Raw genomic sequence first — 576,716 nt, 5'->3', positions numbered from 1 at the left:
CATACTACCCTACAGCAGATGTGCTGTGTTTCTTTTATTTTTGTCCATCCACATAACCAGCAAGGAAATCCTAAATGCCACTGTACAGGTACCTGTATTGTTGAGATTCAATAGGAAATTACCTTATACAAAATGCCAGCATAAAAGACTATTAAAACTAAACCATAAGTGTACTGTATTACTGGATACTTAGAGTTTATGATTATCTTATGCACGAGTTAGGAATATCAGGATTCCAGTCCCTCACCCCCCCCCCAAAAAAAAAAAAAAAAAAAAAAAAAGAATATTGCAAAATTTTGGCTAAGTCAAAGCTGTACAATTATTATTATTTATTTTATTTTAATTTTCCTTTCAGTTTTGCCTAGAACTGTTTGAATCAAGCCTGATTTTTGACAGGGCACAAAGAAACTTCATTCTTCACTTTCTTGAGAGGAAGGATCATACATGATGCCTCTATCTCTTGCAATTCTGGTACGATCTGCTTATGCACATTCAAAGCTGTTTCCTTGTGTTCCAGCAATATTTGCTAGCAGTACCACTCACTCTAACAGAGATGTAAATGTCAGCTGGGAGTTCTGCAGCAGCTTACTGCTGCGGTTAACTTCAATAGGACTGCCACAGCAAATGACAGGGCATAAATTAAATCTGATGACATTTCTGCCTCTAAAGTTGGCTCCTTCATATTGCTGCAGCTGCTTGGATCTTCATAGACCCATCTATCTCTTGCAGAACATTTCTAAACACTCTAAGCTAAATTCTATCTTACTATTAATCAAGGTATGAGAAAGCAAAAATATCACATTCACCTTTTCCTCTTGGATACTCTTCTGTAACACAAAGGCAGAAGGAAGGCTGCTAATCATGCTAAAGCACTGTTTAACAGGGTGCTTTGGCTAACACAGGCAACATATCATTTTTTCCTAATGATAAGCTACAATTTGCAAGAAAGAAGGGTACAGGAGGTTTTCAGGGCTCTGCAATTAGGACAATAAGGTCTTAGAACAAAAGGTATTTTTTTATTTTTTTTTTCAAAATTACCTTTGTATATACGTTTGGTAGTTTTATTCACAGAACAACATCCAGTTACCCTTTTCTATAGATCACACTGTTTCTTATCTGGAGTTTCAAAAAATCAAAACACTGAATGCAAGAGACTGCTAGCCTTTACTTTGCTGATTTAGACCTTATTTCACCAGAAGGGTTAAGGTATTATGAACTTTTGTTCACCCTTGCATCCCTATAAGATGGACAGAGAAGATGAAGAAATCTTGAAAGGAGAGAACTCCTAATCTTGTACTGTAAAACATCAGCTGCTTACCAAGCTGAACTAGGGTTTAGTTAGCTTACTCCATTATTTAGATTCCTGCTTGCTTTATAGCTAACTTGCAAAAAATAGAAGATAGCGCAAAAATCATTTTTCAATAAGTATTTCCAGAATGAACCATGTTTGCACTAGGATAAAAACTAGTAGTAGCTTTAAACACACAAAAACAAACAGTCCAAACAGAACTAATATCAGATCTGATATTGGAAGAGGCTCCTGTGGGTTGTTTGCTCTCATTTTGACAAGTAATAATGGAGTAAGGATCCATTCAGCCTTACTACCCTTTTTATACTACAGAGAAATAGCATGACTCTACTTCTGTATAAAATCTGAGTTAGGTTAGAAAACTTTAGTCAAAATATCCTATAGCCTCATTTTTATTTATTTTTAAATGCTGTTGTGTTTTGAGGTAGCTTAAATCAGCAAATATTGATTGTCAGTGTCCAAAATGTGTTTATATTTAGCGCATTTGATCTTCATCTAGCTGCCTGAACTTCTTGTACATGCAAAATTTTTGTTAGAGGTAAAAAAAAATAATAAAAAAAAAACAATTTACTTTTAGTTTCTCTACATATAGAGAAGTCATAGGCAAGAAAGATTACAGAAATATCCAAAGATTTGTTACAAAATTAAAACAAACAAAACTTTATAGCAATAACCATTATTTGTCATAGTTATGCATCCTCCAATTGTCCTGGTTTCAGTTAGGACAGAGTTAATTTTCCTCCTAGTAGCTGGCAGGGTGCTATGTTTTGGATTAGAATGAGAAGAGCGCTGATAACATGCTGATGTTTTAATTGTTGTAGAGCAGTGCTTACACCAAGCCAAGGACTTTTCAGCCTCTCTCTGTCCTGCTAGCGAGCAGGCTAGGGATGCAGCAGGAGCTGGGAGGGGACAGACCCAGGACAGCTGACCCAAACTGGCCAAAGGGGTATTCCATACCATCTGACGTCATGCTGAACAATATATAGGGGTGGCTAGCCGGGGTGGAGGGGTGGCCGGCTGCTCGGGGATAGGCTGGGCATCGGTCAACGGGTGGTGAGCAATTGCATTGTGCATCACTTATTTCGTACACATTATTACTATTAATACTATTATTATTATTATTGTTGTTGTTATTATTTTCCCTGTCTTAATAAACTGTCTTTATCTCAACTCACAGGCTTCACTTTCCCATTTCTCTCCCCCATCCCGGAGAGGGAGGGGGGAGGGTGAGCGAACGGCTGTGTGGTGTTTGACTGCCAGCCGGGCTAAACCACAACAGCCCATTTGGCGCCCAACGTGGGGCTCGAAGGGTTGAGATATCGACAGATTTGACCAGAGTGTGTTAAACTAAAATTGGTATAAGTATTCGACCTGCTTAATAGTTGCTAGTCACAATGTTGATTGCCTTAATCTCAAGTCTGCTGTGCCTGTTTCCCAAATTGAGTTTTATAGCAAGTTACTTTCTGTATGTGCTCCCTGTCGTGCTGTTTACCCTTTCCGGGCCCTGGTTTAAGATTGTTATGGTACTGTGTGGTGTAACGATGGCTTATGAAATGATGAAGTATCTGGTCATGACTCTAACCTGGTATTTGTACTCAGCACTGTCGTCGACTCTATACTTCGGAAACCATATCTCAGAAACTATTAGCAATTACACCTATTGCCTTTTTTCATCAGGGAGTCAGTCTCTGGAGGGGACAGGGGAAGATATTTTTTCCTACCTGTTCACTCTCCCTTCCTCCTTCACCACCCTCTTATCCCCCGAGCTAGTTACGGTAGCTCTCCAAGATGTTGAATATCCTTGGGATACTCAGACCAGCATGTTCTTGTTGTTATGTCTCCTGAATGCGCTTCAGGTTTTGTTTAAGGTTAAACAACTACTTAGGAATCTCATCCGGAGATCTGTCTTGAGGCGGGATATTTGCGAGTGGCAGGGAGTGTGGGAGGATATGGGCAGGTTTCTAGGGCAGTGGGCACCTCCAGTGTTTTGGACATTCACCCCTGAACAACTGCAAAATCCTAAAAAACTGGTAGAATGCTTGAAAAAAAGGTGTCATGACTCTGGCAGTTCCAAAGTGACACAAATCACTGTGGCGTGCTGGGGTCTGGCTTGTGCCTATCGAGCTGCAATTGATGCTACTATCAACCTAGTGACAGACCCTGCGGCCGTTCCAGTCCCGGCTCCTGCAGCCACTCCAGCTCCAGCTCCCGCAGCCGTCCCAGCTCCAGCTCCCGCAGCCGTTCCAGCTCCAGCTCCCGCAGCTGTCCCGGCTCCAGCTCCCGCAGCCGTTCCAGCTCCCGCAGCCGTTCCAGCTCCCGCAGCCGTCCCGGCTCCAGCTCCCGCAGCCGTTCCGGCTCCAGCTCCCGCAGCCGTTCCAGCTCCCGCAGCCGTTCCAGCTCTAGCTCCCGCAGCTGTCCCGGCTCCAGCTCCCGCAGCCGTCCCAGCTCCCGCAGCCGTTCCAGCTCCCGCAGCCGTCCCGGCTCCAGCTCCCGCAGCCGTCCCGGCTCCAGCTCCCGCAGCCGTTCCGGCTCCAGCTCCCGCAGCTGTCCCGGCTCCAGCTCCCGCAGCCGTTCCAGCTCCCGCAGCCGTTCCAGCTCCCGCAGCCGTTCCGGCTCCAGCTCCCGCAGCCGTTCCGGCTCCAGCTCCCGCAGCCGTCCCGGCTCCAGCTCCCGCAGCCATTCCGGCTCCAGCTCCCGCAGCCGTCCCGGCTCCAGCTCCCGCAGCCATTCCCACTCCTGTGGCTGGGTCAGAGAAACGAACTGTAGCAGTGCAAGTTGCCCCTGCAGAGGGTACTCCAACCCCTGTGGCAGACCCTGTGGCTGGGTCAGAGAAACGAACTGTAGCAGTGCAAGTTGACCCTGCAGAGGGTACTCCAACCCCTGTGGCAGACCCTGTGGCTGGGTCGGAGAAACGAACTGTAGCAGTGCAAGTTGACCCTGCAGAGGGTATTCCAATCCCTGTGGCAGACCCTGTGGCTGGGTCGGAGAGGCGAGCTGTAGCAGTGCAAGTTGCCCCTGTAGAAAAGGTGAAAAAGTGGTATAGAGACGCAGGTCGTTTAGAACGCAGAAAGTCTTCTGCTAAGTCTGGGTCTGGAGAAGACGAGGCTGGGCCATCAAGTGTGCAGGAGGATGAAGATGAGGATGAGGATGTCAGTAAGTCAACAGTAACTACCCGAACCCTATACCAGCGTGAGCTACGAGATGTGCGAAAAGATTTTGGTCGCTGTATAGGTGAACAGCTTGTCACCTGGCTGCTCCGGTGCTGGGACACTGGAGCCAATGGTGTGAAATTAGAGGGCAGGGAAGCCAAGCGGTTGGGATCCCTTGCTAGAGATGCAAGCATTGACAAAGCAATTGGAGATGGAGCACGATCTCACAGCCTCTGGAGGCGTCTCCTGTTAGCTGTGAAGGGAAGGTATCCCTACAAGGAAGAACTTGTATGTGTACCAGTCAAGTGGACCACCATGGAGAAGGGAATTCAGTACCTGAGGGAATTAGCCGTACGGGAAGTAATTTATAAGGACTTAAACGATGCACAAACATCCACAGATCCAGATGAAGTCCAGTGTACTCGACCCATATGGCGGAAGTTTGTACGGAATGCACCATCAACATGGGCCAGCACATTGGCAATAATAACCTGGAAAAACGGTGAAGATCCCACAGTGGGTGACATGGCTAAACAACTCCGGGAGTACGAAGGAAATCTCTCCTCTTCCCTACAGGCCTGCGTCTCGGCTGTGGAGAAACTCTCTGAAGAGTTCCACCAACTTAAAGAGAATTTATCTTCCCCCCCACCTGAACAAACCAGTGGCCACCAACTAAAAGAGAATACTTTGGAGAAACTTATTGAAGAGGTCCACCAACTTAAAGAGAATTTATCTTCCCCCCCACCTGAACAAACCAGTGGCCACCAACTAAAAGAGAATACTTTGGAGAAACTTATTGAAGAGGTCCACCAACTTAAAGAGAATTTATGTTCCCCCCCACCTGAACGAACCAGTGGCCACCAACTAAAAGAGAATACTTTGGAGAAACTTTTTGAAGAGGTCCAGCAACTTAAAGAGAGTGTATTTTCTTCCCCACCTGTACAAACCAGCGTCTCAGCTATTAGGGGTAAACGTGCATCCATGCAAAGAAGACAATATGGTGGGTACACACCCCGCACCACCCTGTGGTTTTACCTACGTGACCATGGAGAGGACATGAGAAAATGGGATGGAAAATCTACTGAGACCCTAGAGGCACGGGTACGTGAGTTGCAAAAGAAAACAATCGGGAGAAAGGGGTTCTCTGAAAAGTTTGCTGCTCCAACTTCTAGCAGGCAGTCTTTTAAACACAGAAACGAAGATTCTGACCAGGACTAGAGGGGCCCTGCCTCCAGCCAGGGGGAGGAAAGGGACAACCGAGTTTATTGGACTGTGTGGATTCGATGGCCTGGCACGTCTGACGCACAGAAGTATAAGGCTCTAGTAGACACCGGTGCACAATGTACTCTAATGCCATCCAGCTGTAAAGGGCCAGAGCCCATCTGTATTTATGGCGTGACAGGGGGATCCCAGCAGCTAACTGTATTGGAAGCTGAAGTGAGTCTAACCGGAAATGAGTGGCAAAAGCACCGTATTGTGACTGGCCCGGATGCTCCGTGCATCCTTGGCATAGACTATCTTAGAAGAGGATATTTCAAGGACCCAAAAGGGTTCCGCTGGGCTTTTGGCATAGCTGCCTTAGAGACAGAGGACATTAAACAGTTGTCTACCTTGCCCGGTCTCTCAGAGGACCCTTCTGTTGTGGGGTTGCTGAGGGTTGAAGAACAGCAAGTGCCAATCGCTACCACAACTGTGCACCGGCGGCAATATCGCACCAACCGAGACTCCCTGATTCCCATCCACGAGCTAATTCGTCAACTGGAGAGCCAAGGAGTGATCAGCAAGACCCATTCACCTTTTAATAGTCCCATATGGCCAGTGCGAAAGTCTAATGGTGAGTGGAGACTAACAGTGGACTATCGGGCCTGAACGAAGTCACGCCACCACTGAGTGCTGCAGTGCCGGACATGCTAGAACTCCAGTACGAACTGGAATCAAAGGCAGCCAAGTGGTATGCCACAATTGATATTGCTAATGCATTTTTTCTCCATCCCTCTAGCAGCAGAGTGCAGGCCACAGTTTGCTTTCACTTGGAGGGGAGTCCAATATACTTGGAATCGGCTGCCCCAGGGGTGGAAACATAGCCCTACCATTTGCCATGGTCTGATCCAGTCTGCGCTGGAGCAGGGGGAGGCTCCTGAACACCTGCAGTACATCGATGACATCATTGTGTGGGGTGACACTGCAGAGGAAGTTTTCGAGAAAGGGAAGAAAATAGTCCAAATCCTTCTGAAGGCCGGTTTTGCCATAAAACAAAATAAAGTTAAAGGACCTGCACGAGAGATCCAGTTTTTAGGAATAAAATGGCAAGATGGACGTCGTCAAATCCCAATGGATGTGATCAACAAAATAACAGCTATGTCTCCACCAACTAGCAAGAAGGAAACACAAACTTTCCTAGGTGTCGTGGGGTTTTGGAGAATGCATATTCCAAATTACAGTCTGATTGTAAACCCGCTCTACCAAGTAACTCGTAAGAAGAATGCTTTTGAATGGGGCCCTGAGCAACGACAAGCCTTTGAACAAATTAAACAAGAAATAGTTCATGCAGTAGCCCTTGGGCCAGTCCGAACAGGACCAGATGTAAAGAATGTGCTCTACACCGCAGCCGGGGAGAATGGCCCCACCTGGAGCCTCTGGCAGAAAGAACCTGGGGAAACTCGAGGTCGACCCCTGGGGTTTTGGAGTCGGGGATACAGAGGATCTGAGGCCCGCTATACTCCAACCGAAGAGGAGATATTGGCAGCATATGAGGGAGTTCGATCTGCTTCGGAAGTGGTCGGTACTGAAGCGCAGCTCCTCCTGGCACCCCGACTGCCGGTACTGGGTTGGATGTTCAGAGGAAGGGTCCCCTCTACACATCATGCAACTGATGCTACATGGAGCAAGTGGGTTGCACTGATTACTCAGCGGGCTCGAATAGGAAACCCCAGTCGCCCAGGAATCCTGGAAGTGATTATGGACTGGCCAGAAGGCAAGTACTTTGGGATATCGTCAGAGGAGGAGGTAGTCCGTGCTGAAGAAGCCCCACTGTACAACAAGCTACCAGAAAATGAGAAGAAATATGCCCTGTTCACTGATGGGTCCTGTCGTATTGTGGGAAAGCATCGGAGATGGAAAGCTGCTGTATGGAGTCCTACACGACGAGTTGCAGAAGCTGCTGAGGGAGAAGGTGAATCGAGTCAGTTTGCAGAAGTGAAAGCCGTTCAGCTGGCCTTAGATATTGCTGAACGAGAAAAGTGGCCAGTTCTCTATCTCTATACTGATTCATGGATGGTAGCAAATGCCCTATGGGGGTGGCTACAACAATGGAAGCAGAACAACTGGGAACGCCGGGGCAAACCCATCTGGGCTGCTGCATTGTGGCAAGATATTGCTGCCCGGGTAGAGAACCTGGTTGTAAAGGTACGCCATGTAGATGCTCATGTGCCCAAGAATCGGGCTACTGAAGAACATCAAAACAACCAGCAGGTGGATCAGGCTGCTAAGATTGAAGTGGCTCAGGTGGACCTGGACTGGCAACATACAGGTGAATTATTTATAGCCCGATGGGCCCATGACACCTCAGGCCATCAAGGTAGAGATGCAACATACAGATGGGCTCGTGACCGAGGGGTGGACCTGACCATGGACACTATAGCACAGGTTATTCATGATTGTGAAACATGTGCTGCAATTAAACAAGCCAAACGGTCAAAGCCTCTCTGGTATGGAGGACGATGGCTGAAATACAAATATGGAGAGGCCTGGCAGATTGATTACATCACACTCCCCCAAACCCGCAACGGCAAGCGCCACGTACTTACAATGGTGGAAGCAACCACCGGATGGCTGGAAACATATCCTGTGCCCCATGCCACCGCCCGGAACACTATCCTGGGCCTTGAAAAGCAAGTCCTATGGCGACATGGCACCCCAGAAAGAATTGAGTCAGACAATGGGACTCATTTCCGAAACAACCTTATAGACACTTGGGCCAAAGAACATGGTATTGAGTGGGTGTATCACATCCCTTATCATGCACCAGCCTCCAGGAAAGTTGAACGATACAATGGACTGTTAAAGACTACACTGAAAGCAATGGGTGCTGGGACATTCAAAAATTGGGAAACACATCTGGCAAAGGCCACCTGGTTAGTCAATACTAGAGGATCTGCCAACCGAGCTGGACCTGCCCAATCAAACCTGTTACGCACTGTAGAAGGGGATAAAGTTCCTGTAGTGCACGTAAGAAACATGCTGGGTAAGACAGTCTGGGCTACTCCCGCCTCAGGAAAAGGCAAGCCCATTCGTGGGATTGCTTTTGCTCGGGGACCTGGATGCACTTGGTGGGTAATGCAAGAGAATGGGGAGGTCCGGTGTGTACCTCAAGGGGACCTAATACTGGGTGAGAATAGCCCATGAGTTGAATTATAATATGTTAATTATCATATAACACTGTATGTCATCGCTACCATGATTGCTATATATCATAGATGAAAATGGTGATTAATTAGAAAGTATTGGAAAGAGTGTAACCTGAGCATGACATAAATGGTATGGAATAAGGGGTGGATATCTGTCCTGGTTTCAGTTAGGACAGAGTTAATTTTCCTCCTAGTAGCTGGCAGGGTGCTATGTTTTGGATTAGAATGAGAAGAGCGCTGATAACATGATGATGTTTTAATTGTTGTAGAGCAGTGCTTACACCAAGCCAAGGACTTTTCAGCCTCTCTCTGTCCTGCTAGCGAGCAGGCTAGGGATGCAGCAGGAGCTGGGAGGGGACAGACCCAGGACAGCTGACCCAAACTGGCCAAAGGGGTATTCCATACCATCTGACGTCATGCTGAACAATATATAGGGGTGGCTAGCCGGGGTGGAGGGGTGGCTGGCTGCTCGGGGATAGGCTGGGCATCGGTCAACGGGTGGTGAGCAATTGCATTGTGCATCACTTATTTCGTACACATTATTACTATTAATATTATTATTATTATTATTATTATTGTTATTCTTTTCCCTGTCTTAATAAACTGTCTTTATCTCAACTCACAGGCTTCACTTTCCCGTTTCTCTCCCCCATCCCGGAGAGGGAGGGGGGAGGGTGAGCGAACGGCTGTGTGGTGTTTGACTGCCAGCCGGGCTAAACCACAACACTCCAATACACTTAAACTTTTTCATCTCTCACATAAACTCAATTTAATTGTTTAAATGTAAAAAAAAAATAATAATTTTTAAAAAGTACATAGAAAAAAAAGTACACATTTTTAAAAAGCACATAGAAAGTAAAGCCTTATTCCAAAAAGCATTGAAGAGAACTACCAATATCAGTTTAAGCCTAAGTAATGTGGTAATGTAATCACAGAAAAATGGATTCATAAAAGAAAAAAATCCTTATGTGCAGTGTCTCAGTTGCTGGAATTGGTTCATTTATGCACAAGTACTTCACAGATGCTTGAGGAAGTCAGTTGATATCAAAATAAGTTCTTCAATTACAATAAATTACCACAGACAGGTAACAAAGGCAGAATATTTTGTATGGACGTAGTAAGTGATGGGACATCAACTGTTATAAACAATGATGCAAACAAATTTAGTATAGCTACTTTCAGAAGCTAACAAGTCTCACGTTCCTTTTTAAATAACTCAGCTAATGAAAGCAGGTTATCATGGACACTGAAGGTTTTCAGGCTGCATGCTTGAAATATCCAGCGTTCCAAAGCACTACTTGTGGTCACATTGGAACATGTTGTGAAAACCTGACTTTCACTCACATATACCCCAGAGGACTAGATTGTATTCATCATCAATGGTATCAAGGAGGTATTTCTACATGCTCTTACTAGCTAGAGTAGATCTCAACCTCTAGAACAAACAGAATACAGAAGCCTAGGGTCTTCACAACATACTCATTTCATACTGATTATCAGAAAATATGATCTATGATGGTACGCAAATGCTGTCAGGCATATATACATGAAGACATACAAAGTGGTCCAGAAACCCAGGGTGATGAGGGGGAAAAAATCATAAGACATTTGTGACTGTGTGAAACTTGGAAACTCCTGATTCACTCAACTGATAGCTATAAGCTTCCGTAAGTAAACCCAATCTACACAGCATGACAAGAACGCACAGATACTTGTAAATAGATCCTGCCAAAACAACTTCTATAAACAGCTTCATGAAAATAAATCAAAACTGTCAGACAGTTCTATATTTTCAGTATAAGAGAGAAAATATCTTCATTAAATCCTTTCCTGAATTTGATGACACCTCTTTAGATTGATTTTCTTAAGAATTTGACATGAAAAGGAAGCCTCTGGATACTAAATTTCTTAATTTTTAATGTTACCTCATTTATTTTATTTTTTTTCTGAAACACGGTAACATTCTATGTGGCCAAGAAAGTTTATATGTATTCTTAAGTCTTAAGAAAATGCAGTTGAAGTCTGTACTAGTCAAAATATATACTTTGCAAGTGTTTTGAGGGATTGATAAAACTTTCAAAAATTATTTAAGCTGTATTTGGAGCAAGTTGTACAGGGTTTAGCATAGGTTTGTGGATGCTCTTTTGAGGCCTGCTACCAACATTTATTCACTTTTCAAGTATATATTCGTAATTGCTTAAACACCATAAATTCAGTCTGTTCTTACAGTTAAGAATAGAGAGCTGCTGGCTTGCCATGACAGCCAAAGTCATTTATGTGAGAACAATCTCTGACAGATTAAGCTGAGGTTCTGTACTGTTAACTCTGTAACAGCAATATGCCACATACCACCTCTGCAAATTCTTTCTTGGTCAAAGGGCATCAGCAATCTCCCTCGCAATGGTGTAATGCCTCTCACTCCAAATGTTCCTACATACCCATGTTACCACTATTCATTATAAAACAGAAAGAATTGGATTGGTTTTGCCCCCAAGTACTTCTGAATTTTTCTCATCAAAACATACAACTTTTATTTATCTCAAAAGCCAATTTTATCTTCTGGAACAAACACTAAACTTTACTGGTTTCCACTATGAGACAAAACCAAAATAAGTTGTAGTTCTTTGGAATTTTGTTTGTTATACTAATTGCAACTATCTTTCCCATTGGTCCATTTTAGTCCATTAGTGCATTAGTCCATGCAAAAAACTAAGTTTAACAGAATGAAAGAAAATTTCTCTTTTGTTCAAGTCTCTCTCTCTACATAAGCTCAACCACCCAACAGAATTCTGCCCTCCAGGTTATCAGATCTGACACCTGATATCTTTTTTTCAGCAGTCATTCCTAATCATAACCTAAGGAACAGCTACATCCTGGAGCTATTTGGAATCTTATAATCATAGTAAAACTTTTTTGAGGGGATTCTGGCCGTAATCCAGTACAGGCATCTTCTGCAAGTGGGGACTGCCTCACAGGTAGACCAGATTTCTTAGAACCTCACACAGAGTCTTGAAACCCTTCATAGCATCTCTGAGTAACTTGTCCAACACGACAAGTTCACAGGAAATATTTTTTTTTTTCCTTATACCCTTACATTTTATTGCAGATTGTGACTGTCACCTTCATTTAACTGTGAATGTCTGAGAAGAGTCTGGCTCCCTCTTCTCTGTAACCCTTCTCTATGTTGTAACAGACTACAATTAGATTTCTCCCTTTCCATCAGCTTTCCTTTTTCCAGGCTAAATGAACTGCGTTCCTTCGGTTTCTCTTTGCACGTCTACTGTTCCAGCCCACCTTAGTGGACCCTTCATAGTTCTTCCTCTAGTTTTACACCTTTTTTTTTGCACTGGTGACAATCAAACTGGACACAGGCTGTCCTGCAGCTGCTATGAGGAAAGGAAGACTATAGACATGGGAAAGGGATTGCAAAGAGGAACCAGCTCAGAATCTGCAGTTACCAGAATGCCAACATAAAATAATTCCAGCAAGCACCAATGTCAGCTGCTGTCTGTACCTTCTGAGCCTTCCCCTCTGCGTTTTGGCTGGCTGCTTGGTGCAGTTTCCTACTTTTCTCGCACAGAAGTTCTCAGCTACCTCTTTCCCCTTCTTCATATTTGTAGTCCTTAAACTTACCATACATGGAAATATTTAAAGTCAACAACAACAAGACTACTTTTTTTTCTGATTTTTTTTTAAACTTCAAATTAAAAACCTTGGGATCTGAGAACCAACAATAAGCTGAAAATCACTGATTGCCTCCTAAAATTATACCAGTCATAAAAAGGTTTTAAATTAAAAGCCATGTGACAGGCCACTCAGAGTGCTCTGCTGTCAGGGTCAAACAACAAACTCTGACAATCCTCTTTAACCCTCTTTTCCCCATCTCAATCACTCCATTTTTCCCACTAATTAAACACACATACTTCTTCCTGCTTCATTCTCAACAGGTCTTTTTCATCTTACCACAAAGAATTTAAAGCATAAATTCATTCTGTGCCATTCATGCCAAAGGCTAATTCTCAATCAATCTAATTTTATGCTATCTGCAATCCCTTGCAACCCTCAACCAAAAACAATATGACATAATTCACAACTTGGGATCCTTTTTCCCCCAAAAATCTGCAAGAGAAACAGTTTATTTCCAATGTTTTTCTGCTTAACTGGACTAGACTCTGTCTTTTTTATATATATATATATATATATATTTATATATATTTATATATATATATCAATCAATCAAGATCCAAAATGAATCCAAAGACTAATGGGCAATGAATTCTGCTTACTAGCCAGAATTCTTCTGCTTTGAATCTTCCCCTTGTTTCTTTCTGAAGGAGGCTACAGCAGATTGATGGTTGGCTTTGCACATTGGTGTTTCTCTCCTATTTAACATCTGCCATTAGCTGTTTTTGTTTCTGATTTTTGTGGCACTATGTAAAAAAGCACTAAGCACAGGAGCCAAAAATATATCTAGAAGATTCTGAAGTCATTTATAGAAAAAGGAATCTTTAAAGCACCACATTTTATTAAGACTAAAAAAAAATATACATATACTCCCTGTAATATATCTAGGGTAATTAAGGCCAGTTTGGAATTCAGTATCAATTTTCAACAAAGAGCTTTCTGTGAGGTTTCTAAATCTATTTTGAAGTTTGAAATGATACACATTTTAAATGCTGTTCTTATAAAAAGTTTAGTTTGTATTTAGGAGTGTCAGTGATAGTAACATCATGCTGTGAAGGGATGAGTAGAATTGCCAGTAGGGAAACTATGGAAATCCTAGCAATAAGACTCTCCCCTAGAATGTATGACATCTTTTTTTTAATGCAGTGTTGCTCTTTATACATATATATATATATATATATATATATATATCTTTAATTCTCTTGGCAACTGTTTTACTCCGACAGCACACCTTTGTAGAACAAACTCTAGGAGTAAATTTGCTGCATCATTATATTTTACTGCTATACAATCATGCTTAGTTTTCTTGTTTGGAGTCAGCCTTTTGCTGTCAAAAGTGCAAAGAAAACCATTTTTCTAATGAAGAAACAACAAAATTAAGTACTTGCTCAGTTTGAGAACTTTTACTCATCAACAAAAAGTCTAATAAAATAGTTTTTAACTTTTGTCTTACTAGTAATGTCAAAAAGACTTATTTAATAGGCTGGCTTTTAGTCTGTCAGAACGAAAGACAGAAGTTGAACATTGTACACTGAAAAACATACAAGAAAGATGTTTTAAAATAGAGTTCATCAATTGCTGTTCATTCTGAAACAGATTAAGTAAAGGTGCTAAATGCACACATGCTCCTGGAGTTTCTTCCTTAATATCAGCCATCAGACACTCTTCCTTGGGTTTGGGGCTTATGATATAGAACATGTTGCCAAAATGACAGTATTACAGAAAGTTTTTAGAAAGATATGAAAGGAATGTCCTTCTATTTTATTTCCACAAAGTATGCTAGAGGGCAGTTTTCCAAGACAAAATTGTGTTTTCAGTCATGCTTTTAGTAATGGCTGAATAAAAGTCTAACGTCTATGAAAAATAAAAAGAAATTGAAAGCTTTTGAAATGTATCCATTCCCCTCAAAGAGCATTGTTTTAAAGAAGTAGATCTTGTAATAACCAGAATTCAGCATGAGGCATTTCAGCTCTGGGCTGCAAATTCACTTTTCAATTGAGATTTTCAGGCTATACAGCTGCAACAGGATGCCTTACAACCTCAGAAGTCCAACAGAAGCTTTGCAAACATGTTTCTGGGAAAAACATACTCAGTGAAAAACTGGAAGCCTGTGCTAGATACCCAGTAGTCTCCCAATACAGGGAATGACCCTAACCACCCATCTCAGTAGGCCAGAAGCCACCTAACGTCAGTGTCCTTAGGTGCGTAGCTCCTTACATCAGGTGGCTAGTGACAGTCTACAGAGAATATGGAAGTCATTGCGTGTCTTAGTTCAAGCTACTGTATGAATTATATGAAATCTCTTATTACTTGGGATCAACAATTAGGAAAATCAGGAAATCTTTCCTTAAATAAGGATCTTACATTCAAAAAATGAGGAGAAAGATGTATGTTTTAATAACAAAAACAAATTACTAGTATGACAATATTTTAACTGCGGTAATATCTGAAGTACCAGGTTTTCCGAGAAGAGTTCTTTGAGAATATTGCATATTTTATCCTGACAATATATTTGTCTAAACTTACAATGAAATGAGCCATGGATCAGTTAATAATTAAAATCATATGGGGAAAAAATAACTTTGCTTTATTCTAAAAACAAACAGATTAACTACATTCATTGTTATTTTCCACAGAAGTGAGAAGAGGTGAGGGAGAGCAAAGGGAAAGGTAGATTAGACTTCTCATTTTAAAGTAGTTTTCTATTTCCTTTAGTTTCTCTACGAAGATTCAGTTGCCTCAATTGAATGAGTAACAACTTATACAAAAAGATTTGGAAAATATGCCATACAATGAAAGAATGAAGGGGGTCAGACTATTCAGATTACCAAATAGAAGGTTAAGGAGTGAATCAATCTCAGTTTGTGAGTATCTACAGCAGGAACAAAGCTTTGGTAATGAGTTCTCCAGTCTAACACACAAAGATACAACAAAGATGTAAGAGCAAGAAAACAAAGCTATATAAATTCAGAGTAGCAACAGAGTGGTTTTGTTTGTTTCTTTTTTAAACACGAATAAATTAATCATAGGAACAATTTACCAAGGATTTCAGTGGATTCTCTGTCACTGCCATTGCTTTCTTTTTTCTCCCCCCTAAAAGGCATGTTTCTCAGAGATACAAATAAGTCCTATCTAGTGTGTTATAGAATAGCTATGATCATACTGTTTCCTTCTTTCTTAATCATCTGAGTAATTATACCAGACACCACTAAAATGCACACACATTAAGGGCTTCCATCAATAAATTTACAAAATAGATTTATTGCTTTATGTACAAGTGATGCTATATTTTTCCTTAAGAGGCTAATAACATTTTCACAAATCTTGAAATTAAGTTATGATTTGGAAAGAAGCAGATGCCCCTAAGCAAGCATAAGGGTTATGTGCACATTCATTCTCCTTCTTACTGTTCAGGGACCACTTGGCACAAAGAAACAGCTAACTACAATGCCTTGCACAAGAAATATGCCATCTTTCTGCCCACTTGCCACCCACAGCTATTCTGTAACCAGTTACCATTCTGTGAAGTGGTTACTTTAAACAGCAGAGACTGATTCTCCCTTCACATATATACCAGCTGAAAGCTATGGGCTACAGGCAGGAAAGACAAGGTGAAACTTGGTTCTCTAATTATTCTGGTCAAGCTAGTAATAAGTCAATGTAACAGATATGTAGAAAAAAAAAAACAAAACAAACAAACAGCAAATACAAGCCACACCTACTCACTGCATAATAGAGCGTATGCATTGACAACTTATTTTTCTTCACTGCAAAACTTTTTCTCCTTCATTTACACCCTTAAATTTCCCCTTGGGTTTCAAAATGCATTGTTATCCAAGGCAAATCAATGCTGACAAAACAGTATGATACCAAACAAGTGTCCTTCAGCAGCAGTTCATCATTGTTTCTTACCTGGCACCATTTGAATATGATGGTAAGAACAACTAAATCCCACTACCTGAAGACTTTGTGTGCTTACATTTGACCTTTCATCCCAGAACTAGCAACTATTTCACAGAAGAACATTTTTGGGAAGGAGAAATGACAAAAAGGTGTTAAAAAATTGAACAACGTTAATGATTTTTACTGTCATTCTTCCCCAACAGACTTTTTCAGCTAGAAGTTGCGTATTGTAAGAACTCGGTCTTTTAATATGTTTTTAAAACTCCTATTGATTCAGCACATCTCAAAGATTAGACCTGAAGGTATTTTGCTTTTTGCTGCTATTTTGCTCCTTCTCTTTTTGATTGTCGTAAACAATCAAAACATAAAATGGTTACATTTTGATATGTGCCTGAAAGGAAAGTTTCCCAGACCAGCTTAAATATTTGCCTCATGCTAAATTGCCATGTATCAGTTCAGGTCATTCTAATTACAATATTTTCAGGGGGGGGTTGGTAGGAGGGTATCCTATCGAGTACCAGGTAAAAAGCCTGTCCTTTATATAATGGTCAAGCCAAAAATGAAACTAGTTTTTTTGTAGTTTTTTGTAGTTTTTTGGTTTTCTGAGTGCTGTTTTAAATTAATAGATCCCATCCCCCGTAATATCTTCTGGCTAGGAAAATAAACTGCACAGGAGGATAGGAAGCAATATCCATGAGAAGTAGAAAAGATTACTTTCTCACCTCAAGGCTAGATGTGTATATATATTTCTACATGGCAACATCTCCCAAATATTTTTTACTTCAGGCTTGTGATATGGGAGAACTGGGCCATGTTATATCTAGCCCGTAAGAAAAGTTACACTGAATGATGAAATTCAGTGCAGATTTTTTACCTGGAGCACTCCCCACACAGATGATGAAAACGCAGAAAATGTAAATCAATGTTGATCTTAGCCCAAGAACATTGGTCAGAGAATAGTAGCAGTCTGGGGCTGGATAAGAAGTGAACTGAAGATCAAATGAGAGATTTTTTGCAGACTGCACTTTTGCAGAGCTTTACCTTTAGTCCAAGAAATATACCGTGTTCTTGAGAAGTAAAAGGTTTCTCTTTCAGTCCCACAGGGGATTTTTTATATATATATATTACTCTTAATTGCACATTTATTCTTGTATGGGACTGTAAGAAGGTATTCGTGACAGCCTGTAGTTGTACTTATATAGAAAATGTCACAATATAAAATGATTTTTATTTCACAAGTGAAGAATGAGTCAATAATTCATACATGGCATAATCACAGGCCAAATTCACAAATGTTTCTACAAATACAAGCTCAAATCTATCCATGGCATACTCTGCACTGTATTTGAGATTTTCATTTTACAGTTCATACTTATTTAATATAAATATAAATATATATATAATTCCTTTATTCTTTCTTTTGTCCTTAAGGTTCCAATGTCATTTACTAAGACTCCATTTGCTGTGACTCATTCTTCCTAGCTTATGAAAAATTTCAGTAACTTAGAGAAAGTTAATTTTCAAGATAAGCATTGGGGTCATTTTGAAATTCTACTCTAAGAAACACAACAAGAATAAGAGAGGGATGCAAGAAGCCAGAGCTTTATAACATAATTGATATTCCTGGTCCTACAAACAAAAGCATCATTATGAGCAATTATTATCAAACAACGATCTTAGGTTGGATATTAGGAAGAACTTCTTTACTGAAAGGGTGGTTAGGCATTGGAATGGACTGCCCAGGGAAGTGGTTGAGTCGCCATCCCTGGAGGTCTTTAAAAGACGTATAGATGTAGTCCTTAGTGATATGGTTTAGTGGAGGTCTTGTTAGTGTTAGGACAGAGGTTGGACTAGATGATCTTGGAGGTCTCTTCCAACCTAGATGATTCTGTGATTCTGTGATTCTGTGAACAGTCTCGACTATCCTTGGTTGGGGTGTAGAACTGGAGAGTGCTAAACTTTTTTATTTCTTGAAATAAATTTTACAATGATGCCTAAAGAACATGATAGGTACTTTTCTTTGCTGAGTCATAAATCTAAACAAGTGATTCATAGCAGTGACAGTATTTTCCTCCAAGATGCAACTTTTACATCTTGGTACTCCAAAAGGACAAAAAAGTGAATCAGTTTTTCATAGCAATTGAATCAATTTAGTTTAGCTACATAATAAAAATATGAAAAAAAAATGTACACTGAAGTGTCAATGAGGTATACTTGCACTAAAATATTCTCACCTTCAGTTACAATGGCGGTTTCCATGTTATACTGTCAAATTCTTATTTTTTACAATGATCATTTGCTTTAGGAAGAAAGATGACTGAATAAACATTATGTAATAACATCTGCAGGAAAACTGGGAATATAGATAAAAAAACATTACAAACATGCAAACAGAATATCATTAGGAAAAAAAAAAAAAAGTTGAAAATCCCTGCAAAATCCACAGGAATTTTTAAATGATTGTAATTTCTATTCCTATATAAATCTTCACTAATGTGCTCAACAGTATATGTACTGAAAAGAGATAGAATTTAGAATGTCACTGAAACTACATACCACAGAAACAGATTAGATGAAGTCATGTCAAACTTTATCATGTAAAACGATATGAACAACTAGCCATACGCAGCAAGAATTAAGGATATGCCTTATCATAAGGATAAAGATGGTACCAAGGAAGACTAAGGGATTGAGGATAAACTAAACCAAAAGGAAAAAAAACATTCACATTATAACTACCTGAAAGTAAAATCCTGAAATAGCTTTGCTCAATTTCCATCTAGTGTTTAAAATTCAACAAAAACATAGAAGTTCCAATTCCATGCTTCTCCACAACCAGAAGTAAGATGTGGGATTGCTATCAGATTTCTGGTACTTGCCTTTTTTTTTTTTTTTTTTCCATTTTATTTTCATTTTGTAGATTGCAGAGTGCAGGTATACATCTTTCAGATGACTAAGTGACTGTGAGCACTGGTGATTACGGTATGCTAAAGTCTTTAAATAAACATTTTTTCAATAATAAAAAATATCCAAATGAATAAAAAACAGCATATTAAAGGAACAAAAAGAGAAAATAGTTCATGTTCAAATGAGAAAAAGAGATGGCAATTTAAATGTAAAACCAAAGCAAAGCAAGCCAGGTAATACTAAAATGAAACTTGCAGAAGATATAAAAGCTAAAAATAAAGATGTTTTCAAACACAGAAGTGGGATGACTGAAGAGTCAGTGGGGCCGGTAAATTATCGGGATAAAAAGGGAACACTAAAAAAGGTGAGACCACTACAGAAGAGATAAGTGAATCCTTTCATTAGCGTTCACTATGGAGAAGGTCAAGAAGGTTACCTTCTTCACAAGGGATGAGATGGAGAAGCTATTAAAAAAAAAAAAAGTGTCAATAGAAGAGGTTTTAGCACAAATTAATAAATCAAGCAGTAACAATTGTCAGGACCAGGCAATTTGTACAAGAGCAAAAGAATTCCAGTATGAAGTTGCTGAGCTACAAACTACGGTATATGAACTATTACTTAAATCAGGCATTGCAGCAAGAATAAAAAACTGAACTGAAGAGATCATGACTCCTTTCCCAAGAGTTGAATGACTGAGGGGACTACAGACTAGTAAACTGGCTACCCTATCAGGAAAATAGGTAGGAATTATGACAGAGAACAGGATTAATAGATTCACAGATAAGAGGTGAAATATTCAGTAAAACTCCGGATTGCTTTTATATGAAGAAATCCCACAAAATCTATCAGCTTACTTTGAAAAAGTTAATGAGCATTGATTAATTGAAATAACTCACTTGGATTTCAAGAAAGTCAAGAAAGCTTTCAGCAAGGTTACTTCCCAAAGATTCTTGAAGGAGCCATGCTTCCCCAATATAAGGCAAGAGTCTCTCCCACAGACTAATAACTAAAAGATATTAAATCCAAGAGAATATATGTTCAGTTGGTTGATGGAAGGGTCTGTGCCAGAGATGCGGTTCCAGTGACTGTTACTGTATTTCAGTAGTTGAGGAACAGGCTTTGGTACCATTGTGCAGAAGTGTGTTCTTTCCTCCTCTCATGCATCTGGGGCAAGAGATATAGATGAGGGTTTTAAGACAACTTCTTTAAGACAACTTGTTCAAAAAAACCTGAACTAGTATGGACCCTATTCAGAGGATTATTTGCCCATTTCAGGCTTCGGAATGAAGTCCATAAATATCCTACCTCCTTGGTTACAACTCCAAGAGTCAGAGCTTTAAAACTTTGGTAGTTACGTGCCACTTTTTCTGGTATATAAGGTATTAGAGAAAATGTTAAAACAGGAAAGTATGCAATTTTAGAATGCATTACTATTTCACATGAATTCTTTTTGTGGACAGTTTTAGCCTGCTATAAATTGAGTCAGTACATTAGCATCTTTGTGTATGTCCTCTAGGTAAACAAACAAAAAACAACAACCCCCCCCCCCCCCCCAAAAAAAAAAAAATCTTGTAATTTCTTGGCCACAGAAAACAATTACTCATATATGCAAAAGTATTTCTGCTCAGTAGCAAACTAAAAGCCAGTTCAGAATTTTAGAAATAAAATTGATTTGGATAATATTGTTCAAAGTAGTAGAACATATATTTTTTGTTAATGAAATATAAATTCCAAAGAACCTTTAAAATGTCTCTTCAACATGACAGCAAAGATCTTAACTGTGCTTAAATTATATAGTATGCTCTCTGTGACAGACTGCAAATACGTATCCAAATCTTTCACTCTCAAGTGATACCAAAAAGCTTATATTTCTGAAGTGTGAGTGAATAACAATGGAATATTATTTCTAATGATATATTTTTTCTATTATTTTAATGATATGTTTTTCTGCTAGAATTTTGAAGTTGCATTCTTCAATGCTTGACCCATGTCATTCTTTCTTTATTCCATCCCCCCCCCTTTTTTTCCTATCAAATGGATTATTTTTAGGTCATCATTATCAATGTAATTTCACATTCCCACTCTATATTCTCTTTTCTGTTGATTTTTTTTTTTGAGTTACTCAAACAAAAGCAACATGGGAAAAGCTTTGATACACATTGATCAAAGAATTGATAAAAGGCTGCCAAGGCTATTGATCAGTTAATTTACAGAATTTCCTAGGGTCCTTTTACAATGAAATTCTGACAATGTTCCATTTTAATTTAATGATAAATGCATTTCCTGGGATAATATACTGCATTGTTTTCAACCTTGTGTTTATTCTGTTCAAAATGCAATTAGCGTCAAGGTAACAAGCAGCACTGTCAAATCTCAAAGGCAAACACCATGTAACATACAGATGAATGTACAGAAAATGACAGTCAATTTTTATGGAAGCTGGGCAAAACCACCACTTGCATTCTCCTGAAGAACAATTTTGAAAGACTAAGAAAAAATGCTTCTTAGAAAGGGAGAGGAAACATTATGAAAGTATTGGAATTAGATATGAGCCTTCTAATTGCCTTTGAAGTATTCCTTTTTTAAGTAAAGAGAGACAGTAGATTAGAAGACATGTTTGGACTTCACCATAGATAGTTAATTTTTGCAAAACTACAAATGTATAAGTTAAATAGTAATATGACACCTTGACAGAGAGAAAAATATCCATAGTACCTTCTTTTAATTCCTATAAGCCCTGATACACTGACTTAGCTAGTGGAATCAGCATGTAAAATATTGCTGTGAAAAAGATGATTATGATTCATAAAAATGAAATACAACACAATAAGCTCAATAAAGCTCTTTTCAGAGTAATTTGAATCAATCTTATCAACAGAAGTTTCCACCACCGAATAACTTTCATAAGTGGGATAATTTCTCTGTTATTCCCACACAGCAGAAAACGTAAGTGCAAGCTAGGAATGGTGATGTGACATAGTCAGAGTAAAGACAGCATGGATTTCATGCGCAAGGAAGCATTTTCTGTGGAATCCCTCAGACCATGGGGAGAAAAAAAAAAAAAAAAAGGAAATCAAAATCATTAAAACAGATGTTTTGTACAGAGACATCCTCAAAACAAAAGTCAACAAATTAATCAGCTGTTTATTTTTTATCATGTCTTCACTCTATTCCTTAAGTGCCTTATTTCATATACACAACCCAAAGGGCAAATTAGGAATAGATAACCCTTTACACATGACTGATAACGTGTTTCCTGAAACCATGCATTCAGAAATATTTGTATAATAGTAAGATTTTGCTCTGAGAAAAACAGAAGAAAACTGCAGTAATCAGCACTCGAGACTAATTAAGTACAAAGTAAGAAGAAACGTCAATGAAGGATTTTGTATCTTTCTTGACCAGGTTATTTTTTTGTTCATATTATCATATTTTCTGTATTTACCATTGTATTTAGTAGAACTGTTTATTTGGCTCTGGGTTGTCAATGACAACAGTTAAAAAAGAGTTTAAAAAATTATCTCATTTATAATAGACTATAAATTGGAGTTGATAAGTCTACTGTATTCTCATACTTATGAGACACTGTGTACCCTAGTTAATATAAACCATACCATATAGTTGTGTACTTTGGGGGTAAGACTTTCTATTCAAGGTCAAAAGTCTGCAAATAATAATAAAGTTTGAGGCAACTTTAAGAAAAATGCCTCTTAAATTGAACATTCCACTTGGTTGAAGCTCAGCTACATAACTTAGTTATGCAGGACAGAATTTCATCTCACCTGCAAAAACCTGTCTCATAGTTGTGCACAGGATTAACACCTCTCTCAAGAGCAAAAGGAACAGGCCCCCATTAGCCTCATTTCAGTCCCCTCTTAATTTGTTTAGAGTATTTAAATTGCATTTAACGTTTTAGACAAGCAAACCCTATGAAACCTTAGAGGTAAAAGTCTTCCAAAATACATTTACTACAGCTTTGTTTGAGGACAGAAATTTGCCATTTGAGTGGCTTCCACAGTGTTCAGCAATATCAAATATAGCATGTAACTATCTAGTTCATTATATCTCACGTTTTATATATAAAAGGGCATATTTTGGTAGCATGATATATATATATATATATTATTTTTTTTTCCTCCTGTTACTAGGAATGTGAAAAATGGATTACAGAACAGAATAAGTTTAGTAACGTGTGAAAGGATGCTTTGCCGCCCTAGGTTAATTTCATCCTTATCGTTACCTACTGCTTGCAGTTTTGCTTTAGCAAATGCATGTTTTATGTCTGCTTAGTACTTTTGTTGTGTAGATCTTAAAGATTATCATATTTAGATGACCAAAGAAAGTGGAAAACAATACACTCATCTCTCCCAGATTAATAATTGAACACAACACAAACAACAAAAGAACACCGTATCTTCATGGTTACAAATATTCTATGGGTAAGGAAGTATCTAACGATTTAAAATATTACCAGGCAGCCTATTTTCTATGGTAAAAACCCTACCAAGCATACAATACAGTTTGCAAAAAAAGATTATCTTGACCTCTGCAATATCAATTTTGTATATTTGAGCAATACCTGACATTAGTATGGTACCACACAGAACAGCTTTGAAAGCTAAACTAAACACTATATTTATTTCTAATCATGTCACGAATCCAGGAGAATTAAAGTGAGGATTGCCCAAAAAGTGATTATTTGCTGTAGCCCAATATGGGGCAGCAAATAAGGAACAGATAACTAACCTCTTAACTGTTTATAATCAATAAAACAGGAATGCATGAAGATAATATAAAATCTTCAATTTAAATAAAATTTGACTTGATCCAAACACACTGCAGTACCAAGGAATTGTAGAATTCCAATAGAAATACTCAAATACGTGTAATATACCATATGTGAAGGCCTCCAGCCCTGGCTACAAATCGTCATAATTTCTATTCTTTTTGTTGTTGTTGTTACAGTTTCTTTTTTTTTTTTTTTCTTCTGAACTCAATATATTTATTCTTAATGTCAAAGAATTTCAGTGAATTTAAGAAAGCAGGAAAAAAAAAAAAAGCCCTCTGCCACTGCCAAGCTAGTACAACAAAATTACAAAAGATTTCAGACTTCTGAGAGATGCCTTCCAATAAATCCCAGACATAAGTGGGACCATGCAAACCTCAAAGTTACATCACAACGAGAATACCTATTTTTAGAAAATCCTAATATTATCTGCACTAATAAGCACTAAAGGGAAGAAGTTTAATCACCTCTTGAAAATGAGAGAAAACTCACAGAATGGGAATGCAAGAAAAGCAACAGAAAAGTTTTAAAATAGAAGTCCATAGCCAGTCTGAAAGATGTTTCTGTAAACATATTGTAGCTACTGCTGTCACAAAGAAAAGGACATAGTTGTAGTGGAGCAAGACTGCAAATAAAGCTTTATAGAACTATTAAAATGAGTATTTTGTACCATGAGGATTCGTATCTCGTAAATAGAGTCAGTGTATCATTACTGACAGCTATAACTTTTCTAAAAGGAAGGACCAAATATTTGTCTGCTGGGCTGTATCATTACTTCATAAGATGCCACAAAAATTAATTCAATGTCAATTTTTGTTAAGATCTGAGATCGTCTTGATTCAGATTGGTGCTTTAATGGGAAAGATAGTTGTAAATTAGTGCTGATATATCCTCCACAAACTGTATTTTAGGAGTTCCTACATAGTACATATCATCATGTTAATGTAAATCATAATACCTAATCAACATTTTTAATGAGAGTATGGTCAGAAACTGTGCGTAACTTCTAGCAACTTGGAAGAGGTTATGAAGAAGTTCAGACTGTCTACCTTCTAACTGATCAACAGTAAACAACTTAAGACAGAGAAAGTAAATTCCAAGTTATTCATGTCAGTAATTTATAAAGAGTGCAATCCCCACGTGTTCCTTTCCAGAACATATTAAAAAGGTTGGATAATTATTATGATTATATGCACTTTTAAATATTTACATTTAGTCTTTTAATTACAAGACACCATTAAGACCAATCAATTAGCATTCAGCATGCCCTGCTTTTGTCTTTGGAAGTGTGGATTACTTCACTTATCTGCTCTCCTATTTGCTGTTCTCCAACACTGGAAAACTCCCTTGGGCTTAGCATGAAACACCTCCAGTAGATTTTTTGTATACAGGATACCTTTTAAGCAAGACGCCACCACAGCGCTCACTTCAGAGATTCACACAGTGTGATTTCTATAACAAATTGCATATATTGGGTCCCCAAATTATACCTTTTCCTGTTCCACTAACTAACAATAGTTTCTAGCATTGCATGAATCCTTTTCAGTTTTCACTGGAGAAAACTGTCAAGAGGTGGCAATCTACTCTTCGTGCTTCTCACTGTCCCTTAAGCATATGTTTCAGTCTATTTCTAACTTAACTTTAGCCTTTCAACTCACTGGTCACTTTGCAGTCTAATACATCATTTATTTATTTATTTATTTATTTTAACAACAAGATATCTCTCTTTTTTGAGCTACTGTGAAAAACAGCTGGTGGAAATAGTACCCTCACATTAGGAGTCCCAGCCCCGTAAGATGTTAGGAATTACTAATTGAAATAAGCAGTGGGAGAAAAGGTTTACAAGGATATGTGCTAGCAGTCTTCCCATATTGTTATCCTACCTCAAACTGATCCATCCTTTACCTGTTTTCTTTCAAAATATTTATTATTACTTTCTTGGCCAAATCCACGGTTTTGGCAACAAAGAGACATCACTGTCATTTAAAATGACCAATAGTAACAACTGCAACTTCAACCCATAGCCCTGTTAAAAGTAGGAAGAATGACTGGTATGCAAAGACTTGGAAGCACTAAGGAAGCCAGAGAATACCTCAAATAGTTAAGGCTGGTATCATGCTGTAATAAATAGCTGTAATAAATAGGCTGTTTCAGCTCCAAGAATTTCCAATTCTACTTTACCTCTAGTAGAAAAAAAATTGCCAACAATAAAGTAAAAATGCAGTAATTATATCCTTGGGATATATAATTATATATTAAATACAAAATTCTAACAAAAAGAAGTTATGAGATTTTCATATGGATACAGGCTACGCTTGTCATTATAGAACATTGCTATCCACTGAGATCCTTTTAGCTTACAGAGTGAAATAATCACATAAATTTACTTGTATTGATATATCTAAGTCATCATCTTACACAGGTCCTATTACATGAGATTGGAAGAACTGTTATTTATCTGACAGCACAGTTATTTTTATTTGCTCTATGGCACTTCTTATTGGGTATAACATTCTCTGTAACAATTTGTTCTGTTTTAAAGCCAAATGGTTTCCTGCATCTCATTAATAAATTAAGCTCTTTATTCCTATCCTAGAGGTCTGCAGTAAAATACACGCTTAATGCAACAGGGTAATTCCTTATTTAGTTCTAGCTTAATCATTTCTCTGCGTTATGTTGCAATGAAGGATTACATTTATGCTACATTAAGATGACATTTTTATTTTAAAAACAACATTGATCTATGTTTCACTTGATCTTGATTAACTTCCATCTAACAGGTATAATTTTCTGTTTACACAACCTATTAAATTTTCTGTGTAACTCTATATTAAGAGAAATGTAGATTAATAAAAAATAATATTTTCACTAAGTAATAAGAGAATTAACTATTTCAAGTGACCAAAAAGGAAAATTTCTCAGAATATGTAGTAAGTTTAGTAGCAAAATACAGCATATAAACTCATTTTCAGTGGCCAAGACGGAAACTAGAACTTTTTGTTTATGTATCTTTTATAATTTTGAGGCTGTTTCTGTCACATAGTGAGCAGGAGTAGACACTCTTCAGTGAAGTAAATAATAAAATAGGTAAATCATACACTTTGCAGGGTCCATTAAAAACATTTTGGTTCCCTTTTTGCATTGCCTGTCCTAAAAGTACATTGTTCAATTGAATCTCCAGTAGAGTAGCTTCATAAAACAGACAGCAAAAGAAAAAAGTTAATGATACCAAGGTTTCAGAAGTTCAATAGCAGGTATATTATTTGATAGTTACTTCTCTGCCATCTAATTCCTAAACCCAAGCGATGCTTGATTTCAGAAGCAGTAAGCAAAGAGCACATGTTAAATATTTTCTTGTTTTCTGTCTTCCAGTATTTCATTCTTGTTTTCAGTAAGAAAGTCCACCTCAAATCCTGTAGTTGAAAAACAGCAATACTATTCCTTTGTAAGGTCTGGAAATGAAGATCATGTAAGAAGAGACACAATAAGCCCTGTCTATGCTCTAAGTCAAACAGAAATTAACTAGTTTGTCTAGAAGTCAGATAGCTGCACTGGCACAAAATTGTATTTGAAGTAATAAATCCTGCTTAGAGCCATAATGTAGCACAACAGGAAACGGGCCAAAGCCAAAAAAAAAAGAGTAGACTGGAATTCTCTGTATATTTAGCAAGTCTGGGGTCTGGATCTCCAAAATCATTTATCTGAATTGTGCTGTGTACTTAGTTCCTACTGAGGATATGGATCTGTTTCTCATAAGTGCTACCAAACTAACACGTAGGTGGCCATTTGAATATGTTAAAATCTCAGCCAGAGGACTCTGACAGTCTCTGGTGGAAAGGTCAGTTTTCAAATGAGAGATTTTTTTTTTTTCTTTTACAAGCAGTAGCCCATAATGAATGAGCAAATTGTACTCCACAATTGTAGCTCAACTAGAACATGGAAATTAATTGTGCCAATCAGTCAGCAAGCAGTAACCTGTCACAAGTGCCTGCACATATTAACTATGAAATGAGTCAAAAGAATAAATATTCAGTAGGAAAAACTGAGTGCATTGCATGTAGTTGTGTCTGCTTCCAGTAACATTCAGAGCACAGCTGTATTTGCTGTGTCAAACAGAGACGCAAGTCTAAAGCTAAAGTGGGATTAATTAAGCAAGGGTTGTAGGATCACCACAGACTGATCTCAGCATAACAAATGAAATGAAGCCTTCAGTTCCTCCTGCATGCTGGCCAAAATTGTTCTACAGTAGGCTGTGCCTGGAAAGACAGCTCTTAAAGCATGTTATTTGGGTAACCTCTTACAATTAAACCATGGATTAATCTGCTTGTTAATGTTTGTCATCGTGGACAGACACTTTAAAAATCCCAGATACATTACTGCTGCCCACTGTGACCATCTGCAACAATCAACTCCTTGGAATAAATTTGAAAGTAGCACTTCATTTTGAGTTGATTATAGATAATACAGCTGCTACTGCAGCAGCCTTTAAAAATTTGAAAAGATATTTTAGAGGAGATAATTAAAGCAAAGTATTTTTTTTCTTTTTTTTTTTTTTTTTTCTGTGATTTCTACCAAGAGCTAGGATGATGCTGGAAATCAGTGGCTTGAGAAGACTGTACTTTTTATTACATATTATGTGTAAAGCACGTATACATGATATTATTTTTGTCTTAAGGATATTCTAGAAAAGTAACTCCTTTCAGATAAGCCCTGAATTCTCTATTTCTGTTAATGAAGCAGCTCAGCATACATCCACCCTTGCTGATGAGAGGAATGGGTCGGGAGGGTGGGGCAGGGAAGAACCACCAGGACTATATTCATAGCAACTGAACACCATGGATACAAAGCACGAAATCAGTGGAAGAATAAATACTTCTTGAAAAAGGGGTGGTGAAAGAGAACATGAACCGTGAGAAACTCATGTAGACAGGCCGAGGTTAAAGGGGAACTACTCAAAATTGCTCAAGAAAATATCAGGGCTCAGTTCTGAAGGACAAATATCCCTAAATATAAAAATGTTTGTTTAGGACAGGTCTCAGTAAGTGAGAGATACTCAAGAGCTAAAAATAATTAATCTAGTTATATGCTGATTATTTCACCTTTTTTTTTTTTTTTTTTTTTTTTTTTGTTCTGCTCATAATCTGGTTTCCAGCCTCTTAATCAAAACTATTATCTTGATTTATTGGTTTTTTTTTTTTGGCAAACTCTGACCCGTGGACTAAACTTCAACAAATGATGTCCATTCCAAATCTAGAAGAACTTAGACAAAGCCTTACCTACTAGGCTGACTGAAGAGGTGTATTGATTTACATAGCGAGGTTTTGGTAGTGGGTGGCTGCAGGGGTGGCCTCTGTGAGAAGAATCCAGAAGCTGCCCCATGTTGGATAAGGGCCAGCTCTAGCTGGCTCCAAAAGGGACCCACCGCTGCGCAGAGCAGAGCCAAAAAGTGATGCTGGTTGGGCCTCTGTGAGAGCAGATTTAAGAAAGGGGGGAAAAAAAATCTGCTGCTCAACAGCAGCTGGGAGAGAGGAGTGAGAACCAGCCCTGCAGGCCCCAAGGTCAGTGCAGCAGGAGGGCAGGAGGTGCTCCAGGCACGCAGCAGCAGTTCCCCTGCGGCCTGTGGAGAGGCCCCTGGTGGAGCAGGCTGTCCCCCTGCAGCCCATGGGTCCCACATGGAGCAGATCTCCACGCTGCAGCCCCCCTGTGGAGGAGCCCCCGGTGGAGCAGGTGGATGTGGCCTGGAGGAGGCTGCGGCCCATGGAGAGCCCCCGCAGGAGTAGGCCCCAGGCCGGAGCTGCAGCCCATGGAGAGGAGCCCACACAGGAGCAGGGGGTCTGGGGGGAGCTGCCACCCTTGGGGGACCTGTGCTGGAGCAGTTTGCTCCTGACAGATGGGCCCTGTGGTATGGACCCATGTGGGAGCAGTTCTTGGGTAGCTGCTGCATGTGGGCAGCCCCTGCAGGCTCAGTTCGGGAAGGACAGCATCCCATGAGAGGAACCCCACTTGGAGCAGGGGCAGAGAGTGACTGTGAAGGAGAGGCGGAGATGAAGTGTTAGGGGCTGACCACAGCCCCCATTCCCCATTCCCCTGCGCTGCTCAGAGGAAGAAGGTGAGGGGAAGAGGGTGGATGGGGGGAAGGTGTTTTTAGTTTGTTTGTGGTTTCTAAATGCTCTGGCTTGTTAGAAATAGGTTAAAAAAAATTATTAATCTATCTATGCTGAGTCTGTTTTGCCTGTGATGATAATTGCTGAGTGATCTCCCTGCCCCTATCTCAGCCCTTCAGCCCTTTCCCTTTGAGGAGGGGGAGTGAGAGAATGGTTGTGATGGAACTCAGCTGCCCACCTGGGTAAAACCATCACACAAAAAAAAGGATGAATAAGTAGTACAAATGGTATATGCAAGAAGAAGAACTTTGTCTTGACAAATTTGGATTATTGGACTATTGGGACATAACGCAAGGTCAGAGTCATCTCCCTAGCTAGGGAACGTCTTTTACCAGAGGGGAAACAAGACAAGAAATGCTTGTACAAAAAGCCAACAGCAAAATTAAAAAAATAAAAAATAAAAATAGCGAGGTGCAGTATGAGTTATTAAATGAAAAAAATGGAATTTGGACTAAGGTCTTCCCTTCTATAGATTGACTTGAATGTTACATGACATTACAGAATCTCTGGAAAAAAGAAAAAAAAAAAAAAAGAATAGTTTATTATCACAGAAGTATATCTAGTTTCACAAGCATGGTTTCTTTCCTTTTTTTTTTTTTTTTTTTTTTTTTTTTTTAAATTGGTATTGCCCAGCATGCTCTATTTGAGAACATTGTGGCCATATCCAAGTCAGTGGAAAATCTGAAACCATCTTCAGCAGAACCAAGATGAAAAACTGAGTGCAGTCCCATCGATTTCAGCAAGACCACTAATTGTCTGAAGCTATGTGCAAGCATGAATGTTCAAAGGAGCAGGGCCTTTGAACAATTTGGTTGTGTGTATTTACCAGTTAAGAAAACAACAACATTTTGAAGTGGGCTGCAACACTGACAGGTGTTTAAAATGGAATTAAGTGCACTATTTCATTTTGGTGAGGCTCACGTATTTAACTGAACTGAGCCTTCTGGATCAGCAGGTATCAGTTCCCCACTGTGAGGCAAATTAGATAACTAAAAGCAATCGCAGCACCCTGAAGTGGAGCCTAAGAGTGATCTGGGCTTGGTCTCTGTAACCAGGAGCTTGGACATGCAGGCAGCCATCTCTCAAGCTGAGGCTCTTAAGCTTTCCAGACCTACATTTTTCCAGGGTTCTCATCTTTATGGAGTGGAAAGAACTCCAGACACAGAAATTTCAGATTTTTCCCTGCAGTGTGGGATGTCTTAAAAAGCTCAGGATCTTTCCAGCTTGCATGGGACAACCTAATTCCCTCTTCTGCACTGCTTCTGAAGTCAAAGGTAGCACTAGGAGGCCTCAAAGCCAAAACAGCACAAGTTTTGACATTCAGAATTGAAACTAGTTCTAACATTGCCAAGATACTTCTTTGGAAATTTTGTATCAGATTCACACAAGCAAGTTTCATTTCTCAAATACACTGAATTAAAATGGAGAATAAAAATAAAATAAATAAAAAAACTAACAGAGGTTATCGCCTAGGCAATACCTAGGTGATACAAGTGTACAACTAAATGTATTCCAAGAAGAAAATCTACTCTTGTTCACATTTAAGTCACGGAAAACACTTTTTCTTTTTCCCCATCCTCTAAAATGATCATTACTATCTTAAATCTTCTAGGTGATGTCCATCTCCTTTTTTTTTTTTTTTTTTTTTTTTTAATGCATTGTTATCACAGGCTGAGATGTAGAAATGTGCTTAGGAAGCATTTGCCTGTATTATTGTTTTGTGTGGATGTTTCCCTTTTAGGTGAGGAGCATGAGGAATACAGGAAAAAGTACTTTTTCCGTCTATTCTGATCTTTGTACTCCTCTCATCAAAAAAGAAAAAAAAAAAGTTGAAATACATTTATATCTAGCATGTTACTTATACATTTACAACCATTGCCTTGTTTACTCAAACTTCACATTTCAGAATGTAGTTATTTAAATGAAAATATAACGTTTAGTCCATAATATACAATCAGATAAACTCTTCATATAAGAGACATCTTTACAAAATATATTGCAATATGATTTACCCTTTCAATATTTTGCGTCCAAAAGGGCAGTAGTAAAAGAAGTTTAGTCCAATATATGTAAAAATTCCCAAGTTCATTTCCTAATATAGCATTTTGTAATTATATTAACTGTGTTCAATTTGTTTTAAGTGTGTTATGTATAGGAGGACATTTGAAGGACTGACTAATAATGGACAGGAAAGTTCATGAGAACAGCATATTTTAAATGTTTTGCAGAATAGTTATGATAAATGAATCTCATATTTATAGTGATGAACACCTGAGACACAATTTGGACCCTAAGATATATTCAGCTATCCAGCAAACATGAAGTGTATTTCATTATTTATATCATTGATCAAAACAACCAAAATTTCACACATCAGGAGAAAACACACTGAATGAACTGTTTATGAACAAGCTACATATTACCATTTAATAATTAAGAACACTGAAAAATAGCCTTCTTTGGGAAACTTTTTTCATATTTTCAGCTTCCTTGTAAGAAAAAAACGTACGCTATTTCTGATACAACACATATTGAAATAGATGATTCTCATGACAAGAACCAAAAAGTGAGCCTGTGCATCACAGCAACTACATCTACAATCCAGTGTGAAATTCAGGTTTGCAGTATGGAAGGCAGTATGGAAGTGGTTTGCAATTAGCCCTGCAAATCGACTTGGCATGCAAGACCAGTATAAGCGGGTATAAACAGGAATGTTCACCATTCACTCTGACTGGGAACCTGCCTGGAACATCCACTTTGTTTTGTGCCTGAACTTTTCCTCTTTCAGAAACCCAAGGATGAGGAGAAGCCTGGGCACCAGGCTAAGCTAAGGTCAGACAAAACCAGGGCTAGGAAGTGCTAAGGTTCTCTACGTTCCTCCAGCTAAAAATATATGCTTTGGAAGAACTGAGTTAAGGTTGTCTGGTGGACTACATTATTGTTAGCCAAACTATCCAGCTCATGGCAAAGCAACATCAAAATTGTATCCAGAGTCTCATTTTTCAGAGCTCCAGAATTCATCTCAAGTCTTTTCTTGATCAGACAATCAAAGCAGTCTAGGATTACTAAATAACTACAAATCTCATTCTTCAAGAAAGCTGGGAGTATCAGTGGAAATACATGGTTGCCTTGGTCTTACACTTTTCCTGAATTATCCAGTTTTAGCAACTCCTAAAGACACACAATAGCTAGGTGGACTTCTGCTCTATAAAGTGGGTGTGCACTATTGAATCTTTCAGCCTACTAGAGCCTCAGATATTCAGCCTGCATTCACTGAAGACTAGAGTCTCTTCTAAACTTTGTATGCTATCCTTTTGCCTTTGCACCTGGATTTTCTTATGGTGAAAAATACTATATAAATAGATAAATAGGAAAAGAACATCAGATTTATTTTAAAACCTATAACCAGGATTTTATCCCATTAGAAGAGAGAATTGGTTCACTAGAGAGAAGACATGCACTTTGTTATTCAGTGAAGTCAAGCATGAGAGAAATAAATAACCTCCCCCAGAATACAAGGAGTGCTGTCTTTTCATGAAAACATATCTGCTATACATAAATATACACAGATATTTATGCACTAACAATGTTCAGGGCAAGGGGGAGTGTGGCAAGAATACACAGGTTCTGAAGGTCTGAAAAATCCAGATGACTGCACTGAGGTTATGAGAAAGTATTGAAGAATAACTGAGCTATCAATATGCAAGCTAGAGTGGGCACTGGAAACTGCAATTGCAGTAACACGATCTGTCACATTACTGTGGCTACTTTTTCCCTTTAGATAAAGAAGTTTGTTTCTACAATACCTTAAAATATAAACTATAGATAATTGTTTTCACAGGTTAATTTCTTGGGGGTATAATTGGCAAAACTACAGAAATATTTTTGGGGAGTATGTGCACCCAAAGTATTTCAACATACATTAATGATGTGTATATACTCCTTTTATATTCATTCAACAAGTATTATGCATTACTCATATGTATTACACAATACTGCCTAACAAATACAAACCAAATATTCACAGATGATCCAAGACCTACAGTGTATTCAAGAAATATATTCAAGTAATTGAAGTGTTTACCTTATTGTCCCTTTCTTTGAAGCTGCATCTCTGAGGAAAGATTTGGAAAAGAAAAAAACACTTTTTTTTTCAAAAATAAGTACATGTTATTTTGCTAGTAGCTCCAAATACTATACTCGTAGTTCATGATTTACTTCACTGGCCAAATGGATTTTTTGACAGCTCACAGAACTCTGTAGCTGTCAAGGTAAGTACCAGCAGGGAACCTGGAGCACAGCACAGAATAAAAGAAGGTTTTTATATATTAGGAAACAAGAGACCTTTACAAAGGAACCTAATTATTTTATACTCTGCAAAGAATAACTAAATGATCTGGAAAATGAGAAATCTTTGAAAATATTAAGTTTTACCCCTACTATGCATTAAAATACAGGTTGAATTTAACACCACATGACTTACTAGCTTCATTAGTATGATCCATAAGAAACATTCATTACCAAATGTTTGTTTCCTTTTAACTCATTAAAATGTTCATAAAAACAGCACTTTTGAAGAAAAATCCAAGACAGTTTTTTCTGAATGTTTTTGAATTTCATTAACGATAGTTATTTTTATTTTTTCCTTCCAGATCGTCTGTGTGAAACGGTGATAAAAACCTACGCATTCAAATGTTTACAAAAATACAGTCCCCTATTTACTTTTGAAATTAACTGATAGGTCATATAGCTTCTTTCCTGTCTCCAAGGAATTCTCAGTATACCATTAACTTGTTTCGAGTTTCTATCAGTAACCTGTGCTGAGAGCCACGGTCCATGCTCAGGATCACAGTCAGACAGCCTAGTTTGTATAAAGGGATCCCCAGGAATCCTAACTTGCTTAAAAAAAATTTCTCCTCAAAATCACACTCATATGCTATGTGGTTACCAGCTCTAATATTTCAGTGTTTCTCAAAAGCCAAGTTAAAAGTCATTCTGGTGTCATTGAAGGAGGTCTTAGTAAATATGAATGGATTTTGTTTTAGTTCAAAAATACCAGTAGTTAGTAATGGGATAATGGGTAACAGGCAACAGGAAATAAAAATGATCAAAGCCTCAGTAATGGTTTAATGTTTGATTGCTAATACTTTCTGAAAGGGGATGGATGATTTGCAGAACAGAAGTTAAAATCACTAGCTAACTTTCTGAGCAGAAAGAGCTAAGTAAAAGAGTTAGAAAGTGTGTGTTGTCAGTATGAAAGTTACCAAAAGCTGGTAAACAATGTAAGCAAAAATAATACCTCCTGGAGACTATCAAAACACATGGAGAGAACAAGATATGTTATTATACGACTATTTCTAGGTAACGTGCAGATTTTAGAGCTGTGGTGGCAGCAGGCACTTTCATTTAGGAGATGTACAATCTCAAACTAACTGTATTTAGACTAGACATTTTCTAATTGTTTAAAGTACCTGTTTTCAAACACAAAGGACATACTCAGCATCACATTACACTCATTTGTGACAGCTTCAAGATTAAGCAATCACATACTAGGAAGCCAGTATCTTTGAAAAGATATACAAATAAGAGAATAAATGTTTACACTGGTTATGGCACAGGTAATAAATACTTTATCATTGTAACCCCAAACTGAATTTTACTGACATCACCTGATTCTCAACTGATGTAAAGAACTTCTAGAAACAGTTACAACCATCATGAATATCAGAATGTTTAACTTTCAAGTCTTGAAGTGAACTCTGATAATTTCTGAGGGGAAAGACCAGTTATCAGATTTGAGGATATTTTTCTTCTTATACAAAAGAGCTGAAAATTAAGTAAACTAAGCTCAGGATTCTTAGCTCAGCTAGAATTTTGAAATTAAACTTGGCTCATGATGAGAGCAAACTATGAGAAGAATATTGGATTAGCACCCTTTTGAAATCTTAGCTGGTTTTACAGAAATTGTAATGCAAAGTAATTTACAGAAAGGCATCTGATCTTTTCTTTCTGTTTACGTATTTATAGGGTATTTGACTCAGTAGAGGAAAAAAGACAATGGCTTCTGGTGCACATAAATCCTGACCAGATAACCCAATAGTTCTTTCAGACCTTAATTTTTTGGGGGAAAAAAAAAATTGTTTTTTGTTTGTTTTTAAAGAAGAGAAATGAAAGGGAAGATGTATTTGCTGTTATTTTCTGATGTTTTTAACTCAAGCCAAACTGATTTTATTGCAAAAAAAATAAATAAATAAAAATAAGCAATATATTGAAAACAGAACAATAATTAAAGTTGTTTATCTGTATCACAGACTATTAGGTTTTATTATTATCTGCCAGGAAGTGTCTAGCACCAAGTGAGGGGAAAAAAAAAAAAAAAGAAAAAAAAAAAAGATTAATTTGCAAAAACTTGAAGTAAATTCAAAAAGAACTGTTATAAATAGCAGTACTATTACCTATTATACTATGAAGTTCTTAGCTCACATCAGTTAAAATGTGAGCTGTTAAAACTTGTTCCCTATCAGTAAATAATATGAAATAATTTTATGCACATTTAAAAAATAAATGAATAAAAACCATGAACCATCCCACACAGTCTACAAGATGAATTTCTCTACGCTCTAACATAAAATTCAGAAAAATCTGACACTGGGTGATTTAATTTCTGTTGCAGAAGCAGAGCAGTCCTAGAGCTGGAGTAGCACACATGGTCCTCCCTGGATGCTCAATCCTGTGACTCAAGAGTTAGGTTGAGCACTCAAAGAACATGCCTTCTGCCTATTTTCTTTCATCAACATGTTGTAGGAGGAGGACCGTGCTTGGTATTGCTTTTTCCTGCGCTAGAAAATATTCACAAGCTGAATATCTTGAAATATCTTGTATTTGGAGAACTAATGGTTCTAGAAGTCTGCTCATGTCTGGTTTTTGTTTTAAAGTCTGTGTTCAAAACTTGTTCTGATCCTTGTAATGAGATTTCACTTGTTACAAGCATTTTAATATGTACGGATGACTGAGAGCGCAAATGGATGTTATGATGCCCTAATGAGAATGTTTGTTATCATAGGAATTAATACAGATAATAGATTATACCACCAACTGCTGCTGTATTGGATCTGATGTCTTGGTTGTGTGAATAAAATAATAATCACTGATGATTGAGTGTATGACAGAATAGCTCTTATATATATATATATATAGCTTCTAAATAATCCATATTTTTAACTGTAAAAAAATATTTTAGATGGAAACTAAAAATATCAAGAGAGTTAAGTAGTAGAGTGGTTTATGAGATTATATTTCTGGTAAAAGAGAATGGGAAGGCCAAACTACTGCTATAAAATGGGCAATATTTACTTCACTTTATGAAGATCATACAGCAATCTTGTTCTATGATTTTCTTAAAAACAGGTACTGTAGCTTTAATAACCAATATCAGCAGCCATGCATACAAAGAGGAGGGAGGAAAGATCATATCTTTTCCTTTGTGCCAGTACAGAAATTAGCAATGTTACCTTTTGTACAGACAAGTATATCTATGCCAAAAAGGAAAAATTGTCTTTAATGGGTTGCTTCCTTTCTTTTAAATGGAAAGGAGGAGGCAAAAAGGGGTGCAGAACAGATTAAGTAGTTTTTGAATCCTTCAGGCAAACAAGCATAACACAGCCCTATCGGTATGATGTGACAACAATTTGCATAAGCTTTTATAAAAGATTTTCCATCTCTGAAGCTTGTGACAGAGCACAGAAGAGATTATCTTTAAAAAATACTTTAAAAAAATAGATATTTTTGAAAGAGTAAATTTTACATTTCCTTTTTCTTTTCTCAGCTGCATACAACTTCACTAAGCAGCACACAACGATTGCTCAGGAGCAACATAAACCAGGAAGAAATCATGGGATCAGAGGACGACCAACCTGTACAAAATGTGAATAGTCACATCAGTCACTAGTCCTAGAGCTGATGAGAAGAAATCCCTGTCTACTGGAAGTGTAGTCTTTTCAGCAAGTGTTTTTCTTATTTTTTTGTTTGTTTGTTTTTGTGTCTCCTATGAAGATGACAAATGGCTGACACATTATATTCTAAAGCAATACACCTTTAGAAAAACCCATAGCAACCTTTTAGTATGTTATTTTCCCTCTTATTACGCAGTTGGCTGCAAATAAGTATATTAAATTGAACTTCATTTTATTTACTTCATTTATTTTCAAACTCAAATCCATTACATTTTCTGGCATCATAATTAAAAAGATATTGGGGGAAAATGTTGCATTTGTGGAAAAAATAAGTGACCAACATTGTTTTTATATGCAAAGATTAAATCTCTACAGTCAGGAGGTATTAGCTAGTAATAAATTATGACTTATTATTATTATTATTTATTTATTTTTAAAGTTATGGGATGATAATACTAAGATGAACACTACAGTGTCATGTAATAAAGAATAAAAGCTACAAGGAAGATCAAGACATATGCTACCTGGTGGCAGCCATAAGCTGCTTTATTAACACATCTAAACATAAGACATGATTATTATGTTATCCAGTAAGTTACTTCACTAATAAACAGGTCCTGAGTGACATAAAGTATTTCAAAGTTGTAGAGACAATGAAGCATACATTTCTATGGAAACTGGAAAAGATTTTTTTGGGACACAGGCCAGTTCCCTGTTACTCACCATTTAACAACTTCAGCTTAAAATTAATAATTATTTTACACATAATATTGTTCTATCATTGATCATAACATCTATTTTTAAAGCGTGAAGGGTACTTAAATGATAAAACCAACTTTTAACAGTAAACAGAAAAAGAAATAAACATTCAAACAGCTTGTCTCTGAAAAGAAATGCAACAAGAATCTTCACAACAATTACAAAAATATGATGATTTTTTTTAAACACAAATAAGTATCTGGACTTCCCCTTTTAAAGCACTGTGTTGAAATGAGATACAAGATGGATATGTATTTTACTGTTAGAATTTTATTTCTTTCTGAGTAAAGATATTTCTTCATATTCTGCAAGCAGGCTTTGGTTTTTTGTTTTTGCTTTTCTTCTTCTGTGACTGAAGTTTTGAGACAGTGAAAAATTAAACACTGGGAATTTATCCCACTGCACATTTTGAAGATTGATGAAACTCTATCCACCTTGAATGACATACTGAATACATGGAACTGCAGATGTGGGAGCTATGAAGTGAAACAGCAAAGTTATTTGTGATTTATAAGCTCAGGAAGGCTTTACATCAAAACAGCAGGAAGGGGTCTCATATGGTCTAGAATGAATCCTGTTTCTTAGCAAAGAGGAAAATACCCTTAAGAACTAAAGTTGATTTAAAGTATGTAATCTTCCTGCAGGTAAAAACACCCCCCTATTGCTACTTATTCTAAATGAGGTCCTCAGTTTTGTTCCCTGCACCAAGCATTTCTTGGCTTCTGATGGATTTATTGCTTTGCAGCCTACTTTCAACAAATGCTTCCCTTCCTGAACAGATGAGATCAGTGGCCTTAGACTTTTAAAGGTGAGGTATACCATAATGTTGAAATCCATATGTTATACGCTGGTAAATTACAGTAAGTACAGCCTGTCATGAACTCAGCCACAATTACTTGTGATTAGGCAGTTACCCAAAAAGTTGTTCTCAACTTAAAGAAGAGAAATTCACTCATTACTCTATCTGTACACACTCATACATCTATATCTGCTTATATGTCTTCTCCATTTTCATCATACATCACTAAACACAGGTGACTTTGGAACACATGCATGATGATGTCCCATCAAGGGATGTGAGACATTACAGCAACACCACACTGGCTAGTACAAAAGTCTTCACAAAGCTAAACTGGGAAATGTATGCTTTGCTCTCCTTTCCCTGCCTCACACGGAGGCTTAACGTGACATGTTATTTAGGCTCATGAGTGATGGAGGAAGAGAAGTTCTGGAAATGGGAAAGGGAAACCATGTTAAGCCAAGGGAAAACATGTTCTGGGTTTTTTGCTAGTAGTGGGTTAAGCATAGATCATTTGAATGGCAGGCTCTTGTGCTGGCATTAGACCTATAGGTTATTTAAAATAACAGCATATTAATAATTCAAGAGAGTATGAGTATCAGTACGTGTGAAGTGATCAAAAATACACTGGTATAATTCCAGGAGCCTTCTGTTGCATGACTGGACTTACTGCAGTAGGAGAGGATTTGGGACGTCTTAACAGTTGGAAAACATCTAGAATGAATGTATCGTGGGAAGATTTTCACACTGCATGGAATCTGACAAAGGCCTGTCCCACCCACAGCAAGTAGCTGCTCAGTCCAGTTGATAGTTGCTGGAGTGGATGCAGCCCTACATTATATCAAAGAAATATGAGAAGAAAACGTATGGTGGATGCATCTGCCGCCACCTTCTCTCTCTCTCTCTCTCACACACACACTCCCAATCAAGTTCATAGATGCCAAAGTGGATGCAGCTCTATGAGCCATATATTACACCAAAGAAAGATGAATGCATTTGCCACCACCTTTGCACCATCCTTCTCTCTTTCACTCTCCCTTCCTAACTTCCTACTTCTCCCAACTCCTTGTAGTGCCACAGGACCTAAATACCAAGCCCCAAAAGCAGGTGTAGCAAAAGACTACTTTCACGTGACAGAAGCAAGCAAGTCTTGGTGGGACAACACCAGAGCAGAGTGACAAAGAATGAGGACAGAGGAACCCCCTTTGCTTCACCTGTCTGAAGTTATCCTGTACTTATTACAACAATAGTATTTTCTGTAAAATCAAGAGTTGTTTCTAGAAGTCAAAGTAATTGTGTAATTTTTGCCTGTTAACAATGGTTAGTGGTAAAAGAGTAATTAGATTCAGTGGTTACTGAAACTGATAAAAATAACCCACAAACCAAACCATAAAAGAAACAACACACCAGCTCACACAACCCAGCTCATATGATAAATTTTATTCTTGGGAGAGTTGCTGCCTCAGGGGCTCTGAGGCAGACTCTTCTACCTGAGGGCATTCTGAAATAAGTTAACAAATAAAGACCAACATCAGGAAAAAAGACAGAAAAACACAGCAACGCATACATACCTTGTTGCATGCATTTCTGTGTGTGTGGTCATCCCTGTGCAAATAAATAATTTTTTTTGCTACAATTTTTCAGTATCACTTCCAATGCCTTTTATTCCTTGTGGTCAGAGTCACTTTTAAGAGGTATGTGGTGATACCATCTCATCCATTCAGCAAGCTTGGGATTGGTTTTTTTGGGCTTTCTGGAAAGGATTTGGTTGGTTGGGAGTGTTTTTGTTAGGGTGGGGTGGTGATGTGTCACATCCCTCCTTCCACTCACGTCATATTTGAGAATACTCTCCACACAGTTCTACTATTTAACAAGGTTATAATTAACTTACCCCATGAGATTTGGAGAAGTCACAGAACCTTATTTAACTTTTCGGCTGTCTTTTGCATACTCAGTATGAAAACTGATTTGATAGAGACTTCAGGGAAAGCCTAAGGCTGTGTTACCTCCAGAGCACAGAAGCTAAGACTACTTTGTACACCTGAGCAGAATCCCAGCAACTTAAAAGGTGGTCATTGCCACATATTAAAAGCAGACAGTATCCAAGTTTCTGTGATGGCAAGTCAGAGTGAATGTTATTAACCCCAGACAAGCAACTATCTCTATTCTGCTACTTTTATATTGTACTGATACAGGGATAGTGCATAATTTTTTTCTTGTGTGGCGATGTTTGGCCGTGTCTCACACCAAAGTTAGTGAATTGAATCTTAAAACAAGCTACGTGTTTCTTACTGAATGTTTTCCCATTTCACAGAGGACGCAAATGGAACAGTATAAAATAGAGTGCTTTGATCTAACAGTATTGTTTTTTGCATAGCATGAACTCACTTCGCTCTCGAGACCATGGTCTTACTCACCTAATCACATAAGTGGAAAAAACAAGTCTTCTAAAATTGAAAAAATTCATAATGATTTAGCAACACGGCCCTAACAGAGAACTGAACTCTAGCCATAGCTGCAAGTACTTCACAGAAAACTCACTTGCTGAAAACTTCACAACTCGGACTCCACATAAACTGCTTTGCTGATATAGTCACAGCCTCCTTCAGGCCACACCCACCTGCTCCACCGGGGGCTCCTCCACAGGGGGGCTGCAGCGTGGAGATCTGCTCCATGTGGGACCCATGGGCTGCAGGGGGACAGCCTGCTCCACCAGGGGCCTCTCCACAGGCCGCAGGGGAACTGCTGCTGCGTGCCTGGAGCACCTCCTGCCCTCCTGCTGCACTGACCTTGGGGCCTGCAGGGCTGGTTCTCACTCCTCTCTCCCAGCTGCTGTTGAGCAGCAGATTTTTTTTTCCCCCCTTTCTTAAATCTGCTCTCACAGAGGCCCAACCAGCATCACTTTTTGGCTCTGCTCTGCGCAGCGGTGGGTCCGTTTTGGAGCCAGCTAGAGCTGGCCCTTATCCAACATGGGGCAGCTTCTGGATTCTTCTCACAGAGGCCACCCCTGCAGCCGCCCACTACCAAAACCCTGCTATGTAAATCAATACACCTCTTCAGTCAGAGGCCACCCCCTTACAGGCCCCTGCTATCAAAACCTTGCTGCCTAAACCCAATATACACTGTCGATAAGAAGTCATGCTGGCCTATAGCAAAGCGGTACAATTGCTTTGTTTAGCTGTACAAAATTGATATCCTCTGTCTCATAATTATTTTTTTCTTGATTAAAATAAACCTTCAAAATCAGCAGGTTTGGGCATTTCTGGGTTTACCTGAATGATGTTGAAAGCCAGGATTAAACATGTATCAAATTTTGGGAATATAATCGTTTGTATATTGTTACCAAGTGATCAGAACACTGGAGTGTAAACAGACAACTATGCAAATTCCTTATAGTGATGTTTCACAGACTTCTGACATTACTTTGCTATAATAACAACTGTTAATTAAATCCACTCAACTAAAACATACTCTAGGAATGACTGACTTAATTTACTGAGCATTTTGCATTTTAAGTTATTAACGAATGCCAAATGTGCTATATTTTTGACACTAACTTCAGTAGCTTCCTTATATTGGAACAATTAGCTTTGCCATTATGGAAAAGTAACATATCAAGATCAAAGCATTTGTCACGCCAAAGTTCATACTACTAACTGTTCTTCTTTATATATTCGTAAATATATACATATATTAAATTATCAATACAATCTCATCGTCCCTAAGAACATGTTTTATTTGAAAGCTAGGTTCTTTTTTTTTTTTTTTTTTAATTCATTTTCCCACTTGTAAAGATAGTATACTTCCCTACAGATATTTCCTTATTCTTCCTGTCCATGGAAAATTTTAATATTCAGGATGCTAGGCTATTACTCATCACATTAAATTCCACTGCTTGGAGTCAGAGAGCACTCCAGTACAGATTAACTATTTACTGCAGCAGCAGCATCTAGATGCAAAGTCCATAGGAGTAAAGAATTACATCTAATTGCTTTTACTGGCGTTGCTAAAATTATATGGGAAATTTACCCTAGCTCAACATAGCTGACAACACAATATTTTATAGAGCAACATGGCCCTGTAGAGTTGTCTGACAATGATAAGTCTCCTGAATGTCAGTGTCCTTTTTTTGACATGTAAACATTGCTGGAAGATGTTGGAACTTCATCGCTAAGCTTTCCCATGACAAATCAATCAAAAACAGCCACATTAATAAAAATGCGCCTTGTTTCCATGGCACACATATATGCAGGTCTGCTCCGGAGAAGAGATAGGCACCTCCTTGAAGCAGCCATCCCTTCCCAGAGCTCTGCCTTGAGTGCAGACTGGTCATGAACCAAAGAAAAGCAGACTTCTCTGGTGTTGCTCTTTCTAGGCAGCGTTGCTTTTACAAACCAATTAGTGCAGTAACACAACTAATCTTCCCAAATTCAGGTTTATACACCCAGGAAAAAAGCAAACTGCGGATCATTAAATGTGACAGTGACATCCACCTACGGACTATCCCCATGTTGAATTACATGATTATCTATCTGTCTGTGGTGGTTTTACTCGGGTGGGCGGCCGAGCTCTACCACAACCGCTCTCTCACTCCCCCTCCTCAAAGAGGAACGGGGAGAAAATCCGATGAAAAGGGCTCAAGGGCTGAGATAAGGATGAGGAGATCGCACAGTAATTATCGTGACAGCCAAAACAGACTCAACATAGGGAGATAGTAAGATTTATTGCCTATTACTAACAAGCTGGAGAAGTGAGAAACAAAGGAAAGAAACAAAAAGCACCTTCCCCCCCATCCATACCCTTCCTCCTCCTCCCCCCAAGCAGCTCAGGGGAACAGGGGTTGTGGTCAGTCTGTAGCGCTTCTTCTCCGCCGCTCCTTCTCGGTCACTCTCGTCCCCTGTGCTGTGGGGTCCCTCCCACGGGATGCAGTCCTTGCTGAACTGATCCGGCGTGGGCTGCCCACAGGCAGCAGCTCTTCAAGAACTGCTCCAGATATGGGTCCGTACCACGGGGTCCATCCCTCAGGAGCAAACTGCTCCAACCTGGATCCCCCACGGGCAGCAGCTTCTGCCAGGTCACCTGCTCCTGCGTGGTCTCCTCTCCACGGGCTACAGGTCCAGCCCGGAATCTGCTCCGGCAGGGGTCTTCCACAGGCTGCAGTCTCAGTCAGTGCAGGTCAGCCTGCTCCACCATGGTCTCCTCCACAGGCTGCAGCGTGGAACCCTGCTCCACCGTGGTACTCCATGGGCTGCAGGGGGACAGCCTGCTTCACCATGGTCCTCACCACAGGCTGCAGGGGACTTCTGCTCCGGCGCCTGGAGCACCTCTCCCCCTCCTTCTTCACTGACCTTGGCGCCTGCAAGGCTGTTCCTCACTCCTCTCACTCTCCCAGCTGCTGTGTGGCGCAGCATTTTTTTTTTTCCCTGTCTTAAATATGCTCTCACAGAGGCGCAAAACAACATCACTTATTGGCTCGGCTCTGGTCAGCAGTGGGGCCCTTACCAAACATGGGGCAGCTTCTAGATCCTTCTCACAGAAGCCACCCCTATGCCCCCCTGCTACCAAAACCTTGCCACATAAACCCACTACACTGTCTTGATGGTGGAAGAAAACAGGAGGCTCTAGAAGCCTATTTCAGCTGTTAGTCTTTGATATGCTTAAGCATGCAGTTAATCTATGTAGCAGTCAACCTAATGAATTAAAGATCACAGTATAATTAGTCTGATTTCAAAGAATAAGAGAAAGGTTCTATAATTTAGTAATATGATAGTGTAACGTATCATGACAAGGAACTACTTTAAAATCACATAGATTATATAAATCATCAGGAACAGATCCTCATCCAGCATAGCCCAGATAAAATCCAGGTCTTTCCTGGAAATCTTATATTTTCTATTTCATTTATAAGTCCATTAAAACTGTTTAAGTTGATGTAGGAAAACACTATTGCTACTTCTGTGCCTACTTCTTCCCAACAGTTATGCATTAAATAATGTGGATAATGTACATCTAATGAATATTTCATCTACTCTGCTTGAGATCAGGCAGAGTACAATAAGGTTCACTAAGACTGATTAGGGTCATACAGAGCACTTTGCTCTACCAGTGATGCAAGCAATTCCCCTCCACCCCTGCTACCTTTAACACCTATATATTCAATAGAGATGTGAAAAAAAGTACCCAGGAAACTTTTATCATTTTGTGTCTGTGATTCCACAGACATTGTTAAATTCTTGTTACAGTTATGCTAATACAGGGATTTAGTTCTGCAAATGCATTTTGCTACTTGTCAGGGATTTTTATCAAGCTTCAAAAAATAAATTACTGCAGAAAGAACTTAGTATGAAGCAATGTTAAGTTCTCTGGGAACTATTGTTTTCGTATTAACTGCAACTGAAAACTGTTCAAAATAAAATAGCAAAATAATGGAGGAGATAATACTGATTTTAATAGTCAAGGTGACTATGTATTTCACACCTCTGTAAATGACTAAAGTCGTTAGTTATGCACAAGCCATATTTTTAGTTTGCCTTAAAGATGTCCTATTCCTCCAGTGTACTAGTGAAGTAGTGTTCATATATCACAGGTTCTGTTGTATGTCAGTGATGCTCTGGAATACAGACAAGAAGTTTGTTGTCGTGAGGAATAGCATTGCTATGACACTCTCCTAACACTCTAAGTACTTTTTTGGATGGATCTTTAAAATTACTTCTAATTGCCAGAATTACTTCCAGCATTCAGTGTTTGTCAATAGTGGGTCTGGGGCAGGCAGTGGGGAAATAAAGCAATAGGGCAACAAAAAATGAGAAAGAGCATACTGTTATTGCCAGTGAATGTAAACATAGGTTGTTACTCACTGAGGGGTAAAAATTACAAGAGTAATACTAGTACAGCAGAAATCCCTAACAATAGAAGCTCAGAATACCAACAGAGACTTCCAAGAGTGAAAACAAACCAAGAAGATTAGATATTGGCCATTAAAGGAAAGTAATCATTAGCACTGTGTAGAATTCCTTTTACAGAATATAAATGAAAACAAGAACATAACCAGCATATGTGAAACAGCCTAAATATGAAGAAAATACAAAACAAATAAGAAAAACTACAAGACAATTACAGTCCTTATGAGAATGGAAATCAAGAAAGAAAAAAGAAAAAAGTTGCTCCAGAATTGTCTTTTCCGTATACGGATGTAGAACCTAATGAATGCCAATAATTCAACACCAGCATAATACACCTCCTTTTTAGAAAAGAAAGCTTTTTTTTTTTTTTGATTTGCTACTTCCTACATTTTATATCTAATTTATGAAGTTGCAGTAGTAAAGTATCATCTTTTACTACATAAACAGAGAAAAAGAAATTACTGTACTGCACTTAATTCTTAAAAGTAAAGTCAAATGTCTTTCCTGTTACATTCATTAACATGTGTTACTCAGGGCAGAGACAGCTGACAAGACTCTTGTGGACCACTAAAGGGTTTCAATGGAAATTGGAAGTTCAGAGCTTTCATTTTTATCAAAATAAAACATTTTGGATGGCCCGAAGCAATAATAAATCACTTTCAAACAGTGCTCTGAATAAAAGATAAGTACAAATATCACAAGGATCAATAGCCTGGGGTTTTATCATTGTACTATAATTGCTAACATAATTTAGCTTTAATACTATCTAAAGATGTGTTTAGATACCTAAAGGGATCAGAACAATGGAACAGAACATATAAGCTTAAAAATTGACTATTTTTCTCCCCTACAAAAATGGATCTTCAGCTGAAATTATTTGCTAACCAAATGAGACATTGAAACTACTACTTGAACCAATGTGACTAATTTCAAGATGTGAACTGGAAAAGCCTAGGAAAATGAGTTTTCTACATAATAAATATTTGCTGGTAAACATTTCTCTCTCATATAAGTTTACCTTCCTATTTGATGCTACTCAGGATTTTTTTTTTTTCTTGTTAATGAAACTCTAGGGACAAAATCTTAATAATTCTACTAGTAACTCTGCCTTGTGCTGCACTACCACACTTCAATCCTGACCTGTAAAAAATAGTATTTCTAGAGACAGGAATAATTGAGTCAACATCCTCAGGGAGTGAAGATGTCCCAAAATGTCCCAAACATTATGATTTATTTTGTTGTTGTTTTATTATTAGCTAGCAACATAACAACTTAACAACTAACCAACTTAATTCAAAGTAAAAATATTTAAGTGTGTCATTTTGCAGGAGTTATTAAAAAAAAATCTTAAGTTTTTTTCTGTTTAACATATTTGGAAAATAAACATGTGAATTGGTCAAAGAATACTGAGTTTACATTTTCCCTGACATAACATAGCTCTTCACTGTTAGCTATTCAGAACAAACTTAATTGTATTTAGTCTATTTTCATTATTTAGAATAATATGTAAGGTGAATACCAGTTTTCCTATCCCTCCTTAAACAAATACTTGGTTTTATACCAACTTCAGAAAACAGATCTCTATTAAATAAGACCTTCAATGCCAATTAATAAGATAATGAAGAAAACCTTTCAGTTCTCACGTAAACAAAACTGAAATCCAAGAACAATTCATAGAAGAAAATTTATGCTGATCTTCAGTACAGTACTAATTTGTAGGAAACTATAAAATAACCTTATCTAAATTACTTCTCCATAGCTTGCCTTTAAATACAAGCATAAGAACTAAAGCCGCTACTCTATTGCTATCTATGAATGAAATGCCACAACCTGAATTTAAGAAAAAGTATTCTGCAAGATCTTGCCCCAAATCAAAATACAATTCAGAATTACAGTAATAGAAACAAGCAGAAGGAAATATAGTAATGCATTGATAGAGCAAAGTTAAGATGAAACAAAATTAAGGAAGAATGTGAAAACTAAAGTACTATAATTATAGCACAGTTCAAGAAAGTGAAAGTCATTTCTGCATATTTTAGAATACAGAGGCAGCTGGAATGATTGAGGGATAAGAGCTTAGCTGTTTCTGATATCCCCCAACTTTTTTCTCCCGCTGTTATGCAATAGGCATCAATGTCCCAGATGTTTTATTAACACAGAACTAAGCCCTTGACAGGTGGGAGAGCACACTGCTTCATTGCTTTACTTCTCACACTGCAGTGTTTCAGCAGCAATACAGACAGTTCATCACCACATTACCTATCAACACATATCCACTTTTGCTATTTATGATTGAGAGACTACGCTACTTGTGAGAAGGTGAAATAAAATTACTTAATTTAAATAGCAGGGGACATTGTGATTTGACTTGCTCTGCCAATTATTTTCTCTCACAATCACTTAAAAAAAAAAAAAAAAAAAAAAAAAACATTGATTTTCCATAACTCTGATAGTTATTGATTCACAGGCAGTTGGTTTTCCATGCTTTTCCCATTTTCTTCATAGATTGATTTCCAGCTGCAGAGAAGTCTGATCTCATGTTGTTTACTTTTCTATTTGCTCTGGTAGTCTTTGATATTAAACACTGAACTGGATATCTTCAACTCCAGTAACTTTTTACTGTTTCAGCATGATTAGAACAGACTAAAAATCTCCAATGACACAGAACTAGTAGGAAGAAAGCCTTCAGAATACAGTAGGTGATGGGCCTGTGTTGTGGTGCAGCCCTGTCAGGCAGCTCAGCAGCCCCAGCCACTCACCCACCCTCCCCAGGAGGGATGAGGAGAGAAAGGGAGAGGTAACAATGCAAGAGCTCAGGGGCTGGGGCAAGGACAGCTCGGTGGGGAAGGCAGAAGCTGCGCGAAGCAAAGCCCGACCGGGCCCCACTGGCAGCTTCCCACCGGCAGGCAGGTGCCAGCTGCTCCAGGCCAGCATGGCTCCTCACGCGGGGCGGTTTCTCGGGGAGACAAACGGCGTCGCTCCCAACGTCCCCCTTCCTCCTCCTCAGCCTCGGCTGTCATTGCTGCGCATGACACTGAGCGGTGTGGGACATCCCTTTGGGCAGACTGGGCCAGCTGTCCTGGCTGGGTCCCCTCCAGCTCCTGGGGCACCCCCGGCCCCTCGCTGGCAGGGCAGCGCGAGGAGCTGGGAAGGCCTCGCCTCTGGGCCAGCGCTGCTCTGCAACAGCTGAACATCCGCATGCTGTCACCACTATTTTCTTCAAAAATCCAAAACAGCATTGCGTGAGCCTCTAATGAAGAAAATTCACTGTCTCAGCCAAAACCATGCTAGTATGGAGCTACAAAAGCAGAGGAAATGGTAGCCTGATTGCTTCATTCCCAAAATCTCTAGTTAGAGGGGCTGGCATTTTTTTGTCTGTCACTTCATCAGTGCCTTCATAGGATGATGATGCAGGATAGGACTGAATCATACAGCGCAAGTTAAGAGCTAAATTTCCCTTAGCTCCTATATCTATAATCTCAAAGCCACACAAATTCAGCTATTCGTGCTCATTACCACAGAAAGCATACAGATTTCCTCTTCATCACATAAAACTTCTACCATTGTATCTAATTTTTGCTATTTCCTAATACCATGTATTCAGATGTTGAAAAAAAAAAAAACAACTGAACTCTCCTGTTTCATAATTTATATCAGAAAGTGTTAAGTGTTGATTAGCTACTTTAATAGAAACTAAAAGTATTACTATTTCCATTAGTAGTGTATGTTCAAAACTAAAGATATTTTTAGCCTTTAGAATTAAAGTCTTAAGATTTTATCCAGTTATTTTAGAACTTCTGGTTCTAAACAACGTAGTCCCCACAGAACACACAAATTACACCTATAGTCAACTGTTTAGACAAAGAAATGAACAAGTCATACCAACAAAACAGTAAACTTCCAACATTTTTTTTTTTTAAGTTCTAAACAATTAAAGTCTCAGAGAGTGAAACCATTTCTGTGAAATACTGCATTTTTCTGGAAGCAAATAGACATTAATTTAATTAAAAGAAATTTAAAGTTCATATTGAACATTTCACATATCTCAAATGGCAATTGAAGTTATCACTTATGTATATCTACATACATTATATGAATGGAAAGAAATAATCCATTATGTATAGTAGGAAAGGTAGAGAACTCATAAATATAAAATGTAGAGAAAGAATCCTACACTGTACTGCATCCCAAGACAACCTACAGCTTTGAATTTTTAATTTTATTTCACTTAGTTACTGAAAAAGATAAGCTAATACTTTCCAGAGATGTCAGTCTATTCACACAGGTCCCTCATGAAAAATACTCATTTATTTTATAACTTCTGTCTGAAGAGATGATTGCTGAGGTTGAAAGCTATTGGTATATCACTGAAATCTGCTTAAATGATCTGTATCAGAAGTTGCCACATACTATGTTTTATGAAGACCTTTCAATTTTTACTTTTGAAGTGTGGGTTTTGTTTTTTGTTGTTGTAGTGTTGTTGTTTTTGACCTTTCTAAAGTTACACACCAGCTCATAGGTTTTGCATCAGCCCTCTATCCCTTATATCACACTATTGTCAATGCTTTCATCCCAGCTCTTGGCTACTGTGAGAAACAAAGTTGTGTTTTTGCAGTAGAGAATTACTTTTCTGTATTCCAAGGTAGTTGTGTAGTCATAACGAGGAGAAATGCTAAGTAGATAAGTGGACAGTAGAAGGCCTCACTGTTCCGAAATAAGGTAGAAGCTTGAGAAAAACAGGATGAGCAGTGTGAGAACAGTAAAACAAAGATCACAAGTTCTCAAAACATAAGAAAGGAGAAATTAAAGGGTTGAAAAAAAAAGAAAAATTGTACATATATGGTATAGAGGAGCGTCGAGTAGCTTGTGAACCTGTAGTATTCAGCCAATGAGGAAACAGGGGAGGTGATCAGGTGTCGGGTAATAGGGAATAAAAGGTTATGATTTGTTTACTAAAATGCACTCCTGATTGACAGGACGCCCGCCATTGCAATCGCAAATAAAATAGCTTCACAGAAGATCCTGTCTGAAGAAAATTATTTGAGATGTTTCTCACAATCTGGGGGCTCGTCCGGGATCTCGTCGCCTGCCGAAGATTTCTTGCCACCACAGACAGGAAGGTGCACCCCACTGATTTCAGCGGTCCTGTCAGGGGTGGTGGGCCGTCTTGGTATGGCCAGCAAAGGACCAAGACTGTTAATCTGAAGACAGGCTCTGCGAAGAAGGGAGGCCAGCACAGACATACACAGACACAGCCCAGATATAGTCCAGCCTGTATCAGGAACAGGCACTGGGATTACTGCTGATAACCCAGACGGGGAATCCGTGCACAGACCGAGGTAAGGGAAACTTTACCATATCTTGCCTCGGGTTGGGTTCGGGGAGACTCTTGTGTGGGGTGTGAATGAGACGCACTTTCAGTGCGGAGCAAATGTGAAGTCCCGATCAGCGAGGCTCAGTAGTCCTGCAAGGGGACGAATGAGGTCCCCTTGGCTGGAGAGGGACGAAGCAAAAGAGAGATGAGCGAAAGAGAGTCTCAGGGGTTTGGGCCCTTAGGTGTATGGTACCCCAAACACGGTGAAGTGAGGTGCTCGGCAGTACACCCCACCTCTGTCCTAATCCTAGGTGAAGGCGTGTGGTACCCCGTGGGTGGTAAAGTCCACAGCAGCACATCAGGAAGAGCTGGGGATTAAGGGTTCCAAGAGTCAGCAGGGTGGGGTTGGAGACCCCAGGGATTGTACCTAAAGATAGTCCTTTGGAGAGAATGATAAGGATTTGGAAAAACAACCCAAAAACTAGGGAAAAAGATTAAAAAAATATATAATTAAAAAATGGTTTGATATTGTGTAATTGTCTGGCCTAAAAAGTCAATAAAAGGAACTTCAGTATTGTGGCCAAAATATGTGTCTGATGAAAATTCAGGCTTGAAATTTATATGTAAACAATACGGTTCCATTTTCGGAGGAGGAATCAAGTTATGCTCCGTATAATCCTAATATTGCACCGGAGGCAGCGGCAGCTGCTCCAGGAGGGGAGACAGGGACTGCAATTGATACTGTCCCTGAAGAAGTCGCGCCGAGGAGCGGAGGCTGGGGGGGTCCCGGTGGGGCCTCGGGGCCGTGCAGGGCCGACGCGGGGCCAGTGCCACTCCCCCCTTACCAGCAGAGAGGTTAGGAGTTTTAAAAAGGAAATGAAGTCTTTAATTGAAGGCCTAGCTGAACAGTTAAATCCATTTCTAAGGCCTAATTTCTATTCCTGGGGGGGAAATGTCAATCTTGAGTATGTTATTCCCTGGAGAAGAATGTCTAGGAGGAGAATGATTTACCATGCAGCTATGCAAGAATGGGAAAGAACTAACACCCCCCCCCAACCAAGAGTAATTCCGAAATTCCGATAGAGCTGTAATATCCACTTATCTAACTACGATAATAAAAACCCATAACATAGAAATCATATGAGAGACTTGGGGTCAGAATTAGAAAGTACTCAGGGATGAATCCTGAGGACCCAGTAGCCCAAGGGCTCTTTAAAGTTCATTTTGTGATTAAAGCCTGGCCAGATATACAGAAAAAGCTCCAGAAGGTGGCAGGATGGAGTGAACAGTGTGGGTAGGATGAAGGTGTACGCCAGGAGGGGAGATGAGAAGCAAAAGCAGAGCGCGAAACAAATGGTATTCACAGCGTACTGGGTAGTGAGGCAGAGGGGGGAGATAGAGGGCCCAGGATGGAAAGGAGAGGAAGAGAGACGGAGGAATAGCAGACAAGGAAAACTACCTGTGTTGCAGCCTAAATCCTAGCAGGGACAGGCTTTGAGAAGATGTTTTAAGTGTGGCCAGGCCAGCCACTTCAAATAGGATTATCTGGAGTGGAAGGAGGAGGAGAGATTGCTGTTACAAATTCAGAATAGGGGAGTCAGGGCTTCTCAGAAAGCTAGTTCCCTGATAAATGAAAAAGTGTACCTCAATGGGGATCACTCTACAATTATCGTTACAGGCAAAACAGACTTAGCGTAGGAAGATTAATAAAATTTATTACCTATTGCTGGTGGGCTGGAGCAGTGAGAAACAAAGAAACAAGCTGGTGGCACCTTCCGCCATCCACTCTCTTCCACCTCTTCCCTGCTCTGAGTGGGGGGGGGGGGGCAGGAGTGGGGGCTGCAGTCAGTCCATGGTGCTTCGTTTCCACTGCACCTTCACGGTCACTCTCTCCCCCCTGTTCTGTTGTGGGGTGCTGATCTTCCTGGGCTACTCCTGAATGGGCTGCAGCGTGGAGATCTGCTCCGCTGTGGTTCACCATGGGCTGGGGGGGGGAGGAGGGGGGGGGTCTGCCTTCCCCACCAGGGGCCTCTCTGTTGGCTGTGGGGGGAGCTTCGGCTCTGACACCTGGAGCACCTCTGCACTGCACTCCCCCTCCTCTGCACTGACCTTGGTGTCTGCAGGGAGGTTTCTCACTCCTCACTCTCCCAGCTGCTGTTATGCAGCATTTTTTTTTTTCCTTTTCTTGGGTGTGCTCTCATAGAGATTTGAACTGCATTGCTCATGGCTTGACTGTGGGCAGCGGTGAGCCCCTTTGGAGCCGGCTGAAACCGGCCCTTATCTAATGTGGGGCAGCTGCTGGATTCTTCTCACAGGGGCTACCACTGCAGCCCCCTCCGCTACCAGAACCTTGCCATGTGAACCCAATACACTGAGGCAGCTAGGTCATTACTGGCCTGTAAAGTATCAAGGCTTAAATTAACTAATGAAACCCTAAATGTGATGGGGGTAGAAGGGACTGGGATAACAGTGCTACTTTTTGGGGATGCTAAGCTGAGACTAGGGATAGAATGATCACTGGGCAATTATTGTATGCACCCGAGGCAGGGACTAACTTGTTGGGAAAGGATTTGATAATGAAATTGGGCATTCAAATAGTAAATTGTTAGGCCGGAATAACGGTATTATTAATGGGGTGCTCTCAGATCCTGAGAGCAAAGATATATTTGCCTTTGAATGGAAAGACCCTGAAATGGGGCGGAAGCAGCAATACAGATGGACAATTTTACCTTAGGGGTTTTACAGGGCCACCAATTTATTTGGGCAAGTTCTAGAACAAATTTTGGAGTAATTCCAACCTCCAAAGGAGGTGTTACTGTTACAATATGTGGATGATCTTTTATTGCCAGGACAGGAGAAAACAGTTGTGAAGGAAGCCACTAACAAACTATTCGACTTGCTGGGAAAACAGGGCTTGAAAGTATTGGAAAATAAATTACAATACGTAGAAGGAGAAGTCAAGTATTTAGGGCATCTGGTGTCTGAGGGGGAACAAAGAATAAATCCAGAGAGGATTCAGGGAATTGTTGAGCTACCCCTACCCAAAGCTAAAAAGAAGTAAAAGTTCTAAGAGAAAGAGGTTTTTAAGGAATTAGGAGTCATGAAGTCCAAAGGAAAACAGATACTTCCTGATGGGAGAGAAATGCTGAATAGAGTACTAATGAGGCAAATATTAACTGTTTTACATCAAGAGGGTCATTGGGGAATTCAAGCAATGTGTGACGCTGTGCTATAGAAATAAGTATGTGTAGGAATATACATAGTCTGGCTGAACAAGTACGCAGGAGTTGTGTAGTATGTCAAAAGATAAATAGGAAAATTATCCACAGTCAGCCCAAAAAGGAGCGAGAACCAGGAATACAATGCTTCCAAAACATACAGGTAGATTTTACAGAACTCCTTAGAGTAGGTAGATTTAAATACTTATTAGTCTTGGTCGATCATTTGTCAGGGTGGGTGGAAGCTTTCCCTTCAGTATCTGCTACTGTGAACATAGTAACTAAAGTAATTCTAGAACAAATAACTCCCAGGTATGGAATTGTTGAAAATATTGACTCTGATCAAAGAAATGACTATATGTCAGAAATATTGCAAGGGCTAATGTGGGCTGTAGGAATTAAGTGGAAATTTCACACTCCTTGGCATCCTTCCTTTTCTGGAAGGGTGGAGGGGATCAGACAGTAAGGAAGCAATTGACTAAGTTCTGGAGACTCAGCTTTCCCAAACGAAGTGCTTACCTTCGGCACTTCTCCAAATTCAAACTGCACCAAGAAAAGATGTGGGAGTTTCACCATATGAAATATTTGGATTGCTGTACATGGACAAAGGGAATGAATTACCTCAATTTGAGACAAAAGATGCTTTTCTTAAGAACTATATAGTTGGGCTGTCGTCCTCTGTCATCTCTCAGGACCCATGGACTGGTAGCTCAAGCCCCACCCTTGGAAACCCTGATCCATCCATTCCGAGAAGGAGATTGTGTTCTGATGCGAACATGGAGAGAATCGAAACTGCAACCTTAGTGGGACAGACTGTTCCAAGTGCTCCTGACTACTGAGATGACAGTAAGAACGGCTGAGAAAGGGTGGACTCATACCTGGGTAAAAGCATCAGTTAACCCTGATACCAGAGAGACTGCATTAACAAAGACTTTTAAGGTTAAAACTGTTAAAACTATCTATTGTAAATCTTTAACTTCTCCTTAGAGGAATTCTTAATGAATTAATGAGTAAAAGGGATTGAATTACACAGATTCAGAGTGTTTCCAGGGGACACTCCCTGGAAGTGGGAGAACGGGGGGTGTTTAATCCCCACCAGAAGAATTCTTATTAGTTTGTGATTTTTATTGTTTTTCTTAATTATTATAGGGGTGTATATATACATAGAAATGAGGTATTTTAAGTTTATCTTAGTAATACCTATTCTCAATGGATTAGTGATAGGATAGAGGGAAAAAACAGCATTTCCAATTAATCCAGAACATCTCTTGAGTTCTATCTGGAAATAATTGTTGGATTTGCACCCAGATGCCTAGAAAGACTGAAAAGGCCTTGTCCCTGATTGCTATTTCCAGCAGCAACTGTGTCTGGATTCTCTAGATTTCTAAAAATGATAAATCATACTCAGTCCCAGGAAGGAACAGATTTTGAAGCGGAGCTCCCTACACATAGTCCTGGCTACAATATACTGTGTTATCAAAGGTGCCTTTTAAACAACATTGATAGAAAACTCAGGGGGCAATATTACTGACACGGGGTGTGGAAATATCCATGAAAAAGGGAATAATACATACTGTACCAAATATGGTAGCCACGGGAATGCTGATATACATAATGCACACCAGATACAACATGAGAATCCTGTAACCAGATGGCCTGTCCCGAATGGCAAGGGGTGGTACTGGCTATATGGCAATAAAGCCAGGAAGGTGTTGCCCCTAGGATGGAAGGGAGCTTGCAACCTGGAGGCAATAATTCCAAATGTAACTATTATTGAAGACCCACAAAGCCAAAGGCCCCTTGAGACAAAACGTAGAATTAAGCGGACTCCAGATAATCCTTTAGTAAAATGTTCTAGCATTTCACAGTTTTGCAAGGTGGTTCTTACCTTGGTTAAGGGTGAGTGAATTAGAAAAAGCTATTGTAAATATATTGAAGATCTGGAAAAATAAGTTTGATAAGTTTGCAAAAATAGTACTCTAGAATCAAATATTAGATTTATTAATAACCTCATAAGAAGGAGCGTGCATTGTAATTAATACTAGTTGCTATATATATGTAGATCAAATGGGATTAATTTGACAGATCTCAAAAATATTTGGGAAAAAAAAAAACATGAGATCTACATAGAGTAACTCAAGATGACACTTCCTGAGGACTTAGAAAAATTTGGGAGAAACTAACTTCGTGGTTACTTGAATAGAATTGGCTCAAACAACTATTTGTTGGTATTGTAATAATAACGGCATTGTATATCTGTCATCCCCTGTGACATCCGAAGAAGAATATTGCACCTTAATGTTGGAAAAACTCAAGAGTGTGGTATGTGAAGAGGTGCAAAAACAACAATAGGAGTAAGAAAAGAAGAGGCGGGAATTGTGAGAAACAAAGTTGTGTTTTTGCAGTAGAGAATTACTTTTCTGTATTCCAAGGTAGTCGTGTAGTCATAATGAGGAGAAATGCTAAGTAGATAAGTGGATAGTAGAAGGCCTCACTGTTCCGAAATAAGGTAGAAGCTTGAGAAAAACAGGATGAGCAGTGTGAGAACAGTAAAACAAAGATCACAAGTTCTCAAAACATAAGAAAGGAGAAATTAAAGGGTTGAAAAAAAAAGAAAAATTGTACATATATGGTATAGAGGAGCGTCAAGTAGCTTGTGAACCTGTAGTATTCAGCCAATGAGGAAACAGGGGAGGTGATCAGGTGTCAGGTAATAGGGAATAAAAGGTTATGATTTGTTTACTAAAATGCGCTCCTGATTGACAGGACGCCCGCCATTGCAATCGCAAATAAAATAGCTTCACAGAAGATCTTGTCTGAAGAAAATTATTTGAGATGTTTCTCACAGCTACACGCAAGAAATATCTGGAGGGAGAAAAACCATCATCACCTGAATTTTGAAAGTATTATTTTTGCTCTATAAGCTCTGAGACAAAATCTATGTAACAATATTACTAGATGGAGACTAGTTGTCAGTGCTGATAGACAAGACTTCTGGATTACTACATTTGTAAATTATACAGAGGTAATAAAACCTAGTTGTTGAAAAAAAAACAACAGATGTGACTTTAACATCACATCACATTGCTTATTTTAAGGGAAATGCAAAGTCTTTACCAGATTGTGTTTAATTTTGAAGTATACCTTATTCAAATTAAAGATCAACCACAAATGTAAAATGTAAAAGGCAAGTTTCCATTCATTTCTACACAGTTTCCTAAACTCAGTTATGCAGGAGAGAAAAACAACATACACAAGCTGCTCAAAGATCACAATCCCAATGTGGATACCATTTTGCTACTTTTTTCGCAATTCTGCAACAGGATCCTCTGTGAGAAGTCAAGTCGATGTGCACCTTGATTTTTTAGGAAGGTATGTTGAAAGCAATTCACTGCAATCAATAGGAATCAAATCATGCATTTACAAATATAGCTGATGAAGTAATTTAGAATGATACATTAGCTGTTATATGAAATATTACACAACAGGTAAGAGGAGGAATATTCTTTAGTTCCATATTTTTTAACGTGGAAGGTAGCAATGAGTTCTATTGTTAACAAGCTTCTTATTGTTCTTGTTATGAAGTTTAACAAAAAAATGTTTTTAAAGGAAGTATCACAGTACAGTGATATGGCAAAGAAAAATATAAATAGATTAGCCAATCAATAGCAGTACCTATAATGGTGTTTTAAAAAGTATTTTTATGCTGTCATTATGGAAATTCAACCAGTAAAGTTTTAATTCATTCACGACTTAATGGTTGCAGAAATTTTGGCTGTGTAGAAATTGGAGATAAAAACTAAATTGTTTATTTTTTCCTTTGGATTGTGTGGGAGTAGGAGGGTTGTTTTTTCTTACCAACCTCAACATCAGGCCTTTATTTAAGAGCCACAGAGAAATACCTTAAGAATTAAACAGTCATCCCCTTCCTCTGCTTTTGAGCCTAAAATAATTTTGTGAGGTATGAGTTGTTGAAAAGTTCCTTCCAGGAAAATATTCAGACAGGTTCAGTAAAATTGTCTGAATACTTTATTATCTACCTATATCTATTAAAGGTACATTAACACTATCTATATTTTATCATCATCATTTGTCTTCCAAAGGGTCTAGAACACTTGTAGAATAAGCTACTATAGGCAGACTAATGCCAAAATCCACGTTTTGCTTCTTAAAAATACAGGTCTCTGTATAGATGGCCAATAAACACGCCACTATAGTGCTCTTTCCATACAGAAAAACAGATCTTCTTCATTGAAATAAAGCAAACAAAAAAATCACTATCAAATAATTAATATTCTCTGAAATGCCTGGTGTTGGTCTACACCATACCTTTGGATACCTTATAGTTGCTGTGGTTCATTCATTAGGCAGATACCAAGACAGAAAGCTAAATAATAGAATGTGTATTCTTAAAATGAGCCAGACAATTTACCTCAATATCACATAACCTTCAACAAAAAGAAAACAGATCATTAAAAATGAAGATGCAGCTTCTACTCTCTTCACAAATCATATTTTATTGTTATACATGAATTTTTTCCCCCTACATGGGCATTTGAAAGGTATACATCATAAATTTTTATGATCACATGAAGTAATATTCCAAGAAGGTAATAACTTTATAAATGGTAGAGAAATGAATGGCAAATAGGTTGGCGCTGCTGACTTTTACATACACCCTCCAATAACATTAATCAATTTAAAAGACTTCTATTCAAATTCTTATGTCCATAAGCGTTCTTCAATACAGAACATTCATTGCTTAATGCCAAATCCTACAGACTATTCTTCATTGCTGTTCATATTTTCCACCTCTTACATGTTACATTTTTGGCCAGTTGGTCTTAATATTGGAGAACTTAAAAGAACCACTAGGGAAATTCAAACACATGGACAGTAAAGTTTCTGACCACGATAAAGATGATATGTATAACATTTGGAGGCTTACTTGAAAAATGGTTCTAATATTTGGTTATAAAGAACCTCTGTCACAAAAGTGAAGGTGTGCGATTGGCATTGACTAAATTTTATTGCAACCAGGTTCATTACAGTGCAGAGGCAATGCTGCTGAACTTCACACTTCTAGCTCTGCAAACATTTTGAAGTTGAAAGAACATTATGAAGTTGAAAGCAACTCTGGATTGCTGTCTTTTCCTTCTACCTTACATCCCCTTCCTCCCCACCAAATTAAAAATAATTAAAAAAAAAAAAAACACACAACTGAAATGCCTGTGTGAACTTCATCTCCCTTCCAGACTTCAGATATCTAGTTTTGAGCTCTAGCTTTGAGAGGACACAGCTACAGCTGCAGAGCATTCTTCATATTTTCAAACCTAGGCTAATTTGTGAGAAAGTACGTAGACTAGAGCCAAGTGAGAGAGGAAAGGTACAACTGCAGTCAAAGATAAGCTTAGCAGCAGCTCAGGAATTCAACAGGAAACCACTAGTATGCAAATGTACTGTTTCCAATAAAATACAGAAATTTTGAAGGTGTCAACCCAGCAACAAGGAAGATCAGCCCCTTCAAAGCAACAATACAGACCAACCCTTCCATATCTGACTGGCAAAAGCTTGGCCAAATATTTGGTGTCACTACCAATATATTAATGCTTAGCCTCGTGACATTGTACACATTTACCAAAACCTAAACGCTTTGCAATTTTATTTTTTATAGTTCATTTGCATTCTTTCTGCACAGATGACAAAAAGTGTCCAAAGTGACCTGGGCAGTGAAGGCTGCACCCAAAATGGCTGTCAGTATCAGGACCAAGACTCTCCATGACAGGCAGCCACAACACACATCCCTGACCAGCTCAATTCCTTAAGGAAATCTCTGACATCAGAGAGAAATTACCCTCACTAAATAACTTGCAGGAAACTTCTAAAGTACTTTGAGTAAGACCTAGTGCTGGTATTCAAAGTAATACCTGCTAAGCATCTGATTTTCTGGCCTTTCTTTTGACCTTTCTTGTTATAGCTTGGCTTCTTGTAGCTGAGATGTGTTGAAGGAGTAAAGACAGTAAAGATTGCTGTGATGTCATCTCAGATTCTCTGTACATGAAGAAATGCTCTCTATGATGGAAGGTAGGCAACAGGTGAACTGTGGCCCTTCCTGTCATTCAGGCAACGTTTCATACTTCAGTTTCACTTAAAACCATTCCCATCTGTGGGTAGTGTGCCAGTGACAGTCAAACACATAAGTGAAAGAAATATGCTCTTCTTATAGAAAACTGTTCACTGGAGAAGAGACAAGAATTATCAAACAAGGACTTGGTAACTTTTCCACACGTTAATGATTCTATACATAGACTTTCCAAAAGGACACTAGGTATTTGTACCTAAAAGAGGAGCCAAAGTACTACCTTACCGGGAGATACACAGGAATTAAAGTAGCCTCAGATAATCTAACAGAAGAATTGATTTTGCTTTGGGAATTTGAGAGAAATAAGAAAGCTAGGGGATTAAAGAAGTCTGTTGGTGGACACTGGAATGCTCGAGGCAGAGAAAAAACACTTGCAGTCATGTAATGGCTCCAGTTAGTCTTTCTGCACAGGGCACTCCTTTCATTTTATGAAGCATTGAAGTAAATTTATGGAAGTCTGGTTACTGTTCTGCCCTGGCCTCTGGTCTTTAGGGAGTAGGGGAAAAAAAATCAGCTCCATGTTCTAAGCCTCAGCTTTCCTGCTGATGAGCTAGGGAGGAAAGTGACGATTGTTTCTGTGAGAACAATCATTTGTTTATGAGAACTATCCAAAAGGCAAGCATTGCAACTTTCACAATCCAGTTTGTCCTTGTGTGTAAGCCACAAGAATATGAGAATATGTAAAGAGGAAATTCCAAGCACTTCTTTTGCTTATTTCTTTAAGTCAATTACAGAAGAATTACCACTGGCAGAACTAATTTTTTGCTTTGAATATGCTGACATCTCTCAGTTACAAATATAAATGTTCATCTGAATTCCATTGAGGTCAGCTGTATGATTTCAGCTCCTATATACTTGTATGAAAAACACAAAAGTACAGTCCTGAATTTTAAGCATTTCCATGTTACCAGTCTCACAAAATATTCTACACAGGATGCAAGCTTAAAATGGACCCCTCCACACCTGTAATTACAAAAAAATTAAAATGCAGTTAAAAAGTACCTTAGGGTATGAAGTGCCCATGAATTAAAATTACTAATTCATTTTTATTCATAACATCCCCAACTCTCTTGTTAATTGTTGTTGTTAAAGTCGAATTTTACAGTCATTGTATTTTACTGGCTGTCTGCCTGCACTGAACAGATCTGATGGATGGTAAAAGACGAACAGGACAGGAGATCTGTAGGAGAGAAAGTTAAGAAACGTGGACCTTTTTTAAAAAAAAAAAGAAAAACAGCTGTTTTTTCAATCTATTATCTCACATGATATAATTAGTAAATTACAAATAGGATTGGTCTGCGAAGAATGTTTAATAGAAGCCTTAAAAGATCCGATATCTTACTTGGATAGAGTAATACTGGGCATTGTGGGAACTGTCATTCACAGAAAAGTGTGTCCGTCTTTCCTCATCCAGCTTGTAATGCCACAAAGTAAATACCGCCAGAAATGCTATTCTCACACAGAATACAGTGGTAGCTAGAATGGTGCTCAGGAAGCTAAAAATATAGATAGATAAGTTGTATCTACTAGATCACATAGCTAAGAAATGCTCTGAAATATTTCCCAAGTCACTCCTCTTTTCACCCTCAGCTTTTTTGTTTTCCATATGGCTCCTTGTCTTCTTTCTAGATAAGAATATCAACATAAGTGTACAGATGTAAAATGATAAAGAGTTGGTCTTAATAAATGGTTTCATTAACTACTGCAATGGAATTATCTGCATCTGAGGACGTTCACATTTATTTGATGCTTCATCCTCATATGGACTTCAACCAATTAACTAAAAAATTTCTTCTTCCAAGTAAAACAGATATTTAAAAGATCCAGACTACCCCTGGGAACAGAGGGATGTCTTAATAGCAAGGTATAATTTTATGCTTCCTTACCAAGAAAATATCAACTAAACACATCTACATTTAATTTCAAATAAAGATGAATATGAAAAGCTGGAGGGCCTACACAAACATTGAAGATTCAATTAGATATAGCCTAAAGAAATAGCTTTAAGTGCCCTATAGTTTATTCCACAAATAACTGCATCATTATTTTTTTCATTAGATAAGCAACATTTTTCCTGTCACTGAGCACTGTACCAGAAACATGATTATTTGTTGCTTAACCCAGGAAAGTTGCTTCCAAGCGCTGTTGTCTGTTATCCTCCTACATACTCCCAAACACATACTTTCTTTGATATCTTGTATAAAGAAAATCAACTCAAAGACCCGCTATCAACAGCTAGCAGAAGCCCTGTTTTACTCGCTAATCAGTGTATACTTCATTCAATTTTTAATAATGTTTAATGTTTGTCAGACGTTTTTCAGTTCACTCACAGTATATAAAGAATTATAGGTAGTGTGTCAGATGGAACTGTCTGAAAAACATTTCTCCCCATTATGAAAAGAAATTTTTTTGCCTTAAGTTTCATCGCTTCAGCCAAATATTTCAGGATCTTTCTTCAAATACAGGATATTTAAAGTGAAACAAATTTTAAATATGTTAAAATTTTTGTAGTAAATTTCAGACAACTTTTTTTTTTTAAAGTCTTGCTTTAGCAGTAACACACAGATGTCAATCCTGAGAAGACTTAGTTTGAAAATTATATATTAATTTAAATATAGTGACTTCACCTTAGTTATACATTTACAGCCAGCATAGAGTGAATATTCATTATATCTCAGTTTCTTCTATGCTATACTGCTTTAGCACTCACAATTTATGAACTGCTTGTACTACCCTCCATATGTATATTCTGCTACCAGGATAATGCTTGTAACTATTGAGGCAACAGGCAAGTCATTTCAACTCATTACCAATGTTCTCAGCTTTATGTAATATTCCAAGAAAACACCTATATGTAGGGAATGTTCCCCCATGTTCCACTTCCCTCCCCCCTCCCATTTTCTGCAACCCTAAATGCCCAAATCAGGCCTATATAGGAAAAAATTAACCACCAGTTATGGACAAGCAAGTTTGAATCATTCTCTTCACATTTTTGAGCGTCTAGTATTAATTTCACTCAGCATGATCCCAACACTTAATACATTTATATTAAAGTTAATAAATTTAAGTAATAAATCTAGCTGCTGTCATGTTTCTAAAGAAGAAACATGAGAAAAACAACGGTATTATGAAAGTAATTCTCCCTCTACACATGCCCTAGTGGTAAGTTTCACCATGGTCTGGCCTTATTTCGGCATGAATTGTGTGTACAACTTTAAAAAGTTATTCAGTAATTCTAAGTTATCTCAAATTCCTTTAAAAAAATCAGTAGTCAAGTCTTGTAGAATCTTATTCTACTTGCAGTTTTTAATAATAATTTCCCAGAAGAAAAGAAGTCTATTTCATCTGTTTAAAGCATTGTTAGAATTCAACATTCAGCAGCTGTTGGCTCAATTTACATCACACCAGGTTTCCTCAGCACCGTGCAATATGAGGTAGATTAGATCCCATTGGTCTTGTGAAGAACAAATCACTGACTCTACCAAAAAAAAAAAAGGGGGGGGGTGTTGGGGGAAAGGGCAGAGGGAATGACAGACCAACAATTTGTTTGATTTCTTGACAGTTTTTTCCTGTTTCATAAATATGCATAAAAGGCCTACTTCCGATAAATGAGTTAACTTATTTCACAGCCATATTAAAAGATCCAAATTTGAGGAAAGATTTTTAAATAACATTTAATTAAAAAGACATCAAAAACTGTTTGAAGTGAAATCCAATTTAAATTCATTATACATTTCATTTAAAGTATTCAAGCATAACTTTTGACAATTGAGAGGTCCACTTAATGTTATATTAAAAAAAAATGCACCTATTGTTCAGCTATCTACTTAAAGTAAACATTAAAAATAATTAATTGTAAAATTTCAAGGAAATGCTTCTTAATTAAAGCATTTCCATGTGTCAAAGCATTACACATTTTGGCTTTTCTTGCCAAAGGAAAAAAAACGTTTTTTCTTTTTTTCCCCTCTAATCTTTAGTTTAAATCTTTTGTTAAAATTGAGGTAAAGTTTTACCAGCTTGCTTTTTGTAGGTGTAATTACACAACAGACTGAAGCCTGTTGAATTTAAGCCACTGAAAAAAATCATGAGTCCATGCATAGCAGCCTGTTGTAAAGGGGGGTAGCTTGTACAACATTTGGTTAGTGGGCCAGGAGCAGTCTGGGACATGCTTGGTAAATGCACCTGTACATTGCCTTCTTTAATCCATTTCTTCTGCTCTTACTAAATGATACAAGACTTGCCATTATTAGCATTCTGGTTTTGACCTTCTGATTATCTCATTGTCCAAGATGACTACACTTGATGGGCTGAATCCTGTGCTTCCTTGGATATCATAGGGAGCAAATGGGATGAAGGTACACCATGCACTGATGGGGAAGGCAGAGTACTATGAAAGCTTATGTAGAAAGACCAGAACTAATCTACATCTATGGCAGAACCAGTTATCTACTTCCCTTTCCTAAAGTATGGCAAATGAATGAACATCTTACACAAAGTTAGCAAAGAAAGAAATAGGATGATATCAGAACCATTCTATGAAAGGACAAGAAAAATATTTCTACTACAAAAGGAGAAGGAGATTCTGCCAGTAACTTCACTACAAAATTCAGCAGTGAGGTTTCAGCTGCTATTATTCCAAGGCAACATCCTGTTTGCCTTACAAAGGAATTCTACATCTACCCACAATTGGTATGGCCCATTGTCATCAGCTGGTCAGGGGATTTGCACAATTAAATTTTCTGCTTGTATCAATGAAGTGCTCATCATGAAGATCAAAGCTGTTTCCCAACAATTACTCAGCATAGCACAAAAAAAAAAAGATAAGCCAACAAAGAATACATTGGGTTGTTTTTCCACACGCACCCACCCCTAGTACTTTCAAGTTAAAGCCTGTAGATTATGTTTTAAATGCTGTCAGGAATAGGAAGACTGACAGGGATTTAGTGATCATTTAACATCTAACAGTCCATCAGTTTTTGCCAGACTTACATCCTGAACTGTTATCTACATCCCTGTTGTGGACATTTTTCATCCACCCATTTAGCTGTTCTTTTACTCTGAAGCATAATAATTTTAATGAGATTTATGGTTCTTAGCATCAGCTATTTTCCTAGGAGTTTAAATTATCGTAACAGTGTAGAGGATATTTTTTAATCGCAGTCTTTCAGTACCACAGCACACAAACATTTCACTTACTATCATATTGACATCAGTAATTATTTTGTCGTGTCTATATTCCATAGCAGAAGTTAAGAAAACAATTCTACAAAAGTCTAGAACCATGTAACAAAAGAAATACTCTTCATTAGATGAAATACAAAGTGCATTCTTGTTTCAACGAGTCATTAACAGATCATAAAGTAAACACACGTTTCGCATAGGAACACAGATAACGTGCAATTTTAGGACACAATTATTTTGGTAAAATCTTTTGCTTAAGATTCTGGAAAAATCTGCCTGTGAAAGGGAAAATAAAACAACCAACCAAATCCTAGAAGTATTTTTTGAAAACACTTTGTAGCATACACTTAGAGAGATATTTTCTCTGAACTTTGAGCATTACATCTGTTCTTTCCCCACTTTTTCATGTTATTTTATGTAACCTGTAAACTTTACATCCCAAAATAATCTTTTTTTTTTTTTTTTTTTCAAATAAAGGTGAGGACCGCCAAAGTTGTTGAAAATACAGAAAAAAATGTGTTGTTTTTTCATGTTAAACTGCTGTTGGAAAACTATTTGTTTTCACTCTTTTCCCCTCCAACAAAATCCCAAGGAAATAAACCATCAAAAGAAAATTGCAGGAGCTTAACTCTCTCTTAAATGTTGTCTGGTCATCCTCAATGTGGAAATATAAACAGAAGTATTTTAAACTGCATTACATGAATGTGCATACATAATTAGAAAATAAGTTATCATATCAAATGGGAGAATGAAAAGAATACATATGTATTATGCATTTTACTGACCTTAAGGTTTTTAACTCAACTGGGAAAAAAAAAATATATATATATAAATATAAGATCTTGAAGTTCTTTTTTCCTACAGTTTTATTAATAGCTACTAGTTTCTTACACTTCCCCCCCCCCAACCCCCCTTCAGCATCAAGTCCTTTCTATAAGTACTTTGTACCACAGTTCCGTCGGGTTACTCATAGATCATTTCTATCTTTCAAGATCATGCATGAGAAACAATAGGGTTTCTTCACATTTCTCTCAAAATCAAAGAAAGGCACCTTCTTCTAATCTTTAGATTCAAATCTTCTCATCTCCTTTCAGCAAATTCCTTAAAGTTAAAAAAATAATCTTTCCTGTTTACAGTTACAATGTATTTTATGATGAATGCACTAAAGGTCCCTTTTAAAAGATCCAGTTAACTTTATGTCATGAAATGCAGCACATTAAAAATCTTATAAAAGAAAAAATCGAAGGGTTCTTCCATGTGCTTAGATTTGAAAGCTTTCTGTTTTGCTTTGATATCTACAAACTCAATTTCACTTCTTATTTCATAATAGCTTCTTACATAGGATGAATTCTTCATGCATAGAATGTGTAATCAGACTTTCACAATTAAGTAAGCAGGAAAAAAAGGAGCAATATTTTACTCAAAACTTCAAAATTCTATTAATACAACATAGCCCAAAAGGTTAGTTTACTTCATGTGGGCAAGAACACAGATTTTAATTCAAACTAACAATAGTCTAAAAATGGTAATCAGTACATACAGCAACATATAGGTCTTAACACTCAGTCACAGCATCACCTTGTCACACTACCTTGGAAAGTCAAAGGGGCTGTTAAATTTAATAAACATTTCCATTAACTCCTCTAACAGATAAAGGGGAATTAATGAACATTAAGTTAGTTATTGTTTGCTCTTGTAATTCAAATTGGATGAGACTTTTTGCCAGCAAATACAAATAGTAACTCCTGTTTTGAGACAAAATAAGGACAAAAACCACAGCTCTTAATGACATATTCCTAATATAGTCATGGATTGAAGACTACATAACTGATACTACATATATTGTTCTGCTTTCACTGTTAATGTTAGAAAATAATGTAGAAACAAATAGTATATCTTATGTATATAACCTACAAAGATTTCATTGTTAAACAGCATCTTGGTTTAAAGTCATAAATACACTTTCCCTCACCTGTGGAATATCCCTGGATTATCAATTGTAATGCAAAGAGGAAAGAAATATCACTGTTCATCTCATTTTCTGGAGTACAGTAGACTTTTTCCCCTCCCCCCCCCCCTTTTTTTTTTTTAATTTTAATTTCCCCAGTGCTTGTAACTTCAGGGCTTTCAAGTGTTAACACCTACCTGCACAAGAGAATTCTACTATACTGTATTCCTTCATTTTAAACCTACTTGCTGCAACAAGATAGAGCAGTTTTCATTCTGCATTTTTGTACTTGTTATTTAATGATAGCGATATCTTGTTGCAGTTTCCTGAGAGGAGTTGTAAATTTTCTTTCTGACACATTAGAGGAACATTGCTTAAGTACATACCTCCATGTCTCTCTGAAGAAATAGGAAGAATTTATTTCTGCACATATTTTCCATCAGAAAGGTATCACAAGTCTGTCTTCCTTTTGAGGAACATTGAAGATTTACTTCCTTTAGGAATGTATTCTAACTGACTTCAGAACTATATGTAGTTTAATGCTGATATCAGTACCTTAATGACATTTTCATTTCCAAAACGCGCACACACCAACAATTAAAAAGCACAACCCTTCCACCTTCCAAAAAGGCAACCTACTTAACACTGGTAGAAATTTCAGAAGCAATATTTTCAAACATAAATTATATCTTCAAATTTCTTATGGATCTCTTCAGGGCAGCACCTTTATAACCTGATGGGTAACAGTGACTACTGGAGGACACTGAGGTAAAGTGTTATTCTGTATCTTATTGACAGTCTAGATCTATATGACATGGTTATCTTTATGTAACTTTTTAGTAATAATATCAAACCAGAACTCAGCATATATGGAAGTTATTAGTTTTTACATTTTGCTCTTGGTTGTCAAAATTCTCCAGTTCCAACTGATTTTACTGTATTTAAGTTTGCTTCTCCCATCCCCATTTAAGTTTTGTTTTCCCAGCTTATCAGCTGTTGAGAAGTAGGGCAATTATACTGAACTTTTTTTTTTTTTTAAGTTTACATCAAAATCTCTGCAAATGTTAACAATCCACTAACAATAGATAAGATGGTGTGCAGTTTTTCACGCCTACGGCATCTAAGTGCAATTATTTCTTCATTACAAGAAAAAGCTATTAAAGTAATCTGAAGAGCTAATAATACTGTTTTTAACTGAAGATACTGGTGGACTGCAAGCAAGTTTTTGAGACTAGGTCCATTAAAGACATACAAAATGTAAAACATTAGTTTATCTAATACACTTGGAAAGTGAAACAGGCTAGATGTGTGGGGGGCACATAGGGAAAAATCACTGTTCAAAATATCCTTCAAGCTTTACTAACTGGGCTTTACTTTACTATTTTATACCAGTGTAGGTCATCTGAGCCACTATCTCTCCTTAACTCCCCATACATCACTCTAATTTCAGAGAAACTCTCTTAAGCATAGCAAGTACTTTTTCACTTCAGTAGTCTGATACTCAAAACACTGACTAAAGTGAGTTTCATAGAAGTCACCTGAGCCAGAGGTTTACGGTTCACTTGTCTAGCACAGGCACAATGTCCTCCTGAACTGCAGGAACAAGTCAGCCAACTTCAGGAACATATTCAGCAGGTCAGAAATTAAACTACTATACCCAACATTGTATTCTGCTTGTATTATAGACACATTTTTGCTTTCAGAAGCTAACCTGTAGTTTTAACCCTTCACACACACACACTAAAGAGAGCAAACAAATGTATTATGTTTTATGTTGCTGGTGAACCTGATCTCTTCAGTAACATCCAGCAGTATACATTCTTTTAAGGTGATTTACAGTTCATACACAATACCATGCAAAGTCTAGAGATTTATCTGCTTTTATATAGATTGTAACAAAATCTATAGTACTACATAAAATATTACTTCACATGTATTTAATGGAAGTAAGTCAATAAAACTCTTGTACCTAGCTAACATCAACAGTTACAGAGACAAAGTGGTTCCAGATTCTAACACTTGCCTATTGAACTCTGAAGTTAAATAGACAATGATTTTTAACTCATTTGCAAGTGTCATATGATCCGCATCACATCTAGCTTATTTTATGTTATTTATTAATATTTATTTTCTAATTAAGCAATAAAAGCTGACTTATTTCTAGGTCTTATTCTATTTCTCTGCCCTACTTGTACACAAATTTTAGTAAAATTTTCACATTCTTGAAGCTAGTTAGTATTACAGTGCAGTGCATTTCTTTTACTTTGTGTGTATTCTCCATCCCTTTTACACTACTCTACCTTCACCTTCAAGGTGGACTGCATTTCCAATAAAGTACAAATATTTCCATTGTAAAGCTATTAAAGTAATTATAGGCCACAATTAAATATTAGCTCAGTTTTGTTTGCTTTTTTGAGTATATAGAACACAAATGGAGCACATGTGAAAAAAAAGATCCCATGTACTGATGTTCAGGTGAAAAAAATCCAGGCTTTTCCCCCAACTGTAAATCATCCAAATGGAAAAGAAAGTACAGGAATATTAATTTATAGCTAAGAACATGATAGTTTATCTGTTTCATTATTTTATTTAAATAAATGTTCCAATCTACATTATTATGTTATAGTTGCAAGAAATCCTGCCTAAGACAAGTTAGCATCATACAGTGTAACAGACCAATTAAAGCCAGTGCGGGTGTGGGGTGTTGTTACAGATCATGTGACAGAAAAAATATGGAAAAGCATAAACCTAAGAAATAATCACATGGATATGTTTCAGTTGTAAATACAATCATGAAACAACTCTTCCTCTTTTTTTTTTTTTTTGACATCTGTAGAAAAAGACTATTTATAGCTCTCCAAATTTTATATCATGTCATGAAGTAATGCCTTCTATTTTCAGACGTAACAGTTATTTGGAACCATTTGTAGATATTGTTCTATATGCTTTCCTGTTAACATGGGTGAATAGATATAATCTATAATTTTAGGCTCCCTTGTTAATATTTTCAAGGAATATTTTTTACTAATGTTTCCCAGTGAAAATTCCCATAAACACACCATTTTCAAAGTTAAGAGCAAAATATTAAACTCAAAAGTCGTCTTAGAATTTAAAGACTGACAGAGGATCTAGAAAACTTTTTAATTATCATAGAATGGTTTGGTTTGGAAGGGACCTTAAAGATGATCTAATTCCAGCCCCCTGCCATGGGCAGGGACATCTCCAATTAGACCAGGTTGCTCAATTGAAACAAATGTGGCAAGAGGTGAAATAGATGCAGAAAGAAAAGGCTGCCAGATGTGACATACGCCCGTGTTTTCTAAATGTTTGGCTCTCACAAATTTCTCTCTCATGTAATTTTCCTCCATTTCATTCAATTCCACCTTCCTTTGTTGAAGAAAGGTTTTCCTTTCCATTGCAGTCCTCGGCATGTTTTTCCACACCACCATACTTGTTTTGCCTCCTCATACACAAGTCTAGTTTATTGATAACTTCTCTCTGCAAAATATACTAAGTAAAATAATAGGGGGTTTTGTTTTTTTGTTTTCATGGAAAATTCCAAAGTATATTCTGAAAATACAGCAATATATCTATATACACACACACTGAGTGAAGTACTGTAAAATTATGAACTTGCACAAAGGTGGGAATTTAATTTAAAAATACAGCTTCAGATTACATGTTCCATTTTGTTCTGAAAATACAAGTAATTAATTTCCAGTGATAAATTCTCATGAAAAATGAGTACTAGCTAAAAAGCAGTAGAATGTATCACATGCACATAATACAAATCCAATACATGGGAGAAAAAATGACATTTATGAAATTTGTGGTCAGCTGAGCTGCATAATGAATGCACATTGTTTAAAAGCTTCAGATAAAAAAAAAAAGAAGAATTTCAACTAGTCATTCCAGGGAAAGAGAAAACTGTGCGATCAAGTATCCACTGGGGGATATACAACTCAGTGTAATCCCCTAACAAATAAAAAAGGACGTGCAATAACAGGCTATCATTAATCAGAAGATAAGATCTGTATCAATTGTGGAAAAGGGACTAGCGTTCTTATCCTTAGATTGATTTTTTACTTGGAGATGTATATTTTAAAAATATTTGTTAAAAAGGATATGTTGGAAAACCAAAGATGTCTTTTTGTATTTGTTCTTTCATACTGCACTTAATTTGGTATTTCTGTTACTACTTTGAACTAATTCAAGTGCTGAGTCAGAGGGTCTTCCTGAAACTTATACTAGAATGATACTTTGGTAGCTTTGTGGCAAGCAAAATGCACATTTTTAATCAATTAGGTTACATATCTTAAATATCTTCAGCCTTGGTTGTACGTTAAAAAGTGCTTTACAAGGTACTGTAGAAACATGGGGAAGGTTTCTGTCTCTCCCCTCCCACTTTTTCCTCCACATAAGTTGTATAAAACTGCTCCTGTAGCCTTGCTAAAGTCCTTCAAAAACTTTTTAAAACAAGGTATCTTCCAATGTGTTCTCCAACCACTGAAGTAGGCAATTTATATAAAATCAGTTTTTTTTGACCTGAAAACAGCATACAGGATAGCAATACAGCATTAAAAACCCCAGAGGGAGCACGTAGCTACAAAACAGAATGTGCATTTCTGAGGAAGATTTATTCCACTGAAGCATGGAAATGCCTTCAAATGAAATAAGAACTCTTGGGCTTCATATGAGTATTTTAATTAAGTGGAAATGCCAAAATCAAAGTCTTAAAGTTATGGTTTTGGTCTTGAATTTCCCCAGGTGGTAAATGTGATATGATAACATGCCACAATGGGAGGAAAAACACAGGAGGCATTCAAAGCATTGTTGAGCAGAAATACTCAGGAGTCACATATATGCACTACTTATCACATAACTTAAGTAGGACTGTTTAATTGAAAAGTACATAGCATGATCTGATCTGCCAAGCATTCCTCAAGGTTTTAGTGATAAAATCCTTTGGAGATATCCTTAATACAACAGTGTGAACAAAAGCATTACTGAATTCCAATTTCTACTGTTAACATTTCAGTGTGTTTACCTATAAAAATTTCAAAGATCCTCTCTTCAGAGAGGGGAAGTGTCTGTCAAAGTGAAAATGAAAAGGTAGACAGTCTGAACTTCTTCTATCACTACTTCTAATGAAACTCTCCTTACTCCATATAGGGCAAAACATTAGAGATGAATAATAGGGGTGAACAATCATGTGATCTAACGGCTTGCCTCAGTAGGGGACTGCAGTTAATGATCCAAGAAGTCACTTCAAGTGACTATTTGTACTGGGATGGGATGTTGACTTTCCCTGCAGCAGCCCATACAGTGCTGTGCTCTGCACTTGTAGCTAAAACAGCACTGGTATCACACCAGTGTTGTGTCTGCTGCTGAGGAGTGCTGGCACAGCATCAGGACTCTCTCTAACCCCCCTATGGGTGGGCAAAGATGTGAGAAAAGAAACATCACCAGGGCAGCTGACCTAAACCAACCAAAGGGATATTCCATACCATATGATGTCACACTCAGCAATAAAAGGTGGAAAAAGGAAGAAGAGGGGAGGGGTGGGCTCTCGTTGTGAAAACGTCTGTCCTCCTCCCGGACACCGGCTACATGCATTGAGGCCCTGCTTCAAGGATGTGGTCAAGCATCGCTCATTTGTGGGAAGTAGAGAGTAATTTCTTTCCTCTGCATTCCACATAGCCTTTACTTGTTTTGTTTAGTTTTTCCCTTTCCCCCTCCCTTTTCCCCTTTCCCCTTTTTTTCCCCCCTTTAGTTAAATTGTTAATTGTTTAGTTAAATTGTTTAGTTAATAATAATCTTTCCTTAATAATTATTTCTTTTTTCCTTTAATTAAATCATCCTTATCTCAACCCGTGAGTTGTTCTTTCCTTTACTTCTTCCCCTCCTCATCTAAGGAGGGGGAGTGAGAGAGCAGTTGTGGTGTCCAGCTGCCTAGCACGGTAAAACCACCACAGTCCTTTTTGGCGCCCAACATGGGGTTCAAAGGGTTGAGATAACAGTAGAATTGATTAAAACACAACTAACACACTTGCTAGTCACCATGTTCAGTGTCCTGTTAATATTGGCTTGTTTGATCATGTGTCATGCAATCCATGTCATGTTCTCCTTTCTCCTCTATATCCGATCCGAGAATGTGCTACAATCTGTGTTCGTTTTTTTTAATTCGCTGTGCTGCCAAGCACTGGCCTTGAGTTTAATCTGGCATCCAGGCTCTGCACTGTTATCATTTGGGTCTCATGGAAACTATCTTTTACAGAATATTCAGAATTACACTGCCTTCCTTTCCTCATCTGGAAGTCAGTTTATGAATAATATCAGGAATGGTACCTCCTCCTTCTTTCACAGTGGGCTAATTACAACAGTTTCTGAGTATTTTGAATATCCATGTGTAACCCATATATTGCTACTTCTAATTCTGAATAACGGGTTTCCTCTTCTCTCTAAGATTAGTCAATTGTTTAGAAAGCTTACCCGTGAATCTGTCCCAAAACAGTCTTGTGGCATGTGGCAAGGTGTGTGGGAGGACATCGGCAGGTACCTGTCATGGGTGTCTCCTCCAATAGTTTTGAACTTCACCCCTGAACAAGTGCAAAATCCTAAAAATCTGATAGATTATTTGAGAGTCGCATGCCCTGACCCTGATAATGCCAGAGAACGACAGCTTGCAGCATTGTGCTGGATCCTGGCTTACTCCTGTCAAACGCTGTTTAACATCATCCAGCACCTTGAAGAGAGGGAGGAAGTCTCTGAATCTGATGACCAGATAACACATGCTGTGACTGACCCAGAGGATCAACCAACTATGGTATCAGTCGCCCCCATAGTCAAGTCAAAACAATGGAAACGGAAGTCAGCTCGTTTAGTAAGGGAAGAAGCCTCTCCTAAGAAGGAAGGAGAAGGCAGGCACCTCTAAAGCAGAGCCATCACAAAAACAGCAGGAAGAAGAGATGGAAATCATAAAGAAATCAGAAACCACTCGATCCCTACCCCTAAGTGAGTTGCAAGAAATACGAAAGGATTATGGTTGACACCCAGGTGAACACATCCTCACCTGGCTGCTTCAATGCTGGGGCCAATAGCCAACAATTAGAAGGCAATGAAGCCAAGCAGCTGGGATCCCTCTCTAGAGAAAGGGTCATTGACAAAGTAATTGGGAGAGGGACACAGGTTCTCAGCCTCTGGAGGCAACTCCTGGCAGCTGTGAAAGAAAGGTATCCCCATAAGGAAGATATTGTATATCAAGTAGGCAAGTGGGCCACTATGGATGAAGGTCTCCAACATCTGCGGGAATTAGCTGTGCTGGAGATGATTTATAGTGATTTGGACAACGCCCAGACACCTCAAGATCCCAATTAAGTCCAGTGCACAACATCCATGTGGCATAAATTGGTGCGGAGTGCACCATCATCACATGCCAGTACGCTGGCAGGAGTTCAGTGGGATGAGGGGATGGGACCAACAGTGTATACTATGTCCTGCCAGCTTCAAAAATATGAAGACAATCTCTCTGCTCTGCTATGGGCCTGTGTCTCAGCTGTGGAGAAACTGTCCGAAAGACTTGACCACCTCGTAGAACGAGCATATCCCTCCTCATCCAGATGGAGTGATACTTCAGCCACTAAGAATCAGTATTTTCCTACTTATACGGATATGGGCATGCAAAAAAACTGCACTATAGTATGCAGGTTCTGCTGCATACAAGCATCACTGTTTATAGCCAGTGCTTAAAAACAGTTTATCAACTGGAATTGCAAGTGCATATAAAAATCCAACAAAATTTATCAGCTGCCAGGAAAACTGTTAAGACCAAAATGATCAAAATATTAGAAGACATCTGAAAATGGAGGTAGAGGGTATGGATTTAAGGTATCTTGTTCCTTTATTCAGAATATCATCACTAAACAATTCTACCATTTCTACAGGATCAAGATGGTAATATAGTCAAAAAAATGAGTCACGTGAGGCCCACTTACAAGATCAGCAAAGGGCATCCAACAAGATCAGACTAGAGACAACTAGAAGTAGAATTGCTGAACTAATTAAAGTTAAAAATAATGGTAGTTTTTGAAGAATACTAGAAGCATTAAGTTTGAAATAACCATAAAAGAAGTATAGAACTGTTAATTTAATGTTCTGTTTTAGACTGTGATGCATGATAAAAATAAAACCTTTACCTAATAACACCTTTTTTTTTTTGCTTTGCAAGTATTTGCAAAAAAAAATAGCCTGTTCTTCAAGCTACAGACTCTATACATTCTTCCTGAATTTGTTTAAAACCTAAGTACACTCACAACAAGTGTAATCGTGATTTTTTTATTTTTATTTTTTTAACTTCAAAAGTAAAACTAATAATAATACAATCTTGGAGAAGCATATTGACTTAGATCTGAATCCCAACTTTTTCATCCAAGTTTAGCTATTGTGCTTGCTTCTATACTTAAAGAATATCTTTAGATTTCAGGGAATGTAATTTTATATCTGCACTATAATAAAGGATACAACTCCAATTTGGCATTTTATCTTTAACAGGGTAAATTCTCCCACAGGTAAAACTCCATAGGTTCTGTCAGCCAGTATACCCATAAGATTAACTTAAACAGCCAGTTTTACAGAGCGTTCTGACTAAAGAGCTCCCACACAGTCATAAGATCCAGCTGATTAACAGCTTGATCCTAAAAATATTAATGCCGTTTGAAGAGTCTGAGGTGGTACAGCTTTAATTCAAGACATTTTGTCCCTACTACACATCTTTTATTCTACTCAGGAATAAACAGTTGACTGATATCAAATGTTAGTAGAGTGAATAATAAGATGTAAGGAATGCATATTAGAAGTTGAAAAACATTGATTAAAAAAAAAGCATTATACTGGAGCTGCAGACAGTGGTTAAAGTTAATAGCATATTAACTCTGAAATTAAGAAAAAATGATGTTCAGAAACATCCTGGCCATACTGTTAATGTTAAAATCTTCAGCTCAAGATTTCCAATACCATATTAAAGCCACATGTTCTTCACAAAGAAGATGGTGACCTCCTCTAACTACTGAGCTAAACTGACTTCCTAGCAATATGATTGGACCTCTTCCAAATACATTCATCTCCCTAAATACTCATATAATAGTAAAAATTATGGAAGTCATCAAATTGGGAAGTCTTTGCCTTTCATGAGTTTTGATGTTCAGAATCCTTCCCCCACACCCATGCACTTTATGAATAAGCTTTCAGTGTGAAAAAGTGTTTCTCTACTATTTTTGTAACAAAACATCTAATATAGGTTCATTATTTTTAAGTTTGTGATCTTGAACCAAATCAATATGGTTATATTTTTATTTCACCTACCACGTTTGCCAGGGGAGAAACTACAAAGTTTCATATTTTACTTTATCCCTGTGGAAGTGAGATCAAAAATGGTTCACAAAAAGTTTTAGAAGTTCCTTAGCTCTAGTGACTCCAGTCACATGTAGAACTCTGCTTGCTTTTCAGACCTAAATTGAGTTAAATACTGCTGAGAAGATCCTGTTTGCATGGTGGTTACTTTACCACCTTTCTAAGGTCATGTTTTCATCACTGGCTGCCTTAACCTCATTAGCTACACTGCTTGGAAATCACATCAGGTCATACTTTATTTAGAACAGGTGAGTTCTACTGCACAGGGCTGATAAATCAAAATGAGCACAGTCTTGTTTAGAACAGATTTTGTTTTGGATTCTCATCAACAGTTTTCTCAAGGACTGTCATGTCACATACATACATCACCCACCAGACAAGCATGTTATTTGTAAGGAAGTTATAATCAGTTGTAGGGTTGTATTTTTTTGAATGATTCTAGTTGTTCTACAAGTTCTCTATTTCCTGATCTTTATTTCTCATGACAATTAAAATAAATCAAACCTCTAAAAAATGAAGAATAAAAACAGATCTAAACAAGGACTGAGAAATTCTAACACTGAAATACCAGGGCACCATTCAGGTGTTGCCTAACACTAAACCCGTATGCTCAGGATTGTGCTGTTGATGTCTGCCTATGCTTTCAGTGGTTGTGGATTGCAACTAGTGAAGTCTTTATACCACCAAATGCTTGGCCCTTACAGCAAGAATTTTAAACAGATCAGGCAATTCACCAGCTGAATACCTTTTATAATGACTCAGTGTAAGATGAAATATACCTCTTCCTTCTGCTGGGGATGGGGGGCGGGCGACAGACACGACACAAAACACACACACCACAACAATTAGAGTTCCAAAAAACAGAGCACTGGTAAAGACAAACTTACATTTGTCAACAGGCAGTACCCCCCCCATCTCTATAGCAGGTTTACTTTTGTGTGAGCTTTTGATGAACCAGTGAACTAAGCAACATTGTGGGAGAGAAACTGTGGAGGGTTAAGTGAATAATTCAGGAAGTGGAGAGGCTTAATTACACTGTCAGACCAACAAAGTTTCCAAGTTTCCTCAAACAATAGAGATATTTGATAGCCCCTTTCCTACCTCCAAACTCATCTCAGTCCCTGAAAGCATGGTCAACTTCAAAATCATCTCTGCTTTCTCCGCACACACACACCTCCCCCTTTTGAGGTGGGGAGGTAGGGGAACACTGAATTTCAGATTTGGCTTACACTATTGAAAAGCCTTGAACCAACTTTCAGGAAAGTAAAGTCTTAAATTTCATTGTTCTCTAGTGCCCAGACATATTAAACTGGGTTGTAGAGCAATGCCCCCTTAACTGGGGACACTAAGTCCTCTTCTGGATTTAAGTGTCTAAATTCTTTCTTTCAAAAAGTTTTCATTTTAAAAAATCTCTCAGAAGATAAAGATGTGTTAGTAGTCTTTCAGCTAGCAAATAGAACAATAGTTAAACCTAAGGTACTGATTAATTCCTACCTGAAAGCATTCCAGCTTCTTTAACAGTTTCCCTGATTGTCATGCTTTCATCTCACATCATAAAGAAAGACCAAAAGAGACTAAGACCTGGTACATTAAACTTTCAACTTTAGTAATTGATCCTATTTTTAAATAATAGTCGAAAACTGCTGTTTTATTTTACTGTTGTTGGTTTTTGTTTGTTTCTGAGTTCTAACTAGAACATTGCAATTCTGGACAAACTTAAAACCATGACTGACTCGTAACTTAAGTAGCTTAGATGAATCAATTCCTCAGCATAATGAGCAGCAGAATCACAGTTGGTATCTTGGCTTTTTACCAATAAACACTAAGCAAAGACAATGTAAGCATTCACATATTTCATAAACTAAAATTTTTCATTATCATGACAACATAGTATTTTTATTTTATGTTGATGTCTTCTGGTCTTTGGAGGGTAAAAAAACACTGAGAAAAGGAAATTTTAGTTTTCACTGGCCTAACATGACAGGAGAATAGGAACCATGATAATATCTCTCAGCACAACTGACATATAAAGAGAACAGAACAGTTTTGCTTTACTGATAGCCTAAAAAGAACTGTGACTCTCCATTTAGACTGCCAAATTTTTCCTTTTTATCAGGAACTACATCCAAGTGTCTCCCTTGATGCACTAAGGGCATTCTACTTCATGAATGGAATAAAGGTCAAGTTCTTCTGCACTGACATTCACAGGAGTGCACAGGGCATAAAAATATTTTCGTTCACTGCTGATTCTCAGAGAAGCCTGCCTTCTGAGCTTCCAGAGCTCTCTATTCATCATCTAAAGGAAACCATACAGCATAGATCATCACTACTGGGACAGCTGAGCAACAAGCTATTGCCTCCTAACAGAAGAGGAGAGTTCTAATGTACCCCTTATGGGCCTATTGTTCATTTTGTTTGATGAAATAGTCACTATCCTGCTGACAAATCTGAATAAGCTCTCTGGTGTAACTACCGTTTATACAATGTGTGAACTTCTTGGACATTTTCACTCTATTTTTCAAAGGTACAAAGTATATTCCCACTTTTAAAGATATCTACTACTCTAGCCATTACATAAGCATAATCAATAATTTCAACTGCTGCCTAATACTGAAAGAAACCCCTTTTGCACTTGAGTTTCCACTGAGGTACAGCTCCTTTTCTGACCACACATATGATAAAAAGAGAAATCATGGATCAGTATCATCAAAAAGCATTCCCTTATCAGTTTATCTAAGCATGATTCTAAGAATATTCTTCAACTACATGCAACCCCCAAAGGCAGCAGCACCAGGAATGGCTTCTTGCTTAAACTAGCTTCATAACTAGAATACTTCTCTAAGGAGTTGAAGATTAGGGTCATCTCTCTTCAGGGGAGCTCCCAGGTATTTCTACACTGCAATCAAGATGCAACAGCAACTCTCTCGTTTGGATCTATGAACCAATTTCAAAAGCACAGAGGCAATTTCTGTTGAAGTGCAACTATGTCAGTACTTATCCCAATACTTTTGCAGTTCAACATGCTGAGCTACATGCTGCTAAAATAGTTGTTTGGCAGTATCCAGGTGGCCAATTTTATCTGTGTGTACAAAACCTCGATTAAATTTTAACTGCATTTACTCTATTTGAAGATGAAAACAAAAAGTGACATTAACTTTTTTTTTAAAAGGGTTACAGAAAAAAATCTTACAAAATAAACACTAAGCTTGACATTTGCACCAGGAAAGGTAGAAGAAACTACCATAAAGGGGGGAGGGAATTAAAAAAAAACACCACAAATCTCCACACCACATTAAAAGGAACATTGTTACGTATATCAGAGAGTCAAATTGACAATTGACTTTTCAACAGTGAAAGGTTTGGGAATTGGCATTTAAAATAGTTAACAAGGTCACAGATAAGGGAGATCCAGCTGACAGTCAGCTACAAGACTTTCAACAAGATTTGTTGCCAAAGCTTCTTAAAGAAACTAAGTAGTCATGGGATAAAAGGAAGGTCCTCACATGAACATAGAATTTGTTAAAAGATTGGATAAGGTGGAGTTTCATAACAGAGAAAGGCTGTGAAGATTTACACATGCTGGGTTACACGCTGTTCAACATTACAAGTTACATGGAAAAGGAAATAAACAACGAAGTGACAGATGATGAAATTATGTTGTTCCAAATAGAAGAGCTTAACATTGACTGCAAAGACATGCATAAGACTTTACAAAACTGGATAATAAAATTCGCAGATGAAATTGAATATAAGTATCAGGTAAGGAGTAAAAAAACCACAACCCTCTACACATAGCAGTGGGCTTACCACTACTAAAAAAAACTAATAATAATAAGTTAGAGCTACAATAGTAGTTCTGGAGAAAAAAATATTTAAGCATTACAATGGACAAAATAAACCTAACAAGTATGATGAAAGGTGCTGAGCCTTGACAGAGCCCACAATGAAGCTATTTGAATCTCAAAAATCAAGCAGATCTAAAAAAGGCTCAGAAGTTGCCGTATAAGAGCTCAAAAATCCACAGCTGAAGGGCACATTCTGAATGTGTTTTCAGAACACATTAGAAAGACAGCTACAATAAATGATCTTTCCCCAGTAACTGTAGCATTAACATTACCACCTAAAAATATGGACTGGTGAAGTCTTTCAAAGACAGTGCAACAGTTTGCTCTGATCACATAGAAACCGGAATGTATGCCCTGGGCAGTGCATACATAGTAGCCAGTAGCAAGATTCATATGAACAGCAATATATTCCTTTACAGGATTTTAGATAATCCACTTTGTGTTCTATTTGGTGCCAAGTTGCCGTTATGATTGCTCCTAAAACATGCTTAAGATAGAAAAATTTTCTCCTAAATCACACTTTCTAGACTATCTCCCTCCAAGGTATGGAAGAGTTGGTTTGTTTCTGGTACTCACTTTGTCACATTTATAAATAAAAGCTTCTCGAGAGTAATTGTAGTATAATTTAAAATAGATCATATTGGGCTTATCTTGTAAATTTATTCAAAACTAGTATGAATTTACTTCTATAGTATTAAGTTTCCTTGCCACTTCCAAAGACGTGAAGTAATATTTACTGGCATATACTACAATTCTATTTTCTCTTCTTCTAATGTAACAATATCCAGCATACACTCACTAAATAAAATAGTGAGTAAAATAAACCTAATAAACAGTGCCAGCATACAAACCCCGGTCAGAGCGCAAATAGTCAACACAAATTACAGTATTTCCAAACTATTGATAACTCTGAAAGCTTGCAAAACAAATATGTAAGAAGAGTTAGGTATTTTTCTGAACATCCAAGGAAGTAAACAGAAAAGGCAAGACTTAACAGATTAAGGTATTATGCAGCCTGTTAACTCTAAGACATTTCCATCTGCTATTCTAGGTGCAGTAACCTCTGTAACCATGAGAGGAGGATTTGGCTTACCTGTAAGAGCCTTTAAATCTATAAAGTGCACAAACCTACAAAAGCATTTCATCAATCACATTTTACAACTAATATAAGTGCTTTTCCAAGGCTTATATTATGACATCCAATGGGGAGAATTCTTTTCTATAGCCACTTCTTGAAAGTTATCTTCTTGTTCATGCCGGGTATTAAAGAGACAGTTTTCCAAAAAGGATCCAGTAGTTTCAAAGACTGACACTTTTTTCAAGTTGTATTTTCTTTGCATTAAGAAATAATTCATTTTCAAGTGAATTGTATTTGGCTTTTGTGGTGGTCTGGAAAATATTTGAAGGCTCTACCTTAGCGCAGAAAAAGCCTTTTTAAAAATATATTTTCATTTCATGAACTTGTTCTGATGCTGCTTTGAAAAGAGCTAAGGGCACTGAAGCCTGGTTTTGAGGTTGTACTGGAAAAGATCCTAAATGAAATCACATACTGCAATATTCCAGGTAATGACTTATTTTTTCTCTTTTCATCTTTGCTTTTACAGATGTATTATTTTTTCACTTTTTCACCTCCTTGCACTCAGTCTGCAAAGAGAACCTGTCTCAAGGCAGAGAGAGGCCCTGCTGCTGTCCTGCCTCACACCAGCAAAACTATCAACAGGAAGGAATGGCATGAGGTGTGGTGACTGAAACCAGTGAAAGAAGTCACCAACAAGGTCAACTTGCACGAAGCTGGAATCTAATGATAGAGACAGATCAGGGGACCAAAGGACAGACTGATTATATGACAAAAAGCAACAGCTGAGGCACATCATCCCTAGCTCATTTGCAGACTATAAGCTGAGATGGACTTAGCACTTAAACTGAGTGAGAAATCAGAAAAAAAGAAATAGCATTACTTCTCCCTTTTAGTGGGGAGCTCCTGGAGCAAGTCCTGGGAAGTCTTACTTTCAGCTGGTCCTGCATCTATTGGTCTTGCTGTCACTGTCATCATTGATAGTAACTTATGTTGTCATGCATCACCATGGAGATCCCATAACAACAATTAGTAGCTTTTGTTCAGTCACATGCTGTCACCAGAAGAGGATATAGCCTACGTACAAGAACTATTCTGGGGCCCACATGAAGCATTTTATTAACTCATTCCTAGCCAAAATTCAAAACTGTAAAAGGATGATCATCTTTCTTTGCAGGTAATTCTGTGTTTCTGCTAGTAATGTGCACTTGTTGCCAAAATGGAAGACCTGAGTATAAATGCCCTACTCGGTATTCATTCCTTGGTCAAACAGCAGTTGGGTGATGCATACATTAGTACATAAACTGCAGTGATGTTTGCTGGAAGATTTAGACATAGTGGTGATGAAACCAAGAAGAAAACATTTATTTTCCTCCAAAACTCAAAGCTTTTCTTCAGAGCAATGTCTCAGACCCAGGAAAAGTAAAATAAAATTAACAAAAATAAAAAGCTTCATAGCACAAAGTTATTGTGGTAATACATGCAAAGGAGAATTTAAATTTTAGCATTGATAAACTGACAGTAAACAAGAGATTTTCCTATAAGAATGAAACTTCACAATATTTCCCATAATAATTAAAACAACTAACAAGTACCAGATACTTTTAGTCAATTCTCTGCTGTCAAGGAATGCTTCAGAGTTTTATAAATATCTGCTCAGCAAGCTCATTAGACTGGTGAACTAAAACCTGGGGAATAGTACTAATTAATAAAAGACAGTCCATGCAGAAGTGTCACAGGGTGAGTTGTCTGCAACACTGCAAAGGAAGGACTGCTTCATGCTGTAGTGCAACTGCATGGGCATCTGTGTCAATATTCAGTGAAATGGCACAGCTACTCTAATAGAATCAGCAAATCACATTAAGGCTGTCACTCCTAACTGGGACAACAAAGTGATGCATATCTTCTTTAAAAAGTTTATTTTATGGAAGGAAATCTACTGTAAAACTCCAAAGCTATCAGTGAAATGGCTGGTGATCTTCAGTTTCCAACTGCAAATACTTTTAGCAATCTATACCTGTCATAACTGGTGAGATTTTCTGCTACCATTCTTAAAAGCTTTGTAAAGCTTCCATTATTCCTGAGCAATTGGTAGTGACATGCTGTTGTTCTAATGAGTGCTGATGCATGAGTGTAATATTAACAATATACTGATTTTGAGCACTGTTTTTAACAGGAAGTATACTGCATTTTCAAAATGTTTATAGCTGATACAGTTTTAAAACATTTCAGAGCTTCAAATCATTTCTTCCTCCTATTGCAGAATGTTTTTCTAAACACTACAAAGTCATGGAATTTATCTACTTTTTTAGCTAAAAGAAAAATCATGACCCTACCTGTTGTACATGTCATTATAGCATCATGGCCAGAAGTTTAATAGCTTTAACAGCTCATAAAAGTTGAGAACAATCACCTTTTTTTTTTTTTTTTTTTTAAAGTACACTGTTGTAACCTAAGGAAAGCCTACAACTTACATTTAATGAGGTACACATTACTTACTAAGGTTACAGTTGATTCAGTTTTTAATCAAAGCAGTTTGTCAGGGATATTTCAGTAACGTTTGAAACTAATTTACACGAAGCTTGCTTTTTTTTTTTTTTGTGAGTTGAGAAAAAGCAAGACAAACATTCTTTGGAAAACCGTCTAACTGTGGATATCAAACACCAGGTCACGCATGTATTCCCCAGTTCACTTTAATACTCCTCGGGGCAAAGCCTCACAAGAAAAAGCAGTTAAAGTCTCATACAACTCAGGATAAATTATTTATGAATATTGTAGATTTAGGACAGACATTGTAAAGCCACAGAAGATTCTGAAGCAGATTTCTAGAGCTATCTAAACAGAGATTCTTTTATGATTGATATATCACTTCCTGCAGCAATGACACAGCCCCAATGTCTTTCATACTGATAGACTTCCAGAAGTCATGCCATGGAAAACAGCTGTTGAACTTTTCTGTTTACCCTATGCACAAGAAACTCAGTGCTATGCATAAGATTTCTTAGTCAAATCCTTAACCCACCTCTTGAGATAAATACCTCTAGAAATGTATACAGCAATGACCGTCACCAGCATTTTGGAGAACAGCAACTGCTGATTGTAAGCCCTAAAATAGAGTACAGTGATAAAGTCAAGCAGTCATCTTTGTAGAGCAGGTTAGATTGTCCGCAGGAAAATAAAAATGGAGTTAGATATAAGGACAGGAAAAGAACTGCTCAAGGCTGGTCTGACATCAGCTAGTGAAAAGCCTTCAAAGCATTAGACTGATATTTTCCTTCCCGGGGTTCTTATGTTCCTTCAGGTGTTGAAGGATTTTTTGGTAGCAAACATTACATGGGAGGTTTTCCTAATTCTGTCGGAGAACTCAGATGCACACAAAATGTGCAAAAAGATGCAGAAAGTGTGGAATCGTAATCACAGTATGAAGAAAAGATATTGAACACAATACTCACAACATAGAAGTAGTAAATTCAGGAGCATGATATCGCTGTAGTTTCCCAGTGGATGGGAGAGAATTGATTCCAGGTGTTGCAATTAGTTCATTGAGAAAGAAATAACCAGATAACAGTAGAGAATATCAAATTCCAGGGTTGATTTATTCACAATTATTTGTATGCCTGAGCAGGTGTCTTGACAGCAACAGCAAGTTTTACAACTCACAGGTGTAACACCCCTTTCAGATCTCCAGTGAAGGCAGCTGTGTTTGAACAGCTTCAGCCTGCAAGCAAACAGCTCTTCATACTCCTGTTTTTCCCAAGACACTGTTCCCAAAACTGCCGCAAGCTTGTTCCACTCTCTTTACAAGTAAACTAGACGCTCTTTGTGCTTAGGCACAATCATAACCTTATTTAATGTATTCCTGTTTTGCAACTGCAGGTATAGCAGAATCAGCAGTTCCCTGGTAGGCAGGAGTAAGGATACTATTTGCAGTTTGAATTTTCCTCAGCTACAAGCCATGCACAACTACCATGAAAAGTTTGGAGTTTACCACAGAACTTACCAATCCATTTTAGATATTCATAAGTGCCCATTACCTAGCTGCACAATCAATAAGGTATTTACCTTTATGCCATCTCTGTGGAAGGCCATTATCCTGACTTTATAGAGTGCGACACGGGAAATTAGAGTCTTGAATTCACATTGCACAACCGTGACTTGAATATCCATTTCTTATACACAGATAATGCTAGCTGGTTTAAAGCAGGATTAAAAGACACCTCAAAGCTCCACAGATTAAAACAAAACTACCTAATAGGTAGTTTCCACAGGTACAAAATGAATTTAAGATTTTCTTTGGTGTGGCTGCTTCATTTTGGCATGTAGGAGTGCATAATATTAAACCTTAGTATGGAAACCTATCCTACTAAAGTCCTGTAGAAGTGAATAGACATTCAAATGGCTTACCTGTGCTCTGTAAATTCTCAAAAACAGCTACACTCCAATTTGTTATTGTTATTTTCAGTGACGTGAACATAGCTTAGAAGCTAGATTATGATTTTGAGTATTTCAACAGTGAAAAGGAAATTGAGAACAGAAAAAAAACTCTTCATTATACCTCTACTTTAGTTAAGTAAACACTGAAAGCTGTGAGAAACACTGGTACTCAAGAAAACTGAGAATCTATTAAAATTCACCATGACTGATTCACTGGTGAGCATCAGCGCATTATTTCTAGTCTCACTCAGATATAGAGATGCCACAAATTTATTGTTCCACCTTTTTTTTTTTTTTTAATTAATCCTTGCAAGGCCTACGTTTAATGGCTAGGTCTTTTTTGCTGTTGCATATGTGGTCTAGCTATCCTGAGGAGTGGAGACACGAGGCTAGCAGAGAACAAAAGCGACTACTTGCTTTTAAGAACAGCATTTTAGTTCTAATGAGTCTCCTCCCAGCACCTGAGCACGTCAGAAGTGTGGCTTCCTCCCATCACTGTGATCTCTGTTCCCTGCTCCCCAGTCAGCAGGGGCAGAGATTGACAGCTCGCTTAACTTCACAAGGAGAGAGACTAACTCTTGCCTCATGTGACTTAAAAGTGAGCCTTCTGGCAGGATAAGAGACAGGCTGCAATGGGAGACCCATCTGTTCTTACTCAACTAAAAGGAAGGTGGCTCTGATGCCAGGATTCAAAGGCAGAATGATGAAAATAGGGCAGCGTGGAGGAGCCTCTTTACACTGAATGATGCCCTAGTGGAGGTCTCTTATGTTAAGCTTCAGATTTTATCCATGACTAGAACAGCATGCGATACGTTCATTAAAATAATTCTATATCATTATACAATTATATTTTATTATGAAACATGACCAGTAACTGTGATACACTTACAATTACTTCAGAAATAGAATACCTACATAGGCCTTTATAAAGTTGTAACACCCCCACCCCACAAAAAAGTCACCTTAATGGCATTTGTATGAACCACATATTAAAAACATGTTTATATAAGGAAAGATTATTCAGATCCTCCAGTGGCTGAAGGGAAAATGTTAAATATGTATTAGCAACTTATATATCAATTTGTCATATAAAATGGGAGAGTCAGAAGGAAAAAGCTACAGTTCCATAGAAACAAGTTGTTAGAGATTACTCTCTGGTGTTTGTTATTACTAAATTCACAAGCAGTCCAAGGATGGTATTTTGATAACTACTCCTGAAACGTTAATATTTTGTGGCCTTCTTTCAGCCAAAGCACACGCTACTTTAATACTAAACTGTGACATAGCTCAGTTAAAGTCCTAGGAGAAAAATACCTGTTAATGTTTTAAAGCTTGAATAAATGGATTAGATTGAAAGGCCAAATGTTTCAAATGCTTTTGTAACCCTCAGCAAATTTCTAAGTGTGTGTGCTGCTGTTCGACTCTAAGAAAAACAGACTTGAATAACTACCCCCACCTCCTGGGGGTGAGGGTGCATTTAGGCTTGGATTGTTTCACATAGTAATCTCTACTCATCCATTGACCTAATGAACTTTATTCCGTGACTTTAGCTGGAAATGCTACAAAAGATTTTGGCTATTCAGAAACTTGTTCTCTGACATGTTACAATTAGAGTGAAAGCGTAGAACCTCATATTAAGTTCTTCACTCTGATCAGGCAAAACAAGTGTCAAAAGCCAAGCCGAGCAGAATTTGACCCACTAACAACAACCACCACCAAATAAATATTTACTAACAGCTGAAAGTTGGAAAGAAGAAATTTCTTGAAATTCAACTGTTCTTGAATTATGTTAGACTGTAAAAGAGTGACTAGTTAACCTGAAGCCAGGGATAAAGACAAAGAAACAACAACAAAAACAATAAGATGAGAAATCTCCATTGGCCTGTCTGAGGGTTTGAAAGAAATTTGCAAGAAATTTTTAATTTGTTCTAAACCACATCATGACATTTCTATAACAAAATTTAAACTGTTCAGATATGACACTGATGTTTGTGCTTTGTGTAAGTGGGCAACTAAAGCTACATTACTACTGGAACTTGTGTTTCTCTGCAGCAGAACTCACGCCCTCTGGAACTGTCAATTTCATAATCTTGAAAACAATGAAGACAATAAATATGTTCACAGTAGGGGATTAGCTGGTCTGCTAACCTGTCCTTTGGGACTCAGCTAATAGCATTCTGTTTGTCAGGCTGTCAGAAACAATGTGAGGTATTTTGAAGGTTTTGAGATACCTATCATTCACAGTCCTCCAGGGCTGCCTAGAGAACAAGAACACAGTTTCATGAGAAAATATCAAAGTTTTCATCCTGCATTAGAACAAAAATGATATCCTTGATGACCTCAGGAAAAAGCGCAAGAAAAAAAATATTTATATTTATAGCCCAGTTTGCCATCCACACTATGGGTTTGAGCACCCATCTGGAGCATCGAGGGCTCAGGAGCACGTGCATGCTAAAAAAGTCAGACAGAACTGCAATTTGGACCTATTTCTTGTTGCCCAGGTAAATGACTGACTTCTGCATGTCCCACCCCATCACACATTCAGCCTTCCCCAAACAACAGTTTTATAAAACATTAAACATCCCAACAAAACAGATGGTTTTCCTGATTTAGTACTTTTCTGAGAGGAAAAGACTTTCAGTACAACTCAGTGATTAGCAAGCACAATTTTGGCCCACTCTATTTTGCTGATGATAGCTAGCTGAGTGCCTCTGTGGTTGTCCCTGTTTTAAATTTGAAAAGCTACATGCTGGCTCTTACTGTACACAACATTTGATAACTGCTGCCTATGAAACAGCAGCCATCCAGTTGGTAGTAGCTTCTGCTGTGAATCAGCATTAAACAGACACCACAGAGCATAACTGTAAGCCACTCTGATGTTCAACATGTTCTTTGTGTGCATTTAAAGAACAATTAAAGAACTCAAGATAGTTTTCAAGTGTCTGTCTTAAGTGGAGTGCACTTTAGCGTGTAAGTTCACTTTTTTTTTCCCATTAAAAAATGCAAAAAAATACACATTAACCTTTCAATCTTGCCATCTACTTCCCGTTACATTTTTTTCCTACCCTCCAATTGAAATATCACTTTGAAATGAAGCAATGTCAGAATATTTATGATTTTTTCATACTGAAACTTTCAAAGCATTCAGTAATGTTTGAACATAAATGTGTTTTTAAATGGTTCTGTTAAATATGCAGTTGAGGCATAATATCAGCTGTATCTACCAGCTTAAATCATTGCAAGCCCCTTCAGTATTGTCTGTCATAAAAAGAAACATTTAGAGATCAGACCTCCCAAAGTTAAGTATTTACATTTGAGCCAGGTTTCTAAACTATCATCGCAGTCAGTAGAGATACAGCCATGAAAACTAATGGATAAAGGTATTCAATTGACTAGCGACTTCCATGGAGAATGGCTCAGCTCATTCCAGATCCCACTGGCTAGATCACAACAACGCCTATTTGGTATTAAAGGGTAAAAGAACCCCCTGCACTAGAAATCAGAATCTGACCATTCATTTGTCATTTATTTTCCTTTTAGCCAGTGAATGCGTTTAACATATTACTTTTCATTTTTAATCCACAAAATGGACTCCATGTAAAGCTTTGTATTAAAAAAAAAAAAAAAAAAAAAAAAAAAACTAGGCACAGAAACGTCAACAGTTTCCCCACTTTTTTTCTAAAACTATTCAAAGTTTCTTTTAGGTTATGTATTTTTAAACGAATGCAATCTTATTCAAATCTCATTGATAAGACACACACTACTTTAAAAGTATTTTGGTTAGGCTAATACAACATGGGGTTCCTTATGAACATTATCATCCCTTGTGCAAACTTTGTAAATGAAGAGATACTGGTCTAAACTGCATGCTTTATGTAATATTATAATTCGAGGCTCTCATGGAGAAGTGGGAGCTGGAGTGCTTTTCTGCATAGAATATATGCTTGGTACATAGCAGCCCTGCAATTCACTTTCATATGTGATTTCCCCCCCATGTCATTTGAATAGTAGCTTTATGACTATTTTTGGCCTCCTGCTGTTAAGGACCACAACTTTAATGGGAATTCTAAAGAATGCTCATTATGTACCAGAGAGTGCTGCAAGAGTCTTTTGGAATTACGCATCTCATCTGTGAAACTGAAATATGTTCTTTAGAAACAAGAAACATTACAGCCTCCTCTCGCAAAAGGAAGAATATCAATATTCTGTAAGGAGATCACTCTTAGTACAAAATCCTCAGTGTTTTCAATAGGTCACACTGAAATATGGCCTATTCAGAGGCTTTCAAAGCAAGAAGCACAATGAAAAGAACTCAGTTCTCTTTCTTTCCTTGACCACGGCCATGGCTACAGGCAGAAGATTCTGGAATGAAGCGGGGGGAGGGAATTAAAGGAGGGAACAGGCACTTGATCCAGATTTTCTGTAATCCTGACTCCAGCTCTCACATTTACATCTTTCCTCATTCTCATTTTATCTTTGTGAAGAATTGTGTGCTTTTTTTACCTCTGTTTTGTTCCCCCCCCCAACAGAATATGTGCATAGGCATCTTGTTTATTCTTCATACTATAAATCCTTAATCCATGTAATTACAGCTACTGTCAGGACACAGTTTAGTTTATTAAGGACCAGTCCACATCACCAAGAACTCCTTACATCTGCAAGCAGAGCTCTACAGTTCCCTGAAACAGATCACCTCAATGGTCACACATGCTACTTCAGACACCTGTTTTATGAACAGCCATATTGCATTTGGAGATTCCGCTCTCATTTTAGTTCTCTCTGTAAATTACCTATAGCTTTAGAAGATCCTACAGCAGGCACCATCTTAGCTAATGTATTTTTGCTTATCCAAGGCGTTTAGTAAGTATCCCAGCAGATGTACCCACAAAGGAGACGTCTCCGATAGATGTTTTAAGAGACTTGTTCTGCACTCTACTCTTAGAGTTTCTTCTTTCTGGGGCTTAGCAGATAGCCTGTTAGATGCAGGTGCATGATTGTTAACTGGTATTTGAAATACTCCCGATCACGTGGAGCTTTAATTAGACTACCCCATACCAAACGTTCTCAGATTTTTTTCTTAGCAGAATTAGCATTTTAATAGAAAACATCTCAGAGATAAATTCAGCCAAGCAACATAATCCATCGCTAAATTAAGATGAATGTATAGATGGCAAAAGAAAACCTTTTCAATGCATTTGGTTTCTCAGATGGCCATTACAAGCCAAATGGTTATATGTCCTCTATAACAAAGCACTCATATGACTCCCTTCCTACAGCCTCTACACAGAAATAACATCCAGGAGCTCCAAAGTGTCTTTTTTTTTTTTTTTTTGGAACAAATTTGGCTTAGCAACACACATCATCATTATGACATTTTTCCCCCATCATTCCTTTCTTTTGTCTCCCATTACTTGCAGGAAGAAGATTGCCAGCTCCACTCAGAGGCTCTGCCCTGAAGCAGCACCAAGCTGCCAACAGAGACACCACTTTATTTTAAGAGGTTGTTGCACAAATAAAACAGAGCACTCAGAAACAGAAAGACTACTAACCACAACCTTTTCAGAACAGGTTGCACCCCTGCCACTTTAAGCTATAAAGAAGCAAAATAAGCATCCTGAAATTCCCATGCCACACACAAACTCAAAGGCAGAAAAAGTTAGTGTAAACCCCTACTAATCCCATTTCACGCTACTTTGTCTCTATTTTCTTTTCAGAACAGGAATTCTTTACATCCTTAAAGTCAGTAGCTCCTACCAAACACACAAAGATCTACCCCTCGCTACAGACCTCACAATACATTTCAAAGGCTCCCGAAATTTCTAATTCTAGCTAAACAATAAGATAGCGATTTACAAGAAAATACTTGAGATTCATTGCATAATTACCTTAGCATCCTGCTGCGATAGAATTTACCTTCATAACTTGTTGATAGTTGCATACTATATTTCTTATATAACACCACACAGAACAAGAAGAGTCCACCCTACTCTTGGGCAAGCAAAATTTAGAAGGGAAAAAAAAAAAAAGGAAATAATATTTCTCCTTTATTTAAATAATAAAAAATAATTTAAAAAAGCTGAGTGTCTCAGCTGTGCACACACTCCCCCACAAGAAACCCACATCACAAATTCACAGGTGTGGGCCAAGCAATTTTCAAAGAAGAGTTTGCAGCCTCAGCTGATCCTTAAATTCCTTTAAGGGTTTCTATATAGTTTTTTTCTGTTTTTCCAAGGGGAAAATACAAGATAAAACAAATTAATTCTCAAATCCAAATTATTTATGTAATCCTTAAACATAATGGACAGAAGTCTAGCTATTTGTAAGTAACAAGCAAGTTCTATAGCCACACGATAATATCGTTTCTTCTGAAAAATGGCTAAAATAAAGCAAACTTGTGAATATATATATATATACAACTGTCAATCAGGATCAAACTTTCAGGAAACATTCATTGGTTTCAGCAGTACAAACTTTTCTTGGTTCTAGATAGCAGATTAATACTCAACAAAGATAAAAGAAATAGGCAAGGGTTTCAGTTTACCTAGAGAAGACCATAGTTCAAAATTTTGCTTTTTCTTAGTTTTGAATAGAGTTGGGACCTGTTCTTTTTGGCAGTCCCTGTTACAACTACTCATCTACCAGCTTAGCAGCTGCTCCATTCCATTCTCAGCTGGCCAAATGAGAATCCCCTCCCTTCACCATCAGAACACACACCTGAAACTAGGGCAAAAATGAGTGCTCTCAACCTGCAAGTGCAAACATATGAAGCTGTAATAGAGAACGTTTTCTTAGGTGATGAAGAAAAATGTCTTTTTGAGGGTGTGTCTTCTTAAAAATATCAAACTCTTGAAAAATTTTGTTGGTTGAAAATATTTTTTGGCTTTGCCCTGCTCTAACTACACTATTGAGAAATTACTCCTACGGAGCATATTATTTGCATTAGCTTTAAAGGAAGAAAATATCCTTAACAACTGGCACTACTAATCATAATGATGGGAAGGGGAATCATTAAGGAAATTTATGAAGCATTTCACTGACATCCCAACAGGGCAATAAGGTTTTTTCTAAATAATAAAAGTCAGTAATTGAGAGAGTAAAACTTTGCTCTGGTTTGTTATAGACAATGACAAGGGTGATGTTGATATTTCAGTCATGTTGAATAAGGCTGCAACACAAGCCTTATTGCTTGGCAGTAATTTCTAAGTAATAGCCTAAGAAAAGACAGGGTCTTATAAGCAATCAGACCTGACTCTTCCCCTTCCTGCTGCACTGACAGTGAGCAAAGACTAGCAAGTACTTTGCTCACTGGGCTCTCCTTAGCCAAAATAAAAATATTTGTTTGCTCTAACATAGGATGACCTTAGTAACATATAAATAGATAGGACCTTCTTATCACTGATATGACAGAGGTCATATGTTTGGACTACAAACCAATTCTGATTATCCAAAATATGTTAAAAGACTGTAGCCAGTTTATCTTGTGTCCTGTTAATTGTAAGAACGTATATGGAGTCACACCAAAGATTCATACAATCTCCAATTTAGCAGAAGTTAGTAGCTGTTGTTTAAGATACATATTAGAAAGAGGGAGAGTAGAGAATAATCTTTCCATTTTCTGATAAGGATTTAGGGATTTCATGATTTTGAGATTCTATCTGGAGTTTTATTTTTAATAGCAATTGAAAAAATAGGGACCCACTTAACATCTGAATAAGAACAGAAAGGAAAATTCTGCTCTTACCATAAAAAGTCTTCTGGTTCTGAAATTATCTAGAATCATTTTCATGAAAGGAGGATTAACCAATTTGGTCAACTTCTTGAGTATTTGTTAAACAAGTCACATTTTCCAATGCATCTATTTTTTATTTTTTTTTAGAGAAAGTAGTCTGGAAAATTGCTAGTGAAACAGAAGCCTCTGAAGACAGTTGGAGAAAGAAAGAAATTAGGATCATTCAGAATAAAAGATGTTATTTCAAACAAGAAGAAGAGGCTGTTACAAATGTCACTCTAATATATACATTCTACTTTTATCTAAAGGAATCATCTGACGGACAGATTTGCAGGTTGTCATTACAGCCAGCATCTGCAGCATGTTTCATCATCTGAATGCCCTGACTTAGTCCTTCTCTTTGACACTTCTCAGGTCCTAGAGGGCTTTTTAGAACTCAGGCAGCTTCTGTTAAACAAATTTCCCACCTGTCACTTGTCCAAATAAATTTGCTTTCAAGCTTGAATATATATTTTCCTCTAACAGGTAGTAGCTGCTAATACTGGATCAGAAGAAGAAAATTTACCTCAACCAACAATAGAAGGGATTTGGACTACGTTATCTGGAAAGGAAAAGTAGTGGCACAATAGTATCTTCAGCATCATTAAAAGGTCTGGGGTCATTCCCCACCCCACTTTCCTCCATCCCTTTCCTAGCCCTCTGGTTTCAGAGATAAGACCAAAAACTAGATAGGTAGATAATTACTGTAATGAAAATTAAATTACTGTCTGTGATTGTGCTACAATGCTGAGGATTTTATGACAGTTCACCAGCAAAGTGCATGCACCCAGAACCAAATTTTTGACGTGGTATGTCAGTGTATTTAGACACACTGGCACTTTTTGCATGTGGCTTCATCATTATGAATCTGCGGTCATTTGCTTTCTAACAGATTGTAGAAACCTGGTTGCTATTTCATGAGAAGGGACTTAGATTTTTTGACCAATTCCTTCCTATAATTTTGACCAAGAACAAACAGTTTACAGCAGTAAAGGATGATGTCATAACAGTTTTGGGGAAAAAATTCCACTTTAAATAGCTTTTGTGGGCTATCAGCATAGCAAGCTCTTTGTTGTACATTCAGACTAAAAGCTAATCCATCTATTAGTAGGAAGTCCTAAAAGGCAATCACTTTCAGAAACAGCAGAACTCGACAATATCTATTGTTTGAGGGGGAAAAGAAGGAGGAGAAAAGAAAAAAAAAAAAAAAAGCACATTATTCATTATGACAGCAACTGTAAATGCAAAGGAAAGCTCTGGCAAAGCATTTCCAAAAGGAAGAGCTTACTGTGAATGACACATTGTTCGTTAATAGCTCATTCTTAAAATACTGGATTGAATCCATGCTACTTGCCTTCAGAACCCAACAGCAGATAACTTCAAGAATTTAGAAAGTGCTAAGAAGACATTAAGAAAATATCTTAATATTCACAAGCACTGCATACACTGGCTTTCATGTTTCTTTAGGCTGCATAAAGATGGCATTGTCTTTCATACTCCAAATTCTTGGTCCACACTTGACAATAATTATGCCTTAACATTTTCCTCCTCATGGAAACTATAGAGATTTTCATGTTTTGAAAGTTTAATTTCATTTATATACTTCACCTATTTTCAGATGCTGGAACAGTTAAACGTCTGGAATAAAGATATAACAACACAGTTTATATATCTGTGAAATTAATAATAAACATTGCTTTTCACACAAAGGATGAGATTTTCAGAGAGTCATCCCAGTCATTTTGTACCACAAATAGTATAGTTGGGATCCATAAAATTACATAGCCCCAAGATATAGTTCAGGTAGATCACTAGTTGATTTTTAGGTAAGTTTTATCTTTTATGCCTCCAATTGATAGAAGATGTAAATGATGCTTATGATGAAAAATTATATCAAATGGGAGAGAGGTTGCATTACAGATCTCATACAAGATATTTTAAGCTTTGTTCCAGGAGTTCATAAACTGAGGAGAGTAAGTGCTTTACAGTCCAAAATGTTCTTCCAATATTTTATCCTTTAGTATGGAAGTGTTGTATAATACGTTTTAATTATTCAGAAGGTGAAAGTTAGTATTGCCAAGACATGCAGACTAACTGTGTCTTCAAGAGAAATCGAAAGGATGAAGTGAAATGAAATGAAATGAAATGAAATGAAATGAAATGAAATGAAATGTAAAATAGATCTTCTCAATCCTGATTTAGAGGTGGCAGTATGAAAAAAGAGATGGGCATGTTATACTCAACGAATCATTATGGTAAACGCAACATGATATATGGAGCCAATAATTTATTTAAAACCTAATAAAGATATTAACAGTATAATTAAAATATAACCGATTATTGTAGTTGCAGTAATATTAACACATAGTCCAAATTCATACTGAAAAGCCTCACTAATGATGTCACTAAATTATATACAAGAAAATACAAGGTAAATGGTGCTAAAGTCCATCAAGCAGAGAGGTGGGGTGAGGATGGGGGTAACAGAGTTGCAGCAGGTCATCAGCATCCTGAGTTTTTTTTTCCATCAGGACTTTCAGCTTAGGTGTGTGTGGGGAGTCCCTTCTGCCTCGATACTGGCATTCACTTGAGACTATTTTTACATGCTTTCTTATCAGCCTGCTTCTTCCCCTGGTTGTCAACTGAACTTTGAAAGCTGCACCGTTGACTACCTCAGCTTAATTGCTGTAAAAGGCTATTGTTCCTCAGAGAATGAAAGAATGCCCAGGTCTGTCAGACCTTTACCGTAAAGGTTATTCACAGTACCTGATCTAAAACAAACTAGGCAATAGTCATTACAGCACCAGAGAATTATTAAAATCAGATAAAATCAGCTCAGGCCAAGGCAATATAAAACTTATGGCTTTTTACTGATAATGGCAATGGTCATAATTGCAGGGCTACGGGTACAGAAAATATGCAATAATGGTCAGGTGGAGCAAAGTGCACTAGAAGATTATGCATTCACAGATTTTTGACTGCTTGGTCATTACAGCTTGAAAAGAGGAAATGAATTGAACAGGGCCTAAAATTCCATAAAAAATGGAAGGATCTGAAAAAAGGGTAAAACTGTGAGGTCAAAGATGTAGGTAAAAATATATTGTAGCATTTTAAATCACTTTTTAGGTGGAAGAAGATGAAGCATTGTCAATAAAGAAATTAATAAAAAGCTACTCAAAATGGATAACATTACCAAAAATTTCCATGAACTGAATGTCAAGTTTTGATGCCTTAAGTGTATTGAGATGGGACAGGAACTTTCTTTTTTCTCCTGAGTATGTGGGTCACTGTAGACTTAGATAGATATGGGATTTGCTTTCATAATGGTCAATTCCAAGTTCCTAGTCCAAGAGATCCATCTTCTTGTGTGTTTAAATCATGCCCAGCCATAAACAAACAAACAAACAAAGTCAGGTTTCAGGGTTACAGCTAGCTTCACCACTAGATGGCCGTGTTGTTTATTAGAGCATATCCTCTTCGACATTTGCTGTGAAAACAGCTTCTCGAGAAATAAATTTGTCTCTTACTCAGCAATAATGTATCTCTGTGTTCATGGCTAAATGGAAATAATGCGTATCTAGAAAAAAAAAAAAAAAAAGGACTTGCTATGATAAAGCAGGAGTTTCTATACAACATTAGACTAGATACAAAAATGGAAGCTAGGGTGCTGTTGAATGTATTTCATGTTTAGTATGTTCAATCAAAAAGCGAGTTATGTTAGAAATTCACATACTGATCACATGCAGCCTTGTATGCAAATTCACATTCAAAAAAAGTGTTTTAATTCTACATGCACATCTAAATAATTTGCATTTCTGCTTTTGTGCATGGGTACCTCAGCTTTGGTATTGATGAAGAGCTTTTTTTGTTTCAATCATGACAGTGCAAACTAGATCCTGAAAACAGCAAATCCCTAACTCGGCTTTCCTGGAAAGCTCAATCCATTAGAATTCTCCATTAAAGGTTTGTACAGGAAAGACATGGATAGTAGAATGACAGCAGAAACAGTATGAAGAGGAACAGCATACAATTTATGTATGGTGCTTAGAAACCCAGCAGCAGGGGCAGCAGGGGCCCTTTGGACACATTTAAACAGAGGATGGGAACTGAACCTGTCTGTCCCACTTAACAGGTGATTGCCTCCTTGGTGTGAGGGAAACATATCCACTGTAAGACTCTCTCTTCTTCATTTGGTGACACTTTCAAAGCAGAATGTAATGTCTCTCTCTGGGCCTGTAACAGAAGTGTCCAGACATCAATTGTTATTTAGTCCCTGCGCTCCCCAGGGTAGCTGGCAATTGGTCCCAGCCAGTGAGCTCCAGCTTTGCAGTTACGTATATAGGATCAGTGTTTTAGATTCATGGAAGAAATTGTATGAAGCATAATTGAAGGAGTCCATGTAACTTAAATGGTTTGCAGTAATAGATGAGCTAGTAGACATAACTAATAGAAGATATTTTAATCCTTATGGAAATACATGCAGAATCCAGCTTTCTCAGATGGATGAGCAAAATAAGAAAATGGGGATGGTGATATTCCAAATTCTGCAAAAGCTGAGAGCAGATGTCTCTACGGAAGCAAGCTACCAGACATTTGGCAGAGTCTGTGCAGGCAGAAATCCTGTTTCATGACAAATTCTGCAGAAGGTCAGCCCCCTGTACAAGTGTCAGTTTTCATTTCCAGTGAGGTAATACCTCCTGCTTGGGGAGTGGAGGGGGGCAAATAAATAAATAAATATAGCAGGAGCCACCAGAGAGATCCTGCTGATGGGATCCTGACACCTTACCTACGGGTAGTCTCTTGCCTAAGACAGGCACAAAAGCTGCTGCCAAATTCAGATGCAATTTGGCATCCTGTGCTGAGTGAGCCTATGGATACCAAAGTCCTTGTAGGGTTCCAGGATAAAGGTGCTTTCTTCAAAATATCACACTATGTTTCTGCTCAGCATAAAAACATGACCCTATGGTATACAGTATTAGGATTAGAGAATATTGCAGAGGAAAAACTTTATCTTTCAGATGTTATGAAACAAAGAAATGCTAACAGCAAGCATGTTGATACTACTGTGACTGATTAGAGTAAGCTGATTAAAGACATTTTTGTTCTAGTCATACCAATTTTTTTAACTGGAGTCTAAAATTATGAATATATCAAACTGAGGAAGTCCTATTTTTCCTGCCTGCAGGTCTTGTTTGCATGTTTTTCCAGAGATAAGAGGCAAGCCACAATAATTTTTACAGTGGAAGAGCAATTCTTCTTAACAACTCTAGCACTTGGTAATCATCTGCACAAGTGTGGAAACTGTGTGGCTGCTATTGCAATGGATTAGTGCAGAGATCTCTCAGCTTTTTCATATTGCCACTTATTTATATTCCTTAACAAAAGGAAAACAAAAAGTGAGCCAGTTTCCTGGTATGTGGCCATTTCTCCCCATACACCTCTTTCATTTGGTGTTTGAAACCCGATGGATCTTAAAGGGTCAGGATTTGCTTGAACTGCCTTTAGACCAGCCCTAGTCACCATCCCTGCAATCCTGCAAGCACTGGCTAGGGATAACTGTGATTCCAAAACAGTTCCCTCCCTGTTTGTAGGTATCCCACAGACAAGAAAACATTTGCTTAGATGGTGCTTGTACTAGCAATGTGTGGCTATGTTAGCTAGACATTGTACACATTTCCTTTGAAAAAAAAATGTGACTGCATCTTGGGTTAGCGAAACACAAGAGCTATCATTGCTTAAGCGACTTGTGGTTTCTCACAAAACTTCCATCTGTGTGTTGTCAGTTCCACGGGCTGTCTTATATGCTAGACGTACAAAACATACAAGTCCTAAGTACAAAATTTGGATACATAAAACCTGTACTTATCTACTTCCAGAACTTGGGCCCCTAAATTATCCCATGCACATCAGTTTGCTCCAATACATCTTCCAGAAGACAAAGCGTCTCTTTCAAGGCACATCAAGATCTCACTATATTTTAACAGTGCTAGGCAATTTGAGGATTTATTTCAGGCCTAAATGTCAGCAGAGCACAGGGTCCAATTCTGCAGTGCCTTCTTAACCTGGCTTGCCACCATCCTAATGTAAGTAACTGGAAGTTTTCCAGTCCAGTGCACTGATCAATTGAACAAATATCTGTCCACAACGTCCAGTGCACATACATCTAAAATACCTCCTACAGTCTCAGAAAGTGCCACCTAATTTATTGCTGTTGGGAGAGGTAAAATGAGAAAGGCCATCCAGCCTGATGGTTTCTACGAATCTTCTTCCTGCACACCAACTCTCCCCATGATGCGTCAGAGGAATGAGGAATTCAGCTGGGGGCTGTGAATGCCTCTTCTCCCCCAGATTTAGTATTGCAACAGTAAGTTCTGTTTCAGTCCAGCCCTCTAGCATCTTTGCTTCTTTATAGAAACATTCAAACTATATTAAGCACATCTAAATACTGAAATGACAGCTAAGTCTGGTAACAACTTTTACCCTTCAGTAAGCTAGGACATACATGTGCCCAATTCAGTTTATTTGGAGAGAACTCGCCATATTAACAGAATTAACATCCTCTAGTCATACCTACTTTGGATGAAACCACTGTTTCTTCTTTGCAATGTCTCTGTAATGTGTGGCTTTGCTCCACTCAGTCATGTTTTCACATGTTTTCACTTTCAAGCTTTCAATTAAAAGTCTGTCTTGGATTGCAGGCACTTGAGAAACAGACGAAGTAAACTAAGTCTCCAGCTCTCTTCTGTGATTCAAATGCCCAGGCTTCTTTACAGGTACAGCACTATATACCAACACCCTTCTGACAGCATGCTCTTCTGAACAGCAATAAGGAAAGGAAAATGTTATGAGGATTCTGTTCATCCCAAAGGCAGCCAATGGCATATTAGTTTGCACTTCTTTTATATCCACTGATATATCTTTTAAAAAGCCAGAGGAAAACAAACCATATTTTGCAATGTAGTTATCCCTAATATACTTTGCTGCAAGTATTTTATATACGATTCCAAAGCCATTCTTCTACCCTTGTTCTATCCTAAACTTCTACCCTTAGACCATCACAACTTTATTGTGTCTTATGCATAATTACTTATGTCCATAAACAGAGTGCTTGCAGGCAGAAGGAATAGGGACACGCAATCATTTCTTCTATTGGCATATAGCCAACAACATAAAAGTAGCAGCGTTTCTGGTACAGAACAATAGGCTATAAATGCTAAAAACAATATTAATTATAAAGGCGATAAAGACAAACATAATGATAATAAAAAAGTAAAGCAAATGTAAGGATTTTTAGGTCCTTTGAGGAAATTTCCTCAGCCCAAACAGCAGTGCCCTAACACTAACTGGAATTCTGTCAGACCCCATGCTTTGAAGGGCTGTGTACAATGTCTGGTTTGCAATCTGGAACCAACATTTGCTTTCACCACTTAACTGAGTCCAAAAACACTGTAGTTTCCAGCGCTGAAATCAAGTTAGTATTCCACCTGCTTGCTCCTAGCCACAGTCAACAGCAACATCCATTACTTTATCTCAGTGTAATTCTCAGCATCCCCAACATGTGAAAGAGAAGGAAGCAAATATGGGATGAAAGTACTGTAGTGCTGCTACACAGGTCTTGACTGATGTGCCAATGCCTCTCTTTCACATCTTTCCTCCTCAGTGCTCATAAAGTACTGCTGCAAGTAGGCATGAAGGACTAGTACTATAAGATACCCATTCTTACTCAGAGTAAATAAAGACATGCAAAAAATGGAGTGTGATACCTCATTTTAGTGAACCGAAGGTAAGATGTTTCTTTGGGTGAAACATGGAGATAGGAAAATGTCTCTTCAGTAGAAGACTGAAGTTAGTCAAAGTAAATACAGTTTAACAAGGCGAGAAGAGTAAAAGCAGTACATTGTGGAAGTACCATTATGAAATTTCACAGTTTAATATCATTAGATAGAAAATGATAAATCATTCAGCCATATCTACTCTGGGCATAAGATACAACTGGAATGGTCATGCTGATCGGGTGGGAAAGATGTTTGCTGCTACCACAGCAGTGCTCTATTTTGTCTCTAAGTTCACAGGTGAAAAGAGGGCAAGACAGCAGGAATGCCAACCCAGCAATCCAGTTAACTGGAAATACAAAGGAGCCAGAAGCCACCAAACAGTGGAGGAGTCTAACAGTCCAGACTGAACAGATTAAATAGTGTAGTTCTGCTTTCAAAGAAGTATCAGAAGAAACTATTTGGAAAGAGCATCTAAGTACAGTTTGCAAGCGTATCCTGTTAGCTAATCTTTACATAATTACAGATAAAATGATTATTTATTTAGAATGTTTATTTTAAGACACCTCAAAACTAATTTTGTACTAATTTGGAGACTTAGCTCCTCTTCTTTCCTTATTTACGCAATAATTTCTCCTTATGCAATCCCCAATGTAAGTATGGTGTTGCTTCTACTTCCTCACTGTGTATGGCTGCGTCATTAACAATAGTTTGGCATAGGTCTACTGAGATGAAACAATAATAATGATGATTATTCTTTTTGTTCTCTATAATTACATTTGCAGCTTATATTATCTCTCAAAGGGAGTGTCCACATTAATAATTTGCATTGCACACCTTGCACAAGAAGCTAGGGGAAAAATCCTTTTTTTAAAAAAAATGACATCATTTCATAGAAATAAAAGAATATAATTATTATAACACAGTGAAAACTGTGAAAAATTTTATGCATAAAATACTTCGTTGATGTTTGCCTTTAACATATGTTTATATTTATAACATAATGGTTGTAGGCTATGCTGCCAATTTGTTCTAAGAGAAGATAAAGAAAGCTTGCATAAGGAAAATGGAGCAAGGCATGAGTAAAGGGACACAGAGAGACAGCTGGGGGAAGGGAGTCTTCTTGTTGAAGACTCCAAGGATTTGCTGGGAGATTTGCTGGGAATTGTGTTTTCCTTTTTTTTTTTTTCTTCAAAAGGAAAAAGCACTGAAAAATGTCATTAGTCAAAAACATTATTTTGCCATAGGTTTAATACACATTTAATTAAAAGCAAAGCACATACCTAAGTTTTAATTACAAGAGAAAAATATTTTAAAAGTATAACAAAATGAGAGAACTATGGTCCAGCCTTGTGAAAAGGTAAAGGACACACCATCTCATGAAGACTAAAAATAAGAACATTAACATTATGACTAATAGCAAGAAACTATTTTTTCATCTAGTAGATTAAAATAAGAATTTTAATATTCATAAGCTAGAAGAAGTGATTTTTCATGCATTACTTCTAAATAGAAAAAGGCAATTTCAGTATCATTTAGTCCTTTACCAGTAACTGAATTTGTCATATTTGAAATATAGCTCAACAAAGATGGTTTTAAAATCATTTTAAGGTAGTGGCACACCAAACATGGCTTTTAACCCATTAAGAGGTGACAGATAGGATAGATTCAAGTGAAATACATATTTTTATACACTGGTTATTATTCTTTATAAAATTAATGTCAATAGATTTTTCTTCTGAGCACATAGCCTTGTTAGTAGTTCTCTAAACAGTTATTTCTACATTACTATTAAAAAAAAAGGGGAGGGGAGCTGATTTTAATTACCTCTATCAAGAAATGTAAACATCTCTGCCTTGCAAGCGTAAAACACTAAGTTTTACTCTTAGTTTACAGACCCATCATATTCTCTTCCTTCTCCAATATAAGAATGACACAGCCCACCAAATTACCAAATTGTCTTTTTTGCCTTTACTGTGGTATGCTTAATGTGGTGCGCACTATGAAAGGGCTCCTAATATCAACATAACTAAGATTTTGCTTTACATTACTTCCAAATTTCATTATTTTTGTGATCTCATTAAGTTTAGATCTTTTTTTTTTTTTTCACTCTAGTATGATACCAGATATATAATCCGTTGAACCTGGGGAGTTGTGACCAAGGACACATTTAGGTGACAGTGTTCACATTTGGACATATGTTGCCTCAGAGTGTTAGAGACCTTATCTACAATGCTGTCCTTGAGTACCTTCTTCCTAGGCTATAGCTACTTCTCAGATATTTAGAAAGGAGCACTTACCTGCATGTATTTCATCTTGTGCAAGTTCTATTATCAGCTTGGGATCTCCTGGAAGCCAAGAAACTTACTGCAGATTTCAAAATGACAATACCCTTGTTTGAAAATGAGATGTTCAGAGCTAAGGATTACAAATGACAAAACACATTACTTTCTCAGGCTTCCTTAGGCCATATTTCATTTCAACCTTAACACTAGGGCTTTTCATTTGCAAATGTGCATTTAAGTACCTGCTGTGCAAGTTCCGTCAGAAACTTAAACAACTGAAATAAATTGATTGGTATTATTTCCGTCCCCAAGTCAGAATCACAGGATTACAAGATAATTCAGGTTGCAAGCTGATAACAGAACTTTTAGATCTTCAGTTCAACACCCCGCTCAAAGCCAGTTCAGCTAGATGATAGACAAGGACACTACAGTTGTAATCCAGCTGGATCTTGAAAACCTCCATGGACAGAGCCTGCACAGCCTCTCTGAGCAGCCCACTTCAATGCTTGGCTGTCCTCACAGTGAAAAACCGTTTCCTTATATCCAGTCTGAAACTCTTGTTGCAGTTTTTGTGGTTGTGTCTTGTCATGTTTGTTAACATGAAACACTGTGAAGAATCTGGCATCATCTTTTCGGTAGCCTCCTCGTAGGTACTGGCAGGTATTAGGTCTCCCTGAAGCTGTCTCCTCTCCAGGCTCAAAAAGCTCCTCAGTTCCTCCTCATGAAGCTGCGAGCAAAAAGTAGAAACTGGAGTCCCACGCCTTCCCCTCACTCAGAATAGTGCTTTCAGTCTGGACATCTGTATTCAAGAATGCTGAACTTCAACTGCAGCAGGTGTGAAGATGGCCATGGTGATCAAGCATTTGTCTAACTTCACCAAAAAAATGGTGAGAAGTTGTGACAATTGTTTACACATACAGTCTGGAAAATATTATTAAAGAAGTAGTAGTATTATTGAAGATGAAGAATAATATCACAACAAATGGCATTGCCATGAATAAATGTATGTTTCACCGTTTTAACAGAGCTGGTAAGGTTATAAGGATTTTATAAGTAAACCAAAACATCTAGAAAGTAATTTTGTGATTACTGTTCTACAAGGTCTAATATTTTGTCATTTGTATTCCTTTAAACCACAGATTTTAAAGGAAACAAAACAATTGTTTGTATATTGACCCCTGTTTTAAGCATTTTTCTGGTTACTTGTGTGAGCAAAACAGGTTATTTCTTATTATTCTCTTCATCCATAATCCTCTTTATACTGGGCTTATTACCTCCATTGAAGCACTGAAATTGGCCCCAACCTGCCATAACCAGGGTACCACCAGGTTACATTGCTGCTGGATGACACATGCTGCTTGAATACTTAGTGCTAACTTTGAGTCAGAAGTGGGTTAGGCTTAGGTATTGTTGCTAAGTAGCTTTCAGAGTGCATTGCTGGGCTTATTGTTAGGAGTCCTCTCTGCCAATGGAAAACATTGGGTAGCTCAGAGCTGAGAGAGGCAGAGGATGAAAAAGATGGTCTAGAGGCAGCTAGTGGAATCGACGCAGGGTGTAGGACCCTGCTATGACTCCAGGTTGTTACTGCTCAGCTGGACCAGGCCTCCTGCTGTTTCAGATCTGAGTTCAGAAAGCTGAAAATCGCCACCTATAGTCTTTGGAGACAAAAGATGTGGCCTTTCTTTTCTCTGCAGGAAGATGAAGGACGAGCAGGGGAAGGTTTCCTTCTTTTTGTACCCTAATCCAGTGGTGAGAGCACCCGTCTACGATACAGCCTATTTCAAACACACACATTTACACACTAAAATTCAACCAGACAAAACTGGAATATATTGACCTATAAAATATTCTACAAAGCTTTTGCACCTGCATTGGTTTTCCCTAAAGTTGCTTGAGTGAATGATTAGAAGAATAAGGAGAATAAGTGAAAATGGTAATTAATGCAATTTTAAATTCTTAAAATATTCATTAGACATGTTACCATAGCAACTAACTGACTAATTTTTCCAGAAAATCTTGAAACGCATTACAGGTGTTCTCTTCAAAATATCATAAAAAGGGAAAGATATGAGTATGGATGATTGGTAATCGTATTTTTTTTTTCCAGAATCAAGACCTACCAATTTATTTACCAAATATCCTGCAAATAACCCTGCTACTGTTCTTTTACTAGGTAAAAACAAATGTCCTAAATTAAGCTGACAATTCAAACTGAGTATTTTGAGGTAACTAGACAAAATGGTTTAATAAGTATGTTATTATATTAATACAACCTTTATAATTTGTAACACTGCTATTCTGCAATCTATATTTAGGAATATTTAATTCCTCACTGAAATGCTGATACTACAGCAGTGTAACAAAACAGTTGTTCAGTAACACAAAGGAAACCCATATTCAATCTCAGAAGATTCTGTTATTTCAAAGAAACTGAAACTGTCCATGAAGATCACTATTTAAAATCTAAATAATACAATGACAGACTTAAATATTCAGATACCCTTTAACCTGTATTCAATAGACAGCCTTACTTAATGATATGGTATGAGCAAGAGGCTCAATAAAAAACTCAGACTGACACTATTAATTTCACTGATATAATTGACAACAATATGTAGAGTTCTTTGAAACTTATTTCATCATTTTTGCCACTGAATTTCTTAAAGACATATACAAAATATGCTTCTTACGTATTTGAAAACACATTTTAGTTTTGGACTTATGAACTCTACCTTACCAAAAGAAACTCCTTCACTGCAATCCCTGCTGAAGGGCACTGTCTTGTCCTCACATGCACTTCTCTCAAATTCATTTGCGTTCAGGAACATAGAGGAAACTTTCAGCAGCTGTAAGAGAACTTAGCTTCCTCCATTACATTTATATCATCTTCCACTTCTTTTCTCTAATCTATTTCTGTAATAAAATTCTAAACCTTAAAGATTTATAACAGCTTGTGAAATAAATTGTGGGTGTTTACCACAAATTAACCAAAGGCATTCATTGTCTCTGCTTACAGCAGCAATCAGAAAAGACATGATTTGAAACCATCTATTGGTACATCTGGGTTTGTATTAAGGGAAATTTGAAACACTGAAGACAGTGTTTCAATTCTCATTTATTAATGGGATCAGAACTCCTGGACACCAGAAACCTGTTTCAATTCCGTAACAATGGGAAAGAAATAAACCATGGTCTTTGAGCTAGGACTAGACCTAAAGCGATTTGGACGAATTCTATACAATACAAACAACTGTAATATTATTGATAATCAAATCTGTCAGGTACTTGAGTAGAGATTTTGGTCTCCTTTTTCATATACAGGTAATATTTTATTTATATTTTAAAGCTTCTCCAATTGCCATATGCTGCTAATACAAAAGAATAAAGACACTACCAAAACTGACAACTAGCTTGGATTTTAATAGAGATTCTATGGGGTCATGCAACACGTCTTTCATTGTCAAAGAAAGAGAAGAGAAGGCTCCAAGGCCTTCCAGTACCTAAAGGGGGCCTACAGGAAAGATGGGGAGGGACTCTTCATCAAGGAGCATAGGAAAAAGGGCAATGTCTTTAAACTGAAAAAGGGTGGATTTAGATCAGACATTAGGAAAAACTCTTTACGCAGATTGCAGTGAGGCTCTGGAACAGGTTTCCCAAAGAAGCTGTGGATGCCCCATCCCTGGAAGTGTTCAAGACCAGGATGGATAGGGCACTTTGGGCAAACTGGTCTAGCGGAAGGTGTTGGCAGTGGGGTTGGAACTAGATTGTCTTTAAGGTTCCTTCCAACCAAAACCACTCTACGGTCCTATGAAAGGAACCTCATGATTGTCATGAGATGCAATTCTTATCTTTTACTGTTAATGCTTATGCAAGGAGAAGGCAAAGTACATTCCACCTATACCGAGCAGACTGGACAGTGAGCTGTTCAGCTGTTTAGTGCCATGCTTCTCAGTTTAGGCTTTTACATTTATACAGCTTCTAGACTAGAGGTCTTTGGATCCAGAAGCCAGGCAACAGAATAAACATGTCTATACTCTAATTACTCTGTACCTAATTGATTAGTAGATAAGCTTTTCTCTGTAGCAGCCAAAGGAAATTTTCCAGTTAGCTAAACTCTTGTAAAAAGTTTTCTTTCCACACTGGATATAATTTATTTTATATACATGCTTTATAGATATAAAAGGCACATTAAATTCCTTCTACCCTGCTTTCAGATAAAATCTACGTTACATAGCACTTCATGTGGCTATATTGGAGCATTCACCAAAGTCAGGTCATTTTAAAATTTATGGGGTTTATTCTCCTTTTGTCAAGCATTTTCTACATACAGAACATTCACATGGTGTAAGTTACAGCAGAAAAATGCATGAAACAGACTACTGCAAATAAGTGAGTAACAGACAGATTACATGATTCTTGTTTGTTCACAATGGAAAAAACTTGTTAAAAAGGAAAACAGATTCAGTAACTAGAAATGTAAGCAGACTCCTAATTTAGTTAAATCTACCTACCAGGAGGTTTGCTCAAGCTAAAGAGAGATCTACTGTATCACACAGGGCAGGATGCCAAATTCACACAAGATTACAATGCTAGAAAATTCCAGATTTCTAAATAGTTTTACACAATCTAGATTGGAGTAAAATTTTGTTTTAAAAAAGGCGTTATTTCTTTTATTGATTGCCTTCAGTAAAAGGAGGTCAGTTTAAGAGTTTATAAGCATTCCTTAGCAAAAACGTAATAAAAATAAAAATACTCCCAAACTTTTAAGTCATTGCTCTAAGTCTGGATCGTTGTTTACTGCTGGCTTTCTTATCCTACTAACTACTGTTATTCTACTTCTGAGAATCTCATTTTTCCCATTTAGATGTTTGCTCATCATTAAAATTAGAATTCTAAGTTATCAAACTATAAAAAAATACAAAGTTTTTGTTTTTTATTCTTTTTTTTTACTAATCCAATTGGATGCATGAAACTGAAGGTCTGTTGAGTTAACCAAATAGTTTAACAAATATGGTTCGATGGTACAATGCATAAGCAAAAGTATTACCTATAGGTTGTTGACTTCAATTCTCTGAGTTTCCAGCTTCCTAAATGTGTGGTTGTTTTTTTTTTTTTGTGTTTTTTTTTTTTTTTTTTTTTAATACCAGTTTTCTTGTTGGTATAGGTGAAGCTTCATGATGCCATGTTTTCAAAATGTGGATTACCCTGAACAGTTAAGTGCAATGTTTCTCTGTAGTAGAACTCAAACTCCTCACTGATGAAACCCTGTGATAGCTGAAAAAATTAATACCTATTTTTTTTCAAAAAAAGAAAAAAAAAAGTAAGCCTCTGCAAGCAGCTTTCTCAGCTAAGACTCACCATAAAAATAAACTCCACAAACTGCAGCGATCAGAAAACTGTGCACTGCAAATATAACTTCTCCTTTTTTCTTTTTTTTTTTTTCTCTTTGTATGTTCCAAAGCTTGAGACTAGAAATTTGATACTAAAGGTTTCTCTCCAATGACAAGCAATCCTGTAGACACAATGGGAATACATTATACAATTTCTATGCTTTACCTTTCTTGTGAGACTTTCACTTCAAGGCACGAAAAGATTAAACAGTGGACTGGACAAAACAGGACATAATATTTCTGTTTAAGGAATCAAAGGTTGTACAACAGCTCTTATTTTGTTTCTGAAGCAAACCAAACCAAAGTTTGAATCATATTTACATATGATTCTTCCATTTACAAATTCAAAGTATCGTGTTAAATTCCCTGAAGCTTTACGTTTTTTACTACTTTCTTTAAGATAATGCATGATGTTTATCATCAATTTCAATATTCAGCAATTCCACTCAACCAATACAATCTTGGCTGATAGTTTATAAGGAGTACCATCATCATATAGCTGTTGTTTTAGTAACTTTTATGTGGAAATTGACTCAAATTGTGTTTAAGTCAAAGAAATAACAGGTATAGAAGGATCTAACAATTTCAAATGAAATGTCTAGGTTTAAAGAATGGTATAATTTAAGTGCAATGTACTGTAAAACTATTAATTCAGTAAATATCCAACACACATCCTTATGCTTCCCCAACCCAAATTACTGTGTTGCCTCTCTCAACTTCAGTGATTTCGCAATTTAACTTATTGAGGCGTCCATCCAGGATAAACAGAGATTCCTTGGAAGGGGTCATGAGATACTGACCAAAAAGGCCACTGTCTTTTATAAGACGGTTCTTACTGTTCCAAGGCCATTCGCCTGCCTTTACAGGCTCCTTAAGACTCTTCACCATCTTAACCTTGCCAGAGGAGAGCTCCACGAAGAGAACATCAGTTTGTGTACTGGAGCTACAATAGACATTGTATTGATGAGCTTCAGTGAATGATGGCTGAAAAGCTACATCAGATATGTGCAAATTTGTATGAATGTCAAATGCATCCTGTATTTCTCCTCTCATTGTAATGGACTGGAACCTCATAAGACCCTTTGCGTCATCAATGCTGACAAGGTAGTGTCCATCTGGAGAGACGTGTGGTGTGCCTGTTACATCGCCATTATATCCAATCACAGAATCAGTAACGCTATCCACTATAAGCTGTGGTAGGACAGCCCCAGTAGTGTCAGGCTTACAATGGATAAAAAAAAATCCTCCAAGATGTGTATAAGCCAGTGACTGAGGAATGCAATTATAATCTTTTAAACTAATTGTCTTGATGTATGACATAGTTTCAAGATCAATTTTCTGGAGCACAGGCTCATCCTTATGCAGAACAAATCCAAACCTGGAAGGAAAAGCACAAAATCAAAGAAAGTCAGAGTTATTGTATGCATTATGTACAAATGTGGAAAGCCAATGCAACAAAGTCAATGAGTTAGTATGTGCAGCAGTGTACTAATATATATTTCAGCTTCAGATGTTTCACATATTAAGCATTTTATAATTTTTATTTGTCAGTGTTCTTGTAATTTTAATTTAGAGTGCATCAAATGAAATGTCTAAAAATATTTATCTGATTAATTGGAAAAGTTTTTTTTTTTTTTTTCCAATTGACATAGGATAAAAGGTAAACATTACTTTGAACATATCTATCCAGTTAAAACTTTCACTAAGAAGAAAGACTAAATATCACTAGATAGTACACCTCACATTTTTTAATTCACTTCATACAGTTCTTCAACTTTCTTGGGAATATCAGCTTAATCCAGTGCTCATTGTTATTCAGATAATTATCCAAATATTCCTCATTTTAATTCAGCAGAAATGAATATCATAAAAGGATTTAGGTTTATGCCTCCCAACTATCCAAGCCCCACCATTTCTTACATTTTAAATGACCCTTTATGCATTTACATACATCAAGGAATTTTCACTGAACATGAATAATATGGTTAAGTCTTAAAATTCTATAGTTTAATGTTTATAACATTTTAAATATACACTATATTCTATAATGGTAACATGTAAGTTTTGACTGCACAATCAATTGTTTATATGCCTAAACCACTGCTCTAAATATTATGAAGTTATGTCAAAGTAAATTAGTTTTGCTAATAATCTAAGAGCATTCACAACACTTCTCCAAAACAGCTGTTTTCCTTTGGCACATTTCTCAACATAACACTTTACTCAATCTTTGATCCTAAGAATGAAGCTTTCTTGCTACTGTGTACTGATATATAATCTAAAAATACCTTTCAGATTCTATTCATATGAAGCACTATGAGAGCCACAGTTTTTCAACAATTGAGTTGTTGAAGATAGCACAAAATTTCACACCCTACCTTGCAACCTCAATATATTCAGTTATCTGTGAACCACCAAAGAAACGGGCAGAAAGGTTTCAGGACATTGTTCAATCAGTTCTTCAGACGTAAGATAGGGTGAATTATATTTGTACTTCCTACTGAACTAGTAGAATTTTCAAGAACATTTTTAATTTTAGCCCCACTTTCAGAAATCCTTGCATCCTACTTCAGTATGATAGGATCATAGAACTGTAGAATCATTTGTGTTTTTTTTTTTTTCCTGCATGAGTACTGATGGAGGGCTAGACACTGCCATTAATATTACCTTCATTATTAATATTAAATGTGGGAAAAACAAACAAACAAAAAGAAAAAACAACAACAACAAAAAACCACAAATATCTAGATTGCTGTATCAAGCACTGAAACATCAGAACATGGAAAAGCAACAAAAACAGAATGCCATGTTAGCATTATTATACACAATATAAACTCAGCCAACATTTGTAACCTGTCCAGTTTATGTTGTCAATCTTTAGCCCTATTTCTAGTGCAATTAGATTCATGTCATTACACATAGAACTCTATTTCCTCATCCCTGCCCTGCTCCAGTGTTACTGCTTTGGAATCCACTGGCCACATCTGAGAAGGAGACGTTGTAACATGGGGAGTTTTCATGGAATGATGATTGGTGGCTAAATGGAAGATAACGATGCTCCTGCAGAAGGAAGCATGAGGTGAACTCACCAGGAATTCATCTTTGCCTTAGATTTAGCACATAGTGTTACATGTCAGGGTTGCAGGTCAGAAATCATAGAAAATGAATGTGTAGGAAAACTGGACTACTGGAGTGGAAGAAGATGGCTGGCATATGCAAGAAAGGTTAGGGCATTTGTACAGGAAGAAACTGAACATGTGCGAAAATCTCAGATTATTGTGGAATGGTGTAACATGGGACAAAAAATAGACCAGTGTTGTGGTTTAGCCCGGCTGGCAGTCAAACACCACACAGCCGTTCGCTCACCCTCCCCCCTCCCTCTCCGGGATGGGGGAGAGAAACGGGAAAGTGAAGTCTGTGAGTTGAGATAAAGACAGTTTATTAAGACAGGGAAAAGAATAACAACAATAATAATAATAATAATAGCATTAATAGTAATAATGTGTACGAAATAAGTGATGCACAATGCAATTGCTCACCACCCGTTGACCGATGCCCAGCCTATCCCCGAGCAGCCGGCCCCCGCCTCCACCCCGGCTAGCCACCCCTATATATTGTTCAGCATGACGTCAGATGGTATGGAATACCCCTTTGGCCAGTTTGGGTCAGCTGTCCTGGGTCTGTCCCCTCCCAGCTCCTGCTGCATCCCTAGCCTGCTCGCTAGCAGGACAGAGAGAGGCTGAAAAGTCCTTGGCTTGGTGTAAGCACTGCTCTACAACAATTAAAACATCAGCATGTTATCAGCGCTCTTCTCATCCTAATCCAAAACATAGCACCCTGCCAGCTACTAGGAGGAAAATTAACTCTGTCCTAACTGAAACCAGGACACCAGTTACTTACTACCATTTAGTGATGTCATTTACACAAATTTAAAATTGAATAGGATGCTGATTAACCCTTCCCACTTTTCCTTATTTTAATGAGTTAAAGGTATCTGAAGGCAAAGGAAAATATCTAACCTGAGGTCAGTGCAATGGCATGCGCTGAATACATTAAATACTCTATTTTCAGCTACTAAAGTATTATTTCATTTATCTAAATATGAGTACTTTGCATGGTGCAGACTTTTGCTTTAATTACTCTTGAACTCAATTTCAATAGTGAACACAATGAACATTTTTTTCATTTGAGTTTGGTTAAGTTGATTTTCGGTTTGAAAACATTATTTTTCTCTTCTTGTATACCAATAAAAACAATAGGGAAAAAAATGGAAATCTTATTTAAAGGGAAAGAAAAAGCTTTCACAAAACTGCTTTCAATTATGTCCAGAATTTATATCCAAGTGATGCTTTCCGGAGTGCATAAATATATACAAAAGTGGTTATGTGATTTTGAAAGTCCCACCACACACCCCTATGATTAAGTATATAATTACTTTTCAAAGTTTGTCCTACTGTTTTCAGAAACTGTATAAAACAGAGCTAAAAATTGTTTTCTGTAAAGAAATCATTCATTTCACCTTAAAGCATATTTGGCATATCTTATTGTTTATGTGTGCCCAACACATTTCATTCTACCTTCATTGTAACTAAGAAAAATTACTCAAAATTCCACTGTATGTTTTCATCTGCATTCAAATTTCAGAATTAGAAATCAGAATTTGTCAGAAATCACAAATAATTTTAAAAGTAATTATTTTTAACTATTTTTCTACCACAAAACAAATTTGAAAATCTACGTAAATGTATTTCAAACTTGAGAAAACCTTGAACAATTGCTTTCATGTATCACGTATCATCCGGACAAGCAAAAAGAAATCTTTATGCAGCTTAAGAATCAATTTATTTTACAGATTATTCTAAACCAATGAAAATGATCCTTTCTTTCTGAAGTAAAATACAAATGCAAAACAGTACGAATTACCTAAACCATAAATTCTTTCTTTCTGATTTAGATCACAGTTAAAATGAATGATTTAAATCACTTTGATTCAAAGAATTCTTCCCTGCCTATGAATGATCTACTAAACAGTGCTAATGATCAATTTATGAGATATTTTGCATTCAAAATGTCACTAATTTCAAGATGAATACATAAATTACTAATCTATGTCTCTCAAACATTATTCCCTATGTAATATGTTTTTGAACCACAGGTACACTCAGTTTATGATAATTTTGGTTGCATAAAACCTTTGATTATCAAAACAGTGAATATATATATACATATATATATATGAATATATATATAAGTTAAATATAAGGTCTCACATAACTTCCCTAACATTGCATCAGCTGAAGGTGTGGAAAGACTTACATTCAACAACCAGTTTTACTAATGGGAGAGGCTGCTGCCACTACCCATAATCCCTCCAGTTTCTCATAACCTGGTGGCATCCTCTGACAGAGGGATCCCCTAAATTCTACCACTGAGTAGTTTGATTAAACACTCCCAAAGACACGCCATCAAAATAAATTTAGTTATCCTGGAATCATGCAGTATGTCTGTTGATTAACCTGGGTGGTTTGAAGTAAATAGTTTTGGAGCCAGAGCAGAACAAAATTTTCCACTGGTATCAGTATGTTAAGAAGAGGATGTTTGTCTACATCCTTAGATGCAAATGTCTCCATATCTTCAGGGTTAATCATATGCTTATTTCAAAGCAAATCAACATATGCATTTTAAAACATAAAACAACTAAAAATACATAATTTCTAAATTTCTAGTATCTAAACCACAACTTTCCAAAGCATTCTAGTTTCTTACGCAACTTCATATATCTCTTTGTACCACTTAGTTCCCAGTCCAAAACCAACACGTAAAAAGCTTTCAGTATCTTGGATACATTAGTCTTAGAATTCAAAAAGCTGTTTCAGGTTTGGTAACAGAATTCACAATTAAATGCTTGAAAATCAAAGAAACCAACTTCAGGATTGCAAAAGCCTTATCCTGATACTGTATTTGTTGTTCCTAGAAGCACAAGTTATTATTTTTACTGTCTCTGCTTTCTCTGAAGCTATTAAGATACTTGATTTTACAATCTCCCGCTGCTGCAGCAGCTAATCATATAACTACTGATAATCAGCTATAACAGAATACCCATTTACAATGCATCTCTTAAAGTGTGCAAGAGGCAGCTTAATACAATTTCTTTACACTGATTCCTCAGTTTCATGCTCTTAAATATTTTCAACTTTGTAGCCTTAACATTGTTTACCACTATCCATGCTCTTCACTGTGTCCTGCTTATTTCTGAAATTTGAAAAAACAGCTTTGATGGAAATTCCTTCCCTTTTTTCTTTATGTAGCAATTTCTCTAACACAGGAAAAATATACTTTATTATAATGTTAACATGAAGACTTTTTGCTTCAAATTTTTTTCTAGTTCAAACTTAAACAACTTACAACTTTGGGCACTGATATAATGTGGAAAACTATAGCCTACCAGGTAATGTTTTTAGAAGTGAGTAGAAGCTCAGCATTGCTAGCAGAATAATAATGCAGTGAACTTAAGTAGGAGTTTTACTGATTTCAAAGCACTTTACAAGTATCACAACAAATGAAGTAAAAAGCTGAATGACTTTCCTAAGGCAATATAATGATCCACTGGCAAAGTCAGAGTAAAAATACAGGTCATTTCAAGTCCAACACACTTTTTTTTTTTTTACTGATCACGCTACAGGCTACCCACACCACTGCAGCTGAGGTCCTAGAAGATACATGCAGGAGTAAGTAAGTTCAGACAACTAACATACATCCTTTTGAATAAGACTATAGGAATAATATTTGCATCAAAATTAGCTAGGCTTTTGAAACTGGGTGGGGAAAAAGAGAAGGTTCAAAAGGGGAAGCTGGCAAATCTTTATGAAGGACCAGGACCTGCCCTTCCCTAGAGCCAGAAGTATGGCTGCCAAAAGTAATTTAATAGAACTAATGTGATTCATCAATATTGTCGTTCAATTAATTCTTTCTCAACCTGTCATAGAATCACAGAATCGTCTAGTTTGGAAGAGACCTCCAAGATCACCCAGTCCAACCTCTCTCCTAACACTAACAAGGCCTCCACTAAACCATATCACTAAGCTCAACATCTAAACGTCTCTTAAAGACCTCCAGGGATGGTGTCTCAACCACTTCCCTGGGCAGCCCATTCCAATGCCTAACAACCCTTTCAGTAAAGAAGTTCTTCCTAATATCCAACCTAAACCTCCCCTGGCGCAACTTTAGCCCATTCCCCCTCGTCCTGTCACCAGGCACGTGGGAGGATAGACCAACCCCCACGTCACTACAGCCTCCTTTAAGGTACCTGTAGAGAGCGATAAAGTCCCCCCTTGAGCGTCCTCTTCTCCAGGCTGAACAATCCCAGCTCCCTCAGCTGCTCCTCGTAAGACTTGTTCTCCAGACCCCACACCAGCTTGGTCGCCCTTCTCTGGACTCGCTCGAGCACCTCCATGTCCTTCTTGTAGCGAGGGGTCCAAAACTGAACACAGTACTCGAGGTGCGGCCTCACCAGAGCCGAGTACAGGGGCACAATCACCTCCCTAGACCTGCTGGCCACACTGCTTCTTATACAGGCCAGGATGCTGTTGGCCTTCTTGGCCACCTGAGCACACTGCTGGCTCATATTCAGCTGCCTATCAACCAGTACTCCCAGGTCCTTCTCTGCCAGGCAGCTTTCCAACCACTCATCTCCCAGCCTGTAGCTCTGCTTAGGGTTGTTACGCCCCAGGTGCAGGACCCGGCACTTGGCCTTGTTGAACTTCATACAGTTGACCTCAGCCCATCGGTCCAGCCTATCCCCTCGAGCAGATCGACACGCACCTAACTTGGTGTCATCTGCAAACTTACTGAGGGTGCACTCAATCCCCTCATCCAGATCATCGATGAAGATATTAAAGAGGACTGCCCCAGTACTGAGCCCTGGGGGACTCCACTAGTAACCGGCCTCCAACTGGATTTGACTCCATTCACCACAACTCTTTGGGCCCGGCTATCAAGCCAGTTTTTAACCCAACAAAGCGTACGCCAGTCCAAGCCACGAGAGCCAGTTTTTTGAGGAGAATGTTGTGGGAAACAGTGCCAAAAGCCTTACAGAAGTCAAGGTAGATCACATCCACAGCCTTTACCTCATCCACTAAGCGTGTCACTTTGTCATAGAAGGAGATCAGGTTCATCAAGCAGGACCTGCCCTTCACAAACCCATGCTGACTGGGCCTGATTGCCTGGTTGCCCTGTAAGTGCTGCGTGATGACACTCAAGATAATCTGTTCCGTGAGCTTCCCTGACACTGACGTCAAACTAACAAGCCTATAGTTCCCCGGGTCTACCCTCCGGCCCTTCTTGTAGATGGGCGTCACATTTGCTAGCTGCCAGTCGACTGGGACCTCCCCTGATAGCCAGGACTGCCGATAAATGATGGAAAGCGGCTTGGCCAGCTCCTCTACCAGTTCTCTCAGTACCCTCGGGTGGATCCCATCCGGCCCCATCAACTAGCGTACATCCAAGTGCTGTAGCAGGTCGCCAACCATTTCCTCGTGGATAGTGAGGGCCACATCCTGCTCCCCATTCCCTTCCACCAGCTCAGGGTACTGGGCATCCAGAGAACAACTGGTTTTGCCACTAAAGACTGAGGCAAAGAAGGCATTAAGCACCTCAGCTTTTTCCTCATCTTTTGTAACTAAGTTTCCCCCCGCATCCAGTAAAGGATGGAGATTCTCCTTAGTCCTTCTTTTGGTGTTGATGTATTTGTAAAAACATTTTTTGTTATCTTTAACAGCAGTAGCCAGATTGAGCTCCAGATGAGCTTTGGCCCTTCTAGTTTTGTCCCTGCACAGCCTCGCAACAGCCTTATAGTCCTCGTGAGTGGCCCGCCCTCTTTTACAAAGATTATAAACCCTCTTTTTTCTCCTAAGCTCGAGCCACAACTCTCTGTTCAGCCAGGCCGGTCTTCTTCCGCGCCAGCTCGTCTTTGGGCACGTGGGGACAGACCGCTCCTGAGCCATTAGGATTTCCTTCTTGAAGAGTGCCCAGCCTTCCTGGACTCCTCTGCCCTTCAGAACCGCCTCCCAAGGGACTCTCCCAAGCAGTGTCCAGAACAGCTCAAAGTCAGCCCTCCGGAAGTCCAAGACAGCGGTTTTACTGGTCCCCTTCCTGGCTTCGCCAAGAATAGAGAACTCTACCATTTCGTGGTCACTCTGCCCAAGACAGCTCCCGACCACCACATCTCCCAGCAGTCCTTCTCTGTTTGTGAACAGAAGGTCTAGCGGGGCACCTCCCCTGGTAGGCTCTCTAACCAGCTGCGTCAGGAAGCTATCTTCCACGCTCTCCAGAAACCTCCTAGACTGCTTCCTCTGGGCTGTGTTGTGCTTCCAGGATATGTCTGGGAAGTTGAAGTCCCCCACGAGAACAAGCACTGACGATTTTGCAACTTCTGCCAGCTGCCTGTACAACTCCTCGTCCGTCTCCTCATCCTGGTTCGGCGGTCTATAACAGACCCCCACCAGGATGCTTGCCTTGTTGGCCTTCCCGCTGATCCTAACCCACAGAAACTCAACCTTATCAGTCCCAGCCTCAAGTTCCACAACATCAAAACACTCTCTAATATAGAGAGCCACACCACCACCCCTTCTGTGCTGCCTGTCCCTTCTGAAGAGCCTATAGCCAGACATTGCAGCACTCCAGTCATGAGTGGTCCCACCACGTTTCCGTGATGGCAACCAAGTCATAGCCTGCCTGCTGCATGATGGCTTCCAGCTCCTCTTGTTTGTTACCCATGCTGCGTGCATTAGCGTAGATGCACTTCAGTCGGGCCATTGCCTTCTCCCCAGGCCTTGCCACTGTTCCCCCATCACAGCTCCAACAAGCCTTATTTCAGCCCCGTCCCCCTTCTTACCTAGTTTAAAGCCCTCTCAATGAGCCCTGCCAGCTCCTGGGCTAGGATCCGTTTTCCCCTTAGAGATAGGGACCCGTCTGCGGCCACCAGGCCGGGTGCCGAGTAAAGCGCCCCATGGTCAAAAAAAAACAAAATTTCTGTGTTGGCACCAGCCTCTGAGCCACGTGTTAATCAGGTGGCCTTTCCGTGTCCTCTCTGTACCCCTCCCTGCTATTGTAGGGATGGATGAAAACACCACCTGTACTCCCGCTCCATCCACTAACCATCCCAGTCCCCTGAAGTCCCGTTTGATAGCCTTCAGGCTTCTCTCTTCAATATTATCACTGCCAGCCTAGACTATCAAAAGCGGATAGTAGTCAAAGGGGCGAACCAGGCTGGGAAGCTTTCTGGCAACATCCCTGACCATGGCCCCAGGGAGGCAGCAGACTTCCCTACGGGTAGGGTCAGGCCGACAAATAGGGCCCTCTGTTCACCGGAGAAGGGAGTCGCCTACAACAATTACCCTTCTATCTTTCTTGGTGGAGGCAGTCTTGAGGCATGGAGTCGACCTCCTCGCCCTAGGTATCCTCTTGGGTAGACTTTCTACCTCATCTTCACTCACCGGTCTCTCAAGCTCTAGGGCCTCAAACCTGTTGTGTAAGGGCACCTGGGAAGGTGGGGGCGGTAGGGGAGGCCGTCCCCTGCGAGGTCGAGCAGGGACCTGCCTCCATTCCTCCTTAACTCCTAGGTCCCCTCCACCCCCATTTGGGGTGTCTCACCCTGGTACCTCTCCTTCAGGCCCTGCAGGGAGTTGCTCCCCCAGTCTATCTCCCGCTCACGCTCCCTGATAGCCCTCAACCTCTCCACCTCCTCCCTGAGCTCTGACACCAGGCGGACCAGGTCATCCACCTGCTCGCACCTCACACACACAGTCCCTCTGCCTCCCTCAGATGGCAGCAACAGGCTCAGACGCTCCCTGCATCCAGAGACCTGAACTGCCGCATTTTTGAGCAGGCAGTCAGTCTGGGTGGTTACAGACTTTCTAGAGAGAGAGCACTCTGCCTGGTGTAGACCATTGCAGCCCAGCTAGCGGTCGACAGCCGTTAGAGGAGTTGTTCGTATGGGCGGGGGAGGAATGGTCTGCGCTCTCTGCCCTCCCTGCTCGCCCTGCCTGCATGAAATGCCGCGCAAACTGCCGCGCCTCGCCCTTCTGACGCGCCGCGCTCCCTAGGGGCTGCTTTTGAACAGCCGGGGAGGGGGCGCTGCTGGCTCCGCCTAGGCCTCGTCAGCCTCCCTCGCGAGGGCTGCCGGGTCCTGGCGGCTCCCTCGAGTGGCCTCGATGCCGGAAAAAAAAGCCCTGCCTGTCCCGATCCCCCGCACCGCTGCAGAACGCGTCTGCCCTGGAGCTGATCGCCTCGGCAAGAGGCGATCATACCAGCTTTATCTTTTCAGTGCCTCAATTAAAATTCAGTAAAGCTGGATGCAGAAGTAAATACCCAAACAACACAATAATACATATAAAAGCTGGGGGGGGGGAGAGTTTCAAAGCAGCCGGTCTTCTTGGATGTAAAAGGATTTGTCAAGCTATGTGTTTAATATATTTGCTTGCCTGCCTGCTCAGTAAGAGCTATGTGGCTGGGGTTTTGAGAAGCTGAACAAATCAAGAGAGAGGTCTACTTGTTCACGTGCCTGTGAGGTTTGTGTGGCTGGTTCTTAGTCTATGAGAATTGCTAGCAGCAGCATAAGCATGGGAAAAGTAATGCAAGTTCTGAAGGGAAAATGCAGAAGGGAAAAAGGGAAGTGAAGAAAAGTGATTAAAAAAAAAAAAAAAGCTAAAGATTCCATGTCTGATATTGTAAAGCACCGAGAGACAAAAGGAGAGATTAAAAAAAAAACACTTTTGTAACATAAAGATGAGGTAATATTTTCTAGGCCAGTAGCAACTGAGGAAGATGATAAACAGCTGTGGATTTTTTTTTATTATTATTTTTAGGAACATACATCTATCTGTCAGATTAGATAATTTCTCCTGAGAATGTTGAAAGAGTTTACTAGCTTTTAACACTTTAATAAATCTCAGAATAAAAGACAGAATTGGAAAGTCTGGAAGCGGATTATTGAAATATTCAAAAGATCAAGCCAGGCATCAGCAAACTGCAAGCTGATTAGCTTGATACACATCTCAGGGAAATAATAAAATGGATGGCAGACAAGCAGGTCAATATGAGATCTGAGTCCAAGGAGTCAAAAAGAACCAAACTTCCTCCTACAGTCCTTGGAGTAATATACAGGGAGAGGTTAGAATAATGCAAAAGTCTCGTATCTATTATACATTGGGAAGACCAAAGCCAGAATGCTTCATGTTGCTTTATTTCTGATATTAAAAAAATAAATAAAAAAAAAGGAATATTTAAAAAATGGGGTAAAACATCTAAAATTATTTGAAGGATATTTTTAAGCAAGAGCCTGAGAGAATTCAAAATATTTAGATTAAGAAAGATATAATTTAGATGTGACTTATTTACAACTTGTACATATTCCTTAATGGAGAGAACATTCTGTTTAGTAATGCTATCTGTAATCTCACAAAGAAAGTATAATAATGATTACAGAGTGAAACTAGACAAATTAAAATTAGAAACATGCATTTTTCTAACAATGGGAATGATAACATATTGCAAAAATCTACTATAGAGGTGATGAATTTTCTTTGGTGGGAATCTCCAGGTAAAGACTACTCTTTTTGGGAGACTTGACCAAGCCCAAGTAGATGCAGATTTAGAAATATCCGATTCACTATCTACATTTCTCAATTACTATTTGAAATGTGTAAAATCTATGGTATGCACAGAAATCATAGAATCATAGAATATCCCGAGTTGGAAGGGACCCATAAGGATCATTGAGTCCAACTCCTACGAAGTCAGAAAAGATGTTCTCATGGTCTTTTCAAGCTTATGAATATAAGAAACATTAATTCTTTGTCTTTGTTCACACAAACAAAATAGCATCAGTACAGTAGATTTTAACCTCATAGAATTCAGGCATCTGATGCTGAGATTTTAAGAAGGAGCTAAGTGTTTCAAATCTTATGAAATTAATTTTGATTTGACATAATATCTCACAGACCAAAAACAATTAAGAAAAAAAAAAGTCCCCATTGACTCTACAACACATTAATTTCCAAATTCAGGAAGTTTGTTACTTGTTTGGGTAATACAACTATACAACTACAACAGACATAATTTCACTTAGGAAGAAAGATGTTCTAAGGCTGGGATGGTCATTCCTTTCAAGTTTATTGATCTAAATATAGAAGATATTGGTGAATAGCTTGTAGGGACAGTCATTGATCATAGAGTCCTGCTTCAAAAAGTTGCCTGCTTGCATACAGCAATGATCAGTTGCAAATAAATTTTAGCCCACTGTCCAATAAACTAATTGCTGCTTTCTAACAGCTAGGTGAATCCATCCATACTTCCCTTCTGTCTAGCATAAAGAACCTCTTGGCATGCCAATGTCAAGATTGTTAACTGTACTTTTGTTGTCAACTTGTACTTTGTCTTTCTGATGAGGAGGTAAGAGTAACTAAAAGAACACATTATTTTCCAAATTTGTCAGAAAACAGTACTGTAAGTCGCCAAGGTTAAAGGAAGCTTTGGAGTACACAGGTTAGCTCTGATCCAAAAAAGGCCATGTGGAGTAAAAGAGTGTAATTTACCAGAGCTATAAGCAATGAATTATCAATGTAATGTATTAAAATCTCGTCTTCCAATGCCATCCATAGTCCCAATGCAGTAGGAACATTTCACAAAACTGATATTAGTAAGAGAATTTTACTGGAGATCTCAGTAAAACAGTCAGGAAGTAATAGGCTGAGCTTTCATTATGCTGTTTTTTTTGTTTGTTTTTTCCCTCTCCCTTTAAAGTAAAGCAAGACTATTAAATCTGGGTGAACAAGTTTGCACTAATACCTTACATTTCATTCTGTTCTGTGGATATCTGAATTCAATCCCCAAAGCTACCATAATCTAATAACTTTTCAAAAGCCCTTAGTTTACTAGAAGGATTAAAAAAATTCAGCCACTCATAGTCAAACAATGAAATTGTGCTTGTCTCCTGTGTGCTGTTATCCTGTTTTTTATGATTAGGTTGTTGGAGAACAAGTGATACTTCAGAGTAACTTCACATTTCCCAAATGATTTATAGATAGATGGTGGTGTATTTAATGCAAAATTTCCCCTCATATAGATTGATATGCAGAAGCCTCCCACTGTTCATTAACCTCTGATCAATATTTATGAGAATCTCAACACTCATGTCTTTTCTATGCAGTGAAATCATGCACAATATCTGGCAGCATATAAAGGTGTTTGTCAGAGTGCATACTGGGAACTCATGCAATTCAAGTCTGAAGTATATGAGACCAAATTTTCACATTTTGAATCATTTTACAGTTAATGCAAGTGGGAAGCTGTAGCCTGTGGGCATGTCACTCCAATTGGAGTATATACTAGAACTATGAAATCTGAAATTTTCTTTCTTCATTTACTCCATATGTATGAATAATAAAGATTTTAATACCAGATTTTAAAGAATTAACCACATTGAAGATTTTCCACAAAAAAAAAAAATTTGTCACAACTATTTGTTCAGACGAACAGTTAGAAAAGAAAAATCTGAGTAATTATACTTAGTAATTCTATAGCACCTTTCATAGGAGGAGTGCATTGGGCTTGGCTGGGATGGAGTTCCTTTTCTTTACAACAGCCCACATGGTGCTGTGTTTTAGATCTGTGACCAAAAGAGCATTGACAGAACACTGATGTTTTAGTTGTTGCTGAACAGTGCTGACAAAGTAGCAAGTCCTTCTCTGTTTCTTACTCTGTCCCCCCCCCTCAGCAACTAGGTTTGGGTGTGGACAAGAGGCTGGGATACAGCGAGGACAGCTGACACCAATTGAACAAAGAGATATTCTGCCATAGAACATTATGTTCAGCAATAAAATTCTTTCCAGAGTAGCCAATGCTTGGAAAACTGGCTAGGCACTGGTCTGCTTGTGGTGAGTGATAGCTTTTGCATCTCCCCCCCCCCCCCCCCCAACTCCTTCACTTATTAAACTGTCGTTATGTTGACCTATGAGTTTTCTCACTTTTGCCTTTCTAATTCTCTCTCCCCCATCCCAACAGGGGAAAGGGAGTTGGGTGGTGGGTTCAGCTGATGGCCAGGTCAACCCACTACAAGGAGTCAGTTTTCTGTGAAAACCATTGAGTTTTACAGTACCTAGATGAAGAGAAATTGAGACAGATAAATTATATTACTTCTCTAAACTAACTTAAAAGAGGCAGAGAGAATATCCTAAAAGGTACCAGCTTTGAAACGTATTTTTCAGCAGTGAAGTCTGTACAGATGAATACCTTGTTTTCCTAATTTTAACAGGGAAAAACAAACAAACACGCTCACATATTTAAGAGAAGAATAATTACAATAATTGTAAAAACTAAAGTTAACATGCTATAAATGATTATTTCTAGTCTCATAATCTACATTCAAGACCATAATTTATTACAGCAGTTTTCTCCTTTCTACTTAGATATGCTTCTAATTTTTATTTATTTTTCTGTTTGCTGTAAATTAGAAACTTCAGTGTTATGCAACGTAACATACGAGAAAAATTGCTTTCAGATGAACTTCATATGATAATTGACATGAAATATATTTTTTCTTAAACAGTAGTGACATTTGTATTTACTAGAAAAATGCACAGTGTAGTACAAATGGGTTTACTTGTTTTAATGCTATAGCTAGAACAGAAGCAAGTCTTGCTGCTCAATTGCTAGAATGTATTTTAAAAATTGGATTTAGTATCCAGATTTATGGAACTATAAACCTGTATGAAAAAACAGTGAGCAGTAAACCTATGACTGATATACAAACATCCAACAGTCCAGTTCATCAGCTGTCATGAAAATGTTTATGTTTAATCCTAAGGGGAGGCAGCACATTTATACCTTCATCTAGAATGGCAGTGACAGATCTGAAGCCACACAAAACTAAATTTTGGATGGTTCTGATAAGGATTTCAAGTAATAATACACCTTAAATTTAAAAAAAAGTGTACTTCAGGCTATGCACATGTGCAAAAGGATCATACTGCCACAATGGCTCATGTCATTTAAGTATTACATTTTTTATAATCTGTTCTTTTCATCAGTTTATTAAAAATTGATATATGAACTAGGAAATCAAAAGGGACAAAACCAATACATGGCTTAACCCTAAGTGGCTCTTCCACATATATCAATCCATTTATGTTTACATCCTTACTGCTTTGAAATATAATATATATATATATATATATATATAAAATCTGCAATTGTAACAAAGCACAGCTGCTTCCTTCCTCTAAAAATCACATCAGCAGTCAGTAAGTAGGTTGAAAAATTGTCACTATGATAGTTCAGTCTCAAATTATCTCCTCGCTACAAAACAAAAACAAAAAAAAAACAGGTGGGATTCCCTTCTGGTAGACGCTTACATTTAAATATATATAATATATAACCATAAATATATAACACAGGTTAAGTCTTCAAGCTGCTATTTTTGCCAGCAGCCTAGAGAATCTATTAAGTTGACCAGCACAGGAGATGAACAAAATTGCCATCTAGATTCCTCTACCTGTACAGACTAGACCTCCATTAACTGTAGCAGAAGCTAGATAGCTTGCACCCATAGATGCATAGATGCAATGGATTTTCACACCTAAATCTACCTGCCTACCTCCTGAGCCTCACGCTCACCATAGGTGTTCTATCCAAAAGAAAACATTATATCCCAAAATAGACTTACCAGAATTTTGCAGATTCAGAAAACTGAAGTTTAATTGACTAACATTACATCAGGATGAAAGTAAAAGCTAGAGTTCAAAAACTTTGAAATGTGATTTTCTGTTTCTCCTAGCTATTATAACACGTTCAGGTACCACATAGCTGTAGGGGTTATTAAAGCTGTCCTTTTTGATCAGAAATTAAAAGTCTTGCTCAGAGGAGCAGCTGGCACTACCTTCAGTCACTAGATACAGAGTAAGTATATGTCAGTATATATACAGTATGTCAGTATATATATAGTAATATGTCTCCATGCAAAAAAAGAGTTAAAAACAGTGAGAATATCCCCTCTTTGGATTTTCAGGGATCTCTTCATCACTCTAAAAGGGTAGTTCTAATACAACATCATGAATACACTTCACTTTCAAAAAAGTGTATTTTTCCAACTGTAATGATCAAGTTCAAATTTTCTCAAGTCAAGAGGCTTGAGACAACAACAACAAAAACCTACCCACCAAAATAACAAACCACTCACTCCAAAGTTTGTCTTTCAATTTTATCTCCTTAGGGTTTTGCAGAGCTCTAAGAATTGTAGGCAACATTTCTCAATGAATTTTCCAAAGGTAACTTTGCTTATCACTATGTCTGAGTATTGTCTACTGCAAAAGGTCAAGGTGAAATTACATCTTATGACTTTTAACATCTCTCATTTAGACATTGCATATACAAATCATAACAAATATTTTTCAAATAGAATGTGACCCAAATCATACTATATCTACTGATTTTAAATTTTTATGAAATTTCCTTTTTTTAAAACATACCTTTTAAAAGCATATCTGTTTGTACAGACAACTATGAAAACTTTGCAAGGGAATGGTACATCATGCATTTAGTATCCAGCTTAGGCACTGTCTTTCTACAATTGGATTGACAATTAGGCATTGTCCGTCTACAATTCTACATATAAGAACCATATTTCATAACAACACAGTTGCTTCCATTAATACCATTATTTTTACACAATACCAAGATTGTAAAAAGCATAATTTCCCAGTGTTAAGATACTGAGACAGTCATGTTACACAGTTTTCCTCATTCTATTGCATCCATCCTGTGTGAATAACCCAGGAAAAAATATTAGCCTACTCAGGCAGTGGTACTTTAATTAATTATAATACAGTTGGGCCTCATCTGTTTTACCTTTATTCATTGTGTGCATAACACAGAGTTTTGTGCAAGGATGCTGGGCAAAGCATACTAAAGTGAAGGTCTGTAAAGAATTCAAACCCAAGGCAGACTTTAGGGCAGCCTTGTTTAAACATGCTTTACCCTCATTTGCTGCAACCGAACATCTTCATTTCATCCTATAATAATACTGCATCTCCAGTAGTTATTCAGAATGAAAGATAATACTAAGATCTGCAGCTACAGAATCAGTGAAGGTGCGACATTACTTTAATTGGAAGTTCTAACCGAGTAAAGTATAAATTAATAATGCACCAGATACTCCATACAATGTTTCAAAATCATGTGAATTCTGATAATGCATGTGAATCTGCATTAATGTTGATATTGAAATCATGTGAATTCTGAATGGCATGAAATTGCAACAGGGAACATTCAGGCTGGGTGTTAGGAAAAAGTTCTTCACCGAGAGGGTGGCCGGGCACTGGAACAGGCTCCCCAAGGCAGTGGTCACAGCACTGAGCCTGCTGGAATTCAGAAAGAGTTTGGACAGCGCTTTCAGACATATGGTCTGATTTTGGGTGGTCCTGTGTGGAGCCAGGAGTTGGACTCCACGGTCCAAGGAGTTGGACTCGATTATCCTTGTGGGTCCCTTCCAACTCGGGATAGTTTACGATTATATGAACGCATCTTTAAAACAGTTTTTTCAAGGTACCATTTTGTCCACCATTCAGACAGCAAACTAATTTAAAAACAACACCCAAGTAAGAAGCTAGGATGGAGCTGCCAACAAGCATTATATTCACAACTTTGCTGCCTTTATGTTATTTTCTTCCTATAGACAAGAAATACACATTACTTATGAATGCAACTGCATTTACTATAAAACAGGAAACATGTAAACACGAGTTAAAAAGTCATAACAACACAAGAAAAGCCTAACAAATAATTTGCTAGAAATGGGGATTAATTTGTTTTTAAATTATTTTTATGAATACTTTAACATAAAACTGTATTTGTGATGGAAAGATGGATAGAGTAGAAAATGATGATAATGTACACACCAATGTCCCCCTTTCCTTTCAGTTTCTGGCCCTACACTCACAGATTACTCCACTCAAGTTAATAGACTTTTTGTAAAGAGAGATCTAAGATCAAACACTTTGGGAAAATGATGTTCTCAAAACAGAAACCAAGTAAAAGAAAAAGAAGAGAACTAGATGAGCTACAATCAAAACTATTTGTACACAAAGCAAAAAAAACAGTATTGTCGGACAAAACAGAAGTTTTCAAGGAAACAGTAACAAACATTACCTACTTTATCCCACGTGATTAACATTCATCTTTAAAACTACTCCATATTCTATATTTTAGAGACCTTTATTCAGAATTTATGCTAAAAATCAACATGGGAAGATATAGTTTTATTGCTACAAAGCTTGATCAAATCTGCTGATCAAAAGTTTTCTGGAACTCCAGGTAAATACCATTAACTTCCCATGAACAGTCTGTTAGAGGATCAGGGTGGTCCCTGACTCTATAAAGATCTTCTAATCTGGCAACATGGGAAAGTATTAGTATTTAAACAAAATTCAAAAATAAAAATGTGTTATATATCAAGCTTTTTTTTTTTTTTTTTTTTTTCTGATGAAATGAAATTATCCATTGTAGTTCTGGAGAATGAGACTATCAGCAAGGAAAGGAAAAATAAATTGGCCGAAGAACTGTTTCTTAGTGGTACACATCAATTGCTTTCAGTGGTCTTTTGAGCTTTTGTCATTAACACACATACACAAAAAAAAAAGATGCACTCTTCCTTGTAACTGTGGATTTTCTAAGAACTTGACAAACAGCACTGTAACCATTATTTCTTGTATTAAAATCATTCTTTACTTTATATCCATACATGGATGATTCTCGGGAAGACTGTTTTCACTGATTTCCTTCACTTCATAAAGGCCTTGCAGTCATACCATTGAAATATCACAGAGTTAATTTTCCTCACTTTTAAATTGCTCTTTCAAAAAAAGTTCAAAATACATTTTTTATTGCCATTTTCTATTACAACTGCTGTAGCATATTGCACAAATAAAATATTTATCTCTAGATAAAAAACACATTTTTCATTTTTGAAGGGTTTCTGATTTCAAAAACTGTCAGCATTGCAAGGGCATACCGGTCTTCCCCTCAGGACCTACAAAATGATTGTTCCTGGAATAGTTCATTTCTGGCAGGTTGCTGAGAAAAGACCTTTCTTTAATTTCTGCAGTTCAGAAATGGTTGCTTGATGATAACAAAAGGCTAAGTGGATTTTGCCTGTTGGCTATTGCTCATCAGCACAAAAGTTGTTTTACTTTTGGGTACTACAACAGTCTTTGACCTTTGAAGTTTGTTTCCCTGATTTTGTTTCTGTTCTTTATGACACTAAGAACTCTTGCTTCATATTTCTGTTTTGCAGCAGAAAAGGTTCTCCCACATAACAACATCGTTGCTACCATTTCTGTTAAATGAATAAAAAGATCAGTTCTGATGAAAAATGGAATTTAATGCCAGGTCTTTACCCCCTCTCCCTACTTCAGTGTAAGATTGTACCTGCAGAGTATTTAAATTATATCTCACTAGAGATCTATTGGAGGGAAATGGAGTGTATACTGAAGAATATCTTCGAATGACCTATGTTAAGGAACAGCTGGGAAGATTTTGCCATAGCTGGCCCAATGGCGGATTCTTCAGACACTTTTTTTCTTTTTTTTTGGTCTTGCAGGAAGAGCACACTTGTTATAACATGGACCAGTTAGTCCAGTGTTTTCCGCTCATATTTAGTACACATTTGCACAGGATAGGGATAAGCCCTGATCTTTCAGGGTACTAGTGATGCCAGCGTCTATGAATTGTCTGAGGCTTCCCTCATAAAACACTTACAACAGAAGTATATGAAACAGACTTTTTCATTATTGGAAATTGTTGTCCAATGATTACAGTATTCAAAAGAAAATAATCGAAGACATTTTATGACAAAGGAAAACATTTTGGTTTCTACATTTTTAGAATCCAGGAATACATGTAACTATTTGCATTTTATCATAAAAGAACTAATTCTCAGCAAAAATAGTCTTTGTACATTGGCAGCAAACGTGGTTTTCTTTCTTGTACATTTTAGGAAAGAAGAGCAAGCAATTTAACAACAACAACAACAAAAAATCACTTCATTTTTGAAAAAAAAATGAAAGCCAAGGGTTAGCTATACTGACACAGTGTACAAAATACATTCCTAAAGATAGCCCTGAATGTCACTATGAGGAGGGATAGAATTGAAATTTGGCCAGAAAATATGGTAACAGCCAGGTGGGCAGATGTCTTATGGAATGCACAGCCAAATTTGTATATGCCAAAAGAAATAGTCAATACTAGTAGAAAATGAATAATGAGATAGAGATAAGGACTGCAAAGGTGATGAATTATCTATGTCAAAACAGTCCCAAAAGGTCTTTTCTTCATTTATAAAATGAGGCTCCCATACTGTGATATCTGGGGATATATGAACATTGAAAAGAACAAACACTAAATTGTACCACAACTACTTTTTCTCCTTATTTACTAATAACCCAAATTAAGAAAATATTAGACTGAACCAAAACAGATATTTATTTTATTTAAAAATATGATAGATTTTTGCACAGAAAAAAAAAAAAAAGCACAAGAGAGAACATTTCTATTGCAAATGCAAGATCGTCATGAGAAAAAATCAGGCACACCATGGGAAGTTGCTGTGTTTAATTTGTAGATATTAGTGGTTTGTATTATTAGGTTTTGTTTGTTTGTTTAAGATGAAAGTTTGAATAGTTTATCCACAAGAAAAAATTGTATGCTGACAGTTGGGAACTCATTGAATGTACATAGACAAAACAGTATACATATGCAGATCTGGAAGTTTTTTTAAACTCTTTGATTCATATAATTACACAAGCATCTCAGCTTTACTAAACATTAGAAGGGAGGCTTCTAACATAACCTCAAATAGAAAAGATTAAATGTCATTATTATAAATGCTCAAAAATAGAAATGTACAAATAAAAAATTGCAAATAAATTTTCAATATTCCAAAGTCACAAATGAAAAATACATAATAATATGGGTTGCTATGAAGAAAATTCACTCCATCTGAGGCATACCCAGCAAAACATTTTAAATCATTGTGCTCTGGAAGTTTATCAGCAAACATATAAAAAATTGGTTAATTACATAATTTTAAGATTGCCCCTTAAAGCTAATAAATGAATCCTTATAATTTGGTTTATTTGGAATACCAGTGAGCAATTAAAGATTTACTGAAATAACTTCTAATCACTAGATACTAGAAACTCAGTTAATCCCATACTTGCAGAGTTTAGTTTCTTTTTACAATTGATTAAATTTTTATGTGTTTAATTGTGTAATGTCTTTTCACATACTGACACGTGCTGCGTTTTAAAAGCAGATATGTACCAGGAGATAGGTACTACAGTTATTTATTTGTAATAATATTTTGTTTGGCTACTTCAGAGGGAGAGATTATATTATCCTAGAAGTAATTTTTTCCTGCAATGATGTCTGCACATGCAAGAGGAAAAAAATAAACTATAACATGGAAAACATTTACAGCTTAGCAAAACTCCTCTTAGCTTTAGTAGAAACCAATAGACTTAAGCCAGGTTGTGGCTATTTCCTGAACTAAATGGGAAATGCAAGTAGAACAAGAAGAATGTTCCTGCTATCGCCAGTGGTAGTAGCTGAACAAGTTTGAGAGCATTTAATGTGTCTAAACTGAATCTCTTAATCTGTTAGTTCTTCATATTCCCTTTAGAACGAAGATGCTGTAAAAATCACTATTCACAGCAGAAAATAGTTTTTGCTGTCTCCCCTCCTTCTTCCCCACAAGTTCCTATGAGTTTGTTTTTCATAAAGAACACACTTATGGACCAAAAGGGACCTCCTTTGCCAGGGGGAAATACACAGAGAGAGGAAAGAATGACTACAGGTTTTCCTTTTAGCGCTACTCTCACAAAGACAGGGTTTACAGAGATGTGAGATGGCACAGTGTGAGCCCCTAACCCAGAGAGACCTCCATTGTGTGCTGTGCTGCCATGGAGGATTCACTGAAAGATTCCACAGTCATTAGAAATTGCAGTTACTTGCTACATCTTCACTGATTGCCCTGGTGCTATGGAGCTCCTTTCTCCAAATCCTCAAGCTTTCAAGTTATTTCCCCTGTAGAAGTACATATATTTATAGCTTAAAGACTAAGAACTGTGTGCAAACTTGATACTCCCCTAATAGGGCTTGTTAATTTAATTTGTAAAATATTAAATTCTCTTATCTTTGAGCTAAATCACATTGGCTACATTAAATATTCAACCTCCCAAATTAATTCCACCTCTTTTGTCTATAGTTGGCTCAGCATTTATCTTTTTTTTTTTTTGACATGCAAATCATTTGAAAAGAAAGTTCTTTCTGATTATGTAGGATTTTTGAAATAAAGTATTTTCTGTGTGCTTATTTTCATACAAATACTGAAAATGCTCTGACAGTTCAACTACTTCACACCACTGTATGGGCTTAAACTCTGGAATGAAGTGTGGAATTCTGAATCCAAACTTCTGAAAGTACTGAATCACCACCCTAACGTGGGTTTAATTTATGAAGGTTCACAAGGACGTATTGGCAGCACATTCCAATTACCTCTTTAAAAAAAAAAAATAGTTTTTGGAATGTGTTGTGCAAATGAATAAGCATAATTTCAGAAAGACTGCTTCCCCTATTATCCTACACAACAGAGAAATAAGAGAGGTAGGTAAAGATTCAAACTGAGAACATTTTAACTTTATTCAGATCCTGAGCCATCTCACCAATGAGTTGATCGTTCATTCTTCCACTTGTTAAGCCAGGTAACTATATAACATTTAAAATACTTCCTAATAGATTAAAACATCTAAAAAGTTAGAGTGATTCCACTACAGTGAGTTCATCTAATATTGCTTTTGAAACATTTTTCAGCGGTGTAATGATAGACCTTAATTTATTCCAATTATCTTTTGTTCACTTCGATTTATGAACAGTGGAGCTGAAATAATCAGCTCTTTTGCTCCTTAGGCTTCTGAGAATATATTTTCATGAGTATTGTACAAGTCATCTTTTTGCAGCCATCCCACATACTAATTGCAAATATCTATTTTTATGATAAGAAATGGGTGTTAGCAGACAATTAAGGACATGATCATTGGTTGCAATGAACTGCTTTGGCACAAAGAGTAGTTCAGTGATTAAAATTTTCTTCTCATTAAATGTATAATGTATAATGCCAACTATTGAAAATATACGTACTCAATTTTTGTATCTGTATAGTTTATAACAGATTAACAGATTCCACCCTGTCCACCTATAAATGGTTAGCAGTTGCAAAAGGATTACATCATTCAAAATTTTAGTTTTACAGGTGACAAATGCACCTGGCTGCAGAAAGCTTTCCTTTTTTTTTCTGGAAAGGTCTGGTGTTGCACTGGAACTGACTTCTAAAAAAGAGCAAATAGGTCCCTTGAGCAGTTATCTGTATCAGCTAATTCAGCCAGTGCGTTTATCTCCCTTCTTTCTGTCTTTCACTATTCACGCTCATAAAATGCTCCCCTGGCTAGAATAAGCACCAAATAGCAACAAGTTAAAGATTTATATTCATTGCATCACATTCTACAGAAACACATGCTGCTGTTGAGGTTTTTTATTGTTGACTGGTGACAATTTAGATTTAACAGACAAGTTTTTTTTCTTTATCACTACTACTATGATGGATTTTTCTGATGCAATTAATTCAAAAACTTTCCTGACACACTTCTCATGTGGTTCATTTTCATTTAAGCAACAACAAAAACACAACTAAGTACTTGAAGGCCAGACTTTTTATGAAAGGCAAATTCTTTAACAACTAAGTGACTTCACAAAAATAGCTCTTGAAAAAATACATAAAATAAAAATACAAAATTTCTGTATGTAGTCTTTTTTTAATAGAATATGAAGCTCAGAATTAGGTAGTGTTTTAGAAAACTAACGTAAGATTCTTTGCATTTTAAAAAAGTTCATTAGAAGGTAAAAAACAATTGCAGTTGAATTGATTTTGTTGGTTAACAACATAACCCAAAATCTATGGTTTAAGTATTGGACAGAATATTACAGGCCTCATGTCAGACTACAGCGATTTTGTTTATTTGGCGTGTGATTGAAAAAAAAAGTCTGAAAAAAACAGAAGTTACAAAACAATAATTATACTAGTTCTGAAATTACGTCCACCTTCATTGGATACCTTTAGTCACTTGTTCAATTTATTTTTTTCACTGTTTAATTAAGTTTAATATTCTTTTTCTAATTCTGTAGGTTTTCTCTTTATTCTTTGTTTCTCTTTTATCTTCTCCTTCATCCTAACTCACATATAGGACAGGTAAAATGACTCTTCAGCTGCAGGTAGTTGTGACTCACCATACACAGCAGAAAGCAACTACTTGACCTATTTAGACAGAATTCCAATTTCAAATAGATTGAGTTTGACAAAATGAGTTCTTCACTGTCTTTGGACTGGGCCTATTTTTCCTGGTTCCCCTCCTTGTATGATATCTTTCATACCTTTCTTTTCCTATTTACATGAAAATTAATGTATCTAAGTATCAGTGCTGTTCTATTGATCCTTTTATAGCAAAAATCTGCATGAATAATTATATTACTGTATGATAGAATACGTATCTTGTAAATAAATGTGCTTGCCTATACTGTATAGAATTATTTTACATTCCATTAAACAAAGCAAGCATTTTTACTAATTCAATACAATTTTTGGTGATGCATTGTATAATATTTTCAAAATGGTTAAGTCATGCCAACATTTATTGAAATGTTAACTGATTAACTTTCTCCCCCCTCCCCCCCCCCCAACAGTCAGGTCTTGGACTTTTAAAGACTTGCACACATTAATGGAACTTCAATTCATTTAATATCACATACAAGTGTGCAACAGGATCCCTTAGCTTAAAAAATTGTCCAAGGAGACAACTGAATCAGTCATTGTAGATCACTAACTGCCCTCTTCCGTTAATGCAGTCTTTGGCAATGGATTAGGGAGCTATGCAGGCAGGAATCACCAGCTGTAAATTCCCTTAAAGATAAAGCTGAACAAATTTGCCCTCTCTAGGGCAAAAAATTTAGCAATAAACATCAAAATCAATTAGCCAGAAGGGTAGTACCTCTAATGCTGGTAGTTTATGAAGTAGTAGCTTCTGTTCTCTCAAAGCATGCCTGCTCCAAATGTAGCAGAATTATTTAATGGTTTTCTATGGCTGAGGTTAGGAACACAATGTGCATTTATTTACTTATTTAAAGCAATGTGGCAGTAATGGTACTTAGAGTCAATTCCTATTCAAACATATTAATTTACACATTCCTTTTAAAGTGCATATGGTTGATTGCTAATTTACTTGTTAAAAGTTTTGTAGAAAACTAAAAATTTTCTTTTTCTTTTTTTGATATAGACTAGATTCTTCACAGGCACATATTTTAGAGTAAATTCTGGAACCAATTGTAAAATCACCCTAAATTTGATGTTTTCATTTTTAAAAAAGACTAAATCTTTTTTGAGACTAAAATCTTTTTGGATGGAGATGCATATTTATATATATGATTTGGGATTTTAGCTAAACATGAATGATGCCTTCTCATAACTGAAGGAAAGTTAGAATCATCCTAATTAGAGCATTTCTGTAGATACTTGAAATTAGAAGGGCACAATAAGCAAGTAAGTTAATTATTTGCTGAGGTCATTTGCACTGAAATATATCTGTGTCACTTTGCTAATAACCTAACAGTCCTAAGCATACAAAGTGCTAATAACTATTAATGTAAGATTCAGATGTACAAATCCTAGAAGGCAGAATTTTTCTACCCTACGGGTACAAATGTTACAGAAAACATTAAAGGAAAATGAAATTTCACATTCCTACTAATGCATTTTGAGGAAGAAAAATAGAAATAGATTTTAGTTTAAGAGGCATTGGTGAAATTCTGAAAAGATTTCTGCTTTACATCTGTATTAAACTTTGCCCTCTTTTCCTCACACTCTCTTTCCTTGTCCCATATGTCTCTAAAATCCAACTTGTTACTTCATTCCAGTTTTCCATACTTGGTATATTTCTATCGCAGCCAAAAGTTGTCTATTCCTTGGACACACAAACAATCCTACATTCACTGAGAGAAATAACTGAAGTCCCAAGAACTTACAGTGTTTTACAGTATGGATTATAGTGCAAACCATTTTTAACATGTAAGAATTTCATTTACTCAGCACCCATGAAATCGGAAAAACTTTATGCATGCATCTAAATAGAGTTTACACAGCTTGCTTGTTTTGCACAGCTTTACACTCTAAATAGAGTTTACACAGTCATAGTTTGTTTTAAAAACAGCCTGATTAAAAAAACATAGAACAGAATTAGCAAGATACTCTAGTTCAGAAAGACTTAAGTTATGTTGTATCATAACTCCTTTTAAAACTCCGTGTCTTTTCTGGTCTGTTTATCAAGAGAAAAACTTTAATGCAACATACATGTAATATGACATGGCAAATACTATATATAACAACTGCTCTGGTGTAGAAGAAATTAGGGAGTATCATTTCCAAATGAAGATTTATGCTCCTAATTTAGGGAATTATCTGAATGTTACAGTTATCAATTCCACAAGAACACTCCAGGTGATATTACATCTCAACTTTAGTACCCAGAGTAATGGAATTTTTGAACGTTTGATGAGAAAAGGAAAAAACAAGACAACACATTCTAATAAATGTTTGTTCTGATAAATTCAACAGCCTTTATTCAACAAAACTCACATGAAGTTTGTATATGAAAAAGGGTCTTTCCAAGCAATACTGAAGAGGCATGGTCTCACATTTTCAAGGTTATTTTTAATTTGTTTTCTTTGGAGGCAACATTATAGTTCATTTGAAAGTTAATTATAACTGAGTTAAAACTTACCTTATATGGGTAATGATGAGGGTTGTAGCAGGAATGAAAAAGTCATCTACTCTGTCAAACTGCTTTCCTACTGGCTGAGTATGGATTGTGTGATGAGAAACACTCCCACTGGCTTGTGTTATCACCTACATAAAGTAATATTATTACAAACTATGGAAATACTCCTTCAAAATTTAATCTAAGTACATTCATACAATATTGCCTCTTTATTTCATCTGCTGTGTTAATCTTCAGCTAGAAATGACAACACAAATGACAGTGAATAAAGCTGATCAGCATTTCAGATTTCAAAGAATTGTTACATACCTAACGTACCTGATCTTCATATTTCCTTTTTTTCCTCATTTTTTTCTAAGAGTCCATATTTATTCATATACATTATTAAAGTCTCCAGCAGTTAGTGCAAACTAATATTTTTGTTTACCTTTTTTCACAGTTGACCCTAGATTGGGATTATGCTTCTTAAGCACTTCAGCCCAAGTGAAAATATATTATTAATTGATTCACAAGAAGCTATGACTATACGTGCTCCCAAGTCTTGTCAATCAGGAGGCAATTCAATATAGCACATATATATTTAAGAAGAGCAAGTGTGTTTCAGTTTACGTATTCCTTGAACCAATTTTCCTTGAATTTTCCTCAAATCCTGAACAGTCTCTGCAGTAAATCTTTATGGACAAGTAAAAGACAATTTTATATTAATAGCCACTACGATAATCATTTACATGCTCTTAAGACTGGATTAAAAAAGGAAAAGACTTGATTATGGATAGTGTAAAGGAAAAGGAGAGTGAAGATGATCACTGGCTTTAAAATAGGATACGTGTGACTCAATTATCAGTCATTTTCTTAGGAGGAGTAACAGTGAAACTGCCACAAATTATCTTGCATATGCACAGTTACTAAGAGTCTAGAGGTGCTAAAAAAGGTGTTTTCAAATGTTACTCATTTTTTTCTATTTAAGCCCTACGTTTGAATTTCTCTTACTCTTTATGCATTTAAAAACAAATAAGGACTCCATTGACTTCTAGAAAAAGGAAAATAAGTTGAAATAATTTTGAAATTATGACACAAAGACTATCTCCATATTCTCATAGGATTACTTTAAATTAGGAGAAGAAAGTAGTGAAAAAGCAGCAATGCAATTACAGTTTCTTGAAATGTTTCTTTAGTGGCTGTCCCTAGACTTGCCACTGCTCAGAGGGCATGTGAAAAACAAAAATTTTTATTATATATCTGAAGAAAAAAAAAAAAGATGGAACTGTCTTACCTTATTTTACTTACTCTTATATTTTACACTTAGTTTAGTGAAATATGAATATGCCTAAAATCCAATGTATCCTCTAATTAGGGGCAAAAACACCATAAGCAGCAAGTTTGCTCTCAAAAGACTGGAATAGTGGCAAAACATGCTGTTGTTTTTACCTGTATTCCATGGCCTTCTATCAAGTTGATATTGTCAGTTCTGAGTAAAGGTTTTGAAAATATATATATATATATATATACATATTTTAAAGCAAAGTCAGTTATCTATCTTACTACCTCTGCTGGGTCATCATAATGATGTTTAAAGGAAAATATACAAATGTCTCAATTACATAAAAATTCAGCCTATCTAGATTTCATAGCATATAATCAGTCTGATCAATATACCCACCTGCAAAGTTGGTGAATTCTTTTCCATGTTTCCCCAGCTCAGAACCCAGACTTGATCATGTGATTTATCGTAGTGTAGTTTCACTGGGACAGGATCTGTACTCACTGCCTGCAGCATAATAAGAGAAGAAATTCTTACTTTCTGTCACATTTTAAAAAGAAAAATAATAAATATGATTGAATTTAAATGATGACTGGACATACATTTCCTGATGTTTTAAGATCATATTTAAAATTATATTGTCAGTTTTTGAAACAGTCCTCCGATTAATTCAAAGTTACTGAATCACTGATTTTTATCCATTATGTGTTCTAATATTTGACATCAAAACTGCATCATATTGAGGCTATTAAGAAGCTGAAAATAAACATTTTAAATCAAGTAAAAATGTACTTACCTTCCTTCCCTACCATCCCTCTCTTCATACATATCAGTTAAAAACTACACAAATTATTGGAAAATGGATAAAAAGAGAAAGTATACTCAAACCACATAGTGAATCAACACGAGATGCTCCTGCACAGTCCTGCATAAAACCAACACAGTGTTACTGCAGCCAACTCTGCTAAAGTGTATACTGTTGCAGTTGGTAAGCCTGTTAACATATAAATGTTTCCCGAATACGATTTCTACTTTTTGTAGATGTGATCAGAACCAAGGTGTTTTCCCTACAACCTTGAGTTCTGTCTCCAGAGACTAAAAACCTTTTAGGCAGTTGAGATCTACACTTCCTTTTTTAGGAGAAAGACTGAATAATTCAGAGGTATCAAAAGGGAGGACAGACTATTTGATTCAGAGACATTCTGCATGAGGTAACAGTTGTGGGGATTACTTTTCTATATTCATAATTAAAGCAGAAAAAATAAGTGGAAATTGTTTTTAAGTCTCACTATTATGGAACAATAAAGCACAGCTTGTTTATCAGTTTGTCAGGGAGTGTACCAGCTGGCTAATTAAGTGAACCTAATTTAAAGTAATGATGTAGATCCTCAAGATAATGCACTAATGGCTGGCTGAGATTGCTGATGATACTTAACTATACTCCTGAGGTGTTGGAAGTCACAACTTCATGTAAAAAAAAAAAATATCCATTTTTTTCTTTTAGAAAATGGAAAACGAAGACAGGTTGCTGCTCGCCAGATGATTTAAAAACAGAAAGGTGCCCCTTGGAAAAGGTCATTCAAGTTTCATAACATTTTCTACTGCAAATAGAAGACAATTAGTCTAAAGTAATACTTTGGTGGCTGTTGTATAGTTATTTTGTTCAGGCATATCAAAATTCAAGTTGGATTCCTCAAATGAAAGGTCTGGTTTGTGCATGTTCTGCTCAATGAGCACCAGTTGTGTTTGGGATCTGGGCCATGGCACTGCCTGGAGGAGAAGGAATTACCTGTGGAGTCATGCAAGGACAATGCAACTCCCAAGAAAGGAGCAGACAGCAAAAAGAAGCTCAGAGTCTTGGAGACATGCTTTCACAGATGTTTCTAGCTATTCCAGGCTCAAATGCCACCAGCACAGAGTACTAAATGACAATGAGTTCTGGTTATATCAGCAAGCCTTAAAGTCGTCCTACTTAACTTTATGCTGCTAAGCAGTTCCAAACAATTACAGGTGACAGCACTTGTTTTCAAGAACTTACAAATGAAAGTAAATATTTTTCTTAACTTTATTATCTATGATTTAGATGTACCTGGCTAAATCAGGAAACCTATGTATATCTCCTTAAAGATACACCATCCATGTCCCTAGTTTGGAAACATATATTGGAATTTAAAATGTCTATTCTAGGATCTTTTTAAAGTAATTATCTTGATAAAGATTTTTTCATAGAAACAAATCATCCTACAATCTAGTTATATACATTATCTAGATGTATGTATGTACACTTGTATACACATTTTCTTCATTATCTTTTATAGCATAAATTAATAAATATAACGTACATAATAGTACTTCAAACAAAATACCATAACAAGGAAAACCACATCAATATGTTTCCTAAAAAAAGGCTGTTCAAAGGTGACCTGGCTATTATTACAGTAATGGAAAAGCGATGCTATTCTATTTTTCAAGACTTTTTTTTTTTTTTTTAAGGTGAAATGTGTTTTGCTGCTGTTGTTTGGCCCTTGATTAGCATGAAGGCTTGTGTAGTATTTGGTTTTACTTAATATGCCCTCTGAGGAGCACAGAAATAATGCACAAAGCCTAGACCATTACAGAAACTTGAATATTTAATCTAACTCCATACAAGAACTGGAGAATCCCTCTATATCTTTATTGAGGAGGGGTATACTTTTAGTTGGTGGCTGATTTATTGAATTTTACTCTTTAGTTAACATGTAATGTTAAGTATCTCTAGGCATACCATAAATGACAATAAAACAATTATTAAAATAATTACAAATCTCATTTAAAGCAAATTTGAAATGTCTACCAATCAAACTATTCCATAAAACCTAAGTTCAAAACAACTTCCAACTTTTTTTTTTTTAAACATATTTCAGTAAGCTCTAAAGGCATAATATTGTCTCTCTTGTCACTGAAGTCTAAATGTTAATAAATGCAATTAAATTGGGATATCATTCATCAGTTTGACAAATTAAGATGACAAATTAATGCCAGTCGGAGACCAGGGAAATCATTGCTAGAAATTCCAGTTCTTCAAATAAGAGGATTGCAGTGAGAATTTTTTTTCAGTGTCTCTTCCTGAAGGAGTACATCAAATTGGCTGTAAAAAGTCTTATTCTCAGAAAACCAATTCTGATATGCAAAGGTAAACTTAACTAAATAACGATAATAATAAAATAAAAAGAAGAAAAGGAACAAAAATATAAATAACTTTTTAACTTTTTTTTTAAAAGCATTTTATCCATCCCCATCCTCATTTGGAGTGGCTACGGTTTTCAATGCAGCTATGTCTACTGAGTCAATTGATAGACAAGGTAGTAAATATAGATGTTTAAAGAATATAAAATGATAAGAATTAAAATGTTTTTGTCACTATATATATAATCTCTATATTAAAGATTTTCATTTATTTATTGGCCAGAAAAGGCAAAAAAGCCTGAAGAAAATCTCTATTTAAGTATTTTTTATTTAAAATAAATTAGAGTTCTAATACAAATCCATGTTATATTTAACTAAAAACATGTTGGTGATAGATGTGATGATACTATAAGTAACTGTGTAGATGTTATGTATAGTTCGTAATCATTTGTATGATTAAAATTTGAATCAGAACATCCAATGTGGTGTCAAAACCTCTATATCAGAAAACCTCTCATACAGATTTTCTTTCTTCAAAGAATCAGAGCAGAGTTGTTAACAATTTAACTAACTTCAGAGCTTTTGCCCAGGAAATAATTTTATTTCAGAAAAAGCATAGCCCTGCTTTTAAAGTAAATTTCAAGAAGATTTTATATGATCTGTAATGTACTCAAATAAAAACCAAACCAACCAACCAAAGCCGAAACAACAACAAAAAAAAACAAACCACAAGCCCCAAAAGAATGTTGACACTCCTGTGTTGAAAGCCTTTCTTTACCACTGAAAGCCAAATAAAACTTATCTTTCTGTTCAAATGACACCTGCCTGAAAAACTGAAGACTATACTATGAAATGTAATCTAATATAAAGGAAAAAAAAAAAAGTGTAATATGATAGGAACACTAGGCAGAAACCAAATAGCAAAAATAATTACATTTTGCCTTTTTGATATGCCTTGTAAACATAAATATTTTAAGACTTTAAATAATATCTTCATAATCAGAAAGTATTTTAAAATATGATGGATTTATAGCTATGATTTGCCAAATGCATTCTCATATGCCTTTGACAATGCAACAGAATAAAACCTGTCCTTGTGTAAATCCCCCATTTAACCTTGCAGCACATTGACACCACTTATAATGCATTGATACCAGTGGAAATGGGAGAAAGAAAAAAAAAAAAAAAAAGGAGAGAGATAGTGAGAGAGAAGCCACGAATAGATTGGCTATAGTATTTGATTTCTATAATGGCAACCAAACTTCAATTTTTACTCCATCCCAATGAGGCTACTACTGACCATGTGAATTATATTGTGACTCTCAGACTCTCCTAAGGCAATTGTACTGCTCCAAACTCTAGTATGTATCTTAGCATTGCCTTTACTACAAGGTCTTTTACAAACTATATGAGTTAATTAATCTCTGTACCATAGCATCATTTTCTCTCTTTTAGCCAATTAATTATGTTGATTAAGCAGAGTATCTCCAATAATGTCTCAGAGGCTGAGAAACAGACAGTACTACCTACATAGCAGACAGGAATAGAGAAGTTCCAGACCACAGGCTCCAATCTTCGCTAAGCATGGTCTTGTGTCTTCCACAATTCCAGCAATTTCTCTGTCTGAAAGTTTACTGAATAACAGCCCTCCACCTTCTGTAGTCAACCTAACCCCCGATCTTTCCTGTCAAAATGGTTAAATTCCATTATGATAAAATACTATTCTATACCTTCATTTTCAAGTGAAAAGTACTTCAATTCAGAAATTTTCCAAAGAACTACATTTCCTCAACTACTTAATTTTTTTAAGAGGTATTTTTTCATATTGATTCTGTCCCTGCCAACTGACTATTTACAGGAACAATAACTAAACAAACTGTTGTTAAATGTAAATGAGCTTTTTTCCAGATACTGTTTGCTCTCAAACTAATGGCATCTTTTTTCCAAAATATAATGAAAAAAACTTAGACATCAAATTAGACATCAACTCAAAAATTAGAAATACCTGTACAACTTTCTGAGACTGTACATCAACAATAAGTACTCTGTTGAGTGTGGGCTGAGTCACGTAAATGAACTTGTCTTTTACATTAACAGCAGTTGCCCATACACACCGCTGAACAGGATCTCCATCAGCTTTGGGACAAACTTCATCCTATATTTCAAAAGAAACAGAGAAAGTGCAAGAATCAGAACAGCTAACAATGCAATAGATACAGACAAATTAGAAAAATAACAATATTTTTTTCTTCCCCTTTTTTTTAACTGTAAAATACAAATCTCAGAAAATTTAGGGAAGGAAAAAGGACAAATTGACATTAGGACGTATATTGAGGCTAGCCAAACGGCATGTTGTAAGCACCATGCTACTCAAAAGCGTTCTAAGTGTAAAACATACTTCAATACATTCAGGCAGCATTAGCATTGCTGTCCTCAAAGAAAGGATGTGTGTTTTCTACACGTCCTGAGAAAGAAACCCATTTGAAACAATACATGTAGAAAAGTAAGTGAGAGACCTTTTTAAAAATAACAAACAAATAAAATGCACACAAATATATCTTATTACTGTACAGTAGCTTGCAACTCCCCCTTCTGCATCATCACAATATCTTGCGAAGAAATGCAGTTATAGACAGGGCTTACACCTGAGAATACACCAGTAAGGCAGGTTCAAGATGCAGAAATATGAAACTGGAAAGATGACTGTGTAGCTGGAGGGCAAGAGAAGAGGAGGAGCTGTGGTTCAAGTTGCCACATGTTATAGAGACAAAGCACCAGTAATTAGAGGGATTTGCTTTTCTGGTCACGTGGAGTACTGATACATTGCTTCAGAAGTTTGCTCTTGCTCTAAGACGTTCCAGAGGCCTATCACACAAGCGTTAAACCCCATATAAATCAATTGCTTCAAATTATCATTCCTTACCCCTCTGTCCTTCCATCCCTGCAAAAGGATGAAAATAAAACAAAAACAAAACTCCTGTTGACTTCAGTGAAATCATACTTCATATTCCATAATTACTAACTCTCACAGTTTATGTTCACTATTCATATTTTACAAATATATTACTGTTCATCATATATATATAGGTATTTATATCTGTTTCTATTTATTCTTAGTAAAGTTTTGTATTTATCAAAATTAAAAAAATATTTGGACAAATACATTACCATATTTATAAATTCTCTTATTGAAATAGCATGAGTTATTCCTATAACAGACATCAACTTTATGTAAAAACAAACAGCTGAAAAATATTCTGCATGGAGAGGTACAACACGTGTCGAGGGGTTTTTTTTGTTGTTTTCCTGACCTATTCTTCTTTTCCCTCTTTATTTTTCTTCTCATTGCAAGGGAAAATTTCAACAAATTAAAATTATTATTTATTTTTAGCATTTATCTGTACTTCCTCCTAATTTAAAATGCTCTGTCTCACGCATCATAACTGGTCACTGTGAAAACAATTATGATATGTCAGCAGATGATGACTTCAGTGTAGAATGAACAGAAAGAGTTGAAGAGATCTTTAAAAATAATTCTGTTTTTAAGCCTTAGACTCCTTTTAAATGAAGGGGAAAAATACTGTGACAGAACAATACATCACAGAATCACAGAACATCCTGAGTTGGAAGGGACCCACAAGGATCATAGAATGGTTTAGGTTGGAAGGGACCTTAAAGATCATCTAATTCCAACCCCATTGTCAAGGGCAATAATACTTCCCACTGAATCAGGTTGCTCAAAGACCCATCCAACCTGGCTTTAAACACTTCTGGGGATGAGGCATACACAACTTCTCTGGATCATGGAGTCCAACTCCTGGTTCCACACAGGACCACCCAAAAAACAGACCATGTGTCTGAGAGCATCTTCCAAACACTTCTTGAACTTCAACAGGCTTGCAGCTGTGACCACTTCCGTGGGGAGCCTGTCCCAGTCCCAAACCACCCTCTTGGTGAAGAACCTTTTCCTCACACCCAGCCTGACCCTCCCCTGTCCCAGCTCCATGCTGTTCCCTCAGGTCCTGTCGCTGTCGCCAGAGAGCAGAGCTCAGCACCTGCCCCTCTGCTCCCCTTGTGAGGGAGCTGCAGGCCGCCGTGAGGCCTCCCCTCAGCCTGCTCTGCTCTGGGCTGAACAAACCAAGGGACTTCAGCCGCTTTTCAGACATTCTCCCCTGTAGAATCTCACTGTCTTGTCAGCCCTCCTTTGGATGCTCTCAGATAGTTTTATGTCCTTCTTATACTGTGGTGCCCAAAACTGCATAGAGTGCTTGAGGTGAAGCTGCACCAGTGCAGAGAAGAGAGGGACAATCACTCCTCTTGACCGGCTAGCAATGCTGTGCTTGATGCATCCCAGGGTACGGCCTGCCCTTTTGGCTGCCAGGGCACACTGCTGACTCATATTCAATGTGCCATTAACCAAAACTCCCAGATCCCTTTCTGCGGGGCTCCTCTCCATCCTCTCATCCCCAATTCTGCATATGTATATCCACAATTGTCCCTTTCCAGGTGCAGAATCCGTCAGAGCCTGTTATAACCACATTTACTATAACCCTTTGAGCTTGACCCATCTGCCAATTGTTCAGCCATTGTACTATATATGGATGGCCGGGCCCAAAGAGTTGTGGTGAATGGAGTCAAATCCAGTTGGAGGCCGGTTACTAGTGGAGTCCCCCAGGGCTCAGTGCTGGGGCCGGTCCTCTTTAATATCTTTATCGATGACCTGGATGAGGGGATCGAGTGCACCCTCGGTAAGTTTGCAGATGACACCAAGTTAGGTGCGTGTGTCGATCTGCTCGAGGGTAGGAAGGCTCTGCAGGAGGATCTGGATAGGCTGGACCGATGGGCTGAGGTCAACTGTATGAAGTTCAACAAGGCCAAGTGCCGGGTCCTGCACCTGGGGCGCAACAACCCCAAGCAGCGCTACAGGCTGGGAGATGAATGGTTGGAAAGCTGCCTGGCAGAGAAGGACCTGGGAATACTGGTTGATAGTCGGCTGAATATGAGCCAGCAGTGTGCTCAGGTGGCCAAGAAGGCCAACAGCATCCTGGCTTGTATAAGAAGCAGTGTGGCCAGCAGGTCTAGGGAGGTAATTATCCCCCTGTACTCGGCTCTGGTGAGGCCGCACCTTGAGTACTGTGTTCAGTTTTGGACCCCTCGCTACAAGAAGGACATGGAGGTGCTCGAGAGAGTCCAGAGAAGGGCAACGAAGCTGGTGAGGGGACTGGAGAACAAGTCTTACGAGGAGCAGCTGAGGGAGCTGGGATTGTTTAGCCTGGAGAAGAGGAGGCTCAGGGGCGACCTCATCGCTCTCTATATGTACCTTAAAGGAGGCTGTAGCGAGGTGGGGGTTGGTCTATTCTCCCACGTGCCTGGTGACAGGACGAGGGGGAATGGGCTAAAGTTGCGCCAGGGGAGGTTTAGGTTGGATATTAGGAAGAACTTCTTTACTGAAAGGGTTGTTAGGCATTGGAGTGGACTGCCCAGGGAAGTGGTTGAGTCACCATCCCTGGAGGTCTTTAAAAGACGTTTAGATGTAGCCCTTAGTGATATGGTTTAGTGGAGTTCTTGTTAGTGTTAGGACAGAGGTTGGACTAGATGATCTTGGAGGTCTCTTCCAACCTAGACGATTCTGTGATTCTGTGATATATTTGTCTAGCTGTATGGTGGACATTTTGTCCAGAAAGATACTGTGAGAAATGTTATTGAAAGCTTTGCTAAAATCCAAAACGATTACATCAGCTGGCTTCCTTTGGTCAACTGTGTGGCTAGCCTTGTCACGAAAGTTGTTTAAACGGGACATTTCCCTTGTGAAAAGGGACTTTTCCCTATGTTGGCTGTGACCAATGACTGCATATCCAGTACTAAACAATGTTTTCAAGAAGTAGATGATGCATTTCAATGCTAACTTTTCTGTTTCATCAACATTCTTTGCCTGCTGTGCCTCTGTACATTAGAGAAAATACACTCAATCTTTATATGTCAAAAGAAGAAATAAATCAATTTTGAGCTCTAACTGAAGGAGTTTCTTTACAGAAGATCAATAGCCCCTGCTTGTTCCTATGTGGTTCTTAAACCTCAACAAAGGGAAGGTCCTTCAGAAATTGCATTCATAAGGAGAAGCTACTAAACTCAGGTTCCATGGGATGGCATATAATCAGGACCTTCAGCAGATCTTAGACATATAAAGAGTAAGATTTATCTTGCACTGCTAAAAAAGCCATGCACTCTCTAGAGAGGTTTAAAATCTGTTTTTAAAGAATGATAAGCGTAGTGACAAAGCAAACTTTTTATCTTAAACATGGCTAAAAGCTTTTCTTTGCATAAAGTGAAGTGTCAACATAGACAAGTATGTTTCTAATATTACGTGCAATCATCAGATCTACTGTCATTTGCCTTCTGTGCAACTGTCACTTCAATTGGAAGGTTGTTTCACTGATCTCAAATTGTGCTTTATATTTATTCTAAATATGCCTTGTCTTAGTTCCATGCTTTATCTAAACAGATAACTACTTTTAGATTGTTCTACACACTCCTGTTGCGTCCTCAGCGAACAATTACTTCAAATAATGCATCCTTAAATGTTTGTATCTTTAAATGTTTATCCTGTGTCCTTTTCAGTCCTTTCAGTCATCTCTCTTAGAAACTCACCTTAGTTTTCTTCATTTTTTGGTGCTGTGATTCTACAAGGGCACATTCAACATACCATGTAAAAATAGCACCAACTCCCGCTGAAGGAATTCAGGTTTCTCTCACATGGCATCACATAGATTAGTGTAAATGATTAATCATACCTCCCACTGCGGAGGTATACCAGAACAGAGCTATTTTCCTGAATCTGAGTTTAAAACACTGATTGAAATGTATTTCCAAATATTCTCTCAATGTAAAAGATACCTAAACTACATATATATATATATATGTATATAGATGTATGCGTACACATACTTTATTTAAATTATAAACTACAGGGCATGATTCTTAGTATATGGATAATTCATAAAACTCAATCCTTATTTTCCACTTCAAATACAGCAAGAAGAAAGCACCATACTTTCTTAGATCAAAAGTAAAAAATAGAAAGAGAAAGTAAAAGATAAATTTACACATACGAATTCAATTCACTCATCTTAGAATATTGCTTTTGTTATAAATTCCTATAACACAATTCCAACTCTCACTTTGCTCCAAAACTTAAAAAAAAAAAAAGTGTTTCTCGAAAGCAACAGTAAAAAATATGCACCCAAATTCTCATATCCAAAATAGACTTTTTCCCAGCACCAATGGGTTTATGCAGTTGTTTCCCTTCTTATTCAAGCCCACACTTATCTACAAGCTCCAGAAATACCTTCAATCAATGGAACCAAAATCTTACTTTTGAAAAGTTAACAGTTATCTGATTAGACAGTTCAGATTTCCTTTACATTCGAAGCAATAATTCTAAGTCTCTATATTAATTTCCCCAGAGGTTGGGTAATTGGTTAAAATAATTTCTCCTTAAAATATAAGAATAAAACCACCATTTTCTTCTTCTAATTAAAATATGAGCAATTTACTTTTTCCTAATTCATTCTCTGAAAAAGCTAACATCTGATAGAACATTAACTTATTTCATTGCTTTTTTCCCAGATTTTTAATCAAAAAGTGCCTCACCCTACATCATGTCAGCAAATGGAGGAAAATAAATCCTTACAGAAAGTTTTTCAAACTAGACTGGAGCAAAATTCTCAGGAGAAAACACGTGTTTACAGATTTGTATGTGCAAACTCCTTGTTTATAAATCTAGACTTAATGCAAGAGTCCTCAGTGTTTTAACAAGAATTTGAGTAGATCTCTTTAAGCAGTATAAGGAAAACTCCACCTATGCTTTAATTAGCTAATAGTAAGATGACATCAACCATTTACAGGCGTGTATGTGTCCAGGTTTGAATTTATATATCACCTAATCCATCTTACAACAGGAAGTTTTATATGATGAACATACTTGTTATTCAATAGTGAAAATCACTGTGGACCTTTTTCATTTTTTTTCCTCAACAATTTTGCATTTACTACACTTCCTGCATCACAAGAGTGTAAATATGTAAACAAAAGAAATTCCTGTGGACTAACTACCGTGTCTCAAGTTCACATCCTGTGGAAACTTTGCTCTGGCGCATAGTCACATTTTGAAAATTATTATGAAATTAAGCATCATGTTCCCACCTTTAGCACACATTCAACTTCAAATATTAGAAGTCTCGGTTTATTCAAACACACATCTATTTTATTCTGAAATATGGCCATGATGTGTTAGTTCTTGTAGTAAAGAGGGAATCAGAATTATGTTGAACCCAGAATGATTTTTCTATCAATCTTGACATTTTTAAATTGCCTTACCCCACCCCCCCCCCACCCCCAAATTATTTTAATTGGAGGGTAAAATAAAAACATTGTTGCATAAGAATTAGAATTCAAGGGCTTTGGATAATATTAATTTGCAGAATATGAATACAGGTTGCATATTAGCAAGGAATATGCCCCAAACACTTCAGAATGAGAAGACATTTAACTGCTGAGAAGCACTACGTGCAGCATGGATAAGGATCTATTTGACAACAGTTTAAACAGAATTGTCAATATTAGCCCAATAAAAGTCAACTTTCATTTGGTACTTACTTAGAATATTCCAGTAATTTAAATGATTCTGAGAAGGAGTGGAGGAAGCTCTTTATAACTTCCTGTGAACCAAGATGATCCAGTAAAGCACTAAATCTTTTCCTTCACTTTAAACACAATAAAAGTCTAATTGATTCCCTTGTTAGGCACACACTAAAGTGCTTCACTGTATTGACACTCAGTTGCATAAGAGGCAATTAAATATTTAGATAAGAGTTCTCAAGTATATCGTTACTGAGAAGTTGTATTTACCTTTAGCAAAATTAGCATAGCTAAATAAGCACGTGTAAATACCGCACCATTCATTCACAACACAATGCAATGCCATGTAGAAACACCAGAGTTCATTCTTTTATCTGAGCTTTTGTAAAGGTAATTCTACTTTGCTGACAAGTAAACAGGAAAGCCAGAGAGGAACATTGCAGTATCATGTGTATTTCACTTCTAGTACCTAAACTGCACTGCAGAATTTAGAAATGTTTCTACACTTTAACAAATATTTGACAATGAAACAGGTCTACTGGGGTTTTACTAATCATTTGAACAGCTAATTGAGAAAAGTGTAAAGAAATGGAAGAGTATTAAGCAAGCACGAAATGATTTCCTGTAGGTATATATTAAGAGCTAAGTGACACAGATTCTCTTAGCAATAGCCACCATAGATTTGAAAGGCTATATAAAGCAACTTAAAAATATGCAATATAGCCACATCTCTGATTAGCAGTTATATGACAGTTGAAGAGAATTAATAGCAAACAATTTACAACACCAGCTCTTACCATTAAACAATCACATACTGAGCTAGGTAAAAATTTGATCCTGGGATAGAACTGAGTCATTTTGTTATCATTATTTAGAGAAAACGATTTTTCCAAAGAGGAAGATAAGACATTCTGCAAAGGAGGCAACAGTTATCTAAAGCTCCATGAGTTTTTTGTTTTATTTTGTTTTGTTTTCAATTATGTACTACTATATATATTACTGTTAGTAATAGTATTAGCAGTATATGCATGAAATTCTTTTAAATTCATATTTCATCTTTTTTTTTTTCTTCTTGCAAGAATAAAGATTTATTAACTTCTATTATAAGTGAAGGAAGAAGTTTTTGGTGTTAGAAAACAGAAATATTGTTGAATTTAATGGGCAAAATGACATGCATGCAAGTACAAAGCTTAATATTTTACCACAGCTACCCACAAACCAGAGATACCCGAAGAAGCACAAGTCTACACCTACTTAAAAATGAAAGCTGTCAAGTAGTCTGCTTTCCTGGTTTCTTTTTTAGGGATGGTTGGGGGGGTTAATTATTATGCTAATTTATGTTTGAAGGCAACAAAAAGGAATTAAGTCTGACTTATCCATCCTGATTATTACCACATTTCAATAAAAATACACTTAAAATCTAGCCTGCACTTTACACCGATAAAATTTTAACAGACTTCTTAAATAATCAGCTTTTGAATTAAACAGCCATAAAAAAGCTCTTTGGCTTATTTTTGGCTGTGTCAACCTAATTTCACTTAAGCTGCACAAATCAAGGTATGATTAGCTGTTCAAAGCATAATTATTCACACTAAAATAAATCTTGCTGTTGAGTACAGCAGCCTTTGACATCAATAATGTAAATTGAAGAGGAAAACTCCAACGAGACAGTTCTGCTGTTACTTTGTGCTGTTCTGATGTGCTTTAGGTTTTAGGGAAAAAACAAACTGTACAGCTCATGGGTTATTACACATGGGTTCTCATTTCAAGGTCACTCATTCAAATCCAAATAATGAGAAAAAGCTATTATTTTTGAAAGCTAATAGATCATATAGAACAAGTCAATGTAGTGACTAGTACCAAGTGTTCCTGTGAGAACATGCATCATGTCAGCTAGCGATTTGATTAGCAGTAAAGGAAAAACAACGAAAGAACAAATGGAAGTGGAGAATGCACTACTGTTTTTTGTAGTGATACACATAAAAGCTACTTCATAAATGCACAGGATTTGGTGAAAGCAGCTATAAATCCATTGACAATAATGTTATTGAAACTATTTATATAACTGTAAGTTGGAGTCAAAGCACTGATCATCTCTACTAACTTAGTGGAGCTCTAAGGTTGTTTTATCAGGATAAGGATTTGCCTCATGACAACTGACAGTTTAATACAGACAAACAAAATCCATGGAAGAATGATATAAACAAACATCCAGTGGAGAAAAAGAAACTGTTAAAATGATTAATTCAGATATTGTATTTAATAAAGAGAGTGTTAATCCTTGAGTAATAGAGATGCAACTAACTGCATGAAAAAAAAAGCAGGTAATAAAAAGGAAAAAAAATAGAAGATACAGAACTGTTAAAGGAAAGGAATGGGAGAAAAAAGAGGGAGAGAGAAAAAAGAGAAAGACGAAGAATAGTAAGAAAAGCAGAGGAGATAAATTCAATCTAAAACTAAGACTGAAAGTTTGAATTTGATCAAAGACAAGACAACAAATTTTGAGTATACAATTATAAGTTATACATTAACTGAGAAGGCATATCTGAATTTATCAAGCTGATAACACTAAACTAGCATTTCTTAATTAAAACTATAATTGAGAAAATACTATAAGTAAATTAAAAACAAAACAAAAAAACAACTTGCCTGAAAACCGAGGAGTTTTTCACTAGGCTTAATATGTCTCTGAAATTCACATTCCACTGGTTGTATTACTTTGATTCCATCTTCATAAAAAACATAAAACATGTTCCCAATTCCCAGACCTTAGGAAAAAAAAAACACATTGAAATGTACAAATTTAAATAATCACAAGAAAGAAAATCCTCGTATTGAAGTAAAACCCTCATCATATTACTCATATAAGATCAGTTTGTTAATGTGTATTATGCTAATACAACCAATCCTATGGGATCTTCTGTTGTAAAACTAAAACAAAACTCTTATTCAGAATTTCACAGTTTTCTCCATTGGTAAGACATTGTCTTTATGAATATAGATCTAGAAATATAATCTATAGTTTGACAGCTGCAGTAATGAAAGTCTTCTCATGAAATAATTTACATTGAAATAAAATGAATATATATTCTTCATGTATTCTTATTTTTCTTTTCCTGAGGGATGGAAGAGTTAAAATAATTTCTGTATCGCATTGAAAGAGAAGTTCAAAGTCTTTGTTATAAATCCTTGCTATATGTGACAGTTCTTTTAGTCCAAAAAGGAAATATTTTCTCTTGAATTTTATTGGAAAGCCAGAGCTGGACAGAAATTCAGTCCAAACTTGAAATGACACAAATATTCATAGAACTATTCAATCCTACGACAATGTTGCTGAATGAGAGGCATGACATAATGTTTTGTGAAGAAGGTGGGAACCAGATCATGCTTATGACCATTAATAAGAACATCTTTCCAAGTTTGCTATGCACTACTTAAGACAATTGTTGATTTGCTATGATGAATGACTAGTTATCTTTGTAGAATTTTATGAAGAGGAAAATCACCTTACTTATAAAATTATTATAATAAACTCTAACAAATAAACTGTGGGCTACAATGATAAAAAAGTAGATGTCTCCTGTGTACAGAACCTAAGCTTGCACTTGACATAACAACATTTTGGCGTATGATCACAGGAATAAAACCCAGGAAACATAAACTTAAGCCTGAAACTCTGCTTATTCTAAATTCCAAAGGAAAACCTATGCTAATAGAAAAGGAAAACATCTTAATATCAAATAAAATAACGTGAACATTAGGGGGGGGAAAAGCGTGGGTTTGTGCACATACGTACCTATGTACATAGGTGTTTGTATGTATGTAAATACATACAAATTCACAGTCTACATTAGGAATGACACAGGTAATAAGGTCATTTAAAAGGCTGTAAGATGCATAAGGCTGCAAGGCCATGCCCAGAAACAGCAAGTTCAATTATCTTTGAGAAATCTCCTAGAATCATTCCCGCTTCTGGTCAATTTGTCCTAAAAAGAAGGAAAGAACAGTCTCCACGCAGGGTTTTCCTAGCTTTCTATCACATATAATCTATTAATAGGATATCAAGAGCATAGGGAATATTTTGCAATATGTTCAAACTAGCTAATGGGATACTTTTGTATGCCTTTGCAGGTAAAGCAAATAGCCTGTATAAGATAACATGCCAAGTTCTTTCTCTAGAAAGTGCCTGACATTGTGTCCTGTAAGAACTGCTGGAACTTGTAGACAAGTCTGAAGTTAAGCTGCCCCTTCTAGTGATCATCACAGATAGCTGAGCAACTGACTTACTGTATCTTAGTGAAAAATAAATATGTATATCTGGTTGGGACGAAACAAGGTCTTCCCTTCTCCCTGGACCCACTGTCCTAAAGTGTATTATAGTTATTATCAGAATAAGTAATACCAGAATGTGAGGAAGTAAATCAGCCAATAGTCTGAAGCGATACAGTCATTTAATAAATTGACTCCTAAAACGTCCCCCTCAGTTGCCAATATTCCAAAGCAGGCTTGCTAATTTACAGATAATATTTGTGCATAGCAGCACAACCCAAAGTTTTATGGCTGTATTCCTGGTGTCCAGATAGTAATGTTCACCAAAATGTTCTTCAAAGTCAGTGAAGGAGACACAGTAAGGAATGTCCTTTCTCCTGAGTCAGAGCAGCCAGTTCACATAAGGAACCTTACCTGTGGATCCAGTGACATAATCCCCACGCTTATGACCCCAAATCTCTTCCTTTGAGCATTCATCTACAAATATCTACATAAATATCTAATCACTTAGGCAAGCCCCTTCTTTACAAATACAGGAGCTGTTCCTCTAAGGACATCTGATGTAATTTTGCAGCCCTCTCTCCTCTCCCTGCCTCCCCCAACATAAAACAGTACTTTTATAATACAGTTTCTCTGCCAGAAGCAACAATAACAACTTTAAATATATTCACTGCATTTAGACAAATGTGATTCTATGTTTAAAACTGGCTAACACCATTTTGGAAAAAAGAAACGATGGTGGGTTTGGGTTTGTTTCCCAAATGTACAGTGATATATTTATGCTTGTGTATACATTATATTATTGTATTACATTCTAAAGTACCTTCAAAATCTTTTCTTACACACTCTTTTCCAGTTTTGTTCAAGATAAAACACAAAGGAACACTTTGATGGACACCTTCCCAATAAGCAGAGAGCATACCACGCATTTGAAAACTTTGAGATAAGCATCTGTTTGTTTATCAGTTTAACTTTTAACAGTGACATTGTATGAAACTCTGAACACATCATTTATACTCTGCAAGGCCAACAGGGCAGGAGGATCATAGCTGAACTCTACTGTAATCAGGCAAGTGATTGCTTATACCAGTTGAGAAACAGATAAAATAGGAATATATATATAAATGTATATATAAAACCAACAGCCTAGTTCATATTTGTAAACACATTGATAAATGCCAAAGTCTAGTATGTAATTAGGCAAATGAAATACAAATTTTTGAATTCTTAAATTAAATTAAAATATTCATTTAAGAAAAACCTAGAAGTATCATTTGCAGCATGAATTCACAGCAGAACCTGAGCCATGTATAATATTACCAATATTCCAAAGAATATACTTGAAACATTTCCTATTCCTGAAATATATAAATTCCTAAATTAAAACTTTAACTTAGGATCCAGATACTTAGAGCAAAGAGATGAGAGCTCACAACAACACTTATTTTCTGTGATATTTTGATATTTCTCCATGGTGACACTTTTTCTGCAGTATGATTTATGAAAAGATTACCTTGTATGTATATGAAAATTAATACCTATTTTCCCTAGTAAAAGATACTTTCCATGCTTTCTATGCTATTAACATCTGATACTGTCTGTATTTATATTTATTTTTCAGTCTATCACAAAGCAAATCACAAACCTCCATTCCCTACCCCAACATTCAAAAACCCCTCCTGAGTATGTAAAGAAGAAAACGTTTTGTCTCGCTGAGAAACAGGAAACTCTATTTTAACTAAACTGTTTAAGATTATAATTTTCACAAGTAAAAATGATTCAGACAAGATCAACAGCATATAAGCTGATTGGTGGGAAGCATTATCATGTCAGCAAACAAAGGCGTGCATTTTAAGTCTGAGTTTCTTGTTCTATTCCTTTGAGTAACTGTCTAAAATTTTTGATCAGTTTATTTTCTCCTCCTTCTCCAAATGAAAAAACAGTTCATAAAGGCACCCACATTTAAAGGATTATTTTCCACTACATTATTTCTTTAAATCAAATCCCTCAAATATTGCACTGTATTGTACTGTAACTGTAGACTATGAGAAAATAACAAAACAAACAAGGAACAATAGATGAGCATTTCATTATAATATACAAAAATATGAAGAAAACATTTATATGAGTACCTTGCTCTCGCCACAATATATTTGCAACTGCAGCATGTAAGAGAGAAAGAATAGAAAAAATAAATGAACAAGAAAAAAACAGCATAAAAGATATAACAATTTGGACATAATTAAGACGATTTAACCTCTGATTCACTAAAATACATGTACAGGTAATTCAATGGAAATAGTGAATTAACAATGAGATTAAATAAAGTTTTCTATGTCATGTGATAAAGCTGTGATTTACCAACATAGCTATTGGGGTTAGAGTAAACCCCACCACGACCAAGTTAGCTCCATTAGCCTTTAATCAATAGTTACATTTCATAAACATATATGTATATGTGTTATTATCTATATTAATATGTATATTTATTAGAGGTGATGTCATTTTCATCGTTTCCTTTAAGTACAACAGAACTTTGAAGAGACTTATTTCAGAACATAGTTATGAGAGGAACATGAAAAACGCATACAAGATATTGTTCTGTATTGCTGTAATACAGCTATGCCACTGAAGATGACATGATGTACGATGTTTGACATTATCTTTGGAAGACCACAATGGAAACTATAAGATGGTATGGCAACTATGTGTTTAAGTTGTTTTTTTCTATGAAAAATTAAGATGTATTTGACCACCTTATATAATGTTTGGATTTTAGACCTTTGAGATCAATGAAAACTAATTATGCTAATTTACTACTCATACTCTTTCTGCCTAGAGAGAATAAAAAGGATTAAAGCATAACTGTACAAATTTAAAATATTTAGAGTTCATGTCGTAAATTATTTGAAATGCCACCGCTGAACAACAAGTGTTCTGTAATATAGTGATCCTAAGAAACAGAGAAAAATTTAAAGGAAAGAAATACAACACAGAGAACATGTCACATATTAGATAATGAAATTGTGATATTTGCTGAAACAGTGTTGCAAAAGCTAAAAACATTAATGAACATTGAAAGAAAAACTTTGGAAGAAGTAATGCAAGAGACATTATAAAAAACAATGTTGGGTGCTCAAGCTTGAGAGTACAAGCAAGAAGAACCATTATTCCTGAAAAGACCCAAATACTATGATTTTCCCAAGCATCTTTCACTGGGCACTGCTGCAGACAGGACTGTAGCCTAGATGGGTGTTTTGCCTTGTGCAGTGCAGCATTTCTCTTGTTCTTGTGCTCTGCCAGAAGAGATAGATCATCAAATATATAGAGAGGCCCTTGGAGAAAGCATCAGTCTACTTTCTGACAAGCTCATGATTCAGAGCTTTGGGTAACAGCCATTAGGCTTTTTTTCTTTTTTTTCTCTCTTCTACTACTTTTTTAATTGTCTGCTGATTTTATTTCATTAATTCTCTCAAAAGAGCTACCTCGTTATATTACCTTAGACACAGTGTCACTCAATTATCCCTTAATATAATGAGGGTGGTGATTACTTTTTAACTTCAGTGCTTTGAAGTGTACAAATGAGAGATCCCTATATAAGTAAAAAGCAGCAATGAAGTGATAGAGTGCTGGAATAAAAATTTTCACTTTCCCACCATAGAACAGAAGTACAGCTCATTCAGATATGCTCAGTCTGTGTTCTGTTTATTATCTTGAAAACGGCTTAGTTCTCACCTAATAGTGCTATGGGCATACTATTTTCAAATGTCATCCCTGCCTTTAATATTTGAACCACTACGATCCAATAAATTGCCAAAATCCAAGATTAATGCAGTGTGCCATCTTGTCACTTACCCAGGCTGAGTAGTACCCCTTCGTATCAGGAGGCAGAATTTCTGTTGAATTGCTGCTAAAGTCAAAAAGGAATCAACGTATTTTAAATTTATTTCTCAATCACCTGCTTTTATATTTTCCCTTCTCATTCCAGGCTGTTACTTTCAGAAGAGAATAGCTTTGAATGAAGTCTTGACTACACTGCTGAGTATGCATCCTCTAGATATCCAACTGTGTTGAAACTTCATGGTGACTAAATTGCTAACAAACTAGTATGGCTCTCAAATTTAGACCCTGTGCTAACAGCACAAAACATTAGTATTCTTCCCACCAACTACATATGGCACCTTCTTTGTGACACCATGCATGCATATGCTTTTATTATATATAAAAGCTGACAGCTTCAAAGAGGGAATACTAAGGTGCTAACATTCATTCTCCTTTGCCCAAATGTTAAATCTGACAGTTTGACATATGGCAGGAGGAAAGAAACAGAGAGGAAAGAGTTGAGGAAGGAATGAGAAAGCTCTACTTGCAAGTTTTACTACTGCTGTATGAATTGAGCACATATTATTCCCTTGACTTATCCTAAGTGTTTATAGAATTAGGGAATCATCACACAATAGCTGAGATTGTAAGGGACCCAAAGAGTTCCTCTTGTCCAGGGTCAACTACAGCAGATTGCTGAAGAAAACATGCAGTTAGGTTTTGAGTATCTCCAAGGATGGAGACTCCACAACCTCTCTGGGGAGCCTGTGCCAGTATTTCATCACCCTTAATAAATAAATATTTTTTCTTATGTTTAAATGGAATTCTCTGTCTTTCAGTTTGTGCACAGTGCCTCTTGTCCTTCCAATAGATATCACAGAGAGGAGACTGGCTCCCCAGTAAAGAAGAGACTCCCCCCATCAGGAATTTATACACATGGATAAGATCACCCATGTTTTTTCTCTTCTCCAGGAGAAACAATTTCAGTTCTCTCAATCTCTCCCCATGCTTCTCTTGCACTGGGGCACCCAGACACGGACCCAGAGCTCTAGATCTGTCCTTATTCTCTGTATGCCAGCATTTCTGTATTTCTCTATATTCAGACGACAGTTATTTTTTGTCTATGCAATCTTATATAGTCTTGTTCTGGGGGGGAAAAAAAAAAAAAAAAGTAAATTAATTTCCCCAAGGAAACCTGGAAGATTTTCTTTAAAATTAGTTTTCTCTTCACATTGTGAGGAAAGAACCATGTAATTTATTGCACTTGAGGTCCTGTAAATTTAGTCATAAACTACTTTTTGTCAGTCTTTTTTTTTTTTTTTTTCTAGAGGTGACATAGGAAAGAAAATAAAAAGTAATTACAACTATTCAACGGTGTGGAACTACACAGCATCGAATTAAATGATTTAAGATGTTAAATACAGAACACATTAATGTGTGTTAACACAAAATGATATATATGGTTCTGAGCTATATTATAAAAAAGAAACAACAGTTAAAGGGGATAAAAGGAGTGCTTAGCCTCACACTTACTCATTTTAAAATTAACAGATCAGCTGGAAGAAAAATGAGACATTATTTAAGAGTGCAATATAAAATCATAAATGACTACCATCACCTCATTTAATACAGGTCAAGAAACCTCACATAGTTTCTAATCAGTCCTATAACTTATATTCAAGAAAGATCTCCAGGCTTTAGACAAAGGACTTGGACCAGATAGATCTGTAGATGGAAAGTATGTTAAGGAACATATTGTTTAGCATTCATTTAGTTTAAACCAAAATTAGCACATTCAGTCATATCCTATACTCAAAGCTTACACATGTTTATGTCCCCAAATTTAAAAATACATAGTTGTTGACAGATCTCAGTAAAATTTTCTCATTTTAAGATGGAGCACCAATATCTCCTTTTGTGCCCTATTTCCCTCACTTATTAAAAGAAATCTATTCAAACAACATAGAATTATTAAATAATATGGGATGTGTTTGCAACTTTGCAAGAGTTAGTGACCTTGAACAGGCTATAGCTTCTCTGCTGGGCCTTGTACTTAAGTGCTTGTGAAGCTCGTGTTAGTATGAGCAGCAGCTGTAAAGCAGTATGCTGTAGTGCCCTGCAATGCACACTGGTGGGTGTTATGACAGAGATAACTTTTCAGCTTGTCAGGTGAAGATATTTGCTTTTGTTTGTTATGCAAGATAAAAGCCAACACAGTATGAGTTCTGTGCAGTGTGCTCTGGGAAATCCATCTGGGATCCATCTGATGCTAGATGAATGCTGGGTGCCCTGCATTTATAGGGATGTTAAATTCACTCAGTCTACATATATTCCTCTTTTTATTCTTATTTTATTCTTTATTCTTATTTACCTTATTGAAGTAAGTGCATTTTATTGCACTATTCATTTACAGCCCTTTCATGAAGACATCTGGAAAGAATGCTGCAACATCTCTCTCTCTCCCCACCTTGTGCAGAACAGGGGAGAATCCATGTTTTAGTGAGAGAAAAAAAATAATAATAAAAAAATTAAAGCATACTTCTCCATAAAAAACCCTCTTCATGGTCCTTACATAGCTATTCTATGCTTTTATGCTCAGTCCTAGCCTTTGATTATGAGTAGCTAACATAAAATCTGAAAGCCTACGCTTCATCCTCGTTATTCATTTTCTCAATTGCCTAAATAGTAATAGATTGTGCATTTTTCAGTAAACTTTGTCCTTAGTACTTCATGAAATTCTTCAGCAGAATTTAACAGCAATACAGATTCTTACCCACTTTGGATGGAAACAATAACTAGAAAAATCTTTTTTTTTTTCCCCCGTTTCTTTTACTACATGAAGTAGGGATAAGTCAGAAGTTTTGTCAGAGGCTTTTGACATTCAGCTGTTATATATTATATGTAGTTTCAGAATGGATAACCATATAAGACAAAACATTTCTTCACTCATACACCTGAGTCAATTTTGATACACATACTTAAAAAAAAAGACTAACTATTCAAATCTTTCAGTATACCAAATGATATGAATTGGTATCGCTGGAATAAATCTGTTGCTTGTCTTCATTTTTAGCTTATTGTTCTCTAATTTATTTTCTATAAATCTTTATAATGACTCATGCTGAATTCCTTTCCTGTAGTATATTTAACTCAATACAGACCACACCGGTAGGAAGAAAAAATGGCTCATGAGCTCAAATTCTGCCCCGTACTTGGAAGTTTGAAATAAAGTCTTTGTCTATGATGCTGTCAACAAGTATAAACTTGTTTAGCACTGCCATAAAATAAAATGCCAGCATAAATTATCTCTGAGGAAATTAAGTGAATAGGTATCATTCAGTACAATATGTGACAGGAAGATTCTATTAAAGTTGCATAAAGCCTTTCAGAGAAAATTTAAGCCATAAATTACAGTCAAAAGGCTTTTAGTCTCATTCTCGAGTCAGTAGAGATGCCTGGTGGCTTATGATGGCCATAAACCCGTCAAGACAGTAGTATTCAGATCACATAATCTCTTGCTAGGTGTTAGGACTATAACATTACGTAAAAAAGGTACTGTGATAGAAATAGATCTATTTAATGGCATGGAAAAGATGTATTATTTTATAAATGTAGCCCCAAGACTCATGAGGGAGGTAATTTTTATACTGTTGTGTGACCAGGTGAAAGAATTTGCAGTTGCTTTGTGATATATGATGATGTCATAGGAGGCAAACTGAGTAACCAAGAGTAAAACCTCATAAATATTAAAGCATCATCAAGTAATGTCAAATTACTGAAAATGCCTTAAAAACATTACTTGACATCTTTCTATCATGACAGCTGTCTCAAGCTGCATGTGTTTGTCTCAGTAAAATTTATAGTAAAGCTTAAGGAGACATTAACCAGTGGCAAGCTAAACTGTGTTTTGGAAAAGAAGATTTTGGAAAACATCAAGAGAAATTAAAATATTGCAACAAACAAAATAAGGCAACAACACACAAAAATTGTTTAAAAAATAATTAAGCTTTAAAGGGAACAGAACAATTTCATCATCAATGACTGTAGTTTGATTGGATTATGGTAAGATGAAATGGAGAAGTAATCTAAGCCAAACTGATGTATCTGTCCAAGTCTAGGAGAAATAAATAAAAAAAAAAAAAAAAGTATTTTACAGTTATTTTACTTCAAAGTATTTTGCAGGGATCGAAGATAAGAATTTTAAGTACCTGAGTCACCCTTGCAAATATTCCCTTGTCTTGGACTATCAGTATTTTTTCTTTTTCTTTTATTTCTGTACTGTCAAATTTTCTTCTTTAGATCTCTAGATTAAATTTATATACTCTATTCCACTAATTCCATTAATTATCCCCATGCTATTTTTTCCCTCCTATCTCTTTCCAAGCTCATAAATGGTATATTTATACATGTTAGCTGTGCATAATATTCCCTACTCAGCTAACATATTCTATTGTTCCTAACACCACCTGAATATAGCTTAAAAAAAAAAAAAAACTGTCAGAAAATAAAAGACTTTCTTAAAGTGCATCTGCATATACTGCAAGCTAGAAAATGAAAAGCCACCTTTATCAGTTAATGCATAGATGCTGCAGTATTAGAATAAAGATCCCATTTACAATGGGAGAGAAATAGACAACCTTAAGAAAAGGAAGTGGCCTTAGTTACATTTAACATCCTATTTTTATTCTATCAGTTGTTCCAGCAGCTTGATATTCCTTTACATCAATGCAGCAGCAAAGATGCTGGATAATTATTACAAATGGCTGCCAGAGCTAGAAGAAAAGCATCCTGATTCCAGAGCTACTCAGGGTTTAAGTTGTACTGATATGAAGCAGATTTTTTTTAATGTTCTCGACAATATTATTCTATAAATGTTTTAATCTTGTATTTTCAGGATGATAATTGAAAACAGAAGGCTGATTAAATGCTTTTTACCTTACAAAGCAACAAAAGAGGGTAAATTATGTATACTCAAGACAAATACTTAAAATAACCAGGTTCAAATGAAGAACATCAAAATGCCACCTAAAATCGTCTTCAGGAGGTGTTTGGCCTACTGCTATTAATATTGAACAAATTTTGAAGTATATTAGAAAGTTCAAGCAGAGTACTAATACATATGCCTGCATTGCCTCTTCCAATCTCTCTGAAACTTAATGACTCAGGTAGATGAAGCCTAGTTAGAGCAGGGTATATGTTCCAGGCAAAAGAATAGACAATGCTCACACAGAATTCAATTACGTCAGAAATTAAAGGATGAGAATATATTTATAGGCTAGCTAGTGTGTTCTAATGGAAACCAGATCTTGTCAAACAAACATTATTATTATTCTTTGATGCAATTATAAGTTTGGTAACATAAAAATTAATACAGATGTGAAACAGAATTTTGCTAAACATCTAATTTGTAACCACACAATGTTCTGATTAAATATTAGAGTTAAACAATGGTAGCAATGTACATATCAATTTAATTTAAAATTGCCAAACTGAATGATCTAAAAAAGTAATTTTTAGTGTCAAATTATTAATTACTATTGAAGAAGACTGCTGCAATAGGCAGTGAGTCTCATCTTAATGATTTTCATCAATGACTTGTAAAGAAATATAAAGTAATTTTCCAATAAGTCTATGATTTGTTTGTTCTGATAAATAATGGAGTTCCACAAAGTAGCCTGGATTACTCTGTAAAGTACATTTCTAAAATAAATTACATTTTGACGTAGACAAATAAAAACTTAGACATCCAGGGAAAAGCAATGAAGACTACTTGAGGGACAGAGAGAGGTGGGAAGAAGCAGGATTTGTAAAGGAGACCTGTTGGATATAGGGCTTATGGTAGGTAAGCATATGAACATAAATTTCTGCTGCTGATATGTATGGAAAAGTATGAGAAGGGGTGACTGGATGTAGAACAAAAAACTTAGGAAGTATGTATCTCTTTATCTAGAGCATTAAAGAAACATATAATGCATTTGCTTCTGCAAACAACTTTTCCCATTTTTTTTTTAAGAAAACCGTACCCAAATCAATTACAATCTACAGGCCAAAAAAGACCCTCCAAGTCCTACGGTAACTGTCTTATCATGAGGAACTTCTCATGAGAAATTAATCAATATTTAGTAATTGTACATTCACAGGGCAAGAATACTTAATTTGTCATTAATTTATGAGAAAAAAAATGAAATTCAAAGGAGGAAACTGCAGGCAGAACAGAATTCAAAATGGAAACTGAATGTAATTCTAGAGCAGTGAAAATTATTAGTTAGTAAAGCAAATTACCAAGAGAAATAAGGGAGTTTCCATTTATTTGTATCTTTAACTCAGGTATAAATGCATTTCTGGGAGGATACACTTCAGGCAAACAAAGGATTAGACCTGTATTCAGGCATAGCAGGTTGCAATTTAATGTCTTGTGAAATGGAGAAGACAGATTAGAGCCAGATAAAATGGCTCTGTCACACGTAAATCTATGAATCCGTGAAAATATCTCTTCTGAATAATTGAACTGCATCGGAATGAAACTAAAAACAGGTTTTAAACTGCTATTTGTATAACAAATGTGATTACACTAGAGACTCTTCAACACAGCTGAATTCTCTCAGGTGTTTTTAGAGGAGCTTTACAGTAGGGGAGATTCTGTTGTCTTCAGTGAGATTTAGACCAGGTCGTTAACCTCAGAATGTTTTTACCATTCACTTCAGGGGTCATCCAGCTATCTCCCAGACCAACTACTTCATTCTCAGTGGATTTTACTGCAAACTTGAGGGAAAATGGAATTCAGAGCACAAAAAAAGAGGTTTCAGTCTCTAGAGAATTAAAACACAGTTCACGCAGTTTAGATGCCTCTCTTGTAGAAATGGCTTGTACAGCCCTATTTACCTTTATGCTGCATGCCTCTGTTGACTATGAAAGTCATGACACGTTAAAATAAGCATTCTGAAAAGCCATGTAAGGAGCTAATAATGATGACACCAGAATACAGAGATAATTAGTATTTTTTAAATATAAATCTAAGATGCTAATTAACATAGAAGAGATTAATATGTAGTGGTAAAGTCCAAGAGATTTTATAGAAATGTTAAACAATGATAATAAATAGTTTCTAATTACAGCAAAGCATTTTCATGAAACAGTTACTTTCAGCTTAAAGCCGAGTTTTCACAGGCTAAAGTATCTTCTCCAACAGAGATAACAAAATCCTAAAAATTCTCAGGCAAGGGGTCCTGCTGGAAGTAGAAGAGAGCTAAGACCACATCCTAAAGTATACACACACCAGGAAGAAAATTAACAAGAGAACTGAGCTTGTTTAGCCTGGAAAGTAGAAGGCTTTGGGGCACCTAATAGCAACCATCCAGCACCTGCAGAGGTTCTCATGAACACAGAGCCAGGCTTTTCGCAATTGGCTCTGCATTGACTGGTATCATTGGAAAAAGCAGGCAAGCTTTCAAGCACACAGGCCCTTCTTCAGGTGAGATAGAGAAGCAACAGACCTCAAAGCCTGAAGAGTAACTACTGAGAGTTTAATTAGTTACATGGCATTTACAAACTTAGACCAGATAAATTAACTTCTTTCTGCCAAAAGTGGCCAGAATCATACAAGAACAACTAGATAAATTTTATTTAAATTATCTCACAATACATACTGTTGCTACCTACTACCCTTTTGACTAATTTTTTTGTGTTTGATCATATTTTCTTTTAATGCATACTCTAATATGCTGTCTTCCTTAAAAAGACAAATTAAACAAAAATGTTTTACTTACTAGAACAATAGCAAGTTCAGAATCTTCTCAAATATCTCTCTTGTTTTAGTTGGTCCTAGAATTAGGGTTATTCTCCACAAAGATTTAAAAGGAGAAGCGGGATAAGATACGCACTGTTGCTGCATGATCACAGATATTTAATGATAACAAGGCAGTAGAGTAACTAGAGGCTCCTGGATGCAAGCTCACATCTAATACAGGATTATTAAGTAGCACTTAAGGTATCATTTTGCACTTGTGCTCCTATCCCTTTTTCCTCCCATCCAGTACCTTTCAATGTTGTGTTCTCATTAATCCTTCCTCTTTCACCTGCTGCTGCCTGGGTCATCCCTTTCTTCCTCACATTATTGGCCTCTGCTTCTAACAACCTTCTCTTCTGTTGTCCCCTCTCCCAGGGCCCTTTCACTTCTTCAATTTTACTCAGTCTTACTCCTCTTTTCCTACATGTCCTTGGATGCTACATGGAGGACCACTAAAGGAGACAAGAATAGCTATGAGCACAAGAAGAAAATTATCCTCACTTTCACATCCACAATAGCTCATGGAGCAAAGAAAAGGCAGTTACACTGAGAATACCCTCTGCTCTGGTAGTCCCACAGCCTGGGTCTACCAAGTGCATATGGCATCTTCAGAAAGGTAACAAACTCCAAGAAGCATCCACCCACTATTTAGATCACAGACTGCTTGAAGGGATGTTTTTACTGTGACAGACTCTGGGGAAATCATTATTTTAATTGCAGTATATTTTAGTGACAATTTTTCTGCGTGAACCACCAGTATCAAGTCCCAGATTATGATGTAAAAGGTTTCAGTAAAATGACTCCAGAATTTTTACCATGAGTAAAAACTTGTTTTCTTCCTAACACCTATTTTGTGAGTGATTATAGTATATTAGCAGAAGCATTCAAAATTCAAAGACACAGAAAAACTTTTCATTGAGACCGACAGCAAAAATTGAATGTTTCAACCTAAGTGGTCAACATCAAAAGAATTAATCAGGATCTGATAATCACATTTATCAGCATTGTTTGAAACAGATGTTTATATAGGTAAAGCCTATATAAACAAACTAAAAAAAATCCATTACAATTTCATAAATCCAGCAAAAAGCAGGCATATATTTAGACACAGATGTTAAGTATAATAAATTTTAGTTATAAAATGAGCTGATAATATTTAAATTAGGATATCTTAAAGAAAATAATATAATTCCTCTCACCTGAGACAATGCCAAAATGAAAACATATTTTCAGAAGTTTTATTTTTAATGCACATTGCAAAATGCTGAAGTGCTAAGAAAAGGCCAAACTATTGCTGAGACTGTCATCCATTATTAAAAAATTTACCTATACGTGAATGAACAATGGTTCAGCATTCAGTGTTAGCATCTTTGGAACACATCTGAATGAAAAAGCACTTTACAGTATTTTCCATTCACTTCCATCTCAGATTACCATCTTGATGTTAAATCATTACCATTAAAGTATACTGACTTGGGAACTAGAACTCAAATTTCTATGCTAAAGCTCAGAAGCCTGAAAATAAACAATACCCTGGCTCCCTTCCTATGCATTATATATTTTTTATTTTTGCGATTATCATCACCATTCCACAATTCATACAGGTTTGCCCTTCACTTTGTTTCTTTAGTGTTTATAATACACACACATGCATTAGATGTGTATGCAACCAATGCTGTGAACTCTGAAATCCTAGCAATCTGAGAATATTTTTAGGCACACAGATGAAGGAAATAATTTATTATTTAACAGTTTATTTATCCATAATGGCACTGGTTTTAATTCAGGCAGAGTTACTGGAAAATATAAGATTTTCTTTTAGGCGTTTACACTAGTAAGATTTATCCAACCCCAAAGGAATGATCTAGTCATGTCCTTTCTGTTGTATATATTAGATTTTGCTCAAAAAAAAACACTGAGTTTTTCATACAAAAATTTTGGGATGTGTTAAAAATGAGATTCCACAGATAACTACCAAAAATGTGGCTTATTATGCAAGATAGCATTAATAACCCAAAGCATTCATGTGCATATAGACAGTGGTTTGGGAAGTGCAAATGTGAACATTTCCTTTTACTATTAATTGGAAAATAAAATACACACTAGTAAAAAAAAATGGAACCACTCTCTATGTTCATAATGTTGCTTATAAAGTTATCGTCATGTTCAGTGCAACGTAATTAAAACTTATACTTTAGAGCTCCACTGTAAAAGTTCTCACTACCTTCTCAAAGCCAATCAAGTCAATGTTCTGAAATGCTTTTCTTTTGCTATGAGTTTTACCTTGTGTGAAATTTAAAAAGTAGATAACCTCAGTTTAACTGACAAGCTAGTGAGAATCTGTTCTGCTTTTGTTCCAAAGCAATATTCTATAATAAGATTTCCAGAAGGGAGGATTCTGTATTTCAATACGGGAAAACAAAACCAAAACAAACAAAAAACAACTAGGAATCAAAAAACACCACCACCAACAAAAAGAAACAAACAAAACCACAACTTGATTATAAAAATAAATGTCTGCTTTATTCCCTTAAAGAAGGATAAATGTAAATTTATAAAAATATATCAGTTTATATCAGATAATATAAAATCACATTTACATCAGAGAATACCTTTAGAATGCAACTTCTGACCTCAACAGCAGGCATTGAATTGCAGTAGAAGAAAATAGCCTCGGGTTTAAAATGTGTGGATGGGGGAACAAAAGCCCCAAATCCTATCCAGGTGGTTATACCCATGCCATTCTCTTCCCTAATAATCCCTAATTTGATCCATGAACCAGTGTTTTGAGATAAATATAAAAACAAGCAGAGAAGAGTTAATAATAAAACTGAAATTAAAGTACATGGGCTTTCTAATGCTGTTATCCTCCCTTTAAAGCAACATTTTTCAACAGAAGTACAGATTTAAAAAAAAAAAAAAAAAAAAAGAGCAAGTACCTTAAGTGTCTATCAAAATTTACATCTGTGAAGGCAGTTTATTCATATGATTGTGATGATATCGATAGCAATTACTCTTTTTCATTAGTACGTACCTTTGTTTTCTTGCACGTACAGAAATGGGTTTTCGAGACAGAGTAAACAAATCAGACTACCAGAGTAAACATCTCCTGTAAATATGTATTGCACATCTATTTGAATTATATCACGATGCATCTCTGGACTATGTTCATTTTTATTCATCCACTGGTATTGAGGAAGCCACGTTCAGATGTGATGAAACACAATGATAAAATGCCTCCCTTCAACATATGACATAGAACTTCCATAGTGAATGACTTTTGTAGGAAGGAAAGACACCATGTCTTTTGGATGAAATATCTTACGAACAATTTGAGTTACATTTGCTCTTCCTTCATTTACATCTTTCATGACACCAAAGGTTATCATAACAGCTTCCAACTTAGCGCTAGTGGACTGTGAAGCATTTATTGCCAGCAGTGTTCATTGCATGGTATGTGACTTAACAATCATGTAAAGTTAGCTGATGTAAAATTATTGCATCATGTTACAACTCCTGAAAACAGTATTTTGCATAATTACTGCAGATCTTGTCTTTAGAGAACACAATAGTTTAGACTACTACAATATTTGGAAACTGGACAGTTGGATATAAATGATTTGTTTTTAAGGCCAAACAAGTTTAACCAAACATAAAAAAATTCCTGCTTGTCAAGGTTTTGTAATTTGGCAACAGTCTCAATTCTTTTCACAGCCTGGAAAAGGCAAATGAAGGTGACTGAGCTGCTTCATATCATCGGATTACTAGAAATTTAACATGATCAAACAACTTATTTATCCTCAGCTGCCTTCTCAAAACTGTCTGAGCAGTCATTTTTGTGAGACACAGAAAAAACATGTTAAGAATTTTGAAATGACAGTTATAATTAGCGTTACTGAAAGCAGCTAAATAAAGATATTAACACTTGGGCTATAAAAATTTTCCCACATGGAGGATTGCCTTGAAACATTTAAAGCTTAATAAACCCATACGTAACTGAACTCAGCATCTTATGAGAGGAAGTGTCAGACAGACTTGCAGTGCTACTAATTCTGCCTCCAGTATCTTCTGTTGAGTACTCATTACTGTTAAATAAGCTTCTAGATAAATGGGAGCGCCTTAAGTTCATGCAATGAGACTTACTAGTAAAATAACTATCATTCTACTATGTGTTACCAGTGAATATGTGATATTAATTAAAGTAACTCATTTAAAACCAAAGCCAAAACAAAAGCAGGTAAACTCAGGAATCGATTTTATGAGCAGAGGGAAGAAAGGGGATGGGAAAGAAGTATTAAGACAAAGGTAAACCAGGTTTATAAGCCCTGCTACCCTTTCATGAAGGATAAAGACAGACACTTTAGGGTGGCAGAAGAGATTTATTTGGCACAGTGAACTCCCAACTTAGTGAGCAAATGTTGTCACTGTTGGTTCACATTGCTCGAGAGCCACAGTTATCAGTGCATAAGACAGCAGAGGCCGACTAGAACTGATCTGGACCTGACTGAGCACTCCTAGCAGTTGAGATCAAGTCCTGTGATGATGGGATGTCACGAGAGTCAAGTCCGACTCTTGATACACGTCAAGAACATGCAAGAAGAAAGACTAAAAAAGTTTTTTTTGGTGTCTCCCCCCTGCTTCCAGGAACCACTAATCAGGATTATTATTATTATTATTATTATTATTTTTAAGTATCTGGTTCCTCTTCCCTTCATATGCAACTAAGGTTGCATGGGGAAACCATCCAAACTGCAACAGCAATGTAAAAAATGTCAATTCACAGAATGATTTGAAAATTTCATTTCACTTCTAGATGAACTTTTAGATTACTCACTCTGCCTTCAGCGACTTTTAAATATCATTATTTAAACATTTTTTTAAATAATTTATTTACACATACTCATTGTATTTAATGTTTCATAATTTTTAATACCGATTTCACATTTAAGTAAGAGCTACATGTATTTTTATAGTTCTTATAATACTTACGGGTCTTTCGAGCAGAATCTTCCACAAAAAGAGAAGAAATGTCTTCATCCACCCCTGCTTCATTCTTTGCAATACAGGTGTATGCTCCTGTATCTTCGTAGCGCACATTGCTAATATGAACCTCACTGCCATTTGCTGAAAGGAGAGGAAAAATTCAACACACAGACATGCTACAGTGCTTTCAGATTAAACATTCAGAAGGCTTTCTCTGCTCATACTAATTAAACTGTTTTCACTCCTCACTTCATAACTTGGAGACATGCCAAACTAATCAAAAGGTATTCAAGTGGCTAGTGTACAGCATACACTCATTCATCTGACACAAATCTGGAATGCCTCCATGGATTTTTCAGTTTGGAGCCAAGTATCAGTCTGAGATTATATATAGGTTTAAATGACTATGGTCCCCTTTAAAATCAGGTAAATATTGTGTGTTCGTTATGTTGTATTTGGTCACTTGACACTCTATTACACAAAATAACCAAGACTTCCATGGAACATAATGGGGTAAATCTTCAATATAAATAATAATTTTAATAGAACTAATTGTTTCTAGCAACCAGAGGTACCTGGTTTTGCGTTCTTGTAAGTGCAGTGTAACAACAGAAAAAACATGTGCACTGAAGTTTTATACCTACGCCAGTGTAGCAGTCTATGGAAACTACCCTCTGTAATAGTTTCAGGAGCATTTTCAGACAAATCTCTGACAAAGGAAACATAAATGGGTTTTACACGTGAAAAATAAGCATTTGCACACAAATGAGGAGTTGTATGTCAGCTTGAGTAGGAATGTCAACAAACGGTCCAGGTTTCATGGGCAAAGGTCTTTTTAAATAACATGATATGAATAATAAATCAACGCATTGTAAGTGCAGAATACTTTTTCTGCTGTAGGATCTATATTTTAAAAACAGTTTTCAAGGTATTTTAAAAATATGGACTGGGAGGAACACTGGGTCATGGTATAACATTCTCCCTAGACCACCTTTTGCTTGAAACTAACATGTAGCTAGTTTAACTCTGGGATTGAAAAAAATCAGAAAATGCAATGGGATTTTCAAAACATTATTTCATAAAATGCAATCAAGAAAATAGAATTAGATGTCTTTTGTTTTGAGAAGAAACAATGCTATTTATTTATCATAAATACATAATACAGAGGCAAGAAGAGGAAAAAAAAAGGGGGGAGGGAGAAACTTTCCACTCAAATCTCTACAAGAGAAATCAATAGAATGCTGCTATGAAAGAGACATTCACCAGAAAGAGTCCACCATTAGCTATGCATAGCAGAAAGTCTTTCTGTAAGACAATTGTTCGCATACATCCCGGAGAGAGGGCCTTGAAAGTACAGAGAACTCCATCACTTACAGAGAAGGTAAAACTCTCTTTACAGAAGCAGTTGCCATCTACCTGTCCTACTGTAGCTCACACTGCAGCCTCAATTCTATCCTATCCTAATCCATGTCCTATTTTTGCAGATGAGATAAGATTTTGAAAAGAAAACTGACCGCACAAGGTTTTTTTTCTATGGCTGATCAAATATCACGAGAAGGAGTACATAAGAATGTCATGCTGGCTGGGCAGGTTCACTGAAATCTCCAAGCCCTGAAGATTCATAGAAGATTCACAGACTTGCCTTTAATGTTGTTTAGAAGTTAGATTTCCTTTTAGCTGTGTTGGTTTGGTTTTGGTGTTTGTTTTTTTTTGTTTGTTTGTTTGTTTTTGGTGTAGTGTCTTTGCATTCCCCTTGAGGTCTGCTGGGACCCCTCATATAAAAGCACAATCACTTCATATATTTCTCCTCCTATCCTTTCCACCTAGATTAGCATTTACTGGTAATTCTGCCAGTTAGTACAACCCTTATTTCAATAAAGATAAAGCAGAGAAAATGAACGTGTCTTCAGGAGTAATTGCAAGACATCATCTAAAACATTTTAGCTGACTTCAACCCCTGTTTGAAACTTTGTAAGGACAGCTAGTACAGAAAGGATGCAGTGATAAAGCATTTGGAACATGTAGAAAACAAATATACCCCTTTACCTTGAAGGGTTAGCTGTTTAGATAACTTTGGAGTGATATCAATTCCATTCTTCAGCCAGCCAAGTTGTGGGTTAGGAATACCTTCAGCATGGCACCGAAGACTAGCTGTCACACCTGGCTCCCTCGCCTGACTCTCTGGATAGACTCGGATGACTGGTGGAACTGAAGGCAGAAAACAGTTATGATTTAGTGGAGAAGAGTATTATCTTCATTAAAAAAAAAATGATTATAAGCAACTCTAAAGAGAATTGCAGCTATATATAATGACAGTGCAATACACAGATGTGGTATTAGTCACATATTCAGTGACATTCAATGCTGAACTCTGTCACAGTAAATTTTGAAGTAGAAAGAACGTTATGTGAGTAAAACCTCTTTTCACTGCCTGTGATGTCAAAGAAAAGCCTGAATTCTAATTCAATAGATTTAGAATTGACTATTATTTTTTTATTTTTCCTTAAATTCCTTAAAAATATATGAATAATGTAGTCAGCAAGTTATGATGTGACATACAGAGATAACTGTCTTATTTCACAAAACTTTTCTTTAACACTTCCACCTCTACCTTTCCCCCCTAAAACACCTACCAGTGACCTATTCTATCTGTATAACACATGTAATCACATTTATAATCCTTACTACCTTTTGTTTATACTTAATTATAACATTCTGAAGTCATGTAAAAATTCGAAGTCATGTGTTGTAGGTATTAACGTGGGAAATTTCTTATGCTTTCTGAGAAACTTCTGTCTCACTTAATAAAATGTATGGCTGCATTAGATATGTGCTACTGGACTACAGGAACTTCTGTACCTGATTTGGAGCTTTCTATATTTCTTTTTACTTTAATTAATATAATAGTTCTAGAATGAACTATTGCTTATTTGAAAGCCATAAAAATAAAAGCAAGTCAGTTTATTGTGTTATGCAGACTACTTGATATTGCGTTTCTTATCAGGTAGATCAACAGAATGATAAATTATTAATCATATAGAAAAGTATACATAGCCATGTTAAAAAAAAAAAAAAAAAGTTTATACTGTATGTGCTTTATGCATGTAACTAGATAACTGAATTTTACCAGAGTATCTCACACATCTGAATCTGAGGCTAATTTGATTTAAGTCCTGGTACTAAAGCATCTGATTTGAATGGTTTCTTTTTGAACTCTAGAAGTTCATAGCTCAGACCAGTCTTCTGAGTTTGTTAGCAAGATATAAGAATTGTTGACAACCCTTTTACAAGGTTTGCTGCAATGCATGCTTACCAACTAAAAATTTGCTGCATACTACATCAATATTGACATATGACATCAAAGTGGACATATTCCTATTGGTAAACAATGATTTAATAACCTCGCTGCATAGAATTGTTAAATGAGTAATTGTTGATCATATCTTTAAATACATATAGAGAAAAGTATTTTGAAGTTGTTTCTAAACAAACAAAAATGAAAAAACAAAAACAGAAAACAACAACCTGTAATGAAGGTTAAAGAAGTATGTTTCCTATTACCCAAAGTTTTGTTTAATGTAGCTTTAAAAATGTGGAATACTTAGCTGGTGTCACAAAACACAGCTGGATAGAGGATGAATTATCAGTTTATAATGAAAGAAGGTAACAAGATCAAAAATTAACTGTGTCTATTTTGGCAAGAGATAAAATATTTTCAAATGCTATCCAACTGTTTACAAGAAATATCCCAGCATGCCGTCCTATTAGAGCATAGAAATGCCTCAGATTTCTACGCTGCAAGAAATACACAAATGTACTGCATCTCAATTAAGACGTGAAAATCAGTAGGTTGCAGGGATATTTTAAACCCAATTAGAGATGAGGGTCTTTTCAAATAACATATATGGAAAATTACACATAACCCCAATATGCCACCTACAAAAATATATTAAAAGAACGTGGGAGAAGATTAAAAATGTGAAAATTATGGCTGCTAATTGCTTAGACTACCAGCTGAGAGCATGGGCATACCAAAACAAGGATTTAAGGTTGTCATTCTCTTTTTCCAGTTTCTGGAAGGGAGTGCGCATGGTATTTTCATCATTCAAGCATTTTCATGTCAAGCCTGACATTGTCGTGCCTCTTCTCCCTCCATCTGTTCCCAGTTTTCTCCTCTCTCTGGCAGGATCTGTGTGGCCTGTATTTCTGGAGTAGGTCCTGTTCCCTTTAGCGGTATTCTCCCAGACACCTCTATATTTCATTTCTTGCCATATTCATAATAGAATGGCTTGGTTTGGAAGGGACCTTAATAACCATCTAGTTCCAACCCTCTGCCATGAGCAGGGAAGTCACCCACCAGACCAGGTTGCCCAGGGCCCCGTCCAACCTGGTCTCGAACACTTACAAGGGTGAGGCACCCACAGCTTCTCTGGGCAACTTGTGCCAGTGCCTCACCAACCTCTGAGCGAAGAATTCCTCCTAACATCTAATCTAAATCTCCCCTCCTTTAGTTTAAAAACATTCCCCCTTGTACTCTCATTATTTGCCCAAGTAAAAGGAAACTCTCCATCTATTTTATAAGCCCCCTTTAAGTATTGAAAGGTCTCCCTGGAGCCTTCTCTTCTCCAGGCTGAACAGCCTCATCTCTCTCAGTCTTCCCTCATAGGAGAGGTACTCCAGCGCTCTCATCATCTTCGTGGCCCTCTATGGAGGGATATTTTCCCTCTATTTCCTGCCATTTCCTAGTTTCCCCAGCAATTCTGGGTCTGATAGATTATCTACACGACTAAAATTTTTTTCAATATTTGCTTTGCATTTACATGTTTGGTTTCAAATTACCCTAGAGCCTACCTGTAATATGCCCCTAGGAATTGTGGAACTGAGGCATGCAGGCAATTGAAATATTAGTGTAGTGTGGGCTCAGTCTGAAAAATTAATTTGGCACAACAAGCTTGATATAAACTCTTTGGGCTCATTTCAGTCACTTTTTTATGTAACAGCATAAATATTCACATAAAGCAATTTTTAAGCACACAAACAATGTAATCATTACTGCTGACTTTCAAAGAGGTATATTCTAATGTCTTAAAAAGAAGTCTACTTTGTAAGGGAGAAGTCATTACACAGGTTAAAAGGGGGGGGGGGCGGAATGTGGGGAACGGGACAGGACATGGAATGATTGTCTTTACAAGAATCATACATAATACGTAACTGGATGAATCCTACATTCAGTTCAACAAGCCACATGGGATTGTTGGCTCCAAATATGATGAATATATAACTACTCGGTACTTCTTACAATTGTTACAAAAACCCCTGAAGATTATTTCAGCCAGGTCTAAAAAATTATGAGAAAAAATAGACTGTTCAATCTGTCTAGAATCCAGAGAGAATGTATCTGTTTAAGAAAGAAACATGTATAGTGAACTATGTTCTTCTATTGCTCTCTTCGTTTTGATTGAACTGAGATATTTTCTTTGGAAAAACAATGATGGTAAGGAATCCCTCAGCCAGATAAATCACTGATTTATATCTGGTTCAGGGTCTGGACTCTTTTCTTTACCTTAGGGTACTAAAAGTTTTCTTTTTTTTCAGTAGGCCTTTTGTTTGTGAAAATTGTTGTCATCTCTCTGCAAAGAACTTGCCTTGCGTAAAAGCTCAGGGAGTAGGATACCATCATTAGTACATAAATAGAAAGAAAAATGACACATTTGTGTTACATATGTGTATATTTTTAGAATAGTTTTGAAGGCAGTCTTCCTTTTTGTTTTTAATAAGGCTAATGATATTTTATTTGCTTGTCTAGAAACCTTGTCAAAAGTAAAATTCCTCAAATTATTCTTTGAAAAATCTAGGCTATGGCATATATATACTTGTAAAACAGAAAAAGTGAGTTATAAAAAAAATACTGAAAGTAAGTCTAAAACTGTCATTGCAATTAATAATAGTAACATGCAATCAATAATAGTAACATCTCTGTTTACAAACAGTATAGATCTGTAACTTGATAAGCACTGAGTTAAAAAGAAAACGCAAACTTTCTGGGTAGTTCAGCTTTTTCAATAACATTTTTCAAGACTTTTGTGTCAGATGTACCTGCCGCATTCATGTAATCCTCAGAAAAGTAGTAACAAGAAATACTAATAATTTTTAATAATGTTCCTTTAACACTTTTAGAGAGAGATGGCTCCCTACCCAGTACAACAACCCACAAGAATTTCTGAGTTTGTTACAAATGTTCTGTTCTGGCAACCATTTGCTAGTTTGCTTGGAAGAACTATTCTTCTATAAATTTTGAAAAGTTGCTGTGGAAAAAAATGGAGGCTAACAAACAAGCAGCAGGGAAATGACACAAATGTTTCTGAAGTACAGATGACTCACCTCTGCATTTATGTTGTCCTATTTGTACCAGATTCTTTTTCAGTAAAGGATTTTAATGACAAATTATGGACTTGATATTTCACGTATTTTACAAGAGACAGTATTAGATATATATTTTTAGCTCCTATGATATTAAGACCAATGCATGTTACTATCATTACCTGAAAACAGACTTACTAATTCGTAGGTTTTTGAATATACGATGTCAACAGCACAAAGGCAAAACACCTGATGGCATGAATTTCAGTATCACAGATATACAGAGGGGAGGAAAAAAATCAAACTGTCAGGCTCAGACTCTCATTAGATCTTATTAGAGCTTGCCCCAGATAAAGTTTTAATAAAATAGATCAAAATTATACTCACAAAAAGTCACACTTAAAACTTTGAAATTTTTAAGTATTATGTAAATATTAATAATTAGCATTATTTAATGAAACAATTACTCTTGGACCATTATGCCTCTCTCTCTTTTTTTTTTTTTTATGTTTACAGGAAAAATGCTCAAATATCAACTTATAATATTGCTTACTACATTTATTTACCACATTACTTAAATAAGATCAGACTGAATTTTTTCACCACAAAACATGTCTTTTACAGTACTGATTATCTCTATTGTTTAAAGACTCCAAAGGAAGTTCATTATTCCTTAGGGATGTACAAGGCAATTCAAAACTTGTAGATTAAACAAACAAAAAAAAATTAAGTTTAATTTAAAAGAAAAGTAAAATTATATGTATATATTTGCAAACTACTCAATGCATATAATATAAAAAATACGCATTTATACAAATAGACTCAAGAACTTCAAAACTAATTACATTGTTTTCTTTGAACCCTCACATTAGATCTTTGAGATCAGAGCCTCATTATCCCATTAACCTTTGTCTGACTCTCCTGTTAATACAAGTATCATTATATTAATTAGTCATTATCACAGCTACAAGTACTGACCATCATAGCTGTGCTTAGGAGATTACTACTCAGAAGTACAGATCTAAAGTATAAAAAATCTGTTCACTTCACCAAAGCTTTAAATCTCAGTGTTTTTTAACTCCATTTATCCACGTTATTAACAGCAAACAATACAATTGATCTAAGGGATTCCTTCCTCCCTTCCTGTGCTCCCCCAGAAATCTGCAACCAAAATGGTATGGAAAAGTACCACTCCAGCAGCTATCTGACCAGAGCAAATATGGGTGATTTGCTTAGACAATTTAATTTTTTTATGAATGATATAGGGATCAACAACAGTGATTGCATTTAGAACATAAAGGTTTACAGTGGTCTCCAAATGAAAAATACAATCTTCTGACAGACGTTTAGGCACCAGAAAAGCATAGTTGTCCTCTTTCACCTCTCCCAAATTATGTTCCATAGCATTGTACTTGTACAGAAAAATATTAACTTAAATGGACTTATGCCTCTATGAGGCATACATCACTACTGAACTGAGCCAAAAAGCTAAATGTGAAGAACACTAATATTTTAACTGTCGCAAATCACCTCTTCAGGACTACTAACACATTGGGATAGGTACGGAAGATGTTGACAAAAATAGAATTTTATAAATAAATTAGGTTATAGCATGACACATTAAACAGCAGAGAAGAAAGTTGGTCAAGGACCTTTTGCGATGCCAAGTTCATTAATAATTCTGCTATGTTTGTAGGGATTAAAACACAAGTAAACTGCACATTAGTCTTCCCAGGACTAGTCAAGCCAGCATTTGCTACCTTTCTTTTTAGGTGACAGAAAACAATTCCTGCGGATAAATTTAAAAGAGGAAAATATGCTGATGTCATGTATTAGCTGAGGGAGGACAGTCCATTTACAAAATGTTGAAAGAAACAAACTGAAAAAAAATAAAAAAGATGGATAAACAGATATTCTAAGCTGGTTTCCTTGAGAAACACAATGACGGAGATGACATTAAGGAAACAGCAAACAAGCACTAAACATCAAAGTCATTTAAAGCACGAAGGATATTAACAAGCAGCAAGTGTGGGGAAAAAGAACTGTTAAGAGTGAACCATATAAAAAGCAAGTAAAATCTAAGCAACGGCATTTGGTGTGATTATCAATGAAAGATGTGAATACGAGGTAAAAATCCAGCATGTTTTGAAAATAGATGTCAGGAAAAGTAATATAAGGGTTAATGCAACTGTCTAACAAATACCAAAACAAAGAATGATAACAATAGCAGTGGATAATGTCCAGCTTCAGGAGAGAGTAAAAGAGTCTGTTAATGCAAACTAAACATGCAGGAGAAGACTGAATTCAGGCATGATTCTAGGCAGGACTGAGTATCAACATGAGATGACATACAGGTAGTTTGGTGTGTAAAGGTGGATTTAAGAGTCAAAGATAAATCACAGAATCACAGAATCGTCTAGGTTGGAAGAGACCTCCAAGATCATCTAGTCCAACCTCTGTCCTAACATTAACAAGACCTCCACTAAACCATATCACTAAGGGCTACATCTAAACGTCTTTTAAAGACCTCCAGGGATGGTGACTCAACCACTTCCCTGGGCAGCCCATTCCAATGCCTAACAACCCTTTCAGTAAAGAAGTTCTTCCTAATATCCAACCTAAACCTCCCCTGGCGCAACTTTAGCCCATTCCCCCTTGTCCTGTCACCAGGCACGTGGGAGGATAGACCAACCCCCACCTCGCTACAGCCTCCTTTAAGGTACCTGTAGAGAGCGATAAGGTCTCCCCTGAGCCTCCTCTTCTCCAGGCTAAACAATCCCAGCTCCCTCAGCTGCTCCTCGTAAGACTTGTTCTCCAGACCCCTCACCAGCTTCGTTGCCCTTCTCTGGACTCTCTCGAGCACCTCCATGTCCTTCTTGTAGCGAGGGGTCCAAAACTGAACACAGTACTCAAGGTGCGGCCTCACCAGAGCCGAGTACAGGGGGACAATCACTTCCCTAGACCTGCTGGCCACACTGCTTCTTATACAAGCCAGGATGCTGTTGGCCTTCTTGGCCACCTGAGCACACTGCTGGCTCATATTCAGCTGCCTATCAACCAGTACTCCCAGGTCCTTCTCTGCCAGGCAGCTTTCCAACCACTCATCTCCCAGCCTGTAGCGCTGCTTGGGGTTGTTGCGCCCCAGGTGCAGGACCCGGCACTTGGCCTTGTTGAACTTCATACAGTTGACCTCAGCCCATCGGTCCAGCCTATCCAGATCCTCCTGCAGAGCCTTCCTACCCTCGAGCAGATCGACACACACACCTAACTTGGTGTCATCTGCAAACTTACCGAGGGTGCACTCAATCCCCTCATCCAGATCATCAATAAAGATATTAAAGAGGACCGGCCCCAGCACTGAGCCCTGGGGGACTCCACTAGTAACCGGCCTCCAACTGGATTTGACTCCATTCACCACAACTCTTTGGGCCCGGCCATCCAGCCAGTTTTTAACCCAACGAAGCGTACGCCAGTCCAAGCCACGAGCAGCCAGTTTCTTGAGGAGAATGTTGTGGGAAAATATGAAGGCTGAAACAATAGAAAAACACTCAAAGAAAAAAAAACGCATCAAACCTCACTGAGGATAAAGTACAGTGGGACCCTTGGTGAGTGGCTCGTCAACGGAGGTTAAAAGTATTTGGAAAAAAAAAAAAAAAGAGATGTAGGAAAAAGAGCCAGATGATGATGCTGCTGTCTTCAGGTCACCAGAAACAACAGCAGTTGAGTTTTGTCCAAGACTGAGCATTGGCACAGGTTGCCCAGAGAGGCTGTAAAGTCTCCCTCCTCAAAGATCATCAAAATACATGCAGACATTGTCCTGGGCAACCTATTTAGGGGTGGCTATTTAGGCAGCAGGGCACCAGATAACCTCTGTAGGTCACTCAAAAATTCTATGATTTTGTGATACAGAGGTCAGGAAAGAGTCCATAGAACTTGAACAGATCAAGATAAATTTAGATGTCCAGATTTAAAATTCACACTTAGATATCAAAATAAAAAATGTGAATTTAGAACCCTACAATCAATTTTAGGGTAGTGAATTTTTTAAATTATTTTGCTAAATGCGACATTCTTAACATTCTTATTTTTCCCTACTTTATGCATATAAATATAAAATACATTATTCTGCAGGCAACACATTCATAGGTGAACAGTTATGTGTGCAGAGGAAGTTGTCTGCACTATCTTACTCTTTTTAATTAATATTACTCATATAGAAGTACTAAATGAAAATGATTATATTTTATTATTTTGCATAGGAGAACAATAAAGAAATATAATTGTATCTCCTTTTCTGTTAAACTGTAATACTTTATTAAAAAGATAAAACAGCAACAACAACAGATCTGCTTAACAAAATCCAAATCCTAATCTCTTATGACTTGGTAATTGTAACATTTTTCCTTACCATTCACTTGAAGAATATGAGTTTGAAAGAGCTTATCATAGCCATCGGCATAGCAGGTGTAATTTCCCATATGAGTTGTGGTCACTTTAGTAATATACAAGGAGCCATCATCTCCAAAATCCTACCAGGAAAGATCAAAAACAAGGTTATCATGTTTACATCTGTATCTCTATAATAATTATGCTCTTCATCTTGGCAACAAAACTGTGATGCAAATATCATAAATACTCAATCAGAACAGCTGACAATAATCTGAAACAGACTATTTTTTGTGAATGGCAGAGGTGCTTGATCTTGCTACATGTATTGGGTCTGTAATAGAAAATACAACTTCTATTTTAACAATTAGCTGAACTCTGAAGTCCTAAGAATGTTTGTTTAGCTATGATAGCTATTTGCAGAAGAAAAGCTATTTTGGACTGGGTCAGATCAGATAGAAAACCTAAACCACTGCACAATTTAACAAGGTAAATGATATCCTGTAAAAGCATCGTCATTCTTTGAAACTAACAGATACATAGAAAATAAAATAAAAAAATAAATATTTTTTCTTCACATTTTAGTTAACATTTTTAACTTCATCCTCTTAAATATCTTTAAACGGTATATAGATTCCACAAGATTAGAATGCAATATTTATCTATCATTTCAATTCCCGGTTCAATCCTCAGTACAAGATCAATTAAAAAAGACTGTTGTCTTCTTTATTACTGTTCAAGATAACAGTCTAGTACAATCTAGCATCTGTAGTGTTGATATTAAGTACCAATTACTTACTATAAACAAGTTTCCATGTCAATTATTGTAAAAAAAATGTATGGAATAATTAATAGTGTTTATTTATAATAAGGCTATTGACAATTGGTCTAGAAACACTTTTCCAAAACTGAAACTCTCACAGTATTCTTTGAAAATGACATGTATACACTTGTAAAACAGAAGTGAGCTATTAAAAATATTTAAATTTATCTAGATTTCTGAAGTCCAGTCTCACTAGTAAAGAGATAACTACCATAGCTCTTTTGTAAGTAAATGGATGTCTGTGCTATGATTTCTCTCTTCTTTTTTGTAGAAAAAAAAAATAGAACATTTCTGTGGCTATTTTACTCAGAGACATCAGTTTTCAACAGGATTTCCCCTACGATATTGTCATTTCATTACTCAAAATATTTGGGGTTTATGGGTGAGTTTTGTTTTTCAATTACAAAACAATGTCCCTGGCTTATTATTAGACTGAGTTCAATATTTGTTTTGTTAGTTAAATCAAACAATTCAATACAATGGAAATATAAAACTGTAAGGAGTGTTTGGAAAGTGACAAAGAACTATAGACAGAGCTCTTTAAGACACAATGGTGATATATAATTAGTGTTTTATAGAATAACTCACAAGCTAGAGTCACTGAAAAAACTTGTATCAATACAGACAAACATTGAACTTAGGTCTTCAAATATTAACAGCAATAGAGAAGAAAATAATATTTTAACTTTGGAAAAAATGTTTGATGACACTAAAAACATTGTTACAAGTCCTGTTGGTTTTTTGTTGTTGTTTTGTTTTGTCTTAAATAGACTACTGTTCAAGTGAAAATGGCATGGTTCTTCTAAAATTAAATTGAGAAACTCTAATTATTTTTGTCAAAAAAAAAAAAAAAAAAAAAAGAATTGAGCAATTACTTTAACAATTATTCCACAGCAGCTCTGTTCTGTTGAGAACTTGACATTTAAGAATCATGATGTGTGTCATGAATAACAAGTAAAGGAATACAGAAAGAAAACATTCATTTGACAATGAATCTTTGCTTAGTCGTCTTAGTGTAAATAAGAACAGAAATCCAAAGGTGTTTTTTCTTCATAAAATAATTTTTATTTTCTTTGGGTTTATAAAATGCTTTGATATACTAATTCTTGTGCACTAGAGTCTGTGATCATTTACCTGCTGTTCTTCATTATCAGCTCTAGAAAGACCATTGTCAGCTTTCCCACCGCAGAAGAATGTATAGCAAAAGACTGCTTGAACTTGTGTAACATCATAGAAACTAGAGGCTGTTCGTCTTTTTTTTTTTTAACCAATTTATTATCAACATAGTGTTCCCTTAAACAACTTATTTTTGCTTTGTTTAAATCATTATCTGTATTCCAAAACCTGATTTTCCTGTCATCTATGGATCACAACGTCCCCCAAACAAGCCCTCTATCCCTAAATGAAAAATATCATGTTTATTTTCTTTTTCACTCAGCGCACGCAAACAGTTCCCTGCTCAAATCTCACTTGCATAATATAACTGAAAATTCAGTTCAGAGATTAAGAAGTTCAGAAAACTGAATTGGAAAAGCAGTCTGGATTTGGGTAGTCTGAAGCCATCGTATCTGGAGTTGACAAGATTTCTTGTTTTTAAATCAGAAAATGTGATTATTCTAGAAAAGAGGACATAACTCCCTTGCAAAATAACTATTGCTAGTGCTTAGTAGTCCCAACTTAAGTCAGGTTCTTGTGAACCCCCAAATAGGAAATATTATATGGTTTTGGGTTTCTTTTAATGTGTTGTTTTATTGTTTGTTTGGTTAGTTTTGATTTTTTGTTTTTAACCCTTGTAAATTTTCAGGCCTAGATGATAACTCTCACCAGTATATCAGCCTCAGCCTTTTACACAGAGGTGCAAACATATAAAACTGAACAGACTGTATTTAAGAGATCTATGAAGTGATTAAGAACCTTGTTTGGAAATTTCAGCTCTGTAAGCTCAGTTTCTGGCAGCTGATGAATTCTATATACGGTTCCTGGAATACCAGCATGCACCTCAACACTGGTACACAGGAAAAAGGTCGTTTTCAGGCACCAAAGTTCAGATGCACTTACATACTTTCACAGTATTTATTCTGTGGCCCATTGGTCAGAAATAATAATACAATCTTAGGATCGTATTAAGATGAAATACAATATGATCTTAAGACCTCTTATGGCATTAAGATCTTCAGCTTCTAAAGAACTTCCTAATATTAACCTGAATTCCAAAACTCCATACTTTGGAAGGAGAAAAAAAAAAGTGAAAAAGGATAACATAAAAGAAAAGAAAAAAGAAACACAGGAATGAGGACGAGACATAGAGATGTGCATTCTCAGTTATAATATCCTCAGAAAAGGTGAGCTTATTGGGTCTTTAATAAACGTAATTATCAAGCACCAAAAAAAATGAATTAATAGCCCTTTTGATCACATGATAACTTTTTTTTCTGTCTTTGACAAACCTACAACAAAGAAGAAAGTTATATTGGTTATCTTTGTATTGATTGTTAATAATATAGTCACTACAACGCTGCTACACTATGACTATGATAATGACAAGATAATTTGGACGGGAATTTTCCCCTTTTTCTAAAGAAAAATCTTGATTTTCTTACATGAAAAGAGAGAGATTTCTACCTCTGAGCTGATCAGAGAAAGAATTTCACCCTAAGAATAAAAATTTTGCTTTGGTCTGCTATGGAAAAGATGTGCCAACAGTTACAGCCATCTAGGTATTTTCTCAAAAACAGTTTTTGATTTGTAAAAACAACTAGTACACATTATCCCACTCTGTACACTTGTCCACACTTTCTAAAATTGATTTCAGTTTACTCATGGAAGTCTCAATAATAAAAAGTCACTTGTTTGCTTATTACCATTTGTTTTCCAGTAGTTATCTTCAAATTATTTATTCCGTGTGACCTTGTGAAAAGCTTTTGAGGGTTAACTGGAAACATTTTGTAAAATAATTATTGATGTATTAGCTTGCCAGATAAATTCCACTCACACTTTTCCTGTTGATGTCAATTTTACAACTCCTACTTTCTGCGTAACCAATTTCTTTGTTCATGTTGGCAGAGCAATGCGATTCTGTGGTCGGCTATCACATGTCAGAAAGAACTTAAATTCTATACAGAAATCACAGAACAATTGTATATGGCACCAATACAAGATTCTTCCTTTAGAGGGAAAGCAAAACCTGAGTTTCCTAAGAATAAATTTTACATACCTTCACTCAGTCTCATATTTTACAGATGCAATAAGGACAAATCATAAATCTAATGAAAATCAACTTACTGGAGAACCAGCTCAACAGAAAATGGCATATCCAGTCAAATTTTCAAGAAAGATCACAGTATTATATATAGTTGTAATATACAGTAGAAAGCTTCAGATATCCTCACTAGTATCATTCTACTGTCAATACAGAAAAACGGGATCATCCAGTGAGCAATTCATAATGTTTAACTAAATCTCTCGTTCAGATTTTGAGAAAGTCTTTGTGCATATCCTAAGTCTGTCTTACAAATGCTCAGAGATAACCTTTAATTATCTCTTCCTAAAATAAGACTTAATGATACATGGGAAGTGGCCACTAGTTAAATTCAACAGGATTTGTTCATATTCAGCAAACCTGAGAAAAGATTCACATTTCTCTTACTCTAAATGAAGAGAACACTGTACCTATTTACACAAATAGATATGTATGATTTTTTGTTATTCTTTTGGATGCAGTATGGACTGAAGTTTCATTTCACGATGAGATAGTGACAGCTAATAGATGGTAGCATCTATTATTCTGTGGAAAATTTGCAGCAGCTTTGTGCTATGTTGATTGATTAAAAAAATGTTTTTGCTATCTTGAAAGCTAATAAGATCACTTAAGTACACTTAGAATCTGAAGACAAACCACGCTGAAAAGTGCCATAAAACCCCACGCTCTTGGGTCACTGGTGAGAATCACAACTTCTTTAACTATACATAGTTACATAAAGAGAATTTGGATATTCTACACAAGAGGTATGCACTAGACATCAGCACAGCTTTGCCAAAGTACAGGAGCACTAGCGGCTAACTAAAAAACTTCACCAATCTTTTACTTCCTGAAAAAATCTGTAACTTATGTTATCTCGCTGTGAAGGTGACTGCTAATTTATTTAGACATTCAAAATCTCCAACTGATTAGATAAAGTTTACTTCAAATGGAAATTCCAGCATGCTCAGGTAGTCGTTTTTTCTATTGGTTCATTTTACACACAGATATCTTCGGAATGACTCATGTACCATTCAACCTTTACTCCTTTTTAAACATAATCAGATTTAAAAGTTTCTCACATATTTCTCAATTTAACTTCATAACCAGTGACATTAATTTGTAATTACCCAATTTTCACAGCTTATTATAACTTCCGAAAACCATTCTATTTTTTTTTAATCAGCTTTAACTGTAGATGTATTTATTAAACTTTAAGCTAGACCTGCAAAAAGAAACTAACTTTGCACTATGCAATATACTTTTATGAAATCACAATCCAAAGCAATATCTAATTGCTAGGAGGTCCTAATTCAGCAGAAGAACTGACACAATTTGGACTTTAAGATGACTCAGTGTAGGGTCAGATTTGTGGAATGAGCTTGGCAAGGGTATCTCATTTGTACACTATCTTTCTAACACTTTTGCAGAAAAAGAAGAGTATAAATAAAACACGGAATACTTCCTAAATTGTCTTGATTCTGAAAATATCAGCTCTTCATAATTACACTGTTTAACTAAATTTTATTTTAATTACTTAGTTTATAAGCATCAGTAATAGAGCTCACATTTTATTCCATAGAAGTAAATTCCTCAGGATTTTTTTTATTTTTACTTTTTTTACAACCTCAAGAGAATCTACAAACAATGCAAAAATAATCCAATAAGATTTCATGATACCAAAATTTTCATACAGTTTTGATGCAGTCCTTCTAATGTATGCGCTAACAATTCAGGACCAAGTGAGAGAGATGGTCATAGATTTTTATTTTTATTTTTTTTTTAAGTTTTATGCAGTCTGCAAAAGCCCTGTGATATAAATTTTCTTTTATTACAAACTACCCCCTGTACATGTGATTAAACAACCAACAGATAAAAAAAAAAACACCTTGTCAAACACACAAAACTTTCAAATATCTTGCAGAGAAAACGACTTTAAAAAAGATAGCAGGAGATTCTTTACCTGTCTCTATGTATTACTTGAAGAAGAGATACAGAGGGTAGGAAAAAAAGAAAAAAATACACCTAGTACCTTCTAATCTGATTTTCAAAATCTGAATGACTTACTTTAGATTATTTTTAGTGTGCAAAGGAAAAAATGCATACTGTAACTTGAACAGTTGATTTAAGTTAACTCTCATTTTTTTATTCAGCAGTAATGCATGATCTCCAGACAACAGTAGAGAGAAAGTAAGACCAGTCACACACATTCCTTAGATTATTAATAAAAGGCGATTTGTGTCAGTTCATTATCAAGTATGTTATATAAAAACCTAGTACATAGATGCTTAGAAAGATTTTGAATGGACTTCCTATACAAAAGATTTTTAAAAGTGCATACCTAAATACACACAATGAAGGGAATGACATCTGTCCACTGGAGTTCTTTGCTCATGTACAAAATCAAAATAATGAAAGCTCGCATGTTAGCAGAGCAGCTTCATTTAAAAAGAGTCTAGCCCAGCGTGACAGACACTAAACTCACCAAAAAAATAAATTCTTGCACAGAGCCTTTAAGCGAACAGCAAATTCCAGTCAATCTGGACTAAGCACTTAGTATGAGCTAGAGTACATGCAAAGTTGAATTACACTAAAAAAAACATTGAAACCTGCAACAATTCTAATACCTATATTAGTTATCTACAGGCAACATCACAGACATAGCCTTTGCTCAAACCACTAATACCATGCTCCATACTCATCAGTCTAATCATTTATCACAAGAAAACTTTACTAGGCAAGATGAATTTATTTACGTCTGAAAGAAAAGACTGTTCAGTATCATTGGTAACAACCTCAAGACTTTCACAGTAACCACTGAAACTAGTTGTGTAGGAAAAATTCATCCTCCCCCACTCCCTCACCCCCCGCAAAAATTCAGCATTTTAGCTATATAGATGTGAACTAGAAATTTAAATGCAAAATCAAGCAAAACTATAGGTTCCTCTAAAACTACCAACAGATAGACATTGTCAAAATTCAGAGTAAATTTAGTAAAACTTCTAGTTTATTTTACCTGTCCTCCAACAGAATAATGAAAACACTTTAGCCATGGACACAAAGGTTACTTATATCCAATTAGAAAAACTTCTGAATGCAAGTTTTTGAAAAAAGGAGCTCTAGATTATTAAGATAGCTATATAAATATGGCATAAAAATGACAAGGAAAGGAAGACGACACAAGAATGTGATAACATTTACATATGGTACAGACCTTTGGGTGGTGAAAGAGAAATTGGTCTATGCTAGAGTAGATCATCAATAAAATTTAGAAATTAATGGATATATGGTACTAGGATTATGGGTATATAGATCACTGAGCAGTTTAATTCATAGAAATGTTAAATGCCATCACTTGAAAAGTGAGGCAGACATACCACCTTCTGTTGCAATCCTGTCAGACCTCACAAATTAAGCAGGCTTGATCTGGATAAGTAATTTGCTTCATGTCACTTCTGCAAGTAGCAGTACTGGTGATTTTATAGGTGGAAAGCAATTTTCTTTCTGATTCAGTACTGAATCAATGACTTGATACAGTGATCAAACACTTCCAGATGATTTTTTTTAATTATTTTTTTTTTGTAATAAATATTGCAGATGCCAGTTGAGCCAATTCCCAATAGGTAATTACGTTCTACCCATCCTTCCTTCTCCTTTCTGGAATGCTTGGGAGGGACAGGCAAAGATGTTTCTTTTTTTGGTGTTTAACCATTCATACCTCTCTCTTCAGTTAAACAGACTCTTAGATATCAAAGCACTTTTGTTACTGATGATGTGGCCCTCCTATTTAATGTACTATAGCAATGATTTGAAAGTCAGGGCTGCGAGCCACAGGAGGCCATTATTAACAAAGCATCTTTCTTATGCTTTTAAGAAAGACTGACCTTACCTGCTAGCTGTAGCCTAGTCCAGGTTGTTGCCTAGCTTTTAAGATTTTTTTTTTCCTAAAATAATAACCTGAAAAGCTTGATATCCTTTTTATATCCTTTATGGCTCTTTCACACAACTCTTATCAAATCTGTCAAAAGCATCAAGTCTAGTATAATAGCAAAAGTACTGCAAAACGAGATGGACAAGGTGGAAACATAAATATATAGCTAGTAAAAAATAAGAGAAAATATATGCCACAGAAACAAATGAGCATGCTTATATCTGTACCTAAATAACAAACTGCAATTTTTCATATGCTTACCAGACATTTATAGCACAAGGTGAATTTGCCAGTTTCAGCAACACAAAGTGTAGATATAGCCTACATATATATAGATATACACACATATATAAAGAAAAGAACAGAGGAAAAAGGCCAATTTGAACTGAAGAGAAAGGATTGAGGGAGAAAGATGCTATGGCTGTGAAAAACCTAAGATACAAAAATTCTCAAGTCAGCTGATAACAATAGACCAAATAACGTTCTGATAATTTTAAAATACAGGAAAGATGGGCAAGAGTGAAAAGAAAGGTGGGTGTGATAGAAGTTCTGGTGTCTCTGAAAAAAGAAGTAATAGGAGAATAATAAAGAATATTTAAATTAAAAATACGGTATAAAAATCAAGAAGCATTCAAAAGATTGTTACCTTAAAGGAAAACATTATCAATATAAATGAAATCTCTAATTCTTTACTTTTCTTAAAATATTTTCATGTTTCTACATTATCTGCTAATTTGTATTGACAATAGAAAACTTAAAAATAGAACAGGTAGGACAGACATAACTCTATTGCGAAATACCAAAAATAATGATGTAAATGAAAAAAATTATTTGTTTTCATTATATAACTTTTAGAAATTTCTAGAGAGATATTTCTTTTTACTTTTTTATTTTTATTTTGACCAGAAAGTGAGACTAATGGGGGAACAGTGACTTCGAAAACATTCACGAAACATCACTGCATGCTTAGACTTTGGTATAAATTATGCCAAAGATAGGTATTATAGGGCTAGTCTTTCCAAAATCTTTCTGCTGCTTCCATAATACTTGTATAATGTTCATTATTTTTGTGTGATTAAAAATCGTACAACAAAGTTCTGTACTATAATAGCTATATCACGAACAAAATTAGTGAGCATGGATAAACAAGACATTCAGAAATGGCTATTCTTTTCGGCTATTTTGGTTGCTAAGTGCACAAGCTGAAAAATTGAAATGGGTTTCTCAAGTGCATTGCAAACTCACTGAGTTGGCTTATTAGGTGAACTGTGAATGCTGGGGAAGATTTCTCCCAGGGTAAACAGAGGAATACAAGGTCTGTAACCTTCAGTGGCTGCCAAAGGATGTCCCTCCTTTAGCACACACTGCATGTACTCCTATGGGTCACTGGAAAAGCACAGAATCACTGGGAGTTCAGCCTTCTCAGTCGTACGTCATCAACTCCCTGGCACTACAATTCGTCTCTTTTTTACCACATTTTAGGAACAGCATACCTGACATCACAAAACTACCTTTTGGAGAATCAACTAATTTTGAACTTTCATTTCTACAATGGTTAGAGATAATTATAATGCATATATCTGCATTTAATTTTTTGTGTTTATTGGAGTTTTGTCTTCAATGATACAGTAGGCAGAAGATTAACACAGAAAATATTGTGGCAATGAGTTTAGTATACATCATAATAAGCTAAACATACAATAATAATTTCAAAACTAATAATAAATGTTTCTTGTTTTAGAAGCAGATGATATTAAGTGTGACAGTTCTTAATTTAAGAATATTACTTTCCTGCTTAAAATACCTATAAAAGTGTCCTTGATGTATTCTAGTAAAACTAGGCAGAATCGGCAGCAATGTACATGCAGATATGACTACAGAGAAAAACGGTTAACAATGTTTTGAACACCTTTGGTGTTCACATATTTCTGTTGACAGAGAAGACCCCTGAAACAGAAGTACAGAACTATCACTTCAGCTGTTCTTCTAAAGACGTGTTGAATGAGCTCTGTCAAGAAATTGACTTGGAAGAACCAATCAATCTTAAAAATGCACAATATTCCTTTTATTTTGTTAACAGTTTCTGTCTGTAGCTGTCAAAAATGTGTAGTGATGCCTCCTGCCTGCCTGGGGTTATTTTCAAGGTTTCCTTCGGGGCAAGGGAGAATGGACGTACATGTTATGTTAACACCTTTCAGTATCACAAGACCTTTCATTTTTAACTTCTGAGCAACAAACAGGAAAATACTAACAGACTCATCTATTTTGGATACAAATAGTCTAAACAGCTCTAGAACGTAGAATTACAACTACCACAAGATAAGAATACTGGGCATCAGATCTGCAAGATGGAATGACTCTGCCCCACTCTCTAATGGGAAAAGGACTAGATCATGATCTCGGTTACACTGCTGACAGAACAAGGAAAGATTATGGTCCACAGATCCTGATTCTGTTCATCTTGGAAATCAACACTTTCATTTCTCATGAAGATAAAATGAAGCAGTCTTATCTAGCAGAAGAGAAGAGAAAGCCCATGAGAAATTTTAATGCTTCTTCATAAAGAGAGAATCATCATCTGTCTCAAAGTTAAAATAGCTCCCACCATAAAAAGATGTATATGGAAAACCTTATCATAAAATTCTGCAGTATTATAACTTTAATGAAGCTAGAGCTACAGAACTTGCTTGTCCAGATTATTTTAACATGAATCAGTACCTTTTAACAGGAATCAGTACCTGTGAAAGAAACCTCACGGTAACATTTCACCTTACTTCATTAACCTAGAAGATTATAGATCAATACAGGTACCTGGTTTAAGTGTATCTTTATGGTGTTATGAAAACATGATGCACATTCTAAAGTGGCATTCAGCATGCCAATAATGAAATAAAATAAATATTTAAATAGCTTCAATATTCAAAGAAAAAAAATGTCAAATCTTACACATAACCAGTGTTTCCTTTTGGTGTGATTTATCCCACTACTAAAAAATTAATTGTGACTCAAAGTCAGATTCCAAAAAAGAGAACAGAAAAAAAGAGAACAGAAAAACGAAGGATAGAAGGGAACTGAATGAAATGATTAGACTGGTGGACAAACCTACATATTTTTGGCATATTTATAAATAAATAAAAAAAGCATTAGAGATTTCATAAATCTGATCAGCATCTTTGACAATATTTTCACTTAACTTTTAAAATGAAGTAAAGCAAACAAAATTGGTATTTGACATTAAACGAAAGAGAAAAGGTAATAATACATCTTATTTCAGATGAAGAAAGTCTGCATAAGAAAAAGGACAATTCAATACTGACAAAAATAGAAATGTGCTGAATTTGATGAGTCACTTAATCAAATCCAACCACTTCATTAAAAAATTCAGTAAAAAGGGATGTAATAGATGGGTTGGACTGCTGTCATAAAAATAATGTATAAGGAAAACCCGTAGCTAGGTTGTTAAACTTTTTATATCTTAGTGGTAACACACAGAATACTGCTGCACCACATAGTATATAAGATGCTGTAATTTCTGTACGGTAATTTGACTACTATTATTCACTAAGCAAATTAGAAAAAGTTAATGTATTGAAAAACACTGGTAGCTTTTAAACTACTGTACTATGACTGATGACACCTGTTTAATTTGTTCATTGTTAGACTGTGTTACCTCTTCCAAAAATGAAGATATTAAGAGCATCATCTTGAAGGGAAGGCTAAAAGGAAGGAGGCTCTGACATTCCTCTCAGTTCACAGGATCTCTGTACTCTCTCTTAGGCAGGGGTGAAGGAGTCACAGAGAAGACTATAAAAATCAGAGGAGCAATAACAAAGATCCTGGGCTATGAAAACCTCTTGGGGAATGAACCATACCATGCAGGGCTTGCTGCAGCAAGAAAAAAAAAAAAAAAAGAAAAAAAAGAGCAGATATCAGGAGTCCCTTCTAGGAACTATGTTTAACATTTTTGACAGTCTGAAAATATTTTTGTCATCAGTTGCTGAGCAGACCTCTCTAGAATGGAAGGGAATGTGCTATTTCAGAGGACATCAGGTTTTGCTGGCAATTACATTATGTTTTGGTTTAAAACAATCAAGAAGAGGATGCAGATGAATATGATAACAAAAAAGCTAAAGTCGTAATTTGCAGATTAATTTTAATGAAATGAACAAATGAGAAAAAGATAATCCACATGTAGCTGCAAAACCCCCAAATTTACGTATCAAATAGAAATATTGCAGGTTTTCAATTAAGGTAGCCTAAAGAAAGAGATCATTAGTTTTCATCAAAAAGCAGAAGTTAACCTACACTCCTTTAAAAAGCTATTAATTTAAGTAAGTTAGTAGATGTTAAACTTTCCATATGGGCAAGTCATCTAAGTTGATCTTGTATAAACAAAAGAACAAAGGGCAGACATTTTCTAAGTGTTATTCCTGACAGGTATAGGGAAGCAGCTGAAAGCAAATCTAAAGGAAAAGGTCAAAAGAGAACAAAGTAAAATGAGATACAAAGTGTTTTGAAGTAAGTCAACTTCCATGAGAAGAATGTAATATGCATTGTGTTTAGGAAAGATTCTGCTATTTTTTACGTTTTCTATAAGCGAGAACTTTTTCTACCATGAATAATAGGCTAGCTAGAATATACTCGAAGCGGTAAGTGAAAAGACTTCAGAAATTTAAGATTCAGGATAACAGCAGGAAAAAGCCCTTCTAAATGCATACTAAAATAGCAGCAAAATGCCCTACTATATAATTTCTGTACTGAGTCATAGTACAAATAAATTACAATTTAAATTAAGTAAAATTTGCAGAGGCACATAATTTTTCATGGCTTCATTCAGATGGACGCTGATTATCCCTGACTCCTATCAGTTTAAATAAGAAAGATCAGTAGCAAGACACATTACATCCACAAATAGTAACCATATGTACCATAAGAAGAGTTGAGGAGCACTGAGGACTCCTAAAATTACCTATTGGATATTATCAGTAGCATCATTAAAATCTAACCGCACACTTGTGGTCAGATAGCATTCTCTAAGTTATTTTATTGTTGTAAAAGTACTGATTAAATACAATTTTCATTATCGACCCTCGAAAGTCAAACAGTATTTCTTACTTTTTTTTTTTTTTTTTTTTGTCTCAGAGTATGTAATACAACTCAAATAATTAAGGCTTGCTCATGGTCACTTCCCTAGCTGACAGGCTTAGGCATATATCCTGTATACTTTCAGTAGGGAAGTAAACTATCTTTCAACAAAATAGAAATTCAATAGTCACAATTTGAGTTTTGACTTAGACTCTTGCTTATTGCTGCATTTCCCCATTTGACAAAACACTACGACATTATATTGTTCTGAGTATATCACTCCCCAAAGCCGATAGTTTAAACCATATTCAGAACTGCACAGTGCAAAAACTTAATTCATGCACCTTAAGTATTATCATTTGCTATAAGTTACAAAATCACATTGCCAGTACTGCTTATTCTGATGGTTTCATATGTGCTTACTTCCAGTTACAATGATGTATGACAAATTTTGCTGTACAAGAAGTATTTATCTGTCTTCCCAGGTCAATGCTTGTTACTTTTTTTCAAAAACCATACTAATATTTACATAAGATTATTAATGTTGAGATGCACATATGTGGTTCTTGTATAACTGAGTGAAGTAAGAATTCTCAGAGTTAGATGAACATTTTAGCATATAATAGAGTCACAGTAAAGCATAGAATGTTTTACTTCTGGGGACATCCAAAATTATACAAGGGCTTAGGGCTTTTGAACGTTTAAAATTGCCTGAATAAGTACAATGCATTCTTTAGTGGTTAAAATGCAACATAAACTGGAACACACTATGTTCCCTCTACATTCATGCCTTTGAAATTAGTATTTAAGTAACAAATTCATTTTCACAGTGAAATATAAAAGACAACTCTTTTCTGTCCAATTATTTTTTTTTTCTCCCGAAGGTATTATTTTTATTACATTGCTTGAGTAGATACTAAATGATGACTACGTAACAACCTTGAAGCAAATGTGAAATTGTAAGAATTAACCAGACAATATCTGACCAAGTTCAGAAAGGAATGACCAAAGAAATATGAAAACAAACAAACAAAAAACAACAACAACAAAAAACAACCAAAATAAACCCACAAAGAAACAAGAGAAGATCTAGAAATAAATATGAGGATAGAATCAGTGCAAACAGTGGAACACAAAATAAATTTTGAAGAAAAGAGACTCTAGGAAGCAGTTAAACTCAATGCTTTTATGCCCAATGGTGTTTTTGTTTTGTTGTTTTGTTTAGCTTCCAGGCTCCATTAACTCTTTCTTCCACTGTTTGTTGGTTTATCTACACATTAGATGAAGATCACCTGTATATAACTAGAACCTTTGAGTGCTATGTATTTTTAGAGCTTCAGCCCATGGATATGTACAAGGGATCTGTCATTCCCTTTGAATTGTAACTAAACTGTTAATACTAAGAACTAAGCTGTAATATATTTTTGCTAAAAAGCATTCCCGTGTATTCCAATTTCTCTATGATTTTATTAAGCTAAAAAATAAATGATGAATACATTCACCTTTAGAATTTTTCTCCTGTTGCTGGAAGCATTTACTCTCTGTACCATTCTTGCTATACCCATACACAAAATGCAAACACAGAACTCATCCCAACACAGAGAGAGCTCTTAAATAATTCCACTCTGTGCAGGTATGAATATATAGTTTCTTTCCAGAGGTGAGCAATACCTCAACTGTTTTTGCTTCCACATCATCATCTAGCCTGCAAATTCTCTCAGGAGACACTTTGTAGACCTTTTTTGAATTATCTCTTTGCTTAGCCTGTTTGTTTGCTTTTTATGTTTATAGACTGTTAATCCAGTATATTGTCACATGGTCTGCCTATTAAAAGCACATAAATCCAGTCAATTCTAGTAATTTTAATTTTCTCCCTTAGCTTTGGATTTCTGATCACCACTGCAAACTGACTTCAAACTAGGCATGCTGTGAGTCTTCAAAAATTCCATACTGGAGTGTGTTCCAGCTGTTATAAGCACTGAAGAAACACAATGGGCTGGCCCTAACAGCCAAGCTCCCCCCCGACTGCTCACTCACTCCCCCTCTCAGCAGGGTAGGGGGGTGAAAATAGGAGGAATGAAAGAGCATGTGGATTAAGACTGGTTTACGTATTACCACTGTGGGCTAAAACAGACTCAACCTGGGAAAATTTAGCTTAATTTATTGCCAATTAAAATTAAAAAAAAATAATAATAATTACTAACTTGGGCTGTGGGAAACACAAAGATGAACATTATTAAAACAACAGCTTTCCTCTCCCCTTTTCCAAATTTATTGCCAAGCCCTTTACCCGTTCCAAGTGGCACAGGAGGTTGGCGGTGTTACGGTCAGTACACAGCATTTTGTCTTTGCCACTGGTGCACCCACTGCAGAAAGCTTCTGTTTTTTGAATTTTCATACTCAAAATGTTTGTATCAAGCTTGGAAAACCACTTGCTCTTTTCATGTTGGCAAATACAGTCAAGTGAACCTTTCAGTTTGAAACTGAGTTGTTAGCTTCATTATCACCATTCATCATTTTCCTTTTTTTTCTACATGTCCAGATGTGTGCTCCTGTTTCTAGCTCTACAGCTCATGCTATATATTATACTTAGATGTGATTAGAAAGAACTGCAAATCATTACTTATGACCATAATGAATATTTACAGAAAGCTAACAAATAACACAGAAAGGAGCTTGTGAGCATGGGTAGGACACTTTTGAATGCCAATCATATTATTAATACCTAATTAACAAAAGCAACAAGAATATAAAGTGAGAAATTTTCACAGCATGCTGGATTTATCCTAAGCCTCTCAAATGACTTAGAGCTACCATTCAAGCAAGGTGACCTTTGAAACCATTGTAAGGAAGTTCAATTTACAAACAAATCTGATTGCTTGTAAACACCAAGAAAAACAAAACAAAGGTGATGTGCACGTACAAATGTCACTTCGGAAACAAATCAAAGCATTCATAAATAAATAAAACAAGTATTCGATTGTGGTGTTACTCCACACATGTAAGAGTTGCAGCGATCTCAGACGGACATACTCATACAACCCCATGGTTGTCCACATGTATAATTCTGGTAATGTGAAATGGCACAAGGAAATTAAACATACCTACAGGCAAACAAAATACAGCTGAATGATTGTTTTGAGAGTTCTGTCAGAAAAAAAATATATTATTTTTGTCACATTTTGTATTTTTCTCCATATTTAGAGGTTACGGCAAAGTTAAGGGGCAGGTATTTGCCTTGCTAAAAAAAGATTTCTAAGTTACTGACATTCACTAATGATTCCTTGAGAAGTACCTTTGCTGAATACTTGGAGGAATGATTAAAACAACCAATTTTGTAGTAAGAGCTATATTATGGTAAAAATACATTTTTATTCAATTATCAGAATATAAAGTTATTATAATGATCTGTTTGTGTTAAATAAGTACGCATTTCTTAAAATGTTAATTTTATAGATTCTTTTTTCTCTTAGATGTTTGAAGGCTGCATAATGCTGAATGTATAATACTGTCTGCATTTTGGGCTGTGATTGTCTTCATACGATTCTATTGCTATACTTATTCCTTTAAATGATTGGTCTGTGAAATGTTTTCCCTGTACTTAACACCAAGGGTTTGAATACAAAGTAAAATAAAAACAAAGTTTGGCAAGCATTTTATTTCCATTTCTTTTGTTTTATCTACAGCTATATGACTAAAAACATCATAGGTAAGGAACTTGTTAAATATCACATAGAATCACAGAATATCCTGACTTGGAAGGAACCCACAAGGATCACCAACTCCTGGCTCTGCATAGGACCACCCAAAAACCAGACCATGTGTCTGAGAGCGTTGTTCAAATGCTTCCTAACTCCAGCAGGCTTGGGGCCTGGACTGCTGCCCTGGGGAGCCTGTCCCCATGCCCGACCACCCTCTCAGTGCAGAACCTTTTCCTAACACCCAGCCTGACCCTCCCCTGTCCCAGCTCCATGCCATTCCCTCGGGTCCTGTCGCTGTCCCCAGAGAGCAGAGCTCAGTGCCTGCCCCTCCGCTCCCCTCGTGAGGGAGCTGTAGGCTGCCATGAGGCCTCCCCTCAGCCTGCTCTGGGCTGAACAAACCAAGGGACTTCAGCAGCTCCTCATGTCTTCCCCTCTAGACCACTGTCTTCTTAACCCTCCTAGATGCTCACTAATAATTTTACATCCTTCTTATACTTTGGCACCCAAAACTGCACACAGTACTTGAGGTGAGGCCACGCCAGCGCAGAGCAGAACAACTTCTTACCTTGACTGGCTAGCAATGCCATGCTTGATGCACCCGAGGGTGCAGCTGGCCCTCCTGGCTGCCAGGGCACACTGTTGACTCATATTCAATGTGCTGTCAAACCCCGAGTCTGTATGTATACCCAGGGTTGCCCCTTCCCAGGTGCAGAATGGGGTACTCGCTCTTGTTATACTTCATATAGTTAGTGATTTCTTAGCTCTCTAACTTGTCAAGATCTCTCTGCAAGGCCTCTCTACCCTCGATGGAGTCAACAGCTCTTCCTAATTTAGTGTCATCTGCAAATTTACTTACCATACCTTCAAGTCCTGCATCCAAGTCATTTATGAAAATATTAAAGAGGACTGGCCCCAAAATGGAGCCTTTGGGAACCCCACTAGTAACTCGTCTATGTAAGCCCATTTACTGATGTGAGCCCAACCCATCAGCCAATTGTTCACTCTTGATCACTTTTCAATTCTTCATGAAAATATTTTATAGCAAGCTGTTAAAGAGAGCTTTCTTTTACTTACATTGATATCTTCCAAATCCAAATTATTCAGAATGATGTTGTTCCTCTTCCAGATGATGGGAGGTCTCAGAGTTCCCTGGATGGCACAACTTAAGACAGCACTTTGTCCTACTGTTGCTGCAGTGGTGCTTAGTTTTTGATCTTCTGGCAGACTTAGCTGAACTACCTCTGCAAAAGATATATTGTTTTCAAGGTTAATTTGTTTGCAGTTTCATAAGGTTAATTAGTATGCAGCTTTTGTACACTGGTAATTTAAGGATTTTAATTGGAATCAAAGTAAAAAGAACTTCCGACAACCACAGGAAGTTCTGAGTATTTCAAATAATGGTCAGCATGACATTTCAATTAAATTGACTGACAAGCATCACCATATAAAGACAGAAACATTTAACATGAAAATGAATTTCAGAGGTAAGACTATCTAAAGTTAGACAACAGAAGTTATTTAACAGTAAGGCCAATGAAGCATAGTAGCTATCATCTTCATTTGACTAATATGGCAATACTGCTGTAAGAGTCATTCATTTTCAGAAAATAATATTATGGAACTCAGTGTAAGAAATATGCAAGACTGAGATGAAAATGAACAAAAAAGTGAATTCTGCTTTCAGTATACAGAAATAAGATATGAGCCTTCTTCCCTAGTATGCCTTTTTTTTTTTTTTTTTTGGGTGGGGTGGTGTGGGGTGGGAAGGGTTCCTTGATATCAGTGAAAGCACAATGTCCTGATTAAAGTGATGTTAGTAATTTCTTCCATTTCGGCCTCAGAAGATTATGCATTAGTCATAGTTCAAACACATTAGTTTATGTCATTTTTAAAACACAGCATTAAAATAATTTCTACACTTCTCCGGTCAAAAATGATTTCTTTTACAATACCTGGAGAAATACTCAGCCAGAATAATAAATATTTGTATACTTGAATAAATCTTTCCTAAATACAGGATGTAAAAAAAAAAAAAAAAAAAAAAAAACAGTGCACTTTACAGCATCAATTTGAAACTGCTGTGTCTGCCAAGTGGCAGCAGCAACAACCAGGATGGAACAGAGCACCAAGCAGAAGAGCACAACACTGAGTAATGGTTGGAGGCAAATGTGAACTAAATGCATCACTTCCTCTGAAGTCATCTAGATCCACAAATATTCACTCCTTTTTGCATTTCCTGTGCAACATGCAGTAGAAATTGCTAGTGCCAATAAGCTATTTCACAAGGTTTGGTTTATTTATTTAGTATTACCTAAAATACCCTAATGTAAAATATCTGTAAATTAATAAATGTAAAGGATTCACTTTTAAAAGTGTGTCACAGGTTGTTTCGTGGTTTGTTTTTCCTAAAATAGACAAATTACTAACACATTTAGAAGCAAAACCATAAAGTATACATGCAAACAATCATGTTCTACATGTGTAAGAGAAAATTCAATCCATATCAGAAATCTGAAGAGCAAGAATTATTTTTATATTTATAGATATTCTTTGAATCATGATGAAATATTTGCTCTTGGTAAGTAACCAGCATTTCTAAAATTAACACCAGTGCAGCAAATTCAAACTCTCGTGGGAATGAAGACAATTTATTGTATGGTATTAGAAATACCTGGGGGGGGGGGGGGGGGGAGTGTCATTTTAATACAAAATAGATTTTGTATGTAAAAAAACTAAATAATTAAAAAAGGTCTCCATGAAATAAAATTCAGTACAAATAAATATGTTGTTAAAAACAGAGTACTCAGTCTTTAAAAGAGAATCATTTTAAGGAAGTCTTTGCCATACAATTTTAGAATAAATCTATTTGATGAAAAAGCAAGTAAGTAAACTACTATCAGTAGAGAACTACTCTCAATTCTTTCAACTTTACTCTGTATCGAAAGTAAATCTTCCACCGTTTATCATTGCCTCTGGTATTTCACACTGCAAGAAAGATAATGCATGGCCCCAGTAACTACTTTTGCTCCATAACAAAAACTGAAAACAAAGTAACAGAAAAAAAAAATAAGAAAAAAAGAAATTATGTGAACACCCATGCTCATTTCCACCCAAGAAAGAAAAAAAAAATCTCATTTTTCTGGTTAACCAAAAGCTGGTAACTACTCAACTTTTAAAATGACCTTTTAAAAATTCAAGCATGTGTGATCCAGGCCTTGACAATTTCTCCAGTAACCAGTACAGTACACAGGTCTGATATTAATATAAGGATGCTTCACTTTTATGTTCCACAACTCACTTGGACACTTACAGAAAAAAGAGAGAAAGAGTGATAAATATTAGTTTGATGATGCTGTGTACTCTTCCTTCTTGTGTAATTGCCTAGATGTAAAGCTAAACAGCTAAGAGTTGTCCTTTCGTTTGTGGTGTACCTGATTAAATACAACATGACAAAGTTTTACATTTGTATGGAGTGCGTGTGTGTGTGACCAATGTATTTGGTCCAATATGTGAGACCTATATAGGAGTTGAAAATCATCCACACAGGAACGTTTTTACTTCACGCTAAAGAACAAAAATAAATAAATAAATAAAATCAATGTTTCATTTTTTAAATACACTACAAAAGGCATCACGTACCTATTCTCTTTTAATTAGAAAATTACTTTCATATAAAAAAGACATTAATCTTTCCATTACAGCAAAGCAGCAGCCTATAAGCAAGCTAAGATCCATTTAGCCATAAAAGCAATACTTTGTAATTAACACAATTAAAAAGACAGTATAGTTTAATGTTTTTATTTCATGCATCAGAAAACTATTTCAATAGCTTCAGGAAATAAAGTTTTATTGTTCTATAACTGAGCTCAATGATCAATTTTTGTGTGATTAAAAATATTAATATTCAATTTAGATAAAAAATACCTTATTTTTTCTTTTCCAGAAATACCGTTTTATGACTCAAAAACTCTAGTGACACTTCCCACCAGACATACATAAATGTGATTGACTCATTTTTTTTTGTTACTGCATGCATTATCTGCCACCATTTGTCAAACCATGTAAAAGGGAATGTACAGATTAAGTTGAATATAGTAATATTTACTGTAGTTTTTAAAATTTATTGCGTTCACCAGAAACATTTCAGCTCCTATGTTATAGGAGATGGTTCTTCAGAGATTATCACCCAGACTTCTTGAAACATACCCAACATGAACACTGAATGATTCAAACTTCTGACAAATTCAGTGTGCAAAAATCTGAAAAGGTATGTTAATATTATGATACTCAATTTATAAAGGAGTAATTATCTGTGTTTTCCAAAGCTAATACTTAATTTAGCATAGTCATTAAATAATTATCATAAAATTAGCTTATGCTATAGGCCACACTATGAAAAATGCTAACCTTCATATGATAAATTCAGCTACCTAAATTCTACACAATTTCAAAGTCTTTTTTCAGTTAACTCTAGTATTACTATGGATGGCTGTATATTTTGCATTTAACAAATGCAAAACTTAGCATTTGCTGCCTTAATGAAGACAGTATTCTGAAATCAAAATAGAGCCATTACTGTACTATTTTGTTGACTTTTTTTTTTTTTTTTTTTAACAACCTTTTATATACCAGTATTAATAGCCTTGCCATACATTGCAACAGTCTGGAAAATCATCCTCATCATTAAAAAAAAAAAAACAAGAGAGAGAGAACACTAGTTTTGCTAGAGGAATTCCCTAAAAAGTATTTAAATAATTATCAATCTTCCATACCGTGTTTTTGTATTCCATTTATAACTTCTATCACATGCCTGTATTGCAGTAAAACAACCTGAATGTATTAATTTCTTAAAATTAAGCATGACTGTCCCACCTGGACACAGTCAAATCACCTGTGTTACATATTTGTTAACAGCTGTGGAAAAAAAAAACCAAAACACTAATAAATGCACTGGGAGCACCAGTTTCCCTAAAAATAGTGAGCAACAGTTAAGTAAAAACTTTGTATATAATTATGTGTATTTAAAATGATTTTTATAGTAACATTATTGGTAAAATTGAAGTAACACTTTTTATATATTCTAAAGACAAAATATATTTGCTCCTCATTAAGGGAGAAAGAGGGAGAAAGGAAATCCCAACCCAAAAAAAAACCTAGGCTCACAGAACAGCACCTGAAGCAGAGTTCCTTGACAGGTAATTCCCTGAAAATCACTGTCCTTGAACTGGCTACAGGCAGGGTGGAAGAGGCACACACTGGTGGAAGTATGGGGTAGAAGTGTGGAAAGCATTCTCAGGTACACAAGGCAGCACCTCTTGGAGCCCAAGCTCCATGACATTCATTTGCAAACAGAAAAGATAGGTTCTGGAACTAAATAATGCATTTGCCATCTCTTTTCTCCTCCCTGAAAGAAATAAATCTGGTTCTGAAAGCAAGTTTTTTTTGTTTTGTTTTGTTTTGTTTTGTTTTTGCCAGAGGCTGAAGCCATGGCACTGGGAGATATCGCCTGCTAGGATAATTCCTAGCTTTCTCTCTCTGTCACCCTTGTAAATTAAAATGTATCTGCTGAGACTATACTTCAAATAATTAAATGAAAAAGCAGAGCAAATATTCAGAAAATTTGGAAATTGAATGAATTCAATCTAGTAATATCAAAACCAATCAAACAACAACAACAAAAAGGATATTGTTGGTTATGGAACAGTAATATTAAATTTAAGTAGGTAGTAGGTTTTAGCTTATAGCTTGCTGTTATCAAATAGAAGTGTGAATGCTCTACTATGGTATACCATATTAATGAATTTGCTAGCATCTCCTCCATATACAGTATCAGCCTGATAAACATCCTGAGTTCTTAACTACAAAAATTACCGGATAAGTTCTTCTAGATAAAATGGAGAAAGGCAAACAAAAAATGGAAGAAGCCCATTTAGATAAAACCTAGAGGTATAGTTAGGGTGTGAACAACAGAACAAATTATAGACAGCTGTGTAAAAAAAATTATTGGAAGATAAAATATATGGTTATTAAAGATGACAAAAATAGTGAAAGCAGAGTAAATGCTAACTGCTGGGAGGACGTTCTAAAACATTAAAACTGACGAGGTAAAAAAGAGCTCTTAGTGAAGGTTGAGAAATTTAGCAGCCATGAGATTTGTCAAAGCCTTTTAACCATCCTGCTGACTCCCTTACCCTTCATTTTGCTAAATGGTACTGAGTCAAATTCTTCTGCTTACTCCCATTATTTATTTCATTATTAAAGCTGTCACTGTATGTGATTCAGCTTGAATTCATCCATCTCAAAAATCTATGACATAAAACTGTATTTTGGATGAAAAATGTGCAATATATTAACTAATTCATATATTTTCTTTAAAGATTTCAGTCAATACATCTGTAGAATGCATTTACCGTTTTCACATTGACCTCATCTGGTTCCTCATAGTCACCCTGTGATTGACTGGTCCACACAACTTTCTTCTATTCTACTGTTTCTAATAGATGAATTCTCAGCTGGAAATATAACTTCTTACTATTAAACAAGGATAAGGTCTTGTACCTTGTAACATCACATTTCAACTCATTTTTACTGCATCAGGCTTCAGTGTTTTTCAATCCCTCTACTATAGCAACCCAACATATCTCTGTAATTTTCTCTTTAATGTGTTGTTCACTTATTTACTGGTCACTGGAGAAACTTCACTAATAACTCCTTCCCAAAGTGATATTTTCCTATTCCATTGAACCTGTTTCACCTCTTTTTTAGCCAGTTCCTTGTTAATTTCATGATTTCTCTACTGTATGTGATATACATCATATCAAATGCTTTACTGAAAATGATCAGAGTATTTCATTTCTCATTGCTTCTTCAGTTATCTAGAATCTTTGTTATAGACCTACTTTTGTTTGTCCCTCAGTTAGAAATAAATCAATTTCAGATCAGTTGATATTTTTTCTCATATAAGTATCTTTCTGATATCTTTCTAAAGTATCTTCAGAACTTACTGAAACCAAACACAAAATAGTATCATGTTTTTGAGAATTAGCAAAGAAACTGGTCAATTAAATCTCCTTTTTTTTGAAATTATTTTGTTCTGCGATGTCAAATTGAGATATATGTATCACTACTATATATATCGTTACCTTTGTTTTTAAGCCTAAGGTATTTGTCTAAATCTCTTACACATGTCCAATAGTTTTTTTTGTAAGATACAGACAGTGCATTCAAACAAATGAACAACAAAAAAAAAATCACCTTGCCCTAAATAGCTTACAACCTAAAATACATGAACATATACACAGTGATTTGGTACTCCTGAATACATTTATAAAGCTTTTAGCTCCGTATGCAGCTCACCATAGGAAAATTTTCAAAATTTAATGACTGATATAAGTGAAGCAACTAAACATAAATAATTCTGAAGATATTACAATATTGCAAAATGATGATCAATTACAATAGAGTAAGTGCTTCCATTTTCTTAATTCACCCAATATCTAGTAATTAAACTGTGAAAGATGGAAAAAGAGTTTTCAAAGCTAACATTTTACAAAAATATCCTAACAGCAGCAGGGATAAATCAATAGTGGAACCTTACCATTAAGCATTACTTTTTCACGAGTCATATATTTCGGGCTGTCATTTTTTGTGTAAGTTAAGCTACACCAATATTTTTGTAAACCAACATATAAAACAGTATCATTTTATTTTTAAAATACAGAGGAAGTGTAGCAAGAGGAGAAAAAAAGAGTAGCTCTGTAGTGCTTTAATCCACCTTCCTGTTTCCTTACTCCTAAGTACAATGGGCACATAACATGGGAATGGGAACATTCTGATGCTCTAAATTGAGCCTATTTATAAAAAAAAAAAAAAAAAAAAAATAGAAATCACCTTTTAAAACCAAGCAAAGCAAAGAAGCCTTTTGTACATGGACTACCGTAAGCTCTGAACTTAATGGATAGTGTACAAAATCTAGCTTTAAGAGTTCAGAATGCGTGCTTGTAGGGCATTAGTTTTTGCCTTTTGCTTTTCTATAGCTAACTACAAAGTTTGTCTTTTGAAAAAGTAACCTGTAACTACATAGGATATGTACAAGTCACTGCTTTTCAAAAGATATAAAAGGTTCTCTTTTGGCTCAGTTTTGTAGAGCCTAAACACCTATAACACACAGCAATTAACATCAATAAGCCCTAAAACCTCCTAGTCTAGACATACCACTTGTACTGGCTGATAAATTTTGAAAAGAATTTGAACAAATGAAAAGTAAAGAATAAAATAAAATGAGTATGAAATCTGAGACACAAAATGCTTGCTGTTAGGAATTTTATGACCATTTTTTTTCATTCAACAACAACAAAAAAATCTAAGTCTGTAGTTGATCAACAACTGATAATGCATAAACAGAAAACTCCAAATGAAGGAAGAGTTTTCAATGAACATTAGAATGTGTTAAATCTCTCACTTAACTGTGAAAAATATGAGAATGCTGCCATTTGGCTGTGGCAAGTCTTACCATGTCATTACTCAGTGCCTTGTAATATCTGAAATATAACTACAAAATGTGCCTTTCCCATTTTTGGCATTGATCTCTCAAAATGACATAACAAAAGCTTTTTTCATCAGTGTCATTTTGCTGTTTTTTAAAGCAATTTTAAAATCAGCAAGCATTACTATTAACATGTCTAATTTTGTCAGCTCAAAAATTAAATGATCAAAAAGTTTTCCTGTTTTCATAAAGCACAAAATAGTCTTAGCATGCTAGACTGAAGAAAGTATACTGAATTTCCCTTTGCAGTGTAATGAAACTATTTTTGCTGTAAACATTTTTTTCCCACAAACTTAAACAGGGCAAAACACAGCTCATCCAAAATAAGAATTTTGATTGGCTTTTCAAATTAAGAAAAATACATACGTGAACTGATAGGCCAGAATTAAATCTGTCATAGAATGGCTTGGGTTGGAAGGGACCTTAAAGATCATCTAGTTCCAACCCCCCCAAACCATAGGCAGGGATGCCACCCACTAGATCAGGTTGGCCAAGGCCCCATCCAGCCTGGCCTTGAACACCTCCAGGAGTGGGGCATCCACAACTTCTCTGGGCAACCTGTTCTGGTGCCTCACTACCCTTACAGTGAATACTTTCCTCCTAATGTCTAATCTAAATATATCCTCTTTTAGTTTAAGACTAAAGACATTCCCCCTTGTCCTATTATTATTGACCCAAATAAAGAGTTCTTCTCCATTTTTTTGTGTTATAAGACCCCTTTAAGTATTGAAAGGCTCCAATGAGGTGTCCCAGTAACCTTTTCTCCTCCTTTCTTCAAAAAAGTAATTTTACTATAAAAAAAAAATAATTTCCATTTAATAAACTTCTTTGTCCATCCGTTCAACACAAACAATGCAGCACAGAATCAGCATAGCACAGAACACTGATGACCCTGAATTCGTGCAAGAGTTTATAGCGCCCAACTCAAATTAATCCACAAGACAGAATCCAGCTGTTAATGAGATGTAGTTTTCCAATACATTCTAAACTTAGTAATTATATTTATATAATAAATTGTATTATTGTATATAATATATAAATAATATATTGTATTAATTACTAATATGTCAAAACAAATTTAGACAAATACTTTTTTTTTTTTTTAAGGACAGCAGTGAATATACACTGTTCTATGCCAATTTTTCTACAGACAAACTAATTTCTTTCATAATGACAGGTTTGTTTTCCAAAGCAAATGAGACAAATGAAGGGGAGCTTACAATATCACATACAGACAGGTTCAAGACTGCAGATTTATTTTCTGCTTTGAATTTGTTGTAAACAAGTTATTCACATATTTAGTAGAATGTTTCAGCTTGAGAAGTAACAGAAGATAGTTCACGAGTAGCTGTTCTCTAGGTCTTATGTCAGCAAAGGAGTCTTTTTAAAAAGCTAAGTTCTTTATTCATTAAATTAGATCCAAAATACCTTATCCCAGCTCTTTGGCAGAAAAAAAAAAAGTAACAACAACAACAAAAATCCAAAAAAACACACACCAAAAAACAAACAGAAATCAAAAAAAAGCAATATGATATTAATATATTATAACCCTAAAAAATTCTCCTAAAATTCTCCTAAATCCACAGCCACACATACAGGATTATGTGATAGTTCAAAGGCCTCTAGTATCATTACTAAGAGCTTACAGCAACAAGAGAAGACAAAAAAAGGATGATAGCATAACAATTAATTATTTAATTTCCAACCAGCACAGTCCCAATACAATACCCAATACCACAGTGGCCTTTTCATTTTAAGTTAAAGCCTATGCTTCGTTCTTTTGTGTCATTAGCTTAAGCATGAAACATGATAGTTAGAATAGTCTTTGGTGGTATTGATTCCAGCAAAAAATACTGACCCTAAAGAAAGTGAGGTGGTGAAAATATTCACAGTGGTGGAAATATTCAATATCATGATGGTCAACCATGTTTAACTAATAAAGAACTTAATGGAAAAACTATTCAAAATAATTTATTAATTTTATTTTAACACCATTAAAGGAATGGAAAGTAATCTGATCTTGTGGCAGGGTAGTATCAATCTGGCTAGGATTTGCTTCATTTTTTTTTTTTTTTAACCATAAACAAACATGAAAAGCCACAGTCAGTTCCCGTATCAAAGGCCTGTGGTCCTTGGTATTTACGGGAGCTTTGAACATTGAGGAAGAAATACAAATGTTTAAACTTCACACTTTAATTAAATGATTTTTACTCATTACGTCCATTGAATCAAACTGCTCCTTGAGACCTTGTGTTCTCCCAAGTCTGCAAAGCCTACACAGACTCAAGTTATAAATGAGTGCCACAAGGACTATAATGATTCACTTAAGTCTTCATAAAAATCAATAAAACATATACTCGCACTCACTCTGCAGGGCACTAGAATCATTAAAAAGTAGTTCGGAAGCATCGTTCATGGAAATACGAGGAGTCGTTGATTATTTAAGATTCCCTTGTCATTGTATACAGAAATGCAGAAGTTTCTGTGTATCTGTGGGCTGCACCTCTCTTAATGCATCATGCTAGATCAAGAATTGCCAGAAATAAGAAATGCAATGTTAGCAGCACTGATGGACAACCTGTCCGTCACATATATTCATTGGGTTTCTCAGGTAACTACTCTATCATGGTTACGTTGAATCAGTACCTGAAAGAGACCATTGAAGAACTGTTTTGTGAAGAGAAAATATATGAAATAAGATAATTGAAAAGATATATCATTTAAATCTATGAAAAACTGCATGAAAAAAAAAACACAACAGAATATATATATATATATATGTATATATTATGTAGAGAGAGATTATGTTTTGCCAGGAATGTCAGGTAAACTGAAAGTGTCCAGAAACAGTATCATTACTGTTCACTAAGAATATTTACAATAGTACAGATAAAGGGTTCATCCTACAGACTGGCTGGTTATGAGAGTCCCTGGAATCTACAAGATGCCATACAATCCTTACGAGAATTTTTTCTCAGCCTAGAGGAAAACACAGGCCAGGAAGCCAACTCATGAGTCCTTTGGCTTCAATGTCTTCTGCAGCGGGGGAAACCAGTAATCTAACCATAGCACTGACAGTCCGTTTGCCATAGGCTATTTATTAGGCATTAGGATTTGAGTATCCTGATTGACAGACTAGTTCTTCCCTGTTATGAAGAAGAATGGAATTCGAACTTTTATGAATTTCCATCTCCTAGAAGAGACAGTGAATGAACTGGTAAAAAATAAATCTCTCTCCCTTCTGCCTCTACTATCATCTCACCAGACTGAAAACTGCCTCTCCAGCCTTAACATCGCCTCTCAATATGTTCTGTAACTGATTTTCTGCATCATTCAATGAATCCTGAGGGAAATTTCTAAGTGTGATGGGTTAGAATTTGATTTGATGCATGTTACTGGAATTGCTGATCTGAAACTAGTCAGATACGGTATCTCAGGTTTATGTATATACATAAACTTTCAACTTTTATAGTCTACATACTCAAAGTTACACAACAATCTACTTCTAGCCTATAAAGCTGTAGCAAATGTTAATGTTAAAGTTCGCTGGGAAGAGAATCTCAGAGTAAATGAAGCAGTAATTTCCTAATAACCTATTTCCATTTCCAGACTTCCATACTATTTGGGTATATCAAAAGGTATAATTTAGGATTGGTAAGATATGATTAAAATAGCTGTACTCTAAAAATATTTCCAAAAGCAATGGAAACCATGACAGTCCAGAAAAATATGATCAACATTCTTACCTGGAATGCCACATCACTGTCAAAGAAAATATGCCCTTCAAGATGCATAAGTAATGAGTTATTCCAATCATACCTGTCATGATATGTGATATGACACCTACAGCTAAGACATCTTACTTGTCCAATTGTGTGGACATACATATTCACCATGCATCCATAACATTGCAATGGTGAGAAAGGTATCTGACAAAGGAAGATTTTCAAAAGCAAACCACAACACAAAAGAGGAAAAAAAGCATATAAAAGATATTAACAGAAAAAATATGGAGGTAGAAATATTAATGCAACAATACAGAACACAGATTAGAACAGTACATTTGCTTTCCCTAAAAAAAAAAAAACATCAAAATTATATTGTATGCAATGAAAATTTTCCTAACATTAAAATTAAAAATAAAAAAATATAAAACATTTAAGAGTGAATAAAAATTTCCTAGTTACTTTTACATTCTCTTTCTGGTGGGTTTTAACAATCAAGAAGGGAGAAAAACATATATACAATATCATGGTACATCCTGTTTCTTTGTGGGAGGGAGGTTGTTCACCTTTACGAAATATAATGCACAATTCCCAAAACATCTCTCTGATTTTCCTTAAGATTTCACATTACAATCAGTTTCCTTATTCACATCATCAATTCTCTGAACAGCTTCAGTTTGGTACTTCTGAGCATCCTGCAATTTCAATGGTTTTCATTAACTCTTTTATGACATGTTCCTGTTCACTGGAAATTATCTACAGCAGAAATAGATATTTGAAAATATTTTTTAAAGATTATAGGCTCTGGAAATTCTGAGTACTGTAGTAATTGAACCTATGGAAGAAGGGTAAAGAAAGGATGCATTCACTTACTACAGTCATTGCAAATACATGCTTACTTCATTGGTCTTGTAAAAATAGGGAAGCGTACTTACAGCTCCAAGCTGTGAACTCCATGAATCTTTCATCAGGGGCATATACGCAATTGCACAGATACTACTTTCTTTAAAAGATGATTAATTTTAATTATTAGGGCAGAAAATGTCCAAGGGTTTTTGTTTGTTTTTGTTTTGTTGTTTGTTTGCTTTGTATTCTTTGCTTTGCATTGTTTTCCAGAACAAAAATATTGAAAACGTTGCATTTTCTCATTTGAGTTTTGGGTTAGTTATACATTTAGTAGTTTCTTCCCAGTTTTGGAATGTAGACAGAAACAAATAGAAAAAATGGATCATTTTGCTCAATGCATCTCTGCTGCACCATAATCCATATTGGATGGCAACACCAATTCCAGAGACAAATGAGGAAACAATTCAATGGGGCCAGATCAAGCTACAAACTCTCAGAGCAGGGCTGTACTTGCAGCTGTGAGAAGACGAAGCAGAGCTTCTGAATAGACCAACTAACCAAAGTGGAATTTATCAAGGTAGATAAAAATCTTAAAACCAGGATACTTTTCCCCAGGGAAATGCTTTGAAAAATGCCTATTATTTGATGCAATCTGTTCCACTCAAAAGACAAAAAGATTGCTTTTCAATAACACCTGCAAAACACGTCTCTTCAGGAAAAAAAACTGTGAAGATGATACCTTGTAGAAAGCCAAAAAGGAGGCTGAAATCCAACAATCTCAGTGTTTCCCTGCTAATCTAAAATCACTCCAAAATATATCCATTCAAATTATCTGCATATGCAAATTTATACAAGATCCTCACAAGAAACCTAATGAAGAATAAAATCAATAATGATTGATGATAAGCACAATTGTAACTATTTATCACGTCACCAGCACAAGGTCCGCCCAATAACCAGAAATTAGGAATGATAAAAATTGAATGCCATTAAGTTCAGAATAATGTTTTCCATGAAAACAGTGGCATACACAAATATTCATGAGTTGTGTGAGACTCACAACAGAGACTGGTAATGTGTGGATGATAATTTCATATGAAATATAAAATTGTATAAATATAAAATTATATATATATATTTTAAATCACATAACACCAACAAAGCTGTAGGCCACACAGACAGACATAGGCAAGGTTAGACAAAGTGGTTTATCTAACATCTTCACTGCTGACTTGGATGATGAAACAAAATGTACCCTCAAAATACTTGCAGTTGACACCAAATTCAGAGAATCAGGAACCATGCTCCTGCAAGACTGCACACTTCTTTATAAGCAGGAGGAATTGGCTGACAAACCATGACAATCAACAGAGACAAGTAAGAAGTCTTACACTTGGGACAGAGTAAGCCCATGCAACAGTACAGGGACTGACTAGACATCAGCTTTGCAGAAAAAGACTCAGGTAGACTTCAAGTTGAACACAAAGAAATTTGGCAAATCCCCACCAGAGCTCACCTCTATCGTGTGCTGCAATTCTATGGTCCCAGCTATGAAGTCTGTGAGAAACCTGAATTACTAATGGCAGTGGTAAGGGTTGCTAAAGGCAAAGGTTATTTAGTTCATGTAGACTAGCCGGATTTCTCAAAAGCTTTTAACAGTTACTCTCAAGTCTTCATCAAGTGTTTTGAAGAGACAGCTACGTTTTACAAACTCTGTCAGGGTGCCTTCATGTGCCAGTGAGAGTCTAGGAAGCACTCACGTTAACATCATAGTACAGACATGATGCTGACATTAAACTGTCCAAAGTGTTCAAGGGGCTTAGGTTCCCAACATGATACTGTTCCTTCTCTGGACAGCATTTTATTTGTTCAAAGTATAGTTTCAGTTCACATCAACTTCATCTCAGAGTACTCAGAACCTGAGCAAATGGGAGTCCTAGTCTCAAAATTCATATCCTAAATGTGAGGAACATGCAATCATGTCCAGTTAAATGATTCAGTTAAATTAAATGAACTATTAGTCTGATGCACTATAGTAGTTAGAAACTTTGATGTAAAAGCAAAGACAACTGTGACAGTTAAAACCATGTTTGTTTACTCTTAGTTTTCTCTTTTTTTCTTACAGAAATTATCTGCCTTATTCCCTGAGCAACTTTCATCATCAATAGTAGAAGCCTTAACAGGCAAAAGGTAGTTTTATGCTGTATTTCTGATTCATTCTCCATTCTCTCTGTCAAATATAGCAGGAACGCCAAGGAGTATCTGCAATCATACAATTAAAATTTTCTTTGTAATGCAGTAACAAAGGTCAAATGAAGTTGATACAAAGTATTTTAATATCTTAATTAAAGGACTGGAATTATAAATTATATTAAAACGATGATGATGAAAATTGCACCATGCAGAACTACTTACAGTCCAGTTTATCTGGATTTACATCTTCAGACAGAGTATACAAAACCCTAAATCAGTCTAAGGAACCATAGACCTCAGAGCTACCATCTTTCTGCAGGTATCATTCACTATCCCTGCACTGGAGCCCACGATTATTAGGTGGCAGCCAAGAGAAAAGAGCTTTAAATTTCAGGTTCTGAGGGAGTATTTGCTATTACAGACTCTTCTGCATCTTTTTGCTTAGCAAATATCTTTCTCCTTCCATCCATCACTGCCTTAAACTGTCTTTTTGTGTGCTTTGATTCTTCAGCTCCTCTTGCCATTAATGCTGTTATTTACCTACTTTCCAGTTACTGTGAATTAAATCAACTAAAATAAATAGCAGTCTCACCTGAATAACACATGATCTCAGGCAAACTTACCAATCAGATCCTCAAAATAGATCCAGTGCTGACTATAAAGCTATCCACAATGCCTTGGTTAGTTAGAAGCAGCAGCCTTTCTGCTGCAGATTGCTGTGCATTAGACCATGCAAGCTACATGTTGCACTGTCCAGATCTCCACTTTTATCAGAAACAGTTTAAAGCTAGGTTATTTTTAATCAACCTTGTATCCCACAGCATAAATATACAGCATTTCTGCTGATACATTGTCCAAGAGGCAATTAATTTTTTTAATGGCTCCTTATTTCTACAGGATCTTTTAAATCATTGGGAAGCAGAGGACATAGTTCCTCAAGTATTATAAAATGTTTTCTTTCCAGTACTCTGCAAAAACTTGGTTTGAATACACAAATTCTGTCATTATAGAAGCTCAGGGGAAGTGTTTGCTATGTTCACACTATATAACCTTTTAAATCCTGACCACACTCTAGGTACCTGATTGGAAAGCAGTCTAGACCACATCAGCACATAAAACCATAAGCAACTACAAGAAATTCTTCATTATCATTTGAACATCCACAGGTTAATACAATACCTCATGGTGCCTTTTAATATGAACCATTACCCAGGACCAAAACTGAAATTGTCTGTCAGCAGTCTACACATGAAAACAAAATGGTCTTGGTTCTCAGCGAAAATGTGTGAGCAAACGTTTTGGTCAATATTGTGCATTCCAAAGTATCTTACAGTAAATATGATCATAGAGAATATATCCTTATTCGTTTTTTCAGATTAACAGTTGAAGACTTAACTTGAACCTCAAAACATTCATAAATCCAGACAACCTGCCTGTAATGCAGTCTTGATAAAGGGCAGATTAAAAAATCATAACACTGTATTATTCAAGGACAGAGAGAAACAGATTTCACAATGAGCTACACTTGTAGGAGTATATTGAAAACTACATATCTTGCTCTAAATTAATAAGAACAGAATTTTGGTAAGAGTGGCCGGTAGGAATAATACATAATTTAAAGGGTATACAAGTTCATCATTGCTTATAACATTTTCTGTTTTCCTCTTAAAAACAGATTTCAAAGGAATTGAAGTTGTGTGTTAAATATAGATGTCTTAATCTAGATAATATGGAAGTGTTAATTCATTAAAGTAGTGATAATTGGTTTTGACCTTATTTATTGCAGAATATGTTGGTGAATTTGTCTAAATAAAGAAGGCAATTTATGCAAAAATCAATTCCAGCATGCTGCTTGTGTTTGCACATGACTAGTTCAAGCAAAAACATTTTATTTAAATGCTAAGAGTTAGCATAAATATTTTCAAATAATTTTACTAGTATAGATCCAACTTTAATGCTCCTTATGTTCCCTGCAAACACAGATGCTGAACATCAATACTGCATACTTGCAGTTACCTCTAATGAAACATTTGAAATGCAGCAGTTCAATCTACCAAGTATTTCTGGAACTAATCAATAATGAAATGGGAATTTTCAAGAGAAGAGTTGACAACCTTGGTAACTCACGGTTTTATGCATGAAGATTTCTGTTTATAAATATAATAATTTGCCAATTTTATTTACTGTGTAGTTCCATTTTACTCTGAAATTTCAAAGCTTCTTTCCCAGAGTGGTAATAGAATTTCAAAGTATTCAAGATCTCTGGACTTATCCAGAGTTTTATAATAGCTCAACTTCGTAAACAATTGTCTCTTTTTCCAGTTCTGTCAGGAGAATGACAGGACAATATCCTAAGATAGTAATTCAGGATCAAATTACCTGAAATACAAAGGGGAGTTAGAAATTCTGAAGCTTAACAGTACTACTATATTTCCTCTGCAAGTAGAGGAGGGCCATGCAGCTGTTATTCAACAGTTCCCTGAAATCTGAGGAGTAGAGTTATGAGGCAACTCCTCACAGAAACCTATAATGTGGAAAAAGCACAGATGGGAGTAGTATGAAACAGATTCTGAAAAATCTGTCAATTGACTGATGTGATTTATGTGTAAAGGGAAAATAAAAGAAACCAGAACTCAAGGTAGGCTATATTACCTGACTGTACAGAGGCCCCTAACTTTGGTTATTACCTGAGTACACTTTTAATCCTGTTAAGAGTAATCATCCATGCAAAGGACACAATGTTGTGTTGAATACAGTGGCACATTCTGAGAACAAGAGGGACTCTCTGTATTTCTGTCTTGGCTTTGAGTACCTGCTATGTTTACTCAGGATCAAAATAAGCAATATGCTATGCATATAAGAAGATCAGCACAAAGCTTAAAGAACAAACTAAAGACAGACTGGATTCAGATAGGGTTCTTAGCTCTTCAGTCTTGCATACTACAGTCCACTCTACCTCCTTCTGATCTACCATTTCACAATGTGCATCAGATCTTGTAATGGGCTGAGAAATTATCTTCTTATTTCTCTATTGAAGAATTCTGTTTGCAGATCTTTCATGAAGAAAAATCATCCATGGAATTCCACCTGGATCTCCACTGGAAATCATGTTGAACATGATCACGGAGAAGGGGTAATAAACTAAGTGATAAAGTTTTCTAAGGTAATATTTTTGGAGAACATATAATCAGATAGTTTGGTATGAAACAAAAATTTGCATAAACACCTTACTTATGATACCAGCATGCCAAATTCAATATATTCAATTCAGTATTCAAAGTACTGAATGCAGGGAAAAAAACAGACCAACCTTGTTTACACAGAGATGGGCTCTGAACTAGTTATTATTGCTTAGCTAAGAGACCTTGAGAATTTAATTGGTAGTTCTGTGAAAACACCTACTCAATCCTGACAATATGACAATAAAAGGAATTATTATGCAAAGATTGGTACCCAAACAGAAAAATATTCCTATGCCCCTGTATAAATCTATGTTGACTCTCTTTGCTTTTAGTCGTTTCCTCTGGGGGACAAAGGGGATGGGGGGTGGAAGGGGAGCGTAATTAAAAATTGCAGTAAAACATGAAACAAACAAAGAAAAAACACAGAGAAACTAGAATGATTAAAGGTGTGGGAAGCCTTCCATACAAGCAACTGTTAAATGTCTGAAATTCTTCAGAATGGAAAAGAGATGACTAAAAATATGTCAGGAGCTTCAAAAAATCAGTATCTTGGAGATTGAGAATACAGAACAATTGAAGAAGTTCTTGTCACACAAGAACTAAATAAACTAAACAGAAAGTGTACACAACAAGCAAACAAAAAAAAAACATACTTATTCTAGCCAGAAGTCATTAAACTGTGAAAGTCTCTGAAACAGAATGTTGTAGATGCTAATTTCACATGATTCCAAAATGCAATCAAATTTATGAATGAGGCATCCACCAAGAGATATTAAAGATAATCAGTCTCCAAAACAAAAATCACTAGAGATGAGAAAGTATATTAGAAGAATCTTACATGCTTTTTCTTTTGTTATCTTCCCTAAGCAGACTAAGAGATACCGGACTAGATGGATCTTTGTTGCAACTCAGTTGTTGTTGTTATGGGTATGTTGTTACTTATGGATATTAACTCAGCACTTCATAAGCACAAACAAAACATTAATCTTTGTTTAGCATCAAATATTCCTTAAATAGAGTGTTCAGCAAGTTTTAAAACACTTTAACTATTCTCTTCAACAAATACATCTCCACCTTATGTCTAGGTTGAGAAGAATTATTATTGTAAAGCAAAACAAATTTTTAGAAATGACACTTTTCTCCAATCATTTATTCATGGACGAGTGGCAACCAGATGAATTGTTTGGATCCCTTCTGTCTTATGCAATCATTTTCCCAATTCTTACATTAAATAACTACATAAAGAAGCCCCCTCCCTCCCAGTAGGCTTACACTGTTTTGCATCTTTTTATTACATCACATGTAATACTGCGATATGTATACCTCTGCTTGTAGCTTCACAGCCTTTGAATGGTGCCTTTTTTTTTCACTATGGACAAAATTGCAATTCACATATAAATCACTCGCTAACCAAATCCTAAACATAGGATTTGATCATCTGAGAGAATGATCTGTTTAGAAAAATTCTTTTAGAATCTACTGACAAGTTAACTGGGGATACAACACAGCCACAGGCACATTTCGTTAGTCTGTTTCCTTATTTGCTTTGGTAAAAAACAAGTTTTTCTTTCTTCTTCCCCTGCCCCCCCCCCCCCCTTTTTTTTTATTCCAAGTGTCTAAATTACATTTGGATAATTGCATATACATTTTAAGCCTGTATATGAAACATAACAGCCATGCAACTAAGTAAAGACTCCAGCAATCACAGGCAGCAGAGTTAATGGGATATACAATTTCATCAAATATACACAACCTTCATGTACCTAAATGCTCCTACTGAATTTTGCTTGCATGTACCTCTATAATGAATATATAAATAATTATTATATGAAATTATGCGATGTTCGTTTCTGAGCAGTTTCAAAGCCAGAAATGTTGAGGAGGAAGAAACATCACATGTTAGAATACAATTATCTGAGGCTATAAAACCAGCTTAGACAGACTTGATGATTCTTCCCCCCCCTCTGCCACACCATGGCCTATATTAATATGGAGTTACACAGTTTAAATTCTGGGGTGCCACATTCCTTAACTCTATACACACCAAAACACTATTTGCCAGACCTCTTTTATCCAAACACCTTGTGAATGTACTAAAATAACTGACATTAGCTAACGTGTACTAGCAACTGTTCAAAGTAGACTACTAAGACTTTTATAAAGTGGAAAAATTAGAAAGTAAACTTCAAATATTTATTGAAACATTTATTCTAAGAAACTAATCTAAATCACTTTTTAAATTTCAAATGTAAAATATTGTCAATATAAATAATGAGAATTAATTTTATCCACATTTTATTTGAAGTTTTCTACAAAATATTTAAATTCAAATATCCCATTCATTGTTTATTTCAGCTGGCCACAAAGAGTGTCTTACTGCAGCAGTAAACTGCATAACAACGTATGAAAATACACTACGGAAGCATAACTTTAGAGAGAAAAAAACAATACTCTAAAGCTATGGAAGAATACTACAGTAAAACTTTAAATTGTGCTATTATGTTTTGGAAATGAAGTTAGTAATGACATTTCCGGAAACATGAACACTTTGCCAGAACCTAATTCTGTATGAAAAATGGAATGAACTCAGATAGTTTCTTCTCCAATATATATCTTTGCAATGGAGACATTTTTTCAGCTATGTTGTCCTTATTGTATGTAATGGATATTTGAGGGCATTCAATCAAAAAAAACTTTCTCAATATACTGTAATACACTTTTCTATAACACTAACATCAACAGCAAAGCTCACAGGCTTTGCAAAACTGGGTATTTTTTTTATTAACCCCATTTACGGGATTTCCAATGTACTTTCATACAATCTAGGTGCAAAACTATGCATTCAGATTCCTTTTTATAGCGTAAATGTCAGATATGCTTAAGAAATCCAGATATCCCGGGGATTACTAAAACACTTTTACAATCATCTTCCGACTGTAATAACTTCTTTAGTTACCCATATGTGTGAATAAACCAAAGAACATCAGCAGAGTAGATAAGTTATAAAAAACAAACAATGAAACAAAAACCCCAAGAGTCTCTTCTCAGGGAAGTTGTTGCTTTGGACTCCGTAATAGCCCAGGAAGTAAAAAGCAAGAACACCTACCAAATTTCAGGATAAAGTTACTTCATAATAATTTTCTAAGGTGAACACTAGTGCTTGCTACTTAAGAACAACCAGCAAACTCAGCCTTGCATGGAGCATAAAACAACACAAAGCAGCTCAAAAAGTCCTCCAAAGAAATAAATTGATTCTTGGACAAAAAAGCAATCTTTTTCATTCGGTCTTCATATGAAATACTTAAATTATTTTAGTGATAAAAAAGCTCCCCTTTTGATGTCTTGGGGCTATGTCTTAGATCCACCTTTTCTTTAAAATTTTTCCATTTCATAAGCACAATTGAGAAATTGCCTTAGAATCTTATAACGTTACAGCAAGATCACTTCAGATCTCTAGCTAGCAATGTTTCTGACAAATCTTAAAAAAAATAAAAAAGCCAACTATTTTATTATTGAAATTTAATAGTGAGCTAAAACACAGCTTACCTCAACATGCAGTAGTAATCTCCTTTGAGTAAGTGGATTCAACATTTTTACATTCAGCTGTATGGAAAATAAAGCACCTATCTCATGCATAAACCTGAGACTTTGTTTTCAAAATCACACTCATGACCTAAATGAAAACTAACACGTACTGTTGGTTTGTTGTTGTTGTTTTGTTTGCTCACTTTTTAAGAGAAAAAGGATGTCTATATGCTGGTTCCTAAATACCTTAAATATGATTCCAGTTCTTTTTAAAGAAAAAGTAACTTGTACTTAGACTTAAAATGATAATACTTCTGAAATTTTGTTTAAGTATATATTGATTATTGATTAACTATTTACAGCCAGCTACTCTAGGTTGAAACTGGTGACAAATTTTAAATATGAAATCCAGATAAGGAGATAATTTCTTGAGTGCAAAGAAAACAAGAAATGCTAAAGAGGCTTTCTTACTAAATAATGTTTTATGAGCCTATTAATATTCATAATAGTTCCAGAAGTGTAATTTTGCCTTGAAGTAGATACTTAATGTTCTTGCTAGTGATAATCTAGTGATCACCTCCTTTAACAAAGTCATTACTCTTTGTGGGTAAAACCCTGGAAGCATTTTCTCTCCTCCATCTCCCAGCCCCTGTTTTGGAGAAAAAATGCTTCCTTTAATAAATATTAATAAAGGTGACTATGATTATAAAGTATTATTTTAAATGTGTCTTGTAATGTTTCTTACAATATCTAAAGGTGTTTGTGGATGTTGGAACATCAGTCAAATCCTAATCTTACAGGGACACTGCCTTGCAAAGATGAAAATATTCTCTCTGAATTGGCAACATAAAGACAATAGCTGCAGCAATACTGAAACTCACCACAAACAGCTATTTACAGCTAAATTTACAAAATTACATATTATTTATTTAGTATTGTGATGTCATGAATAACTATATTAGTATTCTGTTGCTACACAACTCAGTTTATGAAATAACAGCTTATTCAAAATACAATGGGACTAATTCATTTTAATACATCTTACCTGTTTCTTAAGTCACCTAGGTCAGTACAAACATTCTGTGGCCTGGGAGAAACTCTAGTAGGGCTACAGAAAATGATGAATACCACACTTCATCAAAACTTCATGAGAAACACGTACAGTATCTGATCTGGCAGTATATTGATAAAATCTTTCATTTCTTTCCTTATTGAGAAAAAGGCAGAAATCAGGCAAAATTTTAAAAGAATAAAAAATTTTAGCTGCACTATACTATTAATTGTTATCAAATGTTTAGAACATATACTATAAAGAAGGTACATTAAAAAACAGTTGTTCATTTCCTACTTTGATGCGGAATTAAGGGGCAAAAATGTACCAACAACTCAATATTTCCCAGAGGACTTCTACATTGTCAAATAGCAACATTTAAGGGAAAATATAATGATAAATAAAAATAAACAAACAACACACACTTCAGCAGTTGTGAAGAGAATTGTAGAAACCATGATGGGCAAAAAGAGACCATTGCAATAAATAAATTTCTAATATCAACTTTATCATAAATGTTTTTGCTTATAAAGTCCTGTGGATTGACAGAACCATATAAAATTATTATAGTTTATAGAGATACAGGACCTGTAAAACATGGCAGTTTTGGTAAGGCTGCATCAAAAGAATCTGCAACACAGGCTGTGTGTTGTGTATATGTTGGAAGAAACTTAGAGAGAGAACTAACACTGCACCATAGTATATGACTTTGAGGCAAATCACAAGACGCACTTGAGACGGGGGCTCTGAAGAGATCCCCACAGCTAGGTCCACCATCAGCAGTGGTTCAATGCACCCATTCTCAAGGCACCTCAAACCTCTCAATAACGCTTACCAAGCTCTGGATCTTAACACATATAAGGAGAGTAGGCGCATATGAAAGTGACTTAGAAATATAAATTAATTAGAAATAAGAATCTTACACACTTAAAAAGAATCATTTGGGATGATGAAATGTGTTTTTAAACAGAATTACAGCTCTTCATTTACATAAAAACTTTGACTAAAGAATTCAAAAAAAAAAAAAGGTCTGTTCCACTCAGAGCAAGCTTTTTTTCTTTTTTTTTTTTTTAAGCTCCCTCCCCCTGCAACAGTTTTACTGAGGAAGCACATCGCACATCAAAATGAATTGATTACGACTTAGTGGCATGTGGGAAGTTTCAGGCTCACAGTACTTCAAACCTTGAAACAGTATTTAATGCCTTAAAAATGTACTTGTTTGAAATTATCAGCTTTAAATTCTGGCCACTCAATACAAGAGGTGGTATTCTTTTCCAGCTGACAATCTCTAGACTGAAAACACATATAGAACAGGTAGGAATTTAAAAGATAGATTATGTTGAGCAGAAAAATATTGCCACTAAGTCCAATATCTTCTACTCAGTATGATGTTAACTGGTATTTTCAGAGGTTAGTGCTGAAATATAATACTCTCTGGAACAATCTGATACACACTACTTGTTGCTGAGCAGGAATTAATGATAGCAGGAGACAGAATAATACCTCTTCCTTCCTCAGGAGCTCTTTATTCCACTGTTTGTTAATGTGCTTTACTATTGAAGACTCATCATAGCTGCGAAGTTCTGTCTCAGGTTTCAGATTACATACAATATTTGGGACCTCCTACTGAAATCATTCGAAGTATAAATTCAATAGGCATTTTTTGAATCAGGATTTGTGGGCTTGAGGATAATTTACAGAAGCCAATGGGAAGACTCATTTATTTCAATGAATAATTCAGCATAGATTTTATATTTAGATTTGGGGGAGGAGGGGTAAATTGTGGTCTATTTTTCTTTGGAAAGAGATACACATTTCAAAAAAGGATTTTGGAATCTTTGTCTGTAATAACTGCATTTGACAAATTGAAGTAGAAGTGAAAGCAGTGGTGTCTTAGAGGCATTTTGCAGGAATGAGAGAATCTGATAATAACTAAGCCTTAACTAATCATAACGAGCCCTTTCTTTGTGGTGACTCCTTGCTTCTTGCCCTTCCACATGATTGACGATGCAACAAAGTCCCAGATTTGACAATCGTATTAGGCACCTGGTCTCACATTTTCTCCTAAAAGCTAAAATGAGAAGTTCTGCATTTTTCAGCCCTCATTATCTTCTGTAATAGCAGTTGTTACTATAGGTTTACATACAGCTTCACACACATCTTAGTAATAAGGTATGCTTGAAACCTCAATCTGGTATCTGTGACCTGAACAGCACTGCTAAGGTACTTTTTAAAATACAGAGCAACAGCATGTACAGTAGCAGTACACATCATTCTGAATCACACCTGCACGACAGATAAGAAAATTGTTGATCATGTTCTGTGGTACCTCAGCCTGTACTTTCAAGATGAGGTAGCACATGCAGTTCCTGTGAAACTGTAAAGCATCTCTAATATAACTTAAAAATTAAATTAGGTCATATTTTGTTTTGGGTAATTTTTTTAATTTTTTTTTTTACATCCATTGGTAATGTTCACACTCAAGTAAGTCCTCAGTATTTAATTTCATGGCCCCTTTTTTAAGCATAAGATAACATCAAAATAGTTCTACATTAACAATAGAAAAATACTCTGAAGAACTGTTTTCTTCTTCATTTTATGCAGGATGTGAATTGTTAGAGCATTTAGTTCTATTATTTACCATAAACTTGTTACTTGTATTCATTGTATTCAATCTGTCCTATTCATAAATATCTAAATTACCATCATTCTTGCTATTGTGAACACAAAGAGAAGTGCCTACATATATATCTGCATCGTCTGAGTGATCAAGCAGAATAATTTGTTACTATTTACTTGCTTCTGGTATTCCTGAAGATTTTGCAAGCCACCATGAGGGCCACCCAAAGCACCTGCTTTGAAATTTCATTTTAGAAGGTACTTTAAAGGAGAAAAATATATAAGATGATTTATTTTAGTATAGAGTACTAGAAGACAAAAAGAGACTGTATTTACAGCACAGTATTATCTTGATACCATAGAACACATTACATAAAGTAAGAAAATCCTTGAAAAACTAAGGATGTGCATTGGTTGAGATGTTTAATTTACAGAAGAAAAAGCTTTCAAGAATCTGTATTCCATATTTCTACCTTTTGTTTGGCTCTATCATCTTATGCTTTCAGCCACCCTTTATGACAAAGTTAAATACACTCTTCCCTGTCTAAAAACACACTCTCTTATAGAAAATCCTTTAGCTTAGGGCTGGTTGGGGAAAGAAAACAAACAAGCAAATCAAAACACTAAGATGGAGCGAGATCACTGTTGGGATAGACTTTTATATGATGTGGCTAGGGCAGTGGAGAACTGACCCATATGTTCAGAACAATTTCTTCAGTCCCATGTTTATAAGACCTAGCTAGGTCTAAACTTTCCATTTTATCTTAGAAAAAAATTTTCAGGCTCCTTTCTACAGGTACTATTGATCTAGTGGAACTGTTATCACATCTGTTAGGCAGATATCTAGTAGATACGTGCCATAGCACCAAAAACAAACTCATGATATATGTGAAAACAGCCAAAACCACGAAAGCCATATTACAGTCTTGCTAGTATGTTAAACACTACACAAGCCAGTAAGCGTCTTCATATTCTCACAGCATTTTGCAAACTGGGACTTGGCGCAAACCTCCAAAGCAGTACACCCTCTCAAGCCTTTTTCTTTGTTGTTACTGCCTTAGCACCTGACCTTTCAAAGGAAAAAGGGAATTTTTATTCCACTGCTTACAGTTTTTCGCATCGGGTTGTCCTGTTTATTTTGAACTCATTTTGTTAGATAAAATGTGATGATCAAAAGTAATTCACAGATTATATGCAAGTGTGTATATGTATGCATAAATACACATATATGTTAATATGTTAATGATTACATATACAGTCAATGATTAATCTTTGCCCTTAAGGTGGCTTATTTTCTACCAGAACAGGAAAAAAAAAAAAGTAGTTTCTGTTGTCTGTGGGGAACTCTTAATAAAGCAGTACAATTTACAGTCATGTTTGATTCTGAGTTTACAGTCTTTAGATGACAGTCAAAATTCTAATTAAGTGAGACAATTAAAAAAAAAAATCCTACCTGCAAGTGCTAATGAGACAGTACTGATAATTAAACCACTGATAGGCATTCATATTTAAATAAAATGTTTTTGCCTAATCCTTTAAAAAAGAAACAACTTCAAGGCAGCAGGTTGTTCAGCAGCATTGTGACAATAGCTTTTAATTCTACCCAACTGTGTTCAAAATCCTACCCAAGTGTTTTTAAATGTCACTTAAAATCACAGCTAGAAACAGGCATGGTATGCTTGATTATTACTATCCCCTTTTAAGGCTCAAGCTGATGACTCCTCAGCTCAAGCTGATATCTCCAGTGCCTCCTCTCAACCCTTTTCCAGCTTTCTGGATTTCCTGAAAAATTCTTTTGTGTATCCTGCTCCTGTACTTGGTAGGGGGGGGTCGATTAACACTTACGTTTAGAAAATAAGAGCTGTTTAATCTTCGCCCCATTAAAATATATATCTTAAGAGTATGTGCTGATGCCTATGATATGTTTTATGTTTTAGCTGCTTTGGGTACAGACTGGCTCCCAAAGCATCCTTGGGAAATTACCACAAACTGTGGGGCTGTGACCAATACCATGCCTCCTTCTTTATGACCTAGTATTTCTATGCTCATTTAACTCTGTCTTAACAAACAAGATGTTAGAATTCCTTCCCTTCTCTTCCCTTTCTTTCACTCCCTTTTTGTGCTTACAAGCAACTCATTAAAGTTATAGAAATAAAGAAGGGGGAAAACAACAACAACAAAAAGCAACAAACTAAGTTCCGCACAGCAGTTTTGATCTGGATCCATTTCTCCAGCATTACACTTTTTTTTTTTTTTCCTTCAGAGTAAACAAATCTCAATAACTTGTTGTCCAGGGTAGACAACCTTTAGTGAGGATGATAATAGTTAAGAGTTTTCAGACCCACCACACTACTGCTAATATTTAAAGAGGCATTATCCCCTGGGAGTATCAGGTATTACACTGAGATTAGGATCTAAATGTAGATTTAAAAGATGAAGATAGAAGAATTAAAAATTAGAGAGAAATACACTATCAGCTCAAGGGACAGGACTGTGTAAGAGGTCAAAAAATCAATAGTTCAAGCATTTTCGATTTAGGATAACAGATTTCTTTTACTCTTCTTTAATTAAAAAATAAAACCATAATATTTCCAAATATTATCCCCTTCTCATACTATTGCTCAATTCTAATTAAGATATAGTCATGAGAAGTACTTAAAAAAATCCTTCATATTTGGATTGTTTGAATCGCTTTTTCTACATGTTTGAAAGTGTCAGAGCTGGTCAAAAATCATCATTCCCATACCGTACAAAATTATCACTTCACAATTATAATACCTGCAATCACAATTTTGGACTATGATGTTAAAATATTTAAATACCAAAAGAAAGTTCTGAAAAAAAAAACCAACAGTTTTTGTTTGGAATAAATCTTTTCAACATTCCTACGTTGTTTTATTAAAGAAAATTAACATGTTTAATTCTTAAGTTTTATTTTTAACTTTAATGGTGGAAGATGTGATGTGAGTGCTTCTTACCTATCCTTCCTTACGTGGATCTGGTTCCCGCCCATATTAATTCTCTGTATTCTGATAAACAGAGACTTGCCATTGCTAGTAACAGATAACAGCAAACACACCTATGGACTGGAGCTGTCACGGTCACTTTGGGTTTGGCTTGGCTTGTGTGGAGTGCTTGGGTTCAGCTTGACCAGATAGCTATCATTTAATTTGTTTTAGTTTTGTTTCACTTTGTATGCTTTCACAGCAATATGTAATTTTTGTTAATACTTTTGATGTAGATTGGAAGGATTAAACTCAAACTCTCTCAAGACCAAATGCAGTGGAACTAGAGCTAATTTTTTACCTTTATTGAAAGAGTATTTGTTGTGCCATAATTACAGACACTAATGGTATTCCACATTCCTTTGGCTATTGGGCACACAATGAACTGGAAACTTTTTGAGGTTTAATTTTCAAACTATGTAATGAATACATGGACAATCTGTTAAAAAGCCTTATATGGAGAAATGAATGTTGGACTAGAAATCATCTTAATTCTCTCTGGTACACGCTATCACATTGACCCATACTCCAGTGGCTTCGTTAAGGTGTCCATATGTACTGTATTCATTTGTCTCAGTCACCTGTGGCAAAGAACAAGAACCTGGCAAAACTACAGCACAAACCTGTACCTCTTTGGGAGTCCTGTGAAGACTGAGAGCACCTAATTAAAGTAGTACATTTGTTGGTGGGTTCATCAGAAATGGTTTTATCAGCAGTTATAAAGAAAGGGTACAGGGATGCGTTCTACCTTTTTCAGTGCTATAGCGATGTCCTGACTGCACTAGTTTTCACTTGTGCACAACACAGACTTTTCAATGCATGTTGGCATTGAGAAAGATTATCTATGAATTCTCCATTACCAAAATACCTCAGAAATCAGGACACTAATGGATCTCTTATTGATTTCCGCTAAGGGGTTCTCTACAGTATCATGACTGCTAAATTATACCCATTGTTTAAGTACAGCATCTTGATGTATCAAAATCTAAAAATAAAAAATACTATTTTAGAAAGATAAAGCAAGAAAGAGGGAAAAAAAAAAAGAAAGAAAGAAGAATAGGCTAATCTTTGTACTTACGAAAAGCTCTATAGAATTCTTCCAGACCTAGGTGCTTGTCACTATTATAATCATCGTATTTCAGCAAATCGAACAGAGAGCAGTCAGACAGATCCTTGCCAAGCTCATCCCGTTTTATTACCTGACAAGAAAATTATAACCATGAAATTACATTTGAGCTCTTAGAGTTCTCTGGTATAATTAATTGTTTCTAATAATCATTTAATAGATCATTTTAAGGTTGCTGTGGGGCAATGAACTGCAACTATGTAAAGTCAGGGATGTCCAGATACTTTGTAATTATTTATGGCAGTTTTAAAAGTTAATACCTTTAGGACAGACTCACTGAGATTAACCAAAAGTTTTTAGAATGCGTAGAGAAGATATATAATGTGGCTAGACAGAAGCACTATAAAGATACTATGAATGATAAAGATGATTTTACTTGAGACGTATATGAATGCTGATTAAGGAACGTTCAAATATCCATGAGAGAATAATTTCCCAGGTATACATGGCATAATGTCTTTTTCTTCTCAGTAACTCCTAACCACAAAAAGCAATTAAGACATTTTCAACATTAACTAAAATAAACTCTGATTACCCTACTAATTGTATCAGATTCTTAGAGGCTTTTGAGAAGCCTATTATCTTCTCAAGGACCTGTTATAGAAGTAGTTGACCTGAAAAGACTCCTGTTTCTCTATGGGGGCACATCCACTTTGTAAACAGATCATAATTAACAGCTACTAGAGTTTAACTCAAATGAACTTTACCCAGAGAAATGTTCTTTAAGTGATGCACCAATTAGATTTAAAGTCTGTATATGCTGTAGATGTCTACCTGGGCTACATCCAAAGAATTCTGAAGACTTATTTATTATCTTAAATATTTAGAATTTTAATTTTACATGGTGTATGTATAAAAAACATTTTCACATAACTGAAAGAACCAAACCTAATGCAACTCCTCCTAATGGTTGCACAGTTTATAAAGTTTCATACCAGACATGGAAAAATGAAAGTAAATATGGTTCATTCATTTATAAAATAATTACTCCTCCAGCCCTCTACATGTCTCCCCCCCAAAAACTGCAAATCCATTATATTAATGTTATTATATGATAGCTTCTGAAAAGCAAGCAATACAGAAGTTTTTATGTTTCAGTTGCTCTGCAAAGGAATCAGCAGGAATAGAAAGGAATAGATTCGGTTATTATTCATGTAAATAGAAAATTTCTAAACACGAAAGAGAACAAAAGGAGAATTACAGTGAAAAAAAAAGGACACAAACATTAATTTAAAAGCATTATAAAATACAATAACCTTGCTAGCACATTAGAAAGCATGAAAAACATTCTTACAGATAAGAAAAATTGCCACGAAAAAAACTTTAGTTATTACTAATGAAAGATGCATACTATGCTACCTGAACATCGGTGCTAGCTACTTCTCATCCTTTAACCGCCTGTTTATTAGGTTTACATCAAACTGAATTAAAAAAGAAATGAAATTGTGTAGATCTTACAGCTGGTACATAAAGGACAAAAATGGGAAAAATTAATAACTAAGTCCATTGTAGTTAAACAAGCAGTACTAAAGACGCAGCGGTGCATGTTGAAAACTTCACTGTGAAAAATCTTTGAACTTTCAAGCCACAGAATGTGCTTAAAATCACAGCTGGTTCATGAAAACAGAACATTTCTGGTGAGAAGCACTGTATCTTTACTTTTTTTTTCCTCCTATAAAAGCTAGTCTGAAGTTGTTAAAAACATGTATTCCCATTAGCTTCAGTTGGGATTAAACCTTACACCTAAGGTGGGATAATAAAACCTATTGTTGCAGCCCACCAACACTTACCTTTAACAGTACTGTGGTTTAGTTGAATATTAGCTTCTATCCTTTGAGCTAAAAACTGTATCGTGATGCTTTTCATTTAATAATTGTTCAATTCTATTTTGATTCTATTTTTAATTTTTTTGATTCTATTTTTAATTCTATTTTCTATTTTTTTTCTATCTGTAACAGTATAAAATAATTATTAATAACAATAATTCCTTAAAAGATTAGCCAGAATTTGAGATATTTCCAAGAATTATACTATAGATAGCTATGGTTTTTCTGGCATTTAAGTCACATCTCTAGCAAGACCATCATTTTGATTACAGATTTATATACAGCTATCTTTACATTAGCAATACACTTTGGTGATTTTTTTGGAAATTTCACTCAGTTTTGATCAATATATAGATCCCCTTCAATATATCCATAAGGACAGATTTTAGAAGGTGAAGAAGTGATTTCATATCATGATTGGTCTTATTTAACTGTCATTTGCTGCTAAAAGCGTAGTTCTAATTCTTGCCTTATATGCATTTTCCTGTGCCAGATCCAGCCATTCCCAGACTCCACAGGTGATCTGTGGATCAGATCAGCTAACTCTCTGATTAAAACCAAAATTCATCTTGACGAGTTTTGATTGGTTGGTTGTTTTTTTTTTTTCCTTCTATTGCAAGAGATACATTACAGAACAGGCATTAACATGTGGGGATTTGGATTTTGAAAAGAGAAATTGGAATTACTCATTTCAGTCAAAACCTGCAGTTTGATAAGATTGACTGTCATTTGAAATTGCAACCTATATGAGACACTAGTAGAGTAAAGCTGACTACTTACCAAGGTATTTGCAAACAGAAACTCAGGTTAGCACCAAGTGTTTTAAAATCAGTGGAACCAAACTGCCTGCTCTCAGGAGTCCCTAACTCACCGTCTTTTTCTTATTGACATTACCTTTTAATAAATGTTCACTTATCAGTAAGATTCCATAAGGTGGGACATAAAATGACAGCACAAAAAAAATCAAACAGGGCAAGAAAAATTATCAGTAGTAGTTCAAGAAATAAACAGTAGAATTCACAAATGAAGACTGAATATTTTTTATATTTCTAAATGCTGTCCCAACATAGTTTTTTAACACCACCTTCTAAGAAATACAGCCTTTCAGAAAAATCCATTTTCATTTTGTTTTACTTATGTTAGGGGTTTAATTTACGAAGGTACCTTGCTAAACATAATAGCTTCTTGAATGTATTTTTAATTTCACACCCTATATCATTACAAGAAAAAATAATAATATTGTGCAATACCAATAATGCACATATTGAATAAATAAAAATGCCAGTAATTGCAAAACCTGAAAAAATAGGTGTCACTAAGGAATCATTTATGCTGAAAGAATCCAGTGGGATTTTGAAGGTCCAAAAATTCATCCCAATTCTTTTTGATAATTTAAAAATAAATAAATAAAGACAGATGGTATATACTGGTGAGGAGAATAATAATGAAGAGAAGGACAGTGCAGCATATGGAATGAAATGGATCACATGGTTAGATGTTTTCAGGGAAAGGATCTATGATTTCATAGAGTGAAATGTAAGGTCATTCTTCTAAAAACAAGAACCTAGACATAGACTTAATGAGGATAAATGTACCCTGGAAAGCCTTTTATCTGAAGAAGAAGTAGGATTTGCTGTGGATAAGGCTGTCTCATAAATTCCAGGATCATTCTGTAGCCTAAGCCAGCAGTATGATCTTTGGAAATGTAGCAAGGTAACTGGAGGTAGAAAGGCAATTTTTGCTTTTGTGTGTTCCAGTTGTGGGACCGGTGCTAAAACACAACAGTCAGTTTGCTCTTAAACATATTAAATTTACTGTAAAGAAGCTAGAATGGAACTCTTCAAGTTAGAAACAATCCAAAAAAGTAACTCAAAGCTTGATGAAGTCATCAAGGGAGCTGAGAAAAATCAATCTTTATGGTATTGTTTTGTTTTTAAAGGGACACTAACGGTTGACTAGTGTCAATTCTATAGATACTTTTTGGGTAAAGCAGATGAAAAAAAGACTCTCACACAATTAACCTTAAATCATGGGACCTGTAAATTCTCCTTGATGTTTTCAAATCAAGGTTTCACACTTCTCTGTGCACATTTTTTCCTTCAGAAAAAATCAAGTTATTAAATATTCTCAATTAAAAGTGTAGGATCAATTGAATGAAATTTCATGTCTATGATAAACAAGTTAGATTAGATGACATAACAGTGTTCCTCGAGTTTTAAATTAACCTTCATCTTTAGAAGAAGGAAGAGTAAAATTTGAGTGAAGTGATTCTTGAGCCAATTCTTTAAACCTTGTCCGTCTACAAATTGGTTAAATTAGACAGTAAAATGATTAGTTATGGAGGGAGGATAGAAACCAGAAAAAAAAAATAAAAAATGAGTCATACTAGAAACAAATTCTTACTATGAAGGTTGAAGCCTGATTAAGATGTTCTGCACAATTTTATGATCGTGCCATACAAGTTGTGCCATACAAGGGATTATTTTATTTCAGACTTCTGAGATAAAAATTCCTACCAGAGAATGCTCACAAGCATTTATGCTAAAACATTTTACTTTGCATTTCCATAAAGATAGTGAAGTATTTATTTCCATACTATGAACACGTAAAAGGTAAAGCAAAACAAAGCAAAATTGCTGCTCTGCTTATGGCTAATTGTGAGACCAATTGTTTTTACAAAACAAATGGTTATTATTTTTCCCCCTCAGATCTCACAAACACAACACATGGAGCACAGTTTAGGAATTTTAATCTTTGAATGAAAAGATGGAGCCATAATTCAGGCCAGGTCAAATAAAAAAATCTGATCTCAATCAACAAATCACCAGTTTGTTAGCAAATATAATAACTGACACTTATTGAAGCAAATCTGAGAAAAGAAGGAAATTAAAGGCTTAACAACCAGAAGAAAGTAATTAAAATGTTATCTTAACATTATATTTAATAGCAATTAATGCTGTACTAAATAAACCAATTGAATCTATAATTCCTTCAGATTACATTTTTAAGCTGGTATATTGTAAACAAGTTGTTTATACATACAGCTCTACTCAGACTGTGTGTTCTACTGAGTTATGACATAGTCTAGATGTTTACAGATAGAGTACACCTATCCACACATAACCATAAATACAACAGTATTTCATTTCCTATTCAAGTGTGTTTTGTTTTTTTAAACAACATTTAACATTAAAACTCTTGAATTGATGCTTTTTGTAAAGATGCTACATACACAAACACCAGCCTTGTGTATTTACCTACAAACACAGACGGATATGTGACACTATTCAAAGGTTCATCATGCTTTATGAGAAATCTTTTTGATACCACCTGTTCTTGAAGCATAAAAGACTAATACATGAAAACAGCATATTTTATCTCACAGTAGATCCCATAACCTCCACTTATCATTCCATGAAACAGTGGTGAACTTTGTAGTTTCCTAAGTGTTTCATTTGGTTGTTTATTATTATTATTATTTGGTTTGATCTCAATAACTGGAATTAAATGCCACTGAGAAAACATCAAGGTAAAATGCAGAAGTAAGGATAAATTTTTATTGAAAAAAGTAACATCTTTCATTCACAGTATGTTAACCTGGTAAATAAGAATTTGAAATTACAGATATTAGTTTGTAAGTAAGGATGCTAATATCTTTCATCGGTGGTATGCAGAAAAGGTTTACTGTTCTAAAATGACAACTCCACCATACGGGAATAATTGCATTCACCACTAGAAAAACATATTTTGTTCCTATGTCACCTCATATCATTTCTGGTGTTTTTTCTTTTCTGCATAGGCAACAACAATATATAGCGATCAGGCAGTCTACAGTAACAGAAACATTGAAGTTCAATTTCTAACTCTGTATTACAACCCAATTTTTTTTGCATGAGTTGAGAGAATATAAATGAGTTGCTTAACAACTGAATATTCATAGGTAACCATGATTCTCCTACGAAGAATCAATTACCTTACTTTATTTTAGATTTATATTCTTTCACAGGGCTTGGAAAAAAAAAAACACTAAATCAAAAAATCCTTCATGGAACCTCAATTTACTAGAAATCTTGTAGATATGCTGCATTTATGACTAGAAGTAGTGAAGATAAAAATTCTGCCCAATTTTTAGCCCACCTTTTTGGAAGGACAGATGGATGCTCTATCTGATTCTGTTAAACCAGTATGGGCTATAAGGTTAACTTCATCAGTAAGCCCTTATAAAACCAAACCTTGCCAGTGAAGTATTTGGAGACTAGAAGATGGAATGAGTTAGGCTCAGAAGTGAAATCAGTCAGGTTAGAGGAGAATTTACACGAGCAAAACTGTTTACTTAACCTGCCTGGAGCTGCATTACCCCATAGCTTCTCTATCTTCATTGCAGACTACCTTGTTTGACCTTTACACTGTGTAATGAGGTAATAATTATTTGTGAACTACAGTTTGGATTTAGACTACATAGCCACAGAAAAAAAAATCTACCCAGATGGCAAAATTGTTCAAATGAAAGAAAATAAGTGATGGCCTGCCAATTCTTAATTTGTTAGATATATTTTATGTTATTATTTTTTTTTTACTTTTTCAATATTTGAAGTTGCTTTCTTTTTAATAAAAAGTAACAATTTTGCTTTTCCTGAAGAATAGAATTTGTTTCCCTTGCATCAACATGCAAAGACAAAAACTTTATGATTTCTGACCCAAAATACATCAATACATTTGTAGCATTGATGTCATCCTTTCCAATCTCCAGCTGATTACTCTCAATTTTACATGAGGTAGAATGTCTAGATAGACACGTATAAGATAACATAATGCCATCAAGGAATTTGCAGTCATTGCGCAACAAAATAGAGGAGATTTAATATTAACAATATGCATTAACAAATGAAGTTTTAGCTCAACATTAATTCTGAACATAAATTAACTGTAGGACCCCTTTTATTCTATAATATAGTATTTTTCATGGTCTCAAAGTTATTAGAGTGCAGAAAGGCAGTATTATTTATGATAGACCTGCACACTGCAAAATTTTGGCTGAGGACAACTGATGAAAATTCTTCTACTCCTGATAACATTTTTGAGAGTAAAGCAGTGACTCCTATTTTGTCCTCAGGAAGTAGCAAGACCTTTCAAACATTTTACCCCACACATTGGAAAAAGAGACAGATACATGGTAAAATGTAATCATCTTCTCAAGAAAGTTAATGGGTCCAGCATTCTCTCAGTGCCTGGGACCACTATCACTTTATAAATCACTAACTTCTGGACTGGGTCTTCTTTTTCCTTTCCTCCTCCCTACAGCAAGTCCAATTTTTAGAAATACCTCACATATATTAAGGGCAGAAGAGAACAAGAGTGTAATCCCACTTGACAGTAGGAAAAAAAAATAATGATTTATCAAACTCTCATTCAACAAGAACAAAAAGCATTTGGTTTGCTGAACTAGAGCAGAATGAACGTGTCAAGTTTTCAACAATCACTAATAATGCCCTGAAAAGCAGCACATTTCATTTGAAGATATTACACCAAATTCTTTTAATCTGCTTTCTTGTTTTGAGTCTTTGGACAGAATTGAGTCACATGCTTAGTTTGTTATCTAAAAATATGCAGGCTAGAAACTCCATCAAAGGCTAAAATTTACAAATACTGAGATTACAGAAGAGCTGGGGCTTAACTGCAAAGCTGCACACTATTATGGATAGCAAAGGTGATTCAGTGTTTCCTTTTACGATACGAATGGGAGACAAAGGTTCACAGTTGAAACTTCTGCTATCAAGAAGGCTTCAAGAGAAATGCATTCATCTAATTTTCTTTTTTGTTCAAACTGACTAAAGAATGATTTCTGAGGGCAACAGGTTAGCTTTTTGTGTCTCATCAAAACATACAATAACAAACCACACAGCATGAACAATGAATTTATTTTGCATTATTCTTTGGATTGAATAATTTGATGTTCTGCTACAAATTTTAGCAAAAAGAATAAAGTTCCATGACTGGGGTTTAAGGCCGTTTGACCTGTTTCCATGTTTGTGAAAAAGCATTACTATACAGATGCCACTATAAATTCATTTTATAGAAGTGCATGAAGAATGTATGTATAACATAGCTGAAAACACATTAATGGAAGATTTTTATTTTTTAACTAAGGTGGGCATAAAGAAAGAAATAAGAGGAAAAGTATATGTAGAGAAACTGAATTTCTTTTTCTTTATATATACACCTAGAAATTATGCAAAAAAAAGTTTTTGATACTGACCTTCAGTAGTAGTACTTTAGTCCTGTTCCTCTAACGGAAAGATTATGATTCACTGATAATTAGACAATGGATTTCTAGTGGTAAAAGTATCCATCTATTTTCCAGTAGTTGCAGTAGCCATATGGGGACTACGGCAACAAAGCCAAACTACTTTCAAGTGGTACAATAGAGAATGATCTAAAATTCAGTTTCTTCATATTGCCAAACAATACACCAGTCACTGTCACATTCTACTTCAAGAGTTAATGATACATACATATAAGTATTAAATATAATTTGTACATCTATATCTGTGATTGCTATGTATGTTATATATTTATGCAGTATAAGAAGTATCATTTGTAAAATACATAAAGGCACCAATTTCTCTTAAAAGCAGAAGTTCTGAAAGATTTTTAAAAATCAGTAGGAAAAAAACATTTATAGTATGGGAAATGCATATATTTAAAACAAGTAATCTATTGCTATTTGTAATTGTACCTATATTTGCACGCAGCTTCTATTCCTGGAAATTGCCACTTAAACTTTAGAAGTTAACAGTATGAAAATAATAACACCAGTTTAACACCTTAGTGAATTTCATATTCACTTGTAAATAGTTCTTAAGACTGCCTCTCTTTTTAAAATAAGGGATTATGATCAAGAGTGGCCTCTAAAAAATCATACTTGTCTTTAATTTTTTCCATGGCTGCCTAGTATTTGATACATTAATATGGCTGGGTTTTTCAAAAATGGATTTCTACACTGCCCATTAAATCAAAATACATTTGTTATAACAACACTTAATAGTTAGTTCTTTGGGTTCGATTATAACTAGTGCTGTCGTGCCTTCTGGAACAACAGTTATTGGTGTAAATCTGTAATTAGTTAATAAAGCTTGCTGTTTAGAGACACCATGAACTCCATCCAAAACTGCTACTGTATTTCTTCAGCGCTAACTTATTTTACTACTTGCATAAAGCAGTAATACTCATTTAGCATTACAGAAATACTTTAAAATATCATTTATTTATTTTTTACTCCTAAAATACATCTATACAGTTGGATTTTATGATTGCATGCAGTGGACAATAAAACATTTCATGACCAAAGCAACCTATAGCGTTCGTACCCCCCATGTATATTTTAAAGCACTGTATTCAAGCTTCTCAATAATTACCACAGAATTCCTGAATAATTCACTTTTTTTTCCAAAATTCTTGAATTAAGTTTTCCACTTCAAAGATTCTTATATATTTTCTAAAGTGAAAGCATACTGAGACGTAATATTCCACGTATAAGTTTGGACAAAAGCAAATGAATAGCTACCATGAATAATGGAAACAAAATCTAAATCTTACCTGAGATAATTCATTTGTGTCCACAAGTCCATTGCTGTCTGAATCAAAATAATTAAACATTTGATCTACGAGAATCTTTTTTAAAGCCATTTTCTCATCAACATTTTTATCTTTTGATTGTGCAACATATCTCCGACTTTGTAGATCCAATAACATATTTTTCACTTTAGTGTATTCAGTAGGTTTGCATTTATCGCCTGAAAAGGAAATACACAACATAAGCTTATTTTGAATTTAATTTCTTAGAAAGAGCTTAAATGAAAAAAAAAAAAAAAGAAGAAGAAGAGTATTAACTTCTTGTAACACCCACAGGGTTGCTTTATGAGGCAAGGAATTTGTCCTGTAGTGGTTTGATCCATATAATTTTTTTATCTGGTCTTCAGATTAAGGCCAAAAATAACTGCAGTTCTAGGCACCGTTTAGTTTTCTGTGTATGGCAAGCAAGGAAAGTCATAAAGAAAGGAGCATCTAAAGATTTTGTAAAATGTTACCTTTGTTAATGTATTTTATGTAAACATTCATAATACCTCAAAACCTGAAAATATTATAGGAAATCACACATTTCAAATAATATACTTCCTAACAACATTTGACTTCAGAAAGTAGAAATTACACTTGAGTGCTCATAAACTAGATTTATCTTTTCATGTACTGGACATATCAAACTTACATGAACAAAAGAAATTGGGATCACCGGGGAAGAGAAAGGATGTCTATGATAAGATCTAGTTAAGTCTCTTCATTATCAAGTGTTCCTATAAAGTGAAAATTGCTCCAACAAATATCCTTCATACACTGATTGCAGTCAGTAATTACAGTTGCTATTTATTTCTAAACCATAACACAACAACTATTTCTGTTATTCTCTTACATCAGACGCTGTACATTTCAAACTGAACATAGATACTGTTTTAGAAATTTTTGTTTTTATTGAGATAACCTTAATACTTCAAAAGTGTTTTTAATAAGATCAGATACGTAAATGCAGACTAGCAAAATATAGTTACAATGTATTTATTGCAAACATTTAGTTGGCTACTACTTGTTATCTCCAAATAGAGAATCCAATGCCACAGCGATATGCTATGCTGTTTAGCAAAGAAAGCTATGTTCCAATTCTTTCAGATGCTAATGAAAATACAAGTGTAAATGAGGAACAAATGTTTACCTCAAACAAATTGCCTAGAGAACTGCTTTGTTTTATTTTGTTACATTTACGACACTGAAGTTTATTATTTTGGTGTATTTAATGGTGTATGCATTATTATAGCGACTGCATCACTACATACCTCCATCACCCTTTCATAAGGTAGAGAGAGAGAAAGTTCTTAAATGTTCCTCACTACCTTACAGTGAGACTCAGATCTAGAAGAGGAGGACTCCTAAGACTGAAGTTAAATTGCACAGGCAAAATATTCTTAAGAATCCAAACCTCTAGGATATATATATATATATATATATATGTTTTCTACATGTCACTGTCTGATATATAGCTATCTGACAAACCCCACTGTATTAACAGCAAGAAACAAACCTAAGCTGTATTTAGCTGACAGCCTAAGCTACGCATAGTATTCACAGATTTGTCCTTACCTACCAGAGGCATAGAGATTGAGTACATGCAATTTATAAGACTACTTTCTATATATCTGCTTTTCAGGGGTCTAGCATAAGAATACTCATTATGGAAATAGAATTATTCCTTAGCTATTCTCAATCTGTATTGAGCAAACATTGCCATCTGAATGGATGCAGGCTCCAGGGGGTGAGGAAGGAAAAGCACAACATTTCAGCAGACTTTAGTTCATTGGTGTTGAACTCCAAAAGACTGAACCAAGAAAGCATGTGTCATCTTTGCATTCCCTAGACTGTTGTTTCCTCAGGGAGACAGAGTCTGGTTTTCCTCCAGTGCAACAGAAATCTAACACTACACATGACATGCTCCCAATTTTATCTATAATCTTGAGAAAAACGTGAACACAAGCAATGTATTACATAATACACTGCTCAGACCTAATTACCACATCCAGATTTTATCCCCTGTAAATTATTTTTGATCAAGTGGTTCTCAGTCTGCGATACTAAAACTGCAAAGAGGTATTTTTACATTAAAAATATGGAACATAAATACGTAAAGCAGTTTACTTCCTAGTAATATCAATTAAATCCTAGATTTGTTACAGTATCTCTGATGAGCCATGAAAGGTCTGAGTTTGAAAAGGAAATGGAAAATTAACTTGAAAAAAAAAAGTCATGATCCTTCCCTCCACCCTTTGAGGCATAGAACAATGCCTCTCATTTTAATGATTGATCAGGAATTGAATAAATGCTCTCACATACATAAAGACAATCGAGACGATAATATATACTTTTTAATGAAGAACATTTGCGTGGATAGCACAGATTCCCACATGAAAAGTTGCATAAAGCAGCACAAATTTAGAGACAAAAATAAATTTTATAAAGCATGTGGTCATGAAAAGCATTGTAATAGTCACTTTTCATACTTTTTACTCAGAGATTAATGGTTATGGAAAAAGTCTGGAAGTTCCATCGCAGTCCAGTAAAGACATTTTTATGCACTTTAAACTTTCTTTTAGATCTAAAGTTTAATGAATAGATAAACTAATTTATTCTCTCACAGTACCTCTTCAGAGAGAAAATCATTTGTTATGTGTATCCTATATTGAGATAACTTCTCATTTTCCTATTCCTATTCCCATGATTTCCTTTGGAAATATTTTTAACCTAAAAAAGTAGCTCAAACTTATCAATATGCTGTATTAATAATGAACAGAAAAGACTAATGTCTCCTTAATATTAATGAAAAATAGAATTAGTGAAAGATACTAATTATCAAAGACGTAGCTACTAGCTACTGAAACATTAATCATGACAGCAGTCCATTGAAAACCAGCTATAAGCAAGGTGAATATAGTTCACAAAGAAATTTCATGTCTCTGCAACCCATCTTCAGCAGTGATTATTTTAAATTCAACAATGGTGGTAAAGGCAATGCTCTTTATGAAGTTGTTTGTACCATGGCTGCAAGATAATACCTGTAATTTGCTCTCACTGTGTACTTTCTCACTCTTCAGATCAACCTGACTCTGAATTACAGTGCTGGCCCTGACAGTCCACTGGCTTCTGGTGTGCTTATGTTTGCTGGAGTCTCATTCTTTCAGTGCTTCAGACTAACTTGTTTGAAAAACAATCCTTGTGATGAAAATACCACTAACACCTTTCCGAAAAAACACTTGTGTGTTTTTTTTTTTAATATATTTGTCATCATTTATGTTTTAAAACATGCTATTTTGTTCCTCTACATAGGTTAGTCTGACCCACATATAAAAAATAATAAAAACAACAACAACAACTACAACCTTTGCCAACAGTAGCTCCATACTCCCTGCAACCACACTATGCACTATGACACAGTTGTCTATAATAGGGAAGCTGTATCCCCTGACCCTTTTACCTGTTAGTCAACACGACACACAGTTATTTTAACAAACCATCCTCTTAATTCACTGTCATGGCTTTCTTGGATATTACAGTAAAAGGCAATGTGAGGTAGATGTTTATATTAGAAGAACGAGGCTCTGTTGATGTTTACAGAAGGGCACCCCTGGGCTGAAACAGCAACACAGGGAAGAACTTGGAGAGCTGCATTTACTCGTGTTCTAACTTAATCAATATTACTCAGGAAATAGTTGTCTGAATGGCACGCGAATGGTAACTCGGGAACAAGTATAACAAACCTGAAAGTGAGGAAAAGTAATTTATGCTTAAAGTAATGGAGAAAGACAAAACTACTGGAACTCTGCTATAAATTGTATTACTCCCAATGCTACAAGAGCCAAAGAAGATGGCATTTATCAAAACCAGAAAGTATGATTTGGCAGTTACCAGGACAGAAGACGAACTTCACAACAACACTTTTCGGATTGTTGGCACATTTTCAAATTTATCACAATGATTATACTGTTACATCTAGACCAACAAAATGCAGCACAGTTTCAGTTCTGATTATGGTTTCAAAAGAAAATTCTCAATTTATATTCCTAAAGTATTTTTCCCATAAATGAGTCAGACTACATCTGCCAATATTAACTTTAAATTAATTGCATTATAGCATCATGGCAAATCCCTGTTATTTGCGTAATAACTTCTGAAAGCTTGAAGAATACAAAAACATTTAACGTGAAAAAGACTGACTAGATCATATATAATTATATCTATATATGAAAAAGTAATCTATTCATTGTGCATAACTTAATAATTTAATTCAGTTTTTTGATACTTTTTTCCTTCTTCATTTCTGAACTACATTTCTCATATAAATAAATGGCTAATTTCTAAAAGTACTGGAAAGCAATCATGGAAAATTTATGTTTTCTTGTTCGATTTTTGTTTGTTTCATGCACGTAAAAGATTAATTCTCCTACATAGCAAGTTTTTGCAAAGAAAACTTCTCTGCTGTGATTTATTTTACAAGTTTTCTATCATCTCCCATGAAATCCTAGAAGGTGTGCAGAAACCCAGAAGTGACAGAAAACACAAACACACTAGAATCAGAGCGTCATTCTGCTGTCCCATACCTTGTAATTTCTGAAACAGTGCTACTCCTAGGATTTACTTAATTCAAATTATAGAATAGAAGTGGAAACACTTGACTGTTTGTTTCCTTCCATTTGGTACAGCAGAGTTTTGCAGCTGTATCCCTGTTACCTAGGAAACAGCTGAAAGTTAGAGATTGAGTGCTATTGCCATCCTAGACAGTTTTAACAATGATATTTGTTCATAACAGAGAAAAAAATGGACAATTTAGGCCTTAATTTGCCAGAGAAAAAGGTATATATCAAAACTAATTAGCTATTTGTGAAAACTTAAGAATAATGATGGTGTAAGTATTGCTAACGCCTGTAGAAGAACATTAAGATTCAATCAGGATAATAGTTAATCAACATTGTTTAAACCCAAGTTCAAATCTCAGGGCTTTGTGTTCCATAGTTTGGGGGAAAGTACTGGTGTACATAGAGATGGAAAGAAAAATCATATCATTTTAAAAATGTAATACAAACCATCTGATTTCTGTTCTCAGTTCTTCTACCACCTTCACAGGTAATGAAGGCATTTTAACCGCTCTTTGCCTTAACATGTCTAAAGTAAGAATAACTCTTACTTCAGAGAGGTATCAAGAGTCATTAATATTCATGGAGCGTCTCTGTATGCACAAAAAGAAAGTTATCAGCTACACAATTGTATTCTTATGTATTTTATGATTTTGAGCTGTCGTATCTATCTAGCACAAATGGTTTTCTCAAAGCCATTTTTCCTTCAAAATTAAAATAACATCAGCTCTCCCCAAAGCAGCAACTAGTTTTCAGTGGACAATATCACATACAGTTTACCATATTCCAGAACTGACATCAGGATTTATTTATTTAATTTGAATAGATATGCAACAAGACTACTGTTAATTTTCTACGTGCATTTTGAACAAATTCAGAATAAGCTAATTAGCCAAAATGCTTCACTGCAAAATTACAAATGGTATTCCCTGAAGTAAAAATGAGAAATTAATCCAAAACAACATATTATATACACACACGAACTAATCAGATACATACATCCACACTCGTGCACACATACACCCCCATACACAGAAGTCACTACAGATAAGGCCTGATCTTAATTGCATTTGAAACACACATGAGACAACTTGAAGTTCTTTATCCTTTCAGCTGTTTTCAAGATCCAGTCACAACAGATAAAGTATGAAAGTTGTAAAGTTATTTGGAGCCCTAACAAATGAAGGCATGTTTCAAACAGCCAGAATTGCTTAGGCTTATCTGAAAGCCAAACTTCAGGCTCAGATACCAGTTTCACAGTATCTTATTTTCCAACATCAAATTCTTATTTTTCAAAACTAGAGCTCAACAGTTTTGACCCTTTACTCTCCACTCTTCTCATGAAGCTCTGGAATTGCCCTTGAGCAGAAGTGATCTCATTTGTACAAAGACCTGTGATCTAGGGTTCAGAGGTTAAGAGGGGCATAAGGAGGGCTGTACACTCAGAACAAGTATTTTTCAATACAAAATTCCTGGATAAACGGGTATTAACACATCAATACTTTTCCCTGCTACTTCTTTATATTAAATAGCAGGTGAGAATTTTCTACCATTGTTGGGAAGGAAAAAAAGGGAGAACAAACAGCAAATTGATTGCTTCATGTTCTATTTTGCAGCGTCTGTACTTTTCAATGACTGATACATAATTGTCTAAATTTAAATTCAGGATTATTGTCGGAAAGCCAGATATTTGAGCTTTAAGGACTTCTACAGTTCTTCTGTGGAAAGAGGTTTAAGTAGCTATAAGAATTGTTAAGAACTTTTAATCCAGTGTTGCATATTTATGTGAAATATATGTATAAAAACATCTCCCACACAAAATCCCTACTATCCACTGACAGGTGCACACACGAATTGTTCAAGTTATATCTGCTGGTGTCCTTAGCCAAGCACTTTTAAGCGATTACCATAGCTGGTATACAAAATAAAATTGAAGCTAGCTTTTCAAAGCCTTAGCTGTACTATGCAAATAAAGAAAAATGTTTTTCTTTCCTCAAATATTACTGGTGAAAATGTTCTGAACCATACTGATCTTTCAGAATTAGAAATCTCATATGACAGAAGTCAATATTCCTTTATCTGCACAAATCTGGTGTCCAGTCTTATCTGCAGACAAATATAAACAGCTTTTCAGTGCTTAAACAATGAATAGTTTAGATAAATTATGCCAATTTTCCTTAAAGATGCAACACTTTGGTTAAACACCATTAGAAGCTGAATCACATTTGCATAAACAAAATCTTAAATAAATAAAAAAAACAACAGGAATTTCAAAGATTTATTTATTTATTTTACAGGGCTAGCTAGAGCTAATGTTATACAGTGTGAAAAAGCAACCAGTAGATGAAGAAAAGTACTTTTCCCGCAGTAGATGCATTAAATAAATTAAACATTTAGAGGAGTAGTGGTGGTGAACTCCTACGTATTAATGCTATATGGTTATCTCCACAGATGTCTTCGTAGAAAAGAAAAAAATATATAACCTTTCACCTTCAAGATGAGATTTTAACAAGCTTGACGGTAATCAAAACATCGTTTGCCCCAGCTGAGAAAACACTGAATATGCTGGTTATTTGGACTGCAGGTTAGCATCACAACCACCACAAGCAGAGTTATGTACATAACTGATAAATGCAAAGCCTCTTCTACAGGAATGATCATCCCTTCAAACAAAAAAACAAACCCACACAGAACTCAACCAGTGGTATCACTTCTCAAAATTTCTTACATTTCTGATGCTTATATTTGGACACTACCATAAAGAAGAAAAGATAAAATGGGAACATTTAACAAATGTGTCTAAACTTCTAAACATATCACATCATTTCAGATGTTATTCAATTTTACTCAACGTGTGGTGGAGATTACTTATTCCAGATTTTTGTGTGGTTCGGGGTTTTTGTGTTTTTTCGTTTGTTTGTTTTAATTCCTTGTATGTGGCTCAAGATTTCAGCTCATTTTTTTCTTTGTCCCATACACTGCAAAAACAACTTTAACTTCACAAGTAAGATTTCACATGTGACATTAAGGAGAAGATATATGGGCTTCCTTGTGCTTCCCAGGTTATTAAAGAAAACCTGAGAGGAAAAAGACAAAGACAGTGTGATGCAAAGGCAGACATTGCTAAAAATGAAGGCTGAGACAGGAGTTTAATGCAGCATTTGCTTTTCCCGTCTAGTGGAGTTAACCCAACCATTGATGTTTGTCCCACAGGGGTTGGACGAATTTTATTTTGCAGTGTTTAGAGTGATACTATGAGAACTATTAAACAGCATAGGTCTACACTGAAAATAAAAAAATAAAAAAAGATTAAAATATATTCCAAATCCAGAAGGGAAATACATATAGGATGCAAGCTTAGCCACAAATCTATAGAGAGTTCTGCTTTTGCTTCTCAGACAGCATTTACCAGAGGGTTCTCTTAAAAAAAAAAAAAAAGTTATTGTAAGAGATGAAATTAAAGTCACAATCTCCCTTTTCCTAAAGGTTTATCAAAAATGCAGAGTATTTATGAAGGTGAGGGTGAGGTGAGACTGGGCTAAGTCTAACTAAAAAGCCACTACAGCTAAAAGGGACAGTTCTGTGGCTCCATTTCTATTTCTCCCTCTCTATCGCATATTCACATGACTTCCATTGTTTCAGCTTTACCACAGCTTAGCTTTTGGTGCTAAAATAATTACAAAAGCTTTCACAGTCAGACTTTGCTATATGAAAAGAGAATTAATTAATTATATATATATATATATATATGAACTAATATTTTATTGTTGTTCCAATTAATATTTTAACAGTATTGGCCCAATTTACATAAGTAATTCAGAAAAGCTTCAAAAACACAGATAACATTATTTTAAATTACTTTTTAATTTTTTCTAGTATCTTTTGGAAGTGCCTATCTTATGCTTACCCTTCCATTTTTTCTCTGGGTACTAAGGCTTCAACCTTTTTCAAGAGTGAGGTGTGGAGAAGGCCTTGGGAACACCCTTAAGAGGAATAATAAGTGAGAGGTACTTTCAGTATCTGTTTCAGGGCGCGGGGGTTGAATTTTCTATGGTGTTTGGGGTATTTTATATTTCTCTATGTTTCACAGTCTGAACCTGCCTATTCTTTCTCATAATGAGGTTAAGTTTGAAAATGAAGAAATACTTCTCCAGCTTCTGTTGAAAGAAAAGGCTATTGTTTGTCAAGCAAAGATCATCTGTACATGCCATTGAGAGAGCTTAAGAAGGTAAACAGGGTAGGCAATAGCAATAGGTAGGCAATTTGAAAACTGGCAATTTTTCAAAAACGTAAAATCATCTCAGACTAAGGCAAGATCAGGCAAGTCCTTAGACCCTGCATTATCAAGTCAATACAAAGGGTGTGGGTTTTTGTCTTTAACCACAAAAAATATAAAGCACATTCTACAGGGTTACTCATCTTTGAGATATGATTACGATATCAGTTAGTGCAAATCAGAGAAATCTGAGCTATGGGGGATCAAGGTCAGTAAGTCTATATGATTAAACTTGATTTTAGCTGTTCTAAGAAGGAGACAAATACTGTTTCCCAGGTTGAACATCATAGTTCTGTATCTGTTCTCCATTTTCTCTGTTCCTTCTGCAGAAACAGAAGCAAATACTCTAGTTTGGCAATAAAAGAAGGAAAACAAGATTTATGAATTGAAACTTCAGTAAGGAAGCAAGGAATTTGCCTTTGAATCCACACCAGAATGTAACCTAACCATACTGCTTTGGCACCAGCATAAGCCCGCGATCAAGCTCATAACTTGTACCAGCTTCATGTGTCACTTCCAGGTTGACTCTGTCTCTACCGTATTTAGTATAGGCTTGAAAATGTGTTGTTAGATTTCAAAATCTGTTTAAAGCTAGTCATAATGGTTGGAAAGACAACCTTGTCAAAAAGGATTTTAGTGAAATCAGAAACCTTGCAGACAACTGAGACCTGTGTGCAATACTATTTATTTTAATATTACCACGTCAACTACTGTATTTAAATTTCTACATGCTTAACTAATCTACTACTAAAGAAAGACAGATAAGAGATGTAGGAAAAGACAGTAGTGTACTATGAAGATCTATATCAGTATTTCCCTTGGCTACACATGAAGGGCATATGCTATTGTCAACATGGCTGCTATTATTTTATAATGACTTGCCTCATATTACGGCTCACCTTGCAGTATTATGACATGATGGATGAGGCAAAGGTAAAGTACTGTGACACACATTCATTGGTAATACCTTGTGTGGAGGTTTTACATTAAAAACTCAGTATTCTTTTAATGACCATTTGGCATCATACATATATACTCGCATCTGAATTTTTGCTCATACTAATCCTTGAATATAGACTTCTGTAAATGCAAGAGAAAAGCTTGGCCTACATAAGCTCAGTTTAAGGTTCCTTTTAGAGATGCATTGCGTGTCTTGCAAAGTTGTGGGATGACATTCAAGTCTATTTTGACCAGTAATCCCTAAACAAAATTTGGATCATGGTATCTCCTTTCATAGTCACATAAAAGGCTACCTAGAGAGAGTAGATCATTAAATTTTATTCTAGCTTCATTACAAAGAAATAAAAGTTTTAGACATATTTCTCTATACAACTACAAAAAGCCTGCTGACCTGGTATTGTTTCAAAGATGTTACTGTCTGTCTTGATGTACAGCCTTCTATCTTTATTTCTCATCTGTGGTTTGATGTAGAAAGACCTTATTAAAGAAAAGGTTAGACTCCTCAGCTTTGCAACGATTGCAATTAAATTCATGGCTTTGTTTTCTTACAACTGAAGCTTTCCTTTCCATAAACACTACCTCCAGCAGAAAACGTCCTTACTCACATAATTACATATTTAAAAAGTAGTTTTACTTCTGTGTGATTTCCTAGTGTTTCTATATACTCTTCTCTACATACTTCACAAAATATGTCTACATATCACCACTAAGTGATGACACTGGCTTCTGTCAAAGTGGGGTGCATTTATTCAAACTGTGATTTGTCAAAATTTAAACAAGAAATTAAAGCCATTTTGTCCACTATTAGGGAAGAAATGGTACAATTACACAAAACTCACTTTACAGGTTTCCAAAAAAAAAAAAAAATCAAAAAATAAAGCAAGTCAATCTGCAATTTAATTGATTTTTTTTTTTATATATTGAATATAAAGTAAGGTCGAAGACCAAACTTTAGATTTCCAGCTTTCATACTACATTTCTAATATTTTTAGCTAAGAACAATTTTAAAAGTCTGGCAAGAATTACACACAAATGGATTTTTGGGAAAAAAATAATAATGTAACAAGCTGGCATAAAACATAAAGGGCAGAGAATTTCTACTCCAAGAGAAGAAACATCTTTATGTATATACATACATGTATATAATATTTTATATATACACACACAGAACACTGCCTACATTCATGCAACAACTGCAAATGCATTCAATTTTTCAGCTTGATATTGTTTAAAAAAGTAAAATTAGTTAATAATGAGAAATCTACCTTATCTAGTTTACTTGTAGAAAAGTTATCTTCTATCTCTTAAGATACTACAGAACTTTAATTCTTTCCTTCATAAGAACATGTCAGAACTGAAATTTCACATTCAATGGAATTTCAAATTATCACCTAAACAAACGACCTTGTGACAACTTCAGTTATGTCAATCTATAAGCAGTGACAGCCACATCTCTTGGTAGCAGGGCATTCATCACTTTCAGCAACTGTGTTAAAGAAAGATACTGGCAAGAAACACCTCCATCAAAAATCTCTTTGTTCAAAAAAAAAAAAATTCTGCACCCTCCAATGGTAAGAAAATTATCTTTATTTAAAAGAGATCTAAACCAAAGCAAGGTAACCGGAATCCAACAAAGTTTTTAGTATTTTAAGATTTTTTTTCTGCTTTCATGTCATCACTGTCCTTGATTAAAGTAGAATGAAGGGGGTTGATTAACTGCCCTAGCTCTAATTTCAATTTGTTATAATCTTTTTGCTTTCTCTCCGTGTCTGTTGGACACAGTTTTGTTGCTCATCTAATGTATCTCTCTTCCCACCCCAAAGCAGATGTGTCCTATCTATAACTCAAGACAGGTGCCACACATACCAAGATGGCCATATAAGCAGTAGCATGTGTGTCAATCATTACTATTAAGATGTCAAAATAAAGTTACATGCAGGTCATCTTTTACAGCTGAATGAAAGAACACAGTTAAATATGTAATTTCAGTATTACCTTAATTTTTGCTGATGGATTCTGATACTTAACTGTCAGTATATACAGCAAATAGAACTAACATTCAAAGTAAATATGGAATGAATTCACAATTTGGGTAGTTTTAATGATTCTGCAATCAGATTTATTTCCTGGAACAGTAAGTCCTTTTACAGCAAAACTGTCTTTGACCTTAGGTAAAGTTTTGGGGATAAAAATAGACTAAAAAAATACAATCAAGCTGTACTACTACCAAATGACAGCTTCTGTCTTGAAAGACCATTTACGGTTTTATGGACCGTATTCTTATCATATGGATAAGAATAACATAAAACAATTACTCTCACAATTTTTAGATACTAAAAACATATTCCTGCTCTGTATTATTTCATGTCAGTAAGAAGCAGAAAGCTTTAACCAATTTTTGATTATCTTCCAAACTAAATAAAATGATTCTTTGATAACAGAAAAATTTACTTGTGTTTGTATTGTCCAGTTAGTGGCTTTTCATAGGATCATTTTTGAGATTATTTCACAATAACTGAAGTCATCTAGACTATCTAACTGAGAACAGTGACTAAAAAAAATTCAAGCCTAGAAAACGGCTACACCATGAGTGAAGGAAGATAAATATTCTTATTAGGGACAAATTAAATTAAAAGTTTGAATACCCTGTTCTTTTGGGTGGTTTGTTTCCTCTACTTCTGACTTTTAGTCAAGTGATTTCTGGGTATGCAATGCTCCATTTTGGTCACAGGAAAAGTTTTTTCCTTAGTCTCCTTAGCTGTCAGTCTACTCCTCCTTGTAAGCAGTCCCTTTGAGTATACTAATCTCAAACCACAGTAAAGTGCTCTGATTTTTATGTCTCCAGATTCTCCCTGCCCCACCATACATTTGTGAAGATTCTGCACAGTCCTGAATTCATACAGGCTCAGATAGTACGTGGAGGAAGAGCAAAGTTCTCCCTGAAGGAAGTTTTACCATCTCAGACTGAAAATATCAAGAAAATGTACAGCAACAGCAGGAAAGTAATGTGGAGTGAGAGACTCAGACAACATAGGAACTCCAAGCACAAATTTATTGCGAGAACACACTTGTTTGACTTTCCAGACTGGTAAACCACATCAAAAGCAACAGCTAAGTTCATCTGTAAATAATATATCAGATAAATATAAGTTCAAAGCATTTCATATTTTTGAGAAGCGTCACTTACTCAGTTAAGAAAAGGAAAATAAGAACTGGAGAAGACTGGTTAAGATCACTATATTCATAGCAGCATAACGATTTTAGATTATATTATATATTGTCATTTCAAAAAAGCAGAAATACAGTGGAAACACTACAGTAACGTATTAGCAGTTGCATAGAAATAATTGTAATTCTATATAATTTAAAATAATTATTCTCAGTTTCTTTCCTGCTTCTTTTTTCTTCCTCATTTTTGGTACTAAATAGCAATCAATTCTAAGTTTAGTAACTCCACCAGGAAGTTTTCAACAAATTGCTCCTTGTATGGTTGCTTGAAATAGCAGGCACAAACTTTATTTTGCTAGTATCCCTTCCATTTTAGGTTTTATACTAAACAATACGGTGATAAAGAAATTTCCTTTCCACACACAGGACAGAAACATACAGCTACAATTGTGCCTGAGGACTCTGATATTACTCAGTGGGTTTGGTTAGCCTCTGATCTTTTTGTAAACTTGTTCTAACCCAAATATTAAAGTACAAGGAATTTGCAGAAAACTTATATACTATACAAAACAAATATAGTTTATATGCACTGAAAAACTGTGAGAAGATCTGTTGTGATTCAGTATGACAGAATTGTCCAAAGCACCAAAAGAGTTTTACTGGTGGTTAATTTCCTCACTAATTACATACCCAAAGTGTATTTTCAAAACCCATATCTGGAAATAAATATATATATATTATTAGTCTTGGAAACTCATAGTTTCCATAGGCTTATGGAATTCATTTTAAAGACTGAAGATTTCAAAAGAAGTATTAAATTAGAAAGAAATTTGTACTGTGATACGTACCCCATTGTGTGAAAGGAAGACATGCTTGTTTTAATGATTTGCAAGTTTGAGAGAGTTTAACCTAAATTTGCCTCTAGACTTTGACTGAGAAACAAAGAAGAGAAGAAAAGACTAGGCTTTTCTAAGATTATTTTCAGGTTGTGCAATTTCTGTAGCTTTCTACCGTTGATGGGTAATCAGACCATACTCTGTCAGACTCAGACATTAAATCATTTGCAAGCAGGAGGTTCCACAAGATTCACGTAGTAGACACAGGGAATATTATTATTTTTGCTGATATTATCATTCCTGCCCTGAGAAAAGAGTGGGATTAAAGTACTGTATACATTTGCTAGGCAAGACTAAATTTGTTCATGAGTCAGTTCCAGTCTCAGCCTGTGCATCTGAACATGCTGAATTTCCTGCTTCTTCTCAAAATTAAGTAATATAGTACAAAGTGTCACTCAGAAAATAATCTTGAGAATGACTCACTTCTAGCCTTCCTAGCCAATAAAGGTTTTGAGAGGAGGAAGGACACAAAAATTGTCTTTTAAAAAGAATAAAATAACTCAGAATTTATATTCAGATAAAGATGTCAAAAGTTATTGGTACTATTGTTCTAATTCTTTTTCCAGAGTTATGAGCTTGGACAGTTTCTAAACATTGCTGGTTTTTTTTGTTGGTAGTGGGTTTTTTCTTTTTTTAAAGAAAACAGGTATATAAAAACTCCCACTTAATCACTTCCTAGAAATGCATTATTCTCCCATTAGATATATTGGCAGGAAGTAAAATGAGCAGCATTTGGATACAGATTTTCACCTTTATGACTTAATAAGCTAATTTCACCTTATAACTTCACCCACTGTTATTGCTTCTGTTAGAAGCTATAGTCAAAATTCTTTCTCTAATATTCAAAATATATTTTCTTAAAGTCTCAAAAAGTTACTTAATGTTAAAACAATTAACTACCAGTCACAAGAATTCTCCGAGATGCGAAGTCCACATGTACATTTATGGGCTGCTATAATAACTTAAGTGGCCCTTATAATAATTGGGCCAAACTATCAATGCGTAAATTGGAACATGGTTCCTGTGCCTATACTGCATGCAATGTATCACCGGACTGGACCAAATAGGAAAAGAATGGCAAGTGATTACATATGTGGACTACAGTTCATTACAAACTCTATTTTTGGTAAATTATTTCTTTACCATCACCACAACAATTCAAAACTTTAGTTGTTCCAAGCAATGCAGTGACCACCCAAAACCACTTCAACTCCTTCCTTTGAATAAGGATCTTCATTAAAGCTGTCAACCATTGCTAATTCAGCAAGGGTGTCCTGCTGGATGAAAGTAAGCAAAAACAGCAAGAAGCCATTTCTCTTCTCAAGGAAAGGGATGTTCTAGTTACATTTGTAGGTCAGATAAAGTATGTTATAAACCTTCAAGAAAGTTATAAACCTTCCTTTCTGACTTGTAAGATGTTTCATTGCAATCTGCTATTCCTCTCAAGTCCACTGAGACAAATGGTCAAGAACTCTGGGACTGCATATCTAACGTGCAGTACATGCCAGCTTCAGAGAGCTGCAAGTCGTCCTAAAAAAAAAAAAAAAAAAAGTGCCAATAATGTGAAACGATGTATTACTGAAGGTGGGAATTTCTTACTAAGTACTTATTATACTAAATACCTTATTACCTAGGCCAAATACCATGCTTGAATTTATTCCCAAGAGACACAGATGTGAAGGGTCTTCGTCCCAAAGGCCCTTTCAACTTTAAGAATAGCCTAAATCACAAGGGTGGAGATTTAAAGAGGTCACTCATGTCAAAGTACGTATTTGTCTAGGCAGACATTCAATTCTTCAGTTAACTTCTCAGCTTAAAAAGTATAGTGTCTGCAGAACTTTCTAAATTATCTTGAAGAATGCCTTAAATTCATTTGTCACCAAAGACAGAAAGGTACCTCCTAACTCTAACCTACTCCAGGTAATTGAGAAATGATCTCATGAAGGAGAGGACACTGCCTCAATGGCCTTAATTCTAATGTTAAGTAAATTATCGTATGCCAGAGAGAATTACAGTCTGTTTTCAGCGTCTGTACTCCCCATGATAAAGCTGATCCTTCCTGAGTCTGAATGAGTGCCCAGTCTTCAGAGATATCCCTAAGGCATCTTGGCAAACTCGATCTTGGATATTGAACAGGTGCCAGAGGGCACCAAGAAGAAGAAAACTTGAAGAAAAGGAACTGGACGAGAAAATCTATTTCAGAAAAAGATTTAAACATGAGAGACCTGACACAAAAGAGTACTTACAAAAGGATCAACTTTCAAAATCACATGCCTGTAGAAGGTGACAATCATGGCATGGTTCCTGACATTGCTGCTGCCAAAGGAATCTTAACCATTGGCAGACCAACCCATTGTGGTCCACAAGCAGGAGCTTTTGGTTATAAACCATGACCTATAGCTCCTTTCAGGTTCTGAGAGCAGCCATTTTAACTATAAACAGAAATCAATCTATATCCTGACGGGGCATGATCTTCTAGGTTCCCAATTTCTGACAGTTGAAAAGAACTCATGAGAAAGATTAAAAAAAAATCCTCAACAGAATCAATCTACAAATCCATATGTGCCAGGTGCATAATGACCAAGCAATTCTGGAGCTTTGAAGGTCATAGTCAAATTAATAAACTTGTATTTCAATTTCTTGCCCCAGTGCAAAGAGAAACTAAATATGTTAAAAGACAATCATAGCAGTGAGAATAAATATAAAGAAATTCAAAGAAAATATTTTTAAGTAGGTCTTATTCAGAAATCAGATTACTTTCAGTGAATATATTAAATCAGGATGTGAAGACACAATGAAGGATGTGGACTATTCTCAAAAATATGTATACACTGCAACCCATGCTGAGCAAAACACTATCACCACAGTGTTACAAATCTTCCTGAAAAAGGTCTAATATAGGAGGCTATGCTCTTCTTTGGACCTTAACTACCATTATGGCGGGTATCTCAGCAAAATTGTTGAAGAGTACTCAAATTCTTCTCAGCAAAGAAGTTTGCAATTTAACAAGTGGATGTATGTTTAGGCAGTTCTTTGATTCTTCCTTTATGTTTTGTCATCAACACACTGCCATGGTGTTACCTTCTGGAACAGTTTGTAGTCAACCCTTCAAAGCTATCTTTCACCACAATACACTGATGATGATTCCCCTCTTACCCCCAGCCAAAGTTAGTTCTCTAAGTGGAATTTCACCAGGCACACCGTGGCCATTTCTAAGTATGTATTAGCATACTGTAAGATACCAAGACAAATATTTTGCCAGAATAGAAATATTTGGTCATCAAAAAGAACTGACTGTTTAAACAGCAGCTTTCAAAATAGATGTAATTTCTTATTACTCTCATTTTCCCTTGTGACACTAAAATCAGATCTAATTTATTTATATTATTTATTCAATGCTAAAAAGAAGTCATCCTCTGCAAATCTGAATTTTGCCTTTTCTGAAGACCTTACATCCTAAAGGCAAATTCACAGAATGACTGCACACCTCTTCCCCTTGCTCTATTCCATTTCTCTACCACTAAGATTTCCTTGACAGTTTCTGACTTGTTATACAAGTCATTTTACTCACCATAGTAGAATTTATCACTTCAAATGCAAGAAAGACCTTGCACTCTTATGTTAGCACTGAATTGCTATACTATCATAATATTTTGTTCCTCATTTATTCAATGAATTAACATGCAAAGATCCTCTCACCAGAATACACTAAACATTTCCACAAATGACTGCGGTTGTTCTAGATCACCATCTACCTTCACACACACACACACACACACCCCCGCTAAAGAGAGGAATGATAAAAGCCTTGATGTGCTTTCCCTGTGGACATAATACTTCTATCAAACAGATGGATGGATTTCCTCAATCTTTCTAATAAGAATTAATGGAAATTTAAAAAGGATTTATTGACTGATGGCAGATGGCTGAAGGATTTTGCAGAGGTGTGACTCATGTAAATTACAACAGAAGCAAATTCAACCTCTTGCTGTGGACAAAAGGTTAGTTCTGCATTAAATTAGGAGCACTCTGCTCGGTTAGATGTTAAAAGGAAGTAAATACTTTCATTTTTACTTTGTCAGATGCAACCACGCTAACACTTCAACCATCCCTTGATCATCACACATACTGCAAACCTAATTTGTGTTCTTAGAAAGAAGCAAGTTGAAACCCTCATGATAAAATACATTATGCTCAGACTTAAATAGCAGCTGCCTGTGTATATACTTTAAATTGCCTCTTGCAATCCTAGTTTTTCTCAAGCAATGGTCTCCCCCTTGTCTACTAACAGGTTCCATTGTTTTTTGTTCTTCATAAGCAAAGTAAAGGTGAATAAAGCTAGAAGGAAACACAAACAGTTGAGCTTTCTGTTTCAGTGTTACTCCATCTCCCACAGATATGAAGTCATGTTAGGATGCACCATACTTGATTTGTTGTTATTCACAAATCAAGAAAAAATGATTTCTTATCAGCAAAGACTGAAGAGTCATCACCTCCCTTTTTCTTAGATGCCTTCTGATACCAGTTGATTAACTTTAGTCTCTGCCAAAGGTACATATTGCTACTCCTGAACCTTCAACATAACTGCACAGCTATGGAAGACCACCAAGCAAACCGCCTGTTGGCTAACGCTGTCTGCACAAATGGCAGGGTACTGTGACAAACAGTTCACCCAGCCTAGTGAGTATGTGGTGCTGTAAGTCCTATATTTTGCTCACTGCCAAAAGTTTTGCGATACAGCTTTCATGTGGTCAGACATAATATAGGGGATTCTTTGCAGTCATATCGTGCTCCCAAGAAATACCAAAACACAGGTAGCTGAATGACCTTCTATAGAAGAAAGATACTATTTTAGCATAGGATGATCAGCCCAATATTTCAGTTGAGTGTTGCTTATTGCAGAAGATGCACGTTTGAGAACACAGGACAAAGAAAATATGAGATGTAGATTTTGTACAGGCAAACAAATAGAAAAATAGAGTCCTGGGTTGAAAACCACTAAGACTAAAATTATAAAACACAGTCTTTACATTCTCATAATATTTTATTACTACATGAAAATTTGATTTTTTTTCTTTGATAACAATTATACGCAAAGAAAAGACTGTCTCTGCAAAGATAAAGATTATTTATGCCCCAAAATGTTCAATTTAAACATCTCCATTAAATACCCTAATAATTAAGTATTTTTCCTAATCCGCAAAGGCCTTTGTAACCTATGTAATAATAAGTTACAGACTGAAGTGTCAGATAGTATATACTAAAAACAATTTGTTTACAGATCTCATTAAGTGTACATGTTACTTGAGAAAGAAAACAAAACATCACCTTCTGTTCATTGCTATATTTAAAGAAACCAATGAGAATTAATCTCCATTCCAAATCAACCAATTTAAAATGTCTTTCTGTCACGACAGCATAGTATTTAACCAGTATTGGTATTTCATTATAAATTATTGTCATAGTTTTTGGCTGGGACAGAGTTAACTTTCTTCACAGAGGCTCACACAATGCTGTGTTTTGGACTGCTGAAGAAAATAGTGGTGACAGCATGCGGATGTTCAGCTGTTGCAGAGCAGCGCTGGCCCAGAGGCGAGGCCTTCCCAGCTCCTCGCGCTGCCCTGCCAGCGAGGGGCCGGGGGTGCCCCAGGAGCTGGAGGGGACCCAGCCAGGACAGCTGGCCCAGGCTGCCCAAAGGGATGTCCCACACCGCCCGGCCTCACGCTCAGCCATGACAGCCAGGGCCGAGGGGGAGGAAGGGGGACGTTGGGAGCGATGCCGTTTGTCTCCCCAAGAAGCCGCCCCGTGTGAGGAGCCATGCTGGCCTGGAGCGGCTGGCACCTGCCTGCCGGTGGGAAGCAGCCAGCGGGGCCCAGTCAGGCTTTGCTCCATACGGCTTCTGCCTTCCCCACCGAGCTCTCCTTGCCCTAGCCCCTGAGCTCTTACACTTCTACCTCTCCCTTTCTCTCCCCATCCCACCTGGGGAGGGTGGGCAAGTGGCTGGGTGGTGCCTGCTGAGCTGCCTGACAGGGCTGCACCACAACCAATTATCTTTCTGTCTGTTTTTATGATGCATTTCATTTTAAAAAGCACCCTGGAAAATGTTTAAGAGATGTTGGGGCACTGGTTTACTTTTGATATCAATTCGTTATTTTTTTCTCCAGAACAGTAGCATATATATATATATCTGTGCAACCTATATGAAATACATTTCCTCATTAAGAAAAAAAACTACATGAACAGTTGAAATATAACCAGGGGGAATTTGAGTTTTATCTAGATAATAATAATATTAACTGTGATTTCAACATGTTAATGATTTCCATGTTTTAGACCTTAGATGAAACTTCCCTTAATCAGCTTTACTCAGGGCCAATTGCAAAATTAAACTTAAAATGACCTCTAAGAATTATCTCATCATATCACTTATTTCCAGAAAATTAACAAGAACATTCACAAGCAAAGCTGTGCCCAAAATCATCCCTTATACCTCAAATTATTAATGTACTTGTCCCCCCCCCAAAAAAAAAGTAAATACACACATTACCAATCATACCCAAACTCATTCAACAATTCAAGAAACACTAGCTGGATTTTGTGATTTGCTGGCAGAAGACAACGTTCCGATGAATGCTGTATAATTTAGAGAGTAGTCATCCCTAATTTCAAGTGCAACATGTGCTCAACATTTTTTTTCTTTAGCAAAGCAGTGCAGATACTTTAAGAAATTGAATGGCAATGCACACAGGTAAGTTGAAGGATCTGGCCAATCATACATCCATTAAAAACAAGATTTAGCCAATTTGGTCAAGAATGATATCGCTGTTCTGCTGCAAATAGTAACATCAGTGGGTGGAGTCAATGACTCAGTCACTAAAACAAGAACACTTTTGAAATTATCCATCAGAATTAAACTGGGTTGAAAATTACAGCAATTTATTCTGCCAAACGACAGTCTTGCTTTGTGTGTTTAGTCTACAGAGCCAACAGAAATGCAGCAACTTCAAGAAAATGCAATTAAACTGACAGAAAATGCAACCTTACTATCATTTAACGCATGAGGGTATTTAAACACAAGCATACACAATGAAGTTTTAGCTTTGGCAGAGACCACAAACTTCTACAAGCTGAAAACTTAAACCAAATGAAGAATCAGCTTACAGAATTATTTTCAGCTCTTAATGGGCCCATGCATAAGACTGCAGTATTAAAAACTGATCTGCAGAATGGGTTTGTGAAAACTGTAGCTAGAAAATTTAAACTTGTGGTTCTTCCTAACTTGGTGGGAAGATATATGTTATTACCACATGTCTAATTGAATTTATACACATTTAAATGCTAAATTTTAATAAAAATTTAGACTATTTTTCAGTTACAGCTAAAAACAAGTCTATACCATTTAGTTTGTCTTTACGATGGGCTTCAACGTTTTTAAAATGAAGCAAATTGGAAGTAAAGCCATTGAAATATTTAATGCTTAATTGAACTTAATGAACTTTAAATGAGATTTTGAACAAGCGCATGCAGGATGAAAACCTGATTTTTGCTCGTTGCTAAAAATATATTCTGACAGAGCATTCATCTTGAATAGATCTAACTTATCTTTTGAAGACTGTTAGGATTCTAATTAATTTTTACTCTAATAATTGAAATAGATCTTTCTTAGTTACTAGATTTATAGTATATATATAGTTAAGTATGTTAAATTGTGAAGTCTAAACAAGACAAAACACAGCATTTAGCTTTCTTAGGTAGTATTTCTGTTGATTAGGGAAACCAAAAGATAAAAGTACAAGCCAATCATGCTTAATTTATACACAAACTGCTTGGAAGAAATGTATGATTTACAGCTGAAACAAGTACCCGTATTAACTATTTGGAGCAGATTAGTTTATGAACAAGCCAATGATCATGAAGTCTGGAAAAAAGATGCACTGAACAATGAAACAAAGGACCAAAAGTAGTTTGAAGTATTAATCAGGAAAGTATGATATGAGGGTGTTTCTTGTTTGTTTTTTGAAACCATTCAGCCAAAGCATCTATATGATACTGGTTTAAAAATAAAGTATAGTTTAGCTAAAGGTATTTATAATTAAAATCAATAAATTTTCAGAACGTTTCATGCAAACTACTGTTTTCATTGAAGCTCAGATAGTAAGAACTACAGTAGGTAGTCATATTTTTATTTCATGAAAGAAAAGCAACACTGTGGGTAAAAAACAGGTTATCTTGCTCTGAATCCTCAGCAAAAGTATTCACTAAGTATTCCTACACACACAGCAATATCCTTTAAATTTTCTTCAGCACTTCTTGACCTCCTGAAAATGTTTACTCCCCTCCCCATTCTCATCTCTCTACTATTTTTATTCTTCCCATTTTATTGAACATCACGTGTTGCCCAGGAATTTGTGTTGCAAAAAGGAGAAAAAAGTCAAAGTTCTTTCAGTTTTTACTAAACTTATGAGAAATCTATGTACTTGATATTCATCAATACTAAGTCAAAATCTTGGCTTGAAATTCAGGACAAGAGTAGGTGGATTAGTTCAAAAATTCACATGGATGGAAAAATTAATCTGTGTTCTGATGTTTCAGCTGCTGAAGGAGAATTGCATGCTGTTAGGAATAAAACAGTACCTTGGTCCTTTTTGTCTGCATCTCTGACCTAGGCATTGGTGGTTATGGTGCCTTTTTTTTTTCCCCTGTACTGACATCATCAACTTTACTATGAAATTTCTGACTGCTTGCCATGTTCCTGTACTATTCCCACCTCTCTTTCAAATAACTAAATATAGGTCTAGGTGGGTCTTTGGAAAGTCACCCTTAATGATGTTATACATAAAGATCTACATTTCAGCATTCCAGAAATACCAGAAGTATTATGAACAGATTGCTTAAAGTTTTCACCATATTAATTAATTTTAAAATATTAAAGAAAAATGATATAGTCATTTTCAAAGATTAAAGCTATTCAGTATCAAATTCTCTAAAAAAATAAATCTTTGATTAAATTAATTATTAGAGTGAAAGTTGCAGTTACTTTTTCTCCCTTGGATCCTAGAAACAGGCTAAATGCTTTAATGTTCTTCTTCTTTTCTTGGTAATGGGAACCTATAGTAGTGTTTCTACTTACCTAGTGTTTCCTGCATTCAGGTGAACATAGCCTAGAACACTGATAAAACTCTTCCTTTCTAGTCCAAATTTTAATGAGAAGAGATACCTCCTTTTCAAGCTTTTTACAGAAGTGATACAATTCTATTTCAAGCATCACAGTAATCTTTGCAGCTGAGGAAAATGTAATCTGAATTATTTACCATTTTTAAATTTTATTGTTCAAGAATTTGATGAAGCCAATGTTCATTCCAAAAAAATAAAAAAAAAATCATCTGATGACTACAGAAATTGGTGGGTTTAATCTATCTATATTACTGGCTAAATAAAACTATTAAAAGAAAAACATCTCTTGATTCAAACCAGTGTGTCCATGCTATAATTTTGTCTTGAGAAGTGACTACCTGCCAGTTCCAGAAGAGGCTAGAAGAAAATATATGTTTGCCCTCTTATCTCCCAGCCCACGCTAATTTTCAGACATTTGCGTACCACTACTGCCTCCCCCTCCCTCCTACCCCATCTATTTTGCTAAAGATCTTTCTAGGCATAGGTTACATTGAAGCATTTTCATATTTTTGATCATCTTTATTGCCCTGTAAAAAAACCCTAAATATAATTTTAGAGTTAAGCCTCTGAAACTAGGAAGAAGAAATGTAGAAGACTTAGTTAACGGCACTCTATAATCTGCAAGGATGGACACCAGACAAAGACATCAGAATGCAGCTTGATTAAAACGCAGTTAGCAGACAAGAACTTGTTGTTTTAATCAGTGTCTATTGATTTTATAAAGTTAAATAGCACAACTACAAAAAAAAAAAAAAAGGAAATAGACTTTGAATGACCTGCTTTGACAAAAACCTTGACCCAGTAATCAAAACCAAAAAAAAAAATCACTTCGCAACTATTAAATCTCCATTAATAGGCAACTTATAATAACCCATTAATGGGCTGCTCTTGGTATTATAGGAAGAAATGATGTAACACTTCATCAAAAGAAACACTGAAACAGCTAGGATGAAAATAGATTTTTGGAAGAGCATGATGTCATCTTTTACCTAGCTAGAGACAACTGACTTGTAACAGAGAATTCAGAAACCTCCCAGAACAGTCTCATAAGACAAAATTCAGTGTCAGAGAACACAGAACAACACAGAGAACTACTCGGACAAATACCACAAGCTAGGATGATACTTAGTATATGGGAAAAAATAATATTAAAAAAAAAAGGCAGAAATCTATTAAAGCGCTTTGCCTGAGTTAGAAGGCTTGAACGTAGTATTCTCAGCATGGACAAAAATGGTAAGAAAAGATTTATTGACAAAGAGGAAATTACAACGAGTAATCAAGTGGAGTATCAGCAAGCCACCAGCCAGTGAATACACATCTATATACCACAGCCTGTAGGTTAAACTCACGAGTGAAAGCCAGTATTTTTGCAAAAACACCAATAGTGCCAAGAGGTACACCACAAATGGGCAGCTGTGCAAGATCCAAAAAGCACTGAAGAGTAAGATGACTGCTACTGAAAAACATGTGTGTGAATGACATTATGGTATAGTAGTAGAAGACATATTTAGCTAGCAGTCATTTTGGTAACTTGATTGCATGTCTGATCGTACAAAGTTTATTACCAAAAAAGTCTCAACATTCCTAGCTCTCGAAGACTACTATAAGTATCCCACTTAATACTTCTGCCAAAAGGGAGAAGAAATCATTTTCGTCTGTACTTAGGACTGTAAAAGTACAAAATAGTACCATTGAATCACAGATTGTCACCAGCTGACATTTTATTCAAGAAAGAGCAGAAGTATGTTTGCACTGTTAGAAACTAATGTCACTGTAGGCCTGTAGAGGGATTAAAAAAAATACAACAAGGCAATAGAAAAAAATATGTGATTTTGGGTTTAGGTACTACCATTTATTTCTGAAAATTGTATCAATTACTCTAGCAAACTGAATGTTGCAAAGATACAGGAAACACCTTTACAGAAAGAGAAAAACATTTACTTTCAGGTCCAAGAAAATATTTGGTTTTGTTTGATTTTTCACTATGTCCAGATGGACTGTGCCATCATAAAGACTCAGCAAAACTTATGGATTAATTACACCCTGTCAATAACAGTACTGGCAACTCTGAGATCTGCATATCCCTTTGACGTATGATGAGACCAAGCCAAAATTCTTATTCAGTTTAGTTAGATTTTTAGCAAATAGTCTATATTTGTATTGCATTACCTTCAAAGGTCTTAGCATGAAATCTAACAACTGGAACTCTCCACTGGATCAGCAATAGGAACAAGGACACAAACTCCGTAACTTTTTTTTTTTTTTTTTTTACTTATAATACAGAAAAGTGAAATACAATACTGCTAAAATAAACTAGCAGATGGAAAAGATACATTTAAAGCTTTAGACAAAAGAACAAATAAATGCTTACACCATACAAACTACTCTGCTACCTGAATGGCTTGTGAATTATACTCTTTAACAATGTTGACTCTCTTAGTGTCCTGCTCTCCTACACTTTTCTCTTATAGCAGCAAACTGAATGGCTTTGGGCTGACAGGCTGTGCTCTGGGCTGTGAAGCGCCCAGCAGTGTCGCTGTGCCAGAGGAATGCCATTCTTATGGAAGGTCACAGCCATGGAGTAAAAGGGATGCTGAGGTCTCTCAATGCTTGGATTAATCCTATGAATGGCTTTGATGACTAAGACTGAGACCCTGAATTTCAATTGATATCCAAACCGTGACCTGGTATACCGAGCACACTACAGCAAGGGAGGTGCTGCAGTGCTGACTGTCATCATTAACCAGGCTGCTGAGTTCTAAACATATTGAAGCATTTCTCAGAGTTGAGACTTTTATATCTATATACAGTTATCTATAATTGAACTTGAGTCATTCATGGATCATCAACTTTGGGGCCACATATCTTACAAAACGTGTCACCTTTCAGGTAACTTCAGATGGATTTTTTTCCCCCCTTATTAATTTTAAGCAGACATTACTATATGGTTAGTAGTATCAGTGAAGATTCCATAGGTGTCTTGAGGTCCTCATAACTCAAGGACAGGAAGTATTCAGTGATCAGAAACATTACAAAAACATATATATAAATATATATGTGTGTGTGTGTGTGTGTATATATAAATATAAAATCTCCCTTAGAGCTCTGACCTTTGCTTCACTGTTCAGCTTGCTGCTTGTACTCCAGAAGCCAAGATCTTTTAGCCACTGAGATTCCAATTGTAAAAGACATATGGATCCAACTATAATCAGTATATTGACATCATTCAGGGTACAAGAGTGAAAGAAGTTGCGTTACCAGGATATTTTGAACATTGAAGCTGAGTATTTGTTAGTTAAAGAAGCAAACTAATTCGCCCAACTATAAATAATTGAAGAAGCAAGACCTTTAATGAATTGGAGCAATATTTTGTCTATTATTCTATGTGCGTATTAGGTACATCTGTTCAGAGCAGCGAGGGAAGACACTCCTTGGGAATAACGTGTCAGAAATTCAAATTAAAAATATCTAATAAAGAACAAATAAAACTAATTTACCCATCCACCCACATTTAAGATGGTAAGTAACAACTTTAGAAACAGTATTACAGGAAAAAAAGAAGAGCTAATATAATACAGTTAGAACCTCCCAGCAGTAAATGTCTCAAACATGTGAAAGCAGCAAGCTACTGTAATAGCAGGACCACCTAACAGCAGGGCTGTTACAATAAGAACCACCTTGTTATTATATAGTTAACATCTGTGTTTCCTAAATGGCAAAGTAAATGAACATAATGGTTATTGCCTTGTATTCGCATTTTGCCACCTGCACATGCATGGCAATACACTGAGTAATCAAACCAGAAAGCCAAAAATTCCCTATTTCTATCTTTCCACCTTCCTTTGAACATCGATGTGAAATGTGTTTATATGCAGCTACACAAACCACCATGAAGTTTTACATATAAACCAACAATAACCAGTCAACATTATTAGTTGAAAGATAAGGACATAACCAGCAATGCACCTTTATATCCCAGCAAGATGGAATAAAAATACTGGACTAGGTCCTACTTGCCTGTATATATTTAGTAGTTTTACAGCTGTGATTATGTAGTATTATTGGAGATCTCAGTTAAGCAATTACAGGAAGCTTACACATCTGGGACTTTTTAAGACTATAGGTAGCTACAAGTCTTTCAAGTATTATAATTTTGTTCTCAAAACCCTCAAATACTGTTCCAGGGCCACCACTGGCAATCTGTGTACCTATCAGCATTTGAAAGCCAGTTAAAAATATGTATTTTTCACAACCACAGGTAGCTAAGGCTTCTTTATGAAAGACTGTATACCTTTCTCTTGCAGGGAGAGAACTAGGAGCTGCTGTTCCCCCAGAAAATGGAATCTAAGACTAGGATTTCAGATAAGGACAAATAAAGGAAATCCACAATCCTCTTTCTAAAACTGTATGCTACATGTGGTTGAGGTTGCACCTTGGAGTACCATAAATCTTGTGTCCATTCTCAAAAGAACATTTGCTTTTTAATGCATGATATCACTTTATAAGTAGTAGCAGGCCGTGCGTGAAACAATGTGATTCAAAGCTCTGTTTCAGCCATGCTCCTAAAGAATGGTGGAGTTGTGATGGCTCAAGTCAATGTTCAACTGTTAGAGCAAACCAAAAGCTTACTTGGACAAACAAGTCTGTTATTCAATCTACTTAGAGCAGCTACAGTATACAGGAAGAGCACTGTTTTCAATACTGATAAGTGTCCTTATGTCTTAAATTAGCAAGACAGTTTTAAAAATGAACAGAACCCACAACTTTGATTTTTTTAACTCATGAATACATCTGGCCTGTTTTTTTGTTGTTGTTGTTTTTTTTGTTTTAATGAGTTTTAACTTTAAAACTTTCTAAATATTATGAATACTCTTTAAATAACAAAGTCACAGAAGCCTCAGATGGAGCAACTATTTCACTTTGCTGAATTCATGAGGTGAGATTTGTGAGCATTTTATTACTTTAGGAGGAAGGATCCAGGAGTATTCACTCCAGGGCAATTGAAATGTGGTTGTTCCTCATAATTGATGTTGGGACTTCCGCAAATCTAAGACAGGTAGAATCCAAAGGTCATTAAGTATTTGTTTTATATTTTAATCCCACAAATGCTGACACCATGGATTCACCAGGAAGTAAAATAGCCATATATTAACTGCCTGTTACCCTCCAAGAACACACTTAAAGTTTGGCTGGAATAAAACGATTACCAAAATTGGTGTTATGTGCAGTGGAAATATCAAGAACCCACATATCTTGCACGTCTGTATTTCCAGTGAAGAATCACTTTATCCACATTAGAAAATACTTAATAGGCATTCCTGTCCTGACTGTGGGCAGGACTCACTGGGCACATAGTAATGCATATGTAATTGTTATCCTCTCAATGCTTCAGATTAATTTATAGTAAAATTGAGATTGACAAAATAGAGGAAACATTACAGCTAGAGATAAGCCCAGCTGGAAATGCATTCTGAGGAGCTTTTCAGAAGAGGTGATATAAGAGATGAATATGTGTTCCCAGAGCATGCAGCAAGCAAGGAAACATTAGAAGCAGTTAGCTGATTTTTTTTTTTTAATTTTCATATATTGCTTGCAAAACATGTATTTAACATCATTCTGTAATTTACAGTTTTTAGTTAAGCTAATCACACATGCATATTGTACCATATTAGAAGAGAAATATAAGTTTCCCCTACGTGGACTTAATTTCCTTTTAAGCTCTTACAAAGACTGAGAATAGAATGAAGGACAGAATGAAGGCAGGGGCAACTAATAGAAATGTGACTTTCCCTGTAACACTGCCTACTGTCTCGCTCACTGAAAGGTACCCACCACAGACACCCCTGTAATATTTTTGTCCTTTAAAAGTCACCTGACATTGCAGTAGTCTTGCCTAGGAAGCAAAAATATCATTTCTAAAGGAGATTTACAATCAAGTTACTGTGTCTGATATGCAGTAGACCTACTGAGCTGAATTAAGTTTCCTAGAGCACCACTAACTTGGGGCAGGCAAATAACACCAGCTAGAAGTTGGGTTTAGCACTCCAGCGTTGTAAGCAGAAATATTCAAAACTGATAACAACTTTGAAGTTCAAATGGGGTAGGTTCCTAGACTCAAGTTGCATGCCCACTGTACTATTTTCTTTCATGTACACTAATAATTTAATCTTATACTTCCAAGAGATATTTCCATAAAATTTGAAAGACATTTTAGCATTAAATGTAATTGTAACAGGGATCTGTTAGTGTATCCAAGATAAACAACTAGTTTATCTCCATATTCTTTGTTATTGAAGACCTTGTATGCATCCACAACCAGGCCCACTATAGTTCCTATAAGGAACTTCCTTTGGAGGAATATAGAACAGCAGTTGATTTAAAATTATATATACTTATATTTTAGTTTCTGTATATATATTAAGTGTTCTCTTTACAATTCTTAAAGAAGTGATGTAATACCACCAGCATTAACACTGCAACAAAACAAAATAGGAATGGATTCTCCTTAAAATCCCAGAAGCAAATGGGGCCTCAGAATAAACTAAATTTTAAATCTGTTATCCTTGATGTTGTCTCTACGCTAGCATAGTGGTTCACTAAACAGTTGGCATACAAAAGCCCTACTGCAGTCAATGTCCCTGTGCATTAGCAGGTGTGCTATAAGAACATCATTTTGAATTTCATCAGCTCTGATCATTAACTTCCCATGCGGTGAAAGGATATTTCAGGCTGACTGTAGTGCCAAGACATATTCTAAAGGCTTAGGAAAAAGTACTCAAGCAAGAACCAACAACAGATTTTGTTTACAATGAAGGACTGAGGAAAAAAATCATTAACACACTACAATGTTTTGAAAGACAGATGGCAGAACGCTAGACTTAAATTCAGCCATGTAACTAAAATCATATAGTACATGTAGGAAAAAAAAGGACACTTTGAAAACATGAATGTAATTTCTTTTGCTGGTACAGATACACACATGCCTTTTTAAAAATTCTAGCGCATTTACATCACTAAAAGCATGAAGAATTTGCCTAATAATTGGAGATCAGTGATAACTTACCTGGTCAGAAGATGCATGAAGTGTAATGACAAACTTCGTTAGCATTTTTCTTTCAAGGCTATGTCTGCTATAGTACATATATCTCCTGTTAAAAAAACAACGTTCAAGTAAAGTGCTGAGTACTAGAGCAGAAATATAGTGATGCTTCCCTAGCTCCTGACAGAGTCCAATTTACAGTCTTGAACAGGCCTCCAAATAAAGCTGCTTCCTGCACAGATAAGACTTCCACATTGTTCTTTTTAAATTACTTTTTGCTTGGAGGAGAACTGTTAATCATGCTCTCCACGTGAGATCATCAGGCAGTCCATTACAGATTAGAGATATAGAATATACTGAAGTCAAACCCTGGACATGCAGTTCAGCACAGACTCCAGTTTCACACTCAGAATCATAACCCAGAACATGACATCTAAACCTCGAACCAGCACATACCAGGAGTTAATTGCTGGAGCAGCTGGGGCAATCTGGATGATGGCATATTCTTTGACTCCAAGTCCTCAGATAGGAACATCCCAGAAGCAGCTTTCATCGCACCATTCAGAGCAGCATAACTAGACAGTTCCATCCACCAAAGCAACTCCTCAACAGCTTATAAAAAAAAAAATCATCCCTTTGATCTTCCACTGATATTCAGACTGGGACAGTTTAAGCAAAGGCGTAGAATAAAGTTGAATGTCACATACACGTTTTGAGAAGTAACTCCTACCATTCCCGCTACTGGTTGTACATAGAGGTTGAAAAAAATTACAAACCATGGACTGAATTTGTCCTGTAACATACTGCTTCCCTCCGCTGATGAATGTTAGGCTTTCGATTTCCAATAGGCTGTGAAATGGATATAACCAGATGGCTTCAGTGGATTCAGATGGACAAAGATACTTTTGCAGTCCTTTTGCATCAGGTTAATAGTTATTAACAACTCTTACTGATAAATTCTGACATGGTTTATAGATCTTTTAAGACAAGTTAAGGAATTTGTTGCTTGTAATAGGCACTTAAGCCTGATACTAGGTTAGCTTCAGTGGAAACCAAGCAAAAAAGTTCTCTCGTTCATCACAGAGCCTTGATAGAGATGTTTTCAGCTTGTCTACAAATAATCAGATATCAGAACTACTGGATCACAGATCACATTAGAAGGCCACCCATGTGGCCTGTGGTTGTGCTCATCATATACACTCGTTCTGCTGTGCCTGTACTCTCTCAGTCTCAGAGCTGGGACGTACCAACAACTGCCTGTTGGGTCAAGCAGGGTGAGAGAGGCTGAGGTGCTGCATTGTGGGGTCTTCTCTACAACATGCATCACCCTAGGTTTGACATGGCCAGCGGTGCACCTCCTGCTGGGCAGCTTCAGCACACAGCGCCATGAAGCGGGGCAAGTGGCTGTCCTGTGCGACACCTGCACACCTTGGTGGTGCCCTGCACTCGAAGCAGCCGCGCAAACGGGCTCACACCCAACAGCAGCTTGAGGTCACCGCTCCTCCTTACTCGTGGGACATCACGTAAGGATGGTGTTTTACAACAGGAGACGGGGCACTCCTCCAGCCTGCAAGATTGATCCAGCCAATGGTGCAAGAAATGCTTTTGGTACATTTTGTGTATTTCTGTGACATCCCACATTTATTTCAGAGAGAGAAGCCATTGCATCTTCAGCAACAACCTTCAAGCAGTACTAAAACTGCATGCTTAGGATTTACTTCGTGCAGTGTCTCTTAATGAAGTAAACTGCTCAAATTTAATTTAATGGTATTTCTTCTGGTCACAGGATCTTCTTTAAAGAAGTGTTATTCCAGAGTTGGCCAAAGCTATGCATTAAATCCAGGAAAATAAATTATGAGGCTATGAGATTTCATCACTTGGCTGAGAGGATAAGTAGCACTGAGGCAAAGTTCTACACATTTCTAGAGAATACGAAATTTTCCACTGAAAGTGATTCTCCTACACCTGTTATCAAACCCAGCAAGAACCAGGCAGTTATCAAAACATATAGCAGAGTTTTTTTTTTTGTGCTAATTCAAGAAAAGAGGGATCCTTATCAAATATTTTAAAAACAGGCCTCAATACTGAACTAGTATCAGTGGGTAACGGCATTAGTGAAGCACTCATATAATGAGGATGAAGAGGATGACAACCTTTACTATCCAACTACGTTAATTAAAAAAATGGAAAACTGAAGGACCTCAATAATTACATATTTCCCACAAATGCACAACAAGTGCTTATATAATAGTGAAAAATATCAACTTCAAAACTGGAAAAGAGAATTCCAATTTGCCCTCAAATATGTTTGTGATTAAACCACGTTAAAAGGTTAGGATAAACAATTTATGATTTTGAAATTTTTTGCACACTTACTTTTGCAGTTTCTGCAGAACTGCCAGTGCTGGTGCTTTCAGAATGCCCCAAATAAAAGTTATATGATTAGGGTTATTGCAATATTAAATAATAAAGTGATAACTGGAGAAAATATAAACAAAAAACACTACCCATTCAGAGGAGTACATCTAGGAATAATGCTTTGAGCTCCAATTTGATGCAGCAAAAGCATTTTAGTATCAAGGATGATTTTTATTGTAATAATAGGTTATAAGCTGTCAGCGGAAGATAATTCACAACAATAGAAGAATTAGAGAAGGCAATGTACTAAGCCACTGCCTACAGTGTTACAATCCCTAAGAGATGAAAGAATGGATTTATTCTCCCCCCCCCCCCCCACGAGTGTCTCACAGGCTAAGAAAAGCTCAAATGCGATGCAAGTTCCTTTTGATTTTTTTAGAAATCACATTTATACAGGGTAAATGAATACTGCTAAGCTTAATATTCTTCCTCACTGGGAACATGTTTTTTTCACAGCTCCAGCCTTGAGGAAAAGTCTTTATGTAACACCTTTCATTAGTGGATTTTATAGCACTTCATAGAGGAAGAGCGTATCATTTCTCTCAATTTTCAGTGAGGGAGAACCATACAGAAACACAATACGGATATCAAATGAGAGTCTCTAAGCTTGAACCACCTACGAATTTCCAAGCAAGGTTCTGATGTTGAAGCCTAACTAACTTTGTCTTGACATACATGGAAACCAATGGAAGAGTTCCTACCTTCTTCTGTGGCTTCTGGGATTATGGCTTCCCAGAAACTGTTTGTCTTCAGTTGTACCCCAGCATTATAGTAGCAAAGCCAGAAATAAAGGCCAGGTCTGGAAATGCCAACCTCTCCTAGCAAGTCTGCTAAGACCCAGAGTGTTGATGTCTATCCACAAATTTGGCCAGCATCATCTATGACAAAGTATATTTTCCATGGTTCCATTTCTTCATCTCAAACCTCAGTTCACAGCATTTTAAACTAATTTTATCTATCTATATTATATATAAGTAGAAGTACGTATAGAAAAGCAAATCACTAAGATCAAAATCATACTGTAAGCAACGCCAAACATCCAGGTAAAGTTGGTAAAATCTTGGCTGAGGACTTTATACCTTTCCATTTTATACTCAAATGTAACCTAAATCTAATCATAGGTATTTACTGAAAGTTGAGCTCATGCACCTATTTTTGAATAATTTGACCATGAAGTACACTACTGAATATACGAAAGCATCAATATGAGGAGAAAAGTAAAAAAGAAAAGCTTAGATTTGCATAATTTTTTTTTTACGCCTCATTTCTCTAGCGCAAATGGACTTGATTTTCACTAATGAAAACCCTATTTGATTTATAGAGTGTTAGTATTCACATTTCAATTCTGAAATGTGATTAGTAATTATGCTCAAAGACAGATCATGTATTTGCATCATTCAGGCTTTCATAAGGTCTAGAAACATTTACTGAGCTACTGAAAAATTGGTATGTGCTACAAGAGAGCAACCCAGAAGATCAAGATGTTAAGCAAGAAGTTTGCTAACTCTTAATATTGGCTTATTATGTCAATTCTCCCCACTGGATTTCAGAAAGAAATCACTTCGAGTAAGTTTCATGAATCTTCAGGAAGACATTTCAGAACATATTAGAACTTTACATTCACTCTAGTTCCTCCACTACTCAGAGACTGTGAAATCGCTCTCAAATCCAGCTTTACATAGGGGCAAATCAAATTTCTGGCTATCACTTCTACAGCACCCTATCTATACAGAAGCACTTTGCATTGGGTCCCACTCCCCACCACCACCACACACAAAAAAAAAAAAAGTGGGGGGGCAGCATTTGGAAGGGATTTCCCCCCCCAATAAGTAATGTTACAAAGTGACTACAGCACTGAAGTACAAGGAATGGCTAAAAAAAGTTTCATGAGCTACTTATGTCAATCTAAATCCAAGACACTGCCGAAAAGAGATAATCCCGTTCCACCCACCCAGTCAGCATGCTTCCTCCGCACTTGTCAGCACTACATTTCACACGCCCTGCAGACAAATCAGAAAACTAATCTATATTTAAAAGTTTAAATTGTTGACTCTCAAATGAAAATTTATTTTCCACTTACAAGTTTCCATCAGTGTTTGCCTGACTTGTCTAGAATTTGCCATAGGTACCTGAAACTATGCTTATACACATGCTCATCAGCAGTAATCATTTATTAAAAGCACTCTCCCAGGCACCTCAAAGTTACGTTACTTCTTTAAGCCAAAGGAGACAGACAAAAACTCCTTCTAGGTTTGATCCTGTTCAACGTACAGCTCCTCAGTACTAGACATAGCTGACAGATTGGGTCACCCAGCCCATTGTCCCATCCCTCCCCATCCGCCTTCCTACCCCCTGCCCGCCGGGGAGGCAGGTGGCTGCGCTGCCTCAGGCCTTGCCTCCCATCGTATAGCCCTCTGCTGTACGCCTGTCTGTTCTGCTGTCAGTGGTTTTGTTTCAGGCATGAGAAGAGCCAAGAGGAGGAGGTAACGGTGGAAACAAGCTGCACTCAGAACAGTGAGGAACTACAGAGGCTGGCATGCCCAGGGCTGCTCTTCTAGTCACAAAGACTTTAACGCCGCTGGAAGAGAAGAGGGGAAAAAAACAAACCACCAAACAAGGGCAAACAAACAAACAGACCACATCACCTAACACAAAGGACCACACAGAAAAAAAAAACAGTAACAACCAAAGAGAGGCAAATCATCTACTTTGCCTCTTTCAGTTCTGTTTAACCTTTAATTTACCAATTTTCCATTCTCCGTTCCCCAGAAGTCTTACACTCTGGTTTCAGGAGACAGTACGTTGATTTATGCATACTTATCATACAGTTAGCTGTCAAATCTCAATTTCTTCTGCCTGTTCTTAAGCTTCCGCTTGTTTGGGGTGATGTTTGTTAGGGGCTTTGCTCCACGGCTCCAAAGTCTGAGCACATCTGATATGGGAACTGAATACAATTGAACAAGCACAGTAAATTTTTCATGCACTGATTTTTCAGAATAGACACACTTATCATTATTAATTTTCATAACATCAAATTTGCAGTAGAGACTTGCATGCTTCTGGGTACTGCTCCCATAAGAGACAATTTGTATAGCTCCACTGATTTGAGTGGAGCTGCATTGTTTACGTTGTTAAGGGATGTGATCCACTCTAATTTAAGACTCAAATACAGATACAATGAAATTTAACGTAGCTTAGGAAGGATCTATTCTAGAAACAGCTTGTAAGCATCAGATAATTACTCTCTTCAGATAGTTACAAGGGTGGATTAATTTTACATCTTGCTCATTTCCACTTAGTATATGATGCAAATGAATCAATGCTACAAAAGAAAAAATTGCAGGAACATTTATCAAAATGCGTAAACATGTTTACAGTCCTTTGCTGCACATGCATTTAATCTCATTCTTAATTACTGAAATTCTTGAGCAGTAACGAAGAAAGCTTCTGAAAGAATCCCTTGCTACTAAACTACAAAATTACAAGAAGCAGCAAAAAGGCTAGCTCTTCTGTGGGGACTCTCTCTAAAGGTCAGTGGTGACCTCATAAGGGTCTCTCTCCCCATTTTTTCATCAGTCATATAAATAGATCTATTCCTAAAAGATGTTTCAGAGTGCGATGACTTTGAGCGGTCAGATAAGCAATTTGTAAGACACATCCACTGCGAGAGGAGATGCAAATTAAAATTGCCTGTAGTTTGTAGAACACCAGATTACAGCTTTATTATATAAAATCTGTACTATGAAAAACTGTCCTGCTGGTTAGAAGGAGGCAGTGGTAGAAACACTTGGTATTTTTCAGTTTTCATGTTTCTGCAAACATTTCTAAGTTTTGGTCGCAAACTTTTTATATTTGGACTACACAAAGGGAGATCAGTCAGCTCTTTCTACAGGAACCAAGCAGTTCTTTATGGCTCAAAGCTCTTCTCCCCCATGAAGGATTCCCCACGCAATCCTAAAACAAGATGTAAAGTAATGGGAGAGCTTTAGACGAGACTTATTTTCCTTTCTACCAATTCTATTAACTAAGTGCAGCACTTTGAAAATGGAAATTGGCATATAAGAGCTAAATATTATTGCCATCACTTTGTTGCCAAGGGACAGCTGCTATTAAAGTCCTTCTTTGTACAATTATTAATATTTTCCATTACATGCCCTGTTTTATATTATTCTGAGCCAAAATTTAACCATTTGGGCACTGCAATGTCTGCAAAGTCATTTTCCTGCTTTTAGAAACTGAACAACGACTACTAGGTGTTTTAAATAGTATACACAAAAACTACTGTTTTCACATATACAATCTTCCTACAGTTTCTAAGGTGCTTATTTTCAATAAATACAAAGTGTCTCCACTTACTCAAAACTAGACTGGGAATGGAAGATTTCTTCTGTGACTACAGAGATACATTTTACAATTCTTCCAGTAATTCCTCCAGCTTGACCTGACATATAAATCCACACACACACAAATCATCACATCTTCAACAAATTTTTTTATCGAGTCTGGTGGTTATATCATAAGAAGAATCAGCAAGCATGCCTCACATCCACTGTAGACCACAAAGGTTTTTTTCTTCCTCAAATTGCATTTGCTAAAAGTCAAAGGAAGCTATGGGAAGAGACTAGGAACAGAAAGCAAGCATCAGTTCTACTGCAGCTGTCCTCTCAGTATTATGCCTGGCCAAGAAGAAGCAAAGGAGAAAACATCCTAATAGGTATACAAAAGGGTAAGGAACTACTCATGGACAGTGAAAGCAGAGGTGTAAGCTAAAGAATGAACAGAAAGGAATAATTGCACTCAGGTGGGAAGGGCCTAACTGAATGACTGAGGATGGGTCAGAAGGAGCTCAAAATTAGAGCCTATAACCTTGAGTTCCTGTTTCTTCCATTGACATTCTAGGAAACAACTACCAAGCCTGTGGGCAAGCATGTACTTCATCCTAAGCAAGAGCCTGTCAGGGGTTATATTCCACTGTTGCTGCCTGTTGCTCTATTTAAGCACACGGGAGAAATGCCCTTTTTGCACCTGAGAACTCCAGCCCAGCTAGCAGGGAGCAATGTGGTACCACATCAACTTGTTCTGGCTTATTTATTAAAAGCAATTAAAGTGTTAAAGAGTATTAAAGAAAAACAAAAATTATGAAGAACTCCGCTAAGTTTAGGTAAGTCTAGATTAATGATATTTGGTGCAAACAGTTTGACTTCATTAAACATACTCCTTCAAATACAGCATTAATTAAAGGGAGAAATGTCAATTTGTGTCATTAAGTGCACAGCACAGACAGTGCTCAGAAAAAACTATTTGGGCTCATCAAAGAAAAGGTCATCATCTCTGCCTCAGTAAAAATACACTAAACAGTTTCATATGTTCAGATAAAAATCAAAACATTGTATTTGGAAAGCATTTTATATGTTCCTTTGCTGAGCCGACTTTTCATTTTAGTACTGGTTACATTTCCACCTAGGCTCATGAAAGGCTGGAGATTAGTGCTAAGAGAGCACGTGAAGGATAAGAACAGAGCTTCTTATTCTCGCAAGAGCCAGAAAGTGTCCAAGTAGAAATTCATATGGTGTATTACTCATAATTACAATGACTTACTACCCATACCTAAAGGTCTTGTCTTGAAAAGTTTTATTCACATATGTACCTTCAAACATATGTACATATACAAACATATGAAACAGTATGTTGAATGCAGGGCTACTTTGAGCCCTGAAAAGTATAATCTACTTTTTATAAGAGAGGACTAGATTGAGAGGGACACATTTCACGTTTTCTTTAGAGAACTAATGCAAGGATATGCTTGTTCATTTTATAGAATTAGGCCTATAAAATATGTAGGGTCATTTGTATCTAAACCAGACTATTAGCCTGCATGCAAGTAAGCGACATCAAAAGTTAATTTAAAAATAAAAAAGTACCAATCCACAGGGAAGAAAAAAGTCATTCAGTTTTGTCATGTGATTTCTGATTGAATTTCATAGTTATTCAGAAGAGCACAGGGAGAAGGAAAACAAAACCACCTAATGAATTAAAACTATTCCTATTTTCATGAGTGATTTAATACAGCCACAGAATTAATTCACACTTATTTGAATCCATAATAATCTACTTTCAATTAAGTTTTAAGACACAGTGTAATGTCCCTTCTTGGGTGATATACAATTCTTTATTAGGCCTAGCACTCAACATCCTCAGCAATGACCTGGCAGACTCAATAAATAATATGCTGAAGAAATAATTAATACCAGTTGAAATATAAAGCAATACCAATGAAATGAATATTTTCAAAACGTAATCTGAAAATAATTAAATTGGATTAGATTGGGAAAAAGAATTGTAAGAGTTGTTGAATAAGAAGAAATTTTCAGAGCAACATAAAAACCAGGTGAGTTAAGAGAGAAAATAAGATATTTTATTACTTAGGTGTGAATTGGTAGCAAGAAAGCCATTGCAGTGCTAGGCTGTATATATCAAAAGCTACATATGACAGTGTTTGGGTACTTAGTATACTGCATTTCCACAGCTGCCTCTGGAACAGCGTGTTCATTTCTGGGCATATTACCAGAAAATTATTGCCAAATTAGAACAGACTTGAAGAACAGCAAAGGAATTAAATGCCTGAGGGAGTTTTATATGATAAGATTTACGTGAACTAAACACAAATTGCTCTCTTCAGCAAGAACCAAAAAGAGAGAAAGAACAGAAACAATCCAACTATCTTGATAAGGTTAAACAGTACAGCTGCAGATGAGTTAATTGGCATGGGAAACAAATAAAAGTAATGATATTAAAACCAAGAAATTGAATATTTTGCCAGATAAATACTTCAAGAATAAAATCAAAGTACTCATTGCAATTTTCCCTCTGTGAAACTGGTAAAATCTACTCTGGCAAATTTATAACTAGAACAGTCCAGAACTTTACAGACTATAAGCCAGGCAGAGACAGACAGGGTAGCAACAAGATTAGGATATTACATAACATGGCAAAGATTTCATACCTTAGAAAAGGAAAACAGGACAAAAGCAAGAGCCGAGAGAGCCCAAGCATGCCAGAAGCTCCTAAAGAAAGACACCATTTCTCAGCACCTCACTTTATATATCAAGATATTTGCTGATTAAACCACAACTAGTAGTTTCCATCTGTAGCATCCAGTCCTATAAAATATATGTTTTTCAATACTGGATGTATATTTGCAGGCTATTCAGACCAGAAATTCTGCCATCAGTTATGGCATATTGTTTATTGCAGTGTAAATGTAAACTGAACCAGGTAAGATACACCAAATCAAAATCAAAGTCTAACTTTCTTAAAAACTGAGTCTATCTTACTCTGCAAATAGTTAGCTCATCTGAATTCAAATGAACAAACAGATGTAAAAGACTTGCATCAGAGAGAGCTCTCAAAGCTTGCCACACACAAAAATCTGTGTGGCAGGATAAAATAAGCAAAAATTCATTCTAATATACTCGCACTTCAAAGACATCTCAGGCATGAAAGACAGAAATTTTAAAAAGGTTAATTTGCACTGTCAGGTATGCCTGACTAAAGTCAGATTATAATAAGAAATTGTTTTAATTATGGCAAGCCAGCTAACAGTATCCCTGAAGTTTTTGCCTGTAATAGAATCACTCAAAATTCTTTAACTATGACTATTATAACCACCACATTCGTATCTAAATGCCATTTGGGAACAAGTTGTGCCCTTGGTTATATAGTTTCAAATCAGTATTAAACTCTCTAAATTAACTTGGATTCTGTTTACAAAAGCCTTCACACTCACAAAGCAATCAGAGAAAAGAATGTGGCTTTAATAACTAAAGCAGCAGGGAATATTTCTCACAAGTCAAAGAAATTTTTTTTACAGAAAAAAAAACAACAGAAAACTTGAAACATTCTTTAGACAAATTATTCCTTCTCAAATATCACATCCCCAGGAAGATTCTTTAGCTATGAGACTAAAAGATATTACAAAAAAAAAAAATAAAAGTTACCTTTTAATCTTTTCCATTGAAATTCCTTCTGTTGCTGGAGCAAGTACTAAGACTTGATTCTTCCACAACTACTCTAACTAACAAACTGTAGAATATCCCCCCCACCTGTTGGCTGGCACAATGACTTTTTAAGACTCTTTTCAACCAGAAAAAGTCAAGCCTCAGAATTTAATTATAAACATTGTCAGGTGCAATTCTTGAGTTGAAGCTTCCACCCCGAATGAGGCAGAAGGGACACCTGGTTCTTGTTTCCCATATCACTGTGATGAGTGCAAGAGGGACACCACCACCTCCATTTCAATGAGCTTTACAAGAGGTTCAACAGAGCTCGAGTACAACTCGCAAACTGAGTCCTCCAGGTGAAATACACAGAGTAGAACCTCTCAATTCTGACTCCATCTGTGTGAGAGAGATTCCAGGCAATCTGACTCAGGACACACTTCGGTAGTTGCCTACTTTGGTAGTAACAACTTCTTGGGTCTTTATCTAAAAATCTCTGTTTCCAATGAGAATTACTGCGTGTTTGTCTGAATGAACCTTTCCATTGTTTTCGTGAAGGTAATCTACCAAGAAAGAAGACTATGTAATTTAGCTTGTGTGTTTATTTTCTGAGTGCCATGCCTTATCAACTTGAACACCCCTTCCCATTTTGCTTAAATGAATCTTTCCAATATCTGTTCTTTTTTCTACCACAGTAAGTTCCATCTTATAGAAGTTCCCAATATTGCTCTAATAACAAGTTGCTCTAGTTTTCTAACAAAAGACAACTAGGACATTTACTTGATAACTACCAATACGGTGTCTGAATCCTATAGATTTTGATATGCTAAAGCAAATTACTAGATTTAATCTTGTATCATTAATAAAAAAATAAAGGAGAATAACAACAGCAGGATAAGCAAAATAGATTTCAAAGAGCTACATTCCGAGAGAAAAATTTCCCAGAGTATCTTACAACTTCCAAGGCAAGATTTAAGTTTTTATATGTTCAGTGATTCAGCCAATTAATATATTTTGACAAAAATTCTAAATAAAAATTAACTGAAATAAATTCAAACCCATATAGAAGTTAACCCAAGGGCAACTGTTTTGCATATTTTACAAGGCCATTGTACCAAAGTATCAGAGACTTCTGCGCAAATACCAATTAAAAAGTTAGTAAATAATATATTTCTATATAATAGCATAACCCCTTGTCACCAAAACCACAGCACTGCCCAGAAAACCCCTAATAATTTGAAATGCCTTTCTTCTAACAAGTGTATAGAAGTTACGTTACTATAACTTCAGTCTAATTCCTACAAACTGGCTATGTAAGTACGGGCATAACATTCACAAAATACTTCTCACAAAGTGATGCCAATGAACATTGAAACAAGTTACGTGATGCTTAACACCATATTACTTTCACCTTCTTGAGTCCTTTTTTCTCTCTCTGTGATGAAATTTACTGGCCATAACAAAGCGAATGAGAAAATGCTGAGTGACTTCAGCTGAGTCTACTTTTTGTGATTCCTGCTGTGGACAAGAAGACAGACCATACAGGCTATTAAAGCCCATGCCAGTGACAGGCCCAGATGTGTATTTGGGAGATGGACAAATACATGCTAAGGGAGAGAACTCCAAAATGTTACTCGTTAATGTTTACATAACTGACAACATCAAAACTATTCTTAATTGTCTAAATCATTAAGAATCTGGATTCTTTGAATACAGACTTTACTTGCTGCACTGCTTTATCCTGATGAAATCCACATATGCATGTTTGACAGAGAAAAGTAATGTGAAATACAAAATAGACTTACAGTGACTTATTGCTTCTTCAGTCAGAGCAATAAAAAGTCTGTCAACTAATTCCCTACAAGTAATCCTAACCTACAAAGGTTTTCTGACATAAACATCTGCATCTTACAGATTTTAGGGTACAGAATTGTGGTGGTTTCACTCTGATGGGCAGCTGAACTCCAACGCAACTCTCTCTCACTCCCCCTCCCCAACAGGACAAGGAGAGAAAATATAATGGAAAAGGGCTCAAGGGCTGTGCTAACAACAGGGAGATCACTCACCAGTTACTGTCACAGGCAAAATAAACTCAACGCAAGGAGACTAATAAATATAATTTATTGCCTGTTACTAACAGACTAGAACAGCAAGAAACCAAAAGCAAACTAATAACACCTTCACCCCACCAAGTCTCTTCCAGCTTCTTCCCCCGAGCAGCGCAGGGGAACGGGGAATGGGGGCTGGGGTCGGTCCCTAATGCTTCATCTCCGCTGCTCCTTCACGGTCACTCTCTGCCCCTGCTCCAAGTGGGGTCCCTCCCATGGGATGCTGTCCTTCACAAACTGAGCCTGTGTGGGCTGCCCACAGGCAGCAGCTCTTCAAGAACTGCTCCCACACGGCTCCGTACCATGGGGTCCATCTGTCCCCCAGGAGCAAACTGCTCCAGCATGGGTCACCCACGGGCGGCAGCTCCCCCCCAGACCCCCTGCTCCTGCGTGGGCTCCTCTCCATGGGCTGCAGCTCCGGCCCGGGGCCTACTCCTGCAGGGGCTCTCCATGGGCCGCAGCCTCCTCCAGGCCACATCCACCTGCTCCACCGGGGGCTCCTCCACGGGCTGCAGCGTGGAGATCTGCTCCATGTGGGACCCACGGGCTCCATGTGGGACAGCCTGCTCCACCAGGGGCCTCTCCACAGGCCGCAGGGGAACTGCTGCTGCGTGCCTAGAGCACCTCCTGCCCTCCTGCTGCACTGACCTTGGGGCCTGCAGGGCTGCTTCTCACTCCTCTCTCCCAGCTGCTGTAGCACAGCAGGTTTTTTTCCCTTTCTTAAACCTGCTGTCCCAGAAGCCCAACTAGTGTCGCTCCCTGGCTCGGCTCTGCACAGCGGTGGGTCCATTTTGGAGCTGGCTGGAGCTGGCTCTGATCTGACATGGGGCAGCTGCTGGACTCTGCTCACAAAGGCCACCCCTGTAGCCTCCCTTCTACTAAACCTTTGCCACATAAATCCAGTATATGAATATTTGAAATATTATTATTAGAAGTATGTATGAATCAAATTCTTTAGATCTGGAATGTAGACCAGGCTGACATTATTTAGTTGTTTCCTAACAGAATTTAAGCTGTTACTTTCACCCGAAAGATACATACTATGTTGCATTCAGAGTAGCATTAGATTGTTTTCCCAAACACAGTAATATTATGAAGGAAAAAAACTATGGTATCTTAAAAAGACTATATTAGTAAGTGACATCAGTTGGTCAGCGATAGTATATACGCTTACTATTCTGTAAATAGATTTTCACAGGATACCCATGCAAAACCTGTAGATGAAAAATCCATAACTGAGGATGTGAGCATGCCAGAATTATTGTCATTAATTCTGTGTCTACTTGAGGCATTATATTCAGAGAAACACTGCAATTTTTAGGTTATATCCTATATGATCTCTTCAATTCTATTCTGTAAGTGTTTTTTCTGTGTGCAAAGTAGATTCCTTTCAGAGGAAACTAAACTAGCAGGTCCCTTTCAGGTGTGCTCAACGGTTGAAAGGGTCACTACTTTCATAGACAAAGTGTGGATGCACCTCCACGAGATCCTGATTTATCAACCCCTTATGTGCACCATCACAAGACGTTGAACTCTCCAGAGTTGCTGGGAGATCCACAAATGATTCTCATGATCTATACAAGTCCATAGCTATGTATACTTTCCCATTTACTACACTGATTTTCTTTTTTCCTCACGGAGTGTTCTGTGCAACTGATAGCACCCAAGCCTGGGTCATTCCTCTCTGGCATGGTCTAGAGCAGATTCACAGGAAATACTAACTGAATACTGAAATTTCTGTCCCTGCAGCACAGAAAAGGTTTATTTACCACGCTTCAGAACATGTGAAGTAAACTTTCATTCCCTGTCCACTGGAGGCAATCCCCTCTTTTGATCTGAAAGAGTTGCAGCTGCAGTTCAAGCGAAACAAGGATTTTTACTGAAGCCTGGGGAGTTAGTAGTCAAGGTCACCAAAGAACACAAGGGAAAAAGCAGAAAGTATTGAAGGCCTGGGAATGCACAACCAGAGTAACCATGCTCATCCAAAAGGGATTGCAGGGTGAGGGGTGATCAAGTAACCATAGGTTTTGCTGAAGACAAGTATTTCTCCTTGTGAAGGTGACAAAACAACACTGACAAAAGCTGTGCAACATTCTTCCTTCGTCACTGTAGTAATTACATTGAAGAAGGCACAGGTGCTTAAGCATGGCCTTAAAATAAAGCATGGCCAGAAAAAAAAAAAGACAAGGCCAACGTAGGGGACCAATTTTCTCAGTTATGGTTTACTTGTTGCCAACTGTAATAAACAGCCCTCCCATTGAAGAAGTTTACATTAGAGGAACTTCAGGCAACTGCTTCATTCAGAAGGGTGAATTATTCACAAGGTGATTTTTTTCTATTCTACTTAAATTCCAGGAATAACTTAACCACAGGGCAGATTTTTGCACAAGCCATCCATCTCTGGACTTCAGCACATTCGGTTCAGATAAAAACTTAACAGGTTTTGTCAAATTGAAAGAAACCTCCACTGTGCACGCACTACTGCAAATTAACTAATAGGCTAAGCCAAAACATACAAAATGCAAAGTTAATCTCTCACAAGTAGGTACACAAAGTTAAAAATCTTTCTCTCTATAGCACAGAAATGATAGACAATGCACCTGAAACAGTAAGCCAGGCTGTATCATGAAGCAGAAATGTGCAATTAAAGCTTCCTATGCAATAATAATCCTACTACCTTCTACAAACACATTTAAAAATCATTTTTCATGACATCACCACAAAACATGCACATATTCACTTTTCAGGGGTCTTCAGTTTCATTAAGTCTGCCATGATGATTAAGTATATTCTGTATGGAAAAGTCATCAGTGTAATGCTCTTCAGGTCATAAACCGCTAAGCAAGCAAAATCCAAGCATATGATCATTGTTTCAAATAGTGCTTTACATTCAAATTTATAAAACCAAACTTCAGCCAATTCATTATGGATATTTGGGACTTATAAACAATTTAAAAATAATGAGAATCATTAACTCAAACTCCAAAAGCCAGTACAGCTTAACCTTGCATAATGTACATGGAAAGAGAAATAGATGTTGGCAAAATAACACTTTGCATATCTTATACTTATTAGTCAAATATTTGTCATAAATTTATCCCACTTCATAGTCTATTTCCTGAAAAATAAATCTACCAATATTTTTCTGTGTATAAAATCTTAACACTTATAATGAAGGTCAGATGAGTATTTTTTATTTTTATGTTTGGACAGCATTTTTTCCGTATAAAAATTATTTAACAAAATATTTAAGCTTTAACGTGATAACAGCTACTTCCACTTGTCTAAAAGACAACTGAAAGAATAAAACCCATTACATTCCATTTTCAAAGTCCATTTTGCCATTCAATACCAAATTCAAACCATCAGTGCACAGAAACAGACTATGCTTTCAGAAATTCTTGACATTAAACACAGCAGGAACTCAATGGTATTTTATGAGCAAGTGATTCTTTCAATGAATTAATTAGGTAAATTACAAAATGCAGCTAAAAGATTGTGACAGTGTACCAGAAATGACTGGTTCCTCAGAGCTCTCACGTAGCTTTCCTGCAATTGTTTTGCCTCTTCGATCTCACATTCAGTAATCTTCCTTGTCTCATCACATACAGAATAAACCATTCTCTTAAGTACACGTAATAGTCCTCAGCCTTCTGTCCTTTACCACTCACATGACCAGTAAAATTTCTTCTAAATCAGAAGTGTGATATAGTAGTTACGAAGTATGTATACACTTTGAAGTCTGAGGAACCTATTTTAATAACTATATTGATCACCAATGAAAGTATATATTTAAAATTGCAGATGTTTCATTTGACAGACTTCTGTAGTCTCGTCCGAGATTCTGCCTTACACGTAATCATATATACTTCAGAAATTTCTAATGGTTTTAAAGAAATGCCTGAGCTGTGATCAAAGCATTCAATGCTCAGATTCAAATTTAGCAATACTTTAAAATAGTATTTAATGTTCTGTTACAGTTCAATGCAAGGAAAAAAATTGAATTATTTTTCGGTTTGGAAGACCAAAATAAACTGTTCTGGGACACCATTAATAATGTCTTCTGACCTCTTCTACATACTAGGCGCATCTGGTTAAGAAATTTGAAACTAATATAAAGATCTCTGGAAGCTTTTTCTCCTCTCCTCTGATCCTAAAATTAAGTCTAAGATGATAATTCCAACAAACAAATAACATGATATGACTTTTGAAATGTTTTTTCTTTATCAAAGATAGAAACAAAGAAGCTATGCCAAAAAAAAATCTGTACAACTTTTGGTAGTGAAATCTGCTATCCTAAGGCTAGACTTGTAGCATGGTAAATAAGGAACACAGAAGTAAGTCTGATGTCTCCCACTTACTACTTTGCATCACATACCTTTAGTGCCACACACCATACAAAGAGAAACACATGATGTGGAAACAGTTATCCTCCTCTTTGTGTCAGTGGGCAAAAAGGACATAATGCAAAGCCTGGACTCAACCGTACTAACAAATGTTGAGCTGTAGTAGTTAAAGATACAACACAGTTCATATCCTTTGTAAAATAGCACAGCTCCTGGCAGAAGAGTCCTATGAAGCAAATAAACTCCTTGCTTTCTGCTCCAGGGGCAACACACCTTTTGATAAATAGTTAATACATAAAATAATCCCCTAACTGTATTCTTATAGAGACAAATTAAACTTTTCTTATTCTATCTGGGACAGCATAGCTGACTTATTATTCTTGCGCTGACTTACACGTCAAATTTTGTGTGTCACATATGAAGCTAGGGGAAACAAACATAGTTAAGCTACACAACAAATATAACAGCAGTTAGGGACCTCAATTCTGAAAATAGATCTGACCAACATTTCTTTCTTGTGGATTTTTATAAGGCCTTATTATGAAAACAGCTTTATAAAACTATGCTAAAAGCGGAAAATTACAATAGTGTAATACAGTGTAACTTGTCAAAGCAAATCAGTTAACATATATCCCACAATTTGTTTACACGTGTATTTTTAAGAAAAATATTACATTTAAGAATAACAAACATTGGAAGTGGAAAAAGTATATGATTTGTACAGAAATATGTCAATAGGAATAAGTTTTTGTTTAGACTAAATTTAGCCTTTGGAAAAAAAAATACATTTATTGTAAAATATCTCAACATTTTTTACATATTTAAACTCCATTCTATGCCATTTATAGAATTTTTTAAAACCACCGAAAATATAATGCAGCTTATTAATTGCTTAAGGGATTTGAATACTTTATATATATATATATATATATATATATATATTTAAATCTCAGTTTGACAATAGTTTCATAGTCACAACCAAAATTTCAAAAATGCCTCTAAAGTTATTATAGGTACACACATATGAGACTTTTGCCTTGTTTTGTATCACTAGAAATTCAAGGAACACCTTGGACACCTTCCTTAACTAATTAGTCAAATTAGCATTCCTCCTTCTTGTTGAAGGACAACATGAACAATTTAGAGCTTAGAAAAGGATTTTTTGTTCTCTTAAATGTGGAATCACTGTGTACAGTAATCACGCCGTATTTGTCTAGGACTTCAAAATCCTTTTCATTACTCAAGGCTTGGATGATATTTGTTTACAGAATTAACTGTATTGCAGACCACAATCAGTAAATCTGAAAATACTGTATGATTTCTTATTTCCTATTTTTTTATGTTTCAATCTTATGCATTTTTCCCTCATATTGGCTTACAGAAGTACTTTATTTTGAAAATGCACAGATTAGAGCTGCGTGAGTCACGGGCAATTAGCCCATTCATTCCTCCTGATAGAGCTCTGATCACATTTCTTAAGGAATTTTTCCCTCATCCATCATTGATATCTGTTCTAAGACCATTTTCAGTCTTTCTTTCCCCCCTGCTGGACATTGCTCTCGGTATGGCTAGAAAAGGTATTAACACTTTCTTTATTAACATGTAAGTCTACAGTACAATGCCCTACTGAGTGCCTCAAATTCTTCCTAATTCAGGTTTTCTAATGACTGCCAACTTAGTCCAGACTTTTTTTTAAAATGAAAAGTGACTTACTACTCTAAAATCCTAAGTGTTCTGCTAGCTACACATTAGAATTCTCTTTCTTGCACAGCAAAACTCATTTGTCACGTACACTTGTTCAAACTATTTCAGATACTGAATTTGATTTATTAGTATGTATTTTAGCACAACATTCGTAAATCTCACTCTGGAAAGTTATATGTAAGTAAAATCAGAGACACTGCTGGTCTCATGTCCATTTTATGGAGTTGTTTGGTAGCTGGTATGTTAGACCTTCTATGGCCCAACAAGTACAAGTAGGCTATCCTCAGCAGAGCTGCTTGACTTCCTTGTGTGTAAACAAAGCACAGATCCACAAGGTGACAGAACATGAGCAGACCTGCTAAGTGACTGACACGCATGCATCTGACAGCTGTTCTGCCCATCACAGTAAAAAGAAAGGGAGAGAGGAAGAGAAAACACACCAGTACACTCCCCACCACACACGGTACAAGCCTCCTCCTTCTGAAATTTTTCCTACAGTTGGCTACACCACATGCCTCCTCTACTCACCACTACCAATATTTCTATGCAGTTACTATTCTTTCTATTGAAGATTTGCAATATCCACTCCAGATGACTACAACTTTCATTCTGTTCTACTTTTTTTCCTAATGTGGAAAAGAATCATCGATTACGTTATTTCAGGCAGACCTTTCAAAATAGTTCACATTTTCCAGCAGAAGTAATGGACAGTCTGAAGAACTGTAATGCCCTCCTGCAAAATGCATCAGTTACTACACACTGGCAAATGCAAGCAGTTTCATTTCCAGGATGGAGTAGAGGTAAGCTCTGCAGAAACCTGCATCTGACATTTGGTACATGAGGTCCAGCTGTATCCAAGAGATCACCCACTACTCTCAGTAACAGCCAACAAGTGGTCAATAAATTTAATGTTCCCCTTTGAGTCAGCTAACAGGCCAAAAAACCCATAGGGACACACTTCTGTCAGTTCTGCATCAGAGATGCACGTTGGCTAAAGAGCATGAATGGGAAATTTGCACTGGTGCTGCCTGTTCATAGTTTGAAGATTTTAATTATAGTAATTTCTAATAAGATTCCTTTAGTCAACAATAACTATGAATTTACAAAACATTTTCATCATTTTAAAATAATTATGTGTAAATGAACTGACTAAATATTTGATACATCATATAATGTCAACAGCTGGCCAAAATTTGGCAGCTATGTGTTTTGTCAACTGACAGAAATAATAGCAACTGACAATAACAATAATCTTTTTCAATTAGGTTGAAACTTAACATTGCAAATTGCAACTCCCTTATTACGTTCACATCAAAGAAGCCAAACAACATTAAGTGTTTCACTAATTGATGATATAAATCACTAAAAGTCATTTATACTGGTCAATATGAAGACTATGCTAAGTAGTTTAAGTAGCTACTGAAGTCAACTGAATGATAGCCACTGACTTGGCTTTCATATTAAGCCTTGAATCAGAAATACCAGAGTCCTGCCCTTATTGCTAGACATACTGTATGCATATCCACAGTATAGCTGTTGATAATCTTTATGTTACTTTAACGAAGCTCCTGAAAACTTCATCATTTTAGCACACACAATGATTTACCAAGAATGTTTTTTTTATTTGTTTTGATATAAACTCACTTACAATTGAAATATTTTTTGCATTTGCAACCACAGTCAAAAATATTACATGCTCCCAAAGTATAAGTCAGCAAAAGGTTTATACATATGTAAACATATTTTAGAAATTATCAGATAAAAAGCACATCTGGAGGACTGTTTAAAAGGCATTGCTTTAAGATTGTGAATTGAGGGGATAATTCTCTATTTGTTAGGCTGGACAAATTGCTACAGCATGATTCGACTGTCATAATGGCATTGGGATGTCTTTCGAGTTGATACTGGATGTCAGTGGAGGAAATTGAAAATAGTTCAATTGATAGGTTTCTACCTTTACGAGGTTTCTTTTCTATTAAAAAAGGAAATAGTGCTATTGTCTGTAAATGGAGTTAAAATGCTATTAAACATCTGTACTTTGAAATACATCCCAAAGCAATTTGATGTTTCTTCCTGTATCTTATTAGCAGTCAAGAAAATTCAAATCTCCGAAACATTTTAAAATGCTGCCCAGAACAGACCAGTTTTTACTGTAAGCAGAGATGATCATCAACATTTTTTTTTTTCTGTAGGCAAGTCTGAACTGGTCATTTAGTGTTCATGCTGAAGAAAACATTCCCTGCAGAGATTCAAAACAGAGAGATGGAAACTCAATCTCAGCAACAGAAGGAGAAATTGCCAAGGTTATTTTAAATAAATCCTTCCTTTGGATATAAGAAAGTGCATAACAAACAGGTATCTACTAAAAGGAAGTGGTATAATATGGCAGCTTCTGGACACAGAGCATGAAAGAGTGGAGGGTAAAAAAGGCAGAAGGAATGAAACAATTTTCATTATTTCCTTTAGGAACTTGTGAGATTTTTATTTTTTCCTATCTTTTTTAGCAACCACATAACTTATGTATTTCTTTTTCTTTTTTTAATAAATATATAAATATAAAACTAGTTTCATTTATTAGTGTGTATGTATACACACACAATATATATAAAAACAATACCCTATATGGGCTACTTTGTTTTACAAACTAAGAATTTTCTTCACTGGGCAGTTGCATACAGTGACACAAAGAAATAAGGTAGGCAACCTGGGCTTCAGCAAGTAGTACCTTATAAACAGCAATTCAAAACAAGAAAACTCACAATTTACACAACAAAATGAGTCCACTGTTGAAATCCCAGTGCATAACAATTCCTTCTACAACCATAGGGGCTCTCATGGAGATGAGAGAAAAATATGCAGGCTGAACCTTAGGTAAAACCTTGACCAAGGTGACTTCAAGGAAGACCAAGCAGATCCTGAATACTAACAACAGAATACCAAGGCTACAGCAATTTGTCTCAGCTGTCACACTTGCCATGTAAAAGAGGGAAATAATTCACTGATGCAGTTTTCAAAATGCAAACAAAGCAGAACAATAAAATTCCCAGATTCAGTGAAGTATCTCTGCAGAATATTATTCCCCAAAACATAAAGGTAGTTCCACACAACGGAACTGTATCCTCTTCAGGACAGAAAACAGATGCCTTAAACAATTCAAGGAGAAAAAATTTTCAATTTAGGACAATCTCACAGGGAGGAAAACCCGCAAGACATGTCAGTATACTTGATTTTTTTCTAGATTGAAACCTATGAAGTCTGTCAAAAGGAAATGGCATTCCTCAGCAAATCACCATCCCTGTCCTGTTTCATCACAAACTAGTGTAAGTTCTACCTGATCCTTAAACGATCCTTATGCTCTAGTGAACATTAGTATTCCTCAATTACCAGCAAGCACATGAATTCAAAGGACAGAACACAATTCACTCCCCTGACAATTGTAACAGAGGCTACATTTCAGAGACCTGAGGCAATAAATATTTTCCTTCCAAGAGTAACAATTAAAGAGTATTTAAACTGTGCATACATTAAAAATTCAATGTTAAGAATGTGTTAATTTGAATAGCAATACGCAGTGATTTGCTGAAACAAGCAGACCAAACTGTGTACAGCATCCCCTCTGCATTCAGGAATACTTTTGAGACCCCAGCTCATTCTGAAATGGTTAATAACTTATGAAAGTCAGTTGGGTGAAGTACATTTCATCAATTTAAGGGAACCTTCCTCCACACCTTAAGCTAGGAAAGCTGTAAGTGAGAAATGAAGAAAATTGCTGTTAGATAATTTTACAGCCTATACTGCCCACAGATCACTTCATTATTTTTTTTTCTACAGCTCTGATTAGAAGAGAAACTATTGCTCAAAGCCACCCATGGGTCTTCCACTGCTTCTGTGAAAAGCTACTGGGAAAAAATAAAATAATCAAGGAGCAGCTGCCCATTTTAAGCCGTCAGAGATCATCGTTAAGTAGCTCAATTTCCATATATCAAAACTAAAGAAGCAATAATGAGTGATAATGACTGCAGCGTATGAATACCTGCGTTATTGCAAGGCCTCTGATTCTAGGATGCTTTTTAACCTCATAATCTGGTATTGAGAGAAATCATCTTTAAACCAGCATCACCAGTTCATGCTACTTTCTGGCATGACTGAATACTGCTGATCTCATGAGTGTGATGGAGACTTAGGAGAAAAAGGGCAGAAGGCAGGCAGCCAATTCACAGTCTGGAGCAACCGAGTTTTTTTGCCAAGGAAAACAGCAAAATGCCCAAAGTACCAACTGTATCAGATTTGTCTTGACAGGAATTCCAGCCTGACAGCTTTTTGGGTTTTGTATTTGGTTGCTCTTTTTTTTTTTTTTTTTTTTTTTTTTTAATAAAAGTGATTCTTCTTCCCTATTAGAAGTGTTACAGAAGATAGCGTATCTGTTAATTAACAAAAACTGGGTCCTGGGACCACATAGGCCAGTACCCTGTCAAGCTCTTTACAGCAACCCAGGCACCCGCTATAGAGAGCTTCAGAGGTGTTCCCCATTTACCTCCCCTACTGAATCAAAGAAACAGGACAAATACTATGGCTGAAGAGTAAATTATTTGAAGTTAAGAAACATCTGAGTTAAAGCTGAAGGCATGACATGCATGCAAATCTGATGACAAAATTGCATGCATTTAATACTCATTAACAAATAAGCGTCTAGAACACTCAATGATATTCCCAGTCTAACAGATGAAGAAATAAGCTTAAAACCAAAACATCGTCACTCACTGACATTATTTCACAAACTGAATATTCAAGATATCTAAAGTAACCAAGCACTTACTGCTCCATTCACTTCAACCCAAGTTGCAAATACACAGAATTTCTGAAAGTGTATTCATTCTGTATCTCTAATAATACTTTAAGACACAGGTAAAGGCAAAACAACAGAGCTGAAAGGAAATGTGTAAAAACAACATCATTCTTCAAAGAAGCAGAATGAAAGGTTGCATAGCAAGCCTTAAATAATAGGACAAAAATAAATAGAATAAAAGAATTAATGCAAATCATTTGGAATACAAGAAAAAAAATCCCACATTACATTCCCAATAACCAGGCAATGCAGTAGTGTACTGCAAAGCAAAAAGTAAAATAGCAAGTTAAAATTAGTAGACAAAAGACCAGCTATTCCTTCTATTCTCTTTCAACCTAAACTTGTGAACCTAATTATATGAAAATAACTCCCTTTTTAATTGCTCAAAAATGTGGCTTCGTTAGATCGCCTGCTTAACCACAGTCTGTGCTTAGTGGCAAAAAGATGGATTTTTAGCTCTCAATATGTAACTCTTATTTGGAGATTTTTTGTGAACACTTTTTTTCCTTTTTTATGGACCTATAAAGGAAAAAATTTAAGTTCATGTCATTTCTGGAGAGTTATTGGGTTTTACTACTCATGCCGTATAGATTGATCACCCCAGCTTTGTAGCATTGCATTTATTCAGCTCTACACAAAGACAAGCTCTATTATTGTTTTTTTTGGCAAATACCAATTTATATATATATATATATATATATATATATATATAAAATACTGTTTCTAAATGGATATTTTCAAAGTAATAATGGATGAATTTTGAGAGTGAACAATCCTGTAAATTATTTACATAAGTTATTACCATAAAATTGCATTCAACTTCTTGTGAACTGCTAGTCCAGTTAGAAATAAAACTAACGTATTTAACTTTTACTAATAGTATTATAGAACACTGAATCACAGAACAGCCCAGGTTGGAAGGGAATGCAGAAAAGCACCTGGTCCAACATTTCGTGGTAAAGGGAGCCCAACTAGGATTACCTAGCTCCCTGTCCAGTCACATCTTGGCACTCCAATATCACATCGTACTCCACTGATGGGGAATCCACCACATCCCTTGGGTGATTATGTATGCCTACTTTCTCTCTCACGCAAAATGCAGAGAATTAAGATCCTTTATTCTTTGATTTCTCCTCTGGCTTTTAGAAATAACAATATCCCATTCAGCCTTCTGCACTGAAAGTACGAGTCCTTAAATAATGCATTACGAAAGATCATTTAAATACCACAAATATTGAACCATTCGTCAGGTGAACACTGAATAAATTTTCTTTGCAATCAAATTATCATTTCAGAGCCCAATTCTCTATCAAAATAAGAGTAAAACACCGTCTGAAGTTTAACAAAAACAAGTGCAAAATTAGAAATTTATCTGTGTCACCATTCACTCTGCAGTTCATTTTTTAAAATTTATTTTCACTTAAAGGTCCAGAATGATTGTTAAAGCATTTATGTACAATTCACAAAAATATTCTTAATAGACGTTGTTTGAAAATTCAGCCATGAGGCATCCCAAAGTCCCAATCTTTTGACTGTCTGTACAAGAGCATTGTTGAGGGAAACAACTCTTTTTAGTCCACATCAACAGATCTTTGTCTTCCAGAAATTAGTATACCAAAAGGACACCATGGGCTGGCCCCATCCACAGATCTTTCACAGTATGAAACAGGAAGGTGCACACCTCAAACCCATGACACTTGAAAATGTCCACACTGCCACCGCAACTATTTGCGAATACAGGAAAAAAAAAAAAAGAAAATGAAGCAATGATCTATATTTTTCGTCTTTTTAACCACTATTTTGGGGGGAAGGAAGGCAGTTTTTTGACTGACATTAAAGTTAGACATACGTAAAGATTACATACGTATGTACACATGGGTGTTAAGGAGAAGATAGCAAGACAACAGCAAGATAACAATGGTTATACATGCTGTGCTCATTTACCTCTGAATTACAAAAGTACAGGTTTTAAGCTGTTATCACAATGTGTTTCAGTTGAGCAGAACAGAACATGGACTATGAAGTTCTCTCTACTTCTCCTGGGCTTCCACCTCAACTGCTGTTAACTCAAGACTTACCCTAGTAATGTCTTTCTTTCCTTGGTCTACGCAGACTTTCTGCTGCCTAGGAACAGGACAGTACGCTGTCATAAGCCCATACAGAACAAAATATTAATGGAAATGCATTTTTTAATTATTATTTTTCCAGCATTACTTGTTAGTCTAATATAAACAGCATTAAGTAAAGCCATGAAAAGAGATAAAGAGTTATCACCAAGAGATAAAGAAGTAATGAGTTCCTTTTTTTTTTTTAAAGTACATATTCTCTACAAACACTGGAGATGAACAAAGCAAGTCTGTTTACTTCTCAAAGCAGCAGAATTTCCTGAATAATTAAAACTGAAGTATTCAAAGTATTTAAAAATATGTTAACAATTTAAAGTATTTAAGAATACTTTAAAAAGGCCATCCCAACAAAACTTTAAAAAAAAATAAACTGTGAAGTCAATTTCTAAAGCCTACAAAGGCTTTCTTTACTGTTCTTCTGCACTTTCCATTTGAATACTACGATTGCCAAGAAAGACACATGGGTAACTCAAGACTTTGAGTTAAAGATCTAGAAACCACACTTCACAGCATCAACTTGATCCTAAATTGCAAATTGTAGCAGAAAGAACATCACATTCTTTGCACAAAGAGCATGGCTTCAGTAGAACTACGTTTTCCAATTTACTCTCTCATTCTATTTTGTTTTAAAGGTTCATTCCTTTCAGATTTAAAACCCAGTATTTCCTCCTTTGGACTCCCTTTCATATCTTTCATGCTTGCAATATATTGCTTATTCTTCAAGCGTCTGACTTCAATGAACCTGAAGTCAGTAGCAATCTTTTCATTAGCTTCAGCAGTAAGGCCTGCATCAGGCCTGGAATTCATGGCAGTGATAGTGTCAGAGGAAACTCCCTATGGACTGGAAGGGTTTTGCCCCCACCCCCCAGAGCACTCAGGTGTTTTTTTTGTTTGTTTTACACAAAGAGATGAAACACATTATTTCAAATTTCTTTAAAAAATTTTATTTAATTTAAAAATATTATAATGATTAAAGAAAGCATTAGCATTTTTCCATATTTATAGCATGTCATGTATTCTCATGTATCTAGTATATACTGATTTCCTATGTCCAGCATAACGGACTTCAAATTAAACCTTTTTTTTCCCGCCCTACAATGTTTATTACAAAAGTATGTTTTTTCTAGCTACCATAGCTAAAAGATTTGCTTTAAAACTTCATCATACAGTAAAAAAGATGGATATATTCCCAGTGTGGCCATTCACCATCTGCTAAAGCAAACATACTTAAAGATGCTTCTACAATTGTGATAAAATGACAACAAATCTAAGAGCACACAGAGCTCATATTCTAAAATGATGATTGTACAACTATAGTTTGCATCATTAGGGACCAATAAACATCTTTATGTTCCATTCAAATGGCAAGGACCTTTTTCAAAGGGAAGCTGAAATGGGAAAATAACAAAGAAATGGTCCATTCAGAAGTTGTCTTAAATTTAGGAACACTAATGAAACAACTTCTTGACCGTAATTAGTATTTAACACTGAAAAGGTATTATCTCACTTGCAGATTTTTTTTTTTTTTCCCCACAATATATAAGACTTACTCTTTTACTAAACTTCAAGATTGCTTTTCTTTCATTTTCCCGGGGACATTAATCATATGAGCACAAGTAAATTCTATATTTTTGACAACAGTTAAGATTCCCTATGTATTTAGAAGATTGTTATTCTTTTAACTATCAAAGTGAAAGTGATTACTTGGAAACACTAAATTGATAGCTTCCTCACACAAGTGAAATTTCCTGACACGCAAAGGCTGAATAAAAATTAAAACTTACTAGTAAATAATCAGTAGAACTGTTTCAATTCTACACACCTAACATTATTAACCAGATATGAAATCTGCCTTAAAATACTGCTACTAGCAAAACTTCAATACACTTCACTTTTACCTGGAGCTTTAGTAGTAACCCTGTCAAGAATACAGCTAAGAACCCTACTGGTTTAAGGCCAACATCAGCAGTTTTCTTTGACAAAAACACTTTCTTCTAGAGATTCAGCAGTCTTGGTCTCTAAATGGTGAAAAGAAGAAGAAAAAAATATATCCACCATCTGCTCCAGCCCTGAGGGAGACAAACTTTCCTGGCAGTATATAGTTCAGAATTTAATTGCACCCAAAGCCAACACAAGCACAAAACAAAAATACAAAAATATTAAACATCATTCATAGCAAGTGGATGTTTTGTATAATTTTACTTTAGCTTATTTCTTGGGGCTACATTTTAACCTATTTTTGTTGTAATAGGTTTTCCTTTACTTATGTTGTTTGCTTTCAACAATTTTGAAATATATCAGTGTTATTCAATATAAACAGAAAACTAAAGGATCTAATTAGATTTCATTGCCCGATTTACCAAATTTAATTTATTCTGTGCCTGAGTATTAGAAGTGCATTTGCTAAGTCCACTGACAGTTAAAACATTTTCTAATCTTATAACTTTAAACAATTTAGTTTCTCCGTGAAAAGTAAAAACATTCAAATATATTGTAAATATTAATATTTTTATATCAGTAGCAAATCTTTGTGATTTGAATCTAAAAACTGGCAAGTCCTGACAATATAGAGAATATATATGCTACAATGTTCATTAAAACTGTGCTGCCTTAGTTATTCTATTTCCCAATCTGGGACGAGTATTAGCACATAACTAGCGGAGTATAGTGCCCAAGTCTTCCTCTATTATAAACAGCTTAAAGCTAATTATTTTCTGGTCATTTCTCACGTCATCGCAAGCATGAATGGTCATCATCTTTGTGCCACAGTGCGTTCTCAACACCAAACGAGGAGGAGCAAAGGGAAAATTTTAAGTTACCACTAGACTGTGATCCAGCAAGAATTTGAAAGTCTCTTACATTTCATTAGTTATATTCTGCTCTTTCCTGTAGATTCCAAAAAGTATTTTAAAAATCTACAACTCCTGCACAAACTGATGGAAGGATGCCTGAATTAGGAATTGCCAACTATGTTGATTGCTACTTTGAATCACATCCCATTTTTCAGGTTCCACTAAAATGCTATACATTTTTTAAAAAAATAGAAAGACATTCATTTCGGAGCTTTTTGTTTACTATGATCCACAAATGTTTCCATGATACTACGATAAAGGAGAAACAAATGGCAAACAAGCAGCAGCTTTTAACTGGTAGGTTTTATCCACTGTAGATTTACTTCTCCCACCAGTTATAAGCTGCTGGATTCAGAAATGGATGTTTATGATTGTTTTTGCATACCCAATTTTCTCCAGAATTTATGGAAAAAATCCGTTGCTTTTTTTCAATTGGTATACCATATATTAGCCACCTTGAATTCTATTATGCCAGTGCCTTGTATATGTATCCAATTGCTAATGATTTTTAAAGGCCAGCAATACGTTCCATCAAATTTTCCTCATACCTAATGACAATTCTGATATGATTTTAATTAAAACTTTAAGAAGTGTTCATTACACAGATCAGTGTGCCTTAACTTTATGCTTTGTTGTTGTATGAAAAAAAATATATATATATATCACTTAAATGCCTGGCTGAAGTCCAGGCTTCCTCTGTTTATAATAAAATTATGACTAAAGTTTGAATTGTTTGATTTATTGTATAACAATCTTCATTATACCATAGTCCCTCTAATAATAACCTAATCAGATAAGAACAATTACATAGAATTATAGCTGGCAGCAAGAAGTTTTAAGTTTGGGGAATACACAGTCACTCCCTTGACAGTACTGGAAACCACTGGCTGAAACAGATCACAGCGTGCCACTTGCTGACCCTCCAAAACCATGCAGAACATGTCCAAGTGAGGGTGTTTTTCAGACATGCTCATTCACAGAACCACAGGATGGCTGAGGCTGGCAGGGGACCTCAGGGTCTATCTGGTCCAAACCCTGCTCAAGTAGGACCACCCAGAGCAGGCTGCCCAGACCCATGTCCAGGCAGCTTCTGAAGATCTCCAAGAAGGAGACACTGTGACCTTCGTAGGCAACCCATGCCAGTGTTCAGACACACTCACAGTAAAAAAGGGTCTCCTGATGTTTGGATGTAACCCCTCATCTTCCAGTTTGTGCCTACTGCACTATATTTGATATGTATGTAGGAGTTGTAATCATTTGTAAAACTGCTCATGCAAACACAGCATTTCCATTTCAAGCCAAAAATCACTAAAACTACTTTTTTTCTTTCCTGAGCTCTCCCCCCCATTTACTTGTGGAAGTAAAAAAAAAAAAAAAAAAAAAAAAAAAAACAGTAAACTACACTAAATATAGTTTCATTGAAATTCCTCGTGCTCCTACAATGCAAGTATATCATCACAAATAGGTTGCTACTGACACTAAGAAAATCGACAACCTGAATCATTTAAAATATTGCTAGTCTGATTCAGTAGAGGCTTCAGAATGCAGCTTTCAACATAAGTTTCTTTGAACAGGTTCAACTTCATTACTAGAATCAGAAAAAAAATTTAAAACATTCTTCAACCAATGAAAATTTCTTATGTCCAAACACGCGTTTCTTTAGGCATTAACAAACAGCAGCAGCGTTCCTACAAGCAATTTCAAACTTCATTAAGTTTTGTTTTTTTTTTTAACAGAAATTAAGTAGAGAACAGTTATTCCTTATCTCTATAGGAATGCAGAATACGTAAGCCGTTAGAGTTTATTAACGCATTTATTCCAGTAGTGAAGGAATGAAAACACATGGATTGAGGCTGCTCCAGCTGCTGAAAATGAGATGTCTTTGCAGTATGTCCTTGGCCAGTCAAAAAATTATCAAGTGTTCGAGGCTAGTCATCGTCCCATCCTACACAGTATTTAATCCAAACGGAAGGAAAAAAGAGAGTAGAGTTTGGGGTTCAGCTGTAAAGTGGTACAGTATTCCCAACAATGAACACAGGATGTGCTGAGTGTTTAGTTTTTAAATTAAGCATGTACTCAAGTATCTTCCACCCTATTTCACTCTGCAGATCCAGTAGCAGATATTCTTCTATATGTAGGCCTTGCCTTTCTGCTAGTTTAAACAATTTAAGAAATTTAAGACAATTTGGAGCAACTTAAGAGATGTTTGTGACAAATCTTGAACAGATGCTTGAGGAAAAACGATGACAATCTTCCAAATTTCATGACCAATGGAACTGAGGAAATAAAGTAAGTGGGGATAGTAGACTAGAGGAACAGTGCTAAAATTTGGTTTATGGTTTCACAGAACAATAAAAAAGAAGCAGTTTTCCATTGGCTACAGCATTCCTCTTCAACAGGAAATACTGAAAGAAACTAATTATTTACCTGTCATTAACAAAACAGTGATTTTTTTTTCTTTCCACTCTGTGAATGACTTATTACTACTGTGAATAGTTAAGAGCATATGCAATTCCCTGCATGAAGACGTACTTCAGAAATTCATTAAATTTAAATTGTTACATTCAGTTAAATTGTAACATTGTTGCACTAATGTAAATGTACGTAGATTACGGGCCGAATTCCTAAATACAAGCCAAAGACTTGCTGTGCTCTGTCAAACTTCATAGTTTAAGATCAAGCCTTCCTTCATCCCCTATTCTTCTGATAGAGTTCTGAAAGATTTTTCATTATTTTTTTTTATAATCCAGTTTATGAGGAATATACTTTTGGAGTGATAATTGAAGCTTAACAGTTTATCAGCAGCAAACTTAAGGCCGTATGCTATTTGCAGGAATTCAGGCTTTCAGAAAGCGTTTAATAATGATGTTTTGAGAACTTCAACAGAGAAGCCAGCTGACAGCCACAGAACAAAAGAAACACCTTTGGAAGAATTTCTCTTGCAATGAAAACACTGCAACAGAATCTTATTAACATATCTTAAATCTCTTTTGAAAGTGATTACAGATTACCATTAAATAATAAGTGTGGATAGTCAAGGTTAATATTAAAGATTAAATATTTCCTAAAGTGAGACTGATAAAATGACAGAGATTAATGTTTGCTTTTGGAGTACATAAACATCAAATTAGACAAAACAAGTGTCAGTGCATCTAAACGAATATGTCAGTATTTTAGGAACCAGTATTTTAGGACCACACTTACCTAGCACACGGATCACAAGAAAGTTATCTTTGGACACATCCTGTTGCAAACACTGGGAAGGCTAGACTGCTGTTCTAGATCTCTTCTGCAAGCTATTGCTGGGATCTAATTCACTTCAACTCACTTTCGCTGAATCACAGAATGGTTAAATGGTTTTCCCCTCCCCTAATCATGAGAAGATCAGAAAATTCACAGAATAAACCCACATCCTTTTCCCTAGTAGCTGCAAAGTCTGATTGTGAAATCCTATCTTGTTTTACCCATGAGACCTGCTGTGTAAACTTGTAAAAAGTTTGTTTTGAATGTGCTTGTGTTTTCTTCATTTTTGTTCTTTTATTAGAATAGAAAGCAAATTTTCCTCATACCTACCATCAGCATGCCCTGATGATTTTGTAAGCCTCATTCATATCCCCCATAAGCCATTTTATACTTTCAGTCATACTTATTGTGAACTTTTTCCAGTTTGAACAAATCCAAAAGGGGTAGGGGCATAGACTGCTCTTATTCTCATTGCTCTGCACAACTCAGTAACAGCAGCAGACTTTCTTACCAAAGTTTCTATTGTAACAGTCCTCAGAAACCTAGACATTTTAGTAGTAGGACAAAGAAATCTTAAACTTACAGACAGCTTAACAGATTATAAATCCCACCAAATGAAAAGTGAGACAAAAAAAAAAAAGGAAAATAAAGTGTTAATATCAGAAGAAAGATATAGAAGTTACTTTAAAGTTTATGTATGAAATAACTTCTATTCTAGCAATATTCTATGAAAGTCATAGTACACAGGAGTATGTTACATTCCCGAGAACTCCTATTAAATTGCAATTTGTCAAAGTGACTGAGTGTATCGCTGTGTATAGAAATATATAGAAATATACTTCATGTGAAAAGCTCTTAGAAGCTCATAGTGCAAAGAAAATATAAAATTAATTATGTTATGAGGAATTTTTAGTCTCCTGTTTAGATTTACTGGCCTGAATTTAAGAAAATCAAATCACTGAAGTTAACACAAAAAGCAGACATACCTGAAGCCTATTGGACATCCAATGTGGGCCATCCAGCCCCTGGTAGTTCATACAAAAGTGCAACAAAACTTTTTAGAAGCTTCGAGCTGCAGCTGTCCCTCTTGGGAACACACTTGCAGGAAGAAAAGTAATGGCTCCAGCCTTCTAAGTTTGGCACAAACTTCATGGAGCAGTGGCAGAGGCACCAAGTAAAGCAGTTCTGGTCCATTTGAATCGCTACCCACTGGGGCTTGTTAAAGCTATGCTTGGCGATGGCCAGGAAGGGGTTCTTTGACAGTATGAAGTGCAGTGTGAGCCAGATGGTCTAATTTCTTTTTTCCCAACAAAACATTAAGTTGCTCTGAAACACAAAGTGCATGGCTCAAGAACAGCCAAGACATTGGAAGCAAAGCATGTGGAAACCACCCAGCTGCAGAACTATAGTCAGCAAGCTGACAAAGGCAGTGCCAAATTAGGATGGTATCAGCATATCAGACTTCCCAGCTCACTCTGTCAATACCAGATTTGCTTTGACTCATCATTGAAGTTTCCTTTTCTTCCAATAAGTTCTAGATCTCTTCTGCTTCATTATATGGATTTATTAAGTCCAACCATCAACCAAACACTAGTAAGTCCATGTAGTGGGTTTACGTGGCAAGGTTTTGGTAGCAGGGGGCCACAGGGGTGGCTTCTGCGAGAAGGATCTAGAAGCTGCCCCATGTTTGGTGAGGGCCCCACTGCTGACCAGAGCCGAGCCAAGAAGTGATGTTGTTTTGCGCCTCTGTGAGAGAATATTTAAGACGGAAAAAAAAAACCGCACTGCACCACACAGCAGCTGGGAGAGTGAGAGGAGTGAGGAACAGCCTTGCAGGCGCCAAGGTCAGTGAAGAAGGAGGGGGAGAGGTGCTCCAGGTGCCGGAGCAGAAGTCCCCTGCAGCCTGTGGTGAGGACCATGGTGAAGCAGGCTGTCCCCCTGCAGCCCATGGAGTACCACGGTGGAGCAGGGTTCCACGCTGCAGCCCATGGGGGAGACCACGGTGGAGCAGGTGGACCTGCACTGACGGAGACTGCGGCCTGTGGAAGACCCCTGCCGGAGCAGATTCCGGGCCGGACCTGTAGCCCGTGGAGAGGAGACCACGCAGGAGCAGGTGACCTGCCAGAAGCTGCTGCCCGTGGGGGATCCAGGTTGGAGCAGTTTGCTCCTGAGGGATGGACCCCGTGGTACGGACCCATATCTGGAGCAGTTCTTGAAGAGCTGCTGCCTGTGGGCAGCCCACGCCGGATCAGTTCAGCAAGGACTGCAACCCGTGGGAGGGACCCCACGGCACAGGGGACGAGAGTGACCGAGAAGGAGCGGCGGAGAAGAAGCGCTACAGACTGACCACAACCCCCGTTCCCCTGTTCTCCTGAGCTGCTTGGGGGGAGGAGGAGGAAGGGTATGGATGGGGGGGAAGGTGCTTTTTGTTTCTTTCCTTTGTTTCTCACTTCTCCAGCTTGTTAGTAATAGGCAATAAGTCTTACTATCTCCCTATGCTGAGTCTGTTTTGGCCGTCACGATAATTACTGTGCGATCTCCTCGTCTTTATCTCAGCCCTTGAGCCCTTTTCATCGGATTTTCTCCCCGTTCCTCTTTGAGGAGGGGGAGTGAGAGAGCGGTTGTGGTAGAGCTCGGCCGCCCACCCGAGTAAAACCACCACAGTCCACCACTAAACCATGTCCCTAAGTGCCACATTCACATGTCTCTTAAATACCTTCAGGGAAGGTGACTCCACCACTTCCCTGGGAAGCCTGTTCCAATGCCTAACCACCATTTCCATGTAGAAACTCTTATTGATATCCAATGTAAACTTCCTCTGGCGCAACTTGAGGCTGCTTCTTTATGCCCTATCACTTATCACCTCAGAAAAGAAAAACAACCTTCTTGCTGCAGCCTCCTTTCAGGTTGCTGTAGAGAAATGAGGTCTCCCCTCAACCCCCTTTCCTCCAGTGTAAACAACCCTAGTACTGTAAATCATTCAGTTATAAAACTTTGTTTCAGTATTCATAGATTTTAACTGTTGTTGTGATGTTAACCAGGTAGACAGAACATTTGTTTATAAAATATTATTTTCCAATCACAGAATACTAAAATGTTTAATAATAAGCTTACTACTTTAATGTTGCATTTCCCATCTTTTCTGATCTCAAGCTCAATGCCCAGTCTAAAACTTATTTCTTGAAGAAATATTTTTCTTGCAAGAAAATCAGCCCAGTATGAGGATTTGAAACCCAAAATGTGAGCTAAATGTTGAAGGTAAATATAAGGTTTAGACTAGATGAAATTTAAAAAATAAAAATCAAGTTACCAAGTGCATGTTTGCATGATCTGAAGTCAACTGATTAGCAATAGCATAGAAAGCATAATCTTTTAACTGTAATCATGAAGTTGTGCATATATACACACAAATATATGTGGAGTCACTGCTGTCAGAGACCACTGATACCATATGATGGCACGTTGTGTACATACTGAACCTATTCACCTTCCTGCACCACCAATTCAGAGTGGCTCATTCTTTTTAAAGAACTCTGTGAAAGAATGCTCAGGATGTTTGTTTTCTGAATATAAAATCTTTTTTGAAACGTTCTCATCTCAGAAGCAACTCATTGAGATGAGATCATTTGCGCTAGAGTATGTCAGCTAAACTACAAGTCATGTGGCAGTGCCTTTCTGACAACACCAATGACGATGGGGTTCACGTTTTCTATCTAGGAATTTCACTGTTGAGGGTATTTTCTATTGGCTCTTTAATGTTTTTGACCTGATAATTGGCAGTACTTTGGCCTTATGGAAGACAACCTACTAGTTGCTAACTCAAAAATGTCTTTTAAAAGAAAGGAACCTCATGAACACAGTTTAGAATCTTCTTTTACAGTACAGATGACTCCAGGTACTAATACTGTGAGATTCAAGTACATAGAAGATACCTCAAGTGTAAGCCCAAGTTACCACACAAAACTCAGCCCTCAAGAAGTTAAACAAGATAGCATTAAAGAAAATTACCTAATTTTTTGAAAAAGAAGTAACTTGAATCACACTTTGAACTGAATGATGGAGAACATATTCAGCAGTCATAAATGGCAACAATGCTGCCATTACCATGTTGTACTATAGCAACAAATGAGCTGAAGTTACTAAGACAAAACTTGATATTTATAAGGTCTGTATACAACAAACAAAATAAAGGAAAAAACTTGCCCCTAGTCATGTCTGCTTAACACCACTGAAGGCACCATAAAATGAGAAAAAGGAGATAAATGAAATGTTTTATACTAATTGTAAGCATTTTGATACAGCATCCAAATTACAATATTTTAGCATCTTGATAAGTAATAGTTTTCAGAAGAGAATTCTAAGGAAGTCAGCTGGGTGCCCTAGTCCTTTTCTGAGGACTGTCACTGATTAAAAGGAGAAACCCACTTTTTTAATCCACTGTCTAAATTAGGTGCCTGAAGTTGAACATCATTCAGATACTCCATTTTCCACTACAGTACACATGAAACTAATGTAGTGAATTTAAACTGTGAAGATCAGCTAACAAAACTTTAGGCAGCACTTGGATGATGTTTCTAGCTAAGGCACTGCCTCAATTTCTATTTCAGTAAATAAATCTTGCCACATTTTCCCCCTCAGAAAAAGCAACGTTAATTTTTCACAAACATGCTCTGAATTTATTTGTAGTGTATATCACATACTGAAGGACTGAAATTAGCCACATAAATTTAAACACTTGTGTTTGTTACTGTCATTTATTCTCTAAGTATTGTATCATCTAAAACAAAAGTGTTGAATTTGGTTTTGTTTTTTTTAAATCTACTTAGGAAAACATAATTCTTAGTTGTTTTTTTTTTTTTTTAAAAAAAAGATTGTGATTTTTGAAACACAAGACAGAAACATCCATGTTTTATTATTGCACAAATCATTCCCTACAAGCGACATATGCTATGATCCTAAAATCAAATTTTAATTTTTCTGCTACCTCAGGACAAAGTCTATATATTATGACAATGCATCAATTTTCTACACAGTGTCCACATTAAGGTTTTTTTTTATTATTATTATTCAGTTCTACTACAAAACCCTTTGTTATAACAAAGTTATTAAGATGTGTGCATAACCTGGGATGCTCGGATTTAGTAAAGAGTTCCAACATTTCATTTAAATGCCAACTCCTTAACAACAAATGTAGCGTAAAAAAAGATCATTTTTGAAAATTTTAAAACTGGTTCCATTTGAACAACCTTATACCAGAATAAATCCTTGAAAATTCTGATTAAAATTTAAGTGGAATATAACAATGTAAGTGAATGTTAAATAAGAAATATGAACTTCATATAATTGAAATGTTTTCAGTAGACTTCTTTCTGTGGTGAAAGTAGCTAATGCTCATGCAAATTTTTGTCCTACTGAGTAGTTCAGGTTTTCTATTACCGAGAATGTAACTATATCCTCAACTTGTAGCCTTTAAAAAGAATAGAAATTAATTCAACCCCTAGGTAGACTCATTAAAAATGGCATTATTCAAAACTGTTTTTTTCCAAAAGCCATCTGTCTGTTTTAACCAGTAACAGCAAACTACAAATCTGCCCAAAAACTCAAACATACTTAATCAAGGTCCGTATTGGCAGAGTTCCAGAAAACCACAAGGTGTGCCCAAAATACATAAAAACAGAACAAGCTGCAATTCAGTATGATAAGCTGCTTCATATAAAGGCACATCTCTCAGTGTTCAGGCTGGCATCTCTCAGAATTCGGTAGATGAAAAGGCAGCTTAACTTGCACGCTTTGGTAAATACACAAGTAAACTTGATTGTCCAAATTCAAAGCGAGCAAGACTCATTTAGCCATGAATTAGCTGCCAGTCTACCTATTCATCAACTTCAAGACCAAATATAAATACAGGTCCCCCAGCCTTACCAAACCCCTCTGAATCTTAAATTCTGTTTTTGCTGCAAGAGAGATTAATGTACTTTGGGCTTTGGGACTGTAAGTACATTCAGACGAATGTGGTCAACTGCCACATCTGTATGAAACTGCTATGGATTGATCCTAAAGAGAAATCTGGTTTATTCAGATTAAAAAGGGTGTTCATAGATAGCACTAAGTATAAACGCAAAGAAAAAAAAAAAAATCTATAAGATGTCTCTGGAGTGACATACTTATGGTATTACCTTCCAGAGTCATTTAATTGTTGTACATTCAATGCAGCCTCTATAATTCTTTAAATGAACTGCTTGAAAACACGTAACCAATAGCAGTGTTTTGTACAGCCGCACTTACCTTTAAAAAAGCAATCTTCATTGTGGACAATGGTGACCTTTTGCTTTTTCAGGCAGGCAGCACGATGCACTTCACAATGATTTTCGTAGAACTCTCCGTCAGAGCCGCACACCGGCTTGTAATGCGGCTTGCAGCGCTCCATGCAGACGCACTCAGCCTGGCCACTCTCCCCGTTCACAACACAGTGTCTACCCAAACCGCAGTACTTGTTTTCGCATGATCCCAAGTGCCCATCTTGACCCATGAACCCTGAAAAAAACAAATCGTAATAGAAGATCTATCAAATCACATGCAAAGAATCTGACAAAATCAAATACTTATTTTGCCCACAGGCCTTCTTTTTAAGCACTCTAAGGCTCTTATTACTATTTACAAGTCCTCACAGTAAGAATTGTTTTATGAACCTTACAGGTCAGAAAAATGCAGTGCAAAAAAATAACAACTCTTCAATCCATACAATAAATTGTACTGTGTCATAACAGTGCTGTTTTATTAAGCTGCCTCAATTTTACCAACAAAGTGTTTTCTGAATCTTTTAAGAAAGTACTTACTAAGCAAAGTTCTTGTTCTAACGCCAGAATAATTATTGGTGGGATTCAGCATATACTCTTCAGTACATGGACAGATGAGTGTAAGACAAAAAGCAACAAAAAAAAAAAAACAACACAAATGCAGGGGGAAAACATAAATAAATAAATAAATAAACACCACACACAGACAAACAAAAACATGCATGGACGTGAGTAGAAGTGAAATAAGACAAGTCATTATTATTAACGAAAAGTCTACCAAAACCTCTCCTCTAGCTACAGAGGATTCCTAATAGAGGAAGGTCTACTTAAATAAAAAAGTTACATGAATGCAGGTAATTTAACAGTACTGGAGGGCCAATGACAATGCAACACTGCAATGTAAGAAGAAATAACGATATCAGTGAAGCAAAGAGACAGTGCTTTTAAGCATACTGTGACCATCAAGCCTGCCTGCAGTAATTCTCCATTCTGGTACCACTTTTTTCAAGAAGCTGGGTTCACTGATACAGTGACCATCTACAATACTGAATTGCATTTTGGATTTGTGAAGTTCTCACTTCTTCTAGAATGAATTAGAAAATTATCCATTTTCTAGTAATTATTGGCCTGCTCTAGGTCATTTGCAAATACAGAAAAATATAAATAATATCTCAAAGCTACTTAGAATCTGTATATTTTAATTGTACGCAAGATTCAATAAGATATTTGTATTATGTAAAGAAAGTGAGAACATCCTTCTTTTATAACCCTGCCTAATGCTTAGCATAAATTAGCCTGGAATTAAACAAATTTAATCTGGGTATCATGACTAGGTATACTAGGTAGTCATTGTCATGTGTTCATTGTCATGTGTTCAATTAACTGTAATTAAAAGCATCATCTAATAACAAGAAGGGGAGGTACAATGAAAAAATAAAATGAAATTTCCACTTGCAGTTACTAATGCTTTGATTATGCAGAAGGTACATAGAAACATAGGTACATACAAAGACCATAATTGTATCAACAAATAAGTATAAAATACTAAAATATCACCAAATGTAGAAAGAGACACAGCCCTTCACAGTTAACCTCATTTTATTCTCTTGCTGTTCACTCCTAGTCAAATCAACAACTCCTAAGAACTCAATCCCCAAATACCATATACTCCTCGTAATCTCACTCCTTGTGATTCCTTCCCCATTCTCACAGCCAAGCTGAAAAGTACTTGGCTGCCCCACAGGAAAAAAATATGAACAAACAAATGGCAATGCATAATTTAGTAGTTTTAGATTTATTTTCTTTAGTGAAGAGCTAATGAGCTAATGAGTAAATACATCAGCTTGGCACACATTTCTCCTAACTACTGAGAATCTATGTTCTTCACTTCACTGGCAGAAGTCAATTCTCAACACTTTTTCTGCTTAAGCGTATAGGATTATTAGACCCAAGACAAAAGTGCATTGGTTCTTTCCTTTCTTGTAGAGCAAAGATCCCACTTTTTTCCACAGACCAATACAGTACAAAAAGCATGCAGCCATGAAAGTTGGCTTTGATATGACAAATCCTTTTGCTATATTATTTTACAACAATCTGAGCACAATGCTGAGAAGACTACATACTCGCTCACCTCTGACATATTTTATCTAACTATATTATAGCCATTTTTATACACATGTATAAAACAGTTTAGGCCAAGCTGGTGTTGGTGAGCATAACATTCAAAAGCACCAAACAGCCTTGAAATGTGCAAACTTAATCAAAAATTTTAATTTTCCAATTAATTTTTGAAAATATTACTCCTTGTACCAACACGTCATAACTATAAAGAGGCAACAGAGATTACTTAACAAAAACTAATCTAAATCCCATTTCTTTCCCCTACTGCTAACATCAAATAAAGTTAAGTCTTGCAATATCCAAGCACACTTCACAGCACTGGTCATGTACACACGCCGCACAATTATAGGACATTGGAGTGATAGAACTGCTGCAGTTTGAAGCCAAAGTCCATAAATCGTTATTGTTTCTGCTTTCTGAATTGGAAGATAAAGTTCTCAAACTGACAACTGCTCCGAATTATTGAGGTGTGTGGTACTTGAGCAACGTACAGAGCTGTATATTGTTGTGAAAGTAGAAACTGATTTGAGACTTCACTTGGGACTTCATTTTAGTACTATAATTGAATATGATGTCTGAATGAAAAACAGCTACTTTCAGATGAGGGAGAATTATTTTCTTAATATATAGATAGTAATATTGATATATATCAGCATATACCAATCATATCAATAAATAAGCAAGCTTTCATCCCTAATGAAAAGTTCTATAAATGTCTCAATGTTATACCATTAACTAATCCAAAACAACATATGTATTTACATGTATAATTTCATACACAACTCCTTCTATCAAAGTCAACTGTAAAATTCAAATTGACGTCAACACAGGTAGTGTTCCTTCTCCAGACATAGTTTTTACCTTCAGTTCTGCTATTACTGAATGTTAACAAGTGCTGTTCTGTGTTATTTTTAATTTATGAACTTGCATACCTTCCAACCCATTCATAGTACAGACATGTCACAAAAACAAAAAACACCGGGTTTTTCTGAAGGCTGTTCTTCCATCTAAGCATTTAGATTTAGACAGTAAACTAGTCCAAGATGAATTTAGGTTCTTATATTTGGACATACAATTTAGTGCAGAAGATAAGCAGCCCAACATATTCAATATTAAGAGAGACAGAGAACAAGTAAATCAAGAGGACAAATGATCTGCCCATGAATGCTAATCTTTTTTCAGCAATTTAATTGGAATTGCTTATGTGACAATAGAGGAGTCCACATTTGACAAATAGCACAACGTGATTATAGGAAAGTGTGTACCAATACAGCTAAGTTAGCATACTCTGCATTTTCACCTGATAGAGTATAATATCTATGCATTCATAGAGGATCTACAGTACTATGGAAAACAAAATGTCCGTTGTTCAATTTGCAAATGCATACTCTGCAAGTCAGGAAACATTTAAATTATCATAGCCATAAGTTTAAAAAGCCACATTTGAAGAAATATCATTAAAAATATATTACACCTAAGGCAGCCAAAGCAGTCACAATGTTTTTTTGGATTAAACTCTAGACAAACATAAAAGGAAAGAACAAATAAATGGAAAATGATTTTTATTTTAAGAATTGGAGAAAGCAAAATGTTTTTGACTTCTCTTTTAAGACAAGTCATCATAAATAGAGCTTCAAGCTGTCCCTTAGCATTCCTCATATGTATTTCCAGCTGAAGGAACAGAACCCAGAACTGATCTAGTTTCAGGCCACATTTGTCTTATTCATATCTGGGAATTAAGTGAGTGTTTCAGTATGTAAAAGGCTGGCAAGAATATCCACTTTTCTTCTAATGAATCAGTTAAGAGAAGCATCATACTTGGAGACTTCAGAAATTCATGAGCATGTGAATCACCCCGTTCTCTAGTCAGCCTGAGGTTGGAAGGCACAAAGGGTTTTTGTATCTTGAGTCCTCACTCCCAAACACAGACTCTCCTCTCAACAATAGAGTTTGTATTCATGGCTTCTATCATTACTTACAGCATTCTCTACATGACATTTAAAACAAAGTGGCAACTAGTTTGGGAGACAATAAGTCAATACCTTGCATATGAATAACTGACACTGATTTCTGGAGTCAACAGTCCATCTGTCCCCCCCACCTTTTTATTTAAGAGGATTTTGTCAATAACCATACCAACTCTACAGCTGTATTTTTTCATCATATCATCTATGAAAGGCCTACAGAACATCAGGATTACAGTCTTGGTAACAGCCTAAAGTTTCACATGAAACAGGAATATCCTGGAAGAGATGAGGTGGGGAATGAAGGGGGGGGGGGGGAAGGTCGAGGGTAGAGCAGCAGTAGGGAAATTGATCGCTGCCTACCATTAACACTAATAGGGCAGTAACACTGAACATGACCTCAGCATGAACTGTATCTGTTCGTAAATATTTTCTAAAAATATCTAGACTTTTTTTTTAAAAAAAGTGAAGTACTTTAGCAGCAGTTCTTCGACAATTTTTAATATTTCTAGCAAGAACAGCTTGTAATTGTACTGACTGAACAAGACACTAAATTTGCATTACTCATTATCCAGCACTCCTGGCACACAAACTTCTTCAGTAATTTAGTGTTTTTGATTTTGATCGGGAACATTTTGTGTAGGGACAAAATTTGAAGAAAAAAAAAGAGAGAGAATCTCAGAGTAAATGAAGATTGTCAATAATTTGTAAGTATAATGCCTGTGGTAATAAAATTCCCCTATATGACTAACTAACTTTAATAAAATAAAGAGAGAGAGGATTTGGGGCAATTACCAAAGTATTCTCTAAACATGATATTAAAGTGCCATAACACAGCACTTTTATTCTGTAGCATCTTCACCCTACCCAAGTCAGACCTCACACTCAGAGGAGAAAAAAAAAAAAACGCAAAGAAAACACACACACACTCCTTCGATTTTAAGACAAAGGTAAGGAAAAAAAAAAAAGATAATTTTGGTTTTGTTTGGTATGTTTTTTAACAGGCAATACAATTTAGTAGTCAGTTGTTAAAGCTGTCTGCATTCCAAACTCTGACTATCTTAGTCAAGCTTTTGGACACACTACTAGCAATTTGCATCTTATACATTTTTCTGAAGATGCAGGACCTCCAGAATACAGTCACCTCAAGGCGGATGTGGAGAGAAATATCACTTGTGGTCATGTTTACAGATTTGAATCCAAATTAATCTTAAACTAACGCATGTCTTCTATAAAATATGCACAAACACATAAGCGTTTCTTCCAAATCCTTAAAGTAACAAAAATATAGGTTTATGTTCCATGCTTATTCACTTTTTATCTTGCAACAGACTTATTCTTAACAATTACAGGGCAGCTTCAATTTAAATAATCTTTCATACTATGAACTACTTAACAAAATAAGGCTCATAAAAGTAGAAGCAAACATACCCCCTGAAGCTCCAAAAAATCACCCTCGATAACAAAGATTTTACAGATTGTGAGATTGAGCCTGAAAAATAATCCATTCTTTTCAATCAAAAGAAAGATTAAATTTAGAGGTCTCTCTTGCATTTCTACTTATACGGAATTACTTGTCTCTTCACATTTGATTTTTTTTTTAATTGTCTAGAGGCTTAAGTTTAAGCATGGGAAGAAAAATAAAAACTCAATTAATTGTCCATACATCCTGAAGTTCTTTGTCTCTATGTAGCAGAGGAGACAGAAGAAGGACACAAGAGGAAGGGGAAACCATAGCAAGAACCTGTTGAGAAAAATTACTTAAATACTACCTTTTTCCTGACTGCAGGAGAGTAAAGTTGAGAATAAAAAACCCAGGGTACAATAGTCAAGTTCAAAGCGCATTCCTCTTAACAGAAACAAAGAACCACTTGTTTGTATAATTAAATTTTGTAGAAGAGAAAGGAATAAGATTTGTCATGTCACAGGTATGATGAGGGAAAAAAATGCTCATAGAAGACAAGATAATCTTAAAATTACACTTATCTTTCACCACAAGGACAATGGTTATAGTAGCAATTCAAACACAGTCAGAGGGAGAGTTTGAATACAATAATTACATATAAAACAGAGAAATGCCACTTGAAACAGACTCCCATTCATAATGGTGAAAGGCTGTCCACAAGAGGCTTTGTGGACAAAAATCACATGAAGACCTTTTCAGTAAGGAGTTCAATAGCACACAAATATAAATGGGACTCAGATTCATACTGTTAAGGCATAACCTTGTAAGGTTATGGTAATGAGACAGCAGCTAAAAGAACTTTTAAAGATTACCAATATATAAGTACAAGAGTATGCTACCTCACTCTAATTAACCACAACAAAATGCCTGCAAGTATTCAGTTATGAAAATGAATGGATAAAACATGAGGGACAGTTTTAAAACACAAAGCAGAATTTAAAATATGGAGTTCAAAACAACAGTTGCACAGATATACAACAATGCAAGTTTTACTGAAATAATTTTCTACTAAGTGGTTTAGAAGACTAAAATATTTGTGCAGCAGGACTCTCAAAAATAAATAATAATAATAATAATATAAACTATCCCATTTCGACACCAGAAAGTGCTTCTCGTAACAGATAGCCCAAGCAATTCCTTCCTGGGCATTCCTTTCAATAACTTATCCTTTGCCATATCAATATCAAGCCTTTCATAAGAGCAGAAGTAAGCTAAGAAACTTAAAATCTCTATTTTTAAATAACTGTATACATTCACAGAAGTAAGTTTGATTTTGTTGCAAAATTGTGCCATAGCTTGCCTTGTTTTTTGTTTGTTTTTGTGTTGTTTCCCCTCCCATTCTTTCCTCACTGTGTTTTCTATGACCCGGCAACAAGCAAAACAACACCCTGTAGCTATCTCTGACTTACACAAGGTACTGGTCAGACAAGTACTGCTACAGAGTGCAGCGCTTTACCTGTGGTGGCAAAGGAGCCTCACCAGCCTTAGCTGTCACTGAAAGCAGTGGATGTCTTCAAAGTTTCTCAGAGAGAGAGAGAAGGGCAAAATAAAGACTTGTATGGTAGCAGCACCAGTGCTTTAAAGATAGAGAGGGGAAGGAATGATAAATTAATTTTAAAAAGCAAGCAGCACGGCCCTGAAGAGTCAGGGCAAGCCCCCTGCCCTCAGCTGCAGCCACTTTGATTTCCCACATCTCAGAGTCTTGCTCCCACCTGTAGGAGCAACAGTAAACTGCACACTTAGCTAGCCAATAGCTTTCTGGGCCATGGGTTTCCCTCTGCAGCAACTAAGCTAGAGTACTTTATGCAACAGTTCACTTTGCCTGTGCCTACAATCAATTTTTGGCTGAGCCCTGTCCTGTATTCCATTCGTCCCTGCGCATCCCCCCGTCCCACCACCCAAAAACCACCCTTTTTAGGACTGGAAGTACTGTGAGGACTTGCACCTCCTTGCTCCCTGACTGAAATATTCTGGTGTGCTCAATGTTTATTGGTGGGGACTGACTGAACAGATAAAGACAAAGCCTCCATGGCTGCACATGGTTTTTTTTCTTTGAAAGTCATGCCAAATTCTTAGGAGAATGCTTGCCTTGAGTATTCAAATAAAGTGATTTTCTTATTCTCCTGCAAAGACAGATGAGGACCAAACTGGTAGAAAATCCCACACTTCTAAATGTGTGTATAAATGAATAAATATAGAAAACAACAGTGAGTAAAAGGAGTAACAAACAAACAAACACAACAAGAACTGTAAGATCAAGAAGATTTCTAAGTGTTGCATACCCTAGTATTAACCTGAAATACTTAATCTCCCTGAAAATATTTAACCGTTGGTCAGAAACAGTCAGCTTGGCACCTTTGCCCATCTGAAACCTCTTCTCACTTACCAGCACTTCGCAACTCTCTTGAGCAAACTTTACGGGATTTAGCTTTCTCAGAAAGCAGAAAAAATCAAACTATACTTCCTCAGCTTGAACCAAAGAGAAGATGGCACAAAACACCATGTAGTAAATAAATAAATAAATACAAATCATAGAATGGCCTGGGTTGAAAAGGACCTTAAAGATCATCTAGTTTCAAGCCCCCTGCTCTGGGCAGGGTTGCCAACTAGAGCAGGCTGCCCAGAGCCACATCCAGCCTAGCCAAAAAAAAAAAAAAGTGAAAACACAACCCCAACCAACACAATAACATCAAACATCTGCCATCTGCGTGGTAGATGGAAACATCTCCCACCTTCCTGAAGCTCAGTCTCCACCTGCTCCTCCCTTTCCCTGTCAGCTGCCACCACACGCGGCCTCCTCCCAGCCCCAGTGCCAAGCAGCCTGCATCCATGCGGCCCTCTGGCTCCTGACCCTCACCAACAGCAGCTGCAGGCACCGTTCCCAGCCTTTTCTCCAGAGCAGTGCCCAGTTCCCATTTCTCCCTGAACCAAAGCCTGTTTTGCCACCTGAGAGCTGCATGACCATGTTCCAGCCTTGTGCCCAGGGCCCAGATGGCAGGGTCTTTGCATGCAACCTCAGAGTACAGGGGTATGTGGGCTCCCTCAGGTGAAATTATGGTCCTGGATGTTCACTTGCTTGGAGGAACCCAGTATGAAAGTGTTGCAAAAGGAGACAAACTCCTGTCAACATAATAAGCCTCGTAAAAATCCCCTTCCCTGATCATCCTCCTTACATTTGACCAGTGACCACTATGTTAGAGCAGGCAGCCCTCGGTTCTGCCAGCCACACAGAAGCAGGAAATGGGGGCATCGCAGCTACTGCAGGCCTGAGAAGGTCACCACTCGAACAAACCTTCACACTTTTCAACATCTAATTGAAATACGGCCTGTTGAGAATCACAAAGGCTTAGCTTAGTCCAGACAAAGCAGCCTAAGTAGTGTTCACGTGTTATTTAAAAAATACTACTACTAGTAATAAGATTAGCTTTAAGAGCAATGATCAAAATAAACATAAGTCTCAGTTAAATTATTGACTGGAATTTCCCTTTTACTGAGGGCTCAGTTAAATATCGGAAAAGCTGCTACGATTTGGACTCAAAAGCTAAAGTTAGAACTATTGTACCACACAGCAATATTAACTCTTCCTCTGTGGTAACTTTTCACATGAAGAATAGATTTGACAATTTTCAGCTAACAGTATGTACTCAAATGACTACTGTTTCCCCCATAGGCTTTCCCTATGATTAAATATGCTTATATATCAAATAACATTATAAACAGAAATTTTAACTTATCCTCTGATTAGGTAGCTGGCACCGAAGAGGCCCTTTAACTATCCACAGTGCAAACTAGCATACCATACTGCAGATATTACACAATTCCCACGTATGACATTAATGCTGTTTTGTTGTTGGTTTTGGTTGTGTTTTTGTTGTTGTTATTGTTTTGTTTTGTTGTTGAGTTGGTTTTTTGGTGATTTTTTTTTTTTTTGGGTGGGGGGGGCTGGGGCAGTACTTCAAAGCCTTCCCTTCAGAACAGAGCTATGATAGCTTTCAGCTATCTTCCTCAGGGATCTCTACTAGAAAAGGCAGCATAGAGATTGAGCTGCATTGAAACCATGTGGTTCAAAAGCAGGATCATTGCTGTTCAGGGAAACCTAAAATGGAAATGTCAAACATTTTCAGTTTTACTGAATAAAAACATTTCCTCCTAGTAAACTTGATGTTGCTGACTTCGTTTGAGTTGTTACAAAGGAACTCTGTGGGTTGGCCCTGGATGGCAACCAAGCCCCACCCGGTCATTGGCTCGCCCTCACTCTGGAATAGGGCAGGAATTCCATAAGGAATTCCTTCACTGCTTCCCACCAGCAGGTGTCCAGCCACCCCCTGGAAAGCAGAGCCTTAAGGCTGTGTGTCCTAGCTATGAAAGTCCCCCACTTTCTCTTCCTTCCTTCCTTCCCCAGTATTTTATTGCTGAGCACAACGACATGAGGTATGGGATATCCCTTTGGTCAGCTAGGGTCTGCCTTCCTGGCCAGATCAGTTCCCAGCTTCTTGCCCAACTCCAGCCTACTGGCTTTGAGGGAGGCAGTGGGAAAAAGAGAAGGCCTGGATGCTCAGCAATAGCTAAAGCACTGGTCTGTAACCAACACTGTCTTTATCACCAGTCTACAGCACCATACAAGGCTGCTATGAAGAAAATGAACTCTGTCCCAGCAGACCCAGTACAGGAACACTATGCAAGAGCTTAACTAGCACTGCATATGTTAGGAAATCCTGCAAGAACATTTGAGGGCTGGGAGAGGAAGGACAACAGGAAAAAAAAATCCAAATATGTCAATGATGAAATTGCATAGGTTAAAAAAAAAAATAGAAAATCCCACAATAACGTCTAAACTGCTAATCCGCGTGTTGTTTTTTTTTTTAGGGAACAAATATGTATAGAGGAATATGAGGATAATTTTTATATACAGAATTTCTAATTCAGTTTCTCTGACAAAAGTAATGAGAGACTAATATAGTCCATCTCCTTTTCCTATCTGAAACTTAAACATTAATTTAACAGTGTAACAGTTATTAAGGTGGACTATGATTTTACAAGCCCTTCAGAAAAAAAACAACAGCAAAACATTGCATACTTGTATCATATCTCAATTTGTAGACTGTGTCCATCTTTGTATTAGACACAGAGTAGGCGAGATCTTTTTAAAATTTCATCTGCATCAGTATCAACAGAAGTATATAGTTCTATTTAAAAATGTCTGCAGATATCAGCAGGAGACTAACATCTATCACTGAAAAATAGATATGAGCTTGAAGCTGCTACACTGAAAATTATTACTCATTTATGGAACTGCTCATCATTTAGGAAGCACTTGGAAATTATTCCTGATAGCATTATGCAAGATTTGAAAATCCCAACAAAGATAATCAGGGCAGCGGATAATCAGTATTTTCCATTCATCTTTAGCAGTTACTTTCAGGATATTGCAAAACAGTAGCATCTGTCTGTGAATTAGTGTGTTGGTTTCTTTTACTGTAAAAAACCTTGTAAAGTTTCTCATATATTGTATAAGGGTAAATGCAAAGGACACATTAAATTTTGTCTGCTAGGATGTATTTCTAGTCATTAAGTATTTCTCGCAACAGATTAGGACAAAATACATAAGGAAAAAATATTGCTGTGCATTGTTCAGCAAAGGACGCTGTTTCTTAGTTGCCCTCTTCCTGACAGGAGCAAGAAAAAATAACTTCAGAGTTACATAGAAGACTGGATCTACTGTTTTATTTTATCTCACAAAGACACGACTCAGCTAACAAACTTTGACACCAATGAACCATGTAACTCTGGACTTCTGAAAACTGAGAAAAACCTACAAAATGTAAATATTGTTCCAAATGGCATACAGTATCTGAAAATGAACCTTTGGAGACAGCAAAAATGAGTCTCAAAAAGAATGTCTTTACTAAGAATAGACATATAGATGGTGAAGCAACACCATTTGTCTTTGGAGTTTATTAAATAAAAATCATCATATCAAGTAAGCTTGAACATTCATGACAATTCTGCCTTTTTAAGTTACTTAGGAAGTGAAAACGCACTTTGTATGCCCTTTCTTCTGAGCAGGATTGATCCTATCTCCTCTATATATTCTTATATACTCAGCAAAAGTTTTGTTTTTGTTTTTGTTCCTGAAGGAGTTAGAGTGAACCTAATTATCTACATTTACCTAAATAAATAAATAAATAAAAGCTAGACTGTACTAAAGTGGAATAGTAAATGCTTTCCCAGCTCTCTATTTAGAGAGACTATTGCTCCATGAAAGGAAAAATACATGAAGTGAAGTATTAAAAATAATCTTGACATGATAACTATATGAGAATATTCCTTTTTGATGAAATTATAAAAGCAATATCGCACATAAACAGTCTACTTAAAACTATTTCTATATCTATATGTGCATCTTTATACTAATTAAATATTTAAAATTACCTGCTAAACAAAAGAGAGCTGTCCATTCAAATAAATATAAAAGCAATTTCTTCCACTAACAAAACATAATGCAACAGTGGGATGACTTATTTGAGCAATGTGACTAATACATATTTTCTAATTCCACACTTAAACTAATTATATTTTTTAAAACATAATTCCTAAAAATAAAATAAAATTAATTAAATATATATATATATATAATCTGGTTTTACTGCTAAACCATTGTAAGACAGTTTAAATTTTGTAAGTCTGGTGTTTGCGAAAATAGTTCATTATAGAATCATGTTTTACTCTTTTAGAACTTCTAATAATATGTCAAAGCAAGTTAAACTAAAAATACAGAGAGTTCCTTTCTCCTACATCATGGGATATCAAAACTTATAAGAAAATGCATATACATCTTTATGAACAAGAAAGCATTTAGTTTTCAATAGAAATAAAAGTTCCAGTCAGATATTCCAACTGTCATGCTTCTTGTAATAGTTGATGTAACTTCCAACTAGTGACGAACATATTCCAGAAATGGAAAAAATACTTTTTTTTTGTTTTGTTAATAATATTAAAAATTGACAAAACCTTCTAGCATTGCTATGCATGAATTAATTTAGGGCTACAGTAATAGAATCATTAAGCATTTCACAAATCCAAGCTACAGAATTAATCGTAGAAAACCATAAAGAGCAGACTATCATTTTAAGCTACTATTCAAGGAAGTACTGGCTACAGGAACATCAATAGTGATTCATAACTGCCGCACTTCCACTTCGGTTGCTGCATTTCATCCCACTGTAAAATGGAGAAAGGTTAACTTGTAAATTATGGTAAGCTCAGACACTGAATCACTGTCAATTCTTTCAATGTTTTAGCTAGTGAAGTGCTGAAATTTTTCTAATATAATGAAAATCCTGTTATATTCTTTTTACATGTAATTTCCAAAAGGAAAGCTAATTCTGATTCACATTAATAAAGGTAAACAATATGTTATGCATCATACTTTCTTTAGCGATTTCAAGAAATTTATGAAATGAGACAGACATAAATTTGCTTTTTACAAATGGAGAAATAAGCACTGTTGTGAGAAAAAGCATTTTGGGCAACAAGAAGCAAGGATACTAGATTTATTTTGTATTACACTGAATTGAAAATTATTACAGGTCAACAAACCTTGTTTATGCTTGAAAACTCTGAATTGATATAAGCATATCAGTGCAAATACTTTTTAACTTGCAATGTCTTCGTAACTAAATTTTTACAATTGTTTTCCTCACAAAGAGTTTAGTTCAATGACTGAAATTATAATGCAGAATATATTTTCTCTGTGCTTAAGGGCCACCAGCTGATCTTTCAATTTACAACAGTTCGAAAACTGGCAAAGAAATCTGAGACCTGTGCGACTTGACTCATTAGTTTAAAATTACTTGAATGACCCAACTAACTTACTGCAGTTTTCCAAAAGCCAATATATGTATATTAAGCAGCTTAATCCATAAACTGCCACAGTTATTTCTTATGAATTGGGATGTCAGTGTACTTCCAATCATGTTGGTTAGTGAAATTTGCCCTTAAAAGTGCCCTTAAATACATCCTTTTTTTTTTTTTTTTTGTACAGAATTTAATCTGCACCATTTCTTCAATGCCCAACCAAAGGCAAACAGCAGTTTCATTAGTATTACTATACATGGATTCAGAAAGGATTTTCACAGAATTCTCTTAGCATTACAACATCTAGAAAACAGCAAAATGATCCATCATTTGTGTGTAAAGCTCTCTGGAGCTCATATGCAGTTTTCACAAAAAATAATTGGAAAACCTACCATCTAGGAAAAAAAATATTTCCTTTAGATTTATTCTAAATTTTCTACCTGAATTTGATAATTGGTGTGAAGAATATTCACAAATGTATTGCTTAATTTTTTTCAACATATCTTAACTGTATCAGAGTGAAGTGCTTTTGTCTGAGTATATATGCTATGCCAATGAGAAAGTGTTTATCTCAAGTTTTATCTTCCTCCCTCTGCCTCACCCCATAAGAATCATATTTTTACATCATGTCTTTCCCTTCTTGAGGGAACATTTCTGGAGAACAACTGTCTTAACCATAAGAGTCCATTCACATGAACATCACAGATTAACTCTGCAAGTAAAAATTATCAAAGTTCTGTTCATGCTACAACTCAATCAAATCAAGCTGATTTTTTTTTTCAGAGACACATGGAGGGCACACTCTCCCATTATTTATTACCTGTGCACTACAGTAAAAACATCCACTGAAAATTTTCAAAACGGTGACACCGGCTGAAACTGCAAAGTGCTTGCCTTGTGGCTTCACTCACTCATAATTGATCGGTTTATTACTCTGAAGTACAAAAGTTTCTTTCTATAGTACCTGCAGAACTCTTTTAATATCATTGATGCAAACAGATACCGTGCAGATAAAGTCTGACAGACATATTTAGATAGCCTAAGATGTTAGCTATATTCTAGATATTTTCTTTAAAATCGCTGAATGCGTGTACAGTAGTATAAAGAACACGTAAACATAAATACGGTTCTCCATAATAATATAATGGATAATGGATAACGCATATAACATACAAAGGTTTAAAAAAATGATCAAATCCACTTTGTAAGAGAAGTATTGGGAAATTAAAATGTGAATAAAATCAATTTATTCATTTAAAAGCTAGATTTGGGGTATAATCTCACGATTTTTATTTGTTGAAGTTGTCAGTACTGTAATACTCAGTTGATAGATATGTAAGATGCAGAAATCTTTGATCGAATAATGAATCTGACTTTGACTTCCCTGCATTTTCAACTGCTATTAGCAAGTTACTGTGAAGTGACTAATTTTCTCCCTTTGATACTAACCAAAAGTTTATTTTGGAGTCAACATCACAGTAAAAATTCTGACACGTTTCCCCAGTACATCCTATTTTCACGAGCTCGCATTTTGTCCTGAAAACAAGAATTGGAAAGCTTTCTTCTTTGAGAAATCAATTATTCTAATGCTCCATACAATACAATCTAAAGTAGGACTGCTGCAGAAGTAATTCAAACCTTGCTGCAATTCCAGCCTTTGCAGTGATTCTGTCCCAACATCTAAACTCAAAGAACATGCTCATATTCTACATAAACTGCAAAACAGTACTCAGACAAGGGCTATAGCACTTATCACATTTGCACAGAGACCTTCAACTGAACTGATGAATGCCAAGGTGATGGGACCACCCGTGACAATGGAGAGTATGAGCATCTTAATCTCCATCAGGAGTCTGATGTTCTTCCTAACTCAAGGAGCAGCATTGAGAAGGCAGTTTTCATTTACCTAATGTATTAACATTAAATAATTAATGACTGTTTTATACTCTTCTTTGTATCAACACTATAATGTTCTGGTTTGCTTTTTCACTTCTCCTTGAAGATGATCTCTTACCATCATCTAGAAAGAGACTGGTTAGTTTGCCCTGGACAACTCCACACTTGTAGCGCTTGTAGCACTGCTACAAGTCTGTGACCTAAAGCATTATCCTAAACAACCCCCAACAACTGCAGGAGTTTGCCTGGTATGAGATTAGGTCATGTTCGCGTTTTGTGTTTCTGTAGCAACCAGGTACGAATGAAACCTCCCCAGAGACAGAAGCTGAATTTTCTGCCTTTGATTGCCTCTTCTTCTCCAGTTTTTCTGTGCTGATCTTGTTTTGATCTTAAAGAAACTGAATCAGACATTCGATAACATCAACAGCTTGAGACCTCGTAAAATTAATATTTTCTCTTTCCTGCATTTGCTCTCTCATTAAAAATCATTAAACAAAACCAAACTGAAAGAAGCATAAAAACAACTTCTGGAGAAAAAAAAAATCTTCCAAAAAGTTTTTCCCAGGTAAAAACATTTGACAAAGATAGAAATTAATTATATTATTTGAAAATGAGTCATGCTAATTTTTAAAGTCTTAAATTTTTACATGTTTCCTGATGAATAGAAGAAGTTGAACATATTCATGTTGTTTTTTGTTAGCGAGCTAACCATTAATGAGCAGACACAAACATGATTGCTTTCAACTGTTTAATGATGTAATATTAAACAGGACTACTGTTAACAGATACAGTGGCACTCTCAACACGGTCTGTCTTTCTATTTGTTGCATGCACAAGCTCAACACTTATGCGCCCGTTTACAAAAAGAAAAAAAAAAGTTATGTCTTTGTGCTTAGGCTTTAATAGAACAATTGCAACTAAAAGAAAATTGCATTTGTATTGTTATGCAGAATATTCAAAGTGCATGCAAAGAACAAAGATATGAGATCAGAACATTTAAAATAATTGAGCAAAGTGTTAAGTGCACCATCTGAAGTTGCGTTGATACCATCTGATTCCTGCAGCTAACACAGAAATTATACCAAGTGCTAGTGACTAAACTTGGAAGGCTTTCAGGGTCTGAGTTTTGTTTGGTTTGGTTGTCCTTAGTTGTTGGTTTTTCTTTGTTTGTTTTGAGTTTTTTGTTATTGTTATTTGTTTCACGCAAATGGACTATTCCTCATATTCATTTAACATTTGCTTAACTTTGGGGTTGTAAAAATGAGAAATCATGCTGTGTGCTGCTTATGAATCTATAAGTTTGTTTATAAAAGTCAAGGATATATCATCTTACAGTACAGAACAGATAACTGAGGAGTTACCCTCTTACATTATTGAATACACACTGATATGAAAGCAGAGTTAGCTATATTCCTGATTGAATTTATGCACGGTGAACAGCAGATTTATATAAATGCAACACTCAGAGAGATCTACGTTCCTATGGAAGTAAAAAAGAACAAATCAACTGACAAAAAAAGTTTTTAGTGGATAGACTGATTTTTTCTAGCCCTATTCATATTGGTTATGATTGTTTTCTAATAACATAGAAAAATCTATAATGAATTTTCTTAATGCTTTTGACTGTAAAGTATTGTGCAATTTCATAAAAATATCTAACAGACTCTTTTTTAAGATAAAACACCCTGCAAAAAAAGAACAGATGAAAAAAATATAACTTTTTCCCCCAATTTTCAATTTGGTCCCTAGAATTTGATGATCAACAACAAGGGCACATCTTCCTATTTCTCACTTCTGAACTCATCCTCAAGATCACCCTGACTACCTTACATTTATATTCTTCATTCTGATTTTGGGGAAGGAGGAAAAACCTTCCCTGTAATTCAGGCTTCTTGCAGGGTAGCTATCAGCTTGAAAACACAATCGGTGTAATGCTTTAAAAATTGATTTGTCATGACTAAACTTGAGGTTGATGGAAGATATAAAGATAGTGAAACATCTTAAGCATGTGATTTTAGCTCCTAAATTCGCATCTAAGGAAATACACAGAAATCAGCTTAGGAAAACATCTGATTAATACTGTTTATTTGGTCTAGTCAAAGCATTTAGAAAAAAGGCATGTCTGTCTTATGATGCGCTGATAATGTACACGTTCACCGTGACTTGCTTTCAATACCAGTTCAGTTGTTTTCTAGCAGTAAGAATATGCTCTTATTCATATGAAGCACCATTCTAATATACAAAAAAAAAAAAAAAAAAAAAAGAAAATTGAGGCCCAGACCCACAACCATCCATATTTTCGCCTATTGTAATTTGAAATTTGTATGTCAGAGTTCCAGCTATTGAACTCTGCAAAACACTCAGTGATCATGAGGAAAATAACTTGGCTTCAGAATACTCTAAGAAAATGAGGGAATTAAATAATAAGGCAACCGCAAAACAAAATAAAACACAGAAGCCTTCTATTGAACTACAGGCTTTATCCTCATCAGTACCAAGAGAGGAAATTCGATTTTGCAATGTAAAGTAACGCATGGATGCATGGTTCTTTATTGCTTTTTCACAAGAGGCATATTTTGCATGGTTATGTTTCTTACCTGTCCTAACTTTCCTAATATTTTCCAAGAGAATCCAATTTTGCATTAATTCAGTCAGGTGTAAATTCTGCGCCTTGAATAGCCTGAGTTTCTACTTCAGGTAGAAAAAAATAATCTTAAGAGACTTGGAGAAAGGAGTAGAAATTGGTTCTTGAGATTATGAAATTTTGTGAGCAAGATGAATTCCCTCAACCATGGCACTTCTAAAAACAAACAAACAAAAAAAAAACCTAGTGACAGTGAGTGGAATGTGAGGAAAGACTATCATTTCTACATTCCCCCTACACAAAGAGGAACATTAGAAAACAAGCAGCTATCCAAAGAAACTTCTTGTTTATTTTTCCGTTAGTTTTGAACCATTCTGAAAGAATCTAATTGAAAATGTAGCTTTCCTGAACAATCAACGCAAAAGCAAAGAAGAGAAGCTAAATATTAAAGGCATGTGAGGAAATGAGAAGAAAAAGTCTATAGTCCCTAAACTGAAGTGGAAAAGAATAGAATACCCACAGCCCAAAGGCTGGGATGATTAAGTGTTAAATAAAACTATGAAATGAAATGAAATCTAAAGTAAAATGCATTCTTAAAAAAGACGTTATTGAAAGTGTGCATAAAATAATGCATAACTCATATAGCATCTCGCAAAAACAACTGAAATAGCATTAAAAATGTTGATTTATTTTATTCATGGTGCTGACAGTCTTTCAAAAATAAACATCTGCACAATCTGAGTCTAAACCAATGTATTTTATGAATAAGTCTGATAACATCTGTTTATCACTAGGCAAATAATTCTATAGCCAGATAGTAGTATAAATATCCAACTATTTCATAAACTGTTAATTCCAAGCTATTACACAACTGAATGGTTGTATGTAATACTGGCATATACTACCATGTTTTAAGTGCAAAAAATATAGCAATGTATGTAATTCTAAAGAAGGGAAAACAATAAATGAAAATAAAATGTGAGGTGAAAGAAGCTGCTACGGACAACTGCCTCACAAGGATTGTATAAGATAATTCACATAGCTTCTGTGTGAAAAGGAAGAGCAAAGGACACCTACATTCTTCCCTGCATTTTAAAGAAAGAGAGGTGTTTTCCCAAAACTCTCTGATTGCTTTTCCTAATATGACTATCATTTCTGATATAACTAAAATGAAAGAACAGCAGGGTGAAAAAAATGGTTTTGTGCTTGTTGTTTTGGGGTCCATCCCCCACCTCCCCAAGAAAGCAGTTATGACTGCTTAGTCAGTCATAACTTCCTTAACACAAAAAGCTTTGGTATGCAGTTTAGTTATTTTCTTTTCATCTCTTCTTGCATTTCTGGTACTGTAATAATGAAATCTTTTGTATTGCCACTATGAAATCTTTCATACTGCCACTATGCAAGAAATGCATATACACCATATACACATGATTTATACAGCTAGGAGAAATAGAATATATCTCAACTTTAAAAATTAAGTAGTGTTGATTTATATAAAGTGGAATATACGAAGTGGGATGCTTAGGACTGTTTAAAAGAAGACTAGCTTTATTTACTATTCAACACACTTGAATGTCACAGAAGAGTTTAAAATGCACACGGTAGTAAGCATTTTGATGCAAGGGACACTGAGTGAATAGCAATCATCTTGAATGAAGCTGAGTGGAAAATGCCGTTCCTAACAGATTTGGTTGCATGTTTTTTAGCTACATAGATTTTTATTAGAAAATATAAATTTGCTGGGGAAAAAGAATTCTCCATGGAAGATATTCAGTTGAAAAGATTGACCAGGTAAAGTGGTCCAGACTGTAACAGACAATAGCCTGATCTTTGCTAAGGGTACAGGATACTAAACCGACTCAGAATTGAAATACTTGAAGGCAGTAAGGTTTATTGACGGTAAAAAAGCCCCTCAGACCTGAACAAATTTCAAGTATATTCTGAGAAGTCTCAATTCACTGTCACCATGGAATTTTGATCTATTTCTGAAACTAAAGAGTACGAGCAACTTCAGTCTAAAGTTAATCTGAGCTTGAGAATACTTCCAGTTTTCCCCAGTTTTTTTAAGGCATTTTTCTCCATATATCTCTGAAATAGAACTGCCTCTTCTATACTACAAAGCAATTCCCATTCCCTTCACAGCTTGCTTTCCATTAATATTATTTGTAATAAAGATACTCAGTAGTATAAAGCTTCTTTATAGAGGGCAAACTTAGGGCTACCTTTTAACTACCTGAAAAAGCTGACAACAAGATGACAGTACAGGAGTCCTCTAGTCTGTTCAGAGTCCTCATCTCTTCCACCATCTTGCAGTGAAATGAGTATTCTCTTTAGTGTCATTTCAGAAAAGGGAAATGATTAATACAGCTCATCCTGTACTAACACACATGTACATCTCTCATCTCTTCCATCATTTGCAACACTTTAGAACAGAATTTTGTCTTATATAGCTCTGAAGTACAGAACGTAGCTCTTCTTTCTTTTCATTTTTCCCCATTTCCACTACTCCACGTAATCACATTTCCTGAATGCTTCCCACTATTCCTTATAAGTTAGGCTGAAAAGCGCGCCAAAAAAACCTAACCACCCCAAGATAATTTTCACACACATTTGCTGAATCTTAGTATAATCTTAATAACTTAGTTTGCCTACAGAATATTGTACCACTGTAGCTGTTCTTATACAGCAATGCTGCCATAAACAACATATTAAAACCACAGTAACACTGATACTTTATAAATAATGAAGTGCTATTACAATAGCATTGTATTCAGCCTGACACTGGATGACTGTCCTGGTTTCAGTTAGGACAGAGTTAATTTTCCTCCTAGTAGCTGGCAGGGTGCTATGTTTTGGATTAGAATGAGAAGAGCGCTGATAACATGCTGATGTTTTAATTGTTGTAGAGCAGTGCTTACACCAAGCCAAGGACTTTTCAGCTTCTCGCTCTGTCCTGCCAGCGAGCAGGCTAGGGATGCAGCAGGAGCTGGGAGGGGACAGACCCAGGACAGCTGACCCAAACTGGCCAAAGGGGTATTCCATACCATCTGACGTCATGCTGAACAATATATAGGGGTGGCTAGCCGGGGTGGAGGCGGGGGGCCGGCTGCTCGGGGATAGGCTGGGCATCGGTCAACGGGTGGTGAGCAGTTGCATTGTGCATCACTTATTTCGTACACATTATTACTATTAATACTATTATTATTATTATTATTATTGTTATTCTTTTCCCTGTCTTAATAAACTGTCTTTATCTCAACTCACAGACTTCACTTTCCCGTTTCTCTCCCCCATCCCGGAGAGGGAGGGGGGAGGGTGAGCGAACAGCGGTGTGGTGTTTGGCTGCCAGCCGGGCTAAACCACAACAATGACTTTGTATAAAATTTAAGATAGCTGAGCTTCATTTAATGCAAAACAGTCAGAAGGAGGATTTAAGCCATGTTACTACTTAGTTCTTTACACACTAGGCACTCTCTTGGTCATTACAGTAAAACAAAGCAGTTCACAATAATCTGTGCAACAGTAGCAAACTGTCCATGTAGGTCTTTGATTTCTCCATTGAAGATGTGGAAGCCAGAGAAGGGAGACTGGCATGCTGTAGATTAGCCTGTTGGCTAATGAATAATTTGAAGCAGCTAATCAAAGCCCATGTGATTGAGCCCTCCGATAATTGGACAGAAATTAACATGAAATTCCACATATCTGCTTGTGTAAGGATTAAGATTAGATGTTTCAGAGAATTTTCTTTTAAATCCTGAATGCTACCCTACACTGCATCTGAGCTGTACTCCTCCCTTTACAGAAAAAGTGAAGTTTAGGATCCTGTTCCTCTTTTCTCTTTTATGAACTTGCACTACTTCCTTTTTGAGAAAATGACAATCATTAGGCGATGTTCGGTAATTAAAAATAAAGGATATAGATTGCTCTGCAAGCCATCAGCTCATTGGTTACTCACAGATTTTTATTTTTTATCTCCCAGCTTTGCCTTTCCTCTTTACTTTCCTTGCCCCCAAATATTCTCCTCTTTGACAGTAAACCCATGTGTCCCATAACATACCACCAGAAAACAGGCAGAGCACGTGGTCACTGGACCAAATATGTAAACCAGATGACATGCCAGCATGCATATGGTGACTGGCCTGCCATGTCCTTTCCTCTCTGTGAGATACTAATTAAGTACTCCATTTTTTCCAGTTGCTGATTAGGTATTTCTGAGACTCCTATTGCTCTTTCAAAGCTGACTCAATCTGATCAATAGACATAAAACGTTACTATGAGAGAACTAACAAAAACAGGTGACTGCATAAACTTCATTTTCTAAAGAAATCAGACTATAAAAGAAGAAAAAGAAAAGTGTAAGGAAACCTCAGGTATCTAATCAGCAGTTAATGATGTGCTGACTAGGAAGCAATATTTTACTTTTGGACAGAGCCAACTATTATGAAAAAAAAATGCTATGAGGTAAAATAACCAACAGGAGCTCTACTAAAGAGACAAATGATTTCACAAAATTTTAAATGCTACCTAAAATTGATTCAGCAGTTAAATTTCTTATGCTAGGTCTATAAGACCTCTCATAGGCAAACACACTCCTAATGCCAGCAAATAGTTTCACTATACTCATCAAGGGCAGTCATCATCTTGTGAATGCAAGACGAGTTCACCGTCACTTGATTTTTTATACATATTTCATTGCTAGCTATAATCACTAGTGCATAATTTTGCTTATAATTTCCTTTAAAGATTTATCACCTGGAGCATCTTTCAGCTAGCCCTAAATTCCATATCGAAAACCAAATTCTTACATTTTCTAAAAATGTGTAAAATTATTTTAGCTATGACTCATTAAAAGAGTGGGAAGTTCATCGCTACAATCATAAAACCACATGCAATCCTCTTAAAATCGACGTTTCTCTGTAACTTGTACTTGAATCATAGGTGGCTTCTGTGGGCAATGTTTATGTCATATATGTTAATAGGGAGAAATGTGTAACCATTTTCCACTATTTTTTTTTCAGTAGGCATGAAATAATATTTAAATCTTATCTGCAATAGAAATAACACTTCATAAACCTGATACTCCTTAAAATTAATGCAGCTTAAGTATGATTGCTGATCACTTTAAAATACACAAAATGTATCTTGTTCTCCAGAAGGAGATGGTGGAAAGAGGCCCAAGTGGCCTCTTTTCTGAGCAATGCAGCAGCAGAATATGAATGGTTCACGTTCTAAACACTCGCATCAAACTTTTGAAACCTGGCATTGCAGGTAGGCTGAATTTATCCTTCAGTATTTAAGGTCGATCACCTTTTTTTTTTTTTTTTTTTAAGTATCACTTGTGAAAAGCTGAAAGCTGTACTAAAAGTCTGAAAGCTCCTCCATCTGATCTTCAGTTTTCCCAGCACAGCAACATAAAATCCTCCTAATCTTTGTAATTTCTTCTCAGGGTTAGAATCTTTTCTCTTTGATCCCCTCATGGCCAGTCTTAGGAGTGTATCTCTGCTCTAATCACAGAGGGATGGCCATCCTACTTACTTATAGACCACAGAAGCAAATCTAGAGTTATCAGGGTAGGTGACAGAACATAGGAAGGTTACAGCTACAATACTGTTTCAGAGAGGTGAAAAAAGGAGTTCTTCCATGTTTCATTTGACTTTTTTCATATTCTTTGTTGTAGGGCCACAGATTTTGGTACCACCTGGGTTTTTCAGAGTGCTGCCTATTGATGTGGGATGCACAACAGTGCATTGTATACTTTGCACATCATCAACACTACAGTAATGGTGTTACTGAGGAGTATGGGCACTATTCCTAATAATCATACATTCTTGCTGCATGGTACCTTGTACCTATTACTGAGAAAGGCTCAGTGGATTTCAGAAATCAAAATGTTCCTGTCTTAGGACAGGAAAGCATGAACCTTCTGATGAAAAATGCATTAACTAGGAATACTGAACTCACTCTAAATATTGAAGACTCACCTACGGAAATCCCAGTACATATTAGGCAAGCTAAAGTTTTCAAGCTTTTTGGAATTTTCCAACAACCTAACTTTTTTGTGCAGTGAAGAGATAGCGTGAAAATGCAATTTGATTGCTTCTGTGGCTTTATCTCATTTAATTTTAAACATATGTACTTTTCATGATACAGTTTACTTGCATTTTCATCATGTTTCGCTCAGTAAAAAAATGAAAGAAACTTTCTTTAAAATAAAAACAGCATATATATTCAAAGAATAAACCTATCACAATTCTGTTTTTGTTTTGTTTTTATGGACAGTACAGATGGATGGGGGATGGAAGTGAAAGAGACGGATAGCACAGCAAATATAGCATAAAATTCCTATTAGCTACAAAATGTGGTACAGAAAATATATTTCCTATTGTGGTGGATAATGTGACCGGCTCCCAGAAAAAATTAGTACCACATTAGTATTATATAAGCAAACACTGAAAAGTAAAATTAAAAATACTTTTACTTGCATAATATCTAATCCAATTTAGAAATGGTAAAAAATTAGATATGGAAATAAAAGGGAAACCATTTTCAGTTCTTCATAGTTTTGCACTGTTTTTCATGCTACTTAAAATTCTTATACCTGTAGATGTGTTTTGGCAAGCATGTTGTCTAGGGTATCATACAGTAGGCTTGAGGTCTGGTGACTTTTGTTGCATTTCTGCCATTGTCTCTAAATATAGCTATTTCAAAGTTTTTTTGTTTGTGTATATGGTGTTGGTTTTTTAGCTTTTTTTGTTGTTGTTGTTGTTGTTGTTGTTGTTGTTGTTTTTTTAATTGTTTAGGAATAGAGTCAAAGTATACAGATAATGTTGACCATAATGAATCCAACAGGAGCATATGCTCCATTGTACTAATATCCTCCATATTCACTACTCCAACATATGCTACAAACATCTTTTGGGTAATAAGTATTTTTTAATTCTTGTAGCTGCCTCCCTAAAGCCAAGAACATAATGACAAATTGTTAGGGATGCAGCAACATTCTACAGATCCTGAGAAGGAACACATTTGAAATGTAAGAAGTTCCTTATTATTTGATTCTTAGCATTGCTTTGTGTATATATCATGGCTGTTGCTAAGAGCAGTCTTTTAATCTTCTCCTCAATCTTTCCTCCCTTACATGTGTTTTGTGTTGCAGTTACCAATGGTGTCTTTTTGTTGCATTTGGTATATAAATGCACTTTATACACAGGAGTAAAACCCAAAAGAGAGTCTGATACCAACTGTTGTTGCCCAGTTATTAATAGAGGAGTTCTTAGGGAACATCATAAACTGAACTGTGATCTGTGTGAGTTCTATTAACTTCCAGGTAGAATTCCAATTTTAACCTTAGATTGTTTTATGGAACCAAAAATAGCCTCTCTTCTCTGTGATAGCGTGCCACAAAGCAGCAGAACAAAACTATTAAAGTAATTCCTGCAAGTGAAATGAAAAATAAACAAATAAGAGATTCAGCTATTCAATTCAAGTTGAAGACTGTCATGTTAAGCAATCTTAATATGAATACAATCATCTTCCTGAATATTGACATAAATCTAGTTTTTCTTTTGTGAATTATCTTGAAGATTACACACTTGATTCAATGAAAACATACCTTAAGAATGTAGTCTTGATTACCTGAGGTTTTCAATGTTTGTTGTCCACCCTCGTAAATTTCCAACAATTATCTCAATTGAAAATTAAAATAAGCGACTCCTAAGTAAACTTAAAATAGTATCACCCAATAATTTAAACTTTCTTCATTTAGTCATCTTAAAATGTAATATGAATGTTCAACAATGGCACAGTCATTTTTGTTTAGATATTTCAATATCCATTCATGCAATTAGACATTTCAACCACTTCCAAATGAATCAAGTAAGAGGGATTTTTTATGAAACTGAAGATGTGTTCTCCAAGATCAAATTCAGATACATTTATTATTATTATTATTATTATTTCTTTTTGGTATTTGTTTTACTTTTGAATGATAAACATGTGACCACATCAAATTTAGAATCTTTGTGGGTTCACTTGTGACACTGATTATTTTTTTTGTGATTCATTTCTATCTTGTATACTATTTTTTTCCTTTACCAACCATTGTCCAGTTCATCTTGATAGTGTTTCCTCCAAATAAGGAAATATTGGAGAGTCGCTAGCCTGTAGACTTGCCCTAGATAAACAACAGAAAATCCCCAGGGAGATTAGTGGTTTGCAAATATTTTAATGGTTTCCTCACAGAGAAAAGTCTGTACTATTTTAATGCAAGGAAGGATTACAAACATAATCTCATACTGGGACTAGCTCTTCAGTTCAAAATTCTGTTCCCAATCAGCAAAATATCTATTATGCACACAAGACTATGACTTGTGATCCTAAGTGTTTAAAAACCTCCAGGAGGGTCTTTTGTATTCCAGGGCAAGTAGGTACCATGAGAAAGGCTGACAGAAAAAATATAGAAGAAATTAACTCTTAGATTAAAACTCTTCAGGACATTAAAGAAAGACAAGCAAGGCGTGTGCAGGTATATTATTTTGTTCAGATAAATGTGATTTCTCCATGAATAAAGCATCCAATCAGGGCTGATGTGCTCTACAATAGGTACCATTGCTTAGTGGAAAAAATAAAGACAGAGTCTGTAACTTTAGTAGAAGTTGGCAAGTATTATGTACTAGCTACCCAGGAGTACTGTGTGGTCTAGCACTATCTTCCACATTTTAGACTACTGGACTAGTATCTGTGGTTGAACAACACATACATGCAGGAATCTTCAAAAGAAATATAGGTGGAGCCCTATAGCCAGAGATTATAGCCGGAGTACCTACATCAGCCAAATGAGAACTCAGTACCATATTGGACCAGAAGTTTCAGCACATGAATTACGGGTTTGTGAATTACAGAGTTCGTATAGAGGGATGGAGCTCAGGACAGTCAGAAACAGTGGTTGTTCTGCTGCCTAAAATATTTTGCTTTGCTTTTTCATTGTTTTTTTTTGTTTGTTTGTTTTAAGACTACAGGATGACAACCACTAAAACATGAAATATCTGCAGCTACCTAGAATCATAGAATCACAGAATCATAAAGGTTGGAAAAGACCCTCAAGATCATCTGGTACAACCATCACCCTACTACCAGTGTCACCCACTAAACCATGTCCAACCTTTCCTTGAACATCCCCAGGGACTGTGACGCCACCACTTCACTGGGCAACCCATTCCAATGCCTGAATACTCTTTCTGAGAAAAAATGTCTCCTCATTTCCAACCTAAGCCTCCCGTGACAGCTTGAGGTCATTCCCTCTAGGCCCACCGCTAGTTATCTGCAAGAAAAGACCAACCCCCAGCTCCCCACACCTTCCTTTCAGGTAGCTGTAGAGAGCAGTAAGGTCTCCCCTGAGCCTCCTCTACCTCATGAACTTTTTACCATAATCTTCAAAATAACTTGTTGACTTATTGACAAATAATAGTCACCTAAAGTTGAATTAAAAGAAACAAAATACCTGCTAACCTATAGGGTAAAATTCTCTCTCACTTACTGTCCTGCCCATCTTTCTGGGCTATAGTATGGTGTAATTTCAACAGCAAAATTGGCAGGACCTGAGGACCTGACTCAGATTCAGGTCATCACATCCTGGAGGAGCATTATTAACCTTTACATGGAAATAAGTGAACATAATCTCTATTTCAGAAAATGACTCTTAACCCATGTTTAGAAGGAAAAAAAGGAAAATTAAGTGTCCAGGGTGACCAGTTTCTCTGAATAAGCTAATAAAAAATTAACATTAAAGGTTTGTGCCTGTTTTCTGAATCTTCCCTCCAAATGTTGCAGCTGCATCACACTGTGCTAACAGACAAAGCAGTTTCTTATTCAACATACTTTATCTTCTAGATTCTGTGCTGGCAGAAGCTCCGTTTCTTTGAGACAAGATTAACAAATGAACTAATTTCACCCAATTAAAAAGAAAAACAAACAACAAAAAAGCATGCTTTATAACACTGCTTGGAGTGTTTTTGCATTGACAGTTAGAGTTGCCATCTTTCTGACATCTGCCATCAGACAAAGGTTCAAGTTTATGTATTTCTTGCCAGAATATATAACTAGGTCACTACAAACATATCTTCATCTAATATTTAATTAGAACCATAAAAATCAACCTTCTTGAAACCCATTTCTACTTTGATATGAACTCAGATTTAGATTTAGTCTGTGAATGGTTTAGCATTTCACAGATTTTCCTCTATCTCACTGACATGTTATCCTTTCAGATAAAACAGATCATTCTATCAGTTGGTCTCCCACTGTTGTTTCAAAACTGGCTGTTATCTTTGTTCATCCTGCCATAAAAGACTGTAATTCAAACACTCATGTAATGAAAAAAGATGAATAGTTTTTTCAGCTTCCCAAAAATAGTTGTGAAGACTACTTGCCCTCATACTGTAATTTTCAGTATATTGCAAGTCAAGTTTTATTTTAGGAAAAATAAATAAATCTGTAGTGCATATTATACTTTTCTACTATTATGTACCATAATGTGTACATACCCATGCGTATTTCAAGCTCCTGGACAATAAAGCTTTTGGGTTCATAGAGCTTTTCTATAAACCATTGAAAAATGATGCTACACAAGGCAGAAAAATATATCTATACCAGATTATTTGCTCAACACTGTTACAAGGTTAAAAAAATCAAGCATTACAGAAAAAGAATTAATTGAGCGCAACTGATAAGTTTTGTTTGTTGGTTTTTTTCATCAAAACTAAAACTTATCTTGAAAGTATCTGTGGAAAATCATTTTAGAATGATATTTCATCAAGTACTTATATATATAATATTAAAAATTGCATTCAAGTAATGACATAATGAGAAATATATGGCAGTATCTTGAATGTATTTTTTTCTCTATCTAGATCTTCACTTCTGCTTTTAAAATAGAAAGCTACTTTCCTATTCTGCATAGGATTTACATACAGAGAATATAAACATTTGAAAAATCCTCTAAGGAATGCAAACCCGTAACCTGAGCCTCTTCTATTAAAAATCATAATATTGTCTGGAGTGAAAAAAGTGTTTCTAGGTCATCTAGTAGCTTTTTACTTTGTAGTATTGTATTAAAAACATTAGATAGTACACAACTGCTTTTCCAGCAATCTCAAAAGGAGCACACAAGTTCACTAGTCATTTAGCATGCCAATAGTCATTTTTTTACCTTCTAATTTCTTTCAGAAGTTTCCCATTTCTTTAATGGTGAAATGAAGTAGTTATCTGCCTCCAAAAAATAAGTGGAAATACCAAATAATAATTTTTAAAAAATCATTAAAAAATAGCTTAACTTCAGCATTTTTCCAAATATTCATATTGTTAATATCGACATTTTTTGAAATTAATAAAATTGTGAGGAAAACCAGTTTTCTAGCTTTATTTTCTGGTATTCAAAAGCAAATGGTTACTTGGATATGCTAGATTTTATTAAATAATTTTTACCGAGATTTTTCACAGCACTGCTCACAATTAAAGATATGAAAGAAAAGAGAAGTTAAGGAAAGGAAAGGAAAAGTCTTCAGTGCATTATACTAATTTTATTTTATATTCATTTTTCCTTGGATTTTAATTTAGTAAAGTTACTACTTTTTATAGAGGAAAAAATATGTCAAAAAGATAGAAGTGTTACAGTTTTTAGCTCATAGGTTCAACCTAATTTTTTGTGTGTCATTTGGACTAAACTTTAAAACCATTTTGATAATAAGCTTACTTTTGATATATTTTTTTTAAATATTAAATGCAAACAAAAGTACCTACTTATCTTTGCTGCACTGTATATCTTATACCTAAGCTGTTCAGTATAACACACTGCAAAGTTCAGTCAAAATTCCAACACATCTTGAAATTCACAGCTAAAGCAAATGCATTATCTTAAATAGAATTACTATAAAAGAGAAAGTCTAGCATTTGACATCCCCTTAAGACATCTCAGTGTAAATTTGCATGCACATGACTCTCTGTTGGCAATATGTGTGAACTGGAATCAAAGGTAACACTAATTTTGTAGACATTAATAATTACTGAAAAAGCAGGAAATATTATACTACCTGTTAACTGCAGCTCTCATTAAAATTCAAACAGCTAATATAGTTTTAGTACCAAGCAACAAGCTAGTACATATTTTGAAGAACTCCCAGTGACTATTCAGACTGTTATTTGGACTATAATCAAAGACTGTTACTCTACTGAGGGCCAGTATAATATACTTTAATTTTTCAAGTATCTATTTGCAACATAAATATTTCTGTCATTAGAGAGTAGATAATGCATGTTCTGCTAACCCTTATGGCTGTATTGATGAGGGAAAAAGCAGATAAAATCCAAATGCATGGTACATTTTCTGTTATCTGAATAATGTAAAAACCACAAACTAGTTATCAATTTTTCAGATAGCATAAAATGGAATGGTTTATTTTTTCATTATATGAATTTCACTATTCACCAGAAGGAAATGACTACTCCATTATTTATCATTTTCTGCTTATTTATTTAGTATATGGCTAGCCAAACATTTTGGCCCAACAGCCAAAAAGTCAGTTTGACATTCTGCAAGGGATGACACTCTTTAAAACTCGAGAATAACATCATGTTGAACTATAGAAGGTGAACAAAAAAAGGAGCAAGGCATTCCCTATTATCTTTCACTCAGGTAAACAAAACAAAACAAAAAAAACTCACAGAAACAAAAAAGGTGAAACTATGGAATATCTAGCAGTGAGAAAACAATGATGACAAGAAATATACCCTAAGACATCTCTGTGCACCTTGAAAAGCTGAGTGGAAGAATTCTATACTTGTAAAATGTTTATGATTTTTCCATTCTGAAATTGGCTTTCGGTTTCTGTTTTACACATGACATGAACAAGTTTCAGAAATCCATACATAAGCGTTGGCACTGAAATGAATACAAGATCTATCTCAAGCTCTTATTCACAGACTCGGTAGGCAGGTGCCTGCCTATTAGTCATTTCACCAAATGCAAGAGATGGCTCAAAGAAATTCCCATAATGCAACATGGGTTTCTGTTCCCAATTCTGAAAGTCCAACCCTATCTCACAGAGCTCTGGGGAGCAAAAGTACGACCAATAATTGAGGGCACACAGATACACCATATACAGGTCATTTTACAGGTCATTTTCAGTAGCTTGCTGGATTATGTATATGCTCCATAATGTGACAACACCAGATATTAACATAACCATTGTTTCTCCACTGCCTCATAATGTGACCACTCCCTCAAATTAGAAGACATAGATCCTATAGGCAGGTTTAATGTTACCCTTGCAGTTTCTGCTCTTATATTTCTTGGCTGATTAACTGCGACTGTTTATTGTTTATTTAGCCAATAACAATATACTTATCCCTTACAATCTCCTGTCAATGACTTCTAGAAAAGTTTTCCCCTCTATATGTTTAGTGGAAAATCTTCCAATATTTCTCAAATCACCACCATCACCATCCCAAGTTACAAAAAAGTTATGACTCCACTGGCTTCCTTTGTATTCATGACCTGATTCACACATCCAATGTAAAGGTTACAAGAGCTCAAACGTCCTGAGTCAAACAGCAGAGAAAAATTAAGTTACAAATCACAATGCTGGTTCATCGTCCAGACTCTTCTCTCTCATTTTGAGCACAGGGGACAAAGAAGTGGCCAGACCTCTTTCTCAGTATCTCAAAACCCTTCTCTGGTTGCTCTGATCTCCAGCTCCTTCTTCTACACGTCATCTTGGATGACAGAGGCAAACTCAAACTGGCCGGTCAAAATGGTATTTAGCAGACAGGTATTCATTTCAAAAATAACTTGAAAATGTTGTTTCCTTGCTTTGCTAGAAGATGACAGGATACCGTTAGCCCCCATTTTTGTGCTAATTAAAAACCAACTTTCCTATCTCAGCTTAATTGACAACTTCAGAAGATTTTTATGCAAAGTCACCCTACTGGCAAGTGGCTTCATAAGGTCATATGGCCGTCGGTGTCACTGGCATTTGGAAAGCAAGAGCAGGTCTGTGAACTGAAACAGTTTGAACAGAGCTGCAAATTTTTAAGTGACTGATCTCTATCCATTATTTTCCAAAGCATAAGGGAGCAATTTGGTAAATGAATTGCCCTGATACTTTCATGGATCTTTGAAAATGATTTTTTTTTCTGTTTTATAAAAGCTTTCAGAATGGCATGGTCTGACTTAAGTCCCTGTCTGCAGCCAAAATCCTGCACACCTTCAGACTGACTACAGTCAGTCAGGCTCAACATATATGTGCAAGACTCTGCCCAAACTGAAAACATTTTGACTCTATGACCTGCAAAACAAAATTATACAACATTAAAAATTGTTCATTGTTCAAAGTAGGTTCTTTTTTATTATAATTACGTTGATTAGATAACTGTTAGACCACCTAAAAATCAACAATCTGTCACACTACTATCTGCAGGCAAACTAATGTTTAATAGCCAGTGTGATTCAAGAGTTCTTAATAAAGCAATAAACAAACCATGCCATGAACTAAAATAATAGCTGCTCTGTGTACACTTAACATTCTATGAATAAATGTGTCTCTCCGTATTTTCCTTCAACTTGTCCTTCCAGTGCCCTAGCTGAAATTAAAGAACATCAAATTCTAAGCCTGTTTAACTTAGAATAGCAAAGAATTAAACCTAATAATGAAATAACTCCATAGTGTTGTCTTTGAATCATTAGAGGATTTGCAGATAGTATCTTATGAATGCAAACAAGATAATCATACAAGCACAGATACCAAATAGCCCTTTTTCCAAACACTAGTGGGCATGCATATTCAACAAAATGCAAATATTGACTTTTCTGATAGCAACTAGATCAGATTGCTAAAGTGTCTGATGGGACCCTGTAATCCCAGCGTGAGAAACAGTACTGACCTTCACGCTCTGTATGGTTAGTGTGTAGATTACTTGCATTTATGATTCCCCTAACCTCTAAGCATTTTCCGCAATTGGAAGAATAAAGTAGATGTGTGAAAAAGGGCAGTCTGAGTCAGTACAAAAAGCCTGAAAGAAAGTAAACAGGCTTCATGTCTCATAGTATCTCTCTAGAGATGCATGGAAAGGAAGAAATGCCATTTGCAAGTGACTGCTTATAAAGATAAGTGAGCACATAAAAAGACTCTTTTTTTCTTAATAAGCAAGAAAAGAGTGTCATAAGAGGTCACACACCTGCATGTTCAGCAATGAATGTCTAGCACATATGTTAGAATATACAGGCATATTAGAAATGTTAATGATTTAAAGAGCATTGATCCAGACTGAGTGTACACAGCCATGTGGATAGTCACTTTCTCAGTAACACACTTCACCAAAACTAAAAAAAAAAATAAAATTAACAAACCAAGCTTTAAATAAGAAACCTCTATACTACCAGATACTTTAGCTAATATGTTTTAATCTTGAACTAATTTACATTTCCAAATCTTTCCTAATCCAACACTTCGAATTGATGCAGAAATAAAGAAATGGATCGGAAAAGCCTCAAGATTTTCTGCTATTTTTATTACGCTTGCAGTAAATGACATAATACCTTCAAAAGCACAGTAATGGTATAAGTCCTTATTGTGAACAAGTGGGAGTCCAAATTCACTCTTCATGCTAATTCCCTGATAAATTTGCAAAAAAAAACAGCAAAGCTAAAAACCTAAAACCCAAACCACCATCTATTTATGGCTTAGTTCTGACATTGTGTGTTTATGTCAATGAACATATACACACATACTTCCGTAAATTTGTTCATACCTATTTATAAAGAAACATACTGAACAGCCCTAGAAAGACTGTTTAAGGAACATAAATACATTCTCTTTAGATTTTATGATGCTGTATGACTTCTGCAAATCTAATTTCACTAATCATACTTACAACTCTGCATGCTGCTTTTACTTTGAGGCATCAGTGACAATTATAAATAGTAACAAGATTTTTCAGAGTTTCTGAGGGAAGAAGGTCAGGTTACTGCTAATTAGATCAGAGTGCAAGCTGTATAAATGATCCTTTGGGCATAGAAATTATGATAACAGAATATTATTTTATTGTTTTTTTTCCCCATTTGTAGTGCATTTTTAGTGTGCAATTATCCTCAAAGCTACAAAAACACAGCTTTCACATTTTATGAGGAAGAATCAATGTGTGCTAATTGGAACCTCGGCACCATACAAATGGGATTTTTGTATGTCTTTCTATTTGCTAAAATTCTTTATTCGTCCCTTCCTCCTGAGAGCCTTCATTCAATCAGTTCTATGCAGGATTTTATAAAGCTAAGGAAAATGATTGCCTGAATATTCTGAGATTTATTCATTTTAGAACCATAATAAAACTTTTTCATAAATTTCTATTCAAGCAACGCCATCACTGATTTTTATGGTGTTTAAAGAGAATAAAAACATCAAGATTTGACTGATTATTGCTAGTGGGCCACTATTCAAGATTTGACTGATTATTGCTAGTGGGCCAGTATTCACAATTGTATCTGTGTTCTTTGTGTATAATTTGAACCTTATTACTGCAAGCTTTTGCATTGAGACTCTGCCAGTACCGTGATCTAAACCTATACTTAAACTAAGTCTAGACAGGAAGCCAACTGCTAGAAAAATAAGAGATTTTAGCCAGTGGACAGCATGGGTAACTATATTCTATATGCTACAAAGTCCAGCAAGCATGAAGAGAACAAAGCCTCGTACTACATTTGAATACAGAAAACATTGCTTATAGCATAGTATTTAGATGTGTAATCATTTTTGTCAATTTTTTTAGATTATTTAACCAAGGACCAACAAGGACTTTGTCAGTCATGGGTTTGCTTTTTAACTCATCCCCATGCAAGACAATTCTAGGAGGTGTACGGACAAAAATCTGTCCTAGGCTGGCAATGCTGATAAAGTTTTTGATCAATAACTGATGCCTAAACTGCCAAATGACTCCACTTGTAGCTCTGCAGGTCAAAAGTGACAATTTGTTGCCATTCACATAACACATGGCTCTTCTTTCAGTACCTGAGCAAAATAAAATTTGGTAAGGCTTGTTCTTGACTTCCTCTTATCCTATAAAGTCCATTCCTCCTTGGACTCTAAAACTGAAGACTGTGTGTCCTATGACTACAACAAAAGCTAGAAGTGATTTCAAATACTTGATCTCTAAAAGCTTTGGAGGTTCAAAGGCATATCCTACCCTTGGGGTAGGTTGTGTTTTGAAGCCCTACACATGAGAAAACAACCAAAATAGCCTGTTCTGTCCTGAGAATACAGCTTACTTTCTGTATAATCATAAAAAATATGAATGGCTGGTATGAAAAAATGCAAAATTTGCTTGTACAAAAGAGAGCAGAGGTGGGAAAGAAACATGTAACTTTGTCTTCCATTCTCTTAGGCAAAAAAGCTAAGTTTTCACATACAAAACACTGATCACTGCAGTAGCCCTTCTCTGTATCTATTCAAGATTAAATTTAGCCTGAAACATGAACGTTCAGACATGGATACAGTATGTTAGCTGATGTTTAAATACTGTCATATAAAATACGTTCTATTATTCTTATATCTCTGAAAGTTACTCTAGTTCCTTGAAATTTGTCTCATCTTCAATATAAACCTGAAAATCATTCAATTATTTCAGCAATACATACAGATCTATAACTTAGTACCTCCACTAGCCACTTCTTGTCAAAGCATTGTTTTTCTTCAAACTATGCTGTGATTTTTTTTAATGTGGATTTAAAACAACAAATACTATTTTTCCTTTTTTTGACAATATCTAACTCATATTTACATTTTAACAAACTTTTTAAAAGATATTTTCAAAAACGCCCAGAATTCTGATGATTAGGATAGAAAGATGGATAGAAAGGAGAAAAGGATAGATTGATTTATTAAATACGTATGCAACTGCATAATCAGAGGTGCTCCATCTTTTTCTACTAATTGTTTACATAGCTACAATGTAAATACAATTTTTAGTTTGACTAGAGAGAATTAAATGTTAAGGTATAAACTACTTATCCAGTGTTTTAATTAAATTAAACTTTAAAGAGTTTAACTGCCGCTAGTTTTAATCTGTGGAATATCTGTGGCTAGCCAACATCCACATGGTCCAAAAAGTACATCTTCACAAGATAAAATTGCCTCATTTAAAGCCCATTAATGTCCCTTTGTACTGAAATTATTTTCTTAGGAAGTTGTGTATAAATGGTAACCAGTTACATTGCAGATTTTCTGGGGAAAAGAATTGCTGGCTCCCTCACAACGTGCCTTAATTTTCAAAAAAAATTACCATAGTAGAGCTGTTTTAAGTTCTGAATATGGACTATACCTGTAATATTAAGAGTTATGTTAATTTGTGTAATACGCATGGGATTTTGCTTATTTCTATAGCAGTGTACTAGATCATTAGCTATCTGCCTATCTGATACTTTACTATCTGTACAGTAGATGTATCAGTAGATGCCCATACAACTAACATTTTTCCTGAAGATACCAATATTCTTCACAGTGGGAATAATTACAAAGAACATTTTTTCATATTTCTGTTATGGGGACAATACAGCAGGATACTGTTGCTGTTCATCTGGGAAGAAAACACAATTTCTTTTAATAAGATTCTTGAAAGTACTTCTGTATTGAGAGAAAGGGAAAGGGGAAGAAAGCAACAAAGTTACAGTAAGTCTTGTAACTCTAGATTTGGAGAGGTGTATTTTTAAAATTTCGAACTGTTTAGTTTACAGCTGGTGTATCTATGGAATTTGCTGTTCAGGTACTTGAGGAACTATTTAAAATGTAAGGATTAAAAATTAAAAGAAATTTATAAAAGAAACCTATTTTTACCTTTGTAAATTGAAAAGTGGAAAGACATTTGATTGACAGCAACCTCTGGTTTGGATCTTTTCAGAAAATGGTCTAATAATTACCCACATGTAAACCACTAGCTAAAATAGATGCATTCATTCCTTGCAAAGTCTCCTTAGAAACACTAGACTTGCAAGCGTAATCAAAACAGGCAGCTGGGTCCACCCTTTATGATAATGTGCCATGCAGCTTTATTAATCTGACCTTTGAAAACAAATGAGAAATGTAATACTGCCCCACCATAATTGTTAGAGGCAGGCGTTTTAGCAGTCTTTAATTTGCACTTCACTTTAATATCTGCTTCCAGTTATGATGTAAACGTTAACAGAATCTGACACTGTTAATCGTGTTCTAGTGTCTGAAGCAGTGACAAAAGAGTGTGCTTGGGGTAAACTGGAACATGACCTTAATGGATAATGAAATGCATTAACCCTTGCTATGCAAAGAATAAAACAAAAAATGAATTCTATAATTGTTTCAGCTGGCATCTGAGTAATACACAGTGCTGCAGTTATGGGGTAGGCCTGAAGAGGGGGGAGGAAATCATATTCACCACACTCCCATTTCAAGGTTACATGAGTCCTGATTGTCCTTTAAATTGACTGCAAAAGATAGGCGATATAAAAAAAAAAAAAAGTTCCCAATATAATCAATAGCACTCTAAAGAATTCATGATGAAAACAAAAAGTAATTCTGTTTTTTTAGATGATATGAGTAAGGAAATTTCTGCTGTTTAACGTAAATCTGTTGTGTTTTTTTCCTGCACAACTGTTCTTAAAAGAGAAGTTTTATGGTCTATAAACAGCACAGAAAAACAAACTGCAAGTTATGTTGATAGTTATTAAACCTGTGTTATAAGTATACAATAAAAAAGTGGCATTGTACTTGAATTAAAAAGAAAAACAAACAGCTATTTACAGGTGTGTACACAATGTAGAACAATGTAAATTAAAAACATTTCCGTAATAACAGTATGTTACTTTTGAATATTATGTTCTCCTCTTGGACTTGACTTTTTCTGTAAGGACAACCATTTCTCTCTTTTAAACACTCCAGTATGAACAGTCTGATAGGACTGTTGTCAATATTGTTTTCTAAGTCTACATCTAAAAATGCATGCTTATATAGCCTTTAAAAATGCAGGTGGATTTTTAAAAGGATCTCTCTGTTTATCTTTTTCAGTAACATAAATATTATAGACTCCTTTCTCTTCAGTAACAAGGTATCATAGCAGACTATTTTAGATAAACTCCTACTAAGATTACTCTCAAATGTTCTGATAAAGCAAGGGTTACATAAGAGGAATAATAACAAATAATAAAGTTGCTTTCCCCAAAATTATAACATTGATTCTTTTACTATTACATTATATGCGCTATTATATTAAATACATACATATATATATACACATATGTGTAATGTTGTACATCATATATTTCGTATTTTCTTCTTTACAAGGATGGTAACGTTCCGCAAAGAAGCAGGGTAGACAGAAGAGGTGGGTAGCATTTTAAAGCATCGTACCTGAACACATCAAAGCCAGGAGAGCTCTCAGCTTCATGGGCATCAGTCCCTTTTACATTCTTAGACTTTTGCTGTTAGGATAATCAAATGAGTATTCACTACATATGAGCAACTCGACATGCATCCCCTGCAAACACTGCACTAATGTTTTATTATGAATAGTACAGAATCCAAGAATACTTTCTCATTGCACTGCATTCTCTCTGAATTTAGTACAGGTCTTCAGTGCTCAAGAGCTACTTCAAAATCCTTCAGAAGCCAATTGTGGTTTGTATACCTCTTTCAAGGAGAAAGAGGAAAAGTAAAGATACTATTTTTTGAAAATAAATATACTTTAGACCATTTCTTCCTTAAAGGGAAATCCAGACTGGGATTAAGCACATAAAAGAAACTTAATATATGAAGTTGCAAAGCTTTTAGCAGAAATTTTAAGTTTACAAAATCAATATCAATAATAATTAAAGAATAGACTAATATAAAGAAAATAATGTTTTGTTGTTCATTTTCTCTCCTTGGCCTACCAGAAACAGCACAAGAAACTCTCCAAAACATTTTCAATAGTGTTAAAATTAATCAGTACCTACTTTTACATGGAAGCATCTAAACAAAAATTAAATGAAAAAAAAAAATCAGTGTTCATCAAACTGTACCTCTATGTTTGAGTAACTTTTCTAAAACTAATAGATCCTTAATAGGAATGAATCTATGTTCCATTGAGTATTCAAGACTTTTTTCCTTCCTGGTGTTCAATCTTTTTCCCGCTCTATCTGTTCAAATGAATTGTTTGTGCACTATAGAAAGAAACTTCATGAATACTGATGAGCATGTTTTCTCCAGTCACGTGCTGAATGTCTACTTTGAAATAGATTTAAAAAATTAACAGAATGTATCCTAAATTTAAGAAGGATATAGATGAATTAAAGAAAAATTAAAAAAAAAAAAAAAAAGGAAGAAAAGACAAGAATATTGCATTAGCTCAAAACTGGAATTCAGCTTCATCAATTAATCATTTAACATAAATAGGAAAACCTAACAAAGTTGTATAATAAAGCACAGACCTTGCTCTTAATGTATACTTTCAAGATCTGAGTAATTATGGTGTTTTCAAAGATACTATCTGGATTTATAATGACTCAGATTAGAAGACAGTAAAAAGTTGAAAAGTAGAAGAAAATCAGCACTTTATCAAGTTTTATGATTGCATAATTTTACTGAAAATGGAATTCTGTTGTCAAAAACATATTGAACTGACACCCGACCCACACTTTTTACTACCTCAAAATGAGTTTCAGGACTGTTAAAAAAATAAAATAGTAAGATTAATTATTGCATTAAAATTATTTTCACAGGTAGAATTTTGTTTCTTTTCAATGTTTCATAGCCCAACTGAACTGATTCAGACCATTATAAAGAGTGCTATTACAAAGATTAATCATGTGAAAGCAATTCCATAATAAAGAAAGAAATATATATATATATATATATATTTAATTCAGTCAATAGCACTGAGTCTGTCGTGTAAGAGAGGAACATCTGAACGGAAAATGGAGCTGCCTTTCTTATGGCAATTCTTAAGAGTCAACAGAGATTTGTGTTTGAGCTGATTAGGCACTGGAGGAGAATGGAATAGGATAAACGGGACAGTATTGGCTACACTGAGTTCAAAGAATCCTCAGACCACCTCTTAAAAGTTTATTCATTCAGGTAAGTTGGAACATAACGATAAAATATTAGAAAAAATATTTAGCAGCTGCATTCCAATTGAAAGAACAGTCTTGGACATATATTTACTAACTTGCCTGCTGTTACACATACTCTCTAAAATACTATAAATTTTTATGATACATTCTGGTCTACCAGAGAAGGATTGCTCCAGTGTAACAAATGAAAACATGAATCAATTCAGTCCAGGAGGACTGCAGTTCAGATTCTCACCATACTCACATAACACAAGTCTGTTGAAATATGAATTTAGAACAGTGTGATCAAGCAGACATAATGAGTCACTGGATACATTAGAGAAAGTAATGAAGTGGATTTTTTGCCATAGTTAATTGGTTTAACATGACATAAGATGCTGATGCCATATATTCTCATCAGAACATACACAGCTCTCTTCGGTATCAAAAACAATACCAGACAGCCATATTGCAGGATAGACATAACAGTTTGCTCACCCGCTGGCATTTGAAAGCATCTTGAGATAATTTGTCACTTTTAAAAGCTATTGATTTAATTAAGGTCTTACCGATTTTGTCCCTTAAATTCTTTCAGTTTTGAACAGTATTAAGCTTTTTCTCACTCCTCCTTATCTAACTTTTATCTGGGTGTAGAAAAAGACTATTATACCCATCTGGAAACCCACAAGCGTGCAGGTGTGTTACCTTTTTAAGGAGCAAAAGGCAAGTAAGATGGCCAAGTGATGCTCGTGTGGTCTTTATTTTTGGTATCTTAAGATGATAAAAGGAACAGATGTTTGTTAATGGTATCAGAAAAGCCTGGCAATATGTTCATAATAATAATTACATTTTTGAAATCAATCTGTGAGTCAACAATTTCAGATTCCTACTACTAAGGTTAGCATAAAGTTAGAAGGATTAAATACAACTAGAAACTTGGGTTGCAATTAAAACGTGGTCAATGTTCTCTTGTTTAGTTTTGGATTTTAATGATGTTCAAAACTCAGATCAATAGTAGCTTGCAAAAATGTGAACAATATTCTGTTCAGTCAGACTCTAAAGTATCACTAAAATAAACTACAGCCATACAAGTAAATATCATACAAATTATTTACTTGCATATATCATAGAATGATAGAATGGTTTGGGTTGGATGGGACCTTAAAGGATTATCTATTTTCAATCCCCTTACCATGATCATTTGGAAATGTTATGAAAAGTGTTTGTTTTCCAGATCTTTGCTGAAACAATTAATATACCTTTCAGTAACAGTTCTAAAAAAAAGTTACTAAAATAAATAGACAAAGCTAGACAAGTTGTGTCAAGTATCGTTATCACTGTTCAATATCAGAAAAATTATGGCCTTACTCTCACTCTCAGCCTAATTTCAAAACTGTTTTTTTTTGTTGTTGGTGGTGGTGGTTGGTTGGTTGGTGGTGGTTTTTTTTGTGTTTTTTTTTTTTTTTTTTGGGGGGGTGGGTGTTATTAATGTATGCTAAATAAGAAAGCATGATTTAAGTGTTGAAGATTTGAATGTGTAAACAGGTTATACAGACCACATTCTTTTTATATCTACACCTTGTGTGTTAAGTATGTAAACACATTTTAAGATTACACTTTTGTTTTATTGTATCTATGCATATAAATTTATATACTTTAAAATAGTATATTTTATATTCATATTAAATGCACGGTTAGATAACCTTTTTTTTATGTTTTAGCACCAACATTTTTCACACTATTGTTATTTTTATATATGTACCTAATTAAATAGAAGGCCTGTGTTACAAAACTCAATTTGTATTTTACACTGGTGATAAGCATTTTCATACAGAAAAACACTCAAAAGTATAAGAAATTTTGCCATCATATAGTGGAATTGTAAAATCGTAGCACTGTATTATTTTATGTAAAAGTGGTGTTTCTTTTTTTCTTAAAAAGTGTACAGAAATTTCTATTATACATTAAATGAAACAAGCAAAAGAATATCACAGATCAGAGAGAGGTGGGATTAGTGTCAGAACAGGGCATGTTCGAGTACTGGCTTCTATTTTGGTGTGATTGACTTAGTGGTTGACAGCAGAAGTAACAGATGGGAAAAACAAGTGGGTCAGAAAAATGTCAGGACAAAATCCAAACACTGCAAAACAATAACAGCAATAACAATAACAATTAGTAAAATATAAATAGGAATCAGATTTATTTTATAGCAAAAGATGAAGTAAAATGAAAAATTATTAGGCATTTATAATATGTGAAAAGCTAAGGAATGGTGCCAGTTACTAATGTCTTAATTCTGCTGCAATGTTCTCATCTTATAAAAATACAATCCTAAAGAAGTACTAAATAAAAATTAGATACTGAAACACTAATACCAATGGAAGTTATGAGGCACTCCCAAAGCCTCCAGGGTTTCATTTGGCTGGCCTGTTTAACATGAACTTGTAATTGTCCTCTGAATCAAGATGATGACATCGGGTTTGAAAGTTTCAAACGATTTAAGGATCTGAAGAAAACATTTTGCCCCTTTATCGTATATGGTACCTGCAAAATGCAGAGAGTGTAAGTAATACAGTTGCAACTCTGTCCTGAGAATCGGGGGAAAATTTACCTGCCTCACAAGAACAAGTGCAGAACACAACACAACATATTCAGGTACTGCACAGGTAGTACAGTAGTGAAGGAAAGACAGGTGGTCATTGACAATACAGCAACATTTATGAAAAAATATTATTTTAGCCCTATTTCATCCAAACAAACCAGTATTTTAAGCAGAAAAAAAAATCTTATATACCATAATTGACAAGTAAAATAAAAATACTTTTTTGAAAATTTGCAAATGACATGGAAAAAAAAACACATAGAAACACAGAAGAAATTTAAAGAATATAAAAAGAGAAGGCCAAAAAAGGAAAAATAAATAAATAAAAAACATACCATAAACATACACGTATGTGTGCAACAGTGGAATATTTTTTCCAAAACCACTGAAATCTTCTAAGATCTTGAATTGTCAGCTTAGGTATGCACAGCATGCAGGAAGTTCAGTAGATTAAAAATTTCCTCAAGAGATGTTACAGATATAATCACAACAAATTTTGTGCATCTGAGTACCAATTTCACTGCCTGTTTAGAGATAATGGATATCTCCCTTTAAGTAGTTAAATGATTTGCTTTGGCTGTAGTTGCCAGCAATATTTTATAAGCCTTTGAAAACTTTACTTGGTTAGTTAACTAAACCAACAGCTAATGCATATGGTGAATACTCCTAACCAGCTTGTTCCTACTTTTAATTGTTCTTCACTGCATAATGACCACACACCTAGCTACAGTGGGGGAAAAAAGGATCTAAAAGCGTAACACAACTTTGAAAGCATACATGCCCATAACAAGCCATACATACCCATAACAAATGCCTGATTTTAGTATCTTTGTACGTAAAGACTTAAAAGTTTACTACCTCTCTAAAATTAAGTATTCATGAATCTCTCATTTCTGTATTGTCCTTCATATTATGTAAATTATATCATCATGAACAATGCAATTATACTGACACAACTCCACACAACCAACAGATTTAGCTTGCCTTTAGATGCCCGTGTATAGCCTTAGTTTGAGGGAGAGCAAGGAAATTGAGATTAATGAGTACTGTGGCTAATAAATAAGTGAATTAAGAACAGCTAACACAGGTGATAAGATTAAGCATTGCTTCCTTAGGTAATACAAAAGGTGTAGGCTTGTCACTTAACTCCATCCTCTCTAAGTAACCATTAAATGGTATTCTTTCCTCTTCTACCTTCCATTGCTTTTCTTTTCAAAGTACCTACAATATCCTGCATCTACAGTATTAAGACAGCTATCTCTGCCTGTAACGGCAATTTCACCTTTCATTGCTTAACAAACTTTAAATAAAAAGATTTGGGTATTCTCTCTCATAAAAGTTTTACACTAGAAAAAAAGCATGAAATACACAATTTGTGTTTTGGAACTCTCTATTTTCTTGATAAAAGGCTGTTTCTATAACCTGGATATTCTATTTCACATACTTTTTAACCAGTGTAACAGAATAAGGTGCAGTGAAAGTATAAACAACTGTATGCAAAAAACATAGATGACAGTACTTTTGCAAGGTATCCCGCTAAGGACGTAATTAATTTATGAGTAAATTGTAATCACATCCAATTACAAATTTACTGCATAGCAGGATAAAGTGATTGTAATGATGCTTCATTAAAGTATAATAATATTCTGTAGTTCAGTTCACAAACTTAGTGAGAAGATGCAGTTCACCCCATACAGAGTACAGCAGTCAGTCTTGCCCATCTCAAGCAAAGACTTCAAAAAAAAGTAGCTTAGATATGTACATTTTATCCCTCTTTCCTGGATATATTTTTGTCATTTCAAATACCAAATACTCAGCAAACAATCTGTCCATCTGTCCAGGTATATAAATAAATTTTTACCAACAATGAATGTTAGATTTGTGATAATTGCAAGAATCAACACATTTTGAAAATAATTAGTACTTACCTTTACTTCTTGAGCCCTCCTGATTCTTTTCCTGCTGCAATTAAAAGTAGAAATATGTATTATTTTCAGTATTAATTACCACATAAATCATAGACACACGGATTCAAAAGAAGCTTAGTCTAGTTCCTCCTCCTTCCTGTTCTGAGATAAAGTCAATTATGCTGCATAAAGTTTCCTATACCACCTGTTTTTGAAGTCCCCTACAATTTTTTGCACCTTTTTTCCACAATGACAGTGATTAAGCACCAGAACATGACCCAGAAGAGGTCATGCAATCTCTGCCACCTTATGTCTATCTTGGGAGATGTTCAAAATTCAACTGACCAAAACTCTCTACAATGTGATGCTACTTTGAAATTATATCGGCTTTAATCAACCAAACTAGGTAACCATCAAGGTGACCACCAGCCTAAAGTACGAGACTTCCATGAGACAAGGAGGGAGGACCAGAACCTTGCAATCCCTGGATCAGAGCTTAACTCTCTTCAAAATTAGAAAGTTTCATCCCAGATGAAACAGACAATCTCAACTACAAATAAATTTCTCTCCCCCTCTTCCAGCCCTTCTCCTGTTTTTCCCTGCTTGCTTGCAACCCAGTGAACATAGAATACATTTCATCTTTAAAGCAAACCAAAGTAGTCCTCTCTTGGTTCAGTTGTCTTCCAAGTCTTCTCTTCCTATTTTTTAACATTTTAAAATATGTGTTGTCTAAAGGATTCCAATATTCCAATTTAGACCTTTCTAAAACCAAGGACTTTTTAAATTACATCATCTCTGTAACTGCATCAGCAACATATAACATATACTGACATATTTGAAAATAACATTTCCCTTCCAAAAAGAGTATGCCACATCTTATTCATAGCCAGCAAGTTTTTCACTATGATCCCCTTAGTTCTTCACTACATAACCTACCAATTGTTTCCTACACCACTGGATGCTCCTACCTGGACGATGCTGTTTTTAATCTTAAAAATATTAGCACTACCTCTCAGGCTGACCCACTTGTCTCTAGTTCAGGTCAGAATATTTGGCTTACCTAAGTTAATTCTAGCTCTGCTTCCTTACCCTGCAAATCTTTGAATCCCTCCCCCATGAGTGTAAGAAAATAGATTTTCCCATCAACCTTAAACATGTTACCAGGATTTTAGTCTCATAGATGGTGAATATTTATGGAATAAATATGGTAATAAAGAATTATTAACATGGCTTTAACCATGTTAAATGTGTTGACTTATTTCCACCATGCTTTGTTTGCAAAATTGCATCAAAAATACTTAAAAGACATTTGTTTCAAAGTTATTAGCACAAAATAAAAGTTTTAAATGGCTGAAATTTATCATTTTACTATTTTAAACCAAAAATGACGTCTAGGTAATATTTTGTTCAAAACACACAAGCATTTCCAGCCTCACACTTCCTACAAATATACATTCTGATGTTTTTTTCCAAAAACTTCTAAGCTTTTGTAATTTAATTGCACAACAATTCTTAAACAAGTTTCTGAATAATGAAGCCCCAGTGTTGCTGAAGGAATTTATTTTTTATATGAGCACACATTTATTAAACCATACTTTCCAGTTATATTACTTTTTTCACATACTAAAATATGGTATTAAATTCCATTTGAAAATTAATGGTATATTTAAATACAAACTTTAAGTGGTATGCTTATTAAATGCTCTACTTTCCATACCTCTAACAGTATGACCATGTCTTGCTGAAGAATCCAAGTTCCTTTCTTAGTATTATTAGTAAAAACTCATCCATAAGAAACAAAGAAACAAGTAAAATACACATTGAGAAAAACAAGAAACTTTCAAAGACTCAGTGATTTCATTTACTAAAAGACTTGCTCTGAATACTCTGAAACTACAACCCAAGTTGACAGCTCTTTTGTTCATTTGTTTTGATTTTATTTCACTATTTGACACACATCTCGTTGGTTTCCTGGCAACCAGCAAAGACTTTTTCCTCATTCAACCGGTAACTGCTACCATATCATGTGCTCCTAATCTAACTTACAAGTATTTTATGTTATGACCGACAAGTTATTTCTTCAGAAATGCTGAAGTTTGTATGCATATTTCATATTTTCCAGTTAACATGAGAAATTTTCTTCAGTAGTGCACCTGCGTATAACTGCACGTACTCACTGAACACTCTCAAGTCACCTGCACAAGAGAACGCAGCTGAGAGTGGTTACCTGCATTATAGGAGGAGGTAACATGGCTATAATGAGAAAGTACTGACATTAAATGGTTGCTGAACACTGACAAGAGTAAAGTCTGACAGCCTGGAAACTGCAGGCCTGGGAACTCGGCCTTTGGCCTAGCGACTCAGCTGAGGAACCAGGGCTATCCTTGAAGTGCAGCTGGACACCAGAGAACCAGAGGCATCCTGAACGTACCATTGATAAAGACAAAACAAGAAACAAAGGAATATATCACCTGAGACAGTAAAAAATAGCCTGGGAAAGAGGAAGCTGGCCTGAAAAAGTGGGTATCGACATGAGAAGTTTTTGTTTACAAAAAATGAAAATATCGAACATTATCATCTATTTGCTGTCTTAGGATAAAGACCAACATTAACAGCATCTATTAGTTACCTGAAGTGATGATGTCCTACACCCTCTTACATCTCAGTGATACAAAAAGGGCCTGATTTTTACCAAAAATAGAGACTCCCTCTCTGAGAAACTTCCTGTGCTGCATGTGCTCCTTTCTCTCTATTGTGTTGGTTTTTTTTTTCTTGTTTTTTTTTTTTTTTTTTCTCCTCCTTAAACAGGCTGAAGCTTTGCTGGAACATTGGGTTAACTCTGTGATGCTTCAGTGTAAACTCTGCAGTGCTCCACACCCCATGAGGCAAATCAACTTTGAAATGAGACTCTGTCCCTTACTTTGGTCCCCTTCGGGGCCCATTTCTGGGGGTGGTCGGTCTCCTCTGAGATTGGTTTTAGACCCTGTAAGGTTGGTCCCTCTGAGATCAGTTTTCACAACTAGACCCCTGTGAGGTTGGAACGGGCTAGACCTCTCTTCTGTGATCAGTCTGATACATTTGGTACCAGTGGCTTTATGAATATGTATATACGCATATAATATGTATAATATAGATAAGTATAACCTATCATATGTATATTTGCTGTTATAGCATCAATAAGTTTGCAATCTGTAAGTATATTCAGTGCCATAGTATTTTGATAGGTTTGTTGAACCTAAAATACTAATCTATATTTGCTGCTGTATTACTTATTTTTACTACATCTAATTGCCTTCCTACTATTTCTAATCACTGCTACCACTAATTAGTGCTATTCCCTCAATATCTATGTCAGATATATTTGCTTCCTGTAATAGCTTGTTATCTATATACATGCTTGCCTTATTAATCATAGTATGCTTGCTGGTGCTGATTTGTGGTGATCTGCTGTAAATCAAAATCTTTAGAAATAAAACTTCTGTGTCTTCTGTGTATTATGAAATCCTATGACCTCACTGTTGCTATACATATATATCCATAGGCCAGGTAACTCCCCCCGCCTTTGGATCATGACAAGAGTAAACAGAACTTGTTGCATACCATGATATTCAGTGTAAAAATACACTGAGCTAGTTGTCTCCAATGACATGAGAAAAAACTATGTGAATTTACTCAACACAGCAATCTGTCCCCAAAAATTTCAAACTTCTCTTCTGCACAATAGTTGCTCAAGGAGATGTTATCCATTTTGTGTACTGCAAAGTATTCAAATATTTTCTGTTTTATAAATTCACGTCAGAAAAATGGCATTGGGAATAGGCTAAGTGCAAAACACTTTTACAGGTCTATTTCTATTATAGGATATATTTATTTTAAATATTTGAACAGAAAAAGGAGACATTTACTTTTCCTATTGCTGCAATTTATGTGGTATCTTTAACACTCTATAAACTAATAATAACAAAATGAGTGTACTAACTACAATCCAGGCCTAACTGCATTGTTTTATTTAATCAATAAGCTCCAAAGATTTGTTGTTATGGTGCACATATCAACTTCTTTGAGTCTCAATATGCCAATATTGTACAGATAAATCTAAGGAAAGACGTGAATACCTATAACAATGTAAATGTTCTTCTGGACTGCGTACTCACTTTTCTGAATTGGTAAACCTTAGCCTTTTAATAATTTTTTTCCCCATTTACCAAGCATATAATTTCAGGATAAGACTTATTATCTACCTTTGTCCAACTAATACGAAAAAAAAAAACCAACTAATTCTGTGCACTCATATAGCTGTTTAAACTCTGTTGAGGAGATTCAAAATTGATGAAAAGAATAAAGCTGTAATCAATAATACAAAAGTATTTTCTAGTTCACAGGGACATAGAAATGTGTAGCCACAATTAAACTTCACAATGAGGCCATCTAATATGCATATGACTAAAATGTTTTAAGTGTTTCTCTTGTAAAATAACATGGCTAATGATGCAATTTTTGCAACCCAATCTTGCAAATCTAAGTCAAGGGTTGTTTTCTCTTTCTTCTGTTGTTTCAAAACAACAAAGTGTGTCAAAACCTGTATGTACCTGAAAAGTACATTTCCAAAATTTTCCATGACTACATGAAACATATTGCTTAGATTTAAAAAATAAATAAATGAAGACAAATGTATTTCTGTCTTTATTAATGAAAAAATGTGATATACTAGATTTTAAAACATTTTCACATACTTGCCTAATGTTTCCTGAATACAATGAATGGTATTCCCTGAAAAATATTATATGATTACAGGCTAAATTTCAAAGTAAATCTAAAGTACTGATACTTATGTCATTCAGGTTTTAGTATTGCTTAACTCCTTTGACTTTTCTTTTTAAACTATAGTCAGCATTTGGTTTAAAAGATCTATCCGGTACTTTCTTTTAGTCCTCACAAAGGAGAATGTTTTCCTTTTCATCTTCTCTCTCTTTAGAGGTCAGAGAGTGGAACTTAGACTTTGCTCTAACAAGCCAGTTTAACTCAGAAGAATCTTATTCCTGTTAAGCAGGCTAGGCAAATTAGAGCCAAGTTATGTTAGCATTCAGATACTGCAATTTATGGGCTCAGTGGACACTGTTTAGCCCCACAAAGCTCACAAGTCTTTTTTCCATTTTTCCCGTTCTTTTAGTTTGCAACTAAAAAGAATGGGATTTTTCTTTTCCCAATAAAGCTGCAAAGCCTATAATGTCTGCTGCTTAGACTACAATAAGTAGATTCTGAAGACTTATCCAAGCACTGATTATTAAGTCAGAGTAGATTCACAGGAAAGCAAACTTAAAAATCTTGGTTTCAAAGAAGAGAAACACTAAAAAGGATGAAAAAGACCTTTTTGGAGGAAAGAGTGTAACAAGTTGGGCAAAGCTAGGAGGGGAAAGAAAACTATTTCGATGAAATTTTAGAATTAAAAAAAGATTTTTTTTTAATGAAATATCTTAAGATTTATTTTACACCATAAAAACAAATATCAGGGAAAGAAGGCATTAGCTGCAAATGTCTTTCATTTTCTTTAAAGTCCTAATTATCTTAATATCATTATTTTCTTTTATTTCAGCTGAAGATTTTGGAGCAGCTTTGCATGGCATCATTTTCTCAAAAGACACAAATTTTAAGTGTAAGCTACCATTTAATCTACAAAGAAAACCTTTGCTAGCAGATCACAGAACAGCCTTGGTGCAATATGCCTTCTGCCAGCAAGACCCTTGGTAGCAGCAAAGTGCATCCTGAAGGAAAGAGAAGACTGGAAGCCTAAAGTTATTTCAAGGTTAACCAGTGATTAGAGTGGGTAGAGCATCTCTGAATTGCAAAATTAACTCTCTGGCTAGGAAAAGCCTGTTACAATAAGAGCCTTTTCAACTGAAAACATAGTGAAAAAATATAGAAGAAAAACTTATATTGAAGGTGCATAAAATACAGTTCTCTTTCTTATTATTAAAAGATATAAGTATATGGATTAATTTATGTAGAAAACCATAAAGAAGCAATGACTTATGTAATTGAATAAATGTTATAAGCACCTATAACTTAGGAAAATAAAGTTCAAATGCTCAGGGGAGCAGGAACTCTTCCTGGTTGAACAGAAAAACATGAGAGAAGTAAGCAAGCAATTGGTTATAACAAAACAAATTTTCACTTGCATTTGGGCTACACATTAGTGATTACATTAATGATTATCTACTGCTATAAGTCACCTGTAAGCAGAACAAATCATCCAAGGATTTTTGATTTGCTTCAATGTACCAAAATAGTTTTGAACCTAGAAGTCTCAAACAAAATTAATCAAATTCCATGGCTTTGCATCATTTTGTGTTGCATCATATTGTAGCAGTCTGATGAAATGTATCAATGCAGAACATATTAGAACTGTAAAGAAGCCTTTCTGGTGTGTCCAACAAACTGAATTCAATGCAAACTTTTCAAAGCACAGTGGATAAAAGTGGAAAAAATGTTAAATTTTCTGCTGTGTTTGTGAACTAAAAAAGATCATAGATGGCTGGCCCCACAATTTGCTATTCTGGCAAATTATAATTTATAAGCTATTTGCAGTATATATCAAACTAGACTGTAAAAAAAAAAGTTTTAAATATAAACAAAAAAAATCTCCTTTCCAAGTGTTATTTTCTCTTTGGCTCAAAACACAAAACAGCATCAATTTCTCTTCAAACATCTTGACATTATGACAATGAGCAATGTTACTGTTCAGCAATGACATTCTGTAAATAATTTTGTATTATTATCAAGTTTGATTTCAGATAAAGGGTTTTGTATTAGCAAGAAAGGGAGTAGAACAGGATAGTCAAAGGGACTCTCAATGAGCAGTGATTCAAGAGAAGGTACACAGATGCTTACAAAAAAGACCAGAGCTGATCTGTACAGGTAGATAACGTTTGAGAACTAACAAAATACACCATACCATTGTAGAAACAGTAGTTTTGTAGCCCCATTTAAGTATGCATTATGTTCATTTTGTTTGTTTTTACCTTTCTGAAAGGAAAAGAGTAGGTATTTACAAACCACAGATGTTGCACATAGACAGACACCGAATTCCAGTTAATTCTGTGTTCTTACAAATCAAACTACATACTACATCTAGAGCCTCACTCATTTGCCTCCCTGAGTTGTCTGCCTAGAGTGGGCTAGAAGATAAGTCTTATTTCTCTTTTGCAAAACTCAGGAGAAATCCTCTTTTCCCAATCTGCTGTATTTAAAAAGTAACTGCTGAATTAATGGAATTCTTACAATAAACAAAGTGCTAATTAGTCTAAAGCATATAGGACATGGTCCTTGTAATGCGACAAAAATTAAAATAATTTAATAACCATAAACCACTAATTACAGAAACTGATGAAAGAGGGAATGCAAACTTATTTGCTTGATTAACATTTTATAATGAAAATTTATCATTATTCATATCATAAAACATAGTTAAAATGCAGAAAAATACTTGTGTGTTCATTACCTTTAATGATCATTCTGAAGTTGGGGATACTTTGCTACTATATATTAACTTTAAAGAAAAAAGCATTAAAGGAATAATTACTGTCACATATAATATTTCAGTGAGAGATATTACCAAGATAATACATTTTACCATGCTGTTAAAACATGTACAAGCTAAGATAGTAGAACATCTACATATTAGCTTATATTAATACAATGGGTTATGAAATTCAAATTATAACGCACAGAAACTATTTATTTATGGATGAAATAATAGCTTCTGGTCACAGCAAGTAGAGAGCACGTGCACACAAAGCACAACAATTTGGTAAAATATTCTCAGAACCAGTTTGATCAACGACATTATGCTGAGCATTTGTGTTTCAAAAAAAAATCACAAAATCAGACTTTATCACATACTCTCAGCAACTGCAGTACAATTGCAATTTGAACTCAAAACACATGCAAAGTAGCAATAAGATTTGCATTTGTAAAGCTCTCCTGTCAAGTAGCAGTAAACGAGGCCTTGCCTCCATCTAGTACAGTAAGAATGAGCAAAACGTGACCCATTTTGCTGCTGCTCTTGTCAGAACATGACTTGTCACAGAAAGCATGGTAATTTAATGTTTGCAACAGGATTCTTGTGCTGTTATTCTGCATACACAGCTCGATCCTGTTGGACATTGCTACCATTTATGGAAGCAAATTCTGGGAAAATATTATGTTGTAGACTGTTCTTGGATCAGTTAACACATCACGTGAATGTACGATTGCATGAAGGAAGCAAGATACAGACCGAGTTGACTAGGCAGAAATAAGAAAAAAAGCTCTCGAAGTTTTCACAGAATTAGTGACATGCCCAGGACTAGTTATCACTGAATAAAAGGAGTCTTACAGTAACCCTTAGAGGCCTACGGAGAACATTAAGTCTTGAGTAATGAACCCCTAATAAAAGGGACACAACAGTATTTGAGAAGCCTAGATGCTGAAGTGATGAAGTGCAAGATTTGTATCATTAAACAAACAAATGAACCCCGCAGAGATCAGGGTTGGGCAAATCTGTGAAATCTGATTTGTTTCTTGGTTTGCTGATTTAGATCCCTGATGAATACGAAGAACAGGTCTACAACACAGCAGTCCCAGGAAGAAGCTGTTCTTTGCATGCAGCAAATTACAACCCCTTAAAGCAAAGGGGCAGCAGAGAAGAAATAAAGATATGCAAAAGTTCCAAATCATCTTGTCCCTGCCTATATGTTTTTAAAGGAAACTATCTCAAGACCATGCTTCAGCAAAGCATACACTTTGTTCTGTCCACAGAAGCTCTGCACAAAGGCTGATCCACAGTTTTTCTATTGAGGCATGTCTGACTGTGCATTAAAGCGAAGTTCCTAGATGTCTTGGTAGTGCATATACTAGTCTTAAAGGCAGCCTTGGATACTCTAAGAGTAGACAAAACCTTGGTCCTTGAGGTGGAACAATTGCTTCAGGCTAAAGTCATAGTCTTAAGCTTAATGTTCTTCAGCAGCATTCATTAGCAACTGCATTGAAATAACTTCAGGTTTATGTCACAGTAACATTGTATAAACCAAAAAGATTTGTGGAAAACTGATTACATTCTACTGAATAATACTTTTCAAAAAAAAAAAAAAAAAAAGCAGAGAAACATAGAAGTATTTTAAAAGCAAAGATTCTTCAGGGGAGCTTACATATGAAGGACTGATGATGACACATTTCCTAAAATTGCTGCCTGGTATAGAAAGACTTGCATGCAGCAAGCTGCAGATAGCTCCCAAGAGCTAGGAGTTAGAGTTAGGCCCATACACCCCAATGACTACTGTAGTTGAAAAGAAGATGAGAAGTAGTTTTGATTTTTATCTTATCTTTAAATTCAAGACCCTCATTTAACTAAATCATTGCTTTTTAGTAGGATTCTGAAATGCTTTTCTATTACTGTTTTACTTCTGATGAAAGATCTTGTCCAAGAGTAATCTTAAGGATACTGTGGGCCCAATAAAACAGTAGGCAAAGGCCAAATAGTCTTTCCTCCACTTTACTGAAGCAGAAAATGGCCTGTTTTCAAAAGTGTGTGTTATTTTAACAGGGGAAAAAAAAAAAGAATCTTCATGTTGACATTATGGATCAACTCTTCCATGGGTTGTTGCCCTTCTATACTCACACTGCTTTCATTAGAAGAGTTGTCCAAAACCAACTGGCCAAAGCTCTGAGCCAAATAGGAAAAAACTTCAAATGAACGTGTATAGAGGCTTGCTCTGGGTAAATTTTTTAGGCAGCTCACTTTTACAGAAATATGATGTAACTGTAATTTCTGGTTCTAGTATTATGACTTTATACCTCATTTTTTGATGGCAGACCAAATCCAAATTAAATTCATAGACAGTTTTATGGAACATGGGAGGAAAAAAAAAAGTTCTATTAATTTTAGATGTAGTGTTGTTCTTTTTATACTGCTTTAATCACTAAAATACCTAATGCATGGTTGAAGTAGTGAAGAGGTATATTGCATTGAAACTTATTGAATACTATTACAACCAAAATGGCTTCTGTACAGAGGAATATATAAACCAATTTGTCTCATCAAATGCAGGCTACAACTTTCATGTAAGTAGGAGGCGCTATGCATGCTACATAAATGATGGTTATACAACAGTAGATTACGCTTGTGCTTATTTTTGCATTAAACTTTAAATGCTCCAATAATCAATGTACAATTATGCTGGCCATACATGGCAACGTAAGACTTTCTTTCAACCCACCAAGAAGGAAATGAGATAATGCAGAAGTTGATAAGGTGCCATAGATGAATAGTACAGAATCACAGAATGGTTGAGATTGTAAGGGACCATTGGAGTTCTTCTGGTCCAACCCTCCTGCTCAATCACAGACACCTACAGCAGGTTGCTCAGGACCATGTCCTGGCAGACAAAAGATGACTTTTGAAGATCTCCAAGGGCAGAGACTTCACAACCTTTCCAGGCAACCTATTCCCGTGCTCAGTCATCCACACAGAAAATAAGTGCTTTCTGGCATTTAAACAGAACCTCTTATGGGCCAGTTTGTGTCCACTGCCTCATGTCTCATCACTGGGCAATGCTTCAAATAGCCTGGCTCAGTCCTCTTCGCACCCTCCCTTGAGGCATTTATAGCCAGTGATAAGATCTCACCTGAGCCTCCACTTCTTCAGATTGAACAGTCCCAATTGTTTCAGCCTCTCCTCATAGGAGAGGTGCTCCATTCCCCTATCTTTGTAGCCCTGATATATATATACATATATATATATGTATAATAGAACATGAGAGGGGGAAAAAAAGTTCTACTATATATACACACACACACTCTTGTCTTTCCTTATATAAGCTAATAATATTCAGTGTATATATTTATTTCGGTATTATCTGAAGACACTCCGGATTTGAGTAGACAAAGAGGAGGGAGAGAGATCTCCAAGAAGCAGTATTTTAGTATACTGAATTATCACCAGAAACTGTAAGGGACAGGACGGGTATTCCATTATCTTCCCCCACATCTGAGCTCCTAAAACTCCAGGTACTATCGTAATTACTGAAAAGTATTATATTTCCTTACAATATAGTGTTATTTTTCTCCAAAAATAAAAATAAAAATCTGCAGATGGGTTTTCACTGCACAATTCCCAATGACATTAATGGGAGTAATTTGCCTAAAACACCTATTCGTTTTTTAAAATTTCAGAGATGGTTTTTAAGTGTAATTTTCTAAAGTGTAATTTTCTAGAAACCACATAATGTGTTGTTGCATTTTATTATTCAGCCTGTCTGAGGTTCATTCTGATCTTATCTTTCCTCTTTGCAGAATTTTGTCTAGATAAAAGAAAATCTGCAGGAAGAATGACAATTAGAGAGTATAGACATGTCAGCATCAACATCAATTACCTTCTTACAATCCAGGAATGCAAGTAATATTTAGTCTGTGTGAGGACATAATTATGGGTAAAACTGTAGTATATCTACCAGTATTGATTAAAACCAATGTGCTGAGGATTTTCTAGTAATAATTTGTTTTTTCTACCATTCATCTTACAAGGACAGATAAGGTAGCATTACAAAGGAAAAGAGAAGTTCATGATAAGAATATTAATCAGCTGCATCTGTCCTTTTGTAAAGTGTTCAACTATATATTTTAGGAACACATTCATTTTACCAGAAATTTGATGAAAGATTGATAAAAATGGGTACTTCATTACCCATTTATGAAACTAGAACGCAGAATTAAGATTTTTCTTATTATTATTGAATCTTAGAAAAATTCAAGATTAGCTTAATATATGATTGTTGCATTCCAACTATTTTTTTTCTAAAATGAAATATAGAGTAGAGTTATACATGCTACAAATATAGCAACAATTCATTACTGTCCCCCTACCGTGAAGTAGGCAATGTATTGTAAAGCTTTTAGTTACTTTCTCTTGGAGTTAGTGTTGATAGGAAGTAACTTTAAATATATATACACATATGCAGAGAGCTGCAATAACAATTCAGAAAACATCTGAAGTTCTAATCTAGTTGATGTGTGTATTTTTAATTATATTTCCTTTTTTATTAAAAAAATAATGAATCTCCCCTGCCCCAAACCTATTACTGATACTAGCAGACATGGCTAAAATACAATTTGTTTTTAATAATAGACTATAAATAATCTTTCTTACAAAGATTTCCTTGTATCAATTCAAAATTTCTGTCAGTTTCTCAGTCTTTTCATTATCCTCCATTTTACTGACTTTTTAATAGCAGCTGTTGTGTTTGTAAGTTTTGCACTCAGAAATCTGCCAAGCTGCCAGACAGTTCCATGGTCGAACTTGTGACCCTTCCTGGTAACTTCCATTTTGGCTACTAGCTTCTTTCTTAGTTTCTGAGAGATTGCATATAGTTAATCTAAATAGAGGAGACTTGTTAACTCTGAACAGGTATATTATCAAAATTATTCCATGGAGAAAATAAATGAGTACCTAACAAAAAACTTTCATTGCATCCTATTTACTGAAGTACATATCAGGAAGCAGTCATTGGAAAGAGAGGACAAATGCATCAGAGAGATAAATCTGTTCTTTGGTTTATTATTAATAATGAACCATCAAGAGAAATAATTTGAAAATATTAAGGCATGGAATGTGTTTGAAGACTTGTTAATTTTTATTTCTTTATTTTTTAATGGCATGCCTTACTCATGTTCCAGTTATAGCAGGAAGGAAATTACATAGAGATAAATGGGAGAACTTTACAAGGAAAACCAGATTAGTTAATGCAGTGGTTTCTCAGACCTTTAAAAATAAAATAAAATAGAATAAATCAATTGCAATGGGATTGGTCTTTCACAAGTTTTAGGATCAGTTTGCTGTACTACAGTAATTAAAATAAAACACTTTAAAGTTCCTGTTTATCCAGTAGAATTTTCTCATGTAAAAAGCAATGCTGAAAATCAAATGATTTAACATGAAAATAATGTTAGGTAAACCAACAAAATTGAATATATTCTGTTAAAATAATGCAATATTAGTTATGTATTACTTGCATTGATGTACGAGTACAACATCTAGAAAAGAGTAATAGAAATTAATAGCATTCCCATGAACCACTCTAGAGAATGGAAGATTGTACTGATGCCTCAGAAAAGTGGTAGGTCTTATTTCTCCTCTGAAATTACACTTTAAATTACAGGTTGTTCATTCGAGGTTACAAACCCATAATTATAGGTTATGCATTAAACAAATGACTGATAATTTTGTTTTGGTTTGTTTTCATGGGATGAGGTGAAGTATAAGGAATAAGCTTGTTAAACTTTTATCATTTTAAATTAATATTTTTTTACTATGTCCTTAGTAGGAGAGTTCAAGTGCAAAGCAAGTTTTTTGACAGAATTAACAATGAACATTAAACAGATGTGATTGATATCATGTGATGGTTAAAGAAATATTTAATGCTGCTATACTTAACTCAGGAAATATGAACAGTCTGTACTGATATTTAACAAGCTACATTAAATGCAAACTTCGAAATACTGAAGAGCTAAAGAGACAGTTCAAGTGAAACACTTATCACTTGCTCATTTCCTGGGTCACTTTCAACAAGGTCAAATAGTAACATTTTTTAATTATTAAAGTTTGTGAGATCTTTGTTTTAAATTTTATATTTAAGGCTTTAACTTTCTATGTTCTTAAAAGTATCTAAGCATAGCCATATCAATGCATAACAATCAAAGTAGGCATAATTAAGACATCTTTTAGTTAAGGTCTCATTAGACTCTCCATTTTCTTTGTGTGTCAGGCCTGAATAGAGCTACAAAAACCATTAAAGTTTTTAACGGGCACATTAACATTCATCCTCATTATTTGAAAGCCAAATAAAACCACTGTGGAATTTGTTTGTTTTTAATGAAAATCAAATCTGAAACTGAAAAACATCAAATTCTCCTATTTTTTGGTTGAAAGGAATGATGGTGATGGATGTAGTACTCATCCAATAACAGTTATCATGGAAGAAGTTTTGAGAAACAAATAGAATGCCCTGAGTGTGGACTACATAAATGATCCCAACAGTAAATACAAAAGGGAAAAAAAAGTAAAAATAACGTCATGCGTATAGTAATCTAGGCAGAACTGGAAGCATCCCAGTGTAAGCACAGCCTACTTGAGTAACAATAGTGCACAGGGTAAGAGGACAGAAGCTTATGAGATATTTTTTAATTGATACTTTGGTTTGTGAAAAGACAGAGCTAAGTCACAGACTGAGTTTTGCAGTTACAAATCTCACAAAGGAAAGACTGATGAAGAAAACTCAATCAAATATAAACATAGTATATCTAAACATATACTTGTTTCTTCCTGTGTTTCCTTTGCAAAGCCTTCAAATGAAAAATTTAAAGCCAATCTGGAAAATAAATGCTGAAGAATTATCTTACATATTGTAATAAGAAATACTTTTACTGCAAGATAATAAAAGCCATATTTCACATGAAGTGCAGATGGACTGCTTAACCTGAATTTCTTGGTAGCATGAGATCGGAGCAATTCATATGGCAAAAAACAGTTATAGTATCATTTCATCACCTATGAATTTATCCAAAATATAGCAGATTTGTGCTCATGTTGCACATAGTTTCTCAGTAAAATTTTTATAGTTCAAGACCACTACAATGGTTAAACTGATCAAAGAGTTGGATCTGAATATATAATTGGGGGAAATGGTTTTCTGTGGGGATTTATTGTTGCATCTCTAGTGTGAAATGACTTGTAGAAAAATACAAATTTGTGAACCATATTTTTAGCAAGAATAGCATGTAAAATAATGATAATGGTATATGGTTGTATGATAATGGTTAATGATATAAGAATTAATGTTAAATAGTAGAATGCATCCATAAATAAGTTGGCTTTTTATATTTATCTTTGCAAACAAATCTACTAAAAATTGGAAAGTTTCATATACCATTTTGACATGACAGGGAAACCGATCATGCTGTATAACGGTATCTACCTTGAATTTTTCAGAATACTGAATGCTATTTAAAAAGGGCACAAAAAAGGAAAGTCTCTAGAGTCTGAAACTAGATACATTTGATGAAGAAAGAAAGATCTTCAGAGGAAAGTAAAATATGTTTTTAAAGAATGCATCACTGTGTTTTGTTATGTCACTGATTAATCTTCTAAGCATGCAGGCCCTCTCCTGTGTCTTCATTTTTACAATAAAATACTCTTGAGCCAGAACCCTGAAAATCACTCTTTTATGAGATCTTATTAAAGCTCTTTATTTCACATAAATTATTCTTTCCTCAATTCAACTTTTGTTCTCTGCATTGATTCAGTAGTCCTGAATCAATATTACTACATGAAGAAGCTATTTTCTGGTACTCTGGAATTCTCCAACTCATTACTTACACTTGGCCGAATACAGCCATAGTCGTGTTTACCATTTGATCACAAGTGATTTCTGCCACCTATGGAGGCAGCCTGAGAGAATTAGGGTGGAACTGGATTCATTATCCTTAATAGGGTCAGACACTTGCAACAAACATGCTCTTATTTTAATTATGAAGTGGGATCTTAGAATAACTGTGAAGTTATTATTCAGATCAGGTTCATATTCTGTAAATAATAGAGCAGAAAGTCCATCAATAAAGTGTTTTCAAAGACCACCAAGAGAAGTATTGCAGAGTTTCTACGAATCTGATTGTCATTTTTCCGGATTGCTTCACAACACATTTCACATTAAATGATACAGAGTCCTACTGCTAGTAGGACTTAACAACAACAAAAAAATGCAAGATGCAACACAATAGAAGATTTCTGTAGAATATTAAACATATTACAATAGTTACAAAAATTTGGATTGGGGCAAAAGGACAACTAATATTATTCTAAATGAATCAAAGACAAAAGAAACATTTAAGAAATAGTCATGGAGTTTCAAGAGCTGAGATAATATTTGTATTTGCTAAAAATGCAAGAAAAAGACTCAACAAAATCCAAACATTTCCAATTTTCAAATGAAGTTAAAATAGTTACTGTCTGGAGTAAATGATTATCTCAAGGCTTTTGTTTGTTTTGTTTTCAAAGGATGAAACATCCATAAATGAAAATAAACTTTTAAAAATATTTTTTTCAAAAAATAATGAAGACAATTTAACCTGTGAAGAAAAAAGTGCTAAAGCCAGTGAGGCACATTCCTAGTATTTAAATTTGATATTTTTTTCTGAACTTATTTTTCTGTCACATAAAGTAAGAGTGAAAGTCTTAGAGATGTTTAAGAATATAGATATTGAAAAGATAGGCAGATGTACAGTCAACTTAGATGTACGTAGTCAACTTTACTGGAGCCAGTTTAAAAGGTGTTATTTTACATGATTCTTAAGAACAGGTGATTCTTAATTTAGAATATATCACCTTATAGATACATAGTATACTAGTGTTTAAAACAATGTTTAAAATGCACAATTCCTCTCATTTAAAAACAGAATTTAACTAGCTAATTAGAATCAGAAAAGTGAAAACGAACCATAAACTAAGTGGACAATTATTTAATTTAAAAAATAAGTCAGAGTTTTACATCCCAGTTTGTCAGCAAACCCGTAAAGCTGATTGCGCTTGTCACTGTTATATACTATGTTCATTTAATATTTTTATATTGATTTTGCATATTATTTTCCACATTATAACCACTGTGTATCCTGCAGGGCATGACTTTCACTTTAATGAACTATGATGATAAAGGTTAATAAAGATAAAAGCTTACATGTATCATCTTATAGGTTATGAAATTAGTTATTAAATCCTTGGGAAAAATGACTGAGAAGAAAAAGTGGAAAATAATAAAATAAAGTTTGGCTGATAGAAAAAATATTAAGAGGTTGAATTATATATATTGCAGTCTTGAGGACCTGAAGAATCAGAGTCAGCAAGGAAGGTGTGGAAAAGAGCTGGACCTCGTAAATCTCTGTAGCTATGTCCACTTCAAGTATCTGGCCTCTCGGATCTTAGAAATCCAAGCAGCACAAAGTTGAGCAGGAGACAAGCATCTCAAATTTTACGTACACAAAATCTGTTCGTGTTTTGTTTTGCTGTGGTGGGAATTTGTGATGATGATTTGACATTGTAATATAATATGAAAAAATATAATCGTCAAGAATCTGAAATTGTAGCTGTTAACAGCATGATATAGATTGTGTATAACATTATTGTCTATTTAGTGGCTAATCAGAAATCCTCCTCCTAGATAACAATGTGCTAAGTCCAAGCTGAATACTGTAATGTAAAGGGTAATTACATCACCTCCATATACCACTACTTCATATTTCATTCTTTGCTTCCAAGTTGACACATGAAATTAAAAAGGCAATGTTAATTATAAGCTAGATGACACATGTATCTCATCATCCCTTAAAATAATTGGATGAGATTAATCATTTCCACTGTGGTGATTTTCAGTATCAGGAACACAAAAGAAAAGTACAGCAAAAGTACAATGGTAAAGATGTACCTTTTCTCCCTTGCTAACCCCATAGACTTCTTGACTAAAAGTTTACAGCTAGATGTTGCTATTGAGTTAGCAACAGAAGGAATAACCAGCACATAGCTAGAAAAAAAGAATTTCATGCCTGCATTAATTCTAGGCTTTGTCATCCCTTTCTCCCCCCACAGGGAAAGACTATTTAGAAGAAGGAATGTAGAAGAAATTTTACAGAGAAATTTTATAGGCAATCTTCCTATGACTTTTTAAAAATATATTTTGAGTATGTAGTGAGAGGTAGCAAAAATGTTTAATTGATAGCTTATTAATATACCATGATTGTAATGAGATTTTTTTTCTTAAATAGCCATGCCTTCTGAATGCTAGCGCCCACAGGAAAAAGTAGATTAGAACGCAAGACATATTCAATCATGAGAAAAAGCAAAAAAAAAAAAAAAAAAAAAAAGTTCCTTAAGACTGTCCAACTGTGATTGGACAAATAACTGGGGGGGTCGTGGGGAGCAAGTCTTGTTACTTAGATTAAATCCTGGAATTTGCATAGGACATAGATACTACATTCAGGGAGCCTCAGGAGGAAGAGAATTCTCTTATTACCTTAGAACTGGGAGCCACATTGACATACTCAAGAAGAGCTCTGCTCTCAGTCTTCAGAATTCACTGCTGCATCTTACTGCAAAGGATTTCCCCACTACTCCCCCCTCTCTCTAGGACAGAGGATTTTAAAGGATCAAGTTTTATGACTTCTCCGAGCCTGCAGGCAAACAGCATTTCCAGATAAGCACTGTGAACTATAAACCTCCAGTTGTCTGGGGACCAGACCACACAAGAAAAGCTCAGATTATTTTTGAATCCTCAAGTACTACTTTCTGCCTGTATCTTTCTTCACCTGCCTGTATTTTACGGGTGCTTCACTGTAACGCAGAATACACTATTAATTGAGGGAGAGTATTTTATAGTCTGGGCAAAAAAAATAAATGAAGAAAATGTATTCTATGCTTTGTGCTTATACAATTAAATTTGTCTTCAATAAACCGGGGAGCGTGCTTACAACATTACATGTTTTTCTCTTACTTTGTTTCATTTCAGACAAAGTCATTATTGCCTGAAGACCTCTACACTGGACATGATTCTGTTCTTACTCAGGCCTCCATAAATGAGAATCAGAGTTGAACTGGCTAATGTAACAGCAAACAGTGACTGTAAGACAGGAGGGAGAGAGAAAGGGGAAAGAGGCAAGTTTTTCACAGGAAGATTAAAAGAAATATTTTAATCCAGAGAAATAACACAGAAAACACTGATTGCTGTGCATCTGACTCTGATCCCATTAACACTTCAGCAAAACAAGGTCAACACTGGAAATAGTTTTAATGAATACAGGAAGCTCAGTTGTTAAAAGGTGCCCATAGAAGGGGTTAAAAACAAAACATGTCTCTATCCACCTGCTCAGCTGGAAAAAAAGCTCTGTTCTGACTGAAGCTCCCTCCCTGACACAGACACAGGCTGAATTCCAATTTCCTCATTTCTTTCCTCCCTCCATTACACCCTGATACACCTGAGCTTTGCTCCTCCTTCCCCCGCCCGCCCTCCTGAGCCAGTGGTTGCACTTTATTAGGCATTATAACTCTGACTGTCCTGAATATAGTGGTCTTAATTCCACAAAATCAGAATCAGGCCTGAGTAAAAGGTATTCAGGTGATGATGACTAAATTAGCAATCTTCACTGATTGTCTCTTGAGACTGAAAATAAAAAATTCCCTACCTGTAATGATATCATATACAATGAGGCATTGTTGCTAGTATTACATATTCTCCTCCTTCCCCAATAACCTACCTGTCTTCACCTGGCTTGCAGAGGAGAGATGTGTGTGCATGTGTTAGATATGCAAACTTGGCATGCTCTGCAATATACATATGAATGTACAGAATATACCCCATATTTCTTGGTCTCTGGAAATGAATCAGAAGCTGGCAGTTAGTGTTCTGTTGGCTGCCTTCTTCCTGTTTGTACCTGGAGATCTCACAGCAAAATTTTTTTTTTCACTGAAGATATTGCATAAACATTGCTCTCTCTGTCAGAGCCATGCAAATCAGAAGAATAAAATTCATTAGGATGCTAGAAACACTTTCTAACAATTTCAGGTGGGAATCTAGGTATTAACAAATTGCTTACAATACCATCAGCAGCAACACAAGCAGACTCCCAAATGGAAAGTCCCTTACAAACTTTTTCAGTGTTTTGACTAATGAAGAACCAAGGATTAACTGGCACAACAAGAAATGTACGTGCAATTGAGACATATCCTAATATTTTTCATTGTCATTACGTAAGGGTAAGCCATAGCAGTTTGAATATGATATAGAAATAAAATTTTCAGGAGTGTTTTGTAATAGTCTTTCTCCATTCTGGTTCAAGCAAATGACAATAGATTACACTATAGAAGAAGAGGCAGAATTGAACCAATGCCTAGCTGTTCAGAAAAATAAAATAAAATAAAATCTATCATCTACTCCCAGCCTGACCAGTCCTGCTGCTCTTGAGCCCCAGTTTGACTTCCAAGAAAGAGACTTCTGGTGGTGACCTTGTCCAACTCACCCTTTCTGTATGCATAAAGTATTTCCCTAGTTCCAAAGTCTTTTCCTTATGCATTCAGACCATAATTCATTTAGACTAAATGCCTACTTGTAATTTCCATGCACAAGGAGACAAATTTGTTCATAATCCCTTTTAAAACAACAACAACAAAAAAAAACCTTTATGATATGGATGCCTGCTATCAACATGAACACAATTATGTTTTTCAAGATAATAACCAAATATTAACTTGACAGATAAACAACAAGATTGTTTTTCCCTGCAGTCTGACATTTGGAGTTGCTGTGGTTGGAATACCATCCAAGTCAAATAAATTCCCCTTTACAAGAGCAAGAGTGATTACTCATCTTTTTTAATCTGCACACTCTTAAACTTGTATACATATCGCTTGATCAAAGCAAATATGACTCTGCTGATATTCATTATCATCTTCTATTTATAATAAGTATTCTACTTGCATAACAATCTAGCGTTTGAAATATTAAATGCTTGATTGAAACAGAAAGTCTCCCTTACAATATTATCTACATATTTGGAATGTGTGTCTGTGCCAGAAGTGGTTTTAAAAATTGACTTTAGAAAAGTTCTGCGTTCCTCATTGTTGTATACTAAAATGCATCCCTAATACCAAAAGTAGAACTATACTAAACATTTTTTTCATCTAGACATATTGCCTCAGAATAAATAAATGCCTATATTTTCTTTGCCTTTTAGAATACACTTTTATCTCAAGTTATTATTTTTTCCTCTTCTTTTATATTCACCTCTATCAATTCTTTTCCTCTAAAGTTTAATTTCTTTTAAAAACACAAAACCTACTTATAGAATGTCATTTGCTTCTTCTGTATGTATGCTTATTTTCCATTTTGTATGTGTTTTTGAAACATGCACAACAAAGTAACACAAAATTAAAAAGAGGAAATATAGATCTATATGTATAGACATATACATACATGAATGATATAGAGATATGTGTTCACATACATATATGTGAACATGTGTGTTATCTACCCCATAATTAAATTTGTAATGCTTATTACAGCCTATTTCACATATTATATGAGAGTTATCAGAGGATTAGAAGTATTATTAAGGAACACCAATATACTATTAGTTCCACATATAATATAATATTGATTTCACAGACCAACTGAGAAATGATGTTCACCACACCTCATCCGCTGCCCTTGATTCTTTTCACAATATTCATTGGGGGGGGGGGGGGGGCGGGGGGGTGTTGTACATGTAATTTCTCTCTCCCACAGCTCGTTCCATAGATAAACTACTAGTTTCTCATTTCTTCTAGACTTCAAAGTATTTTTCCTGTATTGTTTTACTTTGTTTAAAACTGACAAACGGAGGTAAACTGATAAGACAAAGTTTCTGATTTTGCAAAATACTCAATGTAAACACCTGTGTGCCTATACGGTTTAGCACATGACACATCAGGCCCCAGATAAGGGGCTGTTGTGTTCTGACAGAACCACATTCCCCTAGATGACACACAATTTTATAATAACATATAAACTTTTGCGTTTTATTTTCCATCTGTTAGAAACTTTCTATATGTTACGTACACAGTAGGCAATAATGGGTTAATAAATAGGCAAATATTTTAATCTTGTTTGAGCAGAACTCTCAATGGCTTCAGTTATGAGTTCCTTCTCCTTACATGCTGAAATAGAATCACATGATCCATGATATTGGATCATTTTTGCAAACCTAGGTCCAAGAGGAAATATCTTGGTATTTTATAAAATATATTGAGAAATTAAACTAGCCAGATCTTGAAACAGTAATAGAAATTAACATTTATAGCTTCTAGCAATAATTTGGACTTTCTGGTTGAAACACCCAGATTCAGAAGAAGGGGGAAAAGGTTTTTTTTATGATCTTTGTTGTCCTGATCACAGGCCTTAGAGTTCCGCAGATATTGGTCCCATGCCAAGTAGAAACTAAAGTTCACCAGATCTATGCTAGCTCCAGGCAGCCCATGGAGATTTGACAGCCCTGTTCCTTTCCTGTTACTGTACGAAACCACTACAGTAGTTTCCCTTTTAGCTGCTAGAAGACGACCAGGATCTTTTAGATGAGAACTGTTCTGGTAGTCCTTGATTCATGACAAAGGTGTGGCAGGTGGGCAAAATTTGAATGGCATACAATGCTTGTAGCTGGGAAATCATTGCAGGAAACACTGTAATTATGCCAGAGTTCAAATTTAGTACTGTGAACATCTACCTCATGGAGGCAAGTTTTTGTTGACGAGCTAACCTCACCACTATGCTTCTTTGATAGGCAGTTCTCTTGGTGCTGCTTGGTCTGAAATCCAGTGGGTACTGGGACAAATCATTGCCTTAAGCAGATGCAGACAGTCACTTTTGGGAGACAACTTCTCCTGTCTCTCTGCGAGTATCTGTTGACATATATAATCTCTAGTCTGTGAAACTAGAATAGAGCTAATCTCACTCTTTGAAAGGTTTCTGGGCATCCAAATACAAACAGCTCCTGTTTACCTATCAAAGCAAGTCTATATTTCTGCAGAATGTTACTGAAAAAGTTAATTTCTAAACACCACTCCAATAAATCTAAACAAGACAAGGCTGGCATATAATTTAACCTTTGACCATGAAGCCTGAGTCAGAAGTGCTAGAAAATAATCAGTACCTTGTGGCGTAGTCTTACTAGGGGCTGATAGAGCCTAAAGTTGTATCCTTCCTTGGCTGGCCACCCGTCTGCTCCCAACAAAACGCATCCAAGAAGTAAAACAGCTGACCACCACATAAACATCTTTACAGGTCTGTTCCTGTCAAAATAAAATGTAAAAGTTCAGTGACAGACTGAAATATTATATTGGCACAAGTCATTTTCTTACAAGTATGGGTATATGAGACATCAATTGAGACAAACAACCATGGAAAAGCCTCAGAAAAGGCAGGGCATAATAGAAAAGCAATGGTAAAAAACTCAAAAAAAATTCTCAAATGAAGCAATAGAGATGATCATCAATGACATGGTCATCAGCTTTTTCTTGTAAATATAGGCTTCTCTGGTGCACCGTTTGCATCCTGACAGACATTAGTATAAAACACGTATCATATATCTATTATCTTACCAGACTGAAGTCTAAACTGTAAGCAAAGCTCTGTATTTTCTGCCAAATATTCTGAAGGGATTTTTAAATTGCATTATTGAAACTATACATATTTTATATTGTGTCAGCATTATAAGAATATTCCCAGCCTATCAAGCAAACCCCAAATTCTTGTCCCAGAATTCACTGTGATCAGGTGCAAAATTCAAGGTAGAGCACTTGAAAAACTTTTCTTTGATTGGTTTTGATTTTGGGTTACTCCTGTTTCAGAAATCCACAAATCATGTTGCATAGGATCTGAGCAGGAAAAGCACTGCCATGATAAATGCACCACTGCTCTATAACTCATCAGAAGCAAACCCAAAAAAGAAAATGAGATTTTAAACAACCATGAGGTCATAGGACACTTTAGACAACTGCATAAAATACATTTGTATTAGCGCTAATGACGTTTAGTGAATTACGTTTGTCCTCAGAAGTACTTGTTAAAAATGCTGGTGTTGGTACAGCTTCATACACACGTCTGGCTTCATACCTGTCTACCACTATGTTAGGAGTAGAAAGAAAAATATTGTCATCCCAGAGGAGACTTAGCAATAATTCTTAACAGATATTTCAGAATACTGCAACATAGTGTCTTCAGTTGTGAGTACAGATGGTGTTCAACAGTTACTGTTATTTGCATAAACAGTGGCACCTTGTTGAAATCTGTACAAGAACACTAAAAATCACACAATTCCAACAAGCCTATGCAACTTTATTATGATGCTCTGAAAACAGAAATAAATACTGTTTACATCCATTTTTTCTTCTTATGCAAAGCTTAAAATTGCAGACTGCTTCAATGTATTTCACCTTCATAAATCACCTGAAATGTTACAAAGAGAAAAGAAAAAGTGCCATCATTTTTCTTTTACAGAAAGAGGCCATCTTTAATGGTTGATACAACCTTGTTCTCTGAAAAGAGAAATTAGCAGAAGGATACTTGCTTGTTTACAATCATTAAACCAAACAGTTGACTTAAGCATTTCAAAACTTAGTACTTTAAAGGGAGATTTTAAGAGTAAATACCAATAGCCATCTGGTCACTTGCATAGCATATGATAAGTATACAATTATGTGTAGTTATTTATTTTGACTATTTCATCTGTGTGACAACCATAAGTTTGTCACCCTGCAGTCACCTTAACAAACCAGCTTGCGCTAATTGAAAAGTTCTAGTATATTTGTAAACCAGGTTATCGAAACTGTTTTCTGCTCTTCTGAACACAAAATTTCATTTTTTGAGACAAAACTAGACTGGTTTGCAGAGTTAGTCCTACATTACCCAGCTACAGTGATACCTTTACGGTGTGAACTGCTGGGACTAAAACTGAGATATTATGTACTGGTATTTAGGAAGGTTTTAGACAACAGTCTAAAAGAATGCACAGACCTGTTGCTAAAGTTAAAGGCTCTGAGAAACATATTCTGACATGTATGAGAAAATCCTTGCAGGAGATGCTGAAAATGTTATTGAGAATTTGTGTCAGAGTTCCTTTCGAGTAAAGACAAAGACATTATAAGTCTGCAAAGGTAAGATGAGAACCACGGAAGGCTTCTAACAATCATACTCACACATTTTATAGATACATATGGCTAGAGAGTTTCCCTTAGATGGTTCTCACTGAACCTACAAATGTACATTTCACAACTGGTTTCTGTACTTATTAGAGCTAGACAATACTCATTGATATTCAGCATCTGTATTAAAGCTATCATCTTAAACTGACAACACAGAAAACACTTTGAGATACATGCAAGCCATTCTGTTTATTCTGTATTATTTAGTCCTGTAATACAGGATAAAGATGAACAACTTCTGTGCATACTGACTTATATGAGTGTTTATTATTTTTTTCCCTTTGTATCTCGCCTCTAATGCACTTATCTTGCCAATGTAGAAATATGTACAAATAATGTAGAAATAAGTACAGAAAGTCAGAAGACTGCGGTGAGAACACAGCGTGTGTACAGAACATTAAAGACTTGTCTTTCTATTTCCTTTTGCATAGGAAGTCAGCAGAGCATAAAATGTGAACAAATTGGGGATCACTTATTATCCTGTATCATTTACAGCCATGTTCCCGGCAATCCTCTTACACAAGCTGTGATTTTGACTTCTATCATTCCTCATGTAGCATAGCCCTCGCATCCACCTGAAGGCAGAGACTGTGTAGAATTAATTCCCATGGAGATATCACTGGTATTAAATGGACTCTTGCCTTACCTCTACTCACTAATGGGATCCTGCACGAGTATGCTACCTTCTTTGGGGGCTAGTCAACCAAACTTCATTAAACCAGTATCAGCTTCTGCCTCATTCCAGCCGACTTTACCAGCCCACCTAGCTGTCATTCACTCCTAACTCAACCTCAGTCTTAAGATTAATATACAATACTATCTTGACACCACATACCTTTTATTCCACCAAAACCAATCTCATTCTGGGACTCCCTATTAAGAAAATTTAAGATTTCTCCTTAGTTATAATTGCCTTTCTTGTTCTAAAAGTTCCCACTTAAGTCACGTTTCCAACTCTTCTAATGTAGAAGTATGTCTCATAGATCTCTTGCAGGGTAAGCTAAGCAGTGAATGATCTGAAACAAAGACAATGTGCTCTAATGCAGACATATTTTATATAAGTAAGTTAAAGCTTGGTCTTTTATAGCTGTTCAGCATCTTGATATTAAAGTGATGACAAAAAGTGACACAGTAGAAAGTTCTGTTTCTCCTGGGGTTCCCTTCATTCTTCCACCAAAACAGAACTGCTAATCAGTTGTTCCATGGTTATTTATTACAACAAATCTAGCTCGCTGACTTGAAACACTGGAAGAGATTATTTCAGAACTCCAAGAACTCAAGTGTGTTGTGGAATGGCATTTTCCTTCACTGCCTCTGTGTTAGTTCTCGGTATCACTGCTAATGGAACAGTATGTCCATTACAGTAAAAAAAAATAAATAAAAATAAAAAGAAATCCTGAACCTTGACTTTTAATCTTGAAGAAAGCACTCCTTTATTTGTATTTGCTGAAAAGTCTTGAAAAAAGTTTATTGTTAACTTTCAAGGCCAGAATCAGATTAGTTTAGCAGTTATGCATGCTAACGCTAGCTATGCACAGTTGAACCTTTGTCCCTTTTGTGCACTCTTGGTATATCTCTCTGTGAAATGAAAATTAGGTTGGAGAACAGTCATTTCACAGAAGATGGTGAGGGCAGCCACATACCACCACTCCCATCTAAACTGCATACATTTAAGCCTCATGTGATGTAAAAGAATAGAGGCCTTATAGTTTTGAAAATTGTTTGACCCTGAAAGGCTTCTCTTTTGTACTTGTCCAAAAAAAAAAAAAAAGACAAAATTATTACATGCTCAGTCTCTGACTTCATTGCCTGTTACTTGGATTAACACTTAAAATGTAAATTAAATAAGTAACCTTTTAAGATGGACTCCATCTAAAATCCCAGCAGTATGTAGGGTGTCTGCAGTTGTTTTTTTCAGAAATAAAACCCCAGTTTTTTCAAAGTATCATAATTTTTCTATTGAACTTGCACAACATAAGTGATTACTTCTTACTTAAAATATACTACCAAAAACACAGATCTCCTTAAAATAGTTATTGTTATTTCAACAACAACAACAAAATAAGATATGCCCTTTAAGACTTCCATTTTCAGGTGTTGAATTAAATATGTGAAATTAGCATGAGTTTTAAAAGCTTTATGAACAGAAAGAAAGACAGTATCACCTCTACATACTCATACCCAAAATAAGTGAATCCTTATTTCCATTTGGGACTGCCGCATAAATGGTAAGTACAGAATTTTTATACATTCTTTTTAATGGTTATACTATCAAACAATCATACAAATATCCTTGCAAAATGGTATTTTGTTTTAAAAGGATGCTTATTTCATGCCCTCTTGGGGCTAAGTGACATGTTTATGAACCCAAATTTGCATTACTGATCTAGGTCTTGTTTACTCACTGATTATAATGTGATGTTTCACTGTTTGGATAACTTCTGTATTTTAATTTCATGAATTACATATTTGCATAGTAGTTATCTTTGAGGGTTTTTTTATTATATAACTACTTTTATTTTCAAGTAAAAGCTTCTGTGTGTTTCAAATAATGGTGGGTATCTTCTGCCTTAAGCTATCAGAAATCTTTCCACGGATCACAACAACTGAGTATATAAATTAATACGCTTACTTAGCGTGCTTTTATTAAGTGCACAGGATATTATATACAATATCTTTCAAAAGTACTGGAGGTAAATGGGCTTAAGCAATTTCAGTGTCAAACATGATTGATGTATCAAATGTTATAATCAACACCATGCAAAACTTTGTCTCATAGGAAACTGCTGAAAATCAGCATTAACAATATGGATTTTAAGAAAAATTTTAAGATAAAGAGTTTAACAAATACAGCTCCTGTAGACCTTTTGACTACAAGCGACTTTTAGTCTTTTGTATTCTTCTGCTATCACTGTTCGGTAGAGGGAAAAAAGAGTTCTACTTTCATTTCCCAGACAGTACATGTATTTCTGAAAACTTTGGAATTGGTGGGGAGAGAGGGGCACCACAGACTGCAGTTAAGGATCTGAATTAAGCTGCTGCACAGCCAGAGAAAACAGAGAGGCCAGCTTTGAAAGAAACATTCTGGAAAATAAATGTAATTTCATTATATTTGACGATTTCATATGAACCCTATAGAAGAGAGATTTTTTCTTCTGGAGTTTCTCACATCACTGAGGCATCACCCAAAAAGCAGTGTAACTGAATTTGCTAGGGCTGTGCAAGTAGTGATATCAGATGCATGATACTACCTCATGTAACACACATAAATATATGCTCCATGCATTACAGTACAACTCATGTATTTGAAAGGATTTAAATATAAGACAAGATAACCACTTACATGTTGATTAATGCTGTTATGAAGTCTGCCATTTTCTAGAGATTCCAAGACTGAGTATCATCTGGTATCTTTTGGTCTTCTTAAAACATTTAAGTATTAAGCTTTTTCTAAAGCCTTGCATAAATAAGATGTAGTTCTAACCCATATTTTCACCACTCTATTGTTTAAAAGTTCTTTATTCTGTACGTTTGTTTTACTTTTCAACTACTTTACCAGGAGTTGCCATCAAGCAGCTATTAACCAAAATGTACCTTATATTTTCAGAAAACTTGCTCTAATACTTCCCTTGCACTAAGCATTGATGTGAAACTGTAAAGAGAGGCAAATACTTTTTTAATAACTACTTGTTAATAAATTGGTAACCAATGGTAGATGATTAAATTAAATTGTAAGTACAGAAACAGGGTGAGAAGGGACTTGTTAGAATATTGCCCTGAGTGTGTTTACTGCCTAAGCTAGAAATTGCAACTAGCAATTTTGTTTAATATTCACTGATGGACTTTAGCTTAAGTTTGTCTGCTTCTTTTTATAAATTTGTATGTATATTTATTTTCATATGATTATATGGGTGTGAAGAGTGTTGCTTTTTTATATTCACATAACCATGTCTGGAAGTCTGATGAGTTCATTTACTTACTACACCTTCAAACAGAGGCCAGTTTGTACCTCTGGGTTTTCCAGTTTCTCTCTCTGTACACTCCTGTTTGTATTACACATTTCTACGGAATGTAACCAGAGTCTAATACCATATTAAAGACAGGAATGCACCATACATTTATATAATAGTACATTTTCTTTTGTCTTTAAATACTCCTTTCCTAATAATTCTTATACTCTAGTATATTTCTGAATGTAAAAATTTATAATATAAAATATTGTATTTTCATAATTTATAATTCTATTTACATAATAATCTATATTTAAAACATAATATAAGCTACGCATAAAGTACATAGAGAAATTTAAAATACGCTAGTATATCTTTTACTATACGTAAATAATTTGTTTGCTACTAAATACTGACCTGAAATTCTCAGACAGCTATTAACAGTTGCCATTACCTGCTATACCCTATAAATGCAAATAGACAATTTACAGCTATTCATTGCATGTAAATAATTAGGGTGGTTTCTTTTTCTCAGGTGCATTATTTCTCTAATTAACCATGAGTTTCACCTTCCGTTTCATCATTAAGCTGATCAGTATCATGGGATCCTTCTGTGCTGTCCTCCATCAGCCTGAGATTTGTCTCAAAAGCTGAGGAGGGATAAATTGAAGGGAGTGGAACAGATAACAGTTATTCCTTATTTCTAACTGTACAGTAAGTTCTTTAGTTTCAATTTTAGATTTGCTTTTCTGAATCTCAGAAAGCTCTGTCATTTTAGTTTTTAGCCCATTTCCAGAGCATTCATGAATCTGATGCACACTGCAGTTTTCCTGCTATTAACTTCTCCCCATTTCAGTTACTTCTGAAAATTTTTGATAAATTATTATCCACAAGAGGATTCTTTTATCCTATGACAAATTTGCTTCTTAAAACCCTCGAGTAAGGAGCACTTCTGGAATAGCTGTACCTTCTGAAGTGACAGATGGATGGCAGCCACCTTACAGCGTTGCACTTGCCTCATTTCGATAAGGGAATCAAGACCTTATTATGGTCAATCCTCTAGCAAAGTAACCTGTATATGCTCCATGTGATCTGTACTTTGTGTTACTGTTTTATTCTCGTCCTTCCATAGAATTTTCAAAACAATTGTTATATTGAAAACCTTTTTATAACAATATTTACACATGTTTTCAGTTTGCAACCATTCATACAAACATACGTGGTGGTGATTTAGCTATCTTATCAGGGTTTGTTCTTTAAGATGACTCTCATGCCTAGGGGAAACCAGAATTGCAAAGAAGAAAAAGTTAATCACAGCTTTTTAGTGAAACTTACAAATCATAAATATGAAATACTTCATTTTATTAAAGAAAACTCTGCTTTGTAAAAATAACTGCACACACTCTTGATTAAAAATGTGGTAATTGAATACATTTGCCACAAAGCAATCACACACAGTTTAGTCTCTGCAGTAAAGCAACTGGTTCTAATCTTCTACCCTTGAAACTTTCCAACTGTCTCAGAAGCGGTTTATGCTACAATATAGTTAAATCATTATCATGCTACAAGTTAGTTAAATTGCTATTTTACTTACTAAAAAGGACACCATACCACAAAATTATATATTAACTCTTTACTTAGCTTAGGATACTGATTTTGCAGAATTAAACTGCTGCTTGTATTTCCAATTCTGATAAATTGATGCTAAATAATCTTCAATATTTCTATTGCACCCAAACTGTCAAATAGTATTAATAAAATGGATGGAATTCAAATACGTATCTGAACTCTGAGAGAGATGGCCATATAAACTGAATATCCAACCTCTTTGAACTTTAGCCATTACTAGCAATTTCAATGTACATTCTCCTGTAAGCTTTATATTAAAACCAATGAAAGTATTACACACAATAAGTAAAAAGGAAAACGGCTGTGAAAGTATGTTTTTCTTTTTTACTCAGATCCTAAGCCACCAGCAACACCAACCTTTGCAGGGTAGGGAAAACACTGCTTATCTATTTTTATTTCTGTTAAAGGGTGTGTAAAATAGTAGTGTGCCAATTCACTATTTTTTCAATGATTAAAAAAAAATACCACAAAAAAAAAAAAAGGAAAAAAAAATGAAAGAAAACTACCAGAAAAGTTCACCAAACTGCCACAGTTATCACTGCTAATGAGCTGTCTCAGTTGAGGACAATTCCTTTCAATTCTTGGGAAAAAGCAACATGAATCCATCTCCCTTTTCTCTTCTGCTAATGATTTTCACCCTTCTACTTTTCAATATTTTGTGGAAAACAAACAAAACCCCAGTTCTGACATCTTTCTTATGAATATCGAATCATGATTAATGTATCATAGAATAATTTATTTCAAAGTTTATTGTGTTATCTAAATCTCCCCAGTACTTTATATTAAATGAACAATTGGTAAATTGGTAATGTAAATTTTGTTCTTTGCTTCATTCTTCATTTGGAATTGACGTACTGGAAGAGATACTGCTATGATGAGAATTTAGCAAATATATACTGAGCACTATTTTACGTCTCCCTATGCTGTAAGCTTTGCAAACAGAGACCAAAAAAATATCATACCATGTGATAATGTATATACTATACAGTACCATGTGATAATGTATATATAATAGTGTATAAAACATGTAATTAATGAAAGCTGACTTAAATGAGAGTTTATATGATGAGTAAAAATATATACCTAAATATGAGAATGCCCTACTTAAAAATATGTGTATACTTAAAATTAAGAAATTTTCCCCTTTTGAAGAACTTGTTTCCAAAATTCCTCACCTATTATGCTGTTGTTCTGTGTTACTAAAAGGTGACTAGCTAGGATATTCAACATTCAAAACAGAGACAAAAATACAGCCATTGTATCCAAATAAACTGATTTAATCAACTTAATATCTACAAAGTGTAATAAATGAAATTTTAAATACTGACTAGATCAATGCGTTCCTACTACCTTTAAGAGAAAGGACACATTAGAAATTAACCTGCCTTTATTTAAAAGGTCATTTTTAACGTATCAAGGAATAGTACTGTATACCCTCAGGATACATCAGTCTTTGTCTTTCACATACTATAAATATGAAGGGGGACAAAAAAGAAAGACTATAATCTATAGTCTATAATATGCCTATTTTCTTTAGATAAGGAAAAGAGGGTAAGTTCTATCATCATATTCAGTGTTATTAATAGGTTTCTAATATAGATAGAGTAATAAACATAAACCATGCTTCATTGCCTGTGGCTTTGAGCACTTCATTGTACATACTGATGGATACGCATCCCTGTCAGGAAGAACATGCAGCTACCTTCTTAAGCTATTTTCACCTACCATTATGGTTTCATGGCAGAGATGCATCTGCAAACAATGTAATTTTTATATAAATGATATATATACATATATTATAGACTACTGTAGTATTATATATATTTATATACTACACATATATATCAATAATAGGGATCCCACTTCGAACAAGTAGCAGCAGTTTTAGCTAAAAGCATGTCTTCTCCCATTAGGCAGAGTCCCTTCACTACCCCCACAGACTAGTACCCCCACAGACTAGTGCCCCCACATCTTCACCCACAGCCTTCTTTCTCAAAAACTTCACAACAAACAAGGCATCTGAGGAGGCCACACTGCCACACCAAACCCAGGGTTCTTAGAAAGCAGTCACAGCACCAGACTCCCTCTGTGAACACAGCCATAATCTGTACCTAGCAGTCTGTCCTCCAGGATGCTTTGTGGGAAGCAGATCAGTGGCAGAGCAGCAGCTGCCACCCCCTGGGCCTTACTGCCAGCTCTCACCAGAGCACACCTCCATCTGGCACCCACCGCTTCTCCTCCAGAAGCAGCAACCACGCTCTGAACCAGGCTCCGAAGCTGTGAGCTGACCTCAACTACCTGCAGCAGGCCTGGGGCTCGCAGCAGCGAAAGGCAGCGCTGCCACGGCAGCCAACAGCTCGCGCATCTGTGTACCAATCTGTTCTGTCTCTCAGCTGCTACTTCAGGCAGCCATGGTCACTGATCGTGCAGGCACACCCTCTTCGTCCTTCACCCACGGAAAAAGGCTGGCACAGTCCTTGCAGAGCAGCCAGAAGCCTGCTGACAGCTCATGTGCTGGAACACACACAAGAACAACATTTTTGTTGTTAAATCTCATGAAAAGCATTCAACACGCTGGACGAATCCTGCCTTCTGCTGACTCTTGTCGATCTCTTCCTTACTTTTTCCAATTTCAATTGCAAAACTATCATGCTGCACAAGTGGAAGGACCCTCTGCACAAGCGTGCAGACCCTCTCACTCCTGGTCTTGTAGTATCACACTTGGTAGATACATGAAACGTGTCAGGGGGCTCTGAGATGTATCCTCCCAGGGCACTCTGTGGTGAGCAGCCAGCACAAGGGCAAGGCTTTCCGTGCCTTTTGCTGTTGCTGTCTCTCTGCCTTCATGCTGCTTTCACTGCCAGATGCTGGTGGGTGAGGGCAGAAGCTCAGGCATTAAGCATCCGTGGGAGGATGAGAGTGGGAGGCAACTGCCCATGGCTGACACCCTTTCTGGAAGAACTTGGAATGGAACCAAAAAGCTTATAGGCAGCTGTTGCGAACCCAGAAACAAGTAAACTTGTTTACTTGTGTGCCTGGTGCATTTCCGAAAGGCCCAGAACACCTGGAAAGTGGGCGCAGCAAGGATACATCTCTTTGAAGCAGTCCTCAGGAGCAATGGAACAGCAACGTAGACTTGGGTAAGCGGGTTACTAAAACACTGAAACAGGATATTACACCCAGCAGTATACAGCAACATGAACACTGAGAATGAAAGAAGCAGCTTCAATTTATTAGATGAAATCTTTGCTGCTAATTTCATGCTCTGGTTTAATATTATCATTTTACGTTTATTTATTTATTTATTGAAAGGCTGACATCAGATTTCATAGTGTCAGTGACCCGTGTTTAAATGAATTACAATGAAATGAGAAATGGCAAATTTAAACCTTTCTCATCATGTTCTTAACACAACCTCACAGCTACAATCTCACAATTTCTTTATTATAGAAAGCAGAACAAAATGAAGGAACTATGTTTCACATATCTCAGAGGAGCTTTTTCTAATAGAACTGAGTTGCACCTGGTGATCTAATTTTTTTCCTAACTCTTTAGGATCAATCTCAGGAAACTGGTACGTTTACCACCACTGATGTATATAAGTGCTCGTTTGCGGAAGTTATGCTGTCAGCAAGGCAGTCTCTTTCTTCCCTCATTAAGAAAGCTTATTACTCCTGGTTATTCACTGTCCTAAAGGACTAATGTATATCATCATGGCAGGCTCTGAACCAATGGGAATTCAACTGCTTTATGTTATGAAATCAGAAATATAAAATCTGCCAGCTACGAACTCTGATAAATATTTTGGTACTGTCAACATCTTACAAAACTTTGCCATAAGCTCCCTGCCTCTTAAACACAGACAAGCAAGTAACACAAGAGTGTATTAGGTTAAACAGAAATTGTGTTCAGTAAATGCTTCTCTCCTATTTTTTTTTCTCTGATACTTAATTCTTTAAAAGCCATTAGCGTTTAGAAACTCTGCATTCAAATAAACTTTTATAAAGTTTATGTTACTTCAATTTAACAGTAGAACATGAAACAGAAATCTTGCATCTTTCAGCAAAAAATCCTTTCTGGGAATGGCTGAACTTGTGTCAAGACTTGTTTTATCACGACAAGAATATGGGCAGAGGGTGTTTACTCTCACCACAGTCTGAATGCACCCTTGGGTGATGGAGAGGAGTATACACAGCAGCACAAACGCTGATAGGGAATACTAAGTCAGCAAACTGCAGAGAGAAAAGATGCACGTGGATTTTAGTATCACTGCATCAAACCACAGTTCGATCAGTCACCAGCAAGACAGACAATTGTTGCAGCTATTTAAATAAACAATGATTTTTTTGTAGCTGAGGGCAGTCTGTCCTTATCAAGATTGAACCAAAAATACATTTGCCCTCCAGTGCCAAGCCCCAGTGCCCGCATTACTGTAAGTAAGTCAACTACACATGAAATCCTGACCTAATTGAAAATAACTCTAAAACCAGCATTTATTATATTAGGCCCAAAATTTTACATTGTTTATAGGACTTACAGATGATGAAGGTTCACAACGACAGATACAAAACTCTAAAATAACTCCATTAACTGAACCATATGAAATTCCAAGTTGCTCCTGATTGTCTTTAAATGAAGTCTGAATCTATTCATACAGATCAACAGAAGTAGACAAATAGTTAATAGTGTTCTGTACTTTACTAGCTAAAATAGTTGTAGGTATTTTTTCCTTTTTAATTTATCTGCTATGGAGTTTTTTTGCCTCTCTTCTTTCCTGTTTCATAGTGACTCGTCTCTGTTTCTATTCTACTGCCACAAAGGTCAACTTTTTTCATGAGCCTGAATTCAGCATAGTCAGAAAGAAGTACAGAAAATTGCAGTTCTGTCAGTCAAGAGCTTTCTTAGACCCATCAATTGAGGAAGTGTCCAGAACCTGTCAGCTTAGCTGCATTCTTTGGGGATACTACGGGAACAAGTTTGAAGATATGCCTTTGACCTCAATTTGAAATGAATCTCTGATATCTACTAGACTTGCTGTTTCACTTGGACATGAAAGTCCGTGTGAATAAAAGAACCTTCTCTCCTTATGTGCAGTGAATAGACTGAGTAGAATATGAAGCAAACACACACAGTTCTGAGGTTTTAAAGAAAAAAAAGTCACCCTGGACTGTCATACTTGATGAAACTTTTTTTTCCACAGAGCTTCGTCATTTATGTTCCCCTACTTATAGCAAATTTATTGCATCATTGTAGTTTATATTAATATTTCATAGAACCGTAGCCTTCTTCAAATTTCACAGAGATATTCCCAATAAAATAATGCATTTCTCTTACTCTATTCTCTGAATCCCATTCATAAGGATCAGAATCTTCATTTCCTACTGTGTTTTAACTGCCTGACACTATTTTAAAGAGTTTAATGAGTATGATTTTATAGTGCTCTAATACATCTACTAGTCAAAACCCTTCCAAATGGATGCTGGAAATCTGACAGAAGGTAAAACATAAAACCTACAATGTCCTTATGAGCTTGAAGCTAAAATGGATTATAAGTAAGATTTCCAATAGTTCATCAACTAAAAAAAAATAAATTGTCATTTCTAAGAAGAATGGAATGGGTACATTACAAAACAAAAGTTAAGGAGTAGCCAGTATGTGGTGATGAAATGGTCAGTATGTGAAAGGAATCAATTTGGTCTCTCCCCTACCATCACCATCTTATTAACATAATACATTAAGATGAAATTGTTGTGTTCATTGGTTGAACTAAATAAACAAACACACAACAACAAGAAGAAACAGAATACAATTATTTTATAAATGTAAGTATATATTTATCTATTTGCTTTGGAAAGGCAGAAAAAAGGTATATATCTTCAGTTTTATTTATACAGTAGGGATGCAGGAAAACTCACTGTAAAATTGCCTGGAACAAAGTTTTGACCATATATGATGCCAGAAAACACTAAGATTTATTTATTTTTACCACACACACAAAAAAAAAATAATCAAGAAATTCAAGCTCATATGACCTAGGTATAATCATCAGCAGACACTCCACATCACATCCAGTGTGAACCGCGTATAAGCAAGAGGATCTCTTCTCACATAAGTTGATCCCTCTGAAACTACAGCCTCATGTAATCACTCTACCTCCCTGAGACATGTTTGTGCTCCCTTTTTCATCCCACCCTGCCACTGTTCCCAATTTCTGAGTCAACCATATAGACTCTGGGACTGTCTAGGATACCCAACAGTCTCTAAAAGGGATCCAGGAGACACTGCTGAACATTGCAGCACATTCCTACTGATCAGCCGCAAATGCTGATCACATAATTGATGGCAAATGTCAAAGTAGTGCAGCTTACTCAAACTCCACACAGGCCCTTTATTGATGAATCAGTTACTGTCTGCATGAAAGCATCCTCAGTGCTGACTCAAGTAAGCACCCCTACACAGAACTGAAAGAGCTTCTCTTGTGTCTGTCTGTATCCTGAAGGTTTCGGAATGACTACACTGCAATAATTTGAAACTTTTCTTGTTATCCAGAAGGTAGGTTTTCCACAAACCATCACCAATTAACCAAAACAGAGGATTAAAAAAAAAAAAAGTATTTATGAAAGTCATTTTAGTCATCTTGTTGAAGACTACATATGCAGGAAAAATGGTTCCCAACTCATTCAGTAACACCCAGTGCAATCTGAGAACTATTACATTTAGACTCTTCCAGATCTTATGTGACTACTAAGCAGAGAAAAGAGCCTCAATGAAGGCTATTCAGATGAAATAAAGCCCCCTTTTTGTCTTTAATTAATCACTCTCTCATTAATCAGCCTTACATAATCATTCTCACAGACTGAAAATCTCTCATTCTGGCCCAAGGTGAAAAAGGATTACCCTGCTTAGATTGAGGGAAAAAATATATCTTTCTTTTCTCATCTTCATAGACACAGACACAGATTTCTAGGTTGGAAGAGACCTCAAGATCATCGAGTCCAACCTCCAACCTAACACTAAGTACTCCACTAAACCATATCGCTAAGCTCTACATCTAAACGTCTTTTAAAGACCTCCAGGGATGGTGACTCCACCACCTCCCTGGGCAGTCCATTCCAATGCCTAACAACCCTTTCGGTAAAGAAGTACTTCCTAACATCCAACATAAAACTCCCCTGTCGCAACTTTAGCCCATTCCCCCTTGTCCTGTCACCAGGCACGTGGGAGAATAGACCAACCCCCACCTCTCTACAGCCTCCTTTAAGGTAACTGTAGAGAGCGATAAGGTCGCCCCTGAGCCTCCTCTTCTCCAGGCTAAACAATCCCAGCTCCCTCAGCCGCTCCTCGTAAGACTTGTTCTCCAGACCCCACACCAGCTTGGTCGCCCTTCTCTGGACTCGCTCGAGCACGTCCATGTCCTTCCTGTAGCGAGGGGCCCAAAACTGAACACAGTACTCAAGGTGCGGCCTCACCAGAGCCGAGTACAGGGGCACAATCACTTCCCTAGACCTGCTGGCCACACTGCTTCTTATACAGGCCAGGATGCTGTTGGCCTTCTTGGCCACCTGAGCACACTGCTGGCTCATATTCAGCCGACTATCAACCAGTACTCCCAGGTCCTTCTCTGCCAGGCAGCTTTCCAGCCACTCATCTCCCAGCCTGTAGCGCTGCTTGGGGTTGTTGCGCCCCAGGTGCAGGACCCGGCACTTGGCCTTGTTGCAACTTCATACAGTTGACCTCAGCCCATCGGTCCAGCCTATCCAGATCCTCCTGCAGAGCCTTCCTTCCCTCGAGCAGATCGACACACACACCTAACTTGGTGTCATCTGCAAACTTACTGAGGGTGCACTCAATCCCCTCATCCAGATCATCAATAAAGATATTAAAGAGGACTGGCCCCAGTACCGAGCCCTGGGGGACACCACTTGTGACCAGCCTCCAACCAGATTTGACTCCATTCACCACAACTCTTTGGGCCCGGCTATCCAGCCAGTTTCTAACCCAGCGAAGCGTACGCCAGTCCAAGCCCCGCGCAGCCAGTTTCTTGAGGAGAATGTCGTGGGGAACGGTGTCAAAAGCCTTACTGAGGTCAAGGTAGACCACATCCACAGCCTTTCCCTCATCCACCAAGCGCGTCACTTTGTCATAGAAGGAGATCAGGTTCGTCAAGCAGGACCTGCCTTTCATAAACCCATGCTGACTGGGCCTGATCGCCTGCTTGCCCTGCAAGTGCCGCGTGATGACCCTCAAGATAATCTGCTCCATGAGCTTTCCTGGCACTGAGGTCAAACTGACAGGCCTATAGTTCCCCGGGTCTGCCCTCCGGCCCTTCTTATAGATGGGCGTCACATTGGCTAGCCGCCAGTCAACTGGGACCTCCCCCGATAGCCAGGACTGCCGATAAATGATGGAAAGCGGCTCGGCCAGCTCCTCCGCCAGTTCTTTCAGTACCCTCGGGTGCATCCCATCCGGCCCCATCGACTTGCACACATCCAAGCTCCGTAGCAGGTCGCCAACCATTTCCTCATGAATAGCGAAGGCCACATCCTGCTCCCCATCCCCTTCCGCCAGCTCAGGGCACTGGGTATCCAGAGAACAACCGGTATTGCCGCTAAAGACTGAGGCAAAGAAGGCATTAAGCACCTCAGCCTTTTCCTCATCCTTAGGAACTAGGTTTCCCCTCGCATCCAGTAACGGATGGAGATTCTCCTTAGTCCTCCGTTTCACATTGATATATTTGTAAAAGGATTTTTTGTTGTCTTTAACGGCAGTAGCCAGGTTGAGCTCCAGATGAGCTTTGGCCTTTCTAATTTTCTCCCTGCACAGCCTTGCTACATCCTTGTAGTCCTCCTCAGTGGCCCGCCCTTTTTTCCAAAGATTATAAACCCTCTTTTTTCTGCTAAGCACAAGCCGCAACTCTCTGTTGAGCCAGGCCGGTCTTCTTCCACGCCTGCTCGTCTTTGGGCACGTGGGGACGGACCGCTCCTGTGCCGTTAAGATTTCCTTCTTGAGGAGCGCCCAGCCTTCCTGGACTCCTCTGCCCTTCAGAACCTCCTCCCAAGGGACTCTCCCAAGCAGTATCCAGAACAGCTCAAAGTCAGCCCTCCGGAAGTCCAAGACAGCGGTTTTACTGGTCCCCTTCCTGGCCTCGCCAAGAATAGAGAACTCTACCATTTCGTGATCACTCTGCCCAAGACAGCTTCCGACCACCACATCTCCCAGCAGTCCTTCTCTGTTTGTGAACAGAAGGTCTAGCGGGGCACCTCCCCTGGTAGGCTCTCTAACCAGCTGCGTCAGGAAGCTATCTTCCACGCTCTCCAGAAACCTCCTAGACTGCTTCCTCTGGGCTGTGTTGTGCTTCCAGGATATGTCTGGGAAGTTGAAGTCCCCCACGAGAACAAGCACTGACGATTTTGCAACTTCTGCCAGCTGCCTATAAAACTCCTCATCCGTCTCCTCATCCTGGTTCGGCAGTCTATAACAGACCCCGACCAGGATGCTAGCCTTGCCGGCCTTCCCGCGGATCCTAACCCACAGGGATTCAACCTTATCATTCCCAGCCTGGAGTTCCACAACATCAAAAGATTCTCTAATGTAGAGAGCCACCTTAAGCATACAATTGCATAAATGAGGCATTCTGTATAGAATCATAGAAACATTTAGATTGGAAAAGACCATTAAGATCATCAAGTCCCACCATCGACCTAACACTACAAGTTCACTGCTAAACCACATCCCTTAGTGCCATGTCCACACATCTGTTCAACACTGCCATACCTACAGGGATGGCAACTCCCTGGGCAGCCTGTCCCAAAGCCTAACTATTCTTTCCATGAAGAAATTGTTCCTGATATCTAATCTAAACATCCCCTGGTGCAATTTGAGGATGTTTCCTTCCTCACTAGACACCTGAGAAAAAAGACTGACACCTTCCTCAGTGCAGCCTCCTTCCAGGTAGCCGTAGAGAACAAAGAGGCCTACCATCAGCCCCTCCACCTTCTCCAGGCTAAACAGGCCCAATTCCCTCAGCTGCTCCTCAGACATCTTGTTCTCCAGTCCCTTACCAGCTTTGTTGCTCTCCTCTGCCCACACATGAGCAATTCAATATTCTTGTGGTAGTGAGGGGCCCAAAACTGAGCAGAGGGCTCGAGGTGCAGCCTCACTAGTACAGAGGAACAGTACTATATGACGACTGTACTAATATTGCCAAGTACAGAGGGACAATCACTTCCCTCATTCTGCTGGCCACACTATTTCTGATACAAGCCAGGATGCCATTGGCCTTCTTGGCCACCTGGGCACACTATGGACTCATGTTCAGCTGACTACCAACCAGCACCCCCAGCTCCTTTTCTGCCAGGCAGCGTTCCAGCCACTCTTCCCAAAGCCCATACTACCCCATGGGGTTGTCATGCCCCAAGTGCAGGACCTGGCAATGAGCCTCACTGAATGTCATGCAACTGGATGCAGCCCATCAATCCAGGCTATGTAGATCCCTCTGCAGGGCCTTCCTACCCTCAAGCAAATAAACATTCCCAACCAACGTGGTGCCATCTGCAAACTTTCTGAGAGTGTACTCGATCCCCTCATCGATACGATCATAAAGGTATTAAACAAAACTGACCCCAATACTGAGCCCTGGGAAACATGGTGTTGTGGTTTAACCTGGCTGGCAGCTAAACACCACACAGCCGTTCACTCACCCTCCCCCCTCCCTCTCCGGGATGGGGGAGAGAAACGAGAAAACTGAAGCCTGTGGGTTGGGATAGAGACAGTTTATTAGGACATAAAATAAAATAATAAATAATAATAATGTGTACGATACAAGTGATGCACAATGCAATTGCTCACCACCCGTTGACCGATGCCCAGCCTATCCCCGAGCAGCCGGCCCCCCCACCCCGGCTAGCCACCCCTATATATTGTTTAGCATGACATCAGATGGTATGGAATACCCCTTTGGCCAGTTTGGGTCAGCTGTCCTGGGTCTGTCCCCTCCCAGCTCCTGCTGCATGCCCAGCCTGCCCGCTGGCAGGACAGAGCAAGAAGCTGAAAAGCCCTTGGCTTAGTGTCAGCACTGCTCTGCAACAATTAAAACATCAGCATGTTAGCAACATTATTCTCATCCTAAACCCAAAACATAGCACCCTGCCAGCTACTAGGAGGAAAATTAACTCTATCCTAGCTAAAACCAGTACACATGGCTTGTGACCATCTGCCAACCAGATTTCACTCTGTTCACAATGACCCTTCAAGACTTGCCATCCAACCAGTTTTTTACCCAGCACAACATATGCCCACCCACAAGCCATGAGCTTGTGTTTCTCCAGAAGGCGGCTGTGGAATACAGTATCAAATACCTTGCCAAAGTTCAAGAAAACAATATGCACAGCCTTTCCCTCATCCACTAAGCAGGTCATCTCATCATACCAGATCAGACTAGTCAAGCAGGACCTGCCTTTCATACAAACGCATGCTGAATGGGTCTGATCATCTGGTTGTCCTGTACATGCCATGAGATGGCACTCACGATGATCCACTCATGACCTTCCCTGGCACTAAGGACAGACTGATAGGCCTGTAGCTCCCTGGATCTTCCTTCCTGTCCTTCGTGTAGATGGGCATCACATTTGGCAGCCTCCAGTCAGCTGGGACCTCCTCAGTTAGCTAGTACTGCTGGTAAATTATTGAAAGCATCTTGGCAAGCACTTCTCCCAGCTCCTTCTGCACCTTTGGGTGGATCCCAACCAAATCCATAGATTTGTGGGTGTTCAAGTGGTGTGGTAAATTAGGTCACTAACCTTTTCCCCTTGGATTATAAGGGCTTTGTTCTGCTCCCTGCCTCCGTCTTCAGCTCAGCGGAGTGTGCACCCTGAGAAGAATTAGTCTTACTAATAAAGACTGAGGCAAAGAAGGCATTAAGTACCTCAGCCTTCTCCTCATACCTTGTCACTATATTTCCCCTTGCATCCAATAAAGGATAGAGATTCTCCTTTGTCCTCCTTCTCTTGTTTACGTACTTATAAAAACATTTTTATTGTCTTTTACTATAGCATCCAAGTTAAGCTCTTGCCAGCCTTTAGTCTTTCTAATTTCCTCCCTGCATAACCGCACAACATCTTTGTAGCCCTCCTGAGTGGCCTGCCCCTTCTTCCAAAGGTCATAAACTCTTTTTTTTTTTTTTCCCCTGAATTCCAGAAGATCTCTGTTCTGCCAGGTATGTTCAATGGAGAGAAGGGATAATACTTCGTGTCCTCCAGAGCAAGGTAGCACACAGATCACATTGAAGCACAGCTGATGGCAAACCCAGGTCAAACCTTCTATCTTTAACTTCCCCCAAAATAAGAACTGGGACCAACTTACCCTGTGACAACAGAAAGCCCTAGAGGAGAGTGTTAAAGAAGGAAAAAAGGCAGTGAACCCAGGGGACCACACTGAAGAATTTGGTTTGCTGTTCCTGTTGCTGGCATGGGGCAGGAGATGAGGGGATATGGAGTGGTGCTAAGGGAGCGCTGGGGGCATTCCTCATAGCAGGGCATACTGCTCACATTCCCTAATTTCTCCCTTAATAAATGACTTCCAACACTCAGTTCTGGCACTGCAGTCGGCCTGCAATTTCCAGGCTGAATGCTTGGAAACAAAACAGGAGAGCCATCGCTGCTCTCCCTTAATAGCTGGTTGTTTTGGGCAGCCTCCTAAGCTTAGAGCCAGCTCCGAGTGACAAACTAAGCTACCATACAGAAAGGTGCCACAACATACTGCTGCCTAGTCATTGCCCTCAACACTATGACACCCTCTGAGTTGCCCATGGTTCTGAGTGCACAATATGATAGCACTCAATGCACATTAGAAAAAGAGAATACTGTCATTTAAACACTCCAAAATTATCTCATTTCCAAACTTACTTGACTTCTTTGACCATCACACATGAAAGAAAGCTTGGATTTAGGTCTACATTTCACTCTAACTCTAGTTTTGCCTACTCTAAAAGCCTAAGGGAGATGCGAATCTAGAAAGGGGATATCTAAAAATTATTTCAGAAGTACCATTTTGTAGAAAGCTAGGCAAAACCCTTCTCAGCCTTTTTTAATTTTTTTCCCCTTAACTGGGATATCAGAAACATAGCTACATTTATCCTCCCAGGCATAACAGTGTTTGCTCTCCAGCAGTCACTTTCTAGAATAACATTCCCATAAGACTATCATCATCCAGTTGAATTTATGCCATAGGGACAAATTATCCCACCAGAAGCCCTGACAGGAAAACTTAAAACTATGTCCCTTGGAGGAAAAAAATAAATTAGGAATTAAAAAAAAAAAAGTTACATGCAGCTCAGTGTCTGAAGTCAGAGGACTGTTCCATTCTGTTCTATTTTCATCTCGGATAATTATTTCTATAACCTACTATACGTCCACAGTAACCCACTAGTTTAAATCAGTCTTCCAGAATTTTGAAGAAAACTGATTTTTTAACTTTGGTTGCAGTTCAGTGCGAGCTTTAAGCTGATCTTAGGCTATGATTGAATTGAAACCCCCATTCAATTTCCAATTGGAAACCATTTGAGGGGTAGGACAGTGAAGGAAAAGATTCATTTTTTGTCCAGATCAGCTCCCTATTCTGACTCACCACCTACTCATATGAACACCACTATTCAACAGAAGGAAAGGAAAGATCAAGCGGTACTATATATATACACACCACGTGGTATTATACTATTTGCATAGTTTTGTACATGACACCAATTTTCTCAATATCTTCACACAGCAAAGGAAAAACATCTTCATTTCCACTAGACAAAGATTGTTTTTACATCATTCCGCTGATTCCATTTAGTGACTGTCTGCAAAATGATGGATTAATATGGACTAATACTTTTACCTTTCATTTTTCTGATAGATATCAGAGTCCAGTAAGGACTTATCTATTTAGCTACACTGTAAAAATACATAGCTTATTCTCTGATTCACTGCTTTTCTTCCGCTATTATGTCAAAGTGAGCACAATACACTTTAAATCACTATACCCAAAATATAATTGAAATGTTGTTTAAACAAGTATAATATATGGGCATCTGTCTCATACTGTTGTGACTAGAAACTCGACCTTACAACATGAGCAAGAAAAAGGACTTGTCTTCTTTTGGGACAGTCTGAATCATCTTGACAGAAATAATATATTTCCATCCTGCAAATGACTTCTGCAAAGTTTTATTTTCACTATGCAACATTAGCTTATCTTGAAGTTGTAAACATCCCTTCTAAAGCAACATTCTAGGTGCTGTTTTTTGTTATTATGATTATTTTGTTACGTAACAAAAGGATATTGAAGTTGGTCATAACAGCACTCGGTGAGCATCCAGTAATATATTATCCTTCCTTTGTAATACAGATTTTTACCATTAATATTCTTCTGTTGTTAGAGTTGCCCACTGACTCTGATTTTATAATAGTTCCTACAGATTGCCAGAAGTAACGTGTGCAAGGATAAAGAGGAAGCAAACTTCAAAACAATGACACAGTCTTCATTACTGAAGTGTTCTTTTAGTAATTAAGTGTGGAGTTGCACATATGGTGTCTGATTTATCCTCATACTCTCACTGATGTAAACCTGCTATAATAATAATGTAAATGTAACCACACCATTTTTCCATCAGTCTGAGAACACATCTATTTTTATTTCTTTTATTTTTCCACAAGTAATTACACTTCCTTTTTTCCCTTTGAAACTGGGAGAAGGAAAAGTAGCCACAGCGTCAAAAGCTTAGATATTGTGGACTTCCTTTGTGTCTTTAAAGAAAATAGATACCTCGTTATTCTTCTCTTATTTATGGGGGGCTGGAGGTGGAGGCACTGTTGTGAAGTCATTATAGAATCATAGAATATCCTGAGCTGGAAGGGACCCATAAGGATCATCAAGTCCAACTCCTGGCTCCTCACAGGTCTGCCCAAAAATTTAGACCATGTGACTAAGTGCACAGTCCAATCGCTTCTTAAATTCAGACAGGCTTCGTGCAGTGACTACTTCTCTGGGGAGCCTGTTCCAGTGTGCGACCACCCTCTCGGTGAAGAACCTCTTCCTGATGTCTAGGCTAAACCTCCCCTGCCTCAGCTTGACACCATTCCCGCGGGTCCTGTCACCAGTGATAACAGAGAATAGGTCACCTGTCTCTCCACTCCCCCTCGTGAGGAAGTTGTAGACTGTGATGAGGTTCCCCCTCAGCCTCCTCTTCTCCAGGCTGAACAGGCCCAGTGACCTCAGCCGTTCCTCATATGTCTTACCCTCTAGGCCCTTCGCCATCTTCGTCACCCTCCTCTGGACACTCTCCAACAGTTTAATGTCCTTTTTGTACTGTGGTGCCCAGAACTGCACACAGTACTCGAGGTGAGGCCGCACCAGCGCAGAGTAGAGCGGGACAATCCCTTCCCTCGACCGACTAGCAATGCCGTGCTTGATGCACCCCAGGATACGGTTGGCCCTCCTGGCTGCCAGGGCACACTGCTGGCTCATATTCAACTTGCTGTCAACCACAACCCCCAGATCCCTCTCTGCGGGGCTGCCCTCCAGCGTCTCGTCGCCCAGTCTGTACGTATAGCCAGGGTTGCCCCGTCCCAGGTGCAGGACCCGGCACTTGCTTTTGTTAAACTTCACGTGGTTGGTGATCGCCCAGCTCTCCAATCTGTCCAGATCTCTCTGCAAGGCCTTTCCACCCTCATCCGAGCCCACAACTCCTCCAAGTTTGGTATCGTCGGCAAATTTGCTCAAAACACCTTCTAGTCCTACATCCAAATCATTTATAGAAACATTGAAGAGGACTGGCCCTAAAATGGAGCCTTGAGGGACCCCACTAGTGACCATCCGCCAGCCAGATGTGGCCCCATTTACAACCCTTCGAGCCCTGCCCATCAGCCAATTGCTCACCCACCGTATGATGTTTTTGTTTAGCTGTATGCTGGACATTTTGTCCAGTAGGATCCTATGGGAAACCATGTCAAAAGCTTTGCTGAAGTCCAAAAAGATCACATCAGCTGGTTTCCCTTGATCGACTAGATGGGTGATCTTATCATAAAAAGAAAATAAATTTGTTAGGCAGAACCTACCCCTCATGAACCCATGTTGGCTGGGACCAATGGCTGCACTGTCCCCCAGGTGCGCTTCAATAACTTCAAGGATCATCCTCTCCATAATTTTACCAGGCACTGACATGAGACTGACAGGCCTGTAATTGCTAGGGTCTTCTTGCTTACCCTTCTTGAAAATTGGCACAACATTTGCCAGCTTCCAGTCCAATGGGACCTCTCCAGATTCCCAAGATTGTTGAAAAATAATTGAGAGAGGTCCCGTGATGACGTCAGCCAGCTCTTTAAGCACCCTGGGATGAATTCCATCCGGATCCATGGACTTGTATGGATCCAGGTGGAGCAGCAAATCCCACACACGTTCAGGGTCGGTTGGGAGTCTGTCATTCCCACCGTCATGGTCCTCCAGCTCAGGGCACCCTGGGTCCCGAAGACCATCATCAGTGTTGAAGACAGAGGCGAAGAAGGCATTAAACGTCTCTGCTTTGCCTATGTCATTGTCTGTGAGGAGACCCTCCCCATCTAGTAGCAGACCTATGTTTTCTTTGGTTCTCCTTTTTCTGTTCACATATCTAAAAAAACCTTTTTTATTGTCTCCCACAGACGTGGCCAGCTTCAACTCTAGTTGGGCTTTGGCCACACGAGTTTTCTCCCTACAAACACGAACAACATCCCTGTATTCCTTCCTCATCGCCTGACCCTCCTTCCTTAGTTATGTTCTTCTGTTTTAAGGATTATTTTATGATTTTTTTTCTTTTTTTTTTTTTCCTCTCTCAGTAGATACTATGATATCTAGCAGATATCTAATCAGATATTTCAAAGGCTTGTGTCTTCTACCTAGCTACTTCACACTAAAATTGAATTCCTGCTGAAGAGAAAAATGGCAGTCTTTTATCATGGATTGAGACGAAAAAAAAAATCCATCCATAAAATAATGGTTTCCAAGGATTATTTCTTTGAGATTCTTAATGTTCTATTAATTCTTATGTACAATTCTTTGATTTTTGTCTTCCCTATCCACTACGCTCTTTAAGCCTAGTTCTGCCAAATTCCGACCCTTCATTTGTGAGCAGCTATGTGGCTTCCTCCGGGTATACTTTCATAATAGCAGAAGCCAAAAGGGGTAGCAGGATTCTTACTGTCCAGCTTCTGGAATGCACAGCCTTTTCTTTTCTGGTCTTCTTTTCTTGACCATCTTGAGAAATTAGGCAAACTCAAAAACGTACTGAATAACAAATTTGTGGGTAACACTTCTCAAAAGGTACTTCGTTTGAAAAAAAGATAGCATTTTTTCACAGTGATAATACCAGCATTTTTTTTTCTGGATTTCTAAAGTAGAATAAATTCTACACAACATTTAATATGGGCAAGCCCTTCTCTGGACTATATCTCATCCACTAATGCTTATTAACAAATCTCAGATTGAATATATTTGCCTAGATGCATCATTTTCAAATTTTGAAACTTCAGATCTAAAGCCTCATTTTTATCACTCATCTTTGTAAATTAAATTAACCTTCACTTCATATTGCATATTGATTCAGCTTTTGCATTCTGTGCTGACTGCACTTCTGTACTCCTTTGTATCTCAGTTTAACTTAGTCAAAGGAGTTTTTTTAGCTTGTGAAGTTTTACAGTTGACATTTTGTATTCCATGAAAGACTGCAAGATGAACATATTTGAAACTTCAAAATAACTAAAAATACAATCCTTAACGCAATAAATAAATAAATATTTCATCAATTCAGAAAAAGGGCATTTCTTCAATAAATGACTAGCAATAGGGGGGAGAAAAAAATGATGTAAAAGATAACAGAAAAACAGAAGGGCATACTTACTGCTGGACATAAATGCCAGAAATAAAAGAAAATTATGTGTTACATCCATCCCACACAAATACTTCCGATGCAGTTAGCACAGGGTTGTGATAGAACTGATCCTGCAGACACTAGTCAAAAGCACTGAAAATTGCATAATGATAAGCCAATAGACTCACAAACCTAGTTTACATGCACAACAAAATAAGCTAAGGAGCTACTTGTCCCTAAGTACTCACTGACAGGAGTGATAGCCATAACTGCTCACAGGAAACGGTGTTCCGTCTTGCCATCCCTAAATACCCACGGTTAGTAAATCAACAGACCTCCTCAATAGTCACTGCAAGATCCAGTTCCAGTGAGAAATGGGTAACCAATGCTAAAGAACCAAAAATATTACCAAGTCTTTTCCTTTCTTAAAAACACCAAACTGGATGTTAAAGGGATATTAATGGATGTAAAATGATGTGCCACAGCATCCTCTGCTGCAGGATGAGTCAAGAAAATTGATGCTGAAAATCAAAATGATAATCTGCAGCTTTAGAATCTCAGATGCATGGGAAGTTTAAAGTGAGGCTTCATTCTGAATCTTATTTAAAAATCTATCAATGATTTTTGCATTACTTTATATATACAACGTTGTAGCTCTTTTTGAAATAACCCAATCTAATATTTAAATAACTGATTTTTTAGAATTCAGAATTTCTATGCATGGATGCAATCTACTGTTCACACTCTTCATTAGAAAAAGAACAAATATACAAGACTCCGTGCCTGTTTTAACCACTAAGACTTTAATGATCGAAATTTTAAGGTTTCTTTCAACATTTATGCACATGGTAACTTCAGGAACAAGTACACATTATATCAAAACTACAAGACTAATCCACTGCATTTGAACCTTTTGTCTCTTACAGAGAGAACAGACAAAGAATGATAAAACTGAAATTGTTCGGTATTTTACTTCTCACAGTTCGTGAAGGACTCAGGTACAGCACATGAATTAATAAAAACATTCTAAAGCATTACAGACATAAAATTATAACCCAAACTTTAATGTACATCTTTTTGTTAATATGAGAGCTGTTATACCTCAGAAATCATGATAACATGGGGAGGGGAGGGATGTTACTTTCCCTATTCATTTCTAAGATTCTGAAAATATGAACCAAATCTTCAGTTTAGCTTTATTAACTTTTTATGTTAAAATGTACACGGTGTATGCAAAAACAAGCCTGGAAACTCTTTAGGCTTATTTATGCATGGAAGAAATTACTGAGAGCCTACAGCAGTAGATTAATATGACTACCACACTGAAAAGATATAAAGAACACAAATATATTAAAACATTAGATTTTTTTTTCATAGGGGGCATCAATTTTAAGATATGATACTGGAAGCACTCTTCTAAAGCTTCAAATGAAAACCCCAAAGTACAGCAACACCACCCCCACTGAACGGAACAAAACATACAAATGTAGATTGTTCCAAATATTTTTGTGACAATTCTCTAAGCACAAAAGAACTGGTCTATTATTAGACAGTAGAATAAAATGTAATTATAGCTAAGCAACACAGTTTGAATTTGCTTGAAAAACTGTTTCCAGTTTGAAGAATACTTTGCATAATACAGAAGTTAAATCTCAGGAGTGATATTGTTGTTTTTTGTGTTTTTTTTTTCTTTTACTGTCCCAACAAAAGAACTAAATCAGCCCATGCATCAATGTACAGAAGACTTTTTCCTGTTTATCAAAAACAGCCTGGAACAAAAATAAGACAAATATCATTTTCTTTTTTTAAATACTACTATAATACTAGTTATAGCTAGGTTTCTGAATTACCTAAGAGTTGAAAGGTACTATAAAGGGAAGACAAAGGTATAACACATATGTTGGAGGACCAGAACATTTCAAATTAATCTTTTATCTTTCTGATATAGTAGCTGAGGTTTATTCACCTCATGGCATAGGAAATAAGTACAAAATATGATCAGTTTTCAAAACACCATGATCTGCCACTGTGTGTCTTATGGTTTATTCTGAATCAGAATAATGTCTGTTAAAGGACTTGACAAAACAGGAGAACAATGTGACAAACTGTACTTCAATTTGAAAATCATCACTCAAGAATGAAAACATCGATTTTTTCATTGAAGGTTGGGTTATGGCTAACCTTTGCCATTGCAAGGAGAGAGAGAACCCATGCAACTTAATTCCATTTTCAAGGACATGCCAGAAGTACTGTCTGGAAGAGCCTCTCTTCCTTCTCTGTGGACCTTCCACTGTTAATACAGATGATGAATGGTAGTCATCCCACCACCGCCAAAGATGCTTTGCCTGCCCACTGGCAGGGGGGTTGGAACCAAACGCTCTTTAAAGTCCCTTCCAACCCAAACCATGCTATGATTCTATGGTACCATCTTGAACAAGAATGAAGAAGAAATTAAGGACTCACTGTTAAAATAAGCTATTTCATTTTAATATCAGTTTCTGCACTCCTCACAATCCCATGTAGGGCTAACTAAGCACATGTTTGGAAACAGTATTGTCTTTCCAATCACTTTCAGAGCCTTCACCTCTCAGAACTGAGGAATACCTGAACAACACTGAGAAAACCTGCCTTTACCAGAGATACTTGATCTCAGATTCTACAAGTTCAATAATCTTTCATTAAAAAAATAAAAATAAAAAAGCGAATAGTCACCTAGATGTTGTACACACCTAATATCATATGAGGGTTTCTGCTTTCTGTTGACTTAAGACTCAAACCAGGCCTGACTTAAGACTCAAACCAGGCCCTTAGAAGGGAAAATTTAGTCTCTGATAGAAAAGGTGATACAACGTGCATAAACTGAAGCACAGAAGGGTAAGACCAGATATAAGGTGTAATTTTCTTTACAGTTATTTTGCCTACTTTTTTACAGTTTATTGATATTTTTCCTAAAGATATCTATAAATATGATGGCATTTTCATGCATCCAATGCTTCCATTGCTCCTTACAGAACCTGGTTCTTGTTATCACTGTAAGCGCATGACTACCATTGAATGCAGTACTCAAACCATAGGATTATTTAATTATAATTTGGTGGTATGATTTTCAGTCACTAATGGAAACCAAAATTGTATTTTTTTAATCACTTTTGTATATGAGTGATGATTTCCATTACATTGCATCTGATTCATGTTACGAGCTGTTTTTAAACTTATTAATAACTTCTTCATGAAGAAACTAAAAATGATTTCAGAAAGCTTTTAATATGCTGATTTGAAAACGATAGTGGCTTTTAACACAAGAACACCCATTCAATGGTAAAAATATTTCAGAATTACAATAAGCCTAACTTAAGTAAAACAAGGAAAAAAGTTGGCTGTGTCAAAAGAAGAAAAAAGTATTTTAAATATCCTCCATCATCTTCCAACTAACATTTTCAAGTACTTTATTATACAAAAAATTCTTTCTGAAGCCTGCTCTGAAAAGCACTGCTGGACACTAATCTCAATTAATTCAAATGCAAATAAACTGTGAACTTCAACCTACTTCAAGCAATCAATGCAAGTATTGCCAACTCTCCCCTCATTTAACTATTTAGAACTTATTTTCTTGAGATTTGCACAATTCAGCAAAGCAGCCAAATAACTGACCTCTGATTTCACTTGCGGAATGTATAAAGTGTAATTAATGAAACAGACTCACCATTTTCATTTCTAGAGCAGTAAGGGTAAATACCCACATAAACATTGCTACCAAATCAAGCTGAAAACAGGTAACAATTACATATTTTCAAGTAGTTCCCAGACTCACTTGTAAAGGAAGCATGTCTGGCTGGACCACAACAGTTTGGCTGATTTGAACTCAATTCATTACATCTCTCAGCCAATATACTCAGCCAGAACGACCAGGGTTACCAATGACAAAGAGGAAACAGATGACAATGGAAAATGGGGAGCATTTTCACAGTTCTGCCACAATAACTGTACAGAAATTTTTTTTATCTGCACTGGCCTATCCTAACTGTTCTGGTAAAATATGTGCTAATAAATATAAGTACTGGAAAGGAACAAAACCTGCTTATTAGAAAACAAGATTTTGTAACTAGAGGTTACTCTATTAACCGCAAACCCAAAGAATTTGTAAAATAGCACAAAAAAGAATTAGGATGAGGGTTCATTTCCTCTGAAGGTAGAACTTCATTCCCTGCTTATTTTAATTTTCTATCTTAATGAAGTTGTTAAAGGTAGTTTCATACAGCACTGTTTTCAAAGGTGCTGGGCAACCATAACTGTCAATCGACCCACAGCCCTCTCAATATCTTTTTATTATCCAGTTTAAATGTATTCTTCTTATACTAATATAAGAGCATTCTTTGTCTTTTTTGTCTATCAAGAGGCAGGAAAAGCACACTTTATTAAATATGTATAATATCTTATGAAAACAAGTTCCCAGACTTTTGATTTGTTGACAGCTATTCCCTATGCATCCAAAAAAACTTGCTAATCTTACTTTGCTTGAAAATTATAGCACATTATAGGCCAAGCTACACTGAATAATTAACACTCACTTAGAAAAACAGAAGAACAAAGTCAAGAGTGGTATTTGATTCATCACTCCCCCTTGAACCTGTGATTCACTCCTGAAATGTTTAATATCCTGGATTATCCTATAATATTTGCCAGTCTGAAAAAAATATTCAGAAGTAGTGACCTAAGTTTCCTCTGACCTCTTACCTTAGAAATTTCTAAGCCAAATTCAGGACTGTTAAATGGCAGAACTGTTCATATCAGAGCTCCACCTTCTCATTTAGCTTTAAAGCTAACACTAGCCAAGTATAACCTTGCTTTCATTAGAACTTTACGTTCTCCAAAAGTCAAAGAAAAGTGATCCAGAAGTTATTTTCTGAATTTTTATACAAAGTAACAGCTTAAAGCCGCATAAATTTATTCCAAGGAAAAAAATGTCTAATATAATTTTAGAGAAATAATGTACATGATTGTAAGATTTGCTTTTCTTAGGGTTGAATATTCTTGCTTCTTTAAACAAATATTGAGGATTATCGAGTAAACTCACACAAAAAGAAATCAGAATGACAAACTGGCATAATATGATAAATCTAGAACCCATCTAGAACTGAAGAATATAACATTTGTTAGGGTTGTTTTTTACTGAGTACCATTTACTCTCCAAGCTAATTGCTAGCCCAGCAAATACCCAGGTGACCCACTACAAAACAGAAGCTCAGAGCTCCTAAAAGGCTGTGAGCATGGTGCTGTCATCAGTAATTGTAAGCATGTGCCAGCACATGCACATGTGGGTCTGCCGGTCAGTGTAAGCAGGGTCTACAAAGCACCACTTCAGCAGTGGGTTTCCCCGAATACTGATTTTATGACAACAGTCCTCCTGAGTTTGCAGACAGCTATTTAGCCAAGCCATCAGCACCTGGTTTTCTTCAACTTTTGAATATTATTGTTAAAGATCCTGGAACTCCATGCTTCCTTCCATACATAAATATGCTTGAACACGATTACTACTGAAGACAGTCATAAAAAGTCTGAACACTTCCTCTAACAACAACAAATGACCAAAATGGTTATGGACCACAGTATACAAATTCCACTCGATGTACATGCATATTTAGAAAACCATTTTGTTGAGGTATAGTAGTGCCATTTTACTCCCTTGAGAGCCTACCTATCATTTCAAAGCTCCATTTTTTAAACATGATTTATAAAATAAAGCAACCAAATGGAAACCAAGACAAAGCATTGCATGGAAAATACAATCAGATATAAGATATAAATTAAAGTGCCAAATTAATGTTTTAACTTCGAAGTTTATCATCTGATTGATGCTGGTAAAATGACTGATCTCAGCAAGACCAATGACTTTTACTCATGTAATGATGGATGCGGTCCCTTTGCAGTTAACAGGACTACATATATGAATAAAGACTACTCAAGTGAACACAGGTTTGCAGATTCAGGCCCTGTATATTTACAGATGAACATCAAAAGTTTGGCAATATCTATTCAGATTTTTTCATAGTTAATGCAATGCTTTCACCACGTGGTTCTAAATTAACTTCTCCAAAACATTTCAAACGTCTACTTTAGAAAGCAAACAACTTGAGTCTTTTTACTTTGAGAAGTACCATTATTTACAACAAAACATTTAAAAGCAAGTTCTTGTCAGCGACAGATGATAAGACCTGACTTAGTTAATGGGCAGACTGTTAATGAGGATTTATAACCAGTGCATGTTTGGTGTAATAAACTATCTTGCCCTACGTTTTGGAAAGAGGAAGATGAGGGCTGCTTTATAATTTGGGGGGGGGGGGGGGGGGGGGGGAGCGAGTAGTATATCATATGTATTTCCTAATTCTTCTTAAATTTAATGAAAATCCTAGCAACCTAAACTACCTTCTCCTCAATTTTCTTGCTTTCAACTTTACTCTTCAGTATTTCTGTGCTGCTGCCAAGTGGTTTCCTTAAGTTCTGGCTGATAAAAATATTCAGTAAAAACACCCTATAGTGGGTTTATGTGGCAAGGTTTTCGTAGCAGGGGCCCACAGGGGTGGCTTCTGTGAGAAGGATCTAGAAGCTGCCCCATGTTTGGTAAGGGCCCCACTGCTGACCAGAGCCAAGCCAAGAAGCGATGTTGTTTTGCGCCTCTGTGAGAGCATATTTAAGACAGGGAAAAAAACCGCTGTATCACACAGCAGCTGGGAGAGCGAGAGGAATGAGGAACAGCCTTGCAGGCGCCAAGGTCAGTGAAGAAGGAGGGGGAGAGGTGCTCCAGGTGCCGGAGCAGAAGTCCCCTGCGGCCTGCAGTGAGGACCATAGTGAAGCAGGCTGTCCCCCTGCAGCCCATGGAGTACCACGGTGGAGCAGGGTTCCACGCTGCAGCCCATGGGGGAGACCACGGTGGAGCAGGTGGACCTGCACTGACGGAGACTGCGGCCTGTGGAAGACCCCTGCCGGAGCAGATTCCGGGCCGGACCTGTAGCCCATGGAGAGGAGACCATGCAGGAGCAGGTGACCTGCCAGAAGCTGCTGCCCGTGGGGGATCCAGGTTGGAGCAGTTTGCTCCTGAGGAATGGACCCCGTGGTACGGACCCATATCTGGAGCAGTTCTTGAAGTGCTGCTGCCTGTGGGCAGCCCACGCCGGATCAGTTCAGCAAGGACTGCAACCCGTGGGAGGGACCCCACGGCACAGGGGACGAGAGTGACTGAGAAGGAGCGGCGGAGAAGCAGCGCTATAGACTGACCATAACCCCTGTTCCCCCGCGCCGCTCAGGGGGAGGAGGTGGAAGAGGTTGCATGGGGGGGAAGGTGCTTTTAGTTTCTTTCCTTTGTTTCTTGCTTCTCTAGCTTGTTAGTAATAGGCAATAAATCTTACTATCTCCCTATGCTGAGTCTGTTTTGGCCGTCACAATAATTACTGTGCGATCTCCTCGTCCTTATCTCAACCCTTGAGCCCTTTTCATCATATTTTCTCCCCGTTCCTCTTTGAGGAGAGGGAGTGAGAGAGCGGTTCTGGTGGAGCTCAGCCGCCCACCTGAGTAAAACCACGACACACCCTACCTTAACATTAAATAAATGATACTAGAGTAAAAAATGCTATAACAACATGAAATAAATCTTTGATCAGCTTCTTACCATCAACAAAAGTTACTTCACACTTACAGTTACTACACCTACTAGTTCTTGGACAAGACAACTACGCAAAGAAACAAATATTTTAGGTCATTGTTCTAAAGAAAATTTACCAAAACCTCAAGAGTATAAAGTAATACATAGTGCCACAAAATCCGGGTTGAGTACCTCATTTGCCTGCCTGTTCTGTGCAGTCATTTTGGTAGCACCGGCAGCACAAGCAGCAGCAGCAGCCCATTCCTTTTGGAATCAGCCTTCACCTCAGAGAGGAACCCCTGCGTGGTGCTGCTCTGCCCTGGGCATGCAGAAATCCTTGCCTGGTGCTGCTCTGTGTGTGCACAGAAGTCCCTGCGTGCACAGAAGCCTGACAGCTCACAGAAGGGGCAGAAATCCCTTCCATGAAGCAGAGCGCCCTACTCCCTACTAAGCTTGTGAAAGGTTAAACACTGCTGGAATAGCAAGGCACGTCATGTGCCCACACTTTCCAGTTCCATTCAATTACTACCAGCAGCAGTCCTATAATGCAACATAATACTGCGTTATTAACTCAGAGTTTCACATTTACACCTGGTGCAGTCTGGAGGAAGGCCTGCCATTCCTCGGTCCGTACCAGAGGAAACAACCCACAACTTTCACGGGCTCACACACCTCACTGCACACACTGACCTTGGAGATGGGGATGGGGCTGATCCTTTTCAGGAGGAGGCTATTTCACAAGTGCCTGGTGTTACAGCCTTAAATTGTTAATCACGTACCGAGGTAAAACCGCCCTTCTGTGTTACACACACACCAGCACGCACATGAGCACAGAGCAGCATGAGGCTATGTTTTTAAATCCTCTTTAATTCCTACTTTGCTCTCTACTTCCCAGAATGACCTTACATATCCCTTCTTCCTCCAAACAGAATCAATTAGAGCTTTTCTTGTCCCCCAAAACTAGTGTTTATACAAAGCAGCTTCTGTAATGCCTTTTGACATCCTTAAAGCAGCAAAGATTTCTAAAATAAAATATTTTCAAACATTTGAACATCACCCTGAAATCAAGTTTTCATTGAAAAATAAGCCTCCAACTTCTCCTCCTAGGCACACCTTTTGTTCACGGCACCTTTTTCCTTGCCGAAAACTGCACGCCCAAGCGTCGCCTCTACGCTGACCCAAGCTCCCAACTTTGCTGTGCCGCTAATTGCTAGCTCCTCGCCCCGCTGCCACCCCGCTACCACTCGAGGAGGAGGAAGGGAAGAGGAACCGCTTACCTTAGCCCGGAGTCACTAAGCCCCCGAGGAAAAAAAATCAAAATAAAAATATAAAAGAAGGGAAAAAAGAAGAGCCGAGCCGCTGGGTGCCCGCGGAAGACCCGCGAGCGCCCCAGCACCTCCCCGGCCGGGAGCAAAGTGGTGGCGAGCCGGGGACCCGGGGGCGAGTTGCCGGCGCGGAGCCCGAGCCCGCCGGCGCGGGGCGCCCGCCCTTCAGCACCCGCCGCGCCGCGGACAGCACCGGCCGCGCTCACCGTCCAGACAGACGGACGGACCGACCGACCGACCGCCGGACCGACCGAGCGCGCCGCTCAGCTCGGCCCGGCCCGCCCCCGGCCCGCCCCCCAAGGCGCCCGCCCGCCCCCTTTTGTTGCAGGGGGCGCGGGGCTCGGCTCGCAGCTCTGCGCCGCCGCTCGCCCCCGAGCAAAGATGCGGAGGGACGGGGGAGACACACGCAGCCGCCCGGCTGTGTCCCTGCCCGTGTTACGGCGGGGTGGGGGCGATAAGGTGCTGATAAGCCGTGGTAGAGGGACCGGCTGAGCGCTTAGGGATGCTGGAGGTTATGGAGCGGCCGGCCGAGCGCGCAGGGATGCCGGAGGCTCCGTGTTGAGAAATCCCTGCCGCCCCTATCAAGTTGGCTGCCAGAGTTTTGAGGCTGAGCTCTCCCCCGGCAGCCCTTGTTCAAAGCACAGACCTGCCCCCGGGAGTCAGCGCCAGCTGCGGAACGCAAGGGAAAAGCACCCCGAGATAGGACTGGGGATCCCATCCGTGTATATCCTATCCCCTTCGTCTGTAAGATGGAGAACTGGCACCTGAGGACAAACAGAAACCACTACCACCACCCCCCAACACGGAGAAAATACCCTAAAAATTATAAATACTTACACGTCAAGCAAAATAACAATAGTTTGAAGTCTCCCTTGGCCCTTTTTTTATTGTGAGATAACCAGTTAGTTACCTGATTTATTACTTTCAAATTAATTTATCATCCATTCCAACACTTCTAAAGAGTAGCTACTTAATCTTCAATGTGAAGTCATTATGAAAATTAAGTATCTACTCTTCGAGGCATTACAGGTTACCTGCTTCTGGCCTTTTGGGAAAACGTGTTACAGATTAAAGTATTAAACTGCCTTTAAATCATCCGTGACTAGGGTAAGACAGAGGTCAGCTGTTCTGATCTACACTGGCACACTAGGTTAATTATACACGCATCTGTGTGTGGAATAAAACAGGAGTGACAAACACAACTAGGTAAGTCGCACACTTAAAGAATTTAACTAGTTAACACAAGAAATAACAAAATGGGATGCTTGGGATTGCATTTGCTTATCACTGTTTCGTAAGAGAGTTCTTATTGGACTGCTAATTAGGTCATGGTACTGCAAGAAGAAACATAATTAACTTTACACTTTTACACACAAAATATACAATATAAAGCCAAATCAGCCAGTTTTCACTGATACCACCTTCTATAATTGCCAGTTACCAAGCCAGCTTAGCTGGCAACCAGAGAACATTTCTGAACCACTACAGTTCAATTTCTTCCCTCTCAAGCCCCTCTCAGGTTGCTTGCAAGGTATAAACAGAACAAAATTTCACTAGTTAATGACAATTTTGGGTGTGCAAAACTGATGTTGAGTCAGTTTCGTTTCCTACTAGCATAGCTACACCATAAGCTCTCCGGGGACAGGGGTAAACTTGGAAATGAGTGGTTCCAAATCGAATGGAAATTGAAATCTCAGAAGGGCAAACAGGGACCTTGCACATTCACTCTCCCTTGCCCTTATGAAAGGGCCTGAAACGAACCATCAACAAGTATCAAAATTTTCTATGTAACACAATTAACGCAGTACTCAAAGTCTATCATGGTCTGACATGTTGGCCTTGCAAATTGTTAGGCATAAAGAACCCCAAAGATAACACAAGGAAGACTCTAGGAAGAATTCTGAAAACCTCAAAATTTTGTGAGGGCTTAGGCTTTTAAATTTGAGTATAAATAATGATACAAGAGTGTAACATATGAAGGTACCTGGATGTTCTTACATTTTTGAATCTATGTGTCTCATCACTCTCATCTTTCTTCTTTGGACACTCACTTGGATAGCTAGCTTATGAACCTTATAGTTAATTGAAGTATTTGTACAGCAGGCATTTTCTACTTTTTCCTCTATTTCAGCTCTGTGTATAAAGCTATCACAGCTGATAGAAAATAAATCTTTTTCATTCTTACCCTACAGCTTTCTGCCTTCTACTCAATGAATATTCTTTGTGAGCTCCATTTTGTGTGGTTTGCTCTATTTCTCTGCAAATACATATATTTGAATGAACTTTAACATTTCTTTTTTCATTATTTTGTGACCCAGACATCCCATTATTCCTGTTTTCAATTGAAACATTTTAGTTCACAGAGTGTTACAATGGAGTATTACTTCACTTGCTGTAATGCAGACCAAAGTACACTACTTCAATGGAGAAGATATTCTGTTTAGCAATTAATTGTTAGCCTGGAGATACTGTTGATGTTTGGCCTGATTTCCATAACATCAGTTTGGATAATTTAGGACAATATTTTACCAGGTCCCATGTAGCACGCCACACAGTTTTTGCCGTTTCATATACCCAAGTCCCATTGGCACAGCAGTTAGTTATGTTTGGCTTTCATTTTTCTACTTTAATTTTTGTATTTGAAGCATTTGTCATTCTTACACTGGCAGCTGAGAAGGCATACGGTAAGTACTGAGGTTTCCTTGTAAAGGTGGGAGACGCAGGGGAACTTCAAAGTTGTTTTATTCTTGTTAAAACTATCATTGTTAATAATAAAGATTCTCTATTTTGTATTTATGAGGCACTGTATAATACAGGATCCAATACAGCAGGAAACTGTATGCAAGACAAAGAGAAGATCAAAGTCTCAATATATTAAGGGGAAGTCAATGCAAATAACATAATGAAAGTTGTTTAGCAAGCTGTTCAGCATTTGTCCAAAACATTTGCTCTTGTAATTTACAGCCTATCCCTTATCCATTCAATTTATAGCAATAGTAATTTTCTTGATCTAAATAGTTTGGATCTGCTTTTCTACCACAAGTAGCCATTCCTCCAGAATTATTTACCTTGTAAACAGCTTTGGATGAGAAATGAGTGCAGAATTAGAGAGTAAATACGTTATTTCAGAAGTGGATTTTTTTTTTCTCCTAGCTTTTCTAGTGCTATCACTTCTAAAGCTATTTAAAATTATTTCTCTGTGTTTGGGCTCTTGTATTAGCAAACAATAAAGAAAAATTTAAAAAAAAAGATTTTTTTTCAGGGACTTCCGTATGGCTTGGTACCACTCTCAACCTGTAAGTACAACAACAGTTTATTTTCCTATAGTGTATTTGTTATCTGTAGGTTTGTGTTTAAACATACAGAGTGAGCAGAGTTCACATGAACAGCATTATCAAACTACCAGAGAATTCAGGGTATTAAAACCTGATACTACCAAGTACCATTTGTTGTCACAGCTAAGGTGACAGACTTAAACACAAGACTAAAAAAAATAAGTTGAATTTATATTTGTATATAAATATATGGAGAGAATATAGAATATGTTTGTATTCTTTGAATCAAGAATACACAAAACTTTAGACATACTCCTAATTGTGACTTAATGTCCAAAATCATTTTTAAATTAAAATTTAAGCAATAAATTTTATTTCAAAATATAAAAAAGTACAAACTATTGCCCTCTGCAGGGTTTCATTTCTACTTTTTTTTTAAGAAAACTTTTTTCTTTTTTTATTGGAAGGAGACAGCTGCCCCTTCAGTGCAGCTGTTGCTAGTGAAGATCATTGATTAGCTTGAAGTAAATGACGGCAAGAGAACTCTCAGCCTGCTCTGACATGAGATGCCATGAATTATTCTCCAATCTTGCTCTCTCACACATAGCACAAAGTTTGGAAACAAATATCTTTCCTTTCCCTCATCTTCTGCTGGTCTAATACACTCAATGTCTGCTTAATGTTTTAATGAATTTGAAAGATGATAATATACCCACTAGAAATTCTGTGCTGATCAAAAAGCACAATAAAGTGTACTGAGATCTGGACTGGTGCTTTTATAACAGCAGGGCATCATAAGCACCAGAATGGCAGACGCTGGCAAATGGTATAGAAGAAAATTAACTTGCTTGTGGTTTGGAGAGAGGTTGTGCCAACCATCTGGCACAGGAGATCTTCCAAATTGCACAAGATTTATCAAGGCACATTAAGGTTTCCCCACGTCTCCCCAAAGTCAGTTCTCACAAAGGGACTAAACGCTTTAAATAAAAGGAATATGCAATAATCTAGTGTTCACCCACAATAAATCTATCTTTGAAATGCATCAAAATAATAATTCACAAGGCAATGGATGTAAAGTCATTACTGGGGAGAGGAAGCCTAGATTCTGATGTTAGATATGTAGATTTCTCCATTATTTCTAATTAGGTAAATGCTATAGGTTCATTTTGATGTGTGGCAACTTTGCAATGGTAATGATTCTGACAAGATGCCGTTGTTCCCATTCTCGTCTTGTGAATATAAAGTAAAACTGATTAAACAGTAACGAGGCAATACACTACAGAATTCATACCCACATTGGAAATTACTATTTAAAAATAACTGAGAAATCAGGATACCTTTAATTTCTTAACATTCAGCTTTTTTCGACTTCATTTGGGATCAAATAATTCCATTATTCTATATCACTGAAATCTGAAAACATAATACCATTTGATAGTAGATAACAGATTCTATTACACACACAAAGATGAAGATACTTGATTTCAGTACTTAGTGGTGATGTTTATAAGAGATCTCTTAGGGCATCTATTGGACAATCTTAGTATTGCACTCTAAAGATAGGAGCTTTCAGAAAAGATAGGGAAGAAGGAGTTGGTTCTTTTTCTGTTAACAGATTTAACCAAGAATATTAATTCTAACATTTTTCTCTTCTGAACAGTCCTCAATAGATTGACCAGAGCTTTTAAAGTGAACAGACAAATAAGAACCGTATTTTAGCACTGATCCTGATAACTTCACAGATGGAAGTATTCACTGATGGAAATGAAAGAGATGGAAATGAAATGAACTCTACATTTCATAATTTGCCAGCTCATTCAATCTTGAATATTTACATATGTACTGCAAATACTATGCTGTGTTTATCTAGAAATTGAAAATTTATTTTATGTGAAAAAGTTCACTGAAAAACAGAAATTCATCACATAAGAATTAGGTTTTATCAAGAATGATGAAGTTTTTCAATTAGACTTATTTTTCCATAAAGTTGGTTCTCTCACCTATTTAGATCCTTTTTATTTTGAATTTTTACTTCTGGAACTCTACAGTAGTAATCCTGATATCTCTACACATTTGCCATGATTTATGCCTGTCTGCTAACTTGGAACATTCTCTGTTATGCAACTCATTTCCTCAAAGTCCCATGTAGAGATTCTGGAGACACATGCTAGCTAGTTTTCAGTAGAATTAAAAAAAAAAAGTTTGACTTTCTTCACAGAAATGCTAACTTTTGAAATTTTGTCAATGAAGTAGCAAGCATTCTACACCAGCCTTGTCTGCATTAAGCTGGACTTATTTTTTTAAAAAAGAAAAACAACATAACAAAAACAACATAACAATAGGATACCTAACTGGAGTCTGACAACTAGTTAGTATCCACTGTTACTATACTTTAGATAACTAGGTAACTTTTCTCCCTTGAGCAGCAATGGATTCGTTGGCTCAACAACATATAAAAATATTCTATAGCAACAATCTGAAACCTAAAATATCATCCATTTGTTTGTGTTGTGTATTAGCATAGGAATGAATCTTCACAGAAATTCTGAGGCCATGCAGACTTCCGTAGTAGCATTCAAACATAAGGCGTACTCAAATATAGTCTGTCACCTTTCATCATCCAGCCATTACAGAAGTAGAAAACGATGTCTCCTGCAATTTGAAAGCTCCTTCATCTGTCCTAATTCCATGTCATGGAGTTGGAACATGATGACTTGCTTTCATCTTGGTTTTGCTAGGAAGTAAGCCAACCACAACAGAGATTGCAGGTCTGGAACACAGGTCTAAATGAATATACACAGATACATACCCTTAATTCAATCTAACCATAAGCCTTATCGTATATCTGATTCTATCCCAAGCTGTACTAAGAATGTAATGGAACCTCCTCTTGCAAAGAATGCACTTACTGACTTTGAAGCAAGCTCGTCTATGAACAGTAGTATCAGTATGAGGTAAGAGACACTTTGTACAGTTCTAGAGTCCAAGAATAGAATAATGTAAGGTTCATAGGCACATCTTACCCTGTCTCTCTTTGAGAGTCATCAGCCTGTCACAGAAGAGCACACGGAATATTAAATGAGGCAAATATTTTGACTGATGAGTTTGATAGAGCAGAAGTTTACATTTCTTTAGCAGATAAATTTCAAAGGTTCAAAATGATATTGCAACAACTAAATACAGTAGAGAATATGGTACGCTTTTCAGTTGGAAGGCAATGTTATCATCATTTGCATCACTTAGTCCACAGTTCTACTGTCAGAATCCTCCTTTTTTATGGTGTTCTCTGGGAAGACAATCTGAGTCAATCATAAAATGAAAGAAAAGCTAACAAGTTCAAGGAACATAGAAATTTCATCCCTTGCATCCCAGTCTCTCCTTTTACTTTTGCCACTAGTTTTTAACCACTTTGCTACTGCTGCTGTACAGAGGAATGGGATGATACAAAAGTGCTAAGTGTGCCAGTCTCATATCGGCAAATCCTAATGCAAACAGGATATCTTTGTACTTCTTCCCAATGATGTAGTTCATGGGAATAAAAATTAGAACTGTAGGCTTGTATTTTGCATTAATTTTGTTACATTTCTATTCCTTTTTCATACATCAGTATATAAACTCTAGCACCTCTCTCCTGCCACCAGCCTAATATGGTGGTAAGAAGTAGCATGAGAGAAGGGAAAGGGTTATTTGAAACTCTCCAGTTCTTGCACATCTCAGTGAACCCATTTCTAGATTCAGCTAATTCTACTCCAAAACTTAGCTAATTTTAAATGACAGACTTTTAATTACATATGACATACTATCCAATTAAATGTAGAAACTATTTTCACCAGTACAGTATTATTTGCGATTTGTCAAAAATATCAAATATTCTCCAAATGCTTTCCTCAAAAAGGAAAAAAAAAAAAAAAAAAAAAAAAGAAAAAGAGTATTACAGCTTGTTAAATATTCAGTTAAAAGATTTTTTTTTTTCCCTGTGTCCTGCAGAATATCCCGGAACTCGTATAGCTTTTATTAGAGTCAGAAACAGTCAGAGTAGGTTCCTGTTCCTCATTCATTGTGAATTTATGGAAAGTTGTTTAAAATGGATTACCCAGTCTTATGTGAACATAATGAAATTTGAAAGAAAAATGCCAGGAAAAAAATCTTATTATGTTCTCAAAAGCAACTATAAATCAATAGTTCAAATTCACTATACATGATATTTATGTATTTATACTCGTCATAGGTTTGATTACCTTACTAGTATTCATGAATACAGGAGACATGACTCTTGTATGCTTTCACAAGGAAAGAAAACATTAATGCCCTCTTTTTGTTTAAATGATGAAAAGAATACCAAGAGGCTAAGCTGTTCAATCAGTCAAAAAAGGAAATCTAGGGCAAAGCTGGGAACAGAAGTTTGCCATTTCTTATTCACTCGTAATCACATGATAATCCTTCCCTATCAATCAACGTGTGAATTTAAAGGTAGTGATTACATACCATCAGTAGTGATGATCTAATATTTGAGCATGAAGATGTACAACTGAACATCAGAGAGATCAGAAAAAAATACAGCATGCACTTTTAAAATAAATGGTATTGTTTGCTTGATATACTCTAATAACATTGGATCAGTAAAACTATTTATATATTCGCTGTAAAATATGCCTGCTGTGCTCACTTGCCCAATGTGTGCTACAGAATTTACATGCACAGAATTCTCTCACTAAAAAAGTCCAATGATACAAGCAGTACTGTCATACTGTCAACATTTTGGAATAGGATCAAAATACATGTAACACTTCCACATTTGTTTTTCTGCTAAACCATGCACTTGTTTTCGGTCAGGAAGTCAATATCATTCTGAAGTTTCAGAATTAACACAGTCCATGCCATATGTTATAAAACATATGAGGTGCTACTTGTAAATATAGGTGTTTAAGATATCAACTGACATTCATATAAAATTATTTTGTAATGTTTTAATAAAAGACTAATTTGCTAACTAAGTCACAAGGTTAGAAATGTAGGTGCAATATGAATACTTAATTTTCACTTTTCTGAGAACATACACAATTCTAGCACAATTTCTGTTCACACAGATCACAATTGGTTTTCCTAGCACCTCCCTATTCAGTGAATATGGAAGGCTGAGTTAATGAAGGCATCTGAAAAAATAAGGCACATGTAATTGCTAACGACCTTTAAGTTCTCAGGGACTTACTAATTACTGCAGAGGCAGAACAGTATTTCCAAGTCAGCGACCAAACGGATAAGCACAGAAACCCTCTCCTTACACCACCTGTAATCATGCTGTCCCGTTCAGTACGTAAATTCAGATTTTTCCAACTAACACATTTCCTGTAGAAATTATTTTTACTTGCAATGTAATCCTTGCTCATATTAAGATCTTAGCTCTTCACGTGTACAGAAGGAAGTAGGGTAAGATAATTTCTCTGTACACTTATATTTATAGTTACTATATTTATATATAATTAAGATTAACTAAGCTTTAACTATTAGCTTAGGATCTATCAAAATTAAAAAAAAAAAACAGAAAACAGTCTCATGCCAACAAAAGAGCTTTCCTTTCAATAAAATACAGCAGATGGATACAGGGAAGATACTACAAGGAAACAATATCGCTTAGCATGATAAGCAGAGTTAATTAATTAGACCAGCAATGAGTTATCTCCAAACTTTTTATAGACAACACTACAACAAGAGCATCAACATTTTTATTTTTATTTTAAAGGGTAATTTGAGATAACTTTGAAAATATTTTTAGAGGAATCACTACTGTGAAAAACATTATTGAAGAATCTTACAAATGCTAATTTCAAAAAATAGCAAGTAAGCTAGAGTCTGACTGAAAGCAAAACAGGAAACAATTACAGGAATGGTAGATGTCTTACAAGTAAAAGCAAACAGTAAAAAATAAAAGCAAAGCTGCAATAGAAGTGGAGGATGACATTGAAAAAAGGGCTGTAGGGGCGATATATTTAGGAGAAGTGTTGTCTTTTGTTGAAGAAGCATGGACAAAGATGACACTATACTGACCATGAAATAGCATTTAGGTAATTAAAAGTTTGGATGAAACTTCATTTTAGTGATAGGAAAGGCTGCACCTTAAACTTTGTGAAGAAAGAACCTGCAAAACTTGGTCTGATACAAGACGATGGAACTAAATATGGAAGCAATGAGAATGTTAAATGTACAGCTTACACTGGAGGAAAAAAAAAAAGTAGCAGAGGGGTTCAAGACCTTTGTTAAACAGGGATTGTGTCTTCCACAATCTTGAGGGATGATTGAGAAAAAAATCTAAAGTTGCAGTTTAGACAGAGCAGTGTGGAGTAGGTAAATTGCACCAATTTTGAATCGGCAGTATTAGAAACAGTATTGGATGACAAGAGGATGAAGGACCGAAATGTAGGATTCAGAGGCTTATCTTCAACCCTAAGAGGAAGCCCAGTGGAACAGCCAAGCAGGTTAAATGGCAAGATAGGATTACAGCCAAAAAGATTCTCAGACCTTTGAGTCCAGGAAACAGAAATACCATGAAAGGAGCGAAAGAGTTGAAGAATACGATAGAGGAGGTGGGAAGCAGGGAGAGAGACAGATGCTGAACAGAATGACGTTGCTGGAATAAGTGGAAGGGCTAGAGAGGGAGAACAGATAGGACAGTTAAGAACCTGTGGTAAAGGAACGGGAAAACAGCTGTGGTAAAGGTCGCCATGGTTTTTACCCATCTTTTATGGAAAGTAAAAAAGCAAGATTTTGTTTCAAAGGAAAGTAGAGGACAAATTGTGAGGGATGAATCATGATTAGTGAAAAGGTGGTTAGACTAGATAGCAAACTGTAAATTAAAACTATTGCTGTGGAGTGTAGGACTAAGGAAACTCAGTTCAGCATCTGCCTTTTTAAAAATAGCAACGATTTTACAAGTCACGTGTGCTAGAATGTCTACAGTTTCTATTAGCAAACAGAATAAACCAGTGCAAATTGGTAATCTTCAAAATCATCTTTTAAAAATTGCCTACAGATGAAGATTTATTCACCTAGTAAATTCCCACATGAGTTTAAGTAGTGAATATGTTTGAGAACAAATGATTTGACAAATACAAGAACGGCATAATTAATGAGTTATTCGTGTAATATATTTGTTCAGCTTTATCAGACACTGCTACAGCAATAAAAGAAAGAAAAAAATCCACAGGACAATACTTGTTCAAATGCACTCCAGAACTACTCAGTACTTTGAGGCCTTACCAAACATAACAGAGCTTATGGTGGTATCAGCAAGAGTACCACTGCATAGCGGATAACTACCCAAAGCCCTTCAAAATAAAATCATGTTACACTCAAACCTCTGCTAGGTGCCAAACAATACAAAGGCATATTGAGAAAATTGTTTAGGCCAACCACAAAACCACAGCAAAATTACATTCTCTTATCTACAGCTGCTTTTCACATGGGACCATATTGTCATCTAAGCCTCCATGGCTGTAACACAAAATCAGTAAGTGTGAAGTTTTTATCTATCCCAGCTGTGGCTGCTAACCCCATCCATGCAAGGTGGAGATGCCTCAGTGGCTCATTTAATACTAGTTCAGGTACAGATGTCAGTCTAGTCATAGAAGCCAAGGAAAGATATGATACAACCTATCACTAGTGCAGTTTTATTTAGCGTAAGCATCTTTGAAATGCAGTTCTGAAATAAAATACAGTATTAAACTGTGCTAAGGGCTTTTGTTTAATTTGTTTGCAAATTCAGTGATACAATTATAGTCAGTAGTCTCCACTGACTACTTTTAAACCAAAATATGCAAAAGCAAAATCAAGTTCACTGTGCTGTGAATACATCCCATCAGCAACCTAAGAAAAAGCAGATTTAAACAAATAGTGCAGAAAAGGTCCATATTAACATGAAAATAATATTACTTCTATCTGTTTTCAAACATTAAAGCAGCATTATAGCAAGCACTTTTATTCGCTGCCCATGAATCCACTTAAATTATGAAACCAGTACGGTGGTTTGACTATGCATGAAACATACATTTCATACATTTGACTATGTATGAAACAGCACGGTTGTTGCAAATTGAATCCTCACTGGAAAAGGACAGTGTTATATAAACAGAGTAGCCAAACTATTTAGATTGTTTAGACCTATTAGAGTGCATGGACCTTATTTCCATCCAAATCGGCAAGGTATTTATCAAATGCACTTTCATCGAAGATTAACCCTTTATGCTAGGATATAGAGGTGCCATTTCAAATCTATAAGCGATGACTTTTCAGTAAACCTCACCTCAAGGTATGGCTAACCTGCTTAAAATTCTATCCTAGCCTTCAAGTCTTGCTTTCAAATCCCTCATTCGTTACCCATTTGAAACAATTAAATGATTGCAATTAAATCCAATATAAGGGCACAACACAACTTGCCCTAATACACCGTATAGTTGTACACTCAACAGTTATTCTTAACATACCAGTAATCAGTCTGAAGAGAGTATACTGTCTGCAGGTCAACTAATACAGACGTGTTTTTGTGTTGTATTAGGAAAACCATCATAAGACATTCTTCAGTTTATATTGATTCTTTTCATGTGCTGTCTTTGAAAGAATTAAGTCAAATTCCTACCAATCCAAGCTGTGATTGATTCTCCCAACTGATTCCATCTTACAGCTTTTGTTCCATTGTTTGTTTTGAAACTCAGGTTATGAGCATTTCTTGACAGCAGTATTTGTTAGCAAGCTAAACATTTTTCCACGCTTACCTCCAAAGTGTTTATTTACTGAGTTTCTTATGCAAGTACCTAATTTAAAAATGAAGTAGTAGAATAAAAGAACTCGGTTTAGTAATGAAACAGTTACAAAAGATGAAGAAAACACCTGCATTATTTTGAATGCTCATCTATTTTCCTCACTGTGCTTGTTATATGTTTAAAACCTGATTTATTCATTTAGGTGGCATGCAAGCCAAGAGGAGAAATGAATCTAAAATGACGCTATAAATTAGTTCTCAAGGCAGACCTGAAATTACTTGTGTTCTGGAATACCTCTCATAATTGCAGAGTATTTTAAAGGACATCCTGGAGAATCACAACAGTCAAAATAACTTCAAAGGCAGCTTTAAACTGCAACACTGAATATGGGAGGGGTGAAGTAGGAACTGGTCAAAATAAGCGAGAAATAGAGAAGTTTAGAACCATACATATTATTTTCTTGTTTTCCCCTGGTCTATCTACCAAAGCAGCAGGCCTGGGTTAACTCAGCTTACTGAGTTTTAGGTAAGACAGTTTCTTGTGTTTGTTATCTCAAAGTGATACTTCAAGAATTCTTGCAGGACAGGCAAATCCAACTGAGTATTTAAGGTTGGTCTAGAAGGAGTTGCATCTCAAGTCAGAATTAGAATATCATGAGAAAGATCACCAGGGACACGAGCAAAATTTGAAGTCATGCACATGGCTTGTGCACATAGATACACAAGTGGTAAATCACAGGTAATCTCTCTACTATGACTCATGATGAGGTCTGTCCCTACTGAGGAAATCACTTCAGTGAAATTTGAATTTCTCACAGAGTATGTTCCAAAAACAGGACTTAAAGGTGTATTTTCCTAATTAGTATTGAACCCATTAAATTATGCATAATTTGATTTTTCCACTTAGATAAGCAATATTGTAATTCTTTCCAATGCTGTCAGTATTTCCTTCCCTCTAGTAATCTGGTTAGAGAAACCTGGAGCTTTGCAAGTTTTCTAGACTGTTAATTGGAACTTTTTTGAAGTTATTTTTTACCCCTACCACAACCAGGCCGATTTTGAAAGACAGTCAAAATATTTTTGTCAAGGTACCTTTCACTTTAGAAAGCATTGTTTTGTTAGCATCAAAGGGTTAATTTTGACAGTTAGAAAGTTTTAATGTACTAGTAAAAGCTTTTCTAGTAATTTCTTAAATATTTCACATAAATCCTAGAAATATTGGTTTAAAGCCACTAAATTTATTTTAGGAGTTATGTTCTTATGCCAGCTTCTTAAATTTCATTGAATCAAAATGATCTTTTTAATAGATGTTATACTTTGAAATCCCCAAATAGATGACTTTTGCTCCAATTTGAAAACAATCAAATTAAAGTAACAAACAACAACAGTAATAATAAGGACCTTCTCATATAAACAGGGATTCCAAATTGAGATCATCCCACCATTATCTTCCAGCTAATTTCATGCCTCAGCTTTTGCAGTTGGATTATCTACTAGTTTATCTCAGTTAGAATTCTACTAAGAAAATTCATGTGGTTCTTTTGAGGAAAAAATTAACATCTATGTAAGTATGACTAACACTTTTTCTCTAAATGTTTTATGCTGTTTCATTGCCTGCAAATATTAACTTGCTTCCCAGTTTTGCTCTCTTTAAGTAGTCAAGAAGGCATCATAATTCAATCCACAGCATACATGCAGTTTGTCATATTCAGTTTTATACCAGTGGGAAGAATAAATTAGAATCTGTAAATAGACTTATCTCTGTGATTCATGTGTAATTGTTATTATTTGCTTGCATATTTCCACAGTATTAACCAGTAAAGTGAGAGTTGACAAACTTAAAACTATTCAAACTCAATTCCTAAGAAAGCTTGGAAACTTCAACTTACGTTGTTCCATACATTGTTTATATTCTGTTGCATAATGTTTTAAGCTTACACTAGCTGGTAAAATTGTCATACACAAGACAACTTCAGATAAAATCTTGGGTCTTTTGACTTTGATGTCACTGGAATCTATGCTGCTGATTTCTCACATGACATTAATCAGGTACAAATGTTGCTTAGAAGTCACACTAGAGCATCCTCCTGTTGGTGCTTGTTTTGTTTTGTTTCTTCCACACACACCCATTAGAGCCAAAGTGACTATTAGCCACTATCTGTTCGGTTACTATACTTAATACCATGATTTCTATTTTCAAAGTCATGCAGAAAAACATGAATTAGTAATTCACTTACAGAGAATTACAGATAATAAATCACTTACAGACACCACTTACAGATATTTTAGTTTTGGGAAATATCACACAAATTAGTCAAATATCACAGCTACTATGAAAGGGATTAGGTTAATAAGTAGAGCTGGTCTGGACAATCAGAGAAAGACAGTCTCAAGTATAGCTATTAGAGCAGCTGCCTAGAATAAGGGAAAGCAAAGTCCTCTCTGTAAGTCAGATTTCTGCCAGACAAAAGAGATGCCTGTTAATAGGAGTATTTGATCACTGCCATTTCATTTCACAAGAAATATATCATTCTTGTCTCATACTAAATGTCAACAATTATTTTCACAAAATAAAATTCCAGCTTTAGCAACCATCTCTGATTTTGGCTGTTCTGCTTCTAAAGAAAGGAAAACAGCCCTACAGACCAAGAAATAAAATTGTTTTCCCAAGATCACCTAGGAATTTGGTGACAGGTAGGAAAGAATCCAGATGCAGACTAAGAAGGCCATTCTTGGAACAGTAGCTACTTCTTAGCGGAAAATAGTCTAAGCCAGTTAGCTACCATTAGCTATTTTTATTAATAAAAAATGTACCTAACTTGGAACTGATATTCTAGTGTGCAGTTAGCTTATATTTTAATAAAACACATCCAGCTGCTGACTTTTACAAAATTCCAGTCCATACTATAGCAAGAACATCTCATTCTGTACCAACACACAGACAGAAACTCTTGATTATATTACATGAAGATCTGATTAGGGCTATTTTTCCAGTTTCTGTAGTATACTACACAGACACTACAGCAAGGCTCTGTGTAAAAGTTAAATTTGCTAATCACATTACTCGTGCTCTGGAGTCACTTTCTATCATTGCATGTCTGCACACTAATCAACATTTGGTCTCTCACATACTACAGCATTGTGCATGGTCTTACACTGATGTACTTGCCTCAAGATGTTTGGTCTGCTCAAATCTGCACATACTTCTGCATCAACCAAACACCTCCTTTTATGAAACATCACTACCTTATATTCCTGATATAGTCCTCCAAATCTTCTAGGAAGAACAATTACTAGTGATCTTAAGTGTAGGACAAAGGTTTTAATTTAGCTTATAGTGGAGGCTCTTCTTATGTTGTTGTTTCTAAGGGATTCTAAAGCAAGGAGACAAATGTTTCGATTTGTAGGAATCCAACTCTCAGCATCTCAATTTATGTTTTAGCATTATGTTAATGAAAACAACAGGTAGCTTCCAGATACCTCAGAATCTTACTGAAGGTTTAGATACCTAATTTTAAGCATCAAGACTTGAAGAATAATCACCCCTGTTCTACTCGAGCTCTTCCAGCAGTGTTTGTTTTGATTAGATAAATGTAAAATAATTAGAAAATTCTCAATATGAATGTTTTGCTGTATTTTGGAACACCTTATCATACTCTATTTTGTCTTGCTTCATATAGCTCAAAATTTCATGCTGGCATTAGCAGCTGTGCTTTTTGTTTCAAAATTGAGTTTTCTGTTATCTTTTGTGCATTTTTTTATCAAACATGAAACAGCGAAGAAAGTATTTGGTGTGCAGTAATATATCTTGCATATGCAGCGCCCTGCATAGTAAATGTAGAAGTGCAATCTGTGGTATTAAAACGAAACAACTTGTGAAGCAATCTGTAAAACATTGAATATTCACTCTACATTGTTTTCCTCCCTTCCTCACATGTTTACATGACTCAGAATGTGAGCAGCGTGCATAAAAGCATCTTATGTAGGATGCCACTGAACAATTCAGATTAGAAATTTTGGAAGAGAAAGTACACTCCTGAGAGATGTGGGCATTTCAAATTTAATCCCCCCTTTCCCAACCCAATCCTTTTCATTCCAGATGAAAAACTGAAGTTCTTTCCTTTTTAGAACTCGACATGTACTTAAAGTGAATCATCTAATCACATATTCTTTCCTTACAGAACATGATTAATTCTGATTTTGTGAGCTGTGGCTAACTAAAGAATTAAGGAAGTTTTCCATCTATTTATCTCCCAACTACATTAAAACAGTGCTATAAAATACACTATTGACTATGATTGTCTCTTGTTAACAATCATTAAATAATTTTAGTTTTAATAAACTCACAAATATTGAAAATCATGCATTTTCACAATATTGAAGGGCAATCACTGGTACACTTCCCTTAGGTGTGTAGTCTTTATTCTACTAAATAGCATATATATATATATAATTTCAATATAAATCTAAGTTATATCTGTCCTGCTTTCACCTCCTCTGTTTACAGGTTCTTGAACCATTTTAAAAAGGATCTAATATCAGTGTCCTTCTGAGTTTTGTCAGGTAATGAACATCTTATTCCTCTCCAGAAGCTTTAAGGCTGCTATCAAGGCAGCATCCCCCTGTCCAGCTATACTAGTTGTCCCTTACGGTTTCATCAGGATCCCTGAGGTTTCCTCCACTTTCTCTTCTAAGAAACAAGTTTTTGGGAATGCTCCTTGAAACACATATTCTGAAGGATGGTAACATTCTTAGAGGAACATAAACAAGTGGAATACTTAAGGTAGAATTCCTGATTTCTTGAAAACAATTACATAATATCCAGTAAGGCCAGTAAACCATGCTGAAGAAATCATGTCCAAATAGATATTTACTTATCTAACAAGAATTCAGATAAAGCCAATATTACTAAAATTACTAAAAAAAAAAAAAAAATCAGAATAATCCCTAAGGAGGTATAAAAAAAGCGAACATCACAAAAACACGTCTACAGTCAGTGTCAAAAATTGTAGGAGAGAAATATAAGGCAGCACTCAAACTGACCAGCAGTGACCATTACTGTGGCTAAAACGTTCATGACAGAGTCGTTACTTTTGGTAGTGGTGGCTTTGCACACAGTTCTATTTCACCAATTATGCTACTCCTACAGAGATGTCCACAAAGTTTTAAGGAGGTCTGAATCTGAATTGAGAACAGCACACTTGTGGAAACTCTTAAACAGCATTTTACAGAAACATATGATAACAGTTCTACACTCTATCCCACTCATATTCTTCAACAACAGATGTTTTCTGAAGCATCAGTTAAGCATGTCTAGCAGTTATCAAAGAATCACCAAATACTTGAATACCAATATGTTTGACACCTATTTTAGATGGGGAAAAAAACAGCAACCCCCCCGCCAAAAAAATAAAATAAAAACATCTGAACACCACATTCCATGGTGAGCAAGTTCCTGCCACAGCAAGCAGAAGAATTACATGTTATCAGTGCATCACATACACAGTTCTAACTATTCCAAGCTGTGCACCTCGTTTGCTAGTCCACTGTTTTCTAGTTAAGCTACCTGAGGTATTGTCAATATGATCTAAGCTCTGTTTGTTTCCTCATTAGTATATTACCCTGAGACCATATTAAAGGAGAACAGACTCTTTCCATCCTCACATAAGTCCCTGTGGTAGCAACACTGGCAAAGCAAAGGCCTGAGAAAGGCAGCAGAAGGCTATCTCAATGAAGCAGAGTATTAATGAGGTCAATACACCTGGTTATATGAGTAGACTAACGATACTTCCTAAGATGATAATGCAATTTACTGAACTTACCTATCTTGATTATGTAAGAAACAGTTGCTTTACAACCCAAACAGGGGAGAAAGATGGAAACCTGTCTTTCAGTTGTGGGCAGCCTGAATCTTTGATTATCAATTCTTCTTTATGAAATATGAACTTTCACTGGTGTCAAGCTGATTTAAGAGTAATACTTCTTTGTGTCTTTCTCATTTCTAGTACAGCTACCTGGGGAACTAATTTGAGAAAGACGACGAACAGTTTAATTTTGCATGAGAACAATTTTAATCTGTAGATTACATAACTTGCTCTAAATTTGCTAATGTTTAAAGGATCTTAAGCAAATTAATTTTAGAGTTAATACATGCAAACTTTCATCAGATAACACGAAGATCAGGTTTGCAGTCTCCCAGCTTCAACCAACACCATTCATTTTCCTGATCCTGTTCAGAGCATCTGATGTCTCATGCCAGGGAAATCATTAAATCAAAAAAGCTGTGTAAAAGATTTTTTTTTTCCAAATCCATGCCTAGAATAGCACCTTGACACCTGTAGGTTTATTTTTTTGTTGTTTGCTTTTACAGTTTTCCTTACTCATAGAATTCCTTAATCATGTTTTAATCTGGTAAACTATTAGATGTAGAATTACCATATTGTGGACATTTCAATTGTATGCATTGTAGTTTGTTGTAGACATTGTACAAACACCATACATTTTTTTTTTTTTTTTTTTTTACTAAATTTAACTTGATAACTTTCAGATGGATCCATAATTTCTTATTTTATGAGAATACTTACCAGTAGCTGTTTCAAGTGCCTCTGTCAACCTTCCCTCTTTTTTAAGCTCTTTTTACCAAAACAGTTACACACCTCTTATTCTTATCCCATATTTTTAAACTCCCTTCAATCTTATTAAATCCTGTGCAAGGGAGAATAATGGTCAGATGATTCAGTGGTTCCCATCTGTACAGCAAAAGCTTTGGTAGCATCAGTGAGGATTTTTATCTAAAATCCTCTCATCTAGGCAAGATTATTGTGCAGTCTATCTGGGAGACTATGAAATCATAATTCTCTCAAATTCAGAGGAAATAAATCCCATATATTCAAGAGAACAGGATTTCACCCATTCTGCACCTTGCTTTGCCCTTCTTATGATACAAAGGCATTCTAATTTAAAAGATATAGTTTAGAACTCTTTTAATGATTTTTTTTCCCTAATCTTGCCCTGCATCTATAAAGAAGATAAATAAAATGAGATTCTATGTATTTGTACCAAAAGGGTTTGTTCTGGCAGTTTTCTGTCAATCTTTTGTCTGTTACTCTTCTGAAACATACACTCAATATTCCTTGAATACATATGCTTAGGTTGCTCTTACGTTTTCCTTCATTTTGTTGATGGCTGTTGACCACAAAACAACATTGATGCTACAGGAGGCACAGAGTTTTCAAATCTATGTTATTCATCAGATTAAAATGTACCACTCCCTAGCATCATGTTTCCATTTTCCATCACAACTTTTAGATCCCCAAAGACCATCTTTGTTTCTCTTTGCTTTCCTTCCATGGTATTATTTGTGCTCATAAATGATGATAAGAACTATGATTAGGTTAGCATTTTTCAGCCTTCAGGCAGTTTTGAATAATGATGAGAACTGTGCTATTTGGATACCTGAAAACAAGCACTGTTTCTTTCATCTGATTTTATATATTACCTATGAGCTAGGAAAGGAAAAACTAAACATTGTTTTACTACGTCCCCTGCCACACAGTCAAAACGTAGACACTGTAAACTTGAAATAAAGTACATCATAGAGGTTTTAAATTGATGACACCCACATGATCTACATTATTCTCCATGGAGAATGAAGTTTTGGGACACAGGGCTCAGCAGAAGACTTTCCTCACCTCCCCATGCTTTCCGTTGTAAACCCACAACTGCTTGCAAGCTGCAGTCTCTTCCCCCAGACTCTTCTCCTCAAAACCATAGCAGTTCTTAAGAGTATCTTTATACACGGTGCCAAAAGTATTGACAGCATTAGGAAAAAGCTTAGAAGGTTATGGACCATCTTATGACTTCTGCCAAAAGAATAGTCCTTGCAAAGTCTTTCTAGATCAGCACTGTAAGCAACTTCTGCTTTAAAGCTAACATATCCAAGTTTCCAATCTGAATCTGGACCCCCTTTAACCTTCTTTTCTGAGCTATGGATTGTTGTTCAGGTACGCACATGCATGCTAAAGAAACTAAACTATGATACCGGGGGGGGGAGTTTTACAGAGAAAATTTGAAAAAGCAGTAAACCATGTTTAAATCAGGGAAATAAATTCATAAGTTGAGCTCCTACCTAAAGAGAAAGATGGGTTATAAGGGTAATTATATGTCACGAAGAGAGGAAATAATAGCATGACTTCTAAAATGTAAAATGACATAGAAAGAAATTTAACAGTAGAGTACAGCTCCAGTAATAAATACATGTTTATTAAATGTAGGAATAAACTGAGTTTATTCAACAAACCAAACAGCACTGTATAAAGCTACAGTATAGAGGAGCTACTTACTAAACACACATTAAAGCTGAAGGACGATTTAAAGGCAACAGGTTGAAACTGGAAAAAGTACTGACTAGAAATATGATGTTGTCCTATTCTATACCTATATCCATCAACTCCACTCATGTCTTATGTCTAGTCTTTAAAATCAGATTATAAACATTTTGCTTATAATTTTTCCTCCACAAATTGGGAGCTGCTACGCTAATCTCTTACACCAGTCTGAAAAAATAAGGTTTATTTAGTTTCATAACCTTCTCTAATCTCTCCATGATTGATAGTAAATATTTGACGTATTGTTTTGAACCAAAAAGTTGATGACTAAATTGAGTCAAGCCTGAGTTAGCTAATTTTATGCATACGTATCTAGATCAGCAATGTCTATACCAATGTTACTTTCACATCCAGTACTGCAGCGTAAACAGGATGGTACCTCTAATTAATAGCAACACTAGCTTTAATAGCACTGTTGACATTATAGCTCAAAGTTTTCTCTGTGGTAGAGAAATACCCATAGCTCTTAGCTTGCCACCTCACATACACACAACCACAACCGTGACGAAGGCTCTCACAGCAGCTATCCTTGTATGTTTAGTATTTCTTCACCATAACACATGGGAACAAGAAAATACTATATTCCATTCAATATAGAATATTACAAAATGAGAGAGAAAAAGAAAAGGCAAGTTGGTTAGCATAGCCAGCTACATCTCTAGATTTTTATCACTGATTTTCCAACACCTACATTTTTTAATCGATACTTGAGCTATGGAGTCCTGCAAGACTCTTAGCATTCAATTAAGATAAACAAACCCAAAATAAAAACACAGCCCGCCATGGTTCAGTGCAGTTCTCATTTTCAAGCTTCTGTATGCAATAAAGATTATACATTATCATCGTTAAAACAGTTCAAAGTGTTTTTAGGGACCTCAAAAGCTTCTGCTGATACTAAAAGTCCCTAAGCATACTCCTGATTCATTACTGTTGCTGTTTTAAAGACAATTGCCAAAACCATGATATGAATTATTGAAAATAAATAAATAAAAACTTAGAATTAAAAAACCTCTCTACGAAAGCAGCGTGAAGATCAGAAAACTTTTTGCACAAATACTGTTTCTTACTATTGTTTTATACATGTGTGTATGTATACTGTGTGTGTATATATATATAAATACACATATGCATGCATCTTCATACACTGGTCTGTATCAAGATTAACAAAATCTCAAATGTAATTTTTTTCATGTTAGAGTGCTGTAATATTCATTTGTTATTCTTATTTCTTTCTTGATGACAAATTTAGTATTGTTGTTCAGATCCTATTAATCATCCTTCAAAAGAACTATCTGTCATTGTATTTGGAGACAAACATTAGGATATAATGCAAGATGAATTCTAATTTCGACATTTATGGAAGCTAGTTTATTGACTGTTCTATAAATGCCTGTTGAATTAGATGTTCTTTTGACCTTTTTTAACCTCCAAGGGTAGAGATGACACTAGAATGTAATTTTTGCCTAAATTGATGGTATTTAACTTGAGTACATCAGAGATACAAATGATATTTTCTGGAAATTAAACAGCTGTGTGACACACTGCACTCGTGAAAACCATCCCACAGTAGAACCTGTGCTCTTGCAATCCAGCTACTGTGCCTGTGCTGTGCAAGGCAACCCCAAACTTCTGACTTCTACCATCAGGGCTGCTGGGGGGCATGGATGCCCACAGGGCTGCCTGTGTGTACACAAGTTAGATGAGATAACCTAGAAACTGCCTCAGGACAGCTCCCTGCCACCAGGGGAGTTCTCAGGCACTGGCTGCCTCTCCCTGCAGCTGTCTGTAGAGAAGCCTTGGCCGTGGTGCACGTAAATATCCATAACTGAGGCTGCCATCCCATCACCTCCCAGTCACCTTTCATAACTTCCTGAGCACTTCACTTTACTTCTGTCCTTACTCCTTGTCTCCTATTTTTCTTCACAACTCCATGCACAATAACAAACTGTGCCAGTATGGGCTTGACAAGAGCACTGGCTATTACGGCGAACACTCTGACCTAACAAAATGCAAGACTTAAGTCTCTCAAAGCACTTCAACTTTGTAACATTTCCAGTTTCACTACTGGATTTAGTGTTTTGTTTTGTTTTTGTTTTTTTTTTGTTTAAGAAAAAACATATTTTATACTTTTCCATGCTCTTCACAGTTTTTGTCAAGAGAATAAAATTAATTTGAACCAGTGCCTAAAGCCTTAATCTTGGTCCTTTTAAGATTACCCAGTGTTTTTCCTTTTAGTTGAAGAACATTTGACTAAACAATGTGTAAATGATATAGAAGCCAATCAAGGATAAAGTCTGTTTATTTATTCCATTGGGAACTGAAAAGAAACAAACCAAAAACTTACATGTGCTTTTCTTATTTGTAATAAATAGTCAAGTTTTTGGCTTAGTGACATTCCTCATTTGCATAGTGCTATTCTTTTAGCATATGGGTGAGAGCATTAAAGGATTTGAACTTAAGAGTAAGCCCAAGAACAGAAAAGAGAGAAAATGGGAACTAGAAGAGGTGGTAGGGTTTCCTGTTTCACACCAGCTCCCTTATCCCTTGATTGTCCAACTGAGTATTTGCTATTGTAATATAATATTTTTTTAATTGCTTTCATAATGTATTTCTCAATCAAACAAATTGATTTCTTCCAAGGAACAGCATGACATGATAAGGCAGTTTATTAAAGCCAATGCCTACTTAGAATCTTATCATCCAGGATAGCTCTCTGGTTTCATCTCCATGTCCTTTCCCCTTTTAACACCTTCACTTACTCGTGCCATCGTATACCCTAAGGACGTATTATTAAAGAGTAAAACAAGTAAAGATAATCACACACTCAGTGAGAAGGGTGTCTTTTTGGTTCATTTAAAAGAGGCCAAAAATTACCTTAACACACACTAGTAAATGCCAAAAAAAAAATCACAGGTCAATGCCACACTGACTAGTTCGGATGTAGTCCTTCTCTTGACTTAATTTGAAGAGTATAACACTTTATGAACTTAAAGTATGACTCTGCCTCATAATGCAAAATAAGCATACATCATCCATAGACTTATGTACATAAAAAAGGTGATAGTGGAAAGTGTATCCTTGACTATAGAGACTACTGTAGAGAGTACTTGCATCATGTACTTCTGTGCACAGATGCCCTAATTTGTGTGTATGTGTGCATATATGCATGAACATGCATATGTATTTTATTCTGCATAGTGGAAAACGTGTGTTTATTCTGCACTCTGAATTAGTATGAAGGTTAAACATTGCAAAAGATATATGCCATAACTTTCCAGTCAAAATATTCCATGGTATATCTTTCATAAAGAAATAAGCAGTTGTGTTTTAAACCTCCAACCAAACAAAGTCACCTAAAGGAAAAGACAGAAAATTACATAAGGAAAGTAATCAATGGCAATTATTCATAATAAAACATTTTTTAAAATAAGATTCATAATAGATTAGTATAGAAAATATCATTAGATGATATTGTTTTTTAATATGAGCTCAGAGGCATTTCTGTTGCAGAATAATTCATTTTTAAATAAATTGGACTAATTTTCCCTTCATAAATCTGGCATTGCTTACCTCACTACCTACTTCTTCGTGCACATGCCTGATGGTTTCTAATCAAATATAGCAAACCACATCAATTGTGTTTTGCTTTTGAAAGTGATGGATGACTTAGCTCTGTTCAGAGAACATGAAGATCTACACTTTTTCCTTGAAGGAAACTTAAATGCAAGGCCATGTTGCCTTTATCTTTCATGTAGTATATAACCCCTAGTCAGTGACAAATTTCCCATCTTTTCCTTCTCACACCAATTTGATCGCTCAGCAAGCTTCTATATAATTTCTTAAAGTACTCAATTTCCAGCTTTGAATCTCTAAAGTTTCCTTTATTATCATCCGAAAATTCAACAGCTATCCTCTGCTTTGATAAGACTCATATTTTGCATAAAATTGTAACTAGTATAAGTAAAGGAAGGCTTTGTAAAGCCAGACTGTGAAGTATAAGACTAGAGGTAAAACATGAATTAAAATGCTATCACAAACAAATGAAATATTTATGTTGCTTGATTAAAAGAAAACAGCTGTGCAAAAAAAAAAATGGTTTCTTGCTCCTTTCAGTTGATTGAATACATACTTACAATATACTTTCAAATATTCTATTTGTCTACTTAGTGTCTAATCAATCAAGCTATATTAATTCTTTCCCACATCCTCCCCTGTTTCCAAAGATCTGTCATAGGCAACACAATATTTGTATTCAATCCAATTGAAACTGATTTTGAAAGCAAAATTTCATTAGGTCCATATCAAATGCCTAATTAAAATCTCAGTGTCACACCCCTTGCTTACTTTCCATCTCCGTTTGTAGATTAAAACCAGGTTAAACCCTAAATGCCATCTTCCAAAACTAGATATGTAAAAATAAGCTTCCACTTTTTTTTTTTTTTTTTTTTTTTTTTTTTACAAAGTCTACTTCATAAATAGGCATTTGAGTTTAGCCTCCCTTTTGAGAAGCTGATAATCAGGAAGAACTGCATAGATCTGCTTGAATGCTCTGCTGTCACAAGGCCAATCTAAAGAGCAATACTAGCAGAAAATTAAAAGCGAGTACCAAAAAAGTTTTGGTGCCAAGACAAAATACAGGCAACAATACTGTGCACATTTTTAGGAAGAGATGAGAGGAATTCGGAGTTATGTATATGGAATGAAAATATATATATGATAAAGATAGAAAGAGACGTGGCAGTACCAGCACGTGACATTCTTGTACCATAAGCTCCTGGAAGAAAGAGGGAAACTACAGCTCCTGCACGGGGATGAAGCGTAGTTTTAAGTTCACACACAAAACCCCAGGCAGCAGCGTATACAGACTAACACAGAAGACTTCATTATCACTTGCTTTCAAGAAAGATGAATTCAGACTACAACTGAAGTAAATAAACGAAACCTAGGTTGGGGAATAGTAGGGCTAGAGGGCTAAAGGGAAATAGCGTGGCTTGCTTAACTTAGCCAAAAAAACAGACCAACAGGGAAGATAACTCATGTTTATAAAAAAAGCCTTCTGAAAAACAAAGCAAACAAAATTCTGTTCCCATGTAAATGGAAGGATAATACTGCCATAACCAGAAAGGTACACCCCAGCTGTTAACTCAGGCCAAAAAAAAAGAAAAGCTGAGAAGTCCTCCCAACCCCATCTACTTCAAAATATGAGTTGATCACCCTGTGAAAGGGGTAATTAAATGGCTTTCACAAGTCTATGAAGTGATTGGCTTAATTTATTCTTGTATCCCTATTTCCTTTTTTTTTTGTGTCACTTTTTAAGTCAATTCAATAAAATCAAATAATATGCACTTTTAAGAATCTTTGTTTTCTCTTCTAATATTTATTTGAAAACAATGAAATATAGTGTTTAATACCAAATTTGCTTCATGAGATGAAAGTCTTAAATCAGTAAACACTTCAGCTTTAGAGAGGTGCTGAAAAACACTGGTATAAGCATCATATCATATAGGAAGGAGAAAGTCACAGGTTTTTAGGACATGGATAGAGAAATTCTGCAGTACTGAAATGCATTTTATAACCCACTTAATATCAACTATTTTTTCCCTTTTCTTTTTTACTTATCTATTTCTACCATTGAAAAGCAGCATCAGAATAGTAACATTTAACAGCTAGATGGACTGAATTCAACCAGGTCACCCTTCTTTTCTGTAAGGGACAGGAAGCTTTGAGGAACCCCTCACCACTGCCATACCCTGTAAGACCTGTGTGAGGAGAGGCCGAGACCTCTGGGTCTGATACAAGAAGTTCAGAGGGGTATCTATTTGCTGTCTCTACCTACCAACAGGGATCTAGAGAGGAGATATATCCGGTCTCTTTCAGAAGCGCTCAGTAAAAGAGATGCAACAAGCTGAAATTGCAGCCAGGAAACCTTCAACTAGTTGTAAGAAAGAATAATAAAAAAAAATCTTCACAATGAGAGCCATTCAAACAGGTTGTCCAGAAAGTTTGGAGACTATCTTTTGGGATATCAAAACTTGTCTAGAGAAGGACCTTAGCAATCTGATCTTGATTATATTTAAAGGTCACATCATAAACATCAACAATTTATAATGTATTAACTACATGAAGAGTACTGCTAAAAAGAGTAAGACAATTTTGTCCATAAACTCCAAAGAAGTGGACAAGCTAATCTATATCTATGGGATAGCTTTATGGAGGCTTAAAAATCTAAATGCGTTGCAAGTACAAAAACCAACATGTTGGATGCTCAGTTTAATGTTACTTCTTCATACTAGAGCTCACCTCTTGAACAGCTACAGTTTTTGAGTTGAAATGCTGTCAATCAACAGCTTTTTTCTTTTCATTAGTTAAAAAAGAACAAGTAAACAAATTGCACCTAGATGAAACCTTGCTGACAAAAATATTGTCTAAAATTCATAAAGTATGCTGTAATATTGAAAAATGTAATCAAGTTACCTACAGTTTGACATTATGCAAATACATAGGTGAAGGGTATTTTCCCCAAACGCTAGCTATTGCTGCCATGTGTGTCAACAGCAAAATGATGTGAAAGAATTTTATTTTTTTTTACAATAAAGAGGACCTTCTTGACATAACTGAATGGAAGTCTACTAATTTATTCTGACTAGAAACATGCATACTTCAGATCATGTCAATATTTGCATTGACTACAAATAATATATTCTTTCTTCATGCAATTAAAATAAGATTCAAATATCTAGTCAAAATACATAGTTGCCCAGTAGCAGTATTGTTCAGATTTGTCCTTTCAGAAAACAGATGAACTAACTATATGTGTAGCCCTATAGTCCTGTAAATATATTATTGCCATCACTAGTAGTAGGCGACAGCCTTCGAATTGAGTTTGGAAGATCTCATGGCTATCAGATTTGCTTTGCCCGTCTTGACCCACCTGGAGCTTTCTTGTCACTTGGTTTAGCTAGAACAATAATTTGTCAGTGACCAGGTAGGTATTCTTAACTTGCTTTACACAGACACATCTTTGTATGGTGTGCACACAATTATCGTATAGAAGGTAACAGAGGCCTCGGGAAGGAGCAGCACAAGATGAAACACAGAGGAGTAGCTTGGGATGGCAAAAGATGGAGCACAGGCTGGCAGTGGAGACCCTGGGGCTGCAAACAACTCACCAGTTGTCAGTTGAAGAACCAAAAACCTGGCTCTGGACAAACTGGTCTTAGGAGTAACAGAAAAGAAACAAGTGTCTAACATTATGTAAAATGCACCTTGTATGGTACATTTGCAGACCAATGAAGAAGCAACAAGGTGCAAAGCTGTCCTAGCAAACACACAAAAATGCCTCAATCAAGCTTCTTCAGGCAAAGAGATGCTGACAACTTGCCACATTTCCCCTTCCCTTCTTCCTCCATGCCCCAGCAGCAGTGAAAGACAAAGAACGCCAGGAAATGGAATAAATATCAGGGGATGGACATTTAACATTTATTTACTGTACTATTACTAATAGCTTTATTATGTGTGATTTTTTTCTATAATAATATTCTCCATTATCGTTTCTCTTTCTGTAATAATTGTCTGAACTACCAATAAGAGTTGATTAGGCTGTTAAGATTTCAATTAACAAAATAATAAATTCTGATTTTGTTTAAAAGGCATGTTTCCATTTTGCCTGTAACAAGAGTTTGAGCATAATATTTGCTTTAGATTTGTCGAGTATCGTGGCAATAAAATGATCATGGACAATAGCTAAATTATGCATAGAACATAATTTAATTAATATTTAGATGAATAATTAAACAATTAGAGGCAGTAAGCAGTCTCTATTCAATCTCAACAAAAAAACCCTGCATATTTTGAAATGCATATTTTAGCTCTTCCATTCCAGGTGAACACAGCTACTGCTTACACAGTTTTCATTGTTTTTCCTGTTTCACAATACCCTAGCAGATAACTTTATTATAAGAAAATTAGGCTCTTTTTTTCTGCTTTCATGTAAATGCTTAACAAAAAAAGGATCACTAAAAGGTCTGATTTCCAGAGCAGTAACTTTGCAGCCATCCATATCTATAATAATTATTTGAAAACACAAATATACTCTGTGGATCTTGGAGTATATATTTCTCAGTTGATCTTTGAATCAAAAACACCAAATATATTTTTCTCCTCAGAGAATGTTTGATGAGCACCCTCATGGGGTTGTTCACTAAATATAAACCAAGAAAACCGAAGAGAAGATCTAGAAAGATGTTCTCTTTTTATAGTATGCATGCAAGAAGAATTCTTTTCCTGACTGCCTTTGATTACTGTGTCTGATGACTGCACATTATAGCGATTCTCCACATGGCATTTTCATAAAGCCATCTACAACACAGAAAGCAGGAGTCACGGTCAGTTGACCATCTCAAATACCTCAGCTCAACTCCTCTCATTACAGCGCGTTGCATACTTAACTGAATTTAGCTATGCACTAATTAACACAGAACAAAATATATAGACATCTGACAGGCAGCACTACAGTTTTTGTCTGCAAAATTAACAGCACAGCTTCAGCATGCCCAGAGTTTTGGATGATTTCATTTTGTCTTTGATAGGCAGAGACCCGTGCTTTCTGTTGAACAAACTGCAGTGGGGATCACGTTACATATTTCTGGGCTGTGCTTTTACAGCATATCCAGAGGGGACTGGAGAAAGACTATTTTAGTGTGCACTGAGCTCATTAAAGTATTTCTTCCCTAAAGTGCTGTTCTCAATCTAGTTTCCAGAACAGATGAGCATGGGCAGAAGGAAGCCTTTTGCTCCCATACCAGAACTTTTAAAGTGTCAGGAGACTCCTAAATTGCCCTTGAACGCTAACTATTCAGTAACTGTGTGTCTGTGTGATTGGGAAGGAGAGGGGGAGATCTGTGGAGATCCTGATTTACAGCAGGTATTGTGTATAATTACACGTCAGAGATTCTGATATTAGGAAAACTATGTTATTTTGATTAGACTTTTGCTGAACATGACATCTTGCAAATCCTTGCTTTAAAAATACTGTACTTGTGTTATTACTATTTCTGTACGAAATATATGAAGATACTGAGAAACTAATACAGCTAACAGATGCCAAATCAAGACAGCAAATGACTTTCTTGTTGTTAGATACCAACTCCTAAAGTTCAGTGACAGCTCAAGTAGCATTTAACAACGTTTGCACTATGCTTATTGAGAATGCCACCTGCAAATTAATCTAATATATAAAAACATGAGCTGGGCCCTGTAAAAACATGTAATATGTTAACACCCAAATACAGGAATGAATATACTTGATGCACTGCCTGGTTTAAAAGAATACTTCAATCCCATGGTGTTCAAGAGGGCTCAAGTGCATGCTTTCACATATCCCATCTGATCGGTGCAGAACTCCTAGCTACAAGCACTTAGTGACTGTCTAGTCATAAGCTCAGGTAGCACAGAAATGGCTTCAGACATTAGTAATTACAGATGTATAACCTAGACACGTTCAACTGCCCTAGCTTGATTTTACATGTACACTGAAAGCCACTAATACCTGGGACACGTCTACACAGAGATGCTACCTGAGATAAGCAGATAAATCAGGCGGCAGAAAGAGTCTGGTTGCAGCTCTGTGCAGACTGTTTCCAAGATGATAAATTGTTCTGTACCCAATAATTATTAGTGAAGCTGAGATACAGAATGGACCCAAGAGGGTTCACCACACAAAATTGCATACAAGCAAGTTAAATAGCTGCAAACTTAGTATTATCTACATAGTAAAAATTAAAAAAAAAATCTCTTAGCCCTAATATGTTTTGCATGAGATGGCATTAACCATAACAATGACTAAAAGTGGACAAAAAACCTTTAGTGTTAAAAATAAGGTATCTACTAATTAAATACGATAAGCATTATGTATTTTATAGCTGAACATTCATGTCTGTGCTTGATGGCACTTTTATAGCATAATGAAAATTATGATAATTTTGCTTGGCACTAGCAAATATCACTGTTGATATTTTCTCTTCGGAAAACAAAACAAAACAACAAAAACAACCAGCCTCCAGGAGATTACAGTGTATATTTACTCTGTATGTAGAATTATTTTATGCAAAAATGAGGGATGTTAAGCAAAGTATCCTTACTTGTTTCTGATCATTCTTTTTACACAGCCTAATCATATTCCTTCTGCTAGATTCAGTGAAAACAACATTAAGCTGAAATATGTCTTGAAATTTAAAATTACACCAGAAAAATAATTCATTAAATATTAATGCACAGTTTTGCACATCATTCAAAGATCAGAGTGCAAACTCCTACACTCTTGTAATTGTATACCTACAGCATTTGGCTTTATTTTTCAGTTCTTTCACCTTCCTAACACGAAAGGTGACATGCCCTACTAAGCAAGACACAAACATATTCAAATGCTTGATATAAGATAATGATATGGCTCAGTCAAATCATCACAATAAATAAGACACGTATTCCTGCACAGCTAAAAAAATTTTTCGTCTTATTTTCACTTTCTCTCTGTCCAAAGAAAATGCCTCGACTACGGACTATGAGGCTCTGCCATCCAAAAACAGCAACAACAATTGTCTTAAAAAAAAAAAATAATGAAAGGTAAGTTGTATAATGCTGGGAATTTTAGGCTATTATAGTTAATGGTAATAATGGAACAGAAAAATCTTTTTCACTCAATTGAGGCTTACTGAAGAAAATGCCTCACGTGTTCATACCTCCTATATTTCCCCTGTATGGATGGACTATTCTGCTACTAATAACCAAAGCTTTAGAAGCCTCTCTGCAGAGAAACAGGAGATCTGAAGGCCATGGCTCAGAAATATTGTGGAAAATACAGCTTCACTCTTGACTCCAACCCCTCTCCCAGAGCTAGATAAGGATGAGATCCCTGTTTCTGAAGACAGCAAACACTGCAGGAGGTGGCCCTGAGACCTGCTGCGGAAGGTAAGCAGGTGCTCAGGAGGAATGGAGGCACTGCAAATATGACAGAGACAAGTCAGAATTTGCAGCAAACAGCACAGTAGTGTCTAATAATACACCATCAATCAGTCTCCTAACAACATATAAAGCATTACCATCTTGGATGTAGTGGCAGTACTTGCTGCATATCTTGGTCTCCTACCCCAGCCTCTGCCAGTTAGACTCTATATTGTACTTTTGCTTTGTTTGAATATCTCCAAGGATGGAGATTCCAGCTTCTCTTCATGGTTCAACCAACCTCTGTGTAATGCTGTAAAGCTTGCTTTACACCGGAGAGCAACTGAATGGTACATAAGGACTCCAATGATATAAGAGATATGTATATTAGCCAATAACTTATAGTAGACTTACATTTGCCCTTGTTTGGAAATTGCTCCTCAAAGTCTTTATTCTACAACTACTTGCAATACTTTATCTTAGCAGATTTTTACACAAGTTCCATGAAACAGTAGCTTGGGAAAATCCTTCTCAAAGGACACTTTCTGCAATGAAACCTCAGGCTAGGTTGGCGGAGGGGAGGGAAGTTATTTTACTGAAAGAGCAAGAACATCAACTAGACGTTTGATGACAAATATAAGTCTCTATGAAATACTTCCTAAAGTCAACAATGTTTGAATTCCTTAAATACGTGTCACTTCCATCTGGGACAACTCTCCTTTCACAGCTGCAAACATTAAAAAAAAATCTAAAATTATAAAAAGTTATGCAGTGACAGCATACCCTCCCTTTCCTCCTTACTCCCACTGCTTTTACTTCTCCAATGATCATTGCTCAACGCTTACTTTTTAGGCCCAACAATTAATTTTACTGAAAATTGCCCAGCCATTGCCCTCTGACTGCAACAAGGACAAATGAGCTTCACAGAATGTCAACACCACCACATCTCTCAGAAGTACTGGGAAAAACATTATGTAAAAAAGAAGGACAATTTCCTGTTATTTTTGTACTCTATAGGTAATACTCTCATTGTCTTAATACCTGTTAAGGTACCAAAAGATATCAAAGTGTTTCTGATGCTCTCTTCTATAGGAAGTTTTAGTGTAGGCAGAGAAGTAGGCCTCACTTGCAAAAAGAACAATGTCCTTAAAAATGAAAAGGAAAACTATTCAAAAGGCTCAGATATTTTTTGAAATACCCTTGAGAACAATTTATATTTCAGTCCTGGCATTCTCCTTGTAAATTAGGAAGAAATTCTGTAATCTTTCAGTAAATAAAACAATGTTTTTCAGCAAAACTACATCTACATTTTCTGTAAAAGGAAGACTTTTTACTTTCAAATTGTTGTTGAAATTGCATTCTCCTGTGTATCATTCAGCTGCCTTCTTTTAACAAACGTCTAAATAGGGTCTGTATTTGTAATGATTACGTCCTGTGGCTCACTTTACTGGTAGTCTGATTATTCTGTCTAGAACCATAAATCATTTTCATGCCCTTTAATATCCAGTTTGTGCCACCATTTAAAGTTAAAAAATAAAATCTAATAATAATTACAGACAAATAAAACTATTAAATTTTATTGCCTTTTTGAAAGCCACTTTGTATACTACTTAGACGTTAATTAATTTTTCCTCTATTTGCTGAAATACAGTGTTTATATAGTGTCATCATTGAACATACTAATCAATTATCATTCCTTTTCCCTATATCTGGTCCAAGCTATAAATATACTTGATTTACAGGCTGAAAACTGAAAATTAGTTAAATTAAGAGATGACCAGAAAGACCTCAGGCCAGTAACCTTCAGTGACCTAGTTTGCCCAACTGAAGTAACGCCATTGACACTGGTGAAATTATTGAGATGTACATTGCTGTAGGACAGCTCATCCTGTATCAGAAGATTGCTCCAACTACTCTCTCCAGAGCTTGGGGTGGAATTTTGGTCCTATGAATCTTGAGCAGCTCCCATCAAAGTAAGAAAGCTAGAGGGCTATACAGCACATGTAAGAGTGAAATTAGAGCTAGGAATTAGTAACAGCCCTCTCAAAAGCAGTAACAGGAGTGAATGTCAAATAGCTATGCAAAACTGAATCTTTTGAAATACCAAAGAGCAGTGATAGCATCGTGCAAATATATATACTTCAGCATCTTCATATCAGTATTTAACTTTCCCAGTAAGATTTAATTGATAATAAGGACTGCAAAATTAATCTCAGATTTTTCTGCATTTTCAGTTTAGAAATATCAATAGTTAAGCAAAGGTCTTTATGAAATAGATAATGAAAAAATCCATCTTAGACCTTTAAATATGAATAAGAAGCCAGCAAGTTTATAACTGTACTAAAATACACCGCTCAATTTTTTCAAACGTACTAAGCAAGAGAAATCAATGTTTGCTCCTGCTGTCTGCCAAATCAGGTTATTTGTTTGGGTTTCACATACATATGGATTTAAAAATCCCCCACCGCATATGAATACATAACTAAGGGACTGACTCAATTTCTGATAAAAACAAACGAAAAAGCCTCTATCTACTTAGCTTAGTAGTCCTTAGCAAAATTTCAAAGACTGCAGAAACAACAACATTATACACAATATATTTTCCAGCAAACATTCCTAATTACCAATGCAAAGCGGACTGTTAGCTCATGGTACTCAGTAAACACAGGCATGACTGTCACCAATGTCTGCATCCAAAGGTCCCTTTTGCTCCTGCATTCATTGGGCTACCTTTACTCCTGGAAATGAAGTTCGCCCAGCACCACCTTGAAGGGCTGCTCTCCCCTCCGACCAGCCACACACAGGAGCATGCTCTGTGCTCTGCCCTGATGCAGCATTCCAGGAGTTGGATCTGCTCTTCCACCCATCTCACCCCCAGCCTCCCCATCCCTGCCTGAGGATGCATGGAGGAGCCACCCAGACATCCAACGGGGACGTGGCAGCTCTTTAATACCAAGAGTCAATGCACAGGCATCATTTATGACTTCCAAGTAACTCAGTGATGAACATAGAATATATAAAAAAAAAGTTGCTGTATAGCAACTTGCTATTACAGCTTTACAGTTTCTTGCATGAGCTTCTTATCCCAGCAATATTTATAATATATGCTCAGATCTTCAAATACAATCAGCAGTTCCTTTACCGTGTAGGTTTAACAGTACATTGTGAATGCCCTGAGACTAAATGCTATCAAATACATAGAAAATGTATCTTGCTGAAGTGTTTTTGTGTTAGGAAGAGATATGAACCTGGTAAGCAGATGGAAAAAAAATCATTGTTATTATGCCTGCCTGTGGTTAAGATATTGTTACTAAATCTAATTATCTCCATTTATAACCATCTCTTAGCAATGTCAGTTTGTTCAAGAGAGAAGAAGAAAGAGAAATGAAGCACATACGTTGAAAGAAATGCAGGGAAACAGAAAATCTGCTGTCTTCTACACTTTAAACATTAAGAAGATCACAGTAATAAAGAATGTTTACAAAATCCAAGTATGTAGCACACTATGACTGTAAATAGTTAACATATACCACCTGCATTAGTAAAACAGATTTTGTTAGAAGCAGAAGGTTTGTTTTCATGTAAATTTATATATTATTTGTTGTATTTTATATTTGCCTTCCTCTCTCCTCTCCAGTTCCATGGGCTTACCAGCATTACTTCACAAATCTGAAATTAATTTACAAATTAAAGAAGGGAACAGATTATTAAATGCAGTAAGAAGCATAACTATTCATAGACAGTTTCAGCAGAGGTTCAAACTCAGCTGGAGCAAAAGACAGGAAAAGCTAGAAACATGGTGTATGCCCATTATATTTTCATGAACGTAAATCAGGACTTCTTAAAACTATTGTCATGTAAGCTCCTCCCAGCTACATTTATTTCAGGTTTACTAACATATTTAGCAGGTTCCAGTGTTGCAGATTGAATGACTTCTCTAAATGACAGTGAAAAATGATCTCTAATCTCTCTAAATTAGTAACAACGCTAATAGGTTAAGTATACTCATGCTAAGTATAGTTACTTCACTACAATATTGTTACTTCTCTGTTATGTCACTTCAGTGTGCCATTCCGGTCTCTGGAGAAGTTATCAAGAGATAAGGTGTCATAGGACTAACATTTTTGATGCATACAGTTACTGCAGCAATTCTGCATACCAAAAAAAAAAAAAAGTGCTTTGCAGTATTTTTTGGGGGGTCACACAATATGGACATTAGAGTCCAGTTCTTAGGGAAAACGAACATCAGCAGCATGACAGCTAGTACATACAAGCTCATCGAAATGTCACTCAGTACCACAGCAGTACCAGAGAACATTCAGAAGTCCAGGAACAAACAGCACAGGACAGTTTTGATGTGCTATTTATTTATATATGTCTGGATTTATGTCTTCCAGACACTGTGGAGATCAAACACATGTGGCTTGAAATTCAGATTTTATTGCTAAGGCAATGATGACCATAAACTAGGAAAATCTGGAATTCAAATATCACTTTTTCTTATCTCTGTTAAAAGGAATGTAAGAACATTGCTTTACATAGCAATTGTATATATGTAGGATGTAACTATTCGTATTGTATTTCACTAAGCACCATTTTAATGATTTATTTGGACTATTCTTGGTTACATCGTTCCACAACTTAGAATTTTGTGTAGTTCCAAAAGACCAGGAAGATGGAGCAGAGTGGAAGCGGGGGGGAGGGTTGGGGAGAGAGAGAGAGAGAGAGAGAAAATACATTATTCAGGAAATATATAACTAAAATAATGAATTAGTGATTTACATTCTATTTTTAACTTAATTTCTTATAAGAATACGTGCACAGCTAGTTCTCTGAACACTGTATGTCAGTATATGAATATCCACTATGCTCAGATCAACAAATGAAGTTTTATAGACTGCTAGGCTGACAGAGGTCAAGTAGACCTCAGCATGTGAGGAGATTCCCAGGATGTGTTGCAGCCAGAACTGTGGAAAAATGAAAATATGACCGAAGAGTGAATCAATAACCTACTCAGCAAGCCAGCCCATGACTCAGCCACTTATAGTAAAGCAATGCGCACAGAAGCAAAAGAAAATTAAACACAGATCCTTACTTCATTATTTCCCAGCCAAACTGCACTGGCAGCCTTCCTCCTCATAAAGCACGGAGCACCATTTTTTCATGCTCCACTGAACATGCACAAACTTTTTCTTTTTTTTTTTTTGAGGAGAAAAAAGTGTAAAACAATAAAAGCAAAATAGAAAAAAAATGCAAGCTTTTTAAGAAATGTTATTTTGTCACTTTGGGTTTACAACAACAACTTTGATTTAGAATCAAATCCACTACACATATAACCCAAAGAAATAAATGAGTCATTAACCAGTGGTTGGGAGACTCCCTAAAATGGGACAAGGATCTCCTTATGAATGTGTTTTAAAGTTCTGGCACTGAGCTTCTTCTCAGCCACTCAACTCAACTACACTATTAAAAGTAAGAAGTGTAGAAATATACAGCATGAGTTATGTGATTTATATGCTGTTGTAAAAATTATAAATAAACAAGGTAGTTTGGCTAACGAAGAACCTTGTGGAAGTAACACAAGTTCGAAAGCTCTTTAAAAAGTAATAGAGCACTGCTACAAATACAACTGCTTCTTCCTTTACTTAAATTGGGTTTCGAAAAATAATTACTTCTTAAAATGCTCATGTAGTTAGAACATACAAGAACCTACCAATTTCAGTTTTATCAAGATACTCGTAATTCAAGCTGATAATTCATCTTGAGTTACGTGTTAGCAGAGCCAAGTATGGTGCTTACAAAAATGCTGTATATGTTTTTCTTTGTTTATGTAAGCACCTTATAAGAATGCTGTAAAAATGGTATAAAGTGAAAAAAGTGGCTTTGATCACCCTAAAACAATGAGAATAGAAAGAGTACTTTTCAGATACTCTTCAAAGTTATTCACAATAAAGGATGAGAGAATTTATCAGGTGACACACAAGCTTATTCTTGCTAGTCTTTAGACTGTATAGCATTTTGACATTTAAACTGGAGATGGTCAGTATTTAAAAATTATGCCTCCACTGCAATAAATCTTACAACATTTTGTTTTAATTTGAGTTACATATAAGGGTTAAAACCAACTTACTTATGAAGAGTACATGAAAGTTTAATTAAAGACCACTAAATTATTCATACTTAATGAAATTGCTAGGAATTCTGCAGAAAAGTTCAACAACATATATCATATTATTACACTAATGAACTTGTTCTTTCTAGTTAATGAATAAAAGTTCATAAGAGTTCATAGAAACTTCTTAAAGGTCGAAGTATCTTCAGATGTATTACAAAAAGCACACTTAAATATGTTCCCAAGTCTTAAAATATATATGTATGAACTTTAAAAAATACTCATGAAAGCAACATAATGAACAAATTTTTCACTTTTTGGTGGGAAACTGGACAGATGTGGAACAATAATTAAGACTATTTTCAGAAATGGGCTTGGAAAAAATGTAATATGTAAGAAGATATTAACATCAGGAGGTACAAATGAACTAGAAAGAACCATTAAAAAGGAAGGTAATTAATCATGGAAATTTAAATTATCCCATAACTGAATAGGAAAAAACAAACACAGATTTTCTATTTATATATTTATGAATAGAATAGGAATGGTACAACCTCTTGGCCTTCATCATTACAAGTAATCTAAATAAAATGGAAACAGTGGATATACTTCATCTTTCAAACAATTGCTACTAGATACAGTGATTGGCTTCCTAAAGATAATTGAAACAGAAAGCAAACATTAGTAGCAGTTCAAATAAGATTAGTGTTTTTTTCTGTGATGTACCCACCACAGCATTAGCAGGATTTATCCTTTGTTATAAATCAATCTAAACTATGGGAAGATAGGAAACAACTATGGAAACAGTGTTACACACATAGTGCATCTGAACCCACAATAATTTTTGGCTGTGGTTTTCACTGTGAAGTATTATTTGCCTGTACCATTACTCCTTCACAAGTTTTATTCCTTCAGAATTCCTCTGGTATATGGCCAGAATTGCAGTTAAAATAAATTAGAAAATAAAAAATAAACACTCAGTCCTCTCATTAGTTTGTTACAAGCAAATAAGGCATGGACAAAAATCACAAGCAAGGAAAACTACTAGGTTGAGACTGTACTTTGCGCATATTTTTTTCCACATATAATTTGTGTAATTACAACCTATTGAGATGCGCTGAATGACCATACACATGCACACAGTAAGACCTTTTTTCTGTCTAATGTGAAGACCTTTCCAAAAAAACAAACACCTGTGTCAGTATCATTTAAGCACAAAAAAAAAAAAATCAGAAATACTTTTAAAGTCCATAAAACAAAACCGATATTTTACATTTCTTACAATATTTTACATTCCTTACTGAAGAATATATCTTGTGCTGAGCTCATGGTTAAACCCATATCACCAACATCAACACATAGCTACTCTCCCACTTATGGTCTTCCAAAAGGCCTACTTTGCCTTAGTGTAAAAGTTCAGGAAGAGATAAGGTCTTCATAAAGTTTTCCATTAACCTCAAGGTGCTGGAGGACAGAGAGCATTTTCCTGAAGCACCACACCATATTCAGAGCTTGCATGCTTTCCTAGACAAAGGCTGCCTGCCACTGTTGAAGACAAAGTACCTGCCTCAGGGAAAGTTTTGTTCAGATGCTGTATGGTCACTCTCATCTAAAAATACACGCTGTTCCTCCTCAAACACAAAACATAGATGGGCACGCCAGAAACCTCATACATCAACTAGGCAGACACGGCTTTAGATATATAAAAAAACAAACAAACAAAAAAAAAAAAAAAACACTATTGATCAACCGTATCCATAAACAACCTTTTTGTTAGAGGAATAGGGCCATATCTGGCAGCCCCACAGAGGCAAGGCCACCACAGGTCCCTGCACCGGGGGCCAACCAGGAGCGAGGCGAAGCATGCGTTCCCAGTATGCACACACGCACACAGCACTTTTATACAACACATATATACACATAGGCCACACGTAGCATCTGCACAAACACAGACAATTCAATAATGGGATAGGACAGACTGCACCGATCAGGCACAGGAATGGCCTGACAAGTGCACCAAACAAGTTACATGTGATTGGTCCTTTTTACCCCGCTTTCCCTTCCATTTTCCCCATGCCTGTTGCTCCCCAAATCACCTCAGTCCACCCCCTTCCCTGCCTTTAGTTCCTCCCCTAAATATCCCATAGTGATCCCCTACATCCCACAGGCCCCATACCCCTGGGCACGACCCCGCCACCCAGAGGTTGCTCCAACACTGTCTCGTCATGATGGGTTTCACATCTGGAAGCTGGGGCTGTCTTGGGAGGGCCGCAGGCAGGACGACCCCTCCTCTGAGCCCTTCTTTTGGGTTCCTGTCCCTCAGCATGCCCCCGTGCTCCTCTGGCTGTGTGGCAGGCCAAAGGTCCCTGGGATGGACCTTGGACATGGTCATATTTGGGCTTCCCAGCCTGCCAGTGTCTCTCTCTGCTCCTTTGTCAGGCTGCAGATGGGCTTTTGTCACTCTCACCTAATACTCTGCATCTATTTTCCTTAATTAAACTTCCAAAAAGAAACAAACAAACAAATTTTCACACCTACTCTAAGTTTTCAGCACTGACTAGAAAAAATACGATGCAGAATCACTTCCTTAAAGATGCTAAGCACAGGTCATGTATTGAAACAATCTAAAGAGAAGGCAAGGCAGAAATCACCTCCTTCTACTCCAGCTGAAGGGCAGAATAAACCCATGGGGCTTGTCTGCAGCACCTTATCAAGCCTTACCAATCGCCTTATTAGGTTTCTGCATGTAAGCCAACACTTTTTGCCCATTGAGACAATTTTTTTCCAGTTCTCCATGCATGAAGTCCACCAATATAAGTTTGATTTACGAGAGTGGGGGAGTAAAATGAATGGTTCTTTTTCCTGACCTTTTTTGACCAGTCAGATTAATATTTTATTTAACCTATCCACCTTTGGCCATGAAAGATCTTTTCCAACAAGTCAGTGGAAGCGTAACTTCTTAACTGAACATTTTATTCAAAAGTATTGATAAAATATGCAAGAGTACGCTGCATTTTATCACCTCAGTTACAAACATGTACGCTGTGTGTTCAAGTCTCAGCAAGCAAGGATGCTCAGTTCTGTTCTGACAACTCCCGCCAAACTGTTTTCTAGCTCAGTACGAATAAATAAAACCAGTAGTTTTTAATGCAAAATATTAGTCTAAACCTCAGCTGATAGAAAAATCTCATTTGATATTTGTTGTTTCAGAGGAAGCGGTAGCATGGCATAAGAATGAGAGGCTCTCAAGCCTATCCCTCATTCACGATGTCAGTAGAGTGAAATCCCTTCTCCTCTACTTTAAAAACACCACAACTGGCCATGTCTGCCCTTCCCAAGCCACAGTGTGTGGTTTGCAGCTGCTGACTGTTGCAATTGCTGCAGATAGGGAAAGAGGAGAAATGCGGGGGGAAAGAGGAAAATTGTAGTGCATGGTTGCATAGATCATCTTTAAATGAAAATGAATTAGTCATGATTTCCTCTAAATGCCAGTACTTCTGAATTTCTGACACTACTTTTCCACAATCTGTTTTGTTTCAAAGCCAAAATAACTGTCATTACAGGGAATGAGCTGTGCATAAATAAAAATACTGTTGCCAGGAGCGTGGGACTTTGAAAACACTCATCAAATATGTGGCTGTTTAAGAGAGCTATTGTATGTGACTCCTCAGGATACTAGACCAGCTTGATACCTCTAATTGCCTAGTCTAACGTGAACATTTCTTAGGCCAACATTTATTTGGACTAAAGTGAAAGAAAATATATTTTTTTAAAGCCTCATATTTGGGTAGAAGCAAATTCAGACTTAACAGGGTCCAAATGAGGAAAAACTGAGAAGCACGATGAGCACGGGCTTTTAGGCAAGGAAGGACAGGAGAAACACGTTACCATCAGGCCACAACAAAACCTTAAGTTGGAGGACACATGAATCTACAGCCATGAAAAAGGAGAAGGATATTCCACTTTAGAATACTCTTGTGCAATCTGAGCATACATATATTAATTCCACGCACTGTAACATTTAGAAAGGTTGTGTTTTATTGTTTCCATTTCTTGCTGGAATCTGATAGGCATAACATATATGCATGACAGATGCATAACAGAAAGAATAAGTGTTTGTACACGTCCTCACGATTCCTTCAAAACTATTTTAACAAGCTATAGTCAACTTTTTTTTTTTTTTTGCCCCTCAAACTGTAGGTAGTGGAAACTCTGTATATAATAGTATAAGTACATTTTCTTAAGGTATTTGTAGCAATTTTGTGCCCTGAAATTCAGTTAATAATTTAGTCAAAATTTATGCCATTTTATTAGATAATGTCTCTTTTGAGAAAAAAACATCACCACAAAACAGCTACAGTTTATATGACAAATCAATTCTATAAATAGAGGCACTTCACTAAGTTATCAAATAAGACATAAGAAGCAGGGAAAGTTTTAAAACCTAACACTTAAAAGCCAGACAATTTTCATATTCAAGCATGATTAATAGAAAAAAAATAATAATATTATCAACGAAAACAATATTAAAAAATAATAACCAGTAGTTGCACATTACCTCAGAATAGTAAAACTTCTTTCAACAGCAAAACTATCTTTTAAGTTTTTCTTTCCTTTTCTTTTTTTTAATGCTCAGGTTATATGCTTTAAATTGTCCTGCATGTTTCCTTCAGCAATAAAGCCTTTAAGCCTTTTTCATCTAATTATAGAAAGCAGACAGTTAATTCAATGGTTATATTAGCTTTTTTGAACTGTGCCGCTAAAACACTGAAAGCTTTTTATAGATGAAAAAAATTTAACACTTAAAGATTATTTTTAAAGTTGCAAGCAAATCTATAATATTTACCTGTTCTCAACAAACAGCAAAAGCCTGTTTTGCACTCGCAAATTGTACAGCTGCCAGCAAGCTGAAAAACACTTTTAAAATCTTGTTGATTCTTTGGGAAGACATTGGGGAGAGGAAAAAAGTGCATGTTGTGCAATGGGAGAAGGAGCTGCTATCTTAATTGGACGAAGGCCATGGGGAGGAGCAGCAGGTGCCTGTAGCAGTAATTAGCAAATTTCAAACCCATCAGGGACTGCTCTGACACCTGTGCTAACCCTCTGCCCACTTCATCTCTAGAAGAGAGGATGGTCTCCTTCCATCCATCCTACATGTGGCATATATGTCTCAGGTACCAGCACAACAGGGCAGAGAAGCTCTGAATTTTATTTATTCATATTTCTCCCTAGAGGCCACCAGAAAGGAATACTGGCTAATTCAAACTCCTTCAGATATTCAAATGCAGAACGGAAATCAAAAGTACAAATGCAACTGAATAAAATTGCCATACTTTGTTGTACCAAGCACGATGCTTTTCCCAGATGTTTTTAGGGAATAAAAACAGTTAGTTATTTGCGTTGCAAAACAACTTTGATTATATGGTAGTGTTGTTACCATAACAAATAGACATGCATAACAAGTAGTTCTGAAAGCACTGTATTTATCTATCTGTACATCTCCTGACAGCCTCTTGGTAGAGTCAGCTACTCGATGACACTAGGACAAGGAGCATACATGTGAACAAGCTGAACTAATAAAACACTAGTGCTGCATTATCAGGAAATTGCAGCTTGACCACTGTAGAAAATAAACTGTGATAGTAACAGGGGATCCCACTAGTACAAGCACAAGATGGTAACAGAGGCCAGGAAGGTACAAACAGAAATCCAAAAGGGTCAGTCGGTTGTTGCTGAAAGGATGCAGCCTTGGTAGGAGGGGAAAACTGACTTTTCACACAACAGAGAGAACAGAAGAAAAGAGCAGCTATCTCTTGTAAATGAAAGATCCCATAGATAGCTCAGACAGCATGGAATTTGCAGACCAGTGAAGAAGGAGAAAGTAAACAGACTGTGATAGAAAATACATATATATATTGCCAGCTGCACCCAAGAGTGAGGAGGAAGAACCATTATACACCTCTAGTCCAGACCTCCCCGTAGCCACCTTGCTGCTTAACTAAACAGACTAACAAGCAATTACTGCCTGAGTAGGTAAATGCATTTCTTTAGCCCAAAGAAACTGCCTGGGATTTTCTGTTTCATACACCACCCTAGAGACTTGGTTGCAATATTTGTCCTTCCCGCAGCATAGAACCACATCAAACTGCAAGACAGACAAGCCAAAATTTATAAAGCTGCACTTCACTACCATTTTTCAACTTCTCTAAGCGCCCACCCGTTTTCAGGGATGTTATGTTCAACTACAGCTAATCTGTGGAGAGATACAGCTGCTTCTGTGCTCATGACAAGCACCACTTTTTTAGTTACCATTGTAGAATCATCCACATAAAGTCAATTATTTGTTGCAAGAGAACTCACATTATCCTTCCACTGCATATATGGATTTCTTCTATTTTTACATTATCTATCTTATATGCATTTTTCTCCATTCTGTTTTTCTTGCAGTACTGATTTTTTGCCTATCTAACTCTGTTTAAGTATCTACCATAGCTTTCCTAATTGTATTTTAAGAGAAAGCTGCTTTCAGAATGGCTCTGTTTAGTTTGGGAAGTGATTCTCCAATGGCACATCTCACAGCAGCAAATGCTGAACAGCTGGAAACTACCTAATTAGAACAGGGAAGAAAAAAGAAAGAGGATGTTTGAGATGAATAATAATCACATCCATCACACTCAGATTTTTTTCTTATTTATGTAGCATACACCTGTGTCTCATCGGCACTGAAAATGATTGTAGGATGAGACACTAGGCTGGCCTTATATCATATTTCTCCTTCTATGATCTTTAAATAGCTTTTGTGTGTTGCTTTAATTATATAGGTAGATTTGTTTACTGAAGCATTCATGTTAAAACTCATTTCATGGAAAGGGGCAAATTACATTTTTAATTATGTTTCTTTGGGAGGGCTATATAGTTAAGATGATTTGCTATCTTCTACTCTCCGCAGACCTTCTACAGAAGGTAATCTTAGTAACTCAATGCAAAACACAGTTGCACAAAGTTTTCATGCAATAAATGCACACGCATTTTTAGAGGGATAGCAGTGTATCAGGGTTTTACAAAGAAGCCTGCTTACCTACATCTTTGGGTCACAAAATATGTTTACAAATAGGGCCCCCGAGGACACTAAAATTTATATTGAAAGGTTCCTATTAACTTTGAAGAAATGAAGTCAGGTAGAACTACTCACATGGATAACATGAAACAAGCAGAGAAATAGAAATGCTACATTCCTTGGTGTTTTATGTGGTTTTGTTAGCACCTTAAATTCACTTTTTAAAAATATTTATTTTAATATTAACTCTTCGGCCTGATGATTGCAGAATAAAGAATTGCTATATGAGTGTATGTAAATGGCTCAGATCTAAACCAAGATCAGAAAATGCACAATAGATTTTTAAAAAATCATTTTTTATTTTGAAAAACAAGCAAAATTTTAAGCAAATCTCATTGCATTCTTACCATAGAAGTCTTTTGATTGGATTTTTGAATGTTACTACTCCATTAAAAATGGCTGGGAGCAGTTATAATCTTGAAATTACCTAACTCGGTTTTCTGTCATTGTGAATTCAGATATTACCTTCCTCAAATACCAAAACTGAGAAGAGATCATGCCAAAATTCAAGTGTACTCATATACATTCATTGCTAATAACTGCTTCAAATAAGCTAGTTAGCTAGGAGCCAAACATTCTCCTAATGGATCTAAAGCATGAGCTACCCTGAAAGCAGCTAAACAAAGCAGACACCACACTGAAAATTGAACTGTAGCAAATAAACAGAGAAAGGAGATGAGATACAGTTTGGTACAACAAAAGGTTCTTTTCCAGGCTTAGTTGCTAGTTTGAAGTGTCAGATATGTCAGACATTTTAAATCTCCACTTATCTCCTGATATGGTGATAATCCAGGGGCATGAGGAGTGGTGTTCACTTTATAATGCACACTGCAGTGTTTTATAAATAAAACTCAAAATAAGTGAGTTCAATACTTGACCCTTTATCAGAAATATAGTACATCGAACTTTTCATGGGTACCTCTCAGTAAATTTTAATTAAAAATTTCTGCCATATTCATATTCCATGCTATGATGACTAATATTATCTCTCAATGTCATCAAAACATATATATCAGTTTGTGGTATTTTTTTCTGCTTTTTTTCTTCTTCCAGATTTTTGTGTCCTCAGAAACCGTTCTGTAGAATTCTGCTCTGCTTTTACCACAAACTCACGCAATTCAATTGTCATAATGCTGTTTCCTCTGCACTTCAAGTTTTTGACTAAATCCACAAGGATATAATCAGGTAATTACTAATTCCCTTGCAGTGCTCTCTTGATTTCCTATGACAACTACCATTCAAATTTCATTTTTACTTTTGCTAGGTGAACATGCTTCTCATCAAAATCCACAATTTCTTGTAGCAACTTCATTCTACATCTCTTACTATACATAGCCAAGGTAAACATTTTATGTTGTTTAGGATGTACAGCATAAATACCATGGCTTGGAGAACTTTGTTGTTTAAAACGAGCTTATTTCTCAAATCTGAATTGTACATCTTGTTAACCATTTCTCCTCTAAACAAGATTGGAAATAAAATTTACTCTAGCAAAAAGAGAAGTGAAAGATTTGGAGTAACGTATCAATACATCTGCCAATTATTACCAAGCACTGATTTCAATAAAGCAAACCAGTAAGTATGTCAGAGACGATTATAAAATGTTTGTGTTGCATATGACTTTGTGGGGCTCCTGTCTGACTTCTTAACTTTCTTGGGAGTGAAAAAAAAAATACTGTAAACTCAGTCTAACATTACTCTGCTGTTCCTTCAAGGTCCAAGAAGAGAAAATAATTTTAAAGAAATGTTGATGCTGACCACAATAGTTGTAGGCTTCACTTCCAGCTTAATTATACTCTGCAAAATACTGCTCAGCTTCACACTGGAAGAAATGCAGCTGCCACTGTTTTAATTTGACACAGTAGGCAGGTATATTTTTCCCTCTTACAAAAGTCTGCAATCACAGCTGCCTGCTACTTGACCTTTTATTTTTTTCTTTTAGCCAGCTTGCTGCTCACCTACTGTTCATAAAATCCAAGCTGGTAGCTGTTGAAAGGCCCCCTGCAATAAATGCATCTTTCATAGTTTCACATTAAGTATTACACAAAATATTCAATAAAACTTTTTGCCCTTGAATCTTGGTGGTGGTAACTGAGAGACTGGTGCCAGATTTCATTGGCATTGTGCCAGCATACATCAACAGTTAAATCCAAGTTAGGGTTCAGGCTGCTAATATAACCCTTAGATAAACCCCAAATTGAATTCACAACCCCCTGCTCAGCATTTGTCTTCCAATCTGGAGGCACTTGGCAAAATGGTTTCTTATTCAACTCAGAAAAGTTCTAGGTGTGTAATATTTGCTTCTTTGCACAACTACAACCTCTGTAGTTCGAGCAGTCAGGAAAATTTGTTGACTCTGTAGGATACAGAACACAGGCACAGTGACCAAATCCTCCTATGAGTCCCAATACTTAAAATGCAAAAAGCCCTAATCAGCAGCTCATATGGAAAATCAGATGGGACTGACCTCCAGCTTTCTGCTGAAGAGATATTCTTGGAACCAAAGAAATATGCATTACTGGGACACAGTATCTTTTCCCCTACTTCTAGGGCTAGATATAAACAAACACCTGGAACTCCAGATTGCTCTAACAGTCAAAACCTTGGGTTTGAATTCCACAACATTAAGCTTGTCACAAGAAATGTTACACCATATAGTAAGTTTTGATAATAGTGTTAGAGAGTTCACACTAAAAAAATATGTCAGTATGTAAATGACTTTTAGAAGTAGTAGCAGGAAAGACTGGAGTAGAACAAGATAACTGCAATAAAAGCCCACAAGTTCAAAGGAAGGTCCCTATTCAAGTTGGTTATCCTTGGGATTTACTTAGATACCAAAGAGAATTTTCAGAATTCTCAGAAGCATCTGAAACATGTGATTTCTATTGAACTCACTGGGAGTTCAGCACTTGACCATCTGAGTCTAAGTTTCCTTTATCCAGTGTAAAATTAATAATAGTATAAGTGAATTTCTTTACAAATTTTATCACAAGATGACAGAGCTTGTTATATTCATCTGACCATAAGAAATTCTTCTGTAATGCAAAAAACAGAAAAAAAACAACATGGCTTTTATTGACATTTCAACATCTTCCAAGAAGCGCAAAAAGATACTTTAAAAACTTGGAAAAATCCATCTTCCACAGAACCCACAAAAAACAATAGACACAAGAATAAGTTCTGTGTAATGTGGAATTGTTCCCTTTACCTGAATTCCCTAAGTCCGATTTCCAGGATGAAAGAATATTGGAGTAAGTGATTTTTTAGAAGTATCATACAATCCTCATCTCTCTTCAATAAGAGAGAAGGATTATGGGGGGAGGAAGGAAGAGGCACAACCATCAGATTTCAGATGGCTAATTAGCAAGTACATCTTCAGGCTTGCATCTTTATGACAACTAATTATGCTAATAAGCCACATAGTGACTGACTCCTTTTTTAGGAAGTCAACGAAGTTAGAATTCACTCCACAGCTACCATTTAAGCAGACAGCTGTTGAGGGATACATTTTCAAAGCCGTGTGTAGGAGTTACAACAAAGGTAAGGCTGGCCATGACAGCAGCTTTCACAACTCAGCAGCTTTCACAACTGTTGACGTTGTAGCTCTTTTTATTCAATATTAATAAATGCAGCATGCAATTATTTTACCATCTGTCTCCTGTGGAACCGTTTATTTCTGTCCTTCAAGTACACCAAGAAAATATATTAACTAATTTCCTCAAATATAATAACCAATAAATTACTGTAATGAGGTTTTGTATACAGCATAAGAAAATAAGGGAATTATTAACTTTACTTCTTATCTTTCTTCTAGTATGAATAATTGCCAAAACAAATTACTTAGCTGTAAAATACCATTATTATCATATCTTTCAACACATAGCAACAACTTTAAAAAAATAAATTACTATCAGCTTAAAGTCTGCAATTCAAGCTCAAATGGTTCAAATTTCCTTTCCAGTTTTATGATTCACTGTTAATGTTTCTACAAGAATGTTAGTACATATTAGCTGTTCTATTGGCATTAGCTAAGAATTATTTAAAAAAAAAGATTTAGTTCTGTGGGAACAGGCTTATGCAACCACTACCAAATGTGTCTGAAACTTCTAATTTCTGATTTGCAATTTCTTAACATTTTGCTGAAGCTGTCTTTAAGAAAGAAAAATGTTAACATGAGGAAATACATGGGCCCCCATAAAGGGCCCTTCCTGCTCTGTTTGGTACCCAAATGGACCAGGGATACTTGGTAAATGCTGATGAAATAGAAAAATGGGTGAAATATCAAGTGAGAATAAGGAAAACCTGCCCATACTGTTGCACTATCATGATAATGCTGACATAAAGAAAAGGCAAGCTGGTGAAAAAAATATATTTTAATAAGTACTTCTTTCTATCATTTGTATGTTTTTTCATTGCAGGTATATTAGATTAGTTAGGTTATTATCCTATAAACTTATGTATTCATGAATGTATGCTATAATTAAGTGACAGGATTTCACTTCAATTTCTCAGAAAATTAATGTGAACTACTCATTATCATCCGGGCTTGAAAATCGTGAGCTTGCATTAAAATATTCAAGAAATTAGATTTTGATAATTTTAAGCCATTTCAGGTGAAGAATAAAGATCAAATATATACCGCATCAATACAAGTAGCCTTGAAGTGCCATGTCATTTTTATAAAGAGCTGGTATAGCAGCTTCTTCTTCAGTTACTATTTTGTAAATTCTGACAGGTTTTGAGCAGCTTCACTTTCTAATACTGTTGGTGAATTAAGCAGTTATTAACTGAGTGTTTGTCATGACCTCAATATCCCCTTCTCAATGCAGAAAACACAGCAGAGTAACACGTTCTTGCTTCTAAGTTTCAATAAGTGAGTAAAGAAAAAGTGTCACCTATGTAATTTAACCATTCAAAATACCCTTTTTATATTAAAAAACTAGAATCCTTCAACATTTTATTGTTTCTCCATGTAAGAAGTATTTTTCTCTTACATTTAAAAAATGTCTTGTTAGTTAAAGAAAAGTTTCAGATCGAGAGCACTAATGAATAACACCTATTTATTTCAAGATTGAAATATTCAGCTGCAGTACAAATGAAAAGAAAGGTCTCATTCTCCCTCTGTTTTGTTCCTCACCCTTCAGTTTCAAGAAGCTGTCTGGGTACATATATAGTGCTAGTGACAAAAGCTAGGATGCAACATTAGAAATTAACATTCATATGAAATACATGGGTCTTTTTTAAGAGCTCTCTTCTCTACCTGCATTCAAATATGAAAGTTGCAGTTTGAAGTAAAAATATTCACATGCAGCCATCCAGCTTACATGAAGGTTGTAAGAACTGCAGGTAGGTCCCAAGGAAAGAAGAAAACTGCTCCTTGTTTGTTTGCTGTGCAAATATACCCATATATGAGAGAGAATTCACTAAAAGAAAACTTGGTTTTCTACAGAAAGCGCACACCTACCATTAGTACAGAGGACAGCAAATCTGAAACATTCAGGGAAATCCACCGATAGGCTACAAAGAAGAATCCTAATACTGGGTTTTCTGTGAGTAGGAAACCTAGATTTCAACAAACAGTGGAGCCCTTACAGAAATCAACTTCTGTATAAAAATGATTCTCTCTAAAACATGCTCTCTAGAAGCCAATAAAGATGTGGAAAGATTCATAAAGTTGAGAGAAACAAATAACCAAAAAACAGTAAGTGGCCGTTTCAGCAGTTAGGTGATACAATGTCAAAGCACCTGCAGAAACAGAAACATTTGACTACAGCTATTATGTTGTACGAAGCCACGATGGAGATGGATCTGAAAGAAGCTAGATTATCAAGAGTTGAAGTGACTTGCTGCATGGCATGACTTCAACATGACTTCCCCGACCATCTTGTTACCTTTACCCTTCCTAATGGCAGCCTCCGTGTCAGAGTTCCAAGCTGGGGAAGGAAGGCAAGGGTCTGTAAACAAGAAAGCTGTGTAATTCAGGTACAGTACCATCCCCAGTGATCGACAGGAAGAGTAATGCAGGAAATAATGCAGATGTGATGACTGTTAGCAGGAAAAGCAGGTTAATGAGGTACACCAGAGAGATCTGAAGAAAAGAAAAAGGAAAGAAAATAACCACCTGTGATAATTTGATCCCACCAATAAAACTGCCATTTACATTGAGGACATCAGTGAAAACTTATATTGCAGAGATCTAAGTGCAGGTGGATTTGCCTGATAGGTGCCTGTTTCTTCTTATTATTCCAACCTGTTGCTAGTGCATATTTAACTGAAAGTACGCTGTAATGGATTAGTCATTTTTTCTTCCAAATAACCCATCAAAAATTCTCCAGACATCACTGCTGTTGTGTCCACAAATAAGGGAGGCTCTCAGCTTGCAGTAAAGAGGCACAGGACTCATTAACAAGCAACAGCCATCAGCAAAGAAGACAATTATCTGAGTGAATGCTCCTGCTCTGCTCTCATGATGGCTTAAATTAACCTGTTTATCATCTGATGGAAATAGAGAGGAAAAAAATACTTCAGCTCCCAGGTGGAAGGCAGAGTTTCAGCTAAGACTGAATACTGTCTAACTTCAGGATCCTTTCACCACACAATTCCTGGGAAACAGAAGCTAATCTCATTACTTTCAGCTGGCATCTTTTCAGGACAGGGAAACACAAGACAGGGTTAGGTTTCCTAAGCTGCTTCTGTATTTTGACTTGTCATTTAATCCATTCAAGAACACTGTGTTGACTCACTCTAACACAAGGCATCCAAAAAATTCTCAGACCCAGCTTTTAAAATACATTTTACATTTCAAAAATGTACTTTTAAAGTACATCTTATTGTGAATTTGAAGTGAATTGCAGTTCAAGCTCTGACTTAATATAAGGAGTACATATATACGTTGAGACAAAAAGGTACTAGGGAACCTGAGGTATCATGCAGGTTTTCTGGAGAACAAAAACGTCTTGAATTCACTTTATTTAATTACTATTTTTCCTTCTGTCTCTTCGATGAACACATACAGTGAACGTTCTGTCAATAAAGTACATTAAAAGTTTAAAGATAACAAGAAGAAAAAACACCAATCATGACTGAAGTCTTAAGGCAGCGGCAGAAGGGTCGTCCATGTTTTCAGAGTTTGAGCACATGAGAATTTTTAATTTCCACTGTTGCTCCCAAAGCTCTTTGCTAATAGAAGTTACTAACTTTGATATAGGTGGTCAATAACAGGGCTGACTCCCCTCATTCACAGCTACAACCCATATACTAGCTTTTTATAAAAGAGCTCTCTTCAGGTATATAAGGTTTTGGTACTTTACCAGAAATTAGGCTTTTGCTGTTCATTTGAGCTCCCAGGGTTGAGGTAGCTTCTTACATTTCTACAGTTCAGAGCTCGTTTGAACTAGAGATATTCCTTCAGAATAAAAGAACCATGTACTTTGACCCACAGCAGATACGAGAACAATAATCATCCCCATCCTGTGTATATTCATCCTACTCTGTAATAACATGATTAAACAGGATTCCTGCTTGCTGAGTTGTTTGGTCAGAGATTAATGCTGTAATGCTCCTCAACTGGTGCAGCATTTTATACAAATAGCACTGTTTTCAGAAAAGTCTGAAGCCATGTGCACCCAGGAAGCAGCTGATAGAAAATTCCAGTGTCTTGATGATTTGCTTTTTAATCATCAGTTAACAAGAGATTTAATGGCATTTTCTGTCAACTTGTCTTCTCTGTAGCAAAGCACAGTTGTGGTATTAGACGTAAAGGCTTTTAAGCAAAATAAAAAGCACCACATTCAAATATTAAGTAGATCTTATTCTCCTTTGCTCTGTGTGGTTTGATATAGGCAGTCTACATCATACTTTAAGTCATGGGGGAAGACATTTCCTGTGTAACCATGCCTAATTTGATATTCCTCTTTCTACTTGGAAAACCCTCTATCAACTCTTGTATGTGATAGTCCTAATTTCATAACTAAAATTACATTTGGGAAACATACATCACTCATGCAGACAGTAATTTCAACAGTGTAAAGCCAAAGTGCTGGATCATGTTCGTGTGATACAGTCTTTAAAAGCAGTGTGCTCTAATCCTTCACCTGTTTCCTACACAAGGGCCAAAGACAATAAAATACACTTGCTACACAAAATATTTGAGTTGTGAAGTCAAAATGTATCTAATTTTCTTCCGTAGTATAAGAACAATCCAGCATCCTTGTTAAATGTCAGTGAAGAAAGAATTGTTACCCCACCCCCACCCCCCCATCATCAGATCAATTTTACAAACAAAATTATTTTCCCTACTGTTATTTTGGTCCTAAAGGACCTATAAAGGTCCTATAATGTAGTACCTCTTCCATAATCATACACCTGGAGGAAGCCTACCTAATATAAAGGCTTTTATGACTATATCTTTCCTGCTATTCTAAGGGTATCCCATGATGTCCACAAATTTTTTTTTCCAAACACTTTGCTCATCAGTCATAACACCCCCAAATTCCAAGAACAAAATATACAGATAAGAATTACATTTTTTTTTTTATAAATAGTTTAAAGCCATGAGGAAAAATAAATATGCAATCATATGTAATCAGAGATCTATATATTCAAGTATTATATAAGAATTATCCACTATAGATTTTTGAGCTTAGCAAATTTGAATTAAAAAGATACAACATATAAACTGAATCATAATCTGCTAACTAATGTCATCTGGTGAATAACCTAACTAATGCCATCTGGTGAATTCATCTGAATTTGTTGTGTATAGTAAGATAGAAAGGTATCAACTTAATTATTTTGATCTTCAAATCAGTAAGTTTAAATCCTGCTCAATGCAACAATAATAAAAATAGTAGTAGTGGTAGTAATATAGTTAATTTCAGCACATACAATGACCATATGGGTTTTGGATAAATTTAACATCATTCTTTGTTCTTGTTCACCTTTCCTTCCCTTCCCAACTTAACTAAAGAAATGAAAATAGTGTTTCTTTCCAGCTGACCACAGAAATTCGAATACGTGCAGATATTTAGAAACAAAAAACTGAGACCAACTCTACAGCTCTTAGGAAGATGCAGTAGATTGATTTGATTCCCGTCATCAGCCAAGCCTCTGATCTTCAACCAGCTTAATCCCATGTGGGACACTGAAGCTTGTCCTGTGGTGAACCTGGCAAGACAGAAATAGCAAGTGTCCTTCTAATATCTTTTATTGCCCATGCAATTCCCCCTCAATCGAGAACATCTATAAATTATCATGAAGTTTGCGTTGCCAGAAGGAGAAACAAAAAAAGTTACCAAGTAAGACCAATAAGTTACCAAGTCCAAATAGTGAATGCACTAGAGAAGAAACCTTTTCCACTTCTGAGGAACAAGCTTTTCATCAAGACCCAAGAGAGCTTCAGAGTCTTTTAGCTTTAAATCTAATCAAAATTTACTTTAAGGAAACTTTTTTCCAATCCTTTGAATAATCTTCTCAAATAAGGAATTCTGAAGTGAAATTTAATAAAATATGAAATAAAAGATCTGCATAAGCAAGGGTGGATGTGCTATATAGACTGCAAATTTGTATGAATCGCAGAAGTAAAAGCAGCATAATCCTGGAAAATATCCTGGTGCACTGAGGGCTGAAAAACTTCTGGCTAAACATACCTTGCACATCTCAGGAAATTAGTTGGCAAACGAGAATTAGACAATGTAGCTCAGATACTTCTGATAATGCAACAGAATATACTGTGAGGAAAGGGGTTGGGATCAGGCAGAGCAGGGAATAGAGGAATGCATTTATGTTCTTGAAGGTTACCCAGTCATAAATGAACTGGTATCGCATTTGAGGAATTGCAGGTAGCAGAGAGATCATATACTGTGAAAGTGATTTGGAAGAAGAAAGAAACACTGTATTGCCTAGTTAAACCAGTTGAAATTGTAATCTACTTCTGCCTGTCTGAAAACTGACACCCAACTTCTCGAAAAATCTCACTGCTAGCAAACATCTCCATGGTAGCAGGAAACATACCATGACTCCGTATCTGTGCTTGTTTATCTAGGATAATTTAAGAATTTTTCACTTGCTTTCAGTGGTAGGAAGCTTTGCAATCTGCTTTTCATTTGACACCTCTGAAAGTCTCCCATGGAAAAAAAAAAAAAACACATTGAGGATTCTTTCAACCTCAACTGTTGCTGGGAGGATTTATGTCTGTGAAATACAAAGAGTTATTTTGCCTTGACAAGATTGGTCTGTCAGAAGGCATGGCATACCCAGAGTTTTTGTTAACCTTCCACTGCTTAATATGCGTAGCCAGTCATATGTAACTGCACATGAAGGAAAAAGGGAAGAAACAGTTTATGTTTTCCTTTCATTGGTGATGCACATCTTCTCAGTCCAGAGGAAGAAAATCTGGGCAGGCTTTCAATAACAAAACATCTAGATGCGTGTCCCCATGGATCCTAAGGTACTGTGATCTCTACTGAAGAGATATGCTTCATACCAGTAAGCAAAAATACCTCCCATACGAACACCCAATAACCTGTCCTGCTATCCCCGAGCAGAATGACCTGTACTTTTCAACTGCTGGTACTTGTAATCAGAAACTAATTCTTAGAATAAGCAAACACATTTTTCCATCCTTGGCAACCAAGTGTTTCAAGCAGAACAAATGTCAGAGCAAATTTAAGAAAGATTGCTGATAGCCTCTCTCCATAGAGAACCAAAGTAAAATCCTTGTGTTTCTGACTGACCTTCCAAAATGAGGGAGCATCTAATATAAGAACTAGTGAACTGGTTCTGGTGAACAAGTGCTACTATTTTGCTATGCAGAATTGTCTTCAAATGAAAAATCTGTTGAGCATACTTTAGAATTAAGTAATAGATACATATGTGAGAATCATAGAACAGTTGGGGCTGGAAGTGACATTAAAGACCACCCAACCCCCCTGCATGGACACTTCCCACCAGACCAGGTTGCCAAGGTCCCATCCAGCCACGGATGGGGAATCCACAGCTTCTCTGGGCAACCTGTTCCAGTGCCTCACCTCCCTCCGAGTAAAGAATTTCTTCCTAACATCTAATCTAAATCTACTGTCTTTTAGTTTAAAACCATTACCCTTTGTCCTCCTATCACTGCACTCACTGACAAAGTACCCCCACAAGGAATTAGTGTCACAATATAAACGTGGTGAGATACAATATAAAAAGCATTATTAAACACATCTGTAGAGTCCAGGGAATGATTCTAGGCAGTATCTCTAAATTCCCTGCATATTAATATTTCTAACTCCTCTATCTGTGGCTGACAAAACAAATTAATATTTGGTTGGTCTTCAGAATAAAACACGTATTTAAATTCAGGGACTAGCAACATAGCTCCCCATTGTTTTCTAAAAAAACCTCATGACATTAGTCAAGACATGGTCACCGTCAAGATACACCTGAGACTAGTGGTTTTGCTACTAGACCTAGATTCCAAAAGGGTATTCTACCAAGAAAAAGTGTCTTGTAAAAAACCATAGGAAACTTTGGTATAAGAATTCATCTGAAAATACTTTATGCTTTAATATGTGTATCTATCGGCACCAACATTATCATCACATTCTTTGCAAGAGACCCTCCCACAGAAAGGTTCTTGCTACCTATACATTCAGGTTCTTTGTGGTTAAAAACAGGCATATAATTATGATTGAATTATCACAACATTGTATTATATGTAGGAACATAAAAAACATAATTAGATTATATTGCATACTGCCATTCAATTAATGTATTTATGAGCACAGATCTTTCCAACCAGAAACACTATTTCTAGTTAAATAGGCTGTTGAAAAAAATTGCTAGCATAAGAATTATTTTGTTCTCTGTACTCAATTTCACGATTAACTCATTTAATAAGCATCACTGACTCCCTCAGAACCCAACAGAAGCTGCACTTCTTAGTAATCCAGGCAGTGTCACTCAGGCTTAATTTTCAGTAACAGCTGGGCTCAAATCAAACATTCCTTCCTCAGTCTGTGTCCCATTACCTCGGTGTCTGGCTTGCCTTGATCTGATACAGTAGCAGCATCTTTTATTTCCTTTTCTGAAAAAGAAAGAACTGCATACCTCATGACCAATCTATCAGAACAGGAAAATTGCTTCAACAAGTTCTTGCTCCTATAAGGCAACTGCCAGAAAAGAGGTACCTTAGCCTCCAATAGCATTTAATTGAAGGTTACCAGGACAGTTAAAAGCAGTGGTAAAGTACTTGAATTAGAAAAGGTATTAAACCAGCTCATACAAGTATTGTTCTACAAACATTTACAGATAATTGAAGAGATCCTAAATACATGAAATACCCTTGCCTGGGAGTATTTGCCTTTGGTTGATATATTGTAACATACAGAAATAAAAACATGTAATACTGGCTATATGATATCTCCACACAATTAAGCATAAAGCTCAGACAAAGACTAAATTGTCTTTCTTGAATAATGAATTAGAAGAACAGGGCCATTACCAATATGAGTTGACAAAAACAATCAGCACAAGAACATGCTCAGAAGTCTTCAGGAACACAAACCCAGTTACCAGCATGCTCTGATAATTTTCTACAAAGTTGAAATCAGCTTTTTTTTTTTTTCTCCACACCACCATCTATATCATCATGACAGGGAGAACAGGAGATTCTCTGTAAAGAATCAATCTTAACAGAGGAAAATGAAATTTGAAATGGCCTTCAGTGACAGTAGGCAAGCAACTCCCTTTTTTCTGCACTTCATTTTTCTCATCTATAAAATTGGAGAATTGTATTGCATTCATTGGTAAAGGATTTTGAGATTAACTAATAAAATGACTGCAAAATTGAGATATACTAATGAAATGGCAATTTAGAAAGGAAAGCAGGGAAGAAGGGAAAGGAAGGGAGAAAAAGGAACAAAGGGGAAAAGCTTGTCAATATAACTATAGACCTATCTGGATCAAGTGGTTAGTGATTTTGAAAAGACTGTAGCAAATCAATTCTGCTTGTCCTATTGCTTGTTTTTTCAGGCAAATCCCAGAAAGCTCAGAAATATCAGTAGCCAGGGTAAGTGGAGCTGTCTAAAAATCCTTAATCATCAAATTCTCTTGGTTCTGGAAAAGACGTTACTTGAAGAAGATATTTACTGATTGAAGAAAAAAATATATTACTAGAACTAGGAAGAAAAGAATAAGACAAATACTTTTCTAGGTAGAGGTCTATGGGGGCCTACAATAAGAAATTTCCTCCTGATTACCCAGCACAATTTTGACAGTGGTGAGGCAGTCAGACATGAAGGAGTATATCACTGCATGCAAAGACAGCAGATGCTAAAATACAGACAGTGGAGCTAAGGTGTTTGCTTGGCACCACAGGAGAGAACAGACAAAACGAAGAGTGCACACCAGAATGGCAAACATCTTAAACTAAAGATGTCTGTGGCACAGAGATAAAAACATGCCCTAGCAAGAGTCACATCTGTAATTTATGTAGATACTTATTTGATAGGACATATATTGAAGCTGGTTTTCTCTTCTACTCCCGGAGCAGCAACAAAAAAGAAATACAGAAAAGGACTGTCACATTCTAAGTGCTCTCCAGCTGCTCCATGCTCCTTTCCTAGCCCATCTGCCAACAGAATTTTATTCCTTCTTTTTGTCCCTTTAGATTTTCCTTTTTAATTTACACTATTGAAATGTGGAAGACCCAAGAGAATAACAAACTTTGTTTAAATATTCAATGTCATAAACAAAGTTTATTATTTCTTCTGTAATAAATGCTCTAATTTAAATGTGTCACGTGTATTCACTGGATCTATCATATTAGGACATACCCAAATATTCATTTATAGTAGTAGAATAGCTCAACATTTGTTGGCTATCTATAATTACACACTTACAGATTAGATAGCCGAAGGACAGTGACAAAGTGACACTTCAAGATTTTATCACTGAAGAATAAATACAAGCCAAGTATTTTCCCATCCATCCAAACCTCTTCTCATCCTACTTGTGTCAGTCAAACCTTAAGCCAAGCTATAAATACAGTTCATTACACTTTTTTGATGCATGGCTAAGCCAGGTGCTGCTGTTTTCATGTTCAAGTAACATATGCGCAGGCGTGTGGCCATATTAATAACTCTCATTTGACTCAGGAATGTCACTGAAAGCTCATTCCTCCATACATCACTCTGAAGCAGAAAAACAGCAAAAGGTTCAAATTACAAATGGATATATAACAATCCAGGCAACTCCCAAAAGTACTCAGATAACAATGCTGCACTGTCACATTCTTTACTTGCACATACAGGAGCACTTCCACCCACCCCGCATCTGAATCTTTCAGCACCCTTCACAATGGTCTTTTGGACAAAAGAGCAGAAGAAAAACTAAAAGCAGCATATACTCCTACTGTAGTAAGAATAGCTCAACCTGCTACAAGATAACCTTTTTTTTTTTTTTTTCCCCCCAAATAACTACAATTTAGACATTTTACTTATTGTCAGCAGTCCCCAGTCAGAAAAGGACAGACTTACGACACCAGAACAGTGTTCCTGTATAGCTTGCGCCTATTCAGGAAAGTATCACTACACTTCTATATCAGGATTATGCTTACTGTTATATGACATATCAGATTACCGTTGTCTTTGTGATATATCTACATATTAAACAGAATATCCAAAATCTTAGCAAGATTTTTTGACATATCACAAAATCCATCTGTGGCACTCATTTCTCAAAAGCTCAGGTAAAGCAGTGTGATTGACACAGCATGAGAAATTAATCTAGTGAAGTTCTCAAAAAAAATTTTCAGTTATTTCAATATTGCTGGTGACTGCACATTCTGTTCTCACTGCTGGTGAAGAAAAGACTTATTTCTGCCTCAAGTAGCTTTATATGGCTTTTAAAAAGCTTTTAGACACAGTAGCTACATTTACGTTGGAATATTTTTCAAGTGTGTTCTGCAGATGCTTTAGAACAAGGTCAATGATCAACAAGACACACTGCTTGCATACCTTTATAGGACATGTAAATGGCGACTTGTATGAATTTTCCTGAGTAACAACTGCACAGCCATTTGGATAATCCATATTGTGGATTCCAACAGCTAATTATTTGAGGAAATGTAAGGGTTATGAAAGGCTGCTGGAAATTTATTTTCCATAGTAAAAATAATAATAATAGAGAAAGCTGTGTAATATTCATAGTTTTCAGTGTGACATCACTAATTTTCCAGTTGTTTCTGTTAAATCCTATTGTTTCCTGCTTGGTATTTGCCCGTTATGCATGCTCACATTTCTGTACTAACCAACAATACTAGTTGCCAACAGGTACTGAAATGATGGCTGCTAATTTCACAGAAGTGACTTGGATTGGTTTTGGAGCACAGGTAATTAACACCTCTACACAGTATGGCCGTAGTAATAAAAGTGACCCTGATAACAATACTGATACATATGTGTTTTATAACACAAGATATGAGACAGCCCAAGGAATGAGGAAGTTCACATTCACTTGGTATCAGACCCTCAGCTGCAGCTTGCAACCTTCAGTCTTCATGGTTTAAGCTGAGCTGTGAAGTCAAGCTTCACATTTTAAGGAAGAACATTCTTGCTGTAGAACAAACTTTAGTTCATCTTACCCAAGAGACAGTGAGTTGTTAACAAGTTCTAACTCTGGTGCATACCTCCAAGCATACCATCACAAATGCTGTAGCATATTTGCTGATGGTGACAGTGAAGACTGACCTCAAATTGGAATTTTATTTTCTCTTGGTCCCAAAGACCAAGGCAGAGTCTATTTTTTTTTTTAATGTAAAAGCCTATCTCTAGAAACACTGACAATCTGTGAAACAGGAAGAATCATCAGGAAAATTGCATATATAAAGATAACACATATTAAAAATAGGTATCAGTTGAGGATCTCTTCTTAAAGAGACACTAACATACTATCAAAAAGATAAAAGAAATAATAGTATTTTTTTTTTTTTTTAATACAAAGAGCAAGAAAATACAGAGCTAGAAATAAGTTAATTGTAGTGGTTGTGGTCTTATGACAGTTAGGACTTGACTTCCAATGGTTTTCTCCCTTAATCTGCTTTTTGTAGCTCAGTAATAACTATTACCTCAAACAAGCTTAGGCAAGTAAGGAAATGACTTCAAATAATGAAGGGAGTTATCATAGACAAGAACAGGAGTTTTAAAGTACGAGTGGAAAGGAATTTTACTCTTTGTAAAACAAAAATCAAATTTAAAAAAATCAAATTAAAAATTTGATTTTATTCTAAAATTTCAGAAATTAATTTTTGCAGTGTGGAAAACTGATTTCCTCCTGTATTTATTGTATGGACCTAATAAAATTAAGGCAAATTTTATATTACAAAATGACAAAACAGTAATTTTGCCATCAGTGCCACATTCTTTCAGTGACTGCAGAATAACCATGTAAACTTCAAGGCAACAGAGACACGAAAACATTTGTTTTAAAGCATGATCTTGAGCCTTTTGGAGGCCTACTGTAAGCCTTTCTTATTAACTGTAATTCATATGTCTCCAGAAGCAGATTATACTTGACAAAAACTACAGAACTGCAATATTTGGTGTTCTAAGTCACAATTAAATGAATATGCTTATTTTCTCTGATTTATGATAGTTGCATACTGTAGCTTAAAAATTCCTGGTTCATATTCTTTTCCTCCCTTCACTGTTCATCCATCAGCAACTACGCAAATGCAGAAACGTCTAGGTCCTGTCAAGTAGCTGTGATCACTGCAATTCTTTGTGGATTCTTTTTCCACAAAGATTTAAGCTGTGCATGCCACAGATGCCTTTTCATGAGGCAAAGTTAGTATGTCTCTCGTCTGCTAGGCTTTTTATAGAGAGCCACTATCACCGTTCCCTCTGTGAAGCAGGGCTGTCTGCGTCAAAATCACACAAGTTCTATTGCTCTAAATTTCACCCTGTGCCTGGTGAAGGCTCATCAGGCCACATTATAATCACACCCATCTTTGCTTCTTTGCAAATAGAGCACAGTTTTTCAAAATATGTCAGGTATTATGGCATTGTAATTTGCAACATTCACTAGATAATCATTCTTTCTATTTCTCTGAGTGTGTGTAATAATCCATTATGTTACTTCTATATTTCCTCTTGCCTTTCAGTTATATGTCCTCACACAATAGAATTTTTTTTATGTGCTGCCTTTCCATGAGGTATAATCTTCACCAAGCAGAAAGCCCCGAAAACGTCTCACATGCCAGTCTGCAAAATTTCCTATTGTGGGTAAAAAGCATTTTAGAGCTGGACTACTATTATGCAGCACAGTGTAAAATATGAAATGACATTCTGTGGAGCTCAACTTACTTAAAATTTACCAACATCAGTGTTGAATTTCCACATGTCAACCACTTGCTTCATTAGTTGCACATCTTACATGCTGATGTAACACGCCAGCATTTACGAGCTTAATTTAAGATAATTTTTTTTTTTTTTTGTCTTTCATCCTATTGAACTTCAGTATTATTCTCCACTTCCACACCTTTGAGGTTTGACATGTTTCACAGCAAACATTTATTGAAGTTAATGGACCTTTCCTCCCCGTTTTTTTCCCAGTTTAGGCTTCACTTGACTCAAGCAATGACATTTAAATTATATGTACATTTAGGTTATAATCTTGCATTTTCAATAATTTAGGTATTTCTCATAATTTTGGAGGAAAGCTTAACAATGTAGGTCCCAATGTCTATACAAATTTCAAGTGCTAACCAGAGGTAGTTGATTTATTCATTTTTGCTAAGCAACTGGAGCAGACGATGCTTGAATTATGATCTATACAGATAGCATTACTTCTCATTTATTCAGCAAGATTCTGAATAATTCCTCTCTGGAACTCCTGCCGTTATGGTAATAGGCCAGTTCCTTTCTGCAGCTCTGTCTCCTCCTTCCTCTAATCTTTTCTGAAAACATCTCTCTTTTCTTTCCTTATATCTCTGAAATAATAAATAGTAGATGTCAAGTGAGAAATAAACTCCATAAGGCATGATAAATAAAGTTAACAGGAAAAGTTTGGTTTTGTTCTTGGGTTTTGTTGTTAAGTAAAAGAAGCCTGTCTGATTATTAATGGCTTCTGTGATCACAAAGTTAGCACATTCTTCTCTTATTGAAACAAATAACTTCAGTTCTCAGCCTTTATGGTTCTAGCAAAACATTTTTCTAACAGTAAGGGAAGTGCACAGAGTGCAAAACATCCATCAACAGCACACCATTCATGGCCATATAATCAGCTTTCCAGCACTATAAAAGAGAAATAGCAATTGTCCTTCTGCATCAATAGGAACGTACCAGGACACATTTTAGGGCAAAAGAGAGTCTTTTAGACCCATCACCTGATGATCCAAAGTGCTGATGTTTCCAGGAAGTCCTGCAGACTTCCCTGCTTGAAACACCTTTTTAGCAGATTTACATGTTGAATAAGCAAAGAAATGCTAACTTGCAAAGTCTTGCGCTGACTTACTAATAAAAAATTTCAATTCTGAGTAAAGGCACAAGCTGGCTAATAGTAAAGAGCAGAAATGAAATCTTCTATATGAAAAATGTTTGCATTTATTTAAACACTTGCAACATGATCACGATGGAACAGAGAAATAAAGAAACCTAGGGAAGGAAGAAATCAAATATATACACACGGTTGTTCAGATTTTTCAATTCAGATGTCTTTCAAGGAAGTAATTAAAAGGCAGTTAAGATTGTGATGTTTCGTATAGTAACCTATCCAAAACTACAGGAATATTATATTAAAAATAAAAAGGTATTTGGAGAGTATAGTTTGGCCCTTTCCTTGCTTTTCATGGTGAAATACTGAAATGAGATCTCCCACCACCTGTACAGAGCTGGGCTTGAAAAATGAAATAGATGCATGCCAGCATATTTATTGGCATAAATAATTCTCAGTAACGTGAATTGTGAACAGCGTTCACATCAAATTATCTAAAGCTTGGACAGTGGTTTTGTTTCTATAACAAGTGCTGTTTTCTCATGGGTCAATAGTCTTGACAAACTAGTTAGCTGCTTTCTTACAAAGCAATAAACAACAAATAATACTTCCTCAGACAATTCTAAAAAACAGCACTTACAAAAGAGGTAATTTTTGGCATGTTTATTGAAAACTTGTCCTCTTCCAAGCTGACTTCACTATTTTGAAGCCAGAATAATTAACTTCTTATAGTACCTACAGGAAAAATACTGGGAGCAAAATCATCTCAGTGGGACATCTGGTCCTCTTTAATAGCATTCATAATTTAAAGAAATAACTATGGATATAGCACCTAACCCTTCCCAAACCCCAACTATACATGTGAATACACACTTTATTGGGTAATAGGATTTTTTTTTTTTTTTTAGTAATTGAGATTTTAATTGCGCCCACACAGCTCCCATTGATCTGTCCTGCAAGTTTAAGGGAGTTGTCATGACTGAAAAAATATAAGACTTTAAAAACAGGCAAAAATCTTTGTATTTTGGTAGGATGTGACTACATATAGCCAATGCTAGCATGGAAAACCAAGAGAAGATCTGCAAATCTGAACAACTGGGCTGAGAACTCACTGTCGACACTATATGAATTGTGTAGGTTACTTCAACAACTCCTCTCCAGTTCAACGGAGCAAATGCCTGTTGGTGGCTGACGTGCATTGAGCATACTCCAGGGACAGCACCTCTTCTGGCTGAGAGGAATCCTGATCAAGTGTTCAGAAAGCTCTCCACAACATGAATCAAAACACAGCAAGCAAAGACAATTGGTCTATTCTCTCGAAAAGGACACTTGTTTTCCAAACTAAAATACTAACATCTGTAACTCTAACACTTTCCCAGACATGAGACTTTTTCATAGGAGAGAACTGAATGATGAACCCCTTCTGACTACAAGCAGATTTAGTCAGGGATGATGATTATGTTAATGACTTTTGGAAGTGTAAAGCTACTGGGAGCACTACCCCAGAGGAACTGAACTTTCAACATATAATCAGAAAACAAAATGGTTTTCTTCATAGTAGGAGGTAACAAATCTTGAAAGTCACAGATATGTAGTCCTCTTATCAGATAGATATTAATTAGCTGACTCTCACAGTTTTAAATCTTCACAGATACCAATTTATAGTTGTAGATAATTTCAGCACTCAAACAAGTTTCACTTTTTCCCAGAGAGAAAATTCCCTCTGTCTCAAATGCATTAACTGGAAAGTTTTATCCAAGATTTCAGTTTTTACATCTGATAGAAAACAACAGTCTTGCCGATCTGTCACATGGAAATATCTAGCGTATAGCACTTTTTGTCACCTTGGTTACAAGACAACTTCATTCTTCAGTGCGTAGGTAACTTGAAGCAGCCCGTGAACATACCCAAGCCAGTTACATTTTGCTGTCAGTAATTTTGACAAGACTTTCACCTTGAATTTACCAAGTCTTAAATATGCAACGTAATAGCCTACTAAGTTGAAGAACTTTGATAAACTTTTCAGTTAAGGAAAATACGTTTAAGAGATGGAAGAGTCAATGACATCAATTGAGTTGCATGTTAACACCTGTTTATTAGCAGGAACAGAAGCAACCCTAATGGGGGGCTTCAGAGCTCAGGTACATCATGAGGATGGGCCCGCATAGGATTACTTGTCACTAACAGAGGGAATTGTACAGCCTCTATTACATCTACGAGCAGACCAGAAGCCTCACAGGTGGCAGCATTAAACAGTTCTTGGGAAAATTGTCCATTATGAATAGAGTTTTAAATACACTAATTACCAAGAACAGCTAGTAAAAGACATCCAACAGGCTAGAGGATGACACTAGCATAAAATGTTGATTAGTTGCATATGTTGCAGTTATACAGATTTTGCTAGGTATTAATAAGATTTGTTTGCAGCCTTTAGAGTCTGGGATGAACAAAGGGGATGGAGGGGAGAAAAAGAGGATGGAATAGTTGGTCTACTTTCAAAGCGGATGTTGTTTTGGACCCAAAGAATGTTTTAAGCTTCAGAGGTAAAATTCTGTCCGCTGTAAAATTAATGGAATTTGTTGCTGCTTTGATGATATCACCAAAATCAGTGAAATACTTTTTTTCTAACTATCCTTGGAATTCAAAACTATTAAGTAGTGCTTTTCCAACAAAAATGTGTGTGTACTTTACTGCTTCATTAGACATTTTACAGAATAGAATTTATAAAGTGTAGCTCATGTTACGTATGAAGTGTGTTTCCATGAAGTTGCATCCTTTTCTGTGTCAAATACTCCAGTTTGAATCTGCAAAGCAGAATCTATTGCACTGAGCTGCAGAAATGGTACAAAATGGTACTTGAACAAAACATGTCCATAAATTTTTGTTCCAACAACTGCTTTGTACCTTTCTGAAGTGTCCCAGAAAATGACTAGCATTGTCCTTTTTAACGCTGAAGGACAAAATGGTAGCTACATGACATTCATGTCCTCACTAATGTACACAACACAGAATGCATTTTAAAGAAGGGCGTAAGGATAGGATACGGTTGAATGATCTTTACTCAGACATTGCTCTAAAAACGATTCTGAAATAAAAATTGTTACAGTTTTTCTATTTCCAGTTTTACATAGCAGTTGGTGGATATTATTGCTTCTAAACTATATATACGAACCCAAAATGCGCTTTCCATATTGCTCTTAACAAGAGAACAGTAACGTAGTTGGCTAAATTCAGCCTGTTTAAAAGTTAGTATTACCATCTAGTGGCAGCTTGAAGGATTTTAGAAAAAACGTTCCTCAATGCAGTGTTTTGTTTAGTGTTAAGAACTATCCATTCAGATGTTTTCTGCAGGCATTACACTAATTTAAGCACATCAGTTAAATATTTGCCTAGCATATTAATGTAATATCTAATTATTATTAATGCAAGTGATAGCTTCACAGTATTTTTTGAAAAATTAAAAATAATCTTTGATCCTGACAGTTTGCTACCCTTTTCTTACAGACTCTTTCAATAACTTCGGTAACTAGACAGACACACCTACAGTACATAATATAGATTAAGAATTCACATTCTTAGGTTTTAATTCCCATATTTTTCTAAATAAATGAGTTAAGTGCACACAATTATTATTGTATTCTATCTACAATTTATGTCATCTTTGCAGTCTCACAGAGGATGCCATATAACACTGTTTACACTACATAAACAGATCTCAAGAAGATGAAATACCTCTAACTCTAGTTAAGAAACGAAATCTGTTCAACAGTATCATCCCAATGTCATGCATGCCACCTCTCTAACCCATTTATTTTCTTCTCTTCTTCTTCATTTCCCTATTTAAACTATACTGGTATAGGCAGAAGAAAAGCTTTTATTACATGGCAAACTGTTGTAATTACAAATTCTAATAAACAAACACATGGCTTTTTAGTAAACATCATTTCTCAAAATTACTGTGTAATAGTAAACCACTGGACTTCACTAAATACTTGTTATTCATAGTATGGGGATAGTGGTATATGTTGCTCTGACATCCTACTTTTCCTTTTCAATTACAATACATGAACACAGAGATTGACCTGACTTAACTACTCATTTTATTTGACAGCACAAGAAACCAGGTTTTTACTACCCCAGTAAGAACATCGGAGTTGTCATGCCAATCACACTAGCAAACCATTAGAGTACATAATGTAAAATCCCAAATCCGTCCCATCTACATCTCTCTGAAACTTCTTAGTTCTCATGTAGTCTCACATATCCTCTTTTCTGTGGCTCATTCATGACATTTTACACTCTTTTTTTGTTTTATTGATGCCAAACAAGAGAAGAATCCTCTGTATTGCTGAGGAAACCTGGTTCAGTTTCCCCTCTTGCCAAAAAGCCTCTACCTCCATTCCATGGAACTGCATCTTACTCCACATAATTCTTCCTTTGCATGACTGCCTTTTTTTTTTTTCCTCCAGACTCTGCCTTCACCTTTTACTGTTTTACCCCGTACAAAAAAGATTCTTCCCACAGACTTCGTCTCCAGCAGGTACTATGCAACAAAGATTACTGCTCCCCTTGCCAAACTATTAAACCCTCCCTTACCTCAGTGCATAGCATTTTTTATACTTTACAAACCATGACATCCTATCATTACTAAACTGGAATTCACAAAATGGCTCCAAATGCTGTAGACTGGAAAAATTATCCCAATAGACCTGCAAATTTTATTATAGAGACCTCCACCCCCAGCACATAAAAGCTGCAGCTTACACCATTGGGCCAGACTGTGTTGGACAAGCCAGAAATATAGGAGGCCTATCACATTGTATACATGCCATACCCCAACTGGCAGAGCCAGCAGAAAAAGAGCACCGCTGACTCTGAGATCTTGAGTATATTTTATCAGAATTGCAAAAGTCAATCAGACACACACACATACAAATAATATTTTTTTCAGGGAGAGAACACAGCAAGGAGCTGTAAGAAACTGCACTATTTCTCCATTTTCTTGGAAGGATGATATATTCAGGGGAAACTGATTGGCAAAGTCTCCACTCTGTTCTAGGTGACAAATTTGGGGCCTTTTGGCATCTACAGTTCAGTCCGCTAAACGCAAAGGCACAAATTGTAAATTGCTAGACAAAGTCATTCAGCAATTACAAGACTTTGATCCATGAAAAAGTGTCTGCTGGCAAAGCTGTAAGGGTTCCTGTATTTCTTTGAATTGTTTTGGAAAGCCAACAAATATGTAAAACACACAAAGTACATATACTCATTTGTACTAAGAAAAAAACACCCTTTTAAGTAAATAGGCATTTGCAGATGACTAACATATATTCTTCAAAGAATATAATGAAACACATAATGGATGGAAAAACAATAAGGACGTTATGTATTGCACTGGAACAGGTCCTTGTGCATTGCCAAAGATACCGATAAAGTGCAAAAGTCTGCTAGCAATCATAGATTAGGAAAAAGGTGAGTGTAGCTAGGCAGCGCAATTGGCTGTTATTGACCAGCGATAGATGCCATTTGACTAACTTCACAGCCTGTCATTACAATAAGCAGTCTCTTTTTTAAACACTCCCATTATAGCAGCAGTATGACAAACAGAGATGCTTATGTGTCTCATAAGCATTAACTTCACTCTTTGTTTGCAATTTTAAAACGATTGAAGTTTAACTATTCATCAAATGAATTTCTGCAGACTGTGCCAGGAACTGGCACGTATCTGATCTCAAGCTCATGTTCTTTTTCTAGAAGCTGCTGGTTTGGGAGAAGGTATATTTGCAGCCACGTTTCCTTCACCTGCTCTATGTATTGTCAGATAAACACATTTGTCTGCTGTTCACTTTCTCTAAGTTTATCTAAGTCTCTGAGAAAGAAATTTTCTGTACGACCTGCATGACTTCTCTTCAGAGAGAGCGCAGCGATTGAAGGCATGCTCTGGAAACTGGTGGCTTGGCAAGTGAAGGGTGGAAGGTGGGAGAAGAGGAAGTGATCATGGATTTTTGAGAGGTATTTAGAGAAGGCTGAGGTAAGTAACCTTGCTGAATATGAGGTAAAGTACAGGATCTTGGCTGGCGACGAGGGTAGTGGCGTGTAAGAGGTTTGCCACATTTGAAAGGACTGTATAATTCTTGTTCTCTTCTCCATTTCTAATTATTTTGCTTAGTAGGAACAGGCTAACAAAGGAAAAGTATGTACCAAACATTAAGTCTTGTCAGGGCTCACTGGTTAAACACAATTTTAATAAGTGGACTGAAGTAATATGTTAACTGTCAGGTTTGTTTAGACACCTTCAGTACCATGTTTTAATCATTTACCCCTTCCTGAGAAGATGATAGAAAAACACTGTTTCAAAAGCAGGAATGTTCATATGATTGCAGAACTGTAAGATGGCTTATTTTAAAAACAGACTCCCCTCTCTCACTCTTCCAGTCAGTTCTGGAGAAAGTGAAGCAAAATTCATTTCCTTACTTACTAGACACAGACAAGGTGCCACAAGGTATATTGATGATAAAAGTTGGCTTTTAAATAAATCCGTTACCGTGTCAGACCATCATGATGCAGTTCAGATGCGAAGGTATCAAACAGGAGTTATCAGTGGTTATAGCTGAGGGGATAGTTTCCTCTTTTGTAATTCAAGGTTAGTTTCCCTTGTTACCAATAAACAGAGCTTGTGTTGCTTTTATGGTACATTACTTTTACACTATGCGAGGTGGGTAACCAACAGCCAAGATATTGCCCTCACCTGATATTTGATTTTTTTGGCACTTTCTCATTTCTGTTTCAAAAACTGGAATTTCCTTTTCACTTAAGGAAGGGAAGGGAATTACATGTGGCATTGTTAAATGATTGAGTAACAGCTGTTAAAACCAGAGAGACCACTGTGACTGTCCAGTCTCACCTTCTACACATAACAGGCCATGAAACCCCCTGCTTGTAGCACACCTGCAGTGCTGATCTGTTCTCTAACAGTGGTCCCCAAACTGATGTTAAGCATCTCGTGAAGAAATTGACAACATCCTATGCTTCACTAAAGCTTATCTTTTCACGTATGACATCTTTCTTATTACTTACAACTGGGGAAGGCAGAATCCACAGCCAGCTACTGGGTAGACCTAGGCCTAGCTAATGTACATATCGTATACATGCCTTATATATGTATATATATATCCAGTTAACAGATCTGGTACCTGATCAGCCTGAGGGGAAAGCAGGATTAGTCTGTTGGTGCTGTTTGTGAGCGCTGAGTGTTCCTGCATTGTATTCTGCGTACTGGTGTCGGTGTGTGCACTTGTCGGGGATACGTGCAGAGCATTGCAACCTGTTACACTCAGTGGCATCAAGCTGCAACAGCCTTCCTCCACTGCACAGCTGGATTTGGCAGCCCTAGCAACATATAAATATTTATACAAATCTATAAATTATGTGTGCACACGTACTTCTTTCAATCTTTTTTAAATCATTCTAGTATTTCAGTTCAAAATCTGGCTTACCTATCAGACGACTACACAATCAATAGCATAGAAGGCTCACAAATGGCTACCTATCCAGAGATACGATAAATTCACTATTCAGAATAACCTTCCTTGACACAACTATGAAGGAAGTCTTTTTGGGGCAATACAATATGATCCATGCCTGGATTCTGGTTTATTTGACACCGCTCACAGAAAGATTTTTCTAGCTGAACTACTCCCCTGTTAATAGAAATACTTTATATCTTACTTGAACAGAAGTTATCATCATTATGACAAAAATATTCACATTTTTCATTTCAAAACTTTACATATAAAGCTTCTTATGCATCATCTTTTTATTTATATACATACATCTCCTGACTTTTATATCTTGGTTTTATGTTTTATAACTTTCACAGGTATTTCTCAGTCATTGGACAGCTTATTCTTCTATAAATTTGCCAAATGTCTGTGCACCCAAGAAAAATCAGATGTGTCATTTCTTTAACAGCTACTACTTAAACATTCTCTGACAGACTTCTCTCAAATTCCAACAGTTTTGTTTTTATTGTTTGGATGATTCCCTTCCTATAAGTACATTATAGCATCAGTTTTTACTTTCAAAACCATTTTGAAGGTAGATTTAAAGTGTGCTACGTTCAGTACCTTCCCCTCCCCTCCCTAATAATTCATCATTAATTTTAATTTTTTTTTTTTAAACACATTTTGGCATTTTAAATGCATTTTCCACTAATACACACTCATATATCAAAGGTCTGAGTCAAAAGACTCCAAAAGTCAGAGTAAACATGACACAGTCTCTCTGAATCCATTCCCATCTAGACAGGGATGAAAGGTTGCTACCAGGAGTGGATGTCCCTGAAGATCTTCTTGCTCCAAACCAGAATAAGGAGAAGTGGGACCAAAGGCTGCTGTCACCTTCTGGGACTTCCCAAGGGTTAGTAGCACAAGGGTTCCAAGGGACTTCCCAAGGGTTAGTAGAGGGAGTGCTGGTACTCTTCTTTCTGTGCCTGTTGAAGACTTGGGACACACTTTGGCCAATGATTCAGAGGGAAGCAAGCACGGTCATACTTACTTGGGATCACCTAACCCATTGCAATAATAACATAAGGCTACATAAAGGCTACTCCATACACAAAGTAACCTTTTTCCTACATCAGGCAGGCCAAAAAAATGTACCACAGTACAGTACCAACAAAAGCAACATCTGTTGCCCAAACTGTTAAAACTGGCAGGTAAAGTTTTGGGACACAGCAGACTTTAGCAGAGACTTCTTACACGCAGGAGCCGGTAGATCTCTACGCCACTTTAAGCATCACAAGTGACTTATTAGAAAAGGGACAGTAGAATTGATATATAACAGTCGATTTACTAAAAGTAGTAAAAAGAGTCGCTATTATTTAAATAGTTGGGTCTGTACTGTGCACACAGAGGAGAAACTAAGAACTTTAAAATACTAAGCTCACACACGGAAAGGAGAACAGACCTAAAAGTTTGTGAGCTAGCACGGCAATCCATGAATATCATAATTGTGCACCGATTTAAGAACCGGTACATTTATCAGACATTGCTGAACAAAGAAGCATTTCATTTACTCAGTACCTTATTAGAACTACATGAGCTTTTGACATATTGCATGCATTAACCTTTACGCTAAAAGACTGAGTTAGTTTTACACGAGAGTAATCTTATTATAACAACCGTTTGACTAAATTTAACACTTGGCTCATCTCTCTAAGAGATTAAAGGTTTTTAACCTCTTTTCTTAAAGGATTTTTTTGACCAATGGCTTTTGATACCTCTTTTCAAACAGGTGATGATAAACATTTAGAAAAAGATGGATGCAAAAACGTACCCCTACAAAATCAGACTATCCTCTGCATTTGAGCTCTCATAGTATGTGATCATTAGCCTTCATTAAAACAGAAAATTCTAGGGAGTACTTGTATGATGCCAAAAAAAAAAAACAACTAGTAGCATCACTGGAGCTGATGAATTTTTTTTTTTTTTTTTTTTTTTTGTGGAGAATTTTAACTTGTGTAGAAAAAGAAATAATCAGAATTTCAATTTTTGCATTATTTACTGTAAATGAAGAACCTGAAAGTATTTACTACACACACAAAACTTCACATGAAAGCTACTATCATTTATTTTTACTGTCAATAAATCTTGCCTGGACAACACTGAGCATCATGGGATTGAAAAAATGCTGATGGGGACACATTTATGCTACTATTACTATAAAAGTTATGAGACTGAAAGAAGTCTTCACTACAAACAAGACCACAGAAATGGTAAGAGGTACAAATACAGTGATGGAAGTAACCTATGAGACTGTACTTACAGATTTGCTTTGTTTCAGTCAGGGTTAAGACAACAATTTCAAATTCTCAGTGTGCATGCTAGAGGCAACATTTTATCTGAGTGAAACCAATCAGACGTAATAAATGGTGGAGGAAGTGACATGACTTACAGCAATCATCTTTGATGTTGTAAATCTCTGTAACAGTCTCGTATAAACCATCTCTTAACTTCAAAAACTAAGCAGAAAGCAGAGGAAATTCAGAAAATATAAAGCAGAAATTTGAAGTGCATATTAAAATATGGCAAATAGAAGAAGGGTAAACATTTTGTCGTTTCTGTTGGTTATGAAAGCTGAAGAAGCAGATAGATACATGCTATGCATACCAAAGAGAACTGAATGGAAAGCCCATGGTAGAAATATCTGGCTGGTATAAGTGGTAGAAATCTGAAGTTTTGGCATTTAATTTACCACAAAAGACGATAGGTAACAAAGATTCAGAATGAAGGAGAACTCCGTATTTGTTGTCTATTTCTGAATTATATCCTGCAAATCTCAATTTTTAAAGGTAATATGTATGTGGCATGAACAACTTAATCTGGAAAATTCCCTTTTCAACAGTAAAGTTTGTCAGAACCTTTTTACCAGATTAAATACAAGTAAAGGTAATTGACAAACCACTACTTCCCGTAACTTAGATCTAAGTTCCATAAACTTAGATCTATCTTGAACTTCCTTACAGTTCAGCTTTCTACTCCTCTATCAGAACTCCTGCCTTTGACTTAACTATGAGTGCATATTGTAATTTTTAAATTACATCTACAGTTTAAATGACATCTACAGCGTCACTGTCTACCTTAGAATGGAAGAGAAAGATCTTAAACATGTTGTTGTGGAAGGGGTGATATGATGGGGAGGGGAAGAAATCCACATTCGCTGAGCATTTTTTATTTTTTTTAAACTGAGAAGTGTGAATTATATAAATAAGGATTATTCTGAATTACATATACTTAATTTTCCTTGCTAGTGTCTTAAAGATCTTGTTCCCCTAAATGTTGTATCAGAAGCAGGTAGTTTTTAGAACAGTATTTTCTACGCCAAGAAACTCAGAGCAGCTTTAGATTGAAATATGTATCAGTGATGCTTGTATGTTAAAAGCAGAGAATTAACTTAATACTTAAATGCAAGGTAAAGCTTAGTGGAGGCCTACATACAAGTGAATCACTTGGCATTCATTGCTGTAAAACACTCTTTAAAACTTTTTTTTTTTTTTTTTTACTAACAGTAAGTCTGAAAGAACAAGAAAAAGGGCACTGAATGATGATTCTACTACACACCACAAGGTAGCAGCAAAGCATAAAAGGAAAGATTAAAAAATAGCCTCTAAAGGCCATAGGGGAGAGGGAAGGAGGGAAGAAATAAACAGAAGTTTAACAATTTTGATAAATTCCCCGCGGTCTAATTACATCCACATACAAATGCAAGGAGGACTAACTTGCTTTAAATTACATATCAGGCAGAAAAAAGGCTGAAGTTATGCCTGCATGCAATTTTAATTTGACAACGAGCTGCAGTCCTCTTTTTGTTGCCAAATCCTTGGTTTTCTCAATTCATTGTGTTCAGCAGCCTAGCTAAGATATCATCATCACTGTGAAAAATCATGCACTGGTGACTGGGGCTGACCAAATCAAGCATGTTTACTGCTGCATTTTTTTGGTGGATTTTCCTCTCCTTCCCTGCAATTCACATAGGAGAAAAGGTAATCGTTCCATTTTAAGAGTTTATATCCTACACATCATATTTCACTACTTCCAGTATTTCAAAGTGTATTCACAACTGCATTCTTTCAAAGTGTATTTACAGATCTGTTGCTTGTATCAGCTATGAGATAACCAAAATTAGATGAATCTTGCAGACTTATTCCAAATGAGTACTTTTTTGCCCCCAGTTAATTACATTTACTTACAATGATGACAGCCCCTGATGGCTGAACATTTCACGTTTAAATTGCATGTTTAGCCACCAGATGGCAGATACTCCTCATCAGAATGACAGCTAATATTAAAATCCAGAAATATTAAATGAATTTCTAAGGTTTGTCACTGTTGTAGTTTTTGGTAAGCATATTATTCTGTCTACATGAAATAATATCCTGTCTGATTGGACAGGATGGAATATTTTCTTATTCTTTTCAAATGAAACTTCTTAGTATTTTTGTTACCGCTCTGAATAACTTCAGTCAAAACACCAGATCCATATAAATGTGTGTCATAACATTGACTCATTAACACAGAAGTAGACAGGAGCAATAAATGACAAGATTTCCTTGATTAAAGCACGAAAAAAAAGCACCAGTATCTGCATTAAAAAAAGAAAATTTTCAATAAGAAATAGATACTAATAGTGCTCGAAGGCTAACTACTCCATGTTCATGGCTATATTTATTGTTTTTATAGTACGATTGCTCAGTAAATCACAATTTCTAATTTCTGATGATGTGTGCGTCATCTAGCTAGCAGTACAAATGGTAACTCCTTTCCTAAGGTGATTACTCACTCATTTAACTATTTTGTTAAAAATCGGAATGGGAATTGGGTGAAAATTGTGAAGTTACAGATCTGTAAAGATACATAATGTGCTACTACTATTATACAAGAGTATAGCCATACAGCAGAAGTTTGAGAAGCAATATGCGCTACAGTCATAAAACTTGCCTCAGACAAGTAGGTCCTAACTCACAAAAACATGAATCTTCTCTCAGAAACTTCTGCAGATATATCAGGGATACAACAAGCAAGACCTGCAGTACAAACTTCTGATAATGAGCTATTATTTTCCTTCAGTTTTCCAAGTGCTTTCACAGATAACTGGCATCAAAGCTACTACTATGTGACTGCACAGTTGGCAAACAGAAGCTTCCTGGTCAAGGAGACAAAAAAAATCTTAGCTTCCAAAACAAAACCAATTCTGGTAAACAAATCACAACAGAGTAGAGACAAAGACACAAAAAGGTATTTTCCTTCTCATCCTGCTGTTGTACACTCTGCAACATCTGTCTTTCGGGTAACTCTTCTCCAAGATTTAATCTCTCCTCAGCACTACAACATTAAAGCAATGATCAGCCAGTATGAGAGAGAGAAAAACTGAGTGAGCATCCAACACATGTTGAAGATACAAGGGGCAGGCTTCTCACTAGTCTTTTTCACTCCTGTTTCCCACCATTTGCCAAGTGAAATGCTTCACAAATCCACAGCACAGTGAAATAATCAAGATAAGATGCGACATGAACTATCTTCCACCTCCACTATTTCTACAAATTGAAGAGAGGTTTATTTATTTATTTTTTTTCTTGAATATTCAGAAAAAAAGCGACCTTTATTCAACCATGATTGATGTAGCAACATAATCGGAACTAGTTCAGCATTTGAGTCCTTGTATAAGCATGAAAGAAAGTGGAAATCCTCTATTCACAAAATATAAATACGATATGTACTGGGATTGTGTCGACATATTTACACTGCAGTGATTTCTTGATGATGTGGCCAACTTTTTTACACTTAAAAAAAACATAAGCGAATAAAGACTTTTACTGTAAGTCTTGCTACAGCAGTTTGAACTGGTTTTTGGCTGCAGTGTGTTAGGAACTTTTTCACTGCAACTATTCGCTATTTATTATTCATGGTTACAGATGGCTGAGAGGTTTTTGAATAATACATTATTGAAGAATTTAACACCGGCATTTGCTGAATTATTTACTTTGAACTTTTTTGGTAAGATTAGTCTTACAAATATAGGCAACGATTTAGATTAAGTAGAAAGGAATGGCTGAAATAACTAGTGGGGGGACACAAATATAGCAAATTAGTTGTCCTTTAGATAATCAAATTATATTCATCTCTTGAGATTCACGAAGGACTAAAACCATGCTGCTCATTGAAGAAGTGATACTGCACTATTCTCTCAGCTACCCAATTCAGCAACACCTAACTTCTCAAATTTCTTAGGATTACAGAGCAATAGGTTACCTTTACATTTACCCAAACCATGAATCAGTAATGAGCTGCATTTATTTATTTAGATCTAGCATGTTTGATCACGTAGAAATTTATAACAGGAAGTTCACATAGGAAGACATTTCACAACCAATGGTTCTTTATACAGAAAACTGGGAAACAGTTCTACCTTTTGTTGAAAAAAGTAATTTCTAAGTAGAGATATCGCAAGTTCTATCAAAGTGATTTCTATCAAAGTGATGCTTGTTTCCAGATAACACACTCCTCAATTTATTTTAAATGGTGTCAAGTGTTTAGTTTTTTTTTTGTTTTTTTTTTCCTTCTGACACATTGAGAAGGAAATAAATTTTGGAAAGGAGAATATATATTTCTGGACCTTTTGAAGGTTTTAAAGTTTCCTGGGAAATTTTTGCTATAAAATTCAGCATGCATAAGCCAGGATACGAAGTGATCCTCCCTCCTTGCACAGCCTGAGACAGAATAAATTGAATGACAGAATCTCCAAGTAAGTGCATTAAGGAGTTCTCCATAACGTCAGTTAAGTTCTACAGACCAAACCCTACTTAATCAAAAGGATCTCTTGTCTTCATTGACATATTTTATAAAGAAGTACAAGTATGGTATCACTGAATATTGTATTCTGATAGTTCATTTGGATTTTACTTAATACGGCATAAGTAGAGTGGTTTTGAAGGTAGCTAGTCAATGCATCTCATCACATGTGAAATTCAGGAACTGGAACACTTACTAGAATAGCAAATTGATCTGCCAGTCTGTCTGACTCCCCAATATATTTTACAAAACTGTCAAAGGGAAGGAGCATGCATCCCTAAAGAAATTATGCAGAGGAGGTTGTGGAAACTAGTTAAGAAAATGCAGCTAAATTACCATCCGTTGCATCTCCCTCTCCAAACACGTAATTACCATGACAAAGTATTTTTAGTGATACAGTTTATGATACGTCCTGGTCAAAAAACAGAAAGCTTGTTTGTAGCCCTTTTTAGGTATTCTAGCACCATCTTAATTCACATAATGCCAACAGGTGTTTAGAAAGGCATATCTAATGTTAAAGACTAGGACAGAAGGAAAAGTTGGTATTCATTCAGTATGTTTCTTGGGACTCAATTTTATTCACCAACAGGAAGCTCATTTGAAGATTAATTGCTGGTCACATTAACTCAAATATTCTACCAAATGGAGATTGTTTACTAACAGCTATATTCCTGTCATTCAGCTGTTGAAAATTAGAAGTTAGTTACCAGTTCTCATTCACTCTGTTCCATTTCCTGTCATGAAATACTGAATTCCAAAGTACTAGCTTTTGAACTGACACAAAAAAATGAGAGTAGATGAAGTCATGTCTCTAACAATAAGAAAAGAAAAATAAATAGAGAAAATCCTCATTCCAAGCACACTGGGCTTGGACAGAAGTATACCCACATGTTACATAAATTCAGCAAATTTGAAAGTATCGTCGCACCTTAGAAACATATGGAACAGTGCATGTGTGTTGCTCTTGGTGACCACCCAAATTGTCCCACATCAACGGCTTTTGAATTGGTTGTTTGTTTTTACTTGGAATACACCAAAATATAAGTGTCCGAATAAAAATGTCTCTGAAATTGAAAGTGTTTTCTTGGTGTTTATAACTTATTCTATAGCTTTCAAAACTACAGATTTGAAGCTACATTTTCAAACTGCTATTTTTGAAACTATAAATTAAAAATTCATCAACATCCAGGTGTTTGCTTGAATATTCCTGAATAACATGACTCAAAAGATTAAAGTTATTATGCATAAGCATGTAAATTTTACAAAAATAATTCCTGTTGTCTTATTCAGTATCTGAATAGTTTTAAAAGATCATTTATTAGGTTTCTGTCATTTTCTGTAACAAAACTATGGGATGGGAGCTGTGGCACCACCGATTTGTTGTTTTTTTTTGTTTTTTTTCTTTTTAATGTACTGAGTTTTTTTGTTTCTTTACAGAGCAGCCAGCAGATAGTCACAATTTTCAGCTATTACAGCTTGACCTGACCTAGCCTTGCTCAAATAAAATTTATGATATTCCAAAGAATTATTACTGAGTCTTTCCATTCAAGTAGATGTTACTCACAATATCAGTCTTCCTCAGTGGTGAGCCTGATCCCTGTGTATAACTACCCAGAAAATGAGCTGCTTTAATAAAAATTACACTTCATCTCTGTTTTATTACCACTATATTATCGCTAAAACACATACTGAGAACATACCAGTGAACTTGTTAGGCTTAAATTTGCAAAAACATACCTGATATTTTGTAGCAGATTAGAAAATGACAGCGGACAATTTTAGAAGCCATAAATCAGCCTAGATTAACCTCCAGATCTCACCAGTGGTTTTTTAAAATAAAAACGGGTCAGAATTTTAAAGGGCACTCAGCACCAAGTATATCCATTAAGAAGGGTGAGAAGTGCTGAAGAACTTGAAAAGCAAGCCACATATATTTAAGCACTAGTTTCAAAACTTAAGTCCAGGCATCCAGCTTTTAAAATTCTGCTTAGGATTCTTAACATATGTGGTTAAATAAAGGGCTATTTTTACCTAGAAAGGTTAAAAAAAAAAAAGCGCCCATTTCACTCCCAGATACATCCCTCCATAACATTTAAAATGTATGGTAGAAGGTGCCTGAATAAAGCATTGTTACATAGCCCAGCAATCCCCTTCACTTCTGAACACGAGCACACAACAGCAACAGCTTTTGAATGCACTGGCAAAGTAAATCCCTTCCGAGGCAGAAGGCAAGCTTACTAACAGGCATGCAGATAAATGTGGTCCTGCGTATCTCTCCAGGACAGCCAGACTGCTACAGGTTGTTTTACAGCAGCTGCATCCAAGTGGAAAAGAGCATCTGCATGAGGTGAATCCCACTGAACTCAATTCATCCATACTACCCATTCATGCTAAGAAAAACCTATAAACGTTAGATCATTTTTAATTCAACAATAATACCAAAGGCTGCTTTGCCTCATCCTCACCGTCTGTCATACCAGGCTCCATATATTTTTTCCACAATGGCATATTCTCATCCTGCCAAATAAAAAATGCTTTTTGTTCCCCTCATAGGAACTGCATTCTGCCTCAAAACATGGAAAGTTTTAATGGCTTAACGCTCAGATATTTAATGGGTTTTCAGACAATAACTGCACACACAAATGAACTTCAGCTTTGAACACTAGTTCCTGTATTAGTTGTGTCACTCTACACAACGCAAAGGTGTCTTGTGTCATCTGCCTATTTTTTCCAGAGCATTGTTTGGTTTCTTTGTATTTGGTGCTATCAAAAGCGCTGAAATTTTATTCTAAAGCACAAATTGCAAGAGTTTTATTTCCATGACACATTATAAAACATCTGAGTATCTTTCATGAATGTCTAAACAAGTTAAATCTTGGATGCAGAAGAAATCTGACATAAAATCCTTGGAGAGACTTGGTATTATGTATTACGTTGCTATTCTCTTTTCTCCTTTCAAGATTTAGAAAGGACATACTACTGAAAGTGTTTTAAGTTTTGCCACAATAGGAACATTCAAGTAGTTAAGGAATGGCTTTGATAAAACACAAAGTGACTTTCATTTTATCAGAAAGCAACTACAGAGAATTGGAGAAGAAAACAAAATGATTAAAATACAAACAAACATAGCAACAACAAAAAAACGCTACTGGGGGAGACCCATGGGTTTTTGCAATTAATTGCACCGTCTCACGAAGTACATGTCCCTCAGCAATTTCACACCAACCATGAGTCAACAGTTCTCATATAACACAGTTAGAGCACATGTAAAATCAAGAGAGAGCCCAAGACTTCTTTTCCATTTCCCTGTACTTTTCTACTCCCTTTCAGTCTGGCTGATGTGATACATCCAAAGCAGGCTGTCAGTTCTTCAAAACACCAGGCTACCTCTCCTAGCCTCAAGAATCACCAGGCTCTGATTTGCACAGGTTTTCTGCCTACTGCAGGTATGTCTGACTAGCATAAGAGCTGGGGAAGCTGGAGGAAACCTGCTGTATAAGACTACTGGACAGCTAAAGAATGACAAAGACATTTTTAAGCCCATGGTTCCTTGTGTACTTTTGTTTTACCATTAATGCAATGCTGGAAAGAGTGGTTGAAAGGCAGAAGGAAAGAGAGAGAGGCCCTTTGACAGGGTATCAGTAGTAACTGATGTTACTACAACATTCCCTATTGAGTAATATTTGCTGTCAGGCCTAGAAACTCACACTGACCTAAAACAAAACAACCCAACCAAACCCAAACCACTCCCACATCACCCCTTCTTCTCCCCATCCTCTCTCACTACAGACAATTTTGTTCACGTCATTTTTGAGCTGTAATAATTATAGCTTCCTATAACCCTGGCCTTTAGTATAATGTATATGGTCAATGCTTGCAAGTTTACTGGGAAACCTGCAGCAACTTCCTATTATTCACTTGGTCAGAAACACCTACTGAAGTATTAAATGAACTCAACCCATAAACCTAAAGTCAGGTCCATTCAGAATCCCCCTTCCTGGGCTACGTATTCAAAAAGTACTCATTCAAAGCTACAGAGACAGGGGTATCTCCTGGTCTCTCACCAGATTAGCATGTTGAGACTTTCTTCTGAAGTGAAAATATGGCTATAGAACATTCCTATCACACCCTGTTGTTTCAGATAATAACTGTTAATATTCTACTTCCATCTTTTCCTCTTTTTATGTTATCAGTACAGCTGCTAGAAACTAATCATTTTAAAACTTACAGAAGTTTTAGTATTCTTGTCACTAGTGAGATAAGTGTCAGTATACCATCTATAAAAACCTACTCATTTATGGTGCTTTTGTATTTAGTGTGCATTGCCACAGAGCAATAAAAGAAATAGCCATGCATAGAATATTAAGTTGACTTTAAAACTTACTGAACTACTATTCCTTAGAAGAGGCTGGTTAGAGGTTTTAACAAAATGATTTTTAGTTTAGAAAAGTGGATTTGTTAAGACCTGAAATTTTGTCAGTGAGAAGGCACACCTCTCATGAGAAAAAGCCAGGAATTATTAAAGCTATGCTCTCTCAATGTGCAACATATCATATGCAATATACTCTGCTATTAGTTACATTGGGATGGTTTGCGTGCCTTTATTTTCCCCTTTAAATTGCAAAAAAAAAAAATTGATTTCTGTTGATATGGACTGAAAAAAAAAAAGGCAGTAAAAATATCTCAGAAGTGTCTGCAGCCTTCTGTTTAAGCTGCAGTGCTACAATACTGCCGGGCTTCCACAGCATGGGCAGCTATTCACAGGTCTTCCTTAAAAATAAGGATGTTCTTCCACAGCGACAAATTACGTATTTCATCATTTCAACATATAAAACCATTGAAAAGACAGAAAACAGAAGTGCTGCTTTCAGACAGATACCATTTAAAAAAAAATATATGACTTTGAATGTGCATGTCAGGATTCATAAAGGCGTTAATATGCAAACAATTCCCCATGATTTCTGGTATTGTTTGATTCAACTTTAGGGTCCAATCCTCCAGCGTGGATCTGCTTTATCAATTTAATGTTCCTGTCTCGTTTTGTCACAGTTTTGCTGTAGTGTTAGGCTTGTGTTAGAGCCTACTGCTGAGCTGAGCTGGGTGAATAATGGACTTTTCATTGTGCTGGCTGAACCAAAAAATAGTCTCAGATCAAATAGAATACTCCCTTTTGTGATTTTGCTTGTTTGATTGATTGTTGTTGGTTTTTATTGCTGATATTTTCCTTTATTAAGTTTCTGAGTAATTTTTAGTTATCAAAACATGAATACTTCAACTTAGAATAAATTACAACACTTTTTCTCCCCTAAAATATTAAACAGTTTAGTTAGGGATTTTTATTAACAAGTATTTTGATTTTATTTCTGAGAAAGCTTTTTTCTTTATGACATTTGATCAAGCTCTGGGCACAGACAAAACCCAAAAACTATTTGGCTTCCACTAATATCAGTTGCTATAAGGTACAATTTTTTGGACAACATCTCTATAGTAAGTTTATTTTTGTTTCCTTTTCTTATCCATTATCCAAACAAAGGCAAATAAGTTGTACACATTTAGCTTTCCAATTTGGTTTGTATGCATAGTAATATTTAAAACATTTTTCTCCTTCAGAACCCCCTTCTTGGAGCAGGTGGTACAAGACAGCAGAACATTCTCTAGACAAAATCAACTGAAATAAAATGTCATTCTCTATAACTTCTGGGAACAATTGAGGAAGAGCTGTTATCCAAACATAGCCACTTCATACTAATGACACTGAGAATAACTGAATGTGTTATTTCATATATTGACTGAATCACAAACCAACACTTTAAGCAGGGAGATTAGAAGATTGGATGCAATTTTCACTTTCCCACCCTCTTTATTCTTCCAGATTCTAAACACTCAAAAGCTGGGAAAACTGGAAGCAATTGATATCAGGACTAAAAATTGGTATTGTTGTCAAACAATTCATTTATTCTTTCCTCCTGTGTTCACATACAAAGCTTCCTTCATTTTTTTTTAATGCCTTAGTAAAATTAAGCTTTCAAAAATTCAGCATTTACCAAATTTTTCACACAAAAAAATAAAAAGATCAGTGGCTTTGCTTATCATGGGAAGAATCCATTCAAATCCCTGCTAAGGGATCAGAAGGAAGAAGCAACATTAACCCTGCAGTTTCCCACATCCCAGGAAGTTTCCCAGCCATTTGGGACTGGCACTATTTATAACCACTGTTAAGCAAAGTCCCTTTGTGTTTTCAGAATCAGTCTATAAACACACACGCTATATATACACAGAGCATTTTACTGAATAAAAGCACTCTGCTAAGCAATGACATTGCAGAAACTGCAGTATCTCAAAATTTATAGTTTGTCTGGGTGAAGTGAATTTAAACAAGAATCACTCACTACTAAATCGAGTTTCTACGTTTTTCAAAGAAAGGTCACCAACTGCTTTAAGAACTGAATGTTGACACCCAGCAATTTTCAGCAAAACATGTTAGCATCTAAACATCTGAAAAATATAGCCTTGATTTTTCAAAGCTCATCTGTTGGCAACAGAAATCTATAATCCACACGCGCTGCATCCCAGGGTGTTAAAGATCCCCCTAAAAATGGAGAGGGATTTGGATTCTGGGATACTTGTTTGTGCTTGCTCCCCTTTCTCACATTCCCAAAAACTGAGAATTGCATAGGGGAGAGACGATGTTTCTGCGATCGGACCACGACTCGTCCCAGAACCTCTCAAGCTGCTGTTGTACAGATCACCTGTCGTGCTGGTAACTGTTGAGCAACACTGATTCAGTTTCAGAGCAATGACCAGTAATTACCGCCGCTTGACTGGCTGCGAACTCTGCAGAAAATGGGTTTGCATTTTTGTTATAATGAACTCTATGCAGGACGCTGTACACATCTGTTGAAAAAGGCTGACAGTTATATTGAAAGGCAAGAAGCAGATAGAGTCAGAAAAATAGATAAAGCAAGCCTCCTTTTGGAGCAAGAAGATTAGTTTAGGCCTTATATCTTTGTGTGGATAAATAAATAAAAATGCACATATACCCCTACAACTTTTCTCACAGCTGTTGCTACTCTCAAGATTTGGCAAGATCACGAGATCTATAAGTAATACCATAACATTTACATTTTCATGACCTCAGACTTCACCATCATTCACTAAAAGTCCTTCATTCGTAGCAACACTCCTGAGATCAATTGGTATTTTATCTCGCTGTTGCGAATAATCTGTCCTATTACCCTTCAGGTCAAAGCTGAAATACAAATTCTGCTGCAGTAACATAATTCAAAACTTCAGTATGGATAATATTTTGTTCTCGGCATCGAAGGGTCGGTTAGGGAACATTTAAACGAATGGGATATTTACAATCCCATGGGCCCTGGACAAAAAAAATCTGGAAAGGTTTCTTGTTCAATGCAGAAGGAGAGTTATCTGTCAAACCATGAAATCTTACAGACTCAGAGATACAAAGCTAGTGAAAGACTAGGGGAAAAGAAGTCTATGCTCTAGCTTTTGCTTCAGTTTACACAATTAGTTTTCAACAGCTTGACAAGACCAAAAAAATTACACTACCCAATATTTTGCATATTAATCAGTAGCACAGGAAAATCCCTCACCTTTGGCTCGATATGAAGGCATCTGAAGGTTATACTTGTTGCAACTTGGCAAAGTTACCACATTGTCAGTACACTCCTACAGACCCACTTCCCACTAATTCTAGTGCCAGACTCAAATGGACAGAAACAGGAATTTAAACCTGATCTGTTAGACCAAGAGCATTGGTTCAAAGGAATTTGTCAGGAGCTGAACACTTATGCTTTCTGCAACACTTGGCGAGGATTTCTCTCTAGAAATTTCCCTAAAGAAATAGCTTCCCCTGAGGACCACAGGAATGCTGGGTGCATTAAGCTTTTGGAGTTAGCTTCCACCGCAGTGGGACATGGGAGGTCACCTGCGCCTTTAGCCAAACCTGTGGGATTTAAGCAACCTCCAGAGACCGAGAAGACATCCTTAGGTTATCTGTTGACAGGGACAACAACACAGCTAAAAAGTTCTATGGACTTAGTCCATCATGTTTATTGTCTGCATCAGAGGATGACTGTTTATTTCTGTACCATTTTGTATGTCTATATTTGACCTTGTTTGTTTGGAGACAATTCTGCAACCATTAGATTTAATTATCAGAACACAGCCCATTTAGTATAACTCCATATCAGCCCAGGAACAGTCATGATTTGGTACTTTGTCTCTCTGGTTAGCGCTTATAAATTTTTTATGCTTATGTAATAGTATACTCCAGTCCTACAAAACAGATTTTGTTTGCTGTGTTCAATCAACCCACCCAGCTTTTTCTTGCATGTTATTGGTTTGCTTTATAGTTTGACTTTTATATTCAATGGATCAAAGGAAAGAAAGCTTTCTTTACTGTCTCTATACTATTTTTTTCCCATCAAAATATGTTAAAATCCTAAGTTGTTTTGTTTTGTTTTTTTTGGGGGGTGGGGGGTGTCCTACTACTACGACATATCTAGAGAAAACACTTGGATTTCATTGAGGTCACTATCTTTTTTTTTTTTAACTTAAATTATAGCAGCAACATGACAGATTTTAACATTCAGAATTATATCAATTAGTTATTCTCCTTACGTATTAGAAATTGTTTCAACATTACTATTAACAGAAGGACTGTATGCAAGATGAAGTCTGATGTTCTTGGTTTTAAGATGTGCTTAAGGACTGCAAAAAATTGCTTCAAAGATAGGGCACCCTTTCTCTGCTTCAAATAATGATACGCAAGCAGCATATAGATGTGTTTGTCTCCCCCAAAAAGGAAAGGATGTTGACATGTAAGATATGCATCCTAAATATAACATTGCATATTTATGCCTCACTGAATTAAAGAACTAGAACATTCAGGAAATAAAAAAATCCACGCACATACACACTCAGAATGCCATGTTAAATTCACTGATGTCATCAACAGATGTTTCTGCTGCTTATCCCTATGACTTTGCTCACCAAGTACTCAAGAAGCCTTCAAGCAGAAGACTTCAAACAAGAAATGTTACCAAAGAAACCAAAAGTCAGGCCTCCACCCCCCTGTATTCAGATCGCTGCTCTTGGTCAAACAAGTTCACAAAAGGGGTAAGAGGTTCTCAGCTCAGATTTGACTAAATGCAGGAGCACCGTTTACAAAGTGATAAAATTGAACTCTCAAGATGTGACAGTTTCTTTGGGATGAAGAAAGAAATAACTGGATAAAAATAATAAACATCCCCAAACAAATAATAAAAGCCTGTACCTGTCTATTATCAATAAAAATGAAGCCTAAGCAATCAGACTTTATGCTGTTACTGGAGAACTCTGCATCCAGGTCCAAACTGGATTGCTTAGGGGAGGAGTTTGTGCTCAAGAGAGTGCTTATATTTGGCGTTGGACACACAAATGCCATCAGCACTTGCACGTCTCAGGCAAACTGCAGTCCATCCTCTAAACCATACAGCAGCATACCCACAGTCCTAGGAACCTACCTGTCCACACCTCTGTGCTTACCCCTGAACTGACCTGCTCTTTGTCACCCTGCAACATCTATGCAGTGAAATGTGAAGTATCTGCCCAGCTCCTAAGGGACTTTTCTGGCATCATGCCTGATGCAGAGAGAAGGCAGCTGAGCCTTCTTTCTTCCAGCAGAGCCAGTTCAACAGTCAGTTTGTGTAGGAGTTTTGTGGAAATGCCACTCAAACAACAGCACTCAGCTGAGACAGACCTTAACAAACCGTAAGAATAAAACAAGCAGAAGACTCACTCAACAATTATGTATTATGTAAATTACGGGATTTACCCAGCTAAACAAGACCATAAAGCACACTTGCCTTAAAGTGCTCCCATGACATCTTTAGACTACAGGTCGTGCTACAGTCTTTATTTACACAGAACTCCATAAATTACAAAGCATGGTATTAAGCAAGGCAGGAGAAGAGCCCCACATTCCCAATTTCAACATCCACAATGAGAGGTGGTAAGCTAAATCAGGCCATTCAGGACATAAGACTAGACTTTATGAAAACAACTAGTCATAGGTCAGCAGGAATCAGACAAATTAAAATGCAAAGTTGAGAACAAAATACAGAACGTCCCCACGCTGCTCTGCTGTGACAAAATTGCAGGTGCAATGACAAAGAGCTAAAAAAGAAAAGACGAGGGGGATGAGACACACAAAACTGTTTTTTATTTAAAGGCAGTCCGAATACAGTAGGACACAGTGTAAGAGACTTTATGGATGTAACTTTGATATAAGTCTACAAATCAGGAGCAGTTAACAGGAAGTGATCACTCATTTTATCTTCAAATAAAAGAAGCAGATAGCACTAAAACTAAGAAGCAACAGGCTCAAACCAAGCTCTGTCTCCTCATATAATGTGCAATCAATCTATAAATTCCATGCCATAGGATGCTGTGAAAGCTAATATTTTGTATGAATTCAAGAAGTCACTGCACAATTTCAGGGCAGAAACAGTTGTGTAACACAATACAAAGATTCTATTTCTAGCTAATGAAGCCTTGAGCCACAAATTTTTGAGGGTTGCAAGAACGCACTGGAAAAGTATTCCTTGGTGTCTGGGTGACTGCAGGTTTAGCCTTCCCTGCATGCTTCCTGAAGGCCACAGGTGGAGGCGGTGTGCCAAGCTAAGTGAACTCTTGGGCAGATCCCCAGCTTTTTTTCCCAAACCACAGCCATCCCTAGAGCTTACGGTCTGAGAAAAGACATCGCTGCGAGACCAGACCCCACAATAAGACCTTGCCAGCAATACACTTATGCACATCAAGTCCCAAGCACATGTAAGAATACCAATACAAAAATAGTCTGTAGGGTATGCGGGCCACATGCTGAAGTTTATTAAATACGAAATTAATCTTAAGTTTTGCAGAGGGGCTTAAATAGCTGACAATAATACCTGTAATTATTTCACATGCTAATTAGTGACTCAGAAACACATCTTACAGCAACGTTCATTAATTCTTTGGGAAGGAAGAAATATAGTTTAAACTCCTTTCTGCTTCATTAAGATATGGTGATAACACAGGTTACTTTGTCTAATTAACTACAAAAAATAGTTTCCTTAGGTCCAAAAATCACTAAATTCTATGGAAGTTAACATTTGACTATAGCTGGGCAGGCAAAGAACAGAATTGAAAGGGACAGCAACAATGTCAAATCCTCTCAGGAAAACAGCAGAAGTAGACAACCAATCAACAAATAAATTTAAAGAGACTTTTTAAACAATACTAAGCTAACCATTTTCTCTATATTTGGATCTCTTAACCTATACTTTTTTTTGGTCTTTCAACAGCATTCCAAGTTGAAAGGTGCTACTGATGATAAAACACTCTACAAACACCTTTCAAATTCTGGTGAAATACATTTGTTATGCAACTCTTTAAAATGCAGGTGTAGCTCCTAGGGGAAAAAAAAAAATGTCTGCTTTATTAAAGAGAATCATACACTGTGTGTTGGCAGTAATTAAAGAAGGTGAAATTTTTGTTGTCTATGTTGGGGAGTTCAAAGACCTCATACTGAATCTTTTCACAGCATAGGAACACTTTCTTGAAATTGCATTTGGTTTTGTTAGCAGCATGCTGGGATATTATTGAAATAGTGGGGAAAAAAACTCTGCACTGAAAAACAATGTTTAGAAAATTATTTTTGAAAATGCGTTAAGGGAGCAAAAATAACACGAAGAAAGAAGAAACTAGTGCATGTATTCCCAGTACCTTTTGTGAACTATGCATAATAATGAAGTAAAAAGACTGCACTGCTATCAAGTAGTTCCCTTTCACAGTAAAAGCTATAGGAGCAGACTGGGAAAACAAAACGATGAAAAGACACAAAACAAACAAAAGTCTTTGCATGGTGGCAGAAGTGTAGGTGTTCTTGCCACTCAGTCTGGTACATTCCAGTATTGTTGATGTTAATTACTCATAGAGACATTAAATCTTCTGCGCTAACTTCTGTTCCCTTAAACATTCCTTCATGCAAACCTGATGACACACTTCTATCCAAACTGTCTTCCATCCTATTTAAAAAAAAAGGATTCTTCTTCTGGCAAAAAAAGAAAAAAAAAGTGGGTAGCATTGAAAACATTTTTAAAAATCCCTGTCTAAATCTGAAAATCTCTTGAAGTTCAAACTTCTTCATAAACCACACACTTTTTTAGCAATTTTTGAAAAGGTTTTAAATTATATATTTAGGTGCAAGATATGTTTTTGAAATATGTTTTTTTTTTCTAGTCTGAAGAGATAAAGATTAAAAGAAGCACTTAAATCGGCAGTAGTTGCAACAAGCTACTAACATTTCATGGCTAGAGACTAACAGACTTTCTATGTAATCTACATAGCAGGCCACTTCAGCATTAGGGGCATTTTGGAGGACAAATGCCACCAAAAGAAACACCATCAACATCCACTATAAACCATACCAGACTTATTTTACAATGCAAATGAGTAGTGGGAGGGGGAACCAACTCTCTATTTCTTTTCCCCTTTCAGAAGAGAACCCAAGAGAGCTTTGTTCTGAAACCAAAATCAGTCAGCAGGCTCTCACCCCTTCCCACCTCTGATTCCAGGGAAAATCCAGGGACAAGAACCTGCTGCAACTACATGCACAGATTTATTATTATTATTTTTAATTATTTTAGTAACTCATGCTAGAACTTAGCGTGAACCATCCGTGTTCTATTTCAGGTACTCTGCTTATAAAACTGCATAATAGGTAGGGAAAGCCAACCTGCCTTCATGCACCTCTCCCCAGACCCATCCCTCCCCCCACCAACCCACCCCAAAAAAACAAACACCCCCAGAGAACCATTCAGAAATCTTGGCAAACCTATAAAACACTTCAGTGAAAATGCAGGTTTCCAATCAAATAAGCCCCTGTAAAAGAAAAGCACTAAAAGTGATGCAGATTGCGTTTCTTGGATCTTTTTTTTTTCCTTCCATTATCAGTAACTCAGCGTCAAGGAGAAGCTTCTGTTTAGGCACAGATTATAGCACTATTTTAGTAAAGCAGCAGCAACAAACAGGAAAAAAACAACACCTGTCTTCATGTGTGTGAATAGCAATACTCTGGTCTTTGTTATGTGGATAGGAGGAGATAGCAGAATCAAATTTTCTCTGTAACTTAAAATGCAATTTTTACTTTGTTCCTTTCTGATTTTCTGTTGTCTACAGATACAGTGAGGTAATGCCCCATCCTTTTCAAGGCTGTTGCAATGTTTTAAAGATGAAGCACTAAGGTTTTGTCTCTAGATTACTGAGAATCAAGTAGGAATGTTAAGTGCCCTTAGCTACTGATAGTAGCTCCAAAATTCAAATAAACCATGCAAACTCCAGAAGGAACTTACAGCAATAGAATTGTGAAGCTACAAGTCAAGATATCACCTCCATTACAGAAATCTTGTGTAGCCTTGAGAAAATTATTTAACTCATTAACTAAATATGGCAGGCAAGTTGGGTAAGTGGGAAGGGAAAAGATCTTTTTGACAGTTTTCTTCTCATATACCTTTACAACTAATTTTCTGTTCTTTCCCAACCCTTGTTTTCTTATTTACACTCACACTCTGGTTAACACTTAACATGCCCATCACCCTATGTCTGTCAAGGTAGATGCAACCAACCATCAGGCTTCTCCCTGACGCCACAGGGCTACTTCTACAGGTAAACACAGACACTCCTTATCATCCAAGCAGAAAGGTATGCAAGACCTGCAGAGGTGAAGGCAGGACTGCCATTACTACCGTCTCTTTGCCTCCACTCCTTTCCACAACTAGACAAGGTGTGCGTGTGTGCTGAAATTTGATTGCTTCCTTATTAACTGAACACAACTAAAACCTGAAATACGTTTTACATTGAGCACTGACTCAAAGTGTCTTTACTAACAGCTTGAAGTTTCTATCTTTATCTATCCATATTGTGCTCAAAGCAACATGATTTTCTACAATTCTGTTGAAAACAGCTTTCTACAAAGACATGCAACTCCATCAGCTTCTCCTGCTGGTTTAAACAGCCCCAGGAACCATGTCAGAAGACTTCAAACTTCTGTCAGAAAGTTGATTTTTTTTTTTTTTGCTTTCCTGTTTTGTTTATTAAGAACAGAAGAAAAAAATAGCAATTGCTAGCGTGAACTATGAAATATCGCTAATATTACTCTGAAAATGGGCAAAAATCCTGTTCCAAACACCCACAAATTTGGACTGTACACTTCTCAAAGATGTGAAACAATCAGCTTTGAAACAAACGTTTTGAAGTTTTCAGGGATAAGCTAGTATGGGGAGGGGGGGAAATTCCGTAGCAAACACATCACAGTCTGTTTATCACATGATCAACAGGGTTGACATTACAAAAAGGAATCCCTCCTGCTCTTTTTATACAAGTCCAGAATATTATGTGAAGTTCTCATTTTGCCAAACCTTTTGCAATTTACTGTGAGATTCCCATTCTGTGGTTGCACAGGCACCATTACACAGCTCCAAGTTCAAAGTCAAGAGTTTGATTTATTCTCCTCTTAATTTAGCTTCACAACATAGATTAGTTAATATTCCTCAAATTCAGCCCAAACTAGAAAACAGTTAGTCACCTCATCATTTAGTATTAACTAACAAGACATTTTGCTACAAAAATACCTGAAAATCAGACAAAAAAAATGCTCTGAGTTCAATTATAGCACACAACACTGCTACGCCACCATCTTATGTCAATCATTTTCTCAGTCCCCATGCTACAGGAAAGTTTTATTGCAGCAAATGCAGTTTAATAACGATCACTTTCAAGAAGTCCTATAAGTTAAAGGATGGGGCGGGAAATTCTGTGCTACCATTGAAGGTATAATGTTCACACTTATGTCACCTCTCTAAGTAGTGTTAGTCCTCTAAAAGGCATTCAGTTGTTTTGTTTTCCCCAAAATGAGTGATTCTTAATGTTGGGCTATAAGACATGACCGATAATGCCCAATTGTTGTCCTAAACTAGAGAAATATCACCAAGTTCACAGCTTGCTTAGAGAAAAAAGCCAAAAAGATACTTGAGAAGGAATAAATTAAAAAGATTAAGTCCACCTACAATTATCAGCATACACTTTAGTACACATTTTTATCCCAGCACAGGGTAAAGGAGAAAACATAAGTATTATTTCTTTTTTTTTTTGTACAGGTTTCCTCAAACAGAGAAAAGCATCCTGGTTTTCAGTATACAAGAAACTAAAAGCATTTTAAAGCCTGGATTGTCACTGAAACCTCTAATCATCCTGAGCAGGCCCAGATCACATAGCCAAGACTGTATTCCTTTTCTTCTTTTTCAATATCTCTGCTATATATCAGACATAGTTCTTTGTACCATGAAAATCTCATCTTTCCTAAGTAGTTTCCTTTGTCATTGTTATTTAACTAAGAACAAAATATATGTGGTGAATGACCTTTGTGCTGTGCAATCTCTCTAGTCATGTAGTCCTCAGACAAGTGAAATAACTGTTTCCTTATTTATAGCCTCCAATTTCAGTCAATTTTGGTGCATTACATTCGTCATATATCTTTTTCCCCCTGAACATGGATTTGTCTAAAGCTTCACTTGCAGCTGAGCTGCAAATATTCTATTTAAGGGTACTAATCAGATCCTTATTTGTTGCAATAGAATATACATTTAATTTACTACACAAGCCACGTGGAATAAAAGGATCCTGTTTTTAAAATTTTCCTGCTATCTTTTCCAAACAGAACCATGCTTTTTTAGACAGAAGATTAATGTAGAAGTACAGTGACTTTCTTCCACTATCATCACTTCAGCCTACTGAAGGTCTCCTGGTTCAATTGCATAACTGGCTAGAAAACTCATGGGTGCAAGTTTAGAAATACTGATGAAAGATATATATTTAGACATGTCATTCATTATACTTCAGAAGAAGAAAAAATGCCTTGCGCATATTCAGTAAGACATCTCAGAGGTACAAGGAAATGAGAAACAGAACGAAGCATTGTTAGAAGGATTTTCATCAACAGCAACAGACTGAATTTTGACCTAGCTCCTTAAGATGCATTATATTACCAGAGAGAAAAGACCAAACCAGGGGAAAGACCTCCCTTCCCTCTCTCTCTAGCCATGCTAGTTCTTTTCTTCCTCAGCAATCTGCATCTTTGATCATCTTTCTAGAATGAGTTAATGAACTTGTGGCTGTGAAGCACAGGAGAGCAACACCCTACCCCAGGCAAGAGCTGTTGCCAGAGACATGGGACCCTGCTGATCAAAGGGCTGATTCATGGAAGTTTAAACTTAACTGGTTTTTGGTTGCTGGTGAAATGTCCCTGCCTGTGGAGTCAGCCAAAACTTTATTTGCTGTAGTTCATTACATGAGGGAAGACAACAACTTGATACAGGCCCTTGCAAGAAAGGCTGAGATTAATGTCCTCCAAGCAGAGGGCAATTAAGACTATTTAGATTGATTGTTAGTGATCAGTGTAACAAGTAAACATGTTGATTTAAAATGTGCTCAAGAAAGCTTGATAAAAAGTAGTTAGATGTTTTCAGGAATAAAAATGAAATTAGCCAATTTTGAAGCCAATTTCTTTTGCTGGTGTTCTGGTGAAAGTAAGTTGTATTACATGAGAGAAATTAAAATTGAGAAAAGAATAATTAGATATCATTAAGATCTCATTATCTTAGCAGGGCATTTTGAATTGAAACAGCAACAAAGTATTCTCAGAATCGTGTAGCAAATGCTAGGGGTATACCATCTGTTAAAAACACTTTGAGAACTATTTAGAAAGTATCACCAAAACAATACAAAATCATATCCAACAGCTAAAATGAACAGTCTCAGTAATAGTAATACTTTTCACTTTTTACTGGACTTTGCGTGAAAGCTTTTCACAGTATTTTACAAGCACCTATTTCATTTTTGAAGTGGTTCTTGTACTATGTTGGTTGCCAGTTAGCACTGCAATGACTAAAAAACAACTGCTAAAGACGACATATCATCATCATAATTGCTAAAGAAGACAATCTTGTACTCCAAGGACTGCATTCAAAAGACTAGCTAGGCCTCACCGATAGTGAGCTAAAAGGCAGCTAGGCCTCACATACTCTTATGCCACTATTTTCTTCAAATAAAAGAATTCCTCTTAGACTTAGAGCATCCAATTAATTTTCTGTTTCCTAAAATTGTAAAAAAAAAAAAAAAAAAAAAAACCTACACCTTCCAGAATTAATCCAGGCCCCATACAGAAACAGGGCTGACACCACCTCTCAGGTGTCTCTCCTGACACATAGTTAAACCCTTGTCTTAGGCCTAGATTCTAGTCTATCCTAACAATTTAAATTCTTTTCCATTTAAACAGAATAACAATTTGTAGCAAACCACATTTTTGATTAAAAGTTGCATTGTCACCCCCAAGTGCTTAAAATTGAAGCAGACACTCACCACAAGCCAGTTCTCGGTCCCACCCTGTGAACAGCCTTTGAGGAAAACCTTGAACTTCCATCAGTAAAGACTCGCCATCATTCCATTTACAGGACAGCTCTGGAATCAGACTCTTACTTATATATCTGCTGGATTCTAACCTCCTGCAAGGCTGCCCATATTAAAAATATCAGCATATACGCACTCTGGTGCCATTTTCTGAAGAATGAGGTTCCCCATGCATGCAGATAGGCCGGTCTGTTTTCTACAGGGTGAGATAGTTAAGCACACTGCCAAGCAGTGCAGTGACTGCTGTCCCTAACCTTTTTTTTTTTGTGAAGTGTCTCCTCCCTTCTCTCTTAACAGGCATTTCTCAGACTCTCATGAAAATTAAGATGTGACACTTAACATTGATTTTTTTTATTATTTATTTGTTTAAAGTTTTGACAGTCTCTTCCCAAGACCACTCAACATTTGTAAGAAAGCCACAAAGCAGCTACTGCATGCCAGGGGGAAAATAATTGTGGCAGCTATAAGGACTTCATGGAAAGCTGTACAGGAAAAGGAAAGCCCTAATGCAGTGTGTGGCAGCCTGTGACATGGACAAGCACATTCTGTAATCTGTCTCTGCAAAACAAGTCCTGGATGCACAAGCAAGATTACACATTTTGAGTTGACCTCAAACTACAATTTTTTCTTTGCATGAAGTTATTATACTGCTGTTTATTGTCCTAAGAGAGGGAAGAAATTCGCTAGCAGGCAGCACGTTATTATTTCATTTCCACTTCTGTGCTGTTACTTACATAATTGAATTGATAGCACTTCAGTAAAATCCATCATAATAAGCATATGTTGCATTAACATATCAGTCAGATACACTGGTATCACTAGACAAAGGCATCATGTTCCTTATCTACATTCTGTTCCTCATTCATCCATAATTAATTTATTCTCACTAGTAATTAAATGGGACATACACATATTGTCCTGTACATTGTAATTAGATATAATTTGATTTTTACTTCCGCACAAAACTGTAGCTAGATGCACAGTTATTGAGAAATATAATTTTGAGAAATCGAACACTCCTGTAGAAAGTTAACCTTCCTTTGGATTCATCTCATTCTTTCTATATACAGTGGGTTTTTCACCTATTTCAAACTAGAGTTGGGACAACAGATGCTAAGGACTTTGTTTTTTAACTAAAATAAAGCAAATACACACAAAAAAATCAAACCAAAAAAAAAGTATCTTATTTTCATCATTCTTGTTACAGGAAAATATATGTGTGATTTACCTGGAGACTGGAATCTGGCAGAAATTATTTTTTGATGTTATTTTCTTTGTCAGATACTGATTCGTAGGGGGAAAAAAAAGTGCCAAAACATAATTACTTCAATAAAACACTCAGAATATTTTTCATAATTTTTTTCCCATGGAAACCATTCTGGTCAAGATCTGGGAAGAAATTTCTTAAAGAGCTCCACATTGGAAACCGAGTTCCATCACATTTCAGGTGAGGATAATAATTACATGGAGAGTAGTAATCCTTCAAATTTAATTCTTCAAGCATTACTATTAGAATAGACAAAAAGTAAATCTACTCCAAAACAGTTGTAGTGATGATCAGCGTGATCATGATGTGGGAGATGCGATCACATCATTGATCCATCCAAATGGAACAGCTCTTGATGGAAAGACTAAGAAAAATCAGTTAAAGAATACCAACAATTTGGTATTAAGAACATTTGTCAGAGATTTGAAAAGCTGATTAACAGTCTTGGCACGACTATGAGAGATGAGATTTTAAATAATTTCTCCATTATTTGAGTTCTCACAGTAGTTAGTTACCATCTGACATAAAATTGCTCCAAAAAAAGCTTCACAAACATTTGCTTGTCCCAAGACAGAATGAAAGCCAAGCAAAAACGAATGTCAAAAACCTGCAACTGTCTTTGCTGGAGAGGAATTAACCTTTAACACATTTTCTGCTACTATTTAAATGGAAAATTGGCATTCTCAATTACTATAGCAAAAATAGATGAATTATGAATGAGGTTTGATTTTGTTTCATGTGGTTAGGATAAGTTCCAGGTGAAATTATGAAGTTCTATATGAAGTTATCATAAAGAATGCAAGAGACTAAGAGATTTCACTAGCAATGCACTTTACATACAACTAGCATAAGACTGATATCCTTATGAATTGGCTATGTATAATATCTTATACATATTAAAAATATTCTGTGCTTTGTATAATAGTATCATGGACAATATGATTTTCAGATATTAAAATGTTTGCAGTGGACATTCATTACAGAAAGACAATTTTGAAAAGAAATCCTATTCAGGCCATATGCATATGCAAAGTATCTGCCACTTTGATTTAAAACAACTAGTGTTCCCAAAAGAAATCTTGCAATGCTTTTAGAGAGGAAAATTTTTTTTAAAGAAGTGGTACATGACTTCTTTTTCCCCCCCCCCTCTAAATGAGTGTCCCCATTCTGTCAAGTTCTGCTTACAGAATTCTGCTGGATTCGCAGTATTAGATATCAATTGCCAGTGAAATTAAATTTACTGTTGTGAAAATTTTGGAGATAAACAAAAAAAGAGGGTAGAGAAAGGGAAGAGGAAAACCTTAGGACATTATTTTTACCCATGACATCAATTGTTATTTGTGTGCCCCTGCTAATATCAATCTAAGAAAAACGCGTTTCAATAACACCTTTGCCTTTCACCAGCAGCATGAACTCACACAGTCCAATAAGAAGATGGACACTTTTCCTTATAAGATTAAGTTTCAATTTTAGATAAAGCAGCTGGCAAAGACATGCAAGATTGATTTTCAATGTTCAACTCGTAAATCAATACTTCAAAATCTAAGAATGCAACCATAATTCTCAAGGCATGCAAATCAAGCAGTTCTCACAACACCTTCAGTTGCTGGGACTTTCAAAAACATGGTTCTCCATAGTAGAGTGCAGTAACATGTCTTCAGGTACTCAAAAAAAAAACTGAACTAGCATTTACCACGCTGAGTGCCATGACCATCCTTCCCACATTTCAGGAATTGAGCTACCCATGATTCAGTTGACAGAGAGTGAGAAAGATTTAATTTTCACAACGATTGGAAAAAAATATAATGCAGTAGGAACGTCATGAGTTCCTTTCACATCCTTAAAAAGTATTTAAAATCAAATCTGGCTTAATGTTTACATCTAACTTCATTTGCATCTGTTACACAATAAGAAAAGGACATCGAGAAATTCTTTTTCCACCTATCAAGCACCATTCACTAGACTCAATAGTGTTAAAAATTAAAGATGAATGAAGACAATGCTGGATGATGTTCCTGTGTTTCCATAGTTACCTCATTTTTTTGACCAGTAATAGAAACATGTAAATAGGCATAATGATTGTTAAGGAATGAAGTTCAGCTGATAGCATGTTTTCTTGATATAGGCAATAGTGGTCACACACTCGCAGTTTTTCACAAGAACTTCCAAAATAATCATTGCTTGGGAACAAATCTCTTTTCTCATTCAACCCCTGCTGCTTCCTGTGTTGTTGCAGGTTACAGTGCAGGTTCAGAAACAGAGCAGGAATCCTGCATATCTTACCAATCTATATGACATCCCTGATTCCTGGTTTTTCCTAGAACCATTCCTCGTTTGAGGCCTACAGTGGTTTTATCAGCTGACAAAATTCCTGCACATAACTCTGCTATCCGCTCTACAGAGATATCTTTCTTTCATTGCCCTACATGCAAACGTTTTGCCCCCTCATCGTGCCTGATCCACTGCTGTCGCAAGCACACCGCCTCCTTGTTGGGATGTAATCAATCAGCAACTTGAGCAAAAAGCTTGCTGAGCTTTCTTTTTGTGCCAATTGGGTTTATGTTTTTGCCTTTAATTCTGAAAAATATTTTTCCCACCAAAAAAAAAAATAATGCAAGAGTAGAAGTTACAAATACAAATCATTACCGTACTTAGAAATTGTGAAGGAGAAAAATTCCAGGTTCCAAAGAGAAGGGAGAAGAGGAATAATCCAGCAAACACATGCCTGAAGAACAGAAAGGGGAAGCTGAGGCCTGGAAAGCACGCATGGTCATGAAATCCTGGGAACATCTCTGTATCTGGTGCTTTGTTTGGAATCTTACAAAGCTCGCATGTAACCGCTAAGCTTTTTGCTGGTGCTAGAAACAGGGAACCACTGGGCTCCACTTGTGTGGAAATAGCTTAAACGTGGTGTCAGAGTGCTTCAGAAAACTGTAAGTGCTAGAACCTGTTTAAAATGAGCAAAGCTCAAAGGTATTGTAAACACCTCCAGCTGGGCACCCAGTTCAGCTGCCTTTGTAGCACTGCAGTACTGAGTAACAGAATCAGTTTATGCCTCTGTATTCCTTCAGTAGCTTGTACCCTTAGCTACCATTCTCAATGCTGTGAATCCTATACCACTAGGATGCATTTTACTGCATTTTATGTGCCGAAGTTTTATTACAGATGCAGTGGAGGATACGAAGCAAGATACAAGATTATGACAGATAGCGGATGAAAAATAGAGCACTATTTTTGTAAACTTGGAAAAAATGCTGTAGAGAGATAATTTAGATTCAAGCGATAGGACTTCAGTTGTCTTTCTTCAGAATATAATGTGACAGCAGAGACAGAAAACCAAATTCAGAGATAGTGTTCCATTCCACTGGAACCTGCACTAATTAATTAACTTACCATAAATTAGGTGAACACTGTGGAGGGTCCTAAAAACTCTGCATATATCACACACAGATGCTTTACTGTGCCATTTCCTACCCTGTGCTTAGAAAAGGCAATAGGACAACATATTAGCATGAAATTCTGACACAACAACTTCTGTTATTTTAGTTGCAGCTTCTTGCAAGCACTGCAATGCAGACATTCTTACTGAATTTTGCAACAGAAAATGTTATTCTAATTGGATGCTCTTGTATTTAAAAAATTTCCTTTCTGGTTTCCATGCACCACATTCCCAACCATAGCCATACCACAGATTCAGGCTGAAAGGGATTAGATGACCTCTAACTACTTGGTCCACTAGCACAGTGACAACAGCTACAAACCTAAGCCACTTCTTAATGTTCTTTAACAGAAACAGTTATGTACATCAAGTCATAGTAAAAGATTCTGCCTCTCTACAAATTGATCAACATGGATGGTAATTGCACAAAAGCTTAAAAGATTATTATTGAATACTATTATGCTTCTTATCTTATTAAGACTCACAGGGTAATCTGGTAGGCAACAGTGTCCTATGAACAGAGTAAAAAAATTATCCCCAAAAACCATGGCAGTTTCTTCTGTGAACTAGCCTGCTGTTAGCCCAACCATTCTGTTGTTAGTAAAGTTTCAGGAACACCCCCCTGTGCTGGCACACAATCTGTTCAATTCAATCAACAGCCCTCCACACAGTTCCTGTTTGTCACCCTCAGTACCAGAGGAAACTAATTTTGTGCTCCATTTGAAAAATAGATTATGGCCCAATTACATGCTGATATTTTGGATGAAGCTTCCATTTCACATCTAGGAAAAAAAAAAAAAAAGGCAATTCTTTGAAATCTTGGTCAATAAAATTCTAGGTAAATGCTAAACATAGGAAACCATACCGTGACAGAAAAATGAAACAATACAGTATTTGAAAATAGACAGCAACAAAAGAATTGCTGACAGCTGTTTGTGCTACTTTTAATTTAAGCATTGTGCTTAGCTGCACATTCATGTAGTTGCTAAATGAAAAGTTTGCTGTGAGAGTTTATATCTATGCACACCTCAAAGATTATCATGTTCAAAAGAAGAACATAAGATATAATACTGTCTATGAATTGCTAATTAAGTTCAGCAGTTCCACGTTCCAGTTTTATCTTGTAAAGGAGACAATATTTATTCATAAAGATATAACTCAGAATTAACCCCCCTCCAATTTTATAAATAAATAAAGACACATGACGAAATAGAAAGTACAGCCATGCTGTCCCCATGGGCTCCTTCATTTATCAGAGAAATGAGACTGTTGGGAAGCATTTCTTTATGATTATTGCTGATATACCACTGCACTGATGTATGAGCCAAGAAGCCATTTAGCCACGTCAGCATACAGTGCTAGCAGTAGTAGAGCCTGCTTTTGTGCTGGACTTCCGTAGTACCAGTACAGTGCCACATTAATGACTTTTTAACAGGAAAGGGATCGCGTCCTAGTGGAAAGCCAGCATACACAGTACCTCTCTGTGCACCTAAGACAAACATCCCGTATTTATATCCTTTATTTAGGTAAGGATATGTCAAACAGTCTTTCACTGATGTTTTCAACATAGAGTAGTTCTGATAATAGCTGGAATCCAAGGACATTCTTTTTTTTCCCCTCGTACACCTAGGCAATTACAAAAGCTTATAGAGTTCTTATCCTCAAAGCGAGTATACTACGCTGTGAACCAGTAATTGCTAAACATCAAGTCTTAAAGAATATAGAGTCTAGCATACTAGCTAGGAACATAATAGCAAGATGAGGCAGCAGTGGACAAGAAGGCAGGACAATCAAGATAATGATTTGTGTCTCAACTATTTGGAGTCAAAACCCATAAAGCATCTGGTGCTTCAAATAGTCTGTAGTGGAAATGGGAAGCCGCCATTCAAAAAACTCTCACTATTTTGTTCCACAGCACTCAGAGCTGATCCCTCTTTCTTTGAAGAGTTCCAGCTCTGGGTACCTCCAGGTTGTTTCTGCCTAAACAAATGAGTATTGATTGTGCTGTACGTTAAAAGTCACTCAAAGCCGACTTCACAAAGAATAGTGCACTCTAGCATAAGCTAGAGTGTAGAATAATTGCATCCTTTCTCAGTATGACATTATTTCTTTTTCACCAAATGTGATTGCTTGGGAGCCTTTGTCAGACTATTACTGAGTAAATCTTTCTAATCAAGGATTCACCAATGAGCTCACACAAACAGTTTTGCAATATTTATTTCTTCTAGGATGCAAAGAATGTATTTTGTAACTAAATTAGCACATAGACTCCCTACAGTAAGCAGAAGGAATGACATTTTACCTACATCTTTGCAGCAAAAAACAAGGATTGGCATGACTGCATGGCTATGACAGACTTAATAACATGGAGTAGAGAGGTGCAAGATAAACAGTGCTACAGGTGCTTTTTGTCCTTAGCTGAATTGGTTTTGTTGATAAGAAACAGCAGCAAGTAGAGGAAGGAAAGAAAGGTTAGAAAGCAAGAGTAAAGTATGAATTTCACTTTTTAGCCCAGAAGGTTTGGTAGCATTCAGGTCTCCATCATTAAATGAAGACATAACACCCAAACACATCAATCTTCTTTCCTGTCAGGGGTATAAACAACTGAAAACATGGGCTCATCTTCAACTAGCAGAACTAGGCAGATTAAAAAATTATTAGAACAGAAAGGATATAAATGAACTTTTTCAGATTTGCAAAATATTAACACTACTCTTACTGATATTTCTCATTAAATCAGTCAGAATGTATCCAAAGAAATAACAAACATTGTCAAAATTATGTTATCGTGTCTTATTTTGTATATTCCCTTACAAAAAGAGGAGAGCTATACTTCCACATGGATGCTGTTGAAATGTCAATTAGTTCTAATTATATAATGTTTGGATGATTAAAATTCTATTCGTCCACATGTTCTTTGAATATTCCATCTACAGCTTTTACCAGCATCTTTCTGGCTTCTTAAGGTAAAATTAAATGTATTTTACAGAAGTTGCCTGTAAGGACTAGAAACAAAACAAAGTTGTGGTAAAATTGCTAACATTATGTACAGTATTCACTGTATTCAGAATGTCCTTCTACACACAGTGAAAACATCCTATAATCCAGTTGTTTCTTTTCTTGGCTAAGACAATGATTTGAAATGTTTTCAGGCTTTAAAGTCACTATTTCAATAGCTGAATTGTCTAACCTTTTCATTTAATTTTGTGAAAGAAACATGAACCTCCTGTTGAGTTATACTAAATGAAAATGCCAACTGAAAAGTCACTGAAAGAAAAAATCTTTTTACTGAAATTCATACACTGTAGAGGCTTCAACACAAAAATAAAATAGAAAAAGAAAGAAGATAAGACAAAATGCAGTATTTTTCAAATACAGCAGAAGGCAATCTACACAGACATGAAAGCCAAGATGAGAAAGGTGTTTTTTGTTGTTTTGTTGTTGTTTTGTGTTAGGTTTTTTATTATTTTTAATTTGCATATCTATTAGGTTTAAGTTTCCTGAAGCTCCCTGACTAAAACAGTGTCCAACTGTGTTACCTGGAAAGACATGGCAGCTTTTAAAAATTAAACTGTCGCCCATGTCTCTGTTCAGTTTCTCCCTGCATGACTGAATTGCTATATTATAACCTCACTGTTTGCGGAAAAAGAAAAATCTGTTTGTAACAGCTGCTACATTTCATTTCAATATTTAGCCAAGCATTTTTTTCAGGACACAAGGGGTATTTTTAGAAGTTATTTTACATAAAAATGGATGCTGTATATTTTATGAATTGGTCCAAGCTCTGTTTTGATAAATTACAGAAAAAAAACTTTTACATGCATATTTAGGAAAAAGAATTTCAAATTGAAATAGTGAAAAATCAGCAACTTCTATTCAATTTCCACTGCATAAATTAAGGGTTCTGATGTTTATGGGGGTAGGGTGGGGATTCTCTATGTTGAGTAAAATATGACCTTCAGTGACATGAACAAGGGATACCATTCACCTTTGCACTGAAGCCATCATAACTTCAAGACTCACACCAGGACTACATGAATGGGCAGTCGCAGCACAGGTTTAGTAGGTGAAAAAAAAGTGACTGCACAATGGAAAGCACTGAAGCAGAACAGAGAAGATGAAGCAAAATATCAGCCTTCCAACACCCTGCTCTTTGGCAGAACTCCAAGCAATGTGAATTGTTCCCCACTACTTGACATCACCAGGCCACCCTAGCTGTCCTTGGATGTATTCATGAAAATGAGTGTGACAGTGGGATGTGACAAAGTTGTAACTCCTATTCTGCCTTACAGCATAATCAGCCAGCATGAGAGATGCAGCGCCGGTGTTCCTTTTCCAACCTTCAGCTGTGGTGTGGGGAATCCTTCTGTATGTTTATTATACAGTAAACAGATGAAATTACAGATGGATACAAATCTCTTGAAATAGATTCAAAGAGACAGCAGATTCATTTCTTGCCTGGCACTAGAAAGAACAGCAAGTTACTATATTGTTTCTTTTCTGACCTCAGGAAGACAAAAATGCCTGTTACCATAACTACACCAACTCAAAGAAAAAAAAGGTTGTCTCCTATACTTATGATGCAAACAAAGCAGAAACTTTTTTTTTTTTTGAAGATGCTTAACACAGCAGGACAGGATCAAAGTGTGAAGGTCTGTGACTGGCCAGTGAAAATTTCAGAATGGCTCCAACAAATACTCAAAAGCGTAAGTGGAAGCGATGTCATGCTTTTTAGATACACCACTGTTTTATAGTACCTGCCACCTATTATATGAAAGGGTAGCCAATAGTTACCCCCAAAACATCCTTTCCATGCTTTTGGCACCAACTATTTACCACTGAAAACAGAAGAGAGGAAACCTCTCAGAGTAGAACTTGTGTGAAGTGCTCACTGGGTCTTTAATAAAAAAAATGAATAAATAAATACAAATTTAAAAAAGGACACTGCTTTCCTTAAGGGTCACCAAAAGTACATTTGAAAAAAAAATGCATCAAGTGACTGGAAAGCAAAGATGTATCAGAAAGATTAAGGAGGTAAGGAAATAAATGCTTTTCAAACTGCAGCAAGCCATTCAATAAATTTCAAGGGCCTGGACAATTGTTCACATGTATCCAAACTACACATACCAGAAGTCTTAGCTCTTGATTATAAATACATCTTTCACACTGACTTAATGTCTAGTAGCCATTGCTTCAGGCAAAGAAGTACATAACAGTCCTCTTGAGAATGTGAAATGTAGTATAAGGAGAAAAAAATTTTTTTTTTTTAATTGCCAGTCCTCTTTAAAGTAAACATTAGTTGTCTCATCAGCTGCTATTATGAGGAAGAATGTACTCCAAGTGCACAGATGTGCATCATAGAAACAAATTAGGCCTAAAACATTTTTTCCTCTTTTCATAAAAAGAGCTAAAAGAAACAAGACTGAATTACGCACTGATTTTAAATAATGAATGATATTGGATGACATTTTTCATTTGACAGTGAAATTTCTTCCCAACTGTTATTTTAGCCTGTGATTTTTACAGAGCATTAACCCACTGATAACTCCTATAACTCGTAACTGAAATTCTCAGAAGTATATTCTGTTAATAACTTGATTTGCTCTTTGTTTTCACCTGAACTCTATGGGAGAAAGGGAAATGCAATAGACGGTCTTAAAAGATTACATATTTTGTCAGCTAGATACCACAGACTAAAAGAGATGTCTTTTCAAGCTGATCATTCTCTTCCAAGCAAGCTCAGGATTCTCCTTTTATTCTAAGATAATAGCCACCAGTCTTTTGTGCATAAAGGAAAGAAATATTTATAGCACGTATTGCAGATGTATAAGATTTACCCAAAACACAACCTTGGAGAATTAAACAATTTCAGAAGCAAAATCAGCTCCCAGTGAGACTTTCTGCTGCATCTCTGTAATAGGAAGGGCTCTGTAAGGTAAGGCAAAAGACACAACGGGGTTTTTGGAAGTGGACCATGAACACAGGAACACCACTCCTCCCAGAACCTCAAAGGCTGTCTATCCTTGCCAGCAAGATGACCGGTCCAAAAGGATAACTCCTCATTAGAAGTCACAACTGTGCATAGGGTATCACTGTGTTTTACTACGATTTCCTTTTCTTCTTCCTGGAAAAAGGATTTTGACCAATCGTTCATCCCTTTCTCACGTGCCAATTATTGCTGATCACTCAGTGTAACAGCCACTTTCAGGGTAACAGAAATCCGAAGGCTTTAGTTCATATTTAAAAAAAAAAGACCACAAGCTTGCCACTTCTTCTAGTCTACCTGGATTCTTTTCATCTCTGGGCCCCAAAGTGATTTTATTCATATCAAAGCAGACGGCATTTATCAGGGACAGCAAAGCTCACAAATGCCGTACTCTTTGTATGAAATCTGCATAAGAGGTTTACCTGTGAATGATGTTTGAAGGGGGGATCGAACTGATCAAGAGCCTGATGCAAATCAGAGCATAATGGCAAAGCAACCGTGTGGGGGAGAAACAACCTTACTCCTTACTCAAGTATTCAACAGTATAAAAACAAATATTCCTTTTCCAGTACTCCTACCCTTCTTAGCTGTGCTGAATGCAACAAGCTCCCAAAAAAGAATCAGCAGTTCACTGGATTGTTTCATTAGTAAATCAGGTATACCTATGTAATTCAACAGGATTTGTGACTTTCACCGTCCTTTAAGAACTCCAAGAACAGAGCTACTAACCATAAAGGAAGACACCACATGCGTTTTTTTTTTTTTTAAATTATAAAACTCAGGTTATTTTTATCTTTTTTGTTATATTAGATTTTTGATTAGTAATCAAAGATTAACAGTTCATTATAGAAACATATCCTGTTTCTTTACACGTTTTAAACAAACAAACAAAAAAAACCCACAAACTTTGTTATTTAGCAGTCATTTTCTTCGTTGTCCTATTTTCAGCTAGGATAGAGTTAATTTTCTTCCTAGTAGCTGGTATGGTGCTGTGTTTTCTATTGAGAATTAGAAAAATGCTGACAATGATGTTTGAGCTGTTGCAGAGCAGCGCTGGCCCAGAGGCGAGGCCGTCCCAGCTCCTCACGTTGCCCTGCCACCCAGGGGTAGGGGGTGCCCCAGGAGCTGGAGGGGACCCAGCCAGGACAGCTGGCCCAGGCTGCCCAAAGGGATGTCCCACACTGCCCGGCCTCACGCTCAGCGATGACATGGGGGGAGCAGGCCAGGGTAGGGTGGGCAGGTGCTGCTTGAGGATGGGATAGGCATCAGTCAGCAGGTAGTGAGCAACTGCATTGTGCATCACTTGCTTTCTATATTTTTATCATTATTTTCCCTTCCTTTTCTGTCCTATTAAACTGTCTTTTTCTCAATCCACAAGTTTTTACCTTTCTTTTTCTTTCTTTTGATTCTCTCCCCCATCCCGCTGCAGGGGCAGGGAGGGAGCAAATGGCTGTGTGGTGCTTAGCTGCACAACACATTGGTACAAAGCACTGCTCTATGCTCTGGGTTAGGAAGTCATTACAACATGAAGCAGAAGACCACTGTTTCACACTCTTCCTGTTACAGTTCCTTTTATTATAATGTTATTATCATAATGTGGGGAAGAAATCCTGTAAAGATATTCTAAGTATCCTCACTAAACAGTACGATGCAACTGCTGTTTGTTTTAGCAATGTATTAATATTTTAAAAAAAATTTTCACACTGTCCTTTCCCAAGTAAAACACAAATTAAACAAACTACCGTTGACAAAAGCATTTTTCTCAGCAACACTAGACATTACTTCTCTAAACAACATGCTTACAAAACATAGCTTCTCTACAGAACCTTCTGTCTAGCCAGAAGAGGTTGTTTTTTTTTTTTTTTAAACACACAACTTCATAATTTCTGCTTATGGCCCCAGTTAGAGCTTTGGGACCTTGGAGAAGTCATTGCATTATGAATACTTGTAATGAAAACTCACTGTTCTGGAATACGTTCACGCCCCAGTGATGACCCCACACATTCTTTTTATTCATTTGGTGGCAGTATCTGCAAAGCACATTCAAAATTTTTCTGCCATGCGAAAAAGCTATCCCTAACTCAGGCTTCATCTTTCATACTATAAAAAGCACTCTTTCTCTGCTTCATTACAATTTGTTTCCTGCCACTAAATTTCCCCCCCAAAAAATGTTTGCAGACAGTAGCATTAAGGTCCAATAGTATTAACCACAATTGTTTTGACTTCTGATAGATTGTTTAGAAAAGGTTACACAGCAAAACCTTAGCTGAACATTCTTAGGCCTCCTTTAAATATTTTTTCCCTACTAAATCTGTAAGATTTGAATCATTTCAGATTCAAAGATTTGAGAGGCTGCCACTTCCATTATTGTGCTGTTCATGCTCCTATGCTTTTTACAAATCCAGCATCAAACTATAGCTTGTCTTTCATTTCCCTAGGGGATCCTCTTCCCATCTCTGGTCTCCCCATCTGCCAAAGGCAATCGCAGCCCCAGGCAAGGTGGCAATATGTGCAGATGACAGAAAACTGTCTCTCAAGATCTTTCCCTTCAGTGCTTCAGGTAGGCCAGACTGTCCTAGCAACTCCCTTCTTACACAGTCCAAAAAAAAAAAAAAAAAAAGAAAGATTGGGAACCATATTTTCATGTAATAAATTGGCATATCTGGTGATGTTTCTTTACTGAGAGTGGTGCTTAATGATAGGTTTTACTGTTTTTGAGAGCATTTTTTTCCACTTTTTTCTGCAAACCATGTCAGAAGTTCACAGTAAACAGAGAACAAAACCAATGTTTTATTGAAATGCATTCTTCACCTCTCACAAAATATACACACACATAAGAACAATAAGCATAACTATGTAGATGTCTGTGTATATATATATTAGTACCTTTTTTAACTAGAAAAATACGTTATTTGTGAAATAATTTATGCATGGCCATAGTAAAAGCAGGATTTGACAAACATTTGAAACAATTTAAACTAGATCTTGGCTGTGCTGAAATTATTTAAGCTCACAAAATTCAAATTTGACCCCAGTTTTTGCAAGTCTCACTGAGAAGTGTTAAATCAATGGAGCGCTTCCTGATTCCTTAGTAGTTAATGAAACAAATCTATAAATTCATCTATAGTATGATAAAATTCCCAATATAACCTATTATAAGTTTTTGAAATGTTGAAGAAACAAGAACTGGAAAGGTCAAAATATAGCATTTCTACAAGTAAGCACATAAATCTTTAAACATTCACCCTGACCAAAAAAAAAAAAAAGCCTAAATCCTGAGTCTGAAACATACTGGTAGAGCTACTGTCAAGCTATAACATTAATCTTGTTTTCACAAAAGGTTGCTTTTTAAATAAAAGATTAGTTTGGCCGTACAATTCAACTACAGCATTTTAAGCCCAGCATATTTTATAAAATCTTGTTATTTTACTGTAGAAGCAAAGATTGAAAACTGAAATTTGTGACACTGTCACAACTTAAGTAGAATAATTCCAAATCCACTTGTTGCCACACAAATATCAGGACGAATTTAAAAAAAAAAGAGTTTAACAAGAAAATAAACAGCTGCAAACAACTAATATGTTGGTGAAAAATCTCTGTCCTTTCCTTCCTTATATGGATGCTGACTACCTGGAAAAATAGCGGTGATAATTCTTGCTTCTGCAATAAATCTGGCACCTGAGAACAACTGCGTTGTCTCATGGAAATCATCATCATAACATATTCTACAAGTATTGTACGATACTCACTGAACATTAAGCTCCATTTTAACTTTCACCTAAAGGCCAATTTTCTTTTAGTCAAGGACATCTTGGCTGTTATTTGGACTTTAGGTTTCAGAAGCTGAAGGTCTGGACAGTTCAAAATAAAGCAAGCAAGAAACTAGACAGGTCCAGGGGAATGGAGCCTGGTACAGGTCACACTAGAAACATTTACTTGGTCCTCTGTCAGAGGGTACTTCCCACGTCCTTTTTATAATAGTGCCTTCAGGTAACACCAAGCACATTAGGCAAAAAAAACAATGTAGGAACCAAGTCAGACAAAAAACTTAAGTCAGAAATTACATCATGCCATGGATGCTAAGTTTTAGACAAAACCAAAAAAAAAAAAACCACAACAGGAATGACTACAAGAGTCAATATGGTAGATAAAGAGCAGACAAGTCTAGTGCAAGATTGGGTCCTTCCTCAAGAGCCAGCCAACAGTAGAAAAATGCAGAAAGGCAACAACTACCAAACACCAATCTGATCGATACCTTTTTGAACAAGGACAGCACAACACTGACACCAAAAAGGATAGCTAGTGCTCAACAGCATTCACAGCTCTGCTAATAACTCGTAAAGCAGACTTGGAATAAATATTAATGTAAAAAGGTTTGTACATGCACCTCCCTCAATCATTATATTCTTCCAAAACATGGTCCTTTCACCAGCTAGGCAATCTATCCAGCCATTTTCATTGTATTTATCAATGACAAGACAAATGCTGCAGTCTTCTCTAGGTCCCCAGAAAAAAAAAATAATAAAAATCTGGCACCTCTGAGACTGCTGACTTTTCCTCACAGGCTCTCATATGAAAGATGAGCTGTTTCATGACAAATTAAGATTTACCAAATTGCAATACAAAATACTTGTGGATGCTACAGACTAATATCTTGATGGGCTGTAGCAACTTATCTGTGGTTCAAATCCATTGTGAATAACTAAATAGTTGCTGCTAAGATATATTTATTTATATTCCATTTACAGCTGTTATGGAAAGAGGCACTACTTAATGAAAAATCCACAGGATATCTCTATATTTAATTACAGTTTTCTAAATCTTCTGTGAGTGCACTTATGCAAGTAACACTCCTAACATAACCTAATGTCTCAAATTCAGCAAAAATACACAGGCATGCATTTAACTGTTGAAATCACTAAACTGAGCTAGCATCTAGAGGTGGGCAAGCTCTCACTGAAAGAACACATTCTGAAGAACTTTGAAAGATCAGTTTTCTTAGTTATTACAAATGTTTTGGTTTTGTTGCTTGCTTTTGTTTGAGAAGGGACACTGAAGATTATCTTGGGAAAAAGCGTAAGGGCAGTCTGTCCTTACAAAGAGGTTTCTTCCTTTAAATCTGTTTGGTTTTCCAAAACTGCAATATCCTATCTCGAAGGTTGATTATATTAGTTTGGTCTAGCAACTGCAGTATTACTGTTAATTAATTTTCAAAGTTAACTTTTTTTACTTTAAAAAAGTCTCATGTTATAGGCTCTATTTTGATTTGGTTCACACTACCAAGCAGCGTGACTCAGGGCAGCCACTGCACACCTACCCCCATCACACACAGCAGGAGCTGGTGCAGATGTTGCTGGAACCCAGAGTGGTGATCCGGCCCTTTCCTCTGCCTATCTTACTCTCCATCTCTCTTTTTCACCAGGTTTTATGGGCCATTCAGCCCTTTGCAAGATAATAAGGTCAAATAGCTTCTGTTATAAACAACAACGTTTAATCAGTTTCTGCCTGATAGCTTCTGCTGTCAGTAAAACATCTCAATTGATCATTTGGTGTTGCATCACCATAATTTAGCCCAAGTATACTTCAACATCGGCAATTTCCAAGTGGGTAATCCAGGAGAGCCCTCCCTGGGCCCCCACATTTTTAAGCTGGTGTCATGGACAGGATACCCTTGGTACCGCTGAAGGGACTGATGGAACCAGGTGACCCCTGATCCCTTCTCTGAGAAGTGCCATATTCCAGTGAGGAATAATAGGCTGAAGACTAACAAGGGATCTGTTCCCTGTATTTGTAGGTTTTCACAGGGATCAGTTACCTGAATTCGTAGGTTTTTACTATGGTCTCCCTAGGAGATTCAATCATAGGTATTACACTCCTCTCCTGGAGGGGCTGGAGGCCTGTAGTGCCAGGCCTTCCCACCCTTGCATGGCTTAGGTCCGGATTTATTGTCCTGACCCACAGGCTCATAGAATTGCAATCTTAGCTAATGAGTTACCTCCAAAACTGTAAAGGTTAAACACTACCCTCTCCCTCTACGGGATAAACAAGGGATCGCCCCCATGATTTCAGATCTAAAGGGGAAAGGAGTAATTCTCCTTGTAAATTCCTGTAATTCTCCCGTTTGGCCTGTACACAAGCCGGACGGCAGGTGGCGACTAACAGTTGATTATCGGCACCCGAATACTAACAAAGGTCCCTTAACCACTAGCGTGCCAAACACAGCAAAACTGGTTACAACCATCCAGGAACAAGCCACAATTCTGGCAACTATTGATATAGAGGATATGTTCTTTATGGTTCTTTTGTGGGAGGTGGACAGAGAGCACTCTGCTTTTACCTGGGAAGATATACAGTACTCATCCACCCATCTCCCTCAGGGATGCATCACTCACCAACCATTCATTGCCCCTTATGCCTGAGCACAAGAGCATGCCCAAATTACGCCCAGGGAAGAAGTCAAAATATATTAGTATATTGACGATGTGCTGAATGGCAGCCCCAGTGTCGCTGTGGTGGGGCAGACTCAAAAGGATACAGTTGTCCATTTAGAAAGTTTGGGAGGCCAGATTCTAGTGGAAAAGACAATACCGCCATACCCTAAGGCAAAATTTCTGGGTAGCTGGTGGAGGGAAAGGAGAGTGTGCATTCCCCCTGAAACCTTAATTACCCTTGAACAGGGGAAAGTTCAGCATGCTAAACCATACAGCTGGAGAACGGTGCGTTACCATACACAGTGCTACAGCTACAATCAAGAAAGTGCAGGAAAAGATGAAGGAAACATCAGAACAGAACGAAGACCTCTTCAAGGCCATGCAGCCAAAGGACTGGCTTGAGGGACTTGGTCCTGAATTTTCTCTCTTCTAATATCTATTTGGCTCACATGGTGAGGGAGATGGCTTGTAAATATTGGATTTATGTTATTGTGCAGGATTTCGTTCTCTCCCTCTCTTTCTTTCTCCCTCTCTTCAGCACGTTATGAGCCGTTCAACCCTCTGCAAAATAACAAGGTCCAAATATCTCCTGTTATAAACAAGATTTATTCAGTTTCTGCCAGAATAACTCCTGCCATCAATAGAACTTTTCAATTGATCGCTTGGTGTTGCATCACCTTAATTTAGCCCAAGAATGCTTTGAACGTCAGCAGTCTCCAGAGTGGGCCATCTAGGACAGCCCTCTCTGGGCCCCCACGGCATTTTAAAATAATAAAAAAAAAATGCAAAGTAATTTTCCATGGAATGATTGTAGTCAAGTTGCAATGAAAATGTCAAACACACCAAAATTAAGACTACTGATAGAGTAAAAGCAAGCTTTGAGCCTCATCAATTAAATATTAAAATTTCAGGTTAGGCTGTACCTGGTATATATCATATCCTTTCAAATCCTGTTTCTCTTGTTTCCTTCCTCCTTTCTCTGGAAATGAACTATTTCATATCTGTACATGCTCCTGTATATCTTAGTTAATTTCTGTGATCTACACCTGCTACACTCGTGCCTTAGGAAACTTATCACCTTTGGGAGATTTCTAACATTTAGTATTTGAGTTTAGTAATGTGACAGAATGGTCAGGCTTCAGTTGGTTTCTGAAAGACAAAGTTGTCTTCCTCTGAGGTGTCCTTCTGGATTGTCACAATTCATTGGAACAACACACTATCAAGACAATCCACCTCCCCCCAACAAATTAGAAAAAGAAAAGTTATACTCAGGCCCTGATTTTATTCTGTTGTAGAAGAGAATTTACATAATAGTGTGGATGCCTTCGTTAACCTTTGTTGTTGTGTCTATCTAGATTATATGATGTATTTCTACGACCAAGACAACACTGAAAAAACGTCTTTTGAATGCAACTACAGAAACCCTACCTGCTCCCCCCCACCCCAAGTGCTTATGAAAAAAAATAAGGGTTAGCTTCATTAAAGCCCTGTTATTCTCACAGAATGATAATATAATTCCATCTCATTCACTGTCATTACCAAGGCAAGGAGGAGGAGCATTTGGAGAACTGGAATTTAGTAAAATGTAGAGCTTCTAAAATTAGCAACAAACTAAAGGAATCTACAGGTGCTCAGAAGTGCTGAAGAGTATTACTTAAAGCATGCAAGTTAGGGATGGTCTCATTACCTTCACAAATTAGCAGTCAGTCTTTACTACAAGCTGTATAAAGTTATTTAATATAAAGTTATTTGCTTGGCACAATCACTATTGAGTTAAACTCTGCAACTTAGAAAGAAATAAAAATACGTAATCATTCCCAGCATGCATAGATCAATACACACTTGATATATGCTCATTCATATTACATTTTGTGAAGAGGCTATTTCGAGCCAACAGAATAGTTGGCTATTAAGATTCAAAATCATATGTCAGACTGAAACTTTCTTTAACGAAGTTGGATTTATCTTTTTGCTCTGCTTTGAGCAGGGGCTTGCACCAAGTGACCTCTGGAGGTTTCTTCCAACTTAAACTCATCTGTGATTTAAATAATGTCCTTTATATTTCTTGCTTAAATTGGCCTGAGAATGACTGAAAAATTTCTTCTAAGATCAGTTTTTGTTACACATTACATGTTAAAAATGTTAAAAAATGTTACATGTTAAAAAAGGTTAAACAAACTTCAGTAGGCCATTAAAGACGATTCAAAGGTTTTAAATTAACATGAAGTATAGAATATTTCATTTAATCACTAATGGTTTGGCAAACCATACCTAGACACTTCAAAATACAACAATAAAGATTGTGTGAGAAATAACAGACATACTGAGATCACTTTTAGAGGCAGTAATTCGCATTCTGGTGAAATACAAGTTACATGAAATCTTTACAGACTTCTAGATGCTTGGAGAACAGCAGGAAGTATGCTTTCCTTTTGATACTTATATGATGCACCCTAATTGACATGAAGTGATAAATAACCACATTTTTACATGTGGATCCTCTTATATCAGACTTGTAAAACATCTAAACACCAAGTTCAGAATCTTCAGGCTGAAGCTCAACGGTGTATAACACGAAAGTACTCTTCATAACAAAAGTAACACCGAAGTAACAATCACATCTAGCCTCCTTTATTTATTAAAAATAAAAGCATCCAAAAGTTACATATTTTCATGCAATTTGGTGAAAAATCAAAGTTTAAAAAATAAATCCCCTGACAAGCAAAACTGAAGTGTGTGAAGTATTCAATATGAGATTTTGTTTGTTAGAATTTATATTTTTCTTTATTAAGATTTTTACCTCTTTTCAAGATGATATGAGAAATGCTGAAACATATTTCACTAGCTGTGAAAAATTCCTCCTCAGAAACAACATTCATAGGACCACAACTGAGGTTGTAAGTTCCTCCAGCTACCTCTAGCTCAAAACATGCTTTAAAAATAGCTTTAAGTAGCACGCAACAGCATATCCTCTTGTAAGGATATTAGCAATACTGAAGATTCACTCGAGTGCATAAAGCTTGCTCTCTAACTGCAGATCTATACCAACTATTAGTAGTTTCACTAATGCCTTTGATAATATACAGTTTGGGCCATTGCTCTACAGAAAGAGAAAGAATCTTGGACACTTACTACAGCTGTGTGTGCTTATCACTACAGCTTCAGAGAAAGGAAATGAGTCCCACTGAAACTGAATACAGTGCAGGTTTACACATGACTTTGTGGTATATAAGTGAAGGCATGAGATTCAAAGTATCTTAAGTTATCAGAATCAAGCTTCACATGGGAGACTACAAAGTTACTGCAATTGAACCACACTTCACTCCCACTGCTAAGCTGCAATTCTGAGGTATTTTTCAGTGCAAGAGCTTCATCAAAAATCTCCATATTACATACATAAATACATATATTTTAGTTTTCTATTTTGAAGAGTTGAGTGCATATTGGGGGGGAAGACATTTTATGAATTCCGCTCCTGAAAAATATCATAAAATACTTGCAAAAAAAAAAAAGCATATTTTCATGGGTCATTTGAGCTACTGTGCTTTTGCATACATAATAAGAATATTCTCATTGTAAAGAACCTGTTTGTTAACTTCAGGATACAAATTGAGGTAATACACTTGAATATTTCAAGCACTGAGTTTGCTCAAGCCAGAAGCTGCTCTGCGCAGATTTTTCACTGTTTGCGTATTGCACATGTCTCTCAAGTAGAGTAATTACCAGATTACAGTTTTATTTATTTTAAGGGAACTGGTCACTTACCAGAGAAAAGAACAAGAGCATGAAAGTGGCAGCATCACAAGTACTACATCTAAAAACACAAAGTTGATTTACCATACCCCTATTATGAGGTTAGGCCTTCTTGGTGTCTTATGCCCAGCAGCTCCCTCTTCCTCCTGAAGCCAGCTCCTGCGCACCAGGACAGTCTGGTGCAGAAGGTGCTGCTGAGCTGCACACCTAGAAAATGGGATAGCGCATCTGGGCTTCCCAGATCCCCTGTATCAGCTGCCTATCTGGTCACTGGAGCAACCCATGAGGTGCTCCCATCGCCCCCAGGCAGGCCTCTCACAACAACAGCAAGAAAAGTAAGCTTACCTGTTTAACACTGATATCCATCCATCTGCTTAAACTTCTGGTGAATGCCTTCCAGCAAGACGTCTCTCCCAAACACAGCATTACTCCACATATTTGTCCGCCAGAATATGTTCTCTGCAGCCCAGCTGAAGTTGTCCTGTGTTCATCCATGAAGCCTTAAGATTATGAAACCATTTTTGCCTTCTATTGCACAGTCCCACTACAGAGTGCTCACAGCAGTGTTCCCCCCAACCCCATCAATAAAAACCTCTCATGTAGGAGCCCCTCCTTTATATGTAATTACATCAAGCACCTGGGACAAGGCTGTTGTAATTACTGTCAGTTGTGTAAGCAGGAGAGCTTAGTATGACTGCTGGAAGAAGAGTTAGCTCCTAAGTGTAAAAGCCTGGTGGCTATTTGCCCCTAAGAAAGAGCTAACAGACCAGTTAATGGCCTGATGGAAGAAACCACAAGTGAGTCTATCAGTGATGCAGGTAGCAAACAATTTACTACGAACACCAGGAATCACATCAGAATGGTTCTACAGGTTTTTATGCCGTTCTTGTTGTTTTGGTGAAGTCCTTGTGTTACAGTCATAGAGGTGTTATTCCTCCTCCTCATCTGCCTCCTTCTGAGGGACATCCACCACACTGTGGCCTTGGGGCTTCCCTGGTGCTGCAGGGTCTCCTGAGATACATTGCATTTGAAGCAGTGCCGTCTTCCTGCTTTTTTGGTATGGATGTCTAAACTTGGGTTGTCTCAGTGTGGTGCTAGAGTACATTTTGTATTGTAACGAGTGTCAAAATCAGGAAATGCAGTTCTGAGCATGTAAGCATAACAGAAAAGTATGTCTGGAAACAGTACTATCAGAAGCAAACTGGGAAATAGATTGCTCTCGTTGTAAAAGAGAGGGCAACCTCTGAACAGATTGGGTGGGAACAGGTGTAATTTTAACAGCGGTATACCTAAAAATTCCCAAGTTTGTGTATTAGGCGCTAGGGGAAAAAATGCACATTCTAAGCTCAAAGACACTATATGGGTTTTTGTTTGGGAAAATGAATGGAATCTGCCATGTCGGCAGTGTGGCATGATTGATCTTGATATAGTGCCTCTGGCAACGCACTCAAAGACTATTTTGGTTTAGAGCTAGATTACACTGTTTTATGCATGAGTATAATGGTGCAATTTAATTTTTTTTCTCTTTAATTCCAGGCAAACTTGATTTTATGACTGCACAGTTTTTGTCTTCTACATTGGAAGAGAGATCCTTAAGGAGGAGATGATTATATATATAAGCCATTACAGGAAGAAAAGTAGGGGGGGGGGGGGTGGAAAATCTGTCTGAAAAAAAAAGAGAAACTGATGACCACATTGTCCAAGAATGACCCTGTATCTGAAGAAGTGATCCTCAATAATCATATTTTATACAAATGTTCCTTCATGAATAAAGTATGAATAAAAGAATTGTAACTGTTTGTATTATTAAAGAGTAATTCCAGCTTCAACATGTTAAGAGATTTAGAGCCCCATATTACATAGAGAAGAGAATGTGATTTTTATTATGATAACTTAATACTGTCCACAGCTTGGATAATGAGTACGGTAATTTGACAGCACTCCTAAAGGAAAGAGCCAGCACACACAATGTAAAGAAAATCTGAAAGACATTACAAAACATGATCATTATTCTAACTTCACAATGAATCCATAGCTGAGGAAAATAACATTCAACCAAGAAAAAGTGTTTAGTTATAATAATGAAAAAATAGTCCTGAAACTTTTAAGGCAGTTATCATAGACGTATTCTGGTGACAGCTACAAATCTGTGCTAGTATTACAGTGAATGGCTAAATCTGTTTTATTACCAGAAAAGTGTAGCATTCTGCTGAACATTTTCCTAAGCTAATAGGAAAGCATAGCATTTCCATGCTTCGGATGATCAGAATAGTGTTGAACATGTAACTGTTATCGATAAGCCCATGCTGAAAAGTCATCCATGACTGAAGTACTTACTGAGCCCCATTTCTCTCATTTAGCAGCTATTTTGTGTCTTCTATTTGCACAACTGCTCTTGCATTTGTCTGCTATTTTCCCCTACAATGCTGATTTAAAAAAAAAAAAAAAAAAAGAAAAAAAAAAGTGGTATCTAAGGGGCTGAAAGGAAAAAAAAAGCTGATGTGCCAAAAATGAGAGAGTTGCTTATAACAGATAGACAAGGCAAGCAGAAATGGAAAAAAATATGACTCGGTTTAAAAGAGAACTTTATAATTGAAAGGAAGCTAGAAAATGGGCCAGGGAATGATTACAAATAGGAAGAAAATAAAGGAACAGCTGAAATAGAGTGGATGAACCATCCTTGTGGCTTGTATAATAATAGGATTTGCTATCACTGTAAGACTTTCAGATGAAAATTTAATTTCATTACAATTAAATTTAATTTTTCAGATTAGAAGGCTAATAAACTTCAATGAGTGTTCTTTTAACTATTTATGCCTGAATGCACATGTAATATGTGATTATTTTTTTTTAAAAAAAAAAAGGAACAATTTTGGTATAATTGAAAAATAAAGCCATACTATTCAAAATGACCTTTTTTCAGTTGTTATCTACCTGTAGGATAAAAAATATCAAAAATAATTACTTAATATAGATCGTTATTCTTTAAGTACAGTGAAATTACTCATTCTCCCAAATAAAATGGTCTGTCTGGGGAGAATTACAACCTGTAGCTACGGCTCCGCAAGTATCTCTTGATCATCTTTCCTGATATATCACTTATTTTTTGAATACCAAATAAAGTGAGATTCTATAATGAGAACAGAGTTTATGTTCTTATCCACCTTAAATCTTTTATTCCATAATATGCACAACATTATTGGCATTGCTATTAAATGAGACTACTGCAGAGTTTAGCTAACTTTTGTAAAGGGATAGAAGATCCCTTAGCATAAGTGCTCTGCACATGCAGTATCTTCTTCAGACTTTTCCAAAGAAAATAGTTATTTGTTTAAAGCAACTAAATATTTAAGGTTTGCAACAATTTCTATTAGCATTAAGCTTGTGTTAGGAAAACAACAACAAACAACATATCTAATTAACTTTATAATCTAATTTACTTTACTTTTAGCCTTTGTGTTTTCTACTTTTGGACTGTGTTTTCAGTACATAAAACTTGGAAGCATTAAGGAAGGCTATATCTCGAAGCAGTAACTGCCAGTTTATCCTTTTCCTTTTAATTGAACAATTCTCAAATAATTCTTTAGAATCACAGAATACGCTGATTTGGAAGGGACCCACAAGTATACTTGTGTCCAACTCCTATAGTGTATAGTGCTAACCAAAATAAAAGTTTTTAAATGGTCTGAGTATTTCTCCTCTTTAATCTCCTATGCTCTTAGCATGACTCAAAATATGGATATTATTAAGTCATTTGACTTCACCCAAATCATTCACTAGATGACACTCTCGTATCATATTAGGTTCTCTTGGCATGCAAGACATCATATTGGCTCCCTAAAATGAGAACACATTTTAGTGAAAATAATTAAAGACAGTGCTTTATTTTGTTATGAAGTGCCATGTAGAAAACAGTTCTTATGTTTACGCTAATAGCAAACAAAAGTTAAATTTATTCAGTACAGCATCTACTGGTAGAAAGCTGTCTTATGTCTGACATAAAAGTCAGTAGCTGTACATTCTCCTTAAGCTCAGCTATCATGTTCAAGACAAGAAAAAAGAACAGGAGTTTTACTCATTTGTTTTCCTAAGAAGTTATTGCAAGTCTTGTCCGTTGCAGATATTCCAGATACAGTAATAGATTCTGTAAGAGGGAGTTATTGTTTTTTGTATATGGCCTGAAGTAAAAAGCAAAGAACAAATTACAAAATGCAAGTAACTGCTTTCAACTATAGATAATTCTCACACCCAGTTTCATTGGGAGACTGAAATAATGTTTTTTTTCTCAGGGCTTACCTGCGAGGTTATGATTCAAAGGATTTCTCCAGTTATGTATGACAGCTTCTTCTGTACTAATGGAGATAACCTTGAGTTAATAACCATCCAGGTTTATTTCTGTTGTTAGAACATTTCCAGGTTTATTTCTCCAGCCACTTTGCCAGTCCCCCTCCAGGTTAGGAGACTTGACTCCACCTGATGTGATGGCTGCAGGACAAATTCAGCATGCTTTGTTTCCTCAGATGAAGGTGGTCTATGAAAACAGGAACACAACTGTTCATTGCGCCACACTAGAAGTAAAACCTGTGATAATACAGTGGGCCTCTAAATCTGTGGCACGTGTATAACCTGCAAAAAACGCTTCACTTAAGTAATCTACTGTCCCAGAGATGACGCAAGTGGTCTAATGCAGAACCCAGAGCACTGTGAAGGTGAGATCACTCTTTCTCAGCAAAGGACGCTAGCAGTTATGGATGACTGTAGCAACACTGTCACATCTGTATAGTCCCCTTAACCTTGGAATTAAGAGCTAAGTATATTTTACTCTTTTTGAGAAATCTGTTGCAAAATTCCACTTCTGCAGAAGCAGAACAGTTTATACCCTTGTTTCCTTTGTATAATGTTTGGATTTGTAAGGATTACATGGGCATATCTTTTTGGTAAGTATTTTGTATATTATGAATACTTGTAAGTATTCATTCTTTGTAAGAATTATGTGCAATACCATTTTATTCTCAGAATGAATGAATTATTTCAAAAAAGTAATTTAAGTTTATGCTTCATGGAGATTTAAGTTTTGTTTTGCACTGGGAAAGGTTTTTAAGCCAGTTTGCCAAAACAGTCATACAAAACATCTATTTAGAGATAAAATGTATTTTATAGTATACAACCAGTTTTCAAACAGAAAAAGATATACTTGGAGTATACTTGAAAGTTGCATCTACACTGCGGCTTTTGTTATCACAGTTTTGTCAGTAAAAAGAAAAAATTATATATTTTTTTAGTTACCTAGTAGCGGTTATTACGACTAGCACACTCTAGTGTTTCATATATTTAGATGAAGTGAAACAAAAATCCTCATTGCTTATGTAGTCCTACTGTAAATTTATTTTATGGATTATGGTTTGTGCTTTTTTTGAGAAGTATATAGATGCCATACATGGTTGCAAAAGCCATGTGGGTCTGTTGTCCAGATTCAAAGAGGTACATGGGTATTTGAATGCTTAGAAAGTGGCAGCTGCTAGAAGGAACCTGACGGGCATGGATGCATGAAGAGCTGAAAAAGTCACGACAGATTAGAAATTTTGTAGCAGATGAGTTTACACCAGAAGATGCCACTGAATGCTATGAACTTCATTATGTACAGTGACAGGTTTTAACAGTTTATATTTAAATTCCTGGTGGGCCTTCCTCAGAGGCAGTGAATCACAATTTTTTAAATAATTTTCAAACAATTTTAGACCAAAGCCAGATTTTCTTAATAGGTTCCTGCGGACTGTAAATAATGTGTTTTGGTTTTTTACTTAGTTTTGATGTCATCTTTGTACTACTAAATGTGACCTACAAAGTTGGAAAGCACAGTTCACACATAATATTTTCAAATTATTTTCTACTGAATCTATTTCTATTGAATACACAGTTTCAAAGAGGCCTTTTTTTTTTTTTTAACTTTAAGACCAGATCTGCAAAGGGACTTGATGAGTTAAGTTTATCTATGTCCAGGATGATAACCCTCCAAAATCTTGCTCATAATTTTTCATCTTCTGACAAATACCAAAGAGTTTCAGACCTAATCTGTTACGTAGTTTTAATCGGGTTCGTCAGAAGTGGCAGCTACTATTGCCCAGTACTAATATGCTCAGAGCACGCCCAGGTCACTAACAGTAATGAGACACAGAACACACAAAGATATTTATGAAAGTCATTTTATGAATTCTAATAAAGGAGTACATTTTGAATTTAAGACTGTATTGACCAAAAACAAATGAAAAAATTTATTCACTAAGTTAGACATTTCAAATACTTAATGTTTTCTATAGCATTCTTTACTTCTTTTTTACTTTCATCATCATACTGATCTCTTAGTTAAAACTTTCATGAGAAATAACCTAAAGATAAGTATCCCATCTTATTTTTATACTGTGTAAGTAAAGGCAGGCATCAAAAAAGTCAAAATGTGTCTTAGTAAGATCACAAAGCAATGTCCAAGTTATTTTACTTAAGTAGCTAGAAAATAATGGCATGTCATTAGTTTTTGGAACGTGCACTGAATCATGATATTTTCAGCTTCTGAACCTCTTCAACCCATTTTCCACCTCATAAAAGTTGTTCCTCTTGGCCTTCATTCCTGGTGGACAATTATATACCATCAGTGATAAGCAAGAGGTCATCTGTGGTCATCTTCTACAGAAAGATATCAGATACCTTGTGTGGGAAAACTGAACACATTAAACAGTAAAAGGCGAGACACGGAAGGATAAATGACTCAAAGCATCATTAATTCCTCCTGCTCCATTAGGTCAATTAGGTCATATGAATATGTGCCAAGCAATGGGCTTTTTTTTTTCCTGACCCTGTACAGCTGTCAGTCAACTGTCTTACTCTGAGCTACTTAATTATACATGTCAGTGATGTGTGATTTTAAAGACAGCTCTCAGGTTGACAGTGCAAGCAGATGTCTCTAATAATGATTCAGAAACCAGTAAAAATGTTGCTGATAACTAGGCATTAGAAATAACCTGCTCTAAATCTGCTATTAAAATAAAAGTCTATAGCAGCAAACTGTGAGGAAGAAATGCTGATATACATCTGCATTTGTTCAAAATAGGATGGGGAAAATAGGAATAGTTTAAACTATTAAAAACAAGCAGAGAATGTGTGTTAAAACAGGTATCTTTAGACTCCATTGTCAGCAGCAAGTGTCAATTGTGTGAGACAACATCTCCACTGACAGTTATCCCTTTGAATTTTAGTTTTCTGTGTTAAATTACTCTGCTCTATAAATTATTGATTGCTTAAGAAATATAGTGACTTCGTAATTCCCTAATTACACTGATCCCTCACTGGTGAACACTTAAACAGCAGGAGAGCGAGCAGCCAAATACACACAAATAATCATAAATGTTTTCACGATGAAAACATACATCAGTAATTTGTTACATCTACAAACGTGAAATATCATCTATTTTAATAATGCCTGTAGTCAAGGTTTTGAAATTTAGATGCTACGTGGTGATAAATATCAGAAAATACCTAGCATTAAATTCACTATTGGGTCATTCCTTGGAATGCAGACACAACTTATATATAAATGGGTCTTCTCTCCTTAGATATGTTACATCTTGCTTCTTTTGGGCTGTTTTCTTGGAGTAATTTACTTCTACTAGGTCTGAGTTTTGCCTGATCTTTTTCAACATGCAAAATTTGGCATGTTGTGATGCTTCTTTTCTTTGAAATCAAGTATTGGTTGAGAATAAATTAGATAGTTTTATTGTAACAACTGCTGGCCCCCAAATATCAGTTAGTATGTGTTTTAGAAACTCACAGATACCCAAATGGTTTGAAAGTACCCTTCTGTCTCCTTTCAAGCATTAGTATTGATAAGTCTGGTTTGGTTAATGTTTTCTTTGTCAGACTTATTCTTCACTGGGGGGATTGACCACTGAAATGATGTGATTTCATCTGAAACTGTGTACTGCAAGATGCTGAGAGGTGGGGTTTGGAATGAATATTCCCTGACAAATGTAGGCCAAGCAGTTTTCTGTTCAGTCTTGCCTTTGGGATGGAGGAGCTATGCAGGAGTTTATCATTTTATTTTAAGATAACCTCACCTAAATTTCCAGTGTGACAAACATAAAAGATGAAGCAATCTTAGATTTAGAAAGCTAATTACACTGGGTTGTAATGGACAGAGTGGGAAGAATCAATATGTAGGAGCAAGACAGTCATTTCATGTTCTTTCATATTGCTTAGTACAACAGGCACTTGATATGTATAGAGACCTGGCAACCCTTCTTTTTAAAACTGAATGCAAGTTTCATATTTATACAGATACTTCAGAAAACAGGAGCCATATAGCCATGTGGCATTGCAGTTCAGAATTCCCTTAATCCAGAGAGTCACATCTAACCAGAACACTATCAGGCAAAGCATTATTCCTACCATACTTCCTTCAGGCAAACCTTGTTTGATTTATTGACAATAACTTTTATAAAAAACAATGCCTTGTTACTAAAATACCAAATCAAATCTTTCTTTATTTGCTGACAACATGTTTCTAAGTACCAACATCTACAGCAGGCTGAATTAGCTGAAATGTTATGTAGCCACAATTTTAGGAAAATAATTTAGAATCTGCAGAATGTCTCAGTCTGAATAGAGTTTTTGCTATCTTTCATCAATTGCACTATTAATTACTATTTCATTGTCTGAGAATGATCAACAGGGAAATAATCCAGGCAGTGGATGTTACTTTTCACTGTTGTTTAGTGTCTTTATGTTACAACATTAAGTTTCAGTTTAGTGCATTCTTTTCCTTTTTTTTTTCCCCTGTTGTACCAAGGAAGGTATACAGCACAATCTGTAAATATTTCTAGACTTTGCAATTTAAATAAGCTAGGAATAGGGGAAATAGGATATGAATATTTTATTAACATACTTAGATCTGCTACCTCTTCTAAAGAGGGTGAAAATGGCGTGGGGAGAAACCCAAGAAAACTAAAAACTTTCACATAAGTGGCTCCCTGAGAGACTCTTCAGGCTGCCAAATATCAAAAAAAAAAAAAGTACACAAGCTTGTTTGGCATAATAATTGCAAACATCTAAAAAAAAAAAAAAGTTGAATGATAACCATGTAGAATAGCATCCATAATGTTCTAATTCTACAAGAGCATTGCATGGATAGTTCTGTATGCATTCAGAACCAGATTTATTTCACTTTTATCTCTGCATAATCAGCTGGGGAATGTAAGAAGGGACAAAGCCTGTATAGTGCATTTCTAGAGTGGTTTATTCTGGCCAATTCTGCCAACCTTGAAGTCAGCCACACTTTACGATTAGCATTAAAAAAAAAAATCACATTGTGAATTCTTAGATGGCTCTGAGATACTAAAAAGTTGACAAAGCTGTCAGTTACCTTAGGTGTAGGTTCTGCTCTTTTCCCCTCATCTTTTCTCTTGAATATATGTACTTTTCTCCTGAATACATGTACTTTTCTCCCACTGCCTTCACTCAGCTCAAGAGGAGAGAAGCAGCAGGACACTACATACCAAGATACAGCCTACTGACCTTGCAGACAGGAGATCACAGCACTAGGGAGCTGCAGTCCTCTCCCACTTGCATTTCTCTTCACAGCTTCCCAGAGGAGTTTTGCAGAATCTAGACCCATGGGTATGAAGCGTTGCAGAGTTCATCACAATGTGCACCCAGTGGCCAGGCTTGAATCACTACTGCTTGAACAAACAAAACCCAAAACACAATAAAACAACAACAAAACAAGTAGGAAAGCATTTTCTACTTAAAATTCTTAGTGGAAATTGCACAGTAATCAGTGATCTGAGGTATTTTTCTTTACTGTGTTTGTGTAAGGTTTAATGAAAAAGAGCAAAAGTAAACTTTGTACTATGAGAAACTGCAAATATCAAGCACCAGCGCTCTAGAGAGCTAAGATTAATTAAGCTGCTTTATGATTCTTTTTTTTTTTTCCTGGAAAGGGGAGAGTTGTCTAGAGGACAACTACCTGCTGAAATACATTTTTATTTTCTCCAACGTTATGTCTCTTACCAAGTAAAGTTCTGTGATGAAGTTTTTCTTCCTAAAAGATTAGGAAATGAATGACCTGGAAAAACAGTGAAGCAGTTATAGGGTTTTTCCTTTGGTGTGTTGTTCTTGAAAGGTCAATTGAGACCTCTCCATTTTTGTCTGAGATGCCAGCAGCTGTCTGATCACACTGCGGTCACTCCCAAGATGATGTGAAACAATCACATCAACCTGTGACTGGGGCACAGGTTGTTAAATTTATGTAGTCACGGGGTCGCTTTGACATTGAATTGAAGGTGAAACTTTTCAAAATCACAATCCTATCAATTGCTGAAAGGTTAGCATATCATCACCAACGTTGTCAAAAAAACTCCCAGTAGCTTTTGCAGCCTGAACATGATATCAATTATAAACCCAAGAGAAAAATCACAAAACTTCAAGTCAAATCACATCAGTACCTAGGAAATATTAACAACTCACCTCACGTCCTAGCACCACCTCTTAGTTTATGCCTTGATGACCTTAATTTTGAAAACTCAGTGAAACAGATGGAGCCTGCAGCATTCCCTGAAAGCCAAGAGGAACAGGTCAGATTCCTTACAGACAGGGAAGGTGCACCTGGTGAGCAGCATCCTGGGCTGAAGCTCCCAACAAAAGTTTGTCCCTTCTGTGCAAATGAGATGAGTGGAACACCTTACTCCAGACCCGTCTTTCAGCAGACAATACTTGAGGAGCTGTCTCATTGGATTAAAAATGAATGAATTGCAGAAATGTCTAACATACTTTTATCAGCCACTTCAATTACAGATATGTTCCTTTTGCTGGTGACTAAAACAAAGTATTATATTATTTTTGTATATTTTGATGAATTAATTTTTTTTAAGAAGTTTTCACACACAAAGTAAAAATCAAAAAATGAATTATAGAATGAGGAAAAATATAAAATGAGACACCCAGTATTGTTCAACACCTGGGTATATTAGTTCTGAAATCATATTATCTTACAATTAACAAATTCTTAGCTTACTCATTCTTTATCCTAGTACCTGTAAGATGCCTACAGTAAAGGATATGCATTAGCTTTCAGTTCAGCAGAATATTTACTGTTATTTGTGGAAGGTCATAGAAATGAGAGTAACAAAACATAAAACATTTTGTAGAACTGATTCTTCCAAGGGTAATTTAGTCTTCAGACTGTCTATATTAGAAATATTAATAAAATCTTAAAGATAATCATTTAATCAGTTTTCCAAATGGCCACTTTTCTTTGCATCTCTTTTGCAACAAATGAATTCTCTAGGATTGTCCTTTACCTTTTCCTCCTTTTATTTATGAGCTAAAAACTATAAAGAGATTATTTGTCAGCAAACCATGGAGAACAACTCAAATGGCATTATTATCTTTAATTTTCCAAAAGATATTTAAATGATATGTAACCCATACCAAAATCACCAGCTGATCAATATGAGTGATTTCTCATCATTCATGAAAAATAGCATCTCTATTATCTTTATTCTCAGATAATCAGTAAAATAAAGAAAGCCATTTGAAGTTCTGTTTGACTGAAATACAGACATTCTAGCAAGTGACTTAGATTACCACAACCAAAAGGAAAATCTTTTCTGAAAGTGAAGTTCAATAGAGTAATGCTGATCCAAGAAATCATAGAATCATGTCAATAGGCTCTGCTGCTATTTTTAACCTTTCAGAAATACAAAGAGATAAGTTTCAGGATGAAGAATTTTGATTGACACAAGCCTGTTGATTACAGAATACTATTTTTACTCAGAAGAAGCTGTAGTTAATTAGTAAATACAGAATGTGATGCTTGTTTGGCTCGAGTATCTAGACTCAGTCCTAGCACTGATTTAGTGCCCGATATTTCAACAAGCCATTTGCAAGGTTAAATTGTAATTATGTAACCATGGTAACATTGTTGATGTAGGATTTATGTAAATATAAAAGATCAGTCTGTAAAGCCAATAAGAATTGGGCACTTAATGTACTAATTATTGTGATTAGGAAATATTTGAAAAATTTACATGCAAATTAAGATAAAAGGTTTATTTAAGGGAATGAATGTTTGGATCTTTTTTTGGCCAGGAAATGGTTCATCAGACGTTGCCTTTCTTCAGCATGAACTTGTGAGTTCTAAATAGATGAAAACACAACTAGTTAAATCACAAGTGCTTAATTAGCCCAATTTAAATCTAAAACTTATCTGGCCAATTGGGTGTTCTGTAACCTGGTTGAGGGGGAAAAAAAAAGTAGGAATAAACATGGGAAAGAGAAAAAGAGCAATTATTTTTTCCCTGAAACCTCTTACAGATAGATGGGCCTCTGTGCCTTACTTGAAGAACAACACTTGGCCCTGCAGAAAATGCATTCAGCCAATATTGCGTTGTTTTGGTTTGGAATTCCAGGGGGGAAAAAGCAGGTAAACAAACAAACAAACAATTTGATTGAGTAAAGTATTAAGAGGAAGATCCTCTTTGTGTGTTTTATTTATTTACCTATTTTTTTGTGTACACAGAAGCAGCAAATGTCACTACTTAGCTGTTCCTACTGAAAAGATTCCAGATTTAACATAGTAGTGTAAGACATTTACTTACTTGCTAGTTTGTAGTCTTACTAAAAATATCAGTTAAGAGTTTATTGGAATTAGGTTTATATTTCTATATTGCAAAAAGGTTTGTTGTAATTAGAACAAATGTGTAAATTTGTGATATGGAGCAGTTTTAGTAACTTCTAGTACTCTCAATCAAGGATAGATTTAATCCAATGTGGAAAGAAAGAAATAAACAATTAAAAAAAATACAGCTTGTATCAAAGCAGTTCCATTACTTGCCTAGTATGATATATACAGAACTACTTTATTGGAATCAAAAATATTGAATACAATCATACAATACAACATTTAACTGTTTCACAAAGAACAGCAACTAAACATTATAAGGATTAAAAAATGGTCTACAGTTCATATTTTTTATCAACTTACTATTGCATTTGGATTGAACCCACTTATTGTTCCAGAATATCCCAGGTTCATCACAAAGCTGATACTATTGGGACTGAATTCATGTTTGAGTCTTGAAAGACCACCTGACTTTAGCCATTACTCTGAAATCAAGAGAAGCTAATTGCAATACATTATTTTTTTTCTGCTTGTATTTAGTTTTTCCTTGGCTTTAATTTGTAACAAACGTTACAAACAAACAAAAACTGAGTCAAACAAATGTGTTTTAACATTAACATTAAATATGTGTAAAGTGTTTGGGATTTTCTGGAGTTTTTCTTATTAAAACTATTTTATTTATTGTTATGATCTGAATGTGATTTTTGGGTGGCCCTGTGTGGAGGCAGGACTTGGACTCGGTGATCCTTGTGGGTCCCTTCCAACTCAGGATGTCCTACAATTCTAAGAAATAGAAAAGCTTCATTCTGAATTACTACAGTAATAACTCTCTAGAGATTAATGGAAGATACCTCGGCAACTAGAAGTGAGTATTTTAGACTGTTTTGATAGTGTGTTTTACGTTTATCTTAAACATACAAAAACAGCATGTTTACCAGACATCAAGATATAAATATATCTTGGAAAAGCCATAAAAAATACAGAACATAAACTTGTTTTTCAGAAGAGCACAAAACTATGCTTTCAGAGGCTACACAAATCATGTCTGAATATCTTCTCCACTTCAGAGAACATGGGCAAACGACTTTTTAGGCCCTGTTCCTGTCACCACTTGAGTCAGAAAAAAAAATGACAGAAGATGCTGTCTTGTAAATAGAAAGACCACTGTTAAGGAACAAGAAAGCCTGTAGATGACAAAAGGAATAATTCAACCAAATACATCATCAGAATTTGAGTCATGTGTATTGAACAGCTATATGCCTGCTGTTTTGAAATAGGCCTTCACAACTTAGACCTGACTGGATATAATGCAGATGAGGTATAAATAGTTATAAACTACACAAAGGACTTTGCAAAATATTTAGTAAATGGCCATCTCATCTCTTCTGTGTAATGGTGTGGAACAGCCAGCCTGAATGGAAGCATACAGTTGCCAACCATTTCCAAAAGAAGTTTGCTAAAATCTCTTCAGGTTCTTCTGTATTCTCTCACTTCATCATTGTATACACTTGCCAATTAATTTTTAAAGATATTTAAGTATGTTTTAAGCATTAAACCTTTTTTTTTAAATATACTATAGAAACATTACAAATTTAAGAAGCTGCAACACAACTCAAGATGAAAGATTCTGATATAACTAAATGAACTGAATACATTTTCAATTTTTTTCATTTCTCTGTGGATTTGGAAGCCATTCCTTCCACAGTTTCCAAATTTTGCTCTTCTTGCACTATGGTCAGTTTTACACAGTTTCTCTGTGCATACAAAACACAGAACAGAGTAAAATGTGTCACTCTAAACAACCTCCTAAATTATTTCATTTGGTGTGTGATACATACAAAAAGTTCACTCTTCCGGTATAGTCTACATAAAGCAGATGTAATATATAGAATAGAAACATAATGCAGAAAATATTGACTGATTTTGGACTGAAACATGTCTTGACTGAATAGCCCAGGGAGTGCTGTCTTGTAAAACTAGGCCCACAATTAATATAAAAAACGTTCTTTATAAAAAATATATTTGGCTACAGCCATATGTCTGGCATGGATTTTCAATGCTGAAAAGACTACAAAGGAAGAAGTTTGTCTCTTAAAACCCACTTGTTAATTCACAGAGAATAAAAAGGTAGAACTATATTCTGCAGTGCACCAAGCAATCACCTGAGAAATGCTCCAAGAGCTTTTAACATTTTTCTCCTTAAATGGTAGATAGTTCCTTCTGCTTTGTGGATCTGATTTCAGGAAAGTACAATGCTACTAGCAAACATGAAAACAGGTGGCTCAGTGCTTATGGATGTCCTAAAATCTGGTTTTCAAATCTGGTGTAGAATACACGATTTAATATAAAATAAGGTCTGATACACTGTAAAAGTGTTGAAAATATATATGATGGATGGTTCTGAATAACTCTTCTTTAGAACGGGTATGATCACAGGGTTTCCAAGTATCATAAGGTTCAACTTATCATTAAATCCTATCTGGATTTAATGTAACCTGTATGTTTGTTCTTTTGCCAGTGTTCACTTTAACCTGTATCGTTTCCCTGACTCATTTCAACACACAACTGCACTAAAGCTTGTGCTGATAAAGGAAAGCATTGGTACAGAAGTGCAACTAAGCTAGTAACCACTTCTTTTAGCTGTGGTACAAACTTAGGCTGCCATAGATGTTTCCTCGAAGCCTAGCCAAACTAACTCCCACCCTTCTGAAGGCAGAACAAACAAACAAACCACACACAAAAAAATTATTATTATTATTATTATTATTTTTAGCAATAGTTCCATTATATCCACTAGTAAGACAGAACAGAAGCTGCACCTGGACACTAAACTCTTTTCATAGCTTGCTGCTTGCTGTACAGGTTTCTGGTCCACACAGCAAGCAGGAGGACAGACAGCAAGCAGTATGGAAGCAGTAGACATTGCCACCCTCATGGGAAACAGCAAGGGTCCTCCAAGAACACACTGCTGAGTATGTAACTGCATTGGAAGTGCTAAGATAAATTTGGAGTAACCTGTTTGAAATGTAAATTAGCTTCAGCTTTTTGATCAGGGTCTGCTGTAGTCTGAAAGTAAGGGTAGCTGTGTGGTTATTTTAAAAGGAAAGGAAAAATATCTTGCTGTGCTTTATTACAGTTAAATATGAATATGTGCTTGATGTGTCTATAGCTTTCAAGAATATTCTTTAGTTGAGACAGCAAGTGAAGTGTTGAAGTTAGATCATAGGCATCTGGAATTAAGTAAACGTTATTTGGGGTAGGGTGACAATAGACCTTCAAAGTTAGTAGTAATTTCTAATAAATAAGATCTTTTGATTTAAAAAAAAAAAAAAAGCAATGAATGGAGCATACCATAACTAATATCAAGCCATAGATCATAGTTTAAGATAGTTTAAGAGTACTAGCCAGCGACCAGTACCATCAACTCTGAAAAATGCAGCATAAACTCTCTGAAATAAGAAAAGATAAACATACCACCAGAATGACATTGTTTATATGTCCTGTCATGGAAGTGTTGACTAAAAAGAAATCTTGCAAATATTACTTGCAAGCTACTGTATAAATCCTTGAAACTTTCACCAACCTTATGGTATGGATTATAATGCAAATTCCACACATAACATGATTTAGGATATTCCCCATATGTGAAAACACTGGAGAATCCAAAGGGATTCAGTCTCCAATATCGTTTGGCTATTAAACAAGAAAAATATTTCAGAGTAGCAATTATAACATGTCAAAGGGATTCAGTAATTTTATAGTTCTATTTTAGTATTAGGCTATCTTTGAAAAACAATGTTCAGAGTGACATTTCTGTTAGAAGAGAAAGCTTATGGTAAAAAAGAAAAAAAAAAAACACCACTGAGTATCAGTATAACAAAACACAAACACCAGCAACACAGAAACACTACTGAATTGTGATGACACAAAGCAGGAAGAACTCTATCTTTTCTGTGCCATGCAGTCTTACCATGTAGCAGGTGGAGAATGAGCTACTTTGTCCAAAAAAAGCCAGCCAAATGGTGATTTGCATGATTACACAGAATTTGTCTCATTAAAGCTTCAGTGCCCAGATTATCAAGTCTCCTTTCCCTCCTTTGCATATTTGGCAGAGAATACATATGTGACTTGCATCATTAAAAGTCTAAAGAATCCAATTTTGAGAGGTTGATGGAGAATAATTTGAGACAAGCACAGTGTGAAAATATACCTTATCTCCTGGTTTTAAAACAGTGAAGCACTCAAGTTCAGAAGGCAGAGGTAGAGACTGACAACAGGACGTCCCAAAAGATTTCAGGTTGAAAGAACTGATGAAGGAAGGTTACTCAGTAAAAGCCAATCCCAGACTTGTTCTGTTGTGTAACTGTCTTGCATACTCTGAAGAAAACAATTTTACCTTTATTAACTGATATAACTACATTGGCATATATTGAGTTTTTACTAAAAATTGTGTGTTGACCTAATCTCTTTAGATTGGCTATTTATATCATTAACAATTTATAATAAACTGATCTAGAAAAAAAAAAAGACGACTAAAGGACTAAGACCTATATACATCTTCCAAGATAAAGCAAAATAAATATAGCACAAGTTGTTAAAGCAAAACAGTATAAAATGTGTCTAAACACAATAGCATAAAATATGTAAAATGATATTTTCTCTCTTTACCCTAGCAAACTTACTTTTTTTTTTCCCAAATCATCTGAATACTTCAGTTAATAAAATATACCTGATCAAAGCTACCTGCACGTACTATTACATTTTCTAGACATGACAGTATGAAAATAACTGTAGGCTTCTTAAAGTTGATCATGGACACTGTGCAAATGCAAAAAAAAAAATAATCTTAAGCAGTAAGATTAAGCTGCAATATTAGCATTATCAATACTAAGTATTATTACCTGAGTAAAGAATTATCCTTCATGTTTATCTGCTTTTCATCTAAAATTGATATATTATAATTGATATATATTATATTATATATATAATATATAACGTATTATAATATATATATGTAATATATATTATATATAATATATATAATAATTATATATAATACATATAATATATATTATAATTGATATATATATATATATATTTGTGATAAAACACTATTGTAAGATTTTTATTTTTAAAAAAATTATGAAGGACATCTTTCTGGGATAACACATGATTAAAAGTTGTTCAAGCATTTAAGACACTTACTTTTGCATATGTATTGAAGTTTTGTCTGTTATCATTTTCCCAGCTACTTTGTGGAACTTTTTTATACCATACAGATCTGACCTTTTGTACTTCTTACATCAGTACCTTCTCTGACATCACATGAAAATCCCTTTTCATAGTAAGTCAGCCACAGGAGAAATGTAATTGGGAACTGTGTCCTTTCCATCTCCATTTAAATAGCTATAACTCTGCTAAGGGATTTCATAATGAAGATCTGAAGTCACGACATAATTAAAGAGAAAAAAGGAAGAGCACCTCTCTCATTATCAGCAAGCTACTGATATAACAATAATATCATTACATTTTAAAGACTTCCTAAATTTCCACAGAGGGAAGCTTTGAAAATTCAGTTTCTTTAACTTCCTACCTTTTGTTCTGAAAATATACCAACTTCATGTCTATCTGCTCCGTAAATCCTTGACAAGTGTCATCTTTTCCCTATACACAACTGCCTTCCTTCCCATCACCCAGCTCTCCTGTCTTCTGCCTTTCCTCTCCCATATTCCTAACATAAGCTCACAGCCAAAGGTAGGGTGGGTTGTTAGATTATAAAATATACATAACAGAAATAAATATAGATATATAATGAAACCATATGGTACTGCAGGGTCTACCCTCTTAGAAACAATTATGTCAAACTTCACTCTCTGTTCCTGGTGTGAAACACATTTCCTTGAATTTCTCTCCTTAAAATTAACAGAAATGGCTCCAAACATTAGGTGTGTGTAAGCAACAACAAAGAATGATAATCTGTTGTACACATTTCTCTGCAGAGGAGAAGATACAAGAACACAGAACTTGAGACGTGTTTCAGTCACTTCGTTGAGTGAACACCATAGATGGTGCTCAGATAATGAAGTGCTAAACTTTAATGCATACAAATTTTAAGTAGAAAGCATTAAAAGGTCTCTTCTTCTTTTGATTACTACCTGGGATGAAGCTTCCCCCGGTCCTGGTTATTTTATCTATAAATGCATTTTTGTGGATAATATTCATTATTTTGTGATTAACAATTATTTTATAAATAACAGGTGAGAAAATTTAAATTAAGTCACTTTGCACAATGTAATAGGAATCTTGAAAAGATATGTAATAATGGCTGCTTATGAATAAATCTAAAATACAGAACTACCATGACCTACTTCTGTTTTTTCACGAATTCTACTTACTTTTTAACCAAGCTGTTGAAGATCAGAATCATTCTCAATTGTAGATCACTACACTGATTTCAAATATTGTACTTCAGATGAATACACAGTTAGTTACTGGTTGAAACTGGCAGCTTGACAGTTTAAGAAACTAAGGGCAGAAGAGTCATATTTTCTTGCATTAATCAACTATTGAATATACAGCTGTTAACAATGTCTAAATATCTCAGGATTCTCTCTGTTTTGCAGATAGACTTACTAACAGACTTACTTGCAGGTAAACTTCTAACAGTTAACTTGGCTCTGGTCCGTAACACGAGTTTAAGCTTTTATAAACTATAACACTCTGTTTTCAAGAGTGCAGCCAAGAATAATAATTCAGTACTTTGGCTCCGAGATGATTCCACACACATAAGCACAACTTTAAATCAAGAACTACATGCCATGCTTTTGCCAGCATCTTGGGCCTCACCTTTCTTTCTTGATTTGAGGATGCTAAATACTAACTTTAATTAAAATAATAATAATAATTCAAATGCAATAGTTTCCTAGGTAGAAAAAAAGGTATCTCTGAGAAGATCAAAGAGCAAATGAGATGCAAATAAAAAAGTAAATTTATAATACATGCATTCCATTTTACTACACTTTCAGTATCACATTGGTAGATTTAGCTTCAGAAATTTTGCATATGACTTAAATAGTAAAGTTATTGTTTAGCTCCATTAAAGAATATTTAATGTGGTATTATTGTTCATTGCTTGTAAAAAGAAGAGAGATATTCCTTCAGTAATGAAAACTTTTAAAGCAATAATTCAATAGAAACCATCAAATTATCCTAAGCTACTGCCATAATAGGTCATTCAAAACCCAGTAAGTTGTGAAATATTTACAAGTATTAAAAATAAAAGATGCATGAATCAAAATTAGGGGAGAGTGCATTTATTTAATAAAAAATCAGTTTCTTCACATAATCTGTGAAGGTCTATCAACCTTCATAATGAGAACAAGAGCCTTATTCTAAGTACTCACCACCATGTATTGTTACATTCTGAAATTTCTCTTTTGTTTGAATCTGGATTTGGAATATGGAACATGAAGTAAGACATGAAAAATTTTGAATCACATTAGACACGACACTAATTAAAATAGCAAGACTGGCTGCCCTGTTAGGGATCTCCATGTCTAGTTTTCATAATCTATAAGAACAATTAATTGCTTTTTACAGGAAATAAGAAATTAAGTGCTTATCAAGAGTTTTATTCACAGTCAAGTTAACCTTAGATCCCCACCAAAAGTGTGTCCCACTCCTTGTATCAAATTCTCATTCTAACCTCATTCTAATTCTCTTCTGATACCTGCACTCCCTTGAATGCTGATCTGGGAGCATATATCATAAATATATTTGAGACTGGGTTACTGCACATCTCCCAAAATGCCAGTACAAGGGAGCTAACTCTGAGAGAAGCTCAAATTTAACCAAATTGGTACTTCATTGTTTTCTGGAATCTGTCCAGGTGTTTTGTACAAAGAATATATTCCTGTTATAACTCTTTTCAACATAACACTTAACACAAATATTTGCTTAAGAAAAAGGGAGAACAAGATTGGAAGACAGCACAATAGACCATACAAGATTCCTCACACTTAACACAGTTACTTTATTAGATTTCTCCATATTCAATAGTCCTTAGACAGGCTATATCTCTCTTTCTAAACTATTGAGTGAATTGCTTCCAGCTTCTCATAACAGAGTCAAAATATCTTTTATCTTCTTTCTCTTATCATCTATAGAGAATAGAAAATGATTAAGTATTTTCTTAATTAAGAACAGTATTTCCTAAAAAAGCTTTCTAATCACAGATGGAAGGACAACTGTTTGGTAAGGACATGTTCCAGAAACTGATAAAACCCCTATTTTTGGAACTCTTTTGGCAAATGGATAAGATGTGAAAACTTCTGAACAAATGATTACTTCCTCGTAGCACAAATCACTCTATTAATTACTGCATGAGCTGTATGTAAGAATTTTCCCTTTTTTATTTTAAATATTAATTTATTGATGGATCCCCAAAGGTAAGTTTTCTTTTTAGTCTCAAATAATTATGCATTATCACAGCTAAAACATTTGACTGGAGGATTTTTTCATATATTCCTAGTGCACTGTGCGTGCATTGCTTGAAAATAAATCAAACAATGCATTTTTCCATTTTGACTCAACAAAAAGAACTATTAGAAACACTTGGACAGTTTCATGATCTGAGGTTATGTAGGCATAGAGGAAAACAGACTTTTTTTGGATTAAATTTTCTTTTTTTTTTCTCTGAAAGAGAGCCTATTATACACTTGGCAATACACAAGGCTTTGTCCTGCAACAATAGACAGACTTATAGCTAAGCTGGTGCAACTTTCTGCTGTAAGGGAAACAAAGATGTTTTATTTCCTTAGAAGTTATGTGAAGATTGTTTTTTTGAAGCATTGTTATTGAATGATGCTTCACTTTTGGTACTTGAAATGAAGAATAGGAAGCTTCTTCATGAGGTACAGTCTGGAATATTAGTATATTTCCTTATCTGTACAAAATCTTCACTCATTACAGAAAATGCAAAATCACTTCTTTTCAAGTATGGTGATTTTACCTGGACCAGCAGCTAAGCAGCCATACAGCCACTCACTCACCCACTCACTTCACCCCAGTAGGACAGAAGAAAAGAAAAGGAAGAACAAAAGTGAGAAAACTCACGAGTCAAGTTAAAGATATATTAATAGGTGAACGAAACAACAACAACAAAGCACTACCAAAACAAACAAGCAAGCAAAACAATGGGAATCAATCACTCCTTACCTCCTGCAGGTATACCTGCAGCCCAGCCAGTCTCTGAACACTCATCTTGAATGTAAAATTTATTGCCACATTCTTCCTCTACACCATTTTTCTTTGCTGAACATAGTATTATACAGTATGCAATATCCCTTTGGCCAATTCTGGACAGCTGTCAAAACCATGTCCTGTCCCAAGGAGTGATCAGCAATATTCATTCACCTTTTTATAGTCCCCAGAACTCTAATCATTCTCTTTACTGACACAAATACAAGGGGATGAAGGGGCAGAACACCTTCATCCCCAGCCTACTTGCTGGGTGGGGGGGGCTGGGAGGCATAGTAGGTTAAAAAAAAAAAAAAGCCTTGATGCTGTGGAAGCACTGTTCAGTAATAGCTAAAACTTGGTGTGTTATCGACACTGCATTAGCCACAAACCTGAAGCACAGCACCATAGAGGCTGCATAAAAAAATTACCCCAGGCAGACCCATTATATCAGCAAACAGTTTTTTAAGTGGACTTTTATTATCTTACTCATGCTCCTGTTCTATAGAGAAGATGTAAGACAAATGACTGAAAAAAAAATGTTAATAAAATGCTTCAGCTCAAGCATTGTTCATCATCATTATGTATGGTGGTGCTGACAACATCATCATCACAACATAAGCTATTAATTTTGTGTTTGTTACTTCATTCCAGCCAGGTTCTTCAATTTTCAAGCTGTGGTCTTGATGTACCATGTCAGTATGCAATCCTTACCTTAGGCAAAAAAAGAATCCATTTTTTTAGTTAGTTCCATCATAAGCATCTAAAACCTTCCTTCTATACTTCCTTCTGCAATACCACAACTTATCAACTGCATACTGTGGGTAAGTCCCATAGGCACTCGAGTCTTCCTGAATCCTGCTGAACCTGCACCAAAATTTCTACAGACCTTGGAAAAGGCGTTTCTCCACATGCCACCAAAACAAGTGGACTTACCACTACATGCTTCTGCTCATACTGAACTGCTGTTAAACGATTCCGTTTGTGCTCTGTGTTGTGCCTGATTGATTCATCCTTCTTTCGCTTTATTTCAGAAAGAAAATGAAATAAGAGATGTCCTTTAAAATAAAGAATGGATCATCATGCTATCAAACTAAACAAATAACTGCTCTTTTAATATTATGTGGGTGGTTATGATTCTCTGAAAATCCATCCAACTATGTGAATTTCTAACTTAAGTTCCTTGAAAATTAGTCAATTTTCTGTGAATAACCATTTCCACTAAGGGAATGACTGTCTTAACCATGGACATCCCTGATAACACTAACGTATAAATACTGATGAAAAAACACTTTTATGAAAGTCTTCATTAAAAATCTCTATAAGGAAAATAACTTTCTGCATCTTTTCTTCCAGGTTTGTGTAACCAATCAGTATGCAGAGCATCCCTCTTTTCTCTTTAAAGAAATGGATGTTAGGGTGAAGTCATTTGTCTTCTAATCTCAAGACTTCTATCTCAGAAACTTCTACGTGAATGATTTTCTGTTAGAAGATTATTTAATCTTCTATTTATTTAAATGAGATAATATCAAGGGTATTTGTCATGATAATTTTCAGAGTTTAGCAAAGTGAATTCTATTTATTCTGTAAATATTATGCACACCAGATTCCAGACTTAGCCCATACCCCGAAGCATGTGTGGTGAAGACATGAGTTAAGCCTATTGTATGCACACTAAGACACTAAAAAAAGACCAACATGTATCCCGGAAAAAATATCTTGTCTGAGATAGCTAAACAATTACTTTATTTCCTAAGAGCATCTGCTGGAAATCATTTCACAATGTTCTTTCCTCACCCACCAACAAAAAAGTGGGAGACATCAGTGACTGAAAACTGTAAGAGCAAATAGTAAACAATGAACTAGCAGACAAGTGTTGCAAAATGAGGCAAAACTTTGACCCAGTGCAGTAGTGAAAGATGTCTTAAAACCATAAATGGTAGTAAACTAAGGTAATAGTGTATAAATAGAGTTAAATTTAAAAGATGCACACAGACAACGCAGCCAATATGGACTTCCAGCTGCATAAATAAATGAAAGCTTTTGTTAATTACTGGAAAGAAACCAAACTATGGAAGGACGGTATGACTGCAGATCTTCCAGGCTGGTTACACTTTTATAGCACCTACAGTTTTACTGTCAGGAACATATTTCCTCTGATTTTAATGCACTACTTAAATTTCATACTTTCAGGTATGTTCACAGTAACATATTACATCGGATACAGAATAAATAGTATTATTATTTCATTTCCCACCACTTTTCACTAGTTTACTGTAGAGTGTTGCTCTTGTCCATTAAAATAAAATATGCCTGGATACCTCCTTGACATTAATAAGGTTGAATATTTCTCAAGTTTCAGATGATATACCTTATTTTCTCGTCTCTGAGGTGCTATTCCACATAGTGGCCTAATGTGAATAAAATCACCACAATCTAAGACCTCCTTCATACTCGAAAACATTTTTAGGTACTATCTACTAGTCATTTTCTGTCTACATCCATAAATATTGCTTTCTGTGCCCACAGAATGTGACATAATATTTAAAGTAAGTCATTAGTAGCACAGTCTAGCCACACATTCTACCACCTCTACAGAAAGATAATCCTCAACAAAATTATTTGGTAAATCACAGGACTGCGGTCATTTTACCCTGTGGGGCAGCTGAACTCCACCACAACCACTCTCTCAATCCTCCTCCTCAAAGGAAAATGGGGAGGAAAAAAAAAAGTGCCCAAAACCACATCCATATGATGATGCTTTAAAAAAATAACCATTAGAAAGTCCTATAGGATGCCTTAAGACCTCCATCTTTTAAAAAGAACTCTGAGGTGTACAAAGTCCATATTTCCTCTAGAGACAGAAAACCTTGAATTCTCTGGAGAAATTCAGATAAATAACACCTTAAATATTCACCAGAACAGGAACTTGAAAAACTCCAAGCCCCCTTGCCCAGGTGAGTATCCTAATAGGTGCATTCTTGTTCTTGATAATTCTTGGACTGACTTATTCTGTGCAGATGGAAATAGGTTTTCATGAAGGACAGAAAAATTCCCACCCCTGCCCCATAACGTTACGTAACTTAACATTAGAGGTCTTTCGTGTAAATAGGAGATAGGGGGGTTCAAAATACAGACAAAGAAGAAAAGTAAGCCTGCATGTCTCAAGAGGGGCATAAGTAATAAGAGAATATTGCACGGAACTATTATATATATATATTTTTTATATATATATATATATATATATATATATATATTCTGGCAACAGGTCCATCATGTATCATTTTCTTCTATTTTCCTGTTCTAACCTATTATAAGACTTTACATTTTAAATATAATATTTCCTGTTATAAGGCTTCAGATTTATTCTGTATTTTATGAAAATAGCAGCATCAAAATACTCTTGAATTTAGAAGTTACAGAGGCCCAGATTAAACAAATTCTAGGAGGACCAGAATCCTTTTGCCCTCCCATCTTTCGTCCAGTCCAAATAAAACACATTTTCCCCTGATTTAGTCTTTACTTCTTTGTAAAAACATATTCACATATTCTCAATGGTATTATAACTTCTATAGTGTAACCCAAGGCAGACAGAAATCTGCATTTTAACTGCAAAAAAAAAATAAAGAACAATTTTACAATATAACAAAATGCAATTAACAAACTCTCTTCCCCTTAGTACTTCAGGCCTACCTTCCAAAAAAAGTATGCAGCCATGCAATTTGTTCCATTTACTGATTTCCATTCAGAACAGCACCATCACCTGTGAAAGCCTTCAGATGGTCAAATACATATAAATTAGATTGAATTTTTTTTTTCCCCAAAGTGAATACACTGTGTGTGTCACTAACAGCTGTGTATCATCAGCCACATCAGAAATTTGTAACTGTTCCCTCATATAAAGTAAGAAGCACATGGGTACTTTACATCATCTGTGTCAATGACTAGCTCAGTTTCCTGTCTGTAATTGTCAGCTATGTCATCTCAGGTTTTGAATAAATACTCAGCTATAATTAACTGAATTTCTAGGGTGAATTCAGAGTTTTAGTCAATATTGCTTAAGTTTAAACAATAGCTCTTGAATTCAATATAACACTTGCTACTGTTCCTTCACTGAAACACTTAACAAAGGTGCTCAGTCTCTTTCAACATCTATTACCATGAAAAGCCAATGTAGGTGGTAGCCTATATTATCACATTGCAGTTAATTGCCTTTCTGTATGTACTCTTCCTCCTAGCTTTTTAGCATGCAATTATTATTATTAAACCATTGCATTCTGGTAACACCAAATGCTCAAATTGAAATCACAGTCCCTTTTGTTAAGGGACTGTGCTTTCTCTTAAACTACTCTTAAATAATTCTTAAACTAATTTCTATCCTCAAGAAGTTGGAGTCTAAACACACAAAGCAGACAAACAAGCTCATATGAATGGAAAACTATTCTCACATGGAAGAGAAGGATATTACAAAGGTGTTTATTACTAAGCACAATGCTGACCTTAATTCTGATCTTACTAATAAGAATATTTTAACAGCAGCTAATGAGAATTTTGCAACTGACTTCAAAGAGTTTTTAACTTCTGAATCCAGATCTCGTAGAAATCTCATGTGTTCAATGATTTTATTTCAAATGCAGGCTGCAATTGACCTGAAGCATCATTTCATGGATTTTGTAGAATAAATTCCCAGTAGGTGGCTATAATCCCATCTTGATTTCGTTTTCTTCTTCCACTCTTATTTTTTCTTTAGTATGGCTTGAGAGGAAATATAACACTAAATGAAATATAACGCTTTAAAGATCATCCCTACAAGTAAAACTGTTGTCATCGTTGACACACAAAATATCATACATGATGATCATTATATACATATATATACACTCTTGGTACTCTGATATATTCAGTATCTGTAAGGAAAGAACTTTATGGGACTGATACCAGTTGATGGCTCATCCTTGCACAGAAGCTAATCAAGAAAAAAAAACAGGATCTTAAAAGATACTAAAAAAATCGCTGTAGATAACTGACAGTTATCGCTATTCCTTTCCCATAAATCTGGCTAAAGCAATTGAAAATTGAAACACTCCTATATTCTAATAATTATTGTCATCTAAATTACATTTTATCCAGTAATAAGAAAAATGATTTTTTTTTTTCAGTCCACTCAGTTAAAGATGTAGGTCAATCCCAGTTAGCATCTAGAAAAATCAACTGTTTAAGAGGATGTGCTTTTAAACAAAGTGAGTCTTCTATATGACAGGTCTTGAAAAGACAAAGTTCTTAATAGTAGATATGTTTTATATCCAAAACAAAGAAAGAAAGAAAAAATATGCTCCATTGTGCATCATCATTATGTAGAGATAATGAATTGCCCTTTGTCAGATCCACTCAGTTATGTTCATTTGTAGCAGTAAGAATTAATCCAAAGACAGTTTGCCAAATAGAATTCAATGACTGATATGAGAAATAAAGCAACTATCAAATGAGAGATTATTATTTGGTGAACTGCAGAAGGCATCTTTTTTAAAAAGGTGCTTTTTGTAAATCAGAACTATTGTTTATTTGTCAGTCTACTGACTAAAGCTAAAAACACTTTAGGTGACTAATCATGCTGAAAGTACAACTCCTTGAATAAATGTTCCTGTCAGGCTTTTTCTTCTAATTTATCGGGCATTTCTTTGCTTCCAGTTTTGGTGTGCACTTATGCTCATGCTAGTCTTACTGAAGTGCTAAGTGCCTTACTGAACAGAGCCATGTTTATCACGATTTATTGATATGGCATCTTTAGTAGAAGGGACAAGGAATTTATACAACAGAAATGCATGCAAAGGCAATTAAACATGCTTTGAAGTGTGTCATCATCATATTTTATACCCTAAAGAGCTATTGGAAAAAGATGGAAATCTACTTCACAAAACAATATAAAATAGCTTTTATTTGGCATTAGCAAGCTGCCAGAACTGTTTTCTGAAGGACCATTTTAATCTTCTTTGTCTTTTAGTGTCAAATACGCGATAACAACTAGATTTTATATAAATTTGTGTCAATAGTACTTCTTTGTATTTATGATAAACCAATTGAAAAAGAATAGTTTAGCTTCCTCAGATGTTACTACAGAAGACCATCAACATATGTTAACAAGTTAAAACGCTTTATTTTGTTGATTTCATCTCGCTTCATGCACTCCTTTAGTCTCCGTTAAAATGTCAAACTGCTTCACTCTTCATCTGCAATACAGGATCATTTACTTTCTGCTCATGAGGACAGTTTATTCTTGATAGTGCTGTATGCCCTATTAAATTAACCTATTTTTCCTTCGTCAGCTAGAGATTAGGCTTTGCTAGTTTTGTTGCAATACAAGTCAGGTCTACTTATGTACCGCCCATCAGTGAAGCATCATACCTGTTAGAGTCACGAACAGCAAATAGTTAACAGCTCTCCAAGGGATTTTCCTTGTGCCAGATTTTCATTGTGGAGCTATTTCAAAACAAATTTAATGTTATGGCCTGATGTTCAGTGGTAAAGCTATTACCAGTTCCCTCATTTACATGCTTTGCACAACTATACTAAATTAATGTAATTATGGTGGCATGAAATGTATTAACCTCTAAACCACTTTTTACCATTCTGTTGGAATCTTTAATTTAGCCCCCTTGCAAAGAGCAAGCTGTGCCAAAAAGTTATGGAAGCAGAAGAATATGGTAGTATAACTATATCCAGAAAACCTGATCCTTATTCATTAATTTTCAAATATTCTCAAATCTTTCAGAGTTTTACATATTTACAAGCTTCAAGACCTATTAGTTATCTATTATTTTAAGTATGAAAACTGAGTAATGCATGAAATCTTGTACCTGTAATAGTAGGTAGGTTTACTTTGTAACACTGTCAATATACACAGGCTTAGCAATATTAGAAAACCGCAGCTACAGAAAAACATATTAAGAGTTCCTTGTCATGCACCAAAAAACTGCCCAAAATGCAAAATGAGGGGGAAAAGTTGAACCTCAAACCCAGAAACACGTTAAGAACAACAGCAATTCTAAAACTGTTTAAAGTAGACAGCCTTAAAAGGATGAGAAAAACAAGTTCACCCTCAGTACACTTACATTGCCATACCAGATTTCAATACTCTGCCTGAAGTTTGTGGATTTGCAAATCCAAAGACAAAAACAAAACAAAACACACATTGGTTTAGCTTGTCACACTCCATATCACAGGCCGTTATATCTCCATCATGTATCCCTATGTTCAGCTGCAGTAATTGCTGTTTAATTAAGTGTAAATTTTGAGAAAACAATTTAATTTGGCTTTGGTAAAACATTTACTGCAAGAAGGGAGACAGTAAACCCACCACTACCTCTACCTGCAGGATTTCGGCCTGAAGAAGTGCTGAGTGTCCTACCTTGCGACACAAAAGGACTTTAAAGGTGGTGAATTTAGCACTCTGATAGTAATTTATTCTGGCACTTAATTATCATCGTTGTTAAAAAGCTGCCCCAAATTGCTAATGTGAATTACTGTGGTTCAGTCACTAGACATTAATTATATCTTTCTCTGCTGGATTTAAGTGCTTTTTATCAACCACTATAAACTCATATGTTGTATTCAAGTGACATCTCAATTTTATTTTAGATAAAGTAAACTGATTGAGCAGAGCTTCTCACAGCAAGGCACTTTCTAATCTTAGGAATATATCAATGATTCTCTTCATCTGCTCCAATTTTTCAGCACTTTTAAAAATATGGATTTTGTAGAGCAATATTTCAATGTCATATACAAAGATCTAAAACTTCAATTTCTTCTGTTCTGTTTCAAAAAATAAAAAGTCCATTAGTCCTTTTGAATTGAACCTCATTGAACTGTAGGGAAGAATTTGCAACAAGCTCTACTCTTTTCTGAAAGCAAAATATTCAGAGTGGGGATAAGTGGAAAAAAAACTTTGTCAATTCAGCAAGGTGATAACTAATTACAGATATCTCAAGAGTCATGCAATCAGCAGAATAAGCCAATAAACTGTCATTAAACATCATTCAGCATCAATTCTTGATTGAAAACCATATGTTTACAGAGTATATTTTTCACCAACAATTCAAAACCGTGTTGCAAAAGAAATGCTTTAAGTAATTTCCAATGTTAGAGCACAGTTCACATTAGCGTCACATAATTTTTGGCATCCAATTTAGTTTGGGAAGCAAACCCGTCCTTTTTAGCTACTCATAGATTTTACGTTAGACTATCAGAACAACATCTGTTATGTGTAGGGCTCATACCCAAGAGCCACTTAGAGAGATGCAGAAATGAAATTGATTTGGAGAAATTACCTTAAATGGTGCCTACACTGATTCCACTTGTAATCTCTATGGTTGAGATCTGCAGAAGAGCACGGATTAAGATACAAATTTCCAATGAGACACGCATATAGATCATGATATTCATAAACATCATCTTATTTGACAGAAAGTAAAATATGTGGATGTGGACATCAGGCATACATATTTTCCTTATAGGGTTCCTTTAAAAGAGTTGCTGGTAAAACAGGCTTTCTGAGAATCCCCATAATCTGGAAGGTTACCCAATTACAATTATTATCAGGAAGCAATTTATCAGTCAAGCCCATTTATTCTCCTTTACTGCTATCAGCTCCCACCTGACTCACCTTTAGGCACAGCTGCATAAACCTTACTGTTTAACCCCTTCAGTTTCAGAGTGGACCTTCCCCTTCAGTCAGTTTGTCTGTGCATCTGTGGGCACACGCTGGGAACTCCACATTACACACCTGAAATATGTATTAATATTAAAGCAGTATTGTACTATGCTGCCTTCTTGAGCAACTAAAAGGTTTCTGCCACAAAAATAAATAAATGACTGCAACATAACAACATCAAGTAACAAGTTCTGGATGGTCAGTTTAAAGGTCAAGCTCCACCAGACACTCACAAAAGCTCCCCTGAGGTGTGAACATATATTGTTTAGAGGTTTTAAAAACTCCTATAGGGTGTCACAATGACCACTAGCTAATAGTCATTTGTGTATTAAATAAAAAAAAAAACTTAGGGTTTATTGCAATTATCTATTGGGATTTGTTAAACCAAAAATGCCAGATATGCATTCCTCAGGCAACATCATACAATAGCACTTGACAAAATAAACTGAGAGCTGTATTATTAAAAACGTAAAGAACAGTTCTAAAGCAGGTCACATTTAAAATGTATTACCTGATTTCTAATTCATCTATTTCCAGACAAATATAAAATTTCCCAAACCTTTGATTTAATTTTCAGACATTACCACACCAAAGAATTTTATTTATTTATTTATTTATTTTTACTAACATCTACCGTTTATATTAAAGATTTCTCCTTGGTATAGCATTAAATGCATTCTCCAAATGAATCTTCAAAGCTTTTGACAACTTAAGAAACTTTAAAAATAACAGCTATAAAAGATTAATATTTCCCATTCCCCTTCATATGTTTGCAATAAACTCTCATGCTCACAGCAAATAAGTTAACCACACAAAAAAATTCTACACAAGTGATCTAACATTATTCAAACTCCAAAACACCTCTAACTCTCCAACGCAGTTCTCTGTTCCCTCTCCTATTTATACTCATCACATTCCCTCTTACCTTTCATTCGTGAAGGAAAACAGTTCAAGTTTATCCAATCTCATTTTATAAGATAAATTATCATCTTTTGCCACAACTATCTCAATAGCCTTATCTGCACCTCTTCACTGATGAGTTATAAGAATTACGATTGAAAGAATTTATTAACATCTTTTACTATCTCTAAAATACTTCTGTACTTTACTTAAATAAGTGCTTGGATGTTTTACTGAGTACTTCCAATTTCCTATCCAGGATATAGTATATAAAAGCTTTTGCTTAGATTCCTCTTTATAGATATTTTTATATCTATTTATTTATTTATTTTAACTGAATCTTGTGAAGTTTCAAGTGTAAGGATGTTGTTACTGTACCTTATCAATCACAAAATCATGGATCTGGAAAGGAGATCAACTAACTGCCCACCATAGGGCAGGATCTATTCATAGCAACCCCTGAAAAGCATAGGCAAAATGTTTATTTAACCTATTTTATAAATCACAAATGACAAGGATTGAACAAATTTGCTGGGAAATCTTACCTTTTTTGGTTTTGTTGGTCATACTTATTTTGGCTATTCATTTAGCACCATATATTAAGCCTACATATAACTAATTCTCCCTTTCCTCTTCTCAGTAGCTTTCTATACATTTGTTATAATGCCCCTATCTCTCCCCACATTTATTTTCTCTCTGTCAATACCCAAAATGAAAATGCCAGGAGCTCAACTGTTGCAAATGCGTAGTTAGAGCTGGCTAGAGTCACTTCAGCACCCATGTGAACCCAGCATAGATGAGTGTTACAAAGCATTCAGCAGCATTAAAATATCTGTCCATGTATATTACATCTACAGCAACCTTTCCTTGACTTTTCCCTGAAATAGACTGACAGAGATTTCTTTTTCAGAAACAGATATATTGTACCATTTGCCTGTACCTCATAAAATCAAATTATGACTTAAAGCTGTTCTCTGAAACCTGTATAAACAGAAATATCCCAACCAAGAAAAAATAAAGAAAAACAAACAAACAAACACCCTTCAGAGACAGCTTGAAGACACCCAGGGTAAACTAGTTGTGGTGATTTTGTTTGATTGTTTTGAAAATTTTCATTGTTGGATCAAACTTCGGAGATGATTCAGAAGCCATACAGCATATGAGACCAATTTTGACTAGTTCTTCCTTTTGATCCTTCCCTTCCCAAGACAGACTACTGATATCATCAGTATTAGTTTTGAGGTGTTGATCTCTGTTCAAGAATAACGTTTTCCTCCAGCTCTGCTTTGGCTAGCACTTGGGAGGGCAAATCTAGAACATGGCTAGGATTTGTAACTGAAGAATCAGAGATCTTAAAAGGTTTTCTACATTTGCAATTTGAAGATATTCATATTTATATAGCTTATAAATTAGCTGTGCCTTTTTTGCATGTTCCTTTGAAAATTTGAGACATTTCACTGCATTAATCTAAAAAAATGTGAAATAATGATCCTTTCCAGAGCATATAACAATGTTTGTTAGAGTTATGAAATATCTTGCAAATACATACCAAGCTGTCTTCTCAAGTGGCCTGGCTCAAATAATTCTCATGAATCAAAACAGCATTTAATCTCAAATTAAACTTGTAGAAGATAAACAATAATACTCTGAATACAAGGTCATACATAAAATGTTTCATTTTTCATATGCCATGCATTATGACATTTTAAACCAACTTTCAAGTATTCTAAAAATACTGCAGGACGAATGTTTTCACTTGATTAATTTTTGTCATCACACTTACATTAATACAACTGTGTAGAGCAGAAGGCATCTGCATAATGTTCCTGTAAGAGCTAAGGATGTGAGATAGAAGGTTTGCAAGCAGAGAATCAACACTGATATTAATAGTTCTTGCAAATTGAATTATTACATAATTGAACATAATGTGTTAGGTCACATTTCAAAATACTTTGATTTTGTAAATAATTTGTAAAAAAGGTTTAGTTCTGCATAAATATGAATGCACTAGTTCAGGAATCTCTGAATTTACATGTAACTGTTTAAAACAAAACTAATGTGTATATATATATATATATCTGTGTACATCTAGCCTAAGTCTTATTTGCAGTATAAACATTAAGTAAAAAAAGAAGCAATATAGCTACACTACAAAGTATCTTCCAAGGCATTTTCTTTGGCTTAGATACATATAACTGTGAAAGTTGTACCATATGCAGAAGGGATAATTTACTATCACTCAACAAGGTGTGTGCTTGGCTACAGACTAAGTCAGAATGTTAATTTCTGCATGGTGAAAAGTTGGCTAGATTTTCTGATCTGAAAAGCTGAGTGACACTGCTTTACTTGCATGGGGTAAGAACAATGTTATGAAGCAGAAAAAAAAGTAAAAACAATCTATGATAGGTTATATAATATTAATATTTCTCACAGATATTGTTCTCCTACTCCTCACATACAGCAGAGTGCACACACTTGCACAGTGCACATGGGAAAGGGGTGAACAGAGACATAATGATGAATAGTACAGAATCCTTTAGCCTCACAAGCAAAGTTGAGATTAGACAAAAACATGTTAGGGATAAGAATTAGGTTAAACAAGGAGTCAATCACCAAAACAAGATTTCTTGAAAGCAGATTCCTTGCCATAAGTCTTGAAATTGGGACTGGATAGCTTACTAAAAGATGATTTTCAGTTTAAGTACCTTTATGATTTGAACCTTTTAGTGGAAATCAATATTTTGATATATCAGGAATCAGAAATGATTATAGTGATACCCTTGTGACCTAAAATTCGGCAGACCTGTGGCATGCCTCCCAAAGAGCAGAAACGGTAGCAGTAGGTCTAGCTACAAAAGCTTATTTTCCAAGAGGAAGGGGCTATGCAAAAAAAAGAAAAGCACAGAATAAATATGTATGTGAGCATACATGCATGCACACACAGACACATATATATGCATATCCACACACAAAGAAAATTATACAACAGAGGATGCATGGATATGCTTTCTTCCTGAATTATTGTTACAGCCTGAAAGAGAAAAAAAATATTTTAGAAGTCACCATCATAAAGCAAGGAAGAAGACAAGGAGCCTATGGAAAATATTAAAGATTAATATAAAGTTCATGAATTAAAAGGGAAGATGTGTGTTAATTTGCTTTCAAATTTCTTTATTTCAAAAGCACACTTACGTTCTTATGGGAGCTTTGATACTGAATGTCTCACAGTCCATCATGAATTCTGAGTTTAAATGTATTTTGCAAAGACATTTCAGATAGAATTTGTCAAAGGCTAAAACCTGCTTCTGACACATTCTTTGTAATACTTACTTGATGACTTTTGATGAGTACTAGTCTAACAGAAAACTTTTTTTCTGAAATGTATACAAATGAAGATATATGTGACCTTATTCTGGAACAGCTAAATGCTTTTCTGTATATTTTTCTCCTTTTACCCTTTTAAATGCAAATAACTGCTCAGCTACACCAGTGCCATTAAACATACATTTTTGGTTTGGGTACGAAAGCTATTGACTTACTGATTTATTATCACTAGCAGAGTCTTGTATATTTTATATATAGTCTATGTATATCAACACAGAAATAGGAATAAATTATTAATGAATAAGGAATTTCTCTTTGCATGGCAGATGGGACCATCTTTATTCAAGCACATTTGTTTTTTTATCAAAGGTGACTGAGCTTTGGGTGCTGAGTTGGGCCCAATAATCCCAAGTGACACAGAGACAGAAACAAGGGTGGATTTTCACAATGTGGATAATTGAGGAAGACCAGGCTCTTGAGCACTTATGATGCAATTGCCATCTGTCAAAAGGTCCCGAAATCAAGGAAATTCCAATAGCCACTGATGTAATCAAGAGTCAGAGACCAGAAATTGAAAACAACAAGAAAAAAACTATTGCTAGTCACACAAGAGCAACAGCAACAAAACCAGATAATCTCCTCTGAAATCATTGAGGATAACTGTGTGTTTCTGTAATGATCCAAAATGAGATAGCACACAACAGGGAGGCTCACTTTCACTTTGATCTCCATAAGAGCTTTTCTATAATAAATGAGTACAACAAACTGTAGTAAGTCATCCCCCAAGCAGCTTTTCTCCAGGCACACACTCAGCAAGGAAATAAAAGATCTTTCAACTAATTTCACTTTAAAAAGCTGACTGCTGTTCAGTTAAGTTTTGGTTATTGGCATTTTAATTCATGCAAGTTCTTTGAAGGTTTTATTTCTCTTTTTGATACACGCTTCAGCTATTTCTCAAAAAAGCTCTCTGGGAGCTCATGTCATGTTAACTGCAAATTAAAAGAAGTGAATTGGCAGTGCCAAAGCAGACCAATTTTATTAAATTATTTTTTAAACACTGGGGAAACTTTAAAACAAGGGAAACAGACTAAAAACTAAGTAAAATCTTAATCCTTAAAGTGGCTGTCATTAAAATTGCCACAATACACTTAATTTCCAGTGTTCCCGAATTCATTAACTATGTGCATTCCTTTTTCCTGTGTGGTCTGTAACATCTATGGGACCAAGCATCATTTGAAACTGTATCTGTTATTCTAAATATGTTAATGGTATTTTCTTTATTTTCTAATCTAGGATTTGTTAGCGTTCATCACTCTTGTATTACAGTGATGGATACTGCTAGTCAAGTGAGACAGTGAAACCTTATGAAGTGATTCATCTTACCTAAGTCACTCATCTTACCTAGCACGTATTTTGTGTCTAAGCTTACTATCCTGAACATATCCAGGACATCCCAGCCAATTAAGATGCCTAATCTGCATGAAAGTCCTGTGATGATTCACATTCATAACTTAAGTCATCTAAATTCTGCATATCTTATCCATAATGCCTTGCTTCATTCTGCTTCGCTCATCAGTTGAGCAAGCAGCTAGTCGGTAAAAGCCATTTCAAAACCAACACCATTAAAAAGCAATGAGACCTGCTGACCTCTATAAAAGCCAGAAATCCTTGCACATTTCTCTTCCTCTCGAAGTTATCAAAGCAGTAATGGTGTATGAGAGATTCGCACTACTGGGGAAGTCATGTCATTGTATTCTGCTGGTTTGAGCTGCACAAGCAGACCTGGGGGGAAGAAAAAAAAAAACACACAGGGAAATGTAAGATTTTCTCACCCTACTTCCAGCTTCCCCAGCCCACAGACAAGAGAAACAGAACAACACAGCTTCACATGCTTTCTCTGTGTCTGTCTTTAAATTAAGTCACCATCGGAGAATGTTACCAGGCCTACTGCATTTCTGTGAGCACTCATCTCAGACTCCTGACTCTGTGATAGGTCTTCACTGGTAGTCACTGCTGCAAAGCTTCAGAGACACTAAGAAAATCCTTGGATGTTCTCAGAGAGCATATGGGGACTTTGACTAAACTCTCCAAACCCTATTTCCCACCTGAGCCTACTATAAGATGCAACCCATGAGGCCACTCTATAATCTTTGGTCAATCATGGCAACTGGGAGAAGTGTGCGAATACAGAAGGAAAACAAATGTCACTCATATCTTCAAGAAGGGCAAGAAGAAGGATCCAGGGAACTACAGGCTAGTCAGACTCATCTTGATCTCTGGGAAGGAGGGATTGACCAGAGGTTCATGCTGCCATACAGAGGGGGCCTCAACAGGCTGGAGAAGTGAACTGACAAGTATCTCATGAAGTTCAACAAGCAGAATTGCAAAGTCCTGCACCTGGGGAGGAACAATAGCAGGCACCAGCACAGGCTGTGGCCCACCTGGCTGGAAAGCAGCTCTGCAGAAAAGGACCTAGGAATCTTGGTGGACACCAAGTTGAACATGAGTCAGCAACGTGCCCTCGCCAGTGGGTAAGTGGGCACAGTTAGCCTTAAGAAGGCTAACAGTATTCTTGGTTGCATTAAGCAAAGTATCACCAGCATGCAGGTTAGGAGAGGTGATCCCTCCCCTCTACTCAGCATTAGTGAGGCCACGCCTGGAGTACTGTGTCCAGTTCTGGGCCCCCCCACTAACAGAGAGTCATGGGCATACTGGAAGGAGTCCAACGCAGGGCCATCGAGACGAGCAAAGGACTGGAACACACCTTCTGTGAGGAGAGGCTGAGAGAACTGGGACAGTACAGCCTGGGAAGGGGAGGCTCAGAAGAGATATTATCAGTATCTATAAATACCTGAAGGGAGAGTACAAGAAGGTGGAGCCAGGCTCTTTTCAGTGATGCCCAACATCAGAACAAGAGGCACTGGGCACAAACTGGAATGGAAGAGGTTCCCTCTGAACACCAGGCAGCACGTCTGTACTGTGTGGGTGACGGAGCACTGGCACAGGCTGCCCAGAGAGGTGGTGGAGTCTCCTCCTTGGAGATCTTCAAAAGCCACCTGGACATGGTCCTAGGCAGCCTTCTCTGGGTGGCCCCCTGGTTGAGCATGGGTTGGACCAGATGGACCCAGAGGTCCCTGCCAACCGTTCTGTGATTCTGTGAAGAAAAGTGATCCTTTCACAGAAAGTTACATTTCATGTAGTTCTAGGGAGACTTGCAGCAGAGTCCCTTAAGCTTCAGGCACCAACAGGTATATAAAAAAGGTGTCAGAAGTTTTCAACCTCTCTGGTAGAGTTTACCAGCAAACTGTAGAGTTTATCAGCATGCACTTCCTGCTAATTGTGTTCTGTTAACCTTTCCTCCTCCAACAACCGTTTCTTCCAGGAGTCAAGACAGCCCCTCAGAAATTGTGCCTGCCCTCATCTTCTTTTTGTAACTCTGTGCATCACCGTTTGCTCCAGTCCCTCAACCGCATTCAAATTCTTGTACACCATACAAAGGTGTGCCACAAACACGCATATTGCCATCCCAGCAGTGAAAACAAGTTGTAATCGGTGCATTTAAGTCAGCAGGAAAAAGACAGAGGAATGGAGACAGCATACACTCACATAAAACACTGCAAGAAAAGTTTTTGAGGAAAAAACAATGATCCCTTACCCCTCCCAAAGTGGTGATCATGTCTGAAACTCCTGGGATCTCAAATCTCCTTTGCAGAAAAACAGCTTTCAGCCACTGCTGTGTGGAGGGCATCCATTGCTGCTACTGAGTTTGGGACCATGCTGTGTTTAAATGCGGAGCCTGACTGCAAAGTACCTGATGAAGTACAGTACCTGGCACTGTTAAGATGCAAAGCTTGGGGAGCTTTCATTCAAAGGACTCAGATCCAATAAAAGGATTGCAACCCTGCAATCCTGACGTATGTGTGATTCCCATTAAGATAAATGTGATGTTGTTCTTGTTTTGTTTTAAATTTGAGGAAAGTTATAAGCGTGGTTACAAGAAGAATGTTTGTACTATGCAAGTTCTGTTTCCAATAACAATTTTGAATTTAGTGACCAATTTTCTTCAAATTTTATAAGCTATTTAACACTTTGCAAATTTTGCTGCTATTAAGAGACCTCTTCCCTTAAAGAAATAATAGCAATCTTGGCACTCGCTTTCCTTTCATTTACTTTGGAATAAATTTATAGTAAATCAAATTATACTATTATCAAATTATAATAATTAAGTTACACTGTATAAGCCAGCAAGCTGATTATTTATAAAAGTTTTACATGTTTCTTTCTGGGACAGATATTTTTTTCCCTGATTCAAAGTCCTGCAGCTTTCATCTAGAGAAGAACTTATATTCTACAAAAATATCGAAGTTCCAAGTATCAAATTTTTTCTTTGTTCCTCTTTTTATTGTAAGAACACTTTGTCATGGCCTTTTTTGTCTTTGCTTTCAAACTTAACAACTGTAAGTGTTTCATGAATGAACCCTTTTGACTGTTGGAGATTAGTATTTTTTTTAACATATTAACACCCTTAGTTCATGCCAGCAGCTAGTGGCTGGTAATGAGGAAATAAAGTAAAGCTATCAAGTTTGTCTTCTGTTAAAAGAGAGGGAAGTGGCATCTTTCCTCATCAGACAGACAAAGAATCCTGCAAATACAATGACGTATACCTAAAATGGGCACATTTAAAATGCTGCTCCATTTGCAACGTGAATTTTGAAGTAATTGAAAGTACTATTTTCAGTGCTACACAATCTTCTGGTCTAATTGATCCAACCAGTGATAATCACTACCCAGCTGATTCCTTCAGACTCCCTTTCAAGGGTACCAGCACATCAGCACACTGCACTACGCTGCAGTTACTAAGGCAACCAGTGCGTGAAGAAAGCAGAAACTGTTTGTTCACCTTATACATTCTGCTTCCAAAGCAACCCTACAAAATGATGCAGCTAAAAACCTACATTTTTACACACAATCAACATATAAAAGACCTTTCTTTATCTTTTCCTCTTTTTTTTTTTTTAATGAATATATATGTTAGTGGAATAAGGGAATGTGGATTCATAACAACCATGATAGAAGCATGACACAAGGTAAAGAGTAACCATTCCAGGCAAGTGATCAGCATGCCCAAGCCTACAGTAGACCAAGCAAGTTCGTCCTTCAATGTACCATCTATTCACAGTAGGTTGCAACAACAGAGATTTTGTCGTGTATATAAAGTTTCTGCCACACTCACCAGATGAAGCCAGCTTGAACTCCCATGTAACTGTCAGGCTACTCCACAATGCACAACCTAGGAGGGCTTAACCTAAACCGCAGGCTTTGATGTGCCCTGTCCTACATGTTTTAAGTTTGGGAGAAACCAAATCCCATCCCCTTCCTCATGCTTACTTTTCTTCAAGAAAGCAGGTCAAGTAATTTTTATTAAAATATTTCAGTTTAGCTTATGCTACATATAGTTCAAAAGGTAAACGCTTCTGATATGACAAAAAATACAAAGGTTTTGCAAGGCTTGAGGGGTTACAGGATGGAATTAGAAGAGATTTGCCTGGCACAAAACCTATTCTATGTCATTCAGCAACATTTGCAAAGTATTCTGCCCTGATCTCTAATTCACTTTGACATTAGAAACATAAAATCTCCTCCTCTCTTACTGCTTTCACCAAGTGCAAAACCAATTAGACCTCAGTGGAGGAATCCAGCCTCTGAGGTTAGCACGGGTGAATGTTCTGATGAATTAGCTGAAATATTAATGTAGCAGAAATAATCACGTTACACACTGAGGGCTGAGACACTAATTGTGTCTTGCACCTTTATGTGCAGCAAATGGTATTTAAAAAGTTGCAGAGCAGCAACCCCTTTGGAGAAAATAGGCTATCCATCCCAGTTTGAATTGAACTGCCAAGATAGCTCTTCTTTGGAAGGATTCCTCCTGCAGGAGATGTTAACAGCTTTGTTTAGAGCTAGTCAGAAATTTTCTCTTGAAACAAACTCCATCAAAAGTGCTAGTTTGTTGAGCTTCAAATTATTTGTTTGATCAGCTGTGTTTGTTCCTCTGTGTCCAACTCAGATGACTTAAAGATCTATTTTAAACAACAAGGAGAGTATTTGCACGTCTGCTTCTGAACTGTTCATCCAAACCTCCTTTTATGGTCATCAGAGACACTGGCCTTTATAGAAAATGATTTATTCGCACAGTTTTAGCCCTGCAGGAAGAGTGGAGTTATGTCCTACACTTCCCTGATTTTCTCCTCTGATGGTAATGGAAACATGGACAACTGGCTCATGTGCGGACATCTACATTTCATCAGACTATCTGTGCCCTTAAAGACTGTGATGGACTGTCTCTTCTCAGTATATTTCTGTCCTCAGAATCCTCAGACAAGGATCAGTGTGGTGAATGTGAAATTCCTGTACGAGTTATAGGCAACTTCTGTAAATGAGCAACAGACTTAAGAGAAATCCTGCAGAAAAAGACAAACACAAAAAGTGTTTCTGTCAGCCTATCAATGTAGCAGAGAGAGACTGCAGAAGTGGCTGTCAGAGAGCTGTATTTGCTACCTGAAACCTTAGCTGGCAGCAAGCTGCAATTCTGAGTTGCATGGCAAGAACCTTATGATCCTGTTAACTCACTAACTGTACACAGCCACCTGTGTTTCACCCCACTTTTTCCCTGATCAGTCAACCTGACCCAGCCTTGAGAACAAGGATCCAAATTATTCAGGCTATCCAGAATCAGAAATTAATTTAACGTAAAAGAAAGAGGAGAATCATGTATTTCCAGACAGAACAGAACTTAGGGAACCTGTGCACGTACAATGTCAAGGGAGAAACAGTTTGATTAGATTTTAACAGCTTTCTAATTTTATCATTCATTTTATACGCTACAGTTGAAAACAAAACCTTGTGATACAAGCAATACAAATTCCTTTGAAAAATAGACATTGATGTAACATCTGATAATTTAAACAGTTTACATGCATGGGTTGTTTCTGACCCTGTTTTCCTCAAATATGAATAATACTAACCTACAACTACTCTGATGCTCATCTATTTGAATTAATTGAAGGTTGAAAAGAACAGGTAACTGCAACAAAACCTAGACTGATGTCTTATAAAAGGTAGCTTACAGAAAAAAATAAAGTTTTAAAGACACAATCTTGTGATATGCTCTTTCCACGATTATACTTTTTGTAATAAGTTCTGCATTTTCTCACTGGTCACAATTTTTCCAAGTCTTAACCTGGTAAAAAGGAATGCAGTTAATCTGATACAGCTTTGTTAGGAAACTGCTGGGACCATGGTTCAGGCAGGTCAAAAGAAAAAAGATGGAACCCAATATCTCCCATCTGAGTAAAAAGATGAGGGAATGACTGGATGCAGATAATTCTCTAAGCCTTTACATGTACGTTGATTTCATATGCCTGCAAATAATAAAATAAAACATCTTTAGCACTGCAACACTGTTGGGAAACATGTCTGAAGTTCCTGGGATTTCTATAACTTCTCCAGCACACTTCAGTTCATACACAGTCTAATGTTCATGATTTTGCCCAACAGCAGAATCATCCGTTCATAAATATTCTTTTCATGGTTTTGATTCTTAAGGAGCAATTCTTTTGTGTATACTTGAATAATTCTCCCAGAGCAGTTCTTATACAAGGTGATACAGGGAACAACGGATTTCCTTTTTACCATCAACTCATCTCTGCTAGGCTATATGTATGATACATTTTGAGATCTTTGCTTTTGATGAAACTTTCTAATCTGCAGTTCTTCTGTCTTGGTGACAGTCAATCAAACAATCCACTTACTAGTGAAGTCCTGTTACATTATAATGAAAAAATGATTTTGCTATTTAATCATATCTTTTGAAAACGTGACTCGACAAAGTATGGTAATATGTGCACTGTGCCCATTCTTTTCTTGGCAGCAAATCATTTCAAAATGACATATATTATTAGTGTGTGTTTTAATATTTCCTAAGCTTGGAGATGCAACTCAGTGTAGGAACAACTGATGTCTAATACCTAGCAACACTCTTTCACCATCTGTACCTTGCTGCCTTGTAAGACATTCACTGAGAACAGGTTTTTATTCTCTGCCACATAAGAGGTTTGCATGTCCTGTGCCTTCAAGGCCTCTTCTCACATAAATTCTGCCCTGATTAATCAGATACCACTGGAAACAGTTTGCACAGATTGCACCTTACCATTCCAGGCTTTTTGAAAGTGAGCTAGGATGAGAGTAGGTGAATCTGTACATATTTCAAGACACAAAGTTTAAGATATAAATACATTTTTCTTATCATTAGATTGTAGACTGATCTACAGTCTTGATGAACACAGCCACAAGAAATCAAGAATGCTGTATATTAGCACTTAGGACACTGATAAATTATGGCCTTACCTAAATGAACTCTGCTGGATCATCAGATTTCTGTCACAGACTAATGAAAACAAAGAAGATAAATGAGATCACCACTGAACTAATGGCATTTGATTCTACAAGGCTAGCTGTGGAATAGCTGTCCCAGCACTACAGAAGGTTAATACAGAGCAGAATAGTCCCAAGCACAGTTACATTAACAGTGACAAGCTCAGAAGGGCAGAAAGATATCAGAAAGCCCTTCTTTTTCCTTGTCTCAAGTTTAACTCTGATGTGGCAAGGTTTCTAGTCCACAACAATTTCTATACATCTGAGTTTTCACATATGGAGGCTGAAGTGTCCAAAAACAAAGAATATTTTATAGCTTTATAGAATATTTTTCCTGTATGAAGTAGGATGAATGCATTCAGAGCTCCAAAATTTCTGCTGGTGTTGCACTATAGCATTACCTTACAACTGCAAATGACAGAACCAAAAATGTGTGTACTGCAACTGCACCTCAGTTCTATTGATGTGTCTAATTTGTTGCTAGTAGTAGTAAAGTATATATACTAGGATGATGCTGCTTCTTCCTGTGCCAGTTGTTCCATTTGAGGCACATAGTTCAGATGACCCTGAGTTACTTGTCCAGATCCTCAGCTTGCATAAACTGGAGAAAATACCACATCCGATCTACAGCATGAGAGTACAACAATGGTAGTCCTAACAAGGCAAAAGAAACTAGTGAAAATAATGTAAGCAGCGATACCTTGGGAGATTATTATTCTTCCAAGTAGTTTGCAAACATAGAAGAGAATTATTTTCCATGGGATACATATGTTGAGTTTAATTTGTGTTTTTGTGCCAGTATTATAATTATTATTATAGAGTGTACATAAACTTGGAGGATATTGCACGATTATCTCCTTAAAATGTAAACAAATATCTGCCTAATCTGCATCCACAGCCCTTTCAGTTATAAATACCCTACTGAGAGCAGAAGTTCATTTAAGCAAATATAGCTGGCTATCTGCAGTTACTGTTACTCTAAAGATTTCATTGTGGAAGCCCAGTTCTAAAATTTACACCCACTTGTGCCAAAAATACAGCCATTATATACAATAAGAATAGATTTGATTTTGAATGTTCTCAGGGAATATCTTGAGTAAACAAAACGTTGAATGTTATTTAAAAAGCCAAACTCAGCCAGTGCTTTAAGCTTTGTGTAAGAGACCAACTACTCACTACACTTAGGCACAAAGCTCCAAGAAATGCCTTTGATTCAGACAGTCAGTCTTCACAGCCCTTTTCTTGTTTCTAGGGTGATATACTTCCACAGGTACAAAATAATTTCCCTTTTACCATTTAGTTCTATACTGAAGTGCATTGTTTATGTGGATCTATCCTCTTTTCTTGTTTTCACTAAAACATTTTACGTTATGTCTGAGGATTGCAAGCTTAAGAAGTTATTGCAGGAGTGCTTTAGGAAGGATTGTACCCTTATGCAGTGGTTCCCATTACAGGGTACTCATCAGTCAGAAGCCAGGCACTGGAAGATCCAGATTTACTTTACGCCTTGGTCTGAGCAGTTACTGAGTAACACTGCTGCATTGTGCAGGGAGCACTAGTGCAGTTGAATGAGATGCATACCTGAAAATAAATTTAAGGAAATGGCAATCCTTTGATAGCTTCGAAAAATGAACAAGTTGCTCCATGTCACCCCAAGTAGGTATCCAGTGGCAGTAGCTGAAGAACTGCATGGTGGTTTTGATTGTGAATTCTGTGCAAACCATATGGTTTGCTGGTAATCTTTCTGCATCTTTTCAAATTGAAGTTCTACCTACTCTTCCTGGAAAAAATACTCAACACACGTACATACAATCTTGTGCACCTCTGTATAATAAAAGAAAAATATAGTAAAATCATCAATATTCACACATTATTTTCCCTCAGATTTTCTTTGCCTGCATCCATGAAAATAACCATACTTATTTGCTCTTTAATTCATAGCTTTGCAGAGCGAGTCTGATGATTCACTGCTCCTACACAATAAATTCAATGTTATTTGTCTGATTTACCACACTTGCACACATCAGCTGCCTAATATAGACAGAGTAGATTAGAAATGCATCAGTCTAACTCCTTGCCTGCATCAAAAAGTGCTCTGCACATATCAAGTAGCCATTTGTCCAGCAGCTCAATCATAGCTTGTTCAAGAGCTCAGGAAATCCTAGGTAAATAGCTGAAGTTTTCCTAGACAGAATTTCTGACTGAAACAGAAAGGAAGCATAAATGATGTTCATGGGTTCAGACAGAAGTCACACAAAATTCAGGAGTCACATTTTACTATATAATTCTCTTTAAAGGTGACTCACAGTAGTGATTCCAGAAAAAAAAAAGTCCAGAAAACGTTCTATAGCCTATACAGGCTAAGAGATGCTTCTGTGACAAAGGTGAAAAAATAAGTCTTCCCTCTTGAATAATGCATGGAACACTAATTGCTAGTAAATTTGAAAGGGAAAAAAAAAGTAGCTGGAAGTATGTATTCTTAGAAATTTATCTTTGTCACGTATCCAAGAAAAACACAATAATGAAACACAATGATCCTTTAGCTCTTCCGAACTATAGAAAATTTTTAACATATATTGTCTCTCCATAAGCATAGTATCTCATCAAACATCAGCTTTTTCATGAAGGATCTCATCTGACCAGTGTTAGACAAAAAGGTCTAATATTTCCTTTAGCTACCTGGACAATTGTAAATTTAACTCTTAAATATATCTTGCAGTAACTTAAATAAATAAATAAAAGGAGACCTTAAAAACAGTCTTTCATACACAAGATTATCAGCTGAATTAAAGGCATTTTGGGTAAGAATGTGCCTACACAGTGTGCAGAAATTACTTAGTCCAGACCTACTACGTAGGTTTCCAGAGAAAAGACTGTTGTAAAATGGACAAAAAAAGAGACTAAAGATAAACCCGATGAAAAGGAGATAATAAAAAAGAAACCTCATCATTCAAAACCAAAACTAGACAAATAACATGGTTCTGGGGTTTGGCAGTGTTCTGAAGGAAAAAAAAAAAGGATTAAAAAAAGAACTAATATGGATGGTTTGGTCCTTTAGAAGCATATTAAAAAAATCAAGATCACTAAGCTGACATTTAGTCTCAAAACAATATTTCAATGGTGACATGAATTCACAAAACGTTTCGTTGGACACAAATCTTTCATTTGACACAATTTGTGCTTTTGAATAAAATAAAAAAATGCTTGACCTCCATGAAACGGTCTGTAATGTGTTGAAGACAATGTAAGATTTATTGTCAGTTCTGTACTAAGACATCATCCTCCTTGAATTCATAGGAACTGTAGGTCACAGACATAATTGACTTATTGACTTCATCACTGTCATCTTGCTATAAAACGAAAACAAACTGATGAGCCTAGAGTATGTCCCAGAAGACGCTTCAGGGCTGACAGTCAAGCCTCCTCATTAATCTGGAAACAAAAATTAGTTTTGAGATTTTGAATCAAACCAGAAAAAAAAGTACTGATACAATATTCTAACTTGAAGAAGAGGTTCAGTTTGGCAGCATGTCATTGTAGAATAACTAAAATATTCACAAATAATGGAAAATGCTTTCAAAAGAAAACATTGCCAAGAAGCAATCTGTACTTCACATGCACAATTATCAGGAAAATAAATTGCAAGAAAAAAAAGATAAGAATACGAATATTTTCATAATACAATATCCCTAGGAGAAAAATGATAGATAGATGATAGCAAAGAGAAAATAACTCAGAAGATAAAAAACAAAATATATGAAAACTGTGAATATCCTGGTCTTAGCCAGCAAGTACTCTTTTGGTTCAGTTTCTTACAGTCGTGACTATACTTTCATTTCAAAGGTTAGAAAAAGCAATGCTTTACAACAGATGTCACTGAATATTTTGCTGTCACTACTGCACACCTTAACAACACATTTGTGAGCTTTTGCTCTCTTGTCACAGTTAGGATCTGCAATGCTATGAAATACATTTTCTCCCTTGGTGCTACACCACACATTATTAAAACATTTCAAGTATAGATCGGTAAAACACATATAACAATGAACAAGAGGTTTGCAATTTGGGTTTGGAAGGGACCTTAAAGATCATCTAATTCCAATCCCCCTGCCTTGGATAGTGACACCTCCCACTAGACCAGGTTGCCAGGGTCCCATCCAACTTGACCTCGAACACCTCCAGAGATGTAGCAGCCACAGCTTCTTTGGGCAACTTGTTTCAGTGCCTCGCCACCCTCTGAGTGAAGAATTTGCTCCTAATGTCTAATCTAAATCTCCCCTCTTTTTGTTTCAAGTCACTAGTCCTTGTCCTATCACTGCAATCCCTGACAAAGAGTCCCTCCACAGCTTTCCTGTAAACCCCTTTTAGGTAATGGAAGGCCGCTATAAGGTCTCCCCAAAGCCTTCCCTTCTCCGGGCTGAACAACCCCAAATCCTTCAGCCTGCCTTCATAGGAGAGGCGCTCCAGCCCTCTGATCGTTGTGTGTCTTCTTCCTTCATGCCAATATTTCCTCACTACTGCTGAAACAAGAGGCAGTGCCCCTACAGCAATTTATTCTAAGAACCACATCTTTCAAAAGAAACTGAACCAACACTAAATTCCATACGCATGTGCCATATAGCTCATCAAGAGTACATCACTCTCTAGCTCTCCTCTGAACAATGACTTTATTTTACAGTGTCTATATTGAGTTTTAAAATTTACATGATCAACTTTTCAAAATAACATTGAAAAAATCTAACTAACCTGAGAGGAATTAAAGCAATGTCTTCTCAGATTTGTCTCTAAATCCATGGAATCTACAAGTAGAAAAAATAAGAAACACCTTTAACAATAAAGTAAGCACAATTAACTTTTTTTTTCCCTGAATCGGTTGTTTAAGCACAATCAGTCGACTTTCATGAATAAAATATAAAACAAAAATCAGATCAAACTAAACAGCTTTGTATAAACTATTTCAGCTATTTCTTTTGCAATATTAGAAGGGATAGAGATTCTTATGTTGTATCTATTTTAAGCACATATGAGTTGCATAGAAACCAAGTGTGGACCCATCTAAATAATTAAAGATATATCCATATCTTTATACGTTCCATACATGTGAGCAACTCCTGCCCACATTCTGCATGGTTTTCATCTGTCTGTCAAATGGTTAACTGTTTTGCTTAATTGCGACACATGTTCACACACCAGTTTGATTAAGATCAGCTGATATACATTTATTTTTCTGTGTTTTTTAAATACTTTTTGGAATATTCAAGCATGTGAGTGAAAGTGAAGGAAATGGGGAAGAAAAAAAATCTGCTGATAAACCTCATGCAATTCCTACAGCTAATCAGAGTAAACTAGCAAAATTGCCAACACACTCTTGTCACACTGTATGTGAAGAGACAAAAGTACTAATGACAAACAGCAGCAGCTTCTCCAGAAAAATTGCACATAAACACTACTGCTAACACCATCTCTAAGAAAAATAAGCCACAAAGTCATTTGTGCTGTAAACAACAGTGGGCTTGTTTAACAGCAGTATGTTTGCAGTGCTATTCAGAGCCTCTGCAATGACTTTTTGTATGGCACCTTACACAATATTGACTGTCATTGTTGTTCCTTAAGTATGCCGGGAATCAATACGGTTAGTAAGAGTAATTATAATAAATGAGCATTATGAGTAATATTTTACTGCCAACAGAATCAACAATCATGATTTGTGTCTGTACTAATTATATCTCCACTCTGTCTGGTAGTTAACCAGGACTGCAACCTATGCTTAATGAACCAAACCAATTTATAGTCTCTCTTATTCTGTACAGAACACAAAGGAGAGATTATGGTGGGAGCATCCTTTGACACACATTTTCGTGCTAGGTTCCAGCAAGAGAAAAGATGCCAGTGCTTTGAATGAGTCTGAGGATGCTTGGAAGTGCTTCAGGCAAGAACGCTCAAATGAAAGCAGCTCTGTCAGGAATGTCCTGCAAATACAGTTTTGAAAAAGACTGTCAAAACCAGCACACATACAATCACAAAGAAATACATTCCTAAAGCTTCACTTGCCATGTGTGCTTCTGTGGTGGTTTCACCCAGCTGGGCAGCTGAACTCCACCACAATCACTCTCTCACCTCCCCTCCTCAAAGGGAAAGGGGGAGAAAATACCATGGAAAGGACTCAAGGGCTGAGATCAGGACAGGGACATCACACAACAATTATCATCATGGGCAAAACAGACTCAGTGTAGGGAGATTAATGTAATTTATTAACTATTACTAACAAATTAGAGCAGTGACAAACTAAAAACACCTTCCCCCCATCCACCCTCTTTCAGCTCCTCGTCACAAGCACTGCAGGGGAATGGGGGCTTCGGTCAGTCCCTGAGGCTTCTTCTCCGCTACTCCTTCACAGTCATTGTCTGCCGTGCTCCACCAGGGGCTGCTCCACAGGCTGCAGCATGGAGATCTGCTCCATGTGGGACCCATGGGCTGCAGGGGGACAGCCTGCTCCACCAGGAGCCTCTCCACAGGCTGCAGGGGAACTGCTGCTGCAAGCCTGGAGCACCTCCTGCCCTCCTGCTGCACTGACCTTGGGGCCTGCAGGGCTGGTTCTCACCCCTCTCTCCCAGCTGCTGTTGCACAGCACGTGTTTTCCCTTCCTTAACTCTGCTCTCCCAGAGGCCCAACCAATGTTGCCCACTGTCTCAGCTCTGGCCAGCAGTGGGTCCCTTTTCGGGCCAGGTGGAGCTGGCTCTGATCTGACACAGGGCACCTGCCTCACAGAGTCCACCCCTGCAGCCCCCCTGCTACCAAAACCATGTATATCATCAAAACCCAACATATCATCAACTGTCACTTGATGGCAGTTAATCACCCAAAAGAGATACTGGAAAACATACAGGGATATGAAATGAACACTAGGGATATGAAATGGAAAAAAAAAATCAATATTTAGTTTCCAATTTTTAGGGACATTTGTGTGCTGTGTGCATATCTATATCAACCTATGTATTTGGTCTCATCTTTCCATTTAGAAATTATGAAAATAACCTTGTATGTTTGCCTGTGTTCAAATGTGATACATATGCATGTTCCTTGGGAGTTAATAATGCACACAGACAAAAGTTCAGGTATAAGTGAAATTCCTTGGAAAAGTAGTTAGGTTCACCTGCTCTCCTACGCTTCAATCAGAACAAATTCTTTGAACTTAAACGTCAGTTCAGCTCAACAGCAAGTTGAACAGGAAGTTCAGTTCAATAGCTAAGCACAATAGTCTTGCCTACTGAATAATAGTTGGGCAGCTCAAAGATGCTAGAACATGTCAGTGACAGCTTCCTAATGCTTCCGCCCTTCCCATCTCACTGCTGCACAACCAGAGTACAATGGCAGGGAGTATAGTTCAGTAAGAAACAAACCTTGCAAGTCAGTGAAACAAACGTGTTTAACAAAGCTGCTGCTCAAGATGAACGTCTGGATGGTGATCTGCTCAAGGACTATTTATGTGAAGCCTATCGTCCTTTTCTTATCAGATTTATTAAGGTTTATTTACCTTAAGGAGTCATAAGGAGTGATAACATAAAAAAGAGCAGAAAGCACAATGTTTTCTGTGAGGATGCCTCAGCTACAAATCCAAAATGCAAAAGAAGACTAGAATTATAGAATGAGTTTTTTCAACCTTTTTTTTTGCATAAATAACAAGACATAACGGTAAAAATGCACAAAAAAAATTTTGCCTGCTTCTCTGTTAACAGAACGCTTTCTCTTTTTAGTGATTGCCTTCTTGAAAAGTAAATTTCAGCTCCTATTAAACCTCTTATAAGAAAGTATATATCATAAAGTGGGAAACAAAAGTAAGAAAAAAAAACTTCATTTCATTTTAAGGATCCTGAAAAAAAAAAAAACAGCAAGGGAACAACAAAAAAAGGCAGACATAATACTTTGCATATTCCTTAAGAGAATGCATGCTCATAAACTAAACATATGTAAACATATGTATACCAACTCACAAAGGAATAAGCCACTGAGAGAGTGGCAGCAACTAATTTATTTTTCATTCAGCAAACCCTGATAGATATGTGCTTTATTCCTTCAGAAGAAATGAGAAAATAAAGGAGTAGAAACACTGAAGTGAAAATCCAGCAGTACTTTCTGGTTACATTTTTCAATTTTGAGACTTCACAGAACATCCATATAATAGCTACCTAACACCTCTCAGCAGAGAAGATAAAAGAACAAAAAGGATAAATCTTTTAGGTTAGATGTTGTCACTGGCAACTCAACCTGGATTTGATGCAGTGATGGAAAATGCCATAAGTCATGTAATTAACTTGTTCTTAGTAAACACTTTGCTTCACTGTCTTTCAGTTTCTCAAGGTTAACAATACCTTGAAATAATATATTTACCCACTCTGAAAGTAGGATTAAAAATGCATCTGTGGAAGAATGCTTTGGAGAAAACAGTGACAAGCCCTTTGTGCCATTTCACAGCTTCCTCCTCCTTTCAGTTCACCTTGAAACTCATCTGCTGAGAAATACAATTCTCTTAACTCTCCTTTTAGAAATGATAAAAGGGCAATACCCATCTTGAAAGGATACTGAAAAACATCGGAACACAAAAACTTTGTTGTGTTCCCTTTGATGCAGCAGTTTCTCTTTGAGATCTCTGTGCTTGTTCAATCCCTAACATATGCATTATACAGTATGTATTCAGTGATACACATCCTAGTATAAGTCTCTGCAAATGCACTGTTTATCTGC

General features: G+C 36.3%; 1 protein-coding gene and 3 long non-coding RNA genes across 13 annotated transcripts; all 4 read right to left on the bottom strand.

The window, feature by feature from the left end:
- Positions 1 to 19,354: 19,354 nt before the first annotated feature.
- Positions 19,355 to 93,302, bottom strand: LOC121069594. The gene is made up of 3 exons (XR_005819512.1): positions 93,171 to 93,302; positions 20,255 to 20,364; positions 19,355 to 19,822 (listed from the first exon to the last, which is right to left on the bottom strand). It is a non-coding gene; the product is annotated as an uncharacterized LOC121069594 (long non-coding RNA).
- A 16,704-nt stretch (positions 93,303 to 110,006) lies between these two features.
- Positions 110,007 to 525,281, bottom strand: FSTL5 (follistatin like 5). 8 transcript variants are annotated; one of them, XM_040555979.1, is made up of 17 exons: positions 525,049 to 525,281; positions 524,788 to 524,910; positions 374,446 to 374,584; positions 351,715 to 351,748; positions 307,188 to 307,436; positions 239,116 to 239,312; positions 229,646 to 229,766; positions 200,951 to 201,117; positions 183,121 to 183,241; positions 174,399 to 174,560; positions 172,359 to 172,493; positions 157,894 to 157,920; positions 154,142 to 154,260; positions 144,861 to 145,010; positions 140,090 to 140,197; positions 138,433 to 138,557; positions 110,007 to 111,878 (listed from the first exon to the last, which is right to left on the bottom strand). In XM_040555979.1, exons 3-17 carry the CDS (start codon positions 374,566 to 374,568, stop codon positions 111,176 to 111,178), a joined length of 2,541 nt encoding a protein of 846 aa, XP_040411913.1. In that variant the 5' UTR covers positions 374,569 to 374,584; positions 524,788 to 524,910; positions 525,049 to 525,281; the 3' UTR covers positions 110,007 to 111,175. The 8 variants fall into 8 exon arrangements, with proteins under 8 accessions (XP_040411913.1, XP_040411915.1, XP_040411918.1 ...); XM_040555981.1 differs by lacking the exons at positions 524,788 to 524,910; positions 525,049 to 525,281 and adding an exon at positions 451,227 to 451,312; XM_040555984.1 differs by lacking the exons at positions 524,788 to 524,910; positions 525,049 to 525,281 and adding an exon at positions 442,999 to 443,044.
- A 3,606-nt stretch (positions 525,282 to 528,887) lies between these two features.
- Positions 528,888 to 544,026, bottom strand: LOC121070102. 3 transcript variants are annotated; one of them, XR_005819891.1, is made up of 4 exons: positions 543,769 to 544,026; positions 535,219 to 535,305; positions 534,268 to 534,428; positions 531,120 to 531,384 (listed from the first exon to the last, which is right to left on the bottom strand). It is a non-coding gene; the product is annotated as an uncharacterized LOC121070102 (long non-coding RNA). The 3 variants fall into 3 exon arrangements; XR_005819892.1 differs by lacking the exons at positions 531,120 to 531,384; positions 543,769 to 544,026 and adding an exon at positions 528,888 to 529,234 and having other exon boundaries at positions 535,219 to 535,616; XR_005819890.1 differs by lacking the exon at positions 543,769 to 544,026 and having other exon boundaries at positions 535,219 to 535,616.
- A 27,191-nt stretch (positions 544,027 to 571,217) lies between these two features.
- Positions 571,218 to 574,363, bottom strand: LOC121069916. Its single transcript, XR_005819755.1, has 3 exons — positions 573,827 to 574,363; positions 572,721 to 572,773; positions 571,218 to 571,406 (listed from the first exon to the last, which is right to left on the bottom strand). It is a non-coding gene; the product is annotated as an uncharacterized LOC121069916 (long non-coding RNA).
- Between the last annotated feature and the right edge of the window lie 2,353 nt (positions 574,364 to 576,716).

This window comes from Cygnus olor, chromosome 4 (genome assembly GCF_009769625.2).
Source record: "Cygnus olor isolate bCygOlo1 chromosome 4, bCygOlo1.pri.v2, whole genome shotgun sequence".
NCBI classification, from domain to species: Eukaryota; Metazoa; Chordata; class Aves; order Anseriformes; family Anatidae; genus Cygnus; species Cygnus olor.
The sequence above is the reverse complement of the archived record's forward strand: the minus strand, read 5'-3'. Positions and strand labels throughout refer to the sequence as shown.

Excerpts from the sequence above, each read along its gene's own strand:
- FSTL5 (XM_040555979.1), bottom strand. The coding sequence starts at position 374,568 with ATGTTTATGTGGTGGTCAGCTGTTTTACTTCTTGGATGCGTTTTGTTG. Across the intron at positions 239,313-307,187 it reads TGAAGATTGCTTTTTTAAAG|GCGATAAATGCAAACCTACT; the intron begins GTAAGTGCGGCT and ends TTTCCTTTTCAG. Across the intron at positions 229,767-239,115 it reads ACACAAATGAATTATCTCAG|GTAATAAAACGGGATGAGCT; the intron begins GTAAGATTTAGA and ends TTTTCTTGTCAG.